Source organism: Motacilla alba, chromosome 6 (assembly GCF_015832195.1).
Source record: "Motacilla alba alba isolate MOTALB_02 chromosome 6, Motacilla_alba_V1.0_pri, whole genome shotgun sequence".
NCBI classification, from domain to species: domain Eukaryota; kingdom Metazoa; phylum Chordata; class Aves; order Passeriformes; family Motacillidae; genus Motacilla; species Motacilla alba.
Genome location: NC_052021.1, coordinates 33390002 through 33966717, shown reverse-complemented (window position 1 = coordinate 33966717; position 576716 = coordinate 33390002). Strand labels below are relative to the sequence as shown.

The 576716-nt window shown below is 44.9% G+C and overlaps 7 protein-coding genes and 1 long non-coding RNA gene across 21 annotated transcripts; 2 read left to right on the top strand and 6 right to left on the bottom strand.

Annotated features, from left to right (window-relative positions):
• Positions 1-8625: 8625 nt before the first annotated feature.
• MKI67 (marker of proliferation Ki-67) lies at positions 8626-26115 on the bottom strand. Of its 3 annotated transcripts, none has more exons than XM_038141351.1 (16): positions 25992-26115; positions 24834-24947; positions 23994-24075; positions 23796-23911; positions 23355-23424; positions 22736-22814; positions 20600-22048; positions 20068-20306; positions 19143-19536; positions 17275-17390; positions 16696-16867; positions 16475-16609; positions 14540-16107; positions 13684-13756; positions 10380-13358; positions 8626-9290 (listed from the first exon to the last, which is right to left on the bottom strand). In XM_038141351.1, exons 2-16 carry the CDS (start codon positions 24923-24925, stop codon positions 9157-9159), a joined length of 7698 nt encoding a protein of 2565 aa, XP_037997279.1. In that variant the 5' UTR covers positions 24926-24947; positions 25992-26115; the 3' UTR covers positions 8626-9156. The 3 variants fall into 3 exon arrangements, with proteins under 3 accessions (XP_037997279.1, XP_037997280.1, XP_037997281.1); XM_038141352.1 differs by having other exon boundaries at positions 22736-22799; XM_038141353.1 differs by having other exon boundaries at positions 22736-22796.
• A 7925-nt stretch (positions 26116-34040) lies between these two features.
• PTPRE (protein tyrosine phosphatase receptor type E) lies at positions 34041-128508 on the bottom strand. Of its 11 annotated transcripts, none has more exons than XM_038140537.1 (20): positions 106312-106364; positions 69064-69173; positions 61023-61125; positions 60740-60813; positions 59268-59404; positions 53940-54030; positions 53633-53709; positions 53485-53521; positions 52455-52552; positions 50832-50951; positions 49697-49857; positions 46239-46374; positions 45305-45454; positions 44096-44189; positions 43611-43687; positions 42373-42507; positions 40714-40839; positions 39836-39996; positions 39032-39167; positions 34041-37427 (listed from the first exon to the last, which is right to left on the bottom strand). In XM_038140537.1, the coding sequence occupies exons 1-20, from the start codon at positions 106347-106349 to the stop codon at positions 37353-37355; spliced, it is 2136 nt and encodes a 711-aa protein (XP_037996465.1). In that variant the 5' UTR covers positions 106350-106364; the 3' UTR covers positions 34041-37352. The 11 variants fall into 11 exon arrangements, with proteins under 11 accessions (XP_037996465.1, XP_037996463.1, XP_037996466.1 ...); XM_038140535.1 differs by lacking the exon at positions 106312-106364 and adding an exon at positions 90215-90788; XM_038140538.1 differs by lacking the exon at positions 106312-106364 and adding an exon at positions 80584-80621.
• A 9260-nt stretch (positions 128509-137768) lies between these two features.
• Positions 137769-149133, top strand: CLRN3 (clarin 3). Its single transcript, XM_038141488.1, has 3 exons — positions 137769-138883; positions 144301-144480; positions 146789-149133. Exons 1-3 carry the CDS (start codon positions 138655-138657, stop codon positions 147061-147063), a joined length of 684 nt encoding a protein of 227 aa, XP_037997416.1. The 5' UTR covers positions 137769-138654; the 3' UTR covers positions 147064-149133.
• Positions 149134-157964: 8831 nt separating this feature from the next.
• Positions 157965-162037, bottom strand: FOXI2 (forkhead box I2). The gene is made up of 2 exons (XM_038140790.1): positions 161707-162037; positions 157965-161113 (listed from the first exon to the last, which is right to left on the bottom strand). The coding sequence occupies exons 1-2, from the start codon at positions 162034-162036 to the stop codon at positions 161000-161002; spliced, it is 444 nt and encodes a 147-aa protein (XP_037996718.1). The 5' UTR covers position 162037; the 3' UTR covers positions 157965-160999.
• Positions 162038-197458: 35421 nt separating this feature from the next.
• NPS (neuropeptide S) lies at positions 197459-199767 on the bottom strand. The gene is made up of 3 exons (XM_038141277.1): positions 199720-199767; positions 199540-199621; positions 197459-197867 (listed from the first exon to the last, which is right to left on the bottom strand). The coding sequence occupies exons 1-3, from the start codon at positions 199725-199727 to the stop codon at positions 197658-197660; spliced, it is 300 nt and encodes a 99-aa protein (XP_037997205.1). The 5' UTR covers positions 199728-199767; the 3' UTR covers positions 197459-197657.
• Positions 199768-210912: 11145 nt separating this feature from the next.
• LOC119702571 lies at positions 210913-223480 on the bottom strand. The gene is made up of 3 exons (XR_005257383.1): positions 222016-223480; positions 215066-215238; positions 210913-211214 (listed from the first exon to the last, which is right to left on the bottom strand). It is a non-coding gene; the product is annotated as an uncharacterized LOC119702571 (long non-coding RNA).
• Positions 223481-225601: 2121 nt separating this feature from the next.
• On the bottom strand, positions 225602-499065 carry DOCK1 (dedicator of cytokinesis 1). The gene is made up of 52 exons (XM_038141075.1): positions 498890-499065; positions 475515-475598; positions 471528-471568; positions 469557-469612; positions 467521-467617; positions 464584-464732; positions 461392-461527; positions 460400-460557; positions 459636-459717; positions 458827-458962; positions 458441-458513; positions 456541-456683; positions 454245-454370; positions 452990-453114; positions 452603-452701; positions 451551-451623; positions 449714-449817; positions 449127-449310; positions 443719-443816; positions 440246-440335; positions 439799-439899; positions 437730-437864; positions 433618-433726; positions 421878-421948; positions 420179-420285; positions 413485-413612; positions 411943-412038; positions 346973-347074; positions 341444-341538; positions 305025-305103; positions 304460-304560; positions 301550-301608; positions 295160-295308; positions 288504-288589; positions 288160-288316; positions 284499-284539; positions 283070-283160; positions 279282-279401; positions 269840-269929; positions 267196-267300; positions 264757-264898; positions 264461-264539; positions 264052-264136; positions 263144-263230; positions 259613-259789; positions 258533-258616; positions 253909-254046; positions 251304-251449; positions 246758-246956; positions 242123-242276; positions 237720-237865; positions 225602-228582 (listed from the first exon to the last, which is right to left on the bottom strand). Exons 1-52 carry the CDS (start codon positions 498933-498935, stop codon positions 228487-228489), a joined length of 5655 nt encoding a protein of 1884 aa, XP_037997003.1. The 5' UTR covers positions 498936-499065; the 3' UTR covers positions 225602-228486.
• INSYN2A (inhibitory synaptic factor 2A) lies at positions 358005-407725 on the top strand. 2 transcript variants are annotated; one of them, XM_038141073.1, is made up of 4 exons: positions 358006-366469; positions 378448-379594; positions 394821-394892; positions 404716-407725. In XM_038141073.1, exons 2-4 carry the CDS (start codon positions 378453-378455, stop codon positions 404897-404899), a joined length of 1398 nt encoding a protein of 465 aa, XP_037997001.1. In that variant the 5' UTR covers positions 358006-366469; positions 378448-378452; the 3' UTR covers positions 404900-407725. The 2 variants fall into 2 exon arrangements, with proteins under 2 accessions (XP_037997002.1, XP_037997001.1); XM_038141074.1 differs by lacking the exons at positions 394821-394892; positions 404716-407725 and adding an exon at positions 382183-393249 and having other exon boundaries at positions 358005-366469.
• Positions 499066-576716: the final 77651 nt, after the last annotated feature.

Sequence of the window (576716 nt, the reverse complement as noted above, 5' to 3'; positions counted from 1 at the left end):
TCCATGGGCCTCTCCAAAGTGACTCCTGCCATTTAGTTTTGCAGACAGATTAGGCAATTTTTATTTCAGAGGGGTTCCCTTGCTTCTTTTTTAAGGAATTTTTTATGATCATTCATCGTTCGTGGAACACCTTTTTGACCATTCCTGCCCTGCCTTTTGAAACAACCAAGGGGCACTTTGGTATTCTTGGAAATAAATTCATTTTTTACTTAATTTTATTGATATAAACAACATTTAAAATAATTTTTAAATTTTTATTAATTTGATTTTACTAACATGAACAATAAAGTTGTTAATTTTGAGTTTTGTTTAATTCCTCCACAGTTGGACACCGTTCATCACCACTCCGGAGTGAAAGTAAATAATAAAATAGTTCCCATGGAATGAATAATTTAAGAAATGTCAGAAAAAAACAAAAACCCCAAGAAATTTTAAGGTCCTTCTCTTTCAAGGCCTTTCCTTAAAAGTGGAGGGAAAACTTGGAAGGGCCTGCCAATATCTGCTTTGATATCAATTAGTATCAATAGATCACAATTGTATGAAATATTGTTTGCTGCTCAGAGCAAAAACACTTTGGGAGATCACACCTTTGAATAATTAGGGATGCAAGGGGAAAGATTAAGGGTTTTTTAAGCAGTTCTATCCAGTTCTAATAGGAAATGACCAAAAGTTTGGATAACAGGAGAAAGGAAGTCTTTGCTAACTGTTGTTACAGTTGCTTTCTGTGGCTGAGGTCACGTCAGAATTCCAATAAATTTGATTATTTCGGATGGATGAATCGCTGCCCAGAGAGCCTGCATGTAAATATTGCATGACTGGTCGCCCGCTGTATCTCTTAATGAATTAAATCTCATTATTTCCCAAAATAATTTCTAGTAAAAGCTACCCAGCCAGCACAATATCCATTCATTTTACATAGAATCGTTAAGGTTGGAAAAGACCTTAAAGACCATCAAGTCCTACCATCAACACCTTGAAATAGTTCTTGAAAAAAAAAAAAAAGACTGATTTACACTGAAAAAGACTTTTCTGTCTTCATTCCCTAAGGCAAACTTGTTTCCTCTTCCCTCCCTGCTTCTCGCAGGGGAACTGGTCCTTGGAAAACATAAAAAGGGACTTTAAAAAGGGTTTTATTTCAGAGAAAGTTCTTAACGTGCACTCAAATGACTTTTCTTTATTCCTACTCACCTGGATCAACCCCCTGTGTTTGTGGACGGGTATGAGAGCGAGGAAAAGGCAATAAAGGCAATAAAACCCCAAGAAATGTGGGGTTTGGGGCTGCCAGGGAGCCGGGGATGGGAGGCACAGGGGTAAACAAAGCAAGGCCAGGCTTGGCTTTTCACCCAGCAGCATTTAACCCCGGGCTTGGAAAGGAGGATGCTCACAAATACAGTGAAGTCATGTATTCAATTTTGCTCAACTACTGGTGTGAAATTTTAATCAAAAAAAAAAAACTAGAGAGCTCATTCAAAAAAGAAATTAGGGAAGAAAAAAAAAATTAAAAAAAATTAAAAAAAACTTTGGTCGTCTCTCATCAGTGAAAACTGATTTAGTTATGCAAATTACTGCTATGAATATTAAACCACTGATGAAAGGTTTTTAATGAAGGGATCTTTTGTTTTGGAAATGCAAGGGTATATGCTTTAATTTCTTGCTAATTTACTGTTCTTTGATAATGTTCGCATTTTCCCCAAAGTGACTCCGCTGATGGGTTTAATACTGTGAATAGAACTACAGGCCAACAATACTGGTTTTGACAAGCCTTCCCCTGTGTAACTATAGATCATGATTTGCAGCCCCTTATGCACAATTCTATTAGGGTGAATTTTGTCTACAGGGCTTTCCATGAAATGAATTCTCATTTTAATGTTAGCCTCCTGCAGTTTTTAATTTTTAATCTGTAATATGAAATTGCAAATTTTACAAACATCATTTGAAAAAGCCACTAGGACAGAACCGAATGCCAAAGTTTACATATTGCCTAATTAGACTGTTATGAGAAGCAGCTTATCAATGTCAAGCCAAAGATCATCAAAAAATCCAATTACTAATTTGAAAAACACATATATTTATAGGTTCATTTTGTTTAATTTGCATCCGATTAGCTTAATAATTGTTTAAAAATTGTATTAAGGTTAATAATTTGGGTTCAGTTAGCAACGCACCTGGGCTGCCCAAGTGGGTACCCCACCAAAAACAAAGCTCCACGGTGATCTTTTCCAGCAGAAAGCACAGAGAGCTCATTACTCAAATGACAAGGCAATTTTAAATATGAAAAGTTATTAAATCCACTCACAGGCTGCTCTCTTTCCAGCCGGTTCTGCTCAGGACTGCTCAGGCTGGGCTCTCCCAGACTTCCAGGAGGATTCACCTCGTTTGGATGTTGAGTCCTGTCTCAGCAGCCAAGGTCTGCTCCGAGATCCTAACAGGGAATTTGGACTTTTGAAAGCTGGCATTAGAGGGGAGCAATGGTGGGCAAGGCAAAGGGGTGATTCTCTTTAGGGTCAGTCTTAGTGCGAGCTCAGGGTGGACGTTGCTCACCACAGCGAGGGACAGGTCTGGGAAACTGGTCTTGTGACTGGACTCAAAGGTCTTCTCCAACCCAAATGACTCCAGAATTCCATGAATTCCATCAAATAGGTGCCACAGCCAACATCACTTAAGACACTGACTCCTGGGAAGGCTCATCCCTCCCTGATGCTGAGCCGCTGAGGGCAGCGGTGTCCTGAGGAAACATGGGAGCTGTCCAAGGGGGAACTGCTGTGCCCATGGTCAGGACTGATCCTCGGGCCAGGACTGATCCTAGGGCCAGGACTGATCCTAGGGCCCAGCACAGCCATGGACAGAGCCTGGCAAAGCTGTGCCAGGCTGGGAAGGGCGGGGTGGGGTGGGATGGTGGTGTCCATGCTCCTGCTCTCTCAGAAGCCACCTCAGCCTTGGAACTCCCCAGCCAAATCCTGCCTGGGGCTCCTTCATTAACCCAGGAGCGGGGCCGAGCTTTGCCCGAGGACCAAGGCTTTCCCTTTAGTTAATGGGAAGCAGGAGGCTTCTCCAGAGGGGGAACGGGAGCACCAGGCCGAGCCGGAGCGCCCTGGAGGAACGGCCACGTCTCCGCTGACTCCGCGGGATCTTGGGAGGCAACTCTCCAGATGACCAAATTAGTGCCTCTGCCTAATTGGCACGGGGTGCACCAACTAATGAACAATTGCAACAAAGGAGGATGCGCTGGAAAGGGAGGAAAACGAGCTGGTGCTAATTGGTGGCCTTGACTTGGCTGGGATTAATCACACATTTGAACGGGAGGGCTACCCAGTAATGCCCACACCCCAAAAGGCTCTGCAGTGCTGATGTGCATGTCTGTAACGAGCTGGGTTTTGGTGACTTGACAGGATTCGGCTTCAAAATAAAAAAGCTGGTGGGTTTTCATCTGGTCCAGCATCTGAAAGTCTCAGCTTTAGTTTTAAACTCAGTTTCAGGCTTTGACTGAGGAGATGCTCTCAGTGGGTTCAATTAAAATGGATTTGGCCCTTTGCTCGCCTCGTGGATGATGCCTGATCTGCCTGACCCTCCTGGAGGGGTTTCTCACTCCCCATTATTTAAAAATAGGTCACCGAGAGTTTTATGAACACATGCAAAATATTAATGACAAAGTTCACCAGCACAGCTTTGGTCAGCTGGTGGGGTATCTCAAAGAACACAAGGATTTATGGCAGAAGGTTCTTGGGAGATGGACAGGATAAATGCTCCTAGGTGGTTGAGAAGAGCCTGGTCCAATCTAATTTACAGCTCTAATTAGCTGATTTTTACAAAAATCTGTTTGACCTTCTTGAGGGCAGTGAAAGCTGCACCTTTCCCTGCTTTTCACAAACACTGCAGTTTAAAATTCCTCCAGAGCTGCAAAACTGGGAGTGTCAGATGCAGATGGAGATGCAGCTCCCTCTGGAAGGAGCAGAGGAGAAAATCAGGAGCTCATTCCTGTGCCACACAGTAGCCACTAAGATTTCCTTACGTTCTTCCACCAAGCAGCCTGGAAAACTCTCTAAATTGCACAAAATCCCAATTTTCACTCCATCATGCCAGAACTTTTATCTTGTCCTAGAAAATGTGATCCTCTCACTGAAGGAAATGATATCAAGAAAATTAAAAAAGCTGAATATTAAAAAGATTCTACAATAATTTTATACTAACATAACTTACTTTATAATAATATTTCTATTAAAAAGCTAAATATTAACGTTAAATTAATTTTGGAACTAAACTTTTACTTATATTCAAATTGAGAAATTTAGAAATAAACTTTTACTTTCCAGATGGCTGCAAAGCTGTGCAATCCTTTGATCTCCTACCACAAATAGCAAAAATGGTATTTTTCTGGAAATCATAAGGATTTTTTTGTTTAATTAAAAGGTTGCAATTTATTGTTAAGAAATTTCATATTCCACCAGAAGAGAAAACAACTCCAACAAATTATTGTGTTAGTCCAGGCTGAAACTTGAGTTTCAACTTGGGTTCAACTGGATTAAACTCCTATTCCAAAGTGCTGAGTTCACTTAGTCCAGATCTCTCCTGGAGCTGGGAAATTTCTGTTGAAGGATTTGCATCAGCAGATTTTAAACTGCTGAAGTCAAAAGAGGATTTTTTAATTCCCTCATGAACACTGAGGAATGAAACTCCTCTCACACAGGTTTTGTTTTAAATATCCATCCAATTTTAGGAGGGAAAACAAGCCACGAGGAACTTTCTGGCAAGATTTTTGTATCTTAATAAAATAAATTCTACAATGTAGTAACTTCATTCAGATAATTCTAACAGCAGCACTAAAAGTAGTGCCACAAACACTGATTTGTTGCCAGCGTCTCCTCCCTAATACACAGAGGCACAGGAATATTTGCCTCAAAGTGCTGGGATTTCTTCTGGCTTTGGCTGAAAATGTTTCCTGGGTAAGGGGATCCTGAATGAAGCTGCTCAGAATCAGCAGTGAGTGGGCATCGAAGCACTTCTTTCATGGTTTTATGGAATCCCACAATTAATTCCAAATTCTGGCTGCAAGTCTCTTGATAAAACTGATATTTTCAGTGAAACACAGAGGAAAGTTTTACTCTTTTCGCCATGTGTCCTATAAAAGTTGTGGTCATCAAATTTTGGGATTACAAGGGTGTATTTTAGCTATGCACAATCCTGCATTCTACTGGAATTAAAAAAAAACACAAAACAAACTTTCTGGAGAAAAAAAAAAAAAATCAATCTGGAGGATTTGCTTAAATTCATTAAATAATAACAGGGGAATTTCTAATGCTGAGGATCAGAACAGGATTGGGTTTTTAGCTCTCAAATACACTGATTTTCCCCAATTTTTAGTGTTAATTGTTTGTCACAGGCTGACAAGTCCTGACCTACCACTCACAGAACCACAAAAAACATCAACATCTGCCCTCGGCACCATCAAAAGTTCCCAGACGACCCCACACCCTGATATTTAATTTCCAGCTGTTTTCATTACCTTTTTTAGTACCACAAAAGGAAAATTTACTTCAGGAGCTGTTCCTCAAGTTTAGTTTATCCACAAACCCCAGCCTCTGCTGGCAAACCTGAGAATATTCACTAATTACCACTTTTGGAGCGGCAGGGAACCTCACATGGAATTTTTTTAAAGGGTGGGAGTCCCCACCTGTCTCCAGGATTTTCTTTTTGTGACCTCCTCTGAGTACCAGCCATAAATTATATCCTAAAGAGCAGGGAAGGAAGCTGGAGTGGGAATCTACGGAGACAACGTCCTCAAAGATCATCAATTACCTGCTCCCTGGTAATCTCTGAGAATTGCCTCCGACAGAGCCCGGCCTTGGGGAAATTACAGAATTTCCCCAAATTCTGGGGGTGTTTACAGCTGGGCTCCAAGGTTCTCAGCTGCTCTCCCCAAACAGCATCACACCTCTGGCTCAGGGCAGGGGAGGAGCGCCACGGAAAGAGACAAATTAAAAGGTGCAAAATTCAAACCAACGCCAGTTTTCTGTCCATTGTTCATGGAATTAAGCAGCTTGTCCTGCTGTCAGGGAACTCTTTCAAGCCAAGAAGTCTGGAAGGAAATTGGATATGAAAGAGACTGTCAGGAACAGGCAGGGCTGTGGCACTGCTGGCGAGGCAGGGCTGAAATATTAAAATCCAGTTTTGTTGTCAGGAAGTTTTGAAGGTTTTGAAACTCTCTGTGACAATCCAGTTGATTTTTTCAATGTTATTTATGTAGTGGAAGCAGGAAGTCCATCCATTTTTAATAAGCCTGGAGATGAAATTTAGAGGAGAGATGGAGGCTCCCGCAGGGATCGGTGACAATCGACAGCACGGCGGTGACAATGCCATCAAAAGGAGGATCAAACCAAAACCCCTGGAAAAATAATGCTCCTGCTTAAATAATAAACACTCTGCAGGGATTTAAAAGCCATGAGGATGTGGCATTTGGGGACATGGGACAGTGGTGGCCCTGGAAGTGCTGGGGTTGGGCTCGATGGTTTTGGAGAGCTTTTCCAACCTAAATGAGGCTGAGGGATCAAATATCATCAACAGGCAGCTCTGTGGATTCACACAAAATTTAAAATACTCATTCTTCTTTACTACTCCCTCAAAATCACTGGAGAAATTAAATAAATTCATAGATAGAAAAACACATGGAAATAGCTATACCCAGCAACTTTAAATGCAAGCAACAATCATGGGTTACTAAGAGAAACCTCTGCTTCCTGATGTTATGTCCCATTCCTTTCCTAAGACAATCATCTGCCCAGATTAAAAATCAAAAAGACTGACAATGCAGAAAGTTTGCAGTGAAATTTTCCTGCCATTTCCTTTTTTAAAAAAAAAATTTGTGCTGCCACACAACCAACAATGAAGATGTAGCTCTACAGAAATTACAGAGAAGATAATTTGGTAATTTTCCTTGAGGAAAGAGATTTGTTTCTTTGGCTGACCCCTCAGGTAAAAAGGTTTCTCAGCTCTCCCTCAGAATTATCTACCTTGAGGTAGGTTTGCAGCTTCAGATTTTCTGAGTGGAAACGGAGCTGCCTGTAAAATAAAACACATCTTTATCAAGTTTGAATCAGCAGGAATTAATGTGAAATATCAGTTCTGCAGAAGAACACGGAGTAAATCTCTGGAAACGTCCTGGACAGTGAGCAGAGCCCTGCTCTGGGGGCTGCAGGGTCCCCACAGCCAAACCCAGGCTCAGGCACCATAAAATGCAGCAGCCACGTGCCTTGAACTCCTGATTCCCCTGGCTGGCTGGAGAACATTCCCAAAAATGAGACAAAAGCAACAACAACATCACTCTCTGAGAGTTCCACAAGGGAACCTGTGCTTTGGGAATTCCCATCCTACCTTGTACAGATCTCCAGAGGATGAGAGTGATCCTGGCATTCCGGGGTCTGACCCTGGAGATCTCTCCAATCCCTACAGAAGCACTGGGATAAATTCCTGAGGGAGAGACTCTGCCCAGGATTCCTCCTCAGCCTCGGGACCAGCTCCAGTGAGGCACCTGGAAACGTGGCAGTGAGAGGAGGAGACAATTCCTGCTTTTTTACTACTGGAAAAGGAACATTTACTCCAGGAGATGTTCCTCAAGTTTAGTTCATCCACAAATTCCATCTCAGGGAAAAACCCCAGCTGTGGAGGAGATCTGAGGCATTTAACCTGAGCTTCTGTTAGATTTGAACTAGGACCAAACCCAAAAGAGACAGATCTGAGTGACTGGAGAAAAAAAAACCCCAAACTTCTTGGAACCAGAAAAATATTCCTGTGCATCCCTGTCTTTCCCAACCATGGCATTGCTTACATAGAGATTTGATTTTAGGGGAGATGGTAAAATTTTGCTTTTCTCCTCTGAGATTTCAGGGTTAAAGGAATGTCAGGATTGGGAAACAGGGTTAAAAAAACCCCACAAAAAACCCACAAGACCCTCCACCACAGAATATTCCAATTCTCATATTTAACCATGTGGAGTTCAAGGGAAAGCAGCAGATTCTGCACCTGGGATGGAGCAACCCTGGATGTACAGACAGACTGGAATTGTCACACTAGAATTAAGTAATTAAAAAAAAAAGTGCATTACAATTCACTAAAAACCCTCTGTGGATATGGGTACAGCACATTCCACAGGATAAAAAACAAACAAGCAAATAATCCAACCTAATTTAAAAAAAAAAATCATAATATTACATCAGATCTGAGGTTTGGAGTCTGAGGGGTTTTTTCCAACCTGAACAATTCCAATTCCAACTGCTCTGCTGCAGAACCATCCCCAGCTCCTCACATACCACACAAACAAAGGGTTTGAAGTCAGGTCTAAAACCTGCACACAAGTTTGATGCCCAGGCTGAACGTTCTCTGTTTCTGCATCTAAGAAACCCCCCAGCCTTGAAGACAAATTAAAGTAAAAAGTCCTAAAAAGAAGTCGTCCTAAAAAGAAGTAAGTCCTAAAAGAAATCCTAAAAGAAGTCCTAAAAACTGTCCTAAAAAGTCTGTCCCCAAACCACATCAACCACAGAGGAAGAACCTTAGAGATGAACTCGTAAGACAGCAGCAATTATATGCTTAAGTATTGTTAAAAACAAAAAACCACACAAGTCCCAAATTGTTTACAAGTTTAATGACTTCAAAACCTGCACTTTTCAGTACAAACTTAATTTTTTTTAAAAAAACTCATTAAAAATTTAGCATAATGCTTCTGCTAATACAACTATTTAAAAAAAAATGAATATTTACAGAACTCCAACAAAAAATAAGACTTAAGCATAGGAAAATTTCAGCAGAAAACAGCTTTAGCTGGCGGTAATATGGCTTCCTGATTGCTGCACTGGAAACAAGGAAAAAGAGGAGAGATCAACAGGATCAACAGGAGAAAGGGGAGAGATGCTGGTAAAACAAAATGTAATTTATGTTTGCAGCTTTGCACAAGCAGCCCGTGGTTTAGAAACCACCACACGTTGGCAAAGCTACCAAAGAAATATCTACCACCTGTCTGTGGACACGTTAAGAAACAGATTTTGGAAAGCGACCATGTAATTGCCAAAAATCTTAGCTTAAAATCAGAGTGCAAATCAATTCACATTAAAATGACCTGTCATTGGAATTACTGAATTGATTTAAAATCTGGTTCTGGGCCTCCTAAGGCTATTTGCTTGTTCTGGTGCTGGATCTTGTCCTCCTCTCCATCCCTCCAGTGGTCTGAGCTGCCCTTGCATCCTCTTCCCCAAGTTTAGTTTTGTTTCTTCTTTCTCTTTGGAGAGACCCATTTTCATCATTCCCTATTTACACACGGAAAAAAACGTCAATTTGTATCATCAATCAAACATTCCCCACAAAATTCCATCTTCACCTACGTTGTTTTGAAAGGGAACGTCCCCAGTGACAACATTCCAAAGATTACATCTCTGAATTCAACAAACCCGAAACCAAGCCCACACCTTGCACGTCCAACATCCTTCAAGTTGGATCCCTGAGGATTTACAGCTATTTCTGAAAGTAGGTTAGCATTAATGAGAGCACCAAAACCAATTAGCTGCCCTTTTAGCTAAAATTCCTTCCACTGATTTGTAAAACTAAAACAGGACCAACACCAAAGTCCTGCAGAAAGGAAAACACAGCAAGTTTTATGGCAGGAAATTCCTTCTGGAGCTCTGAAGAGTTGCTGCCATTTCTACTTCAAGGCACTCATTTGATATTTTCTAATTGGGAGTTTTGAAGCCAGAAACTCCAGGGACTGTTTTAGGTGGCAGCAGGACCAGGGCAGTGACTGTCCCCTGCACTGGGGAGGCTCCTCCAGTGCTGTGCCCAGTTTGGGTCCCTCAGCTCAGGCCGTGGAGGGGCTGGGGGGTGAGCAGGGAAGGGAATGGAGCTGGGGAAGGGAATGGAGCCCCAGGGGCAGCTGAGGGAGCTGGGGAAGGGAATGGAGCCCCGGGGGCAGCTGAGGGAGCTGGGGAAGGGGCTGGAGCCCTGGGGGCAGCTGAGGGAGCTGGAGAAGGGAATGGAGCCCCAGGGGCAGCTGAGGGAGCTGGGGAAGGGGCTGGAGCCCCAGGGGCAGCTGAGGGAGCTGGGGATGGGAATGGAGCCCCAGGGGCAGCTGAGGGAGCTGGGGATGGGAATGGAGCCCCAGGGGCAGCTGAGGGAGCTGGGGATGGGAATGGAGCCCCAGGGGCAGCTGAGGGAGCTGGGGAAGGGGCTGGAGCCCCAGGGGCAGCTGAGGGAGCTGGGGATGGGAATGGAGCCCCAGGGGCAGCTGAGGGAGCTGGGATCTTGGATCTTTTCCATCAGCAGCCCCAGAGCCCAGCACATTATTGTTGTATCTACACAACCTCATCCAACCTTAGAGAAGAGAAAGCCAAGCCTCGCCTCACCTGATTTTAATCTCTTGGGTGGCACGTGCTCTGCTGGCAGCTGGCACCTCCTTCTGCGAGAGGTGGGGGCTGCCTGTGGAGCAGGGTCACCCTCCTGGCCTTTCCCAGACTGATTGTCTTCGGAACCCATGGGTGCTCCACTCAAACCCCGAGTGCTGCCATTGCCTGGCAAGTCACTGCTTTTATGGGGAGAAGCAGAAGTAGCTGTCTCTAATGACACCTCCACCTTCTTCCTATTGTTCCTCAACTGTCTTGCTCTTCCTTGGGATAGGTTATTTTCTGGAGATGCATCTTCACTTTTTTCAAGAATCCTCTTCTGACCTCTGCCTCTGGGCAGGTTGGGTTTTTCCCTGAGAGAAGTGGAAATTGTTTCTTCAGAAGTTGAAGAGGTTGTTTTCTTCCTGCCCACTCTCGGTGGATTTTCTTTTGCAGGTGGAGCTACATCCAAAAGTTTACTTTTTTCTTCAGCAATTCTGTCTTTACCATCTTCTGGCAAACCCTGAAGTGAGGTGGGACTAAAAGACTGTGAAGTGGTTGCTTGCCTGGAGCTCCTTTTTAGAAGCTCCGTGTTTTCTTGGGAAGAATTGTCCAAACTCTGTTTAGCTTCCCTGTTGTTAGTTTTTCTACCACTTTGTTTTGACAGGACCTGGTTTCCCTGAGTAGAACTTTTGGCTTCTACCAAGGGGGCAATTTCCTTCCTCCTGCCTCTTCTCAGTTGATTTTCTTTTCCAGATGGATCACAAGTTTCTAAGGGAATGTTTTCCTCCTCTTTGGGAGCTTCTTCTCCATCACCCGTGGGCAACCTGCGCTTCCCTCGCAGAGAGATGGAATTGGTTGCGTGTGATGCCAGAGCAGTTTCTTTCCTCCTGCCCCTTCCTGGTGGCTTCTCCTTGGCACAGGACACAGCTTCCAAAGGCACGCTTTGTTCTTCCTGAGTACCCTCATCCTTAGTCTCTGACAAGCCACATTTTCCCTGGAGAGGAGTTGAACTTCTTGCCTCTGCTGCCGGATCCATCTTTTTTCTTCTGTCCCTTGTTGGTGCGTTCACTTTTGCCTGTGCAGTTTCATTACCCAGAGCTGGGTTTTCCTCTCTCTCTGCCCTCTGTTTAGCATCACCCTGCAGCAGCCCACGTCTCGTCCTGACAGGAGGAGATCTGGTCTGTGGTGATACAGCCACCTCGCGTCTCCTGCCCCGCCTCGGCGGATCGTCCTCTGCTGAAGAGGGAGCAGCTTCCAAAGCTGCTCCTGGCTTTTGTACAACAGCCTCATCTTTCCTACGATCTGCACTAAATGTTTGGTTTTCCATAAAGGCAGGACTCGCTTTTTGTGGGATGGAATCAAGTTGCTTTCTCCTGCCCCTCCTTCCCTGTGAAGGAGGATTTTCAGAACTCTCAGGTTGATTATCTTTGTCAGTCATCCCTTCATCACCCTCAGGTAAACTTTTGCCTTCAATTGCTTTGGAGCTGCCTTCTTCAAGCTGAAAATTAACTTTTTTACCTCTTCCTCTTCTACACATCACTGCATTTCTTTGTGCTGGATCGTCCTGCAGGATTTCAGCTTGCTTTGCTTTGAGTATTCCCCGTTCATTTCTCATCCTCTGAGTGCCCTGAGCAGGACTGGCGGCGTCTGCAGCAGGGACTGATGGGGCACCTGGGCTGGGCACCTCCCTGCCTTGGGCTGCACTGACACAAACAGAGCCCCCGGACTCCTGGAGAGAAGATTCATCCACTTCTGTTTCCGACTTAAATTTGGGAGTAACTGGTTTTAGGCTGTTCTTATTTTCAGTAAATTCCTCAGCTTTTTGCTCCAAAGAGTCTTTTTTGCCTCTCCTGTTTCTAGCCCTGTTTGCTTCCGTGTTCTGAGCGCTGACTGGCATTTTGTTTGTCTCTGCAGAAGGTGACTCTGCCTTTAATCTTCGAGCTGCCTCTGTTGTATTTTCCTGAGCATTTTCTGTTTCACATCCCTGTGATCCTTTCATCCTATTTTTCACGTGGGATTGCGTTTCAGCACCAGTTTCACTTGATGTTTCCTCAGTTTTCTGAATGTTTTGTGTATTTTCAAGTGCGACCTCACGAGTGTCTGCTTTCATTTCAGCTGAGTGCTTTCTGTTTCTAGTACTTCTAAGAGACTTAACTCTTCTCTCTGTTGCCTTCAGTTCAAGTTTAGTGCCATTTTCAGATTCTTGTGCAGCGGCAGCCTCAGGAGCTTTGTCACAAGCCTGCTCCTGTCTTAGTGCAACCTTTGGGGACAGGTCTTTACGAAGCTTTCTGGCTGTTCCATGAAGGTCTCCTGGAGAAGCTGCTTTACCTTGGTCATTCCTTGCTCGTCTCCCTCTTTTTGGTGGAATCACTGCTTCTGTGTTCTCCACACCTCTGCGCCTCCTCCTCGGTGACAGGAGCGCTTCTTCACTGTCCTCTATCCCACTGTCAGCAGCTTTGCTATCAGGATTATTTAAACCTGTTTGCAGCTGACAGATTTCCCTCCGAGTGCTTCCGGGTCCTTCCTTTGTGCCTGGATCATCTTCAGTTTCACTGATGCCACAGGCCTGCAAACTCTGTTCGGTATTTGCAGGTGCTTTTTGTGGCACTGAGGAATCTTCAACACCAGCCTCCAGATGTTCATTTGGATGTTTTACCTCCTTCAGCTCTTTCCTTTTACCTCTTCCTGGTCTCTGAGCAGCTCCAGGTGGTTCCACAGATGAAACAACGTCAAGCCCTTCCTGATCAGGGCACTTTGGAGCAACTCCTTGTATGCAGTGCTTTGTCCTCCTTCCTCTCCCCTTGTTCTCAGGCGTGATCACTCCCATCTCCTCTTGGGTGGCAGGACCCTGCAACTCCTTTAAACTCGCACCATTTTCACTTGGCTTTGCTGCAGCAGGCACAGCCCTCCTGCCCCTTCTGGGTCTCTGGGCAGGCTGCTCTTCACCAGCTGGGTCCTTCTGTTGGGAATCTTCACCTTGGGAAACTTCTCCTTTCTCTTCTAGAACAGGGTAAAGAGCACAAACAAAAGTGAGACACTCCTGTGCCTGATCAACGTATCGGCGTATTTCCATTTTCCTCACAGAGGCATCTTGCTCAAACAAATCATACAATAAATAAAGAAATATTTAACCAATTCCTAGATTTAAGGCCAGGCCTCTAACTGAAGTTGTTTAATTTATTTGGATAGGGCAAAGGGAAAAAATGATCTTAACTCAGGAAATAGCTGGGCTCACAGAGAGAGGTCTGAACAACATTTGAACTTCAGGGTAACATTTATGATTTTATTTATTCATTACTCCTCTAAGCAAAATATTGGTGCTTACCATGTTTATGACTGGAATCAGAAGCAGGAGGTGCAATTTCTCCCTGAGAATCCATAACATTTACTGATCTGACCTAAAGGAATAAAAAACAACCAATAAATGCATGTCTGACAGGACAAGAACTTATGGAGCCAACCACTACCAGATGAATGTACAGCAATGTTTATAAAAATCCTGTCAAACTCCTTTCTTTACAAATTAAATCAATTAGTCTTATAAATGCATCCATTTATCTGATATAAACCCACAAACAGCAAATTCAATTCTCGCCATCTAAAGTGAAAGACAACATTGTGGAGAGGTTGAGAAGTGCCTAAATGAGTGCTCAGAGGGAATCTGGGCTATGGAAGAGAAACTGAGTGTTCTGTAGTGTTTTACTGCAGTTCTAAGCACTAAGCCCAGGGACACTCAGCATTTTACCTACAGAATATCAGAATCAAAATCATTTTTTCAGGAAATGATACTGGCAGTGATGCCAGCACATCTCCACTGAAGATCAAGATTCTCCTCACTATAAAAAGCAGCAGCAGAACAAACCAGGCCGGGCACAGACATCACCAACCCCACTGATTGGAGAGCTTGACTTCTCCTACCTGCAATGCTCAGCGTGGAATGGCAAATGAGATGCTGGGAATGTCACTTTTATATTAAGCCTGTTTTTAATGATACCCAAACAACCTTAAAACATTCCTTTGTGAGAGGTCCTTTCAAACAAACCCATTTTAACACACACAAATGCAGCTGTCCCTAAAAAAATGTTGCGAGATACAGTGGGTCATACTAGGAAGTCTAAATTCGTTTAATCCACAGGTTTCAAAGTCTAAAAACATCCCTTCCAAAAGCTGAAGTATTTTACCTTCATTTCCTCTGGGGTACCAAACATTTCAGTCACTCCAGCATAGTCCACCTCAGCATCAGAAGATTTCTGCCTGGGTTCTGCCATGAGCCTTTGCAGCCCCACAAAATCCTCAACCGGCTGATATTTCTCTTTAGGAGACTTCATCAATCTGCTGATTCCAAACATGCTCTCCACAGGCTCCACCTTCTCCTTTGGCGTCCGGAAAATGCGGCTGATGCCAAACACGTCTTCCACGGGTTGGGATTTCAGCTTTGGGGTTTTCTTGCTTGAAGTCACACCTGGCACAGCTTTTACTGCTTCCCTGCTCTCTACTGGAGTCTCCAGCAACCTCTGCAAGGCAACTTCATCTGTGACTGCTTCCAGCTCTCGCTGTGGGGTCCTCAGGAGCTGCTTGAGGCCTGACAGGTCCTCCACTGGCTCTGGCTTCCGCCGTGGGGTCCTCAGGAGCTGCTTGATGCCTGACAAAGCCTCCACAGGCTCCAGTTTCTGCTTTGGGGTCCTCATGAGCTGTTTGATGCCTGACAAAGCCTCCACAGGCTCCAGTTTCTGCTTTGGGGTCCTCATGAGATGCTTGATGCCTGACAAAGCCTCAACAGGCTCCGGTTTCTGCTTTGGGGTCTTCATGAGCTGTTTGATGCCTGACAAAGCCTCTACAGGCTCCAACTTCTGCTTTGGGGTCTTCAAGATCTGTTTGATGCCTGACAAAGCCACTACAGGCTCCAGTTTCTGCTTTGGGGTCTTCATGAGCTGCCTGATGGCTGACAAAGCCTCAACAGGCTCCAGTTTCTGCTTTGGGGTCTTCATGAGCTGTTTGATGCCTGTAAGAACCTCTACAGGCTCCAGTTTCTGATTTGGGGTTTCCAAGAGCTGTTTGATGCCTGACAAAACTTCAGTAGGCTCCAATTTTTGCTTTGGGGTCTTCATGAGCTGTTTGATGGCTGACAAAGCCTCTACAGGCTCCAGTTTCTGCTTTGGGGTCTTCATGAGCTGCCTGATGGCTGACAAAGCCTCAACAGGCTCCAACTTCTGCTTTGGGGTTTCCAAGAACTGTTTGGTGCCTGAAAGAACCTCTACAGGCTCCAACTTCTGATTTGGGGTTTCCAAGAGCTGTTTGATGCCTGACAAAACTTCAGTAGGCTCCAATTTCTGTTTCGGGGTCTTCAGGAGCCGTCTGATGCCTGACAAAACCTCTGTAGGCTCAGGCTTCTGCCTTGGGGTCTTCATGAGTCTCTTGATACCTGACAAAGCCTCTCCTGGTTCTGACCTTTGCTCAGGGGTCCTTAAAATCTTCCTTTTGCTTGGCATGGCCTCAACTGGCTCCAGCTTCTGCTTTGGAGTCCTCCTTTTACTTCCTGATCTCACCAGAGATGCTGGTTTTTCTGGAATTACTGCCAAGCTATCCGCAGTATCTTTGTGCACAGCTTTTCTTTTTTCAGGAGTTTTTGTGGCTATTTCATCAAACTTAGGTGGAGATGACTCCTCTCTCAGAAGGTGGAATATGCCTGGACTGTCTTGCTTCTGCTCTGAAGCATCTGAATTATTTAATGGTGACACCATCATCTCTCCTAAAATAAGCAGTAGACGTATGTAATTTGGAGATCAAATTAAGCAGAAAATCCAAGCATTTTAATTGCTGCATAATAAAAAATCAAATTCAAATATACCCTTCTAGAAATCAAACTCCAAACACGTGCATTGGGCATTCAGTGTCTGAAACAATTCATCTGTAGCTTGAAGTTCCACACAAACAGAATGAATTATAAAATATCCTACTCAGAAACTAACTGGAACTACATTTCTTTCAATACCTGATAAATCTCAATGGTTCCTCATGGGTTGCTGGACGCTTCACCTCAGTTAAGTCTGCCTAGGCTGAGACTGCTGCTAACCCATAATACACCTAAATATTCTTTTTTTAAATACCAAACCTACCAGATTCCTCAGGAGTGTGCAAGTCAGAAATGTCCCCTGCAGCCCATGGTGGTGTAACATCGGTGCTCTGAGCAGCAGCCAAAGGATTTGTTCTTCCTCCCTGATTTTTTGGAGTTTGGAACATTTCAGGCACTCCTGGAAATGATATTGGGAGAAATGAGCAGATGTTTTGAGACAAGAACTGCACAGCAGGCAGACAAAGCAACAGACTGAAATCTCACCTGTGAAACTTTCATCCATATCCATGTTTAGCTTCAGCTTGGGATTTTTTACCACTTTGGGGACGTGTCCAGCTGACCCGACTGTGGTGGAATAAGCTTTACCCACAACTATGGTAGCAGGTGACTCTGCATGACCTGTGCTGAAGTGACCTTTTATTTTCTTCTCTGGAGTCTGCAGAGGGAAAAGAAAAAAAAAAAGTTATTAAATTTCACATTTTCATGGTGGAAGAGGTGGCCAAGCTCCTTCCATGGTTTATCATCAGACATGGTTAACGGGGAGGATCCATAGGCTGGAGGATGTCCAGTGCCAGCAGGTCTAGCCAGCCTGAGTTTAGGAAAGGCAGGTCCTGCCTGATTTTTGTGATCAGAGGTTGGATTCCAAGATCTCGGAGGTCTTTTCCAACCTTAATAATTCTGTGATTCCTTTTGTGCAAACCTCGATTTCCCACATGCTGTGGGAGACATCAGCTCCCATTTTACATCTCACCGAGAGCTCAGCTTCTCGATCAAAACCCATCCAAGCTGCCTGGTGGTTATGCAAGAGAATAAAACAAAGCAAGACAAAAAAGAAAAGGATACCTTGGGTGGGTGGTTTAGTCTCTTCAGGGCTCCTCCTTTACGGACACTTTTTTTAGCAGTCTTTGGCTGTGGTCTTGCAACCCCCAATTTTACCACTTCTGCCCAAGATTTTGCAACTAGAAGGAGAAAGAACCAATTTAACTCTCAGCTGTGTAAATGGAAGTTCACAATTATTTCTTTATGATTCCAATACATTTTCTGCAGTCTGGCAGAGGGAAGTGCTTGTTATTATCTGATAACACCTCGAGTGTTCTCTGAAACGCTCTCAGTTTGAAAAGCCAATTTCAGCTGAAGTTTAAGAGGACTCCAAGTACCCAGGGTGGCTTTCCACACCAAAACAATGAGCCTCACACAGTGTCAGACACAGCTCAGATCCTACAGCTGAACACTGACCCAGTTCCTTCCTCTCTCTTTTGGAAGGAACTCATTTTTCCCAACAGAAACTTGCCATGAGCTTTTCAGCCTCGTTCATTATAGATGAGCTTTACTCTGGCGAGATTTAACAACACAAGAGAAATTGTTTCTGAGCGAAGTTTCTTTCACCACCTTCCTGAGGAATTTCAGTTATTTATCCTGAATTTAGATCTACACAGACTGCCCGTAATTGTTCTTGTATCACTTTCTCCTCGTGACACATTCCCAAAATTCCCAAAGCAAGGTTACCTTCACCACAGCATCATTCTGTACCCAGCAGTGGGAGCAGGGAATTACAGCTGTGGAATAAATGAAGCTGCAAGTGGTAGGACACCTGCCTTGTTTACTCCAGGAGATAAAGCGATCAGAACACAGGGATCATATAAAAGAAATGACTTTTGAAAACAGAGACAAAAAGGGGAACGCTGTTCCTTTTCCATCCAAGAAAAGGAAGCTGTTATTCTCTTGTCAGAATTGCTATGTCAGTCTGTAAACAAAAAGAACTTTGAAAAGCTGACATTGCCAGGGTGTGCAGGATGCAGAGAAGAATGCCAAGCATCCAGGAAATTATCTGAAAAAGCACTGGAAACAGTTTTACTTTGGATCTGAAATTTTTAAGAGCTGTGATGTTCTTTTCATATCACAGAAGGAATTGATGCAGTGATATTAAAAAGCACATTACAGAGGTGGTGAGACATGGAATGCCACTGGTATTTGTCAAGAGATCTGCTGCCATTAAAATGGACAGAATAATAAAGTAATAACAACTCCTGGGTGAATGGGGAATTGGACTTTGTCAAACTGATTTAACTGATGAAAACAGGTGACAAATACACCCTACTTCAAAGTTTATTCAAAAGCCAAAACCTGAAGGACCAGAACTCCCCTATTACAGTTTCCAATGTTGTCAAAACTATTTCAAATCAGTCTCAATACTGGGAATTAAGAGGATTTGAAAGTAACACCCAGCTATGATCATATTTTTATTTCTGTCACTTATGTACCACTTTGAGCAGTTAAATACAGCCCAGTTCCTGGACAAAGTTTGTGAGCCTTGGATAAAAAGAAGGCACAAAATAACCAAAGTGAAGCTGCATTGCTATAAAAGGTTAAGTTTTTCAAAACAAAACTGATGTGATAAACATGGTTTAGTTTAACATTACTTGACAGATTTTAAAGATCATGATTCTAACCTTGTGAAGAGAATGTTGATTTTACCATTTTTAAGCTTCTGAACATGAATATTTGTCTTTAATTATGTTTATAGATGCTTCAATAAATTTGCTTTATGAATGAGAAAATACAACACTTTGCACTTCCAATAAGGCCAGCAGATTTCAGAAGATTCACCAATTATCTGGTGGCCTCTGCGTAACAGAACAAGCCTTTTCCAGTGTGGTTCCTGTATTTTAAAGCAAGAAAGTGAGTATTAAAAATTAACAGTTGAAACCAACCTAATAAATTGGCACTGGAGGCACCACTTCTCCTCTTGGCACTGATAACAGCCACAGCCCCACCTCTGCTCTTCATGGCAGAGCCCTTCAAACGCAGCTGGGCCCCTCTGGCTGACTTGGCAGGCGTCCCTGTCACCAAGGCTTCGGCATCCTGGGCAGCAGGAGAAGATTTTGGGGTTTTCCCTTGGACAGCACTCTTCCCCTCTGGATCCAGGTCTTCTGTGCCAGCGTCCTTCTCCTCTGCAATTGGGAAGGGTGTGGGGGGCTGGGAGATGGAGAAACGTCCTCTCCTGAAGGGGGCTGGAGAGCCTGAAGGGACTCTGGGTGTTGAGACAGGGGAAGAGGCACCCGGGGGCTCCTGGGCTGGCGAGTTTTTGGGTGACCTTTTTGCTTCCTGGTAAAAAAAAAAAATACACATTAGTGAATGGAGGATTTTTCCTTCTTTTTAATGAAGTGATCTGTCCAGGCAAACCCTGCCTGAGACTTGGAGTTCACTTTTTCAGGAATGATAGAGGAAAGGAGTCCTAAACTGTTGATCCAGTCTGGGCTAAGTTTGGCAGGAGGGTTTACCTTACTTTCATCTTCAACCTTTCCCATCATCCATTCCCAGCCACCAATTACATCTTTTTATGCCCATTTCAGTTTCAGATTGATTGATTTTAAATTTTTAGCCTGATTTTTCCTGGTGTTTTACCCATCCAGTAAGTAGCAGCGTGACCTTGCCAATGAACTTGGTTGTACTTTCACTTTACAATAAACCTGATTTTGCTGATGACTTTGAGCATCCCAAACCACTCACGAGTGACACCAACATGCATCACACAAGGGTTACTACTCATTTTGAATTAATAAATAAATATATAATGGAATTTCTAAATTCTGATCTCAGTAATGGACGCAGCAATTGATTACTCTGAACATTTACCTGATTTATCAAGAGCTTCAAGCCCTGAGCCTTTTTGAGCACAGCCCGAGGAGAGTTTCCATGGGGTAAACTCCGCCTGGCAGGGAGAGCTCCTTTCTTCAGGGGAGAGTTGGGAGGCAAACTTTTGTCAAAGAGTTCTGGGCTCAGATGACCCCCAAAGGACACTCTCTTTCTTTTGCCCAAAGTCTGAGGGAGCGTTTCATCACTTTTCCTCTTCTGAGAGATTCTTTTTGTCTTGCCTGAAAAGAACAATTGAAACAATTTTCAGATATATAAGAATCCAAGGCAGCACTTAAACCTTTCCTTTCAAATCTGGAAACAAAACCAGGAAACTTACCTAAAGAGAATAGATTTAATCCAGGATATTTTATACATATGGTGTATTGTTAAGGTCAAATGTAACTCTGTGATAAATATTTTACAATTAGTGACAGTAATTGGTTTCACATTTTACCCAAGCAGGAGAATTCTAACACAAGTGCTGCAGAATTTCTCAAATACAAAAACAAGGCAGGGAATCCAGTGCATTTACCTGAGTCTTCCCCATGAGAGAGGCCAGAAGCTTTGGTTTCTGGGCCAGGCTCAGTGTCTGTCAGCTCAACAGCACTTCCAGGAGATCTTCTCTTGCCTGATGGTCTCTGAGGTCTTGTAGGACTGGCATCTTCCAAATCCTGGTTTTGGTGACACCGGTCCATGGCCAGCTCTGCTGGAGCTCCACTGGCTTTTCTGCCTGAACCAGGATGTTCCTGAGCAGCGTTTGTCTCCAGTGCTGATTCAGCCAGAGCTCCAGAGCTTCTTGGCTTTCCCCTTTTCCTTCCATGTGTCTGACCAGCAGGAGAAGCCAACATTCCTTCTGCAGCCAATGCCTCTGAATGGGCACTTTTGTCCAGGAATTCTTTACTTTCCCTTCTGCTTCTTCTGGGACTCTTGGAATTAGAGAGAGAGGCAGGGCTTCCACAATGTCCCACCTTTGAGTTCTCCAGGTTTGCCTGATCCCAGATTTCTTTCAGCACCTCTTGGGCAGGTTTGCCTGGTGTTTGTTGCTTGCTGTTTCGTCTCTGCTTTAAGCTTTTGTCTTCTGGCAAAGGCAGTTGTGTGTTCTCAGCTCTGCACACCGGATCTTCCCTTGGAGCTCCAGCTGGGATTTCTGGAAGTGACTTCAGTTTCAACGAGCCACGCCGTGGGGTCCTTGGAGTGCCAGGATTCACTGCAGTGCTTTCTCTGGGAGGTGACACAAGAAGAGACCGAGGACTCTTCCTCCTGGGCGTTGGCGTGCTCAACACACACCGACCTCCTCCAGAGGCACCCAGGGTTCTGGGGCTGCACACTGGAACTGGCTCTTGAACTGGACAAACAAACCTCTCTATGGAGCACTGCTCCAGCAACACCAGGGAGTTCCTGTGGTTCTCCCTGCTGGGCCTGGGTGTAACTGCAGCACCTCTGGATCCGCCCGGTGTCCTTAATCCCTTGGGATCCTGCAATGGACTCTGACTGGTATCTCCTGACACCTCCTCTGAAATGGGAGCTCGAGGACTCTGGGTGAAACTCCTCTCGGGAGTTCCTCCCCCAGCTGACAGCTGGTCAACCCCTGGGCTGTTTTCTTCTTCTAGTCTCACAATTGGACATTTTTCAATTTGTTCCATCCTGCCTGTTTCCTTTCCTTTAGCCGGGCTGCCCAGATCAAAAAGACAACTCTGGGAGGAAACGGGAGCGCTTGGCTCTGGCAGAACGCTCCCAGGGCTTCCTTTTGCAGCTTGCTGAGAGGAACTTCTCCTGTGCAGAGGTTTTTCCATTTTCAGCTCCTTTTTCACACTTTGATAGAGTTGACTAAAGGGAGACATTTCATTTTGCTTTTTAAGAACACGATGCATTCTCTGTGAAGATTTGGGTGTTTGGAGTTTGACAGGGAAAGCTCCAGGAAGATTTTTCTCTGGAGTTTGTTTATTTTCATTGGTGTTTTTTTCTTCACACTCAGCATTATCTACAAAGAAAGCAAAGCAAAACAAAAATACAGATGCAGGGTTACTTTAAAATTGCAGACTACAAATAAAAGTTCCATAAGTACAGATTAAAAATTCCTTCTTTTCCCTCCCAGGGGGGAAGATCCAGGTCCGCAAAGATCTTTCTGGTCAAGCAGGATCTACTGAAATGGAACATTTGAAACATTTGAAAGCACTTGGGGCTTTTTTCACTAGGACAAAAATCTGTCAGAAATGAAAATCAGGATTATTTAAAACAAGAAGGATGGGAAGGTGAAGTCCTGGCATTTCAGCAGTCCATGGGTTAGAATTACCCAGAATTAGCAGCTCTGGATTTTTCTGCTTCTACAGGAAGCAATTCCTGTAAACAATTATTTCAATATATACCATGCACCTCCAAAATGATACTCATTTCCATTTTTCACTAGGAAAGAGTGCATGAGATAATGCCATATTTGCTAAAAAGAGGTGCAGCTGCAGGTCAGCAGAGCAGCTCAAGTTGAATTTTAATGGCCAAGGTGAATTCACAGCATTTAAACCTGATGAGATAGTCACTGACACAGCAAGGGGCACTCAGATTGGAAAGTCTTAAAATGCCTTTTCCCCCCTCTCAACTTTAATTCTAACGCCAATAATAAATGCAGTTAAGGGGGCAAAGCAAACAAAGCCCTCCTAAAACAGGTACCAACCTGAAGCATGCAGGCTTTTAGCTCCTGGAGGTTGTTTGTGTAATAATTCCACTTCTGCCACCTGCTGAACATGAAGAACCTGTAAATTTGTACAACATTACAGCAGAGCAACAAATATTTTATGCTTCAGCTTTCAATTCTACATCGAAAAAAACCCAATTTATAAGAGAATATGCACTGTCCCTAAACAAGCTTTAAAGTATTCAAATTAAATCCTTGAACTTTTCAATATTTAACAGTGGCCAATCCATCTGAGGCCACAGAGAGAAGAAGTTTATCTTGTTTTATCATTTAAATTCTGAGCTGTCAAAGCAGCTGTAAAATAAGGATGAAAGCATTTGAACCTCCCCTTCTTACCAAATCCAGTGGATGATTTATAGCTCTTAGTAACATCACAAATTATTAATTATCTATTACCAAAAAGTGACATAAAACTTAAACTAAAAATTACTAAATTTCAGAAAGTATTTATCTGAAAGTGTTGATTTGTATTTTCAGACAGAAATGAAGTTTAGGGCTGAAAAGTGACTTTTAATAAGAAAACTGGACAAGGAAATATAAAATCATGTCACTACTAGCAATATATTTGTAAAGGAAAATCCCACAGCCACAAACTGACCTGCAGAGTTTCATCTTTTGGAGACCTGGAACGCCTCTTTTCCGGTGTTGATTGCGGAGGATATTCAAACCTGAAAAAATATTTTAAAATACCAGTTTTTGTCAAATAATTGATGACTCAATTCTGATTAAGAGGAATGACCTAGGAATAGTCGCTCCCTCCCAACAGTGCACACATCTCCACTTGAAAGGCTTTAGCAACTTAAAACCACTTTAAATTTCCCCCTAAAACTGACAACTCCTGAAACAAATTCAGAATGATCTCTGTAAACAATTCTATCTTTACTGATTTAGCTTAATGTAATATAAAAGATAAAAAGAGAACTCTAAGCAATCCTGCCTTCTGATGGAAGTCCTGTGAGAGTTTGTAGAGAAACGTGAACTAAATGTCATTATTTCCACTCCAGAATCAAATCATTCAAGAGCCTGGCCTGGCACCCACCTGAAAGAACGATCAATAATGGTTAACACATCTCCGTGCTTCAGGGGAACGGGCTGCTCAAAGCCAGCCCCGTTCAGCTGCGTGGGGTTCACTGAGCTCAGATTGGTCAGGACTGCCTGAAAACCAAACAAAACCCGTGAGTGACCCGCAGGGAAGCAGCGAGGCAACGCGTGTGCCAGGGAAACAGCAGCAGCTCACCTCCTTGTTCTCGTTGATCTCGATTTTGCAGTGCTCGTTGGACACCCAGGGCAGCCGCATGCGGATGTCGCATTCTGTTTTCCTGGGGGAAGGCACAGGTTCAGTTCCACACCAAACAGAACGAGGGCATTGCCCAGCATCTGAGTTAGGAATGGTAGAGCAGCGTGATGTCTCTCATTTGAAAACAATTAACTACCTAAGTCTTGTTAAACTGATAAAAAAGAGCAGCTGACGCTCCTCCAGCATCAGAGAGCAGAAACAGAGAAACAGCCCAGCTGCAAAAAGCAGAGCAGAACAAGCTGAGACACGACTGCAGCACAGCTGGTGCCACGGGATTAACTTACTCCAGAGTTCCCTGAGACTTGTGGAATATTTTTAGGCAAAATGAGCTGTTAAAGTCATTCTCAGGCTTACATTTCTGACCTGAGACTGCAAACAGGTAACTGGACCTTGGTCTCACCTGCAGAAGCATTTCTACCTTCTGACGTTATTAGCGAGTTAAAACGTGTTTATAGATGTGCAGACTTCTCCTTTCTGTCCTTTTTTTAAGCTAATCTCTAATGCTTCTGACTTGCTGTTGATCTTATCACTTTTCATCCCTTCCCCTGATTTCCTGTGACCACAAATTTAGACCCAATCAATCAAAGTAGTTATGGCAAGGAAAGGACAAAAAGCAGTAATAAAATAAACTTTAAACTCTTATATTAACCTTAGTCCAGTATCACCTTCCCTCCTCTGCACACCATTCCTAAACACACGTTTATTTTTGTAAATAAGCATTAAAATCCATGATCTGCAGGAAAACACTCCTTATTTCAATGCACGCAAGCAAACTCTCACCTTCCAAATAAACACGAAGTTGAGGTGAGTGGAAAAACAATTCCATCAGTCCCGTTCCTTTTAATGACAATGATTTTTCCGTAGCGTGGCATCTTCAAACGTAAGGAACCTTACCTATAAAAAACACCCAGGTTACTCATCCTAATTATGATTTACATGTTTTTGAGAGTAAATGGAGGTCAATTTTTATGCGAGATGAGATATTTTCCAATGGACAGCAGAAGAATCTCAGCGCTGTTTATATGTGGAAAAATTAGGAATATGTTTACATAAATCGTCAGACTAATTTTGGTATTCAGGAAGTTTTTGTCACCCATGATAACCTTGGAAAAGTTCAGGAGCAACACAGATTTTGTCCCATAAACAACCTAAAAACTCACTCCTCGTCACCTGAATCTAAATCTTGCAATCTCTTACCCAAAGGGAAATTCTCAGGTTTGAATTTAGAACAGAGAGCAGCTGATAGCAGGAACATCCTGCTGGAAAAGGAGGGGAGAGAGGCAGCAGCTCCCAGCACAGCTGGCAAGGGGCTGAGCTTGGGCAGCCCTGATCTCTGTCGCAATCGTGCACAGATCACGACAGGGTTTTTATTGCACTGAACCGGCATAAAACCCCCCAAACCCACAGCGCAAGAAGACACTCGTATATATTTTCATATAGTTCATTATTTAATGTATAAATACGATTACCACAAGCGCTCCTCTAAGAAGCGTCTTTATTACCACTCTACTCGAAAGTAGCAAGGTAAAAAAAGGCAATTAAATGCAGTTAAGAGAGACCCTTATGGACTTTTTGGGTGGGTTTAATGCGATAAAACACTTGCTGACAAGACACAACTTGGAGGGGAAGCCGGCAGCCCCTCAGCCTTCAGGGCACGCAAACACTCAGGGTCCTGCACCGAGAGCCCACGGCAGCCACCGGCTCCCACAAGCCGAAAAAGCCACAGGAGCTGCAGAAGCAGAAACTGATAAGCCCGGGCTTCAGGCGGTCACAGCCACCGGCGGGGACAGGGCAGGTAAACCCTGGGGGAGAAGAGGGCAGCCACCATGAGGGGGATAGGTGGCCACCGAAGCGGGGTGTCAGGCAGCTTTGCGACACCCGGCCCCCCAAAGCCGCGTCCCCCCGGCCCTATTCCCCTCCCCGCTGGCGCACCCGTACCTGGCTCTGCCGGAGCGCTGGCGGCCGCTCAGGGGCCCCGTGTGGCGGCGTCCGACGCGCGCTCCCGGCACGGCGCGGCGCCGACTGAGCCCTTCCCGCGCGCGCGCGCCGGCCCCCGAGCTCTCGCACTGCGCCCCCCCTTCCGCCCCGCTGTATCCCTCCGCCAGGCACCAAAACAGAGCCCCCAGGAACGGCGCAGACGGACGGACAGCGAGCCGCCGCCATCGCCCGCGCCTGCCGGCAGCAGACTTAGCGGCGGAACGGCACCGAGCCCGCCCGACCGCGACAAGCGGCACCGGGCAGAGGGACTCTTTTAGCTTTACCCGGTACCGGATCGGCGGAAGCAGAAACGAACGCACCGCGCGGGCCGTTGAACATTCGAAAAGGAGCGCGGTGGCCTCTGATTGGCCGAGGGGGCGGCGCGCGACGCGCAGCGGAGCCAATGGGGAGCGGCGAGGGCGGTTTGAGTTCAAACGGAGGCGCTGCCCGGGAGCCGCAGCGGCCGCTCCCTCACGGCGGGACCGGCCCTCACGGGGCTGCCCCCGCACCTGGGACCGAACCTGTGCTTGTACCTGTGACCCCTCCCGAACCTATGCTTGTACCTGTGCCCCCTCCTGAAGCTGTGCTTGTACCTGATCTGTACCTGTGTCCCCTCCTAAACCTGTGCTTGTACCTGTAACCAAACCTATGCTTGTGCCTATGCCTCGATCTGTACCTGTACTTGTACCTGGTACAAGCATACCTGGGCCTGGATCTGTACCTGTGCCCCGACCTGAACCTGTGCTTGTACCTGTGCCTGGAGCTGTACCTGTGCCCTGTCCTGAACCTGTACCTGTGCCCTGGCCTGAACATTTTCCTGAACCTGTACTGGTGACCAAGCTTGTGCTTGTACCTCTGCCTGTATCAATACATGAACTTCTACCTGTACCTGTGCCTGAACCTGTACCTGAATTTGAACCTATACCTGTATCTGAACCTGTACCTGTACCTGTACCAGAACACGAACTTTGGCTTGTACCTGCACCTGTGTCTATACCCGTACAAGAATCTGTACCTGAACATGTGCTGTACCTGTGCCTGAGTCTGTACATGAAGCTGTCCCTACACCTGGGACAAAAAAAATACCTGTGCTCATACCTGTACCTGTACAAGAATCTGTACCTGAACCTGTGCTGTACCTGTGCCTGAGTCTGAACATGAACCTGTCCCTACACCTGTACCTGGATCTGTACCCAAAAAAATACCTGTGCTCAAACCTGTATCTGTACCTGAACCTTTGTCCCTAGCTGCACCTGTACCTGAACCTTTATCTATATTTGTATCTGAACCTATAGCTGAACCTACACCTGAACCTGTGCCTATATCTGAACTAAACCTAAACCTGTCCCTGAACCCACAGCTGAACCTGTCCAGGCTGAGGGAGCCCCTCTCTGAGGGAGGGGGACTTGCAGGGAGCTCCGTGGTCCCAAATTTGCACCTCCCCAGATCAACGAAACACACCCAAATTAACTTCATACCAATTCAGCTCCACTTCGGCTTTTTAAAGTGATTTCAGCGTCTGTGTTTGGTCAGATTAAAATACTGAGATTTTATTTCTAAAGATTCAATATCTAAAGATTAATAGCCACAAAAATACTATTAATCACAACAGTAAGGGGGAGAAGAATAAAGGGAGCAAGTGAGCAGCAGTAAAACTTAAATTAGTATTTGAATTCCATTTTAATCAGCAAATTAGTTACCTTCATTTAGATATAAAGCTGATCCCCGTCTCTACTCCCGAACAGGAATTTGTCACTGGGACTGGAATTTGAGGATCTGTGAGGCCAAGAATTAACATGGACACTGTGTTGTTCTGTGATTGAAAACAGAAGGAAAAAAACTAATATTATTATTAATAATAATAACAATAGCAATGCATTTTTGAGATCTGAAATGTGACCTTCATTCCAAGTTTGATGCTTGGGAAGGGGATACAGGGCAAGCTCATCCAGCCTTTTGTGCTTTGGGGCATAAAATTCTACTTTTCAGTTCTTTTACAAAGCAGAACTTTTGATTTTACGCCTATTTGATTATCTAGCTTGCCTCAAAGACTATTTTATGTGCTGTGATGACTTTAGATGTGATACAGTTAGATGTAAGCAGATTTTTAAATGTTATTTTTTTTAAATAAATGACTTCGAAGTCTATTTCATAAGTTTTGGTGAGCCTTCAATTTAGCTCAGATTATTAATATTAATATTAATATTAATATTAATATTAATAATTTTACAATAGCTGTGTGCTACTGGACAATCTTTAATTTAGATGTAAACCATACCAGAATCAGGATTCTATTTGGTATCTAATTGGGTATCATTGCTCATTAACAGGTATTAAAAAGTCCTTCCTGGGGCTCCTGAATGATGTCTCTAAAAACAATTTACAGCAGAAAAACTCTTTGAAATTGAATTTATTGCAGTCTCTGCCAGCCCACATGTGATCAAACAGCACAAACAAATAAGCACACCTGCACTGTGGCAATAATTGTATTTTCTGGCATGATTTACAGCGGCACCAGAGCTTTTGTGACGTGCAATATTCAGAGGAAAACACAAATTATAACAAAGGTTTTCAATGTCTCCAAGAGCAGCAGTGCTCTCTGAAACAGCATCTGTACAAATATTTGCCAAAGCAGATTTACAGGAGGGAAAAAAACCCAAAAAAAGACATTTTCTCCAAGGTTTAAATTTGCTGGTAGGTTAATTTGGACACATTTAATTTAGACAAATACACCTGAATCCACCACGAAATAAAACTGCCAACTGTCAAAAATGAGGGGAAAAAATAAAGTCAGTGCTTGAAACTCCTGGACAGAGAATTTAAAAATCAGCATTTTAATTTATCACATGGATTAAAAAATCAGCATTTTAATTTATCACATGGATTAAAAAATCAGCATTTTAATTTATCACACGAGGATCCTCATACAGAGTTATTTACCCAAGTGTTGAACAGGTGGTTTGGGAGCACAGAGTGAAGCTCATTTCTCACACATTCGTGCTATCAGTGGTTTTTACTTGAAAAAGCACAAATTCTGGTGAAAGCTTTCCCTAAATTAGGGCTTTTACAAAATATATAGTAAATAAATATTCAGGCTACTCACACTGTGTAAAGCCAAGGCCAGAGAGGAGAAGTCTCGTGATTACCCCTGAAAATTTAAAGTTTTGCATCACATTTCTCTCTTAAAATCATAATTTATTTCACTGACACATTATTGCGCCTAGGATTTTTGGAGTGCTGCTGTTCATGCACAGAACCTGATTTTGACAAAGGATTTAATGTGGGAGGAATCTGCATAAATTTAGGAACAAATGGGATGTTTCCAAATTTTATTGAATACTTTGATATAATTAATTTACCTAAAATGGTGAAAGAACATACACTACTAAAGGAAAATCTTTTTAATATGATTGACACACTGCTATTTTAAAATCAAATCTGTATTTCAAGTAATCCAAATTAATCTGGGAAAGGAGCTCTCCACTTGTCCTTCAAAGCCAGGGAAGCCAAAGGCACAATGTCCCTGTGGGGATTTTTGAAGGAGTTTTGAGTAAGACTTTTTAGAGATGGGACTTTTGAGTTTTTTAGAAGATGTGGTTTATTTTCCGTATTTTTTTGTACAGGTAGGAAGGGTGAGTTTGGTTTCTGTTGTTACAGTATGGTTTAGAAGGCTGTTAGACTCTTAGTTATAGGACTTTTAAAGAGCTATTGAGCAATAAAACACAGTTAACAAGGCTATTTATGGTTTTGACTTAATTTTTAAATATTTTGTTTTATGGATTCATGCTACAGTGTAACTTTTTTTAGCTAATTTTGTTATGACACACAAACTTATAGTACTGCATTTTAATATTTTTGCTTACTTCTGTAGCTACTTTTATTTTTTCTATATCTCAAACTCTAAAACTCTAAACTTTCTTTCCCTTGGTTTAACATGCCTCTGCTTTAAACTATAAATCCACATTCTCCCTTCTAGCACCAAAATTTGGAAGCCTTTTCCATGGTCTCAGATCAATTCCTGGGTTTAATTCTAAGCTTTGGCTTACTCAAAGTTCTGAGAGTTCCCTGCATTTCAGATTCCAACAGTCCCAGTGAAATATGTCAGGTTCAAAATGCAAATTAAAACCTTGCAGTGTGTTGAGGTCTGTGGAACACACTTGCCAATTCCAAAAGATGACAAACCCACCTCTGAGGATGATGGGATCCAGCTCCTGGCCGCAACAATCCCCGTGCCCAATCTGGGAATGAAATCCTTAACCCAGGAAATGTTGCCCACAACTTCAGCAGATCACTCTTAACCCCAAAGGTTAAAATCCCACAAGAGGGATTGTGCATCTTCCAGCCAGTCCTTTTGCACGGCTGAGTTTGAAATTTATACATTTTATTGGGACTGGGGCGAGATTCCCCTGGATTCAGCAAAATAACTCAGCCTCTGTGAAATTCTGGAGTTCCGGAATTTCCATGAAATTAACTCAGCCTCTATGAAATTCTGGAGCTCTTGAATTTCCATGAAATTAACTCAACCTCTATGAAATTCTGGAGCTCTTGAATTTCCATGAAATTAACTCAACCTCTATGAAATTCTGGAGCTCTTGAATTTCCATGAAATTAACTCAACCTCTATGAAATTCTGGAGCTCTTGAATTTCCATGAAATTAACTCAGCCTCTATGAAATTCTGGAGCTCTTGAATTTCCATGAAATTAACTCAACCTCTATGAAATTCTGGAGCTCTTGAATTTCCATGAAATTAACTCAACCTCTATGAAATTCTGGAGCTCTTGAATTTCCATGAAATTAACTCAGCCTCTGTGAAATTCTGGAGTTCTGGAATTTCCATGAAATTAACACAACTTCTATGAAATTCTAGAGTTCCATAATTTCCATGAAATTAACTCAGCCTCTATGAAATTCTGGAGTGCCATAAATTCCATGAAATTAACTCAGCCTCTGTGAAATTCTGGAGTTCCATAATTTCCATGAAATTAACTCAGCCTCTGTGAAATTCTGGAGTGCCATAATTTCCATGAAATTAACACAGCCTCTATGAAATTTTGGAGTTCTGGAATTTCCATGAAATTAACTCAGCCTCTGTGAAATTCTGGAGTTCCGGAATTTCCATGCACACTTACAAACAAGGGAGGAGAGCAATTCCATGGGCTGCTCTCTTGGAAACAGCCTCTGCTCCATCCATAGGCCCCCACAAGAATCATAAAATCATGGAATGGTTTGGGTTGGATGGGACCTTAAAGCTCATCCAGTTCCACCTTCCACTGTGCCAGGCTGCTCCAATGTCCAACCCGGGCACTGCCAGGGATCCAGGGGCAGCCCCAGCTGCTCTGGGCACCCTGTGCCAGGCCTGCCCCCCCTGCCAGGGAACAATTCCTGCCCAAAATCCCATTTATCTCTGGCACTCCATGCTCACATAAACATTCCCTCTCCATCTTTTCCATAGGTTCCCTTCAAGGTTTTGGAAGGAGAAATTTCTATAAAAATCTCAACTAGAAAATCCCATGCTCAACAATTCCTCCTCAAGCTTTTCCCACCTGGAGTTTCCCTTGCTTTTTGTCCACCCAGTTTGTCAGAACCCAGGACGTCTCTCTGACGTTCCTGGATGTTCCGAGCCCTGGCCAAGGGGGTCAGAGACCCTGGCATGCAGCCAGAAACTCCTGTAGCTTTGAACCTGACCCATGGAACAATCTGCCAACCTTGCATGAAGAATTACAAGTCACACAAATTCAAGTAACACAGTAGAAATAATCACAGAGTGAAAGATAAAATGTTTAAGGTCTGTACATGGAAATTTTCAGCTCTGGACACAGAAGTCTAGATTTTATACAAGGAGGTCAAGAACTCCAAGATGGAGAGATTTAAGCGTGCCCTAGCCTTCCTCATTCTTCTTCCTAACCTCCATGCTCTAAGCAGTAATAGCTTTCACAGATTAGTTTAAAGCAGAAAGTCACTGTCTAATATAAACGATAAATATTAGAACAAAACTGTAAATATCGAATAGGCAACATACAGTATAAAACACAACACCAACCCCGTGAGAAAGCAGTGCGCCTTTAGCTGACCTGCTGAGCGAACCTCAGCTATTCAAGAGAAAAACATTTTAAATAACATTCAATAAACAACCTTGAGACTGACAGCTGGAGACTCCCGAGTCTTTCTTCAACAGCGCAAGTTGAGAAAAAAGACTTTGCCACCTTTCGGAGTCACCCTGACCTAGGAAAAACCCCGACACCAGCCGGTGAGAAGCCCCAGCTTGGATCTTCTGTTCCTTGTTTATGGATAGCTGGAGTTCAGGAAAATTCAGGAAAACGCTGGAGCTGTTTCTCGTGCAATGGAAACAGGTGAGAAAGGATTCTTTGCACAAAGAACTTCCTTGGCAAGGTGTCAGCTCGATTAATGACTGAGTAATTCCCCTCCTCTGTGCAAAGCAGCACAGAAAATGGATAAAAGTCTCTATAAGGAAGCTCTCACCAGAAGATCTAAATTACATCCTAATCCTTTAATTCCTCAGATGAAGAACACTCCTCGGGAAGTTCAGCGGCCCGGAAAATTCTCAATTCAACAATTTCCACATCAGGCAAAACAGAGCCTGACATTTGTGCAGAGCAAACACCTCTGTGATCTGCCTTAGTTTATACTGTTTAAATATCCCATTAAACTAAATATATTTCATGGACAGTTTACAATTAAATTACATTTTTTTCTCCTAAAAGTTGAGTTCCTAAAAACAGAACCAGATAAGGAACCAGCAGGTCTTTATGTTATCTTTTTTGTAATGTTTAAAAGTAGGAAAAAACCTACTGTATCACCATCAGAGTACAGAAATATCCATGTTTGCTGTGTGATCCACAATTACAATTATCACTATTTATTTAAACGAAGCAACAATCAATTAATAACTGATAAATATTTCAGATTTTTCTGTTTTCTGAGAGCACACCAAGGCACCTGCCTGTCCTCACACACACTTACCTCCCAGTGGTCACACAAGCTGCATGTAAGTACATCACCCAATCACACAAAATATTTTATCAACTCCTCTGGAATAATTAAAAAAAAATTAACAGCTTTTACACGCAATGGCAAATCAGAATCAGATTTGTTAAGTTTGGAAAAGATCACCAAGTCCAGCCACCAACCAGTTCACCACTAACCCATGTCCTCCGTGCCACATCCACACATTTTTGAACACGGATGGGGCTCCACCACTGCCCCAGGCGTTTTCCCAACGCTTTAAAACCCTTTCCATGAAGAAATATTAATTTCCAAACCTCCCCCGGCACAATTTGAGGCTATTTCCTCTCATCCTGCCAATGTCAGAACAACACCCAGGAAGGACATGCAGAAAAGTTCTTCCCAACCGCTGTGGAAAAAAAAAAAACAACAACCTAAAATTACCTACCCTGAAGAGGCATCTCCCAAATGGGAGGCGTGGGGTGGACCAGGGCAGACAGAAAAGGGCCAAACAGAAACCAGGCTGCATGAAATCCTGTTTGGTCTGACATTAGCATGGAACCCCTGAGCAGCTACTCCTGCTTTACACAAACCTCCCCTCCTTGTTACAACAGCGGGGCCTTCTGGGTTAATTTCAGCAAGATGTCCAATGCAAAACTTCCCAAAATAATTAAGGAATGGCTGTTAATTAGAGTGAACTGTCAATTCATGACTGGTGAGAGAGCTGGAAGCGTAGATCCTATTCTTGGTATGACACCACAGTTTACCACAGGATTATTTTACTACATTTACTTAATTTTACTATACTTATTTAATCAGATCTTACTTATCCAGACAGTTTGGGAAGACCTGGATTCCAACTGCTTCCATGAGTTTCTACACCCTTTATATTCACAATGTTCAGTCCCAAAATAAATCTGAATTTTACTCCCAAACAGCTGCAGATAAGCACTGAAAAAATTACTTACCTAGATAATGGATTTCAACTCTTTCAGAACGCTTAATTCAAATGAACACACAACACAGGAATGAAATTAAAAGATTTAAAGGAAATAATGCAGGTGGAGAATAAAAAGGAAGCTTTGTTCTTGCATCAGAATGTATTAGATGTTGCAATTTGCATATACAAATAATTCAGCCACATTCACCGGCATTAAAAACACAGCAAGATCAAATTAGAAACGTAAGAAAAGAAAATAATAAGAGCTGAAACTGTATAATACATACATATATTATAAAGATTTGACAAATTAAATACATTTTGGTTATACAGAAAAGTTCCAGTAACTTTACATGAAAAATGGGACGAGGGAAACGCAAACATTTCAAAAGACTGAACACGGGGTGGTCAGGCTCATTTTAAAAGTTTAAAAAATACATAAAAATAGCCTAAAAAACACTGCTAATTACAGTATGCATTCTTCATTAAGGCCCAAGTCAGCCAAGCACTTTTAAGGGATTGCTTTGGGACAGGGAATCCATGGATCCATGGATGGTGGGATGAGGGCGTTGGGAAGGGAACGCTTCCGTGCTGAGCTGGGACCTTCTGAACACATCAACAGTCCAAGTCACACAGTGACCAAAAGCACAGACAGATCAGAAGGACACTTCCAATCCAACTATTTGGCCTTTTGAAGGAACTCCACGCAGAGCCAAAGGGAAATTCCAGTCCACCAAGACCCTCCCCAGAGCCCCAGCCAGCGAGCACACACCGGGACTGCCGAGGGAGCTCTTCAAGTTCCACAGAAACCTTCACGGAGCTACAGCTGGGAGTTCTGAATTCCATTCTAGGCATTTCTCTTTCCTCCACCATGTCTCAGTCTGGTTATTAACTAAAATCTGAGTACCCACCGGGGATTTGGTGCTCCAGCTGAACTCCATCCTGCTCCTGGTTGGAGGGAGGCCTTTAGGGAGCCCCGTGGGCAGCTGGAGTTGTGCTGCAGCTCCTGGGGGGCTGTGGGACCCCCACACCCTCACACCCCGTCACTGCTGCACTGAGATCAACCTCGTGGCCAACTCAACCCAAGGTTTTACCTCAGGGACCCCAAAATCTGCCCAACACACAAATTATTATTGTTCAAATGCTAGCGAAAGGGTCAGAAAGACCCTGACATCAGGATCATGACGTGGGAATTCCTTTATTTTCCAACCTTTTGGATCTTCCTGCACCGAGACTGACTTATGAAGACAACCCCAGTTTTCACCAAAGGGACCCTCAAATCTGCCCAACAGACAAATTATTATTATTAATATTAATATTATTATTAAAATGCCCCCTAAATGGTTGGAAAGATCCTGACATCAGGATCATACAATGGGAATTCCTTTGCATTATCTTCCAATTTTTTGGAGTCACCTGCACTGAGATTGACCTCATGAGACAGCCCCACTTTTTACCTCAGGGACCCACAAATCTGCCTAACAGACAAATTATTATTATTATTATTATTATCATCATTATTCAAATGCGGGCAAAATGGTTGGAAACATCCTGACATCAGGATCAGAAAATGGGAATTCCTTTGCATTATTTTCCCACCTTTTGGAGTCTCCTGCACTGAGACTGACTTCATGGACAACTCACCCCAAGTTTTTACCTCAGTGACCCCAAATTCTGACAAATTGTTATTCAAATGTGGGCTAAATGGTTGGAAAGATCCTGACATCAGGATCATAAGATGGGAATTCCTCTGCATTCCTCTCCAGCCTCTGGGAGTCTTGCTGTGCCATAAATCAGACTCAACCCCCTTGTATCATTTCCAGGCTGAATTTATTCTGGCTCTTTCCATTCGGATGGAGTTTCAGGAACATTCCCTTCCTCAGCTCCATTTCAGTACCCAGCCCTGTGGCTTGAGTGTTTCTTCTCCTAGAGACTCACGAGCGAGGTTCAGTCTCTAACCAATCTCGTTTTTGAAGTGCACAATTTACTGTGCAGATAAACACGGGAGCGCAGCCATGGAAGACAAGAACAGCCAGTGGCACTGTGGGGACTGGGGGCTCAGGAATTCCTATCCCAAACCTCTTCCAGCCCGGCTGGAATGGAAGGAGACCTAGGGGCACCTTCCCATCCCCTTGCATTGCTCCAAGGTGCGAGGAGATTCTACTGGAATGGGATAAAATAGTGCAAGAGCAGCAGGGAAAAGCTCGGGTTAAGCTGCTTGTTTGAGATTAGGCTCTGATGCTGCACGGCCAAAGCCCGGCTGGACGAGACAGAGCTGCTGCATATCTGTTATTTAATTAATTACAGATTCACCCCTTTGTGCTCATTAACGGAAGGGTGGGAGAGATAAATTTGGTAATTACTCAACATTCAGCTGCCCTGTGATTTTGGGGGATTTGCCAGCCCCTGGTCAGGGCTGTAATAAAAACTTTTATATTTTCTGTCACCCATTCTACTCTCAGTAGTACTTTCAGTAAAAATATATCTCTGTACACACCCTAAACCCCTTATGGAAAGTCTTTTTTTGATAGCATTTCTGGGAGGGTAACAACCTGGAGGAACCTTTGCTACAATACTCAATGTTTCTGGCATTAAACTGCTCATAAAATATTTTTTTTTCCAATTTTTACCTCTTAATTATCCTGCTGAGTCAAATCAAGGAATAAGTTCATCTCTTATTTTAAAGAAGTGGGAAATGATGCAGGTGTTTATAGAGAGGAGAAGCTTTTAACTCCATTCTGGCCTTTCTCTTCAAGTAGACAAGTTCAGGTGCTGCAAAATACACTTTTCAAATATGCAAAATATTCTAAAAATCACATTATTGCCTTTCTAAGTTGACTTAAACAATATCTGGAAAAAAAAAAACCCAAATGAACAGGGCTTTGAAAGTTCTGTTAATTCAAAAATTCAAATCTGTATTTCTACTGATTTTTTCCTATGGACAGTAAGACTCAAAATCCAACAAAACCTGGAGGCTCTTTAAAACAGCCTGGAAAAATAAATATCTATTTTCATGGTGAACATATTTTCCTGGTGAACAAAACATGTTCAAACATGTGCACCCAAATTCACTTTTTTTAGGATGAGCTGTAAAAAAAATTCAGGAATTGGGAGATAACGTTGTTGATAAATATTTATGAGTGACAAAATTCAAAGGAAAAAACCCCCCAATAATTAATTTTTTGTTATTTAGAATAAAGATTTCTATCCCATCTTACAGTGCTATACAGTATAGGAACATTATACTTTACTTTAGAAGATATTTATATTTAAGAAACAACTTTATACAGCAAATGCAACTTTTCGAGCCAGCACAACGTTGTATTTACAGTTCAGTCAACAACCCAAGTGACACAGAATAAATTAACATAATGTACAACTATTTATACAGACAAATTAAAAAATAAGGCAGAATTCTCATTTGAAATTAGCATAATCTGAAAAGATGTCGATGAAATCTTGTACCACTCTGTAGCAGAATTCATACTGTTCCTGGAAAACAAGGGAAAGAGATCAAAATGTGCCTTTGGTTACACTGAAAAACCTGAATTCTGCAAATCCCAGTGATAAATTCAATATATCCTAACTGGGACCAGTAGCTGAGGACTGGTCTGCTCTGATTTCTGGTTGTTATTTGAAATAAAACCAGTGGTTCCTCTTTCTTTGGTCAGACACAGGCTGCTCTCTGCTCTTTGCTTCAAATAATTTCTTGAGCTTTTTCAGAGATGCTTCTTAAACCGAATCAGTTCTTAGGCCTGGCTTTTGATTTAAACCCAGCTGCTCACAACAGAAACTCCTGAGCACTGCCCAGGGATAATCAGGGAAGCAGAAAATCTCAGCATGGTTTGGGTTGGAAAGGAGCTTAAATCCCCCCCAGAGCCACCCCTGCCATGGCAGGGACACCTCCCACTGTCCCAGCTGCTCCAGCCCCAGTGTCCAGCCTGGCCTTGGGCACTGCCAGGGATCCAGGGGCAGCCCCAGCTGCTCTGGGCACCCTGTGCCAGCCCAGCACCCTCCCAGGGAAGCCTTTCTTTAGCAAATGATATAAAATATGACAATCGTGCTCATTCCAGAGCCTAAGAATTAATTTCCAGTCAGTCAGTTCTTTTCATTCTGGATACCTGCCCGACAGAAGCAGTGGGGGATGTGGGAAACCCCAGGTTTAGATTATTGATGAATAATCACTTTCATACTTTAAATAATCACTAATATTGATAAAGCATCACTTTCCTTCAGCAGCTGTGGGAGGAAACTCCACAGCTTCTCTGGGAATCCCATCCCAGCCCCTCCCCACCTTCCCAGGGGGAAATTCCTTCCCAATATCCCACCCATCCCTCTCTCAGCCCGACCATGGATAATCCAATTCCATTTCTTCATCCCTGTTCTTCCTATCTGTGGGATGCAGAAAACATCTCCCTGGAAAAAGGGTTTGAGGTAAGTGTTCCTAAAGAGGTTTCAGATTGCTGAATGGAAGCTGCTTTAGAAATAAACAATATCAATACTTTTATGTATTTTCAATTTAGGAAAGTCTCAAAAAACTTTTTTATGGTTACTCAATAGGAAAAGCATCACTAAGCTTCAAAGAGTAGTAGTAGATGACTTGAAGGAAAACTTTAAAGATTTTAAACAAGTCAGAGACATTCCCAAGGATTTCCACATCCCTGGCAGAGTCCAAGGCCAGGCTGGAGGGGCTTGGAGCACCCTGGGATGGTGGGAGGTGTCCCTGCCCATGGCAGGGGTGGGAATGGGATGAGCTGTAAGGTCCCTTCCAACCCAAACCATTCCACGATTCCAATTTATGCCCAGACAATTTAAGGGAAGAAAGAACAACTGATAAATAGCTTGAAAGCCATTCACTTATTATATTTTATCACCTGCAATACTCAAAATACGTTTAGTTTCACTGCCTCAAGTTCCTAAAAGACAGAATATTTAACCAAATTGTATTTTTACACATGCTGTAAAACCCTGATTATGCCTTGTACACACACATCATTTATGCCAACCTGCAAAAAACCCTTTTTGGGAGAATAATCTCCTTTCCCAAGGATATTTACACACAGAACTCCCTTCCAAAGGCCTGCTAAATCCCATACCAGTGTTTGCACCATGTGTGGCCTCTGCAGCCTCAAGCTCTTCACAGCCTGGAACACGTCCAGGAGCCCCTCAGCCTTGACCCGTTCCAGGATGTTGCTCAGGGCTATGAAGGTTCCTGTTCTCCCCGCTCCAGCACTGCAACGAAAATGAAAACACGTTTGTTTGGCATGAACTGGGATGAAAATGGGAAAAAAGATGCTGGAATCTGAAATGCAAGGAACTCTCACAAGTTAGGGCCTGTGAGCCAAAGCTTAGCATTAAACCCAGGATTTGATCTGAGACCTTGGAAAAGGCTCCCAAACTCGGGTGCTGGAAGGGAGAATGTGGATTTATAGTTTAAAGCAGAGACACGTTAAGCTAAGTAAAGGAAAGTTTAGAGTTTTAGAGTTTAAGATATAGAAAAAATAAAAGTAATTACAGTGGTAAACAAGGAGTTTAGAATGCAGAGCTGTGGGTTTGTGTGTAAAACAGGATTGGCTAAGAAAGCTGACACTGTAGCATGGGCCCATAAGATGAAATATTTAAGGATTGGGTCAAAACCATAAATATCCTTGTTGGCAGTGTTTTATTGGTCAATAAATCCTTAAAAAGATCTTGTAACTAAGGGTCTTGTGACCTTCTGAGCCATGCAGTGAAGATGTAAGCCAAGCTCACCCTTCCTGCCTGCATAGAAGAAAAATAAATGGCATCATCTAAAACAGTTCAGAGTCTCTCTAAGTCATTCACAGTTCCTTCGAAAATCCCCACAAAAGGGGAATGCCAGGGGCACAGAAGAGCCAGGCTGAGGTGCAGAGGGGGCTCACCTGCAGTGCACAGTGATGGGGTGGTTCCCTGTCTGCTGCTGCTGCTTCTGCACAGCTGCAATGAGGTCGATCATGCCCTTCCCCTCGGCAGGAATCCCGATCTCCGGCCACCCGTGGAAGTGGAACTGCCTCACCAGCCTGCTCTGCTTCTCCTGGTTGCTCTGCCCGAAGGAAAACACCTTTCAGCCACTTCTCACTCCCAGGTGCAAACACAATTCCTGCCTGGAACTTCTGCAGCAGCAATTTTGCACTGCAAGATTTGTATCCTGGTCCATACCATATTATGGACCTTGGTGATTTTATTCCCAGTGATATTCCATTATTCTATCCTGGCAGCTCTGTTTCTAAATCCCCCACCCACTGATAACTTCCCCCTCCAATTTTCCTCTGGTTTGCACAGCTGTTTCCCCTGGGAAGGACTTGGGATCCACTGGAAGTGCCCAAGGCCAGGTTGGCCAGGGCTTGGAAAAACCTGGGACAGTGGGAGGTGTCCCTGCCCGTGGCAGGGCTGGAGTGAGATGAGTTTTAAGGTCCTTTCCAACCCAACCCCAAATGTTGTGAAAAATCTTGAATCAAATTTTCTTTGATACCTATGTGGGAGATGGCAGAAAAATCTAGGAATAACAGCAACAGCAAAAGAGTTTAAAAAACCCCCAAACCCACCCCCATTTTGCAACCACCCGTTTCACTGATCAGAATTTGCAGGCATTTTAAGCAAAATTATTTCATATCAGCTTCCTCTTAATGTCAGCTTTTGATTAACCACATTTAAGTTTAGACAGAAACCCCAGAATTTAAGATACATAACCAGATTTGTAAATGCCTTCTGATGGAAAAGAAAAACAAAACCAAAAAACGCTGGAATTGTCAAGAATTACCGGATTATATGTAACCAGGAAGTCCCTCACACTGATGGCATCCATCAGGCTGTCACTCTTGATTTCCACCGTGATCTCTCCGTGAGTCACAGAGCCCTCTGATGGCCAGTACTGGCAGCATTTTTCCTGCAGAATCCAGAGAATTGCAAATATTCCTGGATTTATTTTCCCCAGTTATCTGCATTGGCATGAATCTCTGGCATAAGAAGTGACATCCAGCCTAATAAGTGTGTTCTAAACACTAAGAATACGGTGATAAAATATTTCTTGAATAGAAACCATCCTGATGAAAAGGGCTCAGGAGGCCCAGATGGCAAATACTGCTTTAAAACAGAGTAGAATAATAAATGGAATTTCTGAAAGCAAGGTAATGTTGTTAAAAACCTCCCAAAACCACCAAGAAAAAGCTTTTCACAAGATCCTTGTGGAACCCAGAATTTTCAAGCTGCAGCACAGGACTCTCTAATTAATTAAAGATATTAATTCTCATATTTAAAGCAAATAATGAATGAATTCTTGTATTGTATTCAAATCAGGACAGGATCAAAATGAGCAACAGGAGCTTTTACTGGGACAAATGGGATCAAAGTTTACACAAAAGTTTGTTCCCAAATCCCAGAACTCTGTCTCGTGTCAGGCACTCCTTGATACAAACTGGAAGCTTTCAAAAATCACAATATTCTGCAGGGGTTTTTTTTGGTGTTTCCTGACAATTCCAGAAAAAGCAGCCACGCTGCCTCACACCAAAGAGTGAAGCAAGTGCTTGTTTAAGGAAAAGCCAAAAAAAATTCAGATTGCTGGAATTTTTAGGCAAAAAAATTTGTTTCTCCAGTATTGATGCTCGTGGTTTGCAGGTGGAAAGGGGAAGTGTGGGGCTGCAGGGTGGGCACCTGTCAGATCAGGTTTTTCTGACCCACAGATGGGGCAACTGAGAGGCCTTTTAAAAACTTTTATTCCATTTTCAGTCTTGTGTGAGGGGTGAGACAACAGAGATGTTATAATTCACGCCGTCACAATCAGAAGCTGTTTCCTAATTACAATGCATTATTATAAGGGTTTCTTGGCCTGTCAGCTTTTGCCACACCATGCTGTAAATGCCTTAAAGCCAATCTAAAATTACCCCTCGTGGCTTGTGGAAGAGGTTTTTCAGTGACTTCTGTCAGCCAGGAGAAGTTTGATCCATGTTTTCCCCTGAAAGAATTCCCTACCAAGGTTGTTGACGTAGAAACCAAGAAAGAAAGAAGATAAACAAGAGAAACCTGCAACTCTATTCCAGTGAGCACTTTTTGTTTGTCTTTCCTGACCAGTGAGTAAAGTGTAAATTTATGAGTTTTGTAAGAATGTATAAAAAGCATGCAGGGGACAATAAAAACAGTTTGAAGCCTTCTGAAAATGGAGTGTGCTGCTTTGGATTGTCTCCATCTCAACTACGACAGTGGCTCCTACCACAATGCACCTTTCATGGTTCTATTTCTCCAAAGTATGCAGTCTTATTTGCAAGGCCACCCTTTGAAACTTGTTTCTATTTCCATTTCTCTCTCAACAACGTGTGCCCTGTTCCACGGCATTCCTAAGCCAGCATTTCTCATCTCGAGCTTTGCGCACCGTGTGATCCCTCTGCCAGGCTTTGAGCTCCCTCCAAACCCCTTCCCCACGTACCTGCTCCCTCTCCTGGACCTCGGTGAGCATCACGATGGTGTGGCACTTCCACTCCCACACCATCCTCCAGAAATCCTCCACCGTGTGAGGCAGGGGGCCCTGGGTGGCAATGAAATAATCCTTCTGCCGATAGCCCTGCGGGAAGAGAGGGGGTCACCAGGGACAGGGACAGTGGTCACAGGGACACCACGGCTTCAACGGGGGCTTCTCTCCCAGGGAACGGCCTCAGGCTGCACCAGGGAAGGTGGAAGTTGGGAATTAGGGGAAATTTCCCCTCAGAAAGTCTTGTCAGTGCTCAGGGCAGGGGTGGATCCTCATCCCTGGAGGGATTTAGAGCCATGTGGAGGTGGCACTCGGGGACATGGGGCAGTGGTGGCCTTGGCAGGGCTGGGAAATGGTTGGACTCGATGCTCTGAGATTTTCCAAGATTCTAAAATCTCCCCCAAATTCACAATCCCCAGGTGAATTTTTGCAGTCGTGGCTGAGGGGATGAGATGGTGCAGGACCAGATTTCACACGATCATCACCACAGCTGCTCCCAGCTTTTCTCTAGAGTGAACTTCTGCCTCAAGTTTGGAGGTCCAGCTTTATTTCACAGAATCAATGGGGTTGGAGAAGACCTCTGAGACCATCCAGTCCAACCTGTGACCCAACCCCAAGGCTCTGAAGGCCACATTCATCCCCTCTTTATTTCCATGAAGGTGTGATCAGTATGGAATCCACAACCCTCAGTCACTAGCGTGGTTTCACTGCTTAAGGACAGGATTAATTCTCCTATTTCAACAAAAACAAGGCACAATCCTGTGTTCAGCTTCCAACAGGAAGCTGGGAAGAAAGCTTGGAATTCATCCAGCTCTGCCCAAGTAAAGCCTGGCTGCCAGACACTGTCACAGCTTTCCCTGGGCTCAACACTGACTTCTCTGTTTCTCAGAAAAGCAAATATTTACACCTGTTAACCTGACCCAGATAGTGGAATCACTGGCTGTAACTGAGCGGCTGATTTGCTTGGTCAGAATTTATTAAAAGGTTTGGTTTATAAATCTAACAACAAGGTTTAAATTGCACAACCATTTAAGCTAAAATTAAAAACACCAGATAAGAAATGCACTTGGAAACTCCCATAAACGAAGCTCGTGTTCTTTGCAAGCCAAGCTGATTGTGCCTCTTCAAAAAGACCCGTCAGGAGCAGCAAAATCTCGGATTTGAAAAGGAGATGCATGAAAATGTTGAATACTTACATCTATGAAGGAAGCATTGATGTAATCCGTGTACTCCTGCCCTCTTTTCATGGACAGAATCACTCTGTTAAAATCATCTGGGGGAAAAAAAAAAAGTCTGGGCTTAGTTTTGAGTCCAGTAAAAAAAGTCTAGTTTTAATTTTGAGTCCAATCTTACTTTTGCCAACTGCCCACGAAAGAACAAACCCCACCCAATCTTTTCTGTGAAATGTTCATTTTCAGGTGCAAACATTCCAGTGCTGCTCAGAGCGTGCATGGAATCACACAGAAAAGGGGTGGTTTAACAGGTGAAACTGCTGAATTACTTAATTCAAAATCCCTGACTGTAACAGATTTTAGGGTGATTCAGTAAAACCCAATTCACTGAACCTTTTACAGCGACAGTTTGTAAGGGGAGCTGTGCTCTGCCAGCAGGCAGATCCAGACTGTGCTCCCAGCCAGGGACTGCTGGCCCTCTCCCTGGAGCTGAGGAGCTGGGCTCTTACAGGGGATGATCTGGATGACTCTTGCTTTCTTCATGTTGGCCGGGAGGTTGCCAGTCCTCATGTTCTCCTTCATGATGCGCACGTTGGTCAGCTTCTGCAGAGAGCACACGGGTGAGCACACAGGGCACGAGGGGGCCCCAGCACTGCCGGGGCTCCCCAGTGCCTTTTGGGGTAAAACAATCCCTGCCACACTCACAGGGAGCCTGCAGGCACTTCACTGTCCTGGCTGTGGAAGTTAAGAGGGAGTAACAGGCACAGCATCCCGGAATGGTTTGGGTTGGAAGGGACTTTAAATCCCATCCAGTGCCATGGGCAGGGACACCTCCCACTGTCCCAGGCTGCTCCAGCCTGGCCTTGGGCACTGCCAGGGCTCCAGGGGTTCTCTGGGGGACACCTCCCACTGTCCCAGGCTGCTCCAGCCTGGCCTCGGGCACTGCCAGGGCTCCAGGGGTTCTCTGGGCACTCTGTGCCAGGGCCTGCCCACCCTCACAGCCCAAAATTCCTTCCCAACATCCCATCTAATCTTCCTTCCCTCAATACTGTTGATTTTGGAACTTGTTGCTCTATCACCAAACTTATTTTTACATCATTTTCTTTACCCAGTTCCCAATTTTTGGTTAAATTAGTCCTTTAAAGCAAAGAGAGAACACCAGTTAACACCCAGACAGCAATTAATACTTTAAACCTATATAGAAAATAAATATTTTACCATAAGGAAAACCGTAAAAAAAATCTAACTATTCCTTCAGGGAAATAAAATCATTTAAACAATGATCACAACACAGCCGGTGTGGTTTTCTTCAGCTGATAAGAAATGGGGTTTTCTAGGGTTTTTTTTGAGGTTTTTCTCCAGCCCTGTACATTCCCTGCTGTCAGCCACCTCAGAGTTAACAATCCCACTGGGATGCAGATTAGGAGCACCTAATCCAGTTTCCTCTTCCAGCATTATCTGATCTGGCAACCTGCACCAGACCCGGAAAACTCACTCCACTTTTCTTTTATAAACAAACAAAAAGCCTTTGGGGAAAGGCCACAGAATGACACAGCTCTGAATGAGGGAATGAGATTAAAATCTGGATTTAGGGAACAGCAAGGCCCCATTCACAACAACCACCAAATAAAACAACCCTTTTATGCACCTTTAAGGTTACACTTTTATCCTCTTGGCTTGCATCTTGGAAATCCTACGGGAAAGATTTCCATACTTACTTTAAATTCCTCTTCCAGCCCTATTTTGACCAGGTTTGGGGCTGCATTGTGGGAAGTCTGGAGGTGTTTTTCCAGGGATGACACATCCAGCTCCGTGTCACCGTAGAGGTAGTACTCGAGTAAGGCTTGGTAAATGAAGGAATATTGCATCTGGAAGGGACAGAGAGGGAAGGGAAGGGAGGGAAATGAGGAATTCTGGGACTTATTTAAAAATCACAGAATGTTTTGGCTTGGAAGGGACCTTATATCCCACCCAGTGCCACCCCTGCCATGGCAGGGACACCTCCCACTGTTCCAGGTGCTCCAGCCCCAATGCCCAGCCTGGCCTTGGGCACTGCCAGGGATCCAGGGGCAGCCCCAGCTGCTCTGGGAATTCCATCCCAGCCCCTCCTCACCCTCACAGGGAAAAATTCCTTCCCAATATCCCACCTAACTTCAAAACCACTGCTCCTTGTCTTGTCACTGTTTGGTGACAATCTCCCAATTATTAAGATAACAATATTTAGAAATTGTTACGCTAAGCCAGAGTTTTCCTGTTTGCTCACATTTCCACTCATATCCTCTGACATTCCACTCTCATGTGCATGGGAAAACCTGGAAATGACTCCTAAAAACTAAGTGTTTCATGGTGGTCTTCTCCACCTTTACCTTCTGCCCCACCCCACATCCTTCACTGAGCTTCGTGCATTTTTGAATTAGAGAATCCCAGAATGATTTGTGTTGGAAGGGACCTTAAAACTCATCCATCCTGATGGATGAGTCCTGGCCACGGGCAGGGACACCTCCCACTAATCCCAGGTTGCTCCAAGCCCCAATTTCCCAATTGCCCAACAGCACAGGACGCGCTGGGCTGCCCAACGGAGCGGGAAAACAGCAGCATTTCCTCCTCTGCCCAGGAAAAGCCGGAATTCCGGGGTGACTGAAGGGAACTCACATCAGTCTGGACCATCTGGGGCCGCTGGTTGCGGATCCTGCAGACGAACTCGAAGACGTCCACCTTGTGCTCGGCGTGCATCATGTCGATGATGGCGTCGATGACGATGAAGGTGCCCGTGCGCCCCACGCCCGCGCTTGGGAGGGAACAAACACGCGGTCACCACACCTCCCCTGCACAGACAGACACGCTCCCCTCACAGGACTGCCCTGGGGAGCTGTGGGAAAGCTCAGAGAGAAGAATTAAAGCAATTCTTATCCCCCCTTGCTGCACCTGCGGTTGGGCACGTGTGGAATGTGTTACGGAGATTGTTTGCCGAAGGAGGGGTTTGTTAACTGGACACTGGATGGTGTTTGGAGGGGTTGACCAATTGGGTCAAAGCTGTATTGGACAGTCAGTAAGAGTTAGGAGTTTCTTAATAGTATAATATAATACAGTAGAGCTTAATAAAGCAATGGATCAGCCTCCTGCAATCACGGAGTCAGTGCTCATTACTCCCATTCAGGGGATCGTTGCCATGATGCAAACACACAAAAACCTCCCTGGAATCACCCAAATCTGCAGGGACTGCTGCAGCAGTGAGCCCCGTGCTCAGAGTGGACTGAAATACTCACTGGGAAACATTTAATCTCAGATCCTTGAGTCCAGCTGTCCCCCCATGTCCCCAGGTGCCACATCCACAGGGCTTTTAAATCCCTGCAGGGATGGGTTCCACCCCTGTGGCCTGTCCCAGTGCCTGGTCACCCTTTCAGTGAAGAAATTCACAGAATTCACAGAATCACTGGGTTGGAAGAGACCTTCAAGATCATCGAGCCCAACCCAGCCCCAACAGCTCAGCTAAACCCTGGCACCCAGTGCCACATCCAGGCTTTGTTAAACACACCCAGGGATGGAGACCCCACCATCTCCCCGGGCAGCCATTCCAGAACTTGTCCCTCCTTCCATGAAAAATTTTTCCCTAATATCCAATCTAAACCTCCACCTTTTTCATTTTAACAAGGACAGCAAAAAAAGAGGGGTGTTTTTAGCATAAAACCCCAGCTCTCCCCAGCTGATGGCACCAGAATTATGTTTAAAAAGACATTTGAAATTAAAATCTGCTTGACCATCTGTAATAATTCTATAATAGCTCTAGAAGGCTAAGATAAAATAAATAACTATAATGACAACTCTAAAGGTTAAGATAAAATTTCAATTATTTTTTTAGGAATTTTTAGCTCCACATTTCCCAACGTTGCCATCCCTAAACACTTTTTGGTTTTTGTATCCTTAAAAGCCACGAGAGGGAGCACGACTGTTAGGAATGACAAAATTCCAGCGAGTTTCAGCTCTTCCTTCCAGAGGAAAAGGGCATGGCATCCTGTACTAGCCATGAGTAGCTCTCCTTTAACCTCCGGGCAGTTTGCTCGGCTGCAGTGGCCACAAACACCTCCAGGAACACGATAAAAACATCTCCCCTCCCCTCACGGGCTCAAAAATACAAAGCAATTCTCAGCAAGGCAACATCAGGTTTTCAATAAGACCAGAGAAATAAAATTATTGTAATTGTAGTACAATTCTTTCATTTCTACACACACTTCACCAGCAGGGAAACCAGAACCCATGAGCTCCACCATTCCAGAGGTCTGGAGAGACGATGGAGATTCCTCTCCCTCCATCCACCCCTGCTGGCCCTCTGGCATCTCAAGGAAATCCCCCCCATGTCCTAATGCCTTAATTCCACTCAAAAGAGACTGTTCTCCTCCTGGCAGCCCTGGAAGCCACCTCTGAGCACGGATCTCCCCTCCCCAGTTCCCACTGGTCCCTCACTGCTCATTCCTGGAGGTTTCAGCCCAGCTCAGCTCCTCACTCCCTTTCCAGCCACGATCCCTTTTTGCACATCCCCGATCAGCTCCGATTCCATCCCTGCGCGTTCCTGCTGAAGCTGGTGACCTCCCCACCCTGGACAGTCACCTCCTGAGTGTCTCCACCCTTAGCCTGCCTCGTGGCATCCCTTACTCAGCCATTCCTTAAAGTCCCTGTCCCCCCACTGAAAAAATTCTACTTCTAAAGACTTACAGAACACAAGAACCAGAAGAAAATCCTGCCACTCCTCATTTTCACTCCTGGACTTCCAAACGCTACGTCAGGGTTTTATTCACTTCCCAAACCTCACTGGAGAGCTTTTGGCCAGGGGCAGATTTCCCTACAGGCTCCCTAAAAATGGCTGGTTACTCACTGCTGATGGGCTTCCCTTTCCTTTGGCCAACAATTCAGCGGTGTCACATCCTGCAGTGGGACGGAAGCTCAGTGTCACCTCTGTCCTCCTCCACGTCTCACCCTGACACACAACGGCCTCGCGTGCTCTGCTGGCCCTTTAGATTGAAATCATTTTGTATTTTCCTTGCTTTTGGGTTTCCTTCTGCTGGTGGAACCAAGCACAGCATTTCCTGCTGCTGCCAAATCAAGCTCAAGCCCAGAATGAGACTCCACACACAGCAAAGGGCTACAAAAATATTCTCAACTGACACAACTCAAATCGACTTTTCCCATCTAAATGTTTTGGTTTTTTTAATGACACCTGGGGGAGAAGGTGAATCCCAGCAGGACAAACACCCTCTTTTTCTCTAGCACACATTTCCAAGGAGTATTTCTAGCAAGGAAAATGAGACAAATACAGAAATTTACTTTTTTTTTTTCCTTAAAAACAAGACCCAGACAGACAAAGCTGCACTTTTCATTCTGCTCTTGTGTTCTCTTTACTCTAACCTTGCAACGATAATTGCTCCTGAAAAGCCACTTCCTGCTCAGGGGTGAGCTCACAGCTGCTGCAGAGGTTGCAATTATTCTCTTCAAACTGTTTGGGAGTTTGATTTTAGTTTCATTAAAGATTTCACCAGTTTAGCAGCAGGATGTGCCCGTGTGAGTGACCAACGAGTGGGAATTGGTTCTGGATTGGGATGAAGCACATTTTTAAAACTGCAGTGTTTAAATCTCTTGAATTCAAGTCTTCCAAACTTTCCAGGCATTTCATGGCTAATTTCCATTTAAAAACTGCAATTTCACTGTGGGAGAAGTGGGGGATGGATTCCCAGAGCAGCATTGAGTGGCAAAGGCCACAGATTTCCATCACCAGTCTGTTTTTCTGACAAAGAACAGATTTATACCCAACAACGGAGATCCCTCGTAACAAAAACCCCAAGCAGCAGAACAACAACTTCTGTTTGAGTATTAAACTGGCAGCAAAGACAGAGCTTTGGAAATTTGTTTTTACTCTGGGCTCTCAAAAACTCAGCAGATTATTACCTTTAAATAGAAATATGTGAGTAAATACATCTATAACATAAATATAGATATAAAATGCATATAAAATGTACATAAAATCTTGAAAAATATGTAAAATATGCAGGTTTTTTCCTGAATACATATAAATAATTCCAGGCCAAGCCACAAGATTGGTCTGAGGAGCACATACATACCTGCAGTGAACCACAATTGGGCCAGCATGGGCAGGATTCAAGGTCTTGACTTTTTTCAGGAATTTCAGCATGCCAATAGGTGTGAAAGGCACCCCAAAATCTGGCCAGCTGGTGAAGTGGAGCTGTGTGACGAGCCTTGGAGCTTTGCATCCCTCCTGGAGCTGCAGGAACACCCAGATTCTGAGTGCGACATCTCATTTTTCATGTTGGTTTTGTGGTTTTAGTAGTTGATAATTATTGATTTTTTAAATGTTATTTAGGTGTACACGGTATTAGTTATTTCACAGATATGTTTGAGCTGTTTCTATTGTTGGTTAGTTACAAAAACAAAGATATTAGTTATTATTTGATAGTTATAGCTATTTTTGTAAAAGTTAAATGTATAACACATTCTAATGTTTTGCAGAAGTTAAAACTATAATATATTTCTTACACTGGTCATAAATGAAAATATAATTAATAAATGATGTTTTGAGAATCCAAATTCCACAGGGGCCAGATCACAACTATTATATCAAAAGTAGTTAGAAGTGATTATAAATATATTAAAATCCTTGTGATTAACAACTGGTAAAAGTTAATTTACAACAGCAAAAGCCAACAACCACGCAGTTATTTAGCCTAAATCACTATGTGTCACCGTCATATTTTCTGGAAAAATCCCTTCACCAGGATTTCTCTCCTGGGAAGCTGAGAAGCCTCAGAGAAAAATGAAAACAATAATTATCTGATTTGCTTCTCCTGTGTTTTGCTGCTTTGGAATGTGTTTGGAGATTGTTTCGTTGGTTTCATGTGAATTGTTTTCACTCTTTGGCCAATCAGGGCCAAGCTGTGTCAGGGCTCTGGGAAGAGCCACGAGTTTTCATTATTATCTTTTAACCTTCTGTCTGTATCCTTTCTGAATTCTTTAATATAGTTTAGTATAGTAATCTTTAATATAATATAGCTCACAAAATAATAAATCAGCCTTCTGAGAACATGGAGTCAGACTGATCATTCCTTCCTCCGTCTGGGAACCTCAAAACCACAATACACTGTGAAACTGTTGGCTAAAATCAGCCGGATTTCTAAAATTCTCAAACAGGAACCATTTGAGATCGTCTCAGGTTTCCCCCAGGAGCAGCTCAGGCCTCACCGAGTGCACGCAGAACTTGCGGATGGTGTAATCCACCAGCACCATGGAGTCCTCCACGGACACACGGACACTGCCGTACGTCCAGCAGCCCTGGTCAGGCCAGTACTGGAAACACTTCTCCTGCACAAAAACACGGAGTTTCAGGGCAAAACAAGGGGAACTTCAGAGCCAAACCCCAGGAATTTCAGAGCCAAGCACGGGGAATCTTAGAACCAAAACATGGAAATTCAGAGCCTAGCACAGGGAAATTCAGAACCAAACCCAAGGAATCTCAGAGCCAAGCACAGGGAAATTCAGAACCAAACCCAAGGAATCTCAGAGCCAAGCACAGGGAAATTCAGAGCCAAGCACAGGGAATCTTAGAACGAAAAGCAGGGAATTTCAGATCCAAACTCAGGGAATTTCATAGCCAAGCATGGGGAATTTCAGAACCAAATCCAGGGAATTTCAGAACCAAACCCGGGGAATCTCACAACCAAGCACACAGAATTTCAGAGCCAAACCCAGGGAATTTCAGAGCCAAGCATGGGGAATTTCAGAATCAAACCCACGGAATCTCACAATCAAGCACACAGAATTTCAGAGCCAAACCCAGGGAATTTCAGAAGCAAGCATACGGAATTTTAGAATCAAACCCAGGGAATTTCACAACCAAACCTCAGGAATTTCAGAGCCTAGCATGGGGAATTTCAGAACCAAACCCGGGGAAATCTCAGGGCCAAACCCGGGGAATTTTATCACCCTGACTTTGCTTTCACTGCCACGCTCTCTCTCCTAGCTGGATCCAGGGAAGGTGAGCACAGCTGTGAGTGTGCAGAGCTCCTTATCTGGCACAACTCCAGCACCCTGCTACTGCTTCTTAAATTGATGCAGAGAAGGTGAGAACAGCTTTGAATTGTTTTTTAACCAGCTCAGCCCCCACAGCTTTTGTTTCAGTTCGGCAGCTTTGTTACAGGGTGTCCAGCTGTGGGGACTGCCAGGTTTCCAACTCCGATTCTGAGTTTTAGCTGCAGACTGTGAGAAATTCAAAGCAGCTCTGCTTTGGAGCCATCAGGAATATCCAGATTTAGCAGTTCTGGCTGCTCCCACTGGGAATTGACCCTCATGGCCTGGCTTTGCTGTTTGAGCTTCATCAAGCAGCAGTGGAAGTGCAGGAAAATCAAGTCCAGGAGGAAAACAAGGAATGCCCATATTCAGGGGAGGAGTGGGGCACAGGACGGAACAGCAGCACCCTCACAACACAGCAGCCTTCATTTCTCTTTGTTTAGCTGAAAAGCTGTGCATTTTGATGCCCAATACTCAGGGAAAATGAGCAGAGTTTTTATCTTCATTTCTGATCAATCCCATCCATAAGTGCAGCCTTACACTGGCATAAAACCACGGGAGTTTTCCCTTGGCTCTGGGCAATGCAGGACATAACTGGCCATCAGAATTTTCTCCTTGAGATGACCTGACATAAATGGGTATTTTAGAAATGAAAACTGTATTTTGGAGCAGAAACTCAGCTGTGGTGACAGGGGCCAGGGCAGGAAGTGGTGAGAAATGCACCTGGTCAGAGCCTGAGCAGCCCCGACTGCTTCTGGAGCACAGGGGCCACCCCAGAGCAGGCTGAAAGCTCCTTACCTCTTTTCTTTCTTTCAGGTTGGTTAACATGACAATAATGGCTGATTTCTGCTCCCAGATCATCCTCCAGAAGTCATTGACTGTTTCCTGCTTGGGTCCTGCAGACAGAACAGGGAAATGCTCAGGAGAGGGGATGGGGCAGATCCCAGAGCAGTCCCACACCCTGCCCCGGGCACCCACCCACAGCAGTGTTTGCTGCACCTGCACAGCTTTGGAATCCACTAAATTTGTGTATTTATGTATTAATTAACCCCCCCTCATGTTTTCTTTTACATAATCATGCACCCAAACCTGCATTTTTAGAAGGAATCTCCTCTATTGAAATACCACTCATAGAATCACAGAATGGTCTGGGTTGGAAAGGACTTTAAAGATCATTTAAATATTTTAATAATTTCCTTTCCACTCCCTGCCATGGCAGGGGCACCTCCCACTGCCCCAGGTGCTCCAGCCCCAGTGTCCAGCCTGGCCTGGGGCACTGCCAGGGATGCAGGGGCAGCCCCAGCTGCTCTGGGCACCCTGTGCCAGGGTCTCCCATCCTCACAGGGAACAATTCCTTCCCAAAATCCCATCTAAATCACCCACTTTCAGCTTAAAGCCATTCCCTGTGTCCTGCCCCTCCATGCCTTGTCCCCAGTCCCTCTCCAGCTCTCCTGGAGCCCCTTTAGCCACTGGAAGATTCTCCAACACATTAATTCTTAAATATTATTTAATCTTTTAACTACGGCAGGAGCAACATTCAGAATTCCCACTGTGCAGCTCTTCCCATGCCGGGGTCCAGGGCTCCCTTGGAATGGCTCTTCAGGAGACACCAACTCCCAGCAAAGAGGGTCAGGAGGGGGAAATGAGCCCCTGCCAGAGCAGAACCTGCAGAACTGCCTGGAGGCAGCTGCTCACCTCGCACACACCTCAAGTTCATCTCAGCTGTAACCTCTGACCACCACCTGCAGCTACAAACAACCCCTCAAACACATCTGTAATTCCATGTGCTCAGCCCTGAGCTGCAGAGAGGAGAGAAATGAGGAGTTACCTTGTGCTGCTATAAATTTATTCTTTTCTTTATAACCCTGTGGAAATAAAGGCCACAGCAGTTAAAAGGTGAAAGGCCAAGGTGTGCTGGGAGAAAATGACTTCTTTAATTCCCAGAGTTTGCCAGCTGTGGGCAACTCTCAACTCACATCTATGTATGATGCATTGATGTAGTCTGAAGGTGGGACTCCATCAATTTGGGTCAAAATCACTCTGGAATGATCATCTGAAAGAAAAGGAGGACATTGGCCAGTTGGGAAACCTGAAATATGGTATTTCCATGCAAGCAGGAGGCCTGGAAAAGCACACAGCTCCCCAACCACACACAAGACACGCACAGCATTTCTGAGCAGTGCAGTTGATGTTATTTGAGTGTTTTCAGCACATGAGCACCACCAGCAGCCTGCTTAGTGCCAAGATCAACTGTCTGGTTTGAAAGCAAAGCGAAGGGCTTACATGGCAGGATGTTGGGATATCTGTTCTTCTCCCTGTTTTCCTCCTTATTTGCCATTTCAAACGTTCCCTGCACATATCCAGACGTTAAAGACTGAAAAAGAAAAAAAGATATAGAGGCAATGTGTTAGAAAACAAATAATTTTGACTGCACACAGCTTAGGGAAAATTTGCATCCACCAGAACTAAATATATTTCAACTTTTTCCCCCCCTAGTAACTTTAATTCCTCTCCAACAGGCAACTACATCCTGGCTTTGACTACACAGGTTTGACTCCAGACGTGCAGCTGGGGAGAGAGAAGGGATTTTTTCCCTCTGAGATCACAGTGATTCAGCAAATTGTTCAATTTGGAGCTGCTGCCTGGAGCTGCCATCTGCCACGGTAACTCAGAGCCACCGAGGGCAGCCCCGGGGGCTGGGCTGAGCCCCTGGCTCACTGCTGAGGACATCCCATAGCCAACAGCCTGCTCAGCTCTGCAGGTCAGGGCCCAGCCCTGGGGGAAAAGGAGGAAGGGAAAATAATCTATATAATAAATTAGTATAAATCTACTATATTAATTTCTACAATACAATAAAAATATAATTATTTATTAAATTATAAATAATTATACTATAATCATTTCACCATAATTAAGATTAAATTATATTAATTTTATAATAGAATGATCAATATAATTATTTATTATATTATAAATATTTAGAACATAATAATTTATCACAATAAATATTAGAATATAATTATTAATTATTTTATTATAATATAGTCATATAGTACACAATGAAATTATTATATTTTATTATAATAATTGTAATAATATAATAAGTATAATTATTTCTTATATTATAAATAATTATAGTATAATAATAATTTTACTATTATATTATTAATAATAAAATAATTTTATGGGCTAAAATCATTTTAACCCATAATAAAATCATTTTAACCCATTAAAAAATAAAGGGTTTTTATGCAGCACAAGTTTTACCTGCACTTACATATAAGTATAAATATACCTGCACTTAAAAATAACCCAAACAGCCATGGAGGGAATAAACCAAAGGAAAAAACAGAGCAGAGGGTGAAGGTGAAAGCAAGGAGGGGCCCAAGGTGGAGCTCCTCCACAGCTGCGATGCTGCCACTGCAAAGGGACCAAAGCAGAAGTCCTTTAAGTGGATTTCAGGAAGTGCCTGAAACTGAGCTCCAAAAGCCCCAGATCCGGCAGGGAGGACCCCACCGAGGGGAAATGCCAGCAGTGTGGGCAGGCAGCGGCACCTTCTGCCACCCTGGGGCCTCCCCCTGCCAGCCTGAGTCCCACAGGGCAAGGACAAAGCTCCAGGGAGGGCAGAGCTGGCAGGCAGAGAGCAGGGCTGGGATCCCCAGAGCTGCCCAGGGTGACACAGGGGGAGAGGGGACACGGGCAGAGCAGAGAGCAGGGCTGGGATTGCCCCAGAGCCACCCAGGGTGACACAGGAGGAGAGGGGACACGGGCAGCCCTGGGGCAGGCAGAGAGCAGGGCTGGGATTGCCAGAGCTGCCCAGGGTGACACAGGAGGAGAGGGGACACGGGCAGAGCTGGGGCTGGCAGAGAGCAGGGCTGGGATCCCCAGAGCTGCCCAGGGTGACACAGGAGGAGAGGGGACACGGGCAGAGCTGGGGCTGGCAGAGAGCAGGGCTGGGATCCCCAGAGCTGCCCAGGGTGACACAGGAGGAGAGGGGACACGGGCAGAGCAGAGAGCAGGGCTGGGATTGCCCCAGAGCCACCCAGGGTGACACAGGAGGAGAGGGGACACGGGCAGCCCTGGGGCAGGCAGAGAGCAGGGCTGGGATCCCCAGAGCTGCCCAGGGTGACACAGGAGGAGAGGGGACACGGGCAGAGCAGAGAGCAGGGCTGGGATTGCCCCAGAGCCGCCCAGGGTGACACAGGGTGACACAGGGGGAGAGGGGACACGGGCAGAGCTGGGGCTGGCAGAGAGCAGGGCTGGGATTGCCCCAGAGCTGCCCAGGGTGACACAGGAGGAGAGGGGACACGGGCAGCCCTGGGGCAGACAGCCCAGCCTGGCTGGCAGAGAGCAGGGCTGGGATCCCCAGAGCTGCCCAGGGTGACACAGGACAAGAGGGGACACGGGCAGAGCAGAGAGCAGGGCTGGGATCCCCAGAGCCACCCAGGGTGACACAGGGTGACACAGGAGGAGAGGGGACACGGGCAGAGCTGGCAGGCAGAGAGCAGGGCTGGGATTGCCCAGGGTGACACAGGGTGACACAGGAGGAGAGGGCACAGCCCTGGTCCCCAGCACACAGGAACCCGCAGCCTGCACTCGTGGGTTTGGTTCGCTGGGGCTTGTGCGGCACACGAGGCTGTGAATGGGAAAGAGAGGAGGCTCAAGTGTCACCGTGACACTTGTATGAAAATCCTTTGCCAGGATTTCCTCCTTCTGAGGAGCCTCGGGACAGAAATGTAACCAAGAACTCCCTGCTGCTGTGGGGTGCAGCAGCTGCCTCCGTGATTAATCCAATTCATGGCCAATCAAGGATGCAGCTGGCTCAGGCTCTGCTCAGTCACAGACTTTGTTATTCATTCCTTTCCATTCCTGCCCAGCTTTCTGATGGATCCTTCCTCTCTGTTCTTTCAGTGTAGTTTTAATAGAGCATTTTTAATATAATATATATCATAATATAACAAATCAGCCTTCTGGAACATGGAGTTCAGGTTCTCGTCTCTTCCCTTGTCCTGGGACCCTGCAAATCTCACAACAGCTGAAAGAGGGCTGAGGAAGAAAGCTGCTGTCAGACTGCTTAATTCCTCCTCTGAATGAAGCTCGTGGCTTTTTATCAGCCCGTTCTGCTGATTAAAGTACATTTATAAAGTACATTTATATTCAAGTACATTTACATAAATTTTTTTATGTAAAAAGAAACAGTGGAAGGTGGCCCTGCCCATGGCAAAGTGGATGAACTTTAAGCTCCTTCCAACCCAAACCATTCTGTGACCCTCTGAAACAATTATCTTTTTAACCACAATCTCTTCAAACTTCAAGTCAGGCACCCAATCTTCAATTAACAGCCAGAGAAGTCTGGATTTTCCTGTGAAAAACGCACGCAAAGGAATTATCTGTGGCCAGATCTCCTCTGCATGCCCTGCTCCTGGCCCCTGCCCAGGAAGCTCCCGGTGCCCCAGGGTGGTGCTGAGCCCAGAGCAGAGCCCAGCTCCTGCTGCCAGCCCCGGGAGGATGTGAATCACCCCGGCTGCTCCTCAGCTCATCCTCCCGGCACCCCAAATCACGAGGAGCTGACGGGTCCAGCCTCATCTGCTGCCACCCCACCCTGAGCTGTCCCCCCCGGGCAGCGACCCTCAAATCCCACTGGAGCTTTGAGAGGCTCAGCCCGCCCAGGATCAGCACATTTCCTCCTTTTTTAGCACTGAAGGAGCCACAGGGGTGTCTTAATCAAGCCAGAATTCAAATTTCAAAAGAAAACTCTTAGGGGAAGCTTTTCAGTAATTAATCCCAAAATCAAGGCGGTAATCCCAAAGTTCCAGGGATGATCAACAGAGGTAGGGGCTTTACAGAAAGGAATCAATTTTATTTTATTCTTTTGCTCCTGTGAAGAAAGAACACACTCTTCCAGTGCCCAGTGTTCACAAAGGAATCCCATAAAAAAAGAAGGAGCCTCTCCTATTCTGGTGAGTGTCCAAGGGGTGCAATGGACCCCTCAAGGGTCATGCAGGCTTTAAGGACAAAATCAAAGCTGCTGGAGAACACCATAAGTCCAGGAGAACTGTCCTCAAAGTAGAAACTGCCCTCAAAACTCTTTTCTCCCTGCTGGGATCTTTTAATGTCTGGTTTCTTTTTACCAAAAAAATCACTTGGGACCAAAGTGCTCAGGTTGGTGCACGTGCCTGGGCAGTGCTGGCTCCCAGGTTCACTGTTTTCAGCCCCAATTTGTCCCTAATTCCCACTGGAGCTCCTGTACCTGCATTCCCAGCGATGCCTGGCCCCTGCCATGTGGGATGTGGAGTGGGCAGAGATCCCTGGAGCATCCCCAGGGCAGGGCTGAGGCCCAGAACCAGAGACTCATGGAATGCTTTGGGTTGGGGGGATCTTTTAAATCCCATCCAGTCCCACCCTGCCATGACAGGGACACCTTCCCCTGTCCCAGGCTGCTCCAAGCCCTGTCCAACCTGGCCTGGGACACTTCCAGCCCTCCCAGGCTGGAGCAGACAGCTCATCCAGCCACAGGGAAAAAAACCACACTGAGCATCAACCCCATCACTGCTCATTTTTGGGGATCAGATCCCAGGTTTTTGGGTGTGGACTGAACCCCACACGCTCACAGCATGGGGCAGAAAATTACCAACGCAAAGAGGGGTTCAAAAATGAAAACAGGTGGTTTGTTTCACTCTGAACCTCAGAGCAAATTCATCAGGAGAGTCAGAATTCACCAGCGCACACCGTGCCAGGCTGGTCCTCACCTCCATTTTCAGCTTTGAGGAGGATTTCCACATTGCTCCCTGTCTGATAAGGCAAAAGTCTGTGGTTTGAATTTATCATCAACCAAACTGCAGCTCTGAATATGCTCCCAATTAAGAAGGTAACTCAACAGCCTGCCTAATCAAGGCGTGCCTTGGCTCTCACAAATCCACGCCTGACATTTAAGCTCCTGCTTTGCTTCTGCTGTGGAGGGAAGTGAAGAGAAGTCACAAAACTCTGGAAAAGGCCCCAAACTCAGGCTCCTGGTGTTGTGCTTCTCCACGGGAATCCTGCAGGAGCTCAGCACAGACTCCAGGTGCAGCTCATCCCTACAACCACAAAATCCTGCCCAAGGCCACGCTCAGCAGGAAAACCCTGAGAGAGCTGAGACAATTCAGAATCCCTGTGCTGCAAAGAGGGGAGTGCTGGGATGGCAGCCCAGAGCAAGCAGTCAAAATATCAGGAAAAAAGAAGTCAAATCCCAGCAGGGCAATGTTAAGGTCACACTGTGTCCTCTCCTCTAAGAACTTCCCATGGAGGTGAAACACCCAGATCCCCCAAAACCCCCCCACCACCATGATGAAAATCAGTGCTCAACAGGTTTATAGTCAATGTTCCTCTCCTCCAGCTTCAGGCAAACACTAAAGACCTTCTTTAAATGCTAGCAAGAGGCAAACAGTTCAAATAATACCAATTCAGCTTCACAAATCAGTAAAAACTCCAGGTTTTATCCAGACGAAGGGTCCCCACACACGACAGAACCCGTAGGAACAGCACCAATCATGCACCAAACACAGAATTATCAATGCTCACAGATGTTTTGGTTTTCCCCCCATTTCCAGCCGTCCATGTGTAAAAACTCACATTGAACTCCTCCCTGAAGAGCTTCCCCTCGTCGGCCGAGCGTATCCGGATCTCCTCCTCCAGGTTTTCCACAGGGATTGGGAAATACTTCCTGGGGCCCGAGGGAGACCTGCTGAGCAGCATGACCCGCTGCTGTTCTGTCAGCACAAGGGCAGGAGGCGTTAAAGGCATGGCCAGAGCCAGAGATTCCCAACTACAAATTCATCTGGGCGCTGAAAGATGCCAAAGCACTCTGCTGCCATGACACTCTGAGGTGCTGAAGGGGATTTAGGGGAAATTAAAACACTGAATCACAGGCCAAGTGCTTGCTTTGAGAACATAAGGGGATCACGAAGAACCGCTGCTGGTGAAATGAATGATTTCCCTATTTACACTGGATTAGAAAGTGACCAAGCTGTATTCAGAAAAGGAGAAGGTTCTTTCTGCTGGCAGGGCAAGGACAGCTTTTGGCACCTATCACCAAGGAGATGCTGCCAGATTATTTTATTTCAAGGGAAAATAATGCTGTTAATAATAAATAATTTATCTTTAACTTGGCAGCCAGCAGAGAGTGTGCCCCAAGAGGAGCTGCTGCCCTGTGCACAGGAACACCCCAGCAGGAAGCTGATGGGTATTTTTAGGGTTTTGACTTTTCCTCTGACTGCCACCTTCTTCAGCTCACTTATCCCTTCACACATGGCCAGCTGGGACTGACACAAACCACAGACTGATTATTTTACCTTGAATAGTTTATCTTTGATATTTCATCTTATTTTAGCTTGATCATTTTTCTCTGGGCTGTGATTCAAACAACTTGGCCAGCCCTCCCAGGTTTGAGCTGGGCCCCACAGAGGAGCCAGCCTGGGGCTCCCCACGGGCAGAAACAAACCCAGCGCAACTCAAACTAGGAGGAAACATTTGGAACTCCCCAAAGGGTTTTATTTCAGTGCCTCTGGCTTCAAAGTGCCCCATCTCAACCCCCTGCTCCACGTTCAGAAACCACTCAGCGTATTCACAAAGCATTAAGGACTTTCCCCCCCATTTTAAGAAGAAATACTGCAGTTCCTTCTCTACAAACAAAGATCAGTGTCACAAACATGGATCTCAGCTGGCACCCTGGTAAAACATCTCCAGAGGGCCAGGGAGGTTTTACACAGAAACATTTGCTGCATCACAAAGTGAAACCAGCAACTGAAAGTTAAGATTTTCCACAGCCTGCTTGAGTATGATTTCTAAATATGGATCTCTAGTCCAGGGCCAGCTTGGAGGGGACAACCAAGGGCTGGAAGATGTCCCTGCACATGCCACAGGGTTGGAGCTGGATGAGTTTAAGGTCCCTTCCAACCCAAACCATTTGTGATTGTATTTTTTTCAGGCTATTTTCTCTTTAATAACAACCCCGTCACTTATATCAGAAATAAAAGCAAACACTGAGTGATTTTGAATTAAAGACAGCAATAAAAGTGAGAGTTTGAGAGCAAATCTCCCCATACCTTGTTCTTCCAAGATCCCATTTGGCATCTTCTTGTCTCCGGAGTTGACCACAGCTTTCCTGTGTCTCCTGAACCTGGAACAGAGGCACCACATCAATCCACAATTCTGGCAGGAACAAAGCAGCCTTTCCCCCCCCCAGGCCTTTTTTACAGACCACGTAATTCTGGAGAAGCTCTTTCTGTTCATGCTGGCAGCGAGAGCAGGGCGGGCACGAGGCTCTGCTCGCTTCTGCTTCCGTGGGAGGGCACAAGGAAAGGATGGGCTGAGCCCACCAACACCCACCTGAAAAAATACCCCACCAGCACCACGAAAATGATCACCACCAGCACCAGGATCAGCAGGGAGGTCAGCAGCTCCTTGTGCAAGGTGCTCTCCTCGGTGGAGTCTGGGTATGGAACAAGAAATGTGGAATATCAGACGTGGACTGCCTCATCTGGCACAAAAGCTGTACTTAAGGCACCAAAAATTCTGCCTCTGCTTGCTAAAAGCATCACAGTTACTTGCTACAGGCAAAGCTCAAATTGAAAAATAATTTTTATTATTTTTAAGTCTTTTTCTCCCTCGTCAGAAGCACAACCAAAGCACTGCTGCTGAGAAAATCCAAGATATTCTTCAATTTCCCTGTAATCAGAGAAAGTTGAACTTATAGCTTAAGGTAGCAAGCTGAATTTGAAGCCCATTTAAAGGTTTGCTGCAGTGCCCTTATGCACATCAGCTGCTTCTCAACCACCTTTCATATATGTAGATAGAGAATGCCTCCTTTCACAGGGATTTTATTCACTGAAATTCTAAGAAATTTTATTCACTGAAATTCTATATAAACATAAGGACAAGCAGGAATAACGACGTGTTTCTCAGAATGGAGATTAAAGAACATCTTTGTTATATCTGGCACAAACTCAGTCTCACCCTTCTGTTCACAGTGTTTCATGGAAGTGTCTCTTTACCTTTCACTTTCATTCTGCTTCTGTAACCTTTCAGTCCTACTGAATAATTCAACACCGAACAGATTAAAATCATTAAAAACCCAACAGGTTTTATTTAAGGAAGCCAAACTCCCAGTCTGAACCTTCAGCAAGCAAAACACAGCCCTACAACCACCCTTCCAAAATTAAGGCAATTTCTGCTGCTGGTATTTTGGATTTTTTTTTCTCTTTTAAACTACATTGACACACTTTAGGAGTTTTTTTACCATTCCTACAGTGGTCTTTGAGAGCTGACTGACAGAAGGACGGGATGGGATATTGGGAGGGAATTCCTGGTTGTGAGGGTGGGGAGGGTGGGATGGAATTCCCAGAGCAGCTGGGGCTGCCCCTGGATCCCTGGCAGTGCCCAAGGCCAGGCTGGACAGGACTTGGAGCACCTGGGACAGTGGGAGGTGTCCCTGCCGTGGCAGGGGGTGGCACTGGGTGATTTTTAAGTTCCCTTCCATCCCAAACAATTCTGGGATTCAAAAAAAATATTTAGGAGTAGGTAAAAGCTGCAATAATCCAGGAAGGATTCCTGTGGATCAGACAAACACCCAGAATTGATGGCTACAAAACCATCTGAGTGGTGGGAGCAGCTGGAAACTCTCTGGGTGCCCCACAGGGCATGGGAAACAATTCCTGGAGAGGCACAGGTGAGCTGGGGACACACAGGGAAAAAGGGCTCGTAAATCAACATCATAACCCAGAGGCGGGGAAGGCAATAAAAGGCAAGAGGGATGACTTTCAGGGGGTGTGCAAAGATAAAAGTGACAGGCATGACAAAGCTGCAGTCAGGAGCCACGGCTTGGCAGGGGTTCAGGAAATCACTCTTGGAAGGAGGATGAGGAAGAATAATCCCCCAACGCTTTCTGCGGGGTGTTTTGCAACTCTGGAAGCCAAGGCTGGCAAGGAAACAAACACCAAAAAAAAAAGCCTGGTTTTGTCCCTCACAGACAAAATGAAGCCACTTGCATGGAGTCAGGAATGTCACCCTCAGGGTGTCAGAATGCTCCAGGATCTGGGGGTTTGTGTTGGTTCTCTTTAGCTCAGTGACAAGACCCACGACGTGAGAGGGGAAACAAGAAGTTTGCATCACAAGGGAGTCAAAATTTCCCTCAGTCAATTACACAATAAAAAAAATCACCCCTCTCTTCCCTTTCACAGAGCTGCTGCACCATTTTTGGGGTGTCTGTGGAGAAGTGATTCCCAGGCAAACACTGAAAGCTCAATCCCAGCCAGGAAAAGAGAAGCTGAACCTTCTGCCAAACAACTGCCCCCGTTTCTTCAGTCAAGGGCAGAGCACCCCCACCACGACTGATTTAATTCTCTGCCCCAAGATCTCGCCTCTCCTCCTACCATTTCACAACGAAATTGGGTCAAAATCCACTAAAAGTGTCTTTTTCTTTATACCTGGGCACATCTGTTCCCAAATCCTTGCAGCTGCTCCCCAATGGCTTCATCCCTGCAGAGCCTGGGAGGAAGGCACAGTGTGGTTCCATTTTTTACCTCTATTTTCTTTAATATCAGTAAATTTATAAATGTAGCCCAAAAATTGCATGAGAAAGTTAAAACTGAGGCCATGGCAGGCTCAGAGGCTGAAACACCTCCGGCCAACACAACTGTGTCCAGACCAAGGGGAATTTCAGGGGGAACAAAATAACAAGGCCTGAATAACAAAGGCCTTTTTAATCACTACTGCTTCAAAAATTGAGGGTTTTTTTTTTTTGAATCCCAGAATTGTTTGGGATGGAAGGGAACTTAAAAATGACTGGAGTAAAAATGGATGCAGGAGAGACAAATCCTCCACAGCAGGGAAAAATTCCCACTGCTCCCACTCCAGAAACTGTGGCCCAAAACCACCAGGATTTCTGTTCACAGCCAGCCAAAGATCATCCCAAGGATATTTTTTTTAGAGATCCAATGAAAAAGTGACTTTAGTATTGCCCAGAGAGGGGGATTCTCACCAGGAGGATGCTGACAGCCCCTTGTGCCTCCTGGGCACCCACCAAGGCTGGCTCAGGGCTCTCCCTGCCCCAATTCCTGGTGCTGCTGGCCCGTGGCTCTTTCTGGAAGTGCAGCACCAGTTCCTGCAGGGTTGGGATGTTCCCACTTCCCACTGGTGTCAAACACAAAGCCAGCCCCAAGGAGACAGGGAATTAACAGCAGAGTGTGCACGTCAGGGATGCTCCATCCCCACTCCCTCCCAAGCTTTGATCTTCTCCACCCCTGGATCAGCTCCTCTGCATTTTTGGGTAAATGGCATTATAAAAGTGTGTGATTAAAACTGTGTGATTAAAACACTTTTTCCCCTTCTACAAAAGGAAGCTGGCAGGGTAAAGTTTGCCCTAAACCAGAAATTATTCTGCTGAGTGACACAAAACAAAACCCTCTTTTATCTGAGCCAGGAGAAATCCCACAAGAACCAACTCTATTTCTGCACAGGTCTGATCTTCTTTTCAAAACCAAGAGATATCACAAATGTCCAACAGGAAATGTGACAAAACCCACACTAAATCCTCTCAGGCTATTTTTGGAAGAGAAAACCCCAACCCTGCCATGGCTGCTGACGGGAAGCAGCTGATGGGCAGCTGATAACCAGGAGATTTGTTTGCTACACGTGAAGCAAAACCCAAATCAGAAAAGAAAATGGAGTAATGGAAGGGCAAAGGAAAAAAGACAGGTAGGGGAGGGAAACCAGCACCCACAGCCAGCAGGAAATGATGCCTGAGGTTTTAACTTTCCTATGTTTCAGATTCTGTGCTGCTGTAGTGTGTAGGGTTCACATCAGGGGATGGTGAGCTCTGCACAGAGCAGGGACACAAAACAATTCCTGCTCCAGCTGGGCACCAAGGACAAATGATCCAAAGCTCAGCCCAGGAGCACAAACAGCGTGGGCTGCAGAGAGAAAAACAAGCAGGGTGGGAGTGCCTGGGCTAAAGCTGGAATGGGACAATGAACTGCAAGGTGCAAATGGAGCAGAGCTGAGCCAAGGCAGAGACCCCGGGAGCGCTCGTGCATTTTGGGACCATTTGGGTTCATCTTGGGTGCAGCCCTGGCTGGGCTCTTGTGCTGCCCAAGGTGGATCCATGGAGGAGATCCCTGAATAAATCCCTGCTTCATTCTGTATCTCATTCAGTCTCTGTTCTACCACAGCCTCCACAAGGCATCAGTACCAGTAAATGTGAGTTTAACACCTCAGAGCTGAATCCCACTGGGCACAGCCAGCACAGCCCACCTGGCACCGCAGCCACACAATCTGAGTCTGGCCTGGAGGGACCTTTAAATGTCACCCAGTCCACCCCCTGATCTGAAACAACCTATTTCTGCAGTTCTGCTTTGCAAACTGATTCTTGGAAATGAGTGTCTGCAGAGAATCCCTCTGGCATTTAAATACCAAATCAAATGAGCCATATTCCTTCTCCATAACTCAGCTTTCCGATGCTGCCTCATTTTCTCCGTGAAACTACCATGAGTCCCTCACAGGGAAGCCCCACCTCTGGGTCCTCCTGGGTATTACAGAGTCACAGAATGGTTTGGGCTGGAAGGGACCTTAAAAATCACCCAGTGCCACCCCTGCCATGGCAGGGACACCTCCCACTGTCCCAGGTGCTCCAGCCCCAGTGTCCAGCCTGGCCTGGGGCACTGCCAGGCCTCCAGGGGCAGCCCCAGCTGCTCTGGGCACCCTGTGCCAGGGCTGCCCACCCTGCCAGGGATCAATTCCCAATTCCCAATCTCCCATCCATCCCTGCCCTCTGGCACTGGGAGCCATTCCCTGTGTCCTGTCCCTCCATCCTTGTCCCCAGTCCCTCTGCAGCTCTCCTGGAGCCCCTTCAGGCCCTGGAAGGCCACACTGAGGTCACCCCAGAGCTTCTCCTCTCCAGGTGAACAATCCCAGCTCTCCCAGCCTTTCCTCCATCCCAGTGAACATTTTGGTTCATTCCCACAGCTCCAGTCCTCCCCATGCTGGGGACCCCAGGGCTGGACACCGTGTCCTGAGTGGGGTCTCTCCAGAGTGGAGAGACACAAAATCTTATTTTCACATTGCCACCGACTTGTTGGAAGTTGAAAGCAGCACTAAACAGGAGCCCCAAAACTGCCCCATTTCCCTGCCTTTGAACCTGCAGCTCCTCTGGTACATTCATTCCCTCTGCAGCTTCAGACATCAGTGACGGGAAGGAATTGTGAGGGTTCAAAGGCACCAGGAACCCTCATGGAGTAAACACCAGTGCAGTGTAAACATTTGGAAACATTTGGAAAGGTATTTAAAGGTTTTTAAAGGTTTACAGCTGCAGCTCCCAGGCTGCTTGCACATTTCAACAACTCCACAAGTAAAAATGCAAGAGGAAGTAAAACAATCCAGGCTATGATTAATCCTGGGGAACTTACAAATATTTGAATTACCAGGAGTCACCAGGGGTGGTCACGGACAATATTATGAATAAACAGTCTGTAGCAAGGACCTGGGAGCATTAAGGCATCTCTACTGGAAATGTACATTTATTTGTGCAAATCCTAATAAATATTAGCTTGGAAGTCAGAACTAGATGCTCCCTTCCAACCCAAACCATTCTGTGCTTTGATGGTTTGTATTTATTTGATGCAGCTGAATACCTGCAGTAAAGATCAGGGCAAATTTCCAGTAAATGGCAGTGCCATAAAGCCCAGAATATTCTCATTTTCTGAGAGGGAAATTTCAAGGTACCAATTTCAAGGCTGCAGTTTCAGGGGGTTCTTGTAGGAGGTAAAATGGCAGCAGTGCTAAAAATCGACCCATCCAGACAAGGCAACCATGTTTTAAATAAGAATAAAGCTGACATTGTAATTCAGCAAATCTTTGAAAAAAAATCAAGGCAGCTCAAATAATGACATGAAATCATTTATACCTGTTCCTTTCAGAATCAAAAGGATCTTCTGGGATCACACATCACATTAGCATGCAAAAGGAAAGCTGATTTTTTAGGCTCTTTTAGTTCATTCCATATTCTGTTAAATGAAGTTTTCTTTATGCTTCAATCAAAAATCTTTATTTTTGTATTTTTAAATGCTGTATTAATTCAATGGCTATCAAATTTATTAGATGATCCAATTGTCTTGGTACTCTTTCTGCAGCAATGTAATTTTCAGGGTGCACCTAACTTGTCTGTCAGACAAAACTCTTCCTCACTGCAGAGCCAGGAAGACTTTGATATTTAGGAAAAGCAGTTTAGTCACACCAATCATTTCTGAATCATATCACTGAAATTAAGATTTAATTAAAACAGGAATGATCAGATTACTTTTATCCATATGATCAGATTTAAACCCAACACAATTTGGAATTAAGCTCTGAAGATGAACAACACTGATGGCAAAACTCCCTCTGTACTCCTGTTATTCAGATTCTGGAAAGTGATAAAAACAACAAGTGACTTCCCCTTCTCAATTCCCATATTCTGACACATTCAGCCCAATATTAGTAACTTGTTTTTCTACAGCTCCAGGTGCCAGACAAGAAGCAGGGATCAAAAACCACTTGACAATACTTCAAACTGATTAATTAGCAAATTCACACTCGGCTAAAGCTTCATTTCCGTGAATAATTCGGGTTTTTTGGGAGCACTAAGCACAGCCATGCTCAGACTGTCACTGCTGATGGTGGAGCCCCTTGTCCCCCAGCCCAGCTCTGGAGTGCCCAGCAAGGGCTGCACCCAGCCCGCAGGCAGAGATGCTCACACCTGAATTAGCAGCAAATCCCAGACTGGTTTGGGATGGGAAGACACTCAAAATTATCCTGTTTCACCCCTGCCATGGCACCTCCCACTGTCCCAGGTGCTCCCAGCCCCAGTGTCCAGCCTGGCCTTGGGCACTGCCAGGGATCCAGGGGCAGCCCCAGCTGCTCTGGGCACCTGTGCCAGGGCTGCCCACCCTCATTTTCTTCCCAATATCCCATCTAAATCTCCCCTACTTCCATTTAAATTACTACAACCAAGAGCCAAAACAATCCAAGGGGCCGTGAGCCCAGCCTGGCACTTGATTCCTCTCCTTCCCCAGGGGTGCAAAGTTCACAGACAGATTAAAAGCAAATAAAGCAACAAATCAGCCTTCTATGAAACACTGGGTGTCAACAGCAGTGACCTGAACAGTCATCAAAACGTGGTCACATTGCTCATGTGGGACATCAGCAGCTTCATCTCCCTGCTTTGGGCTGGAAGGGGCCTCCAAGGTTATCCCATCCCACCCCTGCCACGGCCAGGGACACCTTGCACCATCCCAGGATGCTCCAAGCCCTGTCCAACCTGGCCTTGGGCACTTCCTCAAAGCCCCCAAATTCCCTTGAACAAGCCCCCCTCCCCAGGACTGGCACGTGTCAGGACGGGGCTGTGGGAGGGTTTGAGGAGGAAGAAATTCTGCAAACAGAAACGAGGATGAATACGAGGGGCTGTGGTGGCCCAGTGATGCCTCAGGTTTGGCTTTTCTATGTTCCACATCCTGAGCTGCTTCAGTGTGTGGGGCTGGGCTCACAGCAGGGGATGCTGAGCTCTGCACAGAGCAGGGACACAAAACAATTCCTGCTCCAGCTGGGACCAAGGACAAATGATCCAAAGCTCAGCCCAGGAGCACAAACAGCGTGGGCTGCAGAGAGAAAAACAAGCAGGGTGGGAGTGCCTGGGCTAAAGCTGGAACGGGACAATGAACTGCAAGGTGCAAATGGAGCAGAGCTGAGCCAAGGGAGAGACCCCGGGAGCGCTCGTGCATTTTGGGGCCATTTGGGTTCATCTTGGGTTCATTTTGGGACCATTTGGGTTCATCTTGGTGCAGCCCTGGCTGGGCTCTTGTGCTGCCCAAGGTGGATCCATGGAGGAGATCCTTGAATAAATCCCTGCTTCATTCTGTAGCTCTGCCCAGCCTCTGCTCTAGGGCAGCCTGCACAAGGCATCAAGAAGAGATTGCTCTCAGCTCCTGGAACAACTCCCCTGCTTCTCACCTGCCAGGACCCTCCACAGGACACCTCACACCCTCCTCGAGTCTTTGCATGAAAACACAGAGCGTGTCCCAAGGCTCCTCACGGTGTTTCAATCTATTCCTCCTCTGGTCTAATGAAAATTCATCTCCTGTTCTCTGAGTCCACATCCCCTCAGATCCCCCTGGCAGCTCCTGGGCCCTGCAGCTCCCCCACCTCTGCCGTGTTTTCCCCTCTCACAGCAAAGAGAAAGCGAAACCCCAACACCACCCACGTGCAGGCCAAACCCAGAGCACACCTGGCACCACCAGAACTCTGTCAGCGGGGTCAAAGTCCTGCAAAAACACCCTGGACTGTGCCACCAGGGCCACCCCTGAGGTCCATGCCCATCCCACCCCCCCAGGTCGCTCCTTACTGGTGGTTGTGGTTGTTTTGGGCAGTTCTGTTCCATTGGGTGGCAGAGCTCGTGCACAAATGAAGCTAACACAGAGCAGCAGGAGCGAGCAGGAATGTTCCATCCTGGACCTGGAAGGAAGCAAAGCAGAAGATAAATTTTCAGGTCAAATCAATATCAGTTTGTTTTTTTTTTTTTCCCCTTGTGGCAGAAGGAAGCTAAAAGTAAAAGCCATGCTTGCTTGAAATTTAAATGTATTTAAACCCTGATTTATACTCTCCCATCACCTTAGCACTGAACGTTCAGGTTTGATGCAAAAGGAAAAAGAAAATACAACTTGTGCACACCAAAAATTCATTATGGAGGTTTTAAATCCAACAGCAGCATGGCAACACTCAGCCATGGTTCACAGACAACACCAGAAATCAGGGCAAAAATGCTCCATCCATAAAAAAAAGCCATCTGAGGACACTGAGGAAACAATCCTGGGGGTCATTCCCAGAGATGAGAGGAAAATTCATAACAAAGAGGAAAAGTTTTTCACCACAAGCAGCCCAGTAACACCAGAAAGCTCCGAGTCCCTTTAACACACTTTTAAAGTTTCCTGATCTCACTCGACACCCTTAGCCACAGATGAGGGGCTCCATGGATGAACTCCGTGGGGGAATGTTTGCCACAGCTGAGCCTGCTTTCTAAACACAGAATTTCAGGGCTGGTGAGACCAGAAAATAACCTCCAGTGAGAAGAAAATGGGAGAAAAAGTGTGATGAGAACGTGCTGTTTCTTAATTCAGGGAAACTCATGGATGGAGACAAATAAACAGGTCCAGAAATGCTCCAACCCTTCTAAATAGAGGTGGAAAATAAATGTTATTAATTTGTTGTGATTTATCCAATCCCTCATGAACAGATTAATTAGGAGAGGCTCCCATCTCAGCCATTAGCCAGTCCTGCTTGATTTAGAAGCAATCTCACACAACCTTTGCTTTGTGGCAGGATTTATCCAGATGGTGGCTCTGCAGCCACTGCTAGAAGTCTGTCCCTGGAAATGCTGCTCCCCCCAGAGCTCCCTGTTTCAGGGTAATACACTGAATTTAACAGCACAATTTCCACAGGGTATTACCCAATCCCACCTCACAAGACACTAAAAAACCCAGGAATTTGGCAGTCATTAGAATAACCATTAGAAAATCCTGCCTTTCCATGTAAAGTGGGATAATGCACCAGAAATAATCCCTGGATAAACTCAAATACAGAGAAATCTCCCGTGGCAACAACTTTCACACCACCTTTGCGCTGCTCTCACGGCTGTTACTCCGAAGTGAAATATTCCCAGGCATTCCCAGCCTCTCCAAAGCCTGGCCCTACACCCAGGAGTAAACTCAAACTCAGCACACAGCTGCTATTCCTTGGATACACAGTTGGGAAACTCAATGTTGTTTTTTTATCCTAATGAGTGAAAATAATAACAATAAAAAGTATTATTAGCATCAAACTTTATTTTCTTATTTTTCCCCCTACTAATTTACTCCTTCAATTCCTTCTACTATTATTTCTAATTTTAGCAGCCTAAATGTCTTACAATCTAATCCCATTCTTGGGGTTTTACAATCCCATTCTTTCCCAATCCCATTCTTGGGATTAGACAGTGAACTGTGCTCAGCACCTCACTGCAAACTGTGCCTGCATCATTCTGAGCATTATATAAATGCCCCAAATTAACTATTTATAATTATATTTATAATTAGAAAGCTTGGGGCACACAGCAGCACTGAATGGAACTGAAGGGAAGGGAAAGGAAGGAGGACTTGGAAATGTGGAACAAAGCCAGAATAAAAGTGGAATTAACAGGGAATGCTGGGATGCTTTCCACCCTCAAAGGCTGCTGAAATCCACTGAAATTTTGGGTAATCAACCCTGGCAGGGGCTGATTTTCCAAGGCAGTGCTGAGTTCACTTTCTCATCCTAAAAATACATCCAGCTCCTTAAAAAAAGAAAAAAAAAAAATCCGCAGAATAATTGAAGTTGCTGGAAGGTTTCCAGGAGAGCAGAAAGTGAAAGGAACATCAGTGCTGCTCTCCAAATCCCTGTCAGGAGGGTTTTCCAGATGCCAATTCCCTGCCAGACCCCTGGAATCTGTTCTCTGGGATGTGATAAAAAAAAAAACAACAAAATTCTCTGGGATGTGATAAAGTGTGGCTGGAACACGCCGTGGTGTCCCTCAATTTATCAGAAATAAACACAGCCACGAAGATTACACAAATCCTGAGATTTTGGTTTTGGCCAAAGCCCTCTGCACTTCCAGCTCCCGAAGAGAGGAGGAGGAGGAGGAAAACTCCGAGGGGATCCAGGAGCTGCAGCTGAGGTGGATGCAAAGCACTGGGCTCAGCAGGACCAAGCAGAAAATCATGGAATTGAGGCTGGAAAAGACCTTTAAGATCATCAAATCCAACCACTCCCAGCACTGCCAAGGCCACCACTGCCCCATGTCCCACGTGCCACATCCACACGGATTTTAAATCCCTCCAGGGATGGGGACTCCAGCACTGCCCTGGGCAGCTGTGCCAGGGCTGGACAAACCCTTCCATGAGGAAATTGTTCCCAAATTTCCAATCTAAACCTCCCCTGGCACAGTCTGACGCTGTTTCCCCTCATCCTGTCCCTTCTCTTCCCACTGGGATGGATAAGGAGGTGCCCAAGCTGCAATCCCACCAAAAAATCCCACAAGAACACCCTGAATTTTACTCTGTATTTATATTTATGGCCTTCACGTACAGGCCTGCAAAGTTACCATTTCCTGAACAAAAAAAAACCACCCCAAAACACTCACTGCTGCAGGCACAGCAGCATTTCCCACATTTTCCTTACTCACAAAGGCACCAAGTCATGACACAGCCTGGTAAAACAAGAAGGAAAAAATAGTAACAACTCTCCTGAGAGAACAGGCAGGGAGAAAAGCACGGCTGAGCAAGGAAGGATAACCACGTGCTACAAAACAAGCCTCTTGATAAAAGTGGAAAGGGAAAGATCCGGGGAGAGACAAACTGTTATTTCTACACTGTATAGTGTAATATTGCCCTCTGCTGTAGGGCAACTGCTGTCCCTTCTGGAAAAAGAAATAGGAACTGCCTTTAAAACAAAAAAAAAAAGTGAATTTATTGACTCATATCCTACTGCATCCAGCCTTTATTCCCTGGATGTGCAGGGGTTGGCCTCTGCTCCCAGGGACACAGGAACAGGACAAGAGGATTGGCCTCACCCGGTGCCGGGTGGGCTCAGCTTGGATATCAGGAGGAATTTTGTCACAGACAGGGAGGTCAGGCATTGGAAGGGAGGGTTGGAGTGCCCATCCCTGGGGGTGTGCAAGGAATTCCTGGAGGTGGCACTCAGAGCTCTGGGCTGGGGACAAGGTGGGGATTGGGCACAACTTCCAAAACCATCCAGTCCAAGCTTTTTTGCAACCTCAGTGATTCCATGATTCTATTCGGAATGGCTCAGACACCTCAGGTTTAACCCCGTGGACTGATTTTGTCTGTACTTTATTACTGCTCAGGGACACCTTCCAGCATCCCAGGGTGCTCCAAGCCCCATCCAACCCGGCCTTGGGCACTGCCAGGGATCCAGGGGCAGCCCCAGCTTCCCTGCCCAAGGAGCCAGGGCAGCTGGAATGTGGATGCAATGGCTCAGGGCTCGGCTCAGGGACCAGGGCAGCCTGGGACACCCCTGGGCAGCTCCTCCTGCAGCCCAAGGAGGCACCGTGAGGACAGCCCAGCTCCCCAAAACGTGAATAAATGGCATTATTTCCAGGGATTAATGGATTACCACACATGGCTAATTTCTATTTTGGCCGCAGAACTGAATCCTCATCTGACCTGACAGCTCAAGAGTAAAACCTGGGCTTTGAGAAAATAGGCCAACAAAAACCTCCGTGTGTCACGTGGCCCTGCCACAGATCTGGAGTCCTGCTCCTTTTCCCAAGGATGCACCAGCTGCTTCAGAGCAGGTTCAACTGATACCCATCCCTTGCATCCTCCTAAAGCAGGAAAACCTCAGAGAAACACCCCAGGTAACACAGAGGAGAGTGGAGAGTGCTGGGATTTGTGTTTGCCCCCAGCTCAGGTCCTGCCCCGGCCTCTCAGTGCTACAGAAGTCACATTTGCAAGGATAAGCGCCGTCAATTCAGAAAACAATAAAAAACGAGAGACACAAAAGCCTTGTCACTGCAGGCTGACTAAGCCATAGGCCACACCAAGAGCAAGTGCCAACCACAAAAATTCGGCAGTTTAATTTAAAAAAAAACCAACAAAAACACGGAAAAGGAAATGAGGAGACAACAGTCACCCGCTCTCTTTGCTCTTCCTGCTTTCCACCCATAAACCCCAACACCCTGCTGGTCCCTGTAAAGATTCCAGGGCAGCTGTGGCTGCTCCTGGATCCCTGGAAGCGTCCAAGGCCAGGCTGGATGGAGCCTGGAACACCCTGGGGTAGTGGAAGTTGTCCCTGCCCAGGGATGGAATGGGTTGGGCTTTAAGGTCCCTTCCAACCCAAACCCTCCCGTGATTCCAAGGTAAGAATCTCCAGCCCCAGTGCCTGTTTTTCCAGCTGCCTGGGGGTTCCCCTACCTGGAGCAGGTGAGCTGGCACAGCAGCTCCCTCTTGGCTGGAATCCCAGGCACCAGGAGCTGCTCCCACTTCCAGCTGGGCTGATTGCAGCTGTTTTCTTTTTTCCTGAAGCCCTGGCTTCAGCAGAGTCAGGGACTGTGTCTGCTGACCCATCCCAGGTTACAGTTCAACTGGAATTGCTCTCCCATGACCTCATTTGTGCTTAGGGCTTTATTGCCCCATTATGTCACCAGGGCAAGCTATCAATGCTGCAGCATTCCCCAAGCTGTGCCCTTCAACTACGAGTTTACAAAACACCTGGGAAGAGAGGCGCTCCTCCCTTTCCCAAGCATCAACATGGAACCGTGAATGGTTTGGGTTGGAGGGGACCTTCAAGCCCATCCCACCCCACCCCTGCCATGGGCAGGGACACCTCCCACCATCCCAGGGAGCTCCAAGCCCCGTCCAGCTGGAGTTAAACCCTTCATTCCTCGTGTTTCCAAGGAAAAGGAACAAACAGCTCTGGGTCCCACAGACCCCTCTGACCACAGCCAGCCCCTCCATCCCCATCCCCACCTTGGGCACTGAAGCCTGTGGAGCAGCAGGACCTTGGATTGCTGCCCTCAGCTCAGCAGGGACACCCCACCCTCCATGGGCCAGCAGCTGGGACCAGCTTCTCAGAATTCCTCCTCTTGGGGGAACCATTCCATAACAAACTCTTCCTTGGAGTTAGACATTGAGCCCCAAATCCAATTTCCTGAAGCTTGAGCAAGTCCCATGTTTTGACACTGCTTTAACATTCAGCAGCTTTAAAAAACCCAAACAAATCAAGTTCTCATTTGCTTATTTTTGAAGCCTTGCAGTTCTTCCTCAAGACTCAGAACACCCTAAAATCCAGAGGGGAAAAAAGGAATGGATTTTGTGGAGATGTTTGTGCACGTGTTCCGGGCAAGAAACTCAAGAAGGGACCTCTCCACTTGGGAAACATTCCTCAAAATCCAGCCACTGGTAAATTAGAAAAAACTCCATTATGAGCATTAAATTTCACCAAAAATCCCATAATTTTTTAATGGGACTGTTTACAGCACACGCAACGTTGCTGTAAACGTATTTGCAACATTGCAAATAAAAACCAGGCAAGCTTTGTTTCCAACCCCTGCAGAAACAACAAGGGAATTTAAGGGACAAATACTTAATTTTATAATTATAATTTAATAGCACTGCCTGCAAAATGATATCTGACTGTAAAAATTCCTCATGTATTCTATACAAATAGCCTCGGTTAAGATCATTTCAAAGAGATGGCAATAATTAGATTAAAAAATTACAAATCAGAATAATCATTTACACGTAAGAGACCGAGCGAGGCAAAGCACCCAATTAACTGAGTGAAATCAATTTCCATTCGGAATAATCAAGCTTGATAGACTGTCTTGCTTATTTAGTCACTTTGTGTCTAATTCAGGTGGACAAATTATTACATTTGTTTTGATTTCCATGGAAGAGGAGGTCAGCAGATGTGGCGAATCCATTATTTGTTCCAAAAAATTATATTTAAAGAGAAATACCTAAATGCAGACAAAATCTACCACTTTTGTGACACTAATTCTTAAATCCCACCCAGTTCAGCTATTTCTGTGTGTCTTTCCCAGCACCCTGAGTCTCCAAACCCAGCCCATCATGAGGAACACGAGTTCAAATCCATTTCAATTAGCAAGGCTGGGATCTCCCAGGACTATAAATCACAGGTTGTCACCAGCAGATTAAGCACTGCATTAACAGGGCTGCTGCAGCCAGGATTAACTGACACCGGTGGTGACATGCCACCCTTACAAAGTGACTTTGCCACTTGAAAAGCGGCAGGGGAACTTTTCAATCAATGGGATTTCTACAAATGCACCCAGGAGTGGATGGGCTGGGCCAGAGGAACGGGCTGGAGCTTCAAAGGTCCCCTCCAACCCCAATTACTCTGTGGTCACCAGGAGGCAGCAGCACTGAGCGTGACAGGGATCCCTTTTCTTTTATTTCCTTGGCTCACCAGGATTACTCAAAGCGGTTGTGTTGATATTCTGTGACATAAACCGAATTAAAACCAGGAGCATAATGAACTCTGCAGCCTTAGTTTGGGGAAAATATACATTGCCTGCTGATGTGCTGCACATCTGGCTTATCTGCAGCCCCACAGATCTGGAAATGAAGGGAAAAAAAAAGAGATTTCTTTCCCATGCCTGAGTGGCTCTGAATGAAGCAATGCAAGGGCTGTCGTATCTAAAACTACCCAGTGCAGGCTTGGAATAGATCAAAAAACTCCATCACAGAATCAAGGAAACTTTTAGGTTGGGAAAGCCCTCTGAGACAGAGTCCAGCTGTTCCCCCAGCACTGACAAGGCCACCACTGCCCCGTGTCTCCAAGTGCCACCTCCACATGGATCTTAAATCCCTCCAAGGACGGGGACTCCAAGCTTCCTGGGCAGCCGTGCCAGGCCTGGACAAACCTTTCCATGGAGGAATTTCCCCAAATATCCAGCCTGAGGCCATTCCCCCTGCTCCTGTCCCTGTTCCCTGGGAGCAGAGCCCGACCGCCTGGCTGTCCCCCCCAGCAGGGAATTCCAGAGAGGGAAAAGATCCCTCTGGATCCTCCTTTTCTCCAGGCTGAGCCCCTTTCCAGCTCACTCCGCCCCTCCTGGGACTCTGTTCCCTTCCCTGGATGTGCTCAATGTCCTCCTTGTCACAAGGGGCCCAAACTGCCCCCGGAATTCCAGGCTGGCCTCCCCAGTGTCCAGCACAGGGTGACCACATTAGGAAAAGGGCACAAGAAAACACGGAAGGAACTACTTCAGAAAGAGAGAGAGAGATGAGAAGCGTTTTCAAAGTCAAAGCTGTTTTCACGCTGCCATAAAAGAGGTCAGGATGACTAATGCATTCTCTCGCCGATGTACATTTACCCTCAAACGCTTTCTGAAGAATCCTTTAGCCAGTTTCTGCACTTTCCTGACCACCTCGTGCAGGAAACATCCTGCAAAACTCAGCAGGTGCATTTCTGAGGTGGTCATACAGTTCCAAAGCCAACACAGCGAGGACACTATTTCACTATTTCCTACCTGACGTATAGAAAATGGTTTAAATATTCCCAAAAATCTCAACAAATTTCCCATAGTTCCTTCTGTTATAAAAAAAAAAACAACCCCAAACAGAAAAAAGTAGGTTAAAGTCCCCTTACCATCTCTTTTTTAAAGTTTAATTTGTGTTGTGTCATGAACAGAGGCTTTAATCATTAAAGGAGATAAAATAACTCCTACCTAAAGTGAAGTTGTACAGTCCCATGATTTCAGTGTAATTAATTAAATGAGTCATGTTTTATTTAGGTGCTTACACAAGAGCAAGAGGATTAATTCTAAATAAAACCAATAGAGCTGTAAAATGCTCATTTGCAAAAGGTCCTTGACAAGTGCCCAAGGCCAATCCCTCACCACAGGCTGGAGCTGTCCCGTTCCTGGTGATCTGGTCTGAGCTGCTCACCCAGATCTCCAGCTCCTCAGCACCCCTGGCACGGGCTGCCTCTGCCCCCTCACCCATCATCTCCTGCCCCTCACAGCCTCCCAGAGGCAGGCATGGCTCCAGCCTCTTCCCAGGTCAGAACTGCAGAGGCCACCCCAGCTGCACAACACCCAGCTCCACTTGAAAGCCACTTTGTCCTCCCCTTGTCACAGCCCGTGTCCCATCCCTGCAGCCACGTCACCACACGGCTCTGGCAGCCTTGGCTGCCCATTCCCTGCTCCCCCAGGAGCCTCTCCATGCCCCTTTGCTGCTGAGGAGAGCAAATCCAGCACTTTTCCATCTGCTCCTTCACCCACCTTCAGCGTTCACAGCAGCAGGAACGTCCCCTGGGGGACACAGAGACCCAACCACGCTGGAGAAGGTGCAGCTGCACAGCAGCACACCACCACCCAACTCCACACACCCAGAAGTCTTTTCAGAAACCACAAAATTCACCAGAAGCTGATTCTTCTCTTTTCAGAGCCAGAGAGAATTTCCTCGTGGCTGCACTGCAGTGCCCAGCTGTGCCTCAGCAGCAAACCACAGCTCTGAGGGGACAGCTCCTCGCTGCAGTGACAGCCCTGCTCTGAAACGCCAGCTCTGGTGGGAAAGTGCTGGATTTGCTCTCCTCAGCAGCAAAGGGGCATGGAGAGGCTCCTGGGGGAGCAGGGAATGGGCAGCCAAGGCTGCCAGAGCCGTGTGGTGACGTGGCTGCAGGGATGGGACACGGGCTGTGACAAGGGGAGGACAAAGTGGCTTTCAAGTGGAGCTGGGTGTTGTGCAGCTGGGGTGGCCTCTGCAGTTCTGACCTGGGAAGAGGCTGGAGCCATGCCTGCCTCTGGGAGGCTGTGAGGGGCAGGAGATGATGGGTGAGGGGGCAGAGGCAGCCCGTGCCAGGGGTGCTGAGGAACCGGAGATCTGGGTGAGCAGCTCAGACCAGATCCCACTGCACGCCAGCTTCAGACAGAGCAGAGCAGCCACAAACTGGGAAGCAGGACAGCAAAGCCCAGAGCTGGATGCCACCATCCCTCCACCAGGTCCCTTTCCAGTGTCCTACCCCCCCAACCTCACCTTGCCCCCCATCCACGCTCAGTGTCACACGCCAGCTGCCCGCAGGTGACTCCACACACAGGTGCCATTCTCAGCCAGCTGCTCCCATGCAAAACCAAACCTCCTCCAGAAGTATTCCTGCAGCTAAAGAACATTTCTTCAGCTCCAGGAAGAGCTGAATTAGCCGCCTGCACTATTTAAATCCTCATATTTCGTGGAATCAATCCCCTGAGGTGAATCTCTGTTGCAGGACATTTTTGCAGGAAGAACTGACTCTTTTCAGTTCGTGGGGTTTTTTTTTTACTTCTCCCCTGCAGTGGGGCTCGGACCTTATTCCCTTTTTTCAGGCCGTTTCAGCATTTCCTCATGGCTGCCATTGGGGGTTGCAGCAGCAGCGCTTCTGCAATGCAGGGCTGAGTGCCTGCAATTAACAACTTGCTCTCAATTAGCAAAACGGCTTGGGGAGAGCCAGTGGCACCTGCTGTACCTGCTGCTGATGGGTGAAGGAGTTAACAGAGGCTTTCATTAGCGCTATCAGCAGCCAGCCACGCAGTTTTATATATAGAAAAGCTGCTCATGAGCGAGGAGCCAGCCCGCCCTGGCCCCCCTTCCCCAGCAGCTCTGAGGAACATCTGACTAAGCCCAGCTTTTGGAGCCCACAAAGAGGAGCCAATCCATGCAAAGAGTGTGGGAGAAAAGGCCTGGGCTGGTTTTGGGCACAGGAGGTTTAGGAATTGCCTGGGCTCTCACTAGTAACAAAAAAAAAAAAAAGAGAGATTTGTTTTCTGTTCCTAAGTGGCCCTGAAGGAAGCAATGCAAGGGCTGTTGTATGAAAAACTACCCAGGGCAGGCAGCTGCCAGACCAAAAAACTCCATCACAGAATCATGGAAGTTTTTAGGTTGGAAAAGCTCTCTGAGACAGAGTCCAGCTGTTCCCTCACCACTGCCCCGTGTCCCCAAGTGCCACATCCACACAGATTTTAAATCCCTCCAGGGATGGGGACTCCAAACTTCCCTGGGCAGCTGTGCCAGGCCTGGACAAACCTTTCCATGGAGGAATTTCCCCAAATATCCACCCTGAGCCTGCCCTGGCTCGCTCTGGCAATCCTGAATCACTGGGAATTCTACATCACGGGCAAAAGCCCAAAAGACACTTGAAAGCTTCGAGACAGAGGCTCAGCACAGCCAGAATTAAATCGAGATCATGAGCCCCATCTTGAAAGGGGTGACTCTGCAGGGCCGCTCGCTGCGGTCAGTGACAGGGACAGCGGTGGCACAGCAGGATGTCACAGCTGAGTCAGCAGGAAGCCCCGGGCTCTGGCCACTGTCATTGTCCCCAAGCTAAAGGAAATGGTCATGACTCCGGGGCTGGGGGTAGCAGCTGTGACACCCAAGCACAGCTGCCACCTCCACGCCCCCGCTGCTGTCACATCCCCAGGCACCACAGACTGAGCCAAGATGAAGGCACTGAGGGATTTTGTGTGGAAAACGAAGGAAAAACCATTGGATTATTTTTACCATTGGATTATTTTCTAAGTGTTGCCTACTGTCAGGTCTGTGCCACAGCCATTTCACACTCCTGCTCCACACCCAGTTGTGTCTCTTCCTGTGCATTCACCGTCCATCCTTTGTGGTCTCATTTTAGTTAACACAGGTCTCTGCAGCAAGGCTCCACTTTGAATTATTTACTATTTCTCCTGCAAGCTCAGCAAAGGACTGAGGTCATCAACCCAAACACGGAGAAGGAAAAGAGACTCATCAGACTAATCAGGGCACTATCAAATAATTCAACACTGGCCAGCAACAAAGCTCCAGGATTTGCTTAAAAAATCTTAGAGGAAGAAACATTTCACATAAAAACCACTTTGACTGGTTTTAACGTCTCGTTAATATCTTTTGTAGTACTAAAGAGCTACCCATACCCCAAATTAATGGCATTTTACTGAACAGGGATGGGGAACCTTTCATGCCAAAGCAAAACCTTGAAGTTCCATTTTCCCAAGTTTCCAGCATCCCCTGTCCCAACAGGCCTGTTGAAGTCACAAGTAAGGGTCACCTTTCCCCGTGCACTGTCAGCAAATCAATCTGGGCTGCTTTTCAAGCAGGGCTCACACACAGATTAGGCAGTCTGCCATTGATTCACATGAGAAACCCTTGAGCAGTGGAGTGAAACACCAATAAAATCTTACAATTAACTTGAGAAGTCGCCTTTGGTTCCGTCCCAGCGGCCCTTCTGCTCCTCAGCTGCACAAAACATGTCCTCACACAGATGCTCCCTTGTAATGGCTCTGGATGAATGTTTAAAATTGCTCCTTGAACACAAAAACTAATTCCAGCCAAGGGGAAATACTCACAGAAGAGTTTTATGCTGCATCATGGCCAGCCTGAACGCTTGTGTTTCAGCTGCAGTTTCATTTTGGAGGGGAGAAGAGGAGGAAGGGAAAAAGAAAAGCAGAAGTGTGCCTTGCCTGGCTCTGCAGAGTCACAAAAGGAGAACACACAACTGCATGTGTGACAACTCGCTCCAACACGTCAAGAGGTGCAGCACAGGAAGGGAGGGAGGAAGGAGGGCAGCAGGGCTGTGGCTCTAAGGCTTTCAGCACAGCAGGCTGGAACCCTCCCAGGTGTACCCACAGTCTAGCACAGCTCTGCTCTGCAGAAATCTAAATCCAAACAATGGAAGGAATGCTCGGGTTGAAGGAAGGACTTAAGCGTGCATGGGGAGCTGTCTCACTGCTGTTGGTGCCAGCAGCAGCACTGAACACATGCAGAGGCACCAGCTCTCTCCTGGCTCCCTGAGCTCCTCCACAGCAGGTCCCTGCAGAGGCAGAAGCCCACAGCCCCTCCAGGAGCCAGCAGCAGGGACAGCCTTCCAGGTGATACCTGGGAAAGAAGTTCAGCAGCACGGCCTTTGGCACGTCTTCCAGAGTCAAACCCATTGCTTGGCCAAATTTAAACACAGAAAGGATCTTTCCAGTGCTGAAGATGGAAATGGAGACTGACAATGTGGAAGCTAACAGCAAAGGTTTTCCTTGGCTGGTCAGCTCGCTGGTGGGATGGGTCAGGAATTCCCAACACAGAGCTGCTCAGATCTGCTGCTCCAGGGGACCCAGCCATGCCCCTCTGCTCCTCCCCGCGTCCTTCACAGAGTTAACATGTCTCATGTCCCCTGAGCTGCAAAAGTTCTTGCTTGTAAGCCTTCAGCTGCTGCCCAAGCACAGTGACACAGATTTTTAGCTGTGTAACTGGAGAAGCAGTGATGGCACCGCTGTTTCCAGGTTTCTAACTCCTCTCCTCACCTCTGCAGTGCTGAGACTCCCCTCCAGCAGCTTCCCTGGCCATGGAGCTGCCAAGACTGAAAGGAAAAAGCTTTTGATGATAAGGGGCTGAGGCTCTGGCATGGGTTGCCCAGAGAAGCTGTGGCTGTGCCCATCCCTGGAACGCCCAAGGCTGGCTTGGACAGGATCGGAGCGGGATCATCATTCTGATGATCTCAAAGCTCTTCCCAATTTAAATGACTCTGTGATTCCATGTCCCTGCTCATTAGGGGGGCTGGATTAGGTGGCCTTTAAAGGTCCCTTCCAACCCAAACTGTTCCAGGTTTCTGTGGCTCCTGCTGCTCCCAGCACAAGGGATCAGCTGCTCTAGAGCACAAAGGGTTTGCTGGCACAGCCTTTGCACACTCTCATTCCTTTTGTCTCCCACGCCAACACATCCTCACATCGCCCTGCAAACGAGGGGGAGGAGCAAGGAAAATTCACTTTTCCCTGAAATCCGAACCAGCTTCATGATCAAACTCACAGGCACGGCCCAACCCACGGCTGAGCCAGCAAAGCTGGGGTGCCAAAAGAGGGATGAGCAAGGGACAGCAGAGCAGCAGCAGTGACAACAGGGCAGGACCCTCCCTGAGGTCTGGATCTCTGCTTCCAGGGACTGTCTGTTCACTGCCTCCTTGCGGGTCTGATGACATCTTATTGATGTCAGACACACAGACAGACAGACAGGATCTCCTCTTCCAGCTGAAGTAATGCCTTACAGACCTTATTCCTTAAGGCCTCCATCCCAGGTTCTCCCTTTCTTGAGGCTCAGAGTGTTTTCCACAGCCCTGCTCCATCTTTTTCTCAGCTCCTGTCATGACCTGGCCCACGTGGCCCATCCACATCCCAAGCTGGCAGCCAGGCAGGAGTGACTGTCACCAAACAATCCCCAGAGCATCCCAGGAAAGTCCCCCTCTCTGGAGGTGTTTGGATACAGCTCCTTCGCGCTGAGCCAGCTGTACCCACACACTGACAAAAACACGAACCAGATCCTTTCCAAACACGATAAAAGTCACTTTGGGGATTGTTTTAAAGCCAAACAACAGCTCTTGATGTTCAGACTGAGCCACTGATCTCGGGAGGTAGCACAGGACCCTGCTCACTCTGCATCCCAGGGGCTCTCAGGAAGCATCAGCTTCAAACCAGCACCTGCTGCAGCTTACACCAGGAAAAATCCACAGCCTTTGGAGCCTTTTCCCCCTGCAGCTTCCACTTAGCAAGTGTCTATTTATTTATGTGTGTTCCTATGTACAACTCCCTCTCCAATTTTTCACAAAGCAACACTAAAACCCCAGCTAACAAAAGCTACCCCAGAACATTTATCCTCCCCAAAGTCCCCTGAGAGCAGCAGCACTCACAGCAAAAAGGTTCCCGACAGCACAGCCACCAGCTCCTGCTGCAAACCTGGCTTTTCCAAGCCCATCCCACTGACCAGCAGGGAAATTAAACGAGTACAAAACAATTACAGAGCTAATGAAGCAACTGCTGCCAGATGTTGAACTGACCCCCCAGATGATTCCAGGGAACACCTGTTCCCTGCCTGGGCCGTGTCCCAACAGCAGCCTGTGCACAGGCGAGCAGGGATTCAGGGGAACATCTGTTTTAACATGAGCTGCTGGCTGAGCATTCATCAAAAGGCTGATATTCCAATTATTTATTTGGAATGGCTGCTCTGGGCACACACAGCAGCTCCCTGCTCCTGCAGCACCAGGAACTGAAGCAACAGCCTGGCCCGTGGTACAGATTTAGCATCTGCCACCAGAGCTTGCTATTCCTCTTTTCCTCTGACATTCCCAAAGTTAGCAGATATATATTTACTCCCCAGAACTAAACTTAAGGCATCTACAGCACCAGCTTTAATTCTAAATCTGGCTCTGGGACATGAAACGCATCTGATTTTCTCATCCATTATTAAGTCCCAGGCATGTTAATAAGGCATTTATCTCCAAGAAAGATCACTACCCATGCGGATTTCTAGGGATAGTCAAGTTCTTTACAGCCTGGAGTCTCAGGACATAAATAGAAACTGCATTTACTATTAAAATTAAACCAGCAAGCCTGGGAGTTATTAGAAAAGTAAAAGCCAAGCCTGCAGCATGGTTGTGCAGGCAGCTCTGGGAGCCTGCATCAAATCCTAGGGATGCAGGCATTGCATTTCCTGCACAGAAACTGCAGGAATGCTGAGTGCCTGCATCCCTGGAATTGCCCTGCATCCCTGGAATTCTCCCCATCCCAGCTTCACAGACACTGCTGAAAGCATGATCAGGAACTCTTAGTCTGCAGTGAGAGAATCAAATCCCCCTGAATAAACCATCTGCAACTTTTCATGCATAACACAGGGGTGAGGGTTTCCTGGCAGGGGGGAGATTTTTCTTTGCTCAAGTCTGGAAGAGAATTCCTATCATAAAAGAGGAACAGCATCAACAAAAAACCCCAAGAGGAAAATGCTGACACATGCTGGAAAAGCCACTGGAGAGAAAAATTACCTTAGTGATGATGTTTCTGCAGCACTTGGGGGAGAATAAATGCAGCAAGAACTGCCACCCCCTCCTGTAATTCAGATTTTGAGGGCATTCACCACACCTCGAGGGGACTGCATTAAATGTTCCATTAGTTCAGCTCTGACCACTCTTGGGCTGGGAAAATTCAAGAAAACCCAATGAAACAGTGTCAAGTCTGAGCAGAGTTTTTTGGAGCATCTTTAAAAGTCTGGAGACTTCTCAAACTTTTAGCTTGCCCTGGATTTGGAGACATGGAAATATATTGAAAGAGAAAACCAAATTACTGTCATCATTTTGGAGATGAATCCTACCTGAGATACATGATACTGGGAAAGAAAGCAACCAGAAATCAGCAGGAAAATGAAAGAGTGAAGGGCAGGGCTGGAAGACAGGGACTTAAATGTTGGGATCTCCAATTAGATCACCTGTATTCCATTCAAAATTAAATATGGTGGCCACATTCTCCATGTTAACTGTTGGGATCCCCATTTAGATCACCTGCATTCCATTCAAAAGTCATTATGGTGGCCATGTTCTCCAACTTAAATGTTGGAATCTCCATTTAGATCACCTGCATTCCATTCAAAATTAATTACAGTGGCTATATTCTCCATGTTAAATGTTGGAATCCCATTTAGATCACCTGTATTCCATTCAAAAGTCATTATGGTGGCCACATTCTCCATGTTAAATGTTGGAATTTCCATTTAGATCACCTGTATTCCATTCAAAAGTCATTATGGTGGCCACATTCTCCATCTTAAATGTTGTGATCTCCGTTTAAAACACCTGCACTCCATTCACTCTTCAGCTCCAGCTGCATGATATAAACAATAAGCTTTAAATATAGTTTTATATTCAGCTCAGAAAAAAATCAATAAAGCATTTCCCAAGTTGGTGCCACTTCTGGTAAAATTAAGCTTAAAAATGGAGCTGAAAATTTAAAAATGTTGCTCGGTATCACCTGCAAATCACACGACAGCTGAACACCATTTCAGATAAATGGTTCTGACACCAAAGACAGAGCTGGGTAAAATCTACCCAAAAAGATAACGATCCCTGATGGCTGCCCTGATAACAGACACAGAGCTGCACAAACCCCTGACAGCTCCAGCAGCAGAGATGTCCTTCCCTGTGCCCGCCTCACCTCCCATCCATCACCAGCAGCATCTCACCTATACAGCCCTGGGAAGTGACAGATTCGTGTCTGCTCCTTGAAGCAGTGACACTCACACTGCAAAGGCTCCCGGTGAGTCTGACACACTGATCTGTCACCCCTCCAGCTCCCAGCTGGAAGTGGGGGCTCTTCCCACAGCTCCCACCAAAGCCAAATCAGGTTTGCACTTGGGGGAATGGCTTCCCAGCGCCAGAGGACAGGGATGGGTGGGATTTTGGGAAAGAATTGTGAGGGTGGGCAGGCTCTGGCACAGAATTCCCAGAGCAGCCGGGGCTGCCCCTGGATCCCTGGCAGTGCCCAAGGCCAGGCTGGAGCAGCCTGGGACAGTGGGAGGTGTCCCTGCCGTGGCAGGAGTGGCACTGGATGGCATTTGAAGCTCCTTCCAACCCAAACCATCCTGGGGATTTTTCATTCTTGCAGGTGAAATCCAAAGTCTGAGCATCTCTCGTGCTCCGTCCCCTGCCCCGCTTTGTGTGCACGTCCCTGGATTATGCCCCAGCCTGAAGAAGCCCTGATCAGACAGGAAGAATTCATGTGAGGAATAAAAAAACCCAAAAGCAAATAGATCAAACTCCCCAATAAAAGAACACACACACCCCCAACAAGCCATTAACCACCTCCCTTCTTTGTTTGGGACCATTTAAGTAATCCAGATAGAAATCCAGTAAATTATAGGGGCACCTCCAAAATACAGAATGAATGCTCAAGAGAAGTGAAAAAAAAAAAACATCAAAATGAGATTTAAAACAAATAAAACCTGGAAAAAATTGCTGTCCAGTGACTCCTCGTTCCCCATTTAGTTTCTTGGTGCCAATTCCCAGCTGCCCTCCAAGTCTGGCCCTTTCCCCTCCCAGGCTCCTCATGCAAACCTCATCTCCATCAATCCAGGGCCGAGCTCTCTAAGCCTCTGGCCTTGCAAGGCAGCAATTTTCTCACAAATAATCCTTCCAGTTTCATTATTTTTTCATTATTCTAGTACAGGAAATGGCTCAGAACAAAACTGAAGGCTTCCAGTCAGATATTTTTTGTTCTGTTCACCACCAAGCACACCATTGCTCTGGCTGGGTAATAGAATTGTAATATCCATCAGAAGCTTCTAAAAGCTTCTAAAACACTGCAGAACTGCCTTTTTTTCCCCTATTAAAAGGGAATGATGTGATTGTATTTGATACAGAGATATGACAGACGTCCCAGTATTTTTCTGATTCCAAGAGTTTCTGGAGCAACAGCTCGTGGGGCTCTCTGACAACAGCAGCTGAAAAAATCCTTTCATTTCCACCTCGAGCCCCTGCTGAGGAGCCTGGTGCTGCACATCCACTCTCAGCAGAGGTACAGCCATCCTTCTCAAAGACTAGGCTGGGGAAAAAGGGGATTTCCCTCTGGAATAAACACGGGGGTGGCATTTCCATCATCCTGTTGTCACAAAAAGCAGGATCCAAGTGGTGAAACACGACCAGAGCCACACGTCACGCAGAGGCCCTGAGCAGAGGCAAGGTGCCATCTGCTTTGATGTTATTTTAGAAATAATAACCCAGACTAATTTTCTTAGTAATTAAAAAAGGTGGAAGATCAATGGGTTTGTGCTGTTGTTCTCAAGAAAGACCCATGTGATCAATAAATGCCAAATTACAGGATTTTAATTTTTTTTTTAATGTATTTTGAGGAAATAGTGTCCAAGGCCAGGTTGGATGGGGCTTGGAGCAGCCTGGGATAGAGGAAGGTGTCCCTGCCCACAGCAGGGGGTGGAATGGATGATTTTAAGGCTCCTTCCCACCCAAACTATTCCACGATTTAATGTAAAAATTCCAAGTGTGTAATGATGCCCCTGCCCATCTTACACTGAATATTAAACTCTGTTATTTGGAGAAATATTTCCATTCTCAGCTGTGAGACAACTCAGAGAGATTCATTTGCCTCCAATAATTAAACTGCCCCACTGCTGCACACTTCAGGCAGGAAAAGGTTGAAGCACCAAGAAACAGCCAGGGAATTCTTCCCTAACTTTCATCTAATGTCTGTTTTTTTCCTTCTGAATCAAAACATCCATTTCATTACTGGGACATGATTAAACTTTGGTTTTTTCCTATCTGAAAACCCAGTAATCACCACCTGAGCATCCCAGCTGTCAATGACAACAGCCTCCAGCTCTGATCTGCAGGAACTGAACAATTAGTAATTAATTAGAACAAAGCTGAGTAGTACAACACAAGAGTTATTAGAGAAACAAAAATTAGGGTTGGGCCTCCTGCTATGTGTGAGCACAGCAAGCTCACGGTTTCTTCAGCAAGTTCACAGAAAACTTCCCTTAAAAATGTGAGTTTTTTCCTTTTCTCCTTGATGTGACAGCATAAAACTTCTGTCCCCAAAAATACCCCTGTTCTCCACACCTCTGCAGGATGACAGGACGCCTTGTGACAGGCAGAGCTTCTGCCTTGCCCAGTCCTCTGCTCCTTTGCACTCAGTTCTCTCTCTGGAAAAAAAACTTCTGCCCCCAAAACAAACCTCTGATCATCCTTGATATCTGGAAAATGCTTCACAGAGAGTAAAGTTTGATGAAACTGTTAATTTGATTTTCATCCTTTGTTCACGGAGAGTAAAAACTAAAGGAGAGTAAAAACTGAACTGTCCTTGAATTTGATTTTCCTCCTCACAAATTCTTTACTAACACCACCTAAAGGCACACCCTGTGTGACAAAGAGGGAAGGAACAGGGAGGATGGAGTCCCCAGCTGATATCCCAGTTTTTGGCTGCTGTGATTGTGCAGAAGGAACAGGGATTTTGCACACACACCAATCACCACTGCTTGTCCAAAGCACAAGCAGCAGCCTCGGGGGTCTCTGGGGATGGGCAGGTAACAGGAGCAGGGCAGAGAGAGGCTGGCAGGCAGCTGCAAGGGAGTTCAAGTGGAAAAAAACTAAAATACACCCCAGAGAGGACCTTTGCAGCCACTTTAGTGCATTAGAGATGCCACTTACAATCGTGAGAACAGCAGAAAACAAGAAGTCTCTGTGCACAGCGTGGAGAAATTATTGACAGAGTGGCATGAGTAATGAGAAATGTTCCTGTCCGTGGTGCTTTTGAGCGTTAAGGAAATCTGAATTGTTACAGCCAAAAAACCACCAAAATATTAATGAAAAACTAATGAAAGGTATATCAGTCCAACATCAGATCTGCTCCCTTCCTTTACACTAATTCCCATTAAAATATAAACAATCAAACCAGTGACAAGCTGAAACTGTGCCATAAACACGGAATAAAGCACAAAAAATCCCTGCCAATTCATTGGGTCCTGTAACCTTGGAGATCTCCAAACCTGCTGCTGATGGAGAGGACTAAGATGAAGATTAAAAAAAGGAGTAGTTCTCAGATAAACACATATTTAGGTCAATGACTTCCCCTCCTTCCCCAAAGTCTGTGCCACTGACTCCAAAGCCAGGAATCCCTCTGGGGTGGAGCTGCTGCATCTTTGGAGAATGTGGATCATCAGATCAGGCAGCCAAGGGCAGGAATGATTTGGTTCTGATGGCTCTGCTGAAGAACTGCAGCAGGGCTTTTCCTTCTTCACTCACACAGAAATATAAACAGCAACCTTCAATACTGAAATAGGCTTTCTGGCCAGCGATGAGATTTGAAAACCCAAAAGGAAACAGAATCATAAAATGGTTTGGGCTGGAGGGGTGTTAAGGATTACCTGGATCCACCCCTGCCATGGCAGGGACACCTCCCACTGTCCCAGGTGCTCCAGCCCCAGTGTCCAGCCTGGCCTTGGGCACTGCCAGGGATGCAGGGGCAGCCCCAGCTGCTCTGGGCACCCTGTGCCAGGGCTGCCCATTTCTTCCCAATATCTCACCTAAATTTCCCCTCTTCCATCTTGAACCCATTACTCCTTGTCCCATCCCTACAGTTCCTGATGCAAACTCTCTCCCTGGCTCCTCGTGTTCCCTTCAGACCCCGGCAGGTGCTGGGAGGTCTCCACAGAACCTTCTCCTCTCCAGGCTGAGCAGCACGATCCACATTACTCACTGCTGCTCAAAGCCACATTTGTGCCACAAATGTTGTGTTTGGGACACATGATTTGGCCAAGGGACCTCACAGCTGTGGAAACACTCCCATAAAACCAGGAGATAACTGCACAACCCTTTCCAGGTTCACACTCTCTGCATAATCAGAGGAGTTTCATCTCTTTTAAGCCTCTTTCCAAAATGCTGTTTTGTCACCTCTTACTTTTAACCATTCAATGTTTATCCTATGAAGTTACACCTCCCTAAAGAATAAAAATTGTGCCAAAAGGTGCAAATTGTCTGAAATGCATCAATCTATTGACAAGAAAGCCAGGAAGAGCCATCAGGAATATCTGCATACACACAGCCAAAACTGAAATGCCAAATCATTTCTGCAAGAGCTCCTGTTAAAAAAAAAAAAAGAGGTTTAAAGCACCAATGTGGGACACAGGGCTAAAGCCAGATCTCCATGAAGTCAGCCCTGCTTTCCCAAGCCAGTCCTAGAGCAGATTTCAACGTGCAGGGACATCCCTGCAGGCAGGATTCCTCCCCAAAAGCAGGATTTAGCACGTTCCCATTGGGATTCTCCAGGTTCCTGCAGGTCCAGCTCTTCCAGATTCACCAGCCCCCTCCCAGTTTGCTGCTGGGGCCCTGCTCCAGTGGCCAGGCTCAGGATCCCACGGGATTTTGAGCAGGGTAGGAGAACAGCTTGGAAAACGTATGTACAACCTCCAAACCTCCAAATGACTTCCACTGCTGCCCACACACTCCGTAGCCAGATTCAGCAGCTCAGAAACTCGAGCAGAGGGAGCTTTTCTTGCCCCAAAGAAGAGGAGAGAATGATAAATTAAATACCAGCACTATATTTAGAAAATAAACTCCTTCCGCTGCAGTTCTAATTCGCCGAGTGTCACAACATTTTGAGTTTCCTTGGAAATATTATCTGCAGGGGGAAAAAACACATTTAAACACGGCACATTCTCACTCACATTTCCAGCTGCAGCAGAGGACAGCTCAAAAACACGTCCCAGGAAAACGTGGCACGAGGATTCAGTGTCAGCCACTGCTCCTGCCCCTGGGCTGCAGCAGCCCTGCATCCCTGACGCTCCATCCACACATTTCCCAACTCCCACCTTTTACTATTCCTAGCCCCACTAAGCTGACAGATTTTGGGTTGAGGTTGGTTTATTTGCATTATGAAAGGAAAAAAAGAAATGTTTTTCTCTTCAGAGAGCAGCAGAGTGAAGGTTGGGAGATGCTGAATGGCCTCCTTTGATGTGAGAGGTTTACACTTGACCTTCTGTTTTCCTTCCTGGATATTTATATCCCGTTGGCTCCGACAGCTGAATTACAATGAGATGCACACACTGACCTGCTCAAGTGAAGCTTCCATCCCTCTCCTAAAAGTGAATCCATGGCGCTTGGTTCCAACAGTTTTGGGGAGATGAATGACTAATTTTCAGCTTAATTTAGCTCTCTTGGCATTTGAGCAGCTAAATAGATTATTCCAAGCAAAAATTTATCACTTCACTAATTCCAGCGCCATCGCCTCAGAAGGCGGGGATTAGTGGTTCAAAGCCACAAAATTAATCCCAAAAAATTCCTCCTTGTGAGGGTGGGCAGCCCTGGCACAGAGTGCCCAGAGCAGCTGGGGCTGCCCCTGGATCCCTGGCAGTGCCCCAGGCCAGGCTGGAGCAGCCTGGGACAGTGGAAGGTGTTGGAATGGGATGGGCTTTGAGGGGTTTAAGGTCCCTTCCAACCCAAACCAGGCTGGGATTCCCAGATTCCATCCAGAGCAGCAATGTTTTGACCCAACATCAAAACAAAACCGTGAAAAGACATCAAAGCAACCCCTGGAAATGGAGAACATTCCCGTGTCATTCCCAAAACACACAAATGGATCTGAAAGTAGAACTTTATGGGTCATTTCTTCCTCAAAATGAAAACTACTTAGCAAACAGCAAATTTTCTATGTAAGTAACTGTCAAAGCACACTGTCGTGATGCCTCGGCACTCATTTCTGAGACATTTCCAGGATTTTTAGTTGTCTTTCTACTGCTATAATCTTTAATTCCCTTTAATCAACACGAAGTATATTGTTTAGCTGAAAGTAAGCCAACTTTTATTTGGTAATAAAGCAGATTACATACAAGAGAAGCAAGGCAGCAAGGAAAGACGGGGAAAAGGAAGAGATTCCATTTGAAACGAGGACAAAAACTTTGATTCAGGGAATCTGCTGCTTTCCAAGGAAACTGAACCTTGGAGCATCCTGTCTTAATGGGATAATCCCAGATCCTGGGGACTCCACTGCAAACTCTCAGAGAATTCCCAGAAATGCTCAGGATCAGCTGGAAATGGTCTGGTTTGATGTTAACCATGTGGTCATTGGGAACAGGAAAAACCAATATTTTACATCCATTTGCATTACAGAGTAGCTCTGCAGCCCACACAGGGTGAATATCTTGTACTCAAATTATTTCATTGCAACCACATTGAAATTGCTTCATTATATTATTTTAATTGTGAGTAACTTCAGGGAAATCTATAAAACTGAAAATGAAATAAAAATATAAAATTCTGCAGCAGGGCAGAATTTTTGAATGGATCTGAAATGCCTCAAAAACAGCAAAAAAAACCCCCAAACAATAGTGATTTCCTACATTCAACATTTCCATCAACTTTAAGAAAAGACTGGAGCCCCTGGCAATGGAAGAGCTAAGCCTGTAATACTTTTCCCTTCTTGTAAACCCAAGGATTACAATCCCTTCCCATGCCTGTGATTAATGCAGCTAATACAGCCAATACATATTTATTGGAATTCTCCATGCAAACCCAGCAAAGCCCTCAGAAATTGAAGCCAAAAAGCATTAAAATGATCTTTAAGTCTTCTTTAGGGCTGATTCATGTATTTTATAGGGGCATCACTAATGTGATAATCCCAGATTCTGGGGACTGCACTGCAAACTCACAGAGAATTCCCAGAAGTGCTGAGGATCAGCTGGGAACATTCTGGTTTCATGTTAACTTGGGTCAAAATGTCATTTCAAACCCTGTTCATACTGGAAAGCGTCCTCGGGGAGCTGCTCATTCCAACGTGCCACAACCTCAGGTCACACACAGCACCCAGGGACTTCCACTGGAAGCGTGGCCAGGGATCTTCCCCATCCCCTGGGGAAGGGAATGACCCTGCCCTGCAGTGGGAATGCAGGGCAGAGCCACAGGGACTGCTGGTGCAAAACCAGAGAGGCTTTAGTTCATGGAATCATGGAATCATAAAGGCTGGAAAAGCCCTCTGAGATCATCAAACCCAACCTCACCCCTGCCCCGTGTCCCCAAGTGCCACATCCACATGGATTTTGAATCCCTCCAGGGATGGGGACTCCAGCACTGCCAGGGGCAGCTGTGCCAGGCCTGGACAAACCTTTCCAGGAGGAAATTGTTCCCAAATATTCACCCTGAGCTGCCCTGGCCCAGCCTGAGGCCGTTCCCTCTGCTCCTGTCCCTGTTCCCTGGACCAGAGCCCGACCCCCCCGGCTGTCCCCTCCTGGCAGGAGCTGTGCAGAGCCACAAGGGCCCCCCTGAGCTTCCTTTGCTCCAGGTCATTGGGGATCATCCCAAAATTCCATTTCTGAGCATTGCTGAGGTTGGAAAAGCCCTCCAAGATCACCAGGTTCACCCCCAGCACTGCCAAGGCCACCACTGCCCCGTGTCCCCAAGTGCCACCTCCACACATCTTTTAATTCCCTCCTGGGATGGAAACTCCCCCACTGCCATCTAGCAGCTCTTAAAAGGAGAGGTTTCAATGATCAGAATGATGAAATTCAATACTCATTTTATCTACAGATTCATGAAAAAAACCCGAATCCTCCCCTTTGTCAGGAAGGAAAGGCACAGGGAGCTGACTGATCTCTCTGTCAGGTTATTGCCATGGATAAACAAACTGAGGAAAACCACCACAGCTTTCAAGAGTTAATCGTGGGGAGAAAGGGGTAGAGGTCAGGGCTTTGCTGCCAATTCCAACTTCTTCATCTTCTGAAAGGCAGGTTTAATCAAATGTATGTAATTTACATATAGTTCTTGAAAAGAGCTCAATGCTAAGGTTACACTCAAGTAAAAATTCATGTGTTTTCCTGAGTCACGATTGTTCCTTATCTTCCTGAACTCACAGTAAACCTTGGAAACTCTTTTTAGACACTACAGCAAAAGCAGAACTTCCCAAATCATGTCGAGGGCTAAAAATATTTCAGCAAGTTCCCTCAAAGTCCAAAGGGTCTGTGAGAAAAGTACTTTTCCCACAGACAAATTCACAATATCTACCATTTGTAACTAGTTGATAGTTACTTCTAAAGAGCACAGGTGGGAAACTCCACATCAAGTCCTCAAATAAAATACAAATGCAGTTGTGGAAGGGTAAAAATCATGGAATAGGTTGGGTTGGGAGGGATCTCAGAGCTCATCCTGCCACGGGCAGGGATGATTCCACCATCCCAGGTTGCTCCAAGCCCCAGTGTCCAACCTGGCCTTGGACAATCCTCTTAGATCTGAATTCTGGTGCTTTGATACTTTGGAAAGTTTTACTGGAGCTTTACAGGTCTTTCATACCTAAAAAGGTCTGGATGTGGGTTTGAATGACCACAAGGAATAGTTCCCCACTTGCACAGGACTCGCCCCTCTTAAAACAAATAAAAGTACATAAAAATAAATCAAGTAAATCAAAATCATGGTCTAGCTTACCAAGCAAACTTGACTTGCCATTAGAAATTCTAATACACCCCCCCAGCTCTCCATTCCACACTGCTGGGCTTGGCTAAGCAGAAGCCATGTGAAATAGGTGTTATTAAAATGCCATATGCAGCATCAGATGGTATTTCCTTACACAGTTCAGTTTCTCAGCTCTGGAGGAAAAGAAATGGTAATTCTATGCAAAATAAGCTGTGAGTCACCAGCACGCTGCTTTTGCAATTAGCGAATTCCTCGTTTTTATTTACATGGGTTTGAGTTCCCTTAGTTTAAAAACGTCCTGATTCAAGGAACACCAAAACCAATTTCAGAGATTTGTGAGTAAAGAAATAGAGAGAACTGCTACCATGAGGACTGGCCAAGGAGCTCAGTATTAACAGTAGGAATTTCACATGGAGGAAATTATGGGATGCACGGATATTTCCTCCAGAGTTGTAAAATACACCCCAGAAACCTTCGACTTCCAAGAGGCCTGTTCACCACAGTGCCCTTCAACCACAGCCCTGAGGGGGCTGGGCAGCCTGGAAACAAAAATCACCGAATGGAGCTGCCTCCTTGCCTTGTACTGATCACAGCGAGAAGAAAAGAGGTCACGTCAATCCAGCTGAAGCTGGTTAAAAGTGTGTTTTTGGGTTATCCTGCACATCAGCACTGTCAGCACGATGAGCAGACGCCTGGCTGGGCTTTGGCACAACCCCCCCTTTGCTCCTGACTCCTGCACCTCAGACAGGTCATTAAACATCAGCCAGGTAGCACAGCACTAATCCAAATAACCCATCCATACATTATGAATTTACTATATAAGCAGATAATCACGGCTGTAACAAATGGTATTGGAAAAATCCTGAAGGAGCTGAAGGAGAAGCAGGGAAAGAGGAATTCTGCCTGCAGACAAAGCTCTTGGGGCTGCCACAGCCCCTCCTGAATACCCAGAGCCCACAGGAGCTGGTTGGTTTGGAACATGAAGGTTTTCTTCTGCAAGCCAAGCTGACAGCAAACATATGCTCAAAGTGCTGCTGCAGCAGCCAGTGAAGCCTGGTTACTTTGTAGCAATAAATATTAAATAACTACAGATGTTAAATCAATATTTTGAAATTAGATCACCAGAATTGTATCAAATAATATTTTATAACATCATATTTTAAATAATGAATAAATATTCTGGGTTTTTACTTCAATTGGGCACAGACTGGGTTTGAATAAGTGCCTTCATCAATGAGCATCACATGGATATCACAGGTGCTTTTCTGAAGGAGACAAATGCTGTACAAGGTTATCATCATCAATAAACCACCTGAAAGGTCGATATCTGCTGATTTACAATGCCAAGGTTTCTTCCTGACCCCACAGAGCGAGAGCAAATAAAAATGCAAGGTTCTGCTTCCTGCAGACCTTGTTTGCACCATTCCACCCCACCTGGGCTATTCCTGTGCATGCCGTTCCCCTTTCCATCCCAAATTCGCCCATCAGCTGCAAACCTTGCAGGTCTGCAGCTGAATACACTCAATTACTGCTGCAGCTCGACCTGGCAAGCAAACAGGAGAGGCTTTTCTTTATCTTCCTGCTCCATTCCAGCCCGGGCTCAGCTGGGGCTGATATTTGCTGCCCTCATTTCTGTGGTGTCATCCTCCCAACCAGTCAAGCAACCTCAAGCCATTCTGAAAAGTTTTACCTGGACAAAACCAGCAAAATTCCTTAAACCAGGAATAATTTGTGGATGAGCCATAGTACAGCAGAGCCAAGGAAAAGCTTCAGCCCAGGCACAAGATGGTCTAGGCAGAAAAGGACCTTAAAGACCGTCCGGTCTGTCCATTCTGCAGTTCAGACAGAAGAGAATTCATCAGGGAAAATATTCATCTGCCTATCACGAGTGATGGTTTCTCGTTTCAACTCAGACCTTGCCACCTAGGCAGTAATCCCCCAAAAGCTGACACTTAGAGAGAAACATCTCAGTTTTGGGATGGGAAGAAGTGTTCACCAGAATAGCTGCAAGAGCTCAAAAACGCTGCGTTCTCCACTTGTGTGGAAAAAATACAAGAAGTGAAGAAAAACCTCCTCGGAACAGCGTGACCCTGCTGGAGAAAAGGGCTGCTGTGCTTTCCCACCGGTGCCTGGAACAGACAAAAGTGGAAGCTGATGACTAAAGGAACAGCTAAAAATACCCCAAGTAGTCTGGATCTGAGAGTTGTGTGCCCTCACTGCAATTAGCAAATTGCATATTCAGTTTCACTGACACTAATGAGTGCAGCCGAGTTCATCTACACCTCAATTAACTTCGAGAGACGCTTCTTTTGCACAAATAATGGCAATTCCTCCTTGCCTTTGCACAGTCCCTCCTTCTGCCTGACCCCTCGGGCAGTAAATCACTGCCTCGCTTGCTTCAAATAGGGTTTGGAGGGATTAAATGGCTGAAAGAAAAGAGAAAAATGCACTTCCAACACAGGGAGGTGGGAGAAGGAAATCTTGCACTGGATGGGAGCAGATGGATGCCAGCAGGCTTTGGGATACAGCCCTAATTGTGTGCATTTCAGGAAAATCGGGAAGATTCATTGAAGGAAATGTCCAGGCACCTCTGGTATTCTCTAGGACCTTTCCAGGTCTGACCACCACGTTGTATCAGAGGTTAAAAATCAGTTTTCAACTCAAGCTGGAAGAGAAATTCCAGCCTGGACAAGAATTGCCCACAGCAGGATTAGCAGGTGGGGTCAGAAAGCTGCAGTTTGCCACTGCTTGTGCTGAACAAAGTCCTCGTAGGTCCTTCTCTGCTTCTGTCCTTGAAGGACACAAGAAGTCCCCTTGGTGGGGACTGGACTTTAAAACACGGCGATGTAGTGCCTGATCAGATCATTTCAAGCATCACAGTTAAAGCAGTGAAATAAAGGCATCATTCAGAGGGGAGCAAGAGGAACTGGATTGATGGTGCCTGGGAAAATAAGATGAGAAATAAATCAAGAGATGGGGTTTCAAGCCCAAACCACCAGTGAGGATGATGCTGAGGATCACCCATGGGAGCAGCAGGCTGGGGGAGGACACAGGGACGGGCCCCAACCCTGCCACCACCAGACCTCCCTGCTGGATTTGCTCTTTATCCCACCTGCCCCTAACACACAGTCACAGAATCACGGCATGTTTGGGTTGGAAAGGACCTCAAAGCCCACCCAGTGCCACCCCTGCCATGGCAGGGACACCTCCCACTGTCCCAGGTGCTCCAGCCCCAGTGTCCAGCCTGGCCTTGGGCACTGCCAGGGATCCAGGGGCAGCCCCAGCTGCTCTGGGCACCCTGTGCCAGGGCTGCCCACCCTCACAACCGAGTTTCCCTTTTGTTCAGACGCTGACAGCACTAATTAGCAGAGAAGTGTGCAAACAGATGCTAATTTGAGGCAGTATCACTCCGTTTGGCAAGAGGCGGTGGCTGATGGAAAATCCAGCTATTGATTTTCCTATCGGCTGCTGTCATCGCTGCTGCTGCTGCCGCCTGCGAATAAACAACCCCCAGAATATTTGCTTTGCAATGACAGCTGGTGTCAGCATCAGTATGCACTTGCTGCCGTGCTTCCTGCAGAATAAACTGATATTTTGCTATTTAATGCGTTTCAAAATCATCCCTGGGATTCCTGACGGCATTGTGGTGTGGAATGAACCTGGATCTTCAAGCCTTGGCAAAGCACTGAGCATCCTCACCCAGCTCCCATTCAAATCCTTAAAAACTCTTTTCAAGACACGGCATTAAAAAGAATTGCTCCTTTTGAACATATTTACTAAGGGACAGAAGAGAACTCTCTGTGAATACCAGCACAATAATCACAGCAATAACACAGAAACATCCTCTTGGGAAATATTTAGCACAAGTGAGTTTTGAGTGCTGCTTGGGGTATTTACAGCTCACAAAAACCTAATTTTGGACTTGTAAGGGATTTCTATAATTATTGATTTCTCCTCCTTACTTTGCAAGATGGATTTTTGCAGAAAGGGCTAGGATTTTTTTTGAGGATGGGGATAAATAAAAGCAGAGTGCTCTCCCTTGAGAGCTGCCTCAAAGGCACCATAAAACACAGAGGATGGTCCCACTTGGAACCTCCTTGGAGTGAAACTCATAACCAAGCTGGGGATTTGACCATCACAGTCAGAGATGCTGAAATTCCATCCAAAAATATTTGTGGGTGGAAAATACCCCTTGGTGAAGTGTGGCTTGTTACCACGGGAATAATTCTTGGGACTGAGCTGAATCCTGGACCTAAGATCAAAGAGAATTATATTTCTATTTTGGAATTAAGAAGTGGCTTAGAAATAAAATAAAAATGCAGCATTTGTGCAGGACATGGAGTCCCAAACCTGCAGGCTTTATTTTCCTAAATAAACCAACAGCTGAGACAGGGCAGAGCCCAGGGCTGGGCCAAGCACCAGCAGCATCCACTGGAATCCTGCCCTTGGGAAGCTCCTCCTGGTGTAAAACCAGTAATATTTTATATATAAAACCAGTAATATTTTATATATAAAACCAGTTGTTTTCTTAAGAGTGCATTTTTGCTTTTTGTTTTTAATTAGAAATGAGCCTTTTATCTCGCCCAGTGTTTACTCTGATCCCAGAGAGCTGCCAGGGCTCTGCCTCTGCCCGGGCCACCTGGCTGTGCCCACTGGGACCTGCTTGGTGGCCCCAGTGCCACAGAGGAGGCACAAACACCCGGGGCTGTGCTCCAGACAGGGCTGGTGGCCACTCAGACCCCGATGTGGCATCTGGGGCACTCATTTCACATCACACACGGAGGACACAACACCAGCAGGGGGACGAGGGGGTGCGAGGTGGGAAGGACATTGCACAGCACAGCAGCAGCCAAGGCACCATGGGGACTCTGGGAATGGCTCTGTCCCCTGCCAAGGGATTCCAGGGACACTCAGGTGTCCTCGGGGAGCTGCTCATTCCAACGTGCCACAACCTCAGGTCACACACAGCACCCAGGGACTTCCACTGGAAGCGTGGCCAGGGATCTTCTCCCTCCCCTGGGGAAGGGAATGACCCTGCCCTGCAGTGGGAATGCAGGGCAGAGCCACAGGGACTGCTGGTGCAAAACCAGAGAGGCTTTAGTTCATGGAATCATGGAATCATAAAGGCTGGAAAAGCCCTCTGAGATCATCAAACCCAACCTCACCACTGCCCCATGTCCCCAAGTGCCACATCCACATGGATTTTAAATCCCTCCAGGGATGGGGACTCCAGCACTGCCCTGGGCAGCTGTGCCAGGCCTGGACAAACCTTTCCAGGAGGAAATTGCTCCCAATATCCACCCTGAGCCTGCCCTGGCCCAGCCTGAGGCCGTTCCCTCTGCTCCTGTCCCTGTTCCCTGGAGCAGAGCCGACCCCCCGGCTGTCCCCTCCTGGCAGGAGCTGTGCAGAGCCACCAGGTCCCCCCTTTGCTCCAGGTCACCGTGGAACATCCCAAAATTCCATTTCTGAGCATTGCTGAGGTTGGAAAAGCCCTCCAAGATCACCAGGTTCACCCCCAGCACTGCCAAGGCCACCACTGCCCCGTGTCCCCAAGTGCCACCTCCACACATCTTTTAAATCCCTCCTGGGATGGAAACTCCCCCACTGCCATCTAGCAGCTCTTAAAAGGAGAGGTTTCAATGATCAGAATGATGAAATTCAATACTCATTTTATCTGCAGATTCATGAGAAGGAACCCTGCCCTGGGAGGGTGGGCAGGCCCTGGCACAGAGAAGCTGCCCCATCCCTGGAAGTGTCCTCAGCCAGGCTGGAGCAACCTGGGATTGTGGAAGATGTCCCTGCCCCTGGCTGGAGATGGAACTGGGTGAGCTTTAAGGTCCCTTCCAACCAAAACCAGGCAGAAAGGCTCTGAAATTCCTTACGTGACACTTTAAGCCTCCAAAGATATGAAACTAAAGCAGCCAACCTGACTTTCTCCTGAAGAACCCTTCCAGATGAAACACAGCATCACCAGAACCTCCAGCAGGATCAGTTACAAACACAAACCCCCCAATATTTTCACTGCTTCCGTTTGTTTTACATTTCCATCCCATGTTTTGACTAATCCTTCCCACACCCTAACAAATTAATTTCTCTAAAACATGGAAAATTCCAAAGCAAGTCTCTTTTTGTGGTTCCTAAAGGACACCTCAAACTCTATTTCAAGCATCTCTCCAGCTCTTTGTGTTCCCTGCTCCAGGAATTCTGGGGCTTTTTCCCCTGGTACGTCTGCACCACAATCTCCAAAGCACAAATGCATCTTTTAAGCCCAAACCACAGTCTCAGTTTCACAAAAATAAATCACACCCAGGTCCATTTTAAAGTAAAACAAAACACAGGCCCAGGAGACTACAGAAAGAGATCCTCCAAATGATATTTCCCCCAAATTATTCATATTTTGCTGGTCTACAGCTCTCCCCTAATATTTTTGATTTTTATTTGATTTTCCTGGAGCACTTATTCCAAATCAATCAACAGACAGCTTATCAAAGTAATTTTGAATAATTTTTAGTCCTTCAACCTAACTAGATGAGCGACATCTCAGCAAGATTAAAACATTCTTTTTCTTTCCTTTATTTACCTCCTTTCCAGCTGATGCAGAGATGCCCCAGAGCTGCTGCCCCACAGGACCCATGTTTTCAGATCAGCTGGACTCTGCTGCCTGTCGGACTGGTCTCTGAGGATAGACTGGCCCAAAAAAAGGGGAGAGCTTTTTATAGAATAAATTCAGATCGTGCAGCCCCACAGTGAGCATGGAAAACCTGACTGCTGAATATTTTGCTTGTGGCTTTAACATGTGATAGAAGCTCACCCCACGGATTCAATGGAATAACCTGACAGGCTCTGGCCATGCTATAACACCAGATTTTTCCTCCTGTGACTGGAAAATAAATGTTCAGGCTGATCAATGACTGGCTGAAGCTGCAACAAAGTGAAATCCCCTCTCTTATTCACCAGAGGACCTGGCCACGTATTTGTATCCCAGGAATTATCAGAGAAAATCGACTCGTAGTGTTTTTATATCAATATTTTAAAATAATAAATAGAAATAAAAATATAAATCTCAATCTCAATCTAAATCAAAAACTAATTATAAATATTCAGGCTGATCAATGACTGGCTGAAGCTGCAACAAAGTGAAATCCCCTTTTTTATTCACCAGAGGACCTGGCCACGTATTTGTATCCCAGGAAATATCAGAGAAAAATCTACCTAGGGTATTTTTATATAATTATAAATATAATATAAATATTCAGGCTGATCAATGACTGGCTGAAGCTGCAACAAAGTGAAATCCCCTTTTTTCACCAGAGGACCTGGCCACGTATTTGTATCCCAGGAAATGTCAGAGCAAATCTGCTCGTGGTACAGTTAAATAAAATATTCCATGGACAGCCCTGAGCCTCATCACACCCTCCTTGCAAAGACTGGGGGAGGATGGAAGGGGAAGTCACAGGAATTCCTTTTTCCCTGCAATTTTCCCTCTTCCCTCCAGGTGCTCCATCAGCAGAATCCCACGGCAGCTTCCATGGGAAGCCCAGCCAGGGCAGCTGAGGCTCAGCCCCTTCCCTCTCCCCAGAAGCTGGTTTGGACACCTTGTTGGCAGGGAATGAAATCCAAATCCTATCCCCACGTCTTCAGGTGTGGGGGGCAAGGGAGGAAGAGCAGCAATTCAGTGTTTGGAGAAGCTGCGCCAAGCTGAGACAGCGCATCCCCCTGGAAAAAGCAGCCAGGATTTTATCTCCCAGGCAGAATAATTGTAAATATTTTACATTTTCAGGCTCTGGAGAACTATTTCCAGGTGTTTGAAAGGACCCAGATCATGCTCTGGGGGATGGCAAAGGCTTTGAAAGCCTTTTGGATGTGTGTGCATATATGCATATTTTATCTATATTTTATATTTATAGATATGTACATGTGTGTATGTTTGTGCATATATGTATAGATTTCTATATTTTTTATATTTTATATATGTACATGTGTATATATGTATATATGTGTGCATACATGTATAGATTTATATTTTATATTTATAAATATGTGTGTATATATATGTACATGTGTGTGCATACATGGATTGATTTCTATATTTTTTATATTTATAGATATGTACGTGTGTATATATATATGTACATGTGTGTGCATATATGGATTGATTTCTATATTTTTATATTTATATTTACGTACATGTGTGTGTATATATATGTACATGTGTGTGCATATATGGATTGATTTCTATATTTTTATACTTATATTTACGTACATGTGTGTATTTACATGTACATGTGTGTGCATATATGGATTGATTTCTGTATTTTTATATTTATATTTACGTACATGTGTGTATATATATGTACATGTGTGTGCATATATGGATTGATTTCTGTATTTTTATATTTATATTTACGTACATGTGTGTATATATATGTACATGTGTGTGCATATATGGATTGATTTCTATATTTTTTATATTTATATTTACGTACATGTGTATATATATGTACATGTGTGTGCATACATGGATTGATTTCTATATTTTTATATTTATATTTATGTACATGTGTGTATATATATGTACATGTGTGTGCATATATGGATTGATTTCTATATTTTTTATATTTTTATTTATGTACATGTGTGTATATATATGTACATGTGTGTGCATACATATGTATGTGTATATATATATTTGAATTTCTTTCTGGAGATTTAAGATATGTATTTCTGGAGAGCAGAGAGCCAAGGCTAATTATCACCAAAACTCATGGTCACTAAACTTAGGTCAACACCAAATCAATCCTACTCTGCAAAAAAATCACTTAAAAATAAGAACAGACCCGAACCCACACAAAATGGAGCCACGCTGGCTCCCAAGGACCTTCTGCCCACAGGACAAGAACAAACTACAAAGTGCTTCTGCAGAGATGAAATGAAATCATAAACATCCTATCAAACTAACCCCACTGTGTCTGAACAGAACCTTTCCAGCCAACTCGAAATCCTGAGAGTACCTCAAAATTCACTTTATGGAAAATGCTTCAGTGTTGCCATCCACTGATGCTGGAAATGCTGGTTTCCCTCTTGCACACCCAGAGCTCTGATCTTTCAGGAAACCAACTAAAGGCACTAACTAAAAATAAAAAGCAAACGAGATCAGCTTAAGGAGCTTCCTTAAAAAACATATCCCATTTCACAGCACGCTCATTAATGGAACAGAAGCGATATTTGGATATCGTGATTAAGCACAGCTCATTTTGAGCATCTTGCTCACCAGCAGATCAAGGCAATTAACTGGCAATTTGCTCACTAAATGACTTCCCAAGATGTGCTACTGAGATAAGGCAAAGCCCTTTTTACAGTGACTTTGAGCCAGCACAAGATGGGCCTGCAGGGAGTGTTTTTATAAACAATGTGCAAGTCGACTCTCCAGCAGTCAAGGAAAGCTTCTGCTTCAGGAGTAATGACAAGAAAATATTAATTTATGTGGAACAGCAAGACACTGGGGGGTTTTCTCCTTATTTCCCCAACTATAACCGCTATAAATAATGCTGTGATGGAGAACACATCCAAAACATCTGTTGTAGAAAATATAAAACTGAAGTTCTTGTCTCTGTATTTTAACCATGGGACACAGGTGGGAGCTGAGGGCAGACAAATCCCTTTTCCTGCCCTTTAACCTTTCTGCCCCAGCACTCTGCTCTTCCCAGCGCTGCTTCACAAGGAGCCGTGCTGGCTCCTGGGTGACAGAAATAAAAGAAATGCCATCCTTCAGGGGCTGGGAAGAGGATGACCAGGGAGGTTTAACGACACTCACTTTGGTCACAGTGAACATTTCCTGGTGACGTTCCAGGAAGGATCTCCCACTCCTCAATCCCAACCAGTACAAACTGGTGAAACAGGGGAGGATGCAGCAGAATGAGAATTCACTCTCTCACTTCATGAGAATGAACTGAAAATATAACTCTGGAAAAAATATAACTCTGTAACCACAGGATGTGTTAAGGCAGTGAACTCCCCCAGAACAGCAGGAACACTGCTGTGACAACCCCACTATTGTGGCAGCACAGACTCTGAACAGAAATGCCAAACATTTGCTTACAATAATCATAATTATTAAAAATAATGCACAAATGAAGCACACTGATGATAAGGAATGTCAGGGCCTCCAGCATTTTGGAATAACACTGGATGTGCCCAGGTGCAGCTGGAGTTGCACACGGATGGGAATCCCCTTTCCTAAGTCGTTCCAAGGACTTCTCTTTCCCTTCATTCACAATTAGCAGTAACAAGTCACCTCCTTTCATGCAGAGCCTCCTGGAGAGGATTTCAGCCGGACAAAAATGCTCCGTGAGACACAAAAAGAGAGGGTGAGAAGAGCTTTTAGGATCATCCTGGCCAATATCCTGCAGCCCCAAGGCTCCTGCACAGCACCCTCACAGGGAATTTTCTTCTCTGCGGGAATTGGAAAAACAGAAACTCCCACAGACACTGAAGGGTTTGATCTGCAGCCTTGGGAGAAGCTTGGATTGGATGTAAAAACACAGTAGACAGATATTGAGCAGAAAAATAATTAACTTGTGTTTCTATAGTTATAAGTAAGAATATACTTTATGTAAGTAAAAAACTGTATTAATAAGATGGTAAAGAGTTTATAAAGTGTAGTTGTATAAAGTAAGCTAAGAATTTAGAAGTTACAATAAAAACATATGTGTACATGTGAGTTAGAAGCCCATTAGACAAAAATACCCACAATACAACAGAAGTAAAAGTAATAAGTTAAAAAAGTAAAACAAACCCTGCAGCACTGTCGATTAGTTTAGAAATTTATATATTACATTATAACAAAAAACCTTGCAACTACTCTTGAACTACAACCAGTTACTTACTCCTTTAAAATCTCACAAGCTCTAAAACTAATATTTACTGAATGATAAATCATTATTAACCCAAAAACAATCCCACCCCTTTATTACAAACAACAACAGTGATAGTTCTCCCCATAAATCCAGCTGCAATTTGCCCTCCCAGAGCCAGTTTTTGTTCTGCACTTTGGGCTAGAGCTCAGTTTGGTGCTCTCCATGACCTTCCTCCTCCAGGTTGTTCTTCACATCCTCACCTTGGCTCTGGCCAGCCCCAGGATCTGGATGTCCCCGTGCAGAGCATCCCTGCCCTGCAGCTCGGCAGCTGCTCCCAGGCAGAGCCATCTGGCACCGTGCTGAGCGAGCACTCGCTCCCCCAGCCAGAGGTGCTGCTCTGCTCTGCTCCAAAGTGATGAGCAAAGGCCTCCTGCGTGTTTGTCTGCGAGAGCCTGCTCCCTGCTGCAGCACACATTTGGTCTGGAACACCCTTGCTGGCAGTGATATGTGATGGTTTCAGTTTGAAACCGGGTAGAAATTCTGATTTCATGTCGTGGTTTTGGTTTGTTAATCTGGAATTTGGCTCATTTTGAGATTTCCCGGTTAAGGCACGAAGGAGTGTGGTGGGTTAGGTGCTGGCTGATCACCAGTGTACTCACTTCCTGCTGGCCCGTAGGTTCAGGAGAAAGGCAGGTTCAAAACTTTAGAAGGGTATAAAGAAAAATATACTAACATTAACTAAAGAGTAATAAGAATTAGAAATTTAGAACACTTCTCCCCCTACAACATTTTCTTTCTCACTGACAATGTAAAGAAACAAAATTTAAATTTTTTTTTAGTTTATTTCCTCTAGAGGTTTATTGCCTCTAGAATAGTCTGATGTTATCACCCTGAAGTCCTCAATGAGCTCCTGGAAGGTCAGGAACCTGCAGAACCGTGCCAAGTTTCAATATCTACCTCACACAAGCTTCCACAGACGTGAGCTTATTTGGTAATCGTCTGCATAACAAAATAAATCATTTTTTTAAGGGCCGGGGCCAACGTAAACAGGAAGAAAACATTGTGTTCAGAGGTCAGGCTCTGCATGTTTTCCAGGGTTTTGATGTCCTAAGGATGTTTGTTAGGATGTTTTGGATGCACACAGAATACAGAATCAGGACTTTGTTAACCAACATCCAGCCCTTGTACTGAATCTTTAAAAAACCCCAACAGAAATTGCTTTTTGATGAATATAAAAAGCTTTACAAGCCTCACTTATTCCAGCAGACTGCAATTGCTGATGTTTTGACCGTTTGCCTCAAGCACTCCAGGGAGATGAACTTGCAAATGCCACCACAAGTCACTGCAGCAGAAATGCAAAGAGCTCAGCCCGGATGCTCCCTGACAGGAGTGCAATTACATCCCAGAGAGTCCACAGCCTCTCCACCAAACACCAAAGAAATAAAGAAAGAAACGCTTGCATCCCATTTATTTGTGCCCCAAAAGGTTTTTTTAAGCCCCCTTTATACCTGAGATGAATTAATTGCTTCTTCCAAAAAGGCTGCATGCCCTGCAAGAAACCTTCCAAGTGATTTCAAAACCGATCACAGCAAAGCTGAGCTTGGCAACGAGCTCTGGACACCGCCCAGGCCAATCTCCCGTGGAAAGCTGGGCTTTAGTGTAGCTTTTCCAGGAACTGGCAAGCAAATTCATCAGGATTTCATGAGCGTCTTTTAGAACAGTGATTATGAAAATGACTTTTGCTCCGTGCTCATTAAGGAACTTCCTTTCACGCCCGGCTGAAATGACAACACTGAGGCACTCGCTGCTCCTCCAGCTTTGGGTAAACCCACAGAGGAGCTGCAAGAGGAGAAGCTGCTCCAGACCTGAGCTGGCCAAACCTTTCCTGGGTTATCCTGGGGGTCTCCTCGCCATGGAACTCCCCCTCACCTTTAAAACTCCAGGGAACACTGGTTTGGGGAAGCCTGGGAGGGTTTTATCAAGCCCGGATAATTTACAGGAACTCCTCTTGTCCTGAAGTTGCTCATCAGAACAGCAGGAGGTGTCTCATCAATGGGATTTCCACAACAGTCATCTGATGCTGACACCCTTCCCTGGGCAGCAACACGCCAGAAATCCCATTTTCCTGGAGATCCTAGTTCACTCTGACACCACAGGGTGGTAGCACCACGACAGGGCTGGAGAGCAGAGGGCTCTCACACGGCTTTTGGGGTCCCACTCAGCTGCCAGCTGGGGTGTTTGAGGTTCCTCTAGGAACATCCAACCTTTCATCCACTCCTCCACTTCACCCAACCTCCCCAGAGGCAGAAGTCACAAAATCCTCATTTCCAGGACAATAACAATTTGTGCTGGAGCTCCAACTCCTTTCAGTCATTTCCCAGCATCTGGGCGGGATGAAACAATGGAACACAGAGATGCCACACAGATGGCTTAAAAGCCATTTCAAACACCCAACTGTTGTGGGTTTTCACCACAAAGGCAGAAACTGGATCCTAATAAAGCTGGGTGTGGATGGCTGCCGCCAACTCCATCATCCCAACAGCCTAAAATTCCACAAGAATCACTCTGAACACAGCCCTAAACCAGTCATTTATTATTATTTACAGAGCAGCAGAACACAGCGGTTCCAGAAGATGGTTATAAGCATCTTTTTCATTTTTACTCAGTGTAAGAGTCCATTAAAAATAAGAAAAAAATAAAAAAATTAAAGGCCTGCCCAGCTTTACATTCTAAGTGTCATTTGTACCTTGAATGTAGAGTTTTTCTACAGCCTAATGCATTTCTACAGAACAGAAATCCAAGGATTCTCAGCGTAAAGTCTGCAAGCAACTTCTCATTGGAAAAAATCCACTGCAGACCTGAAGAAAGATTCAACCATCAGGAATCTGCTCCAGGAGAGGACACGGCAGGGAGAGGAAGGAAGGAAACACTTTGCCTTGTGTGTCTCACTGAGGTTGTTCCAAACACCAGCTTTCAGCTAATCACCTTTATTGATCAGTTGCAGCAGGAAAGAACACTGAGAATTCACGGGTTTGACTGCAGAGCAAGAGATGAGGGAAACAAGGGTGGAAGAAACACAAACCCCAAAGCCTCAAAATGAAACACTCAAGTGTTGCCCCATCCCTGGAAGCATCCAAGGCCAGGTTGGAGCAACCTGGGATGGTGGAAGGTGTCCCTGCCCATGCAAAGATTACAACACTTCAAAGTTAAATCCCAAAAAACCCAAAATCTCATGCTCTGCAAGTGCTGAGCACAGCCCTGTGCCCCCTCCAAGGATCTGAGGAACCTCTGTGACCTCCTCACGAGCAGCTCCTCCGCAGGAGCAAACACTGCTGCATTCATTTAGGGAACAAAAGGAGTATTATGGGAAAATCTGCTGCTCACAGTTCTGGTGTGACATCCTCAAAAAGGACTTTTGCTCGCCCAAACTTGAACAGGGGAATTTCAGCCACTCTGTAAGCAAGCAAAAGTTTCAGGTTTTCTTCTTTGAGAGCAGAAGAGCCATTTTTTTTTTATAAGACACAACTTCTTCAGGAAATAACCATCTTTATATTGTGCTCAAGGACTTTGTTTTGGTTTTCCCTCTTGGATATCAGATATTAAAAACTTATGGCACAGTCCCTACATTTCTACAACTGCCTGAAAGCACACGGGGAAATTCTGTCCCCAGCAGACTGGGGAGAGGCCTTACAAAATGAGCCAGCCCTAAATCAGAGCCGTCCAAACTCACAGAACATGGGATTGTTTAGGTTGGAAAAACCCTCCAAGATTATCAAGTCCAACCATGGCCCCCAAGGCCACCACTGCCCATGTCCCCAAGTGCCACATCCACAGGGTTTTTAAATCCCTCCAGGGATGGGGACTCCAGCACTGCCAGGGCTGGATTTCCTTTCCATAAAGGAATTTTCCCAAGTATCCACCCCAAACCTCCCCTGGCACAACCTGAGGTCACTTCCTCTTGTGTCATCCCTTGTTCCTAGGGAGAAGAGACCAACCCCCACCTCCCAAGATCGAGAAAACAAATCTCAGAATCTCTTCCACCAGGATTTGTTCTTCTCCAAAACAAGAATGTAGCAACTTTTCAAGGCTCTGGAAAAATCCCGTGCTCCTGCCAGCCTCCCTCTCTCTGTTGTTCCTCTGCCACCTCAGCTGGGGCATCAAATTCGTCCCTGAAACTGCATTTTCCATAATAGTCCTTGGATTTTCTCATGTTTCTGTGCTGATCCAGAATTTATGCCTCAGCAAATAACCAAAAAGAAAGAAACCACCAGAAATTTCATTCAAAAAAAAGTAAAAGAACCCCTATTTCTTCTCCTCCTTAGTAGTTATTGTGGAGTACACAATTAAATTGGAGCAAAGGAAAACAATTAAATTGTAGGAAAGGGTTCTCTTTGTTTTTTAACATCTACATTGTATTAAGATCAACTATTTAAAAGATAATTAACGTAACTCTGTTTACAAGCTATGCAACACTTTCCATTTTAATCCATCATGTCCTTTGGGAATTTCTGCAATAGGTGCACTTCCTTTTTTGAAAAACAGAGAAAGAAAAAGGTATTTACATGACTTTTTTTTTTTTTTTTCTTTCCAAATGAATGAGGTTGCAAAAACAAAGCCCTGGCTATTTAAATATAGCATCCAGATAAGCTGTTCGTGGAAGGGCAGTGTTTACACGTCGGACTACAACTCATTGAGAAGATGAACAGCAGCAGTGCTTGAAAAGCTGCTCTGTAATTGGGATCTGAGGCTCTAAAACAGCCCAAAAAAAAAAGGTAGAACTCTCCTTCATCCTCAGCACCACGTGAACACGCATTTTGTATTTTATACACAGCATCACAAGTTTGTGAGGCGCCTCGGGACCTCTGAAGAAGGCACAGAATAAATGAAAATCATTTTAATTAAAAGCAAATTAAAGGGTCCTCTAATCCAGGCAGCGGCAGCAAATCCGTGGAGAGTTTTTAGGATGAGGCTCCTTGAAGTCCCCTCGCTTCCAACCCTCCCTAATTCCAGTTTCCTTCCCCGATTCCCCCCAAAGGAGGCTCGGAAACGGCACGAGATCAGGTTTATTATGAAAATTCTGCTCTAGTTGCTAAAAAAAGCTTTTGCTCCAGTTTCTCTGTGGCCAGGGGCGCTGGCACCCTCGCAGAGCAAATAATAAAGGAATGACAAAAGCAACGTTTGTGCTCTCTGCAGGGGGAAAGAAGAGATAAGATTCCATTTTAGCTTCGAAGAAGTCGTTTCAGCACGGATTAGGAAAGTTGGAGCTCTCCTCCTTGACAGGAGGCTTTGGAAATGCAGCTCAAAAAATCAACTAAGTAACCACGAGGGGAAATGTTATCACAGGAATGGCTTCAAGATTAGAGAATCACAAGGAAGGAGAATGTGGACAATAAAATGAAATTATTCCTGTGCTCTTTTTCACCGCTGTTCCTGCAGCAGGAGGACGTTAGTGGGAAAATCTCCCTGGTTTCCCCCTGCCTGTCCCCAGTTCACCAGTGCCAATCCCATAAATTCCAGAATGAATTTACAAACACTCCCAAAAATAAACAGGAAGCTAAACCCAGTCATAGTGTTTATTTCTGTCTAAAAGGCATTTTAATATGTATTTATCTCCTTAAATAACTGAGTTCCTCTGCTACGAGGAAAAAAAAAAACCCACAAAAATCTCAACCTTGAGGGAAAGAATCCAAACAACTGAACAAGAGGAACAGAAAAAAAGAGAAAAAAAAATGGGCAAAATGCCTGGAGAAACTCTGCTTTGATTTTGACACATGGGAATAAATGGGAAAAAAAATATTCAGCTAACCCTTCTTTTAATCAAAACATCTTCCATCTCGTGTGCAAATTTCAACAGCTGAGAAAGCATCCTACTCAATCTCCCCAAAGTGGTGTCAGCATGTTTTATGTAAATACTGCTTAACAAGGGATGGGTGTTTGCAGCAAACATTCTGAGTTCAGCTTCAGGAGCTCTGGATGCAACCTCTGGATCAGAGGAATTGGAATTCTGGAGAGGGTAACAGGAGATGTGCGCAGAGAAAAGGGGTTTTTTTGGCTTTAAATAGTCAGGATGTATTTGTTAATGAGGAGTTCTCAGTGGTTATTTAATAAATTAACAGGAGGAGAACTCGGTGACCCAGCCCAGCACCAATCTGTGGCACGGAACATCTTGGGAACAACTTTAAAAGTCTGCAAATAAATCGGGGTTTGGTGACATTGTCACCCTGAAAGGACCCCGGGACTGGGGCAGCTCCGGGGACAGTCAGAGCTGGGACACAACAGGACCGGCTCCTGCTCTGCAAGGGGACATCCAGGGAAAGCAGCAAATTCCTGTCAGAATTTGGGGTTTGGGCAATGCCCCACCTGCCCAAGGGCACTGCTGCCCCCCAGCCCCTGTGCCCTCCTCTTTGCACTGACCCAGCAAAAATGGGAATTTATTCCTCCTGCTCTGGTTCTGAGCTCTTCTCTTCATGGGTACCTAGAGATACACGGCCACCACTTGGCATGTGGCCCTATGAACCACCCCACAGCCATCCCATAACCATCCAAACCACCCCACAGCCATCCCATAACTATCTAAACCACCCAATAACCATGTAAACCACCCCATAACCATGTAAACCACCCCACAGCCATCCCATAACCATCTAAACCACCCCACAGCCATCTAAACCACCCCACAGCCATCCCATAACCATCTAAACCACCTCATGATCATCTAAACCACTCCACAGCCACCCCATAGCCCTCTGAAAGATCCCACAGCCACCTAAAACACCCAATAGCCACCCCATAATCATCTAAAACACCTCAAAATGACCTAAAACACCCCATAACCACCGTGTAATGATCTAAACCACCCCACAGACAGCCCATGACCATCTAAACCACCTCACAGCAATCTACAACAGCCAGCAGCCACCTCATAAGGATCTAAACCACCCCACAGCCACCCCAAAGCCATGTAAAGCACCCCTGAGCCATCCAAGAGGCATCTAAAACACCCATAAACATCATAAAACACCACAGCCACAGAGAAGCCATCTAAAATACCCCATAGTCACCCCACAGCCAACTCAAACATCCTAAAAGCCATCTAAAACACCTCATAGTCCCCTAAAACACCCCACAACCACCCCATAGCTGTCTAAAACACCCTAAAAGCCATCTAAAACACCTCATAGTTCCCTGAAACACCCCATAACAACCCCACAGCCATCTAAAACATCCTAAAAGCCATCTAACATACGTCATAGTCCCCTAAAACACCCCACAACCATCCCACAGCCTCCTAAAATACCCCATAACCACCCGATACCTGTTCAAAACATCCCAAAAGCAATCTAAAACACCTCATAGTCCCCTAAAACACGCCACAACCACCCCACAGCCACCTAAAACACCCCACAGCCACCCCATAGCCATCTAAAACACCCTAAAAGGCACCTAAAACACCTCACAGTCCCCTAAAACACCCACAATCACCTCACAGCCATCTGAAACACCCCATAACCACCCCGTAGCCATCTAAAACACCCTAAAAGGCACCTAAAACACCTCACAGTCCCCTAAAACACCCCATAACCACCTGAAACACCCCACAGCCTTAGGGAAATGTTCTTTCACTGTCACACAGAGCAGGCACAGCTCCCAGCACTGGAAAAACCAGCGTGCAGCACGTGCAGGAATACAAACAGCACAAAAACAACCACCAAGATCAAAGGATTTCTGTTTTCCAACCTTCCTCTCCTGTCCCCTCCCCTCCCTCTGCAGCTGAGAACTCCCTCAGCCACCTTGCACCAATGTTTGCTGCGCCAGGCCAGGAGAATATCTGGGTTAAAAGAAATAAATTCATTTTAAAGTTAGGATGGCAAAAGCCCTGCAGAAGGAAACATTTCCCCGATGAGATTTACAGCCCGAAAAAAAATGTTCTACATCCTCAGAGAGCAGCAGCTCAGGGGCATGAATAAGTAGCTGAGAACAGGCAAAAACCTGTTAACAATTTTTGGAAGACAGAATTCTTCTGGAAGAAGACATTGACATAACCACAACATCCTTCACTCAGAGCAGCAGTTCATTTATTTCAGCTCTGTCTGTCTCCTCTGGTTAGCTTTTAACTTTTCCTGCCCAAAATCTCTGTCCCATGCTGGCTCAAGGGGACACAAGGGAAGATAAACAGAGCAGGGAGGGATGGGTGAGGCAGCTCCTGAAGGAGCCAGGCAAGGGCAGGTCCTGCTCCCATCCCCACCTGCAGCTCAAGGAGGGCACAGACTTCCCAAAAATTTTGCCCAGTGTGAGGGAACAGAAGCACAAACCCCCTTTTCCCACCCTGCTGCAGCCTGGGATCCACATCAGATCCCTGCTAGGAGTGAATTTCCTTCAGTTCCCCCTTCCACATCCCACATAATGCAACCACCAACGCCACAGACTGGGTTCAACATCATTAAAGGAACGCATTTTCCCATCAGCTGCAGATAGAAAAGCTGTTCCCAAAGCGATAACAGAGGCTGGGGATGACAATTCCTATTTTCACTCTGCTCAGAATGTTATCAGCCCGGAGGAAAGGGAACTTCCAGATAAGCGCACACAATCTCTCCTGCCTGAGGCACTGAGTTTTATCTGGGAGGGTTTCTCACACACCTCAGCTGCAGGAAACGTCTGAGGATCGCCCTCATCTCCATCCTGCCAGCCTCTCCCCAGCCCCAGCCATTCCTGGGCTCAAGGAGCCGTTCTGTCACTTGGTGATGTGCAGGAGATGTGACTTCCCCCCCACAATTGTCAATTTTCATTATCCAAGTCCCGTGATGCCAAGTTCACCCACACCCTTTTCCTCCTGTAGTTTTTAGGATTAAAATGATGTGAATAAATGGTTTCTCTGCCCTCCAGCTTCCCATTTTGAGCCCAGTGGAGAAGGCTTTTCCTTGGAGAAGCGCACAGGAAGGAGGACAGCATCCTCCAGAGATGCTCTGAGGAGCAGAAACTGGTTCCACTGAGGGGATAAATTAAAAGCATTTCTTGTTTGCATTTACATAAAATTTCCTTCATTTGAAGATTTTGGGTATGTCCTACCGGGATTTGACCTTTTTGCTTGGATGCTGCTATCCTAAGACCTTCCAGAAGCCAGCCCAACCATTTGTCCAATGTGGGAGATGAAAACTCAGATTTGTATCAATTTCTGCTTATTTCAGCCACTCTACAGTACAATGACCCAAAAAGGAATGGTGAACTCCATTCTTCCTTAAGTCCTTACTCCTGCTGGCTCCAGGAGCACTCAGATGTTCCTGTTCAAAGGCTGGATAAGCAGCCAGAAATCCAGATGCAAAACAAAAACTACCCGTGGGAGGCTGAAACAAAAATGGATAAAACTCCTCACAAAAACATAAAACTCTCACCGTTCTGCAAATTCTGAGGAGGAAGGAGCTGTACAACTCCAAGCTGAAACACAAGACCTGTTGGAACCCTGGGTGCTGAGAATTTTAATCTTTCTGTGCTGAAGGGCACAGACCCACAAGAAAATGCTGTATTTGACCTGAGGCCGTGGAAAAAGCTTCTAAAATTGAATGATAGCATGGGATGGTGGGTGTGGAGTTGAATAGAAGGGTGTAATGTCACAGGGTGGAAAATTTAAGAGTTTGGGGTTTTAGAATATAGTAATATATATGGGGCAAGGTGGAGGTTTTAGGGCGGTGGCTGGTCCTTCAACTTCTTCACCTCCTCCATGGGTTTGGGTGGTATTTTGTAATTGGACAGAAAAGTCTGCATTGCAGATTCTGAGTGATTAGTTATTGGGTTGAAAGTGAAAGTAATTTAGGTGTCATTTCTTAATTGGATAGTTTAGCCTTCAAAGGTATCGTAACAAGAGAGAGTTGGCCATTTTGTAATTGTTAGCAGAACGCTGTAGAACTCACGGCTTGTAAAATAGATAAGAAATAATCAACACCTGAGTGTGAATGTGAACTATCCTCTCAAGTGCCTTCAATCCCAAACTCAACAGAAGAAGGAAAAAAGCCAAGAACTGGCAAAAATGGACGTGGAAAAATTTTCACAGAGCTCCAGGAGCTGCTCAGGGCTGAGGATGACAACGAGGGCAGTGATTGCTGTCACCTGCAGACTGCCAGGACTTCCAGTGCATGACACATTTTTGCAGAGAAAAGTCCACAAATGACAGGGATTTAATCTAGAAGCAGACTGGATTCTCCATATGGGAGAAATGGAAAATGGGAAATGGATTTATGGAAAAGTTTCAGAGCCTGATGGAAGGTTCACATAGCATGTATCTGCATGTAAACTCTGAGATGAGAAATACTAACTTAGAAATGCTAGAGAATAGGATGGACATTGCTGAGAGAGAAAGGAGCTAGAAATAAGTTTTAAAGGGTGGCCTTATAAATAAGACTAGATACTTCAGAGAAATAGAACTGTGAAAGATACTCTGTGTGAGTCTTACTACAATGTAATTTCAATAATTAACTGTGAAACATTTACAACATAGTGTAACTGACACTAATAAACCAAGACCCACTTATAATGCATTGTAATTAAAACATAGTTAACTTCTAATTGCAATAGTGTAAATTACAACATCTGTATCATCTCACCCTTCACATAAAACAGAAAAGGAAATTAAAGTTTTTAAAACACCTCTCAGTTGCCCCATGTCTAAATCAGAAAAAGGCTTAATCCAACACCCATAGGCTCCCACTCCTTCAGTGGTGGAGTTATGCTCAGCTTTTGGCACAGCCTCTGTTTCTCCACAAAGAAAACACCCTCTGTGACTTTGCTGCCTCTGAAAGGCTCAAATAACAGAGCCTGTCTGTCAGACGAACTTTTCTCTCAAAACCTGGTGGTCAGACGTGCCTACCCAGATGGATTCAGCGATGAACAGCATGGAGGTGGGAATCCCACAGCTCAGAAAGGCCTTGGATGCTTTTGGGCAGCCACAGCTTCTCTGGGCACAGCAACCAAGGCCTTTCTGAGCTGATGACTCCCAGCTTGGAATTATGGAAAGGTGTGGGTTGGAAGGGACCTCGAAGATCATCCCCTTCCATCCCTGCCCTGGCAGGGACACCTTCCACCATGCCAGGCTGCTCCCAGCCCCAGTGTCCAGCCTGGCCTTGGGCACTGCCAGGGATCCAGGGGCAGCCACAGTGCCAGGGCCTGACAGCCAAAAATTCCTTCCCAATATCCCATCTAGCAGTGGGAGCCATTCCCTGTGTCCTGTCCCTCCATGCCTTGTCCCCAGTCCCTCTCCAGCTCTCCTGGAGCCCCTTCAGGCCCTGGAAGGGCTCTGAGCTCTCCCTGGAGCCTTCTCCTCTCCAGGAGCACCCCCAGCTCTCCCAGCCTGGCTCCAGCCCTCAGAGCATCTCCACAGCCTCCTCTGGATCACTGCAGCAGCTCCACATCCTCACGCACAACTGGTTCATTCCCAACTCCATGAATTATTTCACAATTAAAACAACACAGAGTAAATATTTCATCCCGAGATCAGCACGGGTCTTGCTGAAAGCCAGCCCGCACAGCCTCAGCCGGCTCCTGGCGGGTCCTCGTGGGCCACGGGCAGCTGAGGTCAGCTCGGCGGGAACACGCAACACATTTGTTCCATTTGTTCTGCAGAAACACCAGGATGGGACAGCGAAATGAAAACCAGCAGGATTTTCCTTTCAAAGGCTCACAGTAAAAATGTTGTTGAAGACACCAGTGGCCAGGAGGTCTCTCCCAAAGAGAGGAGCAGAAAATGAGGCGCGACAAGGCCCAGGCACAGCCCACCCACACACAGGAACCTCGGCATTCCCAGCAAGAAAACTGCTCCTTCTGCTGGAAAACAGCCCCAAATCTGCCCAATTAAACCAGGCTGGAGTGAAATCCAAGTGCTGTCCTTGAGGCTGCAGCGAGGGATCCCTGCCTGCTCCAGGGCATCCAGCTAACACCAAAGTGCATTTAAAATACAGCCTTGCCAGGAACCCGCAGGATAAATTTGCTGACGTTATGAGAGGGTGAAAGGAGAAATCATTCCGATTTGGATCTCTGGATCACAAAGCCAGGTTATATTATTTTAGGCCCCTCTAAGATCCAGGATTTTGAAGATTCCTCATCCCTTCAGATCCAAGTGGAAGGTCTGAAAGAGGTTTTAAAGACTTGATCCTTCCTGGCCAAAAGCTGATGGACAGACACTCAAGACGGTCTCAAACAACACCAGCAGAGACATTCCCAAAATAAGGAAAATTCCCAAAATAAGGAAAGCTAGCAATCCACTTTGAATTTTCTTATCCTTCCCAAGGCATCAGGTCAGACATATTAAAGGCTATTTCAAAATAAAATGCAGTAAGAGCCTCCCAGAGGCCCAATAACAATATCCTTTCTCCGTTGTCCCGACTTTGTTTGCTTGGAAACAAAGCACACAGATGATTTTAGCATTCCAGAAATTTATAAACAGAGCATGCCTTGTTTGCCTTTTTCTACAGAAAGCCACGTCAGCAGAAACGTGTTTAATACCTGCTTGACTTGGGGAAAATGAGATAAATAAAAAGCTCTCAAGGAATCCAGGAATAAAATGGGCTGTGGGGATTCTGTATGGAGAAATCCTCTTTTTGGGACCCAGCAACACCAGGGCATTGCTGCCATAAACACGAATCTTGCTCAATTATTTAAATTGGATCATAATTAAAATAAAATTTTAAAAATCCAACTAAAGAAACACACCAACACTGCTGCCCCAGCGACCTCAAAATTCATTTTACTACAACAATTACCGATTGCCACTCGTTACTATCCTGATACAACCAGAATTAATTCTGCATTTACCGTGCCTCAGGCTTGCAGCTATTTTAAGGAGCTGTTATTTCCCAAATTCCTATTGCAAAACATCCCGTGTTGCAATTAGACAAGAGTTACAGCTTTTAAAGGCTCCATCAAAGAGCAGCAACATGATGCAATTGTTTACATGTTTCCAGGGAGACTTAAAAAGCCAGAAAACACCTGGTGGTTTTAAGAGATCCTCATGGGAGTTCTTAAACACAAAGCTGGAAATTACACAAATGCCTCTGCGGTTTCTGAGTGTTTTCAGCCTTGCAAATTAACAGAATCTCTTTAATACCTTTGATAATTTATTAGCTCCTGCTGCAAACCCCTAAGCAGCAAATCCCTGATGCCACCAGTTCTGCACATGCATTGCTGCCTGTGATATTTCTGTGCTGCATCACTCTAATTATTGATCTGAGGTGCTGAAAGCAGCTTGAAAAGTTCCTCTTCTGCCCGAAATCACAATATTTAACATATTAAATAACAATATTTAACACTGCCATGTTTACATCCCACAGACACAATTCATCAATGCATATAGACCTATATAAAATTACAATAACTATAATATATAATAATCATATTATATATAACTGCTATAATATATAATGGCTAGAATATAAAATAACTATAATGCAATGTATAATAACTATAATGTAATATATAATAACCATAATATACTATACAATAACTATAATAGTTATCTATATAACGATATAAAACTATAATAAAAACACCAATACTGCAAGGAATTTTTAAGAAAAGCATCATGCCCTCCTGACCTAGTGAGACGAAGGAAAAAATAAACCTCAAATCCATAAAACACAACCACAAGCCCCAAAAACCAAGAACTGTCATCACCTGCCTTGGGCTGAGGGAAGAGGGGACTTCCCTACAGTCGTGCCCTGCCCTTCCCAGGATGGAACAAATCCCTGCTGAACGGGCTCATTTCCCCCTTGGGCTTTGTTGCTTCTGGCCTGGAGGAAAATTCCAGTTTCCCTGCGGGGATAAAGGTTCCTGTGAGCCCCGAGGCAGCGCCCATGAATGGCTGCAGTGTTCAGTGCCAGAGCCACTCACGCTCCCCCAGACAATTGGAGCTTGTGGTCCTCAGGCAGCAGCCCACTGGGCATCAACAAAGGGCTGGCATCACCTCGGGCACAAAAGCTCAAGAGAAATACAATATTTTCCCTAAAATCCATCTTTTTAGTTTCATATTTTCTCCAAAAATCCACCTTTATAGTTTCATATTTTCTCTGAAAATCCACCTTTTTCTGTTTCATATTTTTCCCAAATATCCACATTTTTTTCATACTTTCTCTGAAAATCCACATTTTTCTGTTTGATATTTTTTTCCAAATATCCACCTTTTTTTCATATTTTCTCCAAAAATCCCCCTTTTTTCTTTCATCCTCACACACCGAAGCAACTCTCAACAACCACCCCCGAAGCCATGGCGGGTCTCGAAATGAAAAGCAGGTGGGAAATGAGCTTAACTAAGTGAAAGCTACAGCTCAGCCACACTCAGGTCATTAAAAAACGAGGGCAGATCTTGCTCTGAAAATCAATTTTTATGGCAAAGTCTTTTATGCACATAAAGTCACACGTGCAAGGTGTTTTCTGCGTTCAGGCTCCGATTATTCAAAGCAGAAATTCAAAGCTGCCCTCACCAGCTCTGAATTCCTCCCTGGAGCTGGTTATCCTGGGAAGAGCAGAGATGGATCCTCCAAACCTTGTCCTTCAGGTGGGATTTTCATCCCCCGCTCATCCTGGGCATCCCTCACTTCAATTCCTGCTCCTCCTCATCCTGCCTTTCCCAAAACCTCTGCTCCCCACAAATCCATTTCCTCCCCTGGGAACTGAAACCAACCGGCTGAGAAACCATCCTAATCAAATCCCCAGATCCCACCTTGCTTTATTCCCACTCAAACCATCCATGGACTTTCTGTAACTGTTGTTCTTTGTACAGAAATCACACCTTAAAAATATTTTCCTCTATTTTGTCTTGTTCTGTTGGCTTTGATTCGTTTCTTTTGGTGGTAAGAATCAATTTCTTTGTGTAGACATAAATGTGGGAAATGGACATTACCCAACACTGAAACTCTACCAGTTTATCTCCCAAACTCTTTTCCCTCATCAGAGAGAGTGAATCAAATCTCTTGGAATAATAAAAAGGTCATTTAAGATGGTTAAAGGTGGATGGACACAGAACAGCCCAAGACATGGTTTAAGCTCGGCTGCAGGAGAGCTGATAGAAGGCACTGAATTTGAGTTTCAAATGCATCTAAATTCAGAAAAAAATTAAAAATTGTTAAAAACCATTTACCACACTTGTGAAAAAAATAATACCCAGCTGTGACTGCATTTCTAGCTGAAAAACCCCCCCTCCATGGCTGTGTCCCTCCCCCAGCCCTGCACAGCTGGGCACAAACGCTCTCTGGCAGGACAGTTCCTGCCTCTGCTCCTTTCCCACGCCCTGGAGCTGGTTCCCATTACAGCTCCCAGAGCAGCCTTTGGAATGAGGGGAAAACCCTTCAGGGATGGCCTGGCCAGCCTTAAATCCCATCCCAGTAAAAGTGCACAGAGCAAAACTGCCCTGGAAGAGCCCGGTCAGCAGCAGCATCCTGCAGGGATTAACTCCTGAAAACAGGAATGTGCTCACAGAGAAAGTGATTTTCCAAAGAAATTATTCACGTTTCTTCCTCGGGAAGTTCTGGTAAATGAGGCTAAATTTCAAGGGTAAATAGTTTGATGTAGTGCAGCAGTTCTGGAGCTTCTTCAGGACAAATTACAGCTCGAGTTACCCGTGCACAAAACTGATCCATAACTCGGGTGGTTCACAGTCAAAGATACTGTCCTGAGGGGCCCAAAACTGACCCCAGGATTTGAGGTTCCTGCTTGAAAAATGCCCCATTATGACAGAATTAATTATCTCAACACCACAAGCTCCTAAGTCTATTTCTAATAGTTCAAACTATGTAATGTAAATAGGTCATTATTTAAATATAGTTCCCTGTTTCCACCTTTTCCTTTCCTCTCTGCCTTCCCAGAAATATTTAAGTCTCTACAACTTCCTCTCCCCCCCCTTCTGCCAGGAACCAGTGCTGGAGTGGGAGGTTTGCCTGTGGAAAACAGATTAGAATTAAGTGTTGGATCTGTGGCCTTGAAATGTGCCCTCAGCTGAGTTTTTAATTTGGGCTTTTCAAGATTGATCAGCACACGTGTAATTTAAAAGCAATTTGAAGCAGCAAGGTAGGGAGTTTGACTTAAAATTAATGAGCTTTTGACATCTGCAAACAAAATGATAACGTGAACCCATTTAAAGTCAGGCCTGTGTCTAACAGGGAAAGCATCTATCATTTTAACATGGTTACACAAAGGCTTTGCTGCTGCTATCCAAAAGCTGCTCCACACAATCCTGCTCTCAGCAGCAATTTGCAAACTTTGTTGTATCAGATTAGTAGAAAGACAGGCTGCAGATCAATTAATATCATTGGATAATTAAACGTTTTAAGTGACATTCTGCAGCATGATTGAAGACATTCATGAAACCCAAATTTAAATTAATCAGACTCAGTCCCTGAGACATCTAAACCCACAGAACACAGGGTGCAAACATTATTTATGGCTTGTTTAAACCAGGATTTTACTGCTCGGGAAAGGCCCAGCACTGCAGCTCTGGCAATCCACAGCCTATTCCAGCAGAAACCAAGAGTAGGAATGCAAAGGAAAATAAATCCTCCAAGGACAGCCAGCAAAGATGACAAGATTAAAGGGCAAAAGACAATCAAGATGGAATTTACCAAAAGAAACAGTGCACAGGGTGAGGGAAGGGTTAGGAGTGAAAACTGCGGCTGAGGAATTACAGCTCTTGCTAAAGAAATATTTCCAGCTCCTTTATCAAATATCCTGCCAACCAGAGGGCCTTGGCTTCAAGTTGTGATCATGCTGCCTTTCATTTACCAGAGTTAGAGCTTCTTTTGGACAATAAATTCCATTCAAAGAACCAAGGGAGGTAAGAAATGACAGGAGCAAACACCAAGATCAAAGCAGGCGTGGCGTGAACCTCATGGAGAACCTCATGGTCCCACCTTTGGGAATTCACAGACAGGACAGCAGCAGACAGGACAGAATCCTGTGGGATTCAGGACCTCAGCCAGGGAAGCATCAACTCTTACAACCAACACAAAGTCAAGCAGTCCATCCTCACCCCAACCCAATCACCCCTCAGCCTTGCAGAAGATAAGAGATTTCAGGATTACAAATTTCCCTGCTACTCCTAAGAGCCAGGAGAGAGCTGGTTTTCCTTATAGAGAAGTCTCCATAACATTAACAAGAAGAACTTCTCTCCCTCAATAAACTAAAGAAATTCTAGAAGTAATTCTTTTTCTAGAAGTAATAAACCAACTAAAATTTTAAGTTTTGTTTCTTTACATTGTCAGTGAGAAAGAAAAAGTTGTGGAGGGAGGAGAAGTGTTCTGAAAGTTTTGCTCTAATCCTTATTACTCTTTAATTACTGCTAATAAAATTTTCTTCATATCCTTTTAAAATTTTGAGCCCACTTTGCCCTTCTCCTAATCCCACCTCACAACAAAAAGTGAGCACAAAAATTATTAACCAGCACTGAACTCCCACACTCATTGGTGTGCTGGAAAGGGGGGTTTGGAACCACGGAGCTCCCAGTTCATCCCAGTCTGGCTCAACCAAAATGGCTCTGCTGGTCTCCAAGGGGCTCTGGGATGAACCACAGCAGCTCCAGTTCAGCTCCCTCCAGAAGTTATTCCAGGGGAAAAGGATTGATTTTGGTGGAAGGGAAGAAAACTCAAACCCACAGCAATTAAGGGAACTCCCAGCCAGCAGGAAACCTGGAATCCATGGAGCTCAGGAGGGTGAGACCTCGCCATGGAGTGCAGTTGGGTATTTCATTCTAAATTATTTTCTCCAGAGCAACAAAACCTACAAGTTAGTGCCCTGATTATTGTGTCCTGATCTCTTAGAAGTGTCATGAGTAACACACTTTTCACTTCTCCCCTTGCAAATCTGTTGTTTGCTTTCTCTTTGAAATTCATTGTCCTACTAAACCAAAGCCTTTCCAAGTCCTCACTCTTCCCCGTGATTCTAGCTGCTGCATCCCTGTTTGTGTGTTATCTTCAGGGAGCAGCTGCTCTTGGCACAGCTCCTTCCAGCTGCTGGGGCATCCTCTCACTCCTGTGGGAAAGAGCTGCCTCTTCCCAACACAGAAAACCCAAAATTGTCACTTTGAGCGCTCAGATTTTTTTTTTTAGTTTATATCTCATCTCACTTCTGCCTGTTTTACAGTTTTGTTTTTTGTCAGATCTCTCATTCTTACCAATAAAACCTCTTTCTGTACATTAGAAAAAGGAAATCTGGGGTAAGACAAGCTTTCAGGACTGAGAACCTTTTCCTTTTTACAGAGGGGACAAAAGTGATAGAAAACCCCAGAAGTGAGTTGTTGTACGTTTCCCAGTGGCAATGCACCATCACTGCAAGCAACAAACCAATCCAGCACATTTCTCCCCGGCTTTATTTCTCCCCTCAGCCAGGAAACACCTTTGAACACAGGCAGATCTCTGCGAGCAGATTTGACTTTGCCATTTCAGCACTGAGTCAGTGCCAGCAGCCGAAGGGGAAAGGGCATTTTGGGGGCAGGGGATGTCACTGGTGAGGCATCCTCTGCAGGAAACACAGAGGATTTGGGCAGGCAGAGGGATATCGGGGCTGGAATGATTATTATTATACCTGCATTAAGGCTGAACATGCCTTAAAAATACACTCCATGATGTGAATAACTCAGAATTAAATCCTGTACAAACACTTCAACAAAATGCTGCTGCTGAGCTCCCCCTAATCACTGCCTTATCAGTGTCTCATTTCAGCTCTGGCTTACACAAGTATTAAATATATTTGTACAACACACCTGAAGAGACATCAACAGTTCAGCAAGAAGTTTGGAATAAATACAGGCAGGTATTTTTTTTTTTTACTATTAACACTTAGAGCATTTGGGAGGGTGCAATTCAGATCAGACAGGACAAAAACAACACCAGGATGAAGCCTTGTGCAGAAAGGCACAATGAGTAAAAAAACCACAAGATTAGGGTTTAAAAAGATGCAGAAATCCTGCACAGAGCATCCACTCCTCATTCAGCCCAAATTCTGCTGCATCACATCACAAATCAGCTCAAGCAACACCCAAATCATTCCCCGAGACAGCTCTGAGCCCTGGAGACCTGCACCACATCCAGGGGAGCCAGAAATGCTCCACCAAGACCACACAATTCCAAACTCCTTCATAATTCATGGAGCCAATTCTCAGCACTTCCCATGCTGGGCCCAGACCGACACTGCAGCTTACAGAGGGATTTTCTGCCATTAATATTGCAGCAGGAGATCAGGAATGAAATGCCCAGCAAGGAGCAGAGAGGTGCTCACTGCGGGTATCCAGACAGCATCCCTCAGGTCTGGCTGCTCTGCTGCTGCTTCCCAACCTGCAGGGATGCTGGAAGAATGCAGCCTCCCCCAAAAAACCTGCGGCCTCCCTGGGAAAAATGCAGCCCCGCTGAGAAAAAACCTGCAGCCTTCCCCTAAAAAAAACTGCAGCCTCCCTGGGAAAAATGCAGCCTCCCCCCAAAAACTACAGCCTCTCCCCCCCAAAAAGACCTGCAGCATCTCCTTGGGAAAACTGCAGCCTCCCCCCCACAAAAAAAACAAAAACCTGCAGCCTCCCTGAGAAAAATCCAGCAGCCTCCTCCCAAAAAAACCACAGCCTCTCCTCAAATAAATTGTGGGCTCCCCCAAAAAAACCTGCAGCCTATCTGAGAAAAATCCTGTGGCCTTCCTCTAAAAAAACTGCAGCCTCCCTGGAAAAAACGCAGCCTCCCCCTAAATAAACCCTGCAGCCTCCCCCCTAAATAAACCCTGCAGCCTCCCCCCTAAATAAACCCTGCAGCCTCCCCCCTAAATAAACCCTGCAGCCTCCCCAGGGGTGCTGGATGAGGGCAAGTGGCAGAGCTGGAGTCTGATTCACCAAACCCACCCCATTGTGCTGTTTGTAAAGGAAATGTGGTCCCTTCCTGCCAGCCCCCCTGGAACTGGATGGAATTGCAGCTTCTACCCAAAACATCTGTTTTCAGCCTCTTCTCCTGAGAAATGTTCATTGCTTGTCCAGAGGCAGAATAATTCACCTGAAAAGCCCATTCAAAGGCAGGTTTTTTTTCCACCAAAACATCACCATTCATTGATGGCACCGCACACGGGATCTCCAGCCCTGCCATAAATCCACACCGAGGAATGTTTTGGGAACAGAAACACATCATCACATTTACAAAATGCCAACATCATTCCCAGGAGGGACCAGCACAATCCTCAGGTTCCCTAGAATGGAACCATTTTCCTGCAGAAGCTCCCACTCCTGCAGCAAGGGCTCTGGGTGCTCCCAGCAGGACAAACAATCCATTATTCCTTGGGATCTCCCTGCTTTTCCTCCTCCACAGCATTCCATGCTTGCTCTTTTTTCTTTTCCACTGCAGCTGACCTGCTCCAAAACCTTGAACAAATTTTCCTGGCATCGCCAAGCACGAAGAACATGAACACTTTGCTGATAACAAGAGCTGGAGAGGGGCTTTCGATAAGGGCATGGAGTGACGGGACACAGGGAATGGCTTTCAACTGAAGGAGGGGACATTTAGATGGGATTTTGGGAAGGAAATGTTCCCTGGCAGGGTGGGCAGGCCCTGGCACAGGGTGCCCAGAGCAGCTTCCCCTGGATCCCTGGCAGTGCCCAAGGCCAGGCTGGAGCAGCTGGGACAGTGGGAGGTGTCCCTGCCATGGCAGGGGTGGCACTGGATGGGCTTTGAGGTCTCTTCCCACCCAAACCCTTCTGTGTTTCTGTCACACGTGGATCTGGCTCTCAGAAAACACCAAGGACATCTGTGACAGGGCAGAATCACTCTGATTTCCTCCAGCTCTATTTCACAGCTGTGGCAGTTTGCCAACCCCTGTCCACTCGCTTTTCTTCACAAAACCTCTCAAATGAGTGAGAGAAAGGTCACCCAGCCACCAGCCAGAGCTCTGCTGGATCACACTCTGAAACCAACCCAGTTCAGAACACAGCTCTGCAGCTTTGGGCACGGCACCAGCAGCTCCAGAAACCCAACAAACTCCAACATCCCCCTGCACTGCTGTCCCTGCTCCGCACCTTCCAGCTGGGAACTGCAGGAGCTCACCCTGTGCAAGGCAAGGAGCAGCTCTGCTCCCTGCCCCGGGGGAATCTTGTGTGGGACAGGGGGGTTTTACACGGGTATTGAACCTGCTGGGTCCTCCAGTAATCCTTTTCCAGCTTCCCAAAATTTCAGCCCCCACGGTGCACTCCTGACCCCAGGCAGGAGCTGGGAACGCCATGGAGGGTGAGGGAAGACTCAGAAAATTCAGGGATTCTAGACAACTCCTTATGAAAAGCCAGCCCTTACTCAGAGATGAAAAACCTCCACTGAGTCTGTTAACAAATAACCATAAACATCTGAGGTGGAAAACAAGGAAAAAAAAGAAAATACAAACACAGCCTAGGACCCAAATGTGCTAAAACTCCCCACGTAGCACCCGAGGAGAAATTCCTGCAGCCCAAACAGCCCCAGCACCCTGCTTTAGCTACATAAAGAAGTCTGGGTTTATTAAAGGTGCCAGCAAAGCTTTCAAAGCAGGAATTCAGTTTTGCTCTGTGCTTGGGAGAATCCCTGCATTCCAGGAACACCGAGCACAGCAATCCCTTTCTCTGGGAGCACAGCAAAGCAAGCAAACACTACGCCCACACCATTTTGTTTCTCACATTATTTTCTTTCCCTTCTCCTCGCACATTTCCGAGCTCTCTCCGCACATTTCAACTCGTCCTGGCACTTGAGAAAAGAAATGTTTTCAGCTGAATTCGCTGTGCCGGGCGGATCCATCACCCCACAGGTGATGTTTGCAGCCACGCCAGCCTCAAGCTGCTTGTGCCGCTCCATCCCCACCCTGCTCTCCCCAGTGCCACCCCCAAACCCCACAGACTGCCCCAGAAACACCTCCCTGCCCCCATTAAGGCTCCTCTCCAAGCCCAAATTCCACCTGCTCAAGACCAAGCCGGTCCCTCCAAACCACCTAAAATTTCCCACTCGGAGCTTAACTGGTTTCATTTATCCCCCAGCAACTCCAGGTGGGGGATGACATCCCTCCAGCATGAGGAAAGCACATTTTAGCCACATTTAAATCTCTTCTAAAGCTGAATGTCATTGGTTTTCATCAGAAGTTACTTATTTTATTTATTTATTTATTTACAAGCCCCAACACAGCACGGACAGAAGGTACAACTGTAATTCACCTATTTTTTTTTTTCAATTCTCTGCATCCTTATTTCTACTTTCCACGGATTATACCATCTAAGGGGACAAAAACCTCAAAAAAATAAAAAGCTCGATAAACGCTGTCTTTCCTTTCAGCTGAGCAGTGTCTACCCCATCCAAATCAGACCCAGACAGCTACACAGCTGAGCACACAGAAAATCACTTCACGCTGTGGAAATATGCCACAGGGAGAGCAACCTCCCTGAAAAATTGGGGGAAAAAAAGCAGGAGACAGCCTTTCACCATCAGAAAACACTGTTCCACCCCACAGCAAACACCCGGTAACCCTTTCACAAAGCCGCGAGTAAAGAGAAAAATCAAATCCTCTAATGGGACGCAGGGAAAAACCACGTGAAAGCCAACTAATAAATGGAACAAACGGAAAGAGAGGGAGTTTAAACAACACCAGCCTTGACCGTGGGAGACCACACGAGTCCGTCCGCAGCCACCGGCCCCGCTCTCTTCAAGAGGGGCTGGGTGGGAACCGACGGCAGAAATTCGCTTTTAAAGGCGCAGCTCGGGCGCCAGCCCCATCCCGGGAGCGGGGCAGAGCCCGGGGCAGCACACCTGGGGGGATACCCAGGGATACGCGGGGATGTCCAAGGATGCCCAGGGGCGCGCGGGAATGTCCAGGGATACCCAGGAATGCGCGGGGATGTCCAAAGATGCCCAGGGATGTCCAAGGGATGCCCATGGATGTCCAGGGCTGCGCGGGGAGCCGGCCGTGCCCTCGGCGCTGCCGCTGCCGGCGCGTCCCGCATCTCCGGGGCGCCGCGCGGTCCCAGCCCCGCCGAGGAGCCGCGGCCGCCGCTCCGCCCGCCCGCGCTGCCCCCGCGGCGGTGCCGCTGCCGGGATGCCGCTGCCGGGATGCCGCTGCCGGGATGTGGCCGCGGTGTCGCGCCGGCGCCCAGGGCCGGCCCCGGGCAGTGCCGCGCTGTCCCTGTCCGTGCCCGGCTCGGAGCGCCGGAGCCACCGGAGCCGCCCGGCCGCTCCGGCACCTGCGGGCGGCGGCATCCCCGCTCCCTCCCTCCCTCCCTCCGCCCTCGCTCCCTCGCTCACCTGCGCGGCTGCGGCGGCTCCGCGGGCCGCTGGCGGCGCGGCCGGGCCGGCCGGGCAGGCGCTGTGGGCCGGGGCGGCGGCTCCCGGCAGGAAATTTCCCTGTGGCCGCCGCCTCCTCCCGCCGCCGCCGCCGCCGCCGCCGCCGAGCCCCGGCGCTCCCAGCCCGCGCTCAGCCCGGCCCGCCCGCCCGCCGCGCCGCCTGGCGGACACCGCGCGCACTGCAGCGGGAGCGGCCCGGCCCGGGGCCGCGGCCTTGGGGCTCCGGCACCGCCGCCACAGCGACGGCGACGGCGACAGCGACAGCCCCGCCGCCCCTCCGCAGCGCCACCGCGCACGCCGACTGCGCTGCGAGCGCCCGGCTCCCTCCCGAGGTGCCCCCGAGCCCCTCCCGGAGCGCCCGGCCGCAGCGGTGCCGCACCTGCCCGCGTCCCCATCCATCCTGGATGTCGCCAGGAGTGGCCCCCGGGGACCGGGACGCCCCGCAGGCTCCGTGCCCTCGCTGCCCAGCCCGCCCGGGATGTGTCGCTGCTGCGATGGGAGGGACGCACCTGGGGCTGGCGGTCCCCGGTGTCCCCTGCGAGGGACAGCGAGGCGGGACGCCCGGAACAGCAGCGGCAGGTGGGGAAGTAGGGCAGGGAGGAGGGGATTTGCGGGAGTCGGGAGCCACATCTTGGCTGCAGTCCCTGCTGCACACCTTTCCCAGAGCCAGAGGAGCCTCCCGGCAGGAGAAATCCCCGCTGCAGGAGGGATCCAAGCCATCTGCAAAGTCTTGCCCAACGATTCTCCGCGTTGCTTTCAGACACCCCCACACCCATGCGCACCGTGTTGAAGTTTGCCACAAGATGTCCCAGAGCAAGAAGAGCATCCTAGCAGGAGAAATCCTTCCTCCAGGAAAGATCCTAAGAGTCTTTCCTAAAATTAATCGAACTCTGGAGTACTTTCAAACCCCTCAATGCCCATGCACACCGTGTTTAGGTTTTCCTAAGGATGTCCCAGAGCAAGAAGAGCATCCCCGCAGGAGAAATCCCTCCTCCAGGAGAGACCCTAAAAGTCTTTCCCAAATCTTAATGTTTCTATATTTTACTTTCAACCTTCCCCATATCAAGGCACACTATATTATACTATATATAAACTACATATACTATTATATAAAATATATTAAGTTTTCCACAACATGTCCCAGCGCAAGAAGAGCATCCCAGCAGGAGAAATCCCTCCTCCAGGAGAGATCCAAGTGATCCTAAAAGTCTTTCCTGACCTTAACCAAACTCTGGATTACTTTCAAACCCCCAATACCCATGCACATCATATTTAAGTTTTCCACAACATGTCCCAGAGCAAGAGGAGCATGCCAGCAGGAGAAATCCCTCCTCCAGGAGAGATCCAAGTGATTGTAATAAACTTTCCCAACCTCAGTGATTCTCTGAGTCATTTTCCAAACCCCCACACCCATGCAGGCAATATTTAGGTGCTCCGAAGGATGTCAGACAATTGGGAGCTGTGAAGAAAGACCCACCAGAAGACAAAAAAAAAATAAATCAGAACATCTGTAAATGTTTGTGTCTTCTGCAGGAAACTTCATCAGGGCTTAATTACAGCCCTTTGGCATCGTGTTGACAGGGAAACAGCAATTTGGTGGGGGCTGAAATCCCGTGAGCAGACGTGGCAGGGCACAGCACCAAGGAGGAGCTGGGTTTTAAGGAACATTTTTGCAGATAAATGACTGCAGCTCAGCGATTTTCTCACTGAGAACCACTTGCAAGGAATTGGATATTAATTTAAATAGGCAATAAAATAAATAGAATTATTGTGTGTGTTGGACAAAATGACCACATTTTCTATTAGTGCAGGAATTAAAGATACTATTAGGCTGTGTGGTCCCCAAATTAATTAGTCATGAGACAGAAATGGGAAGCCAAGTTGTACAATAAAGTATTTAATAAATTATTTGGTGTGTAAGGATTTTCTGGAGAGAAGGGGAACATCTAAATAATATCTAAATAAATTGTGCAGTTGTGAAATAAAGCTGTAAAAAACCATCCAATCTTCCCCACCCACATCCATAATTGATGATTAGATTGATAATTCAGCCTCGTTAGTCCCCAGCTCTGCACCCCCCCAGGCTCATCCAGGATGCTCCAAGCCAGGTTTGTGCCACTTGTGTTTTCCAGGATACATCAAGGAGCTGGAGCCAACAGCCCGAGGCTGGTTTTTTGTTGGCTGCAGAAAAACAACCCAGGGTGACGCTCCCTGATAGAGAGCTCCAGCCAGAAATCCAGGTTTAACGTCCAGGAGTGGGGATCTGAGGGATGAAATGTCTTGAAACCCAATTTCAGATCTCTGCAGACCAGCTCTGAAGGGAGTTTCTGCGCTGAGAAAGGGGAGAGGATGACAAACAAGGCTGCTGTGGCATTTGTAGCCATTCAGTAGCAATTTAATGACCTTGGCAGAAGGCAGACAGAAGCTGAACCAAAAAATAAATTTAACAAAGTGCAAGGCTGAAATATTGCGCAAAAATAAGACAACAGCCAGCAGCTGATCCCACGTTTATCCCAATTCTGGGATAATCCAATATCCCACAGGGGCTTTCCTTGCTCCAGCTCCCAGCCCAGGTGTCTTTTCCTCTCTTTCCATCACAAATCAAACCCCTCTCAGCAGTGGCAGCTCTTTGGCAGCCTTTGCACCTTTGCTTCCAATTTTCCAGAGATGCTGCAGGGCCTCCCACGGCTCCTGGCTGGCCCCAGCCCCTGCATCCCTTCCTTGGAAGGAACATTATTCCACCAGAACTGCTGGGAACTTCACCCAGAGCGATTCCAGGCTCCCTGGCACTCTCTGCCTCAAGCTCAGGGAATAAATGGTAGGAAAAATGCAATATTTGAACACCAACATTTTATTTTGGGTATTCCAGCATGCTAAGCTTGGTGGCAGCGCAGTAAATTGGTCTCCTTGCTGTTGTAGTGGAAGAAAAATAAGGTTTCTTATTATTTTATATAAAGTAGGAAATTTCCTTTTATTCTTCAGAGCTTCAATCAAATCCTGGCTGATTTCCACTATGTTCATGAAGCATTTTGATTCTTTAGGAACAAAACTTAAAAGTCTTTAAGTCTTTAAAATTATATTTATCTATTCCTACAAATAGTGACCTCAAAGATATCACCAAAATCACAAATTCCTCCCCAAAAAAATCAGAAAATCAGAGGCAGAACAGCAAAAAACTGACAGAGACCCAGGATTTCTGAGGCTGCAAACACATCTCAGCCTGAAAGTTCAGGAAAAGCTCTTCAAAGTAGGAAAAACTGGGCAAGATCAAGAAAATCAATGGTAGGAAAGAGGCAATATTTGACCACCAACATTTTATTTGGGTGTTCCAATGTGACGCCCTTGGTAGAGCAGGGTGGATCAGTCTTTTTGCTGCTGTACTGGAAGAAAAAGTGTAAATTCCTGTAAAGATCAGGAAATCAGAGGCAGGACGGCAAAAAACTGACACAGAGCCAGGATTTCTGAGGCTGCAAAAACATCTCAGCCTGAAAACACAAGGAAAACTCTTTAAAGTAGGAATTATTGGGCAAAAGCATGATATTGCAGCAGTAGTTAATTTAATGACCTCAAAGGGCTGTTTGTGGAAGGATTTTCCATTTGGAATCTGAAATTAGGAGTCTGTAGGAATGGATTGAAGTGTTCAAAGCTCCATCTCTTTAGAATTGTTACAGAAATTGCAATAAGGGAAAGCCTGCCCTGCCTGCTCTTCTCTCCACCTCCACCTCAAGGGGTTGTTTGAGACTCTCCTCACCTTGAAGCAGCTTCAAAGCCACGTTTTATTTCAATGCAAATATTGCAAAGGCTGCATTTGCCATTTCTTCAGATGCCAGAAGTGGTTTCTGCCCCTCACCCTTCAATAAACTGCACTTGGCCACTTAATTTCACTCTTCAGGCATAAATTAAAACATTTTAACAGCAAAACCACAATTTTTAAAGCTGTGGCATCTTTCAGGGTGTGGGGCAAAGACACCCTGAGAGATCTTAAAGGCTTTAGGGGAGCTCTGCTGTTTGGGGAAATGCAGACACTGACTTCTGGAGTGAGGAAAAAAAAAAGGAAAATATCTCTATAATGTCAATATTTCGTTTTAAAACTTTTTATTTTACCATGATGGCCTGCAAACATTGCCCCCAAGGATTTTCCAGCTTGGAAATGGGGACAACCAGGACAAAGAAGGAGCCAGCTGCCCAGGGAGCTGCTGCTCTCCTTCCCCTGCCAGGATGGGTGTCCTGGGAGAAGCTGGGGAGGATTTCCATGGAAGGATTTATTTCCATCAAATCTTACTGCTGGGTCATTTCTTACCCCAATATCTTTGAGAAAAAGCAATTTCAGGGCTGTCCCTACTTCCCAATGTCCCAGCTCACCTGGAAATTTGGAGCCATTCCTTCTTTTCCTGGCACTTCAGGCCTTTTTCCAAAAATCAGAGTGGGCACAACTCACACCCACGGGATGGCCTGGCAGCAATAATCGCTTTAAACCAGGATTTTGGACATTGGTGCTGATTCCAGTCTGCTGGCTTTGGGATCTTCCATTTCTTTTAATTCCCAGTTGGAAATAATCCTATTTTTTTTTCACCTATTTTTTTCCCAGTTCCTGCTGGGGTGAGAGGATTGAGCTCTGAGGGGTTGGTGACAACATTCCACCTGTCTGAGGGACAATATTCCAGCTGTGATCCCACTCCAACGTCAGGGCTGAGACATCCACAACCATCCTGGGATGGAGCTGTCAGCTGAGAAATTCTGGGCGTTTTCTGGCAAGAAATCCAAGCAACATTTCAAACGTGCTTGCTTTGTCTTTCAAAAGTGCTGTGGAAAAAAAAAATAGTCCAAAAAGACTATTAATAAAATAATGAATAAATTTAAAAACAGTCAGAAAACACTGTTAATAAAACAATGAATTAATTTAAAAACAGTCAGAAAAGACTGTTAATAAAATAATGAATTAATTAAAAAACAGTCAGAAAATAATATTAATAAAATAATGAATTAATTTTAAAACAGTCAGAAAAGACTGTTAATAAAATAATGAATTAATTTAAAAATAGCCAAAAAAGACTGTTAATAAAATAATGAATTAATTTAAAAATAGCCAGAAAAGACTGTTAATAAAATAATTAATTAATTAAAAATAGTCAGAAAATACTATTAATAAAATAATGAATTCATTTAAAAATAGTCACAAAAGACTGTTAATAAAATAATGAATTAATAAAAAAATATAAAAGTCAGGAGAGAAGAAATCAGGAGATGGAATGGTGCAAATCCACCCCACGGGCAGGGATCCATAAACATGCTGCTCACACCCCTCTTTTCCAAGGAGTTCCAAAGTTTTCCAAGGAGTTGTTGCAATCGTTTTGCAGATCAGTGCAGCTTCACATTTCTCAACCCCAGCTCCCAGAAAATCATGGTGCTTTATCCCATTTCCCTCCTCCAGACCAAAGGCACAAACAAATCCCTGTTTCCAGCTGAATGCTGGCTACAAAGTGCCGGAGGAAAACACCTGGACTTTATTCTTTATATTCCATAATTTGCTTTATTCGCAGTTTATCCATCCCAGAAGAGGGAGAGACAGCACTGGCAACCCGGGGCTGGATCCTGAGGGAGCCCGTGGGCCGATCCTGCACATCCTGGAAGTTTCTGGAATCTTTTTGGAGCCAAAAGCAGCCGAGGGACGGAGCAGCTGAGCTCCTCTGCAGCCAGAGGTGGGAGATGGACGTGCAGAAGGATCTCGGGGCTCGTGGGACACACGAGTGTTGTGATGCACTAGATTGTTATTTGGGTGCTGCACTGGGTGTTGTGTTATACAAATGTTTCCCCCCTTTTATTCCTCAGGTGGTTATTCCTCAGATGGTTATTCCCTTGGTAAGGTGATCTGTCCCCTGTAGCTCCTCCCTTCACCCCTCCTCACTGGTGTCCCCTTGGCTGCGGCCTTCCATCCCCGCCTCCCATTCCACGGGTATAAATGTCCCTTGGGTTTGGGGCTCTTCCTCTTTATTCACCTGGAAGCCCTACGATGCAGATGTCCCTTTCCAGCTAATAAACAGGACATCAGAACCACGTGGAGAAAGAGCGCTTCTTGTCCTTTACTTCGTCCTTGTAGGATCCGTGTGAGCTTAGATCCCAAACCAGCCAGGAGGATTTACAGCCCGAAACCCACGGGTTCCTTCAGGAGGTGCCCAACGTGTTTTCGACTCCCACTTCGGTCGGAGACAGCACGCAGGAGCTGGGAATTCACACGCGTGGATTATATTAGCTTTTTGGACTTTCGCCTTCCTCTGCCTTTCTTCGTCGTGTTTTTGTCGGCAAGGACGGCAGAGGGTCACGAGGATCCACCGGGCCCACGGAAGATCCCAGATAGCAGCAGCACCTCCTGCCGAGCCTGCTGCCAGTCACCCTGCCGTGCATTTCACATGGAAATGGAAGATCTCAGCAGAACATTTTCAAACCAGCGGCAGGGAAGCAGTGCAGCTGCAGCACACTGAACCAATGGCTCCACCTTGAATCTCCCTGGCTGCTGCTGGGCACAGCTGAGGGCTTTGACCTGGAGCCAGAGCTTGGATCTTGCCCTGTGTGGGGTCTCAAGCCCCGGATTGGGGTGACCCTGAAAGATGGAAAGGTCTCTGCTCCAACCCGTGCCTTCAAAGAAAGACTCAGCAGTCCTCTGTTGTCTGTTCTTTAGGTTGTTTATTGTTGTTTATCTAAAAGATTCTTCTCCTGAGCTGCTGTGGCCCGTTCAGCAGGTCAGACAAAGGCACACTGCCCTCCCAGGGGCTGCTGCCATCTTTTATATCACACATTCCGTGTTACATGTTTATTCTTTTTCCCCAATGCCTACTGTCCATATTGAATGGTGACTTTCTACTCTAAACCAATCTGTGAGTGCCAACATCACCAAAGACATGGAGGCTGGGAAGGAGAAAGGAGGAGGACAGGGCACACCCAGATCCCTCCATCTCAGAACCCCTGACCCCAAGTACAAAACTTGGACCCCTGTGTACAAGGCTCAAACCCCCCTGTACAGCACTCAGAAACCCTTCCTTTCACTTTGTGACTGCTTCTACTGCAATGCCTGAACTTGTGTGTGTGGCTTGTGATTCTCCATACAGAGTTGGTGATTTGCTCCACGGGCTCAGATCAAAACCCCACGTGTGTCTTTGGCTGCTGCCAGGGTCTCAGAGCCCCCTGCCAGCGGCTCTGGCCATCCAGGGCACCCAGAGGGATGTCCTGGGTTCCCACAGCCCTGCTGGCACTTTGTGGTTTCTTCATCCTACCCTACATCCTAATTCCAATATCATATTTTTAAAATTTATTAGTAATTACACCCCATTTGTTAAAAAAAAAAAACCCAAGAAATAAGGCTTTTCAGCCTTTCCTTTCCTTCTCCTCCTTTAAATCTATTAAATCACTTTTTAAAAATATTCAATTTCCCCTAAATACTGAAAATAATATTCTTAATAAATCCTAGTATGTAATCTAATAAACAAATAAATAAATCTAAATAAATAACAATAATAATAAATAAGGGATAAATATAATAATTAAAATTATAATAAAACTAAATAATTATACTAAAACTAAACTATATATAACTATAACTAAACTATAATAAATAGAAATGAATAAAAATGAGATATAATAAACATAAATATAATGTCATAATAAACATAAACATAATAAGCATAATAAGCATAAATAAACATAAAACATAACATAAATAATAATGAATAAGAATAATAAATTAACAAATCTAAATCAATCCTAATATTTAATCCATCCTAATATTTAATGTAATAAACTTCCTTTATATAATCTGCAATTTATCTAAAATAAAAACTAAACTATCCAAAGGATGCTCTTGGGAGAACATCCCAGAATCCCAGGAGGGTTTGGGTTGGGAAGGACCTTAAATCCCACGCAGTGCCACCCCTGCCATGGCAGGGACACCTCCCCTGTCCCAGCTGCTCCAGCCTGGCCTTGGCACTGCCAGGGGCAGCCCCAGCTGCTCTGGGCACCTTCCCAGGGAAGAATTCCCCCCTGATCTCTGCTCCTTCTGGAACCTTGGGCAAACCACCAGAGGATTTCTTTTTTTTTCCTATGTAGGAATGTGTTTGCAACATTAAAGAATAGATGTGCAGGAAAAGTTTGCATTTAAAACCTTTCCTGTTGTATTTTTGATCTAAAAGAAATTGATTGAAACAGAAGGGAGGTACTCACATCAGCAAGATTTAAAAACGAGGGGTATTTTTATGCAGCAGAGGATTGCAGCTCTCTCTGCTGCCCCCCTGGCTCATAACAAATAATCTGATTTTTCTCTTTAGCTGCTGCCAGGGCTGAGTCAGGGTCAGTGGGGGCAGAGTTGAGAAGGTGCTGATCAGGAAATATTTTCTCTGAGTCAGAGGAAACCAATCTTTTCTCCTTTCTCCCTCAAGACGAGGTGTGTCCTGTCAAACTGCAGCTTTAATTCCAGGGTTTGTGATGTTTTTACAGGTAGCTGTGAGGAAAAAAAAAGAAAAAAAAGACAAGGAATCACAGTCTAGGCAGAGAATGAACCTCAAGGTGACAAGCAAGAAAAAAGCAAATTATGGTCTCATTTACAGAGCAATTCCCTGAGCCACAGGCGAGGTTCAATGATTTGAGCCATAACAATTTGAGCTGAGTCACCAAAAACTCGATATAATTGAGGCAGACTGCAAGGCAGGAACTCCAGGCTGTCCACATGCTCTGAGTCTCTGCTATTCAGAATTTTTAAAGGGCTGCGGGCTCAATTCTTCAACGCTGAAGGAGCTGAAAAATAACTGCCTGGAAGTTTTTACCCAGACAAATGTCAGCTCTTAAATATTGAATTTTTTTACCCATGTTTCAGAGGGGTCATGTGGCACTGCTGGTGGCAGGAGGGCAGGTTCCAGCTCAGTTTATTAGAAAACATCCTTGGATTGTAAAGTCTTGGACTATGTCCTGTGGAGAGCAGAACTGTTGGATTAATGAACCTGGAGAGGTGGATCAGCCGAACAGAGCCTCCCCGGATTTCTGTGGTTAAAGTTTAACTGGGTGCTGGGCAGAAAGTCAGGCAGGTTTCGTATTATTTTATACAGGGCAAGAAATTTCCCCTCATTCCTCAGAGCTTCAATCCAATCCTGACTGATTTCCACTGTGTTATTGAAACATTTTGATTATTTAAGAATAAAACTTAAATAATTTTTTAAAATTATATTTATATATTCCTATAAATAATGAACTCAAAGATATCATCAAAGTCTCAAGTAGTTTGAAAAAGAAAATAAAAATCACAAGACAATAGAAATAAAATCCATGGATTTCAAATCTAATTACTGCTTTAATGTTTGGGATCAAAAAAACCATAAAACCAGAAAAATCTCAGTTCAATAACAACTGCATTGCAGAATAAGTATTTTCCCAGGTATTTACTCCTCCTGAGAAATTCTTGGCTATTTCAAATCCATAAAAAATTCAGGAATCTCTCCCTGTCATCACAGGACACAGCAGGGAGGCTTCAGGACAAGAACTCCAGAGATTGTGCCCTAAAGGTTAATTCAAAAAGCTCTGGATGATCCAGGAGCAGGGCTTCAGTATAAAGTGGGATAATGACATTATAATTAATAGAAATAAAAGCAAATGGAATCTCTGTTACTCTACACTGACAATAAATTATTCATTCATGTTCCAGGTTTGAGGCCAAAATGATGGGGACTGAGTTTATCTGAAATTCTTGAAATTTGGCTCCAGTCTTTTCATGAAGCAATGAAGGTTCTGTTTGAAATTGCGTTCTCTGGTCACTGTTTAAGTCAGCTGGGATCAAAAAAATGAATATATTCCCTTGTTTTCTAGTCCAGAATAGATTTTTTCCAGGATTTCTCCCTGTACATATCCACTGCTTCCCTGAAATGAAGCCCTGCTCCTGGTATTTGGTTCCTCTCTGACAAAAAGCAAAAGGGAAGGAGCTGTTCTCTAAAAATATGTGGAATTTAATCAGGAATTAGAGGTCTTTCTTAGAAAAGAACCTACTGACAATAGACAGAACCTCCTCACACCACCAAAAGCCAAGACCAACACCACGTTTTCTGAAATTTAAAGAATTCAGGAGGTTTCCCCAAAGGATGGTTGGGCAGCTGCTTGTGCAAGCTGAACGGAGAAGGAACATTTTACAACTTTATCATAACATACTGGAGAGAGATTAGATAGAGACTGGCAGATTGCAGCCTGGCTGTCAGGATTTGAAGAGCAAGAAGCAGGGAGTTCAGAGCTGTCCCAGGAGGAGCTGGGAATGTGCCAGAGCTGGGATCTGCGAAGCGACGCTTTGGCAAGGACCATAAATCACCCATGGACAATCCCTGCGGCCTTTGCCAGGCTGCTTTGGTTGTCCCCATGGCAACACCTTTTCCCGAGGGCAAAGTTCAATTATTTTACATTTTTATTGCCGCTGCTGTTTGCTTAAAGTTTTACCAGAACGACTTTGTGCTCGGACAGCGCCGAGGAGGAATCCCCCTCATGGTGCACGGGACTAAAGGGAACCAAATCCTCTGAGCTGAGGGGAAAAAAATCTGGGCAAAGATGCCGTCCAGGAAGAAAACCTCCATGTTCGCCTCTTCCTTTTGTGCCTGTGTGTGCTCCTTCGTGGTGATCTGCGTGGTGCTGGCCACCCCGCAGTGGGTGAGCAGCGAGGTCCGGTTCTCGCGCACCGGCTCCGCCGTCACCGTCAGCCTCACCTACGGCCTCTTCAGCGGCACCTGCGAGCAGTTCGTGGATGCAGGACTCCAGGTGTCCAAAACCACCTTCCAAGGTAAGTGCTGGCGCAGCTGGAAGTGGATCAGAGCATCCCAGACTGGTTTGGGTTTGGAGGGAGATTAAATCCCATCCATTCCCACCCTTTCCCACACCTTCCACTGTCCCAGGCTGCTCCAGGCTCCATCCAGCCTGGCCTTGGTCACTTCCAAGGTTCCAGGGGCAGCCACAGCTTCTCTGGGCACCCTGTGCCAGTCCTTACGTCTAATTTAAATCCATGTCTCATATTTCAAAGTTACTTAAACTATTTTAAGATGGATACCTCTGTCAGTAAGATCAGTAAGATCTCAGGTTTGGGTTGGATACTGGGAAGGAACTGGACTGGCCTTGGACACTTCCAGGGATCCAGGAGCAGCCACAACCTCCCTTGGAAAGCCATTCCAGGGCATCACCATCCTCACAGGGAGGAATTCCTTCCCAGTATCCCACCCAAGCCCAAGATCTTCCTACTCGTACCGTTGATGGAGTATCCATCTTACAATACTTGAAGTGAGAACAAGAATTTAAATGGTATAAGACCCCCAAAAACCCACAGAAATTCAACAATAACAACTTACCACATGTCATCTTGGCCTGCACCTTGGAATAAAGGAAAAAAAAACACAAAATGGGAGCTTTCTGTCAAATTGACTTTGATTTTTGGAAGTTCGGTGAGGAACAGAAAAGCAACGCTCATCACTTAATTAAGGGATTTACAAACCTAACTCACCTTGCATTTCATTATGTTAATTTATTGTTTTGACTTTAAACATTTTGCTGCCTGCTGCTGAATTAGCCCTGTTTGGATAAAGATTTGAAGGCTGCTGCAGGAAAAAGAACAAAACACACAAAACAACACCCAAGGGTAGATAAACCTGAAAGCTGCTGCAAGGATCAAGGGTTTGCACTTATTTTATCTGCCTGGCTGCCTCATCAAGTTCAGAGCAATAATGCTGGTGACACGTGGGAAAGGGAGAAAAGCCACTCAAAAAAAAAGCTACCAAAAATCTGAGCAGGTCAAGTAATTTAAAATATGAGACATGGATTTAAATTAGGTATAAGGACTGGCACAGGGTGCCCAGAGCAGCTGTGGCTGCCTCTGGATCCCTGAAAGTGTCCAAGGCCAGGTTGGACATTGGAGCTTGGAGCAGCCTGGGATACTGGAAGATGTCCCTGCCATGGCTGGGGTGGCACTGGATGGGATTTAAGGTCCCTTTGAACCCAAACCAATCTGGGATTTTAAGATCCTTTAAGAAATAATTTCATTTTTTGCTAGGCTGTTGTGAGATGTCCCAGCACAGCAGATCTAAACCTCCAGCCTAATAAATTAGGCTCTTCCCCTAATTTATTCCTGGAATTGCACCTGCAGAAGCACCTGAATTCCCACGGTGGCAGAGCTGTGTTGCACAAGCCAGTCCCCATGTTGGACTGGATTCCATTTCATTCCTGTTCTCAGGGAACCCCGAGCACAGCAGATTCCCAGCAGGAGGTGGAGCACGGGTTGGTATTGTTACATAACAAGCGCAAAATCCCAAATCATTCCAGCTTATCTTATTGCAGCCACAGCAGAGCAACAAAAGTGATTTTTCAGAAGAGTAAATAATAATAAATAAATAAATCATTTATTTCTATGTGGCTGTAGTTGGCTGAAGCCCCAAACCTTGAGCCATGGCAGCTCTGGCTGATGTTAACGTGGCTCTGTGGGAAAGGTGGAATCCCGCCCTGGGAGCTGATGGCACAGGAGGTTCCAGGCTGGCTGCAGCCCAGGGATTGTGCCCTGCCTTTGTCTAAAGCAGCTCCCACAGCCCAGTGCCAGGGCTGGGTGTTGCCACCAGATCGATTTTAATCAGAATTAATGACATGAACTCACAACACCCTGCTGTCAGTGAAGGGTTTCAGTTCCCTGCCTGGTCTGCATTGGTGGTGTTGGGTTTTCCCTCACCGGATTTGGGGTTTTGTGCTTATCATTGATCAAATGCTGGGAGAACATTTACAAAAAGTGATCTCAACTCTCCCCATCAGTTATCTAGGGATGAACAAAATCAGTGAGCTGCTGGATGAGTGAGTTTCCTCCCACAGCTGCTGAAGGAAAGTGATGCTTTATCAATAATCTAAATTTGGGATTTCCCACATCCCCCACTGATTCTGTCAGGCAGGTATCCAGAATGAGAAGAACTGACTGGAAGTTAATTCTTAGGCTCTGGAATAAGCATAATTATCATATTTTATATTATTTGGTAAAGAAAGGCTTCCCTGGGAGGGTGCTGGGCTGGCACAGGGTGCCCAGAGCAGCTGGGGCTGCCCCTGCATCCCTGGCAGTGCCCAAGGCCAGGCTGGACACTGGGGCTGGAGCACCTGGGACAGTGGGAGGTGTCCCTGCCATGGCAGGGGTGGCACTGGGGGGGATTTAAAGTCCCTTCCCACCCAAACCAGTCAGTTCAATCATTCTATTCCATTTATAATTGAAATAGGAAAAATACTTCCTAGGACTCCATATGTTCTCTCTTCATATTCAAATTCATTTATATTCCTGTCCTCCTAAGAGAGGAAATGCATTTCCTTTGCTGATATCCCTAAATAAATGGATTTCCAGTGCTATGGAGGAACAAAGTGCTGAGCTTTCTCCATTCCAACATTTCAGCCATCAACAAGAGTTCTAAACATCCCTTAAAATCACAGCATGATCTAAAAGCAGCTGTGCCCTGCCTGGGGGCTCTGCTGTGCACCCCACGTGCATTTCTCAAATGGCATTGTCATGTTTGGGTGTGGGAAAAGAAGGACAGTCCCTGAAGGGTAAATCCAAGTCAAGAACTTGGGGATTATTTTCAGGAATAGCCCAGGTTGACTTTTATCAGTGGCCATTGAAAAGCAGATCATCAACAGCCTTTACAAAAAACCAACTTATTTCTCTAGAAACCACAACATTCCAGGAAATTTCCAAGCATAAAGATGAAAGACAAAGGAATGTCATTTCTGGCAGTGCCCTGTGCATGGAGTGCCCAGCTAGGGTGGCTCTTCCCCAGCCTTAACAGAGCAATAAATCACTGCAGCCACTCCCCAGGCTCTGGGGATGGCAGAATGCAAAAGTTATTTGATAACCAGACTCCTCAGAGCCTTCCTGAGCTGTTGGAATGATTTGCCTTAGAGAGGAACCAGCTAGGAGTAAAATGTTTGTCAGAGGAGGCTTGGACACAGCCTTGGCTGGTCCAAGTCAAACACGCAGAGCTTGAGCCAGGCTCGGGAAGAACCACGCCCAGGGAGTCTGGAATGGCAGGATTTATCCAGCTGCTGGCAGCCAGCAAGGCCAGCAACACCCAAGGAAGCCTTTCCAAATTTACCTCAGCACACAGGAATCATTTCACTTTCTAACTTCAATATAAAAGCTTGGAAATGGCTGGAATTCATTCGTGTTCTCATCAGTTTCCAGGGATCTCCTGAAAAGTGGGAAGCTCTGTTGAACTCCCTCCTCAGGAGTTTTTGTTTGGTTTTTGGGCTTTTTTTCAGTGATTAATCCCTGATGTGTCATGGGTGATTGCAGAGCTGTAAAAACTGCTGGGAAGGCTGACTAAGCTCAGGGAGAGTCTGGGAAATCCTACCCAAACATGGAAGAATAAAGGATGAAAACTTGAAGAAGATACAGGAAATTAGGGAGAAATCTGACCAAACCCTGTTTTCATTCTAGAATTGTTGTTTCACACAGATCCAGGGGTTATCCAGCTGCAGGTTACCACTCAAAATATTTGAGTCTGATCCCACTCAAATAGATCAGCTGCAGGAGATTCCTTCTGTTTGCACAGACTGCTTTACTTAGGGATTTAAAAAAGGATCAGCTGCCATGAGAAGAGCATTTTCTTTTGAGCCCCCAGCCTTGTGCTGTTGCAGACGCGGCTATGACAGCTGGAGGCTGCCAAAATGCCACCCCCTAAACTGCAGCTCAGTGTCAGACATAAACAAGATCAATTAGGGGGTGCAGGAGATGAAGCCAAGCAGTTCTGGAGAAGTTCTGAGAGATAAAAATAAGTGAGGCTGCCGGAGGGGAATTACACAATCCTGTCTGGTTTGGCTCCAGACTTATTCCTTCTTCAAGAAACAGATCACAGGTGATGGCCAGGCTGCTTCAGCCCGAGTGCAGGGTACAACCTGCTCCCTTCCCTTCCATTGAGGGATATCCCCTGGATGCCCTGCTCTCCTTTCCTTCCAGGAAAATTGCTTAAATTTACAGCTGATTTCCATAACACATCCTTACCTGCCAGTGCCTCGAGCAGAAATTGACTTGTACTGCAGTATTAGATCAAATGTGAGAGGAATTCTCCTTTTCATTCCTTGCCAACAGCTCTTTTTATAATGTTTATTCCTCTTTATGGGGTTTTTACTCTTTTTTTTCCCTGCTGTGATTCCTCCCAGTTATGCACTACCTGAGTATTTTGCAATAATGCTCTGTTCAAGATCAGCACAGAAAGGGAATTTCCCTACTGCAGTCTGTCTCTCACAACACCTATTTTGAACAGAGCTCCAAAACAGTGTCACTGTATTTGTTACAACACAAAGCACGTTATAGCTGCCTCTTCAATCTCTAAATTGAGAGGGGGGAAATAATTCACCTCAACAAAATAACACTTTGAGGGTATTGTGTTTGGGTTGAGCATCTTGTTACCAGCACCTTACTGAGGACTATATAAATATATACTATGAAGTGTATATATATATATATATATATACATACATATATATATATATATACACACATATATATATACACTACACTATATATAGAGTGTATATATAGGAAAAGGAAAAAGGATTATTCTGTGGGACTGAGCTGTGAGGAGAGCTTGCTAACACTATATGGAGTTAAAAAATGTCATATATACAAGACTGTATAGTATATATACTTTGTAATGTGTGTATATATATATATATACAGTACACTATATATAGATATAGTTATATATATACTATACTATATATAGTATATATAGTATATGTACCATATATACTATATATATATAGTGTGTGTATATATATATATATCCAGTATATAATGGTATACTGATATAGATATATACTGATATATATATATACTATATATATACTATACACTGTATATATATAGTATATATATATACTATATATATTATATATATACTATATATATATATATACATACACACTGATGTGTATATATATCCAGTATATAACTGTAACAAGTTCAGAGTTATAAACCAATGCAGGACAGAATGTGCAAAGCACCAGAGCCCAAACTCCAGGCATCGTTTGGTGCCCCTGAGTTTCAGGCTTGGAGGAATTGTTTTTTCTGACCGAGACATGAAGCCAGTTAACTGCACGTGGAGTTTGGTCCTACCCCAAAGCACAGCAGGGTTTGGAGAGCAGAAAAGCTGAAAGCCCAAGGCATCACCCTCCTGTCCTCTGTTCCAGTCTCAGAGGCGCTGAGCAGCAGCAGGAGCAGGAGCCTGGTGGTGGCCACCGTCGTGGTGCTGGTGCTGGCCCTGCTGAGCTCCCTGCTCAGCGCGGGCTTCACCTGCACCAACGCCGTCAGCAACCCCTACCAGACATTCCTGGGACCCATCGGGGTCTACACCTGGAATTCCCTCTGTGGTGAGTGGCATCCTGGTCCTTATATGCATTATATGTAGGTATATATATTCCTTATACATGTATTATACATATATCTATATAATTATATTATTACTATTATATATATTATTATTTTCATATTATTCCAAATTATATAAAAATATAAAAGGAAAAATTTAATATAATATAATATGATATAATATATAGATAACATATAGATAATATATAGGTAATATATAGATAATCTATAATATTATAATATATAAAATATCTATTATATAAAATATATATATTTTATGATTATATATTACATGATAATAATTATATATGATATAATAATATTATGTAAAACATGTGATATATTATATGAAATATGTATTATATGTTATATATAAAATAAATAATATATTATAAATTATATACAATCTATTTCTATGTGTTATACAGGTAACATATAATATATAATATATAAACTTATATATTAAAAATTTATATAATTTTATATATTTTATATCTATAAATTTATATTTATATCTTTAAATTTATATATATATAAATATATATATCTATTCTGACATTAAGGAACGTAGAGCTACAAGAAGAAACACCTGGAAATGCATTCTGCTCTCTGGGTTTGGTTTTTAACTGTGCCTCCTGACACACCTGAAAAGCACTATTAAAATATGATTAAATACACGATATGGCAATAAAATAATATTTCTATGATAGCATTTATAGGGGGGCAGCAGTTTGGAGGAGTGAGCTGTGACAAAAATTATTTTCCGTCTTTAAAAAAATGAAATTCACAGGTGAAAATGAGTTTAAACTTATTTAAGCATTAAAAAAAGGGTGGAGAGGCTGAGTCCTTGGAGCTGTGAAGCTGCCCAAGAGGCTGGGGGTGGGAACCCCAATCCTGCCGGGACTGAGCCTGCCTGTCCCTGCCCTCCTGTGCTGCCCTGGCCACGACTCAGCTCCCACACTCCGTTAGTCCCCAGAGGATTAGGTGTTCCTCTGATAATGGGCTTGCACTGGGATAATTTCCTTTTAAGACATCTGGTTACAGAGCGCTTCAGCACGGGTGTTTTGGCCTTCTAAAGCTCTTCAGGTCCAGGGAAAATGTGTCCCCAGCAGTGTCCCCCTGTCCTGGGGACAAAACCAGGCCTTGGTGGGAAGGGAGCAGTGCAGATAATCTTCATTATTACAAGCACATGTGGAGGAGTGAAAATCAGCCCTTTTTTAACACAGGTGCTGAAGCAGCTGTGAAACGCAGAAGGAAAAGTGAACAAAGCTTAATTAGACAATTATTCACTTCTGAGAAAAGCAGATCATTGTCTCATCCCATGGGAAGGCTTTTGCTGACCCAGCCCCTGAGCCTGCAAGCTCTGACTGAAATGAAAGGACCACGGGCTGGCCAAAATTATTACTGGGGAGAAAACAAATTCTGGTGATGGCTGAGGGCTGAGGTTACTTTTAACAGCCCTGCAAGGGCTGTGACCTGGAGGGTTATTTTGCTGTGGGTGCATTTTTATGGGAAATCACACATCATTTAATGTGGGAGGTCATCTTGGAGGTGCCCAATTCTCCTACCAGTGCTCTCCTGAATAAAAAATGAAGCTGTTTCAACGTGAGCTGGGCTAGGATGAGGTGCCTGCAGAGGAGGAATGGAACTGTTCCTCCAAAGTTCAGAGATTACAGCTCTGTTGGCACGAGGAAAGCAGGGATGCAGCAGCAATATTGAGATAAATGTCAAAGCAGCTGAACTTTTACATTTGGGAGGCTGTAAGAAATAAACCCAGGTCTAATAAGACATCACATTTTGGCTTCTCCCAGACTCATCCAATAATTCCAGTTGTAAAGAACAGGAGGTCTCCAAGTCTAAGCTCTTGGGCCAACCCTGAGCACAGACCAGGCTGCTCAGGGCTTCATCCAGCTGGGATTTCTATCCAGCTGCTTTCATTTTATCCAGCTGTGACACTGCCCATCATTGAATTGGGGCTCATATCAAACAGACATTTACAAATCACCAAAGAGGTGGATACACAATACTATCAGCACTAAATTAAATGAAAAAAAAAGAATTAAATGGCCTTATCTAAGAATAATCAGTGAGAATCTAATAATTTTAGATTATATCATTGCCTATATCAAAACACCTATCAGATACTATTGGGTGGGGCCAAACTTCTTAAAATGCCCCCGTAGAATTGCTAATATTAGATAATAAATTGATTAAAATCCCTGGACTGGGAGAAGAATTAAAGCAGACTATAAATTACTACATATATAGCACTACAGTTCCTCCTCTGAAATTCGTATTTCTGTTTTCCAGGAGTCCTCATCCTCATAGCCATGATCCTTTTCCCCGTGAACGTGGAAGGCAACAAGCTGTCTGAAGAGCTGGCCCACAGCTGCTCCAGCTCCCTGCAGGCCCAGCTCGGATCCAAACACAACTATGGATATTCCTACTGGATCATGCTGCTCATCCTCTTCCTGAACATCGCTTCTCTCGTCATCATCTATTTCTACGACCACGCCAGATATTCCAAGAAGAAAGAGCAGGAAAGACCCATAGAGAATGCACCAAAGGATGTTATTCTGTTTTAAGGACACCTTGGAAAGGAGGCTGTGAAGGAAGATGACTTTAATGTGGACAGCAAATTTCCATTTGCTGGGAACTGCGTGCACACTTCAATTCCCAGATTGATTGATTGGAGGACACGAAAGCCTGGTTTGGTTTTGGCTGTGTGCACACTTCAATTCCCAGATTGTTTGGAGGACACGAAAGCCTGGTTTGGTTTTGGCTGTGTGCACACTTCAATTCCCAGATTGTTTGGAGGACATGAAAGCCTGGTTTGGTTTTAGCTGTGTGCACACTTCAATTCCCAGATTGTTTGGAGGACACGAAAGCCTGGTTTGGTTTTAGCTGCCTGCTGGTCTGAGCAGGGAGATCAAAGCCATCGTTTAGTTGTGTGGAATTTGGGATCTTGAGGGACAGAACACACCAGGATCCCTTGGGATGAGGAGAAATGGTCACTGAGCTGCTGCTGCTCCATTTTCTCCTTGCTCTGCTCAGGGATCTCCTGCAGGTCTGGAGGCTCCTGGGCATGGGAGCACTTGTGGCCAAAATCCACAGAACACAGGGGTGGAGTCCCCATCCCTGTGGAGGTGGCACTTGGGGACACTGGTGGCCTTGCCAGTGCTGGGGAAAGGCTGGACTCCATGGATTTTCCAGCCTAAATGATTCAAAAACTCCATGAGAGTAGAGAAGCCCAGTATCTACAGGTTATCAATGCACAGAAACAGCAGGCAAATCCTGCTTGAGCACTGCCAAGAGCCAAGGGCAAAGCCACACCTCGGGCAGGTGAGCCCAGCCCCTCTCCACGCGTCCCTGCCTGGCACAAAGTCCCCCAGGTGATGATTTCAGAGATGATTTCTGGCCAGGGCCATCCCATGCCCAGCTGGAGGAGTATTTCATGTGCTCACCAAGACACAGGAGTGGGGAGCTCCCTTCTCATTCCTCCCTGGGCATGAGCACTGGGACCTTGGGACAGATCCAAAGGGCAAAATCCTGCTCAGAGCACGTGTCGAGCACTTCTGCCCCTTTGTCCCTCACCTCTGCAGCCAGGAGAGACTTTTTTATTCCTTTAAAAAGAAAAAAAAAGCCTCCTGTTGCTTTCCAGTGTGGTTTTCAGTCACACTCCAGATCTGTCCTGTGATACAAGAGGTGCTCGTGGAGACAAAACAGCATTTTGAAGAGGGGATGAGGAGATACAAGAGGTGAATCCTCACTATTTATGTCACAAAAATGAAGTCTGGAGATGAAAGCAGCCAGCACTTTGTGCAGCTGAGCTCTTTCAAAGGAACCAAAGCAGAGGGATTTCCCATCCTGCTTTGAAAGGGTGCTGAGGGCAGAGTGGGGAATAAAATAAAAGAGGATTTCTAAGACTTGAGGGGTGGCACAGGTCAATAAAATCAGGGCTGATCTTTGCTCTGCATGCCTGGAAGTGCTGGGGAGGGCTGGAAACGTTATGGTGGAGCCAAACACTTGCCAGTTTTGCTTTGGCTGCAAAAATTTTTACAGTTTCAGCATTCATCTGTCAGCGTTGAGCCCAGCCAGCATCTGTCACGTGCCACAGCTCTGCTCAGAGGGGTCTGGTGGAGGGATGGAGTCAGAATAATCCAGGAGGAGCAAGAATTCCAGCTCTGGGGAGCTCGGAGGAATCTGGTGGAGGGATGGAGTCAGAATAATGCAGGAGGAGTAAGAATTCCAGCTCTGGGGAGCTCAGAGGGGTCTGGTGGAGGGATGGAGTCAGAATAATCCAAGAGGAGTGAGAATTCCAGCTCTGGGGAGCAGGAGCTTCCCCTTGCCTGGGAGTTTGTGCTGCACCTAAGCACTGGTTTGGGAAATCACAGAAATGCTGCTGTTGGGTGCCTGTGGGAGCACGTGGCTCTGGTAAAACCAGACTGGAGGTCTCTTGTTTGCCTGCAGACACCAGAAAGTCTCTGTGTAACAAATCTCACCTGCTTTGATGCGAGTGCCAGATCAAAGCCACCACAACGCGACGAAAACCCGATTTAAACAGGAGTTCAAGTTGCAGCTGACTAACAAAGCTACCTCAGGATTCTGCCTCTGCATCTTTTATTTCAATTTGAGGGCAGAAATTCCCTTCCCAGCACTAAGAGCTGCTCGGGGATGGAGCAGGCAGGATGGGGCCGAGGAGCACCCACACATCCCTGCCCCAACCCCACTGATCTGGGGCAATAAACTGCAGAGTACAATATTTCCAGGCAGAATTTTAAATATAGCAAGGTTTCATTTTCAGTTTGCTCCAAAAGCAGGCACCCAAGACAAGCTCAAATTCAGAAGTTCTCTGTGAGTTGCCGGTAATTTCTCCTGAATTAGGGACCAACCAGCCACAGCAGGAGGGAACACACAGAGCTGGCACTGACTTTTCACCCGAAAATTCCCTCAAATGCTTCCCTAAAGCTCCCTGCCAGCGCTGGGAAGTGGCAGCAGAGCCCTGTGTGCAGAGGGGAGTTAGAATTTATAGGGTGGCCCTGGATCCCTGGTGTTTACACACAAATACATACCGTATAAACCTTCTATTAAACTGTTAAAATTCTCTACAAATCCATTTTTCCCCATACCTGGAAGTGTCCCAGGCCAGCTTGGAGCACCCTGGGATAACGGGAGGTGTCCCTGCCCCTGGAATGGGGTGAGTTTAGGGTTCCACCCAGCCCCAAACCATTCTGTGATTGATCTGATCCTGGTTCCAGGCTCTCCTGCCTTTCACCCCCACCCCAGGCTCCCCCAGGGCAGCCAGAGGAATATTTCTCTGAGCCAGAATATTCCTCTGAGCTCTCTGCCAGCCCCGTAACCGGGATCACGAGCTGGGGCTGTGCTGCTGTGCTTGACTGAGAGCATCGATCCTCAATCCCAGCAGCAGGGAGCTGTGAGCAGTGGAACAGCTCCTGGGGACAGGGATTGCTTTATTGACCCGGCCTCTTTGCCTCTGGCCAGCAGCAAAGCTGCCCTGCCTCTTTTTAAATTGGGAATTAACCAGCTCTGCACGCTGTCGAGGAGCTGGGCCCACATCAGGAATTTTTTTGATTTGCCTGCCTGGAGCTTTGCAATGTTTCTTATTGAATGTTTTCAGCTGCTGCTAAGCCTTAGGTGGCTGCAAATTGCCCAGGTGAGAGGATCCCCTGTGCTTTCAAGGAAAGCTGCCTGTAGTCAGCATCTCTGCTGCCTGGTGTAACTTTCATCCAGTGGGAAACTTTGAGAGTGAACTGTAAAGTTCAAGGAGATCTGGTATAAATAAAAGGAGATCTGGTATAAATAAAACCACAGAATTAGAGGAAGGGAGCTTAAAATTCATCTCATTCCATGGGCAAAGACACTTTCCACTATGCCAGGGTGCTCCAACCCCTTGGGCACTGCCAGAGATCCAGCTGCTCTGGGAATCTGTAGCAGGGCCTCAGCTCCCTCATAGAAATAAAGATTTTTTTTTTCCTAATATAAAAAGAAAGATTTCTTCCTGATATATAACTTAAATCTCTCCTCTTCCATCTAAAGCCATCCCTCCTTGTCCTGTGCCCCTGCAGAGAGCAGGGTGAGGATGTATGGCCCAGTTAATGTTATATATGATTATTTTAAACCCTGCAATTCAATCAGGGTCACTGGAGCAGAAGCATCCAAGTGATTTATTTAGCCAGAGAAGAAGAAATCACTCACTGAGTCAGAGCAGCCACCGTGGACAGGCCAGCAGGGACGGGGAGGGAGGGACTGCCTTGGATTTCTGCTCTGGGGGTGAAAGGAGGAAGAGCAGATGGGAGCAGGGGGTGCCTTGCTGGACAATCCCCTCTTGTTCCTCCTCCCCAGGCTCAGCTTTCAGCATTTCTGACCCGGGGCACCAGGTGGGACTGGGGTGTTGGAGGGGGAATCACCTTCCAGGCAGGATCCTCTCCTGACCCGGGGGAAGTGCTGAGGGTGGACCCCGAGCCAATGCAGATAAATGGGGTTTGAGTTTCCTTTTGGGAGGGCAGCAGGATGACAGCCCCAGCTTTCCTTTCTCCACCCCAGGGGGAGCTGCTGGGATTTGTGCCCGTTCGGAGTTTCTATGAAAATGGAATTTTCCTATAAGAATGGAATTAGAGAAGTGTGCTCTCATTGCAAGGCTGGCGCTCCTGCTGGGCAAGGAACAGAGCAGATTTTTACCTCTACCCACGGGGCCTGCAGGATCTGGGTGGGAGATGGAGAAGAAGCAGGGCTGGGGAGAGTGGTCCTCCTCTCTCTGGCACAGGTCTGCAGCTAGCCCAGGGTGTACTGGGTGGACTTTTGAGGAGAAATAAAGAAATAAAGCATAGATACAATATTACACTTGACTAGGTATTGTTTTTTCTCTTTCTTCAGCAAATAGTCATGAAGGAGGAAGAAATAAATACTCAGCTACTGAGCCCACTGTCAGGAAATCAATCTATGCTGAAGTGATTTTCTTCTGATTAAAATAATTTCTCTTTCAAAGGGAATTAAGATTATATTAGGCAAAGAGGCATTTCATGTTTCTGAATAATTTCAATTATTATCAAGTTTCTGAATAATTAGGCAAAGACACATTTCAATCTCTGAATTCTGATGATCACCACTGTGGTCAGCTCCATCCATCCCTGCTTGTCAAGAGCCAGGCCAGTTCCTTCCTGAGCTCCTAAACTCTAACTGGGGATTTTTTTGCTTCTTTTCTGCTAAGGTTGGGATTAAATGTGTGAGCAGGTATTTCTTCTTCAGATTTAGATGTTTGTTAGTTTTTATCTATATTATATTTTTACAAACTGTGAGCTCTACAGTAGTTTTCTTTAATAAGTTAAAAATGGAGCTGTATCTCTTTTTTTATAAGGTCTTTTAAGGATAAACTCTCTAATTAAGAAATGATATTTAAATTATTTTTACTTTTAAGTCAATAACTAATTACCTGTGCCCTGCAATGTGGACTTTTTATCTAATTATATAATACTACTTAAACTTGTGAAGAAGGAGGATTAGCCTCCACTTTAAAACTTCTATTTTGTTTTATATATATTACTATATTCTAAAACTTTAAGCCCTAAGTTTTCTACTATGTGATATTGCACACTTCTATTCCAACTACGCATTCAATCTCAGTTTAATAATTTAATTTTGGAAGCTTTTTCTACAGCCTCAGGTCAAATGCAGTGTTCTTTTGGGGGTCAGTCTCTGCCAGCACAGAATATTCTCAGTAACCAGGGTTCTGACTCTAATGCAGGCTTGGATTAGGTTCATCCTTTTCCCTTCCCCTTCTTTTTTACCTTTTTCCCTCTTATTTTTAACTTTATTTTTTTCCCTCCTTCAGCCTGGAAGTGGCCCTTGGTTCCTGGGCAGTTGAATTCCTGCAGTTCATCCCTGTCCTGGATGGCTCCTGAGCAGCCTTTTCCCTTCAGGACATGGGCAATTCCAGAGTTTTCTTCTTTTCTAATTTAATTTAGAGCAGGAGCTCCCAAACCCAGGCAGTTCCTGATAACTGACTTTGTTATCTCATTCTTCAACCCAACCCTGGACACTTCCAGAATCCTGAATCACCCAATTATCCCAGGGAATTAACGGGATTTCCAGGAATTTAGGAGTTTTCTGCTGGAGGAGCAGTTCCTGTAGTCCCCAAACCACACCAAAACAACCTCTTGGAAGAGAAGGAACTGAAAAACCAGGGAATAAAATCCCACCGAGCAGCATTCCCTGGAATAACCCAGGACACGGAGCCAGCCCAGCCTGTCCTGGTTCTGCTCCTGTGCCTGGAAAGGGAATTTCGCTGGACAAGGAGGATCCTCCGTGCTTTTAATTCCCATTTTCCTCCCGGCTGTTTGCTCCGGGAGCCATGAGAGGGCAGCAGGCTCCTTCCGAGGATTCCTTGGCTCGGCATTCCTGCTTGATTTTGATGGGAAGTGGACGGAAAGAAAGGCAGGGAGGGACAGGGAGAACTTTCCTAAACTCCACATGCCAAGGGATATTTCATTTCACGTCCTTAAGCCTACAAAAAGAAAAGGTATTTTCCAAATTTAATTAATTTTTAAGGCTGTGGGAATGGGCACATGGGGATGGAATAGGGTGGTGGGTTCCTGGGAAAAGTTTTTGGCTCATTCCCAATATTATGTTTATATATATATATATATCTCTTTATATATATATATATAAAAGAGGAAAATTGCCCCAAAAAGCCCAGAAAAAAAGTGAAAATACAACATTTAAAAAAAAAGTAATCAGAACTGACAAAGTTATGGATTAATAATGGTCAGAAATTCAGATTCAAAAAGCAAATGGGATTTTATCCAGCACAGATCTGACAAACAAGGATAAAAATACTGAGTTTTGCAAAGGTAACCACGGCAACGTTCACTTACATTTCTTGATCAATACAAGTGTGAGCAAAACCATCATCTCAAATAAGAACAGAGCTGTATCACTCAAAAACCACTTTATAAACAGGATTATTTCTTCCCTGGGTGTAAGAAAGAGAGAATCTGTCAGTGGTAGACACCATCAGTTATGTGCTGCCTTCGTTAAATCTCCAAGAAAATAAACCAGAACCACCCGAGTGCCCACCAGAAGGAACCTGCTGCTGGCTGGGGCTGTCTGAAAGTCAAAAATTCATTTATAAAGGAGGCTTGTCAGCACATAAATTGTTCTTTTCCAGGCCTGGCACTCGGGCTGCAATAGAGGGAAGAAAGCTGAGGACCCATCAGCATCCATCTCCATCTGTCATTCCTGGCTGGGAGCAGAGCAGGGCCCAGATTCTGCTCTCTGATTCCACCTCAGGAGTCTCTCACCCCCTCCTCTCCTGCCCTCTCAAGCTGGGATTTGCTCAGGCACCCACATTTCCTGTATTTTGAAATAATCTGGATTGATTTTTCCAGCACTTTGCTGGAAATGAAACTTTGCACAGGTGAGAAAACACAAAAATGTAATTCAAAGCCCCGTTGAAATGGCCCCACCACTGAAGTTTGAAATGTTATTTTCAGCCTCTTCTCTTACAACTACCACAGAGCTCCCTGCAGATCTGAAATTATACTGGATTTTAATAACACCTCTGGGTTTAATAGGAGATAATGAATGAAATCTGCCCACGGATGGGAAAGGATCCTGCCAGATTACTGCTCTGCAGCCAGAGGGTGACTCCTTCCAATCTGGAAATAACTTCCATTTCTGAAAACAAAGGAGAAGGAGCTGCAGCTTCTGGTTGATTCTGGGGGTTCTATTCAGCTATTTTTTAATGAAATGCAGTTTGAGAACAGATTTTGGGCAATTTATTGCACAGGTAAGGCTGATGGGAAAATACTAGATGCAGGAGGGAATCCAGGTCCTTCATCAGAGAGGGTGCAGCAGGTAAATAGAGCCAGGTGTAAGAAAGGACTCGAAAAGGGCAGCACACTTTGGTTTTCCTCAAAAAGATTTGTAAAGGAGAGCCAGGGAACGGAGCATTGACCTTTTCTGGAGATAATTCACTGCATCCCTCTTTCCTCTAAGGAAGACGTCATCACTTATTCCATGAAACGCTCCCTGGCATGGGCTTGCAAAATAAAGCCCAGAGGTTGATTCCATCGTTTATATTGATTTATTACACCCATCCAAAACAATTTCTAGAGGAATCTTTTTTTCTCTGGGAGGCTCTGAAGTCCCAACCATGCCCTGGTGAGGCTGCAGGAAGCCTCTGGATCACACAGAAAATATTGAAAACCTGGCAGTTCTGAAACCCAAAAAAAAAGGAGAGACCAACACACCTTTTGTACACAGACCCGTGCCTGAGGTGAGTTTTGATACAAATATGAAAATATATGAAATATTATTTTCATCTAAAAGCTATAAAGAAGGGTTTCGTTTGGATTTCCCTCTCCTGGAAACCACAAGCAGCTGGAGCTGCTTGTTAGTGTTCATTCAGGCTGAGAGCACTGCCATTCCCATCTGGGGGTTGGGAGAAAAGATCCCTCAGCTGTGATATAGTGAGAAATAATTGTGATATGTGAGAAATCATTTCAGTGATTTCATTCCAGCTGGCAAAATGAGCCCCCTGCATTTTCAACACTTAAAAGTTCCTTTTTTGTGGCACGCCAGCCTAAAACTTCCATAAATAAAAATGGAACAATGTGGGAAATGGATTTACAGAAAATTTTTAAAACTTGCTGGAAGGCTCGCATAGTACACATTTGTATTGAAAACTCTGAGATAAGAAATGCTGATTTAGAAATGTTATAGGATGAGACAGACATTGGTGAGAGAGAAATGGAGCTAGAAACAAGTTTGAAAAAACGGCCTTGCAAATAAGACTGGATGCTTTGGAGAAATAGAATTGTGAAAGATGCATTGGAGCGGGACCCACGAGAATTTCGCTGGGGAAATCTCCTCTCCATCTTGGCACTGACACCTCTCAGCCTTTTCCCAGCACTTCAAACCATGCAAGGGGCCAGCAGCAGAATTCCCAAGGGATTTGGCTTCTCCCCACAGGTTTTGGCAGCAATTCAGTGACCTCAGATGTGCTGCCCTTCCCCTGGAGTGACAGGTGATTGGACAGGAGGACAGGACAAAGATGTGCCCTCCAGAGCAGCTCCTTTTCCCTGCCAAAGGGAATTCCAGTTGAATTCCCTTCAGAATCCTCCGAACCCTCCCGTTCCCACTCGGCATCCTCCGAACCCTCTCGTTCCCACTCGGCATCCTCCGAACCCTCCCGTTCCAATCCAGGATCCTCCGAACCCTCCCGTTCCAATCCAGGATCCTCCGAACCCTCCCGTTCCAATCCAGGATCCTCCGAACCCTCCTGTTCCCACTCGGCATCCTCCAAACCCTCCTGTTCCCACTCAAGATCCTCCAAACCCTCCCGTTCCAATCCAGGATCCTCCAAACCCTCCTGTTCCAATCCAGGATCCTCCAAACCCTCCCGTTCCAACTCAGGATCCTCCAAACCCTCCTGTTCCCACTCAAGATCCTCCAAACCCTCCCGTTCCAATCCAGGATCCTCCAAACCCTCCCGTTCCTATCCAGGATCCTCCGAACCCTCCCGTTCCCACTCGGCATCCTCCAAACCCTCCCGTTCCAATCCAGGATCCTCCAAACCCTCCCGTTCCCACTCAGGATCCTCCAAACCCTCCTGTTCCAATCCAGGATCCTCCAAACCCTCCTGTTCCAATCCAGGATCCTCCAAACCCTCCTGTTCCAATCCAGGATCCTCCAAACCCTCCTGTTCCGACTCGGGATCATTCAAATTATATTTTTCAAACCTGAAAACGGGGTCAGATTCTCCTAATGATAACAATAATAATTCACAATAAAAGAGTGCATTAAGCACCTTTTGTGTGCTCACCTTCTGAAGAGTTCTGAGCTTCAGTTTGCTGCTCCCGGCTGGAAGGCTGAAATTAGGATAATCCCTGGTTTATCCTCTACCAAGGATTACACACTGAATATTCCAAGGAGTGAATTTATTCCTTTAGCCATTGGTTTTTCTTGTCCCTCCTTAATAAAAAACTTTTCAAGCAGAGAAAGGAGTACAAATAAATGCATTAAAGTAAAACATAAATGCATTAAAGGACAAATATTTCTAGCCCTTGGGCTCTCCACCTAAAATAAACTGCTTTTCCCAAAAAACTTCTTCCAAGGGACCTTTGGAGCTGAAAAAGAAACATTTGCCGTGGCTGGAGTTTCTCTGAGAGAGGAGCAGGAAGCACAAGGAGGGCATTTAAAACCATTAATTATTTAATTGACAAAGGCAGATTTGGGCAGGGAATGGGAGCTGTTCTCAAGCAGGTGATTCCAGGCCTGCTTAGAGGAGCACAGGGTACAAAGGAAAGCAGAGGAGAATAAATCCCAGCTGGGCCTGTGGGCAGGGCTGATTTTTATGCATCAGCAGGTGAAACCTTTGCCAGCTAATTAAAAAAAATAAAATTCAAAAGCAATCCCCTTTTGATTTTTCCATATAACGAAAGAACAAATTTTAATAAAATTAAAATATAAATATTTGTGCTTCATAAAATTTGAAGCACAGATTTTTACACCCCACAGCCAGTGGATTCACTGCTAACAGATTTTTAAGATCATATTCTCAGGTGAAATTTGACTTCACGCTTTTTTTAGGACATGGAAATTTTGATCAATTATTCCAGAATTCAGACAGCCCCGGAGACCGAAAAATAAAAGAAAATACTCAAAAAAACAAGTGAGAGGTGCCAGTCCAGATCTGAGGAGCTTTTAATGCACATCCGTAGTTGGACTCTGCCAAATTCTCTTTACACTGTGGGGTGTGAGGTGTCAAAGAGCTGTGGCTGTAGCTGAAATATTTGTAGCTCCAGAGTTTAATTGCTGCAGGGACAAATCCTCGCCTGGGTGGAGGTCACGTCATCTGTGCAGCCTCCTGCTCCAAAGGGATTAGGGAGGACATTTCTTTCTAGGAATAATTTGCACCACTCTGCTTTAATTTGCCCAGAATTTGCTTTATTGCTGCTGCCTTCCCCCCTCCACTGTGCCTTGGTTTTGTTTCTTTGCATCCAAATGCTCTCACCAGCCTCTGGATTTTAGGGAGCAGCTTTGGGACGGGGTTGTACTTCAAAAGGAATGTTTTTACCTTGTGATCTGTAAGATCCACTGATGCCTTGTTTAGGCTGACCCAGAGCAGAGGCTGGGCAGAGTCACAGAATAAAGCAGGGATTTATTCAAGGATCTCCTCCATGGATCCACCTTGGGCAGCACCAGAGCCCAGCCAGGGCTGCACCCAAGATGAACCCAAATGGTCCCAAAATGCACGAGCGCTCCCGGGGTCTCTCCCTTGGCTCAGCTCTGCTCCATTTGCACCTTGCAGTTCATTGTCCCGTTCCAGCTTTAGCCCAGGCACTCCCACCCTGCTTGTTTTTCTCTCTCCAGCCCACGCTGTTTGTGCTCCTGGGCTGAGCTTTGGATCATTTGTCCTTGGTGCCCAGCTGGAGCAGGAATTGTTTTGTCTCCCTGCTCTGTGCAGAGCTCAGCATCCCCTGCTGTGAGCCCAGCCCCACACACTAAAGCAGCACAGAGTGTGAAAACCAGAAAAGCTGAACCTGAGGCATCCACACTTTCTCCTATATATATATTTATTTATTTATTTATTTTTAATTATCTGTCTGTTTAAGATTTGTTGCAGACTCAGTTTCCTCATCCCACTGCTCCCTTGCAGGGAAATGGACACAATTTTGCCCCTTGGCTGTGACTTGGTTTTCCTTCTTCAAGGGACAACAGGCCCCACCCTCAGACCTATGGAATGATGGAATTGTTTGAGTTGGGAGGGAATTTAAATCATCCAGTGCCACCCTGCCATGGGCAGGGACACCTTCCACTATCCCAGGCTGCTCCAAGCTCTGTCCTACATAGCCTGGGACACTTGCAGGGAACAATTCCTTTCCAAAATCCCTCTAAATCTCCCTTCTTTCCCTTTAAAACCATTCCCCTGAGCAGACAGGGAAACAATTCCACTCCAAGCCAGCCCAGGCTAGCAGGGAAAGCAGAATATGAGCAAGGGTGGTGTTGGCCTCATTAATAATGCCAACAGCAGGAGCTGATTTTGCCCCCAGTGTGATCATTAAAATGTGATTTATCCCCAGCAGCTGCTGGTGGAGATAACTCAGCGCAGCAGCATTTGCTCAGTGGCTCTGGAGGACAACGCTTGTTGTGAAATGAGAGGCTGCTGCCCTCAATGGAAATAATCATCCTGAAATGCAGGAAACTGCAAATGATCTCTGGAAATGAGGTGAGAACAGGAATTGGGATTGTCCTCTGGCATCCTCAGCCAGGGAAATCTGGGATTTCACATGGTGAAGGAACAGGAAACTGCAAACCCAAGAGGTGCCCCGAGCATCTCCCTTCAGCCTCAGCAACAAATTCAGCTGTGGAGATGAACCCTGTCCAAAGTACGGGCAGAGAAGGATTTCTCCTTCAAATCCATGTCAAATGTGGAATTACATGTGGTGTACTTAAAAAAAAAAAAAAAAAAAAAAGGCAAAAAAACCGAAACAAAAGTGTTTCCAGTAGAAAAGGAAATGTGAAATTATTATTTCCCAGGACTCAGCCTTGAGCACTCACATCACCAAACATTCCCAAAATTTGTTTCTCAAAGAAGCCTTTAGCATCACTTAAAGAAACCCTAACACAGCCAAGGACAATAAAACCATACATTCCAGAGGGATGCAAATCTTCCGTGTTAGCAGGCTTTTGTTTTGAGTGACTTCAGAACAGCACAAACCCCTTTTCATTCCCAGAAATTCCCTTCCCACCAGCTCGGGCTGGAGAGAAATCCCAGGATCCTCCCTCCCCTCCCAGCCGTGGCTTTAAACCCAGGAAAGAGAATTAAACCCGATTTTCTCAGGCAGGTCTGAAAGCAACTGGACAATGAGATCCTCTGGGGAGAGGGAAAGTTAATTAACAGTGAATTATCGTGAGCGAGTGCTCCGAGGGCCCGGAGGCGGCAGCAGAGCCATTGCTGCCTCATCTCAGCTGCCGCCTCCTCATTTCCAGGGCAGCACTCAGCTCCTCAGCGTTTCTTTTTATTTCTTCACTCTTTTATTCACGTTGTTGTTCCCCCTTCCATTAGGACTCTTCTTTCAGTGAGAATTCCATCCTTGTGCTGGATGATTTTTCTTTTTATTTCTTCACTCTTTTATTCACGTTGTTGTTCCCCCTTCCATTAGGACTCTTCTTTCAGTGAGAATTCCATCCTTGTGCTGGATGATTTTTCTTCCACGGGTCCAAACATCATCACCCCCCTAATGGGATCCCCCCAGCTACAAATCAGCCTTTGGCTCTTGATTTTTTATTTCTCGATTATTATTTCTTCATTTTAATTTCCCAGCCAGATGTTTCAGGGGGGTTTTTCCTTCCTCATCTCCGGGCTCTGCGCTGGGGGATGAGGTGGGGATGGATTTGGTGATCCTGGAGGTGTTTTCCAACCTCAGAGATTCTGGGGTTGTGAGAAGAACCCCTTTGCCTTCAAGGATGGGGCACAAAAAGCCCCAAATCTCCCTGGCTTGGCTGTGCTGGGGGCACAGGGAAACTCAGCTGAGCAGCTGCAGCTGGGGCAGGAAAACAAAAATTGTTCTGATAACTCCATTTTCCCTGCCTGAAGACACCGTCTCCCCTGCTGCAATTCCTTAGTCAGTCGTTCCCCTCCAGGAGCGGCTCAGGAGGTTCCCAGAACAATCCAGCATTTCCAAAGGCTCCCAAAGAGAGGGACGGGGAGCGTGGCTTGGCAAATCCAGGTGCCCAAATTCCAGGACCAGTTAAAATCCATCCTGCCATGGCAGGGACACCTTCCACTGTCCCAGGTGCTCCCAACCCCAGTATCCAACCTGGCTTTGCTCTTCCAGGGATCCAGGGGCAGCCCCAGCTGCTCTGGGCAAGAAGGAATCCCAGAGCTGAGCACTGGGAGCGGGACAAAAATCCCAAATTCTCACAGGGTTTTGTTGTCCGGCCCCATTTCAGCTGGAAAAATCAGTTCCATCCCAAAAGCAACAAAGCCAGCTCCTCACCAGGAGCTGCCCAGGGCCTGGATCCCCTGGGGGCAGAGGGAGAGGAGCTGGAGTCCTGCAGGAGCAGGGTTTGGGCCTCCCAGGGAACGGCACCATCCCAAAAAGCCCAGACACCACGCTGAGCTGGGTTCTGCACGTTCCAAGGTGAATCATTCACATCCAACCTGCTCCCACCATGGATTTTACCAAGGATTTTCCTCCAGGACTTGAGTTTCCATCTCCTGCAGCAGGGAATTCTTGACAATCCATAGAAAATGATATTTTATTTCCTGGTATTTTCCTTCCTGATATTTTTATGTAATAATAACTACTTACAACTTCCTTTTCCTTCAGCCCTGAGGACTCCCAAGAACCTGCAAATTTGGTTTTGTCTTGATTTCCCCCCCCACAACATAAAATTTAATATTCCCTGTTCTGTTTTCCAGAAAAAAAAAATCCTGGGAAGCTGTGTTATCCCACAGTAAAGCCCAGGGAAATCCTAGTGCTTAACAAGGATTTATCACAGGCAAGTGTTGGAGCAGAGGGAAAATTGAAAAGAAAAAAAGGAGAAGTAAATCTGATTTATCACATCCTGTTTGCATTTGTGATGGGCTCCTCCTGAGTGATAATCACGCTGAAAATAGAGATTTATTGCTTTTGCAACTGGATTAAAATAGAACTGAGGCTACAATAACAGCAATTAAAGCCAGGAAAATAATTCATACTCGTTGCTGAAGAAGTGAAACCTCCAGCTCTGCTCTGGGCACCCTGTGCCACCCTCTGCACTTTCTGAGTGAAGAATTTCTTCCTAAGATCTAAATCTCCCCTCTTTTAGGTTAAAACCATTGCCCCTCGGTGTGAGAATCCATCCTCCCTCCTTTATAGGCTGATTTTAAATACTGAGAAGGACTCTGAGCTCTCCCTGGACCTTTCTCCAGGTGAGCACCCCCAGCTCATCTCCAGAGCACCCCGAGCATCTCTGGGACACCAAACCCTTCCCTTCCCTCCCCGAACAGCCAGGAGGGCTGGCAGGGAGCTCTGCTTCTGGCCATGGAAAGCTGCCCAGGCCAGCTGCGTGGCAGGAGGTGACAGCCTTTCCAGCCTTCTGGTGGGACGGGACAGGGAGAGGAGGGACAGGGAGAGCAGGAGGGACGGGGAGAGAGGAGGCACAGCGGCGGCGCTCAGCACACCCATCCCCTGCAGTTACCAATTCTGTAGAAAACTCACATTTCTGCGGTACAAAACCATCCCTCTCTCGTGCTTCAGCTGGGGCTGAGCCGGGCTCGCCCGGCCCGCGGCGTGCCCGTAGCGGGCGGTGGCCTCGGGCGGGGGCGGCAGTGCCACCCGCTGCTCCCCGCCGCTGTCCGCGGTCCCCTCCGCTCGCCGCTTCCTCCTCCTCCTGAAATCCCCGTTGTCGAACATTTTCCCGCAGTTGGGATCCAGCGTCCAGCAGCTGCCTTTGCCTGCGGACAGACCCAGCGCGGCCGTGGCGGCTCCGCACCGCCCCGCATCGCTCCGAGCATCGCCCCGCACCGCTCCGAGCACCGCTCCGCGCATCGCTTCGCATCGCTCCGAGCATCGCCCCGCACTGCCCCGCGTACCGCTCCGCACCGCTCCGCGCAGCGCTTTGCATCGCCCCGCATCTCCGAGCACCGCTCTGCGCATCGCTCCGCACCGCTCCGCGGCGCCCCGCGCCTTCCCCGGATGGCGCTGGTCCCGCGGCACCGGGTGAAGCGCGAGTGAGGGACAGATTGTGGCGGGTGAGGGACAGGCAGGCTGTGGCGGCTGAGGGACGGGCTGTGGCTGCGGAGGGACGGTCTGTGGCGGATGGGGGACAGACGGTCTGTGGCGGGTGGGGGACAGACAGGCTGTGGCTGGGGAGGGACGGGCTGTGGCGGGGGAGGGACAGACAGGCTGTGGCGGGTGGGGGACAGGCTGTGGCGGGTGAGGGACGGGCGGGCTGTGGCGGGTGAGGGACGGGCGGGCTGTGGCGGGTGAGGGACGGTCAGGCTGTGGCGGGGGAGGGATGGTCAGGCTGTGGCGGGTGAGGGACAGGCAGGCTGTGGCGGGGGAGGGGACGGGCTGTGGCGGGTGAGGGACAGTCTGTGGCAGGGGAGGGACAGACGGGCTATGGCGGGTGAGGGACAGACAGGCTGTGGCGGGTGAGGGACAGACAGGCTGTGGCGGGTGAGGGACGGGCAGGCTGTGGCGGGGGAGGGACAGACGGGCTGTGGCGGGGGAGGGACAGACGGGCTGTGGCGGGTGACTGTGGCGGATGAGGGACAGGCTGTGACAGACGGGCTGTGGCGATGCAGCTCTGCCCGCCGGCCCCGCTGGCAGCGGAGCTCCTCGGCCACGGACCGGCAGATGTGGCCGAGGTGCGGCGGCGCTGCGGATGGCCGCGGCCATCAGCCCCGAGTAGGAGCAGGGCGGCCGGGCTGGCGACAGCGGCGACAGCGACAGCCACCCCCGCTCCGCGCCCGGCACGGCCCCGGAGGGCACGCTCGGAGCGGCGGGGCCGCCATGACTTTTTTCTCCTTATTTTTGCATTTTACCTGGCTCCACCAGGCGAGCAGTGTGTCGGGTGTCACCATCGGGTGACTCTCATGGGTCCCACGGATGTTTTAAACCCTGTGGCTGCTCCACAGGAGCTTTTCCAGCAGCTTCTCCATCCGCTCCTGCTCCATGCACCGAGCTGGGAGCGTGTGCCCGTCTGTCGGAGGGCAGGAGGGCTCTGCAGGGAGGCCCGGAATGGCCGGATGGATGGGCAGAGTGCAGTGGGATGGAGTTTAACGAGTCCTAATGCCCAGTTCTGCACTTTGGCCACAAGAACCCCTGCAATGCTTCAGGCTTGGGATGGTGTGGCTGGACAGAGCCCAGGCAGAAAGGGACCGGGTGGACAGCAGACTGGACAGGAGCCAGCAGCGTGCCCAGGTGGCCAAGAAGGCCAAAGGCTCCTGGCCTGGAGCAGGAATGGTGTGGCCAGCAGGAGCAGGGAGGTCACTCTGCCCCTGTCCTTGGCACTGCTGAGGGCACACCTCGAGTGCTGTGTCAGCTCTGGCCCCTCAGGTTGGGAAGGACCTTGGGACTCTTGAGTCCATCCAGAGGGGGCAGCGAGGCTGGAGAGGGGCTGGGAACACAAACCCTGAGAGGAACCACTGAGGGAGCTGGGGGTGCTCAGCGTGGAGAAAAGGAGACTCAGGGGTGACCTCATCACTCTCCCAGCTCCTGAAAGGTGCCTGTGCTCAGCTGGGCTGGGCTCTTTCTCCAGGCAGCACTGACAGAACAGAGCACACAGCCTCAAGGGAAATACAGGCTGGATATCAGGGAAAAGTTTTTCACAGAAAGGGTGATAAAGTTCTGGAATGGCTGCCCGGGGAGGTGGTGGAGTCACCATCCCTGGGTGTGTTTAACAAAGCCTGGATGTGGCACTGGGGGCCAGGGTTTAGCTGAGCTGTTGGGGCTGGGCTGGGCTCGATGATTTTGGATGGGAGAGATGTAAGAGACTCGAAGGTCTCTTCCAGCCTGGTGATTCTGTGATCCCCCAGTCCCGGGGGATGCTCCCGCTCAGAACGCGACTCACCTGAAAAGCTGGGTCTGAGTTATCCCGGCGTCATTCCCAGGGCAGAGCAGGGATGGGTGAATCGTGGGCTGGCGATGCCATCTAGTGGCACCGGGACCGGCTCCTGCTGCTGCTGGCACCGATCCCTGCCACAAATCCCCCAAAAACAGGGCTGGGAGCGAGCCAGCAGGAAATTCCCAGGCGTATTTCCAACCAGGAATGGCCGGGGAGGGACCTGAAAGCTCATCCCACTTCCACTATCCCAGCTTGCTCCGAGCCCTGTCCAGCCTTAAAACTTTCTCCAGCTTCACTATTGTGTCCTCCAAAAAGAAAACAAACCCCAGTTATAATTGTTGCCTTTCAGAAATATCTAAACCCACCTAAAAAACTTCTTCAGGCACAACAGAATTCCATTTTCCACCTCCCCTAGCTCCTGATCTGCCAGGCTTAGAGAACGTGTGGTACAAAAACAAAGGTTGTATAAAAGAGGACATAGAAATTCAGTGTACAGAACTTTAGAATATTTGTATTTCCTCTTTTACTTAATTTGGGTATGAGATATTTAAGTTTTCCAGTGTTCAAACCTGGTGGTATGAAGTGTCTTCAGTTTGCAGAATTCTGGGGGTGCAACATTTGCTTTCTGCAGAGGAAAAATGCAAATAAAGAATATTTCATTAATTCTATGAAACAGATTTAACTAATTATATACAAATGAGCTGCTTGTATTTAGGAATATGTGCCCCAAAAAATGGCAGGAACCTCCCACGAGTCAATTCATTTAAAGAACATCAGTGGTGGGGTTTATGTGGCTGCAGAGCAGGAAACTCTTTGTGTTTGTGAGGACAGAATGGAGAAACTGAAGGATTTCTTCTCCATAATTATTAAAAACACCACATTTGTCCCAAAATTCCCAACAATTCCTCATGGTGTCCCTGGGAGTCCTGCAGCAGTTTCCCTGCAGAGAGGGAAGTGCTCGAGGAGCATCCCCTGATCCTAAAAAAAACCCCATCACTGGTTTGGGAGCACTGGAATTTCCCATCCATTATTAATAATCCATGAATCCATAATCCAGCCGTTATTAATAATCCATTAATCCATAATCCATCCATTATTAATAATCCATGAATCCATAATCCAGCCGTTATTAATAATCCATTAATCCATAATCCAGCCGTTATTAATAATCCGTTAATCCATAATCCATTATTAATAATCCATGAATCCATAATCCACCCGTTATTAATCATCCATGAATCCATAATCCATCCATTATTAATAATCCATGAATCCATAATCCATCCATTATTAATAATCCATTAATCCAGCCGTTATTAATAATCCATGAATCCATAATCCAGCCGTTATTAATAATCCATTAATCTCTGCAAAATGCACTTTTAATGGGAAGGCAGTGCAGGAATTGTCTCCTCAAGGACCTGCTGGGGGTCTGAAGTCCTGGTGAGTGTTTCCCTCAGGCTCTGGGATTTATTCCATTTGTGTCTCCTTGGATCCCACAGGATGCAGGCTGGGACCCTGGCGCCTGGCTATCTGCTCAGCCAGGGATGCCAGCTTGATTTCCACCCAAACTTCATCCAAATATTGAAAAAACCTCCTGGTGGTGGTGGGGACACAACACCAACCTCCTCCCTGCAGCTGGTGCTCGAGGACTGCCAGATCCCACTGGATTGTCCTGGGCTCTCCATCCTTTTCCTGAAGGACATCAGGGATCATCTTCACCTCTGCTGCCATCACTTGGGATCCCCCTCTGCTCAGCTGGAGGGAAAGGTGACAGCAGGTGAGCGCTGGAGGCTCTCTGCTCTCTTTTTGGTGGCTGGAACACGGGAGTTTCATTTCCTGCTGATTTATGGCTCCTTGGGGTGCCCTTCTGTGGAACTGTGTTTGAATTTACAACCTCTGGCACTTGTTTCAAGCCCAAACCAAGGGGTGTGACCCAGCCTGGGTTAGATTTTATGAAGATTTTGCTGATCAGCTGAGATCTTCCCTAAAAACCTCCTTGCCAGTGGTTGTACTTCCAGCCACTCACCTTTGACACTTCATTTGACTGTGCCTTGGAAAGCCTGACCTCTCGATGAACTCTGTCCTTTCAACCCAAGCCATTCTATGATTCCATGATTTTTTTAAGTGGTCTAAAAATAAATCAACAGCTGAAATCAAATCTGGTTTCACTGAGACCAAATGCTGCTGATATTGGTCAGCTCCTGGCCTTTGACTCGATTTACCCAGGAGAAATGGGATTTGTTTCACTGCAGAGCTGCAAAGGTAAATGACTCTGAAGAAAACCCAAATCAAATTTTGCCATAAGATTTTGCACCTTTTAAACAGCTATTTCTGCCTGCTCAGAGAACCTGAAAGCAAAACAGCCATAGCAAATAATATAGAACAAATCATCTAGAATTACATATGGCACAGAGGTGTATCCGCAGAAAAAGCTCGAGAAAAGAGAGGTTGGCAGCCAAATTCTCCATTTCCTCTTCTGTTGATTTGTTCCTCACATATTGGCAGTAAAAATCACACTCAAGGTTCAGGCCCTCAAATCAGGTTTTTAATTGTACATCACAGAACGTCCTAACCCTGAATTTCCTAACAACTCCAAAGAAGCATTTTCCTTCCAGTTTGGGTTTTTTTAACACATCTTTTCTTCTGCAATTAAAAAATACTAAAAAAAATCCCAAAGTAAGTAACAAATCGTCCCAGAGCAATGTTGATGTGATGCATTTGTTGTGATACCAATGCAGTAATTCCTGTAAATATTCCAATGATAAAAAATCAAGTTGAAATCACATTCAAGGTTCAGCAAATTTCACTTTGAGGAAGATCTCTGCTTTATGGAATATCAGATTTATTTCTTTTCAGTCACATTTTGCTCTATCCTAAGTAACTGGTAGGAAGCTACAAGATTTTTTTGTGGGAGATTTTTTACAGAAAAAGATTTTACCTCAGAGAAAAATATTTGTATGTCAGGAGCTGACGTCACATAAAGCCCAAAATCTCCTTCCTGGGTTTCCCAAAGCTTTTAAATTTTTTAAATTATTATTATTTTCCATCCAGAGCACCCCAGTGACAAATCCCTGCTCTTCCCACCCATTTTTGTACACAGAATTCCTGGTGCTGCTCCAGGGCCTGGCACAGGGGTGGGATAGGGTTGGACACCTCCAGAGGGACACCCCGAGGTTGGGTGACCGTGTCCTCCTGGCAGCAGCCCCAAAACCCAGCTCAAAGTCCCAGATGCTGTGGGAACCCAGGACATCCCTGTGGGTGCCCTGGATGGCCAGAGCTGCTGGCAGGGGGCTCTGAGACCCTGGCAGCAGCCAAAGACACACGTGGGGTTTGGATCTTAGCCCGTGGAGCAAATCACCAACTCTGTATGGAGAATTACAAGCCACACACACAAGTTCAGGTATTGCAGTAGAAGCAGTCACGGAGTGAAAGGAAGGGTTTCTGAGTGCTGTACAGGGGGGTTTGAGCCTTGTACGCAGGGGTCCAAGTTTTGTACATGGGGGTCAGGGGTTCTGAGATGGAGGGATTTGGGTGTGCCCTGTCCTCCTCCTTTCTCCTTCCCAGCCTCCATGTCTTGGTGATGCTGGCACTCACAGATTGGTCTAGAGTAGAAAGTCACCATTCAATATGGACAGTAGGCATTGGGGAAAAAGTATAAACATGTAACAGGTAATGTGTGATATAAAAGATGGCAGCAGCCCCTGGGAGGGCAGTGTGCCTTTGTCTGAGCTGCTGAACGGGCCACAGCAGCTCAGGAGAAGAATCTTTTAGATAACCAACAATAAACAACCTAAAGAACAGACAACAGAGGACTGCTGAGTCTTTCTTTGAAGGCACGGGTTGGAGCAGAGACTTTTCCATCTTTCGGGGTCACCCCAATCCGGGGCTCGAGACCCCACAAGATGCCACACCCCATCTCTTTTCATGGACCTGGTTCAGCCAATTAAACCCTTTTTCCTTCAGAACCCATCTGTGGAGAGCGTGGCATTAACTCACCTCGTGGGATTAATTGCCTGGAAAGTCGCTGCCAGACCTTGGACACGGTGATATTAATTACTGTAACAGATATCAGAATGTTAAACATCATTTCTGACATTTATTTGGGGGAAAAAAACCCTCTCAGAATGAAAGGAATTAAACCACCCCCAGGCTATTTAATTATTTTATTGCCCTGCCATGGTTAGGTGAGGCCTCAGCTCAGGATTTCCTCCTCTCTAAGCCGTGTCAGGAGTGTGGTTCAGTGATTCACACAGATCACAGAGATAAAATGCATTTTTCACTGGATAATTTCTATTTCCAAATTGTCTACAACCCACATTTTTTCTTTATTGGGCTGTTTTAAGTTTGTCCTTGTGAGATACAATTAATTTGCAGCAGAGATTCAGAAAGCTGGAATTTAACTTTGGAAATTGCACTGTGCAAAAGTGCTTGTTATAAATATGGGATATTTGGTGAGCAGTTCCTTTCCTCTAATGAGAAGAATTACAACCAACAGCAAAAAAATCAGAGAGCAAAATTATCCTCTGCCTGTTTTTACTGATTCAAGTGACATTGCACCAGGAAGGCACCAAAAAGCAGGGAAATGAGGCAAATGAAGGCCTGGTTCTGAGGGAGGGTAACAGGTCATATTTGTATTAATTGTGAGGAAGAACATTGCAGAAAAAAGAAGAAATAGAAATGTGGCCCTGAAAATCAAATTATTTTGGGGTACCAATGGCAGCACCTGGAACTGAGATCCAATTTTTTCTACCAAAGGACCAAATGAAAACCAGGCCCCTGCAGCTGAGGAGGAGGGAGCCACCCCTGACTAACAAAACTCTTCCCATCCTGAATTTCCAGCCCAGGCTGGGGAGCAGCTCCCAGTTCCACACTGGGAACACTTTGCTGCCAGTTAAAGCCAGCCAAGCAGGCTGGTGATGCCTCAGGTTTGGCTTTTCTGTGTTCCACATTCTGAGCTGCTTCAGTGTGTGGGGCTGGGCTCACAGCAGGGGATGCTGAGCTCTGCACAGAGCAGGGACACAAAACAATTCCTGCTCCAGCTGGGACCAAGGACAAATGATCCAAAGCTCAGCCCAGGAGCACAAACAGCGTGGGCTGGAGAGAGAAAAACAAGCAGGGTGGGAGTGCCTGGGCTAAAGCTGGAATGGGACAATGAACTGCAAGGTGCAAATGGAGCAGAACTGAGCCAAGGGAGAGACCCCGGCAGCGCTCGTGCATTTTGGGACCATTTGGGTTCATCTTGGGTGCGGCCCTGGCTGGGCTCTTGTGCTGCCCAAGGTGGATCCATGGAGGAGATCCTTGAATAAATCCCTGCTTTATTCTGTGACTCTGCCCAGCCTCTGTTCTAGAGCAGCCTTGACAAGGTCAGCGTCACTGGAATGACCCCAAACATCCTCCTGGATCCTCCCCCCACACGGAGCCACCCCCTGAGCCAGGGCTCCTGGGCCTGCCTGGCTCAGATTATTGCTCCAATCTGTTATTTCTGGGATGCTGCCATGCTGGGATGGAGTGTCCTGCAGAGGGTCCGTGCCCCACGGACAGAGGGACAGCCCAGGGATGATGCTGGGAAGGTTTAGGGGTTGTATTGCACCCCCAAGGAGGGAGGCATGGGGGTCAGCAGAGTCCAACTGATCCAAGACTGCCAGAGAGAAGATGGGGCTGGAGCTGGGGGCTACAAAAAAAACTAAATTAAAGAAGAAAATTTTTGGCTTGGTTACCTCCTACGCCTAAAGGCTGGAGAGGGATTTTTCACCAGGCCATGGAGTTACAGGACAAGGGGAATGGCTTTAAACTGATTTATTTTGGATATCAACAAGGAATTGTTCCCTGTGAGGGTATAAGGCCCTGGCACAGGGTGCCCAGAGCAGCTGGGGCTGCCCCTGGATCCCTGGATGTGTCCAAGGCCAGGCTGGACATTGGGGTTTGGAGCAGCCTGGGACAGTGGTTGTTTGCAAAACAAAACTTAAATTCTAAAAACCCCACACCCCTGGATTCTCTAAAGCTTTCCTTCTCTCACACACAACACTAAACCATCAGCACACTGAACAAAATCATTATCCAGGCTTCTGGCAGAGCTTAAGCCCAGAGTAGCTCAACCCCAAAAAGGAAAATATTTGCACAATATGACTCAGTGCAAAGAATTTACCTTCAGTTTTAATTGCTCTGCTCGTCAGCAATCAAACAATGAAATCCTGCAAGGACACACAGAGGATGTGGTTGTCTTCTCTCATGATACAGCTCTGTTACTGCAAAAATGTGAAACATTTTAAATCATCACCCATCCCTTCAAAAGGAAAAAAAATCATCAACAGTCCCTTCATTTTTGTTTTTAAGTATTTTAAATCATCACCCATCCCTTCAAAAGGAAAAAAAAAAAACATCAACAATCCCTTCCTTTTTTTTTGTTTTTAAATATTTTAAATCATCACAAATCTTTTCAAAAGTTCTTCTTTTATTTAAAACATTTTGAATCATCACCCATCCCGTCAGAAGTTTGTGGTTTTGTTTGTTTGTTTTTTTTCCTTAAACCGGGAAATAAAACCTGCAATAAAGCAATCAGTGCTCTCTGTAACTGTATTTTTCAGACACTCACCTGACCTTTCCCTGGTCTTTCTGCTGGCCTCTGGCAGGAGGATGCTGTATTCCAGCCATATATGCATGGAAATGAAAGGATGCAGTGGGTGGGAAGTGAATTAGCTTTAGCATTTACACAATGCCTGGAAATTAAACTCCACACTCCTGCAGAGCCTCTCCTGTCTGATCGGCTCCTCGTGCCTGCCAGGGCAGCAGTTCAGGGGGCAGGAGAGCATGTGCCACCCCTTTTCCTTTCATGAACTGACTCATTTGATTATTTGGTAATCACTGCTGACCCTCCTTCCTTATCCCTCAGTCCAGGCTGACTTTTCAGCCCACACAAAACATCACTTCTGTACCCAGCACCTTCCAGAGCGTTGTCCCAAACTCTGCCAGCAAGGGATGACTTTTGTTGCCCAGGCTTTGCCCTGTGAAGATCAAACCCTGTTGTTTGTCCTTCCCTGTGTCCCCGGGCTCTGGCTGAGAGTGGCACCCCCAGCTCTGCCTCCCTGCACTGCAGCCAGTCCCTTTGGGATTGGGATTCTCCTGGTCCTTCTCCTGCTGCTGGGAGAGGCTCCAAGGAACCCAAACCCACCCCACAGCTGGTGCTGAGTGCCTTGCCTCTCCTCCCTGCTCATCCCTGTCACCTGCTCTACCTGAGGAAAAATCCCCAAATTCTCTGGGATAAGAGGGGAAAGAGGGAAGGAGCTGCTGCCCTGGGGCACAAGATCTGTCCCAGCTGTGTGTCCCTGGCTCCAGAGACACCTGGCCCAAACAAGCAGCACCTGGAGCGTGGGAGATGTTTGGTGCCTCCAACACCTGAGTTTTGGCTTGGAGAGGGAGATTGAGAAAAAAATATGCTGTGTAATAGGAGGGAAAAGTGCCAGATAGCCCTGGATCGAGGGATAACTGTCCCTTGAGGTGACACTCATGGTTGTATGAAACATGAAGGAACAGAGGCAGAAGAACAGCTCCATGAGGGATCACCTGGCTCACAGCTTGGGACTGGCTGGGGCCCAGAGCAGCCTGGTCCATGGAAAGTGTCCCTGGCCCATGGAGGGGGTGATCTGTAAGGTCCCCTCCGGCCCAAACCAGTCTGGAATTCTGGGATATCTGAGCTTTGCTGTCTGGAGCCTTCCACCTCCTTGCCATCCGTTCCAAGACTGAGTGACCTCTACTCCACAGCAATCCAACCTGAAGGTGAAAACATGTTGTCCCAAGGCTGCATTTGGTCTGATTTGGTCCCCTTTAGCTGCTCATGAGAATGTTCCCAGAGTGATGAGGGGTTTGCTTCTGCAGGATAATCACGTTGCATAGAGCCTCTGCCCATTGTGGAGCTAATAAAACCAGCAGCAACATCTATCTTGGCCCAAAGAGGCTGGGAGTTTATTAAAGTTTTAAATTATGAATGCTGCTAATGCAGGGTAATAAGTTCAAGCAGCACAGTGTGAGCACTGATCATTCTCCTATTTTTGCCTACTATTGTGTAGTTATTAGACACCTTGTCCTTTGTTAATCTTCTTTGACCTTTTTCTACAAATTCTCCTTCTCATAAAATTGAGTAACTGCTGAGGATCACAGTGTGCCCAGGAGGGCCTGGGGGGATGAGGCACAGCGTGGACAAAGTGCAGCTGAGAAAGAAAATGCTCCTGGTGAGGCCACCCCGACCCCTCTGAGCTGGGACGGGACCTGTGGGGCTCAGAGCTGAGGGGGAGGCCTGGAGTGGTGGAGAATTTAATTTCATTGTTTCAATGGAGACATTGGGGGCTGACAAAGGGGCTCAGCCTGGAGCAAAGGAGGCTCAGGGGGGACCTTGTGGCTCTGCACAGCTCCTGCCAGGAGGGGACAGCCGGGGGGGTCGGGCTCTGCTCCAGGGAACAGGGACAGGAGCAGAGGGAATGTTGCACCAGGGCAGGCTCAGGGTGGGCACAGCAGGAATTTCCCCCTGGAAAGGGGGCTCAGGCCTTGGCACTGCCCAGGGAGGGTTGGAGTGCCCAGCCCTGGAGGTGTCCCTGGAATTCCTGGAGGTGGCACTCAGGGCTCTGGGCTGGGCACAAGGTGGGGATGGGGCACAGCTGGGATTTGATGGTCTCAGAGGGCTTTTCCACTCAAAATGATTCTGTGATTTTGGGATCTGATACATAAATCAATGTCTACTGCCAGCAGCAGGAATTTCCCCATGGAAAAAGTTGTTAAACATTGGAATGGGCTGCATTGGAGTTCCCATCCCTGGAGATGTCCAAGGAATTCCTGGAGGTGACATTCAGTGCCCTGGGCTGGGGACAAGGTGGGCATTGGGCATAGCTTGGACTTGATGATCCCAGAGGGCTTTTCCACCCCAAATGATTCTGTGACCTGAGATTTACCTCAGCAGAATACCTAAATGTCATTTCTCAGCTTTGAATGACGACGATTTGAATATTAACAACTCCTCATTTCCTGAACACTGTGGGAGAGGAATAAAGAACCCTTCAGGGAGGCGACAAAAGAAACCCAGAATCTTCTTTCCAAAGTCCTCGTTGAGCATTCAGAGCAGGATCTCCCACACTGGAAGGCAGCCAGTGCGTGCTCCCACAGCTTTTCCTTTTGTTTTATGGCCGACTCAAGGATCAAGGATGTGGCCACCTGCAGCAAGGACGTGAGATGGAAAAGAGCTCAGCACTTTGCTCACTCCCTGTCAGCACAAAGCACAGTCCCAGAACCTGCGTCACCTGCAATCCACGTGGCAGCAGCAGGGAGTTAGAGAGTTAAATCATTCCTTTTGCCTGAAAAATGCCTTTGCTGCATGCAAATTTAAATATTCATGGCATTTACAACTTACTCATATCAATCACAACACTGCCACTGGAGTGAGGCAGGTGTGAAGCCTCTGCTGAGAAGTTATTTCCCAAAAAAAGTTTCATTCTTGTCTCTTCATTATGGTTTTTTTCCCCTTATGTACAGCACAGTGAAGAAAAAACTCTAAGTTTGGAGTTGATCATTCTATTCTGGTTGTCTGAAGAAACATTAAGTAAAATGTTAGACAGCTTTAAATAAATTGCACATTTGAATGAATAAATAAATAGCTGAGGTATTAGAATTGAAAAAGCAGCAGCTGATTAGTAAAACCTCCCGAGAAGTGAGGGTTGTGTTCTGACAGAAAAGGCTGGATTTGAAACATGCTCGTTACAGCAGGTGGCTAAAGAGTGTTCTCCCAGCATGGGGAATAACAGCTTTTAGGGACTATTACCATTATTTCATGTGTAAGCAACAAGAAAATTAAAAAGACACAGAAATGCTCAACCCAACCCAGCAGAATCCGCTGTTCCCATCATTTCTGGGCTCAGTGGGAGGGAAGAGCTCCTGGAGTGGGGGCATTTGGGCAGCAGTGGCCCATCCATGGTGTTCCTGCAGTTCCCCAGGGAGCACAGGCACCATCCCAGCCTGGAATCCTGGGGACTTGCAGAAGCCTGGGAGTTGTCACATCTCATATTTAGTACATCTCAGGTGGTCACAGGGGGCTGGGAGCAGCAGGCAGGTGCCCTGTGGCTCCCTGGGACATCACTGCTCATTCCCAGGGGCTCCGGTCCAAGCAGGAGCTCCTCTGCCCCATCCTTGGCTAAAGGCTGACAGTTCTTGGGTTTGCTTTTAATTGAACACCCCTGAGAGGTTTTGTTTCGTTATTCCCTTCACCATCTCAGGAGGAAGAGGCTGGAGCAGAGAAAGCATCAAATATTTTAGTGAGAGGACAAGGGGAAATGGCTTGAAATCAAAAGAGGATAGATTTGGGTTGGATATAAGGAAGAAATTGAGCCCTGCGAGGGTGGTGAGGCTCGAGAACAGGGTCCTCAGAGGAGCTGTGGATCCCTGGATCTCTGGAAATGTCCAAAGCCAGGCTGGACACTGGGCTTGGAGCAGCCTGGGACAGTGGAAAGTGTTGGAATAAGACAATAGGGTCCCTTCCATGCCAACCCATTCCATGATTCCATGATGAGCTCTTTGGAACACCTCCACTTTCCATTTCACCACTCAAGAGACAAGGGCTGGCTTTTCTAGTGAGCAAAGAGAGCCTCCCCAGTGCTGCAGGAGCTGTTTTTAATTAAGTAGAGAGATGGAAAACTTTCCAAAAGCACTTCTGGCACTCGGGGTCTGATAGAGGCAGCCTGGCACCGCCGGGAAAAGAGAAGGAGCAAGGTGAGTGATGGAAGGAAGGAGCTGTCCTGGGCTTCAGCTCAGTGTCCTGCTCCTCAGGTGACCTCTGCAGGAGGGTGGAGGGGACAAATTTATTGCCAGCACGGGTGCCACCTCCCTGGCCCAGATGTCAGTCATGGGATGTGCTGCAATGCAGAGTTGGAGCTCAGAGATGCCAAAATCAAGCAATTTATTCTCATTTTTAATACACCAGGACACATTTACTGCCTTAACCCATCCACAGCCTCCTCCCCTCCCATCTCCTGAGCAAAACAAGGAGGTTCATGGCCAAGGAGTGAGTTCTCAGGACAAGGGACACCAGGGCTCCATCAGTTGGATTTGTGTGCCCCTGGCACAGCACAAACCAGAGGGACATCAACACCTCTGCCTGCCTTGTGGATCTGGGAAAAGCCTGGGAGGAGTTCTGTCCACCCAAAACCCAAAATACCACCCAAACCCATGGAGAAGAAGGTAAAGAAGAACAACCAGCCACTGCCCTAAAACCTCCATCTTGCTTTATATATTATTATATTCTAAAACCTGAAACTCTAAACTTTCCACCCTGTGATATCGCACACTTTGATCCAAACTCCACACCCACAATCCCAGTTCCGTCATTCCATTTTGGAAGCCCTCTCCACGGCCTCAGGTCACATGCAGTGTTCTCCTGTGGGTCTGTGCCTTTCAGGGCAGGAAGTTTAAAATTCTGAGCAACCAGGGTTCCAACAGAGCTCCAGCCAGGACACAGAGGAACGGAGAGGAATGGCTGGAGAAAACATGGAATGGTCTGTGCCGGAGCTTCCATCCCCACTGTGAGGGGTGAGGACACTGATGTGTGGACCAGGAGCTGTTCAGACCCAGCCATCTCTCTCCTGCTTTCATTAAACCCCACACAGAAACAATTAAAACCTTGTCTGGGATTATCCTGTAAGGTCTGTTTATCCCTATATAGCCAAATAGTTATTTACTTTGTTTATTAGCTGTGTTTGCTCACCAGCTCTACCTTCTGCAGCCTCAAACCTCAGTTTGTTTTAGTCTTTACACAAGCAACATCTGTCACAAGGTTCTTCCTCAGCCTGCCCCTTTTCTACCCCTCAACTTGCATTTTCTGCTTTCCAAGGTCATTTTTAGGTGGATGAAAGGAGAATGAGTTTCCTGTGCAGAATTCTCCCCTCCCGCAGCTGAACAAAGCAGGGAGCAAAGCAGGAAATAGACCTTGGAAAAATATCCCAGCCACAGCCTCCACTCCACGAGGGGTGAATGGGAATGGTCCATGGAACCAGGTGGAAATGTCTCTTGGAATCTTCAACCACACTGCCAAGGTCTCTGCTGCTGGCTTTAAAGAGGTACCAGGGAAACACGAGAGGTTTTGATCAAGTCACAGAATCTGTTCATCCCCAAAGAGCTTCTTTGGCCAACAGCAAGGAAATCTGAAGGGAAAAATAAAGAAATGAAGGGTTTTTTTCAATAACGTTTCTGATGCGTTTGTGACCTTCCATCTGGATTACTGCAAAGTGTGGAGGAGTGTGGGAAGAGAATCGGCTGTGCCTGAAATTCCAAAGCTCTGCCCAGGAGTGTTCTGGGTCAGACAGGGACACAATTCCCTCCTCAAACCCTTCTGCTGACAGACAGGGAGGCTGCAGGGTGACATTTTCCAAAAACATCCCTTGGTCCCTGCTAATCAATTCCTCTGCCTAATCTGTAAGGGTCATTGCTTAATTTTGAAGTCAGAATGTAAACAAAAAGTTTCAAAATTGGGGATAGGAGCTCAGGAAAGAAATTGATGGAGGTTTTGTTGAAGTGTCAGTGCACTTCATTTTTATCTATTGATTCCACGTTTGTGAGCTCGCTTCCTAGTTTATTTTTCTTTTATTTTCCCATATTACTCAGCTGGTGAATGCAGATGTATGTGCAGAGTTACAGCACTGAACGTGCCCAAAAATCTTTAGGCAAAAGTCCATTTATTTCAGATGCAAGAAATAGGATGTTCTGACTTTATTAAAAAAAGGAAGATTGAAAACTCTGTGAGGTGAGACACTTTTAAATGAAAACCCGTTAAATTATTTACTGTGGTAAAATAAGTGTTTAATGGAGAAACATTTAAAATTTAATCGAGTGCTGAGATTATTGGGTGAATTATGTGAGGCGCCCACATGAGGTACAGATTTCTCTTGCAAGAGAAAACACTCAGAAAAACATGTTTCTAAAATTATTTTGAAAAAAAACAACAAGAAAATAATGGAATATTTGTTGTAAAATGTTCTGCTGTGTTACTACTCACATCAGTGGAGAAAATTAAACTGAATAATTTGGGGGAAGGGGGGGATGAGTGGAGCTGTGCTTAAATTTGAGGACTATGCCTGAAAGTTCTGTTTGGAATTATAGATGGATAATTAAATAAGGGATTTAATCTGCTGTGTAATCTGAGTTAAGGGACTAACTGACAACTCTAAATAAAATTTGCCATGGAATCCCAGACCCAAAGAGTCCCACCCATGTGCAGGGACACCTCCCACTGTCCCAGGCTGCTCCCAGCCCCAGTGTCCAGCCTGGCCTGGGGCACTGCCAGGATCCAGGGGCAGCCACAGCTGCTCTGGGAATTCCATTCCATCCCATCCCCTCACCACTCTCACAGCCAAGAATTCCTTCCCAATCTCCCATCCATCCCTGCCCTCTAGCAGTGGGAGCCATTCCCTGTGTCCTGTCCCTCCATGCCTTGTCCCCAGCCCCTCTGCAGCTCTCCTGGAGCCCCTTCAGGCCCTGGCAGGGGCTCTGAGCTCTCCCTGGAGCCTTCTCCTCTCCAGGTGAGCCCCACAGCTCTCCCAGCCTTTTGTTGAGACATTTTTCTCAGCTGTTCTGCAGTCCTGGATAATTTTCCAGAACAATCTCCTCCAGTGGCTGCAGCCCCTGTTGTCCTTCTGTCCCTCCAGGACAACACAGAGGAGCTTTAAAACTGGAAATCCTTCACTTCCCATGGATTAATTCCTTTTCAAAACAAGGAGAAATTACAGTAACTTAAAAAAAAATGTAGTCATGGACTGATGAAAAATGTTCTGGGAAGCACCAGCTGAGTCAGACATACAGGATCCTTCCAGACTATTTCCAGGTTATTTATAGCACTTGAGAAAATATTCCTAATATTAGACCTTGCCAGACAATGTGTCAGATTGCCACTCTGATTCCTCCACCAGCAACACACATCCTTTTCCAGCTGATCACATTTGTGTTGGTTAAAAACCCATTAATTTTTTGGTGTTATTTTTAAACTGCGAATTTATTTTAGATTTGCTGTAGAGCTGGCATAGGACAGTCCTAATTTTTTCTTCACAGCACATTATCTCATTAACATCTCCATGACTAGCTAGAGATTATTCTAGACTAGAGATTATTGGAGACTATTAACTAGCTAGAGATTTTTCAAAATTGGGGTTTTTTTTAAAAAAACCAAACAAACCCAAACCAGAATGATGAATAAAGACATATTTTTTTTAAGAAAAAGTAGATGAGGCTCATGGTTGATATCAAGATGTTCAGAGATGATGCCCCTTGTCCACAGAAAACCAGGAATATGGTCTTGATGAAGATGTCCCTGCTTATTGCAGGGGATGGAGTGGACAAACTTTAAGCTCCCTTCCAACTCAACCCAACCCAACCCAACCCAACCCAACCCAACCCAACCCCACCCAACCCATTCCATGATTCCCTGATCCAATATCCACCTCAGGCTTTATGATCTTTCCTTTTAAATTCTTACCCTCTATCAAGAGCAGACTATATTAGAAAATGTTGCTGTTTTAATGCTGAAAGAGCCACCCTCGAGCTGTCTAATCCAGCCACGCTGAACTTTGCTGCTAAGCTCAGTAATTAAGCTCAGTCTCAGCTGAGGACCAGATTTCAGCCCGGAGTGAAAACAAACGGCTGAATTAGAAAAACCCCAAAAATAGAAATCCCGCACGCAATCACCGCCACAAACCTTCACTGGGGCCCCCGTAGGATCATAAAAGACATTTAGTAAACAACAAGGTGCCTAATGATGCAGGGAGCTTTTCATCCAGCACTTAGAGACAACTCACTACACATAATTAGAGCATTACCAGAGCCATCCGGCGGCGACGACAGCGATCCACAAATGTCACCTGCCTCCAAATCCAGCAGCAATTCTGGTTGCTTTATGTGCAGAGCTTTAACATTCAGACAGAGAAGATGACAAAAACAAAGCTAATGATAGAGTTCACGTCTTGTTTTGGAGCAGCAGAGAAATCTGGAAGTGGAGGTTTTTTTTTCTCTTGCGTAATTTGCTGGATTTTGTAATAAAATCTTATGGTAGAACCAGATTATTTGGGTGTTTGTTGGAAAAAAGCGGTGTTTTCTACACCTCAGGAAGTAATTCCTCAGTACACGTGGGGATAACTCAATGTGCATCCACAGGAATCTCTTCTTGGCCTGATTCTCTTCAGTATTTCCATTTATGTAAAAATTACAAGGCCACAAAACAGAAGAGAAGCCAAACAACCAGAACTGAAGATTGCCACAGGAAAATGATTAAATGGGACACACTCAGAAAGGCAAAATTCAGGTAGGAGTGGCTCTCCATGCAGTGATTCTTCAGGAATTCCTGGGAGAGGGAGGATATTGAACACGAGGTGTTATTGTGACTGCTGCAAAAGAGAGGCTGAATTTAAGAAATAATTTCAGAAAGGTCACAGCTGAACTGTAGAGGTTCAAAAAAACCCCACAACTTTTAAACGAGAAGTTTAAAGTTCTGATTTAGTTTAATACAAGAAAAAGATGACGATGGCAGGCTGTTTGAGGGGCAGAAACCACCAGCCAGCTGTTCTTGTCCACTGGCAATGAGGAAAATGAGACCAACTCAACGGCAGCGGGAGACATCTGAAGAATTCCTAATTGCTCTTGCAGGAGCTGTCTAGACTTCCTCGTTCCCAGTGTCTGGAGCATTGCTGCTGGCTGTTGTCACAGCAGGATTGTTGTCTGGCTCGGTGTTTGGAAGAATGGTTTTGCTTGGAGGCAACACAAGATCTGGGCCTGAACCATCTCTGGAGTCTCTTTCAGCTCTTGTTTGGGAGGAGTTGATTTTCCTGAGTCACAGCATCAAACCCCCCCATATTTGTTGGTTTAGTGCTGTTTGTGCCTTCACTGGGAGAAGGAGGAGGAGAAGAAGAAACCTCTTTTGAAGCCCAACGTGGTGATGACACACGGGAGGCCTCGGCCTTGCTGACTGAGGCCTGGATTGGAAAGACAAAACGGAAATCCACGCTCTCTGTTTAGTCACAGGGAAACAAATGGTTTCACAAGCCTGGATTTTCCATTCTCCTTGTTATTTCCCCCCCTCAGGGCAGCCCTTTCCAGCTTCTAAAGTCTCATCTTCCCATGGGGAACACGATGGAAAACACCCCTGTTAGCTTGGGAGATATGGAGCAATTCCTGAAGGGAAAACATTTGAATTCCTGAGGTGTAATTTGAAGGTGCTGCTCACAGCCCGCTGCAGTCTACAAAAGGCTTTTTAGATGTGTAAGAATTAACTGATTACTGCTGTATTAATGAATTCCTGCAAGGAGAACACAAAGGGTACAGCAAGGAACACAGAAATCACAGAACTCACTCTTCTGAAGGCTGGAAGAGCTGAGTTCATCAACAATGTAGGAAACCTTTGACTGAGTCAACACACAGCATTTTTTGAAGCGTTTGGCTCACACAGTTCAGGAGTCGATTTGCTGTCAGAATATTTGTTCTGGACCTGTCAGGAACCTCCTGTAGGAGTAACAGCTCTGTTTGCAGAAATCTCTGCTAAAAATCACCAGCATTTCTGCTGGTTGGTCATGTTTCCTAAATCTGGAGATATTTTCTCAATCTGCCTTCAAAATTGACCAGGTATCCCTAAGGAGGACTTGGGAAAAGAAGTCAATTAATAACCTGATATTTAGCTGGTAATCTGCTAAATTACAGCACAAAACATCAGTGAACATTACTTTTGTTTTCATTTTTGGATGAGAACCTTCAGAAAGCTTCACAACTCCGTAATGTGTGCAAACATCTTTTCAGAGGGACTGTTTTGTTTTTTTATTCTATTAATTCCTTTATCAAAGGCGGATAGGAACCCCTGGGTACATTTTATCAGCAAGCAAAACATTGCAATCTGAAATAATCCCGAGCACAAATCTGCCAAGAACATTGGGAAAACAGCTTTTCCTGCAGGTGCTCATGTGCTGAATCAGAAGTCAAGCCTCAGAAACATACAGGGAGAAAATAAAGATGTTTGTCATGCCTGACATGCCAACACTTTCATTTTTCCAAAAGGAGCTTTCTAAATCTTCCCCTGAAGTGTCTGTTTGAGTTGGACTGAAGGTCAACACGTTCTCCTTGAGGAATGAGAAGTGCCCAATTACCCTGTAGTTAATGAGGGGGTTGAGAGAGATCTGTAGAGAAACATGACTCTGAAAGAGTCAATATTGCAGAACTTGTGTTGCTATCCTAGGATCTGACCCGAAGCCCACTGGGATCCAGCACCATTCCCAGCCCATGGGAGCCTGCTCCGGCCAGCACATCCTCCTGGGACACATCAGCTTTGCTGTGACACAAAATCTGTCCCTTCTCGTCGCTTTTCTGTGTTCGGTGAACAATTGGGATCCACCCCTTAAATGCTCTATTTCTTCTGCCAGACTTGCTGGCAATTAGAAGAGCAATTAGGATTTCTGTGCAGCTCATAATAAACTCTGGTGGAACACAGAGTTCTCCACTGTGCTGGGAATCTGTAGTTTGGAAGATGGATATTCCCAGCCTGTCAGAGACCCAAACTGCAATTTTAAAGTGCAATTATCCTGAGACACTTTATGAGCTACCAGGGAATCCAAACCAGCACGATGCACTCACCTGTCCCAAATACATGTGCACATTTTCAGTTTAAATTTGACTATTCATATCCTGACTTCATTGATTAACTGACTTCAAATATTCAATTAATTTTTGTTGATAAGAAACCTCTAATTGAGTAGTACTGTCAAAATCTATAATGATCTTTATGGATGCTGAAAACAGGCAGGTGTCCAAATAAATCCCTGGAATGAGTTTTTTGTTTAGTTATGGAATAACATAAATTTCAGAATCTGGTCTGGATCTTTATCTGCTGCTGGCAGTAGACATTGATTTATGCATCAGATCCCAAAATCACAGAATCATTTTGAGTGGAAAAGCCCTCTGAGACCATCGAATCCCAGCTGTGCCCCATCCCCACCTTGTCCCCAGCCCAGAGCCCTGAGTGCCACCTCCAGGAATTCCTGGGACACCTCCAGGGCTGGGCACTCCAACCCTCCCTGGGCAGTGCCAAGGCCTGAGCCCCCTTTCCAGGGGGAAATTCCTGCTGTGCCCACCCTGAGCCTGCCCTGGTGCAACATTCCCTCTGCTCCTGTCCCTGTTCCCTGGAGCACAGCCCGACCCCCCGGCTGTCCCCTCCTGTCAGGGGCATGTGCAGCAACAAGGTCCCTCCTGAACCTCCCTAAAATAGACCCAACAATAGGGAAAAAACCCAAAAAACCCCAAACCAAGAAACTGAGGTGAAGTGCATAAAACAAAGAGATTTTCAGTGCTACTCCCATTTGGTACCTGCAGCTCCATCGTGGCTCTGGTTACCCACGGAGCAGGGACCCAGCTGTCCCCTGTACCCCCAGAGATGTCCCCTGTGCTGGGGCCATCCCAAGTGCCCTCGGGGATGAGGGAGTTCCAGCATCATCCCCCAAAGCCACGTTTCTGGAGCTCCCAGGTCATGCCCACACTGCAGGCACGGTAAAGCAGGAGCCACAGGCTGTCAAGGGGTGCCTTCCAAATTCCCCAAAATCCCTGGAGAATTCTGTCCCTGGGGAAAAGAGTGCCCTTGGCTCACTGCAGCTTCATCCTCCCCTGATCCTCCTCTCCATTGTACAGCAAAGAGAGAAGCTTCTCCTCCTGGCTGAGTTTCCATGGGTGACTTCAGGGTGTTTTACCTCTCTCGTGGTGGTGTCAGCAGCATCCCTGGCCAGGTGTGGAGCTGGATTCCCTCTTTTCTCCACTGGCTCTCCCCTGTTTTGCAGGGAATCCATTGAAATGAATGGCACTGCTGGGAGAGAGCATGACATAATCTGCACCAGTGTTGAAAAATGTTTTGTGTCCTGAATTCCCTCCCAGAGGAAAATTTTTGCAGCCAATTAAACCAATGGATTTAAATGTGTTTGTTGTTGTTGCTGAGCAGTGAATATTCCACTCAGGAATTCCAATGGATATGGAGAATAGGGTGTGGAAGGTGCACAGACAACACAGTTCCAATTCTGGGATGATTTAAGGTCCAATACCTGCTGTCAGCTCATGACAAACCCGGTTCTCCCTGAGCAAAACCAGTGTTTTAGCGCTGCCTAATGAGATATTGGATCATTGGAGAAATGTTTGTTTCCAAGGAAAACCAGAAGCAATTAATTTGGTCTCACATCCCAGAAGGTTGTTTTGGGAAAAATGCCCCACACCACAAAGAGATTCAAGCAGGAGTTGTGGGCACCTGGGTTGAAACCAGCTCACAGAAAACTTGGAGTCACTTAAAATTTTATCACTGTTTTTTTTTTTTTAATAATGTCTGTAATTGTTTCAAATCTATTAATGAGGAAAAAAAAAACGGGTTAGGTTTGCCCTGAGCTGAGTCTGGTGGCAAAAGCCAGGGAGAATTTTGGCTCAGGTGCAGGACAGAGGCTGTAAAGGGCTACAGAGCTCTGGGGTGTCCAGAGAAGGCCAACAGGAGAGTTCCCACCCCTGCAGGTGCCCAGGGAACACCTGGAGGTGGCACTCAGGGCTCAGGGCTGGTGACAAGGTGGGGACTGGGTGATCCTGGAGGGTTTTCCAGCCTCGAGGATTCTGTGATATCACAGGCACAGGTTTGGTGGGTGGCAAATCTCCTCAGGCCAAAGCTTGGAGAAGGGGTCCTGAAATTCCTCGTGGCTTCAGCTTGCTGAGAGATAAAAACCCCCCAGTAAATACACAAAGTGAATCACAAGCACAAAAAGTCAGTACCTGAGTCTGGGGCCGAAGGAGATCAGCACCTGTGAGGGAAATGATTGACTCTGACATGAAACACATCTCCTGCTGCTCTCCCCGTGCCCAGGCTGCAATAAATCCTCTCTCTCCAGCACAGGATTAATTGGGAACCCGCCCCGAGCATGGAATTGTGCCTCTGAGCCTCACCCTCCATTTACAACATTTCTCTTCCCAGCGATTGTCCCATCAGCTTTAGAAAGCTGAGCTGCATTTTTCTGGCTGCTGCAGGAAACCTGAAACGAGCATTCCGAGCCCAGGAATTGTCTCAAAACCCACCATGGCCATTGAAACGTCAATGCTGCCACTGCTGAAGTTTTAACAAAATCAAGAGTAAGGAGTTGATGGAAACATCCCAAAATTTTGGCACCGGGACCCAGAACTGCTGCCCTCAGAACCCAGAGCTGCCCGGGTTTGCTGCAGGGACTCAGCAAAACATTGGACGCCAGTAAGAACCCATGGATCTGAAAAGGCAAATTCATTTTAACGTATCTCAAACGTTCAATTAATTTCACCGTTATTGAAAAATAATCAGCTCCAAACCTGGGGGTGTCTGAGCTGCAGAGGAACTGAGATGGTCCCACCAGTCCATGAAGGTGGAAGGTGATAGAAGTGCCTCATGAGCTGGCCACCTTTGTTTAACAAGATATTTCAGGCAAAAAGCATTAATTGTTTTATTATAAAGTACCTCTGTTTGAAAAAGAAATGAAGCATACAGATAATTAATTACTTCCTGTTCTGAAAAGATGTTGGCCTCAAATATCACTTCCAGTTTAGCTGTGGGTTAAAACCCCCCACTGTAATTTTTTCTGTGCAAAGCCTCAGTCCCGTTTATGAACCAGCTGGTGGCAGTGTTTTCATTGGGAAAAGGTAAAAGGCATCCCACTCATTTCCCAAGGAATCCCCTCTTTCTGCTGTTAAAGTGGGGGAATCTTCCTTGTTCCTCGGCTTCCTTCATTAAAATTCGAAGGAAATCCATGCAGGATAAAAGCTCCTCAGTCACTGCTGCAGAATCCTCTCTTTTTGACAGGTTATGGACTATTTTACTGCCCTTTGGAGCCTGCCTGCTGTTCCCGCTGCTGGAATTCTGGAGTTAAAGAGCTCCTTGCTTTCCCCAACAAGTTAGTTCAGATTTCAAACAGAGGTGTTGGAATGAAATAAAACCATGACAGATTTAATCCTGGCTTCTGCCCACTGGATTTGTGGGATTTGTGTTTGGGGAGCGAGGTTGGAAATTGCTTCTGGAAAGGGAGGGCATGGCAGTATTCCCTTGCTCTCCCCACACATCCAGCAATGGCTCCTTCTCCTCTCCTGAATCTTGATTTAAACCAGAACTGTGTGCAGGAGAGCCCCATCTCTGCTCGTGTGTTTATTAAACAGAGATAACAGTTCCTCAGCATTTAGAGGAACAGCTTGCAGCATCCAGCCTGGAAATACCTCCCCAACCCCTCCCTCCTGAGCTGCCAGCAATGCACCTTGCCATGTGCTGCTTCCAGTTTTCCATGCTGGAATCACAGGGACAGGGATCTTGAGGGATCAGTGGAACCCATTCCATGTGATATTTGAATTTTCCAGGCTGGAATCACAGGCACAGGGATCCTGAGGTGTTCCAGGTGATATTTCCAGTTTTCCAGGCTGCAATCACAGGATCCTGAGGGATCAGTGGAAGCCATTCCAGGTGATATTTCCAGTTCTCCAGGCCAGAATCACAGGTACGAGGATCCTGAGGGATCAGTGGAACCCATTCCAAGCAATATTTAAAGTTTTCCAGGCTGGAATCACAGCTACAAGGACCCTGAGGGATCAGTGGAAGGCATTCCAGATGCTATTTCCAGTTCTCCAGGCTGGAATCACAGGATTCTGAGGGATCAGTGGAAGCCATTCCAGGTGATATTTCCAGTTCTCCAGGCTGAAATCACAGGTACGAGGATTCTGAGTGACCAGTGGAAGCCATTCCAGGCAATATTTAAAGTTTTCCAGCCTGGAATCACAGGCACAAGGATACTGAGGGGTCAGTGGAAGCCACTCCAGGCAATATTTAAAGTTTTCCAGGCTGGAATCACAGGCACGAGGATCCTGAAGGATAAGTGGAAGCCATTCCAGGCAATATTTAAATTTTCCAGCTGGAATCACAGGCACGAGGATCCTGAAGGATAAGTGGAAGCCATTCCAGGTGATATTTAAATTTTCCAGGCTGGAATCACAGCTGCAAGGATCCTGAGGGGTCAGTGGGAGCCATCTGACCCCTCTGCCTGGGAGCCCCATCCCCCTGCCAGCACAGGGAACCCGAGCCCTCCTCCTGTGGGTGCCAGCCGTGCCATCTGCACCAGCTCCATCTGCCCAGGGGCACCTCCAGCCTCCACAGATGCACCCAAAACTGCTGCCAAGGCGTGTGGGAACACCTCCTGGAGGGCTGGGAAACATACCATGCTACAGCTAAGCTGGAAAAAAGAATAAAAGTCTTTTTGTTGTTGTTGTTGTTGCAGGAAAACCTCCAGCAGCTCCAGCAGGGCGTGGATCCCGGCTGCTCCTCCACATCCCCCCCATCCCACCCAAAGCAGTGCAGGTGCAGGAGCTGCAGGGATAATCCTCCATGGGGGGTGTCCTGGGCTTTGGGAAAGCCTGCTGAGCCCCTGGGAGTACCTGCAGAGCAGTTTGGCCATGGCCAGGTGAGGTGGCAGCTCTCCAAGGCTGGCACTTCCCTCTCCTCTTAGCAGCAGCTCAGCTTGCTTTGGATTACCTGGAAAACAAGGAATAAACACTGGCTAATGTCAATAAACCTGCTGGGCTTTTGGAGGCAGTGCTTTGGGACGCTGGCAGAGCTTTTTTCCAGGTTTTTTCCGTAGTTTTCAGCTTGGATTTGCTTCTCCTTTCTTGTCCAGGAGACCAGAAATCAGCGCAGGTAATTCTGAGGTTAAAAATACACAATAAATGGAAAGAACCAAACACACCTGCACGTGGCCCTTCAGGAAACCTGTCCTGCAGCTCGGCAGAAAGGTCACAGTGACACTGGATTGCACGGCTCTGGAGCTCCTGGTGGCTTCCAGGGCTGGGAAGGACATGGGACATGTGTGTCCAGGTGGGTGAACATCCTGGATCTGCTCCTGAAGGAGACTGGAGCAGGAGCTTGACAGCTGGCAGGGAATGCTCCTCACTGTGCCTCTGTCAGGATTGATTGATTTCCACAGATCACTTCATTCATTCTCATCTGGCATTTTCCAATGGAAAACTGTTTGGAGACAAGTCCTGGTTTCAACCAGCCTGATTTCAACCCTTCTGGGGTTTATCTCATTCCTGGTCTTTTTCAAGTCTCGGTGAGCGCACAATTCCTGCATTTATTGCAAACGTTTGGAATAAAATTCGCCCCTAAACTCCACTAGGATACACATTTCATTATCCCTTTGTCAAGTTAAAAAAAAACCCCACTGTAAATATTTCTCAGTGAGCCAGTGATTGATGTTTCAATCATGTTTGGATTTGCATCCACCTTGGTGCCCTTCCCCTGTGACTGTTCCTGGGAGCTGCCTGAGCGATCAAAAAATTAAACATTGCAGTCTGGAGTGTTTGGGAACACCTTTCATGTTTATTCCCCAAGCCCTTCTCCCTGGAAAAGCAGCACTGGTCCCAGGGTGTGGATTGGTGGTGACACCATAAATGTGAAACCCACAGAAATCTGCTGGTGGGCAGCAAGGGAAAACAAATCCCCCAAATCTGCTGGTGTTGAAATCACAGAGCAGGACCTCACACTGGGACCCTTCCCTGTGCTCACTGCTCTTTGATATTAATGCAAATATTGAATTTTCCTCTCTTTTGGGCATCTTTGATATTTTTAAAGCACATTAGTTGCAAGAGGAAGTGGTAACAGATCCAGGGCATGTTTATTTTACTCAATCTGAGCGTTTTAACATCTGCCATGAAATACTCTGTATTTAGAGTCCACCTTTCCCTGGAAAACAGAATCATGGAATGGCTGAGGTCAGAAGTGGTCACAAGGGATCATCTGATCAATCCCAATAAACGTTCATCCCACTGAAAGGCAGGAAGGAAACAGACGAAGCCTCACCTGGGGGAGGATTTGAGAAACAAATGGAACTTGGCTTCTCCTGGAGGCTCAGCTGCATTTGCTGCTTTTGGAACCCCCACATTTCAAGTGTTCCTCTACTTTTCTACTCCAAATTCTGTTCATCCAGAGCCAATCCTTATCCCTCCATCTCCCTGTGCTGCTTTCCAGCCCCTTTGCTTGGATTTGCTGACGTTAGAGGGCACTCTCCCATTTTCCTGCTTCTTTTCCAAGGTGTTTTAACCAGCTCCGGTTGCAAGGTGCTTCGGCAGGCTGGGGCTGAGGGCACAAACACTCTCCAAACAAAAGCTGCTATTTTCATTAAAAAAACTGCTGCAGTGCTGGGAAATCTGCTCTCAAAAACCACTTTTTAATGATATCGGCATAGCTGGGAGGGTGGGCGATTTATAAAACCTCACACACAAGAAATATTTCCCGTTGCAACAGTTCTCTGTGAGGGATCCCTGATTTCCCAGCTGGAATTTGTGGGAATTAATGCAGTGCAGCCCTTCCCTGACATTGCAGGGTATTAAACTAGAGGGGGCTAAAAGGTGACTACGAATTTTGTGAGATGAGTATCTCCTAAATCCTCCAACCTCTTCAATTCACTTCCAGAAGTGTTTTGAAATCACAGATGAGCCAAAAAAAAAAAAAAAGGGAAAAAAAAAAAAAAAGCCAAAGACCAAAAGTTGCTTTAAAATGTGTAGGAAAAGTGTTTCTGAATCAGCCCAAGGAATGTCTCACAGCCATAAACCCACAAAGCATCCAGAATGCCATTCCAGCATCCAGTGGCAATATTCATATATCAAAGCCAAGGTGCTCTGAGCTTCCAACTTTTTTTTAGGATGGCATTCATCTTTCTGACAAAAATAATCATGGAATGCTAACCTGCAGCAGCTTCGGGCTTGCTAGGAAAATATCACCACCTCTCCCATCCCCAGCCACACATAATTTAAGAAGCTAAGCTTGTCATCATTAAAAAAAAAAAGCAAAAGCAAAATGTACAGAACTCACCACAGATTTTTATCTCCCCTGGAACTTTTTCTTGTGGAAGTTGCAGGACAAAACACACCCCCAAAAGATGGGAATTAGAGATCCAGTTTTAACTCTTCTTTGCTCCTCTGGGAATCTCCCTTGTGCCACCTCCTGGTTAGCCATTGTTCCCATAATTAGTTTTGATTTTCCCTGCAGTGGTGTTGACACAAATTAATTTGCAGTGTCTGGATGCCACACAAATTCCAAGTGGGAGCAGAAAATCCCATCACTAGAACAGGGGAGGGAAAGAGGGCAAGCTCAAAATTGTGGATGCAAGAGCCAAGTGGAGAAGCAGAATCAGTCAGAATCCTGCCCAAGGTGGCACAGGGAATGTGGGGGACTTCCCTGTAGGAAAAGGAGACATGGTCCCATTTTTAATGGAATTTTTGCCAGGCTCCATGCCAGGTGTGCAGCATTCCTGCCTGGAAAACTCCTGGATTTGTGTCTGCAACTCCACAGCACCAAAATATTACCAGAGCAGGAAGAATCCCTCCCCTCTCCCCCTCTGGCAGGTGAGATCCACTTTTTATTCACAGGGAAAGCGAAGCATTTCCTCAAGGTCAGGCTTTCAGAAGTGACTCAGAAATCAGAGCTGTCAGCGACCCCGAGCAGAATCCCCTGGGTTTGTTCCATCAGTCAGGAACGAGCCCCAGCCTCCCTGCTCCTGCTGACCAGGGCCTTTTCTATTCATTCAACATGGCATTGAGGAAATCACACCACTGTGCTGCAGCCACCACCAAAACAGAACATAAAACTGTTGAGACACGGCTTGCAGTGACCGCCGGTGAATGCCAGGGATGAGTCCTGTGGGAACCCTTCCATCCCATGATTCCAGGATAACGAGGGACATTCGTTTCTTTGCACGATTTGCACACGGAAGAAAATTTCTGCATTTGCTGGGAGCGCAGGAAATAAATATTGCTGGGGAGTGAAAGCTCCTGGCAGCTGGAAAGGAGCTGTAAGGAACAGCAAACGGTGGGATGGGATCGTGGAATCCCAGACTGGGTTGGGTTGGGTTGGAAGGACCTTAAATCCCATCCCATTCCAACTTTCCACTGTCCCAGGTGCTCCAGCCCCAGTGTCCAGCCTGGCCTTGGGCACTGCCAGGGATCCAGGGGCAGCCCCAGCTGCTCTGGGCACCCTGTGCCAGGGCCTGCCCACCCTCATTTATTAATAATCATTAATGAACAATCACATCTGTAAAACACTCTGCAATTAGTTTGTCAAGTGAAAATGTCTTCAGCCATCAGACACTTGAAAATTCTATCCTTTTTAATGCAGTATGACTAAATTCGTTCAAAATACAAGGTATTTTACCTAATAAAAAGCTAAATTATTGAATATGCCTTTGAACAACATCCAGCTTAGGCCAGTGACCAAACAATGCAGTTGATAAGGCTACAGCATCTATAATATCATTAATTAAGCAGTTAGAGGCTCGGAGGTGCAGCCTTTGACAGGTGAACAGCACGAGGCAGGCGAGGCGAGTGCTCCGTGCCAAAACACCTGAATTCATCCTGAGAGCACAGGGAAGATAAATGTAACTCATTTCCTGAACACAAGCACGTAAATGACACCTTATTTGTTGATCGTAAGGAGTGATTTGTAAAGTTCAAGTACCAAAATATGCAAATTGGCACCAGGCTCCACATGCAAAAGAGCAGAGGGATCCTGGAGATCTCATCCTCACATGGCTTCTGCCTAGCTCTGGAAAAAGCCACTCTGAGGAGTTCAAGAAGTGCAGCACAAACTCCTGGGCACTGACAGCAGAAAATTCAGGAAATTGAGCTGGTAGGAATTTAGGAGAACGCCAGCTTGATGCAAAATGGAGAAAGAATTTGGGCAGATCAGAGGGCTTTGGTGGATTCGATGTGGAGTTTGTGTCTGACAGGGCTCGCCCAGCTCCTGGCAGGCAGCAGCATCCATGAGGATGGTTCTTGTAGGAGCTAAGCTTTGATGATCCTCATGGATCCCTTCCTGCTCAGGATGTTCCATGAGAAATCCAGGGACATTACCATTTGCTGCAGGAAGGCAAAGAAAATATAAAAACACCCCACCTTTGCAACAGGAAAACATCAATATTATTGTTCATAATTATCTTTACATTGCCCAATTCCACCTACATGGGGCAATTATCTTAGTTCCTTTAAGGTGGTGTAAATTAATCAACATGAACATTTTACATAATTTGTTATATAATTTTCCCCCCATTTTTACTCACACATAATCTTCTTTCTTCAAGTTGAGAACTTTTTGTTCTTTTTTAATTAAGTGATGATTTTTGCTGGAAAATGAAGTAAAAATACCCCTCTGCTACATGATAACCATCATCTACTGAGAGTTTTAGTTATAAAATTGTATTTTTAGTAAAATAGCAGTTTTTAGTCATAAAATAAAGCAAAGCAGAGCTGGGGGGACCAAAATTACTCTGGAACAATGCCAACATCACTGAGTTTAACAATAAATGATCTTCTTTCCTTTAAGGTTGTGTAAATTAATCAACAAGATCAGTTTACTTAATTCATGACATAATTACCCCCATTTTCACTCACACATGCTCTTCTTTCCTCGAGTTGGGAGCCATTTGTTCTTTCATTTAATTGATGATTTTTACTTGAGAAATAAGTAAAAAATACCCCCCTGCAACATGATAACCATCATGTACTAAGAGCTTTAGTTATAAAATAGTATTTTTTAGTAAAATAGCAATTTTTAGTTATAAAATAAAGCAAAGCAGAGCTGAGGAGGGGCCGAAATGACTCTGGAACAATGCTGACATCACTGAGTTTAACAATAAATTTCCACAGCATCCCCCCAGACCTCGGCTTCAGCCAAGCGTCATGCTGCTAATGAAGATGTTAATGAAGACACGGAGCCAACCACAGCAGCCTGGGCCCCGTGTGGAGCTCCCAGCTCTGGGATTTGGCTGCAGTTTGGAAAGCCCAGTGAAGATTCAGGGGGTCAGGAGAGCCCTCAGGCGCAAAGCACGGAAATCTGAGAGGAAGCTCTGTGGGCAGGGGAATCTCTGAGCGCTCCGAGCTCTGTGAGGTGCTCCAGGGTTGCCATAGAGACTCACCAGGTTTGGCCAGGAGTGAACACAGAATATTCCAGCCCTGAACGTGCCAAACATCTGAGGCAAAACCCATGGAAGATGATCTGTCACTCCCTGTTCTCCCAGTGAGCTGGGGATGAAATCTGGGGACGATGTCTGGAGAGCTGCTCTCCACAGCTCATTTCTTGTCACACTTGTGGGAATCACAAAACCAGAAACTCCCATGGACACTGAGGGGTTTGATCTGCAGCCTTGGGAGAAGCTTGGATTGATGTAAAAATACAATACACAGAGATTAAGCAGAAAAATCATAAACTCCTATTTCTAGAGTTGTAAGTAAGAATATGCCTTAAGTGAGTGAGAAACTGCACTGGTAAGATGGTGAAGGGTTTCTAATGTAGGGGTGGGGCTGTATGGAATAAGCTGAGAGTTTAGAAGTTATAGCAGAAGCAAATGTGTGCCTGTGAGACAGAAGCCCTTTGGACAAAAGCATCCAGAGTGCAGCAGAAGGGAGCACAGGTGATGGGTCAGAAAAGCAAAATAAACCCTGTGGAAACTGTCCATTGGGTTAGAAAGTTCTAGATTGCCTTGTAACAAAGAACCTGTGACTGCTTTGAGCTATGGCTGAATGCTTGCTCCTCTGAAATCTCAGGGCCTCTGAGACTGATGTTTGTCTGAGCAATAAATCATTCTTAGCCTGAAAATAGTCCCATCCCTAATTTCTAGTGGTGACAATAACACTGAGCCCTTGTATGTGTTCTGGAAGATTCACTCCAGAGAAGTTGACCAGATGGGTCTCAGCTGATCAAGCTTTTAAGATCCCCTTCTTTTCCAGCATCAAACCCAGTGACTTCAAATCTGGGAAAAAATTAGAAGAAAAAGTCTGCCTATCACCACAAAGACAGAAAAATTGCCCTAACTCCAAAAATTTCTCTGTGCCCCAGCCCCAGAGTGATGTTTATATTCAGCTGTGTCATTTTTTCAGTCACCAAGGTCCATCTTCACCTCGGTTGTTCTCACCAACCATGGCCCATTGCAGGGTAGGACAGTGAATTCCAGCTTGTTTCCTTAAAGAAAAAAGTCCTGCCATGCTGCTTCAGTCCCAAAAATAAAATTAAATATGGTGAGACTGATACAAGGCATATCTTTGACATTTTTTCAATCTTTCTCCAAACTCTTTCAACATTTAAGCAGACAGCTCATCAATGACATTCTGCATAAATGCTCCATGGTTCAAAGTAATTTTTCATGATGAATCTTTAAAGTGCCAGACTCTCTGATAAGTTAAATTTTGATTTTCTTTATTTGACAAATGGTTAATAGTTGTCTTAGAGCCTTTCTGCACGATGATTTTTATCTCTCTTTTATTACGGTAATAATAACATCTAATATACTCTCTCATATCTGTCTTGTTCTTTCTTAAGGTCAAAATTATATCCAGAGTTAAAAGCAGCAAGAGATTTCTCCCTTTCTTCCTCTTGGTATTTTCAGGGGAAAAAATTACCACATACAGGCAAATAATAGCAAATTAGGAAACCTAAATGTGATATCCATACTTTAATATGTGCTGGGCAATCAGAACCCGAGTATTGGGGTGTCATTACAACGAGGAATTTTCAGGCTTGCAAGTTAATTAGGTGCTATTACATCAGGCTATTTAACTGCCTTCCCTGCCAATAATCTGTGAAGAAGAAGAGAAGTGTGAATTCCTCTCCTTGTCCTTGGGCAGATTTTGTTGGTGGTGTTTTGTGGGATTTCTTCCCTGCAGGTTCACCAGTGGGAACCTCAAACCTTCAGAGGCAGAGATGGTTTTTAGGGAGCAGAGGAGCAGCAGGTGACATGTCCTGCTCCTTGGAAGATGGCATTCCAGGGGTGGGGATGGGGTGGGATGGGGATACAGCTCCCACAACCTCAGGGCAGCATCAGCCCAACCCCAGGGCCCAGCACAGGCGAGTTTATAAATTCATTAACTCATTTATTATCAACTGATTTATTTAGACACAGCTGGATCTGAGTAGCCACATTTCCTAATGGATGCCTTCTCATTATGGCAATGATATCATGGTTAAAAGGAGTTTAATTCCTTCAATAAAAGTCAAAATAAAAGTAATTTATTCAGTAAATCTAGGGAAATCTGGTTTCTAGTTCGAACTAGAATCAAGACTGGCTAAATTGAGTTTGGCTGCTCCAAACAGTGATTGCTGAGCTCAGGGATGGTTCTCACAGCCCAAAAACAAGGAATCATCACTGGAAATTTATGTCTAAAGCTTCCAGAGGTAGATACAAGTTAGAGCAAAGTAAGGAAAAAAAATCCTTATGGATTCAGAAATTCTTCATGTCATCTCCCTCAGCCTTTCCAGCTATTGAAACCACCCTTTTCTGTCCCAAAACTCTTCCCAAATCCATCAGTCATGACACTGCTTAGTTAGGATGGCTCGATGGAGGCAGTTCCTTATTTTTCACATGGGGAAATTGAGTAGAAATTACTTTTCTAAAGTCACAGACTGAATTACTCAGCCACAACTGCCCAGACAAAGTATCACTCTTCCCACCCTCTGAACTCTTTGATCTTTTCTCTTTCTGTTATGTTAGCCAAGAAAAACAGTAAAGAAATTCATAAATTATCTCCTCACAGCACCATGAATCCCTGTTCTCCAGAAAGACATAAAATTAATGACAACACATTAATTACGGTGCAGGTTGGCACCCCTATAGTTGTTCCCATTGTTCACTTTTTACTGAAAAAAAAAAGAGATTTTCTGCCGCATTTCCAGTTCCTGTCAGCATAAAAATTGATGTGCCTGCAATGGCCCCCTCAGATCCTTATTTCCTGACAGAGATCGCTGAGGTCACTCTGTTCTCTCCAAAACAAAGCCACCTTTAAAGTTCAGAGATGAGTTCAGCATTGCAGGGCGAGTCTTCTGCAGGTGGTGATGGCCAGATCAGCCCCAGATCAGCCCTCCAGTGACAGAACTCCTGAAAAGCAGCTGGACAATCCACATTTCCCAGGCTTGCTCTGGATTTAGGTGATTTAGGTGACTTATGGCTCTTGGTGGCCTCCTGGTTCCTTTGTTTTGCACATGCAGGTCCCTCCAGCTGGAGTGTGGCCTGTCGGGGACTGGCTGAATCATAAAGAATGGGATTTTTCCAGCAGCCAATTTTTCTTGCATCCCTTGTTTTTGATAAAAGGGAGTGAAGGTTTATGGGAGCAGGACACCAGCTCTGCATCCCTCTGGGACGTGCCCTGCCCAGAGACAAATGCCAAAACACTAAATGAGTTACTCTCATTCCTGCACAATAAATGAAAGGGAAGAGCCTGATTTCCCAAGCTCCACACAGGGTTCTGTTGGCTGAAAGACAACCTTGCTCATCCCAGGTCACCAAGGCAGGAACATATTTGATGGTGTGGGAAAATGTTGACAAAAACGGATCTCAAAAACCAAACAAAGGCAAATCTGAATTTGTTTGGGGTTTTTTGCTTTCCTGAAAGATAGTGTGGGTGGGGATATGAGCAGGACAGAGCTCTGCCCGGGGACAAAACGCCTCCGTCCCCGCAGCTGTGCGCAGATGCAGAATGGATTCGTGGAATTATGGAATCATGGGATCACAGACTGATTTGGATTGAAGGGACCTTAAAGCTTCCCTTCCACCTCCTGCCATGGGCAGGGACACCTCCCACTGTCCCAGGTGCTCCAAGCCCCAATGTCCAGCCTGGCCTTGGGCACTGCCAGGGATCCAGGGGCAGCCCCAGCTGCTCTGGACAATCCATGCACTCAGGACCTGTTTTTGATTCTGTCACCAGGCAGGAACCATTCCCAGCCCTTCACTTTTCTATGCCCAAAGGCAGTGAAGTTCTGCTCCCTGGGGAGTCCTGGAGAGACCTGGAGAGTCTTTGGGATGGAAAATGTGCAGGACATCCGGCATGGCTGAAATGCCAGGAGTGACACAGGGCCATGCCTGGCTGCAGTGTCACCACGGTGCCACCCAGGGCTTGCTCCTGTCTGACAGTACCCAAAGATAATAAATATCCAGCACGCTCCTTGGCTTCTAGGATGCCATGGTTCCTAGCATCCCATGGTTCCTCAGATTTCATGGTTCCTAGGATTTTATGGTTCCTGGGTTCCACGGTTCCTAGGATTTCATGGTTCCTGGGTTCCATGGTTCCTCAGATTTCATGGTTCCTAGGATTTCATGGTTCCTGGGTTCCATGGTTCCTGGGTTCCATGGTTCCTAGGATTTCATGGTTCCTGGGTTCCATGGTTCCTAGGATTTCATGGTTCCTAGGTTCCATGGTTCCTAGGATTTCATGGTTCCTAGGATTTCATGGTTCCTGGGTTCCATGGTTCCTAGGATTTCATGGTTCCTAGGATTTCATGGTTCCTGGGTTCCACGGTTCCCACTCGACTCAGCAACCTCGAGACGACCCCAAAAGAACTCAAGTGTTTAGGAGACTTTAAAAATCAGGATGTGTTAAACTTTTCAGCCTGGGCAAACACAGGCAGGAATGTGTTTGATCTCCTTGGATCAGCCAGAAATCATCCAGAAAAACCTCCTGTCCCAGCAGCACAGCTCCATGCTGGGCTCACTTTACCCCATGAGCTCAGGGAGGGCATCACAGAGGTGATGACACCAAACCACCTCATTGTAGGGCTAAAAACAATCTCCTGAGCTATGATATTTAACAGGGAAATATTAGAAAACATCCACAGAGTTATTTATTATAATTAATATCTCAGCTTTGACTGCAAAAGTCGTTGCAGAGACACTCTGCCACATTTTCAAGCCAAAGGCACTGCTCCGGGGACACAGCCGCAAGTAGAACTCACACGAGTGTAACTCATCAGCTGACCTTTCCTCCACACCACATTTGCATATTTCACATCAAATGACTTTTTCCTTGTTTTATTTTTTTTTTTTTCCAACAGGAAATTAAAGAAAAATCCCAGATTTGGCACATTTCATCAGCTGGGTGTTGCCTACCTAAGTCAATTAATTGAGGCACAGGGAACGGTGCTGATACCCTGCCTTAGAGTGATTTCCCAAGATTCTCCTGGATATGAGACGAGACATCTCCAGAGACTATTTCCTGCCAAAGTCATTTTAAATAACTATATTAAAAAGCCAGTGGAAGGTACAAGTAGGGACTGATTGTTTCACCAGGCCCTTCATATCATTGGAAACCTGAAATGAAGTGTACTTTAAATCTGTATTTAAATTACCAGTTGCCTTCAAGTAAATGTGATTTGGGATGGGAAAGCACAGCAATGCCTCGTGCCCGGCAGAGAGGAGGGATTTTGGGAATACTCCGTCCTCCCCACAGGCCGCGCGCACACATCTCCTCAAAGCACGGGATTATCTGTGTATGAATCAAAGAGCAGCTTGATTAAAACCCGTAGCCTGACAAAGGAGGGAAATTAAGCAAATGAAAACATTCGTTTCGAGACAAAACTTTATGCCAGTGTAACTTTGGGAGCAAAGCCCTTCCCGAGCGCTCCCGTCTGCTGCGCTCGGCTGGCGGCGCTCGGAAAGCGACGTTCGGGGACTCTGTCAGAGGTGGCTCCAGAGAAAAGCATCAAAAGGAACTCGAAGCAAGGACTGGGACATCAGATGTCAAAACCTGGGCCGGGCTTTGGGGCATTTGCTCAGGACTTTGCCCTTCGGAAGGAAGTTTTTTTAATTCCCGCTCCGACGCCGTTGCGGAAGGACCGTTTGTGGAGAGGGGACTCCAGGAGAGGCTTCCCAAGAGGCAGCTCCTCACCCCTGCCCACCTTGGAGAGGCAGCTGCTCAGCAGCACCAGGCACGAATCCCATCTCCCATACAGCTGGCAGGTCAAATAAAAAGGGTTGGTGCTCTGGAGATTAAAGGCAAACAAACAAACAAACAAACAAGGAGAAAAAAAAAGGAGATAAGAGAAGGTAAAATGATGGATTTGTGTATTTGCCAGGACTTGTTCAGGATACAGAGCAAAGTGGAAATACAAAAGTAATTTATGCTTTGAATGACAGGGATGAGCTGTTATTTTCTAAGGATTTATCATGCTCAAAATCAGATTTTTTTTCATCTTTTTTATGCATTTCTGGTCTAAAATACTGATACAATTATGTTTAGGGTATGACATGAATTGTTTTCAGTGATGCTGACCAGCTGTGACACAGTTTCCTTGGAACAACACAGGTGTTTATTGCTGGAAAATGAGATTTTTTCAGGGAAAAATGAAATACCAGCTTTGAATAACCCGTGTGAACTTCTGAGGCTTAAATTACAGGTAAGAGAAAACAAAAATACCTGTAAAGCTAAAATTTGGAGGATGCTTTCCAGTAGTTATGACCAATTCTGGAAGTAGTTCTGAATAAATTTAATAACGAAAAAATAGGAATGGGAATTTTAGAAAGTCTGCATAAAAATCTGGGCTTGGATAAAAATCCAGGGTTTTGCACAAATCCTTTTTGCTTGCACTCTACAGGACAAAAAAAAGCCAACTACATAAAAACTTTCACATATTTCAACAGCTCTTAAAATAAACTGAGTTCAATTACTGCTGAATTATAAAATAAAACCATTTCCTGGCATGCCAGTGGTTGCTCTGTGTGTATTTCATCATATCCTGATTTCCCACCTGATTTCCCACCTTAAAGTCATATTCTGTCATCTCTAAAAATTCCATGCAAAGCCATAGATTGACACTTGGCATTGCTGGTACAATTGCCATTAACTTCATTATGATTTGTTTGTTTAATTCAGTGGTTTATTGCTCTTCTTTAATACTGGTTATTGTTATTAAGTTAATTTTTTCTGCAACCAACACCTTCTGCCACTGACAAGGCATTTCCCAGACTGAATTTTTTCCCTAACAAGAAAAAAACACTTTTTGCAAGAAAAAAAAACTATAAAAACCAAAAAACAGGCACAGAGAAAGTCTCCTTTTGAATTTTAGCTGCTATTTCCCTAGATTTCCTGAAGATTATAACTTTTATTTTGACATTTATTGAAGCAATTAAAGTCCTTTTAACCATGATATCATCACCATAAAGAGAACCCATCCATTAGGAAATGTGGCTACTCCGATCCAGCTGTGTCTAAATAAATCAGTAGATTATAAATAAGCTAATTAATTGATAAATCACTAGCAATAAGTGAAATTAATACATATATATCTAATTGCACCTCTTTGAGATATGCAAGGAATTCCGATTAAATGGAGAGGAGATTTGTGATCTTCTCTCTTCCATCCAGGATTTCAGCTCCCCAAACTCCACATTAAATATGCACTGAGTTGCTCGCATGATTATTTCAGAGGCTTGCATATTTTATTAATAACGCCAGGAAAAATTAGGCTATGCTCCAGGAAAATTGGGTAATAATGTTTAACCAATAGCTTTAATACAGGAAAGTCCTTTCATTTTATAAAAAATAAAAAAAACACAGCAGCAAAGAAGCAGCCAAGGAAACAAAATGAATTTAAATAAAGAAGCTATTTAAGAGGAATGGAACAGATCTGGGAGCAGTTAGAGAATGGGACTTACCATGGAAGGGCCAACTGGGAAACCCGAGCACACCAATGTCGTGGAGATCCAGAGGATGAAAACCAAGTTTAGCCTGCATAGACTTCAAAGAAAAGCTGAGATTAATGAAAATTTGGACCAAAATCAAGCAAAATATGAACAGAGAGCATCCCGTGCACCAAGAACCCTCAGTGGCTTTACCTGCTCATTTTTTACCCAGCCCTGTGTGTGTGAACATGCAGCTCCACATCCAAATTCCTCACATATCCTTGCAGTTCCTCCTCAGGTGACCATTTTATACCAGAGTTCAGGAGGGAAAATGTCATCAAAGCTGATTTTATTCTGACTAATTGCTCCTTGTTTGGCCTTTTCTTCTTGTTAAATGGGAAAATGGCAAGAACACGCTCAGCTGCCACCACCAACCCTAGGGATTTCATTTAAAGTGTCCCATTAAATGTCTCTCAAGTGGTTTTATTGTTACCTCTGTGTCATCACTGTGAGCCTGGTCAGAGGTCTAAAGATTTCAAAAATCCATCTCGAGAGTTTGTTACCACTTCCAATATATCAGGTGGAGACCTTGCAGAGCCTGGCAGCGAGGGAGAAACATTAAAAGTGCATTTTAAGTAGAAAAATCCTTAAAGAGTCTTATTATACTCAAAACAGCCCAATACAAAGAATATTTTTTTTTTCTATCTTTCCCCCCCAACATTATTTTTTTAACGTGCTCAGTTCTAAATACACCAAATGAATTTTTTTCCTGACAATTAAAATTGTTTGGACATTCATTTCTACTATGCAGCCATATCTCAGCCCACACTGAGTTTAGCCAATCCAAACTTCTATGGCATTAATAAACCCTGTTAATCTCATTAATAAACCCTGTTAATCTCATTAATAAACTCTGTTAATCTCCAGCAACACAGCAAATGTTTCATGTCTAAAAGCATCATTTGTTGCTGCAACAACTTGAATGGTGCAGTATTTTAGGGGAGTCTGTGGTTTATTTCTCCAGGTGTGAAAGTGCTGAATCCCACAAGGTCTGGGAATGTTGGGCTGCACAGAGAATGCTGAAAACCATTAAATTCCATTTATTTTTTCTGAGGATGAGCACCACATCTACAAAAACATGCTGAGTTAATGCTTGGGCTCACTGATCCGAGAGCTTTTCCAACTTTAACCATTCCAGGGTTCTAAAGAAAACACTGAGGATCATTTTTGGACAGCCACAGCGTGCCAGACATGCACACAGTGAAGCAGAAAGCCCAAATGTTGCGTTTCCTTTGGTGCTCACACTGAAAAATCAGCAGAGAAGGGCTCCAGAAGGGACCTTGGTGTGAGTCTTTGGGGAGACTGAGCTGTTTTAAATGATGCCAAATTTGACTGCATCATTTCAGATCATTTTGATGACCTGGAAGGTCTTTTCCAGCCATAATGATTCCACGATGCTGTGATTCAGTCTCCCGATAAAGTGCATTGCATTCCGGGAGCCAGAGAACTGTGGGAAGAAGCCCAGTCACATGGAAGAACCTTCGGGAGTTTTAAACAAAACTTCCTGAAGTGATCTCAGCCTGTGGCTGACCGTTTCTCCCTCATCGTGGTGGTGCTGATCACGTCGTAGTTGACAAAATGCAACGACTCTGAAATTACTTTCTAAAAAGAAAAAGTGGTTTAAAAAGAGTTGCAGTTGCTGGTGAAGCTCTCCAGGACTCTCCAGGCCCACGAGGGCTGAAATGAGGATGAAAGTTGCCTCATTTAAAGCCTGCAGCTTTAAACCCTTTACAAACCCATCAGCAGAACAGGGGACTATTTGCATTTCCAGCCTTATTCAGAGAGCAAATCCTCTCTTTGAATGGAACCTCCCATTCCCCCTCGTCCAGGACCTCCAACTCCAAGGATAAGAGGATTAGGTCGTGTTCCTGCTGCACAGAAAAGCACTTTGGGCTGGATTCTGCCTGGGCACAGCTTAGCTCAGCTCTCATTGTGTCTGCATTTAGTCCAACTCCATTTTAATCTCAAATTAACCTTCACACAACACTTTTTGTGGAAGGGGAGGGGCCAGAACAGGCTGGTGGTTAAAGCTCAGGGTTTCCAGGTTCAGCCTGAGACTGTCTGGGTGAACTTTGGTGCATTATTGACTTAATTTTTTTAAATCCTGAGTTGTTTGAGGCCCAGGTGATCTCCCATTGGGCCTGGTCAGTCCCTCCTATCCTCACCTTTCTCACATCCCTCTAAAAGACAGGTTTTGACCAGGTGAGAAATCACAAACTGCTTTGGAACTGGAAAACCACAGGATCATGGAGTAGTTGGGATTGGAAAAGCCCTCTGAGACCGAGTCCAACCATTCCCCAGCACTGCCAAGGCCACCACTGCCAATGCCCCCAAATGCCACATCCACAGGGCTTTAAATCTCTCCAGGACTGGAATTCCACCCTGCCAGGGCTGGACAGCCCTTTTTGGGAAGAGATGTTCCCAATATCCAACCTGAACCTCCCCTGGAGGTGCAGACAGTACCAAGGCAGGAGTCACTGAGACATCAGCACGGGGCCCAAGGGCTTTGCCCACCCCTCAGACAGACACAAAGGGATTTCCTGAACATTCAAACCTCCCATTTGCCCCTCCCTCCTTGGAAGTTATTTTTTCCCAGCTTTTCAGGATGCAGTTTAACACAGCACACCTGTGATTCGTGTGCATGAAGCACAGATGGAGATTTAGCCCCATTCCGGGTATTCCCACTTCAGGTTTGGAGGAATCAGGTTGAACAGAACAAGTGGCAATTGACATTTCTGTCTCCTGCTCTGTCTGCAGAGGCCCTGCTCCCAGGCTGGGCTCGCTGGCAGCTATCAGAGGTCAAATGAATCATTAACAACCACAATAAAACCTCCCAGCATCCATAAAATTTGTATTATTTCAGAATAAACCAGCAGCAGTATCGGCAACAAAATCACCTCTTCCCTCCTGCTTGCCTTGTTGGAGGAATGCTCTGTTGAACCTCAATGCTGCTTCCCTTTGGTTTTCCCCCAAAAATCATATGGAACAACACAAAACTCACAGCTGAGCCTATCAAACCCTGCAAGTCTTTGAGGTTAATAATCCCATAAGCTTTAGAACATGGTATTTCCTTCTTCCAGCCCAACAGTCAACCCAAAGTGTTTTAACTTGGCATTGGGGGACTTTGCTAAGGGATCAAACAAAAAAATGAGTGAACACACCTCAACCTGTCCATTGGCATCACCCCAAAAGTTGTAAAACCCAGCTCCTGATAAAGGCACAGCTCAAAATCTCATTTCCTTCTGGGATGCTCCCAGTGAAACCTCAGCATGGCTTTGCTGGAGAAAGCTGCTGGGATATTTTGTTCCAAACTCAATGTTGGTTGTTTTTTTCATGCTTTCAAGAGTATCAAGAAAGCCAAAAGCCAGCATGGTTTGCTTTCAGCCCACTGCAAGGTGCAAGCTGGAAATCAATCACACTCCCAGCACATAGACCTGCTTCTGACTCGGTGATAATAGAAAATCCCAGCAAGACACCGAGAGAGAAGAAACACAGGAAGCAGGGAGTTCATTCCTTGGGTCATTCCCTCTGTGCTCTCACTGCTGCAAGGGACACAACCAACCCCTTCCCCTGCATCACGAGATCTCATCTGCAGAGGCACAGAGGAGCTGCTGAGGATACACCTGACTGATTCTGGGCATTTCCCTGCCATGGAGATCTCCAATCCCCCTAAAATTAGGTGTCAGGTGGCTGCCCCATCCCTGGAAATGTCCAAGGCCAGGCTGGAAGGGGCTTGGAGCCACCTGGGATAGCAGTGGCTGTCCCTGCCCATGGCAGGGGGTGGCACTGAGGCATCAGCAGGGAAATGATGCCTCAGGTTTTAGTTTTTCTATTTTTTCAGATTCTGTGCTGCTTTAGTGTGTGGGGCTGAGCTTCATATCAGGGGATGCTGAGCTCTGCACAGAGCAGGGACACAAAACAATTCCTGCTCCAGCTGGGACCAAGGACAAATGATCCAAAGCTCAGCCCAGGAGCACAAACAGCGTGGGCTGGAGAGAGAAAAACAAGCAGGGTGGGAGTGCCTGGGCTAAAGCTGGAACGGGACAATGAACTGCAAGGTGCAAATGGAGCAGAGCTGAGCCAAGGGAGAGACCCCGGGAGCGCTCGTGCATTTTGGGACCATTTGGGTTCCTCTTGGGTGCAGCCCTGGCTGGGCTCTTGTGCTGCCCAAGGTGGATCCATGGAGGAGATCCTTGAATAAATTCCTGCTTTATTCTGGAACTCTGTCCAGCCTCTGCTCTAGGGCAGCCTGCACAAGGCTTCAGCACTGGATGGGATTTAAGGTTTATCCCAACCATTCCAGGATTTTTTGATGCAGAGGGAGAATGGTCCTGACTGACAGGGGTCAGGGCCTCTAAGGCCAAATGATGGAGCTTGAGGGAGGCTCAGCTCTTGCCCCCCTGCTGCCCTCAGACATTTGGGCAGTGCCTGCCCACCCGCAGTGTCCCCCAGGCAGGTGGCACTCGTGCCCAGGGCTGTGTGTCCCCTGTGCCATTTCCCTGGCCCCGAGCCACCCAGGGGTTGGCACAGAGCTCTCTGGGGAGGATGCAGGCATCTCCTCAGAGGTCAGGCACACATTTTCTACGGCCTGTGCTGGCTGCTGTGGGTACCCAGCTCCGTGCTGCTGCTCCAGCCTCAGAGTTCTCCAGAAGGACAGAGCTGGTTATTGAATTCCTTCCTGGCTGCCGGCGCTGCCGCCCGCCGAGCCAAGCCCTGTGAGTGAGACACTGCTCCAGCTCCTTGCAGGCAGGGACAGCTCCTCTGCTGAGCCCTGGCACCGTGCCCTGGCTGGGAAGATGCATGGCTCTTTTTTAAAAGCCAGTTTTTAATGCAGTTCCACTCAGACACCGCTCCCCTCGCAGCCTGAGCCAGCAGCAGCTCAGGCTCCAGCCAGGCCCCCTCTGACGCTCAGGTTTGATCTGTGAGAGGAGGAAAATCAAAAGGCATTCAAGGCAGAGCAGCACTGCCAGTCCTGCCCCCCTGCACAGCTTTGGTTATCCTGGATGGATGCTCAGCAGGCAGGAGGGGAGCAGCAAGGGCTGCCCGGAGATGCTCAGGGTTTGTGGACACTGAACCTCAGGATCTTCATTGGCACTTGATGATTTTGGAGCACTTCTGCATCACTGGGGCTGTGCACGTCACTGTCACGGCAAAGGGGACGAAGCTGCACTTGGATCCTCCCATGCCGGGGGAAAAATTAGCTCCAAAATCCCATTTTTGATCCTACATCACACAGGAATCGTGGGCTGTGTCACAGCCACCATCCCCAGGATTTTAAAGTCTACATCATCATCTCTAAATATATCAATTCCTTTTCCTGGCGACAGCCAGGGCTGGTGTGGGCAGAGGCAGCACGAGTTCCTCACCCCACTCCCCACACGTGTCCCAACAGGAATCCAAAGTGGTGACGGAAAATGTCACCAGTCCCCACGTCCCACAGCACGTGGCACCTCCTGGGCCTTGTGCCAGGCCACACATGGCCTCACAGCCCCTGCTGATGTCACCCAACCTTGCTGAGGTCATCCAGCCCTGCTGATGTCACCCAACCCTGCTGAGGTCATCAGCCCTGCTGATGTCACCACGATTGGGCTGGAGCCCATGGGAAGTGACAGGAATGAAGCTTTTGGCCAAAACATATTGGAACACGTCAGGAAATGTTTCTAATTTATGGATCCCTCTCTTTTTTTGCCAGGTTCCTTAGCACACCTCCAGAAAAACAACCTGCACGAAGCTCAGCATGATAAACAAGCCCTTCCTGCACCAAGTGTTAAAACCCTCTGAGAATTTATCTGAAAAGAAAGAGCAGAGCAGACAAAAGTTGCTCAAACCGTCAAGGGGAGGCTCAGCAGCGGAAAAGTGGAGGTAATTAACATTTTTGCTACGCTGATTTGCGCGTGCCAACGTAATTTATGCGCTCAGAAATCTCTCAAATAGATCCTGCAGGAAGTGGCTGCTGAAGAAAAGATGCCAGTGCTGAGCTAAAAAGACACCTGTCAAAGCCAAACCCAAATTCCTGCTCAGATGCAACAAAGATCTGGATGATCTGAGAAAGGCTGGATAGTTGTTGAAGGAGAAGCCAGAAAGAGAAAAGAGCCTGGATAGACAAGGAAAGGAGAAGGGTTTTGAGGAGAGAGAGGAGAAAGGGGTGCAGGAAAGTCTGATGTGACTTTAGAGGAAGAGATCAAACTTTAAAGGGATCAAACTTTAAAGGAGTCAAAGAAAGTTACATAAATATTAAAAATAGCAAGGAATAGGGAGAAGGAGCTGGGTGGCTTTGAAGGGCACAATTTTTGATGGATTTTATTGCATTGCACCTCAAGGTTCTCCCATGGATAAGGCTAAGGAAAGACAAGGAAAACATATCCAATATTTTCTGTTGGGATAATCTGGCTCAAGCAAGTTTGCATGTTTTCCCCCACAGAAGCCCAGCACAAACCCATTTGTTTGTGCTCCCCAAGCCCTTGGGATGTCACCCCAACAGCCCTGTGTCAGCTGGGAGCGGCAAAAAGGGAGCAGTGTAGGGAGACGTTTTGGGACACAAACCTGTGGATCCATATCTGTCCATAGGGTCACTGAGGGGCACAGGGGATGCTGAAGGCTGCTCAGGATACCCAGAACTCACAGGCTGGACATAAAGGGGCAATTGCTCACCCCTGAGCAGCTTTTTGTGCAATCCAGAGCGACCTTGCCCAGGAGAACAGCTCAGGTGGATGCAAAGCAGCTGCCAGGAGGTTCTGTATCCCTACAAACACCCCTGGGCTGAGGGACCCCTCATTTGGCAGCAGATCTCCAGCTCACAGCTCAGGGTGACTCCCTTTCCTCCCGGCCAGGCAGCACTGGGAGGGAGCACCTCAGCTGCTCCTCAGATGAGCTCTTGGCATTTCTGGAGAAGGGTAAGATGCCAGCTTGAATTTGTGACACGAGACCCAAAGAACCTTTAGGAAATGAGTGGCTACATCTGGAACAGCACTCATCATGTGGAGGAGGTGAGAGGACACACCTTTTTGTCTCCGAAATGCTGAGTGTTTTCCATCTGTTCTCCCTGCTCTTTCAGCTCGCTGCTGCTGTCTCTCTACTTGGCTGTGGCACTTAAATAAACAAGGATATTGCAGCCTCTTTAAAGGAGACTCCTTTCCTGCAGAAGCCTTTTTGAAAAGAAGGCTCCTCTCCACGGTGACCCGCTAAAGAGCAAACAAACAGGAGCTGAGCCCCAGCTGCACCTTGTTTTAAAATTGGCTGGTAGGAAGAGAAAATCAAACTGTGAGTCTGCCTCGCTCTGCAGGCTCTGGAAATGCCAGGTCTGGATCAATTCTTGGCGACTTTGGCTGCTCGTAAAGGTCCTCGAGCAGGAGAAAGGGAATGTGGCTATCAAACACTTCAGTGCCTTTTGTCTGAACATGATCCTGATTTCCCCTTGTGTTCTCTCCCTCTTATAAAAGGCTTCATCCAAAAATATCCCACACCACAAGACAAGGGGAAGTTTCTGTTTCCTCACTGAAAGCCTGTTGCAGCTGGCTGGATTTTTCTTGCTCTGTGCGAGGATTTCTTTGTGCCCAATTATGTTTCAATGCTTGATGTAACTCCTCTGGAAGTCAGAGCTGCAAAGGGACTTTTAATGAGGTCAGGGAGTGACAGGAAAAGGGGGAAAGTAGGTTTAGCTTGGGATTTGGGAAGGAATTGTTCCCTGGGAAGGTGGCAGGCCCTGGCACAGGGTGCCCAGAGCAGCTGGGGCTGCCCCTGGATCCCTGGCAGTGCCCAAGGCCAGGCTGGATGGGGCTGGGAGCACCTGGGACAGTGGAAGGTTTTTGAGGTCCCTTCCAACCCAAGTCATTCCATGATTCGATAATTTTATGATTCTGTGATACCTGGCTCCCTTATTCTTCTATTATTTGCATCAGTACCTGCTTTGCAAAGCTCATCCCTCCCCTCTCCACCCTCCGAGTTCCCCTTTTAGCATCAGGGTCTTCAGGGTTTTTACCCCTCCCCACAGCTGCCACATTTGGAGGTAATCAACTGCTGCTTCTTAATCAGGAGCACAGAGGAATAAACACAACATCCAATATTAGAAAAGCTCATCCAGCCCCATTCCCTGGGGAGCAGAAAAGGCCAGGGGTGCTGAGGCTCAGGATTGTTCCTGGGGCAGGACAGGGGATATTCTCCAGCTTTTCCTGCTCCAGTGCCTCAGGAAGAGCACTGAAGGCACAGGACATGAAAAGGAGCAGCTCTCCGTGCACTTGGCACTGCTCTGGCTGCCGGGAGCAAACGTGCAGTGCTCAAAAACCCAGAGACTCTTTCTTCCTGCCCTCCTCAGCTCCTGCTGCTGCCAGCCCAGCCTTTAAAGGTTCAGCCTTTAAACCCAATCCCCAGCTCGGGAGTGCTCGGGGAAAATGACAGCACGGACTTCAATCCTGCACTCCTCAAAAAGGGCTGGGCTGGGAGGGGTGAGGACAGACAGGGCAGCACCTCCTCAGGGGCACTCTGGAATCAACACTCACCTGAGTGATTGGTGGCATCCAAAAAAATAAAATAAAATAAAATAAAATAAAATAAAATAAAATAAAATAAAATAAAATAAAATAGGACAAAATAAAATAGGATAAAATAAATTAAAATGAAGTAAAATAATAATTAAAGGGGAAAAACAACCCAACAAAAGACAGGCATATAAAAGAACAACATAAAAACATCAAAATCAATAAAAGAGAAAACAAATCTCAGATAAAAAGACTAAAAAAAAATCTTAAAACTAAAATCCTCTTGTAAACTATGAAAAAAACCTCTTTTTCCCTGTAACACATAAAGAAAAGGTGCAATTAAAATCAAGCAAAAACCTCCATCTTAAAATAAACAAATATTAAAGTAACTATAATCCCCTAAAGAATTTAAACAGAAAAAAGAGAAGAGTAATCCAGCTGGCTTTGTTTTCAGGGATGCTTCTCAGGTGCTTCCTGAGCATCCTCTGCCTCAGGGCTCCCTTGCTGCCTTAAGGAGCTGGAGCAGAGGCTAGAGGGAGTTCAGAGGAATAAAGTGGAGATTTATTGAAGTGTCTTCAAAGGCCACACCCTGGCAGTGCCCAGATGGCTCCACGGTGGAAGCAAAAGAGCTTGGGCACGAGATCTCACATTTTTATAAGTTTTAGTCAATTTGCACATAGGATTAACTGTCCAATTAACAGCTTCAAATGATGAAGTTTCATCCTCCTTGCCTGCCTGCCCTCCTCTTTTCACCTTGTTTATGCTTTGGGCCTGAAGTTTGAAGAGATTGTCCTGGAGTCTCCAGCTAGAACAGGATTGTTTTGTCTCCACCACCCCGTGAAAAGATCCCAGTGACTTTTCATATAAAGCTGAACCTGCACTCCAAAACAGAACAGAAAAACTCAAACCCAAGGTATCACCCTGACAGGGCTCCTCCCTTCCAGGAGGTGGGAGAAGCTCCTAGGACCACCACAAATTATGAATGAGCAGCCAGGAAAGAGCAGATCCCACATCTCCTACAGATCCCAGAGCTCCCACAGCTTCCAAGCTTCCACATCTCCCAGAGCTCCCAGAACTCTCACATCTCCCACACCTCCCACAGCTCCTACAGCCCCCACATCTCCCAGAGTCCCCAGAGCTCCCACAGATCCCACATCTCTTACAGCTCCCAGAGCTCTCACATCTCTCACATCTCCCACACCTCCTACAGCCCCCACCTCTCCCAGAGCTCCCACAGATCCCACATCTCCTAGAGCTCCCCCATCTTCCACATCTCCCACATCTCCCAGAGCTCCCACAGATCCCACATCTCCTAGAGCTCCCCCACCTTCCACATCTCCCACATCTCCCAGAGCTCCCACCTCTCCCAGAGCTCCCACATCTCCCACAGTTCCCAGAGCTCCCACCTCTCCCAGAGCTCCTGCAGCCCCCACAGCTCCCACCTCTCCCAGAGCTCCCAGAGCTCCCACAGTTCCCACATCTCCCACCTCTCCCAGAGCTCCCAGCCTCTCCACGCAGCAGGAACAGCACGGCCACACTACAGATGAGAGATCCCTTGAAACTCAAATAACCCCGCAGTTCTCTGCCTTGCCACACTCCATAACATCAGCAGCGCCTAAGCCAGCAGGACAGCAGCTAAAAATACTCTGCTGCAGCTCATGGCAGCTCCTGATGGAAGGGCAGAGTCCCTGCCATGTGCTCCCTGCAAGTGTTGCAGCCAGCGGCCCCGCAGCCACAGCAGGGTCTCAGCACAAAGTTCTCCGTCGCCCTGGAATCGTTCCCAGCTCAGCCCTGCTGTGCTGTCCTGGTCAAGCTCAGTGTCTGTGTTGTCAGTGCCAAACTGTTCTGCAGCCACATCGAGTCCCTCTGCAGTCCCTGCAGCTCACAGGCTGGAAATTGGCAATTTCTGATCCAAATGCCAGCTGGGAGATGCAGACCTGGGAAACATTGTGTTTCCAGGGCTGTTTCCCAGCCTAGAACCTCTCCCCAAAGCTCACTGGCACATTTGGGGTAGAGCAGCATGAAGAGGGGCTTGGGAAGAAGAGCAACAGTGTCCATGTAGAGTTCATGTTCCCTGCTGTCCTTCTGTGCTCAGTCCCATTTTCTGCAAGAATGAACAGAGAACCCAAACAAAATGTATTTACTGTGCTTTTTTTTTTTTCTGCTGCATGAGGTGATGTTTTCATAGAATCCCAGACTGGTTTGGGTTGGAGCAGACCTTGAACCTCATCCATTCCACCCCCTGCTATGGGCAGGGACACCTTCACCATCCCAGGTTGCTCCAGCCTGGCCTTGGACACTTCCAGGGATGGGGCAGCCACAGCTTCTCTCTGCCAGGGCCTCACCACCCTCACAGAGAAGGATTTCTTCCCAATATCCCATCAAACCCTACTGTTTTTCAATTCAAATCCATTCCCTATTTTCCTGTCCTATTAAAAAAATCCTATTAAAATCCTATTAAAAACCTGCCCCATTAAAAAATCCTTCTCCAGCTGTCTTGTAGCAGTTCTAGGTACTGAAAGGCCCCAGGAAGATCCTCCCAGAGACTTCTCTTCCTCCCTTTTTTCAGCCCTGTGGGTTTTTCCCTCTTTCCTCACGGCTGTTTCTCTGCAGGCAGGGGTAGCTCTGGTCCAGCTGCCCCTGAGCTGGGACTCTCTGTGTTCACAGCACCCGCTCAGTCCCTGCCAGCAGGATGAGCCCAGACTACGTGTCCTGAGCGGTGAAATCCTCTTTATTCAGGACAACCCCAGCCCAGGCATGACCTCACCTCGGTGAGGAGACATCCCAAACTGATCCAAAGCTGAACCTCGGCAGGGCTGGCCGGGCAGGCCCTGCTCCCTGCTGGAGCTGGAGATGTTCCAGTTGCCTGGGAAACCACTCCTTGGGATTGCTGGAACACATCCCACACCTCTGCCTTCAGATGCACCTTCAGCACCTTGTCTGGGAGAGAATCCTGCTGGGAGGAGCCTGCAGGAACCAAATCCTGCTCCTTCTTCAGGGATAAATCCAATGTGAAGTCACTCGTGGGTCAACCACAACCAGATCTGCCCCAGAGGAGCAAATATGGGTCACAGCCAGGAGCTTGAGCATCTCATTCCTCAGCTGAGCACGAGGCTTGAAGCCATTAGGATATTACCAGCAGGTGGAAGAATTGGCTGAGTAGAGAGGAAGGAGCTGCAATCAAAGGAGATGGGGTTACTCAAGGGCTCAGAGCATTTATTTAGATTAAATATTTGCAAATGGGGATAGTTTTTGGCCTATTTTAAGAAAGAACGGATTCAATACTTACAGCACCAGGTAGGACCTTAAAAAACCATCTCGTTCCAACCCCGTGCCATGGAAATGTGGTTGGGGTATCAGCCTGATTTTAGAGGACAAAAAGTTATAGAGAAAAGCAGGATATTGCTGCAAGTGTCCTGTTGCTGGCAGCATTTAGACAAGGAAAGCAGCATCATCCCCCTGCTTGTTTACCTTCAATCAAAAAACAACACTGGACTTTAATTTCTCCTGTGGGTGTAGTCAGCTCTTAAGTTAAAATCCAGGCTTTAATATCTTCTCCTCATAATTTAGGTCATGGGCAGGGAAGCAACACAGGGAAAAACAGAGAGAAAACTCAGGCTGTGCAAGAGATGCTGAACAACCGCAGCTCGTGCTCGAGGCTCCCAGGGCACCGACTGCAGCCACTCCTGCTCAGAAAGCCTTGGAGCCAAAAAAGACAGGCTGCAGGATTTAAATCCCGAGTCCCAAGGCGTTTGTAGGGTCTGTCTGCAAGCCCTGAGGTCAGCAGGGAAAGTTCTGCTCTTCCCTGGGAGTGCCCATCCCTCAGGCAGAGCTGGGAGGAAGGGCTGCAGGTGCCCCACTCCTGGGGAAGGGTCAGAAAGGGACACACAGGGATCTTAAAGGAATCCTTGGGATCATCCAGTTCAGGTGCATGGAAAAGTGGAAGAAAAAGGGGAGAAATGGCAGAGAAAAGTGTCTCAACAAAAGGCTGGGACACCTGGGGGTGCTCACCTGGAGAGGAGAAGGCTCCAGGGAGAGCTCAGAGCCCTGCCAGGGCCTGAAGGGGCTCCAGGAGAGCTGGAGAGGGACTGGGGACAAGGATGGAGGGACAGGACACAGAGAATGGCTGTAAGCTGACAAGGGGTAGATTTAGATGGGATTTTGGGAATTAGGAATTGTTCCCTGGGAGGGTGGGAGGGGCTGGGATGGAATTCCCAGAGCAGCTGTGGCTGCCCCTGGATCCCTGGCAGTGCCCAAGGCCAGGCTGGACGCTGGGATTTGGAGTGGAAGGTGGATCTGGATGAGCTTTAAGGTCCCAACAACCCAACCCAGTCTGGGATTCTGGGGTTAAACAGCAAATTGCAGCTGCACTGATCTGCGAGAATCCTGTGCTGGGTTTTTTTTCCCAGTCCTTCATTTCAAAAATCCAAACCAACCAAAGCCCTTCCCCTGTTGTCTGTGACACAAATTCTGCAGCTCAGTGTCTCAGCGGGGCCCTGTTCACCCCCAGAATTCAGAATTCCACCCCCCTGCTCAGTTTATGGCTCTCATTCTCATTGGAACATAATTACACTGCACAGGGCCATAAACCCCCATTCTGGGGGGTGGAAGCAGCTTTCTTCTCACATTTATTAAATTGTGTTTATACACATCCTTACTAATTTATATGGCATCTTCCTTGTTAAAGAGAACAGCCAAATATAATTGAGTCTTCCATTCCTAATGGGGTTTTTTTGTTGTGGTTTTTTTTATTGCCAACATATACGTGCATAAATTTTTGAGCATCCAGAAATCATCTGGAGTTTTAGATGATGGGGGCAAGGCAGCCTTGGGGTTTTTGCTGGGTCACCATCAAGGGTTGTTGCATCCAGCTGACACCAAGCACTGCCAGAAACACACTCAGCTCCTTCAAGACTGCTCAAACAAAATTAAAATTCCAGGAAACTGCAGCCAATTGATTCCGAACGTGTCTTTCAAGTGCCACTGCTTGGAATTTTTTCTTTATTATTATTATTATTATTATTATTATTATTATTATTATTATTATTATTATTATTATTATTATTATTATTATTATTATTATTATTATTTTAATATTTCCTCTCTGGTGGGATGTGATTTGAGATTTTCAGAAAGTCAGTTTCTGGAGAAAATGTTAATAATGAATGGAGTGAAATGAACACCATCACAGGTGAATGTGCCATGGATTTCAGTTTAGGAGAACACAGGAGTTTATTTGTCCTGTTACCAACCAGCCCTTTGGAAAGGAAAGAAAAGGAAAGGAAAAGGAAAAGGAAAAGGAAAAGGAAAAGGAAAGGCTCATTTTAAACCCAAACACAGCTCCAAGATATTGTCACAGTGCAGCAATGCCAGGGATGCCACCAAACCAAATCATATCCATTTTTTTCCATCTGTTTGGGCACTCCAAGCAAACCATCCAGCACTGCCAAAGCAGCTGCACTAAATCTGTCCCACAGCAGAAATCACTGCACCTGAATGGTCATAGCAGAGCCCCCAAATTCACTTTTCCCTTCTCTTCTCCCCTCCTGAAAGCAAAGCTCAAGCACTCTGTGAGAGCTCCACACCACCAGCAGAGAGGATCTCAGCACAGAGCTCCAGGAGAGGAGTTTTTCAGTGCAGAGGAGAAAATGACTGCCTCCCCAGGAGGCCCAGATCCCATGTCCAGGGAAAAAATAATAAAAAATTAAAACTAAATAGATCTGGACAGCAATCCTGTAGTTTCACCAGGAAATGTTTTGTGATGAAGCTGAGCAAGTAAACAGAATGTCAAGTACCCAGATAAAAGACTGGCACTTATTGTTGGACAATCCAAAGGTGTTTCGTTGTTGTTGGGTTTTTTTATAGCTATATTTTTTTTCTGCAAATAAATGTCCCTACACATTTTTTAAGGAGAGAAATGCACTGGGACATCATGGAATAGTGGAGAAGCAGCCTCTGTCCATCTCCAGGGAGCCAGGGTTAGCAGGTCAAAGACACCAGAACTTTTCAAGAAGAATTCTGCATAAAAACCCTAAAAAAGCCCCCACAGGTTTCCTTTGCATCACATCAACTGCTCCCCTCTCCTGTTCTGCTGCACAGAGAGACAAAAAATGCCTGGACTGAAACATCCCTGGAAATAAAGGGGTGATTCTGCTGCCTTGGGGCATGCTGCTGGAAAACTCTGCGTGTTCTTTTGTCTGTCTTTGCCCCTGGAAAGATCCAGCAGCACTTCAGGCTTCAGGGGCTTTCTGGGATTATTTTATTCTGTGTTAAGTGGAAAACACAAATCCATATTTTTTGTGCACCTCCCAGTCCTGTGTCTGATATTTTTTGTGCACCTCCCAATCCTGTGTCTGATATTTTTGTGCACCTCCCAGTCCTGTGTCTTGCCCCAAAAAAGGATTTAAATTTGGCAGCCAGAGAGACCAAATGTGTACAAACATCTGGGCTGGGCATGTTACAGATCATGGAGCAGATTTTCCTTCGTGGAATCACCGAGAGCTTCAGGAATCTTTGGAAAAGCCTGGGACAATATCCAGTTGTAAATGAAGTGCCTCAGTTATTGGGGATTAGAATTTCAAACAGGGTCTCTGTATTGTGGAGCCCTTTGTAATTTGCTCCTAAGCCTGTGTGATTTCTCCTGCACTCCAGGGTTTGTTTTGCAGTGCTTCACATCTCTTAGCAGGGCCCACATTTCTTTTCCTAATTAGGATCATTGCAATGTTTTGATTTGCTTTGTGACATTTGCATCTTGTTAGATGGAACTTCTCTGAGCAGCACAACTGTGTTTTATCCAGCCCTGTCCTGGAGGAGCAGAGAGCTGGGAAAAAAACACTCCCACAAAGGCTTCAGCTGCTCAGTTTTAATAATTTTGTGCTCAGACAAGCAATTCCAACTAATTCCTACACCAGGGCTCCATTTGTCTGTCCTGACCATTCCCACCCGTCCCTAATGCCCACAGAAACGGGATGGACGTGTCTGGAGTCTGAGATTGCAGCTGGGAAAGTGTGAATTAAAGGAATTACCTTGGAAAGAAGAGCTTGTCAGTCTCCTTTTCTTGTGGAACAGAGAACACTTTTCTGTCCTTTTCTGCCGTGACAGGAGCTGGGAGCTCAGCACCCTGCAGGTGAGGTTTAGTTGGATGCAGGGTCAAGTATGATGGAAAATTCCAGGATTTCAGCAAGTGGACTCCCACTGCCTGTCAGATAATTGAAGAGAAATCATTACAAGGAGAAAGTCAGTTAGAAAAAGCACTGGCATAGAAAAATGTGCCCAGATGAGACCTTTGCCCCCTTTAGGGTAAAGCATGGGGCATCCTTTAAAATGTAGTTCTGGGATTTGCAGCAACTTGATTTCCATTTCTTCAGGCACTTTATCATTATCAACAGCTGAGCACAAGACTGAATGCACTAATTCCATCAAACTAGAGTGCAAAAAAGGTGCAAAACAATACCCATAAAGATATATTTCAGAATGAAGTAACATTATCTCAGGAAGTGCTGGAAAATGAAGATTGTTTTTTTTTTTTTGTCTACTGGAGCTTTACAACTCTCCATTTTTCCTGACTGGAAAATGCTTTCCCAAAGCTCCCTATTTTTTCCTAAAGTAAAAACCCACCAGGAATGGGTCTGGGATGGAAAATCACAGAATCAAAGGCTCACAAGGGATTTTAAAGTTCACCCCAATCTCCCCCTGCCATGGCAGGGACACCTTGCACTGTCCCAGGCTGCTCCAAGCCCCTTCCAGCCTTGCCTTGGACACTTAAAAAATTCCATTATTTTTTTTTTCATTCTGCTTTCCCTCTGCAACGAGCTGCAGGCCTTTGGACCAGCTCTGTTCAAAAGCCCTGTGGAGGTGGCACTTGGGGACAAGGGGCAGTGGTGGCCTTGGCAGTGCTGGGAATGGTTGGATTTAATAATTTCAGAAGCCTTTTCCAACCTTAATTATTCTGTGATTTTTTTGATGCATTTGCTACAACCCTGGGCCACTCTGGGCCCACTGAAGCTCCTTTAATGCCTCCCATTATTTTTCAGAGTGTGAAGAGTGAGGATTTTAGGTGACATCAGTGAGGTAATGAAATGTAATCATTAAAATGCCCTTCCCCTGCTTCTGCCAGAGCTTTTCCAGCCCCTGCTTTTCAGAAAAAAAAACGTAAAATTGGAGGTTTTTGCAGTAGCAGAGCAGGTCCTGTCAGGAGCAGCACCTCCCAGGGCCATGGCAGGGAAAACAGTGAAAACAACAGCAAAAGTAAAATTAAAATAGTTCATAAGTACTTCAGGGCTTGATTTAAGGTGTTAAGGGTTGGACTCAGTCTTTGAGGGCTTTTCCAGCCGTAAAGATTCAGAGATTCTGCATGGGAGAGCAGTCACTCTGTGAATTCTGTGCATCCAGGGCTAGGGCTTATAAAGACAAAACCCAGCATCATCAATGAAGAATTTGGGTGGTGAGGGAATGCAAAGAATCATTTTCACAGAATTCACAGAGTGACCGGGTTGGAAGAGACCTTCAAGATCATCGAGTCCAGCCCCAACAGCTCAGCTAAACCCTGGCCCCCAGTGCCACATCCAGGCTTTGTTAAACACACCCAGGGATGGTGACTGCACCACCTCCCCGGGCAGCCATGCCAGAACTTTATCACCCTTTCTGTGAAAAACTTTTCCCTGATATCCAACCTGTTAGGAAAACCTATTCCTCAAAGCATATTTACATTTGGAATTAAAAATTCCACCCATTCTAGGCTTGAGCCGGGATTTTTGATTCCTGCCTGTGCATCTGAAGAATCCAGGAGTGCTCTTGCAAGCGCTGGCGATGGGAGCACATTCAGTGCAGCTGCTGAGAGGCAGAGTCTCAGTGAGCTGAGCAGTGATTATGTTGCACCCCTGGGCAACGAGGCTGTCATCGAATTTCCAAACAAGATGTGAGAATCTAGGACAGTTCTGTTGTTGGGTCACAACGTTTGCTTGGCACTTCCCGTCCCTATTTTCCGCTTAGGAATGAAATCCCAGCATTTCCAGGATCAAATCCTCCCCTGGCAGGGAAAAGATGCACAAAAAGCTGATTTGGGGAGGGGAGGCTGTGACAGCAGCGTGGGTCAGACACAGGGCAAACCCAGCCAGAAATGAGAAATGAAATGGGGGAAAATGAGAATTTGTGGCTTTTGCTACAACCCTGACCTCAGCTAATTACTTGTTGTATACCAGCTGCAGTTCTGAATGGTTATTAAACAGCTGAAATTATTACTTGCTGTAAAACATCTGAAGTTTTGGCTCTGTTGCCCACCCAGACCCCATGGAAACATCCAGGTACTGATCCATAAAGTCATTTTCAGTGCACAGGGAGGTTCCTCCAGAAGGAAATTTTAAGCACCTGTTGCTGAATCATCCCCGGGAGAAGCCCATCCTGCCCTTCCCTATTTTTAATTTGTCTCCTTTTTTATTTTTTTTCCAAATAAATTAATAAATAATTGTTTTAAAAACCCAAACAAGAAAGGAAACTAAGAAAATAAAAATACCTGCAAAGGTTTGATCATATTTTAGTGGCAAAGATGAAATTCTGAGGTCACCTCTGCGACTGGGACTTGTTTTTCTGCCCAGCACAGAGCAGAGCTGCTTGTAGTTATCCAACAGGGACAGAATTCCATATTTCCAGGCTCCACAGATTCCAAGAGGAGTGAAATGGCCCCAGTAAACCCACACAAACCAGCTCTATCAATAATTAAATTGGCTCCCTAATGTGGTCAAGAAGGATGGCTGCCACCAGGTGCCACAGCCGCTGCCAAGTGCAATAAAATGGGTTTATGCAACATTTTGAGGCAGCCTCCCCGTCCAAAACCTGTCCTGTGCACAAGGAACTCCCAAAGTCAGCAGGAATGGAGCTGAGCCTACAGGAGAGGGTCATTTCCAAAGGCAATTGGTGCTTTTTTAACCCAGAACTGTCAAAGTGTGGTGAGAATGATGGAGCCTGACAAGGCTGAGGTTGAAGGAGAAATGGGAAGATTGATCTGCTGCGTTGGTGGTGCACTTTAGGCAGAGTTGTAGCAAACAAGTATTTCCCTAAATAAAGGAAAATGTCACATACTTAGAACAAACACCAAAATATTCACAGCCCAGAGCTTTCCCCTGAATGGTTCAATCCCATTTCTCACCAGCACCCAACAAGAGGGAAGAGTTGGTGATGCCTCAGGTTTGGCTTTTCTATGTTTCAGATTCTGTGCTGCTTCAGTGTGCGGGGCTGGGCTCACAGCAGGGGATGCTGAGCTCTGCACAGAGCAGGGACACAAAACAATTCCTGCTCCAGCTGGGCACCAAGGACAAATGATCCAAAGCTCAGCCCAGGAGCACAAACAGCGTGGGCTGGAGAGAGAAAAACAAGCAGGGTGAGAGTGCCTGGGCTAAAGCTGGAACGGGACAATGAACTGCAAGGTGCAAATGGAGCAGAGCTGAGCCAAGGGAGAGACCCCGGGAGCGCTCGTGCATTTTGGGACCATTTGGGTTCATCTTGGGTTCATTTTGGGACCATTTGGGTTCATCTTGGGTGCGGCCCTGGCTGGGCTCTTGTGCTGCCCAAGGTGGATCCATGGAGGAGATCCTTGAATAAATCCCTGCTTTATTCCTTAGCTCTGCCCAGCCTCTGTTCCAGGGCAGCCTGAACAAGGCATCATTGGGAAGTCTTGGATGACAAAACCAAACCCATTTAGGTGAAAATCCATTTCAGTGTGCCTCACCTGAGTGTTCTGCACTGCCAACCCCTGAGGGACATGGAGAGCTCTGCAGGGACATTCAGGGGCTGCTGGGACTCCAAGCCTTGATCCAATTGAAAAAAAGAGACAGGGAAAGTCCTGGAAAGCCATGGAAAAAGGAGATCCCATGGAGGGCAAGGAGCAGGATGGGAAGCTGTAGAGAATGGAGGTGTCACCTTTAATCACCCATGCAATAATTCAGTCCTCAGGTCAGGGATGGGATTTTCTCCTTCTCAGTCCTGCCCAAATCCAGGGATTTTGGGAGAGCATGGGATGAACTAGCGCAGAGCCTGGTTTTTAAAGGGCTGAAAGTCCCACAGCTTTATCTGTGGCCCTTCCTCTAAATCCTTCTCATTTGGGAATGAGACAACAAAAATGTTTCAAACCCCCTTATAAGGCTTTAAACAACCTCCTTAGAGAGTTTTAAACAACCCCCTTATAGGATTAAAAAAATAAAAACCTTATAGGGTTTTAAACCGCCCTTATAGGACTTTAAACAACCTCCTTATAGGATTTCAAACAACCCCCTTACAGAGTTTTAACACCCCCTTATAGGATTTAAAACAACCCCATTATAGGCTTTTAAACAACCCCTTATAGGATTTTACCCCCTCCCCCAACAGGGTTTTAAACCATGGCCTTATAGGATTTTAAACAACCCCCTTATAGGGTTTTTAAACAAACTCAGAGCAAACCTGCATTAAAACACAGCTGCAGGAATTATAAAATAATCAATTCAGGAATTATAAAATGAAAATTCGATTCAGGAGGCCAGGCTCTTGCCAGGCCCATCATCCAGGGATATTTTGCTGCCTGCAGCTCATTCCAGCGAGGTTTGAGGGGCAGGCACAGAACAGGATGAGGTAAAAGGGACAAGGATGAAGCTGGAAGGTCACTGAGGTGTTTCCCAGAGGGCTGAAATGGCACTGTTCATACACATTTAGATTTTTTGGCAATACAGAAGATGTGCATAGCTATGCCACGATCTAAATCCAAATTCCTCAGACTGTTTCTTTTTTGGGCTGGTTTAGATAAAGCAAAACCCACCAAGGCCAGCAAGTACCATGCAACCTTGAGTATATAATGCAAGGCTCAGCTGCCAATACCAATTTCAGGGCGCCTTTAAAAGTTCAGCTCCCATTTCCCTTTCAGATGCAAGACTGAGCAGAAAGAAGAAATTCAACCACTGTTTTTAGGGGAATATTATGTAGAAAATGTTGCCCTCAAACACACGATTTTGCTTCCCCATCCAGAATCCAGAGGTTAGGGAATAGGGATGCATTTTTCAGCTCTTTTTGTTACTTTTATTTCCTTTCCTTCCCAATTCCCCGTTTTTTCACCCTCCCCAGCTGCAGGACTCAGGGAATGCCAAACACCCAGCCCATCTCTCAGCAAACACAACAAGAGCACGTGCTCCATGCTGCTTTTCCACCAGCTCTGCTCTTGCCTGAAGGTGCCTTCCCCTGCTCCATCCTTTTGTTGTAAGGCAGAAGAGAAATGCAAGCACCACTCATTTCACAGCTCAGCTACAGGTAAATTATCTGAGAAAATAGGGGAGCCCTTGGCTCCTCTCCCTTTTATTTTTCTTGGTGTGAAAACCAAATGTAATGGGCTCACTGATTTATCACTGCCAGCAGGATGGAGCACAGGGATCATTTGATACCTGCCCAGATTCCTGGCTGGATCACAAAACCCCTTCCCCGTGGTTTGAGGTTGCCTCCAAACCTCTGCTCCCCAACTGCACCAACTTTTAAGAGGAAAACAAATCCCTCCAGCCCCACATTTCCACTGGGAGAGTCCCTGTGGCTCCTGGGGCGTGTCCCAGCTGAGAAGTGCCATTCCCAAAGTGGATGGAGGCTCCAGCCTGTGAGCTCTGGGCTGTGGGGATGATGGGTGGCACAGGCAGCTCATCCCTTGGAATCCCAAACAGAGCATCATGGAATGGTTTGGGTGGGAAGGGACCTTAAACTCAGCCAGTGCCACCCCTGCCATGGCAGGGACACCTCCCACTGTCCCAGGTGCTCCAGCCCCAGTGTCCAGCCTGGCCTTGGGCACTGCCAGGGATCCAGGGGCAGCCCCAGCTGCTCTGGGCACCCTGTGCCAGGGCTGCCCACCCTGCCAGGGAACAATTCCTGCCCAATCTCCCATCTAAATGTACCCCTTCTCAGCTTACAGCCATTCCCTGTGTCCTGTCCCTCCATCCTTGTCCCCAGTCCCTCTGCAGCTCTCCTGGACCCCTTCAGGCCCTGGCAGGGGCTCTGAGGTGTCTCTTCTCCAGGTGAGCACCCCCAGCTCTCCCACTGGACAGGAGCTCCAGCCCCGTTCTTGCCATCAAACCAACCACAATTTCCCATTTTCCAGGTCTTTTAGAGACCAGGCCTAACCTAAGGCACGATTTCTGCTCCTGGCCTTACACAAACACCACGGCCCAGAAAACCTCACACCAGAGAAAAGGAATTTCTTTTTCCAAAGTCACTTTTCTGCCACCATGTCCAGAGCCCACAGGGCAGCTGAGATCAGACCAACACTGATTTCTCTCCAGGAGCTTCTGATGGGAGGTTCAGAGGAGCTGTGTCTCTTCCCAAGGGTTTTTTGTGTTTGGATTTGTACTTATATTCCCTGCCCAAATACTCCCACAGATCTCTGCCCACCTCCACAGGGACCACAAAGTGAGGAGAGACAAAAAAATCCCATTATTTCTATTTTTTTTCTATTATTTCCCTCAGTGGAGCAACTCAACAGTAATGGGCTGCTTGAAAAAAAAAGCAACAACAAATCTATTTGCCAACTGTACACAGTAATAAACTCATGGAAGGAAGTTTATAGCCAGTAAACCGAATAATATTGACAACCAGATCTCAATAAAATGCAAAAAATATCTCATGACAGACCTCCTGCAACACAACTAGGTAATAAGTGCCTCATCTTTTGAAAGAAGGTGTGTTAATTTTTTTTTTTTTTAATTTGTCGTTGATTTCCTTTGGATTTTTTTCTTGGTGAGCTTTGAGCTCATGCAATTAAACGCAGGCAAACACATCTAATTTCCAGAGAAACAATAATTACAGCTTAACCCAACTTCCTGCCCTCTGCAGCGCCTTCCCCCCTTGCTGCAAGAACACACTCCCAAAACCAGTGTTCATCCTGCTAAATTGGATGTTAATAAGTGGTTTTAGCTGCATAATTGATGCTGAGCTAAGGAATGTTTTGCTCAGGCTGGAGCTGCTGGGATTGTTTTACCTCTCCGAGCGTTCTGTGAGCCGCGCTGATCCCACGTGGAATTTGTGTCACACTGCTCTGGAACGGTGCCTGGCTCCCTCTTCACTCCCACAGCTTCCTTCAGATCCTGCTACGGAATTCTATTTGGAGTCCAGGAAGGTTTTTAGTTCCTTTTCTGTGTTTTCCCCCGTCAGAGCAGTGAACTGGCACTGCTCGTGGGGAGGATGGAGAGAGGAAACTCCTTTGAAATTGGGATTGCAGCACTGGGGAAATGCAAGCACAGCCATGGGAGAATGGAAGAAATTTGGGAAGAGCAGCCAACGACAGGAGAATGCACCAAAAATGCCTTAATAAGAACCAGTGTCACATTTGGGTTTGGTTTTGCTTTCCCTTTGTAAGGACTGCCTAAAATGTTGATGACAAATATCTTCTGCTTCATCTCTCTCATCTCTTTTCTATTTCTTTCTTTTGCCTCCCATTTACTGTTAAATAAAATCACAACTATTGACTCCGCATGGTCTCCTGTGCAGATTAATTTGGGCAGAGGAATCTCTCAATATTTGGATCTCAACATCATCCCAAGGGGGTCAGGACGTGTCCCCTGCACTGCACTCCACAGCCACCTTCCTTTGCAGGGAAGTGAGCAATTTAATTCAGCCACTTCCCTTTGAAGTGCTTGAATGCAATGCCACACACGTTGGAAATGAAAAATAAAAGTGTCACTCAACAGAGAAACACAATTTGCAGTAATTATTCATGTCTGCAGAATACATGTGGAAAAAACCCCAAGGGAAATTAAAAATCCCATAAATAGCCTCACTGGAGAACAGCTGGAGAGACCCCATACAATAACCAGGTATTTATACTGATCCTCACCTTTCTGTATCCCCAAGAAGATGGCGACTACAAGCCTGAAAATCAGTTTAGAGCCATGGAAAGTCCAAAAGGAGAATGAGAGGAAATGGAACTGTCAGCACAGCTGGACCTCACGCTTCCCATTACTGCTAAAAACTGCACAGAGGAAAACCCTGAATTTCAGTGCTCACCATCACTCCAGTGCTTGCTCTGTTTTCCATGGGGGAATCTCCACACATGCTCCCATTTATTGATTTATCACAGGGCAAGGTGAGGATGGAAACTGGAAAAGCCTTACCTGGTTTGTGCAGGGATGCAGCCACAGCCTGGCTCACACCACGCCACATTTCTGGCACGGGATGGTCCCCAAAGAGGCCACAAGAACTGATGGGGAAGATGTTTAACGTGAAGCAAGGAGGTGGAGACCTCAACCAGTCAGTGACGTGAGATGTATCACATTAAAAATACGTGTTTGATGTGCGTGCATGAATACACAGCTGCACCTGCACTCACATGAATCTCTAGTCATATATCACAAATAAATACAATTTCACTGCAAATTCTTCACCCTTTTCCTTTGTAAAGTCACACAGAACTACAGGCAAGGTAAAGAAAAATGCCTATGTTAAGACAAAACTGAATTTAAAAACATTTTTACCCTCAGAATTTGTGGTATCATGGGAGACATCTCAGTAATCATAAATGTCAATTACAGGAACCAGCTTGAGGAGTGACCTTTGTGTTGAGCTTCCCAGTGAAAATAAATGTGATTATAAAGCAAACAGCCCCTGCCCAACAAATCTTTCATGGTTCGGTGTGGGACTGATCTGTGCATCTGTAAAATCCACCCTCACTCCCAGGCTGAGACTCAGGGAAATGGAATTGAGGAATCTCCTTTTATCCTGGCACTGTGAGTTAACTCGCACAAAGTGAATTAAGGCTGCTTTTCAAGAAGTGAAAATTAGTGGCCACTGAAATTCTGTTTTTTCCACTACCCAGGAACTTGGCACCTCTGAATTGCTTCTTTCAGGGAAATTTGTGTCGCAAAGCCCTGAGGAGCTGCTCTGCGTGTGAGCAGAGGGAAGTGAATCCCTGACTGGTCCAAACTTGGCCCCTGTGGATCCTGCCAATTTCCTGGCCAAGGTCTGCTATGGAAAAGGTGGATGGGTCACCTTTGTAACAGAAATATTGATTTGACTCAAGTCTGAGTGGGACCTTTGGCATGTTGGCACTGGGAGGATAAAGAGGTGATAAATAAACCCCGTTATCCCAACCTCACCTTCTCCACATGCAGCTCAGGGCACGGGCTGGGGAAAGCAAAAGGCTCCCTGAAGGCATTTAGGGGTGAATTCCCACAGGAACGGGGCAGGTGGAAGGGACAGGAGATCCTACCACTGGTAAAAGTCAATATGTTTCTTTTCTGAAATGTTTCATAACGAGCTCTTCTGCATCAGCCCAGCTGTGTCCCAACAACGTGACAAGGAGTTCCCAAGGCACTGGGATGCTCTGACTCCCAACTGGACTGAAAAGGAGAGAGCAAACCATGAGAAATAACAACATTCCTGGGATTGTCTACAGCCTGTGAGGAATTAGCTGCTGGTTTTGCCTCAAGTGTTTTTACCCCACTTTGAGGAGGGCCCTGATGCATTCTGGGTTCTGCACAAGTCACAGCCCAGGAGCTGTCAGATTGTAAAAGGGTGACAGTTCTGGTCCGGGAGCGGCTCTGAGAGCCTGATTTTCAATTCCCAGGCTCAGCCTGCATATTTGTAAAACACACACACAGATGAGATTTGGAGTTTGTGCTGTGAGACCGATTTGGAAGTGCAGCTCTTGTTTGAGGAGTCTCACAGGGCTGAATTATAACACTTGCACGAGCACAGGAATTTGCTAAGGACGTGGGAAAACAAACACATTATCAGAAATACAATTTACAGGCATCCACCAAAAGGTCGATGGGAAAGCTCTTCCCATCCTGTAGGAAGCAAATGGAACAGAAGAGAGGAAAACTCACCCTGCATCCCAGCATGAGACGCAGCAAGAGCAGCCTCTAAAGCAATTCTCACTTCAATACAAGACTTACAGAATTAGAGTTGTAATGCATTATTGATTGACTATGGCTATCTGATTGACTGCAGCCAAGAATCCTTCCCTGCCTGCTCCTCTTGAGTGGAGATTACAGGAACAAAACAAAGAGGGAATTGCAGGATGAGATCCAAGAGTAAATCCTGAGACACTCCAGGAGCTGGTTTTACAGCAAGGAAAAGTGTGTTTGTTTGATCCAAAGTGACACCGTGCTTTAAGGCAAAAAAAATGAGAATATGTAATTGACCACAGGAGCCACTTTTTATGAGAAGGGCAATTTTTCTGCTTCTGTAACAGCAGTGTTGTTTTACTGCTGTGTAAAGTCACTTCTGCTTGGAACTTGCATCGTGTAGCAGGTACCTGAGGTGGAAAATATTACATAAAACTCATCTCTTTTCTGAAGCATTCACTTAGAGATAGCCAAGCCATCATTTTGGGCATGGACAGCACACAGGGATGGATGTTCTTAGTGCTGAGGTGTGTTTTAGCTCCAACCTGCAGGGACAACCACAACAGCACAATAAAAGATTTCAGTTTTCTCATGAGCTCCCCTCCTAAACTGTCCTGAAAAAAAGGAAAGTGTATACACAGCCTTCTACATAATGCAGTAGCTCCCAAAATTCTGCAGCGAGGACCAAAAATACCCAGGGAATGTATTCATTTCCTCAGACAAGCTTTTAAAATAATAGTTTATTTTTTTGAGTCAGTGGTATATTTAAAAACAATCTACTGTAAGAGTAAAAAGATTGTAGATAATAAAAAAACCCAAAGTGTGATGACAATAAAAAACCACTAGAATATAAAGTTAGTTTCCTTCCTCCCTCCCAAAGCCCCACCCCATCAGTCTGATATTTCTCAGAGCTTAATACCTGGAAAAAAAACCACCTTTTGTCTTTTCTTTACACTTTCAGCAATTAGGAAATTAAGAATACGTAAAGCATTCTTTGCAGGCACATTAATCATTGTGACGTGAAAAGCAGGCACCATAAAAATTAAAACATTCTAAAAACCATCATATATACAAACACTGTACAGAATGATGGCACAAGGACAAAGTGATTCCGCTCAGTTCATCCTAATCCAACACGAAATATTACACAATAGAGAAAGGAAAAAGCTCTCCCCGTTTCTGTACTCAACATTTAGGTTCAGAATGACCAGGAGTCTCCTCTCTGCTCTCTGTTTTCTCTGCCATATCCTCGTGCTGTTGGCAGCTCCGAGGCTGCCTTGTTTCCCCCCTCATGGACACCCAGCAGGTCCCAGTGAATGGCACTGGCAGTGGGTGATCAGCAGTGGCTGATTTTACAGAGCCCATTAATCGCAGATTATCCTCAGCTGGGAGGGACCCAGAGGGATCATCAATCCAGCTCTCATCCCTGCACAGACACCCCAAAATCCCCACCCTGGAGCACTGTCCAACCTCTCCTGGAGCTCTGGCAGCCTCAGGGCCATGTCCATTCCCTGGGGAGCCTGGGCAGTGCCAGCACCCGCTGGGGGAAGAACTTTTCCCTAAATCCAACCTAAACCCCCTGGCCCAGCTCCAGCCATTCCCTGGGTCCTGTCCCTGATTGTGACAATGGAGGATTCAGTTCCTGCCCCTGCAGCTCCCTCAGGAGGATGCTGCTGACCCACCAAGGTCTGCCCTCAGTCTCCTCTCCTCCAGCTGAACACTCCAAGTGCCCTCAGCTGCTCCTCACACGGCTTCTCCTCAAGGCCCTTCCCCTTGAACACTCCCTAACAGTTTAATGTCTTTTTTAGACTTGTACCAGCCTGGTGTCACCCCAGTCACTGTCACCTTTTGTGGCCCACCCCTGAGCCAGCTGCTCACCCATCCCATGATGTGTTCCTCCAGCTGTAGGATGGACATTTTGTCCAGAAGGATCTCATGGGAGACAGTATCAAAAGCTTTGCAGAAGTCCAAAAAGATTCCATCTCCTGGCTTTCCTGGATCAGCCAGCTGGGTTACCCTGCTGTAGAAGGCAAATTGGGTTCCACGAGCAGGACTTTCTATCACGGAGCTGTGCTGGCTGTGACCTGTGACTTCACTGTCCTCCAGGTGTTTTCCAGGACCTCCCAGAATAATCTTCTCCATTATTTTACTGGGCTTGTAGTTTCCGGAGTCCTCCTTCCTGCCCTTTTTGAAAATCAGGACAACATTCCTCAGCTTCCACTCAGCTGGGACCTCTCTGGATTCCCCAGAGAGGAAAAATCATCAGGAGGGGTTTTATGATGACATCAGCAGCTCTTTGAGGATTCTGGATGAATCCCATCAGGGCCATAGATTTGCAGGGGTTCAGTTGGGGCTGCAGATCCTGCAGTTTCAGGCTGACTGGGAGTTGATCGTTGTCACAGTCAAGATCCTCCAGCTCAGGGCCCTGGGACCCTCTTGGTCTGTGACCCACGTTGAAGACACAAAGGATGTGTTAAGCACCTCTGCCTTGTCCCTGTCCCTGTTTGTGAGGTGCCCATCCCCACCCTAGAATGGGCTGATGATATTTTTACACTGCCTTTTGCCATTGATATATTTGGAAAAAAACTCTCTTTTTTTGTCCCCAACAGTTCTGGCAGCTCCAACTCCAGCTGAGCTTTGACCACAGGAGTTTTCTCCCTGTAGTGGGGAGCTGCAGCTCTGTGTTGTTCCCATGCCCCCGACCTTGCTTCCACTGGCACACACCTTCCTTTTCCAGCTGATATCCAAGAGGAGATCCCTGTTCAGCCAAGCCAGCTCTGCTTGACTTCCAACATTTGGGAATTGCTGCTCCTGTGCCCTTGGGAGGTGATATTTAAAAAGGGACCAGCACTGATGGACCCCAGCACCTGCAAGAACATTTTCCCAGGGGACCTTAAAAATTCCCTAAGCAGCCTCATGGTCAGAGGGGAGGTTTTGCTGGCACTTTTCCTCCTCTCACCAGAGGTTTTAAACTCGATGGCATCGTGGTCACTGTGGCCAAGACAGCCCCAAATCCCCACTTTGCTCGTTGCAATCAGGTTGTTTGCAACACAGACCAATTTCACAAATCAGTGGTGTCTGATTTTTAACCCTGGGCTAAAATCCCTGTTATTCAGGGAAATCCTACAGCAGCTTCACCTCACTGGGAAACCTCCTCTTGCCCTGAATTCCATGTGAATATTGTCATTGATTCCTATATACACTGAGATTAGGTACAAAAGCTCTGCTCATTTGAAACTCCAGAGGTACCCAAAATCTTTAGGTACAACATTTCCAGCTCTCACTTTAATCTCCATTTGGCTCTGTGCCTGGCGCTATCCAGAAGCAGGGAGAAGGTTTAGGAAGAGGGTTCTGTCAGTTGATGGAGTTCCCAGTCTCAAGTAGAAATCCAGATTTCTTTCAAGTTATGGGAAGGAATGGTCCCAAAAACAAGGGGATGTAGTGTTGGGTCCGACACACGGCGAGAAATGGATTTCTTACGGAGTTACCATTGCACTAAATGTTAGATACTGCACACCTGAATGAGGTAAACATTATAGACCATAAAATACTTAGGGAAATGAATTGTTACAGCTTGATCTTTGGAAAAAAACCCACTTCCTTCTTCACTGGACAATCCCAGAGTCAACAGACGTTTGCTTCCGCGTCGTCTTGGGAGGCGGCGGCGGCGGAGTCTTGCTGGGCAGAGGAGGAGGCAGGTGCTGGAAAAAACCAATTTGGGCAGGTCACGTTAGGAATGAATGGAATTTTGCAACATTTTTGAGTTGCAACATCTCTAAGTGCAAGAGGCAGCAGGTGAGTCTGGAACCCTCTGGCTCACAAAAACCTCTCCCTGCAGAATTTGCTGTGAACACAGAACGCTCTCAGCCATTACTTTTAAATATAACTTTGACTTTTGACAGTGAAAAAAAAATCTCTCAAGAGTTCAGGATTAATTAGCTCAATATTTAAGGGAAAAATCTTTTGAAAGCACTGGAGAAGTTTATAATTCCCCACTTTATATCATGATAGGATATTGATTTCTTGGTCTGTATCGATTGCCCTCAGCCTCTAGGCACTCAGAGCTTAAAAGCCAAGCTGAAGCAATGGCTTCATTGCTTTTCCATTATGTTTTGGATTTTGCACAGTTAGAACAGAAATATTTAAACAAAAAAACAAAAAAAGAAACAATTTAAAATCATTTAGAGACATAAGTAACTCACAATTTACTATTACACACAGAGTTATAATTAAAATATTCCAAACATGAATGCAGAACGTTCAAATATACGTATTTTAAATCACTTTACATATCTCACAACAGAAGAGCATCCCCAGTCAGAATCACCAGCTAATTGAACAAATTAAAAAAAGCCATTATGGAAATTAAGACCTTTTTTCCCTAACATTGAAACATAGAAGTGATAAAATCTGTTGCAGAAAGAGCTGGAGAACACAGCAGTCTGCAGGCAGGTTTTCCCAGATTTTGGCTGTGCAGGCAGCACAGGTTTCCCAGAGGCTGTGCTGCAGTGTCACAGCTCATCAACTCTGCTCTGGCTTTGTTTTTCCTTATGATTCTCCCCCACTCCCCAGTCAGGGCCTTTGTTTTCCTCCAAGGCCAGGGATGCTTTCCCAGCTGTTTGCTCCTGTCCTGCCTCCCCCAGCCCAGCACCAGCTGCTGGCTGCACACAGGCACAGCCTGAGGAGCACCAGCTCTGCCCAAATTCCTTGGCCACCTCTGCAAGAACAGCCCAAGCCTCAGTGCTGGACAGAATTCCTGATGGTTTGTCAGGACCAGGAAGATCCTGGTATCTAAACAAATGAGAAACCCCATGGAAGTGCACAGAACCAAAACATCTTTTTCAAGGATGCTGTCCCAAAAAGGAGAGAGGTCCAGGGTGATGCCAGGACACCTCAGCCCCTCCTCTGCTCAGAGCAGCTCCTGATGCTCCTGCAATCTCATGACTAGGAGTTTTCAGAGATGAGTAAGAGCAGAAGAAAAACAACCTTTAAGGTATCTAAAACAACCTTTAAGGTAACTAAATATGCTCTCCCAAGCAGGTTTGAAGCCAGCGTGGAGTTACACATCTGAGATTTCACCAGGCAGTTTTACTGATCACAGACTAAGGAGACAGCTAGGAATGCAACCTGGCTGAGCAAGGCAGGCTGGATCTTTGCTGGAATCTCTTTCCTGTATCCTGCCTGGAGAGCACCACTTTCCACTCCATTTTACACCTTTCCTCATTCCTCCCAGGCAAAGGAAGAGGGATCCCAGACCACCACGAGAGAGCCGTGCCCTGAGCTTGTCTCTCCATTTCCCAGCCCCTCCAGCAGCACCACTGCTCTTTCTGCCTGTTCTCAGCCTCCCCCTTGGCTTCAGAATGCTCTCTGGCACTCTGGAAATCCACTGGGTTTGATCTGCTGCTGAGGGAGAATCTCTGAACCAAGAGCGAGGCGCCGGACCAGGGCGCCAGGCTGGAAAGCTGCACTTCCCTGCCTGCCTGGAAAAGAGGCACCCACCCCTGGCACTGGGGACAGGGGGCAGTGGTGGCCTTGGCAGTGCTGGGGGAACACTGGCTGGCATGATTTTAGTGGCCTTTCCCACCCTAAGGGATGCCATGATTCCCCACAGCAGGCTCCAAACGGGCGCTGCTTGTTCGTGACTTCCAGTGGGACACGATGATCTCTGAGTCAGAAAAGTCAACAGATTAATATGACAGGCAGATAAAATAAGAATTTAATTTTTTTACTACATGCAAAACGGAAGATTTTGTTTGGTTTTTAATTAAAATGCCACTGCTGATCTGCCTCTGAAGTGTTACAGCCAGAACCATTAAATATTTCTTCTACCTGAGCAAATCCACTCTTAACTTGGCATGTTAACTCCTGAATTCCTGCTAAGGCATCTGAATAAATGTCAGTTGGGATCTGAAGATTCCAAAACCTTTGAAAACTTGCTTAATTACAGTCCTGTATCCAGGCAAGGGCTCTGGGAAAGCTCTGGGAAATGCTGGTGGTCTGCAGAACATGAACATCTCATGGAGCTGACATTCCCTTCTAACTCCATAAACCATGTGCCCCTCAAAAACACAGCACAAAATATTAAACTTTCCTCCCTGCTTTGCTCTCTTTAACTTCATATTCATCACCAGCAAAAAAAAAAACCCAACTCTGCTGATAGCATCATTTGTGCAAATCCATTTTGAATTTAAATAACACTCTATTGGCAATAATTCTCAATTCAATTAGATCAAAGGCATTTCTCAACCAAATGAGCCCCTTCATATTGATCAGAGAACAATCAAATCAGCCCTGAAAACCTGGTTCTGAAAAGCAGAGACAATGCAAATACAATGAGAAGAAGCTAAATATATATGCTATAAATAACAAGCTCAAAACCTACCCGAGCTCAGATTCTGCAAGCAAATTAGGCAGAAAGAAATAGCAGAGATAGGTAGATAATTATTATAATTGAATTTACAATTTCCATTAGAAAGTCGGATAAATTTAGCACATGTTCATTTATATAATAAGCTCCCAATGAATATATTAAGTAGGATGTGTAATGCTGGTTGGGGTGACACTGGTGGGAATTTTGCAAGACAAAACATTCCATTATGGAGCTGGGGCAATTCCAAAGCACCACTCCCAGGGCTGATCCATCCTCCCTTTTATCCAGGACAGAAGAAATTCAACCACATTTCCCCCCTCCCTTTAACACCACACTCACAAAAACCATTATCAGGCTTATAAAGTTCATCTGTGCTGTGCTTCCCCTTAGAAACTCTGCCATAAAAATAGAGTTTGCCTTGATTTGGTGTTTAATTAAGACTCTCTTTGCCGAGTTGGTGTTTATATCTCGGTGGTTAATTGTGAACCTGACTTTTCCCTTTCCTTCCTGACAAATTGACAGAGGCTGCTGCTTCACATCCCAACCTATTTTGGGCAGAACCCTTGACTCAGGGGTACCTCAGGGGAAGCAGAAACCTTATGTAAAAGGCACATCTGCAACACAGAAACAATCTGTTCCTTCTGCTTCAGACATGAAATTGCTCCCATTTGTTTGCTGGGTTTTTTTTTTTTTTTCCTTTCCCTGATACAGAAAAGAATCAAGTTTAAAAACATTTGTCTGTCTTCTCTTACAGAGAGATATAAACTGCACTACACCAGGCGTGTTCAAGATGTAGTAAAAATCAATTACAGAAGATGAGAAAATGCTTTCTTTAAATTTCTTTTTTGCTACTCTCAAGCAGCAAAATGAGAGATGAGTTGTTTCTCGTTCATAGAATACTGTTAAAAGAAACAACTACCAAAAAAATCAAACTGGATTTGATTCTCCAAAAGGGTCCTTGTGGCACTGCACGAGATTTTTTCCTGTGCAAGGAACTCTCTGAAATTCAATGGCCATCGATAGGACACGCTCTGGAGATCCAGTGAGAAGCACTTTGGTTGGAAGGATTAAGGGATTTAATTAGGTCAGAAGCAGCAGAAATGGGATGTAAATAGACCATCAGCCACCCAGGACTGTGAAAATGCTTTCAGACACTGAGTTGCTCCTTCAGCACGGAGCTGAGATGCCTGACAACAACGTGGTTATTTCATATCTGCCATGAAAAATAACACTGGAGTGTGAGGCTCTGGCAGAGTAACTCTCCAGCAGGGAGAACAGCCCAACTCCACTAATGGCAGCCAAATTACAGACAGTTTAAGCTAATTGGCTGTTTGACCCAGGGAGCGAAGTTCTGTGCAAAATCCAGCAGGTAACTGATGGGAAATGACTGTTTAGCCCCTGGTTCATCCATCATCTATTAGAGTCTCATTTGACTCTGTGGCACAGCCATTACCTGCCCTTGCTGGAGAGCCCTGGGGTCAGGGAGAGGAACTGGAGGAGCTCTCCTGCAGAGATGTGTGTCCCCACCCCTGCCCCTCACAGGGAACAGAGAAATGCCTCAAAAAGGGCAACATGGAATTGCTCCAGGTCAGAATCCCAGATCAAAGGGGCTCCTTTGCTCCTGAGCCAGGCTGGGATACCTGGAGGGCTCACCTGGAGAGGAGCAGCTCCAGGGAGAGCTCAGAGCCCTTACAGGGCCTGAAGGGGCTCCAGGAGAGCTGGAGAGGAGCTGGGGACAAGGCATGGAGGGACAGGGCACAGGGAATGGCTGTAAGCTGTCAGTGGGTAGGTTTAGATGGGATTTTGGGAATAAGGAATTGTTCCCTGTGAGGGTGGGCAAGCCCTGGCACAGGGTGCCCAGAGCAGCTGGGGCTGCCCCTGGATCCCTGGCAGTGCCCCAGGCCAGGCTGGACACTGGGGCTGGAGCACCTGGGACAGTGGGAGGTGTCCCTGCCATGGCAGGGATGGCACTGGGGGGGATTTAAGGTCCCTTGTAACCCACGCTGATGACTCTGTGGACTTCCCCCTTGATTTCTGGCAGGCCCTGCTCCTGTGGGGGACAATGGCAGTGGATGAGGGCAGAGCTGGACCTGTCACGGCCCTACACCCCTCAGGCAGGGAGGACCTGGCTCCTGGAGTGTGACAGCTCCGCTGGAGCACAGCTAAGGCCACTTTCCCTCTGTGGAGCCCCATTTCTCCACAGGAACACCATCAGTATTCCTGCCCTCACTGGATGACACTCGAGTTCCCCAGTGCTGCCTCCCCGTTCCAGTCTGTGCACAAACAGACTCAGGAGTGATGAGCAAAACCCTCAGAATCAGCTTTAGACTCCAGACTGACCCTGCATTCCTCACTGAAGGCCAGGTCCTGCAAGAGAGATAAACCAGCACACCAGCATGGCCCAAACCATGGCCTGATCCCGTGTGGAGAGCAGGACATGGCCACTGAATCAAGGGACACATCACATGTCTGGGCAGACAGCAGGAAGGACAACGCAGGTTTCACTCCAAATCCTGTAAAAAGCAGTGGCAGTCCATTGACTTGGAGACTTATTAAAAAGTAAACTAATTTTTCAGAAACTCTTTGCTCGGCAACATCTTAACCCACTGAAGAGTGAGGGACTGGCACAGGAGGAAAGGCTTGCAAGGTTTCCCATCCCCAGCAGGCAAAAATAATGATCAGATGGCAAATAAACCCTGTATTTTAATTTGTTTTTTTTTCTTCTGGGCACATTGTCCAAATGCTCCTGGAGCTCTGGCAGCCCTGGGGCTGTGCCCATTCCCTGGGGAGCCTGGGCAGTGCCAGCACCCTCTGGGGGAAGAACCTTTCCTTAGATCCAACCTAAACCTCCCCATGACACAGCTCCAGCCACCCCCTGGCCCCTGTCCCTGCTCACTGCCAGCAGAGATCAGAGAGGAGCTGCAGGCTGCTACTGCAACCCCTCAAGTTGTGCTCCCTAATTCCCTGCTCCTCCATGGTTCCAGCTGCGTTTCCAGCCTCCCTCTCCCTGTCCACATGAGGACAACGCATTTGCTGAAGCCTTTAAGGTCAGTTTTTGCTCACTGCAGCTGCTACAAGAGAGAATTCCCAGCACTGCAGCACCTGCATTGCAACTCATGAGGAATCCCCCTGGCTTGGGCCTTCTGCGTGTTGGATGTGAATGTATCATCCAGTTTTACCCCAATGAGCAAGCAGAATAATCCCCACACAGCAGAGTCAGCCCCAGGCTGTTCTGCTCCTCAGGCTTCAGCCATCCCCACATTCCACCTGGGCTGGATTGATGGAGTTGTTCCCATCCCAAGCATTACCCCATGCTTAGGAAGTGTTATAGCCAATATTAGCAACCCAAGTGCTCCTTTATCTATTTTCTTTGAGCTCCCTCCCTGCTCTGAATACAAAGCAGGAGGTTGATTTGTATGCAAGGGTGAGGATGAACCCATAAAGAATGATAAGTGCCTAAAGGAATCCCTTGATGTAATAATAATCCTTGCAGGAGTCGTAGATTTCTCTCTTTTTTTTTATGTTCCCATATATTATTAAGGACATTTTTAGCAGAACAAATCGCAGGGAGCAAGAAAATATCTACAAAGGTCTCAGAATTAACAAGGAGTAAGGGACAATCAGGAAATGACAATGAGGTGATCATCTGGATTAAAGACTTGAGGTAGACCAAGGTAACACTGGACTCCGAATATCTGAGATTGCTGTCTCAAAAATGACATTACTGCCTGCGGTTTGACTTGGAGCATCTGATCCCTCTCTGGCTGCCTGCTTTTAGTTCACTACAGCACTTTTCCTGCCTTTCATAACCCATTGCAAGACAACCAGAGTGAAAAACACAATCATTCCTCACACAAGGAGATATTTCCAGTTTAAAAGCTACTCAGATAATCTTATCTCTAATAGGTTTTACTGATTTTTCTTCACTGATACAACGGCAGTGTAATTTAAAAGATGATCAGTTTACCAGGCAGAGAATTATCCAGTTATGAATTATGGAGCTATTTGACCCATGAAACATAAGTCATTAAAACTGTGGAGTGGGATTTAATCACAGCAGCAATGAGAATTTACCCATCTGATCTTTCATGTCCAGCACTACTCATTTTCTTGATGTTCTTTAAAAGGCTCCTTCCTACCAGCCTGATGAAATAAAGGCACAGAGTGATTGTTATAAGATTAGAAACCTTCTCCAAAATCAATTCTAAACCTAATACAGAATCACAGAATCTGCTGAGGTGGAGGGGACACACAAGGATCAGCGAGTGCCACTCCTGGCCCTGCACAGGACAGGTGGCTCTGGGACACACCTGCTTTAGATCCCAGGATCTCCCAGGCTTTGAAACCACATTCCATGGTCTTGGAAAGATTATAAAAACACAGATGCTGAAGAAAATTGTGGGCAGTTAGATAAGAAGATGTAGCTTGTATCTGATTGCATTTCTGAGCTATTAAATCCTGATGCCCTTCAACACCAGATGTTAAAAAACGGGCTCTGTTCCTACAGAGACAAAATGGAGTAAAAAAATGAGAGGAGCCTGAGCAATCAAGACTGGAAAGAGCAAAAATATTAAGAGCTGAATAAAACTTTGCAAAAAACCACGGGAGCATATTGGCACTGTATTTCTGAACTCCTATTTAATGATGTGGAAATGCTGCTTGTGACAGGTACAGGAGCTGCACAAGGTCACAGAGCAAATCAGGCCGAGTTATCTCCAGGGGTGGGCTCCCAAAACCACCATTTGGGAGTCATACAGTAACTAAAACCATCTATCCCCAGAGTGGAAACCCCTTCCAAAAGCCTCACCAGTCAGGAAACAAACCCCTGGCTGCCAGGATTTTATTTCTTACCACTGTTTAATGTTTTTAGCTAAAATCTGAACTCATCTTAGCAATCCTGAGCTACTACCACAGCCTAAACCTTGCAGTACATCACACAAAATGAATTTACAACTCCGGAGTTTATGCAGGAAGGAGATGAAGAAATGTGAATCCTGATGTGAATTTCTCAGCTTTCTTCCTGGGGATGGATTCCTCAGACAAACCTCCTGGCAGCCCTGCTGTACATTCTGTAATTTTCCACTTAGAGGGCTGTGTTCAGGACAAATGAGAGCTGGCCCCTGGGACACATGCTGGGGAAAGGGGTTATAAGGTTAGAAGTGCAGGAAAGTTTGATGGAAATGAGAGGGAAAGTGAAAATATTGACTAAAATGATCCAGCCATGGGGAACAACTATGGAAGAGAGGCTTGGAACAGAGAATTTTTCAGTATATGGAAATAAAGAGTAAAACATGGTGTTTTGAATATCTCTATTTTCACTCCTGAAGTTACTTCTATACCTGTATTTTTATTTTACCATTCAGCCTGAAATGGTAAAACAATTTAGAAAAAGGTGGTTCCTGCAACAACAAAGGCACAATTTTAACCATGGAAAGGTGGACTCGTGCACTGGGACAATCTGTGTTAAACACAACTATTCCCAGGGTCAAACCAAGCTCCTGCCTGACTCCTCCTCTGCTGAGATTTCTGCCACCATGAAATTTGCTGGAAATCAAGTTACTCCACAGAATTTTGCTGGAATGGTGAACATCAGAGGAATCCTGGATGAGACCTCTGCAAACAAAAAAGGGATCACTTCTGCTGGGATGTTTCCCACTGAACAGCTCGGTCAAAATTTGACATTTCAGAGTCAAAGAAAACTTGTGACCTCGTGGGGTCTCGCTGCCCTACCCTGATTTGATTGGTAATAAATTCAATTAATTTCCCAAAGTCGAGCCTGTTTTGAGGGCAAGGGGTGAGTGATCTCTCCCTGTCCTTATCTCAACCCATGAGACTTTCATTGTATTTTCTCTGCCTGCCCAGCTGAGGAGGGGAGTGATGGAACATCTTTGGTGGGCACCAGCCAGGATCAACCCTCCACACCCCTTTAAATTTATTTTTTTTGCCCATAAAGAAACTAAAAAACATTTCTCAAAAGTGCCGCTTTAAAGAGAAGGACCACATTATTTTTAAAAGCTTCCAGCTACAGGAAACAAAGCTGAAAAAGTGAATTTTCCTCAGAAAGCTGCAAGCCCTGTTGGTGATGAAGAGTTTCTGAGCTCCTTGCCTCAAAGGGGACACGAGTTTGCCTCAAGGAAATAAATGAGTGGTGACTGAACGTTGGCAGAGCGGAGCTCCAGGAAGGGAAGGTGGCAGGTTCATGTTTTATTTCCTTCCCTGACACAGGACTGAAAGGCTTTAAATCCAATTTGCTGCTCCTGCTGGTTAAAGCCCAACAAACCTGACAACATCTGCCTTGGAATCGCCCAGAATGAAGCCAACTTTCCTTCAGGTTCTGCTGGTCCCTCACCCTCCTGGCGCTGCAGAGCCCTCTGGATCAGCTGGTGGCTGCAGGAGCAGGATCTCACCTCCCCTGGGATGGCTCAGGGAACAAGGAACTGCAGAAGGGATCATTCTCTGGGGACTCACCCGTTGGTGGGCAGGGGGGGACGTGGTGGGGCTGATCAAGTCCTGGCTCTCCATGAGGTTCCCGTAGTCGGCCGTGCTTCCTTTGAGGGGCAGAGGAGGGGGAACGTCGGGGATGTCGGAGCTGGACATCCCATTCAGCTCCAGATCTGCAAAAACCAACACTGGTTAACCCTGCCAGCAGCTGAAGCCCACAGTTCCACAAAGGTTTGGGTTGGGAGGGACCTCGTGGATCACCCAGTCACGGGTGATGGACTCCCACTGTCACCTTCCACTATCCCAAGCCCTGTCCAACCTGGCTTTGGACCCACTTTAAAATGCCCTCAAAATACTTGAACAACCCCCTGTTTTTAATAAAACATAATTTCTGTTTGATGTTTCCCACTAAAATATTCATAGCTTAGAAAATATAATTTCCTCACCTTCAAGCTCGCCTTGTACATTAAAACACAATAAAAGTTTTGCAAAGTGCACGAAGAAAATATAATCTGGCTAAGTTTTATTGACTTTCTCCCATTAAAATCAAAGTTGCCTGTTAATAAAATGCACAAATGAAAGCCTGGAATGAAGTACATCTCACTCCAAAACTTTCAGGCTCCAGGTAACTATAACAAATGAGCAGCCATTAGTTGTTGAGTAAATAAAATCATGCACGAGAAAGTACCAAACATTTATTATTCCTGTGTGCTGGGTAGAAAAATTCCCTTTTCTTAGCAGATAAATCCTCCCAGGTATGTGCTGGAGAGGCAAATAGCCTGAGGGACAATAAAGTTTATTGAGGCCTGAGTGATACATAGGTTTTTGGGGAGAAATCCCCCCACGGTGTATTTCAGGGTAATTCAGTAATTTTAATAGAGTCATTTTAATTCAGTCATTTTAATAAAACCCACTGCGATCTCTACGAGATAAGAAACTGAAATGATTTGTTTATAAATGAGGGAATTTTATTTAGGAAAAAAAAAGGTGATTTCTATTTTATTTTACTGGGGTGATTTGTGAAACAAGAGAGGACTTATTTATGCAGATGTTTTTATTGCAAAGCTCATATCAATATTTTATTAAAAGTGTGATTTTATTGTTCTCTAAAATGGCCTCTCACAACACAATTTAACTCTAAGGTGGCTCTATTGATTTGTCACTGAAAACTGTAATTTCACTCCTCATCCTTCCACCTGAACTCTTGACTACATGGAAAAAAAAGGTTATTTTCCATCCTGGGACTCCACATTTTCAGTGGCTTCCTCTCCAATAGGCTGAAAATGTTGTTTGTCCACCAGGACCTGAATTTCTCATTGCTTTTCCCATTGCTCCTGTTTTTCATCCTCCCCTTTCTACAGAGAGGATTTCTCCGTTCCCCAGACATTCCTCAGAGTTTTCTTTCTGGACCTCCATGAGAATCTCCTTCTTCATGGAACTGAACTGCAGCAGGAAAACCACATTGTGCATTTGTAACTAAAGATTGATGCTGGGAATGAACTTCCCTGTCCATTCTGGATGAATTCCCCATCCATTCTAAAGAACTCAGGAATCTGAGACCTTTAATGTCACAAAACAACTCCTTGGCACAGGTCCTGCACAGCTCCCCCACGACTAAACATCTGTATCTCAGCTAAATATATTGATATCTGAATTTTTGGTTGGTTTTTCCATGCAGTTTAGGATAATACAGGGCAACATTTGGGAAATGGCATTTTCTTTTGTGTGTTCAGTTAGAGCTCCAGCAAAACCTGGAGTGCTGCCTCAGAAACAGAAACCTTTCATATTTACCAGAAATAACCCACATTTTTAGGCCTCTCTGTAGACATTCCTTGGGAAACGGAGTGGAATAACACACCATTTCCCAAAAATAAAGTAAATTTAACTCCCCTGAACACTTCAGCTTTGCATTCTATGAGATATTTTTTCAACTAACACGATTTCATTTCTTTCATGATAAAACTTCTGACTTCACCTAAGCCAAGGTGCTCCCAAGAGGATGGTGAGACCCATTTTGTTAGGAATAACCCAAACCCTTTGTTTTTTTAAACAAATCCTTGGAAGATCCATGGAAAAGCAAGTTTTCAGGAAACATCTGAGGAATGTTTTCAGCAGAACTGGAGAGGTGTGGAGGCAACTCTGCCTGAAGAACCTGGATGGAACCCAACTGTCCTTGCAGTTGTGTCCTGCTCTGCTTCTTCCCCTTCCCCTACATCCCCCAGCTCCTGCTCCAGCTGGAATTTCCTGCAGCCTGTCTGTGGCACCTTCCCAACCTCATCCTGATGAAGGATCCAAATGAATAAATCCCTGCAAATGTGGGCAGAGCATTTCCACCCACGGGAAGAGCTTATAAAATACACGAGCGACACGTTTGCATTTATCTGGCAACTGTTTAGTGGAACAGCAAGATTCTATCCTGAGAAACAATGATTTGATCTTTCCCAGAATTCACTGAAATCCAGGGAACATCTACCCTGCAGCAGGTATTGAACAAATCCAGGAATTCTCAGTGTTGTCCCAAGAAAATCTATTTGCTGCAGATCTGTTGCTTTCCTCAGCTGAACTAAACCCCCCCAAGATGGTCACTAAAATAATTATCCCAAAGTTCTGGTGTGCTCCCATTATTGAGGGAAATTCATCATTCAGGGTGGTTTGTCAGGTGAGTGTGCTCTGAATATTTGCTCCTTGCTGGACAGATCTTGGAGCTGGCAAAGAACCAGTTAAGGGATCCTTTTTTCATCTTACCCTAATGATCACATTTTACACTCCCTTCTCCTCAAGTGCCAGCTAACAGGCAGCCAGGATTGCTTAGCAACCCATTAACTGCTTTTAGCCAATTTGGGCTCTGAAGGAACTTCTTTATCCTTGGAATTCCTAAAAAAATTATCACTGTAATTCCTGAAATGATTCTAGACTGGTGCAATAAGCTGATCCTATTTTATGGAACACCCATCAATCTCTAGCACAAAAAGTATTCCCAGAAATAATATTCTCTGGTAACTTCCTGTATTTTTTCAAAAAGTGAAATCAAAATAAGTGTTAATAAAATGTACATATGAACAAAAAATCCGATTAAAATATCTTTTGCAGGAATATATATCCTCTAGTTCTCTGTGTTCCCAGTTTGTAGCATACTGGTAGGTTTTGGCTATAAAATTGTAAAGGAAGGTGAGAGCTACAAGTTCATTGTAATCAAAATATTTGCTTTGGGTGTCTGACTGTTTGAGAGAAAAAATTTTGAAGTACCAAAACCAGTAAATAAAGCAGTGACCTTGATGGAACAAGAGTTTTTTTCTGAAGACTGATCATCTCTTCTCCTTCTTACTAACACTGAACTCCTGACCACTGGAGTAGGATTTGGGGACATGTATAAAAAAGATATTTTTTTTTTTTCTTTTGTGTCACATGCTGGCAGCTGCAAACTCTGAATAACAGGTTTTGGGAAAGAGCAGTGGGAAAGAAATAGGTGTTGGATTACACCCAGTTCTGCAATAGGCTTTGCTGTTGAAGCAAACAGATGATACTTTACAGAAAAGCTGAGTGATAGATGTCAATGTCAAACAAAAACTACTTCAAAAAGCCTGACCTTTATTTTCCCTTCTGCTTTTTACTCACAATATATCAAAAGAGAAGATTTTTTTAACATGCAATTACAAAAAATATTGCTTTTTAAGCCTTTATGCTCCAAAACACTCAATATGGGATCAAGTACAACAGGAATTTTTGACAGTTACTCTTCACCTAATTAATTGTTAATGATTACTTGAAAAGAAACTGTTTCAGTGCAATGATTCTGCTTGCTTTTGTAAAACACTGAATTAATTTTTTCTGGCAAAGGTAAGAGGTTAAGTAATACTGATGCCTTGTTCAGGCTGCCCTGGAACAGAGGCTGGGCAGAGCTACAGAATAAAGCAGGGATTTATTCAAGGATCTCCTCCATGGATCCACCTTGGGCAGCACAAGAGCCCAGCCAGGGCTGCACCCAAGATGAACCCAAATGGTCCCAAAATGCACGAGCGCTCCCGGGGTCTCTCCCTTGGCTCAGCTCTGCTCCATTTGCACCTTGCAGTTCATTGTCCCGTTCCAGCTTTAGCCCAGGCACTCCCACCCTGCTTGTTTTTCTCTCTCCAGCCCACGCTGTTTGTGCTCCTGGGCTGAGCTTTGGATCATTTGTCCTTGGTGCCCAGCTGGAGCAGGAATTGTTTTGTGTCCCTGCTCTGTGCAGAGAGCTCAGCATCCCCTAATGTCAAGCCAGCCCCACACACTGAAGCAGCTCAGGATGTGAAAAATATAAAAACTAAAACCCGAGGCATCAACACCTGGTGCAAGAAATACCCTGGTGATGGCGAAACTCAAACCAGGGTGTGAAGAAATGCTCAGGACGTCCATTTCCACACTAAAGAGGAGTTTATTTCAGAGAGAAGACTTACTGGGCTGGATGCTGAAGGCGAGTTTGGTCCGAGGGGTGATGGGGGGTGGGGTCAGCTGGGAGCTGGGCGGTGCCGGGGACACGGAGAACCGCCGCTCGCTGGACATCACGTTCAGCACCTGGCTCTTGGGTCTCTGCGGCCTCAGGGGGCTGATCTGGGGGACAGAACCAGGAAGGGGGGCAAGGAATGCAGAGAAATGAGTGTCAGAGATGGAATTGCCAGGGTTTGGTGCTCTACAGGGTGACAGCAGCGCTAACAGACAATATTGCTGAGTCCCAGCTTCAGGGTCTTCCCTCCTCCCAGCCTGGTCTGGTTTCCTGAGCTAATTCCCCAAACACTTGTTTAGTAATACCTGAGGAACTCTGGAGTCTCACACCACATTATACAGCACTCAAAAGCTTTATTTTTTCTCAGACAGATCTACTTTCCTGGTAAAATTTACCTCTTTAACCATTTAACGAGGTTTCTGCTTCCCACATCCTTTCAAGTGTATTTTTAGTAGAATGGGTAAGCTAAGCAACCACTTTTTCAGGGGCAGATAATTATAAAAAAGCAACTAAAGAAAACACGTTAATTGGCGAAGGAAACATGCCAGAATCAAGAGAAAAACCAACTGGAGGCAGGTCCCAAGTTAACCCACTCTTCATCAAACTCTCTTTTGATGAAGACATCATCTGCCCAGAAACACCTTGGTGGCTCCTGACTGTACTTATATTTCATTCACTGAGATATCTCTTTTTTTTATTCCTCTGGCTGCTTCATAATCCATTCAAATTTTCCATCAGGAACCCTCAAAAGATATTTGTAATCTGATGGGCAACTTATGCTTTAGTTAAGGCAATTCTTTTTACTGAGTTTAATTCTGAGCTCTACTGATTTCCCCATTCACCACCCCCGTATTAACAGGAATCATAGTGAAAAAAATGAAGCTTTTATTTCAAACAGATCCCAGAAAATGGAGCAGCAGCCTGAAGTTAAAAGGGGAATTACTCCAAGGTGCTGCAGTGGGACAAAATAGAAAGTGCCAGCAGCAATCCAGGCTTTTTCAAAGGATTTTGTCATTTCCCAATGTTTGGATTTTTATGAAGTACGTTGGGAAGGAGGAATCTGAAATTTTCTTTTCAGAAAACAAACCCTAAAAGGCTTTGCATCGAAGATTGTGCCTGTGAGACCCTTCTACAACAAATGAATGACCAGAAAGTATGGACCTTTCTTTGGAAAGTTCATCAAGACCTCAGGGTGACCCCTAAGAAATTGTTTTGATGCTAAAAATAAAATTCTAGAGATTCCAAAGGTTTCTGCTTTCCACATCCTTTCAAGTGTATTTGCAGTAGAATGGATAAGCTAAGCAACCCCTTTTTCAGGGGCAGATTATTATAAAAAAGCAACTAAGGAAAACAGATTAATTGGTGACGGAAACACACCAGAATCAAGAGAAAAACCAACTGGAGGCAGGTCCCCAAGTTAACCCTGTAATTACTTAAATAAATAATGTGAAATAAATGTGAACTTCTCCTGTGATTGACAACTTGGGCCTCCTCTGAAAGCTCCACACAAATCCCAGATCTGCTGAGGAATATGAGCTCTTGGGAGGCCACCAATCCATAATGAAGCCATTGCTAATTTTTCCTGGTCTAGCCAAGGGCAGATCAATGGTGAGTGATGCTAGACACCAGCAAATCAATAAAACACAGCCTGTTCTTCTGATTTCCAGCAGCAGCCTCCCAGCGCTCTGCTAACTACCTGGCCTCAGAGCAGGGTTTGCCCTCAGCTCCTGGGATCAAAGCACAACAAGGACAATTTATGCTGAAGAAGTTGATGTGATACTTAAAAGAAGATAATAAATCTGTAGGAAACGATGAAGATATTACTGATATCTTCACATACTCAAGTGCTTGATTTATCTTTGTTGTTTTATGTAATTAAGGCCTGGGGTTTGATCAGTCAATAAATTCATGGTGAGTGCAGTGAAATTTGGGGAAGAGTATTTAAACCATTCAATTAAACAGACTCTGAATGCTTCTGTTCCATGCAAACCTAAAAGCACCATGAAATAATTCTGCAGTTTGAGAATTTCCCCATGGTGATAAATTAGATTGGAAAAAAGAAGATTCCACAGAAACCTGCAAACACTGATTTCTTTACACAACATCATTATTGGGAAGAGCAGCAGGAGCTCTGCAGAGATGGGGATGGCCACTGGCATTTCTCTCACTTGATTTTCTCTGGAAATTTGTCTTCTGCTCTAAAATCGCCAAATATTTCAGAAGTCAGAACTAAGAATCTGTTAAAAAAAATCACCAAATAACTGAAATGTTTTAATTGAATGAGTGACAGCACAACGAGCTGTAAAATTCTCAGCACAATGAACCCAGTATCTGTAATAAAAAAATTAGTAACTAAAAGTATTAATTACTAAAATGTCACTTTAGAAACTTTTTGAAGTTTAATTTCCATTTCTAGACAAATCTGTACTCCCAGCTTTTCTTTTTAAAAAAACCCAATCCTTATTTTTTTTCTTCACCACTTTTAATCCAGCAAACTTTCTCCTTCCAAGTTCTTAATGCAGGAAAAAGCAAAATGTCTTTTTCTTCATACAGCACGGTGGTAGAAGTGCTTTGGGAGTAATTTCAGCATAAAAAGGGAACTTGCACATGACTGTTGAACACAGGGAAAGCTGAATTCCTACCAAATTCCCCTTCACATCATTAACAGGGGATGCCTCCAGCATGCAAAAATTTTAAGACAAATTTTATCTTTAAACTCATCCTTGATATTATCTGTTCAAAATTCCAGATGACAGCAGTGGGAATTGGGCAAGCACTCGTGTAAACTGATCTCAAAAGAGTTTCTTCTGCTTCACCTAAAAATGAACCCCACTCACACCAAACGTTCCAAATTGACTCAGTCGCCTTGGAGCTCACCAAGGCTTCTGCAGAGGCTGAGAAGGGAGAGTTTTTCTCTCAACAGCAAACTCCTTTTCATATTATTGATCTGTGGACTTGAAGAAGCTCAAAATAACTGTAAGTAACCAGTTCTGACATTTAATTTCCCTCCCTCTCCATAACCAGGGGAACACTGCTCACACCAGTCAGCCACTGAAAGCTCCTGACTGGGAAGACTGGAAGAACTTGAGTCAAACCATGTTGGGCTTTGCTGATTTGTGCTCCTCAGATGCCAAATGGGAATATGCCCTGAGGGATTATCTTGTCCTCCTTTCCAGCTAGAATTTGCATTTTTCCTGTCACAAACAAGCTTTTCCAATGTCCAAGACCTCTGAGAGCTGAAGTGACCTCGCAGTGACACCAGCCAGCTGCCCAGCATCCTTGGATGCCTCCCAACTGCTCCAGCTGACTCAGCTGCCCTGAAATTCCATTTCCTTCTTCTGTGACATCCCACCAGCTCTGCTGGTCCATTTGGGATCTGGGAGATGCCAGTGGAAGTCCTGCCATGGTGATCCCAGTCCTCAATCAGTCAAAACACAACTGCTGCAAGGTGCAAAGAGAAATGCATGGCAGCAAAATCCTGAGGCGTGGAAATCTGTGCAGGAGGAATCTCCATTTAACCAAAGCAAGGCTCATGCAAAATTTACTGAAGTCAATTGGAAAAACTCATTGGTTTCAAAGGTGAAAAGCCTAAAACCCTCAGACGGAAATTTACTGGAGTTTCTGACTGGGCACATCAAACACAAGAACTCTGACTTTTCAGGCTGTCCCAAGACATGTGTGAGAGATTAACTCATCTCTGAGTGAAAAAGGAGGGCAAAATCCAGAAAACGGAGGAAGTGTGGCTGAACATGTAAATATCTTCCTACAAATACCAAACAGAAAGAACTAAAGGATCCAGTTATCACAGCTGAGAGAGAAATCGTTTCAAAATCTAGTGTCAAGGATACAGCACCCACAAGACTCTGCTGAGTGCAAAGCTGGCTCTACAAGTACTTGTGCAGATCCTGAAAAGAGCATTCCATTTATTTCTGGGAGGCAGTTTTAAACTCTTGGCCTCCAAACAGGTGTCCAGGCAGAGATTTGGAGGTCACAGTCAGTTCACACTCTCCCTGCTCCAGCTTTAGACATCCCTGCTTTCAATTTCCCAGCTCCAACTTCATGGGTTACCTAAGCCTTGAGGACAGTTCCAGTGAATTAAATCTAAGCCAAGAAGAGAGGGTTTAAGGGAGATATGCCCTGGTTTTAATATCCTTACACACAGGAACCGTTCAGGATTTTCTGCTCCAAACAGCCCTTCAAGGACACACAATCACTGATGGAATGACCTTGGAATGTCCCACCAAACACTATCCTGCAGTGAAACGTGGGCAAATCCATCCCAATCTACTGGGCAGCAGCAGTTCCAAAGGCTGCTGGGATGGCAGCATTCATTTCAGCGATGCTGTGCCATCTGCTCCTTTATCAGTCACCCAGAGCTCTGGGTGAAGATTTTCAGAGGATCTTTTCCCCACTGTAAATCAAATCTGTATTTTTGATTCATTAGCATGTATATTAACACTGTGGTGTATTCCCTCAGAGTTATTTCTGGCCTACAAAGGAACTAAAAGGTAAAAATCAACATTTTGATTTCAAAAGAGAGAGAACATGGCTCAGAATTAGATAAAGCTTTCCTTGCTAATAAAGTTACCGTTTCTGAAAGGATCACTGCTTCAGCCTGCTGCAGAGAAATATCAGTAGATTTAAATTCTTTATCAAATATCTCTTGATGCTTGCTGTTCCTCTTCTCCTTCTTCTTTTCCTTTTTATCTTTATCTAGGTCATCCTTGTCCAATTTATCTTGCGACCTAGAATGCATCTTTTTTGGCAGGAGGGGCTCCAGCACGAACCTAAGGAAAAATGTTGTTGCTCAGATCAATAAAACGCTGTTTTCAAAACAACTAATTTTTATTTACGTACTTCCCAAAGTCTCGCTCGAGTTAATGAGGCTTTGCTAATCCAGGAAAACTCATTAGAGGGAGAAGGAGGGGGCAGAAGGTCACGCAATCATAATTGTCTTATAATAAAAATTACTGCAGGACTGCTGGAGAAGCAGAGCTGCAGATTTCCCTGCTCTGCAGTAAATTTATTGGCTTCTGGCTGCACAAACTCCTGAATATCACATAAAAAATGGGTTTCTCATCCAGCACTGCCACTCTGCATACTGTGGCACCTGGCAACTCCAGTCCCACCCCCCGCCATGGACAGGGACACCTTCCACTATCCCAGGTGCTCCAACCTTGGACACCTCCAGGGATGGAGCACTCTTGGCTAGACAAAGTATTTTATGATTTATTTTATATTGTAAATGAAAAACACCACTAAGATCACACCTAGACAAAGTCACGCTGGCGGATTCTAAGACTATCTCAAACCACTGCGTTACAAAACCAAAACCAAACCAAAACTTCCCAACGAAGGACATTTTCAGCCCTGGAAAAGCATTTCCCATGCCATGGGGTGCATGCAGGTACAGGGCACAGCCTTTGCTGTGAAATTTCAGAGTATTCATATTTCAGACAATGTGCACTGACATTGTCCCAATCCCCACCATTAGCAGCAATACCCAGCAGCAATATCTCGAATTATTGTTATTTTTTGTTGCTGTTTCAATTCTACATCAGCTCCTTTGATGGGAAGATGCTCCAAGCAGCACCTGCAACAGCAGCCCCTGAGACATTTCCCAAACCCTGAATCCCATGGGTTGGGAACAAACCCACGAGTTTATTCTTCCCATTTTACAGACAGGGAAAAGGGAAGGCAACAATTTGCCCAGGGTCACAAAGAACTTCAGCGACAGAGCCCAGAGCAGAGCCCAGCTCTCCCAACACCAGGGCTTTTCAGGAACCTGAGCTGTGTATTTTGGGCTGGGCGGTGCCAGCACCTCTGAGGCCAACTGCAAATTCACAAGAGGAATTTCCATCCTTCAGACAATGATTAATTGCTTCCCTTCCAAGCACTGTATTAGGACTATTAATTATTTGGATTATTAATGTATCTGTGTTAAAATGGGTCAGCACACTGTGCTCCAGCTAGAAGCACTTTGGGACTGCCAAGAGCTGAGAAATCCCACTGGACCCCAGGATCCTCCTGCTTCCAACCACTGAGTGCAAGTGCTCAATTTGTATTTCTAAGTCCCATCTCAAGCAGGGAATAAACCCAAGGTCCTTTTTTGAAGTCAGTTTTATTCACACACAGAGCTGGGAGTTGTAAAACACATCCTGTGTCAAAGTCTGCTTTGAGTCTTTGCCGTTTAAAAGCTCCAGAGCAGGAGCTGGAAATGGCAGTAAATAAAAACTGGGTGATTTGGATAAGGCACTCCTTTAGCTTCACGTTTAATTGTGTTTTAGCTTTGTCTCTATTCTCAAATTTAATTTATGAAGAGACATGGAAAGACAAGAGGAGAACTGACCATAAACCCCGCCAACTACAGCAGGAACAGGAGGAAACCTCTGCCAGGGGAGCAGTGCCAAACCACCCACAGGATTTTACAGCCACCTGAATTTTTGAGGTATTTCATATTATTTATATCTGATGATTTTTCTTCTCCTCCTCCTGATCAAACAAATGAGGGGTATTTTCAGTGACAAGAGTTGTTCATTCTATTTTCCTGTACTGCCCTGGGCTCAGAGCAGGAGCTGAGCTGCAGCGTGGTCTTAGTGGGACCTTTGTGAAGATACACCCTGAGGAGACTCAGATCCTCAAAAACTGCCACGTGACACCTCCCACAACACAGCTGAGAGGGGAACCTGAAGGAAATAATACCCAGTGACAAAGTAAAATACATTTAAAGATTTTGAAGGGAAAACCAGAAAGAGGCAGGGAAATAATCAATATTTTTCTTCTGAGATACAACAAAGTTGCTCACTTCCTTGGGATGGTTGTCCTGCCTAAGTTCCAGCAAGACAACTTTGTTCAGAATTAGTCAAAACTCAGGATCTCTGCTGTCCCACATGTACAGCAATGTGTGAAAGCACTCCAGAGTGCAGGGGAATGAGAGCTGAGCTGTGCCCTGTCCACAGCTCCTCCCAGTGACTAAATAAACTCTTTGTAATCGAGGCAAGCATCCTGTTGGTCTTTAGGAGCTGGATTTAATTTTACTTGATGCCTTTAGTTTCTAGCCAGGAATTAACTCCCCTCTGAATGTGCACAGGAGTTTCCAGCACATCCCTGTAAATCAGCAGCCCTTCAGAAGGCCTTAAAAAAAACTGCTGCCTTGGTCAAATATTGCATTTCTGGATTACAGGGGTGCCTGAGGGGAGGAAGAGAGAGAAGGGACTTCTGAGGCTGCATGGAAAGCCCAGACAGCAAACAGATTATTTTGTTCTTTGAGGGATGTGACTGTGAGACAGGGCTTATCAACAGAATTCCCAGTTCTCATGTGAAATATCTTGATAAGTCTTGAAGTACAATCTTGCCATAAGCAGCTTTTCCTCTGGCAGCCAGAGTGAGCAGCAGTGATTGAGCAGTCAGGTAATCCTGCCCTGAGCTCCTGGGACAGGGCTGGCTGCACACACGGCCTGCAGAGCATCCCTCACACACCTGTGATACGCTAAAAAGGGGGAACTGATCTCTCTTTGGGGTTTTTTGGTGTTGTTTGAATGCTTAGAGGGCACAAAAAGAGCATTGTATTTATCTAGGTTAGAGAAGAAGAGACCTTGAGAGAAAAGTCTCTGTAGGTTGGGGGGTTTTAGCCAATATTAGGCTGTGACTTAAAAAAATCATGGAATGCTTTGGGATGGAAGGGACCTTAAGACTCATCCAGTTTCAGGGGCAGGGACACCTCCCCCTGTCCCAGGTGCTCCAGCCCCAATGCCCAGCCTGGCCTTGGGCACTGCCAGGGATCCAGGGGCAGCCCCAGCTGCTCTGGGAATTCTATCCCAGCCCCTCCCCACCCTCACAGCCAAAAATTCCATCCATCCCTGCTCTCTGGCAGTGGGAGCCATTCCCTGTGTTCTGTCCCTCCAGGCCTTGTCCCAGGTCCCTCTCCTGTGAAAGAGGTTTTTCAGTGACTTCTGTGAGCCAGGAGAAGTTTGATCCATGTTTTCCCCTGAAAGAATTCCCTACCAAGGTTGTTGACACAGAAACCAAGAAAGAAAGAAGATAAACAAGAGAAACCTGCAACTCTATTCCAGTGAGCACTTTTTGTTTGTCTTTCCTGACCAACGAGTAAAGTGTAAACTTAGGAGTTTTGTAAGAATGTATAAAAAGCATGCAGGGGACAGTAAAAACAGTTTGAAGCCTTCTGAAAATGGAGTGTGCTGCTTTGGATTGTCTCCATCTCAACTACAACATCCTCCAGCTCTCCTGGAGCCCCTTTAGGTGCTGGAAGAGGCTCTGAGCTCTCCCTGGATTTTCCCTTCTCCAACTGAACACCCCCAGCCCTCCCAGCTGTTTCCAGCTCCAAGATCTGGGAATGCCACCCACCTCAAGCCCCAGGGAGCATCAGGGACAATCCCTGGCTGAGGATTCCTCACCCCAGGGTGCTTCAGGGACAATCCCTGGCTGAGAATCCCTCACTCACCCACCCCAGAGTGCTTCAGGGACAATCCCTGGCTGAGGATTCCTCACCCCAGGGTGCTTCAGGGACAATCCCTGGCTGAGGATTCCTCACCCCAGGGAGCTTCAGGGACAATCCCTGGCTGGGAATCCCAATCCCAGGGTGCTTCAGGGACAATCCCTGGCTGGGGATCCCTCACTCACCCACCCCAGGGTGCTTCAGGGACAATCCCTGGCTGGGATCCCCACTCACCCACCCCAGGGTGCTTCAGGGACAATCCCTGGCTGGGGATCCCTCACTCACCCACCCCAGGGTGCTTCAGGGACAATCCCTGGCTGGGAATCCCCACTCACCCACCCCAGGGAGCATCAGGGACAATCCCTGGCTGGGATCCCCACTCACCCACCCCAGGGTGCTTCAGGGACAATCCCTGGCTGGGGATCCCTCACTCACCCACCCCAGGGTGCTTCAGGGACAATCCCTGGCTGGGAATCCCCACTCACCCACCCCAGGGAGCATCAGGGACAATCCCTGGCTGGGGATCCCTCACTCACCCCCTCCAGGGAGCATCAGGGACAATCCCTGGCTGAGGATTCCTCACCCCAGGGTGCTTCAGGGACAATCCCTGGCTGAGAATCCCTCACTCACCCACCCCAGGGTGCTTCAGGGACAATCCCTGGCTGGGATCCCCACTCACCCGTCGGAGCCGGGCCGGGAGGGAGTGCTGTCCGAGGAGAGGGAGGACACGGAGGCCACGGAGAGGGGCCGGGATGACGAGGGCATGGTGAAGGAGCGCACCATGGAGCGGGGCCGGCTGCCCCGCCGCTCCTCCAGGCCCGACAGCTGCAGCCAAGAAAGCCAGATGTTACTGCTGGATCCCAAAAAATACAATATCTATTGTAAAAAGCAGGCAACCCCGACGAAGGGGAGAAATGATGCACCTGACTCCATTGATATCAGAAGGTTAATTAATGACTTTATTATGGTATATTATTCTATATTACATTACATCTAAACTGAGCCTGCCCAAGCACTCAACTCAACCCAGCTGCACAGGATCTCGTGCCTGTCAGCCCACAGTCCTGACACACACAGCTGGATTCCACTGGCCCATGAATCAAAACACCCCCAATTCCCTTCAGGAAAACAATCTCCCACGATGCAATCCACTCGTGGACAACAAGAGGAGCAGCAACTGAGATAAGAATTGGTTCTTTCTTTCTCTGAGGTTCAGAGAATGTGAATCTCAGAAATATCCTTGGGAAGTTGTGCCTTGCTTTTCTCTGTGAAGAGAAATGCAGCTACAAATATTCACGTGCCAAAGGGAATGGGGGAAGGCTCTGTGGATTTTCTTCCAGGTAGAGTTTGGTAGCATTAATGAATTAATAACCAATACCTCCAGTTACCAACAAAGAAACAGGTTCTAAAGGAAATGCACCCAAAGGACTAGAAAAAATATTTAGGTCCTCACAGGCAGATGTATAATTTGAAGCATATTCCAAGAATTCCTTTGTTCCAATGGTATTTCCATGCTTTTTTTTACATCTTGCCTTTAAAAGACAATCTTTTTACATATAATTTTTTAATCCATCTCTGCCATCATTGTGACTGCCCTGTCAATATATTTTAATGAAACTGACTTCATAAAAAAACCCCAAAAACCCAAAGTAAAAACCCACAAAGAGAAACTTTATGTTGAAAATATCAGGAGAGCCAATTTACAGAGTCACACCAGGTTAAGAAGAAAATATATGAAAGTTTTGGTTTCGTTTCAGACAATTTCAGAGTTCTGAATATTTCTCCAAGCTTTGTTAGTCATTAATAACTGATATATGCATAAAATAATTGAACTCTTGCAGTCAACAAATAAGAATCTCATGCTGTTTAATTACAGGTATATTTTCCACCCTGTCAACTACTGGTAAATTGGCCTTGTACAAGGAAGACAGAAGAGATAAAACTCCATCAATCCTGAAAACTCTTACTGGTGGGTAGAGTGAAATTGGAGAGATAACACCACTTTCCAGTCATCTCCTTGATGATGTAAATGGATATTCCTGAAGTGACTGACATGCAGGTATCATTAATGTTAATTACTTCTGTTCTCCCTGGGAATAAATTACTGTTTGAACTTTTCCCTGAGTATATAAATTCATAAGATGGGATTTGAAGGACCACAAACAGAACATCAGCTAAAGGATACCACAAAGGCAGGAATGTTCCCTGTAAGATGTGTCCCCATTGAAGAAAGACGTCATTGCTACAGACAGAACCCCAGAATTATTTAGGGTGGAAAAGTCTTCTGAGATGGAGCCCAAGCTGTGCCCAGTCCCCACCTTGTCCTCAGCCCCAGAGCACAAGTCCAAATCCACTGATTCTTTGGATATCCACAGGAATGGGCACTCCAACCCTCCCTGGGCAGTGCCAAGGCCTGGACAAACCTTTCCATGGGGAAATTCCTGCTGTGCCCACCCTGAGCTGCCCTGGCCCAGCCTGGGCCATTCCCTCTGCTCCTGTCCCTGTTCCCTGGAGCACAGCCCGACCCCCCGGCTGTCCCCTCCTGGCAGGAGCTGTGCAGAGCCACAAGGGCCCCCCTGAGCCTCCTTTTCTCCAAGCAAAATATCATCTCATCATAGCACCCATCCATGTATTTGTGACTGAATTATCAATTTTATCCTGAATTGAAAAGCTGTTTGCTTTGTTTGTTCTGACCTTCACACTCAACACTCAAAAGCAGAACAAACCTCCACCAGAAACACCATGAAATTCTTAGCTTTCCCTGAAGGATGAAGCAGCAACTGGAAATAAGTTGCTGGAATGAGAAAAGCATGAATTTCAGTCCTTTCAAGCTCATGAAGTAGGAGGTGTGGCTTTCTTGCCTGCCTACATTCGGTGTAGGTACAACCACACGCTCTCATAGAGCAGCACAGCCCTCTCTTCCCTGAAGGAATTCCACCTAGGGAAAGGTGACCTTCAGCTCTGGAAGAACCCTGCTAAGTGCCCATTTTTAAACTCATTGGTAACCCAAATCCTTCAGAATTGAAGGATTATCTTGACTTTCAAGGAACAGACTCAGGCAGTTTAGAAATTGCTCCCGTGCTTTGAAATGAAAGCACTGAGGCTTCCTCAACATCTCTCATCTGCTCAGTATTCCATAAATTGATGATGACTGGGAACCACCAGGAACTCTGCGTCTCCACTGCTCTGTTAAACCAGTGGAATCATCACACAGGAACAGAGAGTTGCTGCAATTCAAGGGAATTCCAGATATTGGGGAAAGGAGAAATTGAGAGGGCACTTACGATGGCGCGGACCCCGTACTGCTTTTCCACCTTGTCCTTCAGCTGCCTGAAACACGCCTCCATCCTCTCGTGGAACGGCCTCAGGGCCTCTGTCACCTTCTCCCCATGGATCCGGATGCCTTCGGCCAGGAATGGGATCTGGAAAGCAGAATTTGGCTGCTCCACCCTGCCCAGCCCCTCCTGAGGCAAGGGACAGGGCAACGCTCCCACAGCAGGGAAAGAGCTCGTGCAGTAATGACAATATGAGCAATAAGAGCAATAGTGATAACAATTATAACACTAATAATAATCATAACAATAATAACAATATTAAAATGTCAAGAATTATTATGATGATCACAGTGACCATCATCATTCCTTGCACATGATGCATGATGGGATCTAAACCCCTGTTCTCCAGGATTTCCTTTTATTTTCTGTTAAACAAAGTCCTTTATGTTTAATTCAGCCTCAGTTCTGCCCAGAAATCCCATACTGGATTTATCCCACAGCACAAACCCTCCTGCGATATTCCATTCTCGAGCCCCCACAGATTTTGTATTTTAAAACACCAAACTGATGAATGATGAGTCTCACGCCAGGTTATTAATATCAAATCCTTTCCCAGTTCCATGAGGATAAAGCCCTGAAGACAAAAATAGTTTATGTTTTCTTTAATAAATGCTCTTTCTAAAGCTGCAAATGAGCTCCATCCTTGGACAGATATATATTGCAGAGCAATATTTATTAATAAAACATACAGTTTTAGATGCTATATAGTTCTCCTTAGAAAAATTATTTTATTTTCTCTGGGAAGAAAACAGAAGAGGGAAAAAATTAAATTAATTCTCTTTTGTAACTGAAAATAATCATTTATCTTCAAGGCTTCTGTCACAAAATATCCATGCCAGCACAGGATTATATAATTAGTTCCTAGTGTGGAGGTGTAGCTGACCTTTGGAAATGTTTTAAGAGAGACATTTTCATTCCCACAGCTACCCAGACACACCATTAGAGTTTTCTACCTCCAGCTCAGGAAAAATATTTCCTCTTCCAGGTCCGTTTCAGCCCACACAGTGCTCTGATTCTAACTCAGATATTCTCTGCAGCAATCAAGCTAAGAGGCTTCTCTTAATAATTCATAATTAAATCATAATACTGATTAAAAACAGATTTTTCTAATAAGACTGAGCAGCAATCAGAAGGAGCAGCTTTATTAGTAAGGAGAATAATAAATACACAGATGAATTACAGATGAACAAACTCGAGAAATCTTATCAAGATGATTCCCTGAGATTTGGCACTACTTAAACGGGCAGAGACGCTTCTCCTAAAAGACTACAAAGAGAAGAATAATGACTTTTTTTTTTTTTAATGTAGTAGCTTCTGTGTAAAGCACATGGATTTGCACTTGACAAAAATTAAACATGAAACCAGAAAGTTTCCCTGCTCTCAATAAGTCAATGCATTTCTAAATTTACATAATTACCAGGCCACACTGTGACCCTCCTGTTTGGAGGGATAAGTGGTCACTTGGCTCATTAATTTTAAAGAACTGTTGACATTGGAAATGGATTCTTTTTTAAAAAAAACCTGGAATTACCAAGGTGAAGCATATGAGACCATTTTATGGGTAGAAAATGCACTGAAGAACGTGTCCTGGGGATCAGCCACCTCCAGACTGGAAAATCAAGAACAGGAACTAAATGACATTATTTGTAGGAAAAAAAAACGTGAAGGGAGGGAGAAGGAGAAGAAGAACAACAAGAAGAGGAAGAACAAGAAGAACAAGAAGAATAACAAGAACATGAACAACAGGAACAACATGAGGAGGAAGAAGAAGAAGAGGAAGTAGAAGAAGAAGAAGAAGAACGAGGAGGAGGAGGAGAAGGAGGAGAAGGAAGAGAAGGAGGAGAAGGAGGAGAAGGAGGAGAAGGAGGAGAAGGAGGAGAAGGAGGAGAAGGAGGAGAAGGAGGAGAAGGAGGAGAAGGAAGAGAAGGAAGAGAAGGAAGAGAAGGAAGAGAAGGAAGAGAAGGAAGAGAAGGAAGAGAAGGAAGAGAAGGAAGAGAAGGAAGAGAAGGAAGAGAAGGAAGAGAAGGAAGAGAAGGAGGAGAAGGAGGAGAAGGAGGAGAAGGAGGAGAAGGAGGAGAAGGAGGAGGAGAAGGAGGAGGAGAAGGAGGAGGAGAAGGAGGAGGAGGAGGAGAAGGAGGAGGAGAAGGAGGAGGAGAAGGAGGAGGAGAAGGAGGAGGAGAAGGAGGAGGAGAAGGAGGAGGAGAAGGAGGAGGAGAAGGAGGAGGAGAAGGAGGAGGAGAAGGAGGAGGAGAAGGAGGAGAGGTTTGTTAATCTTTTACAGAAGCTGAAATCCATGAATGTGCCATGGCTTTAGCACAGAAGAACATGAGGCTGCTGAGTATTTGGCCTCCCTGTCCAAGACCACTTAATCCTTAAATGTTTATCAAGTGCAGGAAGAACCTTCCAGCTGTGCTACCATTTCTGTTTCACCTTCTTCTACCAACTTCCAAACTCCTCCTGTGTCTCCTTTCCAGACACAGGGATATGTGCTGATGCCTGACATGGAATTTTACACCTGTTAGAGGCAGAATTTTGCCACATTCAGGATATTCCAAATTATTTTGGCCTGGAAGAAAGGGCATTTTCCTATTTCATAACTCTGTTCTTGGCTGATTTTAAAATTTTATAAAGTTCCACTGCAACTTGAAATTATTCCCTGATTTGTTTCCCCTTTTTGATTTTTTTTTTCCAAATCTTGATCTGCTCGGCTGAAAAGACTGAAAAAAATGACACTGATTTGAATTATTAAACTAATCTCTGAAAACAATCTTTCAGAGCAAGGGGATCATAAAACATGAGCACAAAACCTGAGTTTGGCATGCAGCAGTTCTTTCATCTCTGTAGAAGGAGCACAAGGTTTTGATTTGCTGTGGTATTTTTCTGTTTTGCTGTGCTGTAAATACTTTAGCTAAATTCAGAGTGACTAATGTCATCAATCATTCATTTCTCTGCCTTAATTTCAATCAATCATTTCATTATCTTCATGTTAAAATGAAAGATCAGCTTGAAATGGTGCAGTTGCATGGGAACATTTTTTACCTAAGTTGGAAAAGCACCAAGAAGGACAAAAATGGACATTGCTTTGCTAATGGAATTCATCTGAATTAATAAGAGACAGAAACAAAATGTACACTTGAAGTTCACAGGAATTATATGAATTATGAATTCCACGGCACAGTGGAGAAAGAGGTAAGGAGATGAAAAAAATTGAATTTAACTGGTCAGCTGGTAATACAATTGTCGGGCTCCTATTTCATATACCCAGATTGATTTATGCAGCAGGGAGAAAATTCCATGTGATTACAAAACTCCAAGCCCCACATTATTAAAAAATGAAATCTCCTTTTTGCTTTCCATCCCTGTCAGCCCAGGATGAATTCAGTCCCTTCAAAGGCTTCCATACAGATCCCTCTCCCAGTATTTGGGAGCTGACTCCACCTGGCTGGAAACTGAAGTCATTTGAGAGGAATTTTAAATTTTAGCATCCCTTAAATGTGTATGAAACATCCAAGGCAATTCAAAAGCACTGAAAGGGCTTTCAGTGACTCTTATTTTCAGATATAAAAATAAATTTTGCTCCCTTTTCTCTATTTTCCTGGTTCCTGTTGTTTTTGAAGTACAAAACTGATGGGAAATCATGTGTTTAAAACCCCGAATAATTACAGTACAATGTGATCAGCTGCCATGCCTGTTTTCAAACTGTAAGATTATTTTAATACACAAGTGTCACCGAAGTGAGCCTTTGCTGAGGGAAAGTGTGCTTGGAATTCATTTGAAGTATCACTCTCAGAGGCAAAGACACAGAGCTGACACCAAGTCAGTCTGCTGGGACCAAATTATTTTCCTCTATAAAACTTAAAGCTTATAAAATCTAATCTTTTCTAAAAGCTCACATGAAAATAAATTAAAAAATGCCTTTTTTTTTCTTTTTTTGGTCAGACCAAAAGAGTTTTTTACTCACTGATCATTTTAAGGCCTTCAGAGGATATTCTATTTCTGAATTCTGTAGCTTTGGTTCTACTACCTCTAAGACTGAAAGCCACGGAAATGTAAATTATTCCCTTTATTATAAAGACAGAACTGAATATGAAAAGACAATGATTCACTTTCTTTTTCTGTGGGGGAAAAAAAAACTATTTCCAATCAACCTGGTATTTTTTTCATTATCATAAACTTATAATGAGACCATAGAAAAATGTCCAGTGTGTGACTATGGAACAAAACTGGAATTGTCTCTTGTTTGCCCTGAAAAATATTTTCTTATCTGATACAGGTGGGAGATTGTCACTTACTGTGTTTACAAAAAGAAAAAAAAAAAAAAAAAGAAACAAGAGAAAAGAAAAAAAAGAAGAAAAAAGAAAATATCTTGATCATATTTGTTCACAGCAAGTTTATCAAAATGAGCAATTATGTCAGATTTGAAAAGATGAACTTTAACTCAAGCTCCAAGACAGATTTAAATGGCAAAGAAATGTATCCAAGGTGAGGATAATGTCTGAATTTCCTCCAAAGTGACACCAAGCTGTCTTTCCACAGCAGCTGCCTCCGCCAAACCTGACTTCAAGTTTTTTACCTGCCAAGCAATCAGATCCTTCAGCTTCTCAATCTTGTCATGATCCTCCGGATGCTCGTGCATGTATTTTTCAGTAAAAAAAGCCTAATTGAGAGAGAGAGAAATGAGCCATTATTGAGAAAATGAAACATCTACGACACAGGAATGAGCTACAGCGAAGATGGATTGATCAACCTAAAAATTCTGCTAAGTAACAGCTACAGACACAAACTTATGGAATCACAGAGTCACACTGATTTGGGCTGGAAAGGACCTTAAATCCCATCCAGTGCCAGCCCTGGGACACCTCCCACTGTCCCAGGTGCTCCCAGCCCCAGTGTCCAGTCTGGCCTGGGACACTGCCAGGGATCCAGGGGCAGCCCCAGCTGCTCTGGGCACCCTGTGCCAGGGCTGCCCACCCTCACAGGGAACAATTCCCAATTCCCAATCTCCCAATGTACCCATTGTCAGCTTAAAGCCATTCCCTGTGTCCTGTCCCTCCATGCCTTGTCCCCAGTCCCTCTGCAGCTCTCCTGGAGCCCCTTCAGGCCCTGCAAGGGGCTCTGAGGTCACCCCAGAGCTTCTCCTCTCCAGGTGAACAATCCCAGCTCTCCCAGCCTTTCCTCCAGCAGAGCTGCTCCATCCCTGCTCTGGCCTCTCTCCATGTCCTCCCTGTGCTGGGCTCAGCTGAGGCCCAGCAGGGCAGGGAATGCTGGTGGAACTCAGGGAACCCTGGTGGAATTCAGGGAACTCTGGTGGAACTGAGGGAACTCTTGTGGAACTCAGGGAACCCTGGTGGAACTCAGGGAACCCTGGTGGAACTCAGGGAACCCTGGCAGAATTCAGGGAACTCTGGTGGAATTCAGGAAATGCTGGTGGAATTCAGGGAACCCTGCTGGAATTCAGGAAATTCTGGTGGAATTCAGGGAACTCTGGTGGAATTCAGAGAACCCTGGTGGAACTCGGGGAATCCTGGTGGAACTCAGGGAACCCTGGCAGAATTCAGGGAACTCTGGTGGAATTCAGGGAACCCTAGTGGAACTCAGGGAACCCTGGTGGAACTCAGGGAACCCTGGTGGAACTCAGGAACCCTGGCGTTACCTTCTCGTAGTTGGCGAAGCCGCCCATGACGGCGGGGTCCACGATGCCGTTGAGCAGCATGGACAGGGGGTTGATGGGCAGGTTGGGGTCATTCAGGTGCTGCTGCACCATATTGTTGATCTTGTCGTTGGTCAGCTGCATGGTTTCTATGGCGTTTTCCAGCGGGCTGATCTCCACCTACAACCCAAATGAAAGGAGATTTCAAACCAGGGGCAGAGTTTTGAACCTGCTCAGCAAAACCCCACGGGCAGAAACGCTCCAGGCCTTTCAGAACTGAGGTTATGGGGAGATTTTTGACCAAGAATTACCAGAAAGGGTGATTGAGGTATTCGGTATCTCTGTGCTGCAGTAACTGATATGATGATGGGTATCAGTGGGGGAAGTTAACTGCATTTGGCCGCTGCAGGAGGGATTACATCCCAGCACAGCCTCCAGAAAGGCTCCAGCAGCAATCACGTGAGGTTTTTTGGAGGATTACGGAGAACATCAGAGATTAAGGGTTGGTGAGTTTTAGCAGCACAAAGAAGATCCAGCTTAACGTAACAGTAAGAAAGAAATGATAACTTTAACGTGGATTTTCTGATGGAAAATGTAATCCTAAGCTGCTCAAAAATCAAGAAGATATTTTTGCAGTGATTATTTTGGTGTGTTTCCAAGGACATCGAGTTGAATATGTTGATGAGATGACATCTAAACTATCTGCTGTGCTTTTTCCCAAGAGGTCACATTTTCTTCGTCTGACCATTGAGAACTGAAGGGAGAAATTTTCTGTTCACCTGGACTTCAATGAAGAGTCTCCTCAGGTGCCTTCATGGGGGTGAATTAGCTCCTGTGCTGTCTAAAACTTGCTTTATTTTAATTGACTGACCTCCAGCTACTTTTTTATGCCCAGCTACCGTGTCTTTCCAAAAGTTCATGTTGAAAAAACCAGTATTAAAATATTTTAAATATTAGAGAATGGGCTGAAAATCAGTAACTTGCAGTGACCCAGAGTGTAGAGAGTCCTCACTGCAAGCCACGGCCTGCTGGTATTAAAAAAATGATGTGGTAGGGAAAGGGAAGGAAGGTTAATTGAGGCCTGTGAGGAAAATGCAAGTGTATATTTGATTACAGCCTCATTTACATAAATGCTACATAAACAAAGCAGCACTTCTACCTGGCTATCAGTTGCTTACCCTGTTTCTGAGAACCACTTATAATCAAATCTCTTTAGTTGTTACTCTTACACCTGCCAGCTGATTACATCAAGGATGTTTTAATTAGCATTTTGAGCAGCCTGCCTGCTGAATGATTCTGGAAGGCAGGGAAGGAGCCTGGTGATTCTGCTGGGAACGGGGAGCAGGCCAGGCTCGGACAGAGCCCAGCGTGCCACGGGGAATCTGGACTGGGGAGTGAAGCCAGCCCAGCATCTGATTGGGCAAGAACTGCTGGGAACATCACAGGCTAAATTTAGCATTCTGTCACTTGTATTAATGGCCTTATAACTATGCAATAATGTGTTGATGAACCATTGCTTTTAAAGCTCTTGAGCATCTCCAGAAATTAGCACTCATTGAGCTGACAGCTTTTTGACTTTTCTGTAGCAGCAATCATGGCTTTCTTTCTCATTCTCCTTTCTTTTACTACTCTTGTAACACTCCCTCTAATTTTTTAAAAGCAGATGGAGAATTGCAGTTGCCATCTCACTGCTACAAACTGGGCTTTGGAACCTGGTGAAAGCCATTTATGACAAGAGTAAATTCTGAACCTTGCTCCCAGTGCAGCTCTGGGCACTCCTCACTCTATCCAGGGAAAACATGAATTACATTCCCCTGAGACATTTGCACCAGTACAAAATTCCAAGACAAAAACAAAACAGAGATTAGCATTTGTGCTTTTTAAACTCAAATGTGATTCAAAATCTGATTTCTAATTCTCTGGCTGGTCTCTCTCCCCTACAGCTTCTTGTGTCCAGCTAAAGCAAATCAGATACAGAATGAAGAATGCTGGCCTCAAATTCCTTGCAGATAATGAACAGATTGCAAAGGTTTAGGTAAAAGTACTCAGAAGGAATTTGAAAAGCCAGCAGATTTAAAGCAACTCTGCATGTTCCTATGGGTTATGTAACATAATACACTGCATTTATGAAATTACTCTGTTCTCTCAGCACTGATTTGATGTAATCTCACCTCTCCCTTTAACGATATTCCGGTTCCATCAATAAAATATGAAACATGCAGAGCTGCTGGAGTATCCTGGTGCTTAGCAAGGGATCAATAATATCTGTATCCATAATCACAATTTAGCATTACAGGGATGTAAACCCTGTGATCCTGCTTGCAGCATTTTAGCTGACAGAGATCTTGAGGAAAGTCAATACCCATTTTGTAGGAACTGTGCCAGAGGAGGTCAGAAGTTATCTGTAGCAGTCTTCCCACACGTTATTAAGTTCCATTCTGCTATCATTTCTCAGCTCTGCAACTCATACAATCCTTGCTCCCAAAAGGCTGACGGGATCTGTGCCCGTTTGGATGCCAGGCAGAGCAGGAGGGGTGTACACCAAGTGCCTGTCAGGCTCTGCTCTCTGCTCATCAGGACTGGCATCAGATCTGCCAGCCTTTACAAACAGCCCTTCTTGCCATCATGAAGATAAATACAATCTTCTCCATCAGGGTTATATTGAAACTACGAAATTCATTAAAAATTCAATGTGTTTTATTCAGCTGCCTGTTACTGTCACACATCACATTCATATTCTGTTACTATAGATACCATAGTAATTTTCTGCATTACTTCTGTTCATCCAAATACAACTGTCCAACATAACCTCAATGGAGCAATGAAAAAGGTTTTAATTAATCATATGCAAATTGTTCTTTTCCTTTAAAAATAAGCCTCACAAGAGAGATTTCAAAAATGCAGTAACAATGTTTTTATTGCTACTTAAAAATTACAGCTGCATAAGAATAATTTAATCTTAAAGGCGTTTAATGGATATGTCTTATCTAAACAGTCTAAATGGTTGAACAGAGAAATGAGTAATTTGGAGTTACTCTGTGAGGTTGCTGAGGGTATATTTAGCTAAATATGGAGAAGAAACAAAAACAACCTTTAACCACGAGCAGTAAGAAATGCAGACATACAATGCCTTTGATTATTGGGATATTTTGAATTAATGACAATCAAAATATCCAGATCCTCTTTGATAAAGTTCAGGCTAGATTCTCTGGGATGGAGCAGGGTTTCCCTGCACCACCTCAGGTCTCTCTTCATTCTAGGCACCTGCTGAGAGACACAAATGCTTTCTAAAAGGGCTGAGGGCCTTGGAGGGCTGGCTGCGTTCCCTTCCCTCAGGAACGGAAAAGCATTGCCTGAGTCACCCTCAGTCAGCAATCAGCACCCTCAGCAGGTTCCCTCAGGATGTGCCAGGTCCAATCCCATGGATTCCTTGTTCACAGATCCAAGCACAGCCACAGAGACACACAAATGCTCCCTGGCTGTACAAAAACCCCACTGTTTTACACAGTCTCAATACAGCCAAGCTGATCTTACCATGAAAACTGATTTGACTTCAAACCACCTGAGGATCCCTGGTAATTTATAGGCTGTCACGTAGATGGTTCTCTCAATCCACATGTTCTGCAGAGGGAACAGAAGTGTCACATTATCAATGGGCAGCTGGGACCCCCAGCAAAGCCCTAAAACAGCAGCAGGACAAGGACCAAGGTATGGCAGATGTTACAGAGCCAGGGGGGAATTCCAAGTGGAAGATGGAGCAGCACTGATTCAAATCTGGTATGTGACTTAGCAGGGAACAACTGCTCCCTTTCTGAAGGAAAATACCCCAGAAAGATCCTCTGGTTTTACTGGATGTTCATGGAATCACAGCATGGTTTGGGTTGGAAAGGACCTTAAAATCCATCAGGTTCCAGAAGCAGGGACACCTTCCACTCTCCCAGGCTGCTCCAAGCCCCATGCAACCTGGTCTTGGGCACTGCCAGGGATCTGCACAGCTGCTCTGGGCACCCTATCCAGGGCTTCCTCACAGCACTCATTTTATTGACCATTAGATTAAACAAATGGTTTAGTAAAATTAAAAAAAAAAAAAAAAGCAAAAAAAAAGCAAAAAAAAAAAAAAAGCAAAAGGTATTAGTGACAAAAGATTTTCAGATGCCTGACTGGAATCTTCATGGCAAGACAAGTTCCAGGTGTAACAATTTAAAATCCTTTCTCAGAAGAGCTGTTTTTACAAAATAAATACAGCTTTGCCCATTTTTTCCTATTGGTATAAACGAGAACATGATAAATTGGCTTAATTAACTTTCTATGAAAAATAATCCCTTTAAACCTAGATTTTTTTTTTCTCAACAAGCAAAAGATAATGAATGGCTCAGATGCTTAAAAGAGAGGGGGAAAAACAAGCAAACCAAAAGTGGTTTATTTTCTTCATAACTTCTTACTGCAAATTCGTTGTCTGGGTTTTTCTCTCCTTTTCGAACAGGACGTGAATACTCAAAGCGCTGGACTTCATTCACCCTGTAGAAACTGAAAAGAGGGAAAAGAATCATGGAATCACAGAACGGATTGGGTTGGAAACGACCTCAGAGATCACGCAGTTTCAAGTCTCAAATGCACAATGAAAATCAATCGCTGTCTGTTTAGGAATTGATACTAAATTCTAATATTAGAGGAAGTTCATCAACAAATATGCAATCACTATTTTCCAGTGGGTTGAACTGTGTGCCAATATTAAAAATTACCATTAAATGCCCTCACAATGCCCATGCCCCTTGGCTGTGCACAGATTCCTAATACAATAATGTGTTATAAAGGGGATTGAGAAAACAACAAAACTCAACCCAAACTCACCTCACAATTTGCTCTGACACCGGCCTGTGAAATTTCGAGGGTAAATCCAGTTTGGGCTTTACAGTGAAGCACTGAATATCTGAATTTCGGGGGTTAAGAAGTGAAAAGGGAATTTCAGTCACACAGAGCAAACAGCTCAACAGGAACACACACACACACAAAAAAGGACAAAACAACAAAATCGGTGCGTTACACCCGTCAGGGCAGAAGTGCAACAGGTTGGCCACAAATCCTTAACCTGAGCTGCTGGATGCACTGGTTGTACTGGTTGTACTGGGTGTACAGCCCAAGGATACACTGGCCAGAGGAGGTTTTGATGTCATCGCCGGGGGGTGACGTTGTCTTCATCTTCTCGGCGTTGGGGAACTGCGTCAGCAGCCGCGCCTCGAAGTCCTCGCGGCGCTCGTACTCCTTGCCCCGGTAAATGAACACTTTGTTCTGCAAACAGATTAGCTCAGATTAGCTAAACCTCAGGTTTGGCTTTTCTATTTTTCAGATTCTGTGCTGCTTTAGTGTGTGGGTCTGAGCTTCATATCAGGAGATGGTGAGCTCTCTGCACAGAGCAGGGAGACAAAACAATTCCTGCTCCAGCTGGGACCAAGGACAAATGAGCCAAAGCTCAGCCCAGGAGCACAAACAGCGTGGGCTGGAGAGAGAAAAACAAGCAGGGTGGGAGTGCCTGGGCTAAAGCTGGAACGGGACAATGAACTGCAAGGTGCAAATGGAGCAGAGCTGAGCCAAGGGAGAGACCCCGGGAGCGCTCGTGCATTTTGGGACCATTTGGGTTCATCTTGGGTGCAGCCCTGGCTGGGCTCTTGTGCTGCCCAAGGTGGATCCATGGAGGAGATCCTTGAATAAATCCCTGCTTTGTTCTGTAGCTCTGCCCAGCCTCTGTTCTAGGGCAGCCTGCACAAGGCATCACAGGGGCACCGACATCTGGCACCAGCACCCCCAGAGCTAAAACCAGTGCTCCCAGTACAGAACTGGGGCCTCAGAAGGGCTGACACCAACGCTGTTAGCACTCCTCAGTATGTGAGCAATTTCACACTCCTCACACTGTGTCGTAATCAATACTTCATCAATATCTTCTTCTCACCTCCAATTCCATCCTGGGATCATTAAGCCCATGTTTACCTTTAGTATTTTTTAAGCCACACCTAAAAATCACCCTAAAATCACCTCAAAACATGATTTCAAGGATCTGTAGCATTGGTGGCCATTGAAAATATATAAAGAGAAATTATTACCAAATCCAAGATGTCTCCTCCACCTTCCACAGCTAATGATGGAATGGATGTCAATAAATAAACTGAATTAGGCTTTGATACATAAACATTTATTCAAAGCCACTCTGGTGAGCAAAAAATGAGTAGCAGAGAAAAACAGAAACATAATGCAGATTTAAGGAGGAATATCCAAAAATAGTGACTGTTATAAAAAGACTCATACTAATGGATTAGATTTTTGCCATTATAAACTTTTAACTTTTTATAACTTTAATATTAAGTTTATTGTATTTGTAGGCATTGGTTTCTTCTTTGCCAATAAAGAAAATGAAGAGATACTTTATACAGTCCATTTACATGCTGAGTTCATTAAATTCTAAAGGAAAATGTAAAAGACAACTTGCATATTTTTAACTGATCAAACATATTAAAGCAAGTTTGGGTAAAATTTGCATCTGAATATGCTTAACCTCATTACTCATCTCAAAATGAATACTTGGTGAAAAAATTATACAGCACTTATTAAAAAAGAGTGTTTTGACTGGGGGTAGGAACCTGGAGTGGCTCACATTTGCCCAGTTGGGTTTAATTTTGCAATGCTGCCTTTTGAAAAGCTCAGTAAGGGAAAGAAAGTAATCATAGATGGCTCTGTATAACTGTAATTTATGTATATATATTTGTAATTCACAGGGAATGCTGGAAGAGAGGGAAAAGTGAGGATTTTCTCCAGCAGCAGGGCACTCAACAGTCTGGTTTTCAGAGGGCAATTTGTGAAGGAATTCATTCCTGTGAGGGTGGTGAGGCCCGGGCACAGGCTGCCCAGGGAAGTTAACAAAATAATAATGGGTTATTTCTGTGTCACCAACTGCCAAGTGCCAGAGAATCATAATTCAGATGCAATTCAGAACATGTTATAGCCCCACTTTCCTTTAGCCACTAATTCAACCCATAAAATCCTAGTATTAGTGAAGAAAACCCTTAAAATGTCACTAGAGCTATGATCCTGGCATCAACCGAGTGACACGTCTCAAATTGGCACATGACAAACACAAATCAATGATAAAAATTGCTATTAAAGGTGTCACACACACCTTTGATAGTAACTTCATTTTAGTGACAATGCTGGAAAGGACACTCGCCTGAAAACACGGTCACATACAAAAGGCTTCTCTACCATGCTCATATATATATATTTTATATATATATATATAAATATATATTAACCTGCCAGGCAAAAATGTCACCATTTCAGATGGTTATGACCCTGAGTGATGGACTGGGTATTTTATCTTCATTTCTAGTGATACCCTGAAGAAATAGAAAGTACTGTACACGTTTGAAGAGAAAGTTTTTCTACTGAAATTCAACTATTCCATCTTAGAAACCAGAAAGGAAAAACAGTGTTTGTTTTGTAAAATACCTTTTAAAAAACCTGTCAGTGTCAGGTTTCTCCAAGCCAAGGGAAATTTCCAGAGCAAGAAAAGTCTCCTGGAAACAGGTGACACTTACCCTTATGAATGTTGGGAATCCCTGGCCATAGTATCCAACAGCAAAATAATCTGGTTTTGGTCGTATCACCTTCACAATGTTTTCATAGAACTGGGCTTGTTTCCTCTGCAAAATAAACCCGAAGGATTTAAATGACCTGAGCTTTTAGGAGATTCCTTACACTTAAGATCTTGTATGCATCTCTAAATTAAAGAGGTTCCATTCCCCTGTTTTTTCTCACCTTTATATCAGGTTCATGGCAATATTTGGAAATACCACACTCTGTAGCCTCATGATTTTTCTACTCCCCATGGTGAATCTGACTGTTCCCTAAGGAATATCTCAATTTTGATGAATTTCACCTTATCATGGTGAACCTCACTGCTGCATATCCAATATCTCAATTTTGATGGACCTCATGTTGGTGAACTTCATTGTCCATACCCAATATCTCAATTTTGATTAACTTCATCATTGTGAACCTCACTGTCCCATAACCAATATCTCAATTTTGAGGGCCCTCATCTTGATAAACATCACTGCTCTATATCCAATATCTCAATTTTGAGGGCCCTCATCTTGATGAATGTCACTGCTCCAAATCCATTATCTCAATTTTGATGAACTCCAATATCTCAACTGATGAACTTCATCACTGTGAACCCGACTGTTCCAAATCCAATATCTCAGTTTTGATGGACCTCATCTTGGTGAACCTCACTGATTCACATCCAATATTTCACTGGCAGTGAAGGTCAGGAATTTGCAAGGCAATCTGAAATTCCAGTTGTGACACTTCTGGCGCCGAATCACCGGAAGGATGAAGCCGCACACAGCTCATCCCAACGGTGCTGACTTGTCAGTTTTGGGTTCTTACATCTTATTACATTTTTCTACTACTTCTCTTCCACATTCACAACCATGAATTTGCATATGGAAAGCAGGCAGTTGAGAATCGCAGGAAAATGTAAATGTTGGAATAAACACACGCGTGTCAGACACCATCTGCTTTCGACGCCGAGTTCTTCTTTATCGCTAATGGTGAAATAATAGCAAATGAGCAGCTTCAGAAGATCTGTTCATTAACTTGTTTTTAGTCTATTATTTCTGCAGAGAGAATGACTTTTGATCTGGGGGGAGGTTTAGTGCTGCTCCCACACGACAGGTAACAGTAAATGGCACCAAGACTACAAAGACCCAGATCTGCCGAGCGTTTCTCAGCTCATCTGGAGCAAAACTATTCTGTCATTTGTGAATTGTCTTAGAGGCTAATATTTAATATTGCTTGAAGAAAAGAGACAAGAGGGAGAATAGAAAGAACAAAAAACTTCTAAATTTTATTGTGGGAGAAAAAAAAGAGCTGTTCAGGAGCAGCAGTAAGACAAGCTGATGGGGTATGTGAGACCTGACTCATGAGGGAGAGTGAATTTTGATATCTGTCTTGTGAAGGAAATGCATGCCAGGACTAATTCTGTGACATCTCACCTCTTGGCTGATGAGCAGATAAACTCAATTGTCTGCTGTGAGGATTGGAAGTTCTGGGTCTCCCTTCTCAGAAGAGGGAGAAACTCCATGGAAATATCCAAGGCCAGGCTGGACAGGGCTTGGAGCAACCTGGGACAGTGCAAGGTGTCCCTGTCCATGGCCAAGTGGGTGGAACTGGATGAGTTTTAAGGTCCTCCCAACCCAAATCATTCAATCACTCTGTGATCATTGGCTACAATGAATAAAGTGCAGACTCCAACTTCTCCTCCAGAATGGATCCAGTAGGATAATTAAAGAGTGGCTGCCTCTGTGACAAACCCGTTCACATTCCCATGTGCAAGCAAAAAGGAGATGGAAAATTAAAACGGAGGGACTCGGAGAGTAGCCACCCCCTGGTGAATAATCACCTCTGACAACCATCTCTAGCCGAGGAACAATCCTACCCAATTCCTTTATACTGAAATGAAGAATATTCTGTGCCCACCCCACCAGCAGCAGGGAGCTGGGGCTGTGTGGAGCTGAGTTCAACACCACAGGAATGCCCAGCTCAGACACAGTGGGATAAAGACAACAGATAAATAATTCAAAGAAACTGAGGGAAATGTACTCTGAGTGCAAAAGCAAAAGGCATCAAAAACTTCAGAGTCAAAAATTTTCAGAAACAAACTGGAATCACATCCCAACTCCTGTGGAAATGGTTGGGACCTGAGGAGGGACAGTGACAGCTGCCATTTATCTCTTTGGAAGAGAACAGGAGGAAAAAAATGGTGCAGGAATAATGAATGGGTAATGTCAGGGCAAAAATAACTGACTGGAGACATGAATGCTTGGGGATTATTCATACCTAAAAAAAGAAATGTGAATATAGAAAGACACTTGAGAGAGAATGGGGATTTTTTTTCATGTCCCCATTTATATTTAAATTCAAAATTTTCTTTTATACCCTAAATAAATCAGCTTAACATTACCAAAATGTTTTTCTTTCAGCTGAAAAAAATAAATTCAATGTTTTTCATCCAGTGGTAGCCAGTTAATTGACATTGGTCCAACAAAACCATGATGGCTATTTGTTTCTGAATTTTACTATCCTTGATACAGTATTTTTTATATAATTTTAAAAGCTTAGAAATTCAGCTCTGAAATAAATTATTACAGTGTCTATGTCATTAAAAAAACCTACCAGCAGTTCACTGAGTTGTTCATAATCAAACATTTCATTTTCATACTGTTCTGCAAGTTCTTTACCCAAGGCAATGGCCTCTTCCCACATCTGTTGGAAAAAAAAAATCACAAAACAACAAAAAGAAGCTGAATTACACACCTTGGTTAAACATCAACAGAAGAATCAAATAAATCTGAAAAAAAGCAACCAAATGACTTGTGTCACATGCCAGAAAACACTGAGCTTCTGACGTGCCAAAGAGCTGTGCTGGGGTTACAAATGTCTCTATTAATGGAATCATGGAATTGTTGAGGCTGGAAAAGCCCTCCAAGTTCACTGAGTCCAACCATTCCCAGCACTGCCAAGGCCACCACTGCCCCATGTCCCCAAGTGCCACATCCACATGGATTTTAAATCCCTCCAGGGATGGGGACTCCAGCACTGCCCTGGGCAGCTGTGCCAGGCCTGGGCAAACCTTTCCATGAATATCCACCCTGAGCTGCCCTGGCCCAGCCCAAGGCTCTTCCCTCTGCTCCTGTCCCTGTTCCCTGGAGCACAGCCCGACTCCCCTGGCTGTCCCCTCCTGTGAGGAGCTGTGCAGAGCCACAAGGTGCCCCCTGAGCCTCCTTTGCTCCAGGCTGAGCCCCTTCCCAGCTCCCTCAGCCTCTCCTGGGGCTCTGATCCCTTCCCTGGACACACTCCAGCCCCCCAGTGACTTTTTTATCATTGAGGGGCCCAAAACTTGGCGTGGGATTGGAGATGCCTCAGCAGTGCCAGTACAGAGGGACAATCCCTGCCCTGGTCCTGCTCCACACCATTTTTAACACAACCCAGGTGCCCCTGGCCTTCATGGCTTGGTGGCACTCAAGGTGATCTGCTCCATGACCTCCCCTGGCACAGGATGCAAATTTACTGGATCCTAATCAAGTCAAATGACCAAAGAGCTTCAGAAGTGAGATGATTCCTGCCAGCCCACCCAGTAATGTGTAAACACAGCCTGTCCACCAAGAAACCAGGACCTGAGGCTTTGGAGCAAGGCTGGTGATTGATTGTATTTCATAATCACCTCTCTCTCCCTCTAATATCTGTAATCTGTATCAGACAGGACAGGCAATTTGCAGATATTGCTTTGAACAAATACTCATTATATTTCCATTGGTTCTTCTTCTTCTTGTTCCTCAACCATGAAATTCAGCAGCCGTCTCAAGTGACCCAAAGAAATTTAACAATATCCTTCAGCTCCTCAGAAGGCAACAATCTTAATGAGGAGCAGCAAGAATGGTTTTAAATGTGCATTTTTCATTTGTTTTTTCCACTCCAAAGATAAAGAACCACTCCAACCCAAAAATATGCTTAAATTAGCACACCAGGCTATCTAAGATCAAACTTGATGATCTACTTCTGCTGCTGAAATTTGGTTGGCATTGCTGACCTCACTTTATTATAAAAGTGAGTTTCAGAATAAGTTAGAAATGCAGATTTTATCAGCCTTCATCTTAAATTTAAATCCTCTGGCCACACACCACCTCATTCTCCTCTCAGCATGAGGCCACACCTTCTGTGCCCTGGTGGAATCCTGAGGGGATGCAGCAGCCAAGAGCAGGGGGATGGAGGAGGGCTGAAGGAGGGGCTGAACACACAATTCCCATTTTTCTCCATAAATATCCACCTTTGGGGACGGGGAGTTTGGGATGAAGCACCACAACTTCCAAAGATGGTGGGAGGTGGATGCTGGCGAGAGAAGATGAAACGTGACCTGGGGAAACCTTCACAACAACTGATCCCTGCATCCATCCCATAAAAATCCCTTAATCCCATCCTCTTCAAGGCACTGTGCAAATCAGAGATCTTTTACACCCCAATCCCCAAAAGCTCCCCAAACCACACAAATGAAATTCCACACTCAAAGCCCCAAAATCAGTGCCAGGTGAATTCTGTTTGTCTATTGACCTGCAAGTTGAAATTGCATTTCTTAGTATATCAGGAAAACTTGGAAAATGCAAGATTTTTAGAAAAGCTCCTGGTTCTAGATGCTGATTTGAAAAATAAGAATAAAACATTTAAGGATGAATCCTCAGCAAGTCTTCACGTGGAACACACCAATGTCACAAAAAGCAAGATGGGTCCCACTGGTTCACTGTCCATCCTTGCTCCTCTCCGGAAAAAAGGAGCCAATTTTCAAGGGGAGGGATGGATTGAAAGGTTATCCTGGCAAACGGAGTGGGAAGGGCTGGGAAGCAGCAGCCTGGAGAGGCAGGGATGCCTGGAGAGGCAGGGAGCTGCTCATGGTGCAGGAGATGAGGAAATGCAGAGGAAAAACATGGGAGATCAGATGGAGAAAGGAGAGAGATTTCTGCCCCCCAAGTAAAGACAAAATAAGGGCTAAAAACTGCACTGTGGGCTGAGCTAGGGGAAAGGAGCTTCTGAGTCCTGCAAAAACCAGCTGGGGATGTCTGGACAAAGTGGTGACCTAATTTAAGATAAAAAAACCCATGAATGCTCACAAAGGAGCAGAATCTGGTTGTTCATTAACCTTTCCTTGCAGCTCCTCGTGATATTCGACCCCTCCTCTTAATTTTACTTATTTCTCCAACAAGGTTCAGAATGTTATTTATCTAGGGAAGAGGACTGGAATGAGCATGAGTTGCCTCATGTTTGTAAAGTGCCTTGAAGGTGAAAAACGCATCAGAAGGACTAATTACAATCACGGTAATGAGGGATCACGTCTGCAGGAAATTACAAGGCAGCCTGAACGCTCTGCAACGCAATTTTTGCAAATGGAAGGATCTGAATGTTTTTATCCATAATATGGATCTAATCTAGCATGATGATACAGAGCATGTTTTTATTTTTAAACAAAAATTAACATGAATTTAAGAGTAAAGGCACAGTTGCAGAAGAAGGGGGACATTTCCACACAGCAAGATGAGTCAATTTTGATTCAGAAGGGCAATACAGCACCAATTTATAGGAACTGAACTAATATCCAGGTGCTGGTTAAGTCAGCAAGTGAAAGCTTTCAAAATCACTTAACCTTCCCTCATTTTGAGTGCCATTTTCTTCTGAACTTCAGTCATCCATAACTTGTGCATATTATTATTTCAAAGACAATGGTGTGACCATCACTTCCCTTGTCCTGTTCCCCTGTTTGTGTGCTCCAGATTTAACCAGCCCCTCTCCAAAATGAGACTGGAAATAAACTGAAGCATAAATCATTTTCGATTTGCATCAACACTGGAAAGAAACTCCTTTGGTTCTTCCCACTGACTCCTGGATGAGCACAGATGTGTTCCCAGAACATGTCTGGGAAAAAGGTAGATAGGTTTAGATGGGATATTGGGAAGGAATTGTTCCTGTGAGGGTGGGCAGGCCCTGGCACAGGGTGCCCAGAGCTGCTGTGGCTGCCCCTGAATCCTTGGCAGTGTCCCAGACCAGGCTGGAGGAAACTGGGAGAGCTGACAGATGTCCTTGCGTGTGACACAGTGGGACCAGGCGACCTTTAAAGGTCCTTCCCAACCCAAACCATTCAGTGATTCTGAAAGCAGACACACTCTGCCTACACATCACTGCCTATAGGTACCACAGCACTGCCACTGATTAAATAACAACTTTAGCAGAATTAAATCTCCTTTGATTTTTTTTTTTCACCTTCCCACCCTTGTCTGTCAGCACCGTAAACACACCGGAGCAGAGGCTGCTTCCACGGCACCTCCTCTAGCCTGAACAAAGCCTTAAGATGTTCCTGAATATTAATATTAATAATGGATTCTGTAAATGTTCCAGAGCCTGAAAAACGAATCCTCAAATTAAATGTGATCCAGATTTAGTTCATGTACAACAGACAATAATCACATAATCCTTGCGTTCTTCCTAGCAAGGAAGTGGAGATGAACAGGAGAAAACCAGACCATGGGATCACACCAGAATGATTTGGATTAAAGATCATCTCCTTCCACCTCTGCCATGGCAGGGACACCTTCACTGTCCCAGGTGCTCCCAGCCCCAGTGTCCAGCCTGGCCTTGGGCACTGCCAGGGATCCAGGGGCAGCCCCAGCTGCTCTGGGCACCCTGTGCCAGGGCTGCCCACCCTGCCAGAGAACAATTCCCAATTCCCAATATCCCAATGTACCCATTGTCAGCTTACAGCTATTCCCTGTGTCCTGTCCCTCCATGCCTTGTCCCCAGTCCCTCTGCAGCTCTCCTGGAGCCCCTTCAGGCCCTGGCAGGGCTCTGAGCTCTCCCTGGAGCCTTCTCCTCTCCAGGCTGAACAATCCCAGCCCTCCCAGCAGAGCAGCTTCAACTAGAATATTTGTTGCTGGCTTAAATGACTGGAATTCCTTAAAAGTTTCTGTAAAAGTCAGTTTACAAGTTCTCCTGTTGACATGGTGTCACATTCTCTTTGATGGATCACTTTCAGGAGTGTACTGAAAATCCACCGTACTGCAAATACACAGTAAAAAAGGGAGAAAGGGGCAAAGATCCTTTCCATTTTTGCCAGTCTAACTTTGTCCCTCTGCAGCCAAGATGTCTAAGAGAAAGAGCACCCATGTTCTGTTTCTACTGCCTCTCAAAATCCTCACTGTGCTCCAACACCTCTGTTTGGAATTCCCAACTGTCCAGCTGTTCCTTCAGAGGAACAATGAGAACCTGGATTATGGAACTCAATTTCTTGAGTGGAGAGCCCTGAACTCCAGGGGCCCAGGAGTCCACAGAATCGCTAAGGCTGGGAAAGACTTCTGAGAGCATCAACCATCACCTTGCTAAACAATAAACCCCGTCCTCAGGTGTCAAATCCACACTTTTTTGGAACATTTCCAGGGATGGGGACTGCACCACTGTCCTGGGCAGCCTGTTCCTCTGCTTGCCAACCCTTTCCATGAAGAAACTTTTCCTAATATCCCACCTAAACTTCCCCTGGTGCAACTTGGGGGCTATTTCCTGAACTACCTGGCTTTCCCTTGTGCAGCTGCACCACAACACCTCCAACATCACAGAAAACCAACCCAAACCTGGAGATTTTCCCACCATTTTCAAAGAAACAGGGACTGTGTGTCTCACATCCCCTGCACAACCCTCTGAAAAATGCAGCTGTTTGCTCCAGAGCCAATTTATTCAGGTGAGGACAGCACGGCTGTGGCCCAGGATCCTGATAAATGAAATCTATATTCTTGAAGGTCAATAACTCCCAATCTGCTGCCTCGCAGATTTCCTGCCTTGGAAGCTTTCCCAGCTTTGCCCAGGACATGGCAAGTCTTCTGGAGAAATGAGTTGTACAGGGAGCTCCTACACAGGATTTGTACGAGGTACAACTCATTAATGGGAGAAACAATTTATCTGGAGAGGGTACCAGGGAGAGAGGCTGCTGATACTGGAAGGAAAACGCTTCTTTTATACTCAGGGGGTAAGAAAAATGTGCACAGCCTAAATTTAGTTGTGCAGACACGAGCTGCAAATTGTTATGGGCAAGACTTTGCAGATGAAGGAGATCTGTTTTAGGGAAAACCCAGAGATTTCATTTATTTTCCAAGCTGGATTGCTTGTTGGCCAGAAAGAACTACAGCATTCAATTTAGTTTTTGAGGTTAATAGCAGCAAAGGAGGATCTCAGGGTATTTCTGAGCTCCTGCAGAGTTAATGGTCAGGAGCAGTGAAATAGTCTGGGATAAGAATATTATGGTGCCATGTTCTGGTTTCTAAGCTGGTTAAATTTCAGGTAGTGTTAATTAACCAGCATGAAGACTTAATATTTTAACTAAAATGCTAAAACTCAGCGTTTCTCTATTGTTAGCACTGCGCTCAAGATGCAGCCAGGTTGGAAACTCTTTAAATAAATAAATATATTCATTTGGAACATGGTCAGACTCTGTATCCTCCCTCTCCCAGGACTCTCTGTCCTTCCCAGCTCTCAGGACAGCTCCGGGGCTGAGCTGGCCACGAGCCTCACACAGATTTTTGGCAGACAGGTGAATTTCACCACTCACTTGTTAAGATGGAAGAAAAAGCCATTTGATGTCATCCCATGAGCCAGAAAAAAAGGCCTTTTAAGCCAAAGCATGGCATTTGCTGTGTAATTTCAGATATTTTCTGTTCTGTGGCTGCTGCAAAGCAGTAAAAGCTTTTTTTTTTTTGGAGGAGGAGGAGGGGAGAAAGGAGGAGCAGAAATAAATGAGCAGTGTGAATTTGTTTAGTTTTTTCTCCTCAGGACCAACACTTTCAATATATGGAGGAGCAGAGGAAAACCTGTCCTGATTTATGGGCAGCAGCATCACCAGCAACCCTGAGCCTGTGGCTGGTACCACATTTCAGCAGGCAGGAAGAGGAATGCTGCTGCTGCTTCCCTTGTGGCTCCACAGGCAAGCCTGGTTAAAAACACCACCTCATCTTTGCCAAGGAGCATTCCTTGGATTCAGGAGCTCATCAGCATTGATTTCCATCAGCTCCTTCCCACAGGAAAAATGTCACCCCTTCCCCATCCCTTTATTCCCATCACTATTTCCCTTCTCACCTTGGGACATTCGAACCCAAGACAAAGTCCCTGCATTAAGGACTTTGCTGGAATCACAAAGCTTCAGGAAAACACTCGAGAGCAGTTCAAAGGATGGGTCAGACTGCTGGGATAAGCCTCAGGATCAGGATTTTAAGGGCAAAAGCCAAGAGAGATGGAGAGGGGAATGCAAAGTGCAGTGCAGTGAAGAAGAATGATCTAGGAGAGAAAAGGATCCCTGGATCATGGAAACAACTCTCTTTTTGGAAAGAAGGACCTTGGTAAAGGAATGAAAAGTGTAATTAATCAGCAATCTAATCCATAAAGTAGAACAACTGCAAAATGCAGAACTTGTTTCTGAGAAATGCTCCTTCCCTAAAGGTGAAAGTTTTACTTCAGCTTTATAAAAGGTGGGTTCAAGGACAAAAAGTCAAATACAGGTAAAAAACCAAACATACTAAAAATAACAGATTAAAAATAGAAATCAATATGAGGAACCCTGAATGGATCTTGAACTCCAAGTACCAGGGACACTCCTGGTGAGGGCCAGCATTTTTTTCTCAGCCCACATGAGGTGCCACAATTCTGCCTTCAGGGCAAGCCCACGCTCCCTCTTCCTCACTTACAAATTTCTCAGGCACTTCTGGGCCAGAAGTGAAGTGTTCACTCCATTCCAGCCTGTGTGTGGAGGATTAAATCTGAATTCACCTGCCCATGAATGCCAATATTTAAGGGATAAGCCTCATGGTTGGCTTTCAACAGACAAGAAAACTGTGAATTCCCCTGGGAAATTACTCTGCCAAGAGAAAGGGATCCTGATTTTTGAGAGGCTGAACTGCACAAGCCTTTAAAAAACAAAAAGCTGATGTTTTAAACCCAGTTTTAAGATATCCCTTTGCTCCATTTCCTCTACACAATGTTTGTAACTCCCACATCTCCTCCCTTCCCAAATCCACAGCTTCCCATCAGGCAAACAAGGGGAGCTGAAGGATTCTGTTAGCTCTTGTAACTGCCAGAAAAAGTCCTCCAAATTACATTCACCACTTTGCTATTTACTCCATGGCATCATATGCCCACATATTCACCCTTAAGAGATGAGTTATAAATGTACCATTGATTTCTTTTGATTTTTTTTTGGGTTTTTTGTAGTGTCATTATCTGTAAGTGCTTCCTGAAGGTTGGGAGAGGCAGGCTGGGAGAGGCACAGGCTCACAACTGGAAAACAGAACTCCTGAGCTTCTGGAAAAGCCTCAAGTGTCTGCACAGCTGCCCACCCAGTGCTGGTGACCTTCTTCTGACACCTCCTGGTAACTTAATGGGAAGGAAATCAAACAAGTGGGATCTGGAGTGAGCTGCCAGGCAGGGACCCAGCTGGGTGATAATGGCAAAAAAAAAGCAAATATTGGTTTGGGCATGGGTGCAGTGTCCCAAAAATGCCCAGCAAAGGCTGTTTCAGGGGTGCTACTGATCGTGGAGAGCTAAAGCAGCTGCTGGGCTACTTTTGCAACTGCTCAAGGAATGCAAGAAGTTGATTTAACTTAATGTCAGAACGTCCCAAGTGAGAGGATTACCTTCCATCTACACTGGAAACCTCCACTTGGAGCTTCCTGACATTTGCAAAATCACACAAGATGAATATTCTCAGTGTATATTGATTTTTTTTATTTCCCTTTTCATGGAGTAATGTGAAAAATTATCACCAGCTTGAGTGACCAGAAAATGAGAGGAGGAATATCTGTAAGTAGCAAAGAGCAGTTTGGAAATAAATCATCTCCTCACACACCCAAAAATCACACAGGAGTCCTGGCACTCGAGTTCTGCACAGAACTGGGGCTCAGCAGAACAATTCCCAGTGCCTGGACACCAGAAAGGACCAACAGGAAGCCACAAAGACAAACAAAATTAAACCAACAAAATAAAATAAAACAAAATAAAACCAACAAAATAAAAACAGGCAACTCCTGGTTTTCCTTCCAGACAGGAATGTAAGATTAAAATAAGCTTTAAAATCAGCAGTGGCCATCATTCAAATGAGATTCTCCTCATTCACCCAGGAAAAGCTTTTTGGGCAGCAGGAACTGTCCCCAGGTCACCTCCAGCAGCCCCAGCCCCAAACAGCCACTTGTGCACCACTCCAGAATTATATTTTTACAACTTTTGTCCCAGTCCAGAATTACAATTTTTACCCCAATCCAGAACTACAACTTTTATCATCACTCATTAACAACTTTTAAGTATTGCATGAAACTATAAAATTTGAATTTTTAAGCAACATTTCTAACAAAATTATAGAAATCATAGTTCCTATCAAATTTATTCTAGGATTTTAATCTGATTCTGCTAAAAACTCACCTGGAAAGGATGGGCTGGCTGCATAATATTCTTATTCTACCAGAAAACACCACTTCTGTTTATTTTTAAACCCAGGTTTACACTTCTGAAATGTTCTGACAGAGAGATTCCTACTTCTATCCTGGAATATTTCGTGCCTGAAATAACCAAACACTGATCCATCCCTGTCTCCCATGTTAACCCCCTTCCTCTCCAGCACCAAGCAATGCCAAATGCAATTCCCTTCTGCATTAAAAGATGCAATTGCAATGAAATATCCTCATCCCAGGATATTTATGATATCAACCACAGACATCCAGGCCCTGAGGGAATTATTTTTGTGTACACGAGGAGAAACAAGGGGAGCTGAAGGATTCTGTTAGCTCTTGTAACTGCCAGAAAAAGTCCTCCAAATTACATGCATCACTTTTTTATTTACTCCATGGCATCATGTGCCCATATATTTACCCTTAAGAGATGAGTTATAAATGTACCATTGATTTCTTTTGACTTTTTTTTTTTGTAATATCATTATCTGTAAGTGCTTCCTGAAGGTCACTGGATGCAAACTATGTTTACTATTAAATTTATAAGTTTGAGAGAAAAGCAATGAAATACATTTGCACTTTTTTTCTTCCCTTTTTACCTTGCCCTTGTCAAAGTAATGGATAATTTCTTGATAGAGCTGATCTTTCAGCTGTCCTTGAGTAGCAGCTTGGTATCCATCCCGCTGGGTAAGATGTGCTGCACATGCTTCTTCTGACCACTAAATCACACAAAAAAAGGGGAAAAGTGAAAGCAAATCCAAAGCTATGAGTTCTGAAGTGAAATAAAAGAGAGAGGTTTTATTTAAAGGAGTGGTACTGCAGTTAATGCACCAACAAAGGGTTTTTTCACAGCTGTGCCCTTTGCCTCCTGGGCACAAGGAGCATTTATTTGGATGCTGTAATTGGAGGCTAATTACATCCATCAGCTGGAGGGAGCTTCTGGAGGTGGCTTCCTCTCCTTGGTGAGTTTGATGAGAGTGACCTTGGCCTGCTGATGGTAAAACCTGCTGGGGACACAATGAACACTTCACTTTGTGTGGGAGAAACCCTGGAGCCAGATCCATCAACACAAAGGTGAGGCCTCAGGTTCAGCTTTTCTGTTTTTCAGATTCTGTGCTGCTTTAGTGTGTGGGTCTGGCTTGACATTAGGGGATGGTGAGCTCTGTGCACAGAGCAGGGACACAAAACAATTCCTGCTCCAGCTGGGCACCAAGGACAAATGATCCAAAGCTCAGCCCAGGAGCACAAACAGCGTGGGCTGGAGAGAGAAAAACAAGCAGGGTGGGAGTGCCTGGGCTAAAGCTGGAACGGGACAATGAACTGCAAGGTGCCAATGGAGCAGAGCTGAGCCAAGGCAGAGACCCCGGGAGCGCTCGTGCATTTTGGGACCATTTGGGTTCATCTTGGGGCAGCCCTGGCTGGGCTCTTGTGCTGCCCAAGGTGGATCCATGGAGGAGATCCTTGAATAAATCCCTGCTTTATTCTGTGACTCTGCCCAGCCTCTGCTCTAGGGCAGCCTGCACAAGGCATCAAAGGGAGGGGCTGCAGGCAGGGAAATGAGATGGCTCCAACTCACTGAGGATCTCTGGAGGGAGGGAAAGCATAATTAACTTTATCCAGCCTGCCTGCAATTAGCAGCTCTGGCTCTTCCAGCAAATGCCTGATGGATCAAGGGTAAGATGGCAATCACAGGAATCAGGGAATGGTTTGGGTTGGAAGGGAGCTTAAAGCTCATTCCATCCCATCCAATCCCATCCCACCCCTGCCACGGGCAGGGACACCTTCCACTATCCCAGATTGCCCCAAACCCCATTCAACCTGGCCTTGGACACTTTCAGGGATCCACAGGCAGCCACAGCTTCTCTGAGCAACTCCCAGATTCATTTCCAGAATTACTGCTACTTTACCTCCTATATATTATTAATTTTCACCCAATCACTTCTTGATTTGGCCAAAATGTTTGTGTTTGGGTCATGCAGACACCTCTGACAGCTCTGTTCTGAACTCTGAGCAACACAAACCTGCTGGGGCCTGAAATGTGATGGAATTTTTTTAAGAGCTGCTATCTTCTGTTAGTTTTGAACGCCTCAATTTTGAGAAAAAGGGTTGAAAACACAACAAAAGTCTCTTTTCTTGAGTGTGCTTCGTCAGCTTGCAGTAATTTGGCCTCTCTCCCTCCACAGACAGAGCCTTCTTGCAGATTTAAAGGTGAAATTCTCACCCACTCTCAGTCTTGCCCTCGATGTGATCCCATTAAAATCACTGGGATGAAATATCAGCCCGTGATGAGTGTCACTGAAAATCCTGTCCTGAGGCTTGACAGAAAAACTCAATTGCTCAGTTACACCCCCCAGTACTGCTGCTCCTCGGGCAACACTGAACTCCCCCCTCCACCAAGGGCTGCAGGAGCAGGGACTGAGGTAGAGACTGATACACTTTGATAATAAAGCAATTCCAGCCTCTAATGAAATTATTCTTACAAACAAACATCCGCTCAGGGACGAAAACCTGCGACAAATTCTATCCCGGCATTTGCTATCGATTTGCATGAGAAGGAAAGAAAAATGGCTATTTCTTCCCATGGAGTTCTTCCAGTGAATTCAAAGGAGCACATTAAGAGAGACACTCACCTGCTCTCTGAACACATTCCCTAAAAAAAGCCACAAGTGGCTAAACTCTTACTTGAGGTCACGGGAAATAAATTGTCTAAGCCATGCCAGGTGAAGTTTGAGTGAGGTTTCCTGGCATGGTTCATCCCATCATTTAGTCAGGAACACAGCCCCCATGGAAGGGAATGAATCCTTCATCCTGTCTAAAGGTTCACCCATGTGGAGTGGGCACAGTGCTTTTGCACTCCAGATGTATCTTTGAGACGTTTCCTTGTGTAATAACCCTCTAATGACTTTAAAATACAGTAAATACATTTCAGAGTGTCTTAATTTAAATTGCACATATACACTCTGCATCATATTTAGTCTTTTTATGGCTTGGATGCAGTTTAGTCAGCTCTGAAGCACGAGTGATTCTCAGAGCATCCATCAGAAGGATCTCATTTAACACCTTCCCCTTTTCAACTTTTCAAAATAGCTATTTGACACTCACACTTTGCTGGGGATTGCTGAAATTAAAGCCAGGATTGCCAAGAACAGTTGGCTGCTGAGGATGAGCTCCTGCTCCTGGATGAAGAGGGGCACCACGAGCACAGCAGGGTGCAACCACACAATCCCAGGCTGCTGTGGGTGCGAAGGGACCTTAAATCCCATCTGGTTCCATCCCTTGCTGTGGGAAGGGAAACTTTCCCTGGAGCAGGAGGCTGCAATACACTGGGCACTGGAATGAGGAGATCAAGGGGAAGATGAAATTCTCCTTTATTCTGTCCCTGACTCTCTGCCCCTGGGGGGATTCATGTCCTTGAGGGGGGTGGAAACAGATCCAGCACTCCCTGAGGAAGAAAGGTTTCACTGCAGGTTGTGAAATGGGAGGAAGACAAACAGGACTAAATCAAACTCTTCCAAAACTTCTAATTTTTATCACATTGAGATTTTTACTTTTCCCATTAACTGCTTTTCAAAATTAAAACATAAACCTAGGAATTCAGAGATGATTCAGCTGTAGTAAATGTGATTTCACGACACAAGTGTCTGCTGGCAAGAGCAGCACTTTCCTAAGTGATAACCAGGAGAGCAAAGTGGGTACTGCTCCCACATTTGTGACATTAGCACATAAAAAAGCTGCATGTCAGAGCAAAATATTCTTTCCAGAACGTTTTCAGGAGATTAATGCTTCTGAAGTACAGCTTCACTCCCTTGCTGGCTGGCAGTGGGTAGTGTTAAACACTCGAATGCTTTCTTTCAGGCACTTTCAGCAGGTAACATGTTATTTGTGCATATTGCAGGCTGCACCAAACACTCCTTGAAGAGGAGCAATACTGTTGTGCCTCTTCAAATGAGCTATAAACTGGGTAATGCTGCATTAAAATTATATGCACCTTTTAAAGCATGACCTTGGAAAGAAGGCCATTTCAATCTCTCTGCAATTTTCTGAAATCAGCTACAGACACCCAAGAGCACTCGAGCAGGGGCTCCAGCACTGCTTGCACAAAAGATCTGTGGAGAGCTCATTTACTAAAATATCTGGTTAGAGGCTTTCACACGTTGTACAGTCTGAGTATTTGCAATTTGGATTTTGACTTGACCACATTGCCTTCGCTCCAGCTCCACCTCTGCCATCCAGTGAAGTGCTGCTTTCCTCTGGGGATGAATTCCATGTGCAAAAGAGAACCCAGAGCACTTCATCAGCTCCACGTGCAGATGTCCTGAGTGCCAAACACCCCCCTGGCTGGCTGCTGCTGGCATTTCCCACACTTAGGATGTGTTTTGGGGTTTACCTTGAGGAGCTTTGCGTGCAGGAGTAAGGTGTAGGCAGCCTCTGTGTAGTTGTCACACTCCTTGTGCAGGTCGCACAGCTTGTACAGGTACCTGCCAGCAACAGAAACAATGGCTCTTAAAAAAAGTGAATTTAAGATGTCACTCAGTCATTTACTTTGAAGATTACAACGGTTCAAGTCTATCTTCAAACAAGTAAATATTTGTGGGATTGGTTAAAGGTCCCATTTCTGCATGCAGACAACATTTAGGACCATTTGCATTTCCACTGTGCTGTTTTTAAGGGACACTCAGGGAATCAAGGGATCATTAAGGTTGGAAAAGTCCTCCAAGATCAAGTCCAGTCTTTGACTGAACACCACGAGAATGACTTGTGGTGAGTAATAAATCCAATCCAGATGCTGTGCAAGACAGAGCACTTCTACAGTTCAGCTATGGGGACAGGAATAAGTTTCATTCTTTACCTTCAATATCATCACACTTCTGTCAGAGGATTCTCTTCGTTAGTTTGATGATTTTTACACTGACAATTAAAAAACATCCCCACAAAACTATTAAAAATTGTATTTCGAAAAAGCCAGTGAAAATCCTTTCAAGTTTGATATTCATTATAGTTTGTTAACAGAAATTAGAGAGAATTTGGCTGGGGGTTTGACAGTGAGAGGCAATTTGTCTTTATAGAGATGCTGAACAGGGAAGACCTAAAGAGTAACAAATCACTTCATGTGTTTGTCCACAATCCTGCCATTTCCTATTCTTTTTGCAAACTTCTAAAAAGACCAATTAAAACCATTTAAACAACAGGAAGAGAGCTGACAAGTGAAAACTCTTCTGAAAAGATAACAAGCACCTGAGAATGAACAATGAGTCACATTTAGGTACCTAAAATAGCAGTACAAACACAAACTTCATCATTTGAGCACAACAGTGTAAGCAATAGTCAGCCAAAGCACAAATGGGGAGCTGTGAACCCTGAGGTTTACAGAAAGCACAATATTTCCATGTTTACTTGGTCGAAAAAGAGATTTTGAAAACTTTAAGTTTAAAATAAGTGTCAGTCAGGTACTATTTAAACAGTTGTTTTTTATTCCAAGTCACATATTTTGTACCTCACCAGGAGGCAACATCATTTCTTTGCTCAGCTTATTTGTTTTCTTCACCAGCAGACGAATTCTGGCTCCTGAGTGTTTCAGTGCTCATTGTAATGGAACTGAAGGACTTGGAGAAAGGGGACAGAGATAATCTCCCGACTTTCACTTCCAGCACTCTGTTCTCAGTGCAGATAAGCTTTCGAATTACTTCAGGTTCAGCCAAGGTGTGATTTTTCATTAGTCCTCTCCTCCAACCCCCAGGTGACTGCTTAATATGAACTTAATTCCCCCAATTACAGAGCCTGTGTCAGGCAGTTTGTCACCAGTCATGTTTACAAACCTTATGTACATCTCTTCCCTCTCGATCTCCTTGTAGAAATTCTGAAAAACAACATAATTTGGTTACAAAGTCTTTGATTTCACACTTTGGAATGTACACAGAACGCGCTCCAAATTAAAAATTCATAATTGCGTAACGTCAACCTCCAAACTGCAAAATGAAATTTGCCTCCAGTGATGGAACACAAGTTATTTAACTCAGAAAATCAAATGCTGGGATGTTTCATGTTGCAATGTTTTAGGGCTTCTGTCTCATTGCAAAGGTTAAGAATTTGCAAGAACAATACTGCTGGAAATTTGCTGCTCGCATTTGCAAGTCACGCCTCATTAACCATTATCAGCTGAAAATCTTCTAACATACAACTAACCTGACATTTTTAAGCAACAGTTGTTCTATGGATTGAAAACTCTAAACCTTAGTCCAGCAATACATCATCTGCTCTTGGATTCTCTCAGTTTCCTTGGAAATACAAAGTTAAATTAGTGTTATTTGTCTGATTTCATATGTCACACATTAGCATCACTCTCCTCTGAGTGCCTCCAGCCTTGAGATAAACTGGTTAACAGTGCAAATATTGTAAATGCAAAATATGATAACTGAGAGAGAGATTCAAGGCATTTCTGAATCTAATTTCAAGTTTGCCTCCAAAATTTAAAATGTAGCTAAGAAAACAAAATACCAAGAAAGCCCTTCTTCACTGAATTAAATATATTTCAATGCTAAATTAAAGAAGTTGAGGAGGCACTAAAAGAGCACAAACCCAGTACTAAAAGAGGGATAAATCCAAACCAAAAGTGATCCCTCAAAAGAGAACTGGAATGGATGACAGAAACCACATTTCACAGAGGAATGATGGGTTATTCCAGGGGTATTTCAGTTGATATAACTGCTTATTAGTTTTGGGTTCAATTCAGAAAACAAACTGCCAAGGCCACCACTGCCCCATGTCCCCAAGTGCCACATCCACATGGATTTTGAATCCCTCCAGGGATGGGGACTCCACCTCTGCCCTGGGCAGCTGTGCCAGGCCTGGACAAACCTTTCCATCAGGAAACTGCTCCCAAATATCCACTCTGAGGCTACCCTGGCCCAGCCTGAGGCTGTTCCCTCTGCTCCTGTCCCTGTTCCCTGGGAGCAGAGCCCGACCCCCCGGCTTTCCCCTCCTGGCAGGAGCAGTGCAGAGCCACAAGGGCCCCCCGAGCCTCCTTTTCTCCAGCCCCTTTCCCAGCTCCCTCAGCCCCTCCTGGGGCTCTGATCCCTTCCCTTTCCCAGCAGCACTGGCATAAATGCAGATCAAACCCTCCCAGTTAAACAACCATCAGTGCAGATAAATTTAATCCCAGGAAAAGCTCAGGATCAATAAAGTCCCAATTAGGATCTCTGTGAGACCTCACATGGGAACTGTGCTGAGTTTCAGCTGTGGGTTGGATTTTTTGCAAAGGCATGAATTTCACTTCAGGTACCTGGAGAATGATGAAAAGGCTGAGTGGGCCCTGGAGGAAAAACGGGAGTGTAAAATCAAGCTAAGGTTTGAAATCGCGGCGACCGAAAGCGACGGAAAATTCCGCCCCGCGCCGCTTCCCGGGGATTCCAGCGGCTCCAGCAGACCTGTGCTTGGTGTCCCACGGTGACTGCACCTGACAGCAGCAAATCACCCACAAAATCTATCGTCTGCAAACGCCTGACAAATTCAGCTGCCCAAAAGCAGCATCAGGAGATGCTGTTGGGAGGCACCTGGAGAGAACAAACCCCCAAGGGTTCCGCGGCTTCCCCGCGGGGATGGCGAGAATTCCTGGGAGGAGGCTCCCAGTGCTCTCATGAAGAGAAGGAGAAACAATTCACCTTCCCAAAGGAATTCTCCCAATTTGACACAGTGTGTGGTGACTGTGATGTGTTGTTTCCCATCCTGCTTGGAGACCTGGCAGGATTTTCCACCAGGGCTCTGCTCAGGAGGACGCCGTGACCTTTCTGCAGGCAGCCCAACAGCACTTGCTGCATCACCAGCCTGTGACAACTCTCCAAGTCCCTCCTCTTTGCCCATTTCCCAAACATTCTGATGCTTTCTGATGTGCAGAGAGGAAAAACAAACTAAAAATAAACGCCCAATTTTGGATTTGATGCCTCCATCTCCTCTCCTGCTCCAGTGGGCACCGTTTTGTTCATGGCTGATGAGATGGGGCGGTGTAAATGCTGCACTGCACGAGGCCAGGACTGCATTAGATGCAAAATAAAAAAGCTAAAAACTACATTATATGCAAAAAAAAAAAAAAAGCTGTAAACTATTTACTCTGCTCTTTCCTGAACAAAATCCATCAGCTAGATCGCGTAAATGATAAACACTGGCTGTGCCTCATGCATTTGAGCAAAATCAAAGCTTTGATGATGATCTGGGGAGGAAAGCTTGGAAGTCTCAGTGGCAAACAGTGGAAAAACCAAATTTAGTTCACGTTATTTTGGGGTCTCTGAAAGTTATTTTTCATGGGTGCTGACTTTTGGGTTGTAAAACCTCATTTTCTAAATCTCCACCAAAGACCGTGATGTGTGTGAATACAACTGGAATAATTATTGCTTCCAACTCCAGCCTAAATGGACCAAGATTTATGTATGGGGTGGACACTCCAAAATTTCAGGATCTAAGAGGAGGAAATTTCCCATCAGTGAGGAAAACAAGCCAAGCTTTTCCTGCTGTGAATCACATAGTACCTCCAATTCCTCTTTATTCACAGTAATTTGAATAAAGGGGCTGAGCAGAGAGCAGAATATAAATGAGATTGCAAATCCATGGGAATTCTGGGAGTAAATGGCAGAGAACTCCGACATTCTGTATGTCAAGTGGTTTTCAGCACAGAGTTGTTTATACACCAATTGTAAATGTCAATGAACAGGCCCTGTAACATTTCTCCTTAAATCTTCCTGTAGAAACAATTAAAGAAGGGATAATCCCTGTTTTCACGGATTCGCCTTCGCCAAAATAGGAAAAAAAAATAGAATAAAACCTAAAGCATTCCAAATTTCCCCAAGAATCTCAACAGACACTCTGCTTGACACAAGCCCTCTGTTAAAGATGCAGGATTCAAAGGGTAATGGGGGTTTGGGTGATTTTGTAGCTGTTTTATGGTGGTACTGTGGTGATCTTTGGGTGATTTTATGATCATTTTGTATTGACTTTGTGGGGATTGTTGGTGGTTTTGTGGTAGTTTTGTGATGGTTTAGGGTGATTTGGTGGTGGTTAGGTGGTGATTTAAGGAGATTTTGTGGTTATTTTGTGGAGACTTTGTGGTGATTTTTGGGGATTTTGTGGTGATTTTGGGGGGGATTTTGTGGTGATTTTGTGGAGGTTTCATACCAAATTTGTGGCGATGTTGCAGTGATTTGTGGTGATTTGTGGTGACTCTGTAGGGGTTTCATAGTGAATTTGTGGCAATTTTCTGGTGATTTTGCAGTGATTTGTGGTGATTTTGTGGTGATTTGTGGTGATTCTGTACTGGTTTCACAGCCAATCTGTGGCAATTTTGTGGTCATCTTGTGGTGATTTGTGGCGATTCTGTAGAGGTTTCATAGTGAATTTGTGGCTATTTTGTGGTGATTTTGCAGCGATTCGTGATGGTTTTATGGTGATTCGTGGTGGTTTTATGTGATTTGTGGTGGTTTTGCTGCTCACCAGCACGTTGACGGTGCAGCTCATGCGGTTCTCCTTGTTCTCGTCGTGCATGATGGTCCTGTAGTCCAGCAGCCTCTCCATCAGCCTCACCACCAGCTTCACAAAGGTCTCCCCACTCTTGGCCAGGTATTTGTGCTTCCTGCAGTGCTCCAAGAGACTGAAAAACCAATTAAGTTCGCCTTGTTAATCACACGCAGGGAAAAACCTTGACTCAGGTGCAGTTTTAAATATTGCGCATCGTTAACAGATTTTAATTATTTCTGGGCTACAAAGTTCATTGTAGTCTAATTGCTCTCTCTCCTGACTTCCCCGTGACATAAATTTTGCTGCTGATCAACACTTACATTTTGTCAAATAACACTTTGTACTGCTCATCTCCACGGCCTCCTTCCACTTCGTGATCCAGTTTGGTGATGATCTCGTTTTCGAACTGTAATTAAACAAAGCAAGCGTAAATAATCAGCTGGCAAATATTTCACTTTATTACTGTAGCCTCAATGCCTCACAGATTGGTTGGGTGCCTCGGTGAGACGTTTAGCCCCTGGTTTAGAGCCTGATTGACTTTTAGGGTTTGCAGTCTCTGGTTTTTCAGACTCTCCACGACGATCTCCTGCCCTACAAGGACTTCTTTGGTTAAAGGAACCATTGGTCGTGCTGTTAAATGAAGTGTAAATATTTGCATTATGGAAAACTAAAGAAGGAGATTAACGACAGGAATTGAGGGCAGGGAGAAAGGAGACAGAATGTCCCCAGCAGCAGAGCTAAACACAAAAATGCTGGGAGCTCTCAGAGAGGAAAGGCAACACCTGAGGCTGGATAACCCTGCTGGGTGCACCCCCAGCATCCCTGACACCCCTTTTCAGCACACAGACACTGACTGCAGGACACAGCCTGATCAAGCTGTTAACAAACCCTGCAGAAGGGAAGGGAGTAGTTTCAAACAACTCCAGAATAATTGTATTTGGGCAATATTAAAAGGATGCAAACATAAGTGGCCAACAGAATATGTTTTAAATAGAAACTGGGTAATTCCCTGGATTTTTTATGATTACAGAGGGTTTTAGCTCTTGCTGCTAGGAATGGATGTGAACTGTTAAGTGGAGGAAGGCTCGCTCCAGGCCTGCTGCTCTGCCATGAATCAGTGAAGTCACCTAATTCCTAATTCTTCATTAAATAAGCACAGACAGCCACAGGATTAAAGACAGAGACCTCAGCAGGAGAGGCTGGGCGAGCTGGGAGCCCCTGGCAGGGGAATGGGAGCCCAGTGCTCCCAGTGGGAGTTGGGTGACAGAACACTTGTCACCAGGTTTTTTCACTGTCACTTAAGCCACCCCCAAGGATGCTGAGGAGAAGCAAAGGGCCCCTGCACAAGAACAAAGAGTACCAACATTTTGTAAATGTCAAGAGATGTACTTTGCATCTGCAGGTGATATTAACAGCACATAATGTACCCGTGGAGAAGGAATGGATTGCCTGGATCATCAAATATTCTGGGTTGGAAGGGACCCACAGGGACCATCCAGTCCAGCTCCTGGCCCTGCACTGACACCCCAAAAATCCCACTGAGAGCATTGTCCACAGGCTCCCGGAGCTCCGGCAGCCTCGGGGCCGTGCCCATTCCCTGGGGAGCCTGGGCAGTGCCTGCACCTTCTGAACCTTTCCCTAAATCCAACACCTAAACCCTCCCCTGACACAGCTCCAGCTGTTCCCTCAGGTCCTGCCCCTGGTCACAGAGAATACAATGAATCCATTATTAAAATAATGACAGAAGATGAAAAAAGGCAGGATAATGCAATCCACCCCCTCCCAGAACCAAACATGCTCCCACAGTACCAGAGAGCTGAGTACAACACTGAAACAACACAATGATGGAACAGAGAAGTCACAAAAATCCTGTTCCTTAATGAGCCCAGAATAAAATTGACTTTCTAACCCAATGTGAAAAATGACACTTGCTGCCAGCCCCAGCCTGTAGGTGATGTATTTTTTAGGAAGAGATTACTCAGATGGAGAAGAGAAATTACATTTGTCATGCAGGATCTCCAGGATCTTCCCACTGTAAGTTTTACTTAAACCTCTGTTAAATCCATGCTTTGTTGGGCCATTTCCCCTAACAGCCTCTTGGGCTGAACAGAGCCAGACTTGTGGCATTTGGGGGGTTTTAAGGATTATTAACAATATCTTTGCTCTTCAGCCATTCCTGATACTTCTCATGGAGTCGCTGTGATGCTGATCATCTGAGCAATTAATAAATGTTATTTAACATCAGTTCCAACTCCTTCTGTGGTCTTTCCATGGAGGAAGGTTTTAGCAATACCAGCTGAGGTTTATGGAGCTTTGGAGGTTTATCACTCCCCATGATGGGAGCAGGAATGTGACCCCGGAGCTGCACAAGCCAATGGCTCTGGGACACTGCACCTGGCATCTGTTGATAATCTCCATTTTTCCTTTTCTCTCTCTTTTTTTCCCCCTAATGCACTGAGTTTTATAAATGCATTACATTTAATTTAATGCATAAATAAGTCTGCAATTATTGTGATGGGATTTAGTCTCAAATGAAGAAGTGCCAAATCTCCAGTGTTTCCATTAGAGCCAGTGCCACTTGCTGAGGCTCTTCCTGGAGGCTTAGGGGGAATATCTGCACCATCAGTGAGCCACACTCACATTCTCACGCTGACACTGAAAGCTCGAGGGGGGATACCAGGAAGATTACAGCACATTTTTATCCAATTTTCCTTGCAGCTGATCAAGATCTCAGCCTCTCTTTAGGATGGGAGTTTGAACTTGAGCAAAGAGCACCTCCAGTGCTTCCTCTGTCTGTGACAATCTCCCACGTGGAGCAAATAAATCAGGGTGAGCCATCTCATGTCAACTCAACTGATCACTTCTGGGCTTGGGTTTACCTCAAGGAAGGCTGAATTTGTAGCACTGGCTGACAAGTTAATTTTGCTGTAGATGAGGAGGACTTCCAGCCCTCCAAGCTGCTATAAATTCATTCTGATGTGGGCTAACATTAATTTGCCGCATCAAATTCAAGTGACAGATCACAGCACCAGAAATTAGTCCTAACACAGAAATGGCACCCAAGAGCAGCAAAACTTTGCTCAGAGGTTTCTATGGAAGTTGGTGGTTATTCCCAAAGGTTTAGTCTGTTTTCTTTCCTATTTTTCCACAGCATTCCAGCTGGGAAACAGATCTGGAGCCATTCAAAATGATGGGATCATCTTGGAGGCCACTGCATTACCTTTGTCCCTTGCTTCTCTGGAGTGAGAGAGGATTATTGGTATTTTCCAAAAGGCCAGAAACCAAGAAAAACTCACACATTCACACTTCAACTGTAGGTAATTAAAAATGTTACTTATTGAAACCAATCCTTTGTGAGGGATTAGTTATTTGGATTTGAATATTCAGTGGGATCACAGGAACTGGGAGAGTCATTTCCTTGTGTCCTGTCTGCAAATCCACAGCACAGGGAAAGGGAGGTTAACCCAGGGCTCAGTGGGTTATTCAGGCAAAAAACCTGAATAAGGAATTACAGGTTCTGGAAGCTAAGAGAAATTCTGATGAACTAGGGGTAACTTCTGGCTAGGGGGAATTAAATCCATCTGAAATTCACCAGTAACCAGCACGTGAAAATCAAAATGCTGGTGTTTGGTGATACTGAGATTTATTGTTAAATGTAAGAAAAGGACCCAACTCCAAACAAGCAGAACGTGGTATCAGCAGTGACACAGGTCCAGAAAAGGTGAGTTAAAATTTACGCCAAGAGGGATGAAGCCACAGCCGGGAGCACCAGGCACCAACACCAGGAGCTTTCCATGCTCCAAATTCCACGTTCCAGCTGAGGGGTTGTTTCACCTGAAGCTTTCCCTCCTGTTGGCACCACAGGATCCATCCCACTCACCTGAGCAGGCCCTGAACAATCAAACCAATTCTCTTTCATCACTCCTGCGGCTCTGACAAATTCCCTTTGATCCAGAGGCTTCACTCCTGAAACCAGCCAAGGGAGAAGCCAAGGGGAGGAGGAGGAGGTGTTTCCTTCCACAGGGAAGCTTCAGTCCCACACTGTTTTTAGGATGGGATTCCTGCTTTGAGGTACAGGCTACTTTGAAGTCTTATAAAGGCTTCAAAGCACCTGCAGAGGGAGAGGACAAAACGGGCAACTCCAGCTTTTAATTCAGTCGGCCTTAACACAGTTCTGTAAAAACAAGGGGTATTTATCTTGTTTTGCCTCTAAATACACTGGGAGAAGGAAAAAAACCTCTTCTGTCCATTCCTGGTTTTACCAGGCAAACCCAAATCCTCCTGAAATGAAAACCACCACGGGGAAAGCTGCCTGTTTATCACACAAACCATCACAGCATCGGAGGCCTGCAATAAACCGCAGTTCCTCCCCCACAAATCATGAGGTTGATACATCTGCTGGAGAAGTGGAGCCAACCTAAACCCTTGTTGATGTGACTAATAAGGTTAGATAATTGGATTTCTGGCAGATTAGTTTAACAGCAGCCAACCATGCCATTTGGAAGTTCTCTCTGGAAGCAGTGCTGGACAAGGATAATTGGTACTTGCATATAAAGGATATAAAGCAGCACATTACATCGACCCATTAAGCATCAAAGCTTGCCTAGGTACTGGTAATATTAAAAAAAAAAAAAAAAAAGATTTTATCTATTTCTATCACTTCAACACGAAAGAGACAAAAAAATGAGTGAGGAATCTACAGACCAGGCATGCCCACTTCAGTTCCTGAGGAAACCACAGACCAAGATCTCATTGAAGGTTTTTTCCAGGCACACAAAGGGCAAGAAAGTGACTGGAAAAAAAACAATTTACCAAGTTGAACATGAAAAAAAGTGTCCCACTTCAACAGAGCCTAAATGTGTCCTGGATTGCACCAGGAAGAGCACAGCCAGAGCAACAACAGGACTCTTGCACTTGTTGGAGCATGGCTGGAATTCCATGTCTGGCTCTGATCCACCAGCTGAGAGAGACCCTGGCAAGCTGGAGATGGTCTGAAGGAGGGCCACCAACATGAGCAGAGTGCTGCAGAACCTGCAGTGGGGGAAGGAATTGGGTTTGGTCAGCCCAGAGAAAATCCAACTCAAACATTCCAACACCTAAAAGGTGCTCAGAGAGGAGAAGGAAGCAGAAACAGGCACAAGTTGACCCAAGGAAATTCCACTAGGAAATAAAAAGCAGAAAGTCTAAATCATAGAATCCTGGAGTGGCTGGGGTTGGAAGGGACCTTGTATCATTCCAAACCCCCTGCCACAGGCAAGGACACCTTCCAAAGGCCAGGATTAAACACTGGAATAGTACACCCAGAGAACTGCTCAAACAACCCTCACTGGAGATAATCCAAACTGAGCTTCAGGTGGTCCCAGATAACCCAACCTAATGCCCAGATTAATTCCAGAGGTCCCATCCAGCCCAAACTTTCCTTCAACTCTCTGCTTTTCCCAAGCCTGTGATCTTCATCCCCCAAAGGCCAACCTGAGATACTCAGCAAACTCAGAACTGCATGATCAATGGACAGACTGATTATTCCTTGTAGGATGTGGCTGGTTCCTCCAAATCCATGGAAAAGGTTTGTTTTCCTCTGCACCTCTCCTGTCAATGCTACATCCATAAAGAAGCTACACTGCCACAGGAAATATTATATCAAGCACAACCCCAGGCATCTCTGACTTGAGGATGAGGCATTTTTCTTAAAAGGCAAAAAAACCTCCCTAAGTGAAATATTTAAGACATTCATTTATTAAAATCAGCCAACTATTCCACACAAAGCTGGTTTCCTTCTGTCGGGAAAATTGAGGGCCATAAATTTAGCTATAAAGTCACCCTCAGATTTTTCATGATCTATATAATTGTACAAATAAAAAATGACAAGCAACAAAAGAGAGCATCTGACAGGAAACTGTTTAAATGGCATCCCAGTGAGCATCTCAATCTTTACAGTACCACTGGAGTCAAACATGAGAAAAAATGATTATGCAGTAATTGGATGAAGCCAAAACACAGTTCACAACCTCTCCACACACCATCCAGCACAAAACAAATCAAAGCAATAAAGCTGATGCCATTTCCCTTGCTTAAGTCTCTCCACGCAGATTTTCATTTACTCTGCCTACAGATTTATTAAGAGCTGCTTCTCAACAGCAGTTCACAAGGAAAGTATGGGAAAGGATAAGGTTTTTCATCCAAGAAAGAAAACTGCCAACAGAAAGGGAAAAAAGCAAACAACACATGTCAAGCTTTATTGCAAAATTCACAAGGTCATATCCTGAACTGACAGGAATCTCACAGTGGGAAGCAGCTCCACAGGCTTAGTCCAAACCCTACCTGGCCTAACTAGTCTTAAACTCAATCCATAAGCAAAGTTTCAAGGGAAGCAATGTCAGATGAATGATATCAGGAAACTTTCTCTCACTCCAGTTGTCTTTCAAAAGTTGAAGCTATCAGGAAAAGACGGTGTGTGTGTATTCAAGGGCTCCCCTCAGCAGGTTCAACTCAAATAGAATAAAAATGCTCCATTACTATTTGATATTTTGCAGTGCCTGTAGAGCAAGAAGAAGCACTGACAGAGCTGGATTGCTTTTTTCCTCTTCAAAACCCATAAAATAGTAAGGAAAATCAGAATTATAAGAGAGTCGAGATGATAAATCCGTACAGGTTATACTTTTGCCACATTATCAGGCTTTATGTCCAATTTATCTCAGGAACAAATTCCTTGTGTGAGTCACAGTGACAATTTAAGACATCTGTCTTTGCTCCTGTGCCATAACCCAAGGTTTCATTTACTATATGCAAATTTCTCCTTCAATAACCACTTCAAACCAACAGATGAAAACTCCACAGCCCCTGAGGAGTTGTAGGAAATAAGCAAATCCGTAATTACATTATTCCTTAGAAAAATGGGAAATAACAAAACTCCTTATGTTTTGTCAAAGAACAGCCAAATCTGCCTCACGTTAAATGTCTGCAGCTCTGTGCTTACCCTCTGGAAGCTCCTGGTGGAGTGGAATTCACACTGCATCATGTCAAAGAAGATGGGGATGGTGGCTTTCCGCAGCTCCGTTTCTGGGATCAGTGTCATTTCCAGGATAGGCCCCACCATTTCTGGGATGAACTTGATTTTATGCTGACCTTTAGGAGAAAAGATTCATTTCAGAATGAGCAACCCCTGGCTTTGGCAGAAGATGTAAAAGCTGTATTAATATGCTTATGGAGCATAACAAAGCACGTTTTAAAAACCTGGCTCTACTGAAATACTTTTTTATTATTCTTATTTATTTGATGAAGATCACCATCACCATAATAATAATAATAATAATTTAATTATTAATAATATTTAATTATTAATAATTATTACCACAGGAGAAGAGGTATTGTCTACACCCAAATCAAGAGGAGTAGTTGAATCAGTCGTCAAGCTGGGACTCGCCACATTTCCCACTACATATTTTCACACCCAAATTTCCAGGTTTTATTTTAAAACACAATGTGTGGCTGGCAGGAAGGGAGGCTAAAAGGCACATCACTTGTATTAACTTATTTAGACTCCGGTGTGAACAAAATGTTCTCGGTGTCAGTCTATCAAAGTGTCACCACGAGTGCAGCCTAACAGAGCCTCGAGACATGAAAGCACAGCTCAGCCAGCCCACAATATGCCTCCTTTCCTCGGAGCTGAGCTGCCTGCAAAACCTGACTGCAGATTTAGCTTCCCAAGAGGAAGCTGCTCCTCCCCCCAGCCCTGCTCTGCTCCACACAGGGAAGGGAAATTGAAGCCTGGCAGGAGCGTGGCACCTAATGAACACTGGAAAAAAGAGCAGGTTACTGTTTATGTTATTGGCTAAACGGATGCAGAGCGTGTGTGCTGCAAATTATCTGGTGAGCAAATCCACGGAAAAATCATCAGCATGGCTGGAGTTGGGAGTGACATTAAAGTTCATCCAACTCCACCCCTGCCATGCAGGGACACCTTCCACTATCCCAGATGGCTCCAGCCTGGCCTTGGACACTGCCAGGGATCCAGGGGCAGCCAGAGCTGCTCTGGGCACCCTGTGCTGGTGTTTCATCACCTCACTGTGCCATGGTGCTGGAGCAGCACAGCCCTGAGAGCTCCAGGCAGAAGTTTAGCAAACAAAACCACATTTCTCCATCAGCAACAGGCTGGGATCCACTGGGAGCTGAGGACACAGCTGGAGATGTTCCTCTCAAATGCCCTGTTAGGGTTTACAACCAGGTTTAAACTCTGTTTCTATGCCCAGTATCGTGCTTCAGACAAGATTCTTTGGAGTCCAGTCCTCAGTTCCCTCCAGCTCTCACACTCCTGCTTCCCACTGCAGTTACCAGTGGTACAGGACACAAACAGATTTCAGCTCATTTTTATTCCACTGCACTACACCACTGTGACAGTAACCAGTGAAGTCTTTAATTGCTAGTTTCACTTTGACCAGAACTAACATAAATCTCAACAAATGTAATCAAGAAAAATCCTTCACCACCAAAACACACTCCTTTTTTTAGCAGATATAATTTAAGTCCCTTGATTTGGCAAACTCCTGAATCCTATTAGCATTAGCAATCGGATCAGGGCAAATTAATATCAAGGAAAATGGTGACTTTGGGTGCTGCTGCAGTGCTGGGGCTGCTCAGGAATATCAAGTGAGAGCCCTAAAGCTTCCCTCAGTCTCCTACAAGGATGATTACATTGGATCTCTCAGGTGACAGATTTCTTGTGTTATGCCTGAGGAGTGTCAGAGTCAAGACTGCAGAAAACAAATAACGGTGACAGAAGTTGTTCATCACGCGCTGCCTGAACTGCAGCTCTCCCTGGGCCACAGAGGGTTTTTCCATTGCCTCGAGCACAGGAATTCCCTCAGAAGAGGAACATCTTTTGAACTTGAGATGTGAAGAATCCACACAAGATTAGAATCTTTGATTAGATGATGATCTCTTTGCAGCTCTCTGGGGGAAGCCCCTGGAGCGGGAGCCCTGTGTGACGTCTGTCCCGCGCGCATCAGTGGTGACACGAATGGGTTTGCTGTGACAGAGTGATCCTGGGAGATGCTGGGCCACTGAAGAAAGCACTGGGAGCAAAGCAGGAAGGGAAACAATCCTCCCCTGGCCCCCCAGGGCATCCATGCCCCTGTCTGATAAACAACCCAGCAAGGAATTCACCTTTTTCCTCCCCGCGGGAATGTGGGAACTCCCACACAGAGACTCCAAATGTGACAAGTCTGGGAGAAAATTGAGGAGTCTCTTCTGAAAACCAACTTGTGAAGCTGCTTGAGGACCCACATGCAAAAAAAGCCCCCTTTGAACATGCAAAACCTTCCCCTTGCAGCACCTTGTGCCTGGCCATGGGACGTGCTCACCTCCCCACAAACCAAAGCCAAGGTGCTCTCCTGGCTGGACAAAGCGTGATTCTCATTTCCCAGATTCTTCCCATTTCAGTCTGGGCCACAAAACCCTGTCAGTAATTTGCCAGCAGCCTCCCCTGTGCCCTGGGCTGGTTGGGAACACGCCTGACTAATCCAGAGAGGGTTATGTGCAATGACTTCTATTTATGTAACACCCAAAGTTCAGGGCTATTTTTAACCCTGGCCTTCCCTCCAACCACAGCGAGGGCCCTGTCAAGACACCTTTGGTGACGTCAAGCCCTGGCAGGGACGGTGGCACTCGCTGGAGGACACCAGCAACCATTCCCCTTCACCTTGAGGAGCTTCTCTTCTCCATCTCCCCCCAGCTGGCTCAGACGTCACCAACACCTCCGAGCTGCCTTTCCCTGGCCACCTTTCCCACCGGGATGTCACCTGAAATGTCACTGCAACTCCTCTGCCACGCAACTGAGGGTGCCACCAACCACCGCGCCCTGTGCACAGGTTCTGTTTGCTAAATTGCATCACAAAACCCTTTCCCAGTGTGTGGTTTTTGAGTTTCTGCATCTCCAAGACAGGCCACGGCCTGTTGGATGGTTTTTTTGACGCTTTAATGTCTCAGCAAAGTTTAAGAAGCCCCACTTTCGACAAAACACTGACTCAAAGTAACACATTTTAAAGTTCAGGTTGTGGTATGGAAGGAAAAAAGCCTCTAAAGTGCTGCTCTGCACTATAAATGTTCTTTTATTTTTTTTCTGCTCATAAAAATAGGAAGGTGTGATTATTGAGGCCTCCTCTGCATCAGAAACAGGCAGCCAAGTGAAAACTTTAAGAATTCTTATTTTACTATTTAATTTCAGAAAAAAAAATTATACTTTTAAATGTGCATTATAGCTGGAGGACTGCCTTGCTCCCAGCTGGGGAATTTTAACTCAGCAGGCATCGAGTGTTAATCACGGTATTTAGAAACAAAACCTGATGAGACAAAACATTCATTTTTGAGGCTTTTCTATACCCTTTAATCCATAAATCAAAAGTCAGGGTGGTTTGGTTTATTCACATTTCATGCACAATGGCACAGACATAAAGAAGCTGTGCTCAAGAATTCCAGAATTCCAGCCTTTCACTCCTGATTTGGTTTCTGAACATACACATGAATCATTTGATTAATGCAGCGCAGCTTCCAAGATAAAAGTGTCAGGCACCCCCCAATCGATTCCCATGCAGTGAGAAGTTGGAATTCCTTAATTGATGCTGTGACACAGATGAGATTGGTGAGGAGCCAGAAGTGAAACATGATCCACGAGTTTAACATGGACTCTCTGTGTGACAAAGATGAGGAAAATCAAGGTGCTGCTCAGGAGGAGCACAAAGGCTGCCTTAGACTGGGGTCCTGCCTCACATTTACCTTTCTCTCCCAGCTTTTCCTGGGAAGAGCAGCAATTTCCTCACTCCCTACACATGTGGGATTTTGGCATTAATGATCCCAATAATGGATCTTAGAGAATCACAGATATTAAAGCTTGAGGAGGTCACAGAGGGATCTTACCTGGATAATCTCCATTTATAAAAAATCCATTAAAAATAAAAGGCTTTCATGACAGCACAGGAAGAAATATTGAAGAAAACACTACCCCTTGAGCCAATCGATTCCCAAAACTGCAGGGGAAATTATTATCCTTGTTAATGGTGAGAAACTGAACCCTGGAGCAACTAAATAACCTGTAAAGAGCAGCCAGTGACAGCAGCAGTAGTGAAAGGCACAAGGCACTCCACAAAGCCCAGCCCGGCTAAAACAACCTCAGTTAACACCAGCTGGATGGAAAAGTCTGCGTCAAACTTTCTACTCTGAGTGCAGTAAATTCTGGGAAAAGTTAAAAAATCCGTAAGAATCCCAAGAGGCCAGAAATATTAGTGAGGAGAAAAGGTGGCTGAGGGAGCTGGGAAGGGGCTCAGCCTGGAGCAAAGGAGGCTCAGGGGGGACCTTGTGGCTCTGCACAGCTCCTGCCAGGAGGGGACAGCCGGGGGGTCGGGCTCTGCTCCAGGGAACAGGGACAGGAGCAGAGGGAACGGCCTCAGGCTGGCCCAGGGAAGCTCAGGGTGGATATTTGGGAAAATTCCTTCATGGAAAGGTTTGTCCAGGCCTGGCACAGCTGCCCAAGGCAGTGCTGGAGTCCCCATCTCTGGAGGGATTCAAAACCCATGCGGATATGGCACCTGGGGACATGGGGCAGTGGTGGCCTTGGCAATGCTGGGCTGGACTCGACCTTTTCACAGAATTCACAGAATCATCCAGTCCAACCCAGCCCCAACAGCTCAGCTAAACCCTGGCCCCCAGTGCCACATCCAGGCTTTGTTAAACACACCCAGGGCTGGTGACTGCACCACCTCCCCGGGCAGCCATTCCAGAACTTTATCATCCTTTCTGTGAAAAACTTTTTCCTGATACCCAACCTGTATTTCCCTTGAGGCTGTGTGCTCTGTTCTGTCAGTGCTGCCTGGAGCAAGAGCCCAGCCCCAGCTGAGCACAGGCACCTTTCAGGAGCTGTGAGAGTGATGAGGGCAGCCCTGAGTCTCCTTCTCTCCAGGCTGAGCACCCCCAGCTCCCTCAGTGGTTCCTCTCAGGGTTTGTGTTCCCAGCCCCTCTCCAGCCTCACTGTCCCCTCTGGATGGACTCAAGAGTCCCAAGGTCCTTCCCAACCTGAGGGAAGAGCTGACACAGCACTCCAGGTGTGCCCTCAAACCTTACCAACTACCAACCTTTCCAACCTCACCAACTGCACGGCTCCACGACTGTGGGGCTGGAAGAGGGATGGATTTGGCTAATTACTCACCCAGAGGCTGCCAGCAGCCCACGCTGGGTGATGCAGCAGCAGGCACAACACTGATTTTATTACCTGCCTGTCAAGTCACATCTCAGCCGTGCACTAAGCTCTAATCTGTTCTCCAGACACTTAATTCACCGAAGATGCTTCTAATAAAAGTGAACTCAGCTGCTCTCTGAAGCCTTTTCTCATCATTCCAGCAGATAGGATGCAAATTCTGTGATATCAAATACTTATGAACCCTTGGCACTCTCTTCTCTTAGAAATGCTGGGGTTTTTCAACTCCCAGCAACAACAGCTCAGCCAGAGATAGAAGTGAAGTGGCAAACGCTTTATTTCTGATCATTTAAGGAAGTTCTGATAAAACTCAGAAGAGCTGAAGTGTCTGTGCTGTTAAACTCAGGAAAATGAAATCTGGCAGATGAATACACTCAGGTCACAGTAAATACTGAGTTTCTCATGAAATTCAATCTCTGTACAGGCAAATTATACCCAGGGAGCAGCCCAGGCTGGAGAGAGGCAGAGCTGCCTCACTTACCCACGAGCTCCAGGGAGCTCCAACTTCCCAGGCTTTCCTGAGTCCCTGATGCTGCCAGACAAGGCTGAAAAGCAGAGTTTAAGCAGAATTTCCAGGTACCAAGAGGTACTGAGAACCTTTGGACACAGGCATTTTGCTACAGTTCCAGGTACTGCATCCTCAAGTGCAGTAAATAAAAGTAAATAAAAACTCAAGTGAGTAAATAAAAATATGTGTGTATACAGATATTTTTAAGGGGGAAAAATCCCTATTGAATAGGTATCACCATAACAATGGCTTTGTGTTCAGAAGAGGCTGAAACCCACAAAAACCACAACCGAATAAATATTAACAAGAGTGATGTTCCTACCCAGATGCTGAATTAAATGTGCAGAGGTGGCTTGATTTCTTAAATCACCTGACTTTTAAAAGCTCTCTGCAGGCATACTTTTGTTTCAAGAGAAAGCAAATTCATTTTAGAGAATCAGGGGATGGTTTGGGTTGGAAGGGACACCAAAGACCATCTCATTCCATGGGCAGGGACACCTTCCATAGAGCAGGTTGCTCCAAGTCCCATCCAACCTGGCGTTGAATTTTCCCAGGAATATCCCTCTAAATGGTTTTTTGGGAACACTGAAGGGAACACTGCTTAGGATACTCACCCAGGTTGTACCACATGTCCCTGATCTCAAACCCAATCTGCCTCCTCATGTCCCCGTACCTTGAAAAGGAACACAGAACCAGCATTAGAACAAAAGAAATCTAAGACCTCCAAGCAGATAAATCTCATTCCCAAATCAGATCACAGCCTTCAAAAAGGGAAGAAACCCCAGAACAGGTTCTCAAATGGCACTCACACTACTGAGATTACCTGGCTACCCCCACCAGCTCAGCAATGCTTCTGTCAGCATCAAAAACTGGGGAAAAAAGGTTTCCAGCCTCAACAATTCCAACATTCCACGGTCCCAGGCAGAGGTGGGAGCACACCCACCCTAAAGCTGGTGCACCAACACCTCCCATGTCCCATCAGGATGATTCCCCACTCCCCTCCCTCTCCACAGGAAAGCTTTAATGAGTGGAAATCATCCCAAGCCTTCATTAACAATGGGATCAGAGCCCTAACGAGCTCCAAGGATGCATTTGCTACATGGAATATTTGCAAGTTAAAGATCATTACTTAAATAACAAGATGAGCCAAACTGTTATATCTGGCAACTTGTAGGATTTGTGGGGGATAATAGTGAGACACCCAGTCATTAATATGGATTAAAGAGAATCTTCTGCATCATTAGGAATCTGCTACTATCTAATGCTTAAATGCAATGTTTAGCAAAACCTACAAATTACAATAATTAAATTTTAATTATTAAATATTTGACGTTTTAATTGAAATATGTACTTAAAAAGATGGGTGAGTGTGATATTGAATTAACTGATTAATTACATCCCTTTTGACACAGAAGTGCCTTCACACAGCAATGGGAGTGCCTCCAGACCATGCATTTATTGAATCTCAAATTTATTGTCTTGATTCCTGTCTCCAAAACCTGATTAAACTGAAAATAACAATTTGCAAATTCATTATAAACAAAGATTTACAATTTTGCAAACTTTATTAAGCAACCTCTTCAAACGACTTAATTTATTTACTTGTATTAGCAGTGAGAAATGCCTGTTGATTCCTTGAATTCCTTCAGTGAGATAAACTGCTCTGTTTATTATAAAAATCACTCCAAGAAAATTTGTGCCTGTTGTTCTCATCCTGACAAAGAGGAATTATCAGTCCACAAATGTATTTGACAGCAATTTCCAGCTCAGCTTTTGGCTCTTTGCTCAGGTCAGGAGTCTGAGCTGGACTAAAATGCTCTCGTAGGTGCTCATTAACAGTGGGCAGAGAGAGCAAAGGGATTCTAAATTTAATTAAATAAAATTTATTTGCAACACCAACTCAGTTTCCTAAATAAAATATACCTGCCTTTACAATACCAGCTCAATTTCCTTAAATAAAATACACCTGGCTCTGCAACACCAGCTCAGTTTCCTTAAAAAAACCTTTATACCTTTATCTGTAATGTTATTTATGGCATTTATAGCACAAGCCCCAAACCCTGAGCTCTGCTTGACACCACTTTTCCACTGAACTTGTAAATATTCCTGTTTCATCATGGAAGCCCCACGAGCCCCAGGTAGAGCAGATCCTGACGTGCTTTAAAATTCTCTTTCAAGGCTCAGGTAGAGCACAGCTTCCAAAGGAAACACCTCCAAACTCAGGAGGGAGTGCTGGAGTTTGCAGGGCAAAACTTGGCTCCCATAAAAAGGGATGAGATGTGGAACCCTTTCTGAATTTTCTGGTCAAAACCCAAAAGCCACACAAGCAAAAAGCCTTTAAAACCAAATCACTGCAGCAGTGCTGAACTGGCCCCGCTGCCCCGGGAGTTCTCTCATCACAATAACAGACAGAAAGGCCTGGATTGGGAAGCTGAAGGGATACAAAATGCATTTTCTTTCTCTATATAGACACATTCTATTTATTGTACACATCAGGAGCCTGAGCTGGGCTTGTTCAGGGAATCACAGCTTGGAAATTCCCCATTTTTGTGACCTCACTGCCTGTGGGAACACCTGGTTTTTCCAGCTGCTCTTCCCAAATAGAAAAAGAAAAAGAATCCACACACTCTGCCTGAAATCACAACACTGGCTCTTTTCAGAGCTTGGTGTTTAGTTAAGCAATAATAAGGTCACTGCTGTGGAACCCCAAGAAAAGGCAGGAGAAATATCAACAGGACAAGGGGAAAACTTGGCCTCAAGTTGTGCCACGGGAGGTTAAATGGAGAGTTGGGAAAAATTCCTCACTCAGAGGGTGGTCAGGCACTGGAGCTGGTTGTTCAGGTGGAGTTTCCCCACCCCGGAGGGATTTAAAAGCTGCAAGGATGTGGCACTTGGGGACCTGGGGCAGAGGTGGCCTTGGACTCCATGATCTTAGAGGTTTTTCCACCCTTAATCACTCTTGTTTGAACAGAATCTTCATGTCCCACTCTCATTTCCAGGTTTTCCCCCCGTTTTTGACAGCTCTCCTTTGCTGTGGGACTCTGACTGGCAGTGGGGTGGTTGCAGGCAGGGAATGATCCCCCAGAAGGAGGAAATGGCTGCACCTACCCCATCCCATCCTTCAGGGACAGCCCCGTGGAAAAGGCTGGAGCACCAAAATTCCCTCTCAACAAAGTCAGGGATGAACAGTAAAGAGCAGATATAAAATATAAAATGAGATTAGAGGAAGCACAAAGCTGAAGTGCTTTCAAAATGCAGTTTTATAGCATGTTAATGTGAGAATCTTGACTTTCTGAGCATCCTGCAGCAGCAAACACTGAATCCATCCCTAATGAATGGTGAAATTCAGATCTCCATGCCGGGGCAGAAACACACACAACACTTGATTCATGTTTTTCAACCCAACCTTTCATTATCCCCTGATTGCATCTCAATTTGAATAGATTTAGCAAAGAAATTAAACTGAAATTATGGCAATAGACCTCGAGTTCTCGGCCGTGATTTAGATGACGAGCAGGACTTACTTGTTCAGGATTTTTGCTCTTTTAGCGCTTGAAAAATTCTCCAGTTGTAAAGATTCTTGTGTGAGAAAAGCAACAGCCAGGTGGAAATAGTTGTTCCAGAGCTGAAAGCCCCCAAAATGACAAGAAGAGATTCCATTAATTCTCTGAGACGTTTCTCTACACACCTACAAAACAACTTAAAAGTCTCTAAATTATGCACATAAATATTTAAAGGAGAAAAGAACAGACACCACAGAGATGGTGTTTCTTGATAAATTCTTAATACAGCTCCTCGTTGCCTTTATGTTTCCAACAAATATTTCCCAGCTACAAACCCCAATTCTTTGTGTTTTGATGACTCAGGCAGAATCCCAAGCCAAACCCTGCTGTGATTCTGTGATTCTGTGACAAGACCCACAAGTCAGGAATGGATCACAGCACCTGCCGAGCCTGGAATGGTTGAAACTGGGATAACTGGGGTTCACAACCAAGAATAAACCACGAATAAACCCACCAAAACTACACGGGGCAGAAATTTATTACATTAATATCATTTATTCCGTTCAAACGGGGAGTTTTTTCTTACCTGTAACTCAAAGTTGGTTTGATCAAGGAATTTTTTGTTCAGCATATCTGCATACTGATTAATTGCTCGCAGGAAGACTCTGAAAGATCAAGAGAAAATGACATAATTACACACTTCTGGGGTACCTTTGTATATTTGGCATCCCAATTAGACACAAAATCTGAGTCTGTCTGGAAAGTGAAGTTTGAGGCTGATACTTGAAAAGCAGTGTGATCTCACCACTGGTAAGGGTACAGAATTCTATGCAGATGTTCTCCAAATTAATCAAGTAAATTAGCATATGCAGAAACAGAGGGAGTGTTTGGGATAAAATCACTTGTCTTTAAAATATCTTTTCATAATCAAGAGATCATTAAAAATTCAGTTTATTAGCACTATATAGACATAAAGTTTTAAAGTTACAGTGTTGTGTCTAAGCCAGACGTGCAACTGGTTGTATTTTAACCTTAAGGGCAAGAAAAACATGTTTTTAAACACACGAGGCAAAAAAAAAATCTACTTATGGAACAACAGAAATGCTGGTGAAGGACAGTTTTACAGTTTTTAGAACATTGTTCACTGCTCTATTTCCAAAATGCTAATTCAGTACCCACTGTAGTTTATAGAGTTCCTAAAACACCTCTTAAATTGCAAAAGGAGTTGGCCTGACAAGCCTGAAAGAGAAAACCAAATGGCACAGGAGAAGTAGGGCACTACATATTCATGGTGCTGAAAAATAAACTGATTATTCCTTGGTAGCCTGATCTTCATTTTCAAAACAAACATGAGATTCCCCCTGCAAACTCCAAATTTATGCTGTGCAGCTGCCAGCTAATGCCCAGACAAATGAGCTGCTCCCTGGAGCAGGCTGGGGGAGAGATTTGTGTCTCCTCAGAGTCCCCAAAAATGATGAAAACCCCTCCTGACATGTTCTGGGTTTGCTTTTTCCCCACCTCCAAAACCAATATTGAAAAAGAAAGTTTACTACCGCAAATAAAAATATTATTTTTCTCCAGGCTGGTCAATTAAAAATAAAAAAAGGCAGAATTATTTAAAACAAACCAGCTAGATAGGGTTTGTGCTGAATTTAAGATACTGAAAAAAAAATTGTATTTAGCTGAAAGTTTGGTATCCAAGAGAAAAGAAGCCTCCAGATAATCCAACATGATGGAAACAGACATTTTTAATAAATATTTATATATTTATATATGGGCAATATGTTGCCAAGCGATTATTTATGAACATGTTGATGTATTTATATAAATATATCAATATGTGCATACATTCATAAACATATCAATATGTACATAGATTTATCAGGATGCTAAGAGAGTTTATTTATTGATATATTGAAATAAATTAATAAAGGGAAAAATTGGATGCCACTGGGATGTATCTGTAGGGTAAGGTCAGATCATCCCCATGGCAGAATTATGGAGAAGAAAGAAAGGATCTAGATGGGAAAATTAAAATTAAATTTAATTAAATTTAATTAAATTAAAATTAAAAGAAAGAAAAACAGAAAAAGAATTTAAATATCAAAGTATTTTTAAGATATAAGCAAATATACATAAAAATCAAGTACATACATATATACAGGTGTGTTTTATAATATTATCCTTTATAACTAAGATGACAGAGATCTCTCTGCACCTGCACCCAGCACAGCCAAGGAGGAATTTCAGCCCTTCAGTGTCTTTGTCAGTGTTTTGGGCAAGGAGTTCATGAAGAGATTTTATAAATGAGCTGAATCCAGCACACAGATGAACGCCCTGCACCGCTCCAAAACAAATGGATTGGAGATCTGAGATTCAATCACTGAGCTGCAGCACAAACTAAGACTGAAATCGAGCTTATCTGTGTGATCGGACAATCACCAGCTTTATCCCCTCCTCAGCCCTGCTTTGCCTTGTGCTTTTGAAAGCTGATAACAGAAGGAGATCTGTAAATCTTCCCCCAAAATGCACAATCTCACGTGGTGCAGGGGCCATCCCAGGCTGCTTCCTCATGGACCTAAAACTGGTTCCAGCTCAGGCAGGATCGTGCCTCCAGCTTAACGATGCTGCCTGAAGACATCACTGCAAGGTATTCAATCTGCTCCATCTAATTAAGCTTTGGCACAATCTCATTACTTCATATACCATTATTTTGCTTTCAATTGTAACTCTCATTTTTTCCCCTTCTATTCATTCCAGGGAATACCAACAAAGAATAAATAATAGAAATTCTGCTGCGTTTGCCACTGGAAAAGGAGCAGAGCACAGAACATGTGTTCAACTGGAGCTGGAATTAAACAACCCCTGGGCATCAGGGGGGTTTAGGAAGCCAGGAATTCCTCCAGTTTTCCATAAAGGAACATCCCAAAGAAGAGATGGAGAGACTTAAAGTTGATTTTTGAATTACTGGAATCCCAGTTTATTTTTGATTTGATCAATCCTTCTGTGACTGGATAAAACACCTCCTGTACAGGTCAGTGGAGAAACCCCAGTGACAGTCAACAGAACATTATTATTATTATTATTATCATCATCATTATTATTATTAACATCATTATTATTATTATTATTATTGTTTCTTCTTCTACTACTCCTACTGAATTATTATTACAGTCTATCTTCGTTTGCAAAACAAATGTCATGGGAAACCTCACAGCACTTTGCAGGATATTTCAGCATCTCCAGTGCCGAGAGAAAACAGCAAAATTAAGATGTTTTTAATCCAATGAAGTTAATTTTTAAAATATATTAATTAAAACATTGACAAGAAGAAGGGGCAAGTTGCAAGATCACCACTCTGAAGAGAGCATTTCCACAGTAAAAAATCATGCTGGATGAATTCTTGGCTGGGATCTGGGCAATGCTTTGTTATCACCTGGGAAGTTGCTGCAACTCATGAATATAAAAATGGTTCAGGTTTATGCCCAAATAAAAAATAAAAGAGGAAGCTGAAATATTTTATCATTCCAGGTGTTAGTTAAATCCTCTTCATCCTCCTCCAAAGCAAATCCTGACAATTTTCAGTAACTTCACTGTCAAAATTTGGAGAAAACAGAAAATGAAGCAAGAAGAGGCTCTTCAGAATAAGTGGAATTAACCCAAAAGCAACGGTTCTGTACTGAAGAAGAAAGGAATTGGCTGCTGGAACACTCTCAAGGATAAAAGGTGGACTTGGACATCACTGGGCCAAGGGATAAATAATCAAAACTCTCAGCTGGAGAGCATCCCTCGCAGTGCCAGCCCTTATCTCGCTGTAATTAATAACCAAGATTGGCTCCCAGTTGCGTGTGCATAAAAAGAAGTGCTCTTCTTGAAATTCAGTTTCAATGAACAAAAGAATTTATTATCCATGTCAGGAAGAGCCACAGAAGTTAAACTTTGAAAAAGGGAGAAGTTCAGAGCCTGGAACCCAACACAATGGACTCTGCTGCCATGTAAGACAACAAAACCTAATCCGAATGTACTGGGAAAGATTTGTGAGACAAAAGACTTTATCAACCCAATTAAAAGCAGGAAATTAACATTTTCTATGATGTGATTGGAATAGAAGGAATATGATTACAGAAGGAAGTCACTTCAGGATATGTGGAAGAAGGAAGGGCATAAAAATCCACCAAAGAAGAAAATCAACCCCCTGGACAGAGGAGGTTTTTGTGTGAGCTCTGGGGAAGGGGGATGGGGATGGCTCCAAGGGCATCCAGAGATTTCTGTTGCAGTTTGATCCTCTGAGGCAGGATTGTCCTCTTATTCTGTGTTTAGAGACCTTCCCCAGAGCAGAATCAGAATCATTTTGGTTGGAAGGGACCTTAAATCCCATCCATTCACACCCAACCCCACCTTCCACTGCCCCAGGCTGCTCCAGCCTGGCCTTGGGCACTGCCAGGGATCCAGAGGCAGGCACAGCTGCTCTGGGCACCTGTGCCAGGGCCTGCCCACCCTCCAGGGTACAATTCCTTCCCAATATCCCATCCAAATCCACCCACTTTCAGCTTAAAGCCATTTCCCCTTTTTCCTCTCTCGTCCCAAGTCTCTCTCCAGCTCTCCTGGAGCCCCTGAGAGAGGCTTTAAGGTGTCTCCAAAACCTTTTCTCTGCCACCAGGATTTTTTGGCATTTGATCCCTGTTTATCCATTTCCTGACCAGATCAGGATCAGCTCTCCATGATCCAGCAGGAACAGGGATTTGCCCACCACCTTTTGAACGTGCCATAAAAGCATGGCTGGGAGCTCAGGTGAGAGAAGCCAGGGAAAAGGAGATGGAGGAAACCATGGCAAAGGTCAATTAGGAAATACAGGCCATAAAAAGCAGAAATTCTCAAAAAAAACCCAACCAAAAATCCAGGTGACCAAATCTCAGTGACCTGCTTGGGTCCATTCACCTTGTCCTGCCTCAGGCAGTTCTCGTTTCTCCAGTAATTTCTCCCCTTTATGGCTCTCACTCCAGGGTTCATCCATCCAGGAATGTGCTGCTGGTTCACCAACTGACTTCAATTTCAACCCCTGACTCCTGGGAATTTATCCTGTTATTGATTATTATTCACTTCCCCTGGGCCCAGAGGTGCTTAATTGGTTTGTGGATGCAGAGATTGCTTCAACAAACAGAGCAAAAATTAATGGTTGGATTCTGTAGTTTTCCAGAAGGTCCTTTTTTCCCTCCAAACAACCTCAGTGCCTCCAGGAGGTGGGAACATACATCAAACCCTGGCTTCCAGTGGCAATTGTAAATGGAGGAGGGACAGAGGGATTCGAGTTAGAAACAGAACAGGAGTCACTGGGCCAAACAACTCGTTTTTTTTAGCCCTTTCTCAGGTTCAGTCACTTTTTATTCTGCCCTTCTCGCTCCTAATTAGTCAAGTGCCCTGATTTACTCGTGTTTAAAAACATTCTGTGCCCTGTTTTCTCTCACTCAGTTCTGACACTGTTGGAAAGTATTTGCAGGAGCTCCAGGAGGTGAGGAAAGTCGGGTGCAGGATGTAACACCCACCCAAGTGCCTCTGCAGAAACACTGCTCTGGAGGAATAATCCAAAGAGAAAGATTTAAAAAGTGGAAATATTTTTACCTATGCCATTTAGCACATTACTTAGCTCCAGTACCCAAGGATTTGGATTTACACTCTGAGTGTTTATGCAAAAGATTTCTGACAGGAAAATTTCTGAGAGAAAAAGAAGCAACACAAACTAGCTATGTCCTCCCCACTATTTTTCCTTAAGTAAACATTAAAAAAAAAAAAAAAAAAGAGAAAATTATTTCCTTAATGGCAGAATGATTATCTAAACAAGAATACACAGAGACAGCTTAAAATAATTTTGGTTTAGGTGATAATTTGATAAAAGAGAGGGAATTTGGAGTGAGGTTCTAAAAGGCACTATTATGATGTCATTTCAGTTAATTTAGATGGAAGGATAATGAATGCCTTATTGCAGCTGATCAGCCTTCCTGCACATCATCATGCTCCCCATGCCTGAGCTCTGCTTCTCTGGGAGACAAATTCCGTGTGCTAACGGGAGCCAGAGCCCTCTTCCCTTGTCAGGCTGGCTGGGAAACAACAGCCCCAGACCTGGAAACCCCAGAGCAGAACCCAAACCTCAGCAAAGTTTAGGAAGGCACCAACAGCCCAGCAAAGCCTTCTCTGAACACCCCTCACCTCAAACCCCTCCATCCCTCTTGCAAAGCACTGTTTTAAACAGCTTTTTTCTTACTTATTTCTTACTTATTTCCTACTTCAACCAAAATCTCTGCTGGAGCAATCTGAGGCTGTTCCCTCTGCTCCTGTCCCTGTTCCCTGGGAGCAGAGCCCGACTCCCCGGGTGTCCCCTCCTGGCAGGAGCTGTGCAGAGCCACAAGGGCCCCCTGAGCCCCCTTTGCTCCAGTCTGAGCCCCTTCCCAGCTCCTCAGGAACTCTCCAGCCCCTTCCCAGCTCCATTCCCTGCCCTGGACATCCTCCAGCCCCTCCATGTTTGTCTTGTTGAGAAGGGTCCAAAACTGCCCCCAGATTTTGAGGTGCCTCACCAGTGTCTCACCATAGGAGACTCAAAATCATTTCAATGGCTCAGCCTGAAGGCACTCTTCAGTGCTCAAACTCCCCCAGTTTTCTCCTTTCTCTAATTTTGTCTCTTTTCTTTCCCTCTTCCCCTGTCTTTGCACCTCCAGGCCTACCAGCTGCCCACCACAAACGAATCAATTTCATTTAACACTTCTTTATATTTACACATCCCTGCCCAGTGCACTTCTTTCTCTCCAAGAACATTTAAAGTGTTTAAAAGATTCCTTGCAACATCCTCTAATTCAGCAGGCTAAAGAGCAGTCAAAAAATAAATAAAAAAAAGGAAAAAAAAAAAAGAAAATAAACGAAATCCTTGATCATTTGCTGCCTTTTGAATTACAATTCCTGGGCTGAGGATGATAATAGCAGAGAGTAATCCCAAAGAAGACTTGCTACTAAATACCCACATTAGCATAATCTCCTCCTAATGCCTGCTCCACAGCAGCACAGGTGCTCCATGGCACTTTATTAACCCATTTTCTAACAAATATTTCAGCCCCAGCTTTAGCACATTATCTCTAATCACTGATAGCTCTCCCCTCATTTGTATTCCGGGCTGCTGCCCTCTGAAACAAAGGGGACAGATGAATGAAAAATAACTGAGTTACACAGCTGAAGGACAAACTGGTGGGCTGACTACCAACAACCAAGAAGCACAAAGGGTTCTTTGTCCAAGGTGCCTCTGGAGCACAGCTCAGGGCTGTGTCCAGGTGGGGTTTGAGTCTCTCCAAGGATTGGGATCTGCTTGGATAACCTTGGATCTGACTGCCCTCACTCTCCTCCTGCCTTGTCTACATGTCTGAGGTCTCAGCTGTGGTTTTTGGATGACTTTGAGTGCAGGAAAGAAGAGCCTTCAGCCTTCTGTCCTCTTTCCCAAAGCAACTTGGCCTCCTGGAATTTTATCTCCACGGATAGAACCGTCCATACTCAATTTTAGCACCTGGAGAATTTTATGGCCGAGCAATAAAAGCTTGGAAATTACATTTTCTAATGGAAATGCTAGCAGACAATTTAATTTAGGAGGTTTTAGCTAAGGCTACAATGCTGGCAAAGTAGCATCTCTTGCAAGTGGACAGCGTTACTATTCCTCTACTCCAAAGTTATTATTCTAAAGGAGGCAGACTTGCTGAATTCCAAGAGACTTTCTATTGTGGCAGCTGGCAAAAACTCCCAGCAGAGCTTGTAATTTCAAACAAATGTAATTGGTTGGAGTGCTGCTGGAAGGGATCTGTGCCATCAGGTGAGTTATTAAACAAGCATTTCATTGTAGTGCAATGCTCAACAAAGTGCAGAAAGCCTTTGCTAGGAACAGAAATCACCACCTCCCCCTCTGGAAAGATCAGAGAATTCCAGAAGGCTTTGGGTGGGAAGGGACTTTAAAGATCACCCAGTGCCACCCTGCCATGGGCAGGGACACCTCCCACTGTCCCAGGCTGCTCCAACCTGGCCTTGGGCACTTCCAGGGATGGAGCAGCCACGGCTCCTCTGTGCCAGGGCCTCACCACCCACCTTTTCACCTCAGTTCTTGTTTTGACTTGATTTCACAAAGGAATCCAACCACTTTTTGCAGAGGTAAAAATCAATATAGAAGTTGGTTTTTTTTTCCTGTTGCACTGCTTTTCACACAAACCTTCAGTCCAGAAAGAGAAAGAATCACAAGAGAAGTAATTCATGGAAAGTTTGGGAAAGGACATCACAGGCAAATCTCCCTGCAAAGCACGGAAGTTCTGGCTGAATTTGGCAAAATGTTTTCAAACACTTGACAGTGCCTCAGGGTTTGCAGCAGGGGAACCTCCCTGGCTCTGTGCTGACAGCCCTGGCCTCTGCTCCCTCCCCATTTCCATGGATACTGCAGGTGATTAAGGCCACTTTAGCTACTTATGGATAAATCAATAGCATCGATCTGCTACATTTCAAATTATTTGGCATTCTCATCCATCTTGCCATCAACTGGGAAGACAATTGCACCCGGCTAAACAAATGTCCTGATGCTGCTTGGAAAAGAATCTCCCTTTTTTCCCGCAGGTACTTAATTTATCAAATTCCACCAGAGAATAGCAATGAGGAAAAAGAAAGCAATCGTCAAAGGTTGGGTTATCACCTCTTCAGTGCTGGGGTCACCAGTCAGGGTTGTTCAGAAATTCCATTTGCTGAAGTTTCCCCCAAAATGTGAAGTTCATTCTGATGGCAGAAAGTTTCCACGGGAGCTGAGTTATCCCAATGCCTTACCACGACTTTTATTTTCTAACCCAAGCAATCACAAGCACAGAGGCACTGCCCAGAAGAGCTGAACCTTCACAAAACTGGAATCCATCTCCCCAGCAAGCAGAGGCTCCCTGGGAAGAGGTTAAAATGGGATTTCTTGTAAGAGATGAGCAGGATAAACTGCAGCAGCTGCTCTGCTGGGCTGTGCCACGGCTGCTGACAGTTTTGTGAAGGGAACACTAATGCTGGCAAAGTAAAACACCATCTTGCTGAGCTTTAGGTAAGCCTGTGTTTGATCCAAAGGGCGGCTCTCAGATATTAAAGTGACACAGAACATTTTAGGAGGCAGCGGGGTGTGTGAAAGAGGGAGCCAAGATGTGGGAACCCAGGACATCCCTCTGGGTGCCCTGGATGGCCCGAGCCGCTGGCAGGGGGCTCTGAGACCCTGGCAGCAGCCAAAGACACACGTGGGGTTTGGATCTGAGCCCGTGGAGCAAATCACCAACTCTGTATGGAGAATCACAAGCCACACACACAAGTTCAGGTATTGCAGTAGAAGCGGTCACAAAGTGAAAGGGAGGGTTTCTGAGTGCTGTACAGGGGGGTTTAAGCCTTGTACACAGGGGTCCAAGTTTTGTACATGGGGGTCAGGGGTTCTAAGATGGAGGGATTTGGGTGTGCCCTGTCCTCCTTCTTTCTCCTTCCTAACCTCCATGTCTGTGGTGATGTTGGCACTCACAGATTGGTTTAGAGTAGAAAGTCACCATTCAATATGGACAGTAGGCATTGGGGAAAAAGTATAAATATTTAACACGTAATATATGATATAAAAGATGGCAGCAGCCCCTGGGAGGGCAGTGTGCCTCTGTCTGAGCTGCTGAACGGGCCACAGCAGCTCAGGAGAAGAATCTTTTAGATAACCAACAATAAACAACCTAAAGAACAGACAACAGAGGACTGCTGAGTCTTTCTTTGGAGGCACGGGTTGGAGGAGAGACTTTTCCATCTTTCGGGGTCACCCCAATCCGGGGGTGAGACCCGACACCAAGAGAGATGGGAGCTGTGCCTGTCCTGCCTGCCTCACCCAGCTGTCAGCCCCTGCACAAATCCCTGCTTTGCTGCTCCTCCCAGAGCTCCCTCAGCACCCTGCCTGATATCTTTGGAGTGGATAAATGCTTCACTGGGATGCTTCAACACCTGCCAGTAACAGGAGCCCCCAGCAGAGGAGCCCAGCCCCTCGGCAGCTCTGAGCAGGATTTCTGGCTCTGTGGGAAGGGTTAAATCACCCTGCAGGCCCCACCAACAGTCCCAGGTGACACAGCACACACACCAGCCCGGCAGGGCACACAATGCCATTAATAATGTGGGTTTTCTGTTCTGCAGGGCAGCAGAAGGACGTTGCCAACCCCACAAACCCATTGCAGCCTCTCAGCAGGGATCACACCCAGGTGTGGGGGCTGCACTGCAGCCTCTGCATGGGCTCCAGGCAGGATTCAGTGCTGCCTTGGACATGCCAATCCTTCCCAGAATTTCCCAGCTGGGGATTAGTTCCTGCCTGGTGAAATCCAAGCCTAAGAGGCAAACACAGTCAGGGTCACAAAAACACAGCCAAGTGTGTCAATGGGACAAAGGCTGGGATAACAAGTGGTTTATAGCAAACGAGCGATGAAATAGAATGTGGATGTAAATCCCTCCCTGCCCCTGGATGCTTGGAAGTGGCCAAGGCTGGGTTGGACAGGGCTTGGAGCACCCTGGGACAGTGGAAGGTGTCCCTGCCATGGCAGGGGGGGATCTGGATGGGATTTAAAGTCCCTCCCAAGCCAAACCATTCAGGGATGCTCTGAAATCAGGTTCTGTGCGATTCCTTTTATGCAATACTTTAATTTTACTCCCTCTGTTAATCCCAAGAAAGCTCTTTAAACTACTGAATTATGCTGTGTGGCCAAACGATTGTTTGGAAATTCTGTGGCTATTGAGACACTAAGAGTGCTTTCAAGCACCACAGGCTAAAATTTGATTTCTGACAGGTGAGTTTGAGCCAGTGCAACAACCTCCAGGCACAGCTTTGGGTCAATCCTCCCCTTCCCAAGGCAGAGCCATGGAAAAGGTTGCTTCAATATGGACACAGCAGTAAGAGAACCTCCAAAACTGTGCAAGGTTTGTTTCCTTGGAATTTGGGAACTGGACAGCAGCACACTGGAGCACCATCAATCCCACAGTGCACACGGGGGGATGCAGTGCCAGGGAAGTGAATTCCCAGATGGAAAATATCCCTGAGCCTCACCAGGACAAGACGACCAGGCAGTCCCTTCACAACCATCAATGCCCCTGGCCTGGTTCTCCTGCACTGGGGCAAAGTAGAGTTGGGTACAAGGCCCAAATGGCATTTCTGCACCATTTCTGCTGCTTTTATCTTCTCCCCTGGCCTGAATTACAGAGTTTGGCTCTCTCTAGATAGAAGATTTATAATGCCCATGGCACTGAAAGCCAGCAGCCTCTCCGGGAGTAGACTGCAATTATCTGATGGGCTCACAAAAGCAAAAAAAACCTAAGTGGGGAAAAATTTAGCTTAGTCCTGATAGGAGATTTTCTCACCCAGAGAACACAACCAAAGCAAATGCTCAGGTTGATTTTTTTCACCCAATGCTTGTGTATGGAGTAACACCTGAAGTCATCCTCATTTTACAGGATTGTATTAGAGAATCCCAGGATGGTTTGGGTTGGGACCATAAAGATCCTCCCATTCCACGGGCAGGGACACGTTCCACAGCCCAGGTTGCTCCAAACTCACCATTCCAGGACTAAACCAATTCACAATCCCTTCATCCCTGCCTTGAGTGATGTTTGAGCACCCACACGGGATGGGCAGCACCATCTGGTCACTAAAAACTCAGGGTACCAGCAAAGCAGGGCCTAACAAAGCTGGGAATGAGCTGAGCAGGATGCAGGGACTAACACCGGGATGCAGAGGGATGCTGGCATCCAATGACCCATGAAGGGCAAGGAAAAATCTGCTTTTCCAATGGATTTTGATGCTTGTGCAGAGCAGATTTGCCAGTTTTCAGCTCCATCTGCAGCAGAAATTATGGAAAGCCTGGCAGCAGCCAGGAGTGGTCTAGGCCAGCAATGATCAATGGGATCAAAGGTTTATACAAGGTAAAAAGCTCCATTTCCTGGATATTGGCCAGAGAAATTAAAAGCAGAATGGCATACACTGGTTGTCCAGATTTTAAGTAATTTCATCTTTAACATCAGCAATATCCAAACATTGATCCCTGAAAATGGATCCCAAAGGATACTGAAAGTGGCAGCACAAAACCTGGGACGTGATTTATAGTGTTACAATCCAAAGCTCTGGTGTTACAGCAGCCACACAAAAACCTTCAAAAAGCTTTTGCTTTGGATCACACCCAGAGGCCAAAGAGGTTTGAGAGTCACTGCTGAAGAACTAGGCATTGAGAAATTCAGGAATTAGCTTGTTCTGCCTAGTTTTCAGTTAAAAACAGTACTTTCAAAGAAAACATGCAATAAGTGTTTCATAAATTATTGCAAAATACTTCAATTTTTTAGTTTTTCTCCTAGAAGTGTCATCTGAGAAAAAGATTTTTTTCCCTGCATATTTTAAAACCTTCTTCCTTTTTCTCTCACTTTTTAAGAAATAATTGCCTCTTCCCCTTGATGCTTAGGTTGAGTAATTTAACTTTTACTGGGGAAAATAGTAAAAGGTTTGTGTTTTTTTTAAAAAAATCTATATCTACCTTAATATTAATTTTGCTGTATTAAAATTGGGAAATTCTCACTTTATTAATATTTAAGTTAGATGCTTCTTCTACCCCACAAACAGCATTTAATGGCGCAAATGGGCCTCAAAAATTGTGATTTAATCCAAGACATAAGAGAGAATTAAACGATGACACCACTCCAATGCTGTTCCTGTAATAGGGAATGTGTTCATTTAGGTCACATTCACCCACATTTGTAATTCATGACCAAATATATAATATTTTTATATATCATATTTTTATTCCCAAGACATCATCAGATGTTTAAGAGCCAAATGTCACTAAAAAGGGAGAAACAGAGACTTGTGCAGAGCCCTCCTGTGATTGAACTCTTCACACGTTGACATTTTCATCAGAAGTTCCCTAATTTCCTCCAGCAAAGTTCCCAACTGGGGCCACAAACCCTGCTCAGAGCCTCTCACCTCTCATGGAATGAGCAAACAGAACTAATCTGCTTTTCATCAACAATTCAGGCTACAAGCCCTCGTTAAAAATACTCCCATTAAAAACACAACGTTACAGCCCAGCTACAAATAACTGTGATTTTCTCTGTGCCACCCTAGGATAATTCACTCGTAGAGAAACACAAAGGCAGAATTAAAACCAGCTCGTGGTCCAAATTAACCCTCCACGTATTATTTCTGCAAGACACCACCTTAATTGCAATTATGCATTCAGGGACCAACATGACACTTTGTTCTTAATTTGTACACAGTAAAACAAATGGGGTTTTAAATGAATGAAAAAAGCAAATATTAGTCTGTGACAAATCATAATTACAGGGTGGTCACAGCTGTTTAAATTGACTCCTGCTAGGGAATTTCAGGTTGTGACAAACACTGATTTTTTTTTTTTTTTTGAAGCTGCTTTGGACAGCACAGGAAGTTGGGAGGGTCACTTAGTTTCTTTCAGAATTCCTTTAAAACAAATTTAGAGAGGTTTGGGAATCACACCAGTATTTCAGCACCTTGCTTTGCCTAAATTAATGACAACAGCACTTGCCAACGGGAGGTGGCACATGGGGACACGGGGCAGTGGTGGCCTTGGCAGGGCTGGGAATGGTTGGACTCAGTGGTCTTGGAGGGCTGCTCTGACCTGAGGAATTCCGCGATTCTGCAGATAACCTCTGACTCACTCCACATGTCCAGCCCTCCATGGAGCCAGGGAAATGCAGCAAAGATCCACAGAAAGCCATGGAATGATTTGGGTTGGGAAATCCCCCAAGGTCATCGAGTCCAACCATCCCCCAGCACTGCCAAGGCCACCACTGCCCCGTGTCCCCAAGTGCCACCTCCACACGTTTATTGAGCACGTCCAGGGATGGGGACTCCACCACTGCCCTGGGCAGGTGTGCCGGGGCTGGACAAACCTTTCCATGAAGGAATTTTCCCCAAAATCCACCCTCAGGCCATTCCCTCTGCTCCTGTCCCTGTTCCCTGGAGCAGAGCCCAACCCCCCCGGCTGTCCCCTCCTGGCAGGAGCTGTGCAGAGCCACAAGGTCCCCCCGATCCCCCTTTTCTCCAGGCTGAGCCCCTTCCCAGCTCTGTTCCCTTCCCTGGACACCCTCCAGCCCCTCTTGCAGCGGGTGGGGGATGCCCCAGCAGCGAGGGCAGAGGTCTGGCAGAGCTGGAACTCGCAGGGTGTTGAATGTCTTTGAGACAGAAACGTTTTGTGCTGACCCCACTTTGTACATCAGAAGGTGCCACTGAGCAGCCAGAGATCTGCCATGTTAAAAGCTCTGCCTTTATGTCATGCAAAGGCAATTTTTGATTTTCCTACCCAATAAAGGCAAGGTGGCCCGAGGTGAGACCTGTAAATAACAAATCCAAGCACAATTGGTGTTAATCCTCGAGCAGGAAAATGCTGCTATGATGATGTGCAAACAAAATACAGGGTGTGAGTGTTTTATCTCCTGTTTGGTTTTAGAGAATAAATAAAACTTGGTTCATTCAGCTGGAACTGCAAAGGCAATTTCACTGCTGCCTCTGACAACAACTGAAACTTCATTTTCTCCTTTAAGAAGTCGCAGCACCCACAAGAGTGGGATCGATCAGGGTGAGAAGCAAAGCTGTGCTTCCCCTCCTCCTTGCCAGCTGAATCCAGTATTTTCTCCTTTTATGTGCAGGGCAGTCAATGGACACATCACTGCCCAGAGAGGATGATCTGACTCAGGAGTAGGAGGGCAGGACAAACACGTGGGAAGCTCCTCATCCCAGGGGGGCATCGTCCAAAACCTGCTGGGCCTGGGCTGACAAGTCCCACGTGCAAGGACTCTGCTGACCATAAATCATGGAATTCCAGACTGGTTTGGGCTGGAAGGGACTTTAAAGATCTTCCCATTCCACCCCAGCCATGGGCAGGGACACCTTCCACTGTCCCAGGCTGCTCCAAGATGGCCTTGGGCACTGCCAGGGATCCAGGGGCAGCCCCTGTGCCAGGGCCTGCCCACCCTCCCAGGGAACAATTCCTAATTCCCAGTCTCCCATCCATCCCTGCCCTCTGGCAGTGGGAGCCATCCCCTGTGTCCTGTCCCTCCATCCTTGTCCCCAGTCCCTCTCCAGCTCTCCTGGAGCCCCTTGAGGGTCCAGAATTGGCTCTAAGGTCTCCCCAGAGCCTTCTCCTCTCTGGGCTGAACACCGATGTTTCCTGATCCCCATCTTTCTGCTGGAGGTTCTCACTTCCCAAATACTGCTGCAAAAAGCACTTTGTGCAAACATCCCCCCTGGATTCATGGAAAACCTTGGACGGGTTTGTGTGACTGAAACCAACTGAGTTAACCCAGCTGGTTTTGACCAGTTGATCTGGTGAACCCCTTTGCTGTGAGCTGCAGCAGCTCTGAACCTTCCTAAAGCCTTGCTCAGATTTAAACTTGGGGAAAAAAGAGCCTTTGGAACAATAAATCCTTTGGAGTGTGGGTCAGAGACCCAAGGATAATAAACCCCAGGCTCATCTAAACCTTCTCTAGAGCTGGTGCTGCTCCTAATTGGGATGGATGTGCTTTGCCATGGAAGAGCTAGGTAAGGATTGGTTGTTAAAACACAGGTTTATAGGACCCATCCTATAAAATGATGGATCAGGAACGTGTCTTGCATTATCAAATTACCCCCAGAATTGGAGTGTTTTGCATGTAAAGCTTCAGTGCTAATAACGCTGTGCCAAATTAGTGGGAATGAATAGATGCTGAGTAAATAATCCCATTTTGTTGTTAGTTCCTAATGGATCTGTTGATAGGAAACAACCTCTCTATCTGTTTCCATCAGGATAATTTGATAACCCATCTGTATTAGTTAAACTGCAGATTTTGTAAACACTGAGGCCGAGTGATTTGTAGCAGGAGCAGGATGCAGGAACCACTCTCCTAAAGTGTTTTTTAAATTGCTTTGCTCGCAGCTACAGAGTTTGCCATAAAGAATGATCCCTCATTGTGAAATTTCCCAGCCTCAGGAGTGGTCCTGGAGCTGAGGAAGGGACAGGCTGATGATTTAAGACTATTTAATGCCCTGCTTGTTGTGGAACAGAGAGCTGGAGACCTTCCTGCTCTAGCAGAACACAGCACTGCAGTTCCTTAATGCCCAAAACTGGGAAACTGATTTATCACCTATTAGGTCTTATTAGATCCCATTCAGTAGGAAAAATGAACTGCTGGAGCTGGATGGCAGAAAATTAATTTGAAATAAATGTTACAGAGTCAAGCTTCTTCTGCTCTTCTCGTCAAGCCTCCGTGGCTGGGGGTTTCCAGGTTGGATGTGGGTTCTTGCAGGGAGGCACGTTGTGATATTTTACACGTTTATAGTTTAGATTTCAAAAAAAAAAACCAACCCAAACATTTTCAGGGCACATCTCCTTCATGGAGAGGCAGGGGAAGGGCAGCTCTCCAGCTGTGCCAGAGTATGGGATCCACTGGGGTTTATTTATTCCAGAAGCACTTCTTCCCCAGGAAAAGGAGCCTCTGCAGAGCTTTGCCCACAGTTTCAGATTTTTATGAGTTTTAATCTATTGTTTAAAACTGTAAGAACAGTTTCCCACTGCCAGAGGGCTGGGATCTGGGATGGATAATGGGAAGGAACTGAGAGCCCAGAGCAGCTGGGGCTGTCCCTGGATCCCTGGCCAGGCTGGACACTGGGGCTGGGAGCACCTGGGACAGTGGGAGGTGTCCCTGCCATGGCAGGGGTGGAATGGGATGAGCCCAAATCATTCCATAACTCTCTGACAATTCCATGACCACCAAGGTTAAACTCCCCAAAAATTCACAACCCTCTGGGTTCTCTGGGGTGAGAATGTGCCCACACCTTTGCTGACCTTAAAAAAAACTCAGTATTACATGAACCTTCCTTAATTTTCCATGGAATTTTAAATAATGGTTCAGCTTTTATGCCTCAGCTGTGAACCGGGCTATTTCAGCGGAGATATGGGTTAACATTCCTAGGAAAAATGGACAAATTATGAAAATGGAGCTGAACATTCCATGTGAAAATAATCTATGAGCTGCCTCCTATTCTTCACTGCTGGTTGTTCACTGCATGGGCACAGGCAAATTACTTCATTCCTCCATGAATCAACTTGAACATCTGTAAGGTCAACATAATGCAGATGATCTTCCCCAGCTGCTCCGAGATTCTTCCAAAAATAATTCAAATTAATATTATTGTTGTTATATAAAACTGCCACTGCAAATCTTTCTTTATGGCAAACAAAGCATCTTTGACAATGGCCCTTTAGCAAAGAAGAGCTGAAAAAGTTGGCAAAGTTTAATTTTCCCACAATGCCCAATTGCTTGAGTAACAAATCCAATGGATGATTTTTCAGTATAAAATGCAGGAATAAAATTCTATAAATATATTCTTGCCCACAAGATCATGTTTGGCCCATTTGCCATTGATATTTGTGTGATAATTATCTCAAAAAATATTTTAAGTTACCTGAATTCAAGCCAAAAGCACCTTTAAATCACTTTCAAGCCAGAAGTACCTTTAAATCAAATACCCAGTTAAGTAAGTGGACTGTGAACAGAGGATCAAATTTATGTGTGACTTTTAACATCACATAAAAAATAAAAATATCTTTCAGCAAGGTAAATGAGGCACCATAATAAAATGTTCTTGAAAAAAGGTCATTAGAAAATTATAGATTAAAATTCATAGAAAATGGAAAACCATATACTGAATTCCTGATAAAGAAATCACTGATTTTCTTGAACCTTGTATCGGCATGAAAGTTATATAAATATTAGGTTGGAGTTCACACCAAGCTCACTCCCAGCTCCCTGCCACAGCCTCAGAATCAGTTCAAAGACAGGAGCGAAATTGAAATGCAAATTAAAAGAATCAGAACTACAGCCTGACTAATCCCTGAATCATGGAATCATTTATATGGATGCAAAAGCCTCTGAGATCATCAAGCCCAACCATCACCACCACCATGGTCACCACTGTCCCCAAGTGCCACATCCACAGGGCTCTGAAATCCCTCCAGGGATGGGGACTCCAGCACTGCCCTCAACACCTTGTTCCAACATTTGACAACCCTTTCTGTAAAGAAATATTCCCAAATATCCAACCTGACCCTCCTCTGGAACAGTCTGAGGCCATTTCCTCTTGTCCTGTCCCTGTCCCCTGCGAGCAGAGCCCAACCCCACCCTGGCTGCTCCCTGCCAGGGAGATTTCAGCACCAATAAATTCTTCCCTAAACCTCAACACTATCAGGAAATCTCATCCTGGTGTTTATTTTCACACCACTCCATGCAGCAGGATCTCCCACCCTGCTCTCCCGTGCTCCAGGATGGGCACTGACCCCATCCCTGCTAAAAAACCCCCTCTGATCTCCTGGAGAGCCCTCAAATCCAGCTACAAACCATTTTTCCAACACTTACCACAGCGCATCCCCCTGCAGCAGCCCCTGGGCCCAAAGGCAACATCTGTGTGGACAATTTATGCCCATTTTTTGGAAGCCTGTGTCTGTCAGAGCCTGCAGCACACCCCAAAATGAGCTGCATCGCAATTCAAACGTTGGCTGCTTGCTTGACATCACCGTGGCTTCACTGCTGGCATCCCTCCCGACACCTGCACTATAAATTCTCCAGGTTTGTGCCTGGAAACACCTGAATTCTGACATTAAATCTGTCCCTTTCTTAGCCTTCCTATAATTCAGCCTCCAAAATGGAACGAGGAGCTCAAAAAAAAAGAAAAAAAAAAGAAAAAAGGTTCAAATTTAAAACCTTCACAAATCACGTCCTTCTTAACCCGGTGAATCTGCATGGCAGAATCTGATTTCTTGAGAAGTTTTCCTGTTGGATTCCTTGCCAGCCTTCAAGCAAAGCTCCTGAATACTGGCTCAGGTACATGCAGACATAAATTCTTGCAGGGATGAGCAAGTTTTACGAGTTGTTGCTTCTTTTTTCTTTTTAAACTTTTTCAGCAGATCTTTGTGCTACTTTTAAGATTTCTTTCACATCAATATAACTCACTAAAACCTCACTACAAAAAAAAAGAGAAGTATTTACACTGAGTTACTGATAAAAGAGAGAAAAGCATGAAATTATTCACTTGCACCATCTTACTTCTGTATCTGGGAAATAAATTTAAAACAGGATAAAACCAACTTGTGCAAAAACGTTTACAGCTTTTCACAGAGCGAGGAAAAACCACATTTCCCCCCCTCCAACAATCCACAGAGTAGGACACTGAGCACAAATTCCACTCACTCCTTTCAAAACCTGAGCTTCATTTCCTCTTTCCTTTCAGCCTCTGAGCCGCCCTGACTCAGGTGGAAATAACCCAAGTGCAGACTCCAGGTGCTGCTCCTGGACTGAGGGGATGAGCTGCACTTTGTGTCCCTCCCCTGTCCCCCTGCTCTGCTCCGGGGCGGCTCAGCAGCCTCAGCAGTTCCCCCATCCCAACAGCACTCCCAGAGCCAGGGGATTTACGATTCAGGGGAAAAAAGGGAATGTTTAATGTTTTGTGAGCTGGCAATGGACAAAGAAAATGCTTAGTGCAGCCAAGGAGAGCTCAAGGACACAACGTTCACCTGGAAGCCCAGTGCAGGTAAGTGAATTGCAGAATATCCCAGCCAGGGAAAAAATTCATTTTCATAAACATGACATTTCAATTATCCTATTAATTGCAGATTAAAAGATTTACATGCTAGAGTAACAACACCTCATACATTTAAGTTTGAAATTAAAGTCACTCATAGAGGCTATTCTAAGAAAAACTGGGCACAGAGGGGAAAAAAACGGGTGACCAAGATTTAATTCCTAATTTTTTTTTTCTTTTGTGTGTTATAAAATTTAATAAAAAAATCAGGATCATTGTTGGATCACAGCTTGGATGGGCTGTTGAACAACTTTGGACAGTGGAAGTGTCCCAGCCCATGGCAGGGGGTGGGATGAGGTGGGATTTAAGGTCCTTCCAACCCAAACCATCCTGGGATTCTGTGACTGTACCATGAGCAGTTTGCTCATGCACTCAACAGCTGAAATGCAGCCCTCAGAGAGTAAATAAATACATACATTAATCAAACCACAAGCAATTAATCAATATCCAGAAGGGGGGGAAACAACCAACTAAAAATAAACCAGAAAAAAAATTACCTAAAAAAATACCAAACAAGCTAACAAGCAAAAAACCCAACAAAAGTCAAACTATTCCCAGTGACATCTGAAGAATTTGTGTAGGGAAATTTAGATCTTCACAATGATCAGATCAGTAACACATTGAAATGGCTATCACTGTGGACAAACAGAGACCAGCACTAGAAATCCTCTTTTTCTGCTCTTGGTGCATCCTAAGTGCATCCTTCACCCTGAATTTCCTAACTGATGCACCAAACTTAGGGATACAGAACCAGAGAATAACACAAGATGAAAAACCAAACCATGTAAATATTTTCTTTTTTTTTTTTTTTTTTTTTTTTAAAAGGCTTTTTTGGGATTGTTCCTCTGCAGCCTAAAGCTCCTGACAGAACCTGCAGCATTCCCAAATCCAGCCCTGGCTCTGTAAGATGTATTGCAGTACTTAGATCCCAAACAGGCTTATTCACTGCATGGAGAGAATTCATTTATTATTAAAGAGCACTGGTGAGGAGGCAAAAAAACCCCTAAAACCCTAAAGCCAACTGGTTCCTTATCACTGCAATTTCATTTACTAACACAGCTGGAAATCTGCTGGTGGTAACTCTGAGTACATGGACAGGACAAGACAGGACAAGAGGAAAAGGCCTCAAGGTGCACCAGAGGAGGGGCATGTTGGATATTTGGGAAAATTTCTTCCCTGAAAGGGTTGTCCAGCCCTGGAACAGCTGCTCAGGGAAGAGGTGGAGTCCCCATCTCTGGAGGGATTTAAAAGCTGTGTGGACGTGGCACCTGGTGGCCTTGGCAGTGCTGGGGGAATTGGACTTGATGGTCCTGAAGGGCTTTTCCAACCTAAACTGAAGTACAGCTTTAGGATTCACCTGTGGACTCATCCTTCCTGACCATGGACAACTGCCACGTTCACAGCCCCGTGAACATCTCCCACAAGTCAGATGGAGGAAACAGAACCTTCAGCTTCTCCTAAGAATCACAGAACCACAGAATCCCACATTGGTTTGGGTGGGAAGGGACCTCAGAGATCATCCCATTCCACCCCTGCCATGGCAGGGACACCTCCCACTGTCCCAGGCTGCTCCAGCCCCAGTGTCCAGCCTGGCCTTGGGCACTGCCAGGGATCCAGGGGCAGATTCTCTGGGAATTCCATCCCAGCCCTTCCCCACTCTCCCAGGGAACAATTCCTTCCCAATATCCCACCTTATCCTGCCTTTCTACAGCTTAAGGCTCTTCCCCCTGTCCTGTCCTATTCCTTAACCCAGGAAATCTCTTCTACTGCACCAGACCCTGCCCTTGGCACCCACCAAGCTTTCCCAGCATTTCTTTGCTATTTATCACATCTATCCACAAAATACAATCCAGCCCTTCTGGATTTTCAACTGAATGAGCTGAAAAACTTGGAAAAGCCTGACGTGCCCGTCGGCCTCGTCTCATCTGAAGCTGCCCATCTCAGGTTAATTGTGGTGCATCGTTACCTCACCCCACGTGAGACATCTCTGACAGACTGAACTGAGCTTCCCCAGATCTGGAGATTAATCTCCATGATCAGCAAGTCTTGGAGCCGTTCTGCTCATCCCACACCCACATCTCTGCCCAAAACCCACTCCCGGGTGTCTTAAATCAACCCCTTTCTATTTATCAGCTCTAACAAACCTCTCCCCACGTTAAATCAAGGCGAGCGCTGCGTGTCATCCATCACACTCGTACAGGGAGGATTTCCATGTCAGAACAAGGGAACAGCTTTAACAGAAACATGTAAGTAGAAGGGATTAGATATTTTACAGCAGAGAGAACAGCGAGCTCTGATACAAAACTCCATGTACGGGCAAAGTTTACAAATTTCAATCAAATCCAGGTTAAGCACAAAATGGAGGAGTCGGTCACGTCAGGAGAACCACGGCAACAAACGCTGAATGCAACAGTGGTTTTGCACTCTGGCTTCAGTGGAGTCCTTATTTCCTACCAACTTTCAGACCAAACAAATTAGCAATTCATGCTACAGATGTCAGAAGTTATAAAGGAAATTAATGCAACAGTCGAGCTGAAATGAGACTGAGGAAAATGCTGTTATTTTCCCTGTGGACTCGTACGTCCACACACCGAGTTCTGCTTTGTGGAGATAATATCCAGAAAGTGCTCAGCAAAGCTTAAAAAGTAAATATTTTATTTTTTTTCCAGAAATGCACGTGAGTTGAGGTTTTGGGTTTTTTTAAAAGATCTAATATTGAAGGATTTGATGTAAATTTGTCATTGGCAATACTCCAGTTTTCTTATGAGGGTTTTTATTCCATAAGTTTTGACTAATACAAATAATGAGTCTGAAATCCTGACAGAGCAACCAACTCAGTTCTAAGCTAGAAATCAAACAACTACTGCATTGATGGGACAAGGGAAGATGGCATTAAGCAGAAGAAAAGTAGATTTCTATGGGACTTTGGGAGAAATTATTCCCTCTGAGGGTGGGCAGGCCCTGGCACAGGGTGCCCAGAGCAGCTGGGGCTGCCCCTGGATCCCTGGAAGTGCCCAAGGCCAGGCTAGAGCAGCCTGGGACAGTGGAAAGATTCCCTACCCATGGCAGGGGGTGGAACAAGATTGTCTTTATGGTCCCTCCCTATCCAAACCATTCCGTGGTTCTGTGAAATACGAAGCACAGCACAGGATGGAAATCCAGTGTGGAATCTGCACATTCACACTGAACAATCCACAGTTTTAGGCTATTTCCAAATTTCCTATTAGCAGCTCTGATGTCGGAATTTAAAGCACACTTTCTATGCTGGATGAATAAATCTCATATGCCAGCATAAATTTTTCACGATTCCTTCATAAATTCCTCATTTCTTCTTGTCAGTTGTCTTGGCAGAAACTAAAATATAGGAAGCTGTAAAAACGTCGATCTGCTTTAATTAAGCCAACTGCCTCCTTCCAGTGGTGTTTGACAAGCCCTGGGTGAGGCTACAGATCACCCAGAACACACAGCAAAGAGTGCAAGGGTCTTTTAAAGATAAATACAGAGAATTTCAAACCCTGCCTCACTCCTGACTGGTTGGTGACCATCTCACAACTCCCTCAGGTTTTCTAATCCTTGTTTGGGATCCCTGTTTGTTAAAGCTGAATTGCGAGCAGCAGATAGGGGGATTTTCACCCTCTGCAATCAAGAGGCAAGAGTTTCCTACAATGGTGATTTTTTTTTCATTAGGCTAGGTCAGAAAATAGTAAATTAAAACAGGAAAAATGAAGCAATGGATTCCCATCTGCAGACAGGTCTGGTGTCCTCAACATAAGGAGGCCATGGAACTGTTGGAGCAAGTCCCCAGGAGGCCACAAAGGTGATACAGCATATGGAGCACCTCTGCTATGGAGACAGGTTGGGAGAGATGGGATTGGTCAGCCTGGAGAAGAAAAGGTGGTGTGGAGACCTCACAGCACCTTCCAGGAACTAAAGGGAAACTGGAGAGGGACAATTCACCAGGAACAGGAGTGACAGGACAAGGAGGAACGGGTACAAACTGCCAGAGGGCAGGGTTAGATGGGATTTTGGGAAGGAATTGTTCCCTGGCAGGGTGGGCAGCCCTGGCACAGGGTGCCCAGAGCAGCTGGGGCTGCCCCTGGATCCCTGGCAGTGCCCAAGGCCAGGCTGGTCACTGGGGCTGGGAGCACCTGGGACAGTGAAAGGTATCCCTTCCCATGGCAGGGGTGGAATGGGATGAGCTTTAATGTCCCTTGCAACCAGAACCATCCTGTGGTTCCGTGATTCCATGCAGAATGAGAATGCTGTCACCAAGAGACAATCACAGCAGAGCTGAGCACAGGCTCTCCAAGGAGAACCAAACTCCCTTCCTGAGCTTTTCTCTGTGCTCTTCCCAAGGACCACAGCACCAGATGATCCTTGAGATGCCCTTCCAGCATGGAATCCTATATTCCATGCTATATTCCATATCCATTGTTCAAGAGACATTCCAGAAGGGCCAAGGGTGGGTCCCTCAAGGAGCACCAAGGCCCCATTGCTCCCTCAGCTGTGTCAGAACATGGTGAGGGAAAAAGAGACTTTAGAGCTTTGGACAAACTGGAAAAGATGAAGAATAATTCTTAAAGAACATAAAATCCTTAAATTCTGTCAAAAACACTGAAAAGCACAGTTTTATGAAGAACAGAAAACTCTGGAACTCTGGCTAAGAAACATTTTCAGAGATACAAACACTGGCAAGTGCTGAATGCACATTTCTAAGTCTAAAAAGTGCTGCACCAAAACAGGAAAGTACAGCTCAACATGACACCAAATATAAGGTAATAACTGTGATTCATATCTCAAAGATGGAAATATTTTTCCTTAAGAAAACTTTGTCCTCGTTTTCCTCGAGGAAACACAACTGAAGTGGTTGTGGAAGGAACACGTTGTCAAAAATAGTCTGACAAATAAAAAGTTAGTCTGTGTTCAAGAGGAACTTACAGAAAACATGTTTGGTTTTGACAGTTGGCAATTTCACTTTGATTTTTAAAAATGAAACGTGGTTTCTGCATGAGAAGATGCAAAACAGTCCAGAAGGAAGAACATGAGACAACAAGTGTGGGAAGGAGAGTGAATCCTCACAAAGCCATCCTAGTATCACACCTCCCTTAAAACCCTCATTGACGCAAACACACAACTGAAATTCATCCCAGAAATGTTTCTGTTTGTACATCTCCATGAGGGAACTGTCAGAAAATCATCATTATATTCTCCTCCATCTTTTTTTGATTACTTCTGTTACACCTCACACAGTGCAGACATGACCCGGCCAGCTACAGGCAAATCATACAAAGTAATTACAGTTTAACAGTCAAACACAGAGAGAAACAAACCCAGGGAGGGCCTGAGCCCTCAGAAGGAAAATTCCAGCATTAAGAAACACAGAATGTCATAAAGGTGATTTTTTTGTTAACACAGAATCACTGTTCCTCCGACTGTGACAGGAACCAAAATACATTTTCCCATGGAAGATGGGAAAAGAAGAAATGAAATTAAAAACTGGAGGGCAGGGGGGAATACAACTGTTGAAGCCTTCCCTGCTTCCTGTGCAGTTTGTCCATCCGTCCATCCATCCATCCATCCATCCATCCATCCCTGTGAAGGAGGACTCTGCAGGAGCCCACCCAGTGGACTCAATTCCCAGAGTTTTTGAGGATGAGCTGACTCACCCCGTGCTGTGATGCATTTCAGTGTTCATGTTCCAGGACACTCCTCCTGTCCTGTGCATTCCCAACGTGCTGCTGAAGCTGCATCCCAGGTTTCCACCAGGCAGAGCTTTAGTGCTGGCTCAGGGGACATCTGAGCCAGGAGAGAGCTGCCCAAGCCAATTAAACCACCCAAAACTTCTCAAACTGAGCTCAGCAGACATGATGCTGCACCACAGGAGTGCTCTGGGCTATGGAGAGGTGGCTCTGTCACCCTGGAGCTCTGCAGGGAATTGGGGCAGAGATGGGATCAGGGATCAGGTGCTCCATTTCGGTTCCTTCTCTCTGAAGCCACTTGCAGAGAGAGAGAGAGAAACTTCTCATGCCACTGATAACCACAGTGACCTGAGAAATGACAGGTTTCCCACCTTCTGCAGCAGCCATACTTTATTATTTTTTCCTTTTCCTGGAGTTGCTGGCAAGCAACAAACAACTCCCACAAAGGGCAGGTGAGTGCTCTCCCACAAAGGGCAGGTGAGTGCTCTCCCACAAAGGGCAGGTGAGTGCTCTCCCCCATCTCCAGGTGAGGGCTAAGGGAAGGTGAGGCCAGGCAGGGGTGGGGAAGGTCAGAGCAGGAACAGCAGAGGCATTTCCAGAGTGCCTGGATGCTCTGGATGCAGGCTGGGACCGTGGACAGGCTCAGGGGAAGATGGAAGGTGCAGGGGGAAGCCCTTCCCACGCATCCAGGACAAAAAATCTGAAAAGTCTGGGAGAGCAAAGCTCCTGTCCCAGGAAGAGCAAATCCAAACACATCCCTGAACACACTGACAGTAAATTCCCTCTGCAGCTCAACAAGCCTTTGGTGAATGTTTATGTACAAGGAATTTAAAGAAGGAAAAGGTTTGCTTTTAATATCTTTCATGTTATTGCTTTGAACATCCCAAATGAAAAACATGCTGCAAGTTTAAAGTTCAGCCACTCAAGGCACAGCGTGTGCCTCAGGATGGGTATTTCCTAACACCACTGATAATCAATATCCGTCACCCATCTCCTAAGGATGCTCTCATTTTGGTTAATGTTAAAAAACCATGAATTTACCTTCTCAGTGCAGCCTGTTCATCCCAAGATCTAGAAATATCTCTGTTTTACTACCTGCAAGTGCCAGCTTTCCTGTAACACTTCTGATGGAAAAGGAGAAACATCCATCAAGAAAGGCTGAGCTCAAGCTCTGCCTGCAATGCACTGAGAGAGAAGATGACTTTTCAGTGCTTATATTCAGTGATATAAACCTTCAAACTGGTGATAGCCAATGATCTGACACCTCTTTTCTCCCTAAATATGCTTTAAACTCTTCCTGCCCTACACTCACCCATCTGTTATGTCAGAGCATGAATAATTTCCTTATTTTTTAAAAAAAACCCTTCCAATTCTTCCTATAGTAGCTGTGCTTTCTCATACTCCCACTGTAAAAGCTTGTTTTCCAGAATATGTTCATGAAATATTTCTGATCCTAAAATTTAATAACCCCAGAAAAGGCCTTGCTGGCTTTTTTAGCATCGAGGCTGCTGCTCTCAGAAGCCAAAATGCTGCACCATTGTCAGTCATCGAAAAAGATGAAAATTCAGAAAAGGACCGTGTTGGCAAGGTAGGAGCCAGCAGGGCTTTAGGCATATTTTACCCAAATAGTATTAAATTAATCACTGGGTTGGACACTACTCTTGTGAATCATTAAAAAAATAATGTATTAAGAGCAAAGTACTATTTTATAGTATGTACAATATCTCTGTTTAGTCAAGCTGCTCTAAGTGCTGAAGATCCTGAAGTCACTTATTGATGGTCAAGCCCACAGAATCTCAGTGCAAAGCTCACTACAGAAATCTGAATGGCAGACTTACAGCCAAAAATGCAGTTAAGCCTGAAAATAATATCCAAACAACCTTTTTTTGTTGCTTTTCAAGACTGAAATATTGGGATTTTTTACAACACTGGAAGAGATGAATAAACCCCAAGTGTGAAAAAGCAGCCCATCCCTGGGTATGTTTAAATGGGCAATGGTAGTAACTGAAATGATGCTGATGTGGAAAAAGAATGATTCAGAGTGAAAGCTGCTACACCTTCCCTGGTAAAAATAAACATCACGTGGTGTTAGCTTTGACTTGGTAAAAATGGAGCCCTGCTTTGGGATTTAACACCTTCAGCTTTATTTAATTAGCTCCTTCACTCTGCTGCTTTTATAAGCACCAAGTGTTCCCACATCGTGCTCATGCCTTCCATCCTGTGCTAAAAACATCCCAGGACATTCATATTTGGGGCTGTGACGTGGACACCCTTCCTGGGGGGTTCAATGTGCACAAAATGAGCACTCAGGGCACCGGAATTCCAATTCATTACTGCAATACCACATCCAGGTGGGTTTGGGTACTCAGGTAGAATGTTTTGTCCTTCCACTACAGAATCATGGGGTTATTTAGGTTGGAAAAGCCCTCTAAGATCAAGTCCAACCTGGCATTCCAAAGCCACCACTGATCTGATTCCCCAAGTGCCACCAGGATGCTCCATGGTCTATGGATTCCCATCAACAAAGGGCACCCTCATCATTTCTCAGTCCTGGTTTTGGTCACATGGGATCCTTCTTCCCGTGGGAACCTACAGAGCAAATGTCCTCTGGGTGGTCCCAAGGCATGTGGTGCTGCAGGCACCAAAACTGGCTGTGAGGAGCCAGGAAAAGCAGAATAAAGCTGGAAAAGTCCCCACAGCTCCATGAAATGAGAAATCAAATACTTGGATGCAGCTTCATCCCAAACACCCACAATGGTACAATAATGTGAATTCAAATGTTCATGAGCTCATCTTAGAGAGAGCTAAACTTTGAGTATCTACTCACCAGGGCCTCTGGAGTGGGTTCAGGCAGCAGTGGGGAAAAGAACATTAGAATCACGAGATAAAATGTAAAATTTAAAATGACAGTTAAGGGTTTTTTCAGTTGTAATTAGGAAATTGTAAGAAAAGTTTAAATTAAAGGAAGGTTTACACTAAGGATCTGTCTGAGGAAATGTAATCTGCCAAGGGTTTCTGCTACTCCTGAAGTAATTAGAGCACAAAACAAAAGCCAAAAACATATAACAACATTATTATCCATCATTTATGGAACAATATATTGAATTCTTCTTGCTTAATTTGATAAAAAATATCATAAAACCCAAACTGATAAAGATATTGGCTGTTTAAAGGCTTCTGAGTACAATCATCCCAAAGTACCTTAATGTCAACTCATGTTTAGATTCCAGAAGGGAAAATAATATTGGAATCATAGTGTTCCATTTGAAATTACTTTGGCAAGGCTTCTTCAGGTCTCAATCAGCTCTCAGCAGAGAATTACCACGACACACAGGCTAATAACCTCTTACAGCTTTCTTTCTAAACAATGTGTTAAACCCAGCAGCTCTCAACACTGTCAAGATGCAAGTTGGGAAAAAGAAGAGGGCAACTAGCCAAACAAGTGAGTTGGCTTTCCAAGGAATCTTGTTAAAAACAAAGGAAACCAGGCATCCACAGCATCCTGTGGGTGACGGTTCCAAAAGTGAAGAATAAAAAGCCATTTTCAACATTCTCTTGATTTTTCTTAGCGTGGCAGTAGAGCCACGCTGCCTCTTTCAGTGTGAAGATCCCATGCCCTGTTTTTCCTTAAAATATCCCATTTCTGAGCCAGTCTGGGAAATGACCAACTGGGAGGTGCCTCTCAACTGCTCATGACTTTAGAGCAGGTAAAAATACACCAGGGGACAACCAGCAGGTGTTTGGGAGGAGTGGCCCCACAGGTAGGAGATTCCCTGTGGAATATCCTCCATGGAAAACCCCCATCAGTAACATGGGATGTCCCCTGGACTAAAGATTCTTCTAAATAATAGTGACAGGATGAGAGGAAACAGCCTCAAGTTGTGCCAGGGGAGGTTTAGGTTGGGTATTAGAGAAAATTCCTTCATGGAAAGGGCAGTCCAGCAGGGCAGTGGTGGAGACCCCATTCCTGGAAATGTTCAAAAACTGTGTGGAGGTATCATTTAGGGATGAGGTGGTGCTGCTGGGTTGGTGCTGGACTCTGATCTCAGAGCTCTTCCCCAACCTTAACAATTCTATGATAAACCCACAGATTCCTTGACGTTCCCCAGCTTTATAAGACACACAGAGCATCCAAAAGGTTTTGAAGGGATTCAATCTGTCCCCACTCCAAGGAGGACAACCAGCTCGCGCCCACAAATTTTCCAGGTCTAAACCTCAGCCCTGCCTTGCTACCTAAAACTCTGCAAGGTGCCAAAACCAGCAAAAACTCCTCCTTTTAACAGAAGATGAAAAAAAAAAATCTCTAAAAAACCCATTGTTCACCTTTTTCCCCTTGAACTGAAGAACAGCAGCAGTTGGGATCATTTTATCTCTCTGTGTTTCTTCCTCGTGCAGGAAGAGCTGTTCCCTAACACAGAGTTCTTTGCTTCCAAGTCACTGGAATTTTCTTGCAGCAAATCAAAGCTGAAGTGTCACGGGGTTGCTGCTGAGCAATGAAGGTGGAGCTAACGCTGCACAGTGATGTTTTGGAAGCAAAGTTAAAAGTTGTGCTTTAGGATGAAGAAGATCTGCAATAGCCTTCTCCTGGTTTTACAGGGCTGCCATGGCTCCAAGATCTCCATTCCTGGCAGGACACCAAATCCCATCCACCTTTAGGGACATGAAAATGTCTTTTGTCAAGGGAAGCACAATAATAACATCCAGAAAAAAGCAGCATCACAGTGGATGCTGGACATGGTCACCAGCCCAAGCCCACCTTGCTGCAGGAAATCTTCCCAAAAACCCAAGATGGCTCTGAACACACAAAAACCATAACTAAGATGATATAATTATGACCCACAAGGTAATTATTTTAGTGCTGGAAATCATTATTCTGCCTTAGACACAGGAGGGATTAATCATGACCCAAATAGATGGAAGGAGTGTTCAAAAAAGAAGCAGATGGATTTGGGAGGGCTGGGACACCTCACACCCACATCTCAACATTGGCAGCTTCACCGGGTGCTTCCCAGAATCCCAGAATGGTTTGGGTTGGAAAGACCTTAAATCCCACCCCGTTCCCACCCCTGCCATGGGCAGGGACACCTGCCACTGTCCCAGGCTGCTGCAAACCCTGTCCTTGGACACTTCCAGGGATCCAGGGGCAGCCACAGCTGCTCTGGGAATTCCATCCCAGTCCCTCCCCGCCCTCACAGGGAACAGTTCCTTCCCAAAATCCCATCTAACTCTGCTCTCCTTCCATGACTTTCCCATCACAAATGATCACAGATTGCAGAAGTCAAGGAGAAAACCAGATCATGAAATCCAGTGGGCTGCCCCAGCTGCTCATCAGCTCTCACAACCACACCATTACCAATATTCCACCAAGGCCAGGGACATCTCTAACTCCAAAGGCTGGCAGAAAACCACCTGCTATGGGGTGGAAAGCATCAAGGGAAAAGAGCACCTGCTGAAGAATATTCCTTCAAGGAATCTCAGCTCTTTGAATAAGAAAATAGCCTGTTATTTCAAACACAGTCAAGTACATTCATTTTCCTCCCAGGTGCAGTTAATTTGACAGGTACAATGCTCAAGCAAAAATCCTGCAAGGTCTTTCCTGAAAAGGTCAGTACATTATGCAACGGGGTTTTATGGACAGCAAAAAAAAATTATAAAATCCCTCCATCTACAGAAATTTTAGATGATTTATCAATGTGCATTTGTGTCTTTTATTCCCAGGTGGAGAGCAAACTTTGGGGCACACGAGTTAATTTTCAGAGCTGGTTCCTAAGGAAGTTCCAAGCTTTGAAAATTGTTATCCTTGGTCTATACATGGGAAATAGTGGGAGGTTGTTCTATGCAGAGAAATATTCAGCACTAAAGAAAAACAAAATTGCTCCCATTTGAAGTCTTATTGCATTCCAGCCCCGAATTAAATTATTCGATTGTTCAAGCTGCATGTCTGGACTCTTAAACTTTCTAAGTAAGCACAGAGTCCTGTAGGAAATGCATTAATAGTCAGGAAAAGTAGCAGCAATTCCTTCTAATCCAAGCTTTTTGTACTGTTCAAACTCTTCTTGAGACAATGCATCCCTTGGCCTCCTCTAAAACATAATTGCATTTCAAACACTTCCTTCATCCCAACTGCAATTTGGAAATGCAAACCAGTTGCCCTATTCCACTAAAACATATACTGAGGAAATATTCAAGAGATCAGGGCCCCAGCTATAAACTTGGATTTTCAAGTAACATCCACTAATAATAAAGTTGAGTGGTTAAGGTTGGAAAAAACCTTTAAGGTCATTGAGTCCAACCCTCAACCCACCCTGTTCCAGATGTTTCTGGAACACTTCCAGGGATGGGGACTCCACCACTTCCCTGAGGAGTGCTTGACAACCCTTTCCATGAAAGAGTTTTCCCTAACCTCCAATCTAAATCTCCCCTGGAGCATTTTAAGGCCATGAATAATGTCTTTGAACATGGAATTAACACAGGCTTGAACCCAACAAAGGGATTTGGGAAACTAAATGATGATTTTAAAGTTTTTTCTGCTCCCTCTACCCCGATCCCAAAGATTTAATAACACCTGATAGACTGTGAAACTGGGCTGCCCTGCTTTCCCCGTAGTTTGCAGTCCAGAATCTTTGCCATGCTTCTGGCCTCTTTTCCCCTGTTATGAAAACTACCCCTCATGCAGCAGGAGCTCGGGATGGATTTTAAATCAGAGCTTTTGCACTTGCACTCATCTGATGGATGCGACTTGACTGGTCAATTATGTAAGTGCAAAGAGCCTATTTTCATACATTTATTAAAACCATCCTGCTTTTGTTTCCATAAGCCCGCCTCGAACCCAGCACAATATCACCATTAAGCCAAATTTCCATAAGCTAGACCCAGATTTCAGCGTGGCTTTGGGTGACTTGTCAGGAAGGATAAACTCAGGGGCTGCTCGCGAAGGTCCCGAGCCGCGCAGGAGCCGCTGCGGTTCCTGACGCACGTCAGGGTTTGCCCACTGCTGATGGATGGTCACAAACATCACTGGAGGTAATTCTGAGAGCACAGCACGGATCTGACAGGTACTGCTATGACAACCAGGCAGCAGAACTGCCTACATTTCCCTGGAAGCTCCAAAAATAAACATTCCAGGACGTGTTTATCCGGAGCGGCTCCCCTGTCCTTTGTCCTCCTCTTTGCAAGGCTTTTTTTTGGCTTTTCACACAGAAAATTCATTGAGATTCTGGGCTGCTGGCGTGGGTTTGGGTGGGGTTGAGGGCATTTCCTTCATGGAAGGTGTGGGGTGGTGGTTTGGATTTGTGCTGGTAACAGGGGGCAGAATACAGGAATATTTCTGCTGCTGCTGAGCAGAGTTTGGGGCAGTGACAATTCCCTGAGGAGCTTTTCCAGTGCCAAACCATCCTTTGGGAAGAATCTTCTCCCGATATCCAACCTAACCCTCCCTGACACAACAGGTAACACCCTCCAGATTCCCTCCCCAGGCCAGCTCTATTTCCTCTGGAAAAAAAAACCCAAGGGAGACAAGAAACCTCATTTTCACTGAGAGCATCTCATCCCTTTCTCTCCGACTTCAAAAGGCAAAACAAACAGGTATTTTATGTAAATGTGGACATTAGAAACAAAAAATAGAACAGCAAACATCAAATTCCTTTTTCATAGGCAACTCAGCTTCCACTGGCACAGCTGCAGATGAAAGTAGCAGCTACAAATTAATATATCATAAGGTCTTACCAAAGGAACTGAATTGTCTCAAATGCCAAAAGTAAGACCAAAGACTAAATTATTTTCATTTACGGAACCGTAGGGAGGAATTGCTTTCATGTTCTGAGTTATGTGTTTAGGAGGAACCTAAGTTTAGCTTGTCAGCTTCTGACAAAAGTTAACAACAATTTCTAAAACATTTCGGAATCATTTCGAAACATGCTTTCGATGGGGGAAATGGAAACAAGACAAAATCACAAAATCATCCCTGCCTTTTTTTGTAACTGCTTTTACCGTTCCAACTCCTCGTGTGCGCTTTCCTGGAGATGCCTGGAATGGAGAATCTGCCTCCAAAGCACTTCCCAGTCCTACCCAAAAACACAGGAAAACTCCCTGACTGCTTAAAACTGTTAAATACAGATATTGTGGCCTGAATTTCCTGAAAATGTGGGCACAGACAAACCCTACAACAGCTGGAATTTTAAGGCGGACAAGTATCCTAAAAGGAATTTGAAGACACTTCCAGCTCCTCCTTACAAGGAGCTGCTTCAAAAGTGCATTGAATGGTCCCTTCTCCACCTCTCTCATCCCTCAGTGTGTTTTTCCATCTCCTTTCCTCAGACGTTGTTTACAGTAAACCAGGGGCTGATCTGGACCAGAATTTGGAAGGAAAAGCCACAGAATCAGTTTGAATATTCTCTTCCTTTACCCCCAAAATGCAGATCAGCCACTTGCAAACCAATGTCACCCTGAACACACAGGTGGCAATGCCACCAAACTGCTAGCACCAAAACCTTGGGCTCTGAATCAACAAATTGCTTTGCTAAAATGAGAATTTTATTACATTACACAAGTCAGTAAATAAAGTATTTCACAAAAAAGGAAGAATTCTCTTAGATAGAGATTAGATATGGAGATTTCTTGTGTTCATTTTGGCATGAAAGGTGGAAACACAGCGTGCTTCCCTGAGATGTTGGAACTGAGGCAGGGGATGGGATCCTGGGCTTGGGATGTGATCCTGAATTTGGGATATGATCCTGAGCCTGGCACAGCAAAACTGGGAGGCAGAAAAGAGGGAGGACCCCGATGTTTTCATGCACTGGATCAAAACCAGGCAGGCAAAGTTTTCAGCAGAATTTCTGTCAATATTAATGAGTGCACAGAATATTTATATATATAATATATGCATAAAATATATATATATTTATATAATTATCCCACTAGTGAAGGTCAAAAAATAGAATATTTAATTTGAACTAAACTTATATCTGCAAATATTCCCTGCAATCCAGTTGTTCACAGGCATTTCTCCATTCCCCCTCTTCCCCCATGGCTATAACTTTATCTCATCCAGAATATTTGAAGCCACTGCTTAATCCAGAGTATTTTAATCTGGAAGCAAAGCACTGCATGGAGAGGAGCTTTAGGAGAAACCTCCTAAAGGACTGGTCTAAAGGAGGAATTAGAGCTCGATTTTCCAGCTATTTTTATTCTTTTTCCCATTGTTTCACACTACCAGATACATTCCATGCAGGAAACAAATGAAATTATGGATACATTTAAAATTTAGTTCCCTTGATTTGGTTCATGGCACAGGAAGAGCCCAAGAAGGTGCTTTCAGAAATGACACAAAATTGCACATTTGTTCTTAAATTTCATCTGGTTTTCTTCAATAAAACTTTATAAGGGTGGAAATAAATGGAGCAGATGGACAAAACAAGGTATTTTACAGTGCAGCTTTCTGGGATAGGAAACCACATTAACTCCAACAGGAAAAATGAAAAGCACAGAAATCAACTGAGAATTTCCAAAGGAGATGGTGCAATGAAAGAATGAGGGAATTAGGGATGAACAACCCCCCCTTAGGACATCTGAAGATGCTCTTCGACGCCAAAAAGACTGGGAAATGTTTTTGTTTTTTACTTTAAATACTACTCAGATATTCTGCAGGCACTGAGGGGAGACAGGAAGAATCTAAGATCATCAACACATCCCATTTCTGCTTCGTCAGGACTTCATGTACAGCGTGGGATAAAGACAAGATTATTTTTAAGGATACAAATTCCAAGTATCTGTCCTAACTGTGAACTACCATGCTTTGAAGTGCTCCAAATTTTCCATGAGGAAAGGATCCCTTCGTGCTTTAAGGAAAAAACCATGGGCAGGGAAAGGTTCTTTTTGTACCTCTGCTCTTTCCTTTGTTTGGCCAGAATTTCCCAGTGCCAAATAAAACCCAAGGTGAAATCCCGACTCAAGGGAACACTGAGAGGTCACCTGGCAATAATGTGAAGAGAACACAATTCCAGACTGGTTTGGGTGGGAATGGACCTTAAAGCCCATCCAGTGCCACCCCTGCCATGGCAGGGACACCTCCCACTGTCCCAGGTGCTCCAAGCCCCAGTGTCCAGCCTGGCCTTGGGCACTGCCGGGGATCCAGGGGCAGCCCCAGCTGCTCTGGGCACCCTGTGCCAGGCCTGCCCACCCTGCCAGGGAACAATTCCTTCCAAATATCCCATCTAAATCTACCCATTGTCAGCTTAAAGCCATTCCCTGTGTCCTGTCCCTCCATGCCTTGTCCCCAGTCCCTCTCCAGCTCTCCTGGAGCCCCTTCAGGCCCTGCAAGGGGTGAGATGTCCCTGGAGCCTTCTCTTCTCCAGTTGAGCCCCCCAGGTGTCCCATCCTGTCCCAGAGGGGCCCCAGCCCTGGAGCAGCCCCGTGGCCTCCTCTGGATCCTGTCCATGAGCTCACTGTCCCTCCTGTGCTGAGCTGACACGAGGAACACTCCCTGCAATCCTGACCCCACTGTAACTGCCCTGTCTCCACTCAGCAAGGCCAGTCAAGGCATTAAGAACGTCCAAACACAAACCTTCCCAAGCCCGTTTCAAACTCTCCCAAACTTCAGGAACCCCAGAGAGAGAACACACACTGGGAGGGTTTCCCAGCACCTCCAACACAGCTCCCAAGGCACTCAGAGTTGCTGAAGCAAAACCACTTTCAAAATTAATAAAAAAAAGAACTAAATCCAAAGGGCTTCAGATGTTCCTCATCAGCCCTCAGAGGGCTCCTTGTTCCAAACACCAGGTGCTTCCCAAGCATTCCAAACCAGCAGGAAGAACCCAAAGATGGCTCAATCTCCTGACTCCTATTTATTCAGAACAGATTTTATTAGGGAGTTAAGGAGACTTCAGAAGCCAAGATTAAAGTTATGGTGCATTTTTATAAGGAGAGCAGGAGCTGTGGTTCAGGATTTTATATAAGGAAACACTGACAACTTTACAGCCATGGTAGCTTCCAGTAAATGCAGGAGAGATTTCTCCAGGCAACTGGTAAATATAATGTTTTTCCCTTATACTTTCATCTCAGTACACATAAAAGCATTTGACACACTTAATAAAATGTCACCAGCATAAAACACCGCACAAAGGAATGCTAAATAATGACAGAACTGCAATTATTGGGGAAAAATATGTGCATTAGGAAGATTTTCAGCCTCTCTCTACATTCCTGGGGTGATGGAATTTCGATTTAAAAGCTTCCTTAATTCTTCTTGCAACACCAATGAAAACATTCCTGGACATACCACTCCATACAAAACCAACTAATCTGAGGTCATATGCAAAACATGCAATTCACCCTCCAAAGAATAAATTGAATTACTTAAAGATATGGATAGAATTTTACTGCACCTGCAGCCAGCTCCAAAACCCAGGTTCTCAAACTGACGCCACCCTAAATTTTTGGTGGCCTCCAAGAGCCCTAAACCAGGCCACTAGAACATTCCTCCAGAGCCAATATTTCAATAATTCTGTGCATCAGAGGAGGAGGAGAAGGCAGGGCAGGCTGGCTGCAGCTGCTGTTTCCAGGCAACCCCGGCGTTGTGCCGGAGCCGCCGGCTCGGGAGAGCTCTGGAGCCTCTCCCTCTGTACTCACTTGTTCTGCATCATGTTCATGATCACCCAGTCGAAGGGATAGACGTTCTTCCCAATCAGGTTCTTGAACATGATGAATGTCTCCATCAGGAAATCCTACAAGAAGAGATAATATTTGGAGACGATCGGACCAAGAAACTCCAAGGGGTGGTGGCAGTTATTGATGTCGGCACTCTTTGTGTTCCGCTTCCTCAAAAAGCTGTTTGTCATAAAAAAAACACACCCAAATCCTACTCAAGCACATTTATACATGATGCCCATAAATCCCACAGTAATTCCATTTCAGAAATTATGACAACAGTAATCCCAAATGTAAGCAACCCATGGGATTCATCAAGGTCAAGCACTGGTTCACCAATTATCCAAAAGGAGTTTTTACTGGAAAAAGCATCATTTCTTTCCATACTATGGACAAAACCTTTCAGTTACATCGTGTATTGGACACAGCTGTCATGACACACTCTTGGGAAGTTGATAAAAGCACACTGGTTCATGGAAAGAGGAAAAAAATCAAGTTAAATATTGACTTAACTCTTAGGATTGCACTAAAATACTCTCTGGAGTCAGGTGATGAATAATCCCTCCCTTCATGGATATCCTCCATAAACTGAGATTATTTATGGATTAAAATAAAACATCTTCCAGCTCAAATCATCACCCCTCACCTGGGACAGAGGACAAAAATGTTTTGGACATCCCAAAATCGGGAGGGATCCTCCCTAAAGGGAGCAGCAGGAATTGCTTCTGCAAGTGAAAAGCTGCCCAAGAACAAGTTAATTGAAGAGCATAAACCAATTTATTTCCACACAGCTATAAACACACAGTTCTTTGGACCAGAAACTTTGTGTACTTTACAATGTAAATCATGTCCTACAATTTGGGAATCTGTAATTGCTATCTAACAATTTCAGTAATATCAAATGCTGCGAGAAAGATAAAGGGGAAAAGAGAACTTCATGCAGAAAGTCCTTGATCCACTTCACACAGAGATAAAAATGAACTTTTATTCCAAGGTTAGAATATCTTCCCTTTGATACAGTTTCTCAGCAATGGTATTTATCTGGTCTATCTTTAAAATGTCAAATGCCTACAAAAAAAAAAATCCCCAATATGTTCTATCAACTGGACTTTTAACTGAGACTGGTTTCTGTGTAACCTTTTCAGTGAGAAACCAATCTGAAGTCCTTGCTCTCATCAGTCTTTCTTCAGCTCTGAGAGCCAGGATCTTCAGCAGATTTATCTTTTAATCCACTGCTCTGTTCAAATGTTTTCCTGGCTCAGAAATTCCCCATCAGCAGATGCAGGGAGCTGCAGAGACCCTGAGGACACGGCCTGGAGATCAAGAACCCCAGAATCCCTGACTGGTTTGGGTGGGAAGGACCTTAAAGCCCATCTCGTTCCACACCTTCCACTGTCCCAGGTGCTCCCAGCCCCAATGGTCACCTGCAGGGATCCAGGGGCAGCCCCAGCTGCTCTGGGAATTCCATCCCAGCTCCCCCCTCACCCTCACAGAGAACAACTCCTTCTCAACGTCCCATCCAAATTTATCCTCTCCCAGCTAAAACCACTCCCTGTGTCCTGTCTCTCCATTCCTTGTCCCCAGTCCCTCTGCAGCTCTCCTGGAGCCCCTTTAGGCCCTGGAAGGGGCTCTGAGCTCTCCCTGGAGCTGCCATCTCTCCAGGCTGGTCCTTCCTGATCCCCTTCTTTCTGCTGGAGGGTCTCACTTCCCAAATATTGCTGCAGAAAAAGCACTTTGTGCAAACATCCCCCCTGGATTCAGGGAAAAAGAACTCGGATGAGTTTGTGTGACTTCAACCTACCAAGTTAACCCAGCTGATTTTGACCAGCTGACAGCTCAGAGAGCAGCCTGTGCCAGGGCCTGCCCACCCTGACAGCCAGGAATTCCTTCCCAACATCCCATCCGTCCCTGCCCTCTGGCAGTGGGAAGCCATTCCCTGTGTCCTGTCCCTCCAGGCCCCGGTAAATGTTTCTTATTTCACAAAGCAAGGTGAAGTTTCCCCTCTCTGGAGCCATCCCAGACCCACCTGGACCCTGCCCCGGCAGGGGCTGCACTGGGTGATTTCCAGAGGTCCCTTCCAACCCCAGCTATTCTGGGAACTTCCAGGCTCCTGGGCTCCCCCGTGTGCAGAACGCTCCTGGTGAAAGAGCTCCTCTGCCATTTTACCCCACAACATCAGCAACAATCACAGAATCCCAGAACTGTCAAGTGGGAAAAGCCCCCCCAGGACCACCCAACCCAACCTGTGAGCGAGCACCACCATGCCCAGCGAACAGATGCTGCTGCTGTGGCATGGAAGGACAGCAAGGCTGGAGCTGCCCCTGCTTCCGATGTCACCACTGCCACCACTCATCCAGAGCCTCTCTCCTCTAGCTCAGGAAAATCTGCCTCCATTTAAGAGCTCAAACTGTAGATTTTCCGCTCATTTTTTTCTGTATTTTGGTGACAGAATTGCATTGGTGATGATTTGGTTCCTTCCTGAGCCTGGGGGTTCTGACCTACTTTGCTGATTCAGCTCTGCATTTCCATCCCCTGATATTTACATTTTAATAACCCCACGCTCACCCAGGTACTTTAAATAATGCTCTGTAACAACGGAGCTAATTATTGATCAAATAAAAGGCTCCTGATGCTCACTTGGGGTTTATGTATTCATAATATTGCTCTTTTTTCCATTTTATGATTCTCATAGAAAAGAAAATGGTTTGGATGAATTAACCTCATTTTATGAGGAAAATTCAGGGTTTTGGAGGGGCTGGGAAGAGAAGGAAGCCACCTGGACAAGAAAAAGCTACTTATTTTCACAATAACTGGAAGCAGGACAAATATTTCTGACCATAAAAACCTGTACTAAAGGAGGAAGGGTTAAAACTCCTGCTCTCTCTCCAACTACAACTACAAATCCTATTTAATAGGAAAGAGAATTCACAGCAGGTAAGACCCCTAAAAAATTCCCATAAATTTTTTTCCACTGATGGAAAGGAAACAGCCTGAGCTCAGCCTGAGATTCTCCCCATGGCAGAACATTAACAGGCATTTTTTGTCAACTAAACCACATGTGTCTCAAATAAAAATATTTTTTACCAAGTAAAAAGAGGAAAAAAAAAATCAGTTAGTACCAGAAATAACCTCCCTGATCTCAGATAATATTTCATCTCAGGATGACAGCAGAATCACAGATTTGGATTGTACAGAATCACCGCAGAGTCTGGGCTGGAAGGGATCTTAAAGCAAGAAATTCCTCTTTGAACAGACATTCCTTAATAAATCTAAACTCTCTATTCCGCAGAGAGGTAAAAGACTGGTTTTATTGCACTCCACCTCATCTTTTTGAAGACTTTTGAGGCCAAATATGACCATTATAATAATCTAAACCTGCCACCTACATAACACAGACCATAAAGTTTCCTCCAGCACTTCCAGCCTGAGCTTCCAACTCCTGCTTGAGCAAGAGCAGAGGCTGAAGGAAGATTTAAGGGTCTCCAGTGGTGAAAAAGAAACCACAGCTTAAGTTTTCCCTTTTCCTTGCCTTTTTTTTTTTTTTTTTAAGAGAAAGCTTTTCATTTCTGCCTGGTTGAATTTAGTCTCAGTTCTAAATCACTGCTTTGTGATTAAACGGAATCCTCTGCAATAGGAGATGCAGTTTTCACCTCCAGTCCTGGATTTCAGTTCTACTGGCTGAGTCAAATGAGAGTGGCACAAAAAATGTGCTGGGTTAAAAAGTGGAAAAATCATATAAAAACAAAGAGAAAGAAAATTTAGTTTACTCCCTGTGGTTTCCTTTACTCACAGGATTAACAATGCTCTGCCAATAAACCTCCACACCTTAATGAATATTATTTAAAATCAGCTCTGAGCTTTGGATATGCCAGAGCAGGTGCAAAAAGAGGTTTCAGCACCTGAGAAATGAACAGGGCAAAGAGCTCAAACCTTGCCCAATACAGGCAGGAAGAAGAATAAAAAAAAAATCAAGACAAACTGGGAAGTCCAAACATTAAAATTACACAAAAGAATGACCCTGACTTGCTTTCTCTCTTCCCTCTGCTACGACCATTCTTTTCAACCCATTATCTGCATTTAATTTGGGAATGTTCTGCTGTCAGTGCCCATCCATGTAAATGCTCCAAGATCCCAAAGCAGGCCTAGCCCTTCCCATGCAGTGATGCTATTTCCAGCAATCTGCAGCTGGGCTTTGCCTTTCCCCTTTAAAAACAGCCACTCTGAGCTTTGGAGATGCCAGAGCAGGTGCAAAAAGAGGCTGGAAACTGGAACAGGTCATAGAGCTCAAATCTTGCCCAGTACAGGCAGGAAGGAGAATGAAACAAATTCAAGACAAACTGGGAAGTCCAAACATTAAAATTACACAAAAGAAAGACCATGACTTGCTTTTCTCTCTTTCCTCTGCTATGACCATTCTTTTCAACCCATTATCTGCATTTAATTTGGGAATGCTCTGCTGTCAGTGCCCATCCAAATGCTCCAAGATCCCAAAGGAATGTGAATGGGAAGCAGCCCTTCCCATGCAGTGATCCTATTTCCAGCAATCTGCAGCTGGGCTTTGCCTTTCCCCTTTAAAAACAGCCACTCTGAGCTTTGGAGATGCCAGAGCTGGTGCAAAAAGAGGTTTCAGCACCTGAGAAATGAACAGGGCAAAGAGCTCAAACCTTGCCCACTACAGGCAGGAAGAAGAATAAAAAAAAAAAGTCAAGACAAATTGGGAAGTCCAAACATTAAAATGACACAAAGGAAAGGTCCTGGCATTGCTCTGGTGGGGCTGGAGGAAGAAGAGAAGCTGCAGAAGGATCCAAGCCCAGCTGGGAGCTGCCTGGAGCACGCCCAGGGTGGCAGTGGGGATGGGTGATCACTGACTGCTGGAGCTCAGCCAGGGAGTTGGGTGTCCCCTCCCAGCCCTGCCTGGCCATATGGCAGTGGCACTTCCAGGTTATTACAGAGTTATCTCCTCAGCTATAAACTCCCCTCTATTATGCTTTAATTAACTTGGGTTGTTGCCTTAGCCAGGCTACCCAATGACTCTGAGAAGACAAATTTCAATTATTATTGCTTATTTAACAACTAAGGGCATCTTTAAGGTTAAAGTGTTTTGCATAAAAGGAAAAAGGGAAAGTGAGCAGATCTCTAAGTAAAAGCTACTTCAAGAAACAAAATCAGGACAGCTGGAATATTTAACACTGAAAGTTCCTTTCCTAAGAAAGCCTTTTTTATATTCTTTTTCTTCTTTCCTTACCAGATTTTAGTAATGTCTCATCACTACTATTTTTACTGCTTTCTTTTAATTGCCTTCAATCCACTGTCTCATGTTTTTAAGCACTGAACAGCTCCAGCTGTACTCCTGTGCATGTCACAGTGCCTAAAGAATTATTTTCTATTAAATCTATAATGCCAAACGCATTTTGTTCACATCTCACAAGTGCATTTAATGACCAGTAACAGGAAAAAAACTCAAAAACAAGCTGAGACATCTTATGAAGAGATAAAACAAATGAAACTCACCACGACATCTGACCTCATCTTGCCAAAAGTCTTGATTAAATGGGCATAGTGGTAATCCTCCATTTGCCTCAGGATGGCTGTCATGCAGGCCACAAAACTCCCCTGGCAAAAAGCAAAGGAAAGGAATCCATTATTTAGGATAATGCAAGATAATACTGGCTATCAAAACATGATATTGCTAGAGAGAAGCACAGAATGCAGTGGAGATCATTCTATCATTAAAATTCGTTAATGGATATGCAGAATTCTGTCAAGGAAACAAAAAAAAAAAAAAAAAAAATCTCAAAAAGTTTCCAGTTTTCAATTTCATGGGTTTATCACCGAAGCTTTTGCAACGTATTCTTCATCTAAAAATTGCTCAGACATTAAAGTGTCTGCAAGGTAATAAACAGCACTCCTAAAAATATCACACAATATCAGCATTTGCATTTGGAAAGTCAATATTCTGCTCAAGGAAGAAATCTTTTCAAAATTATCATATTGAGCATTGAGCTAAACCCACCCCAAGTTTTCATTTCACTGTGTGGAATTTTCAGATGCAGTGATGCTTAAAAAAGCACCACCAAAATCCAGTGAATTCCATCAAACCTGAAGAGCAGCACCATCCAGATCTCTCTCAGAGCACATAAAGAGTAAAAAGTGACCAAGAGAAAGTTCAGTTTTTCCTTCTGGAGGGTGAAAGTGTTGCAGTAACAACCCAACCCATTCCCAAGGCTCCTAGATGTAGTAAAATCCCATAAATGGGAGCTTCTTGGCCAATCTCCCTCTCTGCCTATCTGCTAAAAGCCTGTTAATGATGTCCACGTCTTTTCTGGTCTTTAATGTAGGAGGAAAACCATTAAAAATTGGTAAAAACATCATCAGAATTACTTAGAAAAGAAGTGATTCTTTCTGTGCTTTGATAGACTTGGAAATCCCCCTTTCTGTGCTGTTTTCCAGGTTATTCCAGGCCACCACAGCCCAGGAGAACACTCAGGATTTTTCTCTCCATAAAGGCTCAGAGCCATTATTGTTACCTTTAAGTTCAGCATTAATTTCAATTTAAATTCTTTATTTCCACATCAGTCCAAGTAATTGAGATTAAACCTGAAAAAATCACCAGGTCACCTGCATGTGCTCTGAGCCCTCTTATTTACAGAATTTACAGGTCAACCTTAAATTCCACCTGACCAGCACTCCTGGAATTTGCTTTTCTCCTGCAATGGAGCTGAGATCTAAACTCCTACAGGACTGATTTGGTCCATGTGGGATTATTGGATTTTCCAGAGGATGGCAAGGTACTTGATGGGAGCTCCGTGGCACCTGCAAACTCCATGAATATGGAAGCAAAGTCCACCTGAGCTGCTGTTCTGGGACATCAAAAGAACTTCCTAACAAGAACAGAATCTGGGGCTCTACAAAGACAACATTTCCTACTATGAAATGGAAATAAGACAGGACCATCTCAAAAATGCAAACATTAATTGTCAAATCAGTGCCTAACGAGCTCCTGGCACAGCAAACACGGGGCTTGATGGGAACCAATAGCAGAGCTGGTTAAAAACCTGGAATGGCTGCTGGAGTTAAAAATAAATACAAGAAGCAAACAGAAATGGAACACGAACAGGAGGGGATTTTGTAGTGCTGTAAGTTTTAGTTAAAATGGCAGAAACTTGTTAAATTTTGTCATTTCAGCTCAGGCTGAGCCCCCAACGTGGTGCTGAGCAGACTGGGTGATGGTCTTCAAGCAGTTATCAACACCTCTTCCTGTTTCCCTGCATAAAAATAAGGATTCATGCTCATCTTGGTGTTTATCTTGGTAATAAAAACCCTTCCTTTGATACAGAATTGTTCCTTGAAGCCAACATTGCATCACACACGCACATCCCTGCTCCAACACTGATCTGCAGATCCCCACCCGTAAACCACTCTTCAAGGCCCTGCTGGGAAGGAAAATCTATTTAATATTAGGAGGAAAGTACAACTACCAGTCATCATTTCCTTTGTGAGGCGTCACTTGCAGGCAGCACACTCTTAATTACAATGCTAATAAAGGTTTGTAATTATTTAGAGGTAATATTTGTACTCTAGGTGTTTTTAATGTGCTCTAACTACTTAGCAATAGCTAACAGCATGATTAGATTTTAATCTTAAGTTGATTTTTAATCTTTAGTTGTATTTGGAGATCATTGTCATCATCTACAGACCAGCACTGGAAGCAATATATAGAGAAAAGGTACCTAATTCTCTAAAAAATCAATTTCAATTTGAGCCATAGGAATGATTGCAAAGCTGTGTTTACCCAGGCACTCCTGCAAGGGGTTTCCATCGTGCTGGGCATTTCTCAGCTATTTCTTCACTGAAATAGTGGCAGCCTTTACCCTGCAAGTCCCCCCCTATTGCAAAGCTCAGGAATGAGCTGGTCACACTGAGAGCAAGATCATTAAAGAATATCCACTAGAGAAGCATTTTGCCAGCAGGCTGCTGCAATTCCTCCCTCTCCTGGATTGTTCCTTCCCAAACCAGGGACACTGAGGGTCCCCCAGGGCCAGTGGGGCTGGGAAGTGCCTGGTGGGAAAGGCCCTGGGGGTGCTGAGGGGTTGGAATGAGCCCAGGTGTGCCAGAGGCCACTGGCACCTGGACTGGAGCAGGAACTGTGTGACCACAGGCAGCAGGAATTGTCCCTTGTGCTGGCACTGCTGAGGGACCTCAAATCCTGGGGACAGTTTGGATCCTGCTGGACAAGAGGGACATTGAGGGGCTGGAGGGTGTCCAGGGAAGGGAACGGAGCTGGGAAGGGGCTGGAGAGCTCCTGAGGGATCTGGGAAGGGGCTCAGCCTGGAGCAAAGGGGGCTCAGGGGGCCCTTGTGGCTCTGCACAGCTCCTGCCAGGAGGGGACAGCCAGGGGATCAGGCTCTGCTCCAGGGAACAGGGACAGGAGGAGAGGGAACGGCCCCAGGCTGGGCCAGGGCAGCTCAGGGTGGACATTGGGAACAATTTCCTCCTGGAAAGGTTTGTCCAGGCCTGGCACAGCTGCCCAGGGCAGTGCTGGAGTCCCCATCCCTGGAGCGATTTAAAATCCATGTGGAGGTGGCACTTGGGGACACGGGGCAGTGGTGGCCTTGGCAGTGCTGGGAATGGCTGGGCTCGATGACCTCAGAGATGTTTTCCAACCTTGATGATCCCATGATTCTCTTCCATGTTTGAAGTATTCCCAAAGCAAAGTCACAGGACCCAGGATATCTGTCCGAAGGGAAGCCACATCCAGCTCCCAAGCAGGATGAGTGAAAATCCTGCTCCATTAAAAGAAAACAAACCTAAACTCAACACCAAGGCATCTCTATTTTCTTTGGAAAGGATTCCTGATTATTTAGAAACACATTTTTATATTTAAAAAATGAATATGCTATTCCAAAGTGTGAAATTACTTCTGATTTCTGTAAAATTCAGTTCTGAGGGAAAACTTGAAGAGGCACAGGAATGCTCCAAAATTACTTATTTTCCTAAATTGCCTTTAAAATAAAACACTCAATGTTCAAATGGCTCTTGAACAGGAACAAAAAGGGAAATTTTAGTTTTAAATAATCCCCACAAGTAATATTAACACTGAGAAATTCCAGAATGAGAAGAGAATTCCCTGCAGGAGAGACCACACATGCCAACACTTGTCTCCCTCAGGGATAAAAGATCCTGTTTTTAACAGGCTTGTCCATTTTCTCCCAGTGAAATGTTTAAATTGAAATATTAAGATCTTTATGTATAGTGAGAAAATCTAGAGAAATCAAACCTACACTCAGCTAAGTGATGTCTTATTACAATGTCCCTGTTACCATGGTCAGGAATAGATGAAAAAGTCTAAGTTTCTTTTTTTTTCCATTAAATTTTCCTTATGTGGCATTAAAAGACTACACAGATAAATAAATAAATGCATGAATATATAATTAAAAAAACCCACTTGAATTAATTCACTGCATTTTGGCTTTCAGAACATTTCCACAGAATTTACTTTGTTGGAAAGGATTTAAGTCCCTCACAATTCCCAGAGAGTTTGTAAAGATTAAAAAAAAATGAAGTTTTCTCTCTGCTTATAACGTGTATTCTCTCTATATTAGCAACAAATAAAGAACTAAAAATCAATTGTTGTCAACTCTAGAAGCCACTCATTAAATTGTCACCACTTACAGACTCACAAGATAAAAATCCAACTTTAAAACGTCCCAAATTTCATCTTTTAGCCACGTGAAAATGTAAAATCCAATTTGCCTGCAGACAAGTTTGCTCACTTCAATAGTAATATTTTATGTAATTTATAGTATAAAGGTATTACAAAACCCAGCATGAATAAGGGAGAGGATCTTCCATCATTTCTTCTCTTCAAGAACATTTTATACTATAAAATAAAGATATGGATGGAAGTTTCAGCTTCCAGGGCATCCTGAAGGGAACTGGATTCCTGAAGCTTTTCCCAGGAGCAGGAAGGGCAGGAGAAAGACCCCAAACAAAGCAGAATCCCCTCCTAAGGTACAGAAATTTATCTCTATGTACAACAATTCATACGTGTATTTCTCACAGTATTAAAACCAACATTTCTTTTCTCATAATAGAAAATCCCACAGCAAATTCAGCAGCACCTTCAGAGACAAAATTATTTCGTGGCTACAGCAGCAGGATAAAAACAAGTGCAAAACGTTGCCATTTATCACATTTTTTTCCTGAACACACAGAATATTCCGTTTCCTTAGGCCAAACCCTGCCTCTTGAACAAGAGAATAAAACATGTGAGCCTCTTTCCTCGCAGGAACAGAAGCTCACACCTGCAACAGTGGCAGTGATAAATATCGGGGCAGTCTCCTGCTGCCACAAACATTCATTTGAAGCATCTTTTTGCCAATCAAGATGCAGTAAGGTATTTTCAGTGACAAACTTTGCTTCCAGAGCTCCTGGAAAAGATGTGAAACCTCCTTTACCTGATGTGACTTAAGGAGTTCAGAGCCTCCCCAAGCAGCAAAACCGATTTTAGGTCAAGCCAGGAAAAGTCCATGCAGAATGCAGAGCTCTGACATGGGAGTCTGAGGTGAAAATGAGTTTATTTAGTCTTCAGACCCTGTTTTACCTCCAGAAGTACTTTGGAGATCCTGATTTGACCTCTAACAGGTCCATATTGGTCAACAGAAAACTTGTTTTAAAAGGAAAACTTTTCCAGCACTGAGTCCCTGCAGGGCGGATGCAGGGAAAGCCCTTTGGGAAGCAAAGCAAAAGGGATTTTCACAGAGATCACAACCAGAACCCAGCCTTGACTGTGGCCCTGGCATCTGAAGGGGCAAGAAAGATGGAGAGAGAATATTGACACAGGGAATGGCTTCCACTGCCAGAGGGCACGGATGGATGGGGTATTGGGAATCGGGAATCCTTCCCTGGCAGGGTGGGGAGGGCTGGGATGGAACTCCCAGAGCAGCTGTGGCTGCCCCTGGATCCCTGGCAGTGCCCAAGGCCAGGCTGGACACTGGGGCTGGAGCACCTGGGACAGTGGAAGGTGGGATGGGATGGGATGGGATGGGATGGGATGGGATGCCATGCCATGCCATGCCGTGGCTGTGTTCGAAGGAAGAGATGAGAATCTTGACTCCATGTTTCAGAAGGCTGATTTATTATATTATGATATATATTATATTAAAATGTTGTATTAAAATATACTAAAAGAACAGAGAGAAAGGATCCATCAGAAGGCTGGGCAGGAATAGAAAGGAATGACTAACAAGAGCTCGTGACGCTCAGAGAGGCGACGCAGCTGGACCACGGTTGGTCATTAAGTAGAAACAATTCCCATGGACCAATCCAAGATGCACCTGTTGGTAAATAACCCCCAGAGCACATTCCACAGCCATCAGAGAGTTACTGTTTACATTTCCTTTCTGAGGCTTCTCAGCTAGAATAGGAGAAAAATCCTAGCAAAGGATTTTCGTAAAAATGTCATGGTGACAGGATGCCATGGGATGGGATGGGATGGGATGCCATGAGCTTTGAGCTTTTTCCCAACCACTCCACGATTCTGTGATTCCAAGATCGCAGCAGCTCCCCTGAAATTCACTTTGCACAAGGTTTATTTGTTAGGAAGTTGATGGTAACACAGTGGGAATAGACAAAAAAAGTTCCCTGATTCGAAAGGGCTTTGCACCAACTTCTGTAAAAAGCAGGGAAAAAAATTAATGAGATGTTTTAGCAACACCATTTATCATATTTCTAAGGCTCTTTTGCAAAAAAAAAGAGTCCATTTTAACCAAAAAAATGCTCCCCTTTTAAAAGCTCCATGCAGTGTCAGTAGTGAACAGTGCCCTTCAATGGAACCCACAGTGCTCAGGAGTTCTCAAGGTCAGTACATTTATTTCTGGTTTTCTAAATGCATTTGCCTTTCCTCATGGCTTTTTTTCCTCCCTCTCCTACACTAAACATTATTTCACTGAAAATCTACAGAACTGCCCTCAATAAATCTGTTTCAGGTATCTTGGTTTACACATCTATTAATACCGATAATAAAATTATAAATGCAGTCATAAAATGCAGAAAACAACTGAATTTATGGGAATGGCCAGTACTCAAACAGTAAAAAATAAAAAGCAAAACCCATAAAAATGTTTTTAAAGTAATTTTGCAAAAATGCAGCACTGAATATGGGAATATAACCCTGGGGCCAGGGCCTCACCACCCTCACAGAGAAGAATTTCTCCCTAATATCCAATCTAAACCTCCACTCCTTCATTTTAAAGCCATTCCCTGTTTTCCTGTACCTCCATGCCCTTGTAGATATTTCCTTCCAAAAGTCACTGAGGAGGAACAATAAAACCAAAGGTATTACAATGAGAAACCCTATTTTATTTCTCAAACACAATTAATATTGGAAGCCGTGCAAAAAAACTTTGATGCAGACCAGGAAAAAGAAAAAAGATAAGAAAAAGATAAACCAAAAAAGGAAATGATAACTGGAGAGAAGTGGCAGTCCCAGTAACTGGGACAGCCCACAGGTATTTGGGATATTGTCTCTGCAGCACTGAGGTATCACGGTGACAAATTATGGGAACAAGAGGAAGAGCAATGATCTTTTAAATGATAATCTTCACACCAGACAGGTGATGCTGCCAGATGAATACACTCCTAAAAGCAACAGCCATTTTGAAGACAAATGATCCCACTTTTGGTGCTTCTCATCCGCCTGTTTTAATGTAAATTATTTAGCAACTGCTTTATTGAGGGGCTCAGCGAGCATGAGAGATAAGAAACGTGTGCAATCCAAATTTAATTGATGAAACCACGCAGTTCACAGATCCCTGGATTAAAAAGCTCCTTGCAGGAGGAGGTCTCTTTGGGGAAGCTTTTGCATTTTGTAATTAATTCCTACCTTTGGTCGGCTCAGCACATCAACCACCACACCATACCCTGGAGGCTGCTCCCTCCCCCAGGTTTTGGGACAGAACACAGTGGATATGGGAAGGTTTATGGGATGCAGGCTCTGATGTGGTGCTGTTCTCAGCTCTCAGAGCTGCAGAAGGTGACCCAGTCCTTGCAGACAGGAATTACTGCCACGCTCTCATCAGTGGGGAAAATAAAGGCAGGGCTCTCTCCACATTTGCATGATATCAAAATGAAATCCCCAGCACAGGCAATGCTCTCATTCCCTCCCCCCCAAAGAGCAGGAAAAGTGATGAAATCCACAAAGACTGATAAGAGGCTGGTCCTTTGTTCTGACTTCTCTGACTTCAGCTCAGTTTTCTGTGATATTTTATGTTACAGCAGCAAATTAATGCTATTTACACAAATGCATGTATCAATATGGTAAATAAGAGAAATGCAATTTCCAGACAGGTCACATTTCAAGTGAGAATTTCTGTTCCAATATTGGCAGATAAGAGGAGCTGAAAAGATTAATACCCAAGAGCAGCAAAGAGGGGATTTCACAGGAGTGAAATTGCTCTTCTCTGCCTACAGGAATGTCCTCACCTTACCTGGCTCTTCCCTTGGAACTGGGTTCCCAAATCATTCCTTCCACCCCAGCCATGGGCAGGGACACCTTCACTGTCCCAGGGTGCTCCAACGCTGTCCAGCCTGGCCTGGGACACTGCCAGGGATCCAGGGGCAGCCACAGCTGCTCTGGGAATTCCATCCCAGCCCCTCCCCACCTTCACAGCCAGGAATTCCTTCCCAATATCCCATCCATCCCTGCCCTCTGGCAGCTTACAGCCATTCCCTGTGTCCTGTCCCTCAGTCCCTTGTCCCCAGTCCCTCTGCAGCTCTCCTGGAACCCCTTTAGGCCCTGGAAGGGCTCTGAGCTCTCCCTGGAGCCTTCTCCTCTCCCAATGGAACAGTCCCAAAGCTCCCAGCCTGGCTCCAGAGCAGAGCAGAGCAGTTTCATCCTTGTCCCACGTGCACAAGTTGTCTCTTTGCACAATTTTACTTCACCTGTAACTTCTGCAGGTTGTTCAGTTTTATAAAACATGTGCAAGGTATGCAAGGAGCAGAAGAAAATTTCCACAGCATTTCCCTTTTCCAACAGAGATTCATGAACTCAGGTTTCTGTCTTTTCCAGGAGCTGTCTGCAGGTGTTTGGAGAAGCAGCCATATCTGCATTTTACACCCTCTCAAGATACACAGACCTGTTTAATACTTTGCATTTAATTAAAGGGAGGAGGGAAGGCCTCATCTGCAGAACCTGAACACGAGAATATGTGGGCTGAGTCTCCATAATGACCCAATTCTTCTGTAACATTATTAAATTTGAATTTTGTTTCTTATTAAACTCACAGCAGCTCTGGAGACTTAGGGGGATTCTCTCAGACTTCCCAATGCTCAACAACGTGCAGTCTCCAAAAGAGCTTCAAAGGTGCCCCATGAAAAGAACATGAAATCGATCTCTAAGCTGCAATCTAAGCAAAAGGAGATGAACTTTTCTATTGTGGAAAAGTGAATTAATTAAACCCCTCTTTTATTATGGTTTGGGACGATGACCAAAATGTTCAGCAGAATGAGCTCCAACAGGATGCTGCTGATAAAAGGCTCTTTATCCTGATCCTGCCTGAACTCAGCAGAAATCCAACCCCAACAGGACAAAAGGAGACCATCAACGATGTGAAGGACAAACTGCCCGAGGTAAATGAACCAGCGTGGGCCTGGGAATTTCCTGTCACACACAAGATTTTTGCTTTTATATTGATTTTGAATCAATAACATATTGGGAAGTTAAGAAACAAAATGAACATGTTAAACACATTTCACTCCCTTCTCCATTCCATGGAAAAGCCAAGAGCACAGAATCCCAGACTGCTTTGGGTTGGCAGTGAGGCCTCAGGTTCAGCTTTTCTGGTTTTCACATTCTGTGCTGCTTTAGTGTGTGGGGCTGGGCTCACAGCAGGGGATGCTGAGCTCTGCACAGAGCAGGGACACAAAACAATTCCTGCTCCAGCTGGCACCAAGGACAAATGATCCAAAGCTCAGCCCAGGAGCACAAACAGCGTGGGCTGGAGAGAGAAAAACAAGCAGGGTGGGAGTGCCTGGGCTAAAGCTGGAACGGGACAATGAACTGCAAGGTGCAAATGGAGCAGAGCTGAGCCAAGGGAGAGACCCCGGGAGCGCTCGTGCATTTTGGGACCATCTGGGTTCATCTTGGGTTCATTTTGGGACCATTTGGGTTCATCTTGGGTGCAGCCCTGGCTGGGCTCTTGTGCTGCCCAAGGTGGATCCATGGAGGAGATCCTTGAATAAATTCCTGCTTTATTCTGTGACTCTGTCCAGCCTTCACAAGGCATCAGAAGGGACCTTAAGGCCCATCCCATCCCACCCCTGCCATGGGCACGGACACTTTCCACTGTCCCAGCTCCCTCCAAGCCCTGTCCAGCCTGGCCTTGGACACTTCCAGGATCTCCTCCTGAAGGAAGGAATGGAATAGTTGCTCAGGAAGCTCCGCTGCTTCCAGATGAAGCTAATTCAGGTTTCTCTGTACTTGCAAGTCAACCGAAACCCACCTAGAATATTTTAGGAGAATAACTTATTTATTTTCTCACTAAACCAAAGGTGCTAAACATGTTTTGACAATTTTCCTCATGATAGCCAGCACACTCCATGCATTCCAGCAACAACAAAACATTTTGAAGGGCTGGTTTTCCACCACCAAAATAAATTCTGACCTATAACTGAATTTTATTTTCCTCCCCAGCTTTGTTCTGGCAGAAATCAGAAGGGAAAGAAGTAAATCCTCCCCAAATAAGGAGTCATTTATCACGTTCTAACAACAACACTCCCACATTAACAACAGGATTAGAGATGGATATTCAGCTCTGGAATTGCTTTCCCCTACCTACAGCCTCAGCGTGAGGGCAACAAAAGCAACTTAAGTTGAGAGATATTTTTTAATTACACATCCACACTTAAATGAGAACTAATCTCCCCTTGGAAAAAGCAATTAAACCCAAACCAGGATTAAAATCAGTGGTTTAAAACATGCCAAAGTGAAAATCAGCTCCTGGGCTGCAGGACAGGGGCAGGACAGGGAATGTTCCTGGGAAGGGGCTGGTTTGCTCAGCCTTCCTACACCATTCCAAGAAAACACATGGACATCCCATGATTCACATCCCTTTTTTCCATATTTTTTCCTCCCATCTGAGCAGTAACAACAGGACCAAGCAGAATCTCTTCTCCAGGTTCTGATGTTCAGCTTCTTGCCACCCAGACTCACCCAAGATTTCTCATGCCAGCCCTGGAGATCCAGCAATCTCTCCCAAGGGGAAGTAAAATCAAACCAGCAAAGGCAAAACAGCTTTAAGATGGATTCAAAATACAAAATAAATATTAAGAAAAAAAAAAAACAACAACTAAAATCAATGCACAGGCTACTGCAAAATCACAGTGGAATGGTAGGGAGTAGAACTAAATTTTCTTTAAGGGCCCTTCCGGCCCAAACCATTGTGTGATTCTATGATTAAAATATAGAATTCAAATATTTCTGTATTTCTGTATGTTACAGTACTACTTAGATATACTAAAAATGGGAAATGAAAAATACCAAAACATCCCAATTATTACCAGAGTGCATCTTTAGGTCTCAAAACAAAAGTGAAATGTTTTATTCTACTTTAATGCAACAGTGTCATTATTTGGGAAGTACTTTTCCTGGCATAATTTCCATGCATTTAAAACCATCCCAAGTAAATTTTTTGGGGGCATAACATTTGAAACCCTAGCAGAAAATCAACCAACCCTGAGTTATGGCAGAGCCTACAATACTCATCCCACTCCTGATATTTGGTAAAAATGGGATTTGTAACTTCTCTTGATACGGCTGAAAAATACTCATCATCTCTTGAGGAGGTAAATTTAGGCATTATTTTTAAAATGCTTTAAAAATACCTCAGAAAAGCTACTTAGAGTAAGATAAAATGTTTTTCAGAGCCAAGGAAATAGCTCTGATTAGGTTGTCCCCATGAGTGAATGTGAGGTATATGGACAATTTCTGCATAAAGAGAGCACTAACATTACCCAAAGTCATTAACTGCTAGGCAGGAATTAATATGTTTACAATTCAAGCCAAGTGATAAATATGAATATATAAAAGGCAAATACTCATTGCATCCCTGTGAATTATTAAAACTCTTTCTTTCCTTAATAAATGGAAAAATTAACATGTACAAGCATTCTGCTTTTTCCAGTTACTGGGCTTTTTTTCCTAGGCAGGAAACTTATCCTTGTAACTTTTGTTAACACCTGAAATTTAAAAAAAAAATTAAAAAATAAAAGGCCAAACAGACAGAAAAAGATACTTTGAAGTTCAAATCTGTTGAACTAAAATTTTATGAAAAACCCCACATCATGAATTGCCTGTTAAATGAGTGCCTATGGAATATCAAGGCCAGGCTGGATGAGCTTTGGAGCTACCTGGGATCACGGAAGGTGTCCCTGCCCATGGCAAGGGTGGGACTTGATGCTCCTTAAGGTCCTTCCAACCCAAACTATGCTGGGGTTCTATAATGAACAAAGGATTTGTCCTTTCTTCCCCCCAAGACTTGGTGTCCCTTGTCCCAGCCACCGAAGACATCTGTGACATGATGTGTCAGCTTCCACCACCTGTCCTTTTGTCACCACCTTCAGTCCCCAGGAGCTCTCCCACAAGCCATCAAGTCCCTCATTAGATAATCGATTGCTGCAGATCTTATCTGTCACCTGGTAATTGATGTGAAATAACAAAATTATGCTTCCAAACAAAGCCTGTTAGCTCATCGCTCCAGCTCATCGTCCTGAGGACAAGCTGAGCTCCAGTAAACCCTGGTGATGGTTCCTACCAGGCTTCAACGAAAGCTTTGATTTCCATCAGCTCACAGAGAAGTAAAACAATTCCATAAACAAACAGAGTCTCCACAGCTTGAGGGGGACATCATAGCTGACAGGAGGAATGAGAAGGGCCACCAAAGTGACAGCCTGGAGAAGTGCCAAGGAGAACTCCGTGTGGCCTTCACTATCTAAAAAGGGCTTGGAAGAAAGATGGAGGAGACTTTTATCTTCCCACTGCCAGAGGGCAGAGTTAAATGGGATTTTGGGAAGGAATTGCTCCCTGTGAGGGTGGGCAGGCCCTGGCACAGGGTGCCCAGAGCAGCTGTGGCTGCCCCTGCATCCCTGGCAGTGCCCAAGGCCAGGCTGGAGCAGCCTGGGATAGTGGAAGTGTCCTGCCCATGGCAGGGGGTGGAAGGGGATGAGCCTTAATGTCCCTTCAACCTAAACCACTGTGACAAGGGATGGAGAGGTTCCCTCCTGAGAAGGGCTCCCACAGTCCCAGCCTCTCCCAAGAAGGCACAGCGTGGATGGATTCACATCCTCCTGAGGTCTCCAAACCCGCTGCAGCGGGGATGAAAGGAGTGCACAGCCGCTGCTCACAAGTGCCACTGTGTCAGAACCAGGAGGCAGCAGCTGAAGCCGACAGGAGATGAATTTCAAACAAATAGGAGATGGGACTTTTAATCCTGGCATTTCTTTTTCCCTCCCAGGGAGTGATGGGAGTTGTGCCTACAGAAGCCACGGGGACAGGCAGCAAAGGCAGAACAAGGAAAGTTTGGAGATAAGGAGCAGCCTCCACTTCCCATCCAACCAACTTCCCCATCCAGGCTTGGGCAGAAGGCTGCTGAGAAGGGAAGGATGTGGGTACACTCAATTTATTAGGGCACTACTTTAAATTCCCAGAAGTAAACTGAGGAAGTGCCATATTATTATCAGATTTTATTTCTGGGTTTTCAGAGGTTTCACCCTTTTCTTCCCCAACAGCCCTTCCAGTTGTTGGGCTTTTCTATAACACTGATGGACACCCCTTGGATATAAAGCAGCTGCTAATTATGCTCCTCAACCCCTGCTAAGTATTAATATTTAAAGTCCTGAACTTGTTTAAAAATTGAAGAAAATCAAAATGTGGTGCTGCTTTGAATGGTTTTTAATTCAGTGTCCCCAAGCCAAAAAGGACAGAGCCATTTTTCCTGCACTGTGTTTTGAACAGCCACAGACCAAGGATTAAGAAGGACTTCACGTGGCCTCTGCTGTCAATTGTAAACTCATTTAATGTCATTATCAGGCTTCCCATATTTTTCAGAACACAACTTTTTGAAATATCTTGGGCTTTCAGGATTTCCAGACTTTTCAAAATAACTTCTGTTCCTTTCTTAAGGTAAAACTCAGTCATAGGCATTTTAATACATAAAATAATCAGGTCTTTGCACAGTTAATCAGGAATTTAGCATATTCTTGTTTGCACAAGGCAAGTTTCTAGGCCATTTTATTTAGAAAAAAAAAATAAGTGAGGGAGGAGAAGCTCTTAATTGTGAGCATATGGCTAAATTTTAGGTGCCCATGATGCTGCAAACTGCTCTTTATATCCCTTTTTTATTCACTGCCATCATATTTCCCTGTCATGTATCAAAGTTATTAGGAGCAATTTTATTTTGGCACCTGCTTGGGGATTTTAGAAACTACACTAAAGAGTTCATTTCTGAACATTATGGCCAAAATACTCAATTTGGTGTAGAGCACCAATAGAAATAGGGAGTTTAATTCTATTTGCACTGTTCATTATTTCCCTCTTCCATAATTTTGTAGGATTTTCAGTTTTCACTTGTTTAACACATTTAATTTCAGCTTGTTTTTTTCTGTTAAGCAGTTTTCTGGCATGCATTAGGGCCAGGCTGCTCCCTGGGCTTCTAACTTGAAGGCAACATGCAAAAGCACATAAAAGTCTGTATTTTTATGCTATGTTCAAATTTTAAATAGTTCAATATTTCAAATGAGAAAACCTTCCCGAGGCTTTGGGAGTTTACATTACTTTATAACATTGAATGTTCTCCACTTTGACAGAAAAGTTGCATTAAATCCTCCATCTAATGAAATCAATGTTGTATAAATAATATATTATTCCACCAAAGAGCAAATAGGAATCAGATGCAAGTATCCCCATTATTTGTTGGATTTGCCTTTTTTCTGCCCATAACTTGAGCTTGAAGATGGAATTCATGCTCATCCCACATTTCATTAGGTGCTTAAATCTGAAACCATTTGTCTAAAGGCAATCAAAAGTACGACCAGATTTGTTGGCTTTTATTTTTAAGCAGGGCAGGATTTTTCCCCTTTGCTATAAAGCAGTCAGAAAGAAAACCCTGGAATTTGGAAAAGTCATAAAATAAACGAGATAAAGCAAAATATTAACAAAGTTAGCAGAATGTTCCTTTAAAAACATTCCCCCTCACTTCCAGTTCCTCAAGACATCTTAACAAGGATGTAATTTCCCATTTGCTCTCAGTGAGCAAATCAAACAGGGTGATTTATTATTCAGATGGGCACAAAGGATTTCTGAAATGCAAAAAGAAGGGCTCTAAAAGCACAAGTCATCAGTAATGACGACAGCCTGAACTGCCTTTCAAATATGAACAAAATGCAGCCATTTAGGGGCTCATACATCACGCTCTCCCAGACCCTCATTTATTTCCCAACTGTACAGGCTGCATGAAAATGGAACCAGAATTTGGCATCTACTGAGAACATCTTTATCAGGGAAGTGATTCCACACCATGGGCGAGCAGCTCAGAATCCCCACCCTTGGAAGAACAACCAAGGCTTTCCAATCACCTCTTCAGTCCCCTTCCCAAAACATCTGTGTGCTGAAAAGGAACTTTTCTGAACTATAAACACAGTGAAAATATGACAAAACTCCCATTCCTATCCCAAGAAAATTCAGATTTTCTTGATAAACATCTTCAGCAATTTGGGCTCCGATGAGACAGCACTCAACTGGAACCCAAAATCTCAGCTTTAGCTGGTGAGACCTGCTGTTATATTTTTCCTCCAATGATCTGTACAATGGGAAATTGAGAGAGAGAACTAAATCCTGCTCATTCTTATCCCAACGAAGCACAGAAATAACCATCAGAGCTAATGAGGTTACTCAGCATTTTTCTTCTCCGAGCAGAAAACCCACACAGAGCAGTTCCCTCAATCAGCTGTTTAATATTTCAGCTGTGCACAGGTATTATGGGTATTAAACATATATTCTTAAATCCACTTTATCTCCAAAATGTTCCTTTAAGTAAAGAGATGTGGAATTAGCACTTTATACATAAAGAACTGACATCAGCATAAGCTCAAATGAATTTTCCAAGCTCATGGAAAAGACTTATTATGGAGCAAGACACTCCAGCAAATCTCCCAAATTTCTGCCAAACATGACTCCAAGAGACCTTTTTCCTCTGCATCACAGCCAAGCAGAAAATATCCTCCCCCAAAGCAAGGAGCACCTCCAAGGACTGGACTGCAGGAAGACCTGTTTGAAATTCCAGCCAAGTTTGCCTTCACCTCAGCTGGAGCAGAGGAGCATATTTAACATCCTTCCATTTCTGGCAGGTTGAAGGAAATAAATTAATTAATTACCAATTCAGCCCAGAAAGCCAGGCAGTTATCATCTAAAGGCACAGAAATAACCACCTAAGTAATGGGAATGAAGGTTCAGCAATGTGAAAATTCTTGGTTTTAGCAAAGACTGAATGGCAGCATTGGCTCCAAGTGACCACAGAGAGAAAAGGCACAACTTTGTCCACAGCTTTGCTTCAAATCAAGTGAACTTCACCATTCTGCCATCTCTGACACAGGTGGGAAGTTCCTGCTTCTAAGGAATTAATATCCCTGGGAACCCAGCTCAGGCATATAGTGTTGAGACTTAAATGATGCCTCCTAATATAATTGACTTGATGTAGATCTGAAAACCCCACTGGTGCTGGTTTACCATCCTCCCTCCCCACACTGGTGGTCACCAAACATCTGGCAGGTAACTCAAGTTCTAGCTGCCACGTGCTTTTCCCCAAGCTGCATCCAAGCTTTCCTCCACAAGAACTTCAGAAACTGTTCCAAAAAATTGCATTTTAGCGTTCCACTGTCGGACCTGCGTCTCCTAGAGGAGCACAGTCCTACAAAGCACCTGCTCTGCACAAAATCCTCCCAGGCACAGCATTTCCTGGGGCAGTCCTTGAGCCTAAACCTGAGTGTGGGGAGGACATGCCAGGCTGACCCTCCCACTGTCACCCAGATGTGTCCTCAGAATCTGAATGTAAGAAAAAAATTCACGTAAAACCTGAAGCCTGTAATATTTCCAAATACACACAGAGATGCCTCCCTGAATTTATGATGCAATTAGCAGGGAGGGAGAAGGGCCCCTCACGGCACTTCTCCACAGAGAATGCCACTAAAAATCCATCTCACTGCTCCCCAAGCCCTGCTTTTCTCACTGCCCCCAGAATTCCAAGGCAGGACTTCCACCTGCACGTGTCACTGCAGCCCCAAGCAGTGCTCACTCCTCCCTGACAGACACAGGGAGGAAAAGCCAGTCTGGGAAGGTAAGACACTCCATGAGAGAGAAACACATTTATAACCTAAAACAACTACAATGAATTGCTCTTTTCTCTTTGCACCCTCTCAGGTTGAAGCCCAGCCCCTCTCTCCCCTCTCAAGCATCTCTTCAACACTACATTGCATTATGCAACAGTCACGCTCAGCATTTTTAAAGGCTAAAATATTGACAACTGGGGTGATGAAGCACTTCCAATTTCCCAGTGTATTTACTTCTATGTGCTGTTACAGTAACATGAAGCATGATAATCACAAAACACTTCATTTTTCACAAACCCCAATTTAAAAAATCCCTGTACACACCAATGGTGTCAGCAGTTACACATGAATCTGGTCCACATCAGAAAGTACTTTTTAATTCTCTAAAAACCTCCACAAGAGGCTGTACAGTTTATAAGTGGGGCATATGCATAATGCTGTGCAAGACTAATCAGCCCTGAGACAACAGCTTCTAAATATCATTATGGAGAAGACAAGAATGATGTTTAACTGCTGCTTCTGTCAGACAGATTCTCCTTTCAAGTCACTCAGGATATCAAGTTATAGTATTTCTTTCCAGTAATCATGGACTGGATAAGCTCACATTTTCAGCTTGTGAAAAAGAAACAGCATCTCCTACCACTGATCAGCTGGCTCTGAGGAAGTAGCCTGTGTTATTTCAGACGTGCCTACCCTACCATGTAATTTTACCCACGTCTGTATCCAGGCTGCAGCCAAAAACCACATTTATTTTCGTAGAGAGAAATCCACAGAGGACCTGGAATACAGCAAGTCAGCACTGCTAGAAAGAAAAACAGTAAAAAACAAAAAACAGAAAAACAAACAAAAAAAACAAAAACCAAAACAAAACAAACAAAAAAACCAAAAAAACCCCCCCAAAAAACCCCAACAGCGTGGTGGTTGCCGTTGCATCAATAAGCAGGTCAATGTTGAAGTTCTTTGGAAAAAAAAAATGTATCTGATAAAATACCATGAGAGACGCTGAATGTGATCCAAGCTGTGGCACAGTCCCTAGCCCAGGGCAGAGCAGCCGGTGATGTGGAGGGCACACCCCTAGCACCCTCGATCAGGGATCAGCGGCAGGGATAAGGAGCAGAGGGAAGAGGGCAGCGGGAGTACCTGCACAGGTGGCAGGCAGGGAGAGCAGCGGAGCTGCCCTCTGCTGACTGTCTGCTTTGCTGAACGCTGCTCTGATCCGGTCCTGCACAGCCACAGGGTGATTTACCCAGCCGTGCTTTCCGTGGCTCCATCCCCACGGATGCCACGCTCTGGGTGCCAGCCAGACCCACGCGGGTCTCCTGCCCCGGCCCGGCAGCAGCGCAGTGCCCCTGCCCGCTGCAATGCTGTGCTGCAACGGGCTGCTCCAGCTGATGAACTCCAAAACACACCCGGGACTCGAGCCAGGGCTTCTGATGCATCTTGTCTGTGGATGCCCGGACTCATCCAGCGCCCAGCTCGGCTGGCCCTGCCTGCTGTGGCATGGGGGTCCTGCTGGGACACTTTGGGCTGGTCCAGCCGCTCTCATCTGCCATTTCAAATCAGGGGTGGCTTCAGGAACCCCCAAAATCAGTAACCCTCATCAACACCAATGGTGAAGGCACTGCTGTGACAGAGGAACTGCGTGGCCCACACCTGCTGGCACCTGGGCTAGGGGACTTTCCTGCTGGAAAGTATTTACTGAACGGCAAAACTCCTGGGAATCTCAGAATGAAGCACAGACCCAACTCCGACCCATTCTCGTGCCTCTCGTGGCATTTTCTGTCTAGCACGCAGGTAAAATACACACGACCTATTTAACTTCCAACTTTTTGCTTTTTTTAAAGTGAAAACATCATTGCTAAACCCTCCGTAAAATGACAGAAAAGGAGGAAAGGGGATTCAAGTTTTACACAGATTATCACGTTTATCAATCTCCTCTGCCAAACTGCTTCACTCGGAACTCGCATCCATTTTATAAAAGGTTTAAAAGCAAATGGGAGCAGCTACTCCTTTAGCACCTTAAACACTTTCCCTCCCAATAAAAGGCAGCCGTATAGCTTTAACCCAGCGCTTCGCTGAAATTCCCAATGGATCAGCATCACCCACTCTGCGGCTGCTCCATCGCTCCCGAAACGCGACTGGAAACCCGGGCTGCGCGGGGACGGCGGGCACGGCTCTGTTCTTAACGAGCCCCCGCGCAGGGGAAGCAGAGCAATAAAGCAAGCTTCTCAGCGAGCCTGCGAGCGGCAGCTCCGCGCTTCTCCCGTCCCCGTGCGCGGCCGCCGAGCACCGCTCCATCCCTCCATCCCGCCTCCCCCGCCCGCCCCCGCCGCCAGCCCGGCCCCCGGCTCCTCCTCCCCGCTCCCGCCCGGCTGGGGGACGCCCGCCGGTCCGGCTCAACAAGTTCCCCTCGGCGGGGACCGGCCGAGGGGACCCCCCGACAGCGAGCCCCCGCCGCAGCCCATGAGGGCAGCGGGGGAGCGCGGCGGCGGCGGCGGCTGCGGCTCCTCCGGCGGCTCGGCGGCTCCGCGGCAGATGCGCCCCGGCGCCCAGGCTCTGACGCCCAGCTCGCCCCGGCGGCTGGAGGGAGATGCTCGCCCAGACCGCCGCTTCTGCGTGAGGAAGCACAAGGTAAGGCGCTCGCCCCGAGCCCCCGGAATCCCCCGTCCGCTGGTTCTGCCGGCGGAAAACTTCGTAGGGATGAGGAGAGAGGCTGGCGCTGAGCGCCAGCGTTATGCAATAGCGTATCTGCCTGCCTGCGAACAGCTCCTGCATCCGATAACTTTCGTGACAGATAAGGATAAGGAGACAATATCCCGATACGCGACTTTCTTCTAGAAAAATACCGGCGTTTCTTTGCCTGCTCCCCTTCCAGCGGTGCCTGGGAGGGGAGAGGGGTAGCCGCAGGATTTTTGGAGGATGCACGAAGTGCTTGGGCTTTTCACATGGCTGATGGCGAGGAACTACCGCTGCTTATTAACTTCAGCCGTCCTAATGAAGTGTCCGTGCAGCGGCGATGGAGGAACACGGGATGTGTTCATCGCCGAACTTGCAGTACGGCACTTCATTAAAAGCCCGACCAACCCAAAAATCCTCCTCGGGGACCGAAGCTGCTGCTATTCGGTGAAGTGTGCGGGGTTCTCCCCATTTAACACACCCGCGTCCCCCATCACCATCACCGACCGCACAAAAATCGGGGATGCCGTGGAAACGCCGTAGAAAAACGGGACAAAAGGTAGCAGGGAGCCACCCCCAAAGTCACAGTCCTTGCATCCTGCAAGGCATCCCGAGCTTCCCGCTCCGCAATTCCATCGTGCCTCCCCGGCTGGTAAAAACCCAGAGCCGTGCCCCCAGCGCTGTTCATGCCGTGTTTACGGGAGTCACGGCAGCCGGGGGATGCAGGACTGCAGCTCCATGGGATCTGCCCGGGGGAGGCGGGGGGGCCCCGGCAAAACAGGGACAGCTTGCACTGCTGGGAGCGGGGAATATATTCCCTGCTTATGTCACCGTCTCCCGAGGGCTCTGTCCCAAGGGAGCTGTGCCCCCCTCCCAGCCGCGAGTCGGAATAGGGAACGGAGCGCTTTGCTTTGACCTTGTGTGTCTAAGCAGCTTAAAATCCCGCACGGAGGAGAATTTAACTCATTAGGCTCTAAGACCGGGAAGTCTGGGAAGACCTGTTTTTCCCAGCCTCGGAGAATCATTTTTATCCCCCAGCTGAATGCTGGCAAGTGCTAAGGAAAGGCAAACCAGTAACAGGTCACGTCTGATATAAACTGGGAATTTATTCCCCCCTCTTAAGTGCTGGATCGTGCTCGGATTTACCGGGCTGCCAGGAATGCTGCATGTATCAAGGTTAAAATCTGGCTTCTAGATGGAAAAACTCCTAGCTAAAAATAAATAAATAAATAAAAAATAATCACATGATATGCAACTATGCCCTAGCCATGGACTGGGATTAATTTAATGTCAAATTCCAAGGCAACAGACCAATAGTAAAAATAGGAAATCAGGGAAAGAAATGGATCTCCTCACTCTTGGTGTGATGCCTCTTGGTGTTCCACCAGCCTGCTCGTGCCTGCCTGTCTGGACTACAACGATCTGGTCCCTCCGAGTACAAATAACAGTTCTAAGTTAAAAGCTGGGTTCTTCTCCTGGCATTAAAAATTAATATTTAGATGAAAATATCTCAGGGCTCAGGTATTACTAATTTATCACGTGGAGGGTGATATTCTGCTATACTGTAGTGGCATAGGGTCCCTGATTCCAGGAGAAATCCATAATGTAGATTGATAATCCAGAGACTCACACTGAATTGTTCCAATTCCAACAGTTCTAAAATAAAATTCCTGTCCCAGAGTTGAAGGTGCTGTTGCATTGAAAGCATCCTCCCTTCACATGATGGGGAAAGCTGATACTAAATCAGCTTTTTTTTAGGGCTTTTTTGTAAGGATGTCACGATGCCCTTGATGAAAAATGTTTGTTCTTTAGGACTCCGTCATTATTAACGATGTGTGTTTTTAACGAGATGCTCGAGATAATTCTAATCCTGGATGGAATCAGGGCTTTTCCCTGGGACTGACACATAAAAAACCAGCTGGGCAGGAGCACCACAAGAGAAAGTGTTCAGTTCCTTATCAAGAGGGCCAGCACTTAGCATTCAATGCACCCTTGTATTAACTGACTCACAAACAAGGAGCTCGTAAGATCCTCGCTGCCTTTTCCCCCAGTCAAGCACTGCACTGACAGAGCATTTCTGCAGGAGGGGCACACGCTGCACGTTCTATATTCTAATCTAGACAGAATTAACTCAGCAAGAAGAGTGGTAAATTCAGTGCAGAGCAGCACAGGGAAGGAGGATGGGGTGAAGAAGCCCAGGAGTGCCCAAGTGCCGAGTCACGGAGCGTGCGTCACCTCCCAGACCAGCACCGTCGGTGACCAGACACCGCCGGTCACCACCAGGACACTGCAAAAACCCAAACCCGGCCAGGGATTGTGCAGAAGGCAAGGAAATACCAACACTAATGTTTGCTTCTGCAGGATTTAAAAGCCAACTTAGCCATGCCATTCCTTTGCCGTGACTGATGGGGAAACCAGTCAGGGAAACCTGTGAGCTTGCCAAAAATCCCTGCTAAAATGTAAGGATACCTCCACAGAGCTCTTGAGCTGTGATGTCTCAAGGCCATTCCTTATCCCAGCACAGGACAGGGAAAACTAGGCATGTACAGTCCCATAATTCATGCCCACTTGAAGAAATGACAGCAAATCTAGAATATCTGAGCCCATAAAAAATTCACGTGATTATCTGAACTAGCTATTAATAAAAAGCTCTTATATTCTACTTTATGACAGGCACGGTTTAAAGAACTGCTGAAAATTTGTCTGAGATATTAAAAAACATGTAAGCAACAAATCTATTTTATAGCCCAGTATTCCCTTGTATTTTAACTCATCAGTTTGCAAATTAAATAGGCTTTTTGAAAATGAAATCATGAGTATATTTTAAGGAAAAAAAATCATCTCAGAGTGGTAAATTCAGTGGGAGCTCCACATTCAGCCTTCTGAAAACTGGTGCTTGGTTAGAAAATCCTGAATGACCTCTGAACACACACAGGTACGACTCCCTGGGCATTGACACTCAATTTTAAATTGTTATTGACCACACAGAACGTGCTCAGAGCATTCTCTTATTGTAGTGGGACATCCCCATCTGAAAGCTGTTTACTCCAATTTTACTACATTCAGGCAGAAAAGTGATCCCTTAATACTCCTGAAACCGTTCACCCTGTTCATGCTTTTGCATGAAAAACTGCTGAAAACTGCTTCCCATTAAGACATCCCAGCACACGTCTCCCAGGCAAAGAGAACTGTGTGTAAAAGTAACAATTCAGTGATCAAACAGCAACATTTGGTGTCCTCTTTGCATTCTTCTCCCCCTTTAGTGGCACAAGACACCAAGCCTGATTTTACTCCAGTTTTCCCAGCTAAATCCACGGGGTTTGATACAGAGCAGTGTAGAGGAGTAAGGGCCATTTCCAAAGTCTGAATTAAACAGAGATGGATTAAAAAGACCGAAGACCTTCAAGTCTTGCTTTGTTTAGGTGCAGATCTAAACTTCTGAATCATTACAACAGATTTCTGTCCTGGCAGGGAAGTGCTGGAGCTCTACCGTGTCCCTCTCCCCAGAGTTGCTGATTTCTGGTCTCGGACTCATATCAAAAACAGTTGTTAAACATCTCAGAAACCCCAGCTTTAACTCATATTTGTGACATCCATGGGCAGGAGAAGCAGGTTGCTGCTGTTATTTTTGCCTGCCCATGACTGCTGGAGCAAGCCTATAAATAAAGCCCACGTAGTTACCAAATTAAACCAGTTTAAAAACAAAAGCAGAGGAAGCTCTTTCCATCTGGTCTGAGCGAGCAGGAATTGTCACAAGCTCACCAAAAAAAAAAAAAAGGAGTCACTTGTTTTGTGCTCTTGTCCACCTTCCCTGATTGTTTTACAGCTACCCTTCTCTCCTCTTCCATTTTTTCCCCCCAGTTCTCATGTCAAGGTTGTGATCACATTGCTTGGAACAATTTTGGGGAGGTCAAAGCTTATAGAGCCCAACCATGGTGTAAATTACTTTTTAAAAGCTGCATCAGGGGCTCTCTGATGCCCAAGACAAACCCATTTAAGCAGGTGTGTGAATTCAGGACTGTATTTTAAAAGTCCATAACACAAGTAGTTTTGGTCTGGTTGGTAACTTCCTGGGAGAAAGAAAAAGAGGGAAGTCAGTAAAATCCTTAATTTTGGTGCATTTATCTATGAATAAGCACAAAATCTACAAGAAGCCCGAAGTCTCCTTCCAACCATTAGTAATTGCTTGTTCATACCCATTTTGTTATTATATTCATTATTCTCTCCTGCACATAGAGAGGAGAAATGAATGAGGAGATATCCAGTACAGAAATTTCACTTGTGGATCAGTTGAACACATTTCTGTGTATCAAGGCCATCGGCAAATAAAACACAGCGATATCTCTGCGGAGCTGACAAAGAGACAGATAAAACATCCCACTGCTGGAGAGAGTAATTCAGCAGAAATTATGCTTGAACTGCCTGCTCGCAGTGATAACACTGATCCCTTCTGGAGACCGAGCCTAAACTGCTGAATTCCAAAGGAATCCGTGTGGTTTTGTTGAGCAAGTTGGTGAGAAGAACGTGGTACACTCCTGCATTCACCATTTGTAATAAAAGCACTCAAAGCCAGAAGAAAAGTGATGAAAATTATCTGTCTGGTTGTGGTGCCTTCCCCAGCCAAAAAATATCCTTGAGAGGGTCTTTAATTATTATTTTAATAAACTTCTTAATCATCCCTATCACAAACAGCCCATCCTTAAATCCAGAATCACAGAGTGGTTTGGGTTGGAAGGGCATTAAGGATCATCTCATTCCAGCCCCCTGCCATGGGCAGGGACACCAGGTTTATTTAAAAATCCTTTTCCACATTATCCCAGATCCACAACACCAGGGAGCAACGTAGTCAGCAACTCCACACTGCATCTGCTTCCCTCTCCTTTCCCCATGTAGTTCTTCCCACATGGCACCAAAACTGTGTCCCCTGGAATGAGCAATTTCCATCAGCCCTCTCCCAGAGTCCTCCTGTTTGATGAGAAACTGGGATTTGGGGAATTTAAGACAACTTCCCTTCACATAAGACATTGGCTTTTCCTTCCCAGGATTTCAAAAGCATCTTAGATCCAGCTTTGAGGAAGCTTTGCAGCTTTAGGGATTGTAATTCCCCTCAGCAACTGAAGCTTTTTGTTCTACTAGAACTCTTTTTGGGTAACTAATGGGAATTTTTGTACAATGCTCTAGCAAGAGTCAGACTGATCTGTGCCATTTCCCCAACACCAGCACGCTCAGATCCACCTGTACATGGATAATTGAGAATTCCAGCAGAACCAGAACATGCCTGAAACCAGAAACTTCAGGAATGTGCTCCTCAAGAAGGTGACAAATGACACAGCTCTTACTTGGTGGCAACTGCTGCCAGCAGTGGAGTGCACAAACACACCTAGACAGATCCTATTCCCCAATTACCATCCTGCTAATGATGTCAGGTTTCAGACCTAAATTACCCAGCTGAGCTGTTCAACAGCACTTCACACCCTCCCAAGCTTATCTGCCTGGAACCTTGATCCAAGCAGGAAGAGCTGACAAGGCTCTGATGCCTTACAAGCACTGACCCCAGGAACGTCACTGTCATCTCCCATCTGCAGGATCACCTGCATTCCCAAGGGAATGCTCTGATCTGCAGAGCAAAATGAAGGATGCAGGATCGAAGCCTGGAGCTGGGACCTGCTTACCTGCTTTTTCCTCCTCACCCAATGCTTGAAAATGTCTGCTGAAGGAACAAAAGCAGCTGCAGTTCCTGGAGGGGCTCGCAGTCTGATCATCCCTGAGAGTGTCCAAGGCCAGGCTGGACAGGGCTTGGAGCAGCCTGGGACAGTGGGAGGTGTCCCTGCCATGGCAGGGGTGCAATGGGATGAGCTTTAAGGTCTTTTCCAACGCAAACCATTCCACGATTCTGTGTTCTCAGCATTCAGCTCCCTCTGCGCAGAGCTCTGACAGTTTTACAACCCTGTTGGTCAAAGCTAAAGAGCAGCACTGCTTTTTCCCTGTCATTTGCCTGGTTTTTTTTTCCCCCTTAAACACCCACAAAACCTATTGATGTCAACTAAGAACAATTAAACTTAGTATTCAACAGTAATGCCAATAAGGAACTGCCTTAAAACCTTGTTTTTAACAACCTGCCCTTTAAATTATTTACCAGAAAGTCCCATAAAAATGAAAAACCTTTCAGTGCAAGTCCTGTGGCTTTTGGACTCCTGCAAGCCAGGAGAGCGTGAGCAGAACTATTAGGGATTCTCCTAGCAACCCCTCCTCAGCAGCATCCTGCTCTTCTTCCTCCCCCTGGAGCAGGGACAAAGCTCTGCCCAGATTTTCTTGAAAAAACAAAATGATGCTAAAGAAACCTTCCCTGCTCTTGTCCACAGAGCCTGAGCTGCAGAGCACAGGGAGAAAAATCAGCATCGCTCTCTTCACAGTGACATTATTTTTTCCAGTCCACTAAATCCCAGCAAATGTTTGAGATCAGAACGCTCTGAATTCACAGGGAGTATCTTGTGACATTGTGTTTGTTCCACTGGGAAGTTAATAACTATTAACTCACCCCATAAGTCTGCACTGGTTTTAGTGCAAGTGCAAATCTCCCGTTAATGGTGCTATTCCTTGCAAAATTCTGTTATGAGGAAAATAACCCTTGTTTTCCAGAATTTTATCACATTGAATGGATTCCTTTTAATTTTATGTACGGGACTATATAGGAAGTAAAAAACCCTAAGTATTATTAAAATTTGTGTTCCAAAGGCATAGTAGAGATGTCAAAATTAAAGAAAATTGCCTCTACCAGCTTCATTCAGGGAAACTGGCTTGCTTTGTAAGGAAAATGTTAAGTAGTTTATCCTCCAGTAGAACCCTGTTTTATCTAAAAGTCTCCAGGCTTATTAAATCGTACATTTTATTTGTTGCCACTTAGTTCTGAAGCTGAAGCTCACAGGAGCATTTAAAGGCATTTATTTGGTATCTCAGCCATAAGCTATGACTTTATACATCATTCTCACAGAGCCTGCCAATGGATGGGAGGGGGGAAAAGACAACTCCAGTGCCACAGGATCCTGATAATTCCAAAGGAAGACTTCCAAGGCACTTGGAAATGCAGCAGCAAGGATGACGGGTACCGAGCAATAAATAAGGAAGTTCAAGAGAGACAAAATTCAAGTTCAGCGCCGCAGGGTTTCAAAACAAGAGTTAAAAAAAAAATACTGGTTTGACATTTAGCAGCACTGCTAAGTCTGTTATTCTACATGAATGGTTCTGTGATGAAATAAAGACAGGCTGGGCTACCCCAGCAGTTTTCCTAATAATCCTCTCATCAGTATTTTTTATCTCCTAAAAACTGGGAATATCTGCAATCCTCAGATTTATCTGGAAGTCAGAATTTCTCCTCAGTCCTTTTGTATTAAAACCCTCCAAAATTTCCTAACACAGGCAAAGTTTCTGCAAACAACTTTTGTAATTAATAACTGCCTAAGATAATTCATATTTTCCAATGTTTTTATCATGACAGTCTTCTCTACTGGACATTACTTTTAGAATGATACTAAATAATTTTTAAGTTTCTAAAATAACACTGTCAGATAATTAACAATTAGATTCCTTTGAAAAGAATAAAAATACTCCTTTAATGAAGGCAAAAGGTATGGGATATTTAGAATTAACATTAGGTTTTTATACTGGCTTTGTTTCTACGAAGTAAATCTGAGTTTCTTTCTGCTCTTTATTTTTAACAGTATAATTGGATAAATATTCCATGGATATACTTATGACTTATAGACATCAAATAGTTTTTAAAAAGTAAGTGGTTTAAGGTGGTATTTAGGCATATATAATTTTATCTGAGGTAGTGGGGATTTTTCAGGACAGTGTCCAGCCTAGAAAAATCCAGAAGCCTAAAGATGCTGCAGATCACTTCCCACTTTCCGTGCAAAAAGCCAATTATTTGCAATTCCCTGCATTATTTTAAGCCAATCCATCCATCCACAGAATCCTGTGTGCTCTTAACACATGCACAGATGTTTCCAGCTGCACCTCCAAAGCCTTGACTTGCTCTGGAAACCCAAGGCCTGAAATCTGTGCCTTTCATCTGCATTTGGAACCTGCAAAGTTTAAGCCCACTCTGCGTATTAACACATCCTGAATCTGCTTCAGTGTCATAAAACTGACAGAGATAAAATGGAAATTGCAAGGTGAGTTCCAAATCTCCTCTCCCCTCATTAAGCAATCAGTCTGGAAATTCCACACTGTAATTCTCCTCCCAGAGCAGTGACTCTGCAGAGTTTGGGATGCAGAGTCAAAGTCCTGCAAAGATCTGTGCCACCTAACCGGTGGTTTCCATAATTACCCAAAGACTTTATACCCCCTCAAAGCTTCTCTGTGCATCACTTTTTAGTTAATATTATTATTTAATAGTTTATTTCCATATTCAGATATAGAGGGATGCTGCTTAAGGGTAATCAGCCACAAGCTTATAAACAAATCAAGGCTAAAAACTGAAAAACTAAGCTTGTGATTACTTAAGTATTTAGTTTAGCAAACCAGCTCTTTGTTTGGAGTAAGTACAGATAAAAAGTTGAACTCTATTATCTGCATGTAATTGGCATCTGCAACTAAAATTCAAATTCAAAGGTTTTATTACCCCCCTGACAGCACGAGCCATAAACTGAGCAACTCCAGCTCAGTAGTTTCCTCAAGTATCCAAAAACCCTGCCGAGACTGTGGCAGTGCCTAAATGAGGCAAAACGGGAGGCAACCCTTTGTCCAAACCAAAAATGAAACCAAACAGGAAAGATTTAAACACCTCTTCCCTGTGAAGTGTTTAACTCACAATTGACTCTTTCCTCTACTGTTCTTTTATCAGCTGAGCAGACAGAGTTCCCCTCAGAGACACCAGGATCCGAGCAAGGCTTCAAAAAAAAAATCAACTTCTTTTGGTTGTTGTCATTCTTAATCACAGATATCTCTGAAATTATTACTCCCAGCTACAAGTGGGAATAAAAAAAAACTCTGGATCAGCTAATCAATCAGGCCTGTGCAGTTGGGAAAGGGAGACCAGCAATTTGGTGAAGAATCAATTTATTGGCTATTAACGACATGCTCAAAATGAAGTGCAGAATGAAGTTCCCTGTTTATCTACTCTGGAGGGTATCTCCAGACTCCTGGTTTCAGCTGGGTTACGGACTCCATGAATTCCATGGGAAGTCATCCCAAACAAACCCAGCCATCCAGCAGCCCCCAAAACTGATGGGATTCAAAGCAATCTGAAAATTGAGACAGGTCACAGAAAATAATGAAATATCAAGCCAATACTTGAAAATAAATTGCATGTTAATGGATCCTGCTGTCAAATAACCAAGTGCCCCAAAACTCACTTTGACAACTCCAAGGAATCCTAAGAGAAGGTGACTTTCAGAGCTAACAGCCCATTTTTGTAGCCTTTTTGGGCAAAAATGTGGCTTTTTCAGACACAGTTACTGAATATTTCACATCTTTGTGAACACAACATTTCATTTCTGCCACAATTTCTTGGGAGCTCAGAAACTCCCATTGGCAGATTTGGAACTAATGGCTGTAATGGCTGTTGTGCTCTTGTATTTAGGGTTTCTTTTGGTCAACTCATTCATTTACCAGACTGTTGTGGAAAATTTGCTTCCAAGAATTCTGAAGTGCAGAGTTTAGGGGTTCAACAGCAGTTTTTACAATAGATTTTTACGTGGTCCAGCTGCAAGCTAAAAGGACTGGGTTTGAATCTTAACCAGCACTTTTTTCACTAAAACTTCCCAAATTCCAGCCCTCAAGAGACAAAAAGATGGATGGTCCTACCTGCTCTGTCTGCAGAATGTCCCTCAAATTACACTCACAAACACAATTACAATTAAAATACAACCCAAAGCAGCCAGGCCAGGACACTGATGGTCCCCCACGACCAACTCCTTATTTAGGGTTTCAACTGGAAAAAAAAATTCCTGACATTTAAATGTAGGTGATTTATTCCCCTCCAAATCTGTCCCTATTTGTATCTCATGTGTTAAGGGCACAGGGATAACTGACCTTACCCTCAACTCTGCTTTCATCTTCAGACTCCTCCTTAGAATTTCCATTTTATTCTCTCTTTGCCCCCAAAATAGGGACTTGGTCACCTTGGTATCAGATCCTAGGCTAGTATAAATAAAATAACCAGCTGAAAACTAGGATCTGGCAATCTCAGATTCCATTATTTGAGTGGTTTTGTCCTGAATTTTATCTTCTTTTTTGCTTCTTCTACAGACTTTGCACTACATCAGAGTCACAGAAAAACTTCCTCCCCTTCTCGAACGACTGCTGCTCCCTCACCACTCCCTGAGCATCACAAGTCAGACAGAAAAAGGCAAACTAGGGGGATTCTGGAATCTTTCAGTTCCTTCTTCACAAATTACCAGGGCCAGGGAATTAAAACATGAAAACAACGTTAAGTAATGACACGTTTTCATGGGATTTTTGACCCAGAAGCCCAATCTTGGACTCTGTACCATGCACATCTGTGTGTGTCATTAGGGAAGTGTTACTTTTACTTTTAAACCTCATAAACATTCAGTTTTCCACTGAAAATGATCTCCCCATTAAGCTTTCTTATTTTAAATATAGACTAGTCAAGGATTCATTCCCTTGTGCCCCTGAGTTGGCTTTCTAAAACAGATGCTATTATGGCACTTAACTCTTCAAGAGTTTCACATATTTTATTAAATAGACAAAGGAATTTTAATTAAAAACATATTTCAAGTACACCTGAAAGTCCCTTTACTTGTTTTACATTATACTCCCAAGTCCCTCTGAGGGTTTCAGCAGGAGATATATGCAGAGTGTTTGGATTAAGTGGGAATTTGGTAATTCAGCAAGTCTCAGGGAGAAATTTGCACAACAGGAAAGTAAAAATTACAACTTCAAATGAGGTGTAAAAATGAAATCTTAATTATGCAGCTACTCCAGATCTCCTATGATCTGTACAACCACTGGGGTTCGGGTTTTTTTTGGGCAGATGCTGTGTTAAGCAGTTGGCATCTTCTCCTCTTTGAGGAGGAGCTTATATTTCAATGGCAGATTAAGTAATTTCTGTGATTCATCACAGGTTTGGGGGTTTTTAGCGCTTTAGGATTTTTTGGGATAAGCAGCTGTATCATAAAGGCACATTACTGCTTCTAGGAAAGGATGAGTTGTTTTGCATTTGAAGCAAAAGCTTAATTGATGCACTGCTGACTTCCTCCAAAACTTCACTAATTCATAAATTTTTACGCACCCAGCACTACCAACAAGTTGCTAATAATAATTAATCTGTATTTAGTTTTAGCCCTGTGGAAATTTTTTATAAAAATCCAAATAACGCCACCTCTAATGACCAAGTAATTCCTTGCGAAGAGCGCTGAATACATTACACAGCAGAAATGTGTTTGGTAAGCAAGCACACTCTAAAAATAATGCCAGTTGGACACTTCTTGCTACTAAACATTTGCATTAAAGGAGAATTAAGGGTGGGCAGAGCTCTCAGCTTTTCTTCACTTGGACAAAGACACTTGGTTTTCAATTTTCCTGTAGTTTTTACTAACTATCAGGTCAATTCAGAGGACTGGCTTCCCGAGAGCACACATTCCTCAATGAAATTGCTTCCTGGGAAGCCCTGGCATGACAGCCACTGTCCTGTCCCAGGAAAATAGTTGTGGAAAAGCTTCTGGCACCAGGAAACCTCCTCTCTGAGGAGCAGGTATTCACAACAGATCGAGATAAAACATTATTAAGATACAAATCTCTAGAAAATCACCAAGGGCTGCGACTCAATGGAACTGAACGCATCGGTCGCGAGTCACATCCATTTCAGTGGGATCACAGGAACGCGGCTTAAATATTGCAAAAACCTCAGGGGAAAAAGTAACATTTCTGTTGTAACTCAAAGCTTTTCGCACTGTTTTTGGCTGCAGGCATCATGGTGAGTAAGGAGCCCAGCAAATGCTTACTCACCGCCTCGGACAGCGACGTTGAGCCCGCGGCTTCCCTGGCGCTGGAGATGAAATACGCGCTGGATCCCAACCGGCAGATCAAGAAACGGAACAAGGCCCTCCAGGTGAGGTTTAAGGATATCTGCGAGGCCCAGAACGAGCAGAGGGACAAGCAGCTCTCCACCTCCTCCACGCAGGACCCCGACAAGAGGGAGGCCAAGGCCATCTCCTACAAGACGGCCTATCGCAAGTACATGACGGTGCCCGCCCGCAGGTCCATCCCCAACGTCACCAAGAGCACAGGAGTCCAGACTTCCCCTGATCTCAAAAAGTGCTACCAGACCTTCCCTCTGGACCGGAAAAAAGGGAATATTCTGAAAAGCGCCTCAACTGTGGACACGTTACCGAGCGAGAACAACGGGTTCCTGATCGAGGTGAAGGACAGGGAGGGCCGGGGCTCGGGCGAGGCCGCGGCGTGGGGCAGGAAGGCCGGCAGCCTGCAGACGGCCGAGTTCATCTCCCACATCACCGAGCGCGCCGCGCACGACAACGGCGCCGAGGCCTGGAAAAGCAGCGATTTGCACAGTTCTCCCAAAGAGCCTCCTCCTCCTCCTCCTCCACCCAACTTGGCCGAGCCCGGCGAGGAGGAGCCGGCGCGGCCGCCCGGTCGGGGCAGAGCGACGGCGGCGGCGCGGCTGGGGAGCGACGAGAGGGTCTTCAAGACTGAAGTGGCCACGGTTTACCTGCCGGCCTCACAGCCTGACCTGCCCGGCCTGGGCGACTGGGGGCCGTGCCCCGACGAGGACGACAAGAGGACGGTGCAGCTGAACGGGGTGCAGCCCCCGGCCGGAGATGCCCGAGCGTGCGCGGCGCGGGCGCAGTGCCTGGCCCCCGAATGTAGTGACCAGAGCCTGCAGGTCAACGTGGCGCCCATGGAGGAGAGCCAGCCCTGCCGGACGGCCGTGGCCGTGAGCCAGGAATGCCAACAAATCGTGCCTCACACCGAAGTTGTGGACTTGAAAGCGCAGCTTCAGATGATGGAGAACCTGATCAGCTCTAGTCAGGAGACCATCAAAGTGTTGTTGGGTGTTATACAGGAGCTAGAGAAGGGAGAAGCTCACAGGGAAGGGTGAGTAGAAGCTTTTTTAATGAGTACGAGCTGATTGAAATGTCTTTTCTACCTTGAGTTTGCTGATGCCAACGCGTCCCTGCCGGCGCGCACGTGGCGCTCCTCACACGGAGTTTTGCTGCTTAAGGAGAAACCTGCCAGCAGCATTCAGATTGCTATCTGCCAGTCCCAGGGTGTAATTAAGTAATTATTGAACGAAGGGCCCATAATACATCTTGTGCCTTTTCTAAGGAGCACAGAACGAGCCGCTCTCCAAACAGGATTAGCGAGGATGTTTTCACATCAGCAACTTGCATTAGGCATAATTCCTCACACGGCATGAAAAGCAGCAGCAAAACCTTAATTCTGTAAGAGACTTACCTTTTTAAGATTAAGGGATATTATTACAACTCCTAATGTAATTCCTCTAATGGCACATGAATCTCATCTGGTTTCCTTTCACCTGAATTTTTCATGGTATTTTTATCAGAAGGAAATTGAAGGAAAAGTTTGAATATCAAAGTCTTCTTCATAACTTTCATAGAGCCCTAAACCCGAAACACCCAAGCAGAAAGAAACAAAATTGCATTTATCCCTAGCTTTCATTATTTAAATTTACTCATAAGGCATTAAAAGTACTGCAACTGTAACTCAGTACAACCTTTAGTCTTTACCTCATCAGTTCAACCCATCTTTTATCACCTTAAACAATATTTTGCAGACTGACTCACTTCAGTTCCCTCATCTTTATTCAGTGAACATACCTCAAAACGTATGTGTGCTGTTTGTGTGTTTTGAAATACTTCTGTAGTTAAATTATAATTTGCCAGAAGAGATCAGGACTTTAAAATTTAAAAAACCAGCAGCTCATTCTACTTGAAGCAGCACCTGCTTTTGTTTGAGTCAGAAAGGTACATCTTTAATTTAAATTTCTTTAGGAATGTAGAAATCATGTGCATCCTTAAACTCAACATGTTTGGCATTAAAAAGTCATCTTAGTTGGATCCTGCTGTCAACACGGCCATGGTGTTTTTAGTTCATTTTACAGCTGGTTATATTATTATTTATATCCTTATCAATTATCAATATCAAGGACCTTATGAAGTCCTAGATAATCACACTGGGATGTTTCTTGGCCTACCTGAAAGCCACACAGGTTTCAATGGTCTTAAAGAACTTTTCCAACCAAAACAGTTCTATAATTCCATTTTGTTAAAATTATTATTCAAAAAAAGAGCTCCTCTGATTTTCTTAACTTAGAGAAACTGCAGGAGCTTTGGCAAAAAGTGCCAAGCTGCTTTTCAAATCACAAAACACAGAAAACTATTTCATCATCATCATCATCACAACTCATCACCTGCTCGTCGAGCACCTTGAGAGCACAAACACCCACATCACCCCCAGAGCCACCTGCTATAAACACTCTGCTTCCTGCACACAATTACACATCCAGATTTTACCCCTTCCCAAAGACAGTACAGGCACAGGTGCAACAAACACGGACTTTTTATTGCTCTGACAGAGCAGAGCTGTTAATGCAGCCAACGTCAGGAGTGGATCCCTGCCCTTGGCACAAAACAGATCTTGGCCAAACTAACCAGGACTGTCTTCAGATAATTCCTCTGCAGCTGTCAGCCTTACAAAGCTGTATTAGCCCTAAAATGGTGAAATTATCCATAAATCCCAGTTTAGAATATCTTCACAGCCTCTTAGACTCGTGAACTGGAGTTCACAAGACTCCATCTGACCAAGAAGAGCCTATTTATTAGCACTGCTTTACCCTTGGAGCCACTTCCAGCTGCTCCTGCACGTGCCCCAGACATGTCCCAGACCTGCTCCCTCCCTGGTGGGCACGCAGGGTGTCAGGATGGGGAGGGAAGGAGAAGAGAGATGCACACTTGCACATTTTCAAATCCCTGCACTCCAGAGCCCTCTGGTTTTGTGGCTGTTGGATGATTTGGAAGGAGACTGCACAGTTTTGTGCTCGGGACCTTCCGCAGTGATGCCTCTTTCCAGAGCTGGGAGAACACTCTGTTCTCCTGCAAACACCACCACGTCATTAACACAAAGCCTGTCTTTATCCCCAGCTCCCTCAAATTACACAACTCCTGCAATAATAGGCTGCCCCGTCCTTTTATTAGAATAATTCTTGCCAATTGCTGCATTCATCCTACACCATCTTTGCCACAGACCCTGTGTAAACTGTTCTGTATCTCCTCAGTGCCAGCATGCTGAGCTTTTTTCCTGTTATAACCAGGTTTTAGGTCAGTTTAGATGAAGAAATTAAAGCAGTTCTGCTGTTTATTGTAGCATCTTCCATCTGCTAGAACAGCAAGAGGTGTTTTGTACTTATGGAACTCACCTGCTTTTCTGATGTGCATTAAATTCCTCAGAATAACACACTATGAGAAACAAATAGAAATAACACACTGCTGGGAAAGGAAAAAAAATGAAGGGGAAAAAAAACCCCACCAAAAGCAAAATACAAAGCCCCAACTAAATTTCTTAATCAGATTTTTCTGCCTTTAAGGAAATCCGTGTTCTTTAAGTGCTGTTGCAGTGCCATGGGACTGGTGCTCAGTGGATTCATTTTCACTAATATGCTGTAGGTCCTGAACTGCTATTACTGCGATTCATCACTAAATGAGTCGATGCCAGCAGAACTGTAGCAGCATCTCTGAAGGCAGCAGTCTCATCCTTTGGGTGCCTATCATCTGTGTGTGCTTTTGAAAATGTCAGTGCTCCATCATCTGCAATTAGCAACAACAGCCAGCACTCAACTCTGCTTCAAGGGAAAGGGAAAGCCACTAAAGCAGGAGGGGAAACACAAAAACTGTGATCCCTCTCCCAGTTTCAAAGGACATGATTAAAATTCTGTGTTATGTGCTGCATTATTTACTAAATCCTTGGCAAAATGGCTGGTCTACCTCTCTGTGTGGAACCTTCTACAAAAAAAAAGCAAATTACTCCCAGCAAACATTGCTGGATGCCTTAAGTCATGCATGAAGGAAGTGCAGAGCTGCAGCTTCAATTAAGAGTCCCGGCTCAGAGTTAAAAAAACATTGAATATTACATGATGCAGGGTGCAGCTTTGCAACACAAACCCAGCTTTATGCTCCAGTTTTGCTCTGATAAATCATCAGCGATCTCACTTTACAGACATACTTATCTGTGTTCGGAGGGAGAATTTAGGAAGCCAAATGCGTGGAGCATCACTAAGGCTGACAGGACTGCAAGCACAATGGAAGTTAATCATTCTAAAACCTGGCTAACAAAGATCTGTGAAATACAGAGCAGAAGATGAGTACGTAATCAGAATTACTTTGCTGCTGGAGAACAGCAGTGACCTGCCCTTTAAATCCTTCCCGTGGAAGGAACAGTAATCTGGGCCCTCCTCATTATACAACAAATCAGCAATTTTAATAAACAAAGGGCTCAATTTGCCACACAAAAACAAGTCACAGTATTTTGACTCTGCCAGGCCAAATGCTACACTCTAGACAAGAGTTAAATGAACCTGTTTCAGAGCTAATTTACATTCCTCTATTAGTCAGCAGTGGTTCAGGAATTTAAAGAGCTCTCAACAAACTCCTTCGAAGACGTTGTCATGGATGGAATTTAAATGTCATTGCACGTTTTTCAATGACTAAGGGAATTTTGCGCCTCACGTTCTCATTTCTGAGCAGAAAATAAGCCCATATTGTGTGTCTGGATGGAGGTTTGCACCCAAGGGAAGAAGAGAGCAGGGAGCATCCTCACCGAGTGCTGCCTGAGCAGCACTGCCAGCTCTGGTCCTCAAGGTCACCCAAACTGATCCTCCTGCTCAGCAGAGATGGCAAATCCAAGTCAGGGAGCCAAAGCAATTATTGCCTGGGTTGTTTGCTCTGCTCCCAGCCCAGCTCTTCAGAGCAGACCAAGGAGACAGAGCAGATCAAGGCAGGAACAACCTCCATCCCCTCACCTTCCAAAACTGGAGGTCCTCATTTCATACTGGAGAAAAGGAAGGTTAAAAGAGTTCACAAGAGCAGAGCCTCTGAAAGCACAGCCTTTGGGAGTGATGTACCCGCTGCAGGAATGCCAGCACAGGGCTTGCTTTGGGATTTCCCCCCTCAGTGGCTTTGTTTTGCTTTTTTTCAATTACAGCCCTGGCAAAGGGAAGGTTTAACAGGATCATTTCTAAAGAGAAAACCTGGAAATGGAGGGAAACAACAGATAAGCTTAACTACAAAAGACAGCTCACTAGAAATAAATACATGAAAAGCAGAAAGAACAGAGCAAATTGCATCTGGGATGCACAAATTGTGTCATATTCTGAGTGACTCCAGGTTTTGGGACACTAAGAACATCTCGGGAAGAGGACTGTGATGAGTGCTTTTATTTCCTGCTGTGACCTTTTTACATCCATCCATTCTGCCTGGCATCACCTCTGAAATGGTCACACTCATTTCATCATCCCTGAAACCACCTCCTCAATTCTTCCCTCTTTTCTCTCTCTGGAGCTGCTGTATTTTGGGGTATTTTAGGGTATTTTTTTATTTTTTTTATTTTTGCATCATTTACAGATCATTCCCAAACACCTCGGAATCTGTAACAATCCTGAGGCAGAGCCAGGGAATCCAGTTGGATGCACCTTCCTTAGCCCAGATAAAGGAGTAATTTTGCACAAATCTGAGCTTTGTGGACCTTGTGATCCTTGGGCCAGTGCTGGTTGAGTGCTGCTCACTCAACCCAAGGCAGGAGCAGCACAAAGTCACCAACAGTTCATTTACCTGCCCTCAACATAAGAAATTTGGTTTTCCAAGCTCTGAACCAGCCCTTTCGTGCTCCCCCAAGCACAGCTGGAGCAGAGCAGGCCACACTGACACCTCACACTGGAAGCATTCCATTATGTCCCAAAACCCCATGGAGGATATTCCAGTACCTGCTGCCAGTCCATGGGATCCCCTTGACCTCTCTTATCTAAAATTCTCTTAGGTAAAAAAATCCCAAACCAACCAACCAATGAAAGCTGATGATATAAGACTGACCACTGAAATATCCATTATCACTGAAGGTAATAATCCAGCATCACCCAAGGTTTAACCTCAAACTCCAATTTTTTCAACCTCAAACTCCAATTTTTTCAACCTCAAATTTTATTTTTTTAACCTCACATTCCATTTTTTTCCTGAATTAGCTCCCTAAAACCCATCTGGAGCTGGATCTCCAACGGCAGGTACCAGGAGTATCTCAGAGCACAGCATTTCACAGGCCTTCAAACCAGGATGAGATTGATATTTTTGATAGGACTCTTCATTAGAGTTGGACACATTGATTCTGGGGCTGATAATCCAAGTTTCAGATCAGATTGGCAGAGTGGATAAAAAGGGCAAAGTCTCACAGTTCCCAGACACCCTGGAACATTAATGTGTAATAATTCAGAGTTGCTGGGCACTATAACATTGAAGATAGAGAGCTCTTCAATAATCCTGGTGTCAGAGCCACTTTCCATCAATCCTTTGTGAGGAATACAGTGGTGGGAGACTTTCAGCAAGGAAAGGAGGGCAAAAAAAGGGAAAAGTGAGCACTTAACAACAACCAGAATGTGGAATAAACATTAAAAAAAAGGAATAATCTTTTTAGCAAAGTTATTTGGTATTAATGCTGTGTTTTCTCCCCCAAAAAAATGCCACTAGGAATGTTCTGAATCTCAGAAAATAGAACTTATTTTGCTAATATAGTCCAGCTTTTTATCTGCATATACTGTATGGGCAGAATTTAATGGAAATGTATTTGAACTACTGAGAAAAATAATTTGATTCCTATCTGGTTGCTATTCACTGGACTTTAAAACCAAGAAGAAATGTCATTCCCCACCACACCTCCCTGTTCCAGCCCAGGATCAGCAGCTTCAAAGTGAAATTAAGGTTCAGGACTTCTCCAGCAGATTGGCTGCAGGGACACAAAGGCCAATAAAAGCAAATCCCCACAATTCAAATCTGGAAAAAAATGATGGAGTCTATTAATGAAAGACTAAAAAAACAGTGTAAGCAAACCATGGTTTTGCTAAATATATCCATAGGAATTGCCATAGATCAGAAGCTTCCCAATGTCACCAAGCTGCCCAAATCATACACCTGCAAGGAAAGTTTCCCTGCTAAATTAGTTTTTTTTTTTTTAAAAAAAAAAAGAGGATGATTGAAGGTAAGGAATTATGAAGTTTGCACAATTAGAATAATCCTTTAATAACTGCAGTTTGGCTGCTGGCAGTATCAGAATGCAGGGCCATGAGCCTGTAAAAATGGGACCAAAATGAGCTTTAGAGTGTTAAAATTCTCACTGCTGTTCCTTTACCAGGAGATGAAACAACTGATTTCTAATTGACACCTCCTTCTGAGCCCCGTGCTTGCACAAAGGTACAATTATCTCTTATCCTGACTGAGGAAAAATGGCAAAAAAAAGAGCAAAAAGACTTGTCTGAAGACAGGGATGCTTTGTTTTTAAACTACAGAGGCTCCAGCTACCCCAGGTTCCAGATTTGGGACAGGCTTAAAAAAGCTCCTGTGTAGCACATTTAGGAAAGTGAAGGTGGAGAACTGGGAGATGATGGAGACCTGGGCTGGAGTCAGGGACCTGGGGATGATCTTCAAGGTGCCTCCCAACCCACACATCCTGGAATCTGTGGCCTGAGGAAAACTGAAGTGAGAGTCCCCAGACATGGATGTGTCCATCCTCCCTGACCCCACCTCTGTCACTGCCGGGTCTCTGGTGGAACTGCTCTCACTCACACCTGAACAAAACTGAGGTGTCCACAGTGTCCCACAGCTCTTACAGCTTTTGCTGCGAGCTTTGCCAAACAGAGGAATTTTGAAGGTGGATGAGCAATTCCCTGCCATGGAACCGTTTTTGCCACGTTAAACAGTAGTTAGTAAAACACTTCCATGAAGCCGGGCAAATTCTCAGCTTTTTGTGATGGTTTTTGCACGTCACAGAGGTCATCAAGAAGGAAAATTGCCATTCCAAGGGAGACTGGAAATCCCTCCAAACATTCTGCGTTTGGACCTCTTTTCCTAATAGGATGATGATGGGGGATGATCTCTACCCCATTTCTCACTGCATGAACCGACCAGAAGAGGACAGACACAACTCTATGGGGAACACTGGGATTTTTTCCCTCAATTCCAGTGTCAGAAAATCCCAGAATGGTTTGGGTTGGAAAGGACCTTCAAGACCATCCCAATTCCACCCCCTGTCAAGGGCAGGGATACGTCCCTCCCACTATCCCAGGCTGCTCCAAGCCCTGTCCAGCCTGGCCTTGGACAATTCCAGGGATCCAGAGGCAGCCACATCTTCTCTGGGCAGGGCCTCCCAGGGAACTATTCCTTCCCATCCCAGGGAACAACTTCCTATCCCATGTCCATCAATCTTTTTTCAGTTTAAAAGTGTGTGTGGTCCAGTAACTCCTCAGGAGGTCAGCAGAGGTATTTTGGCATTTAGATGAAGTTTACCCTCTGGAATGTTCGAACCTGGAGTCAGTTAGGTCATTTCTTTGGTAAATAAGAGATTTGTTTACTTTATTGCCATCCACACAAGCTCCAAAGAAATTCCACGGATGGACCTGGAACTGTGGACAAAACTCAAACAACTGCCACACTCCTGGTCTGTGGATTCTCCTCAAATTCCCATTATCCAAGGAAATGAGAAAACACAAAGTACTGGGACCTGCTCAGGCTGCAACAGGCAGAGTTCAGCACTTCCATGATCCTTCCTGCTGGTTTTTATCTCCATACATTTTCCTATCCTTCTTGCAAGTACAGAATCCCGGAATCATTGATGTGGGAAATGACCTCCAGGACCATCAAATCCAGCCTGTGCCTGATCCCCACCTTGTCCACAGCCCAGTGCCACATCCAGGCCTTCCTGGAACACCAAGCACTGGCTCCACACAAACACCAGGGTCAGTGGCCAGCAAGTCTCCTCCCTGTTTTAATTCTATGCTACTGCACAACGTTTGGAATTTTAAACAAGCCTGGCTGATGCAGTTATTATTTGAAGCCAGTGTAGGCTTAGAGATAGAATGCACAAAGAGTATTTGAGCTTGCACTGAAATCTTAATCACAGCAAAATGATGAAATAATACCACAGATTTTGATTTTCTCCCATCTTCCCTCCTTTATAGAAACAATTCCTGGGAGCAGCCTCAGTTCAGAAGTCCAAGCCAAGCAGAATGCCAGGTGTTGTGTTTCAGTAGTAGGAACTCCTCAGCTCAGGGTGGGAGCAGCAGGAGCTGTGAGGGCACAAGGATTTCCACCACCTAACACATCACCCCAGCTGCTCCCAAAAGTGCCACACAAAATTAAATATAAAACCCCATGGATTTGGGTGTGTAAGAGCAGTGGGAAGTGGGAAGAGGAACACTGAAAGCTGCAGGAAAGGATGGGTGGGTGCAGCAGATCTGATGATGAGCTGCTGGCTCAGGAGGCTCCAGGCAATGACCCCAAATCCAGGTAAAATCCCCAAATCCAGTCCTGAATCCTCCCTCATGGGGGGCAACCACAATGGGGAGAGATTTGGGCTGAAGGGGGAAGGGACAGAGCTCATCTCAGCCTCACTACTGGAATGTGCTCCCAGATAACCTGCTGGAAGTGCCTGGCCTAAGAATCACCCACCAGCAAGGCAGCTGCTGTTCCACCAGAGCAAATCCCCTCGATGGTTATCAACACCACCAGCTGACATCCTGATCAGCCTCCTGATTTTTCTGATGAGACAACAAAGGCACAAATATTCAGGAGAGATGCTTGACCTTGTACACACCTAATTCCTGTAAGATTTTGTGATTTCACTTGAAATGCATTTCAATTTTCTTCGTCCTCGCTGCGTTTTTTTATAAAAAACTCAACAGTCCTATTAAAATATATAGTTATTAAAAAAAAAAAAAAACAACACTCCCTGACTAACCTGAGTATAATACAAAATGTATTTACAGGGTGAAAGCACTTGAATTGCTGTCGTGGGAGTCGTGCCGTACGCCCACAGTGCAAATACCTCAAAAAGCAAATTAGTCATCTGCTTCCAACTGTCAGGATGCAGCAAAAGACAAACCACTGTCTCGGAAAGAGCCTGAAAAATCTCCCCACTGACTTTCTGTACATGGCAAAGGATTTTTTTTCAGATGCCAGATCAGTCATATCAACCTTGAAATAAGAGAGAGAAGAGTGTTCAGTGTGGGAGTGTCAGGGTGGATGGGCTTTGGACAGCCTGGGATTGTGGAAGCTGTCCCTGTCCAGGGCAGGGGATGGAATCAGAGGAGCTTTGGAGAGAGGAAAACGGTTTTTGTTAAGGTTTAGTTAATCCTTAGTTAGGAAAGGATTAACCACCCAGCAACACAAAGCTGGGATCACTTAGACCCATGTGATCTCCAAGAGGGAAAACAAAACAAAGGGAAACAGGAAAAACAGACACAACAAAACTAGGGAAAATAGAAAAAGTAGTTAGGAGGGAAACCAAAAATAACCCAAGCACACCAGACCCCGAAACACACGGAGCAAAATCCATGTTTGCATCCAGAAGAGCCTCAAGGTAATTCCTCAAAGCACAACACCCATCCTGATTTTTACCCTCTCTAAATGCAAACTGCTAATTGGCAATTATCAACTTCAGGAAAAAACAACAGCAAAAAGGTTAAAACAATTTTTCTACTTTGAAAGTCATTTTTCAAAACACCCTTGCAGGAGTCAAAGGCTGGCCCAAGGTGGTTTAGACCTGCCCAGACCTGGTTTGGGAGCAGAATCTGAAGCTCTTAAAGGAACTAGAGATTTTCATCCACTAAAAACCTGATTTTGCTGATATACAAATACATTTGTATGAGTTTCCCATTGAACTAAAGTGGTAAAGCTTTCCTAGGGCAGAATAAACCTCTAGGGCTAAGCAGGATTTATTTTAACCTAAAATAAGATGCAGAAGATATACAAGAGATTTTTCTGCATTTTACATGGCTGAAAAATGACTTACTCAAGTCATAAAGACAACTAAAGCTCTCGTGACAAAGCGGAGTCATTTTATTTTGCCAAAAGGCAGATTATGTTTGTAGTAATAATGCCAATTTTCTCTTGAAGCACAGTTACTGGAATTATCAGTTCTGCAGTACTTTAAAGTGGGAAACAAAGATTTTGAGAAGTTCTCCACCCAACTGTTGGTTTTTAAAGTATTTTTCTGTAAAGATGGACAACGTTAGGCCAGGTTGGATGGGGCTTGGAGCAGCCTGGTCTATGGAAGGTGTTCCCATGGCAGGGGGTGGAACTGGGTGGGTTTTAAGATCTTTCTCAAGCCCAACCACTCTGGGATTCTGGGATCAGTAGGGTTTAACCAGCTGTGTAATGAGTTGTCTCAGCAGCTCTAGGAAATAATAAAACAACTCCAATTAATACAAAGACTTGAGGAGAAGCAGGGCCTGCACTCCTCTGAGCAAGGCCAGAACTGTCACATCAAACACACTTCAAAGGCCCACTGCCTGCCTAAGATCATTTGTTTCACTATATTTAAATAACAAACATCAACCAAAAAAAAAATTCTTGAAGTCTGTTCATCCTCCTTGCTGGTGATAATCCATCAAAAGTGTGAGGAACATCAGGAGCATCCTGCTCGGTACCCATCACAGCCACTTCTGGGAAATCCTGCCATTAGGGGACTCCAGATCTAACAGATCAATCCTTCCAAGTCATTTTTAGGAGTTTTTTCTTTGTTTTTAATAGATGCCCATTAAAAAATAAATCAGCATACACAGATCTAAGCTTCCCTCTCCCAGCTCAATGGGGTCTCTCTAATTTATACAAGCAAAAAAAAAATATTCAAATGCAAAGATTTTGATGTTAAAGTTGGTATTTTTTAAAAAAAGCCTCCAGCAGGTGCACAAATTGTGTGTTTCACAGGGATTTAGAGAGTGTAATCCCCTTAGGCTGCTCTGAAAATTGCAGCCTATTCTTAGTTCCTGCCAGCCCATGTCAGCAAAATGGTTGTTCTTCATTATGATATTTTAATACTTAGGAGTGTTAATTGAGGTTAAGCTCAGGTTGTACCCAGAATGCCAAAAAAATTAAATAAATTAATATTAACCTGACAGAAAATGAAAGTCTCCTGAAAGTAATACAGAAAAATGTGTGAAAAACTGGAGATGAGATCTCCTTCCCCAGGGGAGATGCAGACAGAGAAACTGAACTCACCTACATCCATCCTTGCTCCAGAACCTTTGAGGCCAGGTTGGACAGGGCTTGGAGGACCCTGGGGTAGTGGGAGGTGTCCCTGCCCATGGAATTTTGTGGGATTTAAGGTCCCTTCCAACCCAAACCAGTCTGGGATTCGGGGATTCCATGACCTGCCCAAGCTCTGCACATCCAGATGGAAACAGAAAATACAGGATTGAAGGTCAAAGGATGAAGCTCTGGAGCCATGCTCCTCCTCAGTGGACATCAGAACAATCACATCCAAATCAGGCTGAAACTGCAGGAATAACTTCTGGGATCCCTACCAGGCCAAACCCAACTTCCATTTCTCTAAAAAGGCGACAGATTTTCTGTAGGAAACCTTGCCTTGTGAAAGACTTGACATTTGAAAGAATTTATTTTTACCAAAAATAACAACTGGTTTACTAACGACAGACAAAGTTTTTGGTCTCTCTCCTACATGGGAATGCTTTCCAAATTATTTTTAGGAGGAAAGAAAGAAAGCAGCTTACTCAAACACTGCATGGCACAAGGAAAGCATCATCACCCAGAACTCTGCTCTCCTTCTCCTGGTATCCAGACTCTGCTCTCAAATCATTCCTAGGAGTCCAAAACTGATGGAAACTCTGTTTTTCGGGAAGTCTGCACTGAAAATCAACCTCACTAAAATCTGCATGGCAATGCTGTGCCTGTAGTGAAATCCTTGCTGGCGTGAAGGAGACAAATTCCATGCAAGTGTTTGTGTAGATAATTATGTGAAAACAAGAAAGTGAAAGTCTAAAGCCCTGAGGTATCAACAACAAAATTCTTTCATGAGGAGTTTAATTTTTATAGAAATAATTGAATTTACACTGTTCTAACACTCACATAATTCAGTCCTGGCTAAAGAGCTCTGAAACTGCCAGATGGAAACCAAACACTGGGACACCATGGAGGGTTCTTGGGGCTTTCAGGGAATTCTAACAGGATCACTCAAAGAAGGAAATAATAGAAAATATGCAAAAATCATCTCTGAAAAGCTAAAAATACTCAGTAAGGAAAAACTGCTTTAAGAAAACTTGAACAAGAATTAAATCCAAGTAGAAAACAAATCTATCACTATAACCAGTGAAGACTGAGAATTGCAAAGATGCTAAAACCAAGCAGAGTTAAATGTGGCAGTTGAGAGATCAGGATTTCAAACTCATGATCCAAAAATCATCTCATTTTTAAATAATTACATCCAAGGATGTAAGTATTCATTTTCATCAGCTTAACGAGTCAGCCTTACACCAGCAAACATGCTTTTAAGTGGAAATCTAGAATTATTATGCATTTAAAGACCATCAAATCATAGAATGGTTTGGGATGGGAAAACCTTAGAGATCATCCAGTTCCAGCTGTTTGCAGGGCTACAAAGATGAATGAAAAAGTCCCAACTGGAAAACAACTTTAAACAAAAAAAAAACCAAACCAAGCTGGCACCAGCACAGGGTGTTTATGGCTTTACCTATAAAGAGCAGAGCCACATCCCTCTGAAGGCAGCTATTGACTCTTCTTTATGTCCTCAGTAAATAAAGGCCTTCCCCAACTCATCTCTAGACTTTAAATGTTGTATCTTTAGTTAGAGCTTTTAGGAGCTGATCGATAGCTTGGGGAAAAAAAAAAATCATTTTACAAGTCTCAGGTTCATAGTAGGGACAATTTGAATGTCAGCTTCTGAAAGATCTGAAGAGGGGAAATGAAAATCAGGAATTGCTTCTCTTAGAGAGGAAAAGAGCAAATATAAACCAGGAGGGGGCTTTTCCCATAAGGAAGAGCACACCAAATGGACATTTTGCTTCATGTGAACTCCTCTGCACATCTCAAGGAGGGTGGGTTTGATGCCATTTTGGTTTTCTATGTCCTCTGTATTCTCTGCACATATCTTTGGAGCTCTGTAACATATGATATTAATGTCTAATGTACCAAATAACTTTGCATGACTGTTCCCTAGACAAAAACCAGCCCAAATTCCAGAGCTCCAAGCCCTGAGAAACACAAGACCCCTGTCCTAGGTTGGTTCTCCCTGACTACCAAGGCTGAGAACAACTCTTCGAGACACATTTCATGGACAAAGTACAGCTTAGTGCCAGACTCCAGAAAAGGGACTTCACCTAGAGAAAACTGCACCACCACTTGTCCTCCTAATTAGTAATCTCACCAATTATGCTGATTTCCTAAAACTTATGCAAATGTACTCACCACTGGGAGGGTAGACTTTTGCAGACGTCTTTCCATAACTGTCCCTGAAAGCCTTCAATAAAAATCCACTTTTACATTACCTCCTACCCTAAATTTATCTCGAACTTTATTTTCCACATTGGGAAAATGACAACAGGGTTAGATGGGATATTGGGAAAGAATTGTTCCTTGTGAGGTGGGGAGGAGCTGGGATGGAATTCCCAGAGCAGCTGGGGCTGCCCCTGGATCCCAGGCAGGGTCCAAGGCCAGGCTGGAGCAGCCTGGGACAGTGGAAGTGTCCCTGCCACAGCAGAGCCACTGGGGGGGATTTAAAATCCCTTCCCACCCAAACCATTCCATGGTTCTGTGATGTAGTTTTTTTGTGGGAGGTTACAAATCAGCAATGTTGGTAATCTGAGCATGTTCCTCTGATTAAAAAGCAGTTTTGAGGCCAATAACAACCACCACCTAGAACAGCAAGAACTCCACATTGCATTTTGCTTTTACAAGGAAAAAAAAGTCTTAAAGGAACTGGATTCACCCTCTCGTGAACTTCTGTTGGTGCCACCACAGTGCCAGGAGCTGCACCCACAGCCCCAGAGCCTGTGGCTGTGCCACCACCCCAGCCACTGCTACTCCTTAAAATCACAAAGAAAAGTGCCACAGGCCCAGCTGATCATTTCCTGAGCTACACAAACAGCCTGCAGCACCTCAGAAATGCTGATTTTCCATCCTGGGGACAGGCACATCAAACAGTTGGTGCACAATTTCCCATTAACACTTGGTATTACATAGGCTGGATATTTTGCCAGGTAAAAATTAAGCCTTTTTTTTTATTTTCAAATGCTAGATTTTTCATTTTTGCTGATTGTCAGGGCAGCAGAGGAGCTCTGTCCCTGCAAGGGCAGGGAAGGGGCAGAGATGCCCCTGGTTAAGCAAAGCAGCCCTGGATAATTGGAGGTCAATCAGCTGAACTGCCCGGGCTTGAGGCAGAACCTCATTCCTTGACTGGATCTATTTGTCCCAAGTTCCCTGGAATTATTTCCCCACTTCTTCTAAAAACAACTTTGAGGAAACCTTGCCAGCACTTGTTTGTATGCAACAAACTGAAATTAACTTCAAAAGAGTCTAAATTAGTGATTTTACAACGAAAAATCTAAGTACCAATGCACAAATACTGAATTAACAATTTTCATTTTAAACTCATCTGCATGCCAGAACATTCATGTTCACAGGCAACTGTTCTATTTTAATGAAATATATTTATTTTAACGAATTTTTTACGTATTAGAAAGTCCCAGCATACCTTAAAAACCCCTTTTTAATTAAAAGTGACCAAGGCAGAGACAAGCACAGGTAAATGAGAAGTCACTGCTGCAAGAGACTTCAAACCAGAGTGTGACAAAGCACAGCTGCAGGCTAAGGGAGCACAGGAAATGTCATTTCAAAAGCATTTTCTTCCTTTTAACACACAAACATCCCTACAACAAATCTTCAGACCTCACCGAGAGGCACAAAATTCCTAAACAGATCTTATTTTGCATTATTATAGTCTGTATACTCCTCCTGATAGAATGGATTATATGTTTTGATTTACTGCTTAATGCTCAGAGTTTGGGTAGGGTGAAAGTGGAGAAAATATTAATCCACCCCAAAGAAGTCATTTCTTAATTTAAGCTGAATATGCCATTTTTGATGCTATTTTCCTGATGTCTGGATTTTTATATTCAATAATCAAGGTTAAAAAATTATTCTGAAATTCTGATTCTTATGAAAATGGTCACAGAAGGCAAAAAATTGTTAAAATAAATAACTTTTTTACTGATGCCACGTTCTTGTCTTTGCAGGCTTTCCTATCGGACCGGCCAGGACACGGCCAATTGTGACACATGCAGGAACAGTGCATGTATTATCTACAGGTGGGTTCCAAATACCAATATTCCCATTTTTCCCTGGGGGAAAGCAAAGATTCAGTCACTAATGCAGGCTCAGAGATTGGCCTTGATGTTCCAATCAACAAAACAGAAATTGAACTCCACTGAAGTCATAAAATTGAGCACTTGTGGAAGTGTAAATCACAAAGAGATGATTGTGGGCACAGAGCTGTGGGACAGGAGGTGTCCCAAGGTGTGAGCTTTGTTTTGAAATTGCTGGAGGTATTTCAGACCTTTTGACTTTTATACACTTCTGTACCTACTTTAGATTTATTTTTACGGCAATAACAACTGGATTTGGGAAGTCATTTGGAGAGAGGGTTTGTAAAGCAAAGAGAACCAGATACAGATCCCATCGACAGTTTTAGAGTAAAATCAGGGAGAGATGGGATTTTGGGAAGGAGTCCTTCCCTGGGAGGGTGGGGAGGAGCTGCGATGGAATTCCCAGAGCAGCTGTGGCTGCCCCTGGATCCCTGGCAGTGCCCAAGGCCAGGCTGGAGCACCCTGGGATAGTGGAAGTGTCCCTGCCCAGGGGTTGGAATGAGATGAGCTTTAAAATCCATCCCAACCCAAACCATTTAGTTTTCTGATTTTATAAACTGACATTCCTACCCAGTTTGTTTGGGTTTTTTTGGCACATCCAGTGAAGGAATAACAGGCACTGGGCACGAGGTGAAACCATCATGAGGCTGACAATGTTTCACCCTGACAGCTTGATTGTCCTCCTCCTCTGGAGTCCCAAAAGATCCACCTGACTGTTTGCAGGAGAGGGGAAAACAAACGTGGCTCAGGGTTTCAGCAGATCAGGCAGTGCAGCACAAATGAAACTGCACAAAGATGCCAATTCCAGTGGAGACAAAACTCCAATCAAGGCACCAGTGTAGGATTTCCCTCCTCACTCCTTAATTCTCTGCTCAGCCAGCTTTAGGCAGAAGAGCAGGAGCTATTTATTTATGAATTTTCTCTTCACTGCACAGAAATAAAAGAAAAAAGGCTGGAAACCTCCAGCTCCACCTTACAACCAACCACAGCAGGGTTCTGTGCCGGGGCAGGAACCAATAAATGTCTTTGTTCCTCCTGTACAGCCAAGTTCAGAAGCACAGAAACACCCAAAGCCTCCTGTGCCTCCCTTTTCCTGGGCAATCCCTGCCCCAGAGCAGCCTGGAGGTAACAGCACAGCACAACTCCACCAGGGATTTCTCCTTGTTTCACAGCTAGGAAAAAACTCAATTAAAAACTTTGGCAAATCTTCATTTCTACTCAGTGGATTTCAAGTTGAGGAAACTCCCAGCTCCCATTCTTGCATTCAATGGGAATCAACTCCAGAAAAGCAAGTTGGGAGAGTTTTCCTGCTGAGAGAGGGCAGGTCCTGCTGCCCATTCCCACCTGGAATGCCTCTGGAGAGGTCCTGCTGCCCATTCCCACCTGGAATGCCTCTGGGCAGGTCCTGCTGCCCATTCCCACCTGGAATGCCTCTGGCCAGGTCCTGCTGGCCCATTCCCACCTGGAATGCCTCTGGGCAGGTCCTGCTGCCCATTCCCACCTGGAATGCTTTGGCCAGGTCCTGCTGCCCATTCCTATCTGGAATGCCTTTGGCAGGTCCTGCTGCCCATTCCCACCTGGAATGACCCTGGGCAGGTCCTGCTGCCCATTCCCACCTGGAATGACCCTGGGCAGGTCCTGCTGCCCATTCCCACCTGGAATGCCTCTGGAGAGGTCCTGCTGCCCATTCCCACCTGGAATGCCTCTGGAGAGGTCCTGCTGCCCATTCCCACCTGGAATGCCTCTGGGCAGGTCCTGCTGCCCATTCCTATCTGGAATGCCTCTGGCCAGGTCCTGCTGCCCATTCCCACCTGGAATGCCTCTGGCCAGGTCCTGCTGCCCATTCCCACCTGGAATGCCTCTGGCCAGGTCCTGCTGCCCATTCCCACCTGGAATGCCTCTGGAGAGGTCCTGCTGCCCACCCCCACCTGGAATGCCTCTGGAGAGGTCCTGCTGCCCATTCCCACCTGGAATGCCTTGGCCAGGTCCTGCTGCCCATTCCCACCTGGAATGCCTCTGGCCAGGTCCTGCTGCCCATTCCCACCTGGAATGCCTCTGGAGAGGTCCTGCTGCCCACCCCCACCTGGAATCCAGTTGGATATTTGGATATTTGCCTCAAGCCCTGTTTGCAGGGGATTTCTGAGCAAGAACCAGCTCAGCTTTGTGCCAGTTTAGGAGAATTCCTGCTGCAGGCAAGAAAGCAGAAAGCAGAGACACGGCAAAGCAGGGGAGGCAGGAGCAAAGGGGATTATGGAGACAGGATAAGCCAGAAGGGATAAACCAGGAACTCAATGACAAAAACAGCCCTGGGATGTCCTGGAGGAACTTCTGAACACCTCTGGGAAAAGGCAGCAGCTCCTGAGTCAGGCTGGGATTAAATCCAGAGGCTCCTCTGCCAAGGGTTTGCATGGAAATGCTGCAGGGAGTGACCTGAGCTCTCTTTAGGGCAGAAGAGCTTTTAGGAACAGAAATTAAAACTGCTCAGTGTGCCAGAAATCCCTGAGTTCTTGGAAGGCACTGGACCTGTCAGCAGGAGGTTCTAAAGTCTTGAGCTCTTTTCCCCAATTAACATAGGAGACACTTAAAATACATATAAACAAGTAAAAATTAATTTATCCCATAGAAATATATAATATATATACTTAATTTATATATATATAGGTATAACATATATATTATATATATAATTATGATAATAAATATTATGTTACTATAATAGTAAATAAATATTATATATATAATAATTATATATAAAAAAGTAATTTATCCCATAAGGGCATTAATATATAAATAATGCCCTTATGGGATAAATCAATATTTAAAGAGAAATCCTTCATTTTGCCTTTAATTGACTGTGTGGGTTTTTTGGATTTTGATTCAATTTTGAGCATGGTACCACTAAAAAAAGATATTTACAGCTGTTTCAAATCTTTATTTTCAAGCAGCATCTTAAAGGAATGGTAAAGTTACCTAAGTGCATCCTGCAGTGTCAGGTAGAACACAGGAGAGGAGGTAGAAATTCATGGAATTAAATTCTTCCCCCTCAAGATGAATTTCGGAGTATTGATATAATGGAGCAGAAAAACCAGAGACAGTGGAGAAGGCAACAAAACCCCTGCTGTGCTTTAAAGGGATTTTAGCATCCAAAATACCAGTGCTGTCAGGAATAAATTCTAAGAGGCTTTTGGGAATATAATTATTTTGCATATTAAATTTAAATTTTTTGTTAGCATTAAAAATCTATTTTATATTATTTTGTCTTTATATTGAGAAGAATAAATATTTCCTAGTACTTAAAAAAGGAAAATTATATTATTTTCTCATTTTGTAAAATAATTAGGAAAATTATCAAATATTAAACAGTACCAAAACCACAAATTAGCAAAACCTGAAGCTGCTTTGAAAATCAGGAGGAAAAAAAAAGACATTCCCATTTGGAGATTCCATTTTCCTCCAAATTCTACTTATTTCTGCAGTATGGTCAGGAACTTGGAACTCCAGAGCCAGGAATCACTCAACTTCTCTCACTGCACCAGAGCAGCCACAGCCTTAAAACTGTCAGTTAAAAATATTCTTTGTAGCCATGTTCATGTTCAGGCAGAATTTAAAACAGAAGCCAAAAAACGTGATTAAATTGTTAAAAAAAAAACCCAACCACTTTATCATTTTATCCAGCAGTTTCAATAATCATGAGGTCACAGAACACGTCCAAAATCATCTGCTACAAACACAACATAAATTTCTGTCTGATGTTGATGCCCCAGGGACATTTTTAAAGTCAGAAAAGAAGTTTAATTGAGGGTACTGCCAGGATAAAGTCAATTTCAACACTGAAGTATTTAAATAAAATTCTCTATATGGCAGTAAATATGAATTTTTTACAGTGCAGTCAAATCCTGCTGTTAAGAAGGAATTGCATTAAAATGCAGAAACTCTAGCAATTCTGAAAAACCCCAAACCCAGGTGGACTGGAAGCTTCCCAACCAGTTTTACCCTGTAATTATCTTTTCCTGGACCTGCCCTTCCTGCTCCTGTTTAATTTCCCATCCCATGTGGATGTCAATCCTTGAGCAGGAACCTGCAGGAGAAAATGGGCTTCTCTGGAATATTTGGTGTATTATTCTCAGGCTTTTAGCAGTAATTATTTCTGGGAAGGAGCATCTTGTGGGATTCCTGCTGGACTTCCCTTCAGGCAGGAAGGTCAGGAATTTCCAACAGCTTGCACAAGGAAATTTCAGCTGCTGGAAGGAAACTTCTAGGAGCTGAAATCCCAATTTCTGACTTGGAAGGAAAACAAATCCACACTCCACTATTGTAGTTCTGTGGGGGGAAAAAAAAAAATCACTCAAAGCTGTCTCAACCATTAATTTGGCTACTTTTTACTCCTTTAAAATGTTGATTTATGCTGCTGTGTTTTTACTTTATGTTAATTTAAAATGGACTCTCACTACCCAGCAGAAAATATATTATTTAGAATCTATACAATGGAATTCAGTACAAGAGGTCAAACAGGTTAAAAGATGGGGATAAAAGTTAATCAGGCAGCACAAAGCCCACACGGAAGAAATTCACTTTTAAAGGTTAGATCCTTAAATATTAATTATTCAAATTAACAAATGTGGCAATAAAAAGTGAGCATAAGGCATCAATCCCTAGGATAGCAGCAGTGTAAGAAAATCAGGTGGCTCAATGGTGAGAACAGCAATCTTCATCACCTTTTTATTTCCTACCCACATTAATTAATTTACATTTCCTCCTCTTATCGCTGGATTATAAAATGAAAAATGGATCTCAAAGGCTCCTGAATGCTGGCAGTGCTTTGGATCCAGGCTGGGCAGATTTTTGGGCTGAAATGGGAAATTCAGCAGAGATTGCTGGGAAGTGCATTAAGCTCCTTTTGAAGTGATCAGAGCTCCTCTGGATCCCGTTTTTCCAGGATGTGAGGCACTGATGCTGTGCCCTCCAATTAAAGGGAGCCACGAGGTGGAATTCTGTAATTCCTGCTCCACCTCCCCATGGTTCAGCTGCTCTGAGAGCCAGGGGGATGTGAGCAGGAGGAAGGGAAATTCAGGTGTCAGCTGGAGGGGAAGGAAAAAGGATTTCCCTGGAGGCAGAAAGAGGAAAAAGCCACCCAGAGCCTGTGCAGGCTCCAGCCTTGGAGGTGACAAGGGACAAGTGGAGGAAGGAGCTGGAGCTGCTGGAATGAGCCCAGAGCAGCTCCAGGATGATGAGAGGATGGAGCAGCTCTGCTGTGGGGAAAAGTTGGGAGAATTGGGATTGTTCAGCCTGGAACAGAAGCTCTGGGGTGACCTCAGTGTCCCTGCCAGTATCTCAAGGAGCTACAACACAGATGGAGAGAGACTGAAGGGACAGGACACAGGGAACGGCTCCCACTGCCAGAGGACAGGGATGGACGGGATTTTGGGCAGGAATTGTTCCCTGGGAGGGTGGGCAGGCCTGGCACAGGGTGCCCAGAGCAGCTGGGGCTGCCCCTGGATCCCTGGCAGTGCCCAAGGCCAGGCTGGACACTGGGGCTGGGAGCACCTGGGACAGGGGAAGGTGTCCCTGCACAAAGGGGTTGGAATGGGATGAGCTTTAAGGTCCCTTCAACCCAAACCATTCTGGGATCCCATGATTCTCTGAAATCCCTCAGCAGCTCCATCCTGAACCCAGATTTCTCTGACTCAGCAATTCTCCAGTAACCAACAGATCATGAGCAGCTAAAACCTGAAAATGATCCATGACAACAACCCGTGACTGTGCTAGAAAACGAGAAAACCCATCCGTATCTCAGAGCTTGTTGCTCCAAACCCTCCCACAGTCCATATGTTTAATCCCAATGGTTCTCACTCCTCAAACTCTGCTCTCAATCCCTCATACAGCTCAGCTAAATTAGAACAGTTCTCTGCTGCCTGCATGCAAAAGTAAACTCATTAATATATACTGTCAAATACAGAAAGCCAAAACCAGAAAATCCATCTCATCAACGCCTCGGGTTCCTTAAAGGGGCTCCAGGAGAGCTGGAAAGAGACTTGGGACAAGGGCTGGAAGGACAGGACACAGGGAATGGCTTCCACTGCCAGAGGGCAGGGATGGATGGGAGATTGGGAAAAATCCTTCCCTGTGAGGGTAGTGCCAAAATAAAATCATCCAAGGGCTGCTAGTTGATGAAATTTGGCCCAATTTTACTGGGAAAGACAACACTGATGCACAGGCAACTGCCCCAAAATGGGAAATTTTGGTTGCAAACCTTGTGAGTCCACAGTGATTCTCAGGAGAAAGCACAGAAATATTTATCACAAATAGAATTTTACTGCTTGTTGATAAAAACAGCCCCTCTGTTTGGAGGAAGAATTTGGGATAGGCATTAAAGATGGGGAAACTCTGAGCCAGTGCTCCAAATTTAACAATATTTAACACGGAGGGAAGTGAAGCTTTAGGATGTCCTGACCAGGTGTGTCAGGCCAAGGTTTGTGCTATTAAATAACATTTAAAATTCATCTCTTGCTTCTGTAGGGCTCGTTCAGAATTGTCAGTCTATTGAAAAATATGATTCTATCATTAAAGAAAAAATGCTTCTGAAGCAAATAATTCCCATCTCTGTGTGCAATGCCAGGAGAACAGGAGAGTCCTGGATAATTAAATTAATGGAGTTATTATGGGCAGGCTTAAGGGACAAAAGGCAAGTCTGAAAGTGAAAAGAGACACATGGCAGGAGGATATTTCAGGAAAAGGTCATTTGGAGAGAGGACACCTGGAGATGCTGAGGGGACAGAAATAGCACTGAGCAAAACAGGACTGGCAGAGCTGTGACAGGTGACACAATCAAGCTCAGGAATACAGCTCAATAACAAAATTATCAAGAAGTCCTACAAATATAGACTATTTGCTGAATTTAATCCCTGGAAGTGGCCAAGGCAAGGTTGGACAGGACTTGGAGCAACCTGGGATAGTGGAAGGTTGGAATTGGATGATCCTGAAGGTCCTTTCCAGCCCACATCTTTCTGGGACTCTGTCATTGACCATGATTAGTAGTATTTCATATGACTGATATAAAATTAAAGATAAAAATAAAGTCAGCTGTAGATAACATATAAAGATATGTGAAAAATTTTTTTTAAAAACCAGGTTTTTGTCTTATTTCTACAGCACAAACAGGGATAAATTAAAGCCTAAGTTTGCAATTAAAAATTTGCCTGACGGAGCAATTCCATTAAAACACCTCCAATGGTAGATAAATTGATGCTGATAGACAGCAATCAATTATTCTGCAAAATTTACAGTTCTGAATGCTGAAATAACACAAATGTTCTTCCTTCAGCCTCTTTATACCCTTCAGAAGCAAAATGTTTCCCTTGGATGTGAAGAGCTGAAAGCTGATCTGTGCTGCAGCAGCAATAATATGGGGCTTGTCAGATGGACCAGAACTAAGATGCTTTTTTTTCCTCTTGAGGTCTATCTTTAATAGAAATTGATTATATAAAAAATTACTCTCTTCAGCAAGGGGGTTTTATAACAATTTCTTCTTTTTTACAGCAATTTTCAGCAGCTCTTAAGAGCCTCCCTGCAAGAATAATGTTTGAAAGGAGTAAAAATGAACTCTGGCAATGCCAGAGCTGAAAGGCCTTTTTTATTTTTTCCCCAAAAATACTTGATACTGAGAAAAAAAAAAAATAGAAAACAGATACAACACATGCTAAATGCTGCACTTCAAATGAGGGAGCTCTTAGAGAAGCACCTCCCTCATTCCAGGATTTTCTCTGTCTCACTGACAGAACTCCTGTGCTGGGCCATTCCCAATGAGCTGATATCCACATCTCACCACTAAATTCGTGCTGAACTTCTCTAACCAAATATTTTTGGCCAGCCACACAGCACACAGAACATGTCAGCAGTGAAGGCAACGTTGTTTTTCCATTAACAAGGAGGGATATTAAGCAGTAGGCTTGGAATGTGCTTCTGCACCAATACAGCTGTCTCCTGAAAATTCACCATTCTACACTTCCAGCACTGAGCTAAAAATTTTAAATTATCTTTGATTTAGAATGGCTTTTTATTCATAAAAAACACAGCAATGGTAAAATACTCTATGTGAATTCTTACCTAATGTATTTCTCTTCTCTGCTATTGAAAAGTTTATCCAAATCACTGAAATGCCAAAACTTTTGCCAGAAATTAATTTACACTTAAACCAAACACCAAATTAGGCACAGCCAGATGTAAACAGACCTTACACTTTTCCAGCACCCCTTCCTGGGGCTGCACCAGAGTCCTTGCAGTCAAAATTACCAGCTCTTAAAAAAAAAAAGGCACAAAATTCTCCTTATCCTTCTCTCAGCATCTTTGATTCCTAAGAGGAAAATAAACGCCACCTAAATCAGCAGATGGTATTTGATGACATTCTGTGCTCAGTGTACAAAACCTGTGCAAGGTGAGGTCCACCCGAATTTGCCCCTGGAAATCTTGGAGGTCTTTTCCAACCTTAACGATTCTGTTGGAGAATTCCCTGGAAGTGGCTGCAGGTGTTCTGTGCCATGTGTCCCTGCTCTCCTTAAATCAGACACGGCTTAAACTGAAGTTTAAAATAATCTCTTTATGGATGAGACCTGGGGAATCAGATCTCACTTCTCCAGCAGTTCACTCGAAACAAGAAATGGCAGAAATACCTCAGAAAACATATTTAGTCCTAATTAAAAGTGAACTCAAGCTCAGGAGAGATAATTTCATATTTAGGTAACAATAAAAGCAGCCAGTGCAAAGCCCAAGACGGCTCAGCAGTGGAGGGGGATAGGGAAGAAATAAATTGATCCAAGTGTCTAAATTCCCAAGATTTTACCCTTTTAAATTCATCCTCTGATAGCCAGAGGCCCCACTGCAACAGGAATCCTTCAAAGGTCCCTTCCAGCCCCAAATATTCTACCCAAGACAGGAACAGCCTCAGTGCAGAGCGTGGCCAGAGGCTGCTGCACAAACCCAACTAAAACCACCGAGTTCTGGGAGTTCTGAGGGGCCAAAATTCACTTTCCACCATCAGACAGGATTTTTGCTCCATTTTAGGCTGTGGTTCCTTTGGTTTGTAAGGTGGTCTCAAAATGCTCTGCAGCACAAAGCTCAAGTAAGGGCTGGAATTTCATCTCAACTGTGCTTCTTAATTGCTGGAAGGATTGTGTAGCCAACAGTGTTTGGAATTCAGGACAGGGATTTTACAGCTCCAGTCTGTGTTCTGAAGGCAAGGATGCACTATAAAGGAGAACTGCTTTTTAATTGATCTATTTATTCCACACATGTATATGAGTCTCTAAATACAACAGGAACTTGATGAAATTAATCTTTTCCATGGTAAAAGTGGCAAGGAACAGCTGAGGTAAAGAATTTCTGGGACAGCCTCCTCGCTTTTGGCCAACCTCTGAGCTTTCCCCAAAGAACAAGGATGCAGGTGTCTGGCTGCCACCCTGACCTCCCAGAAGGGAGACCTGAGCCTCGAAGCACTCAAAAATCATTTCTCCACCAAAAAAGAGTTGGATTTCTCATGTTCAGTCACTTATCAGCACCTCCACCATAATCCTCAAGACCCTCCTTAACAGCAGGGAAAAGCTGAACAATCCCATTCCTATTTTTCTTCTGTAATAAGTCCTTTTTTGAACTTCCCCTTTCCATTTTCATGCAAGAAGTATTTATTGACTTCCTTAAATTAAGCACTTAGACATTGGGTTAATTTTTTTTTTATCATCATAATTAATGAGTGCTTTTCTCTTCCCATTTCTAGCGTGGAATTGGATTTTAAACAGCAAGAAGATAAACTACAGCCAGTTTTGAGAAAACTTCATCCCATTGAGGAAACTCAGGTTGCACCTTTGCCTTATTCTCAGGAGAGCTACTCCTCTACTCCCAAGCAAAAATCCAAAACTGAATCAAAAAAGCATGGAAGATGGAAACTCTGGTTCCTTTAACCCAAGTCCATGACGTGTGCAGTTCAAGGCCTTCTTTGACAAATATTTGGAGTTGTATCCATCGTCTCTGACGGGATCTTGGTGGAAGGAGCAGCGTCCTGGCCAAGGGCAGCGTCCAGTTCTCACCGCGTGTACCAAAAAGGCCTTTGTAGCGACGGACTCACGCCCAGCAGCACGGGCTTGGGAACCCCCTGCCCACTTCTACCTGCGGTTTGCCAATGTGGGATGTAAAAGCTGAATGGAAATTTGGACAAAGATGGGAAGTAAAACTGTTTCCCTCCCCTCCTCAGATCCGAAAGCGTGGCGCTCCGACCCGTTAAAGCGTAGGCCGGCATCCTGCTCCTCCAGGAATGGTGGAAGCCTTTTGGGGGTCTGGGTTGTTGTCTCTGGACAGCAACAAGGGGGAAAAACAGCAAGCAAGCCTTATGTTTGCAGTGGTGTTGAGTTTTACAGCTCCATGTTGATCGGGGAGTGCAGTTTTCAGCACAGAATTCCTGGACAAAGCACAATTTTTCCGCGGCCCGCGGCCGCGCCGATCTCCGAGATGTGACTGTGGTGTATTCTCTGCCTTCATGCGATGTAGACTCCAACCAAGCTCTCACATTTCAACCTCATCTCTGGTTTAGCTGTGTCCTCACCACCAGAAGAACCACTCTGCTGCTCAGCCCCAGCGGGGGAGCGGCCAGAAACCTCCCAAAAATCAGGCCAGCCTTTAAGCACCTCCAGCTCACGGGGTCCAGGCCATGGGACAACCCCTCGGTGTCACCTTGGAAAGGTCTCAACCACACAGGAACAAAACCCATCTCCAAAACAGACCCATCCCAATCCGGATTGTTGGCCTTTGCCATGGGTTAGTATTTTTTCCTAAGAGTCTTTAGAAAACCTCTCCACTGCTGCAGAAGGCACCAGGAGATGTCCAGGCTGCAGCACTGCTTGGAAGGAGCTGAAATTGGAAATGCTATTTATTTATTTATTAAGCTGCTCAAATGGGTTTCCCAGCTTATTATAGTTTATATCTCGATCTATTAATTGTACTCAGTAATTGAAACACTTAGGAGAGAGATGTGAATCAGATTTTTCCTAATTTGGTTTGTTTTTTTATGAAATGGCACTTAAAATTTTGCTCTGACTTATAAACTGCAACTTTTCCTTTAAGTATTTGCTACTGCCATTAAACTTGCATCCAAAATGACCATTGGTGGAAAAATTCCTCATGCTAGAAGTGGCCATGGAGTGGGAATCTTGTCTTTTGTTTTGGTTTGGGATTTTTTCCCTGAGGATTTCAGATCATTTGAGTGTTATGTGACAAACTGGGTTTGAAATTGCATCCCCTGTAGCAGCAGGAAGGTACAAATTCTTCAGCCTTTAGGTGTAAGGACCATGATCATTAATTTGCACAGACTAGAAATTTGGGGAAATGTTTTTCCTTTTCACTGTTTCTCCTCTTAGCTTAGCATCCAATTTACTCCTGAGAGGAAACTGGAGGAAAATAACCTAATTTTTTTCCCTTCAAAGAGCAAGAAAAGCAAATTAAAATGGGAAAGGAAATGCAGAAGATGCCTATGGCCAGCTCAATATTTGCAGTAAACCTTCACGAGGGCTATGAGCTCTTGCACAGAAGCAAATCCTGAAATTCTCTGGTGGGAGTTGAAGGATTAGGAAGGTGATCCTGTACACCAGGAAGGAAGTGCCATTGTATCATGTAGAAAAAAACCCATAATTTGTGTATTTTATATTGTTTTTAACTAAAATATAGAACTGTTTACAAAACAGCCCACACAACATGGCTTAGAAACCCAAATATTTCCAAACAAAAAAACACTTTTTTTTTTTTAAAGCAGAAAGGAATCTAAAAAATGGGCAGAAAAAGGAAAATACAGCAGTATCCATTATTTAAAAGAGAAAAAAACATTAATAACTAATGCACTCCTCCATGCTAACAGGCCTAGTGTTTGGGGTTTTTTAAAGAAATTAAACCAAGCATCTCTCCATGGCAATCAATTCCCAAATCCTCAGTGCCACCCCTCAGTAGCTTTGTGTGTGCAGGGACCCTGAGTGATCCAGAGCTCCTGGAATCAGGGGAAAAGAGGGAGGAAACTCCAACTGGAGAAACAAAGAGCTCAAAGGGAAAGTTCTCACGGCGTGTTCTCTACATGTCCAGGCTATTTTCTTAAGAAGTTGCAAATTTTTAATTTTTTACATTTTTTTAAACCTGGGGAAAGCTGACATTACCATAGAGTCTCGCTTCCAAATGACATCTCGTGTTCTCTGGTACCCTCCAATGTACTTTGTAATAAAATGTTTTTGCAAGTGTGTAAAATGTATCATAATTGTATTGCCTTTAGAATCACTCAGGCTCAGGTTAGATAGACACCAAGAGGAAAAAAAAAAAACAACTAATTCTTTAGAGCTTTTAGTTCAATGTGACAGAGCTATCTTCACCCTCATGTAGAAGATCTTGGAGGTTCTGATGAGGAGAATGGATTTTTATTTTCAATGTGGCTTTGCTGGATTCACTGGCAGTCCCCTGCACTTCATACACTGATTTTCTAGCTGCACTTCTCCCATCTCCTGCTTCAAAATACTTTTTAGCCAATAAATATTGCAGTGATTTTATATCCCTTGCTCTTTGCTGAGTCCTTCTAATTTCCACACAGCAACAGTTGCATTCTTTGGTTTAGAACTAGGAGGAAAACACTGTTCCTGTGAGTAGCACTTGGTTTCTTAAAGATGAAAAACAAAAATAACTGTAAAAATACTTCTAAAAAAACAGGATAAACTGAAAAAAAAAAAACAAACCACGATTAAAACTGGAAAATCCTACCATGGGTACAAAGTGTTTGCTTTTTCTTGCGTAAAATGCAAAACCACTGTCCATGCCTTTGATTTCACTCGAGGTTTGAAAGGTTAAATCACTTTTTCCAATCAAATAGGGTGATTTTTCATGAACCTCCCAACCAAGTCAGCTGTTAGATACACCAGGACCTGTGTATTACCACAGATTATACATTGCTGCTGGAATTGAGCTGGAATTGAACCAGATTGCCACTAAAAATCCAACTGCACCAACACCATTTTGTCTGGGAGAACAAAAGGGACCTGCATGAAGGTTTTTAATATTCCATAAAAGCCATCTGTGGTTCATTAAAATAACTGGAGTGCTACAATGTGTCCATTTGTTTAGGTGAGTGCAGCTCACCCATAAATGTTGGTAGGGAATGCAACAGGGATGGTCTCACAACACAAAAAAAAAAAGTTCAGTATTAGTGATGGAATAAAATCATGGCCACCATCCAAACACCACTTCAGTCTCAGTGAAATTAGCTTGCAATATGTAATTTCAAATGATTTTGAAAGAGGAGAAAGCATGTGACTCAATCAAGCAAAATATTTTTATGTGAAAGAAGTCTGGTGAAGAAAATGAGGTTTTTCTCCCCAATTTTGGAATCCATGAAGCATGACCTGGGCAGATTTTAAGGCACAGGAAGATAATTTACACCCAGATTCAACACCTGAACAACAGAAGCCCCAGAAGTCTCCTGTGACCATCAATAACTCCGATTTCAGGCTTGCACCTGTATTTTACATCCTTCTGGAGAGGCCTGCAGCCTGGAAGTGCTGAGAGATGGACAATCCACCATGGTGATTGATTGACTGATTATCCAGAGCTCCCCCATCAGTGCCACTCTGCTCTACACAACCCTCATCACTCTCCTTGTGTCAGGTGTCACCTGCACCCCACAGAGATTCCCCTTCTCAATCTCCTTCCAGAAACCTCAGACAGATGCCACAAATTCTCTTTCTCTCCTGATGGCTCCTGCATCATTTCTGTTCTGGTTTCACCTCACCTTCATCCCGGAGCACAGAGGGGAAAGCAGCAAAGTGGAGAAGATTCCACTCACCAGCAACACCACAAAGTCCTGTCCAGTGCTTCCCACCCACACACCCCAATACCCCAAATAACCCATTTTCCCTGGTCACAGCACTGACTTTGTTCCCCATACACCTTCAGATGTTTTCCAGAGCCGCTCTCCTTATGGACACACTCCTGGAAATTAACACCAGAGGAACATGGAATGGTTTGGGATGGAAGGGACCTTAGAGACCATCTCATTCCAACCCAATCTTCCCCTAGGCCAGGAGGTTTCCCTTCAGAAGTTACAGAGCTTGGTTTCCTTTGGAAATGAGGCACATCCCAAGCTGCTGACAGGAGGAGAAGGAGCAGCCATGGATCATTCTGGAGCTGCCACCGAGGCTGCTCTGTCCTGATTTACTGGACGAGGCCGAGATGTTGCCTCACGTGGAACCCAAAGTTGTCCAGAAGGCACCAGCAAAGGAAGGAGAAGGTTTAAAACCAAAGGCTCAAGGAAGCCTGCTCAATTTACTTCTTCTTCAGGCAACGTGTTCTTCAGTAAGAAAGGTTTTGTGGTTCTTTTCCCAGGTGATTTCTCCCTGGGCCAGGAGCAGCAGCAGCTCAAGGCAGGAGCAAAATTAACCTAAACCAGGCAGCTCGGAGCAGCAGGACAGCTCAGCACCCTCAGGCTGCATCTTGTACTAATAATAGAATCATTATATAAAATAAATATTAATAACATTAGAATCGCCTACTCAGAAAACGGATCAAGTAAAAACCACCAGTGAGACTTACAGAGGGAAAAATAGTCCAAACCAACAAGGATTAAAAATTGTTTTGCTAACAAAATTGTTGTCAAACCAGATTATAAACTTATCATTTATACTTCATTTTACTTAATATCTGGTTCTTCTCCTTGCAACTGGTCTCTATTTCAAGGTAATTCTCTTTTGAAGCTACAGGACAAAACTTGCTTTATTTTTTATCAAGGGGCTCACGTTTAAGGAGGAAAAAAATGAAAACCAAATGTGCAAAGCCAAAGGGGACTATTGGAGAATCCTTCCAGTTCAATGCTGCAGAAAAGGCTCATCCTGTAATTAAAATTTCTCACTTGAGCACTTCAATCCTTGACAGTCCTCCCCTGCTCATAAACTGCACTATGCAACATCAGGTTTTGGATGGAGATGGTGGCACTAAGTATTTTTCCAGGGAGAAAACATGCCAGCTTCAGGACATCAACAGAGTTATATTTCTAGAATAAAAAGTTGGTTATGTCCTGTATTTTACTTCTTTTAAAGAAATTATCATTACTTTAACTCTGTCAGATATTTAAAATTCCTTCCTTCCAGCCACCCTGAATGGTTAATTCTCTACTACAGGTAAAACAAAAAAAAAAAAAAAAAAAAAAAAGGAATGTCATTGCGTCATTTCATCCCAAATCTGATGTAAGAGAGGTCAGGCAGTGCTTCCTAATTATTATTATTATTAATTTTACTGCTCCTACTTTGCTGACGCCACAAAAATGAGTTGTGGCTGGTTATTTAACAGGGGAATCTCCTCAGCAAAGGCTGCATTGTAAGGTAGGAGTAAGTACTCATTAAAAACACCCTGAAATCTCAGTGTTCATTAGCTGATTATGGAGGCTGTGCGTGAGGGATTCCAGGCTGTGCTCAGGAGCACAATGCAGATCTTGAATATCACTGCTCTGAGTTCAAACACACACAAGTCTTCAAATCTACTCTGCCAACTGCAAAAGGCATAATTAACGTTTTTAAATATCACCTGAACCACCTTCATCAAAACAGTAATTAACTCTCATTCAGCCTGAAACTGAGCAAGTTAAAATAACACACGAGTCTTCTGACTTCCTCGCACTGCTGCATCCCAGCACTGGAATATTCTGTAGGAATGTTCTGCTTGGAACCATTTCCCCACAGAGGTTGTGGATTCCCATCCCCGGAATGTCCAAAGCCAGGCTGGACAGGGCTTGGAGCAGCCTGGGATAGTGGAAATGTCCCTGCCCAGGGCAGGGGTGAAATAAAATGAGCTTTAAGGTCCTTCCAACCCAAACCATCCTGGGATTCTATGATTTCTTGCTCCAGCAATGGATCTGGAGATCCATTATCCCTTCCTTACAACAAAACCCCAAGTTTTGTTGGAAAACAAGTGGGAGACCAAAACTAAGCCAGTGGATGATGCACCAAAAACAAAATGAAACTGCAGATTTGCCAACACAGGCACCCCCAAATGCCAAGGAAATGGGCAGCAGCAGGTCAGGAAGAAGTGCTGAGGACACAGAGCCCTGTGCCAAAAATCACTGTGTGCAAAAGTCAAATATCACTGTGTGCAATTACAGGGAGAATTTCAATTGGGAAGGAAAGAGGAGATCAAAAAACCAAGTTGCTGATGGACTCATCTATCTGACTAACAATTAACCCCATGGTAAGAAATCAGTGCATTGAGCCAGACTGACCCAAATTGATGCAGAACTGAGGGACAAGTGCCCAGACACAGCACAAACCTGGCCCACTTCGAGCAGTTCCCTGGAGAGATCAGCTGCCAGCTGCACACAGCTAAGAAAGAACACAAGAAAAAGGCAAACACACACAGAGGCTCCCAAAAAACACACAGAGAGACCCCCAAAACCACACTCAGATCTATCCCCATCTCAGATATCAACAGGCCTCGGGATTTTTTCATTATTTAGTCCTATATTAATTAATTAACAGTGGAAAAATTCAAGTGTAAGGCTTTAAAATCACAGTGTTAAGTCAATAGGGTCACTTGCATCAGTCCTTCCTGTAAACATAATTTTGGGCTCTGTTCTTCAGTCATTTGAACACTCACCTTGGTTACCTCAGTTTAAGTCAAAAAGACAAGTAAATGCTTGTGAAGCAGTAACAACAGCCAAGTCTCATTTCCACACTTCTCAGCTGGCTAATTACCAATACTACATCATTTTGGTGCACACAGATATCAATCCTGGCTCACAGAGATTTTTCAAGTTTTGTTTTTTTTTTGCTCTTCCCCTGTGTCAACCACAGCAAAATTACCAGGCAGTGCTTTCCAGCTTCCTGAGCACACAGAGGAGAGAGGAGAGGAGGTTTTGATTGCTTTGGGTCACCTGGGATTGCAATCCTATTACAGGCAGGTTGAGGGAGATGTGACAGAGGTGTTTGAGTTTACTTACAATGAGCTCCGAGTCCCGTCCCATGGAAATCACAGTTCTGTTCACTGTCCTCAGCAGGTTCTCCATGATGATCTGGACATGGCGTTGTGTGGGGCCCTGGGGGGACAAGGAATAAATCAGGGACAGCTACAAACAACAGACAGCAACACAACTGAACCATTTGTGCTGCCTTTCAACCCACCTGGTCTGGTGGAAATTAAGTAAAACATCACTTGCTGTTGATCACAAGGAGAGAATGGGTTTAACAAAGTGCTATTCTGGTAATACATGTTTCTGATAAATTAAAACGTGCTGCTACAATGTCAATGGAAATGCAGCCTATGACATTTAGTTACCCATTAATTCTTCCCCCAAGTCATTTTTCCAACAGCAAACCCCCACAGACATTACCAGACGGGGGGGGGGCTGTTCTGCAACAGCTCAATTAAAGGAAGAGAAAAGCAAAGCAAACTTTCATTAAGGAATTGCCAATTTCAGTCAATATTAGAAGCAATCTACCACTACTTTTGACAGAGTTAAAATGATTTATTCCAAGCAGCTTTTAAGGACAAATCCAGAAACCTCACATGGAATGATGGGCAAAAAATGAAGCCAAAAACACCACAAGGAGAAAGAAGCAGATGAGCTTTGCTCCCATCTTTTACTTTATGGAGGAAAAGTAGATTTGCATATTTGAAGGATGACCCACCACCAGCACAAACTCACCCAGGAGCTGGTCCTGCTGCCAGGATCAGCCTGGGAGAGGGTGGAGCTGCAGGTGAGCCCCTACCAGGAGAGAAAAGCAGCCAGCAAAGAGAGACAGGAGCAGCCAGAACCAAATTCCTCCTGTAAAACACCCCCCTCTCTGAAGCAGCCACACAGAGCTACTTCCAAAAACAAATAAAATCAGAGCAAAACCCCCAAAAAACCCAATTAAATAAGATGCCAGAGAGGATGTGAGTAGCTGACCCCTGAGGTCCCTTCCAGCTGAATTAGTGTATGATTCTACACAGCACTGAAGGTTCAGGCAGCAGCAGCAGCCCAAATTTCAGGAGAGCATCAAATCACTGCAGCTCTCTGGCAAAGCACCAATGTTTGTATGTTTGCTGAGGTCAAGAGAAAGCAAAAAAAAAGAGACTATTATACAAAAAAAAGGGATATTACACATGCTGCACGTCTGGGAACCATGTCAGCAACAATACAACTCAAATGCATATTTCCCAAAATGCCCATGGGAGAAAAGAAAAACCACCAAAACACATTTTCCACCTGGAAAAGGCCAGGCATAGTAAATGAGGAGGGTTTAACTCTTAAGGACATTTATTTCTTCACTATCTAACCAGAAAAGCTGTTCTGGATGTGCCTCAGAAACAGTGCTGTGCTGGATGTGACACACAACAAAAACATCCTCATCACTGCAGAACTGAGAGTTAGAAAAGGCTGGTTAGGAGGTTATAAAAAAGAAAAATAAAAATCTAAAGCTTCAAGAGTTACCTGCTTAATTCACTTCACTAAAACAATTTCTGTGAAGCGTTACTCATCACAGAGCAAGCCCACACTCACCACGTCTTTCTTGTAGAGCACTTCCAGGATGTTACTCAGCAACTGGCAGCAAGCCTCCAAATCTTCTTGTCTCTCCAAGTGATACTTGAGCTGGTCTGTCATTGTTGGCAGCAAGATTTCCCTGCAGTCTGCACACAAAACACGAGGTTACAAACACAGCTTTCAGGGCCTCCAGGCTGATGTGCTTCAGAGTGCTTACATAAGACACAAAAAACAAAAATCAGGAAAAATAAATTAACTTCCAGCTTTTCAACCAAAGCCTCACCTCACCTTACAAACCTCTGCCTCTGAACTGCTCCAACCTTTGACCATTTGCTGCTGTTAAAAAAACAAAAAATCCCCTTCCCTGCTCAAGTACTCAGACTGCTCCTACACAGAGGGAATCAGCGAGTCAAAATTAATTACTAATTATCATAGAAATGACAGCCCTGTGAACAGCCTGGTTCTGCAGATCTGCCCCAGAGATGCCCTGTGATCACAGCCTTGTGCCTCTGCATTTGGGAAACTTCAGGATATGTTGCTCCCTGAATTTTGGACTAACATGGGAAGGAAACAGCAGATGAAGCAAAACCCCACAGGGCAGAGGGGTCGTGCAATGTGAACTGTCCCCACATGCAGGGGAGGGGAGGAACCCCAAAGCCCAGCTGCTGAGCACTCCAGGAAAGGCACAGAACATGTCTTTGCAGAGCCTGGGAGGTGAATCAGTCTTTAATAACTTGAAAGGCCCCTAATTAGAGGGCTGAGAATGTTCCCCAGCCCTGCTGAGCCCCACTGCCAGGGAGGGGGCAAAGATCAGTTTAATATCTGAGTCACCTCTGAGCTCCACTGCAGTGCTGGAGCTGCTCTGATCAATGGGGGAGGCAGGAAAGCTGCATTTCTGAGAAAGGGAAAACTGATTATTTGTCCCAGTGCTTGGTCTGGAATGACACAACCAGCACAGAACACTCCCTTCCCTCGGGTGGAGCTGGCAGGGCTCCTCAGCTCCCACCTGGGGCTGCTGAGAGACACGGGGGAAACAAAACGGGCTGGGAACTCCACAAAATCATCCCAAGGGTGAGGAGGAGCAGCTGAGGGAGCTGGGGGGGCTCAGGGGGATCTTCTGGCTCTGCACAACTCCTGACAGCTGAGAATATTGAGTGAAGGACACAGGGAATGGCTCCCACTGCCACAGGGCAGGAATGGATGGGAGATTGGGAAAGAATTCCTGGCTGGGAGGGTGGGCAGCCCTGGCACAGGGTGCCCAGAGCAGCTGTGGCTGCCCCTGGATCCCTGGCAGTGCCCAAGGCCAGGCTGGAGCAGCCTGGGACAGGGGAAGGTGTCCCTGCCATGGCAGGGGTGGGATGGGATGAGCTTTAAGATCCCTTCCAGCCCAAACCATTCCATGGCTCTGTGATGTTCCAGCCACCCCAGTGCTGTGGTGACACCTCCTAGACCAAGAGGAGATTCTCAGTGCATCTTTGCTATGAACTGTTCTGCAAAACACCGAGCTGCTGTACTCTGCATTGATTACTTGGAAGCTCAGAGGAGGAAAGGTGAGGATGAGGAACCCTCACCACCCTGCCTGCCACAAACACCCCCAGCCCTGACTGATGGGAACCTCCATGGTCCAGAACATCATGTCCTGCTGCCAAGGCAGCTCAGGATCTGCTGCACAATGATCACAGACAATGGTAATTCCACATCTGTTCTAGAGCAAAGTCCAGCCCATGGTGATTTACTGTCAGAGGGAATCAAATATTCATCTGCACCAAAGGATGCTCAGCAGGAATTATCAATTAGCAGCACCCAAGGAAACCCTTCAGTGAACACAGGAGCTCTGCTGAAGGTGAATACACACCATAAATTTGTGTCAATAAAACCATTTTGTTTCTTGGGACACTGATAAATCCATTTATTTCATGGTTCATGTAGTTCATGTGGCCAAAAAAATTTAACCAGTGCTCAGTAACTTTGTTTCCACTCCACAGCCTGTGAGTTGAGTCAAAACTGAACAATAAGAACTCTTATAAATGCTGGGTGTTGTCTACTAATATTCAACAGGCTCAAATTTCTCACGGAAAAATCCCTGGATTTTCTCTTTGGAACTCCAGCAGCTCCACAGCTCACTTGGCAACCAGCTGGAAGTCACTTGGAAAACAAGGCAACAGCAAATCCAAACAGCTCCATAGGACAAAGCAAATCAGACAAATCACTGTTTACATAAAGCAAACCTTGATGCTTGCAAGGACAGGACACTTCATTTAACTCCCAACCATGAGCACTAAAAATATCCACTAAATTATTATTAAACTGCTCCAGACTCAGGGAAAAAATTCTATTTACGCCTTTTTGTTTAATTTTTAAGTAGTGGAGTAAAAATTATACATAACATTACAAATATTATGTTATTATATGGTGGTAGGGATGTTATTTATATATTCATTTACTTCTGGAAAAGTTTATGTATTCATTTACAATTCAATACATTCAAAGTATTTATATATTCATTTACTACTTCTTTACTATATGGAAACATTTATTTCTGTAATTACCACATGTTCCTATTTGTGTTTATAAAAATGAATAAAATAATTTTTAAAACTGTATTTTAAACTATTATATTACTAATAAACTATTACTGTTTTTACTATTATATCACTTTTTTTTTAGGATACACAAACCCCACCACCAGTCTCCATTGTGATCCAAGGTCCCAAACTCTCCATATTTCTCAGTGAATCATCCAACATTCAACAACACCACTAAATCAAAATGCTTCAGCAAACTGCTTCACACACTCCCCCTTTCAACCCCAAATCCTTCAAGCTTCACAAATTCATATATTTTGAATTTTAATTCCTCTGGAGACACACGTAAATCTTCCTTGGCCTCTCAGAACACAAATTAGAGCCTTTTTTCTCCACCAGAAACAGGCTGATGAAATTTGCTGTGCACTTGCCAGCCTTCCCTAAGTCCACAATCCTGTAGTGCATATTGCTTTTAGAAAAGAAAAATCTCATTTTTGCAATAGCATCCAGGATTAGTTGACAGCTTATATGGAAGTATTCCCTATCAGTTTAAAATTCCTCAATCAGGGAGAAGCAGAAGGGGCAGCCAACAACATTTCAGTAATGAACTCCAACCCACAGAGCGAGGAACAGGAAAACCTAAATTTTAAAAATGCTGTGGGGATAGAGGTTTGATTCATTTTCAAGTGAATTTGAATGTTTATGAAAGTTTCCCAGCACAACTGGGGTTTCAGACACAAACTGCAGAGAATGATCATGATGAAGGATCACAGTGAGAAGATCAGAGGGATGGAGCCCCTCTCCTCTTGAACAAAGCCTGGATGTGGCACTCAGGGCTTAGCTGAGCTGGTGGGGCTGGGCTGGACTCGATGATCTTGAAGGTCTCCTCCAACCTGGTCATTCTGGGAAATCTGGGAATTCCTGTGAGGAAGGGCTGGGACACCTGGGGGTGCTCACCTGGAGAGGAGCAGCTCCAGGGAGAGCTCAGAGCCCTTCCAGGGCCTGAAGGGGCTCCAGGAGAGCTGGAGAGGGACTGGGGACAAGGCATGGAGGGACAGGACACAGGGAATGGCTCCCACTGCCAGAGGGCAGGGATGGATGGGAGATTGGGAATTGGGAATTGTTCCTGGGAGGGTGGGCAGCCCTGGCACAGGTGCCCAGAGCAGCTGGGGCTGCCCCTGGATCCCTGGCAGTGCCCAAGGCCAGGCTGGACACTGGGGCTGGAGCAGCTGGGACAGTAGGAGGTGTCCCTGCCATGGCACTGGATGGGATTTAAGGTCCCTCCCAACCCAACCCAGTCTGGGATTCTGTGACAGCAATGCCAAGAGAAGCTTTACCAGCCACACTTGGTTTGCTGAATAAAAATCCCCAGACACCCATGGGAATCCCTGACTGGTTTGGGTCAGTGCAGGTGCTTGGAATCCCCATCCCAGCCCCACCAAAAGCTGCTGGATGTAGAACATTCCTAACAGGCAGTGACAGGATCCCCAGCTGAGGAGCCTCCTGATAAGATCTCAGAGCCATTAAGCAGCACTGATCTGTCAGCGAACCTGCCCTGGGCCCCGATTAATCACCCTCCCATTAACACAGATCCATTTAAATTTCTCAGCAGCTCAATAATGTTGGACTGCACCATTCCCTGCACCCTGAAGGGCTGAGTTAGAGAGTCAGGTTTGAAAAACAAACCAGCCACACACAATTCCTACCTCTCCCTCTGAAGATGGAACTGCTTCAGTAAGGGAGGGCAAAGATTAATATGGTAAACGCACCATAACCTTTCTCAGGAGTGTGTTTTACACTCAATTTCTTTTTTTTTAGCTGAGTTATCTCCATTTCTTCCTCCCAAGGAGCGTAAAGGATGATCACTGATGTTACTGACTTCTGCCCCAAAGTCCTGGCAACCTGAGAGCAGCCAGGAGAAGGGAAAATCATTACACAGTGAGCCGAGAATGAATGAAGCAAATGAGAAACACTGATTAGAGCACAGCTCTCGCCAAGAAACAATAAATTCTTCTTGGGGATATCACTTTACCCAGGTCCCAACACCAGCAACCCCACTTGAATTCCTCCTTTCACTTCTTGAAAATCCAGCACTTCAGGGCTGAATAACTTCAAATCATTTCAGAAGTGAAGACAGAGCCTGGACTTGCTGTTTCCACCAAATCTCTACACATGGTGACACAGGTCACCTACACATGGTAACTGTTTTTCAGAGACTGTAAGAGTGCTATAAAACTACCACAATGCCAATCCACCATGATTTTTTAAACTGGAACCAGCAAAATTTGTTTTATCAGCACTCAGCAGTCTCGGCTTTTGTGATCTGAGAGCAGAATCCTTCCAAATCTCCTTTCCCACTGAAGCAGTGCCTATTTGCTCCCTCATTACCTTCCCCGAGAGCACACAAACACTTTGTTTGGGTCAGTTTAACCTGCAGCCAGCCTGAAAAAGAATCAAGTGTTTCACCTCAAAGGAGGAAATCTGTAGGACAAGGGCCTGAGCTTATCTTTCACTGGCCCATTAATGGGAAAGCAGAAAATAACAAGGCATGGATGACAGCATCCTCTAAAAAGGTTTCTGCTTTCCTTCAGCCAGGGAACAGCTTCAAGGCACAGAGGACATCCAAAACCTCCACTTCCCCCACGCCAGTCCACAAAAGCTGAATTGATGATTTTTGATAAACCCCAACACAAATTACAACAGGGCCCAATAACCTGGCTGTTTTGTGCCCTTTGAAAATAACAAATCCCAACGTTTTTTGTAATTTTGCCCTTTCACTTCTTCGCCATTTGTAACCTGCAGTCTCAATTAGGATTTTCTTCATGCCCAAGGCCAGGCTGGATGGGATTGGAGCAGCCTGGGATAGTGGAAGGTGCCTGTGGGAATTGGAAAAACAGAAACTCCCACAGACACTGAGGGGTTTGATCTGCAGCCTTGGGAGAAGCTTGGATCGGTGTAAAATTACAATACACAGAGATTAAGCAGAAAAATCATAAACTCCTATTTCTAGAGTTGTAAGTAAGAATATGCCTTAAGTGAGAGAGAAACTGCACTGGTAAGATGGTGAAGGGTTTCTAATGTAGGGGTGGGGCTGTATGGAATAAGCTGAGAGTTTAGAAGTTATAGCAGAAGCAAATGTGTGCCTGTGAGACAGAAGCCCTTTGGACAAAAGCATCCAGAGTGCAGCAGAAGGGAGCACAGGTGATGGGTCAGAAAAGCAAAATAAACCCTCTGGCAACTGTCCATTGGGTTAGAAAGTTCTAGACTGCCTTGTAACAAAGAACTTGTGACTGCTTTGAGCTATGGCTGAATGCTTGCCCCTCTGAAATCTCAGGGCCTCTGAGACTGATGTTTGTCTGTGCAATAAATCATTCTTAGCCTGAAAAATAGTCCCATCCCTTGTTGGAGTTCTGGATGCTGAGAGTTTCAGACTTTCTGTGCTCACAGGCACTGACCCCCAAGAGAACACTGCAGTGACCTGAGGCCGTGGAGATCATTCCAAACTGGAATGATGGAACTGGGATTGTGGGTGTGGAGTTTGATTAGAAGTGTGTGATATCACAGGGTGGAAAGCTTAGAGTTTGGGGTTTTAGAACATAGTAATGTCTATGAAGCAAGATGGAGGTTTTAGGGTGAAGGCAGGTTGGTCTTCTTCACCAGTTTTGGTGGTATTTTGTAATTGGACAGACAAGTCCACAGTGTGGACTTTGAGGGATTAGTTATTGGGTTAAAAGTGAAAATAATTTAGGTGTCATTTCTTAATTGGATAGTTTATCTTTAAAAGACCTTGTAACAAGAGATAGCTGGCCATCTTGTGCCTTGTTAGTGAAATACTGCAGAACTCACTGCTGTGAGGCTGAGACATTGATAAGAAATATAAACACTGAGTTTGAATGTGAACTGTCCTCTCAAGTGCCTTCAATCCCAGCCTCCACAGAGGAGGAAAAAAGAAGCCAAAACCAGCAATGCCTCCATTATTAGTGGTGACAATGACAGGTGCCCACCAAGCCAAGGGCAGCACTGGACAGGCTTTAAGGTCCCTTCAACCCAAACCAGTCTTGGGTTTTCATTTTCCATCCTGTCCTTCCAGTGGAGCCCTCAATGTGTCCCAGGCTCCACAGGGACAGCAGGAGGGACCAGGCAGGGGACAGGGACAGGGACCAAAGGCTGGAGCTCTGCCTGCTCACCGTGCTGGGTGAAGAGGTCGCTGTGCACGATCTCGATGAGGCAGTAGAGCTTCTGGATGGTCAAGCGGCTCACGGGCACGTTGAGGATGAACTCGGTGAAGAGCTTGCTGCACACACAGGGAAAGCAAAAACCCATTGAACAAAAGCAAAAATCTGCTAATAATCCATCTAAAACCCCATTAAAATCCATGGAAAAACAACTGGACACAACCATCCATAAAGAACCCGACACACAACTTCCTGCTCTACGATGAGCAAGCTCCATTTTTTTGAGATATTAAAAAAAAATCAGAATTGTGAATGGTTTTCAGCAAATTTCTTCAGTTTTTAACGTCATTTCTTTTGTTCCCCACCCTTTTATCTCAGTTTTAGACTCTTTGTCCATGTTCCATTTAAGGCTTTAGGTTTCAGGTTTGCCTTGCCTGTGCTTCATGTCAATCAACACGTTCATGGTTATGGATGATAAAAATAAGGTGATAATTAACATTGTAAGCTACCAACAAAAAAATTAACCATTAAAAACCCCCAGAAATTGACATTTTAGGAAAAGGTACCATCACAAGACTCATCAGCTGAGCTCCCACCTAACACTGACAAAACTTTTCAATAATTTTGCATCCCTTCCTAAAATTTTGGGTTCTTTGCTTTTCCTATTGAGGCTTAAGTCATCCTCAATTTAAATACTCTCAGTGTTTAATTGCAATTTGTACTGGTAATACCACAGGAAAATGCAGAACTTGGCCTGTTTTAGCCCAAGGGTTACATTTTTTCTCTTTTCCCAGGAATTTTGCTGTCACATATCAAAATTATTATTTAGCTCAGAAACTCTACAAATCTGGACTTCTTAAGCCCAGGGAAGTGTAGATGTAGAACACTTCACAGTCCCCAGGCATGCAGAAGGTAAATGCCAAGTTCCTCAGGCCACTGGAATATTAGACTAAGATAATATTTGTTTATTTTATCCCTGCTTTATCTCTTTTCCTCCTTCTGACATATCAAGACCATAAAAATAAAGCCAGACAAAATTTAGAAGGGTTTGTGCAGTGAAATCAGAATCTAAAATGGTTTTTTTTCAGTTTGTAACAGCATCATAAAAAATGAAATTGTATTTTTCTTTTTAAGCTAAAAGTTCTGTTGAAATGCTAGTTTTTATTTGCTTTTCCCACTTTTTTTTCCTTAAATATTCTGCCATTGTCCTTTTTATTTACTAACAACACTGCCATGTTTATGAGCTACTGAGACATCGATCCAGCAACTGAATCACTGAATTATTTATTATTTTATTATTTACAGGAAATTTATACTTTAAAGAGCAAAGCATCATGGTCCAGCTTAAGAGTTTTGATGGCAGCTGCCTGATTAATAACTCTTGCTAATGGTTTGTACTGCAAAGTTTGCCAGATATTTGTAAGAAATTATTTTTTAAAAACAGGCTCTTTGTGTAACCCTTAAAAATACCTGCAAGGGACAAAAAAAATGCAATAAAATCAAAGTGATAAAACTTCTCAGGTGATCCATATTTCACTGTCTCAGTATATATTTCTTTATTTTTATATATAGTAGTAACATGTAAAAATGAAATATATAGTGTATGTTTTTATGCTTATATATATGATATGTATTTTACATACATGTGTATATTTTATATATATCTTTATAAAATAAAATTAGCACTCCACACTTAATTAACTCTACTCACCTGAGTTCCTTTGGATCAAACACTAATTTCACATCATTGACAATTGCTGGCAAGTATTTAAGTGCTGCACCCTAAAAAAAAAACAAAACAAAAAACCCAAATTAACACAATTAAAGAGTCTAAAGGTGGTGCAAAGACTGCAAGAAGAAAATCACTCAAGAGGAGGTGGCTTTGGTTTTACCATTTTCTGTGACACCTAAGCTCAAACTCAGTGAAAATTTAAATTTTAAACTGATTTAGAATAAGACAGAGGCATGAAATGTTCATGAACTGAAGAAACCCAGACCAAAATTAGAGATTTATAAGCTCCTTCTAAACATTTCACAGAAACCTTTTGGTTCCTCTAATCCCTTTATCCCCATCTTCTGTTGGGCACTTTTTCATCCTCCTCCTCAGCCATGCTAGAGTTGTTTGGGTTTAATTTTCACTCCACTACTTAAAAATTAAACAAAAAACCTAATTAGCATTTTTTCCCCTGCAGTAAATTCTTGGTAGCCACAAATGAAACCCTGGCTCTTCCCAGCTCCCCTTGAAATCGCAGCTGCCGCTGCACAGCACATGAAAGAGCTCGGCAGACACAAACAGATGTTTAATATTTTAACTGTTTGTAAGGATTTTTACTCGTTTTATCTTTTTCTTAGGAACAATTCGTAGGTACTGCATGCACTGAGCACCAGACTGGGGAAAAAACTCAGAGTAATTGAAATAGAAACCAGAACAGCTGGACTTGTCTGCCCCACCTTGTGTTTTATCAATTAAATCAAACCGTTTGATAACAGGTGTACTTCTGCCTGAGAAGAGGCAGGGTTGGATGGGAGATTGGGAATTCGGAATTGTTCCCTAAGAGGGCGGGGAGGGGCTGGGATGGGATTCCCAGAGCAGCTGGGGCTGCCCCTGGATCCCTGGCAGTGCCCAGGGCCAGGTTGGACACTGGGGCTGGAGCACCTGGGACAGTGGGAGGCGTCCCTGCCATGGCAGGGGTGGCACTGGGTGAATTTTCAGATCTTCCCAACCCAACCCCCTCTGTCACTGTGATGTGAGCAATGATTGTCATTTACACCCCCCAGCTGGGCACACATTTCCCATCCCCAGTGGTTTCTGCAGGCGGAAGAGCCACAGGAGGAACAGTCGAGGAGCCGACACAAACCCAACTCCTTTCTTTTCCACGAGCTCCCCTTCCCTGCCACAACCCCTGCCACTCCACACCCAACCCCAGAGCGCTCAGAAGCAACACATCAATGCTTTGGTGATGCCCAAGGAGAACTTCAAGAGGCCACCAAGGCTGAGGCCCCTCCCCAGAGGGAACCCCCAGCCTGTCCCTGGGCTGGATGCAGATTTCAGAGCACCCAGTTCTCAGTCACAGCCCACTGAGGCCGTCAAGCTGGACCATCAGCCATCCCACATCTGCTGGAAGGACTCCTGAGCTGGGGACTCTGGAATTCTGCAAAGGGAGCAGTGATGGATGAGGGCTCCAATGACCAGCTAGGAACCACAGGCAGCAGTGGGGTTTATTTGCTGATCATTCACATGCACGGAGCCATCAATGTTTAGTAACACATCTTAAAAGAGAGCTCGCATTTTATATCTTGAATTAAAATTTCACACCGAGCGTAAAAATTAACACTTGAATGGCTCTAATGAACTAATGTGGGGTAAAACTATTTACAACAGCCATTTACAGCTTGGAGCTGCAACAATTAGCAGTAACTGAGGGTCTACTTTATGGACAAGCCAATTAAAGTTTAATTCTGGAGATTTAAAGAAGATTGTGGAAGTATATTTCCCAATTTCCCACCTCAGCTGGCTCCATTATGTGACAAGATGATCAGACTATGAGGCTGTGCAGCCCCGTGATTAAATCTGTATTTGTGCAAGACAAAGGGCTAGTAAAATAATTTTTTATTGGTATTAAATCAAGTAGAAGGGCAGCTCTTGCTGTAGATCTTACTCTGTTCAAGCTGCAGCTGAAGTAGATTTTCTGTGAGCAGTAGCTCCATTGCAATGCTGGTTATTCCCAGGACACTGCAATGCATAAATGAGGAATATGAAACTCAGCAGATAAAAATAAAACCTGTTCTTGTCTTTCCATGTAACATCAGGAAAAAACAAATAAGCATCTGGTTTGGGGGAGGTTTCTCCAATTGAAAGAAATTAAATTAATTACTTTTCACTCCTGATCAGCACTGGACAAGGGCTCCAATTCCTCATTTCCACAAGAAGCACACAGCAAACTAAGCCCAAAATCTTAATTCCATGGTTACACAGGGATGCCTTAACCACGTGAAAATTCCAACCAGCATTAACAAACCGCAGTAGTGAGGAACCTCAATGCTCACTCCAACAGTTTTTTGCAGTAATTTCCCTGTGATCACACAAGAAGCACGCCCAAAGCTGGCAAGATCAGTCTCACACACGCACTCCATAATTACACACCGTTTCAAGCTGGGCTGCAATAAAAACCTGACTGCCCCAAGGGGCTTCTCTCTTTGTGCAAAACCAGTGACAAATTATTCCCACCCTTATCAAGTCACAAAATCAGTCATTTCCAGTACTACAAAGAACACAAATAAAGCAGCAAAGGGGGAGGATGAAAAGGAGTGAAAGCAGCAATGAGCCAGTGTGAGGCATAAATAATGGATATATTCTCCCCGAGTTGAATTTCCTCGTACACTCACTGTTCTGTAGGCTGTGGGGTGTTATTGGGATTTTATTTTTTTGCCCAGGCTGTGATTCACATGGCTCAGCATGACATCAGCAAGGCCATGGCAGCCTGCAGCCAACTCAGAGATGCTGTGGCTCATCCTCTACATCCCAACCACACAAACACACATTAATTTCCCCTTCATGAACACCACAGCTGTGCGTAAAAGGAATTATTCCACAGAAAGTATGGGAAGAACCGTGAGCTGACACTCCCTCTGAGCAGGAGCTGCCAAGAGAAGCCATGGAGCTGCTCAGTGCCTCAAGGATGCCTTTAAAAACTGTGAAAAAGGCAATTTACTGGGCCAAGAAACACAACTCACTAAGTGAAAATACTCAGGGCCAGAAAAGTCAAAGCTTTGCCTTAAACAGAATAAATTAAGCAATAATTGATAGGCACAGCTCTCTGCACAGCCAATGCAGGGGATGGCAATTCCCAGGATTTATCCTTCCATGGACTAATTCCAACTCATTCCCTCAATCATCCCAACCTGCTGTCTGTCTGGAGCAGGACCCTTTGCTAAATTTCAGATCAATTCATTGATAGGCTCCTAATGACTTCCCAGCTAATTGTGCTCCCCCAGACTTCTCCACGACCGGCAGCCAAACCACGTTAGTGTGGAAGGAACAAATGCAGCGTTGGTATCAAAAGATCACTTGAGTGCAAAAACCCTTCAGGTGAGTAAAAAAGCCAGAATAAGTAAAATCAGGAGCAAGGGAATTGTTATTTCCAACAGTAGCCCCTCTGAACATCAATTAATTGAACAGCTAACTGTGTTCTCCTGAACTTGTCCAGAGCTGGCAGGGAAGTCACATTTGTGTGGAAGGAACCAACTCAGTGTTGGAATCAAAAGATCATTTGAGGGGGAAAAAAAACCCCTTCAAAAAGACCAGAGTAAAGATCAGGAGCAATGGAATTGTTATTGCCAGCAGTGGCCCCTCTGCACATCAACGGCGAGTCCCCTGCACTGCCCATCCTGCTTTTTTCTCACTGACAGTTCATTTCCAGACAGGTTTGATGAACCAAAAATGGGTAAAGAATGGGATCCACCATGAGGAAATTTAGCACATTGCCCAGATGTAAAAGTTCAAAGAGTTTCTATGGCTAAAAGTTTATCCGAATTATTTATCCCGATCCTCCAAAAGGAATTTTTCCTGCAGTTTTTTGCTGGGTGGGGAAAACCTCAAAAAAAATTCACTTTGACACTTGCATATTTAAATAAGAGTAAACTTCATTTATTTATTGGGACAGATTGTGGCCCAAGTTCTAAAACTACCAGGAGGAGCTGCTTTCCAAGGAAATTTCTGGAGTTTTTAATTTCTTCACAAAAGGATGAGAGGACAAGTAAAAGCCTTTTCTTTGTGTCATCAAGCAAATAAAAACATTAAAATAAGACAGGGAAACCTTGCTAAGTACCTTACAGTATTTCTAATAAAATTTTGGATAACAGAAAAATGAGTTTTAATCATTTACTTTTGCTTGGTACACAGTTGACAGTATGGTGAGAGCTCTTAATATAACAGTGAAATCACCTGTGTGATAAATACAGTAGGTCACTGGTGAGTGAAAAGCAAGCAGGACAGAAAAAGAATCTTGTAACAGTGGAAAATTATCCCATTCTTGGGCTTATAAATGGAATGACAAAAAAAAAATGTCACAAAAGCTTCTTTGCAGTAGATGTTTAAATAAAAACTAACTTAAGGTTGTCATTAGATTGACCAAATGACATTTGTAAAGTATTAAACAAAATGTATTCTGAGCAGAACACCACAGCTTTTTTTCTGAGGTTTAAGTTCAACTCTTTGTAGTGCATAAAAGAAAAAAAAAAATCCTTAATTTAAAACTGCCATTTTCCAAAGCCATTTGTTGCCATCAGCACGCCTGGCCTCCAAATTAAGCACAGAAACCCTTCTGAATTCTGATACTCTTCTGAACTCTTTTGTTTGACAAAGCAATAAATTTGTTTCACCTGACTCCATTTGAGAACATTATTTTAATGTCAATTTTCATCTTTTGTGCCATTCAACAAAGCACCTCCCTTGCACCCCAGCATTATCCTGGGTGCCATTCCATTAAACTCACCCAAACCAAAGGAAGCCCAGTCAGCAGCCGGATCAAACAATATCCAGCAACACCTAAACTCAATAGCTGAGATTTGCCCCAGCCTAGAGCAGTTCTTCAGCCCAAAAACTAAAGCAGTTTTTATCCCAGTTGCAAAGCAGCACTTCTGGCACTTAATTCAGTGTACAACAGCCCTAATTCAGGCCAAAAGCCAGCCCTAATTCAGGCCAAAAGCCAGCCCTAATTAAAAAAAGCCAGCCCTAATTCAGGCCAAAAAGCCAGCCCTAATTCAGGCCAAAAAGCCAGCCCTAATTCAGGCCAAAAAGCCAGCCCTAATTCAGGCCAAAAAGCCAGCCCTAATTCAGGCCAAAAAGCCAGCCCTAATTCAGGCCAAAAAGCCAGCCCTAATTCAGGCCAAAAAGCCAGCCCTAATTCAGGCCAAAAAGCCAGCCCTAATTCAGGCCAAAAAGCCAGCCCTAATTCAGGCCAAAAAGCCAGCCCTAATTAAATTTAAAAAAAAAAAAAGTCCTAATTAAAAAAAAAAACCCAGCCCTATTTCAGGCCAAAAAAATCAGCCCTAATTAAAAAAACCCAGCCCAATTTCAGGCCAAAACCCAGCCCAATTTCAGGCCAAAAAGCCAGCCCAAAGCACAATGACAAATAAATATCTTTTGGACATAGTTCCCACAAGGGTTCTAAGAGACAAAGAAACCTCAATCCACAGCTGCAATTTGTTACTCAACTCATCTGATGTTTAAAAAGAATTCCACCTGTTGGAAAAGCCCTGCAGATTAACACAGTGTTCTTCTCAGGCACCTTATATTTCCCTGCCTTCATTTAAATACTCTTCTGTGGCTTTAGCAATAAATGCTGAATATTAAAGGACAGACTGGACACTGAGAAATGTGTTAGAACTGAGCAGAATTCTTAAGAACCCACATGCACAGGAGAATTCACATTAAAAAATGATCTTATCTTCCACCCCAGCTCTCTGTGGCCACACACAGGGTGATTTTCTAGACACAAAGTGCTCACACCTCCTTAATCCAGATTATTCACAGCTCCCAGCCTTTTCCCAGCCATCCTGAACACAATCAGAACAGGAAGTATCAGAGGGGCTCTGATGGTTTTTGGTTTTTTCTTTTTGGTTTAAGGTTGGGATTGAAAGTGTTTGAGATGATTAATTTTTGTTCATTTAGACTTAGATGTTTATCATTTTGTATTTATATTATAGTTTTACAAGTCCTGAGTTCCACAGCATTCTATTAACAAGCTACAAGATCACAAACTACCTTTCTCTATAAGGTATTTTAAGGTTAAACTATCTAATTAAGAAATGACACTTAAATTATTTTCACTTCTAACCCAATAACTAATCCCTTGTGTCCTTCACCACAGACTTTTCTGTTTAATTACAAAATACCACCCAAACCCATGGAGAAGGTGAAGAAGGATCAGCCTCCACCCTAAAACCTCCACCTTGCTTTATATATATTCCTATATTCTAAAACCTTAAACCCAAGTTTTCCACCCTGTGATATCACACACTTCTATTTAAACTCCACACCTATAATTCCAATTATCAATCAATTTTGGAAGCTTCTCCATGGCCTCAGGTCACTGCAGTGCTCTCTTGAGGGTCTGTGCCTGTCAGCACAGAAAGTCTGAAATTCCCAGTATCCAGGGTTCCAACATCTCCTACTCTTGTTTGAATTATGAATATTGCTTTGACAGTTTTGAATATATTTGACAGTTTGGATATATTGAAGTAGATAAGGTATCATGTTTTGTTATTTAAATACTGGGTTTTCACTGATTTATGGGTAGGATTGTGTTATTTAAGGTAAACAATGAAGTAACAATGCATGAGTATGATATTTGATTTAGGTTTTTCTTGTTTTAATTTAGAGAGGATTTTTTTGTTGTTTTTTCTTAATTTTGTATTGGGATAGGTTAAATGTAAATAAAATTTTCATGGTTTTATATTTTACATGAATTTTTGAACTGTAATATGATTTATGTTTTTGTTAAGGTTTTATGATAATTAATTTTGGTTATTGTTATTATTATTATATTTTTGTATTGGTATAAAAACTTAAACTTTATCATTTTTTGTGGGTGAAATATAAGATGCTAAGTGTAGGTTAGAATTTTTGTGTGATTTATGTTTGCTGAGCAGGGTGCAGCTCCCTCCACTGCAGGAGGAGCTTCTGTGGCTCCCAAGAGATGCAGGAATCCCTGACTAAGGAATATCTGCAATTTTCAACCATGGCTCCCGGGCTCCAGCTGAGCTCACGCTTCAGCAGGAGAAGGTTAAGGAAATAATTATCATGCACCAATTAGCAGAAAGGAGGAATAAACCCAGCAAGGCTCAGCACACTTGTACCCATTAAAAATGCATGCACACACCAAATGCTGCTCACCTTATCTCAGCAGGTTCCACCCTCAAAGTGAGGCTTGGAAAACAAAGAGGAAGCTCCCCTTGCCAAGCTGCTCCTGCAGCCCTGCCACCCAGCAGGAGAGGGGAATTCTTGTTATTGAGGGAACAGCCACAGCAAAACCTCAAAAACAGCTCAAATCGCTGCTTGGATTCCCCTCTCCAGCTTGGACAACCCCACGCCTTGAAAAACTGCAGAAGGCAGCCCTGAAATGCCTGTCTCCACTACAACACAAAAAAAATCCCTAAAATGTTATTGAATTAACTAAAAAACCCAACTTCTGCATTGTTCTGAACATTGTCATTTTTAGCAGTTCACTTTTCCAACTTCAAACCTACAGCAATTATTTCACCTGGGGTGAGAGTGGGTTTTAGTCATTCTTGCACCTCAACATTTTAATTCCAACACGTTTGAGTATATAAAAGGCAAAAGAAACGAGGTGTAAGCACCAGTAGAGTGCTAGCAAAGCTCTGCTCAAACCACATCCCAAGATCATATGGAATTTCACCTATTTATTGCAAAAATCCATAGCTGAAGTAGTACCACACAATTTAAAAATAATGTTATATATATAACATTATATATAAACATATATATATGTTATATATATATTTAATGTTATATATATATATAAACCCTATTAATTATCCCCTAAGACTTTTTGAACATCCATAATCCTAAAAGAGCTATAAATTCCAAGCCTCTTTCAGTGCTCTACAGCCTTAAATCCTTGGACAACTCTGAGAGTTTTCTTTTGAGGACATTTTTTTTTTCCCCATGCATGCACCCAAAGCCTTGAAAAATTCAAATTAAAAAGATAAAATTAAAAATATTGAACAAGTACAGTCAACAGCAGCTCAGCAGCTTCCACAAGGACATAAATATTTGAATAGATAAAGAGGAATCCTTGCTAAGAATACAAGACTGCAGTCTTTCATTCTGTGTCAGCTTGAAGGCTACTCCCCCAGCAGACAGGAAAAATAATCCAGTCAATCCAGCCCAAAAAGTTGGAAACATCTCTGAGAAAGTTTCCAGTGGGAGTTCTGCTCCAGGGTGATTAACTGTAAAGGAAAATTCCAGTTTTTGCAAGGAGAAATGGGAGCAGTGGGATGGGTGAAAGAAGCACCTGCCTTGTTTAATGTCAAGCACTTTAATTTTCTGTGTAGGTCTTTGCAACTTCTTATCTCTCTCCAAACTCACTTATTTTGTCTACACTTATTTAGCTCCCCCAATATTTATAAAAATCAGTGGGAAAAAAAGTCTAAAACTGCTACACAGCAAGATCTGCTGATCCTCCTGCACAACACAGGGACCTGGGGACTTACCTGTTTAAAATCATTGATTTTCCACAAAACTTGAACAGATAAAGAGGAATTCTTTACCTAGAATTCTATCTAGGAATTCTTTATCTAGACACTTTCCAAAGTACCCAACAGCACCAGAATTTCAGACTGGTTTGGGTTGGAAGGGACTCAAAGATCTTTTTCTACCCCTGCCACGGCAGGGACACCTCCCACTGTCCCAGGTGCTCCAGCCCCAGTGTCCAGCCTGGCCTTGGGCACTGCCAGGGATCCAGGGGCAGCCCCAGCTGCTCTGGGCTCTCAATTCCTTCCCAATCTCCCATCCAGCCCTGCCCTCTGGCAGTGGAAGCCATTCCCTGTGTGCTGTCCCTCCATCCTTGTCCCCAGTCCCTCTCCAGCTCTCCTGGAGCCCCTTCAGGCCCTGGCAGGCTCTGAGCTCTGCCTGGAGCTGCTCCTCTCCAGGTGAGCCTCCCCAGGTGTCCCAGCCTGGCTCCATGGGAAGGATGCTCCAGTCTTTGGAGCATCTCCTTGCCCCCAGAATGCCTCCCTGTGCCCAGCCCTGGTCCCCAGCAGTGCCACCAGGAGATGCCAGCTGTGGTTTCTGCCCTCCCTTCCCCTCCTGGCTCTCCCAGTCTCCCTCAGAGGCTGCACCCAGCACATCCCCGCCCCTGAGCTCTGGCCCTGGCTGTCCCACACCCCCCTGGAACAACAAACTTCAGAAAAGATAAAAAAAACCCCTTGATTTCCTTTTAAGTCCCCTCCTAAGGCTGCCAGCAAGTGCCTGCCCTTGTACAAACCCCAGAGCACAGGAGATCAGGGCTGGGGAGGTGCAGCATTCCCAACCCTCTGCACCCCTTCGAGTCCTTCCCGGGGTTTGGAACCAGCACAGCACCCAGCGGCTGCTCCAAGGCTCTGTGACAGCAGGGTGACAGCCCTGCCAGCCCAACACCCTGCTGCTGCCTCTGAGGAGCTGCCACTGATGGCTCCAAGGTGTCCTGCCCACAGTGCCAGCTCCATGTGGGGCTCCATGCAGGGATTCCTTCCTTCCATCTGCCCATCCATCAGCTCAAAGGTCAGCCTCCAGCTCTGGGAGCTCCAGCTGATGCTCCTCTCCACCAGCAGAGATGGAGATGCTCAATGAGGCCTCTAATGTCACCCCACAGTGTCACTGGCACCTTCTGCAGCTCTGCCAGGCAGGATGCACAGAACCCACGCTCACTCTCCAAAAAACCCCCCACATTTATCCACCAAGAGTTTTGTTCTCTGTGACAGAAGCACACATTTCTGCCAGGCAGGATGCACAGGATCCCACACTCACTCTCCCCAAAAAAGCCCCACATTTAGCCACCCATTCAATAGCTTTGTTCTCAGACAGAAGCACACATTTCTGCCAGGCAGGATGCACAGACCCCACACTCACTCTCCCCAAAAAAGCCCCACATTTAGCCACCCATTCAGTAGTTTTGTGCTCAGACAGAAGCACACATTTCTGCCCGGTGCTCACACCGCACAGCTCCAGTGGATACCTGAACATCATAAAAGCAATTTCACAAGCTCCAAAAAGCCAATAGTAGCAATGATGTGTTCTAAGAGCTCAGGAATTAGAGTCCAGAGGAGATGAAAGCAATAAATAATGAATGAAAGCTTGTCAAGGCTTCTGCAAGGCATCCTCCACACACTGAATCCCACCCTGCCCATCCCTCAGAGCTTCACCTGCCACCCCACACACACACAAGGAGCTGTGCTCTGCCCAAGCCTGCAGAGCTCTGAACCTGAAGCACTGCTGTGGGATCTCTCCAGCCCTTGCCAGGCAGTTTTCCTTCCTGCATCTCAGGTGAACACCCCAAAGCAATTTTTAGCTTTATTCCCTTCCCCCCCCCCACACCAAGGTATAAATTGTTAAAGAAAAAAAGCTCATGTTCATCTGCCTTCCTGCAGCAGGCCCTGCAAGGGAGTCTCAGGAAAAGAAATATCACATTCCAATCCTGTAATCTGCAAACTCCCTATTTGTAAAACCCCAGAGAGCACACTCTGAGCCTCAGTCTCCACCTGCCCATTTCCATTCAGGACAGATGCTTTGGCAATGAAATGAAAATACAGCTTTCCTGATACCTGTAATATCCCTACTTTGTTATCAGATGAGCCAGTCTTGGCCTCTCTGCCTAAAATATTCCTCCTCAGCTGCTTTATCCCCACTATCTCTTTTTGCTGTGTGCTCAGCATTGCATTGGGAGCCCCAGAGCTCAGCTACAAAGGACTGGGGGCTTTGACTCAAGACTTTTCCTGCTCCAGGAACTTCTTCCACTGGCACAGGGATTTCCCACTGTCTGTCTTTGCAACCACCTGAGCAGGAAGAGTCCAACTGTCCCCAAATCCTACCCCAAATCTCAGCCCCTTGATCATGTCTCAGCTGATTCAGCAGGGCTGGGTCAGGAGTTTCACCTTTTTTAGAAACTCTGGTTGGAAGCACAAGGAGAAGTTCAAGGTGCAGCTTATCAAACACACATTTAGGGCAGTCTCTGTAGTTTCCCATGGTGAAAAAGATCCACTAACTTCTGTATCCAGCCTTCTCTGGATACTAAAATCTACCAGCCCTACAACTCAGAGCTTGTGCTCTTTGATATCAGCACCATTTAGGGCACAGACCCCTTTACCAATTGCATGAGCCAATGTTCCCAAAAGCAGATTTAAAGGCACACAAGAAAAGGTATAAGAAATGAAAGGTGGAGCTTCCAGTCTCTCTCTTTACTAATTTTCTTTTTAAAATATGTACTAGGGCTTAAGACCCTATACTGAAGTTCCTGAACAGCCTCAGATATAAATAAACACATTAAAATATGAGGATCTACACTGTCAGCAGCATCGTAAGTATAAGGTCACCTTAAAGAACACCTCAAAAAACACCTTTAAGTTCCTTAACTTTAAGGTTATACAAGTTTAAAAAGCCTAATACCACTGAACCCAAATTAAGTTCTCTTTTTAAAAGAAAAGTGAGGGTAGTGAAGAAATTTAAAGGTTGGACTCAATGATCTTAGATGTCTCTTCCAACTGAAATAATTCTAGAATTCTGTAAATTTATTTGTTCAAAGAAAGCTCTTTACACAGTCACAAACCCTTCAGCAGAAGCACCAAGAATTAACCTTGACTCAAGTAAAGCCAGCTTTTAAGCACAAATAAGCAAATATTTCACTGCCTTATTGTGGTTGAGGAAGCAAACTGGAGATCTGGAAAGCACAAACCTTCACTATGACAGTCTGGTCAGAGTTGCTGCTCATCATCTCATTGATGGACTTAAAGAGCTGCAGCAGAGACTCCCTGAAGTCTGCTTCTCCTTTGTTTTCATACAGCCTGAAAAACAATTAGGTTTCATCAGCACAAACCACAATGGAAATACTGTTTTAAAAAATCTGGTGGTTCTTTTAACAATCAGATGGCAGATGGCCATTTTGTGTCTTACATGTTCTCAAGAATTTCTACAACTTCCTTCACTGAATCAAGAGCTTTCTTCCAGAAAAAAAAAAAACAAAAAACAAAAACCAAAAGACAGACTGGTCAGGCTGGGCCTGCAGGAAGAAGAGATTTTTATTGTGAAATGCCACATGCAGCAGTGCTGCTCCAGCCTCTGGTGCATCCCCGAGCAGTGCCCCAGTTCCCTGTGCCTGGGACAGCCTCTCCACCCCGCAGATGTCTGCCAGGACCCTTGTGCTGATGAAGCCAGAAAGCAGCCAGAAAACTTGCCAGCAATCACTAAAATCCACCAGTGGGCCAAGGTGAGTGACCTTAAACTCTGGGAAAGAAGGAACCCATTGACCCTCTTTTTGCTAAGAAGATCCATTATCTTCCTGGGGGAAGGAAGCTCTGAGGTTAAATCGTGTCTCAGCACTAATTTCAGGCTCAGTTTGCCATGGAGTCAGCACAGCTGACACGGAGCAATGACCCAGCCCCAGCTCAGCTGCAGGAGCAAGGTCCCTGTGCCTCCAGGCAGAGTCCTCACAGCTGAGCTGCCCACTGGGATCCCCCCTCTCCCTCTCTCAGATGCTTTCAGGGGGGTAAAAACTGAACAGAGGCACCTGAGCAACACCAGAGGCCAAAAAAATACAGCCAAGGAGAAGAACTTGGGCCACTGGGCCAACGAGTGCTCCTGGAATTCTCTGCAGTGGTTTAAATGCAGAACCTGCCCTGCTCCAGGTGTAGGATGGCACAATCCTCACTGGAAAATGAGGGGGACACCAGCACTGGCCCCACATCATCCTCGAAAACCTCCCCTCCTCGGGCAGCACGTGGGACTCACCCACACCAGGGTTAGTCAGACTTAACATGGCCAAAAAGGGATCTGGAACCCAGATTAAATGTGAACAGGAGGAGTTATCACATGGGACTGCCAGGCCAGGCCAGGCAGGGCTTTGGGCACCCGGGGACAGTGGGAGGTGTCCCTGCCCATGGCAGGGGTGGGATGGGATGAGTTCAAGGTCTCTTCCCACCCAAACCATCCCATGACTCCATCCCCCAGTTAAACCCCACCTTACCCAGTCAGCTCTGATGGATTAGAGCCTCACCCAACAACAGCAACTGGGCTTCCAAAGCCCTCCCTGGTCCCACTGGCTCTGATCCCCCAAACACCAGGCGCCAACACCCACTGCAGCAGCTCCCTGCAAGAGTCCAACTCCCTTTCCCTTTCCTCCATTTTCTCCTGGAATTCAACCCAGCAGGAAGGTCTTGAATGCAGTCTGCAGCTCAGAAAGGGAGTTTCATCCAGAAATTTGCTGGGTACAATCCTCGTACAATCTCTTCACGTTCCAAGATCAAAATCATGGAATGGTTTAGGTGGGAAGGGATTTTAAATCCCATCAAGTCCCATTCCTGCCATGGGCAGGGGCAACTTCCACTGTCCCAGGCTGCTCCAGCCTGGCCTTGGGCACTGCCAGGGATCCAGGGGCAGCCCCAGCTGCTCTGGGCACCCTGTGCCAGGGCTGCCCACCCTCCCAGCCAGGAATTCCTTCCCAACATCCCATCTAAAGCTACATTGTGATGGATCACATTATGCAGCTGGAAATGGGCTTTTCTCAGGATAAACATGGAGCTCAGGATGTTCCTGCTGCTTTACACACTGAGGTTAATTTGTATCATTTTTAATGCTGTGCTCATAAACCTTTGGAAGCCCCAGATATGAAAATTTGATTTTAACCTGGACACAAGGGAAATAAATACTACAAAAAATAACAAAAACAAACCACTAAATTGTGTTATTTTGCTGTGCACACTTCTGTTCCCCTTTTAGGCTAAAACTGGGGGTTATGCAGGATAAAAAACTTGTTAAGTCCCCATTTCTATAATGGATTTTAGTGTCCCCCTGAACAGATTAGAGAGGTGAAACTTATACCAACAGAAAGAGTAACTGAACTTGACAGCCCAATAAATCAAAGTGCTTCAGACACAAAGCTCTGCCTTTCAAAAAGAAAGCTATAATAATAATAAACAAGTCAGTCACAAATGTGTTCCTATTGTCAGTTAATAACATCTATTTGTTTAATACACCTGATAAAGCACAAAAATCTCTGCAGCTGTGAGAAATCAAGGTTTAACACCAGGTTGGTGCTTCCAGCACTGCCTGGAGGATTTTAAGACTGTAGAAAATACACCCCAAGCACTGGGATCATTACTGAGGAAATCAGAGATATTTCTAAAGGTCACTTGTAATACTGTGCCTTTATCAACCTTTGCTGTAGTGAACAAACAGATGTGCCACCATGCTTTAAGTGGGTGAACTTCCATGGATTTATCCAGAACTCAACTGCTAAAATGCTCCATCCATCCATGGAGCCCACTCCCCTCTTCCTGAAGTTAAAAATATGCCATATTTTGGAATAAAAGCTTCAGCTTGCTGCTTGTGATTCCTCAGTGGAGCAGCAGCAATCCTGCATTTTCATCACTCCAAATCACACCCCCCAGGCAGGGCTTCAGTCCTGCAGCAAAACAAATCCCAGGCTCTTTCTGCATTCAGTAATTTTGCTGATTAATCCCTTGGCATGGAGGGCTGGGTCTCTCACTGAAGGGCTGTGAATTTGTGCTTCCCACAAGGAAATCCCACAGGCAGTCCTGGAGGGTCAGACTGTCTGTAAATCCAACCTGCAGCCAGAGGGAATTTTATTTTTTCTGTTTTTCAAGTGATTTGTAGGCCCTGCTACAGCCTCAGTGACATCCAGTATTTTATGAATCTCGCAGCAAGGCTCCTACAGAAATAAATTCCAAGCCCTGAATTCGAGGAAAGGGTGGTGGAGATGGTAACTGAAGAGCTCTACATAAATCCCTTGCAATAAGGTTGTTCCCACTGCTAACAAGCAGTAAAAGGACTCAATCTAAGTGAAGATCCCATCAGCTTGGTTTATAACTTCTCTAACATCTTGTGTATAAAACACAATACAGGAACAGAAGTCTCCCCAAACAGTGCCAAGCTTTAATTGTTCATGTGGGAACCCAGGACATCCCTCTGGGTGCCCTGGATGGCCAGAGCCGCTGGCAGGGGGCTCTGAGACCCTGGCAGCAGCCAAAGACACACGTGGGGTTTGGATCTTAGCCCGTGGAGCAAATCACCAACTCTGTATGGAGAATCACAAGCCACACACACAAGTTCAGGTATTGCAGTAGAAGCAGTCACAAAGTGAAAGGAAGGGTTTCTGAGTGCTGTACAGGGGGTTTAAGCCTTGTACACTGGGGTCCAGGTTTTGTACATGGGGGTCAGGGGTTCTAAGATGGAGGGATTTGGGTGTGCCCTGTCCTCCTCCTTTCTCCTTCCCAGCCTCCATGTCTGTGGTGATGTTGGCACTCACAGATTGGTTTAGAGCAGAAAGTCACCATTCAATATAGATAGTAGGCATTGGGGAAAAGCATAAACATGTAACACGGAATGTGTGATATAAAAGATGGCCCCAGCCCCTGGGAGGGCAGCGTGCCTTTGTCTGAGCTGCTGAACGGGCCACAGCAGCTCAGGAGAAGAATCTTTTAGATAAACAACAATAAACAACCTAAAGAACAGACAACAGAGGACTGCTGAGTCTTTCTTTGAAGGCACGGGTTGGAGGAGAGACTTTTCCATCTTTTGGGGCCACCCCAATCCGGGGCTGGAAACCCCAACAGTTCAGAGACCTAAACTATGATGATTTTACCAATTCCCTGCTCTGAAAATACAGATCTCTGCTAAAGAGGGAAAACCCTTCTCCTGAAATAACTTCTCACAGCTTCAAGCATTTCTAAAACAGTGCAATCCTAAGCAGTTTTCACTGCTGGACTGTAAAATGTTGGCAGTTTTGGGGCATTATTGGCAGTGGGAGGTTGAAGCACTGCCTGTACTCACTGGTTGAACAATATCCTGGAGCGGACAATGAACTTGAAGATGTATTCCAGGGCTTTCATGGCTTTGAAGAGTTGATCAGTGATCCCACACTTCTCAGCATTGTCCACGTATGTTTTTAAAACCTTGGTCAGTTTCCTGTTCAAATACAAAAAAAACCCACAAACAAGTTACAACTATTCTCACAGAATTTCCATTTTGAAAGGTTTAAAGAAAAATTATGTGCCCACAGAGCTACAAAGTTAATTCTTCAACTAATGAACTCGTTGTGGTTTTGTTTTGCTGATAAGTAGCTGGCACTTATTCTTGAGCAAAAAAAGAAAAACCACAGACCATAACCTCATTTAACACACAAGCAGTACAACAAATCTCAGTAAGACTGGTTTTCTGCTGGATGTTCAAATGGATATTCAGATTTCGGCTCTGAGAAAGATATACCCACTAATAATAATAATAAATAATTATAAATAAGAATAAAAATTATAAATAGGAATAAAAATAATTAAATTAAATACAAGCATGCTATTAGAATTAACACAAAATGAGTTTCTTCATTCAGCAAGGCTTCCCCTTTAGAAAGCTTTCCCATGGATTTTGGGCTGAAATTTCTAAAATTTATTTCTCAAAGTCCACACCACCAGCTGGAAATTCTCTCCTTCCCCATTTTAAAGCCTATCAAACTCAAAAGTGAAACAATTTTCAAAATAATCCCATTTCAGCTCCCTCCCTTCCAATGAATATAAATCAGGGCTTTAATGCAACCACGAGCAATTCCATTTTAAATCATCCCAGCTCCAGTGCATGATCCAACATCCCCACTCCAAGTAAACAAGCTCCACATTATTCCCCACTAACAGAAAACAACACAGAGATCCTGCTGCCTGGGGATTTGTTGGAGCAGGAGCAAACTGCCTGAGAATTTCAAGTAAGCACTTAAATACTGCCAAGGCCACCTCTCTTTGCTTCAGGGCTGAAGGTTGGGCTGGATGATCTTGGAGCTCTTTTCCTCGATGAATGTTCCATGAATAAAAGGCAGGGAGAGGGCAGGGATCTGTCACATCCATGGGGACACCTCAAGCCAGAATTCAGCTCTTCCCTGTCTCTGCCTCCCTGCACTTGAGGAAGGGAAGGATGCTCTCCATGCCATGAGAGGGCCACCCCCAGCTTTTCCTGAGAAGCTCAGGTGATGCAGGATGCTCCACGTGAGTGATCAAAATATCAGCCTTGAGACTGAAGGCTCAAATCTTCTTTGGGAATCAAAGCAGGATCAGGGAAAGGTTCATCCCCAGAGGGTGCTGGGCACTGCCCAGGCTCCCCCAGGGAATGGGCACGAGGCTGCCAGAGCTCCAGGAGGGTTTGGACAACACTCCCAGGGATGCCCAGGGCAGGATTTTGGGGTGTCTGTGCCAGGAGCTGGACTGATGATCCCTGTGGGACCTTCCAGCTCAGGGTATTCTATGATTTCATGACTCTTCACGATTTTAAATCAGTATTTTCAAACATTTTCAGGCCCCTTAACAGAAACTCTGCACCAGCAAAGGACACCCCAGGTTCACTGGTTTGGGTTTGCCTTCCCCCCAGCACTGCAAAGATATCCACCAGATATTTTTCCTCCAGCCTAATGCAGCAGCAAAGATTCCAACCGTCAAAAACTACTTAAGACAACAAAAATAATGGGCTTTTTTTTTGTCATTCACTGCTTCTTTCCCACACTGACAGTAATGTGGATAATCAGGGTAGAGTGTCATTTAATGCACAAAAAAAACGGTATTTGAAGCATCTTAAATAGGCATGATTTCCTTCCAATATGAGTGAGAATTGCTTTTGTTTTCCTTACAAAACAACTCCTGAAATTGTCATCTTCATTACAGCACTATCAAAACTTCTCCTTGCACAGGACTGAAAGTTGTACCAATTTATTTCAAGAAAGAAACAAAGATTACCCCCAGTCTTCAAGACCCTCCCAAGCTCGTGGGCACATTCCTAATTTAGCTACATAAACAAGTAATTAAACAACATGATCTGTAAAAATTCTCCAAGTCACATTAGGAAAAATAAATTTTCCAACTCACGTGTAGGCCAAGGTTGCACTGAAATGCTTCTTGATGTAGGTCTCCAAGACAGGGTTGAAATGTTGAAATTTTCTGTCAGCAATCAGTCCAATGATAAATACCTGAAAAAAAATCAGCGTAATTCGTGTGTTAGTCTCAAAAAAATATTTGATTTTTGTCCATTCCGTTTTCTTCTCAGAGAAGAGACATTACTGACATGAAAATGTCTGTTCTGCTCCTGTCCTAAATTCTGCTGGTAATCCATTAAAATGACTGCATTTCAGTGCTTCCTGATTTCCTGGCAAGATGACAAGATATAATCCAACTCCCTCTGGGTCTGAACCTTTAAATATAACTTTTCAATTAAATAATAACTCTCAGCTCAGATCTCTTCCATCAATAAACTTCATTCTGTCATTAATTCTCCATTATTAGGTACATTTCAGCCCCTCCCCACTGCAGACTCACCAAAGCATCAAACACCAGAGTGTCAAAGGTCTCACTCTCCGAGTTCTCCATCATGATGTTAAAAAGGGCATCCAGTGTATCTTGAAGGAACTACAGAGAAACAACACAGCTCTCATCATGTTTTCAAAGGAAAGTTAAATTGAGATTCCACACAGGTTTCTACAGGTATTTTTGCTAAAGTAAAGGCATTTTAAAATAAGTTAGCAAAAAAAAAAAAAAAAAAGGAAAATCCAATACTTTTCTTTCCAGCAACTTATTTTTAGTGAAGTTCGTTATCTATACACAGGTTATCACTCCAACAGAAAAAAATGAAGTCAGAAGTCACACTTGGCACACCTGGACAAGGACTTTAATCTGTGACAATGCTCCAACAACAAGGATTTCCAAACTGCAGATTCACCACACGGTCACCAGGCCCATGCATTGCTGAAAACTTGGGGGTTTCAGAGCACAAGCCACACAAGCAACTGAGTCTCATGCCAAGGGAAGTGGGAGCTGAGCCCGGAAGGCACTCGGAGCATCCCTGCTCAGGGCTGCACCACAGCCCCAGGTGGGATCCCACATGCAGGCGTGGGAACAGAGCACCCCAGTGCTGCCCCAGCCCCAAACCTGCACAGCAAGGGCTTCACTCCCCCTGCCTGGGCACCCCCTTCTGTGCAACATTAGTGCCAGGGGCTTCCAGTAAAGTAAAGGACAAAAGGTCCCCAATTCCAGGAGTTCATCCCAGAGCCAGGAATCCATGCAGTGCCAGAGATACTCATCAGTTCTGCTGGGATGGGCTTGTGTCTGAGCAGCTCCTTCCTCCTGTGGCACAGACACACAGGGGCTCCTCTCCAGGGCACAGCCAGGCTGCAGCACAGCTCAGTATGGGTTGAGAAAGAAGGGGTTAAATGTGGATGGTTCCAGCACATCTGTCTCAAATCAACCCAGGATGGTTTGGGTTGGAAGGGACCTTAAATCCCACCCAGTGCCACCCCTGCCTTGGCAGGGACACCTTCCACTGTCCCAGGTGCTCCAAGCTCCAGTGTCCAGCCTGGCCTGGGGCACTGCCAGGGATCCAGGGCAGCCCCAGCTGCTCTGGGCACCCTGTGCCAGGGCTGCCCACCCTCCCAGGGAAGTAAAATAGAAAAAAAGAAAAAGCTTCTGCTTTGTAGATGAGACAGAGCAAAGAACATCTCAACAAGAAGGGAATTATCCTGAGGTGCCAGCTACAAGAGGCATTCCACATCCTGTGAGAGGGATGGAAAACCAGCCTGACTCCCACCTTCCTCCTCTAAAATGTTGCCTTTAAAAATGTTCAATGAGTCTCCAGGATCAAGCCTGATTCACCTGATCTCCTAAACCTACAGTCAAATGTCAGGAGTTAACCCCATTCACAGCTGAATGTCAAACTCCTTAAACCAACTGAGCAGAGTCACAGCTCGTGCTGCTGAGGATGAAAAACCAGAAAAACCCAAATTCTTGCAGCTGATCTCAGCCCAGTCCTGGGGAAGAGCCAGCTCATAATTTCACCACGGGGGCAAAAGGAAAACATCACCTTCTCACAGCCTTACTCATTCCATTACAGAAGATGTGCAAATAAAGCACATTAAAGGCTGGACTTGATGTTCTAAGGGTTGAACTCTGTGATCTCAGAGGTCTTTTCCAACCTAAATGGTTCTGTAATTCTAAATGATTCTGTGGCTGCTGCCAGCTGGCAGGAGGGAAGTGCAAAGCACAGTTTTGAGCCTCGACAGGAGAAGTTTCTCTCCTGGTCTGAAGGGAAGTTGCACTCTTGGGTCCCACACACTGAGTCCCCTGGAAGCCAAAGGACGCTTGGGAGGCTGATCAAGCCTTGATTTCACATTCAGGCACCTCAGCCTGACTTTCATGAGCAGAGTTCAAGTCTGAAATCTGCTCACCAGGACTCGGTGTAGCAGCAGGAAGAGCACAGCGAGATGCTGCTGCTGAGTGAAGGGGCTGGGCATTTCTCAGGTGGCATGAATAATTCCTACACTATTAGTTTACATTCTCATACTGCACAGACTCTGCACAAATGGAGCCAGAGCCCCTGGGGAAGGGAGATAACATTTACAGCTTCCACACACTCTGGGAACAGGCACAGAATGGGGAGCTGGGCTCATCTCCACTCAAATAAATGAACACCAGTAGGCCCAGGCCTTTTACTGGGAGTTTTAAAAACAGGCAATGGCCTAACAGAAAATAGGAATGTGTTTTATCACATCAATACTTTTTCTAAAGATACCCAGGCTGCACTGGGTATTGTAGTTAAAAACATGAAGGGCAAAGAAAGCTGGAGGAACAGAAAGGAACAGTTACAAACCAGATCCTGCAATGGAGCAGCCCCCACAAAGATGGAACACTGCTGCAACAGATGGAGAATGCAAGCACTGACCCTCTAAAAAAGGATAAAAATGGTGGTGGAATATTAAACACTCCCTCTTCTGCCCTCTGCATGACTCCAGTTGTGTTCAGATCCCTGGGAGCAGGAGAAGGGAATCCCATTGGGTCCTGAGAGCATGCCAGCTGGAAAACCCACTCCAAAACTGCTTTTACTCCAACCCCAGGAAATCCCTGATCCCCCCCCAGCAGGAACGCACCACGCACTCTGGGATGCCACATTTGGAGAGGAGGGAGAGCTCCAAGTGGCAGAGCCTTGGCAGAGCTCAGCAGGAGCCACAGGCAAGACTCTACTCTCAAATGACCCAGGACAAAACCACAGCAAGCAGAACCTCCCCAAAACACAAATCTGTGGGACCCCAGCTTCCCCACCCTCCAAGGAGAACAAAATCAGCATTCCCAGGTGCTTCAAGTTACCTCACACTGAGGCTTCATTATTCTTTTATTAAACAACTGAAAATCCCCTGAAGTAAGGAAACAACTCTCCAGGGTCACCTGTCCCCAAGTACATCTTTTGACACTCTTTTAGATTTGATTTATTACAACACCTTCAATAAAGCCCCAGCCTCCTCTTTTGCACAGCTAAACCTGTCTTTATGTAGCTCTCTGCAATCACTCAGTGGCCTTGGCAAATGTAAATAACTTGGCTCAGCTAAACGTTTCCAGAAGTATTTTTTAAAAGAAAACAACAGCAGCACACACTAGGATTGCATTCCACATCCATAGATCAAAAATACATTTAACATCACCATGTAAGACTTCCAAGATGGTCTAATCTTGCAAAGAAAAACACCTTTTCTTCATGCATCTGTGTATAAAAATTCACCAAACTGCTAGGAAAAAAAAACCAACCTAATTTTCAGAAATGTGCATTTGATGTGTGTTTTATCAGTCCCCAGACATTTGACATGTTCCTGGAGGGCAGGGAGAGGAGCATCAGCACCCTGCAGTTTGAGGCTCCTGGTTGCAATTTAATGTGCAAATGAGGGCAGTGAGGTTGAGGGGAAAAGTGTAGGGAGCCAAAAAAAAAGACACCCCAAAATCTGGGATTTTTACAGACATTAGCTCATTACCTTGACCACTTCACCACCATCAACCTTCATCAGCTGCTTCAAGTTCTGGTGCAGCAGGCTCGTGTTGGATCTCCACTTCAGCAGTCCCAAGAGATCAACTAGAAATAAAAAAAAAACCCAGAAATTATCTCCTGCAGGCTCTTTCCCTTTCCTCACTCTCCACCACAATATGCAGGACGAAGTTTTATTTCCTCACTTCAGCCTTTTTCCCTGGACAACAAGGTATTTCTGGTACCCTCTGACGCTGCAGAAAGCTGGGACAACCCTTCTGCCCTGACAGAACTCTGAAAGGCTTTCAGAAAAGCAGCCAGCTTTTGAAATATCAGCAGGAAAATCTAGGCCAAGGAAGCCTGGTCCCTGGGTTTTTGATTTGCTGTACACAACAGTTGTGTATTTAGGAAAAAAAAATGCCAAAATGAAATTAGCCAGCCACCAACACAGTGGTATCTACAGGGCAGTGACTCTCCCAGCATTAATGGTTCCAGCTTCTCTGCTCTCACTGCAGAAACTGAAAAGAAAATAAAGCACAATGAAGCACAAAGAGCTGCAAAATAACAGAGAGTGGGGGAAAGCTGGGGGATGAATATCTGCCAGGGCCCACTCTGCTGGCTGCCCTCTGAGGGCACAGCCCAGATGACGCCAATGGTCCCATCCCCAAATCCCACAGCCTGAAGGTGGTGTCACTTCAGCACTCCCTGATCAGCAGGGGAATGCAGGAGGCCAGCTCTCTCCATGTGTCATTGCAAAGCTTCCTTCAGGGAAACTCCTGGGGAGGAGCTCTCAGTGGGGTTCCCCTGCATAGCAGCACCCCAGCCCTGGAGCCCAGCACTGCCCACAGACCCCAAACCCCCCACTCCTCCCTCCTTGGCCAAAGCAGCCTCAGGGGAAAGCTCTTCCCCATGACAAGTCAGTTTTCAGCACAAAACAGAACTCCCAGCAACTCCTGCTCAGGAGAAGCCTTCAATAACAAACTGAGCACAATGATCTCAAAGGTCTTCTCCAACTTCAGTGATTTCATGGCTAATTTAAAGACTCACTACCTTCAGTTCAGCCCCTGGCCCACCTCCCTGTGTAATTCATACTGTGTGAATTCTGCCCAGAATATCTCAAAACAGGCACTTCCTCCCAGCAAACACCCTCTCACTTCTCTGCTATTCAGGGTTTCAAAGCAACCAACACAACGTTCACCAAGGCATGAATCTGCAGAGTTTATTGTGGAAATCATCTGCAGAGACTCAAAGCAGCTGCTAAGCTTTTCTCAAAAAACCTTTCATTCTAAGTAATAAATGAAATTACTTCTAGTGGAAAGCACTACAGTACTCCTTGGAAAGAGTCCCCTCTGAGCAGCTCTCAAACCAAGCCTTCTCATCATCCCTTTGTCAGGAGAAATCAAGAGAGTTTTACTACATTAAAGCTTTGAAAGAGTTGAATCCAAGTCCTCCATTCCTTTTAATACATCCTACAAGAAGTCTATAGCCTGAACCCAAAGTCTTAAAAACTCAGCATTAACCAAAAAAAAATTGCTTCTGGAAGCAAAGCAGATGCCTCCATGAGTTACCCAAAGTGTTTCATGGATATATTTATATCAGCTTTCCACCCCTGAATTTGGCTGCAGTCTGACTTCTAACAAGGCATCAGCTTGACAGAAGAAATGATGTGAACAAAAGCCAGCCCACAGACGAGCTCTGAACAGCATCATGGATTGCCCCAAGAAAACAAACCCACGTGGACTGGCAGCGTGATGGCAGAGCAAATGCTAAATGAATATACATTTGTGAGCACAAAATGTCAGTGCAGGCCAGCTGAAAGGGAAAAATAACTTGCAGGGGATGGAAAAATGGGCACTGGCTGGTAATGCAAGCATTAATTAACCCCAGCAAAGCAGCAGCCAGGCACTAATCCCACTCTTTTCACAGGGCTGTGTGTAAAATAATGCAGAAAAAGGATGTAAAACAGTATTTTAGCTTAAAGGAAACAGGAATGATGGAGTAAGACTAGGTCAAGTGAAATTTGAGGTTAGAAAACATCAGGAGGAAGAGAGAACCAGATTGCCCAGGGAAGCTGTGGCTGCCCCTGGATCCCTGGGAGTGCCCAAGGCCAGGCTGGAGCATTGTGCAACAGTGGAAGGTGTCCCTGCCATGGCAGGGGGTGGCACTGGATGATCATTAAGGTCACTTCCAACCCAAACCAGTCTGGGATTCTGTGATTTCCCACTGCAAAAGGTTCAAACACTCAGACTGCAAAGTCTCCAGCAGCAACTTGGCTTTGTTAATGTGAATTGTTATTCTATGGACTGCATGTGAAGATGGCTCTTTTACAGGGTATTTAACAAGTGGAAGGATACACCCCAAGTTCCTGCCTATCTGCTTTCCTTAACCTGGATCTGTGCAAAAGCTTCCCTATAGGAACACCCAAACTTTTCCCAAAGCCCAGCCACTGAGTTCAGTTAGATAATATTTCCCCTCTAACTCTGAAATTCTCTGCCTTCTTGACTTTAACATTTGATTCTCCAGTCTGTGTGATTTTTAGTTTAATTCTGTGCTTCCATCTTCACCTTTTATGCCAATATAGCACTTCAATTTGTCCTACGTGAGTGTTGGGTGGTTTTTAATTATCAACTGTGCTAAGTCAAATTCCTACCAATGCTCTCCAAAATCCTGGTCTCCCTGGCTCCTCCAAGTCCTGACTCCAATGAAAGAACAGCCACTATTATCCAAAGATTTGAATCCTTTGGGCAGAAGAGAGAACAGAAATTCTTGGAATAAGCTTTTGAGGTGCCCTGGATGCTTCCAACAGCAAATCCACATGGACAGCACAGCCAGCTCTGCCTATTGATAACTGAACATTTTCCCAGCAAGCCATTAATGCAATTCCAGCTCTGTTCTCATCACCCTGATAATAAAAGGACATCCTGGAAGTCTGGGAAGAGGCTCCAGGAGCATTTACTTCCACAGGCACTGAGGGTTTTTTCTCCTCCTCTTTGTCTTATGGCATCGCTCTTCCTCAAAATTAACTGCAAAATTCAGGAAAAGGCCAGGGAATGTCCTGCCTTAATAAATTCTGCTCAAATCACTAAAAACTGGTCAAGTGTTAAACTGAGTAGACCCCTCACACCATCACTCTCCTTCAAAGCCTCAGCAGTGGCCAAGTTTGTTATTTTGAAGACTTTTTCATGCTAAGCACATCGATTACTGATGGAAAAGCAGCATTTAAAACTCACAGTTCATAGAGAGCTGAAGCCAAGGGAGAGTTCAAAGAGCTCAGGCACAAAAAAGTCTCTGCACCATCAAACACCACGCAGAAAAAGCCAGATGACTTATTCACATACTTTCAGAATCGCTAAAAATAAGACTTAGAGCCAGTTCTAAGATAGTTATGGAGGGTAAAGAAAGAACCATTACAGGGAACCAAAAGGAGAAAAATCTCCTTTGGCCCAGCATTTTTCTAAGTGAGGGTAATACTGGATTTTTATTTACTTGTTTTTAAGAAAGTTAAAGGAAGAATATTAACCAACCATTTTATAAAGCTTAAAATCAGCTTCAGAAATCACCATCTGAAAATCACTGCCAACTTTCAGATGAAAACTGATACTTGAGGGAGGAATTTAATGATGATTTTTTTGTTTTGTTTCTTTTCTGCTCAACGAGACATGGTGATCTTGCTTAATAATGTCACAGCACTTTGAAGAGAGAGAAAAGACTTCGGCAACTCCGAGGAAAAGTTTCCCAGACAACATAATTAACAGCTGCATTAAATAAAGATCAGGCCTTCAAAGCAAACAATATGTAAATCAAGCACCAAACAATGCTCAGGCTTAATTTTAATAGCAGTTCTGTGAAAGCCACATCAATATATTGATCACTGGGAAATACTTTTAACTACTAACAAGCACTAGGGAAGGCTGAAGGGAAAAACAGCACCAATTTTCCAACAAAAAGCAGTTTAATTCCAGATGTTGGATCCTGCTCTCCAAGCCCCAGCCCCACCACGCTGCTGCTGAGCTGTGAGCCCGTCTCTGCTGGGAAATCCTACATGCACATCCCAGTTTTTTTAGCTGAACACCCTGCCAGGCTCCAAGGCTGCCAGACTGCAGTGGATCTGATGTGCTCTGCATGCGAAACACCCGGGACGAGCCGGGAGATGCCACTGGGAAACACCGCAGCCAAGCCGGGGCCGGAGCCACACGGAGCAGGGACATCCCCCTGGACACAGGGGACTCTGCATGTGGCAGCGTCCCCGTGGTTCCCAGCCAGCTCCCCACAGACCTTCCTGAGTCACAGCAGCTCCCTGCAATGACTCACTCCCCATGGAATGACCCTCCCACACTCCCCACTCACTGCTGGTGCAAGCCAGGAGAACAAGGCATCGCTCCATGGCAACCGAGCACGGAGTTACACACAGGGCACGGGCTGCAAATGGGAAACAAATGGCAGCTTTGGTGGCTGCCACCAGCTATCCACAGCCTTGGGATGCTCTCAGCCAGCCGACACACAGGACAAATGCACAGAATGCAAGGTTGGAAAGGAGCACACGGAGCCAAGGCCACGCCTGGGAAGGTGCGGTGTGGTGGTTGTGAGGTCCCCAGGACGAGGGAAGAGATGAGAATCTGACTCCAAGTTCTCAGAAGGCTTATTATTTTATGATATTATACTAAGAATGCTATACTAAAACTACACTAAAGAAACAGAGGAAAGGTACATCAGAAAGCTAGAAGAAAAGGAATTAGAAAAACCCGTGACTCCTCCGAGAGTCTGACACAGCTGGGCTGTGACTGGTCAGTAAACAAAAACAATTCACATGCTGGATAAACAATCTCCATATCACATTGCAAAGCAGGGAGAAGCTGAAGCTTCCTAACTTCCCAGGAGAAGAAACCCTGGCAAAGGAATTTTTCAGAAAATACCATAGTAACAGTGTGGGAACGTGAGGGTGACCTCCAGGTAACACATCCTCCCCTAACACCCCTTCTGCACACAGGGGAGAACATCAGAGCTGTCCTCAGCCTGAGGTATGGATATGGCTCCTTGGAATAACAAGCCAGCATGTTTGGGAGCAGAGCCCTGATATTACCTGCTCTTGAGAGCAAACTCATCCCCTCCCTCAGTGCTATTTTTCAGAGAAAAGAGAAATGCCACAGAGCCTGTTTGAATGCATTTCAGGGAAAGAGCCTCAACTATACAGGAAACAATATCCCTGGTTCCACTTCACTTGGGATTCTTCTGGTTTTACAGAGACATCAACTGCTCTGGAGCAAAACAGAGAAAAGCTTGGGTGGTTCACACGCTCACCCACACAATCCAACCCAGCAAACAGCCCCATGGAATGGGGATGGAGAAGGCAGCAGAGGCAGCACACAGATTCCAACCCTGCTGTGAGGAGCAGGAGCTCCAGCAGCTCTGGGCACTCACCATTCTGGGTAAGTTTTGTTGAACAGACCAGGGTGGAAATCTGGAAGGAGTCTTTGCTGATGGTGCAGCTGCCAAGGTTCTGCATGCTCTTGCCTGTTGCTGAGTGTCCCTTCTCCTCCAGCTCAATTTTTGTGGATGGCAGACTGAGATAGGTCGAGGCATCCTCCAGCTTCTTGGCCTCTGCCTACAGGGATGTTTGAAACACAGCAGGAGAAAACATCCTGTCAAAATCTCAGTAACAAGAAAATTTTAACCTTTATACTGGATTTCCTTAGGTTTGGAGCTATCAAATGCATCTTGAACAACACCAATTGAGCACTAATCTGGCTGCATTAAAGCCAAAATGGCTTAATTAAAAGGCTACAGAATTCACTTCCCCCACCCCACAAAAAATCTCAACAACAAATCCTGCTGAAATTACAACATATTAAAGGTTTAACACTCAATCTCCCATATAAACCAACAGCTCAGAACTTGCTGCTTGATTTAACAGCGGAGTTCAAAACACATTTCCCAGTGTAATTCCAGAACAGAATTCCCCAGAAGTCAGTCAGTGGAGCTTCCCTGCTGGGAAGTCAAAACTCTACCTTGTAAACTATAAGGTCGTGCTCTCCATCCCTCAGAGTTGTCCCATCATATCTCATGAGCTTCACAAATGCCAGAGCAAATATTTTCTCAGATTTGTCTTTGGCTGTTACAAAAAAAAAAAAAAAAAAGAAAAAAAATCACCACATAATTATTTCTACAGTCAGGGCACCTAAATCTCACAAATATGGACAACTTGTCAGTGAGGGATCACAGCAAAAATTCTCATGTAAATTAAGTGTTTAAAAAATTGGGGATGTCTTCTAAAAGCAAGACAGAACAAAAAAAAAAAAAAGCCAAATGAATACATCAACAATAACCAGATGCTTCTTATTTCCATATTCTGTCTGTTCTTTTTGGAGAGCTTTATAAAGGCAAATTTCAAAAACAAAACAGAAATGTGATGCATTGAGAAAGCCCAGGTTTTTAAAAGAATGGCAGTGTTTGGGAGCTGGAATAAAGATTAAACACCAGCACTGAGCAGCTCATCAGAGCACAGAGCCCTGAGGACAGACATTTGGAGGGGGAACATTAGAAGCAAAACAAAAACTGGATCCATAAATGCAGATGAAGTGCCTCAGTTTTTTGAAAGCTGACCCATTCTGCAGCCAACTAAAAAAATGCATTCAGCTTCTTCTTGGTCAAATCTGTTGGCAAAAGTTAAAAACAACAAAGCAACAGATGAAGGAGAGATCACAAAGGAAGCTGAGAAGCCAGAAGGAAAGTGTCATCACCTTGAAACAGCCCAGGGAGCCTGGGAGAAAGCCCTGAAAGGGGCTCTTGTTAATATTTAGAGGAGTGACCTCTTTTAAATATTTAGGCTGTGGCCAACCTAAACATTTGAATCATTCTAATAACATCTCTGACTCTAATAATTTGTAGCACATAATCATAATTCTGATAATGATGACACTGAATTTTGGAACATTGTTTTTTTAAAAACTATCATTGTCTAGATTACTTTATTAATTTTCTTAATCCCAAAGTCTTCAATTACTGATGCTAAGCCAACTGTAGACTTTCACATTCCCATCTGTTGAAGACCTTTACTACTCACTACCTGTAAGATACAGAATACCACAGCCCTCTGAGTTATTAATGAAAAGCTTTAGTCCATCAGTAAATGGAGTACATTTAGTAAATGTACTCGTAAAAAATTCCATTTATTCCTTTTGGGGAAAAAAACTGGCCAGGGAAGGAAAAAAATCCAGATAGGTGAGAGTGAGGAAGATGTAACAGGAAAAAGGAGCTGACATATGACAAAGTGTCACAAATTTAATCCTACACTAAAAGCAAAGGCAATGATCAGTTCTGGATTGGGAATGTGGGAATGGCATCCCTGCTCCAGAAATTCCCAAGGATGATGCCTTGTGCAGGCTGCCCTAGAGCAGAGGCTGGGCAGAGTTCCAGAATAAAGCAGGGATTTATTCAAGGATCTCCTCCATGGATCCACCTTGGGCAGCACAAGAGCCCAGCCAGGGCTGCACCCAAGATGGACCCAAATGGTCCCAAAATGCACGAGCGCTCCCGGGGTCTCTCCCTTGGCTCAGTTCTGCTCCATTTGCACCTTGCAGTTCATTGTCCCGTTCCAGCTTTAGCCCGGGCACTCCCACCCTGCTTGTTTTTCTCTCCTCAGCCCACGGTGTTTGTGCTCCTGGGCTGAGCTTTGGATCATTTGTCCTTGGTGCCCAGCTGGAGCAGGAATTGTTTTGTCTCCCTGCTCTGTGTAGAGCTCAGCATCCCTTGATGTGAAACTCAGACCCACACACTAAAGCAGCACAGAATGTGAAAACCAGAAAAGCTGAACCTGAGGCACCAAGGAGAGGCTGAGTTACTCACAGTCCTGGGAGGATCTGTGGCGGAAGGTGAACCTCAGGTGGCTGCGGTTCACGTCCTCGATGGGGATCGCAACCTGGCACCGGGAGAGGAGAAGGAAATGGTCAGATCAGCACCTTCAGCCTCCCCCAACCCCATCCAGACATCTTGCAGCACTTCCAAATGACCAGTGAGTGACAACCCCAGCAGCACATCCATCCTCAGCAGCCCCTGTCTACAGGCATGACAAGGCACCTTTGGAGTGAAAGTTCCAGAGTAGCTGCAAGGCCCTTGTGAGCACACAGCCCCTGCTCCCACTGCTGCAGAGACTGAATGGGTTCCAGAAAGCCACCATCAACCTCCAAACGTGGCAGTGGAAAGGTCATTACCCCAGCAAAATGAGAGGCTTAAAGCACAACCCAAACAGTGATGAGACCAACAAAAGGGGAGGGGAGGAGAAGGAAATGGTCAGGGCAGCACCTTCAGCCTCCCCCAGCCCCATCCAGACATCTTCCAAATGATCAGTGAGTGACAATGCCAGCAGCACATCCATCCTCTGCCATTCCAACAGCCCTTTCCTGCCTACAAACACAATAAGGCAACTTTGGATTGAAAATTCTGGTGTGGGGAGCAGCTGCCAGGCCCTTGTGAGCACACAGCCCCTGCTCACAGACAGACTGGATGGATTCCAGATTTGCAATCTCCAAATGTGGCAGTGGAAAGGTTATTACTCCAGCAAAACAAGCAGGCTTAAAGCACAACCAGCTCCCCAAACAGCGATGAGTCCAACACTATGGCAAATGTGTTTCAGCCTTAATATCCTGCTCTCCTCTAGGTCAGCCTCATGGAAAGAGAGCAAACCATTCCTGAAGAGGTGCTGGAGTTTCCCCACACCAGTCATCCTGAGCAATGGCTGAAATAAAATTCAATATGCAATAAAAGTCAAAGCCTTTCTTAGCTGAGCTATTCCTTGCCCTGCTGAACACAGGCAGTGAATTTTCCCACTTTGTTTCCCACTGGAAGCTGTATTAATGGCACATTAACACCCAGAGAAGTTACTTTAACAGTTTAAATACCTTTACAGTCTCAAACCAGCGAGGCTGCTTTACTTGGTAATAGATCACTGACTTGTACTCTGAGATGGCTTCATCACCAGCACCAGGAAAAATAACACTCTGCAAAAACAAACAGAAGGGGAAGCATTTATGTCACCTAAACTCCGCTTTTTCAGTCAAATAAACAAAAAATAAATCAGTGAAGTAGGTCAGAATAAGAGAGAATGCTCCTCATGAAACTGGTACCAAAATGCAGGCATGGATAAGGCAAGATGTAGTTAATGATGACAAAAGTTTGGTTGAAAATAAAACCTGGGACCTTAAGCTGACAAATGCAGCTGTTGAAAAGGCTTAACATGATATGTATCAAAATCAAAAAAAGCCCCCAGACATTAAATACTTTAATACCTCTAATCTCTTGCCATCTTCATCATAAACAGACACTGTGACTTCCACATTCTTTGCTGTGGTTTTACTGCCTTTGTCAAAATCTCCCTGCACCAAGGTGACATAGATGTCATTTCGAACATCTCCTACAAGGGAAAGCAAAGCACAGAATAACTCACAATTCTCACAGTAAACCCAAGGGTCTGGGAAACCAAGGACACACAGAAAAAAATGGCAGAACATTTCAAACACCACATTTTCATTTATTTTATTTTTACACAAGTTCTTTCAGTACTCACTTGAAAGGAGAAGTTTCAACACAGCCATTTATCCCACACAAAGGTATTTTGCAATTTAAAGTATTTTAGCAGTCTACAAGAGGTCTCTAATTTGTTACAGCAGGAAGAGGTTTGATGTTTTTGCTGGCCTGGGGGGTGTATTTAGATTTATGACTAAAAATGCTCCTCAGCTCCATCCCAATTCAACTGAAATTTTGACAATGAGCTGGGGAAACAAGGGATTTCCAATAATCTTATGAGCCAGCACAGGATGCAAACAAGGTGCAGAGGCACTCACACTTGTAGAACAGACTGTGAAACATCTGAGAGACATCTGTCAGCAGCCACAGGGAGACCTGGAACTGGGGTGGGCTCTGGAAACATCTCATGGATCCCCCAGAGCCCATCCATCTGCAAAGGACACTGCAGGTTCTGCTCTTGCTCACGGCAGTTTTTATTTTGAGAAGCATCTCATTTTTGGGTTGGTTTTCATGGCTTTCAGTTTGGGGTTTTTTTTTGTAAATATCTGAACTGAACATGCACAGAATACATGTATTTAAAAAAAATGACGTGGCTCTCCTTCAAATGCATTATCCAGATCTGGTACAAACCCTAAGAGAGCTGCTATCTCTAAATCAAGCCTGTGCCTCAAAAATCTGCTTTGGATTCAGCACAGGAGAGAAGTTTTACATATGCCCTTGCTATGGGGATAATACAAAGTGTGGACTTGGTGTATATTTTTTTAACTGGGAAAAAAAAGGAGAATTTCCACTCTCACTGGGATTTCCTGACATCTTGACAGGGGTAGGACCTTTATTGATGCTGGTATTACCAAAGTATTTTACTTTTTTTTTTTTTAATGAGACAACACCTTTTGATACTTTTTTTAATGCATACCATAACTTGAACTCATCTTTAATTATTTTTTTCCTCCAAAACCTCCCATACATACAGACATTTAAAGCAGGTTAAAATATAACAAGGCAGCATTGTCTTACCAGGCATGATAATCTCAGGAAAGCCCATTTTCCGAGCCACTGCTGTTGACCTGTCCACCAAGTGTGGAAACTCCTTCCTAATCTGATGGATATCTCCTGGAAGGAGTTTCAAAGTCACCCACAGACCTGTTATGTAAAAAAAAACACAATTATGAAACTGCTGGGATTTATTCCTACTTTATTAAAGATTTCTTTCTAGAGCTTGAAAAATGTAAAAATATTAAAATAGTTAGGTACATTAAGATAACTCAACTTCCTTTATGAAAAAAAATAGAAAATATTTTCAAACACTCAACAGATCTCATCACTTCACACAAAAATATGAGTACAGCACACAGAATTATTTCTGATTATGTTCCATGTTCTTTGTAATGAGATGTTTATCTTCCATGGGGAAAAAAGAGAAGGAGCAGGGATGATTTGCATGGACAGATCCAAGGATTCCAAGCAAGCAATACCAGCAGACCCATACCCCAAACTGATTGATCACCACCTCATAAGCTGTTTTCACTGCTCTGAGCACACAAATTTAGAGCATCAGCTTCACACAGCTGATATTTTTCTGCTCAGTAGCAGAAGAAGCCACTGAAAAGCTGCTGCTTGCCAAATAACATCAGGCTCATTTGTTACAGGAAAAAGAAAGATGCCAAAGTGGAAGAAAACCCGTAAAAATAAAAAAGAAACCCAACCCAAAGAAGGCTCCACTTGGTGAAGTGGCTGACAATCAAGTTTAAGCACAAAATAATCACAGCAGCAATTTGCAGAAGAAAATCCTAAAATTAAAAGCTACGAAAAACACCCCAAAAATATTCATCCACGAAATAAATTGTGGGTTACCCTGTCAGAGAATTAACTGTACATTCATTTTGTGTACACTTGGCAGCTTGTCTTTTCCATGGTATCTCTGTAAGAGTTTCTGGGCTGATTTGTTGCCGGGGATGGTTCTGACAGCTGCTATTTCACTGAGCTGCAACTGTACCTGCACTGACTGGCTAAGGAACAACTCCTGATCCTTTTTCTGTTGGCTTGGGCACTCCTTTTTAGGGAAATGAATCAAAGACACTGAAATGTTTCCTCCTGTGGGATATGCACTGGCCACAGGTGAAAGCAAGGAGGGGAAGCAGATAAAACTTTTCCTCATTAGCTAAAGGAAAACTGAAAAAGAAGGTTTAGGTAAAATTTTGTTTGCTGTTAAATAGCGCAAAAAATCAGGGAAAAGTGTGCAGTTTTCCTGGGGTTTGGTCAGATATTGAGTGCTACAGATATTCAGAGTGAGTGGCAGAAACTCTGTATGAATCAGCATAACTCCACATTAATCCAGAATTCCCAGAAAATATTGAAGCCAGCAGAGGAATAACTGGGCACAGAAACACCGTGATCATGGGATCACACACAAAAATAAATCAACCCAGAGCAGTGGCCTAGACAAGGTACCAGGGAAGGTTTCAGAGGGGTTGCCTGGCTCTGCCTCTCTCCTCACCTCCTGTGAGCTCAGGTCTCCTGGGGAAGGAGCAAAATGTCCCAAGTGCAGCTGCAGAGAGCAAAAATATGGGAAAGGAAGAGAAGGAAGGGAATATCCCCTCCTTCAGCATGGAGAGGTAAAAATCCACAGCTCAAGGGCACAAGAGGCGAGTCCTTGAGCCATCACCTCCAGCAGAGGATCTGACATGGGATGGGTGGGGTTGGAAGGGACCTCTGGAGATCATCCAGTCCTGCCAAGGGGAGCAGGTGGCACAGGAACGTGTTCAGGTGGGTTGGGAATGTCTGCACAAAGGGAAACTCCATGTCCTCCCTGGGCAGCTGTTCCAGAGCTCTGCCACCTCCATGGAAAGAAGTTCTTCCTCATGGTGAGGTGAAACTTGTGTGTTAGTTTACGGCCACTGCTCCTCATCCTGCCATGGGGAATAACTGAAAAGAGCCTGGCCCCATCCCCTGGCCCCCTCTGGATGTATCCATATGGAATAACGAGATTCCCTCTCAGTGTCCTCCTCCCCAGAGTAACCAGGCCCAGCTCCCTCAGTCTCTGCTCATCAGAGATGTTCAGACCCCTGATCTTCTTGGTGGCCTCCACAAGACCCTCTCCAGCAGAAATATAAAGACATCCAAGAGCTGAACAATCCACAACATGCAGAGTCCACACTGGGCAGGGGGGAAATTATGGGGAAGAGGGAAGAGCAAGCTAAGCCCTGAGGGGTGGAGAAGAGAGGAACAAAACCGTGCAAACAATTTTTGATTCCAAAATCAAAACCACCACGACACGAAGCAAATCAAGGTGCGCAGAATGAGCGGTACCTACCCTGACCCTTGTGGTTGACTTCTTTAGCAGCAATCACTTTGTTTATAACAGTCTGCAGGAAATCATTCTCCCCTGCCACCCTGGGTGAAAAACGGGATGATATGTTCAGCTGCTTGTGTCGAATGGCGTCATCCAACGCTAGCCTGGAGGATGCACATGACGACCAACACCAGGAGACAAAGGGGCACAGAAAACCAGAAGTCACAGTGACAAGGGAACACAAAAGATCGTATCACAGTTGTGACAAAGAGTATTTATTAGTCAACGCAGGACAAAGGACAGGAAAGGTAACAAGAAAGACAGAGGGAGATCATTAATCAGAAGAACGCTGATCTACCACAGAGAGTCCAGCACACCTGTGAGGGCTCTGCTCCCTCAGGGACAGGGACAGTCCTCAGGGAGCAGGGGGAGCTCTCCCACCTGGGAGTCCCCAGTTATGCAGTGAAAACCCACACAGGCAGTTCTCTTTTATATAAATATTGAAATATAGATATATTCATAGCAGACTGGCCCTGCAACATCTCCAGGGTCACCTCTGTCATCCCACAGGTGGAGCACCTGAAGGGAAAGCTCCCATCAATCTCACAGGGAAAAGGAGGAGAAGAGCAGACAACCCAACTCAGTGAACAAATGAGAAGATGGGGACGATAAATTAACAGCAGCATTAGGTGGCACTGAAGTAAATCTTGCCAAGTGCTTTTGACAGCCATTGTGCTGGTGGCCAGTGAATGAATACAAACAAAGATATGAAAACAGAATTGCATGTGGTACAACAGAAACAAAGCATGGGATGAGGAGAAAAATGTGCCTCATATACACAGCCCGTATCTAGTTTGGAAATGACCAGCGTTCACCCTGCCTTGGTTTCCACCTTGTTCATGTCCTTTGGGATAGACTTGTTCAGGAGAATGTTCTCATTTATTACAGGGGAAAAAGAAAAATCACATTTGTGCATCTTTTTAAAGCTCTGTGTATATGTAACAGGAAAAATGAATCAGTGCTAATGGAGCAGAAAACTGGATGTTCCATTAGCACCCCCTCCGAAAGGTTCATTTTCACTGCGTACTTCCACACCGGCAAAAAAACAACTTTGCTGTTGTTTACCACACAATGAACGTATCTTTCTCTTCCCCAAACCCCATTTTCCTAGAAAAAAATGGAATTGTACTTTGATTTTGTCATTAATAGCCCCTATCCCAGTAGGGCCTGCACATGTTACAGTCCTCTCCCCATCCCTACACCTTCAAACCACAAGGGCCTCCTGAATTATGCCTATTTCTAAAAACAAAGTTAATTTAAGATTTTATGTCAAGCTTTTAAAAAAAATATTATTAAAAGTCCATCTGAATATCTATTAGTGTATTAATCAAGGAGTTTAGCTCCCATAACTATGCTTTGCCTCTTGGAACAGATGGCAGTCCACAATGGGAGAACTAAGCATCCATGTAAATTTATTATTTATTTTTAATTTATTTATTTACTTCCTGTAAATTTATTTGCCTTACCCCTTCTAGCTTTCCTCACTTCATGGAAGTAAAAACTTGGGATTTGTGGATGGAACATGATGCCTATTGATCTCAGGCAGAGCTAAACCAGCAATGAACTTACTTTAAGCATTTCACCTCTTACACATTGTCCACCTGACATCTTGAAACAAAAAGAAAACAAGGCTGCAAAATTGGAAATGCATGTTTTAAACCCCAAAAACACTAAAGTTTCTGGGGATATCACTATTGCAGCTAATGGCAAATGATCAGGGAGGATATATTAGCAATATTACTCAGGAGAAAATATCCCATGGAAATTAATTAAATTAAAATACTAGTTTTTTTTAAAAGTCAAAGTTAAAATCTTGGGTTTTTTTGACTCCTGCTTGTTCTTGCAACTGCTCCCTACTTACGGCTGGAACGGGATGAAGTGCTGCTTGTCCTCATCATCAACCTTCCCATTAATGATGTCAGTAACATCCATCACTGCAAAGACAAACCAAGGGCACTGAATGAACTCAGCAACGTGGGAAGAAGGAACCCCCTGGGGAACTGAAGCCACAGTGACTCAGAAGAGGGGTGGAATTATCAACTGTGGAATTTCAGAGCTGTCTATGGAATAACAGGGTGCAAATGGGCTTTGGAATCTCAGCTACACAAACCCTGGTGGGTACAGGATAGAGCAACCAGTCTGATGGTATTTGGAACAACTCTGAGTTTATACAGCCCCACAGCAGCTCCACCACCCAATCTCCATGGAAGAACTGAAGAGGAGATGGAGAGATCACCCCAGAGGTACCTGCCACCCCGAAGGGTCTGCGCAGCCCCGACGTGAGCTTCCTGGTGTTGTTGTCCCGCAGCTCCATCCTGCCCACGCGCACGATCTGACACACAAAACTGATCTTCTCTCTCTTCAGGTCCTTGCTGCCCAGGTCCTACAAACAGCACTGACATCAGGCTGCTTTCTGACAGCTGAATTTCAAGTTCCATTTCAGTAGGCAGAGGCTTTGCTGCTCAGAATTTGCCTTTGCTGTGCAAGCCTCTAACAAAAAGTGCCCTCAGAGCAGAGCAGCTTTTGTAACAGTACTTCCAACATCTCACTGCAGTTCTGTGCAAATGAATTCCTTAGGAGGTCAAACCATTTCTAGTAAGTCAAAAGTTCAAAATTTCAGTTTGGTTTTTGCCAGGTGTTGAGAATATTTAGCAGCCACTTAGGAGAAATGCCTCGTGCAAGCCTCTGGCAGCACAGAATCCTGGAATGGTTTGGGTTGGAGGGGACCCTCACAATCATCTTGTTCCCACCCCAGCAATGAGGAGGGACATTTTCCACTATCCCAGGCTGCTCCAACCTGCCCATGGACACTTCCAGGGATCCAGGAGCAGTCACAGCTGCTCTGGGCACCCTGTGTCAGGGCCTGCCCACCCTCCCAGGGAACAATTCCTTCTCAACATCTCATCCAACCCTGCCCTCTGGCAGTAGGAGCCATTCCCCCTTGTCCTAGAGCTCCTCCCCAGCTCTGTTTCTCCCTGCAGAGGTGCCCCACACTGGTCCCACCCAGCTCATCCCCACCCCAGGGTGGCTGCCAGGCCCTGGCAGGGCACACTCACAGTGAACACGGCCCGCAGGTTGTGCAGTCTGTCAATGTCCTTGGGGAGGCCACAGCTCGACCACCTCACCAGGTAGTTCTCACTGAAAAGAACAATATTTTGAAGACTTGTTGTTTAAATCATAGAGCAACAGAATCAAAGAATGCTTTGGGATGGAAGGGATCACAAAGATCATCTCCTTCCACCCCTGCCACAGGCAAGGACACTTTCCACCATCCCAGGGTGCTCCAAGCCCCTCCAACCTGGCCAGGGATTGGGACAATCCCACAACCTCTCTGGGAAACCCATGCCAGTGCCTCACCACCCTCCCAGGAAAGGATTTCTTCCTAATATCCCGTCTAAATCCACCCTCTTTCAGCTCAAAGGCACTCCCCCATACCCTATCCCTGAATGCCCTTTAACATAAACAGATAAAATCAACTTCAGAATTTACAGGAGACTTCTCAACCCTATTTCCTTATCCTAAGGAAACAAATATTGAGCAGGGACTGGCATTTCCCTTAGTACACACAATTTTTATAAAGAAAGCAGCTCCTCAGCAACTGAGTGTAGGAATTCTGCAGCTCAGCAAGGGCACAGCCCTTGCAGGTGTGTTCACCTCTGAATTTCCATCTGCTCTTGGGGAACCACAAGCACAGCACAGCCCTGAAACGTGCCCCAAGTGAAGGGACTTGTCTCTGCTTTTCACAGAAATTTGACTTTGCTAAGCCCCAAAAGTCCCTCAGTACCATCCCTGAGTGAGCACAGACAAAAATGGCCCTGACCTGATGAATTTGGATTCCAGGGGGTCATACAAAGACATCAGGACTTCAGCATCCTCTCCTATTTTACACACGACGTTTTTTAAATTTACAAATAACGCAAATGAAGGAGTGGCAGCAAACTTGGCTTGTCTGTTGATATCAATATTCTGCTTCTGAGACTGCAATTGAAGAACAAAATAAAGTTTAGCTTAGCCTAACAGACATCCAACTGCTATAAAACTTTCCTAAAACCTTCCAGAAAGAAGAGTTTTCCATTGAGTGTCTGCTCCTGTGATCTTTTTTCTGTTAAGTTTTATGACAGACAGATTTTCTGGATCTGTCTTGAAGTGCTGCACCATAAGGAAAAAGTTAAAATAAAAAAGAAGAGAAAAAGGAGAGAAAAGATGTCTTCACTTATTAAGTAGAGAGAAACAAATGGAGAAAAAATAGAGCCTCAAACATACCTGAAAAAAATCCAGGAACACACAATAAAAAGGAAAAAGAAAAATTCTTCCTTTTAAAAATAATGATTTTGAACTGCAAAGGTACTGACAATTCAAGACTGAGAAGGGCTTTAAATGTGCCCCTTTTATTTCAACAAGTTTTTAGGATTGGCATAAAGAAACCACACAAGAATGAGGATTTTAGTCTTTGTGATTCTCAAATAGAAACTCTGATGACAACCTAACTTACAAACCTCTCACATGCACATCTGATATTAACCTACAAATGCAGCTGATTTATTCATACAGGTCTGAACCATAAATTCTACTAAAGCCTTAAAAGAATGGGAAAAAAAAACAGCCTAAGACAAAACTTCTTACAAAATTTTTGACAGATTAGAGAGAAATTTTAGATAGAAAATTTAGATTTTTTTTTTTAGATAGAAATTTTTGAAGATAATTCTTCATCAACACATCAAATCCCTCATTACCAATGCTAAAAATAACAGTCATCTAATCTAATTAGTTTACATCCTTGTGTTACCCAGGAAAAGCCACAGAGTCTCTCACTTTTTCCTCCTGGAGCCTCTCCTCCACCTGCTTGGAAGCTATTTCATGTGCTCTGAAAAGGCTGATGGTGCTGGTCTGCTCTGGGTCCAAAATGTTGCCATCTTCATCTCTAACCACCAGATCTAAATCCAGAATTCTGAACAAGACAGAAAAGATGTTTGTGAATTGACAGTGCTGAAAGGAATGCCTAAAAAGCACCTGCCGAATGTTCAACTTGCACACCTGACACGTGATGGAAAAGAAATTATCCGAGACGTGATAATGCAATTTAACATGTCAGCAGCATGGGGATCCAAGTCACTTACTGCCACAGCACAGGGAGAGGGGATGGAAATGACACTGCACAACAGCTGGGGAAGCAGCTTCTTAAATAAATTAATTTGCCACAGACTTGGTCTCCTCCTCTGATTTATCCAACAGTCTGAACAACCAAGTCCCACCACACACAGCTCATGTCTCCCACCCCCAATTCATGTTTTACCCACACCCCACAAGATGAGGCAGAAGTTGTTTCCTTTTTTAAGCAGAAGCCAGATCTCTGTCAGCAGGGTGCTAACATCCATAATTACCTTCTGCAGAGAGGAAGCTTCCTGCCATAATCAAATCCAGGCTCAGGATTTCTTACGCTTTTCTCCGCATTTCCCAGCAGTACCAAGAGTTACAAAATCAGGTCCCTTCCCTAAGACTGCCCTTGTCACCTCCACCCCAATAAACGTGTCCCTATTTCCTTTTAACTCCAGGGTCAGCTCTCCCAGTGGAGCTGCTCTAACTTTAGAGTTGAAATGTTTGATCAATGAGCTTAAATCAAATTTGCTGTGTCTGATAAGTCACACAGGGGTTCATGATTTATCTGAAAGTAAATTCCATCTGGGCACAGCCTGCAAGGACTTGGGAACAGGAGCTGTGGCACACAGAGATATTTCCACGGACTTGGAGGATTCCTCCTCGCCCCTGGAAGTGTTAAACCCTTGAGTGGGGTCAACACCCAAACCCTTCCAATTAACTGCACTGCATTAATTGCAGGGGAGACAAAGATCACTCAGGCTGCAGGGTGGAGGCAGCAGATTTTTAAGCTCTGCTCTGGAACTGGACCCAGCCACCACAAAACTCTCCAGCATCCCCAGAACATCTCACTCCCAGATGAATTTTTTGGTGAGAAAATGGTTTCATCATTGAAAGGAAACAGAAAAGCAGCCAAAGTGGTTTTCTTCCTCCCCACTACTGTTCCCTGGACAGCAGCCACAGCAGGAGAAACACCCACAGAGCACTGGAACTGTCAGAGTCCTTCCATGGGAGAAACTGCCTGGGCCAGGGGAAAAGCTCAGAAATTCAGGCAAAGTCTCCTACCCCAGACTACAACACACCAATGTTTGCACAGGCTGTCAAAGGAGTGGAAGCAAACCCTCCTTTGATTCAATTCCTTTGTTTTAGCCTTTAACTTGCAAATGATGCTTGGGAAAGAAATGATTTTTTTTTTCCTATGTGTCCCAGTTACAGATATTTGCAACTGAACAAAAAAGAAAAGCATTTTCACAACAAAATTACCTGACCCAATTTCAGAAAGATATTAAAAATACAGATTCCTAAGGCCATTTTTGCTTCCTCAGTTATTCTGACAATATGCTGCAAAACTCCTGTCTGTATTTACAGAAGGAAAAAAAAAAAAACTTATTTACAAATCAGTGTTTCACAAGTCAGGAAAGGTTAGGACATGATTAGGACAGAAAACATTTAGAATTATTTGGGTTGGGACCTCAAAGGTGACCCAGTATTTATAAAGCAGATAATGAATTCATTCTGTCTGGATCCTGAAATCCCCATTCATGCTCCTTTTAGGCACAAGTGAAGGGTTTAGGGTTTTATTAGGAACATATGTTATCTTTCAGTGGTGAGCATTTACTCAGAAGTTCACATTCACCTCCCTCCTGCACTCCCCAGAGAACTTCTGATCACTTAATTAGTCCATCAGAACATTGCAGACACAAAGCACAGCACAAGATGTTCCACTGGATTTGAAAGCTGAGCATCTGGAGGTTATTCAGAGCAACTTTTACCAACTCCTTGGGCAGATGGTGAAAGCCAGTAGCCAAACAAATCATCCCAACAACATCTGGGTAATCGTCTGCAGAGGTGCCACTGTCCATACCTCAGATTACAAATGATAATTACTGACTGAATGTAGTTAATCATTATTTTTTAATTTCTTTTTTCTTAATCACAGCTTTTGCTGATAAAGTACACCAGCAGAAATACTGCAAGTTCAGCAGTTCTTAAGGAATTAAACAAACATAAATGAAATATGGTGAGATATTTGCATCACAGAGCATTGAAAGACTGAGTTGGTGCAAACTTTTCACTCCCCAGGTGTGCAGGACAACAATCCCACACAATGGGCAGGACTGAAGGGAGCACTACAACATGTTTTGTCTCTCAGTACTCAAAACACTGCTTCCAATGATACAGAGTAAGATTTGATTTCCCTTTTTTGATCAAAATGCAAAATCATAATTGTACAGACAAGTTAAAATCTAAAGCTTGTATTTGCAGAAATTGTCTTTAAACCCAGCCAGCCATCTGGGGAGAAAATACATCTGAATCACTGAAATAGCCAACACATGCAACCTGCACTGCTTTTTGGGGCAATATTTCCTTCCCAACTTCCACTCTCTTGTGCTAAACAGCTCCTTTCTTTTATGAAATCTCCCTGCTCATCTCGTGCTACCAGCTGGATGCTGTGGAAGGAGAGGAACCAAGAGCTAAATGGTGCTTCTGAGCCAAATCCTTCAACATCACATTACAGCTGAGTGACTCGAGGGCACAGGCAGCTGGTGGTGCTCAGAGGGTGACAACTGTCTGTGCCACAGAAGCAAGTGGAGTTTAAAATTCTATTTTTAAGGCAGGCAATACTTGCACTTTGGAATTGGCCTTAAAAAATTACAGCTTCATACCATTGTCAAATTGATGATACCATCAAGACAGAGAGATGGATTCCACTTTACATATTGCAGTTTAAAGATGCTGCCTCAACTTCAATCTTTATCTTGCTGTAACAGAAGTGTGAATACACAAATACTTCATCTACAGCTCCAGGGGGAAAAAAAGAATCCTCCAAGAACTCACTGACAGCTGATGTGTCTTACACAGGGTGATCTGGATTCAGGCAGAAAAACTTAGGAAATGCTGGTCACGAACCTGTTGCCATAATCAATTTTGGCAGTCACTTTCTTCTTCAGCTCCTTGAGCTCATCTTGGGGCAGGGTCCCAGAGAGGATCTGGGATCTCCACTCGATCAGGTCGTAAATCATGTGCCGGACGCTGCGGAACATTTCCCTGTTGTCCTGCTGTTGAGGGGGGAAAAATGGGGGAGACATCAGGTTTGAAGGCTTGGGAATACAGGATAAATTGCAATTATCAATAGGAATTCAAAGGGTAAGTCTACAGCAGCCCTGGAACTGGAGCCTAACTTCCTACAGCACAGAACACTGAATGTTCCAAGTGCTGCACTCCGCTTTAAGGAGCTAAATGGGTGTAAATGCTTGGGTTTATGTTATCTTCAAACTTGGGTCATGCTGTTTTCAGGTATCCAAAGGGAAAATGTCCTTTTATTGATTCCCAGAGTAGCTTTGTTCAGTGACTCTCTGCACTGAGCAGAGCAGGACTGAACATTTCAACAGCAAGAGGCTCAAGTTCTGCAACAGAGGGGAGAATCCTCCCTCCCCCTGGTTAAACCTCCACAACAACACTTCAAAATCCCTCACTGGGCACATCAGTGTCATACAAGTCCACAGGTAACTTTTAAAGGACAGTGAAACACCAGGAAAGACCTAAACTTGATAGGAAGCTAAATAACTCCATTGTTTGTAAAGCCTGGAACTGTGGATATTAAATACTGCCAGCAGCATATACAAACTTTCCTTGGCAACACTCAGCTACACTAGGAATAATTAAATAATTACAACTAAATTCTCCACTTAAAAAAACCAAGGAAAAACTGCAGAAGATGCAGGAAAAGAACATAATGACTCCAAGACTCTGGGAAAAGGATTTCTAACTGTGAAACTTAAAGACTTCAGTCTGTTCAGATTATCCAAAGCTGGCTTGATTATAGTGGGAGAACCTTCACAGAGAGAAAATACCCATTATTAAAAGCTCTTTAATGCAGCAGAGAAAGACACAACAGGCACATATGGCTGGGAGCTAAATACAGACAAACCCAAATGGGGAAGAGGTTCCTGATTTTCGAGGCTGCAGGGAATCATAAAGCAGAGAGATGGAAAACATTGCACATCCTCTGCTCTCTGCAAACAAAACCTGAACATCCATTCAAGATTCAAACACAAATTACAAACTGAATCAAGGCATAAATGTGGCCATTTAATGGGTTTTGATATGCAAGATAGGGACAGCATGGAATATCCCTCAAGCCTGCAGATTGAAACCAGTTACCTCCAGCAAACCAAACCTGCCCTGCCTGCCTGCTCTTGGATTCAAAGTCATTAGCAAAGAACTAAAGTATTGTTTGACATGGAACCATACAATGGAATGGTTTTGGAGGGACCTTAAAGCCAAGCCAGTCCCACCCACAAATTCCACTGTCCCAGGCTGCTCCAAGCCCCAGCCCCACTTCCCACCCTGGAAGTGTCCAAGGCCAGGCTGGATGGGGCTTGGAGCAGCCTGGGATGGTGGAAGGTGTCCCTGCCCGTGGCAGAGGGTGGCACTGGGTGGGATTTAAGGTCCCTCAAAACCCAAACCATGCTGGGATTCCACAGCAGTGCAACCAAGGGCAAAGCTGTTCCCAGTGGCCTCTTGAGCTTCTATTCCTCCTCCTTTATTTCTGTCTTTATTTCCAATCCTTCCCTGCTCCTCACCTCACAAGCTCCCTGCTATTCCCACTCCTTAAAGCTCTCCCTTTACCACATAATCTGTTTCTTTTCATAGAAGATATTATCCTTCATCTTCTATATTGCCACACTACATCACTTCCATTACATCCTTACTCCTAATCTTTATTTTCATGGGTGTGATTAAAAGCCACATTAGTCAGCACAAACGTCTTCATTACACTCGGTGCCTTCATTACACAGCTTGCACTTTTATGATACAAGATTTCAAACATATTTATGGGAAACAGAGACTGCATTAAAGCCTGCTTTAAACAAAGGAATTTCGTGTTCCCATTATCTTGTTACAGTGACCTTGCACAATGAGAGCATCACAAGTGTGGGCCAGGCACCTTAAATCCCACAGCAGGCCTTGCTTTACATCTGAGCTGCGCTTTTAAATAGAAGTTTGAACTCTTGATCTTATTTATCAGAGGTGCACTTTCACCTCTGGTTTTGTATCTTCCCATCTGAGAGACAATCAATAATTATCACTGCAAATTTCTAAGAATACATTCTTATGTGGTTGAAACATTAGCATACCAAAATAAACAAGGATGCAAGTTAAGGTGTCCAAATTCAGGAACAATCAACTTTATATAAAGCAATACTGAGAGGTTAAAGGCCTACACTGATAATTTTACAAAGCTTTCAGTTAACATCCACAAATTCAACACTAAATACTCAATTATTTCATAACAGAATATGACAGCCTTAAGAAATAGCCTGAAGACCATTTCCTTAATAAAGTTACATGTTAAATTACTCCAAATCTGTACATACCTTAAAAATAAAACATAGATTATATGTCATATATACATGTTTTATAAATTCTTTGGTTTTTATTTATTATATGTTCCATGGTTCCATGTTTCCATGTTCTATGTTCTATATATATAACATAACAGAACCTACACAAAAACAGGATTGTAACTGCTCAACAAACTATTGCTAGATCGAGGTAACACTCTAAAGAAAACCCTGATTCTGCACAAGAAAACAAAGAGATTTGAGCAAACAGGCAAGAGATTTGTGCTTTAACAAGCACAAAAAACTCCTGAGATTTGTGCTTTAGCAGAGATGATGCTACACGGATTTTCAGCACTGAAAGTAACCTTAAAAACAACAACAGAAGGGAAAATTCATTAAGAATTCCTTCATAAACAGCAGTTTCTTCCCATTTCTCCTCTATCTTTCCCTTTTCCCATAAAACCCTCCCGGTGTGACGGATTTCCTGAGCTGGCCTCACCACATAGAGCTGTCTCCAGATGATGGACCATTCCCTCAGCGTGGTGGTGACCTCCTGGATCAGGGGCAGCTCGTTGGGGATCACGGTCTCGTGTTGGCTGAAGAGGAAGAGTTTTAAAAAAAGGCTGAATTAAGCAGGAAGTCCAGTGAGAATGAAGAACCACAGAATTATTTAAGTTTAAAAGGAGCTTTAAGGTCATGGAGTGCAACCAGCACCACCACAGTCACCATTAAGCCATGGTCCCAGTGCCACACCAACACAATTCCTCAGCAATTGCAGGAATGGTGACACCACCACAGCACAGAGCAACCTCTTCTCTGGAAATTTTTATGCTGGTATCTAACCTAAATCTCCTGATCTAGAATAATTGCTGAGGAAGAACTGCACATTTCCAAAGGGAACTGAATGGAACTGGGTTGGAATTAGCATCACCCGTCGTAAATTTATAAGCAAAAATAAGATGTTATCAGACATTGAAGCACACCAGTAAAACCACACCACATAGAAGGTATTTGGATGTGCTCAGATTATGGAATCACAGAATGGTTTAGGTTGGAAGGGATCAAAGAGGATCTTGAACTGATGCCTTGTCAAAATTGATCTAGAGCAGAGGCTGGGCAGAGCTACAGAACAAAGCAGGGATTTATTCAAGGATCTCCTCCATGGATCCACCTTGGGCAGCACCAGAGCCCAGCCAGGGCCGCACCCAAGATGAACCCAAATGGTCCCAAAATGCACGAGCGCTCCCGGGGTCTCTCCCTTGGCTCAGCTCTGCTCCATTTGCACCTTGCAGTTCATTGTCCCGTTCCAGCTTTAGCCCAGGCACTCCCACCCTGCTTGTTTTTCTCCCTCCAGCCCACGCTGTTTGTGCTCCTGGGCTGAGCTTTGGATCATTTGTCCTTGGTGCCCAGCTGGAGCAGGAATTGTTTTGTCTCCCTGCTCTGTGCAGAGAGCTCACCATCCCATAATATGAAGCTCAGACCAACACACTAAAGTAGCACAGAATGTGAAAATAAAAAAGCCAAAACTTGAGGCATCATTTTCCCCCTGCCATGGCAGGGACACCTTCCCCTGTCCCAGGTGCTCCCAGCCCCAGTGTCCAGCCTGGCCCTGGACACGCCAGGGATCCAGGGGCAGCCCCAGCTGCTCTGGGCACCCTGTGCCAGGGCCTGCCCACCCTTCCCAATATCCCACCCATCCCTGCCTCCCTTCAGTTTAAGGCCATCCCCTCTCATCCTATCCCTCCACACCTCTGACAATTTTTCCCACCCTCTCCTCATTTGTCTGCTCCCCGGGATATCAATGCACACCTCCACAGCATTCATCACTGACTGATTTATTTTACAGGAAACAACCAAGATAAAAAGCAGATTAGCCCAACCTGCAATGCCACCATACTGCTCTTTAATTGCTCTTCTTTTCAAAATATTGGTCTTGCAATGAAAAATTAAGATTCAATTTCTTACCAGGAAGTTTCTGTATGATTGGTTTTAAAGTGAGGAGCCATGAAGGTAAGAAACACCAGCCAGATCTTTGAATATTGCAGAAGTGGGGCACTTAAAGGCAGTTTTGCAATCAGCAAGGAAGATGTCATTATGCAGCAATCTCATGATTAGTAGTTTGATCATTTACATATTTAACAGAGTATAAAAATAAATCAGGCACAAAGGAATAAAACATTTTAATCCTGTTTCAATCCATTTCATACCTGGGTAACGATTTATTAATTTCACTCCACCTCCTTTTTTCTCTGGATTTGGTTGGGGTTTTTTACTCAACTTTTATATTTGTGTTAGAGACTTCTACCTACATGTCCAGCAAAACTGATTTGATACAAAACCATTTGAAGAGCTGCTGAACAACAAATACAGCTCAAACCACTGCACACACCAGGGAAAGGAACAGGAAAAATACAAAATAACTTCTTAGTGAGGCAGAAAACTACCTGGAAACAAGTGTAAGTTACTTGGAGATGCATTGAAACAATGTGGATAAAGCGGGAAAAAGGAGTTTTGTTCTTTTCAAACCCAACTTACCCTTTGCCTTCAACGATTGCTTCCTTAAGATGGATGTAGGAGGCAGGGAATATGCCCTTGGAGATGGAGGGAGAGGAAAAAAATGTGTTATTTAACCAGCTGCACACAACAGATTGTGTTTATTACCTAAAACATGCCAGAACACTGCTGGGTGTGCAGAGCCATTCACATCCTCGAGCATGAGAAGAGTTGTGTTTGGGACTTTTTTAATATATATTGAATTTTTGCATTGCCTGTCCTTTCAAGATGTTATTGTAACCTTACAGCTTCTCCGAAAAAAATATTCTAAATTAATCAAGATGCCAGAAATAAAACAATATTTTTAAAATAATCCCAGTCAAGCTGATAAAGCAAATTCCACCATCTTGCCCTTCAAGGTAGTTCAGTTTTCTGATCATCTGGAATGCAATAATAGAAATTCTTGGGAGCCACCAGGGGAAATAGTGCATGGGCATGTGAATTTTTACCCCAGTTTAAAAGTATTTAAAAATCACTAAATTTAGTGGCAGTCAGACAACTGCAACAACACATGGAATTAATTTAAGGCAAGAAAAATGTCTAATTGCTTCTCAGACTGTAAAAAGCACATTCATAAAATATGGTTTGTAAGAAATTCAATGTGTTCACACACAAAAAAAAAAAAAGTACAAAAATAGACTAAAAACCCAGGCCTGGTAAGGAAATGGGTGTGATGAACCACCAAACTGTTCTTTTAGACATGGAAGCAACTAAAAATACACCTTTGGAGGCAAGCATGGCATTTGCAGTGTTTCAGTGAAAAAAGCAGCAAACCCTGAAGTTTAATTTTGTTTAATTACTACTATGAAGTAAAAGGCTCAAAAAACAAAACACAATGCTATAACCAGTATTTGTGTGGTTTCCTCTCAGAAAAGCTGCTGTAAATGCAGCCCTTGGTGCACACTGAAATTCCAGTGCAGGAGGAGCCTCCTCCCCTCTCCAAAAGGAACAACTGAAAATTCCAAAGGCCAGGGAGCTGCATTTCAGCAGGAATTCAGAATTTAACAGTGTCAGCCTCTGAACAGGCCAAGGAGAACAGCAAGGTCTGAACTTTTCACTGAGGAAAAGTTTGGTGCAGCAGTTACTGCATACAAAAAAAAAGATGATGCATGTCAAGATTTAGAGACTGATTTACCTTCAAAGTGCAAAAACTGGGATCACAGAAATATAAAACAGCCTGGCTTGGAAGGGACCTTAAATCCCATCCAGTTTCACTCCTGCCATGGGCAGGGACACCTTCCACTGTCCCAGGCTGGCCTTGGGCACTGCCAGAGATCCAGGGGCAGCCACAGCTGCTCTGGGGCTTCTTCTCCACAGAAGCTGGGGCTGCCCCTGGATCCCTGGCAGTGCCCAAGGCCAGGCTGGACAGGGCTTGGAGCACCTGGGACAGCGGGAGGGGTGGCACTGGATGAGCTTTAAGGTCCTTTCCAGATCAAACCAATGGGGGATTCCAGGAACTCCATCCCCACCCTCCCAATTCCTTCCCAATATCTCATCTAAACTTCCCTTCCTTCAGCTTAAAGCCACTCCCCCCCTTGTCCTGTCCCTCCCTTCCTTGTCCCAAGTCTCTCTCCATCTTTCCTGTAGCTCCTTCAGGCACTAGAAGGTCACAACGAGGTCACCTCAAAGTTTCCCTTCTCCAGGCTGAACAATTCCAGCTCTCCCAGCAGAGCTGCTCCATCCTCTGATCATCCTGGTGCCTGCTCTGGACTCTCTCCAGCAGCTCCATGTCTTCCCTTTGGACCTCAGAGCTGGATATGCCACTCATCTTTTAGGCCTTGCTAAAATCAGCTTTTATTAACTTGAAAAATTCCCACTGACAAGAGGCTGAGGACACAGAGCAGCAGGGATCAGCACACACCTGGGATCCAGCTCCATCAAACCCACACACCCCGGGCCAAAACCCATCTTACTGCAAGAGAAAAATGAGGACCACACTCTGGCAACACTCACTTTCTTGGATTTCTTCCGTAGTGTATAACCCCTGTACCAACCTAGGAGAGAAAAAAGGGGAAAAGGATTAAAAAGTTCATTGTGGCACCTCCCAGCTGCTCCTCCCAGCTCAGCAGCCTCCTAAGGTGGTTTCTGATCATGCTTCAGCCCTGCACATCCCACCTGAATTTCAATTTTCCATAGGCTTAAAAAAGATCCTGGATAAAACAAGTCATCCTGGAAGGTGTAAAATCAGAGTGATAATGGAGAGAAGTACAAGACAGAGATGGTGGTTCTCATGATGTGTTTAATTGCTGTGCATTTAATTTTAATTACTAATTCACCAATACAAACAAAACCAACTTAAGAGCATCAATTTGACAAAAATTTACTGATAGGCTACTTCCATTTCAAAACCTACTTCAATTCCACAAATCCAAGACTTCAGCTGTTAGCCATCTCACCAGGAAACAGGAATACTTGGGAATTTAGGGGTCGCTAATTACAAAATACAAAAGCAAGGAGCCCTTTTGGAAAAGTCAGCCTGGATGCAACCTCCACCCCTCCAGCCTGGCAAAGAAGGGTTTGTACAGCACAGCATCCCTGTTGAGGGGAGGATGGGGAGATCACAAAGCAGATCTGGAATTAAAACTGCAGTCCCAGTCCTGAGAACAGGGAGAAACTTCCAGGAAAGCAACACATGCTGATAAATTCATTATGCACAATGTGCAGCCAGAAATCCAAATTAAAGGCTGAAGCACAGGGGATTTTTCAGTCTGCTCTCCTGCAGCACAAGCCCGAGGGATTCACCACCTCCTCCCTGCAGCACTCAGGGCTGGGTCAGTGCCACCTCAAAAATCTCTAATTTGTAACCACCACACTTCACCTCCCCACAGAGGCTGCCACAGCCTCACATCCCCCACTCCCACTGCCTCCCGAGGAACACCAAACTGCTGCTGAAAGCAGCACCCCCAGCCGTGGCCAGGTGCAAAGGAGGCAAAGCACTTCTGCCTGTGGTCCCTCTGCTGCCTAAACCTGTGCACAGATTCCAATCCTAGTAAAAAACTGAATTCCCACGGTTTTAGAGGAATAAAGCAACATTTTGAAGTCCTGGAGTTTAAACTGCTGAACATCAGAACTCTGATCAGATGCACTGCACAAACTGGAGAACAAACAATCATTATTTCTTCTCCCAGCCCACGTCCTGTGCTGCCTCAGGACATCCTGTGGAATAAAAGCCCTGTGGCAAAGACAGCTCCATGGATGAACCTCTGCTCCCTGAAGCTTTGCAGCCAGAGCTGCCAGGATGATGGAGAAGAGAGCAGCCAAAACCTGCCTTGGAGAACTGGCTGCACTGCTGCTCCTGGCAGAGCTGCTGGTGTGGCCAGGCAGGTGCCACCAGGTGCTGGCTGCCCAGGGTGCCCATGCAGCTCCCACTGGGGCAGCTGGGGACACGCCATGAAGGGGCTCAGATGGGAGCACGGTCACTTAAAGGGTGAAGCCATCTCTAAAAAACTCCCCAAAAACATGGGAAAGATGGGAGGGCTCACCTGGAGAGGAGAAGGGTCCAGGGAGAGCTCAGAGCTCACCATGGATGCGAGACTGAGCCCTTCCAACTCCTCATCTCTCTTCTGCAGAGACCCCAACTGAGCAAGGATTTCCCATGAGTTTATCTTGGCAACGCACATTCAGAGGGGAAAAAACCCCAAAAAACAAACTTCTACCACTTCAAAGCCTTCAGAGCCTTTCAGGGCCTAAAGGGGCTCCAGGAGAGCTGGAGAGGGACTGGGGACAAGGCATGGAGGGACAGGACACAGGAAATGGCTTCCACTGCCAGAGGGCAGGGCTGGATGGGATGTTGGGAATTAGGAATTCCTGGCTGGGATGGAATTCCCAGAGCAGCTGTGGCTGCCCCTGGATCCCTGGCAGTGCCCAAGGCCAGGCTGAACAGGGCTGGGAGCAGCCTGGGACAGTGGAAGGTGTCCCTGCCATGGCAGGGGTGGCACTGGATGGGATTTAAGGTCCTTTCCAGCCCAAATTATTGGGGGATTCCAAGAACTCCTTCCCTGGGAAGGAGGTGATGCCCTGGCACAGGCTGTGGGCTCCTCATCCCTGGACCTGCTCAAGACCAGACCTTGCCCTTAAGAAATCTGGCACCGAACAGCTGGAGATGAGCATCCAAAGAAATACTCAGCTAAGAAGACACCAATGGAATATTTGTCTGTCAAAGCTGCAAAAGACACTCAAGAATTTGCTGTGGTTACCCTCAAACAGTGCATCCATTTTGATGCAGCTCCACTGCATTCACAAACAAACAAAAAACTGCAACAAAAACTAAACTTTCCCATAATATCAAGAATAACTCCTGTGAAAATCCCTGTCTGGGAAGCCTAACTCCCTTCTGACAGCAGCACTAGAAATTAATTGATGCTCCAACAGTTAATCTTGGTCTTGAGGTTGATTTTCTGCTGCATTTCCCAGCAATTCCCCTTAATCAGCCACATTTATTGATCATATGGTTCCATTTGCCCCTTCCATCAAATAATGTCAAGAAACAGAATGAAGACATTAAAGATGTGGAAAGCACTAATCCAGAACATGGCAAACACTTGAGTTTTAGGATATCTGCTACAAAATGCAACCCTCCTCTCCTGCAGAGCAGGATATTTGGGAATTCCTATGGCTTTCCTGTTTGGCTTTTCCTCTAAGGCTCAGATTAGAAAGACAGAGAAAGTTTTCTAACTGAAAAATAAACTAAAATACTTACTAAAAGAAAAAAAAATATTTTCAATATTAATTAGTCTAGAGAGTAGCTTCATCTTCCTTTTACCATGAACTCATCCCATGTGCTCCAAGCCCCGAGAGGGTGAAGGTTTTCCTCTATTTCCAGCCCAGGGGAAAGTGGCTCATGCCCACTGTCCCATTTATTTGGGAACAGTCAGCATTTATCAGGGATTCAGCATCTGATAGGATTTCAGCATTTAATAGGGTTTCATATTCCCTGCTCAATTTCTCCCACATCCATTAAATAATAACCCTATTTTTATATAGAAGTACAAAGCTGTGCAATATTTCAATCACTCCATTTGCATTTAAAATCTTTGCATTATGAGGGGTTTATTAAAGCATGCAACATCAGATAGGGGAAAGATTACTTTTCTCAGAGTCAAACTTGGCATTGCAGCAGAAAAATGAGCACCAAGAAAAGGCCAGCCCAGGAATAATGAGAAAATTCCAAAATCCCACTTCAAGTGATGATCAACTCTTGTTGAAATGGCATTGTTTGTTTCAGTAAATATAATGTTATAAAAAATCCAATTAAATCCATTAACTAAAATAAATTTATCACCCAAATCCATGTCCAGAGAAGCAAATTAAATCAATATATTAAAGTAAATCCTGTTTCCAGAAGACAAACATCAGTTTAGTTCCGTGTTCCCCACACCTCTCCAAACTGCAGCACACCATAAAACTCCAACTCAAGGATATAATGGAAGTTTTGTTTTGCTTGGATTAGGAGCTGAAAACGTTGTGACAATTTCCACATCATGTTGATTATCAAACTCAGCACTGAAATTCCCTTGTACACGGATCAGGGAGGAAAGGTTTTGGTACAGAGGATGTTTGTAGAGTTTCACATCAAAAGAGGCACCTGGGAAAGGCTGAACTCACTAACACAGGCACCCATCTCAGAAGAGACACATAAATAATTCAAGATTCAGGTGACTTTCAAATTCAGATTAAACTTCTTGTAGCAGCAGGTTCTTTTGCATCACCCAAGGGTACCCAAAAAGCATCTTTAATTTCTCTAACGCGGGGGAGATGCTACAACTGATCCACACAAACCCAGCTGTGAGAAAAGTCTTCTTCCCCAGAAAACCCAGAGCTTATTCACCAGCTCATCAATCCATGTGCTTCACCTTCCAAATTCAAGAGGGTCACAAACAGAAAAGGAATGCAATTCCCCCCAAAAAATCCTGGTTTTCAATTCAATTTTTGCCATCTTACCCTCATAAGTTTCCAGGATGTGCACGGTGTCCCCAATCTGCAAGGAGAGTTCATCGGGTCCCCTGGCATCGTAGTTGTAGAGAGCTGCACAGAGGGAACACTGCTGTTAGTACAGGCAAGACAACAATCCCAGGTGTTCCACCACTCTGCTTTTATTACTCATCATTGCCATTCTGAACCCTTTTGTAAAAAAAAATAATCAAATTCTATAAAAATTCAGCCAAGTTCTTAAATTCATTATTAATTCCCTTTGTAACAAAAAAAACCAAAACAAACCACAAGTTCCCTTTCTGAAGTCGTCCCTCGCTGTGTTTATAATGCCTTGCTCCTTCATGGCAATACACTCAATTTTTGTTGTATTTGCCAGCCTTCCCCAGCACTTTGTGTCAATTTTAGGCAGTTCTACAAAGAATTGCTCTGTCTTCCCCTGTCAGCTCGGCACACAGAAAACTCACAAAGTGTCTTTAGAAAACTCAAATTGCCACGCTAACACTAAAGGATGATTTCTCAGTCATTTCATTCATTTACTGCATGCATAGGATGTTGAAAAATATGATTTCAGAATTTCTGAGTGGCAGAGGCAACTGCAGCAACTCACTACAATAAAGTACAACAAATCCAACAGGAACTCAAAGACCACTCCTCCCTGCCCCTCCCAAAAGAAAATCTGGGCAATGTCCACAAATTCATCTGACAAAGAATGCTACAAACCAGGTTTGGTTGGGAAAAAAATACTCATGATCCAAAAAACAAAACATTTACAACTCCAAAAGCCAAATTTTTGTAAGTTTTATATGGAGTAAGTGCTCTGTAGGAGAAAAAAAATCTTCCAATACCAAGGAAGGTCCTCATGATTGATGGCAAAGACTGAAATATTTCACAGGATTGAAATTAAAGAACTTTACTCAAGGTGGACCCACAGAAATCTCTTCCTCAATTTACAACTGCAGCTACTCCAAAGAGGATCAATAACACCTGAAAATCAGAATTTCTCACTATTTGTTGTATCTCTTCAGGAAATAAAAGCATTTTTGGAGCATAATAAGTCTGGAGTTCCTATAACCCCTGAGATTATCACTGCTTTTCTTTCTGCCTCAGTTTCCAGGGCAGGGCTCAGGGATGTTTTATTGGAACAGAAGAGCTGGCTAAGTGACACGTGCCTGTCAGAGGAAACTGATTTCAGACCAGGAGTTCACAGAGCATCCACAACACTCATTACGGGTAACACAGCACTTCCAAAAACCCTCAAATTCCAAATCTGTGGCAGAGTTCTGAATGAAGCCATGAGAGGGGGATCCTATTGTATTTGCAGGGAATACCCCAATGAAGAAGGGAATGATGAATCTGACTCCATGTTCTCAGAAGGCTAATTTATTACTTTATTATACTATATTATATTAAAAAATACTAAACTATACTAAAGAATACAGAAAAGATACTGAATGCTAAAAAGATAGTAACAAAAACTCGTGACTCTTTCCAGAGTCCTGACACAGCTTGGCCCCAATTGGTCAATGAATCAAAAAACTCAGAGCAGAATCCAATCTGTGGGTAAACAATCCCCAAACACATTCCACATGAGCACAACACAGATGAAGCAAATGAGATAAGAATTGTTTTCCTTTTTCTCTGAGGCTTCTCAGCTTCCCCAGAGAAAAATCCTGGGCGAAGGGATTTTTTCAGAAAATGTGAATGCCACAGGATCCAGACCTGCCTTCCCTGGCAGCTCCCTCCCACCCCAGCACTTCTCCTGCATCACAGAGATCAACACCACAAACCACATCTGCAGGAACTGGGAACTGCACAAAACCACTGCTCTGAGCCCAAATCTGACCATGTTCACACACCAGAACATCCCAGTGGGCACGAGGGGAGCTCTGATCCCAGCACGAGGATGGGGCACAGAGCCCACTGCTCCAGTTCCAGCCTCCAGGAACTGCTGTTTGTTCTGCCCAGAACCCCTGGAGTTCCAGCTCACAACCAGATCAATAACTCAATCCATAACCCACTGGATCACCAATAAATAATCCATAACCCATTGGCTCACCAATAAATCAATCCATAACCCACTGGATCACCAATAAATAATCCATAACCCACTGGATCACCAATAAATAATCCATAACCCACTGGATCACCAATAAATAATCCATAACCCAATGGATCACCAATAAATAATCCATAACCCAATGGATCACCAATAAATCAATCCATAACCCACTGGATCACCAATAAGTAATCCATAACCCATTGGCTCACCAATAAATCAATCCATAATCCACTAAAGCCCCAGTAAATAATCCATAACCCAATGGATCACCAATAAATAATCCACTAGATCCCCACTAAATCCATAACCCACTGGATCACCAATAAATAATCCATAAGCCCCTGGCCCACCAATAAACCAATAAATAATCCATCGGATCACCCATAAATCAATCCAAAAGCCACCGGATCACCCATAAATCAATCCACCCAGGCTGGCTGGGTCCTTTTCTCTGCAGAAGTCCTCTGGCTTGGAAGACTTTAGAGAGAAGAGGTAAATAAATAAATCTGAGTGCACAAGTGGGAAAAAAGACTTGGAAAAGCAGTTTGGAAAACACTGTATAAGGTGGAAGATTATTAATGGAATAAAGACACACTACAAGGCAGAAAGAATAAAGGTCAGGTGCACTGCAGAGACCAATATCATGAGGCTTTTAGAAAGTAACACTGTTATTGACATCAAAACAAGCCAAGCTATTTGTGTTTTAATGTTTTCCTTAATTTTGTCATTATTAGAGACAGATAAGCTCTCCCTCCCAGGTATCTGGCACAGGATATCTGAATGCCATAAATGCTGCCCTGCAGGAGAAAGGGGTTGTGAGAAAAACCTTAAAAATGAGCATTTTAAACTGTTCACAGTGCTGAACACAGAGCACGGGACAGTCTGCTTGGAAACACTCCCCAGAAATATCCTCATTTCAGCTTTTGTGCATAGCAGGGAAAACAAAGTTTCACAGCCCTAACTCCTCCTCCCAACCTGTGTGCCTAGAGTGCAACACAAAAAAAAATCCCAATCCTTGGGGGGTTTACTGAGCTCTCTTCAGTGCTCACAGCTCAGTCAAGGGGCCCCTGGGATGCTCACACACCAGAAATGAATCCAAGCACAGTCTCCCACCTCCAGGACCCTGACAAACAACTTCACTGACTCACACCAGACATCCCAGCCAGGAAAAATCTGCATTATAACAGATTAAAAACCAGTCCTGTACTTAATTCACACTTCAGCTGAGCATTTCTCCAGCATTTAAGTGGAATAACGCTCAGGATCAAAGGCAGCTATGAATAAAAGGCACTAAAATTTATGCCCAAGAGTGCTAAAACTGGTGTCTGTCACAACAAGGAAGGTCAGGCAGCAGGAGCTGCACTGGAATGACCAATTCTTCTGACAGAAGATGACAAACAGCCATCAAATGGTAATTACTGCCCACGCCAGCTCCCACTGACCTCAACTGACTGAGGAGCCAGGGAGGGGTGATTTATCTTCAAAAATGTATATACGTGTGAAAAATATGTCTGCAAGAGAAAATAAATCACATTTCTGGCTTCCAACAGCATTGACAGATCGTGAAGCAAACAACCCAAGTAACTATAAAGTGCATTCCACCCCTGTGATTACAAAGCAAGGCTTGAACTGCACCACAAACTCCCCTGCAAGGGAGCATGTCACTCCTCCTCACAGGAAGGTTTGGTTTTGTTTTTTACAGTGGCATCAAAAGATGCTGTGATAGAAAATGTTTGATTGAAGCAAACGACAAGGCTTTAATTAAAGGAAAAGACAAAGTTTGGAGGAGTAAAGCATGACACTGGTATGTTTGCATTTTGTCTCATCAGCTGTATATCCTGAGCTATCATTTCAAATACTCAAAAACCTGAGGTTTAGCTTCCAAGTTGTTGTTTTGGTTTTTTTTTAACTGAAGTATGCTTAATTTTTTTAAATTAAGCAAAACATACTTCAGTTAAAAAAAAAAAAAAACAACATCCACTCAAGGGTCCCAAAGTGCCAAAAGCAAAGGATTAAGTGTGGGCACAGAAAGAGGCATTTTTCAGCTCTAAGAGTTGACAAATAGCAATGAACAGGGCATTACAGTAATTGCACCCAACCCCGATTTACCATTCAAGAACACAAACACCTCTGTGAGCTGCACTCAATCTGCACACATCAGAAAAATGAGAGGGCCAACACTAGAAGAATTAGTGATGGAAACAAAGGAGAAAGCAAACAAAGGTAACATGAATTTATACTGAAAAAGCTTTTTTCTAACTGTACAAAAGGTGAGATATCTTAAGATAGCATAAAGATGTCACAGAGTAATAATCCCTGGTATTACTTTGCTTGAAAGGCTGTATTAATCATTCTGAACTCCTGAATGAACCCAAACTACATTTAACACATTACCAGCTTTATTTTACACTGGCTTTTAAAAAAAAATCCCTAAATCCTAACTGTGCTTTCTCAATAAAAGCAGACAAATTGCAGAGGTGAAAGCAAAGCTTTTTGTAAATTCTCTGGTATTAAAAGACACCTGAAGGTTTTCCTTTTTTCCCTAAAATGAAAGTGGATGATTTGAGTATTCAGGCAGATTCCTTAGTCCTCTGCTACTCACCCAGAGGAGTTTGTAATTTTGACACCTGAGGCTAATGGAGAAGCAAAAGAAAAAAGCAGGGTTTGAGTCAGGAGCTGCACCTGAGAACTGTTAAAGGCAATTAGTTCATGTGTACATTAACCAAGGGTAGATCCTCCTCTTGCCCTCACCTTGGGTTTTTAGTCATTCCTGGTCTCACCAAGCTTGAGTCAGAGTTCTCAGTACTTTGATTATTCTGTTATCCAAACATTCCCAAAAAAATTAATTTCCTGAAGAGAGGAGAAGCCTGGAGAAATTCTCAGATCTGAACAGTTGCCACCAAGCTAAAGGAGAAAATCCAGCTCAAGGTTCCTCCTGCCCAGTGATGCTCTAATCTTATTGATTAAATCCACAAATGTGACTTTTATCACAGGATTAGCCCAAATCCCACAAGTTCAAGTAGATAGAAAGGATTTATCACCACTTTCCCTTACAGAGGTGAGACAGCTCCCTTCACTTCTCCTCTCTGGGAGCAGCAAATTCCTGAAACACACAATGGTTCACCTGCAAACTCCTCCATCGCTACACACAGCATCTGTGGAGGGTGAGAAAAGCCTAAACCAGCTTCCCTCGGGCTGAAATCCCCGCAATGCCAGCCTGCCCACCTCTTCCAAAGTCAGGACACAGAGAGTGAAGGGCCACCAAGCCTTTCTAAGCACCAGCAGACACCCCAGGTTTCACACCAGACGGCAAAGGCAGCAATGTGTCCTGCATCACATTTGGTGTCTCATCCCTCACCACCCAGTGTGAATTAATTAATTAATTAACAAGCTGAGGAAACTGCAGAAATCCAGAACAATCCCAAAGTCGGGGCCTTCCCGAAGTGTAGCCACCCTGCTGAGTCCTGCTGGCAGAGCTCGAGGAGGACAAAGTAAGATGTTCACTATCCTTTCCACACTCATTAAAAAATACAGAAGGAAATAAAATCTGGAGAAAAGGAGGCTCAGCGGGGGCTTGTGGCTCTGCACAACTCCTGCCAGGAGGGGACAGCCAGCAAGTAGGGCCCTGCTCCCAGGGAAAGCAAAAAAGACAAGAAATGTTGCACCAGGGGAGGCTGAGGGTGGACATCAGGAAGAATTTCCCCACGGAAAGGGTGGTTAGACATTGGAAGGGGCTGCCCAGGGAGATGTGGTGTCCCCATCCCTGCAGGTGTCCAAGGAAGGACTGGAGGTGGCACTCAGGGCTCTGGGCTGGGGACAAGGTGGGGATCAGGCACAGCTTGGCCTTAAAGATCTTGGTGCTCTCTTCCAAACTGAATAAATCCAGGATTCTGTGAAACAAAGAGTTCTGGACAAGGCCAAGATTTCCAAGAAGCAAGGTCAGTTTCCTGCTTTCCTTCCTCCCCCCTTTCAAGCCAGACACTATTTTTAGGGAGCTAATGAAGTGAGATGCTCAGTCACCACTTCAACAGCTCTCCCCCCTCCTCCTGGCTGATCTGTATTCAGAGTACTTCACCACCAAGTACTGAGGGTATAAAGCTGAAACTAGTGCTAAAAAATATATACATACACATCATTATTGACTCTAACAGCATTATTAATGCGCCATAATGCACGGCTAACAAGAGGCACAATCAAGAACATCCAAATTGATTTTTAATATTAAGAAGTCCATTAAGTGAAACACCCTGGATGCAAAGAGTAATCACATCACCCCGAGCTCTCACCACTGGCTCCTGCAGAAAAAGCAAGATGCTGATTTAGACTAACACAGAACATTATCCAGAGGCAGATGTTTTGGTATCTGTCTTGTGGTAACTGAGAATCACAAAGAAAGTGAGTTTTGATGTTCCTTCAGACCTCCTCCATTTCACCGGGGCCACTAAGGAGCTGTAACTTGGCTCCTGCTCCAGCACCATCCTCCAGGAAGGCAAGGACAGCATCTGAGCATTAGCTGTGCTCACCCAAAAAACAATCTGTGCCTCAAGAAAGCATTTCAGTGCTTGGAATTAAGCAAAACTCAAAACCACCTCTACACGTGGTTATCACAAAATTTGCAAAAGTTTCAACATTTTACGTAGAAAATGCCCCCAGGGGTCTGCAGGGCAGGAGAAGGACAAGAGTTAAAGGCTGGAGAGAAGAGGAACTCATCCAGCTCCAGGTCAGGGCTGGCAGAGCATCAAACGTGCCTGGGCTGGTGGTGAGTCAGGCTACATCCTCCAGCTGAGGGTCCCCAGGAGAGGAGGAGTGAGCAGAACTGGCAGAGCTGCAGCTCCACACCCACTGCTGCCTGCAGTGCCCCCATCCCTGCCCTGCCCTGGCAGCATCACTGCACCCACCCCATCCTCAGCCAGCACTGCCCAGGGGCCAGCCCCAGGAGACATCCTAAATCCAGCCACAGAACCCCAAAAACTCCATCAACAGCAAGGACAGCCCCAAATCCAGCCACAGAACTCCAAAAAATCAACAGCAAGGACAGCTCCAGGAGGAGTCCCAAATCCAGCCACAGAATCCCAAAACAGCTGGGGTTGGAAGGGAGCTCTGGAGATGATCCAGTCCATCCCCCTGCCAAGGCAGTGACAGGAGCACGTCCAGAGGGGTTGGAGTGTCTCCCTCGGAGAAGGAAGCTCCATGTCCTCCCTGGCAGCTGTTCCAGGGCTCTGCCACCCTTGTGGAGAGGAGTTCCTCGTGTTGAGTGAAACATCTCCTGGCTTAGTTTATGTCCAACACACACAGGTGCAACATCCCAAATGTCACAAGCTCACTCTTAAATCCAGCATGTGAAAGGGACTTAGAAACCCTCAAGTCCTTCCCAACAAAGCACCCCAGGCTAAACCCACACAAATGATGTCAAAGCTCCTCCAGGCCCAATTTGGTGCTCCAGGAGGCCACAGAGCTTCCTGTGAACATCCCTTAGGTGTCAGCCTCTAATTCTTCAAGCCTCTCTCTTGCCATGACAGGACATTCCTATGGCACTGAGCAGAACTGTGCTAAGAGGGTGTCTTTACTAAGCATTACTACAGCAGTGAGCTTAATGGCACAGCTATGTTTTAATAAGCATTTCAATGACTATAAAATCAAGTTCAACACACTGAAACTCCTCTTGCACTGCTGTGGAAACAGGAAAAAAAATTACACAATTCACTGCAACGCCAAGCTGATGATGCACAGCACAGAGCCTAAAGCAAGGAGGAAATGAGGTGATGGGAAGATGCTTTCATTTCCTACTGTTCTTCCTCCTCAGTATTTCTACAAGGGAAAACAAAATCAAAATTCCTACATTCCTTTATCAGGAAAGCCTCTGGAATGGGAGAAAAAAGATGAAGGGAGTTTGAGACTTTTTACACCTCAAACCTTACTCAATTTCTTTTTCTTTGCCATCACATTATCAGACTGTCTCCAACAGCAAGAGTAGAGACCCCAAGTCAAAGAAACACCAAGGAACTTGTTCTGCTTTCCCCAAAAGAACACCCAGAGAGAGGAATGACCTGCTGAGAGCCCCAGTTGGACCCAGCAACACTTTCCCTCTCTCAGCCAAAACAGCCAGGCTAGGGCAGAAATGGGATATCAGCGACACTTTTCCTGAATTTGAACCTCACACCAGAATCAGGGGGAAAAATCACCATGGGAGCGAGTCAAACAGCACTGAATGCACTCTAAGATAAGAGCAGCATTTTGCAAAAACAGGGGAAAATTGTTTTTCTCCAAACCAGGAGCAATCACATGCTCCAGGCGGCTTCCAGCGGACTTGGCTCGGCCACTGGCCCTAACAAAGGGTCACTGTCCAGCTCCCTCCCAGCTCCAGCCCTGGGGCAGCTCTCACAGCGAGTTCATATCCCTGTAATCCAAATTTCCCCACCTCAGAGAATCCTGTGAACCCACACCAATCTTTTGTTCACTCCGGAAGAAATATGGAAGAGTGACTGTTATGATCCCACTATTCATTAAAGACCCAGCATCACTTCTTATTCCATGAATTCAGACTTCTGGGAAGGGGGAAAACCAGAGTAGAGGAACACCCTAAATCTCTGCTTCCAGACCCTGAGCTCCACAATTGTGGCACAATAAGAACCCACCTGTACATTCACAACCATTCACTTAATCATGAGTTAATTTCATAGATCTAAAGCCTTTTCTAGCCTGATCACTGAATATTCTGAGTTGGAAGGGACCCATGAGGATCATCAAGTCCAACTCTTTTTATTACTATTATTTATCAATGATTTTTAATACTATATAGTGTAATATCTTGATATTTTAAAGTTGGTGTAGCCCAGTAATCGATCCCAGATGTACACAGGAAATCCCAGGTGAGAATTGGGTTCCCCACTGCTATGGCACCCTTCAAGCCTACTGAAACACATCAAAAATAACCCTTAGACTTCCTTCCCTCACTGCCCTGAGCCTCCAAACTGCCCTTGTTAATTCAGAATAATTCAAAGCCGTAACTCCTTCCTTCCCAAGCATAATCATCCAAGGAAAATGTATTTTAAAAACCCCCAGATGGTCACATAGTAATGCCAGCAGGGCGATTAAGGTGCCACTAACCCAGCAGTAACTCGCTCACCTCTGCTGTAGGGGAGTATTTTAATTGTTCTTTCCCCCTTTTTCCCCTCTTTCCCCCCTCTTGCAGGTTATTTTCCCAGCATCACTCTGAGAATTCCCTGAAAAGCAGGGAGGCATTAGCAGCCAGCACATGCCCAGGGCAGAGCAGGGGCCAGAGGCAGCTCCTGGCCAAGGAGCAGATCCGGGCTGTTCCTAGCACTGCAAATAACAGCTTAAGGGGACTGATTTTCCTGCCATGATTCCCAAAATCTGCTTCAATGTCTGTTTGGAAAGCTCCAACAGACAGCAAAGTTTGTGCTAGACTGGACAGTGTAACTTTCACCCTAAAATGTTTGCTTCCCTCGCTGAAAAAATACTGCATTCATCTAAAATTCATCTATTTCTCAACTCTTCAACTCATCTCCACTTGCAGCACCTCTACCTCAAAACACAACTATTAAAAACCCAAATTAATGACAGCCAGCACACTCCACACAATTCATGTCCAGCAAACCAGCTTGTTTTTGATACACAAATCACACATCTGCCCTGGCTACGTTTGGTGAAAGCATCCTCTCAGACACCACAAGCACTCAGCAGCGGCACCTGCGCTGGAAAAGTTGGGGAGATTATTTGTGCCATTTTCCTGCAGGAATCTAACTCAGTCCTCTTGCTGAGCAGCCTCAGTGCTCTGGAGAAAAACAATTCAAACTTTAAAAATGCTTCTTGCTCCATGAATGGCCCAAGAGCATGAGGAAGCTGCTGCATGCAGAGGTAACAACACAAATTCTGTCATGTGCGGATGCAACAAAAAGGGAAACAACTGTAGAACTCAAGATTTCATTAATGATCACCAACTTTTCAATCAGTTTACCCAGGCATTTCTCAAAGCTGTCACTACTCATCTCCTGAAAACCTAAGCTGGCATGCAATTATTCCAGCTCCCCTCCACAAAATTATTTTATATTTTCCACACTTTTTATGTAAATGTTATGGAAGCATCCAGACAGCCCTTTACAAATATGATACATAAACTGCTGGTCTCAAAAGTTTATGTCCTGATTTAAGATCAGCACGCTGTGTTATAGATGGTATCACACCCGGCCTGTAAAAGCTTGCAGTTATGCCAATATTTTACATATTCAAGCCCTAGAAGTATTAAAACTCCTGGTTTTCAGCCAAGAGCACGTTCACCTTCGTGTGCTCTAACTGTGGAAACTGCAGCTGTTGCAGGAAGCCCAAACTGTACTTTCTGTGTTTAAGGCAAAAATCTGAACCAGTTCCATCACTCATCACAGCCCAGTAAATAAACACAGGCCTCCTCTGCAGCACCAGTGATTGATAAAAATCTGTTAATAAATCACTTCAAGAATACATTCAACTAGAAAATCAAACCAGAGCTGAACCCACGCAAAACTTCCAACAATGTCAGCAGCACCACAACTGAGTTATTCTCTCGAGTCTTGACTAAAATGTGCTTATCTGCCTATATCCAGCCTTTATTTTTGGGGAATAAGAATTCCCTCCCCACAGAGCTCAAAGCAAGACACCTTAGTCACTCCTCGAAGACTCCACTGATTCTTAAACAAGGTTTGGGATGTTTTTCTCAAAAACACTTTGCTAATCTTTTAATGATTCTGAGATCATCCAGTGCAACAGTCAACCCAGCATCATGGTCACCACCAGCCCATGTCCCCAAGTGCCACATCCACACATTTTGGACACTTCAGGGATGGGGACTGCACCACCTGCTGGGACTCCATTCCCAGTTTGGCTGCAGCACTGGTTTAACCAAGCCTTTGCCATAATCTTGCACACGCACCACCTCCATCAACATCCCAAAAGTGGGACTGAGCAGGAGAGGCACCAGACAGAATCCAAAGCCCAATTCCCATAACAGCACTTCAGAGACAGATCAAGACCTTACAAAACATTCCCTCACCCATGAATACCTCCTGGAGCTCTTCAGGACAGCAATGCTCATCCTTAAAGCAATCCCATCCAACTGCAGATGTGCCTGTTAGCAGATAAACATCTAATGTGCTTTTAAAATCCTTTTAGAATCTTAATTCCAGTCAAATGCTCAAGAACACAACCAACAAATAGAAATAAAATAAACACAAATAAATACAAATAAAGTGTAGTGTCATAACTACCAAAAGAGTATCTGGCTCTGCATCAAAAAGTTTGGGGTTGCTGTTTTGTCCCATCTGACTCACACACTGAGGAAATTACTGGCCAAGAAATATCTCTGCACCACAAAAAGTATCTGTTCTCATCTCCAGCCACTTCAGTGTCAGCAAGGACAGCTGTTTGCTCACCAGAACAGCTCAATGACTGAAATCTCTGGGAAAAGGATCTTTAGCCACTACTTTGTCACATGTCACTAAATGAACTTTCCAAGGGAGTCAATGCCAGCTGTTTGCGAGGCAGTCCCAGTGCTCCAGGAATTCTGAGCTGCTCCCGTGCACACTCCTGCCATGGCCTGGACAAAAAACTTGGTTCCTTTATGCCCAAATGTCAGTAAGCAGCATCAAAAAAGGGCAGAGCAGCCCAGTGGAGGTGACAGAGGTGGCACACAGTCTGCCAGCAGCTACAAGAGGCATTGCTGACAGGGAAGGACAGAGCTGGATCCTGCCATGCCAAACAAACCTTCTACAGATCAACTCTGATGTCAAACAGAAGCCAAAATACCTCCAAATTTTTTTTAAATAAAATAAATTGCTCTTCACACTGGAAACTTCAGAGATCAAGCCACAAGAAGAAAAAAAAAAAAAAAATAAAAAAATAAAAAAGCAAACCCACAAGACACACCAGGCTCAGACAGAAGGAAATAAAACAGGCTCTCAAGTCTCCTCCACCTAAGATTCTTGGTCAAAGAAAGTGAAGGATTGATGGAAACACCAACACCTACCAGCCATGGCAAGAAAAATGTAACAAGCAAGACTGAGGCAGTATAATAATGGGGAAAAGGGAGAGCAGGAAGGAAGGAATTCCTGCAGGGATAAGAAGGCAACAGGTGATGCCTGCAGAAAAATTGGTGGGAATTTGAAAGAACAAAAGAAGAGAAATAAAGGGAAAAAAAGAGGCTGGACACCAGGTAACAGCATCACCACCTCAGGTTAGACAGAGCATACTGAAGGCTTGAGTGTAAGCATTATTTTCTATATTAAAGCCACAAATGAGCCACAGACTGACGCAAAAGAACAATTCTCCCACAGCACCCCAAAGCAGCAGGAAAAAGTCAATCAAACAACAGCTGCTGGACACATCCTCAAAACAGTAATTAAAGATTTCTTGTCATGTTGATGTTAGCTTCCACTCATGCACTCCCACTTTGAGAGATTAAGCTCATATTTATCAACAGAAACATTCCCACAGGCCCTTATCTCCAACTTTGCTGGCCCAAGTGACACATTTCCCCAGATCTCTGCTCAGTGCAAGCCCTCCTTCGGAGGACAGCATTTACAGGGCATTCCAAGCCACTGCCTGGATAACCCCCAGCCCTGGCAGGGCAGGAATTGCTCGCTGCACTCATATGCACAGCAGATTTTCCTGAAAGCAAGCGTCCTTTTCAATCCTTCACCATCTGCCTCAAGACTCACAAACTCAAATTCTCATCAACAGCTTCCATCTGGCTCAGCACGGAGAGATTTCCTGTGGCAGGCTCTGCTACAGGAGCCCCTTTTTTTTCCTATTACCAGTGGCTTCCATTCCATTTCTGATCCACACACTCTGCACGAAGCCACTCCTCAATAAAAGCACCCAACTCCATGCCCTGAACCATTCCCTGCTGCCAACATTTCCTCCTGCAGACCAGCTGGCACCCAGAGGAGGATGCTCAAAGCTAAAGCAGCAGCTGGGAGGCAGGGAAGGGAAGAGAGGAGCTTCCCATCATCCCGTACCTCTGCCCACTCCCAGGGGCACCAGCAGCACCAGGCTTGGCCATGGTCTCCCTTCATTCTGGTTTTTCCTTCTTATTCCATGCATGAAAATGGGGAACCCCCCCCCCAGAAACAGCCTAGTTGAAGGTTTTTTGGCTACAGTGTGGCCTCATCTGTTCCTTGTCCTCCCGGGACGCTCGGACCCTGTCCCAAGTTCTGCTTTTTCCTTCTTATTCCATGCATGAAAATGGGGAAACTCCCCCCAAAAACAGCCTAGTTGAAGGTTTTTTGGGTACAGTGTGGCCTCATCTGTTCCTTGTCCTCCCAGGATGCTCAGGCCCTGCCCCAAGTTCTGGTTTTTCCTTTTTATTCTATGCATGACAAGGGAAAAAACCCTCCTAACACAGCCCAGCTGAAGGTTTTTGGGCACAGTGTGGCCTCATCTGTTCCTGTCCCCCCGGGACACTGGGGCCCTGTCCCTCCCCAGATGTTATTTTACATTTTACTCCACGCAGCTCGCAGCCGGTGACGCCGGCACTTCCGTGCTTTGTTTGGATAAGCAGGAGGAGGAAGGCAGAGCAAACACAAACACCTCAGGCTGCACTTGCTGGAGGCATCTGTGTGCCTCAAGAGGCTCTCAGGTATTCCACATACCTGTGTTGGAACCCTGGATGCTGAGAATTTTAGACCTTGTGTTGACAGGCACAGACTCCCAAGAAAACACTACATTTGAACTAAAAAACTGTAAAAAAAGGTTCCTAAATTAATTAATAACAATAAAATTATAAGTGCATAGTTTAAATAAAAGTGTGTAATATCACATAGTAAAAACCCTAAGTTTTAAAATAAAGTAATATATGTAAAACTAAAATAAAAGTTTAAAGCAGTAAATTTAAAGCTCATCCCATTCCACCTTCTGCCATGGGCAGGGACACCATCCACTATCCTGGTGCAACCTCATCCAACCTGGCCCTAGGCACCTCCAAGGATGGAAATACCAAATCAAACACCTTCAATCAGCCCCCTGACTACTGCCACTGCCATAAAGTGTAAAGCAGGAACTTCTTCACCTTCTTCTTCATGAGTTTAAGCAGTATTTTGAAATTAAACAAAGAAGCCCACATTACAGAATATGAGTAATTAGTTATTAAGCAAAAAACAAAAATATTTAAATGTCATTTCTTAATTAGACAGCTTTTCCTTAAAAAAACCTTATAAAAATTGATACAAAAGCATTTTGTAACTTGTTAGTAAAATACTGTAAAACTCACAACTTATGAAACTGTAATATAAGTAAGAAATAATAAACATCTAAATCCAAACACAAAACATCATCTCAAACACTTTCAATCCCAACCCTAACCCAAACAAAAAGAAAAATACCAACATTAGCTCTGTGCCCTCTCCAATCCCAGGTGCCCACCCTGCACTGCCAAATGTTCCAAATGCTCCGGGAAGCTCTGCTAGAACCAGCCTGGAACCCCCCCAGGTGAAGCCAGGAGGTTCCTCCTCAAGGGAGATAATCCCTGCTGCCCTCCCCACGTGGGACTCCTCAGGGATAAGGAGATTTTCCCAAAACCCCCAGACCTGCTCAGCCAGGCAGCTGCTCCAGCAGGTTTTCCACCTCAACATTCAATAATTTCTGCAGCACATCCATAAAAGCGGCACAGCTACTGCAAGAGCAGGGATGTACAAACAGAGTGCCTCAAAAACCCAAGTGCCCACAAGCACAAACACTGATTATGTACGATTTTGCTGCCATTCCCACTCAGAAATCGCACGGCAAATCCTGTTCCGCTCACTTGTTGGTATTTTCTACTGGGGGAACACAAAGACATTTTGCTACTCCAACGCCCTCAAGGCAAAATCAGCCACCAAAACCCTCTGCAAACATGTTAGAAAAGGGTTGTGCTGAAATAATATAAGCAGCACGCCAAATAGACCAGCAGTGCTAAAAAACCATACAAAAAAAACCCAAATTCATGCGTGGCAGCCAGTGGTTGCTTCAGTTCTTCACCCATCTGTTTGTTTTGTTACGTAGAGGGTACATGATTACACATAATAGTTCTCAATGCAACTATTTCAGTTTGGTTACAAAGCTATATGGAGCAGAAAAAATATTTCCAGAGATATTTCATCTTTCTGCTGATGAAACTGAAACGCAGCAACTGCAGCTTCTTGTATTACAAATCTTTACATCAGAAATCACATTTAATGCACAAATTACATAAACATGGGGAGATAATTCTATAAATATATAAATGTTTGCACAACTACAGTCTGAAAAGGGAGACAAAGTTTCAAAATTACAAGAATTCTCTCTTATTGAACATTTTTTTGGTTTAGACAGGGCGTGATTTCAATTCCTCTCCCCTCTCCAAGCAAAAGGAAGAAAGTATTCCAATAACTCATCAAGGAATTCATTAAAGCCTTACTCAGAAAATTACTATTGTCAGAACAGCCCTGGGGGCCACCACAGGCTAGAAAACAGAACTAAAAATGCTTTTAAGTTTAAAAAAATCCAAAAAAACTGACTTGTCAGTGGTCCACCACCCTGCCAAAATACCCTCAAGTAGGAGCAGCTCCACTGAGTATTTTGAGGAAGTTTTGGACTTGCAGGAAGTCAAAGGGGAGAAGCAAAACTGACACCTTGGATGGAATAAATACCTGCAAACTGGATTAGAGGCAGCTGTTGGAGCTTCCATTCACTACCTGGAGTCAGCCCCAGCTATTTATCTCCAGCTGGACACATCCCCAGGTGTTTAACAAGAGGTATTGGATTTCAGTCCTGCAGGACCACACTGAAGGATTAGACAAACAAAGGATCCTCCATGTGCTCAGCAGCCAGCCCGGGACAAACTCCAGAAACACCAATATTTAAAGGAAAAATTATCCCAACCCTTATCCTGTAGCTGCAAGCTGACAGAGGGGCTTTCTGGAGAAGGTTTGATTAAGTTGCCTCTGGTTTTTCCCCCCCCTTCCCTGAAGCTTTGCCTTTGCAGAAAGGAAAATGCCTTTGTAACAAAGAAACCTGTGCCAAGTGTGGCAAAGAGCCCACAATCAGCATTGTTTGAGTGCACCTAAGTCTGGCATTTCCAACAGAACAGATAAAGGGATAATTACAAAACCCACTCTGAAGTCAGAGAATCCTACAATGGTTTGGGCTGAAGGGACCTTGAAGCTCATCCCATTCCACCCCTGCCATGGCAGGGACACCTTCCACTGTCCCAGAGTACTCCAACCCCATCCAGCCTGGCCTTGGGCACTGCCAGGGATGGAAATACCAAATCAAACACCTTCAATCAGCCCCCAACTACTGCCACTGCCATACCTGCATACCATGTAAAGTGTGAAAGTCACTGTTCTACCTCCTCTTTTATCTTCTAGGATAAAGAGTACAATCAGCAGCTGAAAATTCCCTAAACCCACCGAAAACTTCCTTTGCAAAGTTAAATAAAAGCTCTGTATTAGGGCCATAGGCAGCTGGCTACCTACTGAAGTCAGTTTGTGACCTATGAGAAAAAATAATTCCTGGAAAATCCCCCAGGAATCATTTCTCAGAACAATCCCAGCTTGTAATGTTGCTGCTGACCTGGATGAAAACAAACAGGAGTCCACGCTCCCTTCCACTTATCTGGTAAGGTTATCCCTCTCCAATCTGTTGTTTGCAACAAGTGTTTATTGACAGAGAACAATAGTGGCTGCTGAGCAAACTGGGAGGAGCTGAGCACAAGCCTGCAGTCCAACTCGGGTCATTCCTGCAGGAAAAGGTGGGGTGCATCTTCCAGCCCCTGCCCGCTGCTTCAGGAGGTGCCAGGATGGGGCAGCACAGAGATGCAACCCTCAGCAAGCAGGGAATTAATGAAAGGGTACTGGAAAACAGAGCCATGGAATGGTTTAGGTTGGAAGGGATAATAAATAGCATCCAGTGCCACCCCCTGCCATGGCAGGGACACCTTCCACTGTCCCAGGCTGCTCCAAGCCCCAATGGACACCTGCGGGGATCCAAGGGCAGCCACAGCTTCTCTGGGAATTGAATCCCAGCCCCTCCTCACCCTCACAGGGAACAATTTCTTCCTAATATCCCATCTAAACCCATTCTCTGTCATTTTAAAGCCATCTCCCCTTGTCCTGTCCCTCCATCCCTTGCAGAGGGTCTCTCCATCTTTCAGTTCCTTCAGGCACTCTAAGCCCACTATGAGGTCACCCCAAAGCTTCTCTTCTTGGGCTGAACCATCCCAATTCTCTCAGCACTTCCTCCCAGCAGAGGGATGCAACAAATAAGACCCTGACCTGCTGTCCATGAGATGCAACAAATAACACCCTGACCTGGGTGCCCATGGGATGTAAACAATAACACCCTGATCTGCTGTCCATGGGATGTAACAAATAACACCCTGACCTGGGTGCCCATGGGATGTAACAAACAACACCCTGATCTGGATGTCCATGGGATGTAACAAATAACACCCTGACCTGGATGCCCATGGGATGTAAACAAACAACACCCTGATCTGGGCTCTATGGGATGTAAACAATAACACCCTGATCTGGGTGTCCATGGGATGTAAACAAACAACACCCTGACCTGGGTGTCCATGGGATGTAACACACAACACCCTGACCTGGGTGCCCATGGGATGTAAACAAACAACACCCTGACCTGGGTGCCCATGGGATGTAAACAATAACACCCTGATCTGCTGTCCATGGGATGTAAACAATAACACCCTGACCTGGGTGTCCATGGGATGTAAACAAACAACACCCTGATCTGGGTGCCCATGGGATGTAACACACAACACCCTGATCTGCTGTCCATGGGATGTAACAAATAACACCCTGACCTGGATGTCCATGGGATGTAAACAATAACATCCTGACCTGGGTGCCCATGGGATGTAAACAAACAACACCCTGACCTGGGTGCCCATGGGATGTAAACAATAACACCCTGACCTGGGTGTCCATGGGATGTAACAAATAACACCCTGACCTGGGTGTCCATGGGACGTAACAAATAACACCCTGATCTGGGTGTCCATGGGATGTAAACAATAACACCCTGACCTGGATGTCCATGGGATGTAAACAAACAACACCCTGACCTGGGTGTCCATGGGATGTAACACACAACACCCTGACCTGGGTGTCCAGGGGATGTAACAAACAACACCCTGACCTGGGTGTCCAGGGGATGTAACAAACAACACCCTGACCTGGGTGTCCATGGGATGTAAACAATAACACCCTGACCTGGGTGCCCATGGGATGTAAACAATAACACCCTGATCTGCTGTCCATGGGATGTAAACAATAACACCCTGACCTGGGTGCCCATGGGATGTAAACAATAACACCCTGACCTGGGTGCCCATGGGATGTAAACAATAACACCCTGACCTGGGTGCCCATGGGATGTAACAAATAACACCCTGACCTGGGTGTCCATGGGATGTAACAAACAACACCCTGACCTGGTGTCCATGGGATGTAAACAATAACACCCTGATCTGGGTGTCCATGGGATGTAAACAAATAACACCCTGACCTGGATGTCCATGGGATGTAAACAATAACACCCTGACCTGGTGTCCATGGGATGTAACACACAACACCCTGACCTGGTGTCCATGGGATGTAAACAAACAACACCCTGACCTGGGTGTCCATGGGATGTAACATATAACACCCTGATCTGGGTGTCCATGGGATGTAAACAAACAACACCCTGACCTGGGTGCCCATGGGATGTAACACATAACACCCTGACCTGGGTGTCCATGGGATGTAAACAATAACACCCTGACCTGGGTGCCCATGGGATGCAACAAACAACACCCTGACCTGGTGTCCATGGGATGCAACAAACAACACCCTGACCTGGGTGTCCATGGGATGTAACACATAACACCCTGATCTGGGTGTCCATGGGATGTAAACAAACAACACCCTGACCTGGGTGCCCATGGGATGTGCTGGCTCCAGGAAACTGAACCTGCATGTGCTCACTCCAATACTCTGATCCATGCAGCAGCAAATCTTCCATGGACATTTTACACTTCCACTGGTGCTCCACAGGTTTGGGAAGTGTCACAGCATAGCTCTGCTATCACTAACAGCTGTCACCTGTCCTGTCCTGCAGCTCCAAACCTCACAGCACAGCAGCACTAAAATCACCAAGATGCATTCCTAAGATCCATCTTTTTCAATTTCCTTCAAATGTTTCCTTCCCTGCTCTAAGGCACAAACGTGCACAAGATCATCACCTTCAACAAGAGTCCCCACGTGCCACCAGAGCTCCCCACAGCCTGGACTGTGACTCCAGGGTTCCACAAAAGCCTTAGATCTGTCCTAAAGCACCTCAATCCTCCCTGAAGCAGCAGAGGAGCAGCAGCAGTGCTTGGCTGAAGGATTTCCTGTGCATTCACCTTGACAAATTCTTATCCCCCTGTTCAAAGAGACATTGCAAGAGCAGAACTCAGCTACAAGACTTTTAAATCATGATCACTGTATCACCTGCTAGTCCACCAACTCCTTAAAGCCTTCTCCTAATAATAAAATGTATAGATTTCTGTGTACCTGGTGTGAAGGCACTTCCATAAACCCCTTTGGAAAAGCTATCCCAACCCCAGAGAGGCACTGAATCACCCTGACCATGAAGTGTGGCCAATGTCCCCATCTAAAATTAGCCTTGTTATTTGCCAAGTCATGACACACAACAAAAACTCACCAGGAACAACAAAAACACTGGAACTCACTGAATTTGGAAAAGACCTCCAAGACCAACAAGTCCAAGTCCAATCCCCACCTTGTCATCAGCCCAGAGCACTGAGTGCCACATCCAGTCCTTCCTTGGACACCTTCAGGGATGGGGACTCAAGCTCAGTAACTGGGAAGTTCTCCTTTTACATCTGACCATCCAAGGGCCTGTGGCACTAATCTTTTGTTTAACTATTTATTCAATTAAAAATAAAAGATTAAAGTACCACAGCAGTGGTCTGATTACTCCATTTGAACACAAAGGCATTTAAAATATTGTATTTTTTAACCACAGCAGCACCAGTTCTACCTCTCACTGCAGTTCTCAGCCCAAAAGAAAAGGGGCAAAGAACAGCAGAATTCAGGATTTGGAAGCTACCACAGCCACTGTGCACCATCTCAGAGGTGCTAGTCAGGCTCCCAGACTTCCCAAAGCAGCTCTTTACATCCCTTTTCCCCGGCAGAAGGAAAAGCTGCAAAATTACAAACCTCACATCACACTAAAAGCAGGGAATGGGAGGCTGAGCAGCCACACTCCACGGCCACTTTGTGACACCAAGGGGATACTAACAGCTCTCAAGACTCTCTGGAAGCCTCTGATGTCCCCCTGGAGGAAGCCACACACCCACGTGGTCCCCTCCACACAGCCACACTCCTCCCCACCAGCTCAGGGCAAGGGATGAAAGGCAGGATTGAGATGAAGGACAAGGATCTGCAGCACCGGCAGCAGGGAAAAGCTTCTCCAACGAAGCTGATCATGTCCCTGTTCCGCCTGGCTCCCCACATGTTCCCCTAATATCCGTATGATCCCATTAGATCCACACCCATTCCTCCTGCAGCCGAGCCCTGAACTCTCTCAGGAAGCGGAGCTGAGTCACTCTCTCAACTGCCTGCTGAGATAATGCCTCTGCACAGAGGCTCAGGGCAGCTAATTCACTTTGCAGACATGCAGGGCATCCAGGAGCATCCCCAAACCCCACTGTGCCACGGGGGAGTGCTCCTCAACACACCTGTGTCCCACCAGCTGTCACTACAGGCTTCCTGGCATCATTCCTTGCAGCTGCATCGCAGCCAGCAGATCTTCAGGTCTTGAGATGTTAAAAGTCTGTTGTGCACAGGGATATAGCAGAGGAGGGGGAGAAGGGCTATAAATGTGTTACATAAGCACGTGTGTGTATTTTATATGTGCACATCTCTATACACAAACACATGTACATTTCTGGGGTCCCACCTGTGACACAAACATAACCACAACAACACACCTCCCTGGGATTTCTGCTTGGGGAAGCCTGCCCAGAGAATCCCAGAATATTTGGGGTTGGAAGGCACCTCTGGAGACGATCCAGTCCATCCCACCTGTCACCTGGAGCAGGTGACAGGAACACACAGGTGGGTTGGGATAACACACCCTCCCTATGCAGCTGTTCCAGAGCTCTGCCACCCTGCATGGAAAAAAGTTCTTCCTCACGATAGGAGGAACTTCTCCTGGCTTAGTCCATGGCCACTGCTGCCCACCCTGCCACAGAGCACCACTGGAATGAGTCTGGCACCATCCTTTTGGAGATTTGCATGGATTGATGAGACACCCAAAGCATTGTACATTATGTTTCACTAAGCCCCATTAGCATTCCTATAAGGGATTTTCTCCCTGGCAGACAACACTGAGTCAACATCAGCCCCAGGACTGGTCATGGCAAATAGGAAGAAAAATATTCTCAAGTCTGAATTTTCAGGTTAACAGTGCTGTCTCCAATTCTGTTTGGGACTACACAACTGTTGCATGAATTCTCCACAACCTCCAGCTTTCACAAGCAGCAAAAAATAAAACATCAGAAGACTTACAGTGCCCTTTCTTAACAACATACAGGTCCATAAAACACATAGAACCAAACTGAATACTCATTTCCTTTAGGAGGACACCAAAAAGAAGCTATTCCTCACAAAGCAGCCTATAACAGAATGGCACAGGTCAGTGAATCCAATGTTCAATTAGCTCTAAATCTGATTTATCTCCTTGTGACACTTCATCCACTTTCAACCCTCACATCCCTGTCATGCAGCAGAGAAATCCCTGTTTGGTGAGGATCTCAGCCTCCTTGGAGGAAAAAGAAAACAAACTATCAGGGAAACACAAATCTATTATAAAACCATTGCAAACTTCTCTGCAGAGCAGTGGACACAAAAAATACCAACTAAGACACGCTGCCTTGGGCTTTCTCAAACGGGGAGGGGCTTTTTATTCTTGAATTATATTTAAAGCCAGTTTTCTTACTACACACGCAATCCCCCACACTGGAGATTCAAGTACACTTCAACTGCATCATGAAACAAGTCAATTTCAGACTTTTTTCTCTCATGTCACTTTCAAATCAATTTCAAGGCATTCCTGGAAAGCAGGCCGGGCAGTCACCCCCACCACAGCACCAGTCACAGAGCTCCTGCAAAAGAGGAACTTGCTTTCGAGTGTCACTGGGCTGCAACATCAGCTTATACTACGTGACAACTCAGTCATTCCAAAATACCCATCCCACACCAGCAGGCAGATAATTTGGAAACTTAACGAGGGACTGCCATCAGTGGCACTTCTGCTTCTCTGTGCGTCCTGCATCCTCAGCGCTGGAATTACCCACAGGTCCCACACACTGGAACTGCGATTTTCTAATAATTTTAAAAACCAAGCTGTGGTTTTCTAAGGACACACACACACAGTGTAAAATTAATTCCTACAATGCACTCTAGTCTTACTCAGCCCCAGAAACTCCCTCCTTCCTGCTGGCTTTGTTCATGAGGCTTAGCTGTGCATTTCTATGAAAAGTTGCTCTTCACAATCAATCCAGCCCAAGAACTGCGGTGGGCACTGAACTTCAGGTTTCCAATGTGAATAGTCAGATTTATTATTTCCTTCCCCCAGACAAACGCTCATTCACGCCAAGAAAGTTTTCTGCGCCGCACCCCGAAATAGAACCTTTTGCTCCAAAAGCAACATCTTTAAACTCATGCCGGGCCCCTCCGGCACAAACCTCAGCGGGGTTTGCTCCCGTTTAGTCCCGGCCGGGATGCGTGAGCCACCAGCTGGGAACAATCCCCCTCTGTTCCAGAGGGACGGAAGGAGCGGGGTAGGAAATGGATCCCAGCGCGCAGGGAGAGCCCTGATCTGTATGAGCATCACACTCCGGCAGAACCGACAGGGACGGCACGCAGGGCACGGGCTGGGCTCCCAAAGGAGCCGGCCTGGAAGCGCATCCTGCCGCCAGCCCGGGGAGAAAGAACCCGACGTGAAAACAACTCGGAGCTTCTTCGCTGCGCGCAGCGCTCGGGGAGCGACGGGACCGCAGCGGAGAGAAAGGAGAAAGGCAACCTCTCCCAGCGGGGCACGGCGCTCCCAGCCAACTCCTCGAGTTCCTGGGAGCCGGGAGGAGCCGGCCAGGGGAGGCGGGAACCGGAGAGACTCGGGGGGAACACCGCGCTCCGTGCCGGCCGCGGAGCGGAGCGCGGAGCCGGGCAGGGACGGGGAGGCCGCGGCCGGGGGGTGCCCCTGTGCGCAACAGGCGGGAGCGGGGCGGGCGCGTCCTCACCTACGCCGTACTTCTCCTCCCTTTTGGTGGGCACCCAGCGGGTCATGGCGCCGGGAGCCGCCGGGATGCCACAGCCCCGCTCCCTACGCCGCCATTTTCCGACCGCGGGACGGGAAAAGTTTCTCCCGACGGCGAAGTCATGTGGTGCGGGCGGAGCCAGCCCGGCCCGCCGCCCCTCAGCGCCCGGCCAGCGAGCGGCCCGGGCCGGCAGCCACGGAGCGGCTCCACACAAAGGGAGCGCCCTCCCTACTCCCGGTTTTATAGGTGGTGCCTCCCCGGCTCTTAGTGATTGTGTCCCAGGTGCACCCGGTTAAGTCCCAGGTGCACCCGGTTAAGTCCGGGGTACCTCCCCGCCTCTCCCCGGTTGTGTCCCAGGTGCACCTCGTTGTGTTCAGGTGCGCCTGGTTATACCCCGGGTACCTCCCCGCCTATCCCCGGTGTCCCAGGTGCACCCGGTTAACTCCCGGGTTCCTCCCCGCCTCTCCCCGGTTGTGTCCCAGGTGCACCCGGTTAACTCCCGGGTTCCTCCCCGCCTATTCCCGGTTGTGTCCCAGGTGCACCCGGTTATGTCCCGGGTTCTTCCCCGCCTATTCCCGGTTGTGTTCCAGGTGCACCCGCTTGTGCTCTGCCCGACAGTTTCTGGCCGCATCCTCCCCAGAGGCGCGGCTTTAAAACACGCTTTGTTGCCAGTGTTTGAGAGCTGGAGCAGGATGCGCGTTTGGAGGTCGCCGTGCGGGAGCTGGGCGAGCAGGAGAAGTGGGGCCGTGAGAACAATGTGGGGTTAAAGAAGGTTAAGTGTGGGTGTTGCGGCTGGGTCGGGAAAAGCCCCGGTACGGATGTGGGCTGGGGTGAAGCAATGGAGCAGACCTGGGAGAAGGGCTTGGGGGTCTGGTGGTCAGAGCTGGACATGCCCCGGCAATGTGGGGAAAAAACCCTCAAGTCCTGGATTCATCCCACACTATGGGCAGTTTGGAAAAATGGAATTCTGTCCTTCTGCTCTGCTCTGCTCAGGTGAGGCCTCATCTGCCGAGCTGCCTCCAGCCCTGAGATCCAACATCAAAAGGACACGGAGCTGCTGGAGGAGGTCCAGAGCAGGCCATGGATACACCCCAAGGGCTGGAGCCCCTCTGGAGCCAGGCTGGGACACCTGGGAGTGCTCACCTGGAGAGGAGAAGGCTCCAGGGAGAGCTCAGAGCCCCTTGCAGGGCCTGAAGGGGCTCCAGGAGAGCTGGAGAGGGACTGGGGACAAGGGATGGAGGGACAGGACACAGGGAATGGCTCCCACTGTCAGAGGGCAGGGAGGGATGGGAGATTGGGAAGGAATATTTGGCTGTCAGGCCCTGGCACAAGGTATCCAGAGAAGCTGCCCCTGGATCCCTGGAAGTGCCCAAGGCCAGGTTGAACAGGGCTTAAAGATTATAAACCTTCTGGTTTCTAGACCTAAGTCCAAATCTAGCATCTCCTGGCTAGTTAAGTGTGGAATAAATGATTACAAAAGAACAAGCAAGGGAAGTGAACTTCCTGTTCCCAATCCTTGTAGTCTTGGAGGCATCCAAGACTGTGCTTTAAATAAAAAAACAAAATTAAAGCCTTTAGGAAACAGAAAATGAAGTGTGTAAAAAGTCAAGAAACAGCAGAGGGCTAACACTTAAAAGGAATAAAGAGAAGTGAAATGACTGACTGGCTGTCATTTGGTAGGATTAGTCCTCTGCCAAAGGGGAAGCCCTTTAGCACAAATTTAAGGATTAAGATAGATCCAGGGCTGAATCTTTTCCTCCTTATTTTCTTGTGTTGTGTGGATGGCCAAGGACCAGTTTCTGCAACAGCATTTTGCTGTCAAGTTTTGAGATCAAGTACTCAGACCCCTGAATGAGTCTGCTCCTCTTCCCATGTCCTTTTCCCACCCTTGGGACTGCTCTCCCAGGACATCACCGACATGTTCAAACTCATCCAGGTTTTATTGCAGCTGTCCTGCAGAATCCCAGGGGGTTGTGATGAGCCAGCTGCTGCACCTTTGTTCCTTCTGCCCAGGAGTGAGGACATCAAAAGGCTTTCAAAGCCATGGCTTGTCCTCGTTATCCTGCACCAATGGATCAATGATTTAGAGCCTGCCCAAAGACAACTTACAAGGCAGCTCTTTGATTTCACACCTTTATTTTCATAAGGGAAATCAAAGTGAATTGACTGAAATACTGGATGTGTTCCCTCTGTGCCTGTAGTCACCTTTGGTTTTCCACAGCCGGGAAATTGAAAAGCAATAATATTTATTTTCAGCTATGAATATTACACCCTTTTATGCAACTGGTGAGTTATTTTTGTGGTGCTCCTAAATATATGCAGCAAAACTGCCAGAGCTGCTCAGGCCTCAGGTGCTTTAGGGATCTTTGAGGCTATTACTGGAACAATCTGTAAATCTGAAAGCTGATTGACTTTTCAATTACATCACTGATAACCAGGAATCACTTCTGTGGACTCGTGGTGGCTTTGCAGGTCGGGGGTGGGAGAGGGGACACAAAGCAGGATGCTGATGTTAATTTAAACCTGTAGTTAGTTAATAAATGAGTTATTGCTGCAGTCTGTTCTTTCTGGGCCTCAGGGTTCACAGCTGAAATGTGTTTGTTTCTGTTCTGAGGGAGGCCAAGGGAGCACTCGTGTTTCCCTTCATGAGGAATGTGCTGCTGCCAGGCTTTCCTCAGGTGTTAACCAAGAGTTAAATTAAATTCCCCCAAAATTTGGCACTGCTTAGTCCCAGCTTACCTCTGTATCTGCACTAAATGGGAATTATATGGACACCAAAGATCAAGCACAAGCCTAAGGCAGGAAGCAGCAGGTTCAATAAAATGAAAGTTAAAGAATTACTTATAACTTCTACATATTAAATCCATCCAATAGCACAATTTATGTTGATGTCAGTGAAAAAGAAGAGGTTTGTCCTGTTGTCTGATCATGACCTGTAACAAATATAACCCAGCTGATCCCATGACCACCATAAAGCCTCACTGCTACTGATGAGGGTCTATATTCACTTTACTGCTTTCCACATTCTCATTTTAATGAAAACGTGTTACAAGTGGAGCTAATGCTATTAAAATTTTGATAGCCAGTAAAAAATGCTTCTAATTCACAATGCATAAATATCCCAATGCTGGGGTTTTTACAGCTAGGAAAAAATGGTAATTTTTGGACTGTGATATGGAGAAAATAAAAGATTTTTATTTTTTTCTCCAGCAAATGCAATATAAACTGTCCTGAAAAAAGCATTTTTCATTAAACTGTAAAATGTTTGAGCTGACATATTTTACATGCTTAGACATAATATATTTCTTTGCACTGTGCATGTGGGTTTTTCATTTATTAAGAGGAAACTGAAAAATGCTTCTTTCCATAAAACCTGAAAGTTTTATCACATCCTTATGTCAACTCTTGGGGTTCTCATCTGATTTTTTTAAGGCATCACACAGAATTGGAGACACTTCTCTTGGAGCAAAGGAACATTCCTTTTCATTCCTTAGTTCCAAGAAATCCAAATGCAGTATTTGGCCATGAATGGTGTTTGAAATTCTTGTCACAGCATCTTTTTCAAAAGGATGAATGGAAACAGAGCTGCTGCCCTGCTTGAGACAGATTTGCAATAAAACCAGAGATATTCCATCAATGTCCAGATATGATCAAGATTTGTTTCATGGTTATTGCAGATGACTACACCAGGGGAATGTTTGTTCCGTCTCAGTTAAATAGCACAGGTTTTTGTAGTCATTTCTTTTCACTGACAGGCCTTGTAGGTAAATTCAGCATTTTCAGACAGAGCACATAAGTAGTTGTTGTACACCCACAGTGCAAATTCTTCTCGGAAATATTCCTCCCAGGAGGGGATGGGTGGACTTATAAAAAAATAATGTAATCACTTTTTGGCTTTTCTGTTTGCACTAAAGATATTCTGTTGGAAATGTTATGGCTTCCACTCCAGCTGCTGATCATCTATTTTTGCTGTCTTTTCCCTGAGGGGTCAATGACCTCTGTGTCTGTGACTGGCTGCATGTTCCATTTGTGGGTGTACACAAAAGAAGAGGTTTTTACACCTGGTGGGAAGAGGTGTAATAAATGCTCTGGTTTACAATGTATTGCAATGAATCAGAAGGGAAATAAAATTAAATTTATGAGTTTGTGTTACAAAAATGACTTCAGTCTTGGCTTAGCTGTTAAATGTCTGATTAGCTTGAGGGTCTCTTGCAGGTGAAAGTGAACCACTTTCAGGGAGAATTAAGAAGCCAAAACTGCATTTCCTTTGACATCCTTGCTGCCTTCTGTCAGCCAAGGTGTGGTATTCACAAACCTGGACGAAGTTGGACAAAGCTGGAGGGAAGTTCTGTGGTTTTTTGCTCAGTAATCTTTCCTCTTCCTCTCCCTTTCACAGAAGCATTTTGATTATCTCTGGGTGCGTAGTCAGCTTTTCTTCCAGCAGGATGGCATTTGGCATGCCCAACACGCTGCATGCCGGCCTTTGTTTGCCAGCAGAAGGGTTCAAAGGCAACATTTGAATTTATTTAGCTCCTGGGATGTACAGTGCAGTCATTGCACTGCTTTAGGGGCTTTGAGAAGGGTTAAGGAGAGCATCTCTCCTGCCATCCTGCTGCCTCCATCAGCAGTTTCTGCCTCCCAGCATTTGAATTTTTATATTTGGACATTATGGGGCTATTAGGGATTTAGAGGGTGATTAATTATTTCTTTCAGAGAGAAGTCCAGAAAGGAGCTGAAGGTCCTAATTTATTGAGTAATATTATTTTATTAAACTGTTTACGTTTTAGCCTAAAAAATGGAGCTTGGCTGTACATAATGAAAGGGATTATTTCCTAAGTTATGTTCCTTCACACTGTGCTGCTGGAAGTGATAGACAACAAGGAATCTTCAGAGGGGTTGGATGTTTAGATTCAAATGTGGGAACACCTCCCAGGTACTCTTTACAAACACACAGGGGTTCCCAAAGTGATGTGGTTTTGGAAGGAAGGGATTATTCTGATACAGCTTCGTTTATACCCTGGTATTTCATCCTGTGCTCTGTAATAAAACGTGCTTTACAATGCCACAATAAATGGAAGCAGCTTCACATCTACAAAAGGGGGAAATCTGATTTCTGACCATGCCAGAGTGTGAGGTTTTGCATTCTTCATGGAGATTTATGGTGGGCCAGTGCTATCGCTGTGTGCTCTGAATAAACACCCTTTACATACAGAGCAGATCTTTTGTCAAAACCATCTCAGGCATCACCATCGGGACATTTTATGTGATGTCTTGGGCATTGGCTCATGAGCTCTTTCCCTACAGGGTTTTTTTTACCCCTCACCCTTCCAGGGATGTTCATTCCTGCAGGACTGAGGCAGCTGAAATCCTCTTGGCAACTGCAGGTTTCTCCAACTCTCTGCAGCCAGAAATTTCACCAAACCTAAATAAACTTTTTTATTCCCAGCTAAAGTACTTAGTAACAGGAGGAAGATACCCTCACTCACGAGTGTTATGTTGTTAACTTCAAAAGCACACAAAAGTTAATTTTTAGTAGTTCCTTGCACAAGCTGGGCTTTAATTCTTGTAAATAGCAACAGAGTCAGGAATATCTTTGCTAATTTTACAGTCAAGCCCAAAGCAGTTCAGGGAAAGGGTTGTACAAATTAATCTAAAATACAAGTCAACTCAGAGTTCACTGTTGTGGCGACCTGCTCCTCTTTGCAACACCTGTGAATAACCAGCAGTCCAAGGGTTTGTGTGGCTGTGGGGTTTTCCTGTTGGTGCTTACTGGTACATTTGTCATATATTTGATATCTACACTCAAAATGAGATTATGAACTCAATTTACAAAATTCTCGGACAAATTCAGATGTAACTGACGAAGCAATAAGCTGCATGTAACAAGTCAGGGATGAATCATTCCCAGAGAGGCAGTAAAGTTTAACTATATCAACTCCAACAGAACTGTGATCTTAAATCTGTGTTCAAGCTCACAGTGAAAATAAAGAGCATTTTCCAAAGATGTTTTCTGGGACTGTATTCTGGTAAAGCTGTTACTTATTAGCAGCCAAATAATGATGGCACAGAAGAGTGCAGGCTGGAGCTGCAAACATCCATTATTCCTGGTAATAAGGCCCAGCACTCATGTTGCACTTAACATTTTGAAAGCACTGAACAAATATTAACTCTCTCTTGTGATCCAGGGAGGTTTCAGGATCTCCATTTGCAAGGGGGAGGCAGCTGAGCTAAGGCCAGCTTTTCAAAGTGTGACAGGCATTCAAAAACCGAGAAACTCAGAATGCCAGGCCACCTGCTGCTGATGTGATTTTCCTGAGGCCAAAAGTGACACGTTAGCTGGGGCAGGGTTAGATTGGACGATTTCCTCGGCCCGCAGACAATGTTCCCTCTCATCCTTTGATGAACGATAGGAGATGGCAATGAGAAATGACAGAGAGAGGGAACATGATGTACTAGCACCTGTTAGAAGGTTTGAAAAACTGGTTACTGGAATATGGAGTGTTTGAAGCAACGAGGGAAATGAGATTGCGGGAACAAAGAACTGGGTGGGATTCACAGAAATGGCCTCCACATATAAAATTATAATTTTTGAAGGAAAAAAAACATCCCATCAACTCTCTACCCAAATTTTATCCATCTGAGCCCTTGGAAGACCAAGTTAGGAAGGGATGGGAGGGTGCCAAGGGGGCTGTGTGTATTGCTGCAAGCTGACATAGCTTTTGACAAGGGATTGATCCAAGCAGTCAGCAAACCCTGCTCGGGAATTGTGCAGCACTGGCAGGGTCTGGGGGCAAGTGGTACCATTATCCCTCCCTGGCTGCTCTCCAAAACTGGGTTTCTAAATGGATTTCTCACTGCAAACTCTGGTAGGCTTTCCTACCAGCAGGATTGGTTTCCTAAAGAGTCTTTTAAAAGCCTTTATCACTATGCCTTAGGACGAAACCTTTGCTCTCCTTTGCCTTTTGATGGAGACTTCAGTTCAGCCACTCTCAGGGGAGATGATGGGGTGGCAACTCCACACCTTCCACCTGGGTTGCCATGGTATGTCCAGCTCCTTTTGGAAAATCCCAAATAGTTCTCTTTAACCTTGTAGCTCACAAATGATTGAAGCAGCTCAAACTGGCTTCTCCAAAATGAGGTGTGATCTTCCCCTGGAGACAAAGAGCAAGCCAGGAACTCAGCCACTTGCTTGATCTTCTGTAAATCCTTTCCTGTGAGGGTGGCAGGCCCTGGCACAGGTGCCCAGAGCAGCAGTGGCTGCCCCTGGATCACTGAAATGTCCAAGGCCAGGCTGGACACTGGGGCTGGGAGCAGCCTGGGACAGTGGATTGTTTGCTTCTTTTTTTTTTTTGCTGAGGTCAAGATTAAATGTGTGAGAGAGTATTTCTTGTTGGGACTCAGATGTTTATTATTTATGTCACAGTCTCACAAACCCTGAGTTCTACAGCACTTTAACAAACTAAAAATGGAGCTCCATCTCCCTCTCTACAAGGCCTTTGAAGGATAAACTGTCCCATTAAGAAATGACACCTAAATTATTTTTACTTCTAACCCAATAACCAACCACCTGTGCCCACAATGTGGACTTTTTTATTCAATTACAAAAAACCACCCAAACCCATGGAGAAGGTGGTGAAGAAGAAGGACCAACCACCACCCCAAAACCTCCATCTTGCTGTATATATATTACTATATTCTAAACCCTTTAACTCTAAGTTTCCCACCCTGTGATGTCACACACTTCTATCCAAACTGCACACCCACAATCCCAGTTCCATCATTCCATTTTGGAAGCTTCTCCACAGCCTCAGGTCACTGCAGTGTTCTCCTGGGGGTCAGTGCCTGTGAGCACAGAAAATCTGAAATTCTCAGCACCCAGGGCTCCAACAGAAGGTGTCCCTGCCCTCGGTAGCAGATGGCACTGGATGAGCTTTAAGCTCCTTCCAACCCAAACCATTCTGTTTCTATGAAACCAGGTGAATTTTTCTTCCCCTGGTGTGGGATCCAGGATTCCTGGAAAGTGCAGGCAGGTCTTTGCTGTGCTCTGCACGAGGCTCAGCTCTCCACGTGGAGCACGGAGCTGTTTGGAGTTGGCTGCCAGTGAAACAGCGCCTCGTTCCTCCTTGGCAAAAAGACAGGAGCTGATCTAATGCTCAGTGCCTTCCTTTTGTCTGGCTTAGGAAAACATCTCAAAATTCTCTCCTGTCATGTTGGAAAAATGTCACATTTTTATTTCCAGCAGGCTCCTGCACTGAGATGAGTCAAACACAATAAAGCTGATATCTGTATTCCTGAGCTTGCTCTGGCTCTCCCCAAACTTCAACTTACAAACTATTTATGTGGAGTTGTTTGGAAATGGAAAGTTGTGAGTGCCGTTCCTGATTCTGTAATCAAAAGTTGTTTGTGTCAGCCACAGGAGCTACTCACCAATGTGTGCTGACAGTGGTTGAAATGGAAATACAGAAGCCCTTGTCTGGAAATGAGAAAATCTTCCTCCTCATCAGAAGCCTCCACCTGAAAAACATTGATTTACTTGTTTGACAGAGAGAGAAACACTGATAAAACAAACTGTTCCAGGCCATTTTCAATGCTCATCATCTATCTGTCTGTGAATATGTACTTTTATCTCTAAAACACAATATTTCTGCAATAAAAGTATTAATATTCTGGATGGGAATCCAATTTTATCTTTAAGCAGCATTTGCCAGGGATTGTTAAATCATATAATGGAAGCTTTGTCTAGACACATTTCTCAGTGGCCAACTATTTTTATTTTTTTTTTACTTTGATTGTTTTTAATGTATTTCTCGGAAGAAAAGGTCCTAATAAATTTGTTTACAACCTTTTCTGGAAACTATGTCAGTTTTATAATGTTCAACTCTGGTAATAATTTTTCTAACCCAAGCCTCCTATTCTTGGAGTCTGAATGTTCTCCCAGAGAGCCCTCAGCTGAAAGTTCCCTCAGATTGTTATTAAAAAAGTTATTAGGTTTTTTTTTTTTGGTGTTTTTTTTCTGCAAGTGAAACATTATCAAGTGTATTACTTGGAAAGGAGCAAAGCTTTCTTTCAGTCACTGCAGGATGTTTCCATGTGATGATTTTTACTATGAGTTATTAACATCAATTGCCTGGGTGTATTTCACAGTGGAAAATCCAAATTATGACCATTATCAAACCCGGGACAGCCTCAGCCCCCAGGCAGGGACCAGGACATGGCTTTAAAGTCTCAGCAGTGGTTGTTGGAACAAAGGGCAAGATATTTTGGTGCAGCATTTTTAAAGCTTCTGCCTTTGTCCTGTCGCCCCTGGCCTTGGTCCAAGCTCCCTGAAATCAATGGAAAGGCTCACGTGGATTTTGGGGGGATTTAGCTCTGGCCCAGCTCTTCAGTGAGCAGGTTTCAGGTTTTAGACCTCTCAATCACAAGCATTCAAGCAAGCCTGACCAAATGTTACAGCTTTCCACGGGGCTGCAGGTGCTCTTCCCGAGGCTCGTCGTGTCACGTTTGCCTTTGTTTCTCCATGCTCTTTGTTAATGAAGTATTATTTTCTTCCACTTGCCAGGTGTGCACCTCAATCACCTCAAAGCCATTACAAAAGAATGCCAGGATGGTTCTAAAAAGCTGAAAAAGCTGCATGAAGTTGGATTTTCACCAAAGGCCATGAGTTCATGTAGGACACCTTTCCTTGGTTTGGGTTGTTGGGGGGTTTTAAGTTAATTTTTGAATCTTTCCCTGCAGCATTATCCTCTTTTAAATTTAATTCTGTGTAAATCCAGTCTGTTTTCTGAGAACTTCTGCATCAGTCAGAGAAGGAGAAGTGAAACTCATTAACTGGGTGAATAAAGCAGAAGGATTCCTTCCAGGATTTGGAGCTTCCTGCCTCCCACAGCTCTGGGGGATGTTGGGAGCTGTCCCTGCCCTGCACCCAGCAGGGAGAGGGGACACGAGGTGCTCCTTGGAGGCTCCCAAACCTGCCAGAGCACTCAGAGGGAAAATGTCACTTTGCAAGGCTCCAGTCACCCCAGTATTCCCTGCTGGTGGTTGCTGGGGAGGGCAGCAGCTCCAGGAGGGTTCTTGGATCGCTCTCACCCTCCTGGTCCATCTGCTGGGACATTCCCAAGGACATTCCGTGGATGACATCACCTCTGCTTACAGGAGGGAGTGTGGTTTCCATGGCCACACTTCCATCCCCTCCATCTCCCTGCCTGTGCTGCCACCTTAAACACAAAGGATTCACTTTCCAATTTAGAGAGGTCTGAGCTTGTGCATCTCAAAGCTGTCACACTTTGATTGTTCTTTCAATGCTTTAAAAACTCAACTTTTAGCTCGACTGCGGAGTGAGAAATATTTCTTCCTTGAACTCTCTGCATTTATACAGCCCTCTGTCTTTAGATTAGACAAGCAGATACAAGAATTGTCTTGTAAAATTGTAGTTTCCCTTTAATAAGCCACTCTGACAGGCAATTATTCATGCAGTCTGCTCGGTGCTAAATGTTTTTTCATGCTGTGCACCCCTGTCTCTTGATTGCAGGAATGCACTCCTGTGAATTATAATTATGAGTAAATATGAACTGGTGTGCAGGAAATGATTTACTAGGCCTTCCATTGCCACATGCTATTCACTCTTCTAACAAATAACATGTATTTTTTTCATTCCGTAGGTTTTTATGTATTTACTGCAAGTTATTTTGACAGAAGTTGGTGAAATTCTGCATGAAGAATCTCTTTGGTGACAAATTGTTTGCTAATGTTTAAATTTCAGGAGAAACATGGCAAGAAGGTGTTAAAGATTGGTGCTGGAATATTAAATGTTATACAGACAGAACCATGTGGATCCAATTCACCTTGATAATTATCCCATTTTCAGATACTTTCAGACAAACCACAGGCTTGTCATACTTAATAAACCAGATATTCCCTCATGATTAAAAAAAAAAAAAAAAGTGATCTCACTCTTTGCAGATCTTTGTATATTCAGGGATTAGAGGGTAAAAATCTAAACTATATCAAAACTCTGCAATAATAACCATTTTGCTCTTTGGCTTCAAATGTGAGCTGTGTGATAGAAATACAACAGGAAAGCCCGAAAATAGACAGAACATCGTGAGCCTTTCAGGATCTGAAGTTTTCTTCCTCTCCAGGCAAATCCTGTTGACTGGGATGTCGTGAATCCTCAGAGAAAACAGTGGAGGTTCTGTAAGGTTCAGAGTTGTATTTAATTTTAGAAATAGTATCACTTACGTGGGGATGTAAAGAACAAATCGTGTCAAGCAAAGATGACTCGTTTTTTAATTAAATCCTGAATTAGTGGGAGAAGGCAAGGCAGTGCCTGAAAGCATCTAGAATTTACCAAAGCGTTCGACACGGCGCGCCTCAAAATTGTGTTTGACAAATGAATCCAAGTGGATTATGCAGAAATGCAATTATGAGCCCGGGTAATTGGCTAAAGAATGTACTGAGGAGGGATGATCAACAGGGGAGTGCAATCCTGGGCCCAGGCAGGACGTTACTGGGATTTCATCACACCCCAAGGAAGCAGGTTTGTGGTGAAAATAATTTAACGTGCTTGTGGGGTTGTGTACCTGGCAGAGCTGAGGATTCAGGCAGTTGGAGAGATGTTCTTTCCTTTGTTCCTGTCGAGCTGAAGGTGTGGTGGGCAGCAGAAATGCTCAGTGTGCCTCTGGTCACAAATGCAGCTGCAGCTTTCCCTCTCTGCCTCTCTGAGAAACATCTGCAGACAGGTTTCAGCACCCAGCATCACCTCCTGTGCAAGGCTGTCACCTTTTGGGGCTGTTCCCCCACAGCTCACCTGTGAAAACACAAATTCAACCATTCCATTTGCCCCTTTGTGGCAGGGCAGCAGTAACCCACAGATCATGGGGTTTTCTGGCCAGGCTTCTCCCTGGTGAGTGGATGCTGGGAATTACAGAATCATTTAGGTTGGAAAAGACCTCTGAGGTCATGGGGTCCAACCATTAACCCAGCCCTGCCAAGGCCACCACTGACCCATGGCCCTAATCATGAGGAGAAGGCAATTTCCTTGCTGAAAGGACAAATAAATTGAAGTCCCTGTGTGAGCTGAGCTGTTGCCTTCCCTGTGAGGCACAAATCCGAGTAAAACACGAGCTTGGATCACACATCAAGGAAGCAACAGGCTGGGGTGAGAGGAATAATTGGCCCATTTCCCAAATTCACCTTCTGTGTTTAGTTATGGCCCTGAAAAGGGAGGGCAAATTGCTGCAGTTTGGGGTCGTGTCCCCGCTTTCCCTTTCTCCTGCTTTGCTTTCCACAGGTGCAGAGGAGGTGGGTTTGGCTCTGCAGCGTGTTCAGATGAGCAAGGTGGGATGTAAAAAACCCCAAGTCAGCTCTCTGGAATAAATAAACAGATGAAATTGAAGCAGGAGCTCTTTCTCATTGCTCATCGCAGCACAGAAAGCTGGGAATGTTTATCCAAGAGCTCCATCACTTATAATGGGGAGAAATAAATACTGCAGCCAAAATGGGATGGGGTGTGGATTCTAGACCCTGCATTCTGCTCCAAGGGCTAGATTTGGTCCTTCGGGGGAGTTTTATCAGGGAATTCCTTCAGGGGGATTTGTCAGGGAGTTCCTTCAGGGGGATTTGTCAGGGAATTCCTTCAGGGGGATTTGTCAGGGAATTCCTTCAGGGGGATTTGTCAGCCTTTGTGGGAACACCTCTGACAGGAGAGGAAGGGCCAGGAGCATTCTCCCTGTTTCTGTCAGGACAGTTTGGCCATGATGTCCTCACCCCTAAAACAGCTCCCATGGTGAATATTTAGTCTGTGTTTTCACCCAGTCTCCCTCAGCCATCAGTGAGGGGAGGATAATACAGCTCATTTTTAAACACGTACAAATAGGTCTCATAGGTAGAAATAGAAAACCTCTCTTTTTCTGCCAAATAAAACCTGGGCTGCTGTGCCTAACTGTGGGCAGCTCTTCAAACCTGACAGGTTTGTCACCCACCTCAGCCCTGGTTTATTTACAAGTGGTTTATAAGCACTGGCACATCCTAGGTTGGTTTTTCCCTACATTTTTTGTCCTGCCTGCACGCCCCTTCTGCCATTGTCCCCTTCTGCAGGGCAGGGAGGGACACTGGAGGCCTGCAAGCAGACTTGACTCCACTGATCAAACTTCAGAAATCAGTTGACACTTTTTTTTATTAAACAAAAAACCACATTTTTTTCCTCATGGGTAAATCCTTCCCAGGCTTCTGCTGAGGAAGTTTGGACAAGATGATCCTTGAGGTCCCCTCCAACCTGGTATTTTCTTCCACCAGTAGAAAGAAGCCTTCCAGCTGGGAATGCTTTCTGTATAAAAGGAGAGCATTTAACCAGAATATTTCAATAATCCTGTGAATATATTTCACTCCAGTAACCCAGGCTGATAGAAAAGTTTTAGGATTGGAAAAGATTTAGGATTTAGGATTCCCAGGAGTGTAAGCCAGCTCCACCTGCCCACAGCTGAGGCTCCCTGGGCTGGGAGACTGCAGGGAGAAGCCTGAACTGACTCACACAGGTGGATGTTGCCATTCCTGGGATTTAAATGATTTCCCTGCCTCACTATTCCATAATCAGGAGCTTTAATGCTCCTGTATCATTCATTTCTATTTCTAGATCAAGCAGCCACCAGCACTGAGCAATGCATCGCCACAGTTGTGAGTAATGAGCCTGGAAAGTGGACACTTGGCTAATTTGCTAAAAATAAGATTTTACATCTCTGTGAAAGCTCCCTCTCATGCCTTTGGGTGATGAAATCAGCCCTGAGATGTTCTTTTGCATCAGGGTCCAGGTGGAGAAGGCTCTGTTTCAACCGACTTCCCAAAATTCACTCTTTAATCCTATTCCATGTGTGGTGGTCTCACAGAGAGAACAGAAAATGTGAATGGTGGAGTCATAGTCATAAAATAAAGAAAGTAAAAGGGCTTAACACTGGGGCTATGAAAGCACTTTCTAAGCAGTCCTTATTGAAATTAGGTTTTAATCTGGTAAAAAATAGAACATACATTTACAAGCATCTCTTTCAATGGAGTGAAAACAATGCAAAATAAAAAGCTCTGCAGTTTATCCTGTGGGTTACTGTTTGCTTTCATGAGGATTTTGTCAATGACAGAACAAATATTGGAAGCATTTCCTGATTTTTTGTTTTCCTTCTCTGCTTGGGAAAATAACAAAATAAAGAAATAATTCCTTATTTTTTTTCCCCTGCCTGTTCTTTCTGATATCACTTTTCAAGCTATTTCTCTTCAGTCTTGGTGATAAATGGGGCTTTGCAGGGAGCAGCCATAAAGCTCTCACAGTTTGTTTGCTGCACGTTGCTTATGTGGATTTTAAAAGAACATTTTATTGTAATAAACAGCCATGAAAAACGGCATACCCTGATCAGTTGTACTAACAAGTATTTGTGAAATAAATCAGAGAATTCAGGTTTGTGGAGTACTTTCAGAGGAGTCTGTTTGCCCTGCTGTCGTGAAGAGATTTTATTTCATTTTTCTTTAGTTTTCTTTAATTCAGCTTTGGTTTTTTTTTTAGCCTTATTTTCTCATACAATTTGACAACATCTCCATCCATCCATCATCCACCTCTCTCTCCTTCCAATGGCACTAACAATGGGATTTCTAGATCTGCATTCCTCCAGAATTCCAGGGGATTTCTTTTCCTGACCTGTGAGGAAAACATTCATCCCAAACAACTTGGCCCTAAAGTCCAGTTCTGTGGGGAAGCCAAACAAGACATGTTCTATCAACACACCCTTTGTAATGAAATTAATCTCCATTTTCCAATTAGGCTTCTCTTTTTTTATCAGTTCCCACACTTAATAATATCTACAATTACGAATAGAAATGGTAGTTAATAGTGTCTATTAACAACTGGCTTTGTAAGAATTTATCTCCCATTTAAATATCTGTGGTCATAGTAACAGAAGTAATTGGGGACTAAATGAGTTTGCAGCCTTGAGCATTAGATAAATTGCATTATTTCCTTTTTTTGTTATTTATGCAGCACCACAAGTTCAGGTGGACAACCCTTGGGTGAAGGAGTTTTCCCAAATTTCCAACCTGGACCTCTCCTGGTGCAACTTGGGGCCATTTCCTCTTCTTGTCCTGTCCTTTGTTCCCTGGAAGTGAAGGGAAAAAAATGGTAGCAAATGGAACAAATTCCTGAAGGTAAATGATAAACGATAAATAAATTATAAATTATAAATTATAAATTATAAATTATAAATTATAAATTATAAATTATAAATTATAAATTATAAATTCTATTGATTGGGTTCTTCCATGTCTCAAATTTCCATAACCATCCTTCCTGATCACCAAAATGAAGCCTAGAGCAGAGCCATAGGAATTCCCTGCCAGAGCAGGGGAAGGCAGGGCTCCAGTCCCTCTCTTGCACTTTCTCAGTGTTCTGGGGTTTTTTCCTCCCCATTTTCTCTTTTCTTTATCTCTGCCTTCCCTTTGCTTTTTTCCTAACTCATTCCATTTCTTTTTCTCTATAAGTGGTGAATATAACCCACATCCTTTTCCATTTTCCAGGGGCGTTCTCTCTTTTCTACTTTTCCCCATTTATATTTTTCTCTTTGCCTTTTCTTTTTTTTTCCCCCTTTTTTTTGGTAATTTCCATTTTTTCCTCTTTGTAGGAAGATTATATTAAGTGACAAGAATAATGTCAAATAAATGAGATTATGTTAATTAACAGATCTTGTCGCATTTCCATGATTCACAGGAAAAAATATTCACACTGGCTGATTTTTCAATTAAATCATTTGCTCTGTTATCTGCTCAGCATATCTTTATGAATATGCAGAACTGTAATGTAGTTAAATTGTTTCAGGCTCCTTGTTAACCTCAAAAAGCCACAAGGTGCCTGCTAGCAAAATAGGGGATTTCTGGGTTTTTTTTGCCTTTTTGGGTCAAAATCACAATTCTTTGTTTTAGCCTTGATATCTTTTCCAAGGAGCTACAGGGGATTAAATGTTTGAAAAAAACATCTTGATTCTTTCCAAGGATAACAGGCTCATTCTTTTCCTTGTTCGACTTATTTCATCTTAAAAGTATTATTTTCTTCTTCTTTTTTTGGTGCCTTTAATATTTCTCATAATGTCTCTTTGTCCCATGGGGGCTCTCACCACGAGCAAGAACATCCCAAAAAACGCCTCGGAAAGAATCTGTGGAGAATGAGCTGGAACTTCAAAGCCATCAGAAGTATTAATTCTGAACTGGAAGATTGTTCCTGCCCACGTACAAAGGGAACCTTTTGGGGATAAACTGGAGTTCCCTGAACATTCCTTTCCTGTGGCAGGCAAGGAATTACAAGGTCTGGTTAATGGCAAGCACCAACATCTGTGATCTCAGAGCCTGTGACAAAGCCTTGTGGAGCCGTTGCAATGTGAAAATAAAAAACTTTTCATCATCAGCTGGAGTGTCTTGGGCACCTTCCCAGGGGGATTCTGTGCTGAAATTGCTCCAATTGGTTCTCTGGTGAGATTTCACTGAAAATAAAATAACAGAGCCTTGTGCTGTGGATGAGAGAGGAGATCTCTGTCCCCCGGAGGCTCCAATTCAGGATAATTTGGAGGAATTACAAGGGACAAATGAAGTGAGCTGCTGGTTGTTTATTGATGGAAATCAGCCCAGACAGGCATTCCCCCTCTCCAGGTTCCCCCTTCCAGGGCTTTCCCTTTCAAAAGCTTCTCTGTGTTTTGATTGCTTTACTTGGGACCGCAGAAAAAATTAAAAATGGAGAATTAAAATATATAAAAATTTTAAAAAATTTAAATATTGCAGCACTGCATGTAATTCAGCATGTATTACTGTTTTATTATTATCATTATTATTATTATTAATACATGTAAGAAATTCTTCTAAGGCTGCACAGTGCACTGTAATAGTGATTTTTCTTTTCTACAAGGTCAATACCCTTCCAAACTTTCAGCCTTTATATCTTTGTATATGTAAAATAAGACAATTTGCTAGTGTGGAAAATATTTTTTTTTTTGTTATAAAAAGTGGTGTTTTATGTATTTGATAAGTCTGATTAGAATGGGAAAAATATCAGTAACAATCTGCAGTATATTTTATTTGGGATTTTCATAGAGTTATGGAATAGTTTGGGTTGGAAGGGACCCTAAAGCTCATCCCATTCCACCCCTGCCATGGCAGGGACACCTCCCACTGTCCCAGGTGCTCCCAGCCCCAGTGTCCAGCCTGGCCTTGGGCACTGCCAGGGATCCAGGGGCAGCCCCAGCTGCTCTGGGCACCCTGTGCCAGGGCTGCCCACCCCACAGCAAATCTGGCTCTAAAAACAGTAAAAGAAAACATTGCAAGGAATATTCCACCCCATACTCAGGAATAGTAATTTTAGGATTAGATCTTAGTTGGTTGAATATAATTTGGGTCAAGGGAAGGAGCCCAAGGTGGCACAAGGCTCCCAGGGAGCACAACCACAGCATTCCCCTTCTTTTTCCCTGCCCAGGTTGAAGACCCCTTCACTCCCCAGCACCCCTGGGCAGGGCAGGTCCCTGCGCCCTCACTCTCCCTCTGACCAGATCAGAAATTTCCACTTTTCAGTCAGCTCTCCTTCCCTGCCAGGGCCAGAAGGGTCTCCCATTGCTGTGACCCCTTTAACTCTCTGGGATTCAGCTCATTCTTCCAAAATCTCCACAGTAAAACTGCCCTGCACATCCCAGACTTAATTTCTAGGTGTTTTTTGTTTTTTTAAAAGACCCAAGTGCCCAAGGACAGGAGCACAATGTCCCCCACTTTGTGGCAGGCTCAGTCTGGTGGGGAAGGAGGGAAGGCACAATGAGCCTGACCCAGCCACCTCTGCCATGACAAAATCCAGGCTCAGCAGAGCTTCCCTCTGCCCTGGAGCTCCTCGGAGTGTCTGTGGTTGTCGCGGGTGCTGCTCCTTTTTGTCCCAGGCTCACTGAGTCCAAGTGACTGCTTTGACTTTGCTTCAGCTTACACGATAATTAGGTTGAACATCTCTGCCTTTTGCTGACTCTCCTCATTTTATCAGAAAGAAATGTCCCTGATCAATATCCATTATTCTGGTAGATTCATTATTCCTTAATTGCTGACAGGGTTCCTACCCTGCCCCTGCTCTTTACAGAGCTGAAATCCCAATAATGCTCCTGGAGGTGGTGTTTTCACCCCACTCCATTTCCCTTCTGCATGGATGTTTCGATGGGAACCACAACCCAGTGACTACACTTTTGAGAGTCGTATATTTAAAAATACAAGTGGAATTGACTTTTTGCCAGAAGTTTCTTGATTTTTCTGGGAGTGCTCTTCCCTAAAATGCTCTTGAATTGGCACCCTCAAGGGTTTAAACAAAGGAGATAATTAAACAGATCCTTCAAAGCAGAGACTTAGTGGTGTGCAGGAAAATGGAGCTTAAGCACATTCTTTTATTTGAAAACTGTAACTTTGTGCAGAGCTCCTTTTATCTGTTCTCACCCATCTTTGATGCTGGTGCAATTATCGTGGGCTAAGAACAGCTGACTCCCTTTTGAACTTCAGATGAGAGATCCATGCCTTGGGTTCCACCTCAGCACTCACATCATGCCAGCACAGTTCCAGAATTTTCTTCTGATCCTGAAAAAAAAAACCCTCCTGTGGCAGCTCCGGAATGGGAGCATCAGGGCTGCTTCTGATGTCACCAGGCTGTAGGGCCACTGGGATGTGGTGGCTGTCCCTAAAGGTTACCAGGGGTGTCACACACCACACAACCCCCCAACCCCGTGCACCCCTTGGAGGGTTTAACATAGTGAAGGGTTTCAAAATTGCATCAGTTTTCCTGAAGGCTCCATCAGGATCCCAGGACCTTCCCTGGTTTCCAGTAGGAACGAGGGAAAGAGAAAATGGGAAGGAGGGGAAAGTGATTGTGTACAAAATAAAAGTAAAGTTAATTTGAGTAATCAGCTGTGGGAAATTAACTCTGTCAAATCCTGGCTGTCTCCATTCAAGGTTTAATTATCTATATTTTGGAATAGGATCTTAACATTTATTGTAAATATTTATTGAGAATAACTACATAATATTACATTGCTCTTTTGTGACATTCTGAGTTATGGAAGGAACAAACCCCTTCATCATCAGGGGAGTCTGTGGGTTTGGATTCTCAGATTTCCCTTGTCTCCCTCCCACACACTGCAGGTATGACACAGGATGATGTCACACTTTGCCAGCTTTGTTACTGTTTAGTCAGAATGTTGCACAAACAAACCCAGATAAAGTTAAAAGATACCTGTAACGCTCAATGTTTGAGCACTGCTGGTAACAGCTGGGCAAATAAATAAGGATTTGCACTCTTTAATTGTTGTCACTCTAATAATGGAGTTAATTTAAACCTGAACTCAGAGTTTCTTTCAGAGGTTACCAGGAGAGATGCAATTTATTGGCTCTGTTTAAATAGACTTTAGTGGAGCTGAGGAACAGCAGTGGGGTCTGGTTTCACTGGTGGCAGTGGGAATCTCCTCCTGAGATTTCCCTTGGAAAAAGCTCTCAGTGTCACCACAACCATAATTACAGAGAGTCCCAGAATGGTTTGGGTTGGGAGGGACCTTAAAGCTCATCCAATTCCATCCCAGCCATGGCAGGGACACCTTCCACTGTCCCAGGTGCTCCAGCCCCAGTGTCCAGCCTGGCCTTGGGCACTGCCAGGGATCCAGGGGCAGCCACAGCTGCTCTGGGAATTCCATCCCAGCCCCTCCCTACCCTCACAGGGAGGAATTCCTTCCCAATATCCCGTCCAGCCCTGCCCTCTGGCAGTTTGACTCCAACAGGAATCTTCCTGATGATTTCTGTGTCACCAAAGGGGACCTGCTCAGCGATGGAAACCAGTGCCAGAAGGGATCATTCCTCGCCTTTTGTCAGCCTCCAGAGCACAATGGGAAACAAAAACAGAAATAAAAGCTGCAGGAAGCTGAGTTTGGTTGAATTCCATCATTCCTATATGATCTGATCAGTGCTGGGACTGTGGATTAAAGAATGCAGTGAGATTTGGAATGTGCCCACCTGTCACAGTCATTTTCTGGAAAAATCCCTTTGCCCAGGATTCTTCTCCTGGGAAGCTGGGAAGCCTCACAGAAAAAAAGGAAAACAATAATTATCTGATTTGCTTCTCCTGTGTTTTGCTGCTTTGGAATGTGTTTGGAGATTGTTTACCCACAGGTGATTGTTCCATTGGTTTCATGTGAATTGTTTTGACTTTTTGGCCACTCAGGGCCAATCTGTGTCAGGCTCTGGAAAGAGTCACGAGTTTTCATTATTGTCGTTTTAGCCTTCTGTCTGTATCCTTTCTGTATTCTTTAGCATAGTTTAGTTTAGTAATCTTTAATGTAATATAGATCATAAAATAATAAATCAGCCTTCTGGGAACATGGAGGCAGATTCATCATTCCTTCCTCCATCTGGGGAACCCCAGAAATACAATACCCACCCAGAGCTGTCAGGCAACATAAGGGGCTGTGCATGGTTATTAACCTAATTTTTCCTTGGATTTTGCACATGTGATCACAGGGGAACCTACTGCTTCTGACCAGAGCCAGGAAACTCTTGGCTTCCTCTGCAAGTGGGGAAAAAAAGAATTGAGCTGGAAATTAAAACATAAACCAAGAGTTACACTGAAAGAGTGAGAGAAGAGGGGTGAGGAAGGGAGAGATGCAAGTTTGCAAGAGTTTGAAGTAGCTGTCTTTGAAGTTTTTTATGTTCCACTCATCTTTCCTGCTGCAGCCCATCGGGAATTTGAGGATGGAAGTTCAGAACTCCACGTTCAGAGGAGATGAAAGGCAGAGTCACTCAGTGGTGAGAGCAGATCTCTGGAAGTGCAGCCAGCCCCACGTAGCTGCAATTAAATCACAGGACATGATGTTACTGGTTAAGGGGTAACGTGGCCCTCAGTGCTGCGAGAGGTAAAATGAATAATAACTTCTGGAAACAGTCATAGATCACTGAACTTTGCAACACTGGTGGTGGGGGCTGAAAAATGAGTTACTGGGGATTAACTGGGAGAGTGTGCTGCTATAAATTACAGAGACATGCTCAAGTTCATCAATAAAGGTTTAAAAAAGGCTCTTTAAATTAGCTTTCTAATTGATCAGGAGCAGTTCTGAGAAAAGATACCAAAGGGTTGGAGCAGCTGAAGTCTGTGAGCACAGTCTGGACCTTGAAAAATCTCTGTCTGTCTTTGTAAATGAAGAGGTATTCGGAATATCTCTGGAAAACTGACTCACCTTGATGGATGTCAGCTTCCAGAGAGGCAGAAGTCAGTGACTCAGGAGGAAGAAATGGTAACTCATGCAATTAAGATGTTTTCCTTTCAGTTTTGTAGAGATTATGAGATGCAGAATAATGCAAAAGGGTTTAGGATTGCTTTTGTGTGCTGACACACCTTACCTTTAGATTAACAGGGAATAATGGGTATTTATTCTGCAGCAGTGTCTGTGTGAGTGCTGAAGACCTGGAAATATACTTCTGTTTTTTATCTGAGCTTTTTCCAGCATTGCAGAACACAAACCCAGGGAGGTTTGTTCTGTTTGGCTTTGATTGTGTGCTCATTCCTGTTTTATTCCAAACAGGGGCAATTTCCCTTTATTTTCAGCTGTGCAGGATATTCCAGTTTAATTTCAGGGTGCAGTTTCCATGATTCCTTGAACTCTGGAAGCAGCCTGGTGTCCTGTGAGCTGTGGGATGTGGAGGCTGTTTTGGGATGTTGGCGATTCCTGGAGTGGGCATGGTCTCATCTCCAGCCCGAGATCCTGCTGGCAGTGAGGGCTGGCTGAGCTCCCCCCAAAATCCCCCACAATATCTGCTGAGCCTGCTGGTGTGCAATTTAAACACCAGAAAGGCTCAAATAAACCCCATCAGCTGTTAAACAGATGAAGATAAATAGACCCAGCAAGCACCAGTGGTCACACAGTTGGGTTTTTTCCATCTTCTGAGTCCTGTCATCACATTGAAGTTTCCAGGCAATTCCAAAGGAATCATATTTAGGATTTATGGAGAATAAGCCTGTAAAGGTTCACAGCTCCCTGCCTGCCTTGAGGTGGCATTACCCAGTGTAAGCAGCAGGGACGAGCCTTCACTCCCTGCTTTGGATTCCTGCGCTCCCCTGCCACTCACAGCCTCCTCAAACACCATTAATCATGTCACGATTAAAGCTGGCTCTGCACATGTCTCACTGTGCTCACAGCTCCTTCTGGAGCTTGTTCCACTTAACTTCTCCTGGGTCAAATGATAAAACAAGATGAAAGAGCAGGTGCTGAGGATGCCTCCTCTGAAAGGGTCCTCCTATCTCCCCACGTCCCGCCATCGCTCGTTTCTACCGGGGAGAGCAGGAGATAATTATAATCTCAGAGTGGGGAAATAACTGTCTGCCTCCTCACCGCCACCCTGGGGAGCGTTTAAGCACTACTTAACCACGGGTTAAGCATTGCTGGCTTTGCAGTAAAGTTTAAGTACAACTTGCTTTGAATAAGTACAGGGTTTGCTCTCCTGGAAGCGCTTTGAGGGCAATCATCTCCTCAGAGACATCAGCTGCTAGCATGGGCTGGCACCTGAGCTGCCTGCAAAAACTTGTGCAGCACTTGAGTTGCTGAAGAGTTCAATAATTTAAAAGTGGAAAAGACGTACCAAATTATCGAGGTAATTTTCCTGAATATGGGTTTAACTTAATTTTCTGTGTCTGCAGCAAAGCAGTGCCCAACATTTCCCTTGGGAGCCATCCTAATGAATCTCATTGCCAGCGAATTTTCCCTTATATTCAACCTAATTTTTCCCTGTCTTAATTTAATCCCATTACTTCTGCTTATGCTCCCTCTTGCTACACTAAATAATTCAGTGTAAGTAATTAGGCGCAATTAGGGATGCGTCAATTAACGTTCATTGGCGTGGCTGCAATGCCATGGGAAGGTCCAGGAGACCTGGCTGGGTTTGTGGAGTTCCAGGAACTGCTGGACACGGATCTGGTCCCTTGCAGGCTTCCACCCCCTTCCCACTCCTCTATATTTAGCTGAAGTTGCTGGGCAGAGCAGCTCAGATATTCTTATCAGCTTTTCATTATTCTGGTGACACTGAACACATCCATCCCCCAAAGCCAGTCAGTCCCATTTAGGCCAATAATTAGCGAAATTTATCAGGGATGTGAGTGTGGATATAAAAACACAGACACATCGAATCACCACGAGTTGTAAGAAATGCTGGAGTTCCAGTTAACCCATTGAAGTGCTGAAAGAAATTCAGTTCATGTCCTTGTTCCATTGGTGAGTTTGTGCTACCGGAGAGGGAGTTTTCCCTGTGAGATTTGGAGTTTCCTTCCCTTAGACTACAGAATATTTCCCTTGTTTCCTGGAACGGTTACTGTGGTTTTGTAGAGATTTGAACTGCTGAACACTCAGCTGGAAAAGATTGACTGCAGCAGTTTGGATAAATATATTTGATGCACAGATGTTCTAAGAACCTATTTTGCATGCTTGCCTGACTCGCTTCCCTTTCCATTTTAAAGAGGGATTCCACCTATTCCATCCATCTGCAGCTGCTCTCCCTTGCCTCTAAGGAAAAGAACAATTCCTCACCCGCAGATTTATAGGGTGATTTGGGTTGGGAGGGACCTTGAAGCCCATCCAGTGCCACCCCTGCCATGGGCAGGGACACCTTCTGCTATCCCAGGCAGCTCCAAGCCCCATCCAACACCTTGGACAGCTACAATTAAATTTTCCACGGAAATCCAGCTTGGTGGGTGGGCAGTGCACAGAGAGAATTCATCCCCATCAGTCAGGAATCCAAGACCCTTTTCAGGTAAGGAGTGTTGTGATCCTTGGGATTGCCTCCTAGGGCAAAGTTCCCTGATCCCTCCCTATTTTTCATGGCATGAAACTGCTGGAGCTTCCCCAGGAAGTGCCCCAGGAGCAGCTCTGGAAAGGATTGTCCCAGGATTGGGAAGTGGGTGGTTATTTCCTGACGTGGTTTGGGGGCGCCAGCCAGGGATGTCAAAGCCTGTCCTGACTCCAGCTGATGACCCTGGATCTTCCCAGAGAATCCGAGAGCTTTATCTGCTCCTGGGGGCAATATTGTGCCTCCAGTTCAGCGACAGAACCAACTCTGTAATGCTATTATTCCATGTAAATTGGCTTATTATCCTTTAAAAAAATCGAAAGATCTGTGCTTACCCTTGCTGGTATTTCAGCAGAGATCCACAGGAACTTGTTCCAACAAATTAAAATAAAAAATAAATCTAACAAATCCCAAATATCATGTGTCAATGAATGGGAAGCAACTGTTAATTTTGTTTTTTCAATTTAGGAAAAGAAAGCAGTTCCAGCTGGAAGGAAAGGAACCCCAGGGTGATTTTGCCAGAGAGGTTTTTATGTATCTTGTTCTGTATCCTATCACCAACATAACAGACAGCCTTCCTGACTTGCAGGGGAATGAAAAGGTGCTTAAACTTCATGCTTTTAAAAATAATTAATCATCTGTTATTGTTCTATATGGCCAAGTTCAAGAAACAGTAAATTGCTTTTTATCTTTTATCAGTGAAAGCCAAATTCCAGGCATGGGAATGGATAAATCTAGGTCAGTGGCTGGATTTTCTGTGGTTTCTCTGACATTTGAATAAATTAAAACTACATTTTGAACACTGAATGCATCAATCACTAAGTACTCAAAAATGGAAAGAAATTTAGGGGTTGGTCCTTCAGGAGTTTGCTTCCCAAGGTTCAGTCACAATGTCCTAATAAACATACTTTCGATTGTATTATGCTCTCTGCTCTTATTTCAGTTGTGGCTTTTGGGCATGTTAAGGAGATCATTTCTCTGGTAGAATTTATTTTATCTTTTCCTTCCTTCAAGCCAAACTGAGGCTGTTGTTTGTATTTTTTCTGTATCGTGGCCCTGCCTCCCTTTGCCCTTTGGTATGAGCATCCTTGTCCTGGTCAGTTGGAATTAAGTCATAAATCTATCAAATTTCAGCAGGGTCAAATTCTCTGAAAATCCTCTTTCTGTGCCTGGCACTTGTAATTCTCCATCTTTTCTTCTTCCTGGCTCCCCCCCCAGCACAGGTGATGGTGTCTGGGGCTATTCAGCAGCACAATTGGTGCTTTTCTTCTTGTTTTATGACATTATTGGGCAAAGATCTGCCAGATGAAAGGATTCCTGTGGACCAGGAATAGTCCCTAGGCCTGCATCTTAAAAATAAAAATTATTATTTGTGGTATCAATAAAGGTGGAGTGGAAGGCAGAAAAATTTAAGGAATTTTTTCCCTTTTTGTTTGATCAGCCCTGATTTTATATGTTATCCATTCCATTTCAGATTATATCCTTTGTGAAGTGTTATGAATATAATCTTTGATCATTTAAGGCAAGGCACTTGCCTTAAATGTAAATATAATCTTTAATAAATAAAATGTAAATGTAAATGTAATCTGGAAATATAATCTTTGGTCATTTAAGGTAGAGATCAGTTTTCCAGTGAAATGTGAGGGAATATTTATCCAAAACCAAACTTGGAAGGTGCCCTCCCACAGCCCAGATCAGATCTGCCCACTCCTCCCAGAGGACACTGGGGCTGTGAGGCAAGAATAAAAAACAAGACACAAAGAAAGGCACTGTTGCTCCTGCAAGGACATCCACAAATCTGACATCAGGAAGAATTTCTTCACAGAAAGGGTTGTCGGGCTGGAATGGGCTTCCCAGGGAAATGATGGATTCCTGCAGGGATTTAAAAGCCATGTGGATGTGGCACCTGGGGACATGGGGCAGTGGTGGCCTTGGCAGTGCTGAGTTCATGGTTGGGCTCAATGATCCTAGAGATCTTTCCCAAACTTAATAATTCCATGATTTTATGAATGGAAGTGGATTTAGCCCAAATGGGAAAAAAAAAATTAATCTGAGTATTTTCAAAGCACCTTTCATATCCTTGGCTGAACTGAAGTGAAACAAGAAGGAAACTGAAGTTTCTTTCTCATTGGAACTCACAAACTGCATCATTTCAGATGGCAGAGGATTGGTAATTTTAAGACAGATTTCCTGGGAGTCCCTAAGGGCAAACTTTATCCAAGCAAGAGCAGAATGATAGATGTGCTATTTAGGACACTCAGCTCCACATCTGTGGCTAGTTCAGCAAAATAAGATTAAATGAGGAGACATTCTTCCCTTTTCCTTTGGGGTTGGTTGGACCTCCAGAGACAATGAACTTCCCTGAGGTTTCAGACGACCGGGAAACAATTCAGGCTTCCAAGTGGGAAAAGCATATCTGCACCTAAAGGTTCCTTGGTGGGACACTGGAGTTTGGTGAGGGATGGAGCTGGCACAAGAATTGGAAACTGGAAAGGATGTTGCTGCTTTGGATCCTGTGCTGGAGCCAAACCCAATCTCCAGTTCATTCCAATCCAAATCCAAATCCAAATCCAAATCCAAATCCAAATCCAAATCCAAATCCAAATCCAAATCCAAATCCAAATCCAAATCCAATCCAATCCAATCCAATTCAATCCAAACCAAACCAACTTGGTTTGTTGAACGTCTCCATCCATAATCATAAAGCTTCAGGATGGCTGGGGTTGGAAGGGACCCTACAGCTCATCTTAGAGCAATGGGCAGGGGCACCTCCCACTGTCCCAGGCTGCTCCAAGCTCTGTCCAGCCTGGCCTTGGGCACTGCCAGGGATCCAGGGGCAGCCCCAGCTGCTCTGGGCACCCTGTGCCAGGGCCTGACAGCCAAAAATTCCTTCCCAATCTCCCATCCATCCTTGCCCTCTGGCAGTGGGAGCCATTCCCTGGGTCCTGTCCCTCCATCCTTGTCCCCAGTCCCTCTCCAGCTCCTGGAGCCCCTTCAGGCCCTGGCAGGGCTCTGAGCTCTCCCTGGAGCCTTCTCCTCTCCAGGTGAGCACCCCCAGGTGTCCCAGCCTGGCTCCAGCTCTGGAGCATCTCCGTGGCCTCCTCTGGAGCCTCTCCAGCAGCTCCACGTCCTTCCCATGCTGAGCACCCCAGGGCTGGATTCAGAGCTCCAGAGCTGGATTCAGAGCTCCAGAGCTGGATTCAGAGCTCCAGCCGGGCTCTCACAAGAGCAGAGTACAGTCTGGAAAACCACCCTTCCCTTCCAGGGAGGAATTCCTTCCTTGCCTGCTGCTGCAAATCCAGAGTTTCTCCCAGCTTTCCCTGGCTGCTGATTTCCTGCTGGCAGGGGGAGAGAGCTGTGCTGCCCTTCAGCTCCTCCTGAGCTGCCCCTGAGGGCAGGGGAGCACGGGCTGAGGGACACTGCAGCCACCGCAAACAACCTGCAGTCACTAATATGGATTCCAGGGTAATTTTATATTTCATGAGCTTCTTTTCTCTTTCTCTTCGAGCCCCCAGGAGATGGCAGATGTTTTCAGGTATCACGTGGAGAGCAATGTGTCTTTTTTTGATTTTTTTTTATTGTGGAAATTGCCTCCTCCTTGAAGGGATTAAGAGATGAAAAAAAATCTCTATTCTGTTTTTGGGGGGTTATTCTTTTTTTAAATCAACTGCAATCAGCATTTCTGAAAAGTCTGCAGTCAGTTTTCCTCTTGAAGCCCTTTCAAAGGGATGAACTGGGTTTCCAGGAAGTTTGGATCCCTCCTTTCCTTCAGGGGTGCAGCTCATGTGCAATAAAATACCAGGATCAGTGACACTGCAAAAGGGTTTTAGATTTTACATTTATTACATATTGACTCCATCTAAACCCAAATTCAGAGCAAAACACCTCATGAAATCAAATCTATAGATGATATTTGCAAAATTAGGTCTAGTCCTGAAGTCTGTAACTAAGGAGAGGCATTACAAATAAAGTACAAAAGCCACATTGAATTTCTTCTGGCAAAATCCAGCAGCAGTGGAACCAGTGGAACAATGAGCAACATCACCCATCAGATCTCTATTTTCCTCTCTATAGAATTAATCTCTTGTGGTATTGAATCTATTGAACTTCTCTGTAATTGTCCCTTCAGCTCCTTTCTGTTGATTTCTTGCTTTCCTTTAACAATAATAAAATTTTCTCTCTTTTGCATACGGGTGGCAAGATGAAATTGTTGGGGTTTTTTTCCTGGAAAAACTGTAGAAATCGCAGTGTATTAATTCATTGCACCTAATATTAAACAAGGGAACATCTGCCATGGGGTTTCCATCATGGATTTCTCCCTGATTCCAGTGGCTTGGTCCAGAACATCCCTCCCAGCACGAAGACAAGATCTGTCCACAATAATTTGGAACCACTGGTTTTATTCAACCAAAAAAAAAAGATTGGCTGTTCATCCCTGATGGATGAACGTGCTGGAAGTGGAACCTTTTCCCCAGTCTGCTCCAGGAATGGTTTAAAACTGCTCCAAGGCATGGGGATGGGGACCAGTATTGGAAATCTTGGCTGTTCGTGCTTGGTTGCTGCTTTGCTGCCAGCTGGCAAGGCTGGAAGCATCCATGAATTCCCTTTAAAACATGGGAATTCCATGGGGCTGGGCCAGTGCTCAAAGATTGCAGATGTAAATCCAGGAACTCCAGAGGAAATGCCAAAGTTCTGCCAACTCTCCTCCCTCAGCCAACTTTTATTTTAGCTTGAAATGTGAGAAATAATTTACTTCTTGAAAAATATGGAGGGCAATTCATAAAAAATTCATTTCCCCTTACCTTGGTGATTAAGGTGGCTCTGTTTTCCCTTCCTGTTTCCAGGGAGGGGAACAGGCAGCCCAAACTCTGCTGAATGAAAGATAAATGAGTGATAAAATTGCTGGAGAATCTCTAATGTACATGCTCAAGCCATCAGGCTTCAGCTCTTATTAAGTGTGAGCAAGGACTGGGACTATTCCTGTGCTTGACTGACGTTGGAGGCTTTAAAAATTCATTTTAAAGGACAAAAGCTAAAATAACTTTTAGATCTTTCACTCAATGTAACCAGAAATATTTTGCAGAGTGTCATGGTTTAATAATAATAAAGAAGAGACAGAGAGAGGGGGGAATAAAGCCCCAGACAGGGCAGTGATCCCCGAACAGTGGCTCAGCACCTGTCCCCCAGCAGTGACTGGTGGCTCCCAGTTTCCCCAGTTTACAAACTGGACATTGTAGGGTGTGGAATGTCCCTTTGGTCACTTCAGGCCCCCTGTCCTGGCCATGCTCCTGCCCAGTTCTCGTGCAGCTCCTCGCTGGCAGAGCTTGGGACACGGAAAAGTCCTGGACTCCAAAGCAGCAGCGTGCTCCCAGCATTATTCCCTCTATCCCAGCCAAAGGCAGCGCAAAGTGGGATGAGGATCACATTCCCTAAACCCAGTGGGAAGGGTCCCCCAAGCCCAGACCTCCCAATATTGGCTGCACAGAGGGGAAAAAACAAATCATTTATATGTCCCTTTGCAATTTCACTCTGCCTTATCTCCTTCAATTGATGCTCAGGAAAATAAAATGGTTGTGGGGGTAGCAAAAAACATAATAATGCTTTGAGTGTTTCTCATAAAATGAGATGGATTGGGCTCCAGGAGCTTCTCCTAATGGGTAAAATAGAGAGAGGCAGCCTGAAGCCCCAGATTAATTTTGCAGCCAGGGAACAAAGAAAGAGCTGGAAGGAGGGGAAGATGATGATGGAGCCCTTCCTCGGTCTGTGATGTGCCTTTGCCCATTCCCAAGAAACAAGGGAGAAAAGTCTTGTAAAAATCGTCAGCAATATGAAAGTACATTATCTGGGACACCAAAGAAAAAAGATCATAACTTTTGCTCTGTATCCTCTCTATTCCCCTGGTGTTGAGTGATAGAACCTTAAAAAAAACTCTTTTTTATTTTTTATTTTTTTTTATTACTTGGAAAAGTGGAACGAAGTTACAAATCTGAAGTTTTAGAGAGCTGTGCTTAAAAAGAAACTTCTTCTGAAGGTATTTTTGCTTGGTGTGCAATATTTTGCTCTCTTCCTGAGCATGCAGAGTAAAGGGATCTCCTGGAATGCTCAGGGAAGTTCCCAGGAGATGAATAGAGTGTGTGTGTGTCTATATGTATAAATAAATAAATAAATAAATAAATATACACACACTGTCTGTAAATACTACTACACACTATTCACCTAGTAGATTTAAAGTATATACACTACCAACTAAAAAATATCTTAAAATAAAATCATATTTGCTGAATTGAGAGGTGACTGCTGGAAGTGGCAGAATACTGGGAAAATCCAGCAAAGGACACTTCAAGAGTGAAACATGAGCACATGAATGACGTAGTAAATATACAACTGTCTATAAGAACAAACTAAAAGTTTGATAGACCTGAATATTCCTCATTTCTCATATTATTAATATAAATAATTACAGGGTTTTTTCATTTTTTTTCCGCATTCAAGTGAGTATTCCAGAGCTTCAGACAAAACCCACTACAAGGAAGAAAACCCTAAAACCATTAAATTATTTGTCAGGGACCATGCAACTGCTTTTCATGGAATCCTGGACTGGTTTGGGTTGGAAAAGAGCTTAAAACTCATCCAGTGCCACCCCTGCCATGGCAGGGACACCTCCCACTGTCCCAGGCTGCTCCAGCCCCAGTGTCCAGCCTGGCCTTGGGCACTGCCAGGGATCCAGGGGCAGCCCCAGCTGCTCTGGGCACCCTGTGCCAGGGCTGCCCACCCTCCCAGGGAACAATTCCTGCCCAATATCCCATCTACACCTGCCTTTTGTCAGTTTGAAGTCATTTCCCCTTGTCCTGTCCCTCCATCCCTTGTCTTAAGTCCCTGTCCAACCTTCCCTCATCTCCCTTTTCCCTCATATTTTCCATATTATTACATTTCACATCAAACTGTGTGCTGGAGCACAAAATCTGACTGGGACAGCAGGGATGGGTTTCCTGCTCAGCATGAGAATTAGGGGCAGCATTCCAGAGAAAAGATGGGAAACAAGAGCAAGGTAAAGGTTTTGGGGTTTTTGCCACTTTGCAGAGGCTCTCAGGCCCTGTGGATGTGGGATGCTGTGGAATTCCCAGGCCAAGCCAATCCCTGAGCCTGAGGTTCAGTGAGGGTGCAGTTAAGTGTGAGATTCAATTAGGGGCTTCTGGAGGCATCTCCTCTTCATTTCAACCACTAGTTGTACAACTTCTGCATTATCTATCTATCTATCTATCTATCTATGTGTGTGTATATATATATATATATATATATATATATATATATTTCTTCCTGCTTTCCAAACTAGAAGAAAAATCCCCACAGGAATAAAAAATTCCCCTGGAATTTCATTCCTGATTCATTTTTCTTATGCAAACAGCTTCTGGGGAGGGAATGATCTCTTGTAGGTTGTTTTTTTCCTTTCCACATTCATTTGAAAGGGAGAGGATGAGACTTCTTCAAGGCACAGTTCATCCCTTCCTCTCCCATGGCTGTGACAGGTTCTCCTGAGGAAACACACTCATTCCTTCCATGATTTCCCACCAAGCCTGACACCTCCAAACCCCATCTCCCTGTCACTCATTTTGCCCCAGCACGCACCCCACGTTTCCTCATGGCAGAAGGATATTTCCCAGCCCTGTTCCCAGAGCAGCCCACGGGAAGCTCAGGTGCTGCTGGCCCTGGCATGTTTAGGAGCAGAGGAGCAGCACAGGGTCCTGTTGAAATCTGGCAGGGAGCCCCTCCCAGAGGAGAGTTTATAAAAGATATATAAGAGAAAAATTAAACCATTAAGTTTTCATGGAGTGTAGACTTTGGTGTTTAGAATTGTAAATTTTCTCCCCTTTTGCAAAATCCAAAGAACAAGCTTAAAATTGTAAATTATTTGACCTACAAAGCTTTATATCATATATATTTAATCAGGATTAGAGAGATGGTTCTCCACCTCTACTCTGCTCTTGTGAAGCCCCACCTGGAGCTCTGAATCCAGCCCTGGGGTCCTCAGCTTGAGAAGGACGTGGAGCTGCTGGAGAGATTCCAGAGGAGGCCACGGAGATGCTCCAGGGCAGGAGCCAGGCTGGGAGAGCTGGGAGTGCTCACCTGGAGAGGAGAAGGCTCCAGGGAGAGCTCAGAGCCCCTGCCAGGGCCTGAAGGGGCTCCAGGAGTGCTGGAGAGGGACTGGGGACAAGGCATGGAGGGACAGGACCCAGGGAATGGCTTCCACTGCCAGAGGGCAGGGATGGATGGGAGATTGGGAATTAGGAATTGTTCCCTGTGAGGGTGGGGAGGAGCTGGAATAGAATTCCCAGAGCAGCTGTGGCTGCCCCTGGATCCCTGGCAGTGCCCAAGGCCAGGCTGGACATTGGGGCTGGGAGCACTTGGGAGAGTGGAAGGTGTCCCTGCCATGGCACTGGATGAGTTTTGAGCTCCTTTCCAATCCAAACCATTCCATGCTCCTCTGGCAGGCCCAGGAAAGTGGAGAGGTGCAGAGAGTGTTGATTGCTCTAAGAAATTCCACTGAATTCCCAAGCCAAGCTGAGGACCTGAGCTGCAATGGCATAACTCATTTAAAGCTATCTCCCTGGGCTGTATCCCTGTGTTTCCAGTGGAAAATGGAGTTTCCAGGAGGTGCAGCTGGATTTCTGGACTGTCCAGAGGAAGAGCAATTTGCAGATTACCTTCTCCCCCTGAGAATTAAATGCTTCTGCAATAGGAAATTGAGGAACTGGGAAGTGATTCCTTCAAGGCAAAGGAAGATGAGGAAAGAGTGATTTGGGAGTAAATATTTCAGTTTTGGAGCCAGTCCCACGCATGGCTTCATTTCATCATCAATCCAACAATCACACAACCATCCCCTAAACTACACACCACCTCTCCAAGTCACACAACCACCTCCCCAAGCAGCACCATGACAAATCGCCTTCTTCCTCCATCTTTCCCCCTCCAAATAAAACCAAACAAAAATATGATCTATAACTACAAACTACTGATGAACAAAACACCAACCCAACAGCCTTGCAGCCCATAAAAAGCATGGCACTGAAGATGTCAGTTTGGCTGGGACACACATCCAAGGACAAAAGACTTAGTCCCAACCTTATTGTTTTGCTTTTCTGTGCCCTGCTGGGTGAAGGGATGGGATCCTCTGTCCCCAAGAACAGCCAGGGAAAGTGTCCCTGAAATGGGTTTTTACAAAGCAAAACCTTTTCCTCAGTGACTCCTCATTAGCACTTTTTATCTTCCACAAGAGTGCTAATTGTGGTGAAAGGAAACCTTTCTTCAAGGGATGTGGACACAGATTAAGCACACAGAGATCATAAATAAAGCTCATGATCTAAAAAAAGGGTTTTAAGTGTAATTCATCAGCCAGCCTAACATATTGTCTGAGCTCTTTCTGCTTGAGGACATTTAATGGTTTGTGGTTCATTTAACAAATAGAGACATCCATTTTTAAAGGAAAAAAGTGAAAAAACATGCTGGAATTTCAATTATCTTTTTACTCCAGTTACTAATTTTTTTATATATATGAATACATATTTAAATCTGTAAATCAATCTTACAAGGAAAAGGTTCTTCCCCCAGAGGTTGGTCGGGCACTGAACAGGCTCCTCAGGGCAGTGATCACTGGATGTCTCTCCCAACCTCAAGAATTCCACGATTCCCTGATTTTTCTTTGCACAGAGAAGAATAAAAATCCCAGGCTGTGTTCTCCTCTGCTGAGACAAACACACTGGACTGTGCCTATAATAAGCACGAGTTCTTGAGCTGAAAAACATCAACCAGCATTTCAGAATCCAGTTAATTATTAAACGACCCATGAAGATTTTGAATGCATGGCTGGCTTCTGTGAGCTTATCTGATAGACTGATTTTCTGTCTTTAATTTCTACAGATAACTCCAATTTCTTCTCTTTTCTCAAAAATGCATCCTGGAAGCTGGATGGGAACATGTGTTTGGGTAAAAGGTGCTTTGGTGAGGCACAACAGAGGAACGAGGGCTGGAGAAATGTTAAAAGAGAAAGAGAGAATTGCAGATATGTCTGGTTTCAGCACTAAATGAAGGTCAAATTCAACTATCATTAGAAGTTATTAAGAAAATGCTGTAGGCAAAATAAACAGTGGCTGACACACCAAGGAAAACCAGGTGTGTGATCAGATGGGCCTGACAGCCAAACAGGGTTTTCCTAAGGTTCAAAAACCCCACAGTGCACATTATGCAGACGTTTTCCCACTGTCCAAGCCCAGTTCCAAGGAATCAGTTCAGGTCTGTGATCTCAGCTTTGGACCTCTGGTGGCTTCCCGTATTTTGATCATGGCACTAAGAGCAAAGTGATGATGCAGGGAAAATATTCCTCCCACAGCTCCATCCGTGTGCCAGGATGCCAAAAAGCTGCTGCTGTCCCTGCGTGTGCCACGTGCTGCCCCCGATGGGGCAGAGCTCTGGCCCAAAAAGCGCGGAATTAAACGCGCGTTAATTTTTCATATCCGTAACGAGCTTTTAGCATTGTGTGCAGAGCATAAAGGAAACGTTTCCAAAACAGAAGTGATTCTGGGGACTGATTGCCACTCTGGCAGATGAGCAGCAGCCCTTGAGCACAGAATCACTCAGTGCTGCTGTCACAGCCCCCAGCGCTGCTCCAGAGCAGCGGCTCTGGCACAGTGACCCTTACCAGGGTGGCTGAGGAATGAAATCTCTAATAAATGGGATAACTGGATTGCAAACAAACCCATTTGGGACACTTAAGAAAGGTTAAACCCTGGGACTGATTGTCCAGGAAAAGAATTATTTCACAGAATTCCCAGAATGACCAGGCTGGAAGAGACCTTCAAGATCATGGAGTCCAACCCAGCCCCAACAGCTCAACTCAACCCTGGCCCCCAGTGCCACATCCAGGCTGTGTTAAACACACCCAGGGATGGTGACTGCACCACCTCCCCGGGCAGCCATTCCAGAACTTTATCACCCTTTCTGTGAAAAACTTTTCCCTGATATCCAACCTGTATTTCCCTTGAGGCTGTGTCCTGTGGTTCTGTCAGTGCTGCCTGGAGACAGAGCCCAGCCCCAGCTGAGCACAGGCACCTTTCAGGAGCTGTGAGAGCGATGAGGGCAGCCCTGAGTCTCCTTCTCTCCAGGCTGAGCACCCCCAGCTCCCTCAGTGGTTCCTCTCAGGGTTTGTGTTCCCAGCCCCTCTCCAGCCTCGCTGTCCCCTCTGGATGGACTCAAGAGTCCCAAGGCCCTTCCCAACCTGAGGGCCCAGAACCTTTGGTTTAGAATTCCTTTAGTAACTGGAGCCTGCCAAGTAGGGAATAAAGGGAACCCAGCTCCCAAGGTGAAAGGCCACTGGCACGTGGTCAGAGTTAGAGCTTTCTTCTCCTCATATTTTGGGGGCTCACAGTCAAACACCACCCCAAGCCACCAAGGCCCTGCTGAAATCAGTGAAATTCCCAATAAAAATGAGTGTGCTCCTAAGTCGCTGCTGGGAGCCTCAGCATCAGTCAGGTATTTCAGGTGCTTGTTTTGATGCAAGGAATATTTTCAAAGGAGGTTATGGGAATGAAATACTCCTGGAGAGGGAGATGGGTTATTTTTTATCATAGCCACTCTCAAAAAAATCAATTTCTGAGGAAGTGCATTATGCTTAAGGAAACTGGTACAAATAGGAGGGAGATGTATAAAAATGCTCTCCTCTCCTTGGTACAATACTCTGACTTTACTCATCCCCAGCAGATCAATAGATAAGTTTGGTCCTCATCCTTTTACCACATCAGTTGTTATTATCCTCTTGATTCAGGTCTTAAATATTGAATATTTAGGGGAATGTACAGTTAAGTTTATATAGATATAAATGTATATCAGTGTGTACATACTATAAAGTATAAATATATATGAGTATTTAAGAATTGAGTTCCAAGATGTGTGAAGAAGAATTTTAAGTTAATTACAGAGGTTCATAATAGCTGTGGCTGCCTCTGGATCCCTGGAAGTGTCCAAGGTAGGGGCTTGGAGCACCCTGGGATCGTAGGAAGTGTCCCTGGGTGGGCTTTAAGGTCCCTTCCCGCCCAAAGCATTCCAAGATTCTGTGATTTCATTACCATAACCCTGCACCCTTGGCTGTAAAGTTCTCTCAAGGCAATGTAAAAATTCCCCTTTGGACAATAAAACTAGGAGTTTGCAACAGATGGAAAAAAAAAATCTGATTTTTGACCCTAGAATTTGCCAATCCAAAAAAGTGATTTTACATTTGTGCTTCAAGGAACCCTCATTCTCCACAAGCAAAAATAGTAGTTATAAAGGGAACAGAGCTCCACCAGTTTCCTGAGCCTTAATCTGCTTTTCCCCTGCTTTCTTAATTAAAATGGTCATTTTAGTGCTCTTTAAACACTGATCTTCCTTTTGATTGGCAATTGATCCTAATGCCTAAATCCATACCTGCTTTGCTGAGCTATATCTTGCTGTATATTGCTAAATCTCTATTTTTATGATCCGTTATCCAAAAGAAAACAAAATTTAATGTGATGCAAGAGTTGATGTTGGATTTTATTTCCATGTAAATAACAGTGGAGCTCAGGACAATGCTCTCGCCTCACCTGTGTGCTCTAACTCCACATTTGTGCACACACATCATTCTGATGGGCTCTGTGCTTGGTGTTTCTTTGCAAGGAGATTTTCTCCACCAAGGGAAAGACCAGAGGGGTCCCATTTCAAATGTCCTGGGAATGTTTGGGGGCTGGCAATCATCCTTGTGTGGCCCAAAGAAGGATGGAGCTCTCTTGTGAGGAGGATCTGGGAATGGTGGGGTTCTGTCTTCTCCCCTTTCGTGCTGCAATGTCTCACTGAGTCAAGTCTTCCTCTTGGCAAGGAACAGTTTGTACGCCACATTTTTGGTGCATTTGTGCACATTGTAAATACACTCAGACCAGCAGTTTGCAACATTCAATCCATGAGTGGTAATAAAGAGTTCCTTCTCCTTTCTGAACCAAAAGTTTGATTAAAATAACCAAAAATGTAGCGGGTTCATGGATTATTTATAACTCATTAATAGCAAATAAATAAATTCATTGCTTTCATGTGGAGGGCTGTGGATTCCTGGGATTCAATGAGATGCTTGGATGGGACAAGAAGAAAGATATTTTGTGGCTGAGCAGCTCCAACTTGGCTCCTCCCAAATCCAAACCCAGATCCATGATGCCACAATTTCAATTCAGAGCAAACAAAAGCCCCCGAGGGCAGCTGGAAGTGAAATTTTGCAGCCCTTGTTTCCCCAGGGACCGGGGGCAGCACAAGAGGAGCTGTGATCCCAACCCCACTTTAACTGTCACCCTCTGCCACCCCATCTGCACAGCTGGCTCCTTCCTGGGCACAGAGCTGCCTTTGTCCCAGGAGGACAAACACAGAGCCATTTGATCACACTGGGATTTGGAGAATGCTCAGAATTGTTTTGTGAAGAGAAAACTTTTTCAGAGGTTCTGAACAGGATTTTAGGGTTTTTTTCCAATCCTCCCCCCAAGGATTTTAGTGATTTACAGAGCCTTTCAAGGAAAATCCTTGTGAGAGATGCAGAAGGAAAGTGTTTTCAGACAAAAGGTTGGAAGACAAACTCCTAAATCCAATAATTGCTGAGTTCACTCAAAGCTTAACATGGGAGCAGTGAGAGCAAAACTCTTCCCTCTTTGTTTCAGAGCACCGGGTGCTTTAAGCATTTAGGGCTGATCCTCTCCAGAGGATAAAATCTCCCCATTTTCTGTTCAAAATCCTAAAAGCATTGGAAGTTTTAAAAGATTTTGGTGCTTTAATAGACAAACAGAAGCAGGAAAAATAGGAAGTAACAGTGATTTGATGATAATTATATATGAAAAATAGGAAGTGACTGTGATTTTATGAGAATTGTATACGAAAAACAGGAAGTGACTGTGATTTTATCATAATTATATACAAAAAAATAGGAAGTGACTGTGATTTTCTGGTAATCATACACACTGGAACTGTTCACAAGGTATTTAATGACAAGGAGCCATTACTGCTCCTCAGGGAATGCTTCAGGATTTCAGTCCTGGAGAATTCAACAACCCAAGGAGGAGTTAGTTTGTGTTCTCCCATGGAAATTATGACCCCTCCCTTCTCTCTGTCTCTCAGCCTTCAACACCCACTTTGAACCCCACAGTGTCAAAAAGTGCTGATCCACATCATGATTCTTGGAAAAAACAAGGAATTGTTGTTTCCCAGCAGGTTTGGGGAGGCTTGATGATGATACTTTTGGCTGATGCAGCAATTAAATAACTGTAAATAACATTCAAACTGTACAAAACCACATCTCTGACTATGCCCATAAAAAATACACATTATCAGCATTTCAAAAGAAACTAAATTATCAGCTCATTAATTCAGAGTAATCCTGAGGTTTAAGCACAGAAATGCTGCATCTCCTGCAGTGGAAGATCTTTCATGACAGTGAATGTTATTCTGATAAAACAGATTAAAAAATCATCCCTAAAATAGATTAATAATTCAGTGGCATAAATATCTGGCATAGAGCACCTGTAGCTATTTTACTTTTTAGGAAGAATTCATTATTGAAATGCCTAAACGCTTATTAAATACTGCCAGTTCCACTGCATTGCAAGAGAACAAGACCAGGTTAATCCCTGAGCACTGGAGCTAAAATACATGGATTTTGCACTAACAGGTAACTGAGTATGTTCCTCTTTCACAGGGAGTTTTAGGGGTTTGGGAGCCCAAATATTTTCTTGTCCAGGGCAGGTGTTGAGGAGTACAAAATAAAGCAGTGGTTGATGGACACCCTGCATCACTTGGCTGCTGGTGCATCCAGAATATCCCTGGAAACACCGCCCACGATCCAGAACAGGATTAGAACAGAACAAAATCCTGCATTTCCCAGCTGCCAGGGAAAGCCTTTCCATCAGCACGGAGGGAAAGGGTCACATGGAGCTGCTGGAAAATTCAGTGCGTAAAAAGCAGCGGGGTCAGAGTATGATCAGTTCCCAAGGGACAGGAAAAACCTTTGTGTTTTCCCTGGACACTCTTTTGAAATGAATCAGGACGCCAGCTTCAGCGCAGGAGCAGCCCACATCATTCCTGACAGACCCAAGTACAGGGCCATTGCCAAAATTACACTGCTAAATTAAATTTTTTGACAGAAGGAACAGATTTTCTTGGGGAGACAAAAGCTCCAGCCCCAAACCCACTGCATTCCAGGTGACCTTTTCTCCTCCACTGTGCCCCATGAGAGGTTCCAGCACTGAAATCCCAGACTTTCAACACTACCAGCTTGCTGATATTATGGCACAGAATGAACATTTCTCCATTCATATGACTTCTTGCTGCTAGGTTATATTTTATAATTATATTTAATGTTATATTTTATGGTATATTCTATAATAAATATATTTTATGGGTTTTTTTGGCTTTTTTTTTCCCTTGTTTGGTTTTCCCAGCCCGGTTTCAACTTTAGCATGGAAAATAGCCTGAAATATCCCCAAAATCTACCTGAACCAAGACCTGCAGCTGCCCCAAACCTTGCAGCAGGCTGTGAGTAAACCCAGAGGTGCTGTGTGTAAGCACAGGGCCCTTTTTTTTGAACACATTCATTGTGGCAAAACCCGTTCTGCTGGTTCATTGTATTATCACAAATGTTTTCGCTGACTTAACTCCTCGGATGACTCACACAGAGGCAATTGGGCTCCGGGAATAAAACACTGTTGTAGCAGTTTTTCCACATAAAAGGCAAGTGTTTCAGGGCTCCTGCCTCAACAGGGGTTGCTTTTTTAATGTATATAATCCACGTTCAGTCTCATCTCTGCTCCAAGCTGGTGAATAACCAGCGAGGATCATCTGAAGCAGCCTGGAGGAGGGAGGTGCAAACCAATGAAGGCCGTCTAAATTTATATGGGAAGGAAATTTGTCTCCTGGGACAGCATTATCTCTGTGTGGTTTCTGTGGCTGCTTGTTCAGGTTGTTCTATTCTCCCTCATGAAGTCTCCCTCTCTGCCTCTCTGCCATTTTTATTTTTTTAATGAAGAGTTCCTGACATGTTCATGCTGTAGCACAGATCTGTTTGACAGGAGTGATTGGCATTTTCCAAGCCATGTGACTGCATTAACTGGGCACATTTAATGGGGAGCATTTGTGAACTGATGAAGAAATGCTATTTATACTCTAATTCCCGTGGCTGCTGGAAAAGCAAAGGTGTAAAACTTGCAACAGGAGAATGAGAAGATCCGTGCAAAGCAGGTGCTGGCTGTCCCTGGGTTCCACCTGAGGAAGGCTGGGATGGGCAAACACAGACTCACTCCAGGCTGCAGTTCAAGGAGTGGATTTTTTGGTTGTTTTTTAAGTTTGTTTTTTAACAGACACTTCAAATGATGTCTGATTTGTTTGTTTGACTGTTTGTTCGTCTCACGTGCTTAAAGGAATCTGTCTGGATTTAGCACTGAATTCTTCCCCTCAGCAGCACAGTATTTACCAAGGTTTCATCTGCTTTTTATTGCTGTGACCCTTCTCTGCCCGTGCAATCAGAGAATGGTTTGGGTTGGGAGAGACCTTAAACCTGATCCAGTGCCACCCCTGACATGCGCAGGGACACCTCCCACTGTCCCAGGCTGCTCCCAGCCCCAGTGTCCAGCCTGGCCTTGGGCACTGCCAGGGATCCAGGGGAAGCCCCAGCTGCTCTGGGCACCCTGTGCCAGGGCCTGCCCACCCTGTCCCAGGAAAGGATTTTTCCTAATATCCCATCCAAATTGTCTCTTCTTCCATTTAAAATCATTGCACCTTTTCCTATCACAACAGCCCCTGGTAAAAAGTTGTCCCTGGTTTGTCCCCACATCATTCTTACCACAAGAATCCCGTTGGGTTTGCTGCTCTGGACCTGTTGAAACTGTCACTGTTTGCTCTGGCACAACAGAGCAGACAGACACAACCTCTTGAAGATGACAAAATATCATGATAATGTGAATTATGAAAACAGCTTTGTTATTTTAAATATATGCACATCCACTCATCAATCGCGTCAAGGAAAGAAAGGTTTGGCAGAGTTCTGCAAAACTCCAGTGCTCTGCTTTTTAGAAGACATTTAAGAATTAGTTAAAACCAGAATTTGAGGGCTGAGAAACACAGCTACTTGTTTTGCAATGAAATCTTTGAGCTCAGAGTTACTCGGTGTGAAATGAGGTCGTGCCTTTGACACAGGAGTGGTGGGAGACACCCGATCCCCGTGGGATGATGGGGCAAACAGGGGCCAAGCCATGCTCCTAAGGACTCCTAGGGCAGTGTCCTGCTGGGGATGAGGCTTTGCATGCCAAAATCTCTCCCCGGAGCTTTAGATCTAGCAGGCTTGAGAACTTGATCCCATGGATTGAAAGGAATTGGGCGGGGAGGTTAAAGAAGGAGTTGAACAGCAGCTCCAAAGAGCCTTCAGCACCTGAAGCGAGAACAAAGGAGGGTCTGTTCTGTTCCTCTGCTGAGCTCCCTGACAGCAGCAGGGCTCCCTCCAGCATGGAGGATTTGGGAAGCTCAGCTGCAGCCACTGCAGGGAAGAGTCTTCAGGGGATGCTGAAGGTGAGCTCAGCAAACAGCAGCTCCCATCCTCTCGCACGGGATCTGCCAACGTTCACGCGGCGAGCAGCAAGTCTCTGAAGTAACTGAAAGAGGAAAGCTGAAAAGCTTCACCTGCACCTGCCAGACCCTGGAGAGCAAAGATGTAACAGCCAGCAAACCCAAGGTAAAGACGAGCATAAATTCAGAATTGCAGTAAAAATGTCCAGCTGTTGAAATCAGAATATTTAATTATGGGGGAAGATGGTCACTAACTGATGGCTAAGCAATGTGAAATTGAACTATAAAAAGTTTAAATTGCATGTTTCTCTTAGCTAACGCTTATGCTGAGAGGATAAATGTGAGCTGGTTAGAATTAGGAGAGGGAAATGGATGTACAAGGGCCCAACTTGACTTGTCAAGGACCTTGCTCAAGGAGCAAGATTGCAGCATGAGGCTCTGCACTTCGCCTCTGAGTTATGAAACCAGGATTTCTCTGTTTCTAAAACTTCAGGTTCAATTAATTTTCCTCTCCTTCAAAGTTCAAGAAAGAAAATACACCATATCAGAAATATAAATGGTTCTACCATGGGCCTTTTGTTTCACTTCTGCATATCTAATAAACTCCCAGATATATTGTGTGTCTCCAACAAAGCAAGTCCTCCAGTGCTGGGCAGAGATTATTCTCACAAAAGGGAACCTCTTTGTCAAAACAATGGGAATAAGAAAGTTTTCAAGATTAAAATGTCAGGTAGATAAACACATTACTTTGAACCATATTTGTATTCCATGGCTGGTTCAGACACTCCAGCAGTTATCTTCCCCAAAGTAAACATGCGTGAAATCTGATCAGCTCTTTATTGTACACGGAATAAATTATGCAGGGCATTGTAGGAGACTCCTATACGGCTCATTTACACATCTTTTGATAAATGTAATATGCAGATTCCTGCTCCTTTGTGAGGCATTAACCTCCCTGCATATTGATGCTGTTATTCCCAGAGATGACAGGAGCTCAAAGACCTTTCTGTGTCTCTTTGAGAGCTGGCAGGGCCTCGACTGGGGATGGACTTGCTCAGGGATGTACAAACGACCTTTCTTTAGAATTCAGCCTCGTCATAAATTTCCTTCTCACTGTCAGAGAACTGAAGGTTTCGAGTGGTTTTGATAATGGTATAAAGTGGTTGGGGTAGAGTTTATTGCACTATTCAGGAGGAAATCACTCCTAATCCACCAACTACAGGAATAACTGGAAATTTAAATGACAAAAATACACATTAAGTGGCCAAACGCTTTGAAGATAAATCATTTGGGGTGCTTATCTCAGTTTAAGATACCCAGCAAGCCTATTTGAAGAAAAGAAAGAGCTCCTTAAATGCCTCAGTTTGGGGCTCCACTCAGGCACTGACGATCCCAATGCATATCAAATCCACAACGAGGATGTTGGAAGCTTTTCCCAAGTACCTGTGCAATGGCAGTTTTTGTTAAAACCTTGTCTGATAGGGCTGCAAAGCAGTAAAGCCTCGTCTTGATACAGAACATTTACTGATAAATGGGATTGAAATTATGTGCACACCTTTTTTTTTGAGCAAAAATGATCTTTTTCCCTTATTTGGCAGCAAAATGAAAAAAGAAAAAGGATTGTTGTACTCTAAAGGTGAGGATTTGTTGATTTTTCTTTTGAAAGAAGCAAATCTAAAGGAAATCTGAAGGTTTATTTAAAGTCTTCTCCTTACTCAAAGTCAAGGCTATTTATTCTTGCAGCCTTCTTGTTCTTACTCAAAGTCAAAGCTAGGAAAAAAGGCTTTTCAGGGAAGGAAAAAAGGAAAAGCAGAATTTTTGGGGCTGTTCTCCCAGCATGTGAGGGCTGGTGGATGTGAGGAGAGCAGGAGTTTGCTGGATTACACAAGTCCCCTGCTAAATAAAGCAGCTGCAGGGCTGAGACTGGATGTGTCGTTTGCTTGACAGTGCAATGATCATTTCCCTTGACAAGGTAAGGAAGGGCTTTGCTACAAAACATCTCCAAGCTGAGACCTCTTCTGATTCCTGGTTTCATCCCAGCCAGGAGGAATTGGGAAGGAGTTGAGGAGCTGGGGAGGTGTCTTGGTTTGAACAGACAGGTGTCTGCTAAGGAAGGCAGGAGCCTCCCTTGAAATGGAAAATGTAAACTGAATTGTTATAATTTTGAAATTAAGGGGCTCTCAGGCAAAGATATGGGAGCAGGAATAACAGTTCTTTACTAGGGAAAAATAAAAATAAAATAAAAATGCAGTAATACAGAACAACCCTGCCAGAGTGAGAACAGGAGCTGAGCCCCTGTGGGTCAGGGTGGTGGCACAGTTCCATTCCATGGTGGCTCAGCCCTCCTGCAGTGCCAGCTGTGGTTCTGCTGGAGCAGGGATCCTGGACAAGGGTGGGGTTTTCCTCTGAAGCTCCAGGGCTGCTGGAGATGGGCCTGCTCTCCCTCTGGGAATGCAGGGCAGGAGAAAGCTGCTCCTCTGGGAATGCAGGGCAGGAGAAAGCTGCTCCTCTGGGAATGCAGGGCAGAAGAAAGCTGCTCCTCTGGGAATGCAGGGCAGAAGAAAGCTGCTCCTCTGGGAATGCAGGGGGCAAAGGCTGCTCTGCTGTTCCCAGGCTCAGATTGTATCCAGGTAGGAATGCTTGGCTCCTCCCCTGGGCAGAGCATCTCCCATGGGATGATGGAATTTGATCAGCCATGCAGGGACACTCAGTGGCCATGGACAGCAGAGATCTCCTGGAGGGAGGATTGGCTGTGGGAGAGATAAAGAAACCTGCCCATGAACAGCAGAGAACTGCCCCAGCTCTGACAGATGGTGATGGAATACACACCCCCTGCCACATCTTGCAACCTAAGACAGGAGGAAGCTTTTATGAGAGTAAATGGCATTTCCACAAGTCTTTGGAATATTGAAAAGTCGAGCTTCTGATGGTAATTGAATAGAAATGCTGAAAATGAGCTAGAACTTGATGAAATCTCCAAAGTGAGATAATCCTGCTGTATAGTAAAGGAACCTCTTAAAAGCCACAGTGCCAGGGTGTCATTGGCTTAATCCTCATGTGGACATGACAACAGCAATTCCAGCAAGGAGCTTTTCAGCTTAATCAAGGCTCACTCAGACTTCCAGGACCTTGAAGTCCTTGACGTTGCTCCAACACAAAAAACTTACAAAATACTTCCCAAAAAAAATCCCTCTATGAATTGTTGGTCATTTGGTGGACACAAAATTCTCATTTTAAGCTTGCAGAGATGTAAATATTTTAGCTGATAAAATTGGGTCTGCAGGGCTGTCCAAGAGAGGAGAGGAAGTTCCTTGTTTTTCCTCTATTTGCAGTGGAGTGCAGGTCAGGAGCAGCAATTCCATTAAAATCACCATTAGGTCAACCAAAAAATTATTGACTCCAAAATCACGGGGTTAAGATAATTATATGTATGCAGTTATTTAATAAATGAAGCCTTACTAATTATTCTATGGAGTTTGAATGTGTGAGATGCATTTACTGAAAAAACCTACAAGCTCAGGTGCAGCTGCTGGGGCTTGGAGCAGTGTTTCATCACAAAGCAAAATAAAAATTAAAATTAAAAAAAATCAAATCAAATCAAGGAAAATGAAATATAAAATAAAATAAAATAAAATAAAATAAAATAAAATAAAATAAAATAAAATAAAATAAAATAATAAAAAAATTATTGTAAAACCTCAAGAGCTGGAAAGCAAAGGCCAGAGTGCAGCCACTCACTTTTAGGAGCACAGTGTCAGGAACAGACCTGCAGTGGTGCTTTGGCAACACCACACCAGTGCCAGCAATCCTCGTTATCAGGGGAATTAATTCCTGGTGTCTGCCTGGATCCAAATGCTTTGGAGACTCTTATTAATGGAAGAAGATGGATTGGGAAGGAAGCAGAGTAAAAAAACAATGAAACAATTTCCTGATCCCCTCTATGCCAAATTCTGGATTAATGACCAGGATCAGCCCACGGCTTGGTGGAACACTTGATAACTCCACATTTCCAGTTAAATCCACAGCTCGTGTGTTTGGTGCTTGTCTCTGAAGGAAAGAATTGCTCACACTCAAAATTTCTTGCTGGCTGCTGGCATTGAAAAATATTCTTTGTATTTCTCTGCCCTGGCCAGGAAGGCTTCTGGATGTTTGTTTTAGGTACCCATATTTTCCCCTTAAATGATACAGGGACAGCTGGCAATCTTTTTATGGATTCATTTACACAATGCTCCTGTGAGATGGGGAAATGTGATTAATCTTCTTTACAGGCAGAGAACTGAAGCAGAGAGAAACCAAGGCTCAGATCTGTAGAGATCTTAAAAAGCCCAGTGACACTCCAAAGTTTGAAAGGAAAAACACCAACCCCACAAAAAACCAACCTCAGTCAATATCTTATTAAAAGCATTCAGCATCCCACTCGGTGGCTTCATCAACAGACTGCCCTGGAAGGAGATGAATCTTCACTAAATGATCCAAAACAACCCAAAAAGAGGAAAATCAGAAACACAGAATAGTCTAAACTCAATCACCTTTGCCACCACGAGGGCTGCTGCAGCACTGCCCATCTGCCAGCAGCACCTCCAGCCCCAGAGCAGGCAGAGGAAGGTAATTAATTTTTCACTCCTAATTAACAGCCCTCTAAATGCAGTGCTGTAGCCAATGAGGTTTTCAGACAACCAGAGCCTGCCTCAGATCAGGGGATATCACCTATTTTTGGAAAGGTACTCACAGACTTCTTCTCTCCTTCTGTCCTGACCTACTTTGGAAGACATCTCTAAAATAGCTTATTTCTCCCACAATAATTGAGTAAGCAGTCAAAAAAATAATGCTGTGCTGCCCCTTTTCTACAGTGGTGCAGGCACTGTAAAAATGTGCCTATTAATAGGAAAATGTAAATTAATCTTTTGTTCCAGAGGGAGAAAATTGTCAGTAAAAGCTGAAGAATAGAACATTTTATGGTCGTTCATGCAAAAAGCATCACAGAGTATTTTGTACTAGAAACCAGGAATCACAGGATCGGTCCAGAATGGTTTGGGTTGGAAGGGACCTTAAAGACCATCCAACCCCCTGCCATGGACAGGGAACCAAGTTTTCCCTTCCAAGGAGGAAAATTATAATTTCTCTTTTGGCATAAAAGGTTCTTTCATGCCAAACTTGCTCCAGAGGGAGCAGCTCAGGCTCTTCCTTCTGAGTGTCCCTCATTTTGGGAGTAGCTGAGGAGGAGCAGAGGATGTTTGCACCACCTCCCTCAGCACATCCTGCTTTCCACACCGTGCTGAAACATTTTATTGCTTCAAAGAGGTTCTTTTGCCTTAGGTATTACAGCCAGAGGAAGCTGGAGTGATTTTTTTTTCTTTCTTTTAGCTGTCTTATTCCCAGTTTTCAAGCTGCATACTAAAACCCCCATAAAATATAGAAATGGGAACCTGCACCACTACTGTGGCTAAGCTAATTTGGGAAAATAAACCTCCAACTGTAACTCCAGGTAGGATACACAAATTGCAGCTCAATTCGTGGAGATTGAAGTGATGTCTAGTGTAGCTGTTTCCTCACCCCCTCTCACCCCACCAGCTGAGAGCTAAAGAAGGAGCTGTGCTGCTTTGCAGGCACTGGTAAATCCTGGAATTAGGATTTTCTGTTGAGTTCTGCCTCCAGCTCTGGGTTCCCAGCACAGGAAGGACATGGAGGTGCTGGAGCCAGGCAAGAGGAAACCACCAAGTGGATCAGAGGATGGAGCAGCTCTGCTGTGAGGAAAGGCTGGGAGAGCTGGGATTGTTCAGCCTGGAGAAAAGAATTTTTGGGGTGACCTCATTGTGGTCTTCCAGTGCCTGAAAGAACTAAAAAAGATGGAAAGAGACTCTTTACAAGGAGCTGGAGTGACAGGAGAAGGGGAATGGCTCCCACTGTCAGAGGGCAGGGATAGATGGGATATTGGGAAGGAATTTTTGGCTGTGAGGGTGCTGAGGCCCTGGCACAGGGTGCCCAGAGCAGCTGGGGCTGCCCCTGGATCCCCAGCAGTGCCCAAGGCCAGGTTGGACATTGGGGCTTGGAGCACCTGGGATAGTGGAAGGTGTCCCTGCACAGGGACTGGATGTTCTTTAAGGTCTCTTCCAATCCAAACCATTCTATGCTTCCATGATTATAGATTTTCATAGATAAGCAAAGGGAAGCGCTTGACACACACTCCCCCATCCAGATTAAAATTATCACAAATAGGAAAACCCAAAAATCAATGACCAACCCCTGAATTTGCTGGTTGTGCCAATCTCTCGAGCTGTGCAGCTCTTTGAGGAGCAGCCCGTGATGTTTGTCACAATCTGAAGCTTCTCCAGTTCCTAAACAACTCTCATTTGGAGGGTGGAGTTGGGCATTTTCCTCTGACTTTCCTGAACCAATAGAAGCTGGGAAAAGCCACGAGGAGTGGAGTTTTATCCTGTTCCTTCAGTCAGCATTTTGTACAATGGACACAATCAATACAGAGTGGGATCTACACGGGGTTTGGGTGAGGGAGCTGTACAAGGGAAAAAAAACCCACTGAAATCTTCAGGAAAGGGCAAGTAGGGAAATAGAAAGGTGAGATCCACATGGCAAAACCTCACCAAAACCTCACCAATTTCCTCAGGAAAACTCTCAGCCTTTCTGCTGATGAAGGCAGTCCTGGCTATGGGGAGTTACCCAGCAAGGGCTTGGCAGAGCCATCTCACATTATGAAAACTCCAGATTTTAAGATTTTGGGAAAATTCCTAAAGCCATTTCCTCTGCTTCTGATAAAGGGGGCTCTACTGGCATTTATCTCATCTGATTAATTAGTAGTATCCTGCTCTGTTAATTAGGCAAAAATTCATACCTCATTGACCTAACACAATGTACATAAAAATCCTCTCATGAAAAATACAGAGAGCTCATGTTCTACAAACTCTTTTTTATCCTCCCTCTTCTCATCCTTAATAGAAAATTATACCAGATACAGGATAAGGAAAATCCAAGTTGCCAGCAAACATTTTGAGGTGGGCAAATGTTTTCATCCCCATATTGCAGATTTGCTGTTAGAGAAATTCTGCAAAGTATTGACCTGAGTACTTGGGAAATGTGCAACAGTCAGTAAAAACAGAGTTACCCGATTCAGAGTTTTCTGCATGCTGTGCTGAAAGGTCATTGTGGCCAGCTCAGCTTTAAATGTGTTTAAATGCTCTGAAACAAAACTAAGAAAACCGTGACTCTGCAAAAAAAAAGGTTGTGGGAAAATCGAGGGATGTTTTGGAGTTGTAACTCTTTAGCACCTGGGTGTGATTGGAGAAAATGGAAGCTTTGTTTAAACTCAAAAAAGAAACAAAAGGCCTCTGTAAAGCACAGATCCGTGAGCAGGATCCACATCCTGCTATAAGGGCACACTGAGAGTCGGGATTGTTCGGCCTGGAGACAGCTCCAGGGAGAGCTCAGAGCCCCTGCCAGGGCCTGAAGGGGCTCCAGGAGAGCTGGAAAGGGACTGGGGACAAGGCATGGAGGGACAGGACACAGGGAATGGCTCCCACTGCCAGAGGGCAGGGATGGATGGGAGATTGGGAATTAGGAATTGTTCCCTGGGAGGGTGGTGAGGGGATGGGATGGAATTCCCAGAGCAGCTGTGGCTGCCCCTGGATCCCTGGAAGTGCCCAAGGCCAGGCTGGATGGAGCTTGGAGCAGCCTGGGACAGTGGAAAGTGTCCCAGGGTGGCACTGGATGGACTTCAAATTCCCTTCCAATCCAAACCATTCCTTAATAAATCCACCTGAAAACAGCCATCCTTTGCATTTTAAGAAAAGATAAACAAACATGGTGCTCTGCAGCTGCTTTGATTTGGCCTGAGCTGGTTTTATCTCCATCCTCACCTGAGGGCCTGTGCAAGAGCAAAGTCAAGCCAAGTCCCCACAGTGAGGGGCTCTTCACATCAACCTTTCGATGTCTTTGAAGTCAATATTTTTAGGGCATAGAAATTATTCACAACTGTAGCATGACTTAAATAATGCTATTTTATCTCTCATGTGGAAAAGAACCCCAATTTGATTTTAATTTTTTTAAGATAAATAAAATTTAGGTTAGTTGTAAAAACTCGGGAATGCCAACATTTTACTCATTATTTTTGACCCAACAATTTCACCATTTCAAATCAGACACGGGATGTTATCTTTGCAATAAAAGGCTATCGAGAATCTAAATGAGAAATCAAATGCTTTTTCATGCTGGTTTATTTTAGATTAGAGAAACTTGAACCAGATGTAAACCCGAATTGCTGAGGCATGAGAAGGGACTAACAGCAGAGTGATAAATATCTGAGTCGTGTTGTTCAAGGTGCAGATTTGCATTAACTCAAATAAATTGATCTGTAAGCTTTTCTAAAACTTAATTAATGCTGCAGAACAAAGCTGGAGATCAATTATCAGCTTGATATCTTGGCACAGATAAAGTTGAACTAAATTAGCCATCCCAAAATGTATGGTATCAATATCACATTGACATGATTACTGGCATGGGACAGAAATGGATCCCAGTGCAGCCTGAAACACAACCCTTTATTCCCAAATGTGGGAAATACAGGAGTTCTATCCATAAACTCTATTTTTTCTTTAGCAAAAGAGGATTTTATACTGAAGAAAGAAGAGAAATAAGAGACTAGAGATGCACGGACACGTTGAGTGTTTTTCTCAGCCTGCTCAGGAGCAGCTGACTATTTTTTTTTGTCCAGAACAAGAGAATTTCCTGGTGAGCTAGTGGACAGCTATCATGAAATTGTTAGTTACTGTAAGGAATTAGGTGGCAGTATTGAATTAGTGAGACAGAGATGTAATTTCTGTGTGTCTGGTAACTCTTCAGGCACTTTGGTTTTGCTGCTTTCTTCTGCTCCTTCTTCTAGGTTTGCAGTGTAATTAGGTCCTTTTTTATTAAAGTCTGTGCAGTGCAGTGCTGTCTGCATTTTGGAATGAATGTCAGGGATGTGTGCAGGAATGCAGTTTCCCTGGTTAGAACATTCACACACACAGATAAAATATTCAGAATATATCAATTGGAGAAGTTTCTTCTGGAGAAAATATTTAACAGTTCTTTAAAGATATATCACAATCACTGATATATCACAATCTATATTTTTTGTAATGTGGACAAGCCTGTAAAGTTTTGTATTAAAGCATCCCAAATGAGAGTCATGGCTCCAAGGATGCATTCCATGCAAGAAATATAAACTAATGGTGTATCTTATCCATTGCATCTGAACCTCCATAGATCTCCACATGCTCGATCTGAACTTCCTCCTGCAATAACAAAAATAAATCAAAGGTGTTTCCAGTTCAGTCTTGGTGTTAAGGTGGAGATGGATGGATGGCTGGATGATGGATGGATGATGGATGGATGGATGGATGGATGGATGATGGATGGATGGATGGATGGATGATGGAGGATGGATGGATGGATGATGGATGGATGGATGATGGAGGATGGATGATGGATGGATGGATGGATGGATGATGGATGGATGGTTGGATGGATGATAGATGGATGGTTGGATGGATGGATGGATGATGGATGGATGGTTGGATGGATGGATGATGGATGGATGGATGATGGATGGATGGATGAATGGATGGATGGATGGATGGATGGATGATGGATGGACGGATGATGGATGATGGATGGATGGTTGGATGGATAGATGGATGATGGATGGATGGATGATGGATGGATGGTTGGATGGATGGATGGATGATGGATGGATGGATGATGGATGATGGATGGCTGGATGGTTGGATGGATGGATGGATGGATGGATGGATGATGGATGGATGATGGATGGATGGATAATGGATGGATGGATGGATGATGGATGGATGGTTGGATGGATAGATGGATGGGTGATGGATGGATGGATGGATGGATGGATGGATGGATGATGGATGATGGATGGATGGATGATGGATGGATGGATGGATGGATGGATGGATGGATGATGGATGGATGGATGGATGATGGATGGATGGATGGATGATGGATGGATGGATGATGGATGGATGGATGGATGGATGGATGGATGGATGATGGATGGATGGATGATGGATGGATGGATGGATGATGGATGATGGATGGATGGATGGATGGATGGATGGATGGATGGTTGGATGGATGATGGATGGTTGGATGGATGGATGGATGATGGATGGATGGATGGATGGATGATTGAAGGGTTCTGTGATTTCCTTTTTACCTGTGATTTCCTTTTTATCTGTGATTTTTCTTTTAATGCCAAACCACATCCTGTGGAAGCTAAAAATACACAAGTGTTTGCCTTGTCACCAGCATCATCTTCTCCATGATCCCTGATCCTCCTAAAGCATTCCAGCCTTCCCACCAGCCTTCCACACAGCATTGTTTAAAGGGAATGGCTTCACTGGAAGGTTTTCCAGTGCTATTTGCCTCATTTAAAAGTGCCCAGTTAATGTTGTAAGAGGCCAGAGGCTGCCACACACTTCAACCTCTGCTTCAGCAAGGCATTAAAAACTTTCCAAGACAGGAACAGAGTATCCCAGAGATGAGTTTAGATCTCTTCAATCGATTGTATTGATCAAACACTGCTCCATTTTAAACTCTGAGTCAGATAGCCCTAATTTGTTTATAAAAGGGTCTCTTTGAAGGTAGTTTTAATTAAGTAGAAGGAAAACGAGCCTGTCATTGATGAGAGGAGAGCAATATGGGCAGCTAAATAAATATCCCACCACCAAAAACATCTGCTGGTGGTAAAGCTTTTTATGAGAATGATTTGGGAATCACTGAATATAAAGGTATTTGTCCTTTGATCAAGGACTCCTGCTCAATTCCCAGTGGGATAACAGGCAGCTCCTTGTTGGCTGTACCCATGCAATGGCAATGAGGGTGTGCATGCAGTGCACTGGGAAATTCAGCCTCAAAAATGTCATTTATACAAATATTTGGGGACTGTCCAGCACCAGGAGACCCATTCCCAGCAGGGCCTCAAGGAGTTGCTGGGATTCATGGAAACCACACAAATCCTATGACTCGTGGGGGCTGGATTACAAATGACAAACAGCATCTCCTGCTGAGCTAAGAACTGATCACAAAAATGGGAATAAATTGGATTTCACCTCTCCCGTGCAGCTGCTTTGGGCATGGTGGGCTCAGGCCCCTGTAGGCTTCATTACACTTTGTAATAAAATACTACAGACTCCAAATCTTCCCCCTCTGAAGGTAATTCTGTCACAGAGTATTTAGGAATATTGGCTGATCACGGCTTGTTGCTTCATTTTTGCAGTTCCTTTGAAGTCATCAATATCCCAGGTTCATTTGATGGCAGAGCTAGCTCAGGGGAGAGGAGAAGGATGTGTCATGGATTCAATTCCACAGCTAACTGCTTATTGGGACTCTGATCCTCTAACCCTTCATCAAGGGAAACTGCTGGCCTTGGCAAGACGGGGGGGAAAATGCTCCAGGAGGCTTCTTTGAGTTGTTTTCATCCTGTTGCTCATTATTTGAAGATTATATATCCAGAAAGTGCAATAATAGGGGGTTGTTTTTATGTTCCTGCAAGAGTCATCAAGGACATCTAACAGGAAGGAAAGCCTTTCCCATAAAATGCAGGGAATTGCTTCCCAGCTACAGGACCAGCTTGTGGTGCTTTTATTTCCATTTCTTTTATTAACTATTAATAATGATATATGCTCTTTGAAGTACACTCTGTTTACACATAAAGAGCATAATGGAACAGCAATGATGAGGCAGAAGGTAAATCTGGGTTCCTAAACAAAACATTGTTAAATGATAAAGTAGTACAAAAGCAAAGAAAATGCAAGGAAAAAATTGGTCACTTGGGATGCTGTTGCTGCCTTTTGGGACTATGTGAAGATTGCTGACTAGATTAGATTAAAACCACCATAGCACACAATTAAATTTTCATGGAAAATACTAATTTTAAATATTGATGGCAGGCCTTTCTTTCAAACCACTTTAAAAAAAATAACTGTAGCAGCTCAGTGGTATCAGGAAATCCAGTGGCACAAGTGAGAGTTAGGGCAGGTAATTTCCATTCTGTGCCAGCAGAAAGTGTTGGCAAATCCAGCTCTGTTGGGATTTGGGGTGGGATGGCACCAATGTCACCTCTGTGGGACAGCTTCTCCAAGGCTTGGTCACACTTTGCCATGAGGGTAATTAAAAGCTAAATAAGAGGCACGGGGTGTGTAAGATCCACAGCCAGAGTGGATTTTTGCATAGGGCCTTCACCTCAAACTGCTGAAGATTTGAGAAGAATTGTCCAAATGACAGAGGAGGCCACGGAGCTGCTCCGAGCCCCTCTGGAGCCAGGCTAGGGAGCTGGGAGTGCTCACCTGGAGAGGAGAAGGCTCCAGGGAGAGCTCAGAGCCCTGCCGGGGCCTGAAGGGGCTCCAGGAGTGCTGGAGAGGGACTGGGGACAAGGCATGGAGGGACAGGACACAGGGAATGGCTCCCACTGCCAGAGGGCAGGGATGGATGGGAGATTGGGAATTAGGAATTGTTCCCTGGGAGGGTGGAGAGGAGCTGGAATAGAATTCCCAGAGCAGCTGTGGCTGCCCCTGGATCCCTGGCAGTGCCCAAGGCCAGGTTGGACACTGGGGCTGGGAGCACCTGGGACAGTGGGAGGTGTCCCTGCCATGGCAGGAGGTTGGAATGAATACTCTTTATGATCCCTTCCAACCCAAACAATTCTGCATTTCCTCTGACAGGCAGTGACTTCCCTGATGGGATGGAGAGGTTGTTTTTGCAGACAGCCCTTATTCCACTCTAAACTAATCTCTCTGCTCTCTGCCTGACATCTCCCTCACGCTGCCCTCACAGAGCCTCCAAGGACCACGGAAAAATACACACAACAGATGAGAGTTATGAAACTCCTTGCTACAGCCACAATCCCTCCCTGCTGCTGGCCAGGGAGTTTCTGCCTTTGTGGGGCCCCTGCTCCCACACCTCCAGCTCTGCTGGGCCTGGCTTTGCCAAGTTCTGATCCCAAAGATACAGTAAGGAGCAGATTAGGGGCAGAGAGGTCCTGTGCAGGGAAGGAACTGCCGGTAGCAATAGGTTTTCTGGTTTTGTTCCTTTTTAAGGGTCTCAAGAACCATGAATTGCCTCAAACAGTGGGGTTTTTATTAAGTTTTACCAAAAAGGCAGGAAAAGCAGTGGTTTGTTACCTAGAAGGTAAAATGTAAAGAGGAAAAAAAAGCATTTATAGGGTTTGTATGTGCAGTTATTGAGGATATAATTTAAAAAGCAAACAGCAAGCAGAAAGCAGGAATGTTAGACAGAAACAAGGAGAAAACTAAAAGCAGAAGTGAGACAATCCTTTCAGTGGATGCAAAATGTTGGCACTGAAGCCAACACTCTGCCACCTTCTTCATCTCCTTTGCCTCAGAGAAATCCTCAGGAGTGAGCTCCATGAAAGTCACGGGTGCAGGAGAAAGTAAATCCTGTGGGAAAACACAAGGTGGGGATCTGACAGAGCTCACACTGATGGTCTGGGAGAAGGTGACCACCTTCCTCCCATCCCTGCAGCAGCTTGAAAACCCTAAAGAGGTTTCATTTAGCCTGGAACTATGGAAACTGAAATTATCAATGAAAAAAAAAGACCACTAAAATTTTTTTATTACTGGTGTTTCATTGCTGGGACAGCTTTGCTCTTCTCCAAAATTCACTGTCAAAAGCAACCAGCACTGCCAAGCACAAGAGTCAAAGGAATGTCACCACAGAATCATGGAATGGTTTGGACTGGAAGGGACATTAAAGCTCATCTTGTCTCACACCCTGCCATGGACAGGGGCACTTTTGTAGCCCAGGTTGCTAAAAACTGTCCTGGTTCAGGGCAGATTTGGGAGAGAACCCCCAAAGGGGCTCCTCTAGGAAAGCAGATTCAATAGGCCCCTCCCTGCTACTGGTCCAGGAGAAAATACCTCCTTGGAGAATAGTGGGAAAAAACCCCGTTTATTAAACAATAAAACCCAAACAATATCAAACAATAAAACCTCTTGCTGCTCCAAAAGAGATGATAAACTCAGAAAAGTCCCCTCCCCGGGCTGCAGCTCGGCTCTCTCAGTCTCTTATCAGCCGCGGCCCAGGCCCGGCCCGGCGGCCACAGGTGGAGCTGCCGCTGCTCTTCTGCTGTGCAGGCTAGAGCAGGTTTAAACGGCTCCAAAGAGAAGGAGAAAAACCACAGTCCACGGAACTTCTTTGCCTCAGCTAGCTGAAACTACCTAAAACAAAGGACAGCTCTGTCCCGCTGTCTGTCCATCCGCAGACAACACAGTGCAGGAGCAGGAATGTGGAGGAGTGAGAGCGGTGACTGGAAACAAACTGCGCGCTTCTTCCTCCCCCCTTCACCCGCTGGAACAAGCCCTAAAGGTGCAAAACTTGTTATTCACCATAAACAGAACAAGACAACGGGGATAAAAACAATATATAGTCAACCCAGGACACTGCCAGCACCCGGATCTGCTGCTGAAGCTCCAGAAAAGCCCTGAGATCAGAGGGAATCCTGCTGGGAATTCAGCCCCGGCCGGGAGCCGTGCTGCTGCCCTGCCCGCAGCAGTGCCTGCTCCGAGGCAGAACCCCTGACCTGCAACGGGCTCTGGCACTGTCACTGCTGTCCTTCCTGCTGTGGTGCCCAGTAATTTCCCTGAATACATGCAGGAGGAATTCTGGTGGAGTGCTGCTGCCTTCTGGAGCCATTCCTGGCCCTCCCTCTGGGTGCCAGGGCCCACAGGACGAGGTGAGGACACAAATGCATCTTCTGGGTCAAACCTTGGTCACAAGTTGGTGGCAGAAAACTCCTTGACTTCCCTTTGCTGTTTCAGAGGGGTCAGGATTTCTATCTCAGTTAAAAAAAGCTTAAACCCAACAAGAATTTCTCTCTACCCCTGCAGTCCCCTGAAACTGTGAGAATAACAGAGAGCAATTAACAGAATGTGTGATTTTATTTTGATTGATGGCTGGGCTGAAGAGAAACACTGGATTTTTTTCATTGAGGTTAATGTGCCTCATTCAAATAGCTTAAAAATAAATAATCACCCCCTGTTTTTTTCTTATTACATTTTTTGTTAGGATTCCTTGCAGTGGGAGCCAGACTTTGTTGCTATGGAAGTCTTGTCTTAAGCTTTACCAGAGAAAAGAGTTTAAAAATGTAAATGGGAGATTGATTCAAAAGATACTCATTGTTGCTACAAAGTGCATTGTAATTTCATTATTTTCTTGCCATATATCTTCTTTTTAATATCAGAATAGACTTTTAATGTAGGTTTTAAACTTAGAACAGAATTTTTACATCAGAAAATAATTATCTCAGTAATTATATAAGACTTTTTTTTAAAATTGTGGCCAAGAGAGACTGGTAAGGAGACTTGTAAAGGAGGAAAGAACAGTGCACAACTCACTGGCTTTATCAGTCCAGGGAGTAAAAATATCCTGAGTTTCTGAAAACTTTTTTTTAAAATTTATGTCCTTTGAAGAGAAAAAGAAGGGTTATTTCAAGGAGCTCGGAGTTTCTCTGTTAGGAATGATACTCAAAAAAATTAGATTTAAAGCATGGCCCATTTTGACTTAAACATTCTGGATTGTTGAGAAGGGAGGAATATTATTTCCTATTTGTAGAGTTAAATTGGAAGCTTTGGAGCAAGTACCCTGGAAACTTTATTTTTTTATCCAACTGCATATGTGACTTGATTTCTGTTGGGTTTTTTGGGGGTTTTTTTAAGCAATAATTGTCTCAAATCCATGAGGGGGAAAAAAACAGCACTGAAATTGGCTGTGAAATTGAATTACAAGGATATTTGGGGATAAATTAGCAATGAATGTTTCCAGGCAGTGTGATGGTGGATAGACAGACAGGTGTGGGTTGATAGATCTCTAGATTATTTATTTATTATTATTTATTCAAGGATTGGAAACCCATTTGGAATATTCTCCTGAACTGCCCTGGAATCACAGCAAAACTGTTCAGCCAGAAAAGTACAGAGGGACTAAACTAGAGTTATGATATTTGTGCTGGGAATCTAAAGAGTTCTGGCTGCTGCAATACAGAGACTTCTTGGAGCAATTAAATTTCTGTGTCACTCTTGATTGCATCAGAAAGGTGGGGCAAGCAGAGGAAAATGCAATAGTGGAGTCTCTTTGATAATCAGATTTATGTTCTTAAGCTCCACAGAAACTTTTGAAAATGGATTATAAGCAACTCAGTCACTTAGACAACATAATGATTTCTCGGGAAAATACCCTGAAACACCCAATAACCCAGAAATAGCTTTAGCCAGTGATGGACAATGGGAGAAAAAGGAAGAAAACCCCATTCTCTGGCTCTGCCATGGCTTTTGAAGCTCCCTAAATTCCAGCTTGGAGCTACTCTTGGAACCTCTTTGGTTTCTTTTGTTTATTTGGACACGACTTCACGCCTGCGACCTTATTTTGTTCAGTCACCAACATAACAAACCAGTTTTTTTATGCATGATTTGCTCATTAGTGGCTGCTTCAAACACCCCATCTCCTGGCACATAATCCAATTTTAAGAATAATTGGGAAAATGATGTCGTGTAATTAGCATTCCGAAATCTGGTTTAATCCGTGGGGCTCTGGGTCAGTTGGGGAGAAGCAATTTCAATTAGTGAGGAATTGCCTGGGCTGGGGGAGCAGGGAGGGGGTGTTACACAACCCTGCAGTGTCACCTCCTGTTGGTTTTTGAGGTTTTATTTTACTTTTGTTGAGGTTGGGATTGAAGGTATTCAAGACAATAGTTTGTGTTTAGACTTAGGTGTTTATTATTTTTATTTATGTTATAGTTTTATAGGAAGTGAGTTTTGTAGTTCTTTACTAATAAGGTACAAAAAATGGCTAACAATTTTTGTTACAAGGTTTTTTTAAGGTTAAACTATCAAATTAAAAATTACGCTTAATTTATTTTTACTTTTAATTTAATAACTAATTACTTGAAGTCCACAATGCGGACATTTTTGTTTAATTATAAAATATTATTTAAACTTATGAAGAAGAAGGAAGAAGAAGGTGAAGAACAAGGAAGAAGAAGGTAAAGAAGGATTAGTTTCCAACAACCTCCCTTGGCCAGGCTGCTCCAGGATCTTCCAGAAAACACAGCCTTGCCAAGGATTGGCTTGGCAGAGCCTCATCCTTTGATTTATCTCAGATCTGTGAGGATCTGATCCTGCACCTTTGGAAGCTGGAGGGAGTTTAGCAATTCCCTTGAACCAGTCCTGGGTTATTTTGGGCTGGCAGGGGTTGGGACCAGGCTCATTAGGGCTGCTCTGTGTGTGTGTGCAAGTGCAGGGATGCTCTGGCCACACACCAATGCCAGGAATGTCACAGGAGTAAAATTCCCCCCGGAGCCTCTTCACAGCCAGCCTGGGAATGCTCCTCCTCAAAACTTGGCACTGCACTGCACAAGGAGATGCTTTGCCCTGAGATCTTCCCCTATCAGGAGAAGCATCTGGCAAAAAAATAGGAGTGAAAAAAAACTTCTGAACAGACAAATGAGAGCAGACATTATAAGGCTGGAAATATCCTTATAAACCTGTCCTTTGTGGAGAAATTGAGATTTTTATTGCTATGCAAATGGCTGTTATGTACAAGTCTCACAGGCTGCAGTGGAGATGAATCATTTAAATTGATTTAATCACTACATATTCTGTTAAAGGGTTATCTGAGAATCTCATTAAGTGCCACTGCTAATGGTTGGCATGTCTAGGCCATTGTTTTAAAACTCAAAAGTCACCAAGTTTCCTGTCTGACAGAGAAACAAAACCCCAGGAGCTCGACAGCCTGACTTTTTGTTTTGGATGCTTCACTTAATAACTCCTTGGAGAAAAAGAGTGACAGCATAGGGATTTATGGTCTCACTTCAAGGTATTCCACAATCCATCCTGAGAAAGTCTCAGCATTTCCTTAAGCTATTTAAAATGGAATGACTTAGGGCTTATAAGTGTCTCACTTCTGACTTGTTGCTTGAGCACTCTTCAGTCACATACATGGGGATGCACCTGGAGCTCACTCCATGGAGAAGTCCCACTGGCTCCCATTTTTCCATCCATATTAGATTTAATTGTGCTGGCTAATACAAGGATTTAGGGGATCAGCTTGGGCAATATTTCCTAATGATATAAAGTAGCATAGGAGCACAGAGCTTGAAGCAGAGGATTGAATTCTCAGGCTTAATGAGATACGGGGCTCTGGCTTATCTATTCAGGCAGGGATTTTTATTGACAGCAGGAGCATGAATGCAAGCTTTGGAAATAAAGTGAATACAGCAGCTACCCAGAAGATCACCTTGACTGTAGCTCCTGCTGTCAGATGCCCAATCTGCCAGGAAGCTTCTGCATTATCCCCAGCCTCAGTCCAAATTTGAAATCTAAAGGTTTCAGCTCATCCCTCCCATTTTCTTCCTCTGCAGAGCAGCTGGCACACGGACCTGCCTCTGTCCTCTCAATCTTCTTTTCCTTCCCTCAGTGATTTTCCACTTTGTAGCCCTACACACCTTCTCCCCTCACTTGTTGCAATTGGTTTTATGCAAAATGGGCTTAATCCTTCCTGAGCCACATCCCTGTGCCAGCACATGGATGGAGGAATGCAGATACATCACAGAATTCCACAGGCTGCTTTGGGTTGGAGAGGACCTTAAAACTCATCTCATTACACACCCTGGGACACCTTCCACTGTTCCAGGCTGCTCCAAGCCCTGTCCAGCCTGGCCTTGGACACTGTCAGGGATCCAGGAGCAGCCACAGCTGCTCTGGGCACCCTGTGCCAGGGCCTGCCCACCCTCCCAGAGAACAATTCCTTCCCAATATCCCATCTAAACCTACCACAAACTCATTCTGTTCTTACTGATCATAAGCAGGGGGTGTATTTTACAAACCCAGCAGTAATGCAGGGTCTGTACCCCAAAAGTTTTATGCCTGTGGTACCAGTGGGGCTGGTTTGGGCTTGGCTTAGCCTGAGGGTGGGATGTGGGCATGGATCTGTGGTGGACATGGCACCTGCCCTAAGGGATGGCACAGGGAAACCACGACAACCAGCCCTGGGGTGAAGGTGCTGGGAGCAGGGGTTGAATCTCGGGGGTCCTGGAGGTGCTGAGCACCCTCTGCCAAGATCACTGGGATCAGGACACGGTCCCAAAGGCACAGAGGGTGACCAGGCCGCTCAGAGCCAGGTGTTTATTTCTGGAGCTCACACGGCACTGACAAACCTATCAAAAAATATTGAAGTACTACCAGTGCACTCCTTGTGGCTTTGAAAGCAATGTAAATTTACATGCAAACGAGGTGCAGCCCTCCAGCTCCTGGCAATCTGCCAGGACAGCCTTTGCTGTTGCCCCCAGTAGCTCATCTTTTATGGGAAAGCCATCAGTCACCCCCCAGCACCCAGGGAGGAGAATTTCCCTGCATGAGCTGCATAAAGATGGCACCGCACACTGCAGTCCTGCCCAGAGCTAAGGAATTCTGCTCCCAGCACTTGGTTGGCTCACTGGTCCCTTTTCCAGCCTACTGAGCAACTGCAGAAATTGGATTTCTAGGATTAAAACAATAGGGTGTTTTGGAGCCGAAATTCGGAGTTTCGTGTATGTGCAAGTGATAATCCCTGGATGAAAAATGGAGTTTAACTGTCCTGTGTACATTCCCTCTTTGCAAATATTGTATTTCTTCCCATTTCACTGGCTGCTGGGTACATTTGCTTCTCTGTAAAGAATATCACAGAGAGAAGGAATTCTTGGGGGCAAAATCCCAGGCTCGGTCATCCCTACAAAAATGTTTGGGGGAAGAATAACTCTAGAAATTCCTCCTGTTTACAGCTTGATTGCTTCTTGGAGTGAAATGTTAATAATGCAGCAGTGGCCAGAGAGGGTCGATAATGAGGTAATGTGTATTTATGGGCTCTGTGTCCAAATGATCCTCAGAGCATGGTTATTTGAAAATAAATAGTGTATTGATTGAAACAGCAACGGGACAAAATGGGCTTTCAACACGTGCAGAGAGCTGATAATTACTTGGAATATTTTTCCTTGTTGTTAATGTATCAACGAGTCTATTTTTAGCTCTTTTGAATAGAAAGGCAAATCCACTCACAACAATATGATAATTTTTATAGGGTTTTTAATATATATATATATATATATATATATATCAGGCTTTTCTGCATCAGTTTGAAAATTCTGTGATGAAAATACAATATTCACACCTATTTCCCATCACTGGGCTGTTTCCATAGTCTCATTTCAACACAGTCAATGCCACTTTGGGAGAGGTTTCAAATGGCAGTTAATGTTGCCATACTACTAATATTCCATTAAAACCACATAACCTCCTGCCATGGGAAAAATCAACAGAACGAGCTGCAAGTAGTGGGATTTATAGAGTTCAATACCCAGCTCTTAAAACTCTCCATTTTGGGGGGTGAAGTCTTCATGGCAATATTTTTGGGAAATAAATGAAAATTATGTGAAAGATGAAAAAAGGGATGAAAACCCCATGGAAAGAACAAAGCAGGGTTATCAGATGAAGAGATTCCCCTCGGTAATTTGATGGATCTTGACCTTATATTGAGTTTTCTTTGTATTCTAAAGCCAACAGATAAAATTCCTACACAGAGAGAAAGAGCTGACATAGCTTATCGGGTAAATATCTGATTAAAAATTTAATTCAGTTCTGAAAAAGCTGGGGTGGGTTGAAAATTTGGAGTTTCAAGCAGGAAGTATAGTGAGAACTTACTGCTTGTTTTCTTTCATCCCAAAATTGCACATGAAAAATTAAAGGTTCTTTTTAAAGCATTTAATAACTCTATTCTGAGCTGCAGGCAGTCAAATCGGGCTTTCCCCAAATATCTGGGATGTTGAGATGTTTGAACCAAATATTTGGTATTGATATTTACCTATGGAATACTCATCCCAAATATTTGGTGTTGACTCTTGCAGAGGGATGTAAATATTGACCTGCAGAGCTGAGCTGGGGTTGAGGAAGTTACTTTGTTTCGTTTTACAGTCGGCAAACACCACAATTCCCCACATCACTGCCCAGCCCTTGGATCCTGCAATGGGAAAAATGCAGATTAAGGAAGTTTGAGGATGTGTTCACTGTCCACAGGGCGACGCACCCAAATTGTAACACATCCTCCTTCACCTGCCTTTGCCCTTTTAGTCTTTAGATCCTTTGCAATGAGGTCGCAGCTAAGAAAACCACATTATTGTCTCCTCTAGGCACTTTTTTCAAGTGCCATTAAAATCTATAGCATTCTGTCCCTTGGCCTCTTCTATAATTCATAAGTATTTTGTAGTTGTGATCTTTTATATTAAGAACTTCCAAACCCCCCTAAACTATCAACTTCAATCCCACTTAATTGCCTGCCTGCAGCATCAGAAAGCAAAAAGGATGAATCATTTATTCATTTATAAACCTCCTCTCCACAGCACATCCAAGCTTTGTAGATTTAAGAACAACTTCCCTAATACCCGTAAGTTTAAAAGGAGAATGTTTATAACACAGAGCTATAAGCACTTCCCAGGCAATTGAGGTATTTTTCCCTTTTTATGTGCCATTTTGGTAATTCAAAGGCCAGCTAATGGTTGGGTTTGGAGGGGAAGGATGGGGGTTAGAGGGCATTTGTCGAGGCAGTTGTAAAGCCGGCCCAGATTCTGTAATTGCCAGTGCAAGGCTGCCGTGCTGCCTGCAGCAGCTGCAGCACTCCGGGCCTGTTTATTGATCCCTGTGATTCAGTGTTTGTGCTCATGGGCACAAGTCAGCACTTTCAGCAGATCAGCACGGGGGCTGAAGGATCAATCGCTCCTTCCCCCTCCTGATCCATTTTAATTGGGGTATCAAAGGTGCTCTAATCCTCTCTCAGGTCACGAGAGGTATTTGAAGCTGGGACAAAGCTGTGCAATAAAAGCAGGGAGATTCCCCTCTGCAGATCTGAAGGAAAATCTCCTCGTTCCAGGAACCCACCCCAAAGCAGCAGCCAGCAATGCTGAGCTCGCTTTAAGTGGTTACAGCAAGCAACTCAATAAATAAAGTGGTTCACTTCCCTCACCTCTCCCTTGGCAGCACTGCAGGACTGAAAGGCAAACTGCAGGACAATGGTGCTCCAGGGAAATTATTAAGTTCAGACTCAGAGTCTTTATTTTGACATTCAGGAACAAGCCAGAGTGCAGACATGTTACCAGGCATGTGAGGGCTGAGCTCAGGTGAACTTGAGCTGTGTCTTTTTTCTCTTTCGAAAAAAAATTCTCTTTTGAAAAAACTTCTCTTCCCTTTCCTCACCGTGCTTAACCAATGAGAAATAATTCTAAGGGAAAAGAAAAGATGATTCCCAGAAAAGCTTGCACTCGATGGAGAGGTGCAATGAGAGAGTTGGGATGGCAGCTTGTTAAAACACAGGATTGCTCTGTGGTGGGACTCGTGGTTTTTCCACTTTGGTTTAGAGTTTTGTCACCTCTGCTTTTAGCCATGCAGGGTATTAAGACCTTCACATTCCCTGCGGAAGGTTGGTCTGTGGCTTTTTAGGATTTCCTGGCACATATCCCATGGAGAGAGCACACATGGGAGCCATGGAGAGAATGGAGGGAGAAAGGAGGTTTCTCCAAGGCTCTTACACTGGTGCACATCAAGAGAACACACCTGAGACTTTGGAGTGATTTCTCCCACCTAACTTGGGTTTTCTCCACCCTCTGGTCCTAAGAACTCTTCCAAGGAAGTTGAAATTGATATTCCACATGCTCCAGGCTTTCTTCCCTCTGAAGAAAACATCTTGCCCTCACTAACGCTGCCCCTCACACACAACCTCCTTCCAGGGGAACTCAGAAATGGCCCTGGAGAACCAAGAGAGGATTTTATCTGGGGAACAGCTTAGAAGATTTTAGGCTGCCCAGCTGGCACTCCAGAAGTGAAAGAAAGACAGAAGGAGCCACAGCTGCTCTACTCCTGTTGGGTTGCAAGCAAGAAGTGAGGAGAGCCAGGTGGAGACCTCGATCCAGAGAGGAACTGCGTGAAAAAAAGAGCCCCAGTTCAGGGGTTTCAGGGAGAGGTGCAGAGTTTGCCCCAGGGTCACAGCTGAGTGGGGAGGACAGCCCGTGCTGGCAGGAGGGGTGGCATCCTGGCTGTCCCCATGCCAGCATGGACAGAGAGTGGCTGCCACACCAAGCACCTCTGCCCGCCACCAGCGGGAAGGTGAGGGAGAGCTCCCTGCCCTAATTAATTTGGAGTGGCCTGCAGATAAATCAAGGCTGAAAATGCATCCCTTGGAGTTTGGAGTTTACATTCCAGGCACGTATTTATCCAGAGCCCTCAGACTGGCTCCAGCAGCACCGGCTCACAGCAAGGGCAGGTTCTCCTGGCTCCCACAGGTGGCACACCTGGAGGCAGAGGGTTTGGGACCTGCTGCAAGCTCCATTCCCTACTTATTCAGGGGGAAATCACTCCTCAAGCCTCTGCAAGAGGCTGCTGGGGAAGGGGGAGCCCAGGCAGCTGCTGGTTTGCTGGGCATTGCTGCATTCCAGGGAAAATGCTGCTCCAGCAGCCACAGATTCATGGATGGTCTCAGCTTTCCCTGGGCTGTAAAGGACGTAGACGTGGAGCCACAATCCAGGAGGAGAAGGGAGGGTGGCATTTTTCTAATGTGTGTTTCACTAGGTTTATTTTCTTTGAGAATTGGGGATGATTTTGCATTTTGACCAGTTCAGAACAGTTTCATGCTGTGCTGGGGGAGCAGAGAGATGTGAACCAGAAAAACTGTGCTCAAAGGTATATCAGACCTGGAGACCTTCACACAGCAAAGCATAAACACAGGTAATTCTGAATAATTTGATTCCTCAAATTTTCCTTCAAAACTGACAAATTGTTCTCATTTAATTTTGCATTTAATTGCAACTGCAGCACTGGACTCATGTTAGTGATCTTAGATTAAAAAGGCTTCTGTCTACACAAATTGGGTAGCACATCCACCCAGCAACAGGCAAAGAGTCGAGATCTTATTAAACACATTTGAAGTGAAGTTTGAAGTGGTGAATCCGTGGCAGGGATTTGTGAAGATGGGAGCCCCAAGTGAAAAAAAGTATCTGGGTAAATAAAATAATTAGGGGAAAAGTGTCAGCACACGAAGCAGGGGAGGGACAGAATAAGAGAGGCAAAGCAAAATGCAGCTTGGCTGGGCTGGGAACACACAGCAGGTGTTTGGACAACAAACAGGCATTAGTGGATGATTTTATGGCAAGCCTACAGTGAAATGAGAGAATGCTGCAGATGGAGGTGAACTGATGGGCAGAGGTAGGTGTCTTTAAAAATTAACGTGCACAGGGGAAGAGGGGACTGGAGGCAGAGCTGCCATTAAACTGCAGAGATGGATGCAGAGGCATCAGCCAGGAGAAGGAGGGGAAGTGGATCACGGGCTCCCCGCGGAGACAGCGATTATCACTTCCAGATAACTTTAATAGTCCGAGTCCTTGAGATGCTGTTATCAGGAGAAGGAGCTTGAAATGCAGTCCGAGATAAAGGGAACGGGAGCTCTGTCGGGAGCGGTGTAAGAGCATCCCCCCCAAGGCTCAGGCTGGATCTGCTGCTCCTGGGTGCAGCCCCAGCATCCCCCAAGGCTCAGGCTGGATCTGCTGCTCCTGGGTGCAGCCCCAGCACCCAGTTCAGGCTGTGCCTGTGGCAGATTTTGTGTTCTCTGACTGAACTTGCCGGGTTTGCAGTTTCCCTCTGAAAAATGGGATTTGAGCAGGTGACCTGGAAGTGGTTAGAGGCAGAAATGTCCTGGGCTTGTTCTATGCTTCTTATTTTACCTGTTAAGGAATTAAAATCCAAACTCTTTGCAAAGGTCTCTCCAAGACTCTTTTCCTTGCTTTACATAGGTGATTTATGCGTCTATACACGTATATATACATTTATATATATACACATTCATATAGACATTTATGTATACATTTTAATATATATATATATACATATATTATATAACAGATATAGAATTTTATAAATATAAATTATATAACATAATTTATACTATAAATACAAGATATTTGTATTATATAATTACTTATATTAATATATTATATAACAATATAATATATAAGATAAATAAATATATTTGTATTGTATAATATAATATATAATATTAATATATTATATTATTATATTCATATATAACAACATTGTTACTATATAATAATATTATTTATAATATAAATTATATACTACTATAAACTGTGCTCTGGAACCTCTGCCCTACCATTTAATCCTCTGATAGATTTATTGCCTATTTATTGTTTATTATGCTGCCTGTGGTGCATGTACTGCTTATTTCCCCTTTCTTTTCTCATGGATGTGATGACCCCAGCTATTTTCTCACCTGTTATAGCATTAATTTCTCCTCTCCAACCTGATGCATCAGAAATCAAAATCGTGGTCGGGAAGCAATCAGAGAGAAAGCACCCTGTGTGCTGAAGGCATGGCTGTGCCTGATAAGTGTGCTCTCCTCCTGTTCCCGGTGTTTGGTGTCCTGCAGGCTGTTCCCATTAGGAGCAGACAGTGCTGATAGAGCTGTGTCACCCTCTGGTGAGCCCCTCTTTGTTCCCAGGGAATGTTCCCATTCCCATTTCCCCGGGCAGAGCAGGGCTGGGGCAGTAGGAGCCCCCTTACTCCCTGACTCAGTGCTCAGTACCAGGAATGTTTTTCTCCCTCTGTCTTTTCTGTGGCCCTGGGTGACGCCTCTTTGCTGCCTTTTCTTGCTGTTTCTCTTTTTTTGCCTTTCTGTCCCTCCCAAAGAGGCCTCAGAACTCTGCCCCTGTGTGTGCAGGGAGGCTGCTGCTCGTGGATTACTGACACAGCTTCTGTTCTTGCTCTAGAAGAGAATGTGGTTTTTAACTAATGATATTACCAGAGTTAATCCAACTGGCAGGAATAACCTCTCTGATTTGGTACCTGATCATTGCACCTTGTTACAGGTGAGCTCCTAATGAGAGCAGAAGGGTTTTAGTGCTTTCTTGAATTTCATACAACCCCAGACTGGTTTGGTTTGGAAGAGACCTTCAAGCCCATCCAGCCCCACCTCTTGCCATGTGCAGGGACACCTTCCACTGTCCCAGGTATTCAGCTGGAACAACAGCTCTGTATCTCCCTCCTTCCCAGGTTCTGCCTGAAATGGCTTCATTATTTTGTATTTTTCTACTCTTTCTTTGTGTGAGAGTTTGACAGTTGTATTAAGGAAAAAACAGCTCGAGGGTTTAGGTGTTGCAGCCAGTTCTGAACGTGATGAAGTCGAGGATCAGATGATCCTCACCTGGTGGGGATGTGTGCCAGGCTCCTGCCATGGCTTCTGCTGGGAAAAAAATTAAAATATAGAGGAAAAAAAAGGAAAAAAATAGTTGAAAATAAGCAGCACTAAGCAGGTAGGAAGTTAAAATGCTCATTTTAAAGAGTGGCTCGTGTTTATTGTATAACAAAGAGGAAGAACTCCTTTAATTAATATTAACAATTGAGAGCAGATTAGACAAAAAAATACCCTATTACCACTTCCTCTAATCCACCTCTAATTGTGTACCAAGCTATCAAGGAGCACTTAAACCCCAAAAAGCCTCAGTAAGAAGCAGAAGGCAATTGTCTGCTTCAGCATCTCCACAGTTGGACGTGGAAGTCATCCTGCTCCAATTTCATCCTTCCAGTGCCTTCACAGCCCTGCAACAGTTTGGGGAATTAAATGGGGTCTGTGGGGTGCAGCCAAACACCCAAAACTCAGGAGCTGCCACTGAGGAGGAAATTTATTCCATGGGGAGAGGACTGAGTTGGTCCTTCCCGGGATTTGTGCAGAAACAGAACATCTTTCGAGGGTATTCAAACACTTTGCCTGAAAAAAATGTGGATCTGATTACTGCTCGTTTGCATTCCTTTTTCCTTAAGTTTGGAGAAGGCAAAGCTCTCCAGTGAATTAATTAATTTCACTCCATTTTGACAGAGTGCTTAAATCAGCTCAGAAGTGCCACAGCTGAGTAAACCCAGCTCGCAGGCAGTGATTGCTTCTTTTGGAAGGCCCTGCTCAGCAGCAGCAGCAGCTGGAACAGAGCAGCCAGGAGAAGCACTTCATTAAAGAGCTGTGACAACACTGCTGCAGCCTGGGCTGCTCCTACCAGAAACTGAGGCTTTCAAGAGTGATCAGGAAATTTTTTTCTTTGTGTTTGTGCTTTCATGATCTGAGGGAAGATGTTCCACTGTGTCCCAGATCTGATCCCTCTTTAGTTCCCCAGCCCCATGTGCATCCACAGCAGGTTTGCATCCCACAGCCAGAAGTCTGCAGCTGTCTTTTCCCAAGGCTGGAAGTTTTTTTGTTGGTGTGGAATTAAATTGAGATGTTTAATTCACCTGAAATGTTCAGAACTTGTATGATTGAGGTCCCTCTCTCAAACTTCGTATATTTATAGAACTACATATTGTAATTAATGATATATATATATTATATATATCTTATACTTAGCTCTCCAAGGTAGATTTCCCTCTTGAAAGGTCCATCAGCCTTTCCTGTGACAGCCTGGCATGAACTTTGTCCCAAAGAAAATGTCCATTGAAACCTTCATTACAAACGTACGTATCTGTCAGGGGACCTGACGGGCTTCTAGGACAAAAGTGTTTTCCCACAGTGATCCAAGTGGACACAGTTTGTGGACCAGCTCCTGTGAACTTTGGATTCCTTCCTTGCCTGCCATTTATTTTTTCTTTTTTAAGTGCAGCAGGATTTTAAGATGGAATCACAGATCCTTCTGCCTTTAATTCCTGCACCAGGTATTTTTACGCTTCATTGTGAGACAAAAATTCAAATGCAGTCACCTACAGCTTAGAGATGGAAATTTTGTCATCCTTATCACTGCTCTGTTTTCCCAAATTCCAGCTTGTAACCACAGCCATGAACCTGCTTAAGTTTTGATCTTCTAGAGACCTGCCCTCATTGTGACCTCTTCAGAAACAACACCCTCCCCTCTGCAGCCAGATAAACTTCTGTCATCTCCCAGCCTCCTCTTCCCTCTTGAATTATTTACTGAGGTCATGAATTTCTTAGAAAATCAGGCAACAAGACACGGAGAAGTGAAGAGAGCCCCTTCAGGCTGGTGTTTGGGAATTAATTTACTGCCTTGGATTGGGAAATGGCCAGAGGGAAGATGTGAAACCCCACACATGACACGATGAAATTGCTTCTTGTTGCTCCTTGTTCCAGGTCAGGCAGGTTATTGTGCCTGGAAATTTCTTTTATACAAGATCTGGTTGCTGCAGAGGACGAAGTAATCAAAACCTTGGGAGCCTCAGCAATTTCCATGGAAAAGCAGAGATGATGTGGGGTCAGTGCCTCACACCTGCTCCACTCAGCCAAGCCAGGATGGCTTTGAAGAGGTTCTGTCTAAAACAGACCTGAAGAAAGAGTTTAGCAGCAGGACACTGTGATCAGAGGGGAGAGTGCAGGGAGCAGTCCTGGGCTTGCTCTGAGGCTTCGTGGCACCATCTGTGTTTTCATAATCTTATTTGGAAAAAAGAATAATCATGTCTGGGTTGAAGTTGTAATGGAGGAACTGAACAGCACAGGTAATTCTACAGTTGTGATCCAATGCTATTCCATTACCTAGGCAATTCCAAAGTTCTAGTGGGCAAACAGCACATTTTAGCTCTTTTTTAAAAATAAAATCATATAGATTTGTGTTAGAGTTCAGTGCAGCCTCTCCTGCTGTGAAACTGAGGATTTCTGAGCAAAGCAGCTGCATCTGTGGATTTGCCAGGATGGGGGGCAGAGGAGCTGTGGGATGAGCTGCCTGGGAGCTTCTGCCATCCCTATGCTTGGGATTTCAAGGGATTTTCTGGGGGAAAATCCTGAGCCAATGTGTAGGGCTTGAATCTGAACCCTCTCAAGTCCTTCTCACTGGGGAATCTTGGGATCCTGTGAACTGCTTTTTCGATATTATAAAAGCTTGCTATTAATTCATGTGCATCATTCATTCAACAATTCATGGGGTTTTTACCTGACCTTTGTGAGCCCTGAATGAACCCGTGAAAACATGACAGGGAAAAAAAATCAAATTCCTCCTGTCTGAAATGATCTATTTCTTTTGCTGTGGCTGCCAAAGTGAGAGGCACAGTCCCATCTGTCCTGCAGCACTGGCCAGCCTTCCCAGCTCACTGGGGCAGGCGCTGAGCAGAGACTGCAATGGAGCAGTGCCAGAGAATTTATGGCTGAGGTAAAAGCTGGGGAAACGTGGGTGACTCTCACAAAAGCTGAGGGAAGTACAAGGTCACTGTGAGGATCACCAGAGCCGTCCCAGGACTTCAGCTCCTGCACCATTATTGAGGTGTTTGGTGTTTTATTCTCTGCAGGACTGGCAGCAGAGGTGACCTCAGAGTGAGGGCTCCAGAGAGGAAAATCAGGTCTCCTTTTAGACTCAGAGAGGGGAATTGTTTCAGTTCATTAAGCCTGGCATGGAATGCAATTCCAAGCAGGGAGGGCTGAGCTGGCAGCAGCCAGGGCTGGGCAGGATGGGAGCAGGGCTGGGATCAGCCTCCCTGGGATGGTTTGTGTTGGAAGGAACAGGGAAGAGCAGGGCTGCAAGCAGGGAAGGGATTCTGCTGGAGCAATGAGCCAGAAAAATGACCTGTGAAGAAGGACGGCTGTCAGTGAGGAGGGCTGGGATTTGTCAGGGTCAGAGAGAGATTTCTAACAGCCCAAGACAGAGGTTAATCAAGATCAAGATGAGCACTTTGCAGTGTGCAGTTAAAAAGCAAAACTTGCCTAAGAAAGACCTTGGAAATGTGCAGGGAAAAGCACAGAAATTGCTGTAACTCCAACAGAACTTAAATAACATAAAAGATGGTAGGACCTGTCTCTCCTTTGGGGGCTGGAATGAGATGGTCTTTAATGTCCTTTCCAACCCAAACCATTCTGTGATAAATCCAGATAACACAGGTCCTGGGAAGCAAAGGCACTGTTAAATGATTACATCTATCTAAGAGATCATAACTTCATCTCCCTCTCTTTATTCCCATTAAAATATTTGGAATAAACTGTTGGTGAGACAATACTGATACAATCCCAGTACTACTAATCACGACCCATGGACAGCACAGCCAGGCACAGAATCCATCTCTATTTCACTCCTTGAACCCAATTAATACCAAATGGTTTATTAGCAAGTAAATAGCTGATGATAAAATATTAAAAATATTTGGGAGATAAATATTTGAGGAAAAAGAGGCCATTACATGCACTTTCTCTTGGTACATAATTTATTAATCTCTTTATTGGGAGAAACAAAAATGAGGGAAGAAAGCAAAAGCTTTTTCTTTGTGCAAATTGGCCACAAAGTGAATCTTTAAGAGGAGGATGGAGCTGAGGTGCAGAGGAGCCAATTCCTGTCCAGGCTGGGCAATACAGACAAATCTTCATAAAAATCCCTGCTGCAATAACAAAACCTGTCGTAATACGACACGAAAAGACGACACGGACACTGCTGCTCTCCAGGTGAACAAAAAGGAGGGACCTTTATTTTCTGACTCCAACATTTATAGTTTTCCAAAAGTGACAGTGGATTGGAGGGTGACAGTGCCACCTCTCCAATGACACTGGACAGACCAAGAGTCCATCAATTCTCTCCTCCTCCATGAAAGAATGCAAAACATAAGTTGTTTACAGAACTGTGTGTGAGAAAGTTTGTCACAAGAATGCAAACATCAGAAGGCTTAGCAAGGTCTTAGAAAATCAGAGTGACACAAAACCCACAGTGAAGAATTCAGGTGTTGTAGCAGACGTTTGGGAAAGAAACCCTTACCTGCAGTAAAATACTTCACCAAGGCTTGGAGTTTTAAAATTCATGCAAAAAGTGTCTGAAGTTACCAATGGCTATTTGTATTCCTAAAATAAGGGATTTCACAGGACTTCTAAATGAAGTTTGGAGAAGCAGCTCAGTGATGAATAATGATAAGAAGAAACCATCAAGGGAAAAAGAATTCTACAACAGTTCCTGTCACTGTTGCTGTGTGAATGTTTTTTTTTTTCAGAATTCACCACGCTCATTTTCTTGGTGATTTTGCAAAAATTGTAATGCCTTCTTCGGCCACAAACCCAATTTTTGTATTGTTTATTGAAAGTTAAAGAAATTAAAGGAGTTTCATTGAAGTTAAAAGAAGTTTATTGAAAGTTAAAGAAATCTTATCAGCCTGCTCTGGTGGGAGGTGTCCCTGCTGTCCCATGGTCTTTCAGGTCATTCCCAACCCAAGCCATCCTGTGACTCTGTGGCTGCAAAAGGGTTCAGAATTTAGGATCCTTAGCTGGGTCCACTGGTGGGAATTCATCTCTGGAAAACCCCTGCCTGTGACAAAAGGAGCTTTTTAGAAATCCAGTGCTGGATTGCAGCCCAAAGCACTCTGATGTGTTGAAAACAATGCTGGGGCTCTGCATTTCTCTCTGATTTTGGTGTAGCTAAATGTGCTCAGTATTTTTAATGCTGTGTTCTACCACAGGGAGGAAAATGTTAATTAAACTCTATGCAGATATTTAGTCACTTTATGTAAAACATCTGAAATGTGAGACAGCAAACTGTCCCCCCCAGTCAGACTTTCCCCCTGACTTTCTAACTTCAATTATTCCCTCATCATTGCACTGTTCTTCTTTAATTCATGGATTACATGATGGGACAGAAAAGAAGTTCTGGTTTATTTGAGGGAAAAATCCCACAAGTGCTTTTACTGCATGTCTTTACAAGAAAAACAACTTCCATTCCAAGGTATCTTCATACCCACTCTCAACATAGTTTTTTAATACAAAACCAGGGGTATTTATTAACATAACATTTTCTTTTCCTTGATCCAGTGTGATGCAAAAAAAACCCCATTTGCTCTTAGGTTTAAATCATGCTTTAATTAGGTTGTTCTAAAATCACCTGTGACTTTATTAATCTTGCACAAATAATAGTTGCTTCCCGTACGTGGTGGCTCGAGAATTGGGGTTTATATTTGCTCTAAACTGCTTGTTTTGTTAAATGAAGTGCTTGAGCTAATTAAAGACATTTTTGGGGATGTCTCAGCTTTAGCCTAATAAAGGAGAGGCACAAGAAGGTGCACACAGACACTTCTTATTGCCCATAAATCTGTTCTTATTGCAACCGTAAACTCTGGAATGGAGTTTTATGGCTCCCATTCCATCGGAAACTGTAGAGGCTGTTACTGATGCTGGATATTGGAATAAAAGCAGTTTTGAATTTTGGGTTTGATTGCTTTTACTTGTGAATTATGCCAAAACTGCTGTAGTCATTATCTTAAGAACTATTTAATTAAATGTAAGTATCCAGCTGTGTGTATTTTCAAAGAGCCAAAATGCTCTAAGATCTTCAGCAGAAGAGCAATATATGTATTTATGTATCACAGAGTTTGCAAAACCCTTCCCTCCTCAGTTTTCCTCGAATTTCCTTACTTTGGCATATTTCATTTGCAGCCTTAATGATTGGTTTAGTCGCTGTTTCTCGTGTGCAATTTGAATTTTTTGAGGTAATAAGCAGAAATGAAGGCCAGGGCTCAGCTAGCACGATCACTGTGCAGCAGGCCTTGGGCAGAGCGAGGGCTGGGAGCTCCAATCCTGCTGTGCCTTCAGAAGAGGGAGTCTAAAATGCCCTGACTCTTCTGTCCACCAAACCTGAGCCTTTTTTCCCACTTGATTTTTCTTCTGCAGTCTCTCCCAGCCCTAATTGCATGTCTCCCTCTCTGAGAGATCATTGTTCTCCTGCCCCTTTCACTGCAGTCCCCAGCTTTGTGCCAGACCCATCCCAGATCCCCGGCCAAGTCGCTCTCCTCTCACTCCCTCTTGGTTTTGCCTTTTTCACAATTACCCCCTATTTCTCCTGTTTAACTATCTGCCTTTCCCTGCTCACCTTTGAATTCATGTCTTGGCTCCTTCATTTGTCAGTGTCCATAATCTTATTCTACTCTGGGATGAGCTCATCTTTTCTCTAACCTCCCTTCCCCCAACTAATTTTTCAGGAAATCTGTCTCTTGATTGCCCCTCTTTTTTTTTTTCCCTTTCCAGTGGCATCCAGCCCCTTCACCCAGCCAGACCCAGCTCCCCTCCTGTATCCACACAGGAATCTGTGCTCCCTTGGATGTGCAAATCCTCAGCCTGTTCCAAACCCCACCAGAGTTCAGCTCAGGCTGCTGCCCAGACTTCAGCCGTGCCTCCGAGTTAATGATGTGAATTAAGGAGTCAGCATTAACTTGGAATTTTCTGGCTTTTGACTTTTCTTCTCACAGCTTGACGTTTTTGTAATGCTCTGTTTTTCTGAGACTTCAAAAAAAAAAAAGAAAAAAAAAACCCAAAAAACATCCCAGATGGGGAATAAAGTGCCAGCAGGACGTGTTTTGGCAGTTCTGCCACAGCTCCCTGGGATTGTCCTGGAGTGTTGCTCCTCTTGGTGCCACGTGCCAGAAGAGCCACATTTGGTGTCTCAGAATCCCAGGATTATTTTGGGTGGAAAAGACCTCCAAAATCATCGGGTCCAAGCCATGCCTGATCCTCATTTTGTCCCCAGCCAGAGCGTGGAGTGCCACATCCAGGAATTCCTTGGATACCTCCAGGGATGGGGATCCCACCAACTCCAGAACAGCCTGCTCCTTTGCTTCCAGTCCTCTCCAGGAAGAAATTGCTCCTGGTGTCCATCCTGAGCCTGCCCTGGCCCAGCCTGAGGCTGTTCCCTCTCCTCCTGTCCCTGGAGCACAGCCCGACCCCCCCGGCTGTCCCCTCCTGGCAGGAGCTGTGCAGAGCCACCAGGTCCCCCCTGAGCCTCCTTTTCTCCAGGCTGAGCCCCTTCCCAGCTCCCTCAGCCCCTCCTGGGGCTCCAGAGCCTTCCCCAGCTCCATTCCCTTCCCTGCACACACTCCAGCCCCTCCGTGTCCTTTCTTGAGTGAGGGACTCCTAAGTGGGGAAGGGATTCAAGGTGCTCCTCACCAGAGCTGAGAACAGAGGCTCTCATCCCAAAGTCAGCTCAGCCACCTCAGGCAGGTGCCACCATGGGGAGGTGGCAGTTCTGGACAGGTGTCCCAGCAGGGAACACATTCCCTGCCAATGGTGCCAAGGAACCGTGGAAAAAAAGGGAAATAAGTGAGGTGACAAGCTGGGAAACAGCCAACAGGGAAGGGTCAGCCCCCAGGCAGAGCAGGGAATTGATTCACTCCCCTCCCAGATGCATCTCACTGATTTCCTGCAGCACCCTGACAGAAAGCAGATACTACAGTGATAGCTAATTTAAAGGTATCAATAGAGAGTCACACTCCTGTCTGCTGAATCCCAAACCTTTTCTGTGGTCACACCATCACACCACACCTCCCCAGCCACAGGATATGCTGAGGCTGGGTGGTATTACACAAATCTGCTCTGAACTGTCACACGCTGGGGCCCTGCAAGCCATTTCCAAGGTGTGGCACAGCTTTGTACATCCCAGGAATGATTTCAGGCAGTCACATCCATGGATCCAGCTTTCCATGGATGCAGCTTTGCACAGCTGCATTTCCTCATGAGCAGTGGAGATTCACACACTGTGTCCTGCAGGTCAGAGCAGGATATGTCCATATGGATATATCCATATCCACATGCCACCTCAGCTGCCTGGAGGAGACAAATGGAAGCAAAAATGTTTGATTTGAGCAGAATTCCATCACCTGGATTTTGAAAATGGAATGGAGTTTGGCCCTGGGATGTGCTTAGGGATGTGGCAGTGCTGGGTTAATGGCTGGACTCTATGGTTTTGGAGTCTTTTCCAACATGAATGATTCTGTGATCTCAGAAAATAAATTATAATGTAATCAGGGCTTAAAGAGTTATTGGCTCCCCCTGAGATGCAGACAGACAGATACAATTCCTGTTGTGACCAGCACACCTTTAATCTAAAACTCTTTCAGAAGTTCCATTTGTGTGGATTTTTGCTCTGATTTGCAGGGAAGCTCCAGCCCAGGTTAATAATACAGTGGCAGCACTTCACAATGCTCTCCACCATCCAGAAGTAGCTATTAAACTGTCAACAGCACTAAAAGATGATATTTTGATGGCAATGGATAGGAACCCCATCTCCCTGCCCGTGCTACTCAACATTTCTGCAGCTTTCAAGTGCAGTCAAGCATAATTTGTCACTGCCTTGCATATGTGACACTGTCTGAACAGGGACTCTGAGCTACAACTCTGTCAATCAATTTTTTTTTTTTTCCCAGGCAAAACTCATGTAGCACCAAGAGACAGCAATTCCCCTTCCCTTCCCCGTGCCCCTTGCACTCTTTGCTGTTCACCATCCACCTGCAGACCTCTGGAGGGGTGGCAGGACGTGCCAGCTCCGGGGCTGGAGCCGATATGGACCTGCACAATGCCCTGCCCAGCTGCAGCCAGAGATATCATTTAATGCTCACAATGAGGGGTGGATTTGGGCTCAGAGCATCCTGCTGGGAAACGCTTCCAAGGGCTGACTTGGCCACTATCTGTCTGGCTATCTTCTTCCTTGCAGCCTAACCTTTCCTTTCATGCTGCACACATCCTAAAGGACATTTCCAGCATTCAGTTCAGGTGAAAACACACTTGTTTTTGGCCGTTGTCACAAGTCTGCCATAGGAGGGGGTGCCCTCAGCAGTGATCTCTGTAATCACCACCTCCAAAGTGCATCTGCAATCTGGAAGGAACAGCAGATCCTGGTTTGTGCCAAAATCCAGCAGATAATCACAAACCCTCCTGTCCCTGCTGCAGTTTTAAGCTGGTGATCAAAGTCTTAAAAATCATGCAATCCAATCTACATCAAACTCTGAATAAAGTTGTGTTTTTCTCAGTCTAAACCTGTCTAGAGCCAGAAATAAGAGGCAGAAGAGGCAGAAATAAGCTTCATTTATAATTCTCTAGCAAAATCAAATTATTTCATGTCCTTGTGCCCCAAGTTGTTTTTCTTTCTTATCCTAACTGGAATAATGAGAAAAAGGTGGGAGGAAAAGTGCATCCACCTGGGCTGCTCTAGAAAGGCTCAGCAGCAAACGTTTTGAAGTCTGCCATGAAACATTCATCAGCCTCATTTGCATTACAATGTCATGGTTCTCTGGGTGAAATCCTGAAATCATTGCAAATTATTTTTTTTTATTTATTTCAAGATTGCTAAAATCACCACATGTGGCTGATAGGAAGGTACTGGAGATCCAATGAACAACATGAGCACAATGCAATTCTAAAAGGATTTAAAGGAATCTGCTCGTACGTTCTCTGCATTTTAAGTTCTGTAAATTTTGTTGTTTGTTTGGCAAAAGCACATTTTCTAGAAAGGTATCTAAGAAATGCAGAGGTCACTGGT

Bases quoted from the DNA above. Each gene is read 5' to 3' on its own strand.
- DOCK1 (XM_038141075.1), bottom strand. From the start codon at position 498,935: ATGACCCGCTGGGTGCCCACCAAAAGGGAGGAGAAGTACGGCGTAG. The intron at 458,514-458,826 runs GTACCTCTGGGG...TTGTCTTTGCAG, and splicing joins CAGACCCTTCGGGGTGGCAG to TGATGGATGTTACTGACATC. The intron at 242,277-246,757 runs GTAACTTTATTA...TCTGTCCCCCAG, and splicing joins CAGTGATCCTTTCAGAAACG to ATCAGCCCCCTGAGGCCGCA.
- FOXI2 (XM_038140790.1), bottom strand. From the start codon at position 162,036: ATGCGCGGAGCGGTGCTCGGAGCGGTGCGGGGCGATGCTCGGAGCGAT. The intron at 161,114-161,706 runs GTGAGTTTTCTA...CTCTATTTTCAG, and splicing joins TGGTTTTGTACCGCAGAAAT to CGTGATTATCACTCAGGAGG.
- PTPRE (XM_038140535.1), bottom strand. From the start codon at position 90,420: ATGCAAATAAACCAACCTCAACCCAAAATCTGTCAGCTTAGTGGGGCT. The intron at 61,126-69,063 runs GTAAGGAGCGAC...TTCCATACCCAG, and splicing joins CAAAACAACCACAACCACCA to ACTCCACCGAGGAGAGCACC. The intron at 46,375-49,696 runs GTATGTATGTGC...TTCCCTCCCAAG, and splicing joins CCAATTGTGGTTCACTGCAG to CGCGGGCGTGGGGCGCACGG.
- INSYN2A (XM_038141073.1), top strand. From the start codon at position 378,453: ATGGTGAGTAAGGAGCCCAGCAAATGCTTACTCACCGCCTCGGACAGC. The intron at 379,595-394,820 runs GTGAGTAGAAGC...TTGTCTTTGCAG, and splicing joins GGAGAAGCTCACAGGGAAGG to GCTTTCCTATCGGACCGGCC. The intron at 394,893-404,715 runs GTGGGTTCCAAA...TCCCATTTCTAG, and splicing joins AGTGCATGTATTATCTACAG to CGTGGAATTGGATTTTAAAC.
- NPS (XM_038141277.1), bottom strand. The intron at 197,868-199,539 runs GTAAGTCCCATT...TTTAATCTCCAG, and splicing joins TCCCAGTTGGCCCTTCCATG to AGCACCAACCCTTTTTATTT.
- MKI67 (XM_038141351.1), bottom strand. From the start codon at position 24,925: ATGCCACGCTACGGAAAAATCATTGTCATTAAAAGGAACGGGACTGAT. The intron at 23,425-23,795 runs GTGGGTGCCAGG...ATATTTTTTCAG, and splicing joins ATTATTGATCGTTCTTTCAG to GTTTGAATATCCTCCGCAAT. The intron at 13,757-14,539 runs GTAAAATACTTC...TTATTCCTTTAG, and splicing joins GTACCCCAGAGGAAATGAAG to GTCAGATCAGTAAATGTTAT.
- CLRN3 (XM_038141488.1), top strand. From the start codon at position 138,655: ATGCCGTCCAGGAAGAAAACCTCCATGTTCGCCTCTTCCTTTTGTGCC. The intron at 138,884-144,300 runs GTAAGTGCTGGC...CCTCTGTTCCAG, and splicing joins GTCCAAAACCACCTTCCAAG to TCTCAGAGGCGCTGAGCAGC. The intron at 144,481-146,788 runs GTGAGTGGCATC...TCTGTTTTCCAG, and splicing joins CACCTGGAATTCCCTCTGTG to GAGTCCTCATCCTCATAGCC.